The sequence below is a fragment of the Schistocerca gregaria genome, chromosome 4, assembly GCF_023897955.1.
Source record: "Schistocerca gregaria isolate iqSchGreg1 chromosome 4, iqSchGreg1.2, whole genome shotgun sequence".
Lineage (NCBI taxonomy): Eukaryota > Metazoa > Arthropoda > Insecta > Orthoptera > Acrididae > Schistocerca > Schistocerca gregaria.
Genome location: NC_064923.1, coordinates 390,691,144 through 391,267,859, shown reverse-complemented (window position 1 = coordinate 391,267,859; position 576,716 = coordinate 390,691,144). Strand labels below are relative to the sequence as shown.

General features: G+C 39.8%; 3 protein-coding genes and 3 non-coding genes across 11 annotated transcripts in view; 4 read left to right on the top strand and 2 right to left on the bottom strand.

The window, feature by feature from the left end:
* The first annotated feature begins 58,981 nt into the window (after nucleotides 1-58,981).
* On the top strand, nucleotides 58,982-59,056 carry Trnas-cga (transfer RNA serine (anticodon CGA)). The gene has a single exon. It is a non-coding gene; the product is annotated as a tRNA-Ser (tRNA).
* A 227-nt stretch (nucleotides 59,057-59,283) lies between these two features.
* Trnas-cga (transfer RNA serine (anticodon CGA)) lies at nucleotides 59,284-59,358 on the top strand. The gene has a single exon. It is a non-coding gene; the product is annotated as a tRNA-Ser (tRNA).
* A 227-nt stretch (nucleotides 59,359-59,585) lies between these two features.
* Nucleotides 59,586-59,660, top strand: Trnas-cga (transfer RNA serine (anticodon CGA)). Its single transcript has one exon. It is a non-coding gene; the product is annotated as a tRNA-Ser (tRNA).
* A 48,767-nt stretch (nucleotides 59,661-108,427) lies between these two features.
* LOC126268196 (PHD finger protein rhinoceros) lies at nucleotides 108,428-308,045 on the bottom strand. Of its 3 annotated transcripts, none has more exons than XM_049973814.1 (19): nucleotides 307,869-308,045; nucleotides 306,955-307,002; nucleotides 306,528-306,632; nucleotides 298,927-299,066; nucleotides 279,229-279,434; nucleotides 263,228-263,388; nucleotides 245,649-245,797; nucleotides 244,809-245,096; nucleotides 231,493-231,666; nucleotides 224,055-224,185; nucleotides 210,599-210,719; nucleotides 206,805-206,930; nucleotides 196,925-197,394; nucleotides 190,721-190,807; nucleotides 166,997-172,196; nucleotides 157,947-158,091; nucleotides 151,028-151,545; nucleotides 141,080-141,679; nucleotides 108,428-112,642 (listed from the first exon to the last, which is right to left on the bottom strand). In XM_049973814.1, the coding sequence occupies exons 3-19, from the start codon at nucleotides 306,574-306,576 to the stop codon at nucleotides 111,404-111,406; spliced, it is 9,804 nt and encodes a 3,267-aa protein (XP_049829771.1). In that variant the 5' UTR covers nucleotides 306,577-306,632; nucleotides 306,955-307,002; nucleotides 307,869-308,045; the 3' UTR covers nucleotides 108,428-111,403. The 3 variants fall into 3 exon arrangements, with proteins under 3 accessions (XP_049829771.1, XP_049829770.1, XP_049829772.1); XM_049973813.1 differs by having other exon boundaries at nucleotides 307,246-308,024; XM_049973815.1 differs by having other exon boundaries at nucleotides 157,959-158,091; nucleotides 307,246-308,024.
* A 33-nt stretch (nucleotides 308,046-308,078) lies between these two features.
* LOC126268197 (NTF2-related export protein) lies at nucleotides 308,079-355,760 on the top strand. The gene is made up of 4 exons (XM_049973817.1): nucleotides 308,079-308,222; nucleotides 335,069-335,149; nucleotides 344,461-344,605; nucleotides 355,449-355,760. The coding sequence occupies exons 1-4, from the start codon at nucleotides 308,214-308,216 to the stop codon at nucleotides 355,613-355,615; spliced, it is 402 nt and encodes a 133-aa protein (XP_049829774.1). The 5' UTR covers nucleotides 308,079-308,213; the 3' UTR covers nucleotides 355,616-355,760.
* Nucleotides 355,761-465,324: 109,564 nt separating this feature from the next.
* The window catches only part of LOC126268113 (BTB/POZ domain-containing protein 10), a 116,961-nt gene continuing 5,569 nt past the window's right edge, over nucleotides 465,325-576,716 (bottom strand). For 2 of the 4 annotated variants that reach the window (XM_049973634.1, XM_049973632.1), the window contains exons 3-8: nucleotides 565,861-565,977; nucleotides 525,615-525,845; nucleotides 507,594-507,811; nucleotides 485,815-486,012; nucleotides 469,483-469,730; nucleotides 465,325-467,096 (exon numbers count right to left, since the gene is read on the bottom strand). In XM_049973634.1, the coding sequence (XP_049829591.1) occupies nucleotides 466,869-467,096; nucleotides 469,483-469,730; nucleotides 485,815-486,012; nucleotides 507,594-507,811; nucleotides 525,615-525,845; nucleotides 565,861-565,977 (1,240 nt within the window). In that variant the 3' untranslated portion in view covers nucleotides 465,325-466,868. The remainder of the gene's footprint in view (nucleotides 467,097-469,482; nucleotides 469,731-485,814; nucleotides 486,013-507,593; nucleotides 507,812-525,614; nucleotides 525,846-565,860; nucleotides 565,978-576,716) is intronic. The other 2 variants (XM_049973633.1, XM_049973635.1) reach the window with 1 other exon arrangement.

Genomic DNA, 576,716 nt, shown 5'->3' with positions numbered 1-576,716 from the left:
TGTGAGCCCATACAGCAGCCCGTTCCCTTTTTTTTCTTTTTCTTTAAAAAAAAAAAAAAAACAAGGATTATTCTATTCGACTTGTTCTTTATTCGAGACAGATCAACGCTATAATACAATCAGGGACAGATTATCCACAAACACTAGACGAATTATTACTGAAATTTCATGGCGTAAAGGTAATGTCTTCTCTGGATTTTCGATTAGGCTTTTGGCATATCGAATTACATCCTAAATATAGGAATTTACAGCTTTTCTTTGTTTTGGAAACTGCTACCAATTAAGAAAACTATCATCTGGTCTCATTGTTTCATCAGCTGTATTTATCTGAGGTCTAAAAACTATCTTACCACTGAATTTGAAAGAGAGGATAACATTTTGAGCGCTGAAAATTCATAGACAAAACACAACCTAGTACTGAGCGGAATACTGCAAATGTTTCGTGAACATTGCATTACAGTCAGTTCAGAAAAATCAGAATTTGCTAAGACGCAAATGAAATTTCTTGGCCACATTGTTTCTATGAAAAGTATCTTAACCGATCCAGAAAAACTGAAAGCAATAGCAGAACTGCCTGTACCTACAAACAAACAACAACTTTGAGGATTTTGGACTTTTGAATTTTTTCGACGTTTAATCAACTTTGAAAGCTTCTCTATACCTAGATCTGTGTCAAGTCACAGGTAAGAATACAGTTTGGGACTGGGATTATGTCGCCCAGTACGAATACAATGATCTAAAAACTGCGATGATTAATGCACCCATGCTATAAAATCCCAATTGTCTCTTGATTTTTCACTTTCGACCAATAGTTCAAAATCTCGTGTTGGTGTACACTTGTTTCAAGAAGGGGCAGAAAATGGAATTCTTACACAGAATTCTTTTTCCAGCTACGTCTTAATCAAAGCCCAGCGTAACTATTCTCTTACTGAGATTGAAGTATTAGCGATAGTGCGGGAACTCGATAAATTTTGTTATTTTCTACAAGGTAAACGCACTAAGGTACACATGTGTACTGATCACTGGGCACTTGTTTCTTATGACAGCTGTACTAAATCATGATCGTTTAAGCCGTTGGGCTTTGTTCCTTCAGGAATTCAGTTTGAATGTGATTTACTTTCCCAGTTCAGAAAACATTGTTGCTGGTGCTCTTTCACATGCACCTGTCGGTTTAGTCCAGAGTAAAGAGGAAAACTGTAAAGAAACTAATTTTAGTCTGTTACACATACGAAAAGTGTCCTCTGAAAACAACAAGAGAAAGATCCAATCTGGAAAGACATAAAAGAGAACTGGGAAAACAACATACTTCAATAATATAGTTTTACCTTATATGTAACAACATTTAATTCAGACATATATGTCCTGACAGTTCTATTTGAGTTTCATGAATCTCAGATGAACTCGCCAACAAATTCGTTTGGTTCACACATCTCATTTACATACACTCTGGTGCTAAAAAATGTTTCAGAAATTACGGGATACATGTTACTTCAGCGATATGGAAAAGAGAATTCGTACAGTCTTGGCAAAATGCAAACTATGCCAAATACCGTACTCACGTACCGTTACGCATAGAACACCACTACTTTATATCATTCCTGTGAAATTGAGAGAATTAGCGGCTCTTGACATTTTCGGTCCAGTTAAGAGATATTCACATGGTCAGCTGTTGAGCTTAATTCTAAATTAGTGTCATTCACACATTTACGAAAAGCAACTGCAAAATCTTTTTCTGTAACAGTTGTAAAGAATTTTCTGAAAAAGTAAGACATTTTGACAAAGTTATTTCTGATAATGGCCCACAGTTTCGTTCTAATACATGGCTAAAAACTTTGAGACGTAGAAAAATGAAACCACTATTTCTATCACACTTTATGCTATCCTGTAACCCTTCTGAACGCCTTATGAAAGACTTAGGTAAGCTTTGCAGATTGTATTGTTATTGTCAACACAGAAACTGGGATTTACACTTGTCGGATATTCAAAAAAACAATTAGCGAACTACCAAGTGATTCCGCAACTTTACCTCCACACCTTGTACTGAAGAACAAACCACCACCAAATCGTATAAAACAATTAATGGCCTTCCTAGCACAAGGACGTTTAAGACACCATGAAGAAGTCAACTCAGCATTGGAAAACATCAAGAAAGCTGCAGAGGAACGGAAGAAACTTCAGAGCCCACCAGTGAACATCGAGAACGTACAGGTAGGTGAGAAAGTATTGCTTAAATCACATTGTTTGTCACATAAGGGAAAATCTTTTAGTAGCAATTTCGTCTAGGTATATGAAGGTCCTTTTCGCATATGCCAAATCACACATGCAGATGCTTTGGAAACTGAAACCGTATGCATACATAAATCACGAGATCATCATCATGTATCAAACATTAAAGTATACAAATAATAATACCCTAGGGGTTTACTGTTCTTTGATAAACATATGGCGTGGTGAGAACAGGTAGCTCAGACGTTGCAGTGCATTTTCTCACTTTAGCTTTCAGCACTGTTTCATGGTATTGAGCAACTCTGTATTTTTGTTAACGTATCTTTTTCTGTCAATCTATTCAATAGGAAATTTAAATAAATGCTGTCTATGAGTTGTGTTCTTTGAAGAAAAGTATTTTGAATTTGCTAAGCATAGTCTGACAAGGTGAGAACGAGTGGATTAGACAATTTTTTGCATTTATATTTGCACTATGACAATATGGAACGCTAAGCAATCTGTGAACAATTTGTATTCAGCAGGAATTATTCTGAGTTTACTGGTGAAGTATCTGATTAAAATAAATACCGTTATCTTTTTCATTAGTTTGGAACATTTCTTTTGAGATCTTTGCACAGCAGAGTAGAACTGGGCGTAAGGTTCTAAGATAATCATTTTTTTTCGCAAGTACATAGATTACACATGTAATGAACTTTCTTGTGACTTGTGGATTCTTGTTTTAGCTGTACCAGAGAGAATACCGTGTTATTTTTTAGGAAAGTGCATGAGACGACATTTTCCATAGGTACATTTTTATGATGTAGGTCATGAATTTTAGAGGTATGCATAACTGCTAACTTTATTTTGGATGAAAGATTGTTTATGAGTCTTTCTGAATTGAGAATGGTATTTCTGATGGGTAGTTGTTCAACTGGGAACATTTCTGACTGATGCTTGTTCTGCTATTTATGAAGTATCTTCAAGAGTGATATGTATGCATCCACATGATGAATCTATGGAATATGGGATATGATGAACTTTTCTTAAGGACTGGCATTTGAGGCTTATGATGTTATTATATTTTATTATGATGCAATTATGGTATATTATATGAAGTGTATTATGATTTGTAGCTCATTATATTGAATGTTAATGTAATATATAGTATGAAGCAAGATGCACGAGGCATTATGTATGATTTAGTGAGGAAGCATTTTTTGCAGCTATTTATGGAACAAGACAAGGTAAGAAATGTAAACTCCTTAAACGAACCCACACACAGCTGTACTAGATACTTGGAGATTTGCTTGTGTGCACTTTGTTCGAAGGTAGAGTAACAGTGATATTTTCAATTTATTTTGTCATGAAAGGATATCTGAGAGGGCAACACTATCGAAGTTTTGTTGCTAATGACGAGATGTATTATAACGTGTAAAAGCTATAGATTATGGAAACAACAACAATTACATTTTGAGATACCAATAATACCTGCTACATACATTGTAAACTCCAACTTTTGCCTGTATGACAGACCAGCACTTGCAGATGACACTTTTTCTTTAATCTACTTATTGATGAGAGTGGATATGTGGATGTATCTGTCGAGTAACGGCGTATGAATGGTTTTACAAAGATTTTTTTCTCTACTGCTGAATTATGTGACGTGTGTGTGAGATGAATTTTCAAGCTTTGCGCAGTTGCGGGATGAAATTGTCTAAGTGAAAAATTTTGTTTCTCTACTTGCTACTGTTTACACTTATTGTCCTTTATTTTTTACGCCTGACATGATCATAATTGAATTTTTCTCTCTAGCATAAATAATGAAAGAAACACAGAACTGTGTGCATTTGCATGAATTAAACAATATTTTCAAATCAGAGTGTAACATATGTACCAAACGAGAATCGTTCTAACAATATGAATATTGCAGTGGTCTGTTATGGAGAGCTAGACATTTCAAAAGTACTCAGTCATGTTAAAAACATTGATCCATGACTTGTATATAAATATGTTAGGCATTTTGGCAACTTTCTTTTCAACTTGTAGTACTTTTATACCTAGATGCAAGCTGATCCGGTACATTTCTCATGGATGTTGTAAATTGTGTAAAATAAGGTACTTCAATACTTTGGCGTCTTCCTATTAAAACAATTTTTATTTCAAAATTTCTCTTGCGGTGCTCAGTGAAAATGTAGGTTCTGCCACAGTGATGATGCAGTACCGATTATAGCACTTTAAGTTAATGATTGTAATATGAAGATTTTTTCTTGTCATTAAGCAACACTGAAGTTAAAGAGAACTTACTTGTTTCATTTTCCGTTAATAATCCATTTCATTCAGCTACTGATGGACAGTTCGAGGATGAATTTTTTATTGTTGCATCTTAGAGTAAGTTATGTCAGTATTAGTTGCTTCACAAGATATGGCTTTTGAATGTTGTGTTTATTTTGCTGTTATGATTAACTATGTATGGCCATACAAGTCTGACACCATACACAGACAAGTTGACATTTGACATCTGCTGACATTGATTTAGTGATGCTACTCGCTATTTTCTGTTCAATGATAGACAAATTAAATATTTGTGCTGTAACAACAAGAATTTACTTGTAATTATCACTTCCCCATAATCAACGGTTAAATTTGTAAAAACGTTTATGAAAACTGAACTATGTTAATTTAAGCTCAGGTTCTTTATAATGTATGAGAAGAAATCGCATGTATAGTCACATATCTACCACAGAAATCGTATTATATGTATTTCATATTTTGATTGTTTATCTGTAATTCTTACTGTGTAGGTGAATGGTTCTTCGAGCAATGTTAATTTTCTATTTGTATGATAATCTGAATAACAAGTAATTTTTATGTGCACATCAAAGCTGGAATTTAGTATTGGAGGGCAGTGTGGAGGGTAAAAATCGTAGAGGGAGACCAAGAGATGAATACACTAAGCAGATTCAGAAGGATGTAGGCCTCAGTAAGTACTGGGAGATGAAGAACCTTGCACAGGATAGAGTAGCATGGAGAGTTGCATCGAACCAGTCTCAGGGCTGAAGGCCAAAACAACAACAACAACAATCAAAGCTGGGATGTACAATTAATTCTAAGAATTCTAAACATGTCACAGTTAATCTCTTTGCATAAATCAGTATGTCGTTCAAAGACGTAATGTGTCACATATTTTAAATGCTCTGTACTGACACACGTACTTGATAGTATGCTGTATACTGTACCTTGTGGTTGACCTGGACTTAATACTTATAACTGCACTTCAAAAATGGTTCAAATGGCTCTGAGCACTATGGGACTTAATATCTATGGTTATCAGTCCCCTAGAACTTAGAACTATTTAAACCTAACTAACCTAAGGACATCACACACATCCATGCCCTAGGCAGGAATCGAACCTGCGACCGTAGCAGTCGCGCTGCTCCGGACTGAGCACCTATAACCGCTAGACCACCGCGGCCGGCACTGCACTTCAAGAAACCACATTTACGTAATCATCTGTGGCCACGCATATTTTGAGTCTTTTACTCAACATTGAGCATATGTGCCTATCCATGTGATGTATATGTTACACTGAGGAGCCAAACAAACTGGTACACCTACCTAATATTGTCAAGAGCCTAGCGAACTCGCAGAAGTGCAGCAAGACGACATGGTATGGACTCGACTAATATCTGAAGTAGTGCTGGAGGGACTGACGACATGAATCCTGCTCAACTGTCCATAAATCCCTAAGAGTATGAGGGGGTGGACATCTTTTCTGAACAACACACTGCAAGGCATCCCAGATATGATCACTAGTGTTCATGTTTGGGTAGTTTGTGGCAAGCAAGAGTGTTTAACTCAGAAGTATGTTCCTGCAGCCACTCTGTAGCAATTCTGGACGTGTGGGATGTGGCATTGTCCTGTAGGAATTGCCCAAGTCCGTCGGAATGCACAATGGACATGAATGGATGCAGGTGACCAGAGGGGTTGCTTACATGTCGCCTGTCAGAGTCGTATCTGGACATATCAGAGGTCCAATATCACTTCAACTGCACACACCACGCCATTACAGAACCTCTACCAGCTTGAATAGTTCCCTGCTGACTTGCAGGGTTCATGGATTCATGAGGTTGTCTCCATATCTACACACGTCCATCCACTCAGTAGAATCTGAAACAAGAGTCGTCTCACCAGGCAACATGTTCCAGTCATCAACAGCCCAGAGTCGACATTGATGGGCCGAGGCAGTCATCAAGGGTACACGAGTGGGCCTTCGGCTTGGTAAGACAATATCAATGATGTTTTGCTGAATGGTTCACATGCTGACAGAATTGAAATTAGCAGCAATGTGTGGAAGGATTTCACTTCTGTCACATTGAACGATTCTCTTCAGTCGTCATTGGTTCTGTTCTTGCACAGTCTTTTTCCACCGCAGTGGTGTCTGAGATGCGATGTCTTATCAGATTCCTGATATTCACGGTACACTAATGAAATGGTCTATGGGAAAATCCCCACTTCATCACTACATCAGAGATGATGTGAGTAGTGTGACTACCTAAGTTCTGTTCCACTCTGCATTGTTGCCAAATTTATGCAAGACAGCGGCAATGACGTCATCCAAGATGGCGGCGTGTAGACTTGGCTACAGCGCATGATGACATTCAAGATGGAGGATTTTCGCGAGAAAATAGGCCAATTGGGCTACTTCCACTACCCTAACCAAACCCCCACTCCTACCCCCCACCCCTCCATAAACTTTGCTCCTAATTCAAATTCCAACATGATAATGCCTGTAAATCCGTACTCGTCTATATTATTATTTATTATTATTCATTATCATTTATTAATATTTATTATTATTTATTATCATTTATTATTATTATTTACTATTATTTTTGGCCTACCTCCACTAACAGAAGGTCGCTCTATGTTCAAATTCACACACCATAATGTCTGGAAAACTGTACTTCTATTTATTATTATTATTATTATCATTTACTATTATTTATTAGCATTTATTATTATTTATTCAAGACGGCCGATTTTTGCGGCAAGAAAGCCAATTCCCTTACATCTATAACAAAAAATCTGTCATAAATTCAAATTGAAACATGATAATCTGTCACACCTATGAAAGAAAAGACCAATTAGGCCATATGCACTAATCTAAGTCCATCTCGTACTACGAAGTTTGAATTTTTCACAGTCGCTTATTGTTTCAATCAGAAGCTAAGAAAATCGTGTCAAATAATAAGAAAGTGCACTTTTTCTAACGTAAGTCACCTCCTGTGAATTCTTTATTTCAAACTGTACCATCATCACTTGTTCCCCAACAGAGTTAGTACATATCTTAGATGTCGCAGTCGAGTCACCATGAGGTCCCCAGTCCAACTGAATTAGTTCGTATGTGTCGGTCCGGGCGCCACTGGGAAGGAAGCGGTTGCCTCACGTGATGGCCGTCAGTGCAATCCGTGCACGCTGCCGGTCCAGCGGCTGCTCACATCACAGCCTACTGGTGCCGACTCGCTTCGCAAGCCCGCTCTGGTCCAGCGATGTAAACATGTTTTCGTGGACAGTGGAGTCTGTCCCCACCAACCAGTTGGCGTCAGAGCTGTTCGCTGGACAGGTTGGAACCCGCCAAAGCCGACTTCACAACGGTCAGTCTGTTGATCCAGCACGTTGTAGATAAAGAACGCTCTGCCGTACGTTTGGCGCCAAAGCTTGCTCGAGAGTGGAATCCGCTGTGACGTCACAACAGGTGATCCAGCACATGTGCTCACCACAATGTCCCTAGCTAAGTTAATTGATCACCCAACTCTCATTATCTAATCCACATTCTGCCCCTACCTAATCCAAGATCGTCGCGAAAACACACGCCCATTAACGTGAGCCATCGTGCGCGCCGAGCTTAGTACCTCTGCAAGTGAATGTAACAAAGTTCCCATGGCTACTTAATTAAATTGATCAATTAATTAACCTCTTTGATGCGGAAAAGTGCCACATCCACCTAGACTTGGAATCAATTTTCGCCAGTGCCACGCCCACCTGGACTTGGAATGAAATAGTTAAAGTCCCTACCTACCACCATGTCCCCTTACCGACTCATGTTCGTTGGCTAACATGAACTAATGTGTACTGCCATTTACTAACGTGTACTAACCTATATCACATTTTGTCTATACAAATAAGCCAAGTTTAAATTCTGATGGTCAGTCCGTGTTTCGCTACCAACACAAGAAAATTGTGGCAAACAAAGCCACTAACCTAACTCACCTGTGATGACTCAAAATCGTCAGCTCTGCCTTTCTCACGCAGCACGAGCGCGAGACCGTCCACGTCACAGCCTGGACCTTTCTACTCGCATCGGACATACTCCTCTGTAAATATTCTAACTAAACTATGACGCGAATACCATTGTTCAATCCACACGGTCTAGGACATGGCCAGGGCACACACCCAGTACCTAAGCCGAGAACATCTCTCGTCCAACCCGAAGTTAACCGCTGAGAGACAGAGATATGCTGCAATCCCATCCCTCACGCGCTCGTAGCTACTTGCCTCCGAAATTCGATCTAACAAAATCTCCAAGTATAAAGAATAAGAACAAACTCGAACTCTCTCATATTATATATCGTCTCACAAATACTTAATGTACATTTAATTTTGGCATCGAGTATATCTATCACTCTCATACAAAAAACACTCGCCCTGATGTACCTGGGGTCACGTTGTACAGTCGGCAGACACGCGAACAGCTCCTAATTTTAGTGCACAATATCAAACTGCTCCTAAATAATGCAGTACACATAACTGTAAACACCATCAGTACTAGTAATCTGTCCAAATAACGCATAGTAAAATAACTCAACAGACGCGCGCAATCAACCTGTCCCACACTAAGTCACGCACCTGACAGCTCTCACTTCGCTCAAGGGTCTCTGTTCGACCTCTCAAACATGACTTGATGACATCCGCATTCACACCTAACACCAGATAAATTCATATCACCTAGACGCCGAAATGACTATCCAAGCCAAGCAGCACGTGTTGTCTGTCACAATCCTAACTCAGTGCGGTCCAACACACATGTTAAGGCCGCATTCCATTGCTTGCTAGCCTACTTGCGACACATCTCCACCTTCACATCTGTTGTCAGAATAGCCGAGAGTGAGTTCACACACACCGTCCGCGCACATCCCTGCGCTGCCCTCCCCTCACAATCTAGAACTATCATCTGACTATGTAAAAAAAATAAGAGCCCAGTCAACCTCTCCGAAATTGTATAAAGTCCCCAGAAATAGTTAATGTTCGCTTTCATGTTTTCTCAGCTTATGTGTAAATTCAAATTCTTACCCTAACAGAACTTGTTCACCAAAATAATACTGAATGCGCTCCTACCCTTCCAGCTCTCAACATACGCAAATGTTCTCAACCCTCCTATATCCTAGCACAAGCGATTAATGATTCTTATTCCTTCTTATCGAATTTACCGGCCTAATTTCCTAAGGTCCCATTATCGAAGTACGATCCTGCTTTTCTTTCTGAGGCTTTCTGTGCTTACTTTTACAGAGATCGCTGAATTACCTCCACAGCCCCCTCAATCTACACACACGCACGCACACACACACACACACACACACACACACGATCATCCTCTCTACTCTTCGCATAACATAAGCAATAGTAAGTTTACAATCCAATATATACAAAGCCTACACAGTGTACGCCACAGTAATTTTACAATACCGGCTATATGCCCCAATGCTCTCCATTTCTAAGGAAGCACTGTGAACCTGCTCTTTCTGTCTACATACGCAACACTCAGCAGTAATCAGCCCTTCTACATCAACAGACAGAAGTCCCTCTCAGAACTGTTCCACAAATTAGGCGATCGCTTCCCCTCAACATAAATGCGTTACTGTCTCTTCTTCCTTGCCTGCTCGCTTTTTCTACAAACATCTCCAGACTTATAGACTACAAGAACACACCAAAATTTTTCAAGGTACAGCATCCTGTAAACCACGGAGTAACTAGAAACAGACAGACCAAAAAATGATATTCGCACTCTCGAATACCGAAGTCGTTGATGTTACAGTTAAATGTTACGATCACGGTCTCAATTTATTGGCATTCGACAATGAGCTAAGTATCCGAAATACACTCTCTTGACCGCTGTTCCTCTGGAAATATCTCTACCGTCCTTACGACTTCCTATCTACTCATCACATAACATAAACAATAGTAACTTTACAATGCAATATATACAAACGCTACACAATGTAAACGACAGTAACTTTACAATATGCACATTTGAGCGAAAATAGTGCACTTATCCAGTATATCTCTACAGCATGCGAAAAAAATATCCTATTTCTACAGCGTCTATATACCGCAATGCTCTCCAATCCTAGGAAAGCACCGTCAACCTGCTCTTTCTCTGTACAAAAAAATGGATCAAATGGCTCTGAGCACTATGGGACTTAACATATGAGGTCATCAGTCCCTAGAACTTACAATTACTTAAACCTAACTAGCCTAAGGACATCACACACATCCATGCCCGAGACAGGATTCGAACCTGCGACCGTAGGCGTCGCACGGTTGCGGACTGAAGCGCCTAGAACCGCTTGGCCACCTCTCTCTACAGACCCAACACTCTGAGCTAATCTTCCCTCTTACATCAGCGGACCTAAGTCACCCTCAGAACTCTTTTTACAAATTCGGTATCGTCTCCCCTCAGCACAAACGCCTTGCTGTATCTCCTTCCTTGTCTGGTCGCTTTTCTACAAACACCTCCAGACTCACGTACTGCAAGAACACATGTACTTTCTCCACAATACTACACCATTTTAGCTGTACTTCTCAATATCATGCACTAGGCTACACCCTATCGTCAACTAATTCATCATAATTCCCATGATATAGACTCCAAATCAATTCTCTATAAACTTTATCTATGTGCAGCATGTTGTAAACCACTGACTAACTAGAAAAAAACATACGGGAAATGATATTTTCACTCTCGAATACCGTTCTCAGTCATGTAACATATTCGAGATCTTCGCTATAATTTACACGTCAACTAAGGTTTTTCCCAGGTCTAGAGAACAGACAAGCGTGTATCCATCACACCGCAATCGATCTTCACTCAACTAAATAAAGGCAGCAAATGTGCAGAAGTAGTCAACTGAACGATCTACATCCCATCGAATAACACTCCAACCCAAATCGGTCATCTTCTCAAATTCTGACTTGACCACCAAAGCCGCCCAACACATACTATTACTTCGCTATTCGGTCGTCTAGAGGACAGCAAAGTTAACTCTTACAGATCGCTACACTCCATCAGGTCTCTGCATTCGTACAGCTGCTCCAGTTATTTATTATTATTTAGTATCATTTATGATCATTTCTTATTATTTCTTATAATTTATTATTTATTAGTATTTATATCATGCTCGTGTTTTCGCCATGAGGTCCAGAGTCCAACTGAGTTAGAACACGTCGCCACTAGCAGAGGGCGTCATTCAAGATGTCTGATTTTGGTGGGAAGTTTGAGTTTTGGCAGAACATCATACAATTCGTTTACCTAACAAAAATGGCTCCAAGTTCAACTGTGTTTAGCTCCTATCACAACCACTACAGTACTCTGTCATCATGTCAGATGATTACGCAATTACCGTTATTCAAGATGGCTGCACCCAGTGCGAAACGTGTCACCTTTCCCGAACCTGCATGCTACAATAAAATTCCAACTTTGCTTTAGTCACACCCTACACATCGATCAGCTTATCCCATTTCCAGACCTTTGCGCATCTGATCTCTGCAATTTAGGTCGGAGAAAGACATATCTATCACCTTCTGCATCCTGTCTAGAAACAGAACGACCTCAGTTACTGGAACAGGGCCTTGTATTGACCATTCGCCGGAAATGCGCGCAATGTTGTATGTCCCAAACCAGATACAAGTACAACAGATCCTCGATATCCTATCATCTTTATTCTCTACCACCAAACAGTGAAAAAAAATTACCAACTACAAAAGCTCATCCTATTTACAAGTCACGAAGGCGCCAATGCGATCCACCTCCAGCGCGGACAAACGGAATTCACAATACTCTCCCGGAATAATTCAGAGTGCGGCCATCCAAGAATTCCTAACAGCTCACCAAGTCCGACACCTTAAACTGCAGCTGCCTATGTGGACAAGATCATATTAAATATACAGACGCTGCAGAGGCCACTTTAAAGTTTGATCGCCCATACTCTAAGGGAATAAGAAGCTACCTCTGACCCTTGTTCAAAGAGTGTTTTCTAACACACTTTTGCACAATGCCAAATATTTCGTCTTTCTGCCACGACTTCGAAGTCTTTGTCTGACTCTAAACAGACATTAACACGGACTGATGCACAGCATCTCATAGGGAACTATATGTTGCACCTTGTAAATCATATTCTTACGGTCTATAGCATAACACTGAATGATTTTAAATAAAGGACAACTACAACACAAGGAAACTAGAAGGGCCTGGGGCGTTGTGGCGACTTTCCAAACTACCCCCCGAAAGTGATTGACGGCCTCTACATTTAAACTCACATGTCACAGTGACCGAAAAGTTGATAACTCTGCATTCCATTTCCAGTGATTCCTCATTTTGCACACAAGTACGGGATCACCGTTTTCGGTGCTATCAACCCCAGAAGTTACCGTCCATCAACCAAAATGTGTTCCCCAACTCAAACAAGCATTGTCACTCAATCATTACGTGGTACCCAGTGCATGGATGGGCTGGAGAAGACATCACCAATCTACTGAAATATTATCCATCACAGCTGATATCGCGAAAAAGTAAGTCCAACACTGGCCAATCATGTGACAGCATGTTTTCCTAATTTCTCTATCATAGCTAAACCATACCTCCTCTACTTCGCAAGTATCATTGCGAGCATGATAGATGACTGCTCAGTACGTCCAGTCACACTTAATTCTCGAACACACAAAAACGATCAAAGTATATGAGACAACGCTATACATATTTCTAAGGCCTTGCGCACAGTACTCGAACAATCTCTCTGCGTATGGCGGTCACAGAGCAATCTCGCGGTCTTACATTAAAAGACCATCCTCACCTGGGCATTGACCAACCTACCCTGAAACATTGCTACCCAACTACTCCTCAACCGAGCAGACGAATACAGCTACACTCCACCTCTCTTGACTGAATAGAGAGCTTTCATAGTCCTAACCTCTCCAAGTGCACCACATTTCTAAAGATGTGACCAACTCTTGGAGCTTAACATACCTTATCGACCTATAGTAATAGATTTCAAAGTGCCTTAATGTAATAGTGTACAGTTACGAAGAACAGGAACGGTGTGATATTTATACGCAATGTTGTTCGACACATTGTTACGGAAATCATCTAATCGATCATGTGTAAAGTATTGTTCTAGAGCCTAGGATCGGTGCCTTGAAGTTTCTGGTAGGAGAGAGAGAGAGAGAGAGAGAGAGAGAGAGAGAGAGAGAGAATGTAAACACACGCACTCCTAAGACCTTTACGTTCCACACATAAAAACGGGTGATACACTTAGATCGCCTACTTTTCCATCCTGTTTAGGTTTTTTTATTTGTAACACCACCTCTGTATGAAAATCACTGGCTGTGCCATGTGCAGTCTGTGGCTGGTTTGCATTGTTGTCTGCCATTGTAATGTTGGGCAGCGGCAGCTGGATGCTAACAGCGCGTAGCGTTGCGCAATTGGAGGTGAGCCGCCAGCAGTGGTGGACGTGGGGAGAGAGATGGCGGAGTTTTGAAATTTGTAAGACTGGATGTCATGAACTGATATATATATTACGACTATTAAGGTAAATACATTGTTTGTTCTCTATTAAAATCTTTCATTTGCTAACTATACGTATCAGTAGTTAGTGCCTTCCGTAGTTTGAATCTTTTATTTAGCTGGCAGTAGTGGTGCTCGCTGTATTGCAGTAGTTCGAGTAACCAAGATTTTTGTGAGGTAAGTGATATGTGAAACGTGTAGGTTAATGTTAGTAAGGGCCATTCTTTTGTAGGGATTTTTTGAAAGTCAGATTGTGTTGCGCGAAAAATATTGTGTGTCAGTTTAAGCACATTCGTGTATAATTTTTCTAAGGGGACGTTTCATATGTCGACCCTTAGCCGAGGATACCTCACTGGAATCTTCTGACTTTTTCTTGTAGTTTGTGTAGTTAGTGTAGCCTTTGTTTATTGCTAGCGCGTAATTGCAGAGAGAATTTTCTCTGTAGTTGCAGTCTTTCATTGTTGTACAATAAAACAGTTGTGGCATGCATGCAGAGTTGCACCAAGTATTTCGCAGTTGGGCTTGCAATTAACGAGATATTATTTTCAGTGCTACGTTAATGTGTTCTCTTATTTTTGCTCTTCAAATTGTGTTTTTCTGTGTTGTGTGAAATATTGTGACAATAATGGCGTGTGAAAAACGTAATACTAGGTTCCAAAGTACACTGAGATATGACAGTGAAGACGAAAGCAGTGTGTTAGCGCCACCATGTAATGTATTAACTAATGTTCAAAGTAGTAATTTGGTAATAGTGCATAGGGAAATGGAGCGGGCTGCAAATAATGGTGTAGGCAGTGAAACAATTAGTGAACAGGGAAGCATTATCGATCGATCGGTCGGCAACAGCTCGCCTCAGGATTCCGAAATGACAGGACACAATCTTACAAATACTGTAGATTCAGATTTTGCGTCCTCACCGTTTTCTCAAATAAGTCAAGACACATTTTCTGTTTCTCAAACTGCGAATATTGCCGGTTCAAATGCATTGCCGAATAGCACTAAGGAACATGTTTCAGACACCAGTGCATTGTTATTACAATTAATGCAACAAATGGGACAAAACCTTCAAAAGTTAGACACAATGGAACAAAATCAGAGACAAACACAGCAAAAGCTTCAAAAGTTAGACACAATGGAACAAAATCTTCAAAAGTTAGACACAATGGAACAAAATCAGAGACAAACACAGCAAAAGCTTCAAAAGTTAGACACCACGCTTGAACAAACACGTGAAGATTTAACTAATGAGTTACATGACATTGAATCGAAATGTCAAAAAGTCTGTAATGACGTAAAAACACAAATTCGTGAGCATTTCCAACCTATTTTTTCGCGGCATGAAAATACATTACAGAATCACGAATCAGCCATAAAAGAACTGCAAAATATTGTTCATGAAAATCATGAGACCTTGCAAGCTAAAATTGAGTCAGTTGCATCTACCGATTTTGTTACGCAACTAACAAAAACTAAGGAAAACTTAAAGGACACAGTAGATACGATTTCAACACAAATGGACACTCTGAGACTTGAAACTTCCTGGCAGATTAAAACTGTGTGCCCGACCGAGACTCGAACTCGGGACCTTTGCCTTTCGCGGGCAAGTGCTCTACCATCTGAGCTACCGAAGCACGACTCACGCCCGGTACTCACAGCTGTACTTCTGCCAGTACCTCGCAGAAGTAAAGCTTTGAGTACCGGGCGTGAGTCGTGCTTCGGTAGCTCAGATGGTGAGCACTTGCCCGCGAAAGGCAAAGGTCCTGAGTTCGAGTCTCGGTCGGGCACACAGTTTTAATCTGCCAGGAAGTTTCATATCAGCGCACACTCCGCTGCAGAGTGAAAATCTCATTCTGGAAACTCTGAAAATTGGTTCAGAAAAACACACAGAGGAAATAATTTCACTATCGAATAAAGTAGCCGAACTTTCAGATCAGTTCACTAACTTCTCTACAAAGGTAGATGATGATCTGAATGACACAAAACCTGTAGGCTTCACTGAGACTGAAGAGTATGAACAAATTAGAAAATTCAAACAGAATCAAAATCAAATCAACACACAGTACAAAAGAGAAATGTGGGAAGTTCAAGATCAGTTGGCTCAAGTAATACAAGAATTGCATATTTCAGAGGACACTCGCGCTCCAGTATGTGAAGAGGGACATAGAAATACAGAACAACCACAAAATAATAACACAGGAAACTTCGGAAATTATGAAAGAAATTGGCAAGGTACACCGAATTTTGAGATGGAACCGCCGAAACGACGTAACAATGACCGACATGCGACTCGCCGACATGATGATTTTGACTATAAGGTGTTCATTACTACACATAAATTCAAAACATTTAAGAATTCTGGCAACGACATTCATCCACAAGCGTGGCTTCATCAATTCTCTCGTTGTTTTCCTCCCAACTGGTCATTAGAGCACAGATTACAATTTATGTGTGGCTACTTGGAGAATGAACCAGCTGTAAGAATGCGATCGGTTATTGGCGATTGTCACAGTGAAGGAGAATTTTATCATGCCTTCCTCTCAGCATATTGGTCTCAAGCTACACAAGACCGAGTAAAACATTTCATCATAATGATGAAACATTTCGAACAATCTGAATTTTCCAGTCTTGTCAAATATTTCGAAGACATGTTACATAAGAGTCAGTATCTTTCAAACCCATACAGCCCTTCAGAACTCATCCGCATTTGCTTAATGAAATTGCCGGAACATTTAAGGAATATTATTTTGGCAGGGCGTTGCAAAGACGACATTGAAGCTTTTCAGGGACTGTTACAAGAATTAGAAATTGACACAGACAGTCGCGGGATGCGAAAACAGGAAAACAATCACTACAGGTCACATCCGTTGCAATTCCGCGGTGAAAGAAACAATAACTGGACACGACAAGGCTATTCTCACAATACAAAGCGTGACCAAAACAGACACCACCCGTATGACAACCGTTGGCAGAGTAGTAATAATTACAGGGAAAGATCACCTCTCCGCGGTAGTGACTATCACAGAGATAATAAGAGAAACAGACAATATGGGAACCAAAATAATTACTATCAAGGGAGACAGAATAACTTTAGACGCAACGGTCCAGCGCGCAGTTACGATTCAGAGAGAAATTCTCCACCACCTGACCGACAAGAAAGAAACTATGGAATCTACCGACATGACGACAGACGATATGATCGTAATGACAGACCTGAATTGGAGCAGAACTGGCGGGATTCAAACAGAGCAGGGCCCTCTCGACAAGGTGAATTTGTAGAAGTTAGGTCTCCTAATCCCAATAACGACGCACGCCAACAAAGAGGCAGACAATGAATGACTCGCACCGCACGTGCGCCGGCTGGGCTCGAGAAAAGTAACACAGAAATCAACCTCGATAAAAATTTCAGTATTCTTTACATTCAGAAAGTCGCCTTTGAAATATTCATCACCACATCTTTAAAGGACATTGCTTATGAACAAGATAAAGATCCGATTTGGAAAGACATCAAAAGTAAGTGGCATGAAAAGACACACACACAGATTCGGCATTATTATCTGGTTAGGAACAACATACTGTTCAAACGCTGCACTGTTGATGACAAGCTATGGGTACTTTGCATTCCAGACGATTTCGTTAATAAGCTCATTTGGTACATTCATTTCAGCTATGCACATTTTGGTCCACGTAAATGTTATCATATTCTTCGAACGACTTGTTATTTTAACTATATGGAAAAGAGAATTCGAAGAGTCTTGTCTATTTGTAAACTTTGTCAAAAGGAGAAACCATCTACTGTCTCGCATCGTGCTCCATTGTTTCCTATCATTCCTTCTAAATTAAAAGAATTTGCTGCTGTTGATCTCTTGGGACCGCTTGTTAGAACATCTAATGGATTTTCGTACGTTCTAGTCGCTGTTGAACTTACTTCAAAATTTGTTTCTTTCACTACGTTACCTAACGCCATTGGACGGTCTGTATCCAACGCCTTTGTTAAAAATTTCTTACGTGAAGTTGGACACGTTAATAAAGTAATTTCAGATAACGGACCGCAATTCAGATCTGCTGTTTGGTCACGCATCCTTCGTAACCATAAAATCAAATCTGTTTTTATTTCATTGTACTCACCACATTGTAACCCGTCTGAACGGATTATGAAAGAAATCAATAAGCTTTGCAGACTTTATTGTCACAGAAAGCATCAGCACTGGGACAGATATTTACACTTATTTCAAAACGTGCTGAATGAAATGCCTCATGACTCCACAGCTTTACCACCTGTTATTGTACCGAAGAACAAAGAACCACCGAACAGAATCAGAGAGCTTGTACCTTTTCCGAATACACGTAAACTTCGACACAAAGACATAATTGATTTGGATATTAAAATATAAATTCTGCTGCAGACAAAAGGAGAAAATTACACGGTAAAGCAAATGCAAAGAAATTATATATTGGTCAGAAAGTTCTCATTAAAGCTCATTCATTATCACATAAGAAGAAACACTTGAGTCACAAATTCTTTCTAGTTTACAATGGACCTTACAGAATCCGACATATACCACATGATAATTGCGTTGAAGTTGAAACTGCGTACTAGGAAGAGTAAAGGTTTACACCACATTTCACATGTAAAAGCGTTTATTGAAATATAATCTGCTTTTTAACTTTGTCTTTGCCATAAAACATTTCACTTCACATTTCTAGTATGCTTTGTCAGACTTAGAATCTGTTACTATGCAACAATGTTTGAAGTTAAATATTCAATCAAGAACCAAGAGAACTTGTTTAAACAGAAATTACGAATGCATTGTTATAGTGAACAGACGACACAGTGTTGTTATTTGTACATTCTTGCTTGTTAGTTGCATGATTACATAACGACTATAAGGCTTACATACTTAGAACATATACTGTTAATGAGATTTTAATGCAACATTTTGATTTACTTGAAAATACACTCCTGGAAATGGAAAAAAAGAACACATTGACACCGGTGTGTCAGACCCACCATGCTTTCTTCGGACACTGCGAGAGGGCTGTACAAGCAATGATCACACGCACGGCACAGCGGACACACCAGGAACCGCGGTGTTGGCCGTCGAATGGCGCTAGCTGCGCAGCATTTGTGCACCGCCGCCGTCAGTGTCAGCCAGTTTGCAGTGGCATACGGAGCTCCATCGCAGTTTTTAACACTGGTAGCATGCCGCGACAGCGTGGACGTGAACCGTATGTGCAGTTGACGGACTTTGAGCGAGGGCGTATAGTGGGCATGCGGGAGGCCGGGTGGACATACCGCCGAATTGCTCAACACGTGGGGCGTGAGGTCTCCACAGTACATCGATGTTGTCGCCAGTGGTCGGCGGAAGGTGCACGTGCCCGTCGACCTGGGACCGGACCGCAGCGACGCACGGATGCACGCCAAGACCGTAGGATCCTACGCAATGCCGTAGGGGACCGCACCGCCACTTCCCAGCAAATTAGGGACACTGTTGCTCCTGGGGTATCTGCGAGGACCATTCGCAACCGTCTCCATGAAGCTGGGCTACGGTCCCGCACACCGTTAGGCCGTCTTCCGCTCACGTCCCAACATCGTGCAGCCCGCCTCCAGTGGTGTCGCGACAGGCGTGAATGGAGGGACGAATGGAGGCGTGTCGTCTTCAGCGATGAGAGTCGCTTCTGCCTTGATGCCAATGATGGTCGTATACGTGTTTGGCGCCGTGCAGGTGAGCGCCACAATCAGGACTGCATACGACCGAGGCACACAAGGCCAACATCCGGCATCATGGTGTGGGGAGCGATCTCCTACACTGGCCGTACACCTCTGGTGATCGTCGAGGGGACACTGAATAGTGCACGGTACATCCAAACCGTCATCGAACCCATCGTTCTACCATTCGTAGCCCGGCAAGGGAACTTACTGTTCCAACAGGACAATGCCCGTCCGCATGTATCCCGTGCCACCCAAGGTGTAAGTCAACTACCCTGGCCAGCAAGATCTCCGGATCTGTCCCCCATCGAGCATGTTTGGGACTGGATGAAGCGTCGTCTCACGCGGTCTGCACGTCCAGCACGAACGCTGGTCCAACTGAGGCGCCAGGTGGAAATGGCATGGCAAGCCGTTCCACAGGACTACATCCAGCATCTCTACGATCGTCTCCATGGGAGAACAGCAGCCTGCATTGCTGCGAAAGGTGGATATACACTGTACTAGTGCCGACATTGTGCATGCTCTGTTGCCTGTGTCTATGTGCCTGTGGTTCTGTCAGTGTGCTTTTGCGGTGTATCTGTTTTTTATCTGCACCGTTTTTCTGAATTCTTCTGGAAAGGAAAACATGTTTTAGTAGTAACTTCGTGGTATAGCTATAATAAGACAGCCTTTTCTGTAGCACAACAATACATTACAGTACAGTACTTACTTCATCAAGGCAATAAGCGTAGTAACTACGATATCTATACGCAAAGCATTTCACTTTTGTTTATCATGAGGTAAGTACATTGACTTCTGCAGAACTTAGCTTTCGGAGGACGATAACTACGACAGTTCGACAGAGATTATCTTACAACAAGACGCACAGTTTAGCGCTACCGTACACTTATTTGAGTGATTAATTTTGTACTTAAAACGTTTATTTTTAAAGATATTTGAAGTACAATGATACAAAGGTTTTCCGTGATACATTTCATTCCATTGCTGTAATCTGTAACATGTTAGGATATAATTACATTAATCCTCAGGGGGGTACACGCCTACTTTGTGTACCATGTGTTTGGCAAGCACAAGGAGCCCTAGCTAATATGGTATTTGCTTATACAACTTTACACATCGGTACCATATTTCTCTAACACATAAATTACACAGCTATCTGATCATTTAACTGAGAGCAACAAACATTTATTATACTACATCAGTGACAGATGTTTACATAATTACACGGTTGGATAACTTCACACTTATGAAATTGTATTTTGTCTGTACTTTGTGAACTGTTCATATTTTTTCGGAACCGTTGTGATACTATGAGAGCTTTTATGATGTATTTGGTATGAGATGATGATTTTTAAAGTACGTTTGAGGTAGATGACACTATTGAAATGAGCAGAGAATATTTTTTAGGTTTTGAAGTTATTGCAGAAAGCTACGATGATTTTGAGATTTGCCTGAGGTTTTATGATGTTATGATGACGATGTGTATTACGCTGTTGCGGTATGTTTATGATCAATAAGCTGATGCTATATGAGTTATTTGATTATGCTATGCATATGTTATGATGAAATATTGAAGAAGTGTCGACGAATAAGGTAAGGAATAATGAGTAGTGGTTAGGGACTCTGGTTTGTGAAAAAGGTTGTTGGAAACCAAGAATCGTACTTTAAGAGTTATGAAATGTATGTAAATGCGTGAATGTATTACAATGCCGACGAAAATTTTTTTGGACACTATTATATTTAAAGGATTTTGTTTCTACAGATTTGTAACGCAAATTCTTGATCTGTGATTTTTTTTATATGGGACTGCCACTGTAGCGGAAACTGGTGTCGTAAATATTTCGATAAGACATTTAAGTGACCACCTGCACGTAATGCGTCGTGGGCACCCAGCTGCGCGACAACCACCTGACAAAAGAAAGCCATTAGTGTGTGCTGTCAGAGGCACATGTGGAAAGAAAAAAAAAGAGGCCGTTATCCTCGCTATTGACATTCCTTTGTAGAAAGCATCGTAAATACGACACCCTCAAACTTGAAAACATGATTACACTGTAGAGTTCTTAATTTATGATATTTACTGAAATGAAATGATGAGAAACATTTTATATCTATTGTCTTTCTAGCTGAGAGATTGCTCATTTTGTTGAATATCCAGTTTCTATCTGCACCGTAGCATTGGTTAAAATAAAATTTAATAAATGTACTAATATCACTATTTTCTGTCTACAGACCCAGTAAAGAATCATTTTATGATGTACTTTCTTGGAAAAGAGAGCGCAAATAGACATTTCCCTTCACATGAATTGCAAAAATAATTTTTTTACGATTTGGTAACTTATCTGCTAGCGTATGTTCCCGTGATGCATCACTCTAGTGTTAAGATGTGACATAGGTATTAAACATTTTTACTGTAATATTTTTTCTGCTTCAGCTTTGTCATGTTTAGATATAAGTTACTACATTTATTGCTGCTTGCTTTGATTACTTGCATTTTTTTGTCATTGTTGTTTGTATTAATTGTTTTGTGCTGCTTCATTGCCTCGTCCCTTAGTTTAGCATCTGAGCTCAGTAGCTTTAAGTTAGCTTAAGAGGGGGTGGACTATATAAGAAACTAACTATGATGAATTGGAAGAAAAGCATTGAGAAGCTATAAGAAAATGGTTTGGTCAAAAAAAAGTAGTGTACAGTGGAGAAAAACTATTTTTGAAAGAGGATATGAACAGAATACAGAAAGCATGCTTCGATAAGAATTTTTTTTTTTTTGGCTGGAGCAAATGTTGAAATAAGAGGGACGATCTATGGTATGAAGTTTTGGGTTGGACTGCAGTACCAAATGTTACCCTGAAAACAAAACCTGTCCTTTCCTTTTGTGTTATCCCACTATGTGTTTGTGTACCCTTGTGTATTTATTTTCTTCCTGTCTCTGTGTACTGTTTCATAGAATTTTTTCTCTTCTAATACTAAGCTACATTCACTATGATGAGGAATACTGTTATATTCAAATATAATTTGCATTAATAACATGTTATTTACTTCGTAAAGATGTTTACACATTATTTATTCTGTTTTGTTCTAATGCTCATGTGTGAAGTTGATGTTTCAAAAGTTATTCTGATCTTTATGTATGTACTTATGTCATAATTTTTGTAACACTGATGTTGTTGTTGTTGTCTTCAGTCCTGAGACTGGTTTGATGCAGCTCTCCATGCTACTCTGTCCTGTGCAAGCTTCTTCATCTCCCAGTACCTACTGCAACCTATATCCTTCTGAATCTGCTTAGTGTATTCATCTCTTGGTCTCCCTCTACGATTTTTACCCTTCACGCTGCCCTCCAATGCTAAATTTGTGATCCCTTGATGCCTCAAAACATGTCCTACCAACCGATCCCTTCTTCTAGTCAAGTTGTGCCACAAACTTCTCTTCTCCCCAATCCTATTCAATACCTCCTCATTAGTTACATGATCTATCCACCTTATCTTCAGCATTCTTCTGTAGCACCACATTTCGAAAGCTTCTATTTTCTTCTTGTCCAAATTAGTTATCGTCTATGTTTCACTTCCGTACATGGCTACACTCCATACAAATACTTTCAGAAACGACTTCCTGATACGTAAATCTATATTCGATGTTAACAAATTTCTCTTCTTCAGAAACGCTTTCCTTGCCATTGCCAGTCTACATTTTATATCCTCTCTACTTCGACCATCATCAGTTATTTTACTTCCTAAATAGCAAAACTCTTTTACTGCTTTAAGTGTCTCATTTCCTAATCTAATTCCTTCAGCATCACCCGATTTAATTTGACTACATTCCATTATCCCCGTTTTGCTTTTGTTGATGTTCATCTTATATCCTCCTTTCAAGACACTGTCCATTCCGTTCAACTGATCTTCCAAGTCTGTGCATGTTTATTTCTATTCTTTTGTAAAGCCTGCTTTACTACAAATGTTATCTGTATTATTATGTTTTTAATGATGTATTTTGTACCTTTGTTATTGTATTCTTATGTTATAAAATTGTAATTGACACCAGTTCATCAAATTAAGTAACTTGTAAGTTACATTTCACTGCACACGTTTCTGTTGGCCATAGTATATGGACAATATGTGAGAAGCAGGGACTGATAGTGTTTGCACGTGTGTTAATAATTCAGCAAGGGACTGGATAACAGCATTGCTGGTTCTAAGGACAATTCCAAAAACTTTGTGAGTGGACAAGTGGTGGGTTATGGACTTGCTATATTATCCGCGAGACTCTTCAATGGTGATTGTGCATCTGCACAGTCAAACAGATGGCTGCGCAGTTGGAGGTGAGCCGCCAGCAGTGGTGGACGTGGGGAGAGAGATGGCGGAGTTTTGAAATTTGTAAGACTGGATGTCATGAACTGATATATATATTACGACTATTAAGGTAAATACATTGTTTGTTCTCTATTAAAATCTTTCATTTGCTAACTATACGTATCAGTAGTTAGTGCCTTCCGTAGTTTGAATCTTTTATTTAGCTGGCAGTAGTGGTGCTCGCTGTATTGCAGTAGTTCGAGTAACCAAGATATTTGTGAGGTAAGTGATATGTGAAACGTAGAGTTTAATGTTAGTCAGGGCCATTCTTTAGTAGGGATTTTTTGAAAGTCAGATTGTGTTGCGCAAAAAATATTGTGTGTCAGTTTAAGCACATTCGTGTATAATTTTTCTAAGGGGAGGTTTCACCTTCTTCCCAGTTCCCCTAAGCTGAGCTATCTTTCCCGGATCGTAAAACATTTGCTTTGTATTATACGAGAGCAATATACTGCTGCAGACACGTGTAGTGCACACTGATCACATCCGATCACGAGTCAGAAATTAACGATTACTCCGTCAGGTCTATATAAAAATGATTGTTAGTAGTGGGCGACACATCCTACAAGGAAACAGACGCACATAATAGCAGCATCCAACATGTGCAAATTACATCATTCTGTCATCGCCGGTCGGAGTGGCCGTGCGGTCCTAGGTGTAGAGTCTGGAACCGAGCGAACGGTCGCAGGTTCGAATCCTGCCTAGGGCATTGATGTGTGTGGTGTCCTTAGCTTAATTAGATTTAAGTAGTTCCAAGTTCTACAGGACTAATGACCACAGATGTTAAGTCCCATAGTGCTCAGAGCCATTTTCGGGCATGGATGTGTGTGATGTCCTTAGGTTATTTAGGTATAATTAGTTCTAAGTTCTAGGTTACTGATGACCTCAGAAGTTAAGTCACATAGTGCTCGGAGCCATTTGAACCATTTGAACCATTCCGTCATCAACTGTGTAAACAGCCCATCTGTCGGGTAAATGTGGACACAAAGATTGCAGCGCCTCACAAGCACCGACAGCTAAGTTAGTTATGAACCTAAAGTCTCGATTATACACCAAGGACGCGACAGGGTGGAGATCGTGTATCTCAAAGTGCATTTAGAGGAATGTGACAAGCTTCATCACACATGAGATGGAAATCCTCTGATGACCGACGGGTTCACCGTTAATGATCGCAAGTAGACAATGCTTTAAGCAACATACAGAACATATAGCTGTATATGACTAGAATGCAGGCAATATCATGTGACAAAATCTGATAAAGGTTAATGTAGGTTAGTACACGTTAGCGCACGTTAGTAAATGGCAGTACATATTAGTACATGTTAGCCAAAGAGGACGTGGTGGTCGGTAGGGACTTTAACTATTTCATTCCAATTCCAGGTAGGCTTGGATTCCATGTCTAGGGGGACGTGGCACTTTTCTGTGTCAGAGAGGTTAATTAATTGATTAATTTAATTAAGTAGTCATGCGAACTTTGTTACATTCACTTGCATAGGTACTAAGCTCGGCGCGCATGATGGCTCACGTGTATGGGCGTGTGTTTGCGCGACGATCTTGGATTAGGTAAGGACGGAATGTGGATTGGATAATAAGAATTGGGTGATCAATTAACTTAGCTAGGGATGCTGTGGTGGGAACATGTGCTGGATCACCTGTTGTGACGTCATGGCGGATTCATCTCTCGAGCAAACTTTGGACCACAGGGCGTTCTTTGTCAACAATGTGCCGGATCAACAGACCGACCATTGTGAAGTCGGCATCGGCGGGTTCCAACTTGTCCAGCGAACAGCTTTGGCGCCAACTGGTTGGTGGGGGCAGACTCCACTGTCCGCGAAAACATGTTTACATTGTTGGAACAGTGTGGACCTGTGAAGCGGGTTGGTGCTAGTAGGCTGTGACATGAGCGGCTGCTGGAACGGCAGCATGCGCGGATCGCAGCCGACGGCCATCATGTGAGGCGACCGTTCGCTTGCTGGTGGCGCGCCGACCGGCGCGGGGCGGCGGCTACCATATGAACTAATGCAGCTGGACTGGGGACCTCGTGGCGACTGGACTGCAAGACTGCAATATCTAACTTCTTTGGGGAACAAGTGATGACGATGCTGTCTGAAATAAAGACTTCAGTCCTTTTCCCACGAATTCACAGGAGGTGTCTTGCGTCAGTTATAGTGCACTTTATTATTATTTGACACAATTTTCATAGCTTAAGACTGAAACAGTAAGTGACCCTGAAAAATTCAAACTTCGTAGGATGTGGTGGACTTAGGTTATTGCACATGGCCCAATTGGTCTTTTTTTCGTAGGTGTGACAGATTGTCATATTTGAATTTGTGACAGATTTTTTGTTATGAATGTAAGGGAATTGACTTTCTTGCTGCAAAAATCGGCCGTCTTGAATAAATAATAATAAAAGATAATAATTGCTTATATATAATAGTAAATCATGATAGTAATAATAATAAATAGAAGTACGGTTTTCCAGATATTATGGTGTGTGAATTCCAACATGGTGCTATTTTCTGTTAGTGGAGGTAGGCCAATAATAATAATAAATGATAATAAATAATAATAAATAATAAATGATAATAAGTAATAATAAATGATAATGAATAATGATAAAAGATAATGAATTATAATAAATAATAATAAATACAAGTATAGTTTTGAAGGGATTATCGTGATGGAATTTCTAGTGCCTAAATAATAATAAACTATATAACATGATAAAAATAATAATAAATAATACAAAATGATAATGAATAATAATAAATAATAACAAAGACAAGTACAGCTTTGCAGGCATTAATACGTTGGTATTTGAATGTCATGCAAATTTTATTGGGGGGTGGGGAGGAGTGGGGATTAGGTTAGGTTAGTGGAGGTAGCCCAGTTGTCCTATTTTCCCGCCAAAATTCAAATTTTCCGCCATTTGTATGGGGTTAGGTTAGTGGACGTAGCCCAATTGACCTACTTCCCGCCAAAATTCTAATTTGGCGCCATTTTTCTAGGGGTTAGGTTAGTGGAGGTAGCACAAGTGGCTTATTTTCCCGCCAAAATCCGCCACCTTGACTGACATCTTTCGCTGTTGCCAAGTCTACACGCCACCATCTTCGATGACGCCATTGCCACCATCTTGAATAAATTTGGCAAGAATGCAGAGTGGAACAGAAAACATATAGTCCCACTACTGCTGTGTCTATAGCTCATGTGGCGACTATAGCACCACGCTCAAACTCACTTAAATCTCCATAACCTGCTATTTTAGTGGCAGTAACTAAACTAACAAATGCGTCAGACACTTGTCTTTTTTGGCGTTGCCGAGCACAGCGCCGTATTCTGCCTGTTTACATGTCTCTGTATTTTAATATGCATGCCTATACCAGTTTATTTGACGCTTAAGTGTATATTCAAGTGTATACAAATTCCTGTTATATTCAGTTTCACCCGCATGCTGCAGTACTTAGGTCTTTGAATCTCTGCGTATTAATCTAATTTATTAAACAGAGTTCCTGTATTTTCGTTAGAGTCTACAGCAGAGTTCAGTAGTGCGAGTCGATAGTCGTTTCTTTCCTTTTACGAGTTCCTAACCAGGAGCGAATTTTATATTATCCTCTGTGTGATTTAATAGTTTAGTTTCTTGTGTTTCTGCGTGTTAATTTAATACCAAACAGCCACAGTTCTCGCGGTTTCGTTTGTGTCGCAAAGTTAACCGGTTTTGTAACATATTACAAGTTCCTAATCAGGTGCGGATTATTTAGTTTCACATGAGTGTTTTTGTAGTTAGGTTTCTGAATCTCTGCGTATCAATCTAATTTATGAGACACAGTTCCTGCGTTTTCGTGAGTGTATACAGGAGAGTTGTGTAGCATGTGCCGATAGTCCATTTATGCAGACAGTTTAGTATTCCATGGTATTTAGTATGGATAGGGACTGTGATTGTTGTGTGTGGATGCGAGCCAACTTGGTGACACTTTTCTCTCAGTTCCAGGCTATGATGGCTCTGGTTACAGAGCTTGAGGCTGCAGTGGATAGGCACCACTTTCGTGGGCCAGCCGTGGGGCTCCAATGGACGTCCAGCACGTCTGAGTCCTCTGATCAGTCCTCAGTGGTGGCCAGCCCAGTTACTGCAGTTACTGCTCACACTGAGGTTGAGCCGTCACCTATGGCCGAATAGGAGGTCGCCTTGGAACGTAGCAGGTGGCGAAAAACTTCCTAGGGGGCTGCACGCAATGCCTGCCCTGTTAGTATGACAAACAGGCTCAAATTGCTGTCTGTGGCTGACACTGTCACTGAGCCAGATACTGACACCTGTCATGTTTCATAGGAAACCTCTCTTCCTGCAGGATCTAGGCAATCACAGAGGGTGAGATTATTGATAATTGGGAAATTCGACGTTAGGTGCGTTATACATCTACATCTACATGGATACTTTGCAAATCACATTTAAGTGCCTGGCATAGGTTTCATCGAACCACTTTCAAAATTCTCTATTATTCCAATCTCGTATAGCACACGGAAAGAATGAACATCTATATCTTTCTGTATGAGCTCTGATTTCCCTTATTTTATCATGATCATTGTTTCTCCCTAAGTAGGTTTATCGACAAACAAAGTATTTTCGCATTAGGAGAAGAAAGTTGGTGATTGGAATGTCATGAGAAGATCGCTCCACAACGAAAAACGTTTTTGTTTTAATGATTTCCATCTCCAATCTTGTATCAGTTCACTGACAGTCTCTCCCCTATTTCTCAATAATACAAAACGTGCTGCCCCTCTTTGAACTCTTTTGATGTACTTCATCAGTCCTATCTGGTAAGGACACCACACTGTGCAGCAGTGTTCTAAAAGAGTATGGACTAGCGCAGTGTAGGCAGACTCGTTAGTAGATCTATTACATTTTCCATATGTCCTGCCAACAAATCTCGGCCTTTGGTTAGCCTTCCCCACAACATTTTCTATATGTTCCTTCCAATTTAGGTTGTTCGGAATTGTAATACCTAGGTATTTAGTTGAATTTATGGCTTTTAGAATAGACTGATATACCGTGTAACCGAAGTTTAACGAATTCCATTTAGCACTCATGTGGATGACCTCACACTTTTCGTTATTTAGGGTCAACTGCCAATTTTTGCACTTTTCAGATATCTTTTCTAAATCGTTTTGCAATTTGTTGTGATCTTCTGATGACTTTATTAGTCGATAAACGACAGCGTCATCTGCACCACCATCTATTATCATATGAGCGGGTTTGTGTTTGAAAACAAACTCAAGTTTTCTTTGAACATTCCAGCAACTGTAACATTTGAATTGGGAGGTCGGTAAAAGGATCCTATTATTATTTTATTCCGGTTGCCAACAATGACCTCTGCCCATACTAACTCACAGGAAGTATCTACTTCATTTTCACGACAAGTTAAACAACTTCTAACAGCAACAAACACGCCATCGCCAACTGTGTTTAGGTTATCCTTTCGGAACACCATTAGGTTCTTCGTAAAAATTTCGGCTGAGCTTATATCCGGCTTCAGCCAGCTTTCAGTGTCAATAACGATTTGAGCATCAGTGCTTTCTTTTAGTACTTGGAGCTCTGGTACTTTCCCAACTAAGCTATGACAGTTTACAACTGTTATACCAATGGTTCCTGTATCTACGTTCTTCCTGTGTATGGCTAGCACCCTTTGTGACTAAAATCCTTCTTGTGTTTTCCTGGGACCCTCTAACCTAAAAAACCGCCCAGTGCACGCCTCACAGCCCCTGCTATCCGTGTAGCCGCCTCCTGCGTATAGTGGACACCTGACCTATTCAGCAGAACCCGAAACTATGACGCAAGTCGAGGAATCTGCAGCCTACACTGTCGCAGAACTGTCTGAGGCTCTGATTCAGACCCTCCACTCGGCTCTGTACCAGAGGTACGCAATCAGTCATTTCAACTAGGCTGCAAATGGTCAGGTCTGCTTTATTTTCCTAGCAAAACTGGCAGCCATTACCACTTCTGTTAGCCACTTGAAGCCAGAGAGAATCTCTTCTGATCCAAAGTGACACACATCATTGGTACCGACTTGAGCAAACACATGCAGTTGACTGCACCCTGTGCTCTTCATGCCGTCCAGAAGGACTCGTTCCACGTCTGGTATGCACACAGAGTGCACATTGGCTTTCTTGCCCTTCTTTGCAGTGATGACCCTAAGGGGCTCTATAATGTGCCTAACGTAGGATCTCCCAATTATCAATAATCTCACCATCTGTGATTGACCAGATCTAGCAGGAGGAGAGATTTCCTCTGAAACAGGACAGGCGTTGGCATCTGTCTCAGCGACAGTGCCAGCCACAGACAGCACCTGGAGCCTGTTTGTCAATACGAACTGGGCAGGCTTTGCGTTCAGTCCCTGGGAAATTTTTTGCCACCTGCTACGTCCCAGGTGACCTCCTATTCGGCCACAGGTGAGGGCTCAATTTCAATGTGAGCAGTAACTGAGATGGCTACCACTGAGGACTGATCAGAGGACTTGGATGTGCTGGACATCATTTGGAGCCCCACTGCCAGCCCACAACAGTGGTGCTTATCCATTGCAGCCTCAAACTGTGTAACCAAAGCCATCACAGCTTGGAGCTGAGAGTGAAGTGTCACCAACTCGGGTCACATCTGCACACAACACTCACAGTCCCTATCCATACTAAAAACCTTGGAAAACTAAACTACCCAGATAAATGGACTATTGGCACATGCTCCACAACTCTACTGTATATGCTGACGAAAGTGTAGGAACTGTGTCTAATAAATTAGATTAATACGAGGTTCAGAAACCTAAATACCAAAGCATTCATGTGAAACTAAATAATCTGCACCTGATTATAACTTGTAATATATCACAAAATTGGTTTTCTTTCCAACACAAACGAAAACGAAAGAACCGTGGCTATTTGATGTTAAATTAACATACAGAAACACAAGAAACTAAACTATTAAAGCACACAGATGATATTATAAAATTCTCTCTTGGTAAGGAACTTGTAAAAGTCACAAAATCGTTAACTTCTCTGTTGCTATGTCTGTCTTGGCAGCCTGCTGCTGCCTGACTGGCTAACGCCAACAAACTGTCACTAGCTTTCAAAACAAAGAAACAAACAAACGACTATCGACACATACTACTGAACTCTACTGTAGACTCTAACGATAATGCAGGAACTCTGTTTAATAAATTAGATTAATATGCAGAGATTCAAAAACCTAAGTACCGCAGCATGCAGGTGAAACTAAATATAACAGGAATTTCTGTACACTTGAACATACACTTAAGTGCCAAAGAAACTGGTATAGGCATGCATATTAAAATACAGAGACATGTAAAAAGGGAGAATATGGCGCTGCGGTCGGCAACGCCTATATAAGACAAGAAGTTTTTGGTGCAGTTGTTTGATTAGTTGCGCCACTAAAATAGCAGGTTATCAAGATTTAAGTGAGTTAGAGTGTGGTGTCATAGTCGCTGCATGAGCCATGGACACAGCACCTCTGAGGTAGCGATGAAGTGGGGATTTTCCCGTACGACCATTTCATGAGTGTACCATGAATATAAGGAATCCGATAAGGCATCACATCTCAGACACCGCTGTGGCTGGAAAAAGATCTTGCAAGAACAGGACCAACGATGACTGAAGAGAATCGTTCAACGTGACAGAAGTGAAGTCCTTCCACACATTGATGCAGATTTCAATTCTGTCAGCGAGTGAACCATTCAGCAAAACATCATCGATATGAGCTTTCCAAGCCGAAGGCCCACTTGTGTATCCTTGATGACTGTACAGCACAAAAGCTTTACGCCTCACCTGGGCCTGTCAACGTCGTCATTGGGTTGTTGATGACTGGTTGTTGATGACTGGAACATGTTGCCTGGTCGGACGAGTCTCGTTTCAGATTTTACTGAGTGGATGGAGATGTACAGATATGTAGACAGCCTCATGAATCCATGGACCTTGCATGTCAGCAGGGGACTATTCAAGCTGGTGGAGGTTTTGTAATAGTGTAGGGCGTGTGCAGTTGGAGTGATATGGGACTCCTGATATGTGTAGATAAGACTCTGACAGGTGTCACGTAAGCAGCCTATCTGATCACCTGCGTCCATTCATGTCCATTGTGCATTCCGACGGACTTGGGCAATTCCTACAGGACAATGCCACATCCAACACGTCCAGAATTGATACAGAGTGGCTCCAGGAACATTCTTCTGAGCTTAAACACTCCCGATGGCCATCAAACTACCCAGACATGAACATTATTGATCATATCTGGGATGCCTTGCAGTGTGTTGTTCAGAAGAGATCTCCACCCCCTCATACTCTTATGGATTTATGGACAGTACAGCAGGATTCATGGTGTCAGTTCCCTCCAGCACTACTTCAGACATTAGTCGAGTCCATACTTCATTATCGTGTTGGGCTCTTAATGATATTAGGCAGGTATACCAGTTTCTTTGGCTCTTCAATGTAACATATACATCACATAGATAGGCACATATGCTCAATGTCGAGCAAAAGATTCAAAATATGTGCGGCCGTGGATGATTACATAAGTGTGGTAAGTTTCATGAATTGCAGTTGTAAATACTAAGTCCAGGGCAATCACATGGTATAGTATAAAAATCTATCATGTCTTGTTATTCTTCACCGTCTGCTATTACATCACAACACTTTCAAACCTGTTACTATACATCAATAAGGAGTGCTAACCTTCTCGACATGGGCGCATCTTGAGTAATGTTGTGCACTTCACCGTCTGCTATTACATCACAACACTTTCAAACCTGTTACTACACATCAATAAGCAGTGCTAACCTTCTCGACATGGGCGCATCTTGAGTAATCTTGTGCACTTGGGTGGGCGAGGACTCAGCAAGTTCCATTCATTCACGAGACGTGGAATGTAGCGGTCTACTTCTGGTCGTTTGCAGATTAAATCGGTAATCGTGCTGCAGGGTGGGTTGGTAAATGACAGTGTGAGGGGGTATTTCAGTCTCTAATTTTACCCTGAGACTCTGTGACTCACATCAGCATAGAGATAGATCGTAAATTAAGCACTATGCTCGAAGTGTTAGAAATTTGTAGATCTCTGTCTGATATACTTTGAATGATGGATGTGTTCAAGAATTAACAATGAATGGACTTACTGCACAGTCATCTATCCACATTCGCAATGATACTTGCAAAGTGGGGAGGGGGTGGTTTAGCTTAGATGCTGAAATTGGGAAACATGCTGTCACATCATTGATTGGTGTTGAAATTACTGTAAAATTGGTAAAATTGTTCACATAATCAACTGTAATGCTTATTATTTCAGTACATCGGGGGTGTCTTTTCCATCCCATCCATCCATTGGTACGCTGTAGGTTACCACGTAATGATTGACTGACATCGCTTTTTTGAGTTGGAGAAAGAGTTTTGGTGGAGGGACAACACCTTCTGGGGACAGATAGCACCAAAACAGTGATCGCATACATGACTGCAATATGAGGAATCTGTCGAAACGGAACACACAGCCATCAGCTATTCCGTCAAAGATGAGTTTAAATGTAGAGATCGTCAAGCACTTTCGGACAGCAGTTTGGAAACTCTCCACAACGCCACCAAACTCTTCCAGTTTCCTCATATTGTAACTATCTTTTATTTAAAATCATCCAGTGTGTGCGGCGTGTTATGGTAGGCGCAGTAACAACATGATTTACACCTTGTGATGTCTAATTTTCTGTGAGACGCAATGGATCAGAACGTGTTAATGTCAGTTTAGAATCTGACACAGACCTTAAAGTCGTGGTGGAAAAATAAAATGCATGACAGTATGCAAAGCGTGTTACAGCAGAGAAAAACAATGTTTCAAACAACGACACGGGGTCACAGGGAGCGTCTCTTGTGACTTACAGTATAGTCTGTGGGACGTGGTCATCCTCCTACGAAACTTTAAAATGGTCTGTGCAGTGGATCAATACCTGTATATTCAATAGGATCGTCACATGACCTCGAAGCCAGCACGCATGCGGTATTTGGTTTTGATATATGGGAAGATAGAGATGCGGTAAAAGTCTTATCGACTTCTCTATCGGATGAATTAGTGGAGCTTTTATAGTTCGCAATTTTTCTCTGGTGAATGGAACAGAATAACTATGATAGAATGCTGGGGTGATAGACGTGAATGGGCCCTGAGGGATGTGGATCTGTAGTTTAGAGAAGCAGCAAAATGCAGGAGCAAAATCCATGTCCTTCCCCCGGTTCCCGTACTGTCTTTTGTATTACCTCATGTTGCAGGACAGGCTTTGTTTCCGTTGAATGGTCGAAACTTAGTTATGTCTCAGTAACTCAGCTTCGCTTGTTTCTACACGGGTTGCAGAAGGTGGCAGATATAGCTTTCTCTGACTTCTACTCAGTGCCGACTTGCACTGGAACAATCAAATGCGCAAAGCTGCAGGGAGGGTAGCGCAGAGTCTGAGGTATAGTTGGAAGATGCATAGCGACTTCCTAAAACCATGTTTCAATTTTACTGTAGCAGATAGGTGCGTGAACGGTGGCTCGTTTCGAGTTATGAGAGTGCCAGAAATGTGATTCACTAATGGCTGTAATCATTAAAGGACTTCTCCTTAGGATCCAGTGCAGGTATGTTGTTGAATGGAAATACTTAATTCCGAATCATAGACATCATTTCTACCGAAAGCATAGCACTAGAGATCTGAAAAGATAGTGTACATTTCTTATGACCTCAGCCATCACACCATGTACTACTGTTCGTGATCTTTCTCAAGCAGTCATCGCCTGTAGCTCAGTGGATCTTATGCAGAATCTCTGACATGGAATCGAGACAGAATGCATTATAAATACTGGAGAAATAACTAGCGGCATTTCATACCATGGTTCTTAGCAGAATCACTTTCAAAATTCGGTAATTTTATTACGAGCGTGCACCGTCAGCGACGTGCAACCACACTGCTGGTGTGATAATATATACTCCAGCGATCACCATCTATATTCAGTGTCACGGAATTTGTCTGGAAAAACTACATCATTTGTGGGTAACGCCACACGTAGATTTATAAAGCTGGTAAGCTTTTAACATGGATACTTGTGTGCACCTATAGAACCAAGACCGCTTGTGATGGTAAGATGGTTGTGTGTTTTTTTTTTTTTAAACATATAGCGGTTTGTAAGGCAATTACATCTTTCTTTTTAAGACACGATGGTAACACTCGCAAGAAAAACGTATGGGACACAGCCACCAATGGTTGAGTTTTGGTCAGTATTATTTCGTATCACCAGGAAATGGTTACTGTCGAAGTAAGGGGTGCATGATGCGTTCGCCTTGAGCATCAGCCTCATAAAGTATCTGTCTGAGTTCTGACATGGAAATGACAAGGAAATGACTATGTCCAGTCTTAAGGAAGGTATGGGTTTGACTTGGAGTACTGTGTCAAGTAATAAGAATGGTACTGATATTTCTATTTCCAGAGCCACAGCCATTGACTGGGTGTATTTCCGATACTTCGCTCATTGTCGAATGTTATTCAACTGAAACCGCAATCATAACATTTAGTTGTAAGTACATGGATAAAATATATATGAGGCTAGTTTTTTTTCCTAGGACGAAACTCTAAATGTGTGCTTTGCGTGCAGTGCCGGTGACCTGTGGTGGGCATGATTCATGTTTCCCCTTAGCTGTAGGAGCTGTCTGAATACCTCCTGAAGTGTAGGAATGTAGTTGACTTAACTGTGTTGTCCTCTAGACGACCGAATAGCAAACTAATACTTAGTATGTGTTGGATAGCTTGCATGATCGCTTGGAAATTTCTGAGAAGATTCAATTTGCATGTGTATTTGGGCTGGACCATTATTCCCTTCCATTAAACTGTCCAGTTGACTGCTTTTGTGCATTTCGCACCTATATTTAGTTGAGGGAAAATCGATTGTGGTGGGTGCACCTAGCAGGTGAAAGAGGGCTGGAAGACATGTTTGCTGGTTCTCTCTAGATATGAGAAACACCTTAGTTGACTTTGTAAATTATAGGGATGATTTGGAGTCTGTTACATCACCGACATCGGTATTCACAAGTGGAAATATCAGCTTCATCTACTTTTTTTTTTTTTCGAGTTCTCACATAAAGGTCTTCACAGAGGGGATAAGTTTCTAGTTACTCAGTGGTTTACAGCATGCTCCACCTCGCTGAAGTTTAGGATTTGTAGAGAAATAATTTGCGGTCTGTATCTTCAGAATCATGTTGCGCAAGCAATTGGTAGGATACTGCTGTGTGCTTGATATCAAGAAGTACAGTGAAAATGGTATAATATTATGGCAAATCATGCGAAAATAAATGTGTTCTTGTAATTCCAGAGTCTAGAGATGGGTGTAGAAAAGCAAGCAAGCAAGCAGGTCCAGACCAGAAATAGTAACGCATTTGTGCTGAGGGGAAATGAGCCCAAACTTGTAAAACAGTTGTGAGTGTGGCTTCAATCCACTGAGGGCGCTCTGGTCATGCCATGGGTGTGGAAGACTTGTGACCATCGGCTGTGGGAAAATATCTAGTGCTGCGAGGAGTATATACAGCAGTGTCTGTCTTCGTGGTGTATGAAGAAGCATCTGGCGGTCGATAGCTATACAAATGATAGACACGGTACTTGGTGATATATTGCTGGGTTGGAGATCGATTTCACACTCTAATATAAAAACTCCTGTTCTCAGTCGGATAGCAGTGTAATTAAGAGCCTTTTCGTATTTGACGATATGTAGGGCACTTTACAACGTTTAATTGTGGGTGCAATATGGCTATATGTATAAAATAGATTTTTGTGACTGAAAGTCTCATCTGCAGAAAGGAGAAAAAAAAAGTTGGCATCAGTAATTTGGCAGGTAAATTCGATATGAGTCATACATAATGCTCGATTCATTCACAAGACATCCTTTGTGCTGGGATATAGGAGTCTCTATGTAGCGGTGAGAACGCTTGTGTATGTTGAAAGCAGGAAGGGTAAGACGTGATGGGCGGGGTGCCATGTTAGGACCATCAGGAGGAATGCATTCGGCGTTATTCCGCGCTATTTTCGTAAACAGGTTCTGTTAGGACAAGAATTTCCATGCGAACAAGCTAAAAAACCGACCATTAACTACTTCTGGTACATTACACAATTTCCGAGAGGTCGACTTGGCTCTTATTTTACGCGGCGATGCATCAGCCACGCTGGGGAATGTAAGTACAGCTGGACGCATCTCATATGTCCCATTTGGATTGCTAGGGACAAAGCAGCCTGTGCTATTATGGAACAGATTTCTATAGCGCGATCTGTGACGTCAGTATCCACAGGTACAATGTCAGCAACGGTAAACACACATGCTGCCAAGAGGCGTTTCATGTATTGGATCGATGTGCGTACGTCTTGGGGTTATGTGGAGGGGTGGACAGCTGCGTGTGCTGTACCTCACGTGATCGGCAAGGACTTGATGGCGGAGGAGGAGACGCTGCAGAATCGGGCTGCTGCAGTCAGCCTGCTTGGTGCAATCCTACCCCCTAGCCTGAGGGAGAGCGGCCATGGACGCCAGAGAGATTCTGTGGTTGCCATGGCCAGGGCAGGGGCTGGCCCTGGGACAGCTGCAGCGGCGGCGTTGGCGGCGGTAGTGGTGGTGCTGATGGTAGCGGTGGAGGCTGAAGAGCGCCGGATGTTGAGTGGTGAGATGTTATTTTTATTAGCAATCTTTTGTTTAAATTATATTCCATTGATTCACCGACCAATAGGATGCTGCGAATTTAAAAAAACGACCCCATACATGTGAGAAATATTGATTTAATTAATTAGAAAAAAAATTTTATATCAATGTGGTGTTAGTGGTACAATAGTTCATGGGAGGGTGTGCGTTACTGGGTGACATGGAGCAGGACAGCAGGTTAAGTGGAGAACACTAGGTTAATTTGAATAATTTTTATGTAAAATCCAGTACAATAGTTTAAGGGGGTGGGTCACAAAGAAGAATGCGCCAGAAATGGCATTCAAAAGTATGTGAAATTCGAGAATTGTACCAGAAAATGGTGGGAGGACAATTAATTACTTAATCTGGTATTAAAGGTGGCACAATAGTTTATGGAAATGGGAGTGACATGGAAAACCACTTAACAGAACAATAGGTTAAGTGCTGGCAAAGGGCCAAACATTAGGTTAAGACAGCCAGAGTACAGTGCCAAAAATTAGGTTATCCAACATGTTTGCTCTATGTAATTACTTCTTACGAGGCCTACACGTTTCCAAACAGCAGAGGATGATGAGCAAGAGAAATCCAACCCCCCCCCCCCCCAAATTGTTTCTTATAAGTAAACAATATACCCGTGAACTTCCTGTTATGAGACCCTTCCTCTTCACCACCAGACCGCCATGTTGGATTACGTCACGGAAGGAACGGCAGTACCCTCTGGTGGCGGTACTGTGTACTACGTCAGTTGGACTCCAGACCTTGTGGTAAACACACTGGATGGAGGTACTGCCTCTAATTGTTTAAATAAAGACGGAAAATAAGACTTATGTACAGCACAGCTTGAATTTTCTTCCCACCAGTTCCTAGGAAGATGTAACAGTCGGAAGACTTAGGTTAGTGGAGGTAGCCCAAGTGCCCTTTCTTTCTCACTATTTTCTTAGGTTAGTAGAGATAGCCCAAGTGGCCTTTCTTTACTGCCAAAATTCAAAAGTCCCTCCAATCCCTAGGAAGAGGAGTTGGTCAGACAACTTAGGTTAGTGGAGGTGGCTCAAGTGACCTATCATCCCACCATTTTCTTAGGTTAGTAGAGGAAGCTGTGGAATGTGCCTTATCCTGATTGAATTTGAACTTCCCACCATTTTCTCGAGGAGGGGATAGCAGGCTAGGTTAGTGGAGGGAGCCCAATTGATCTACCATCTCATCAAAATTCGCCATCTTGGATGATGTCACGCACTGTTGCCAATTCTACAGGGCGCCATCTTGGATGAGGACATCGCCGCCATCGTGGATACCAGTGGCAACAATGGAGAGTGGGGTGTCGCACACCTTGCCCCACTACTGACATTTGCCTGAAGCGATTTAGGAATCCATATAAAACCTAAATCAGGATGATCTGAATGAGTTTGAACCACCATCCTCCCTAATATGAGTTCAGAAAATTACATATGTAAAAGTTCATGACATATTTCAAAGATCACAAAGATCATAAAAACAGAAAAAACAAACAGAATTCGAAGCACTGTCTTACAGACGAGAAAAATGGCTGGAATTTTCGGTGAATTTCCGATGTCCTACAGATGGTAGTCAGGAGATGCTCTAAAGCATCCTACCTGTCCGAACCAGTGGAGGCCGCTCTGCTTCAACTTGTCTGTAAACACTCGAACAAAGAAGACATCACGTGACTGTCTGACGTCACGGAACTTTCTGTAGCTACACTGCTCTGCCCTCATCTTGTTGGACCAGTCTGTAGAGAATCTTATGCCCTCCCGTGCAAACGATGTCTTGTGACTCCCACACGTCGCGGAACTTTCTTTGAATGGAGCATTGTGATTGGATTTACTGTATTTACCTTCAAATTGTTGCTGTTGGTATGGAAACACAGTCGGCCACTTTCAGCAGACGCACAAATTAATAGAATTTCAGCAGCAAACTATTTTGTAAAAATCGAGAAACATACAGCAGTCATACTGCACTGACAGGTAAACCATGCATAATTGGTGTACTTTTCATAAGTGGTATGAAGTATGGTATAGTAGCCAATGTTTGGGGACTCCTGCGTGTATGTCTAGCATCAGGGCGCCGTCACGAAGGCCAAAACAGCCCTATGTCCTAATTACAGATCACATTACTAATTACCATGGACCCAATATCAGCCTCCTTTGATCTCGTGAGCCTCAAACAAAGTAACAAGCGACGGCATTTGGTTGACCGGGAAATTCCACACTCGCTTCGTGTCTGTATTTCTCAAGAGGCCACTCCCTGTTTGTCTGTGTGAACCAACGTCCCGAAACCTGCAGACAGATGCTCTCATCTCCCCTCAGAATACTGTGTACCTGTTGAAATCAAAAATAGAATTAAATAATCCACTAGCACTACCCTATCAAAGTAATTGTTTGACAATTGACAGGAGTCAAACAGATCGCTTAAAACACTCACCTCCACCTTACGATCATCCTTCCAAACATACACTCCTGGAAATGGAAAAAAGAACACATTGACACCGGTGTGTCAGACCCACCATACTTGGTCCGGACACTGCGAGAGGGCTGTACAAACAATGATCACACGCACGGCACAGCGGACACACCAGGAACCACGGTGTTGGCCGTCGAATGGCGCTAGCTGCGCAGCATTTGTGCACCGCCGCCGTCAGTGTCAGCCAGTTTGCCGTGGCATACGGAGCTCCATCGCAGTCTTTAACACTGGTAGCATGCCGCGACAGCGTGGACGTGAACCGTATGTGCAGTTGACGGACTTTGAGCGAGGACGTATAGTGGGCATGCGGGAGGCCGGGTGGACGTACCGCCGAATTGCTCATCACGTGGGGCGTGAGGTCTCCACAGTACATCGATGCTGTCGCCAGTGGTCGGCGGAAGATGCACGTGCCCGTCGACCTGGGACCGGACCGCAGCGACGCACGGATGCACGCCAAGACCGTAGGATCCTACGCAGTGCCGTAGGGGACCGCACCGCCACTTCCCAGCAAATTAGGGACACTGTTGCTCCTGGGGTATCGGCGAGGACCATTCGCAACCGTCTCCATGAAGCTGAGCTACGGTCCTGCACACCATTAGGCCGTCTTCCGCTCACGCCCCAACATCGTGCAGCCCGCCTCCAGTGGTGTCGCGACAGGCGTGAATGGAGGGACGAATGGAGACGTGTCGTCTTCAGCGATGAGAGTAGCTTCTGCCTTGGTGCCAATGATGGTCGTATGCGTGTTTGGCGCCATGCAGGTGAGCGCCACAATCAGGACTGCATACGACCGAGGCACACAGGGCCAACACCCGGCATCATGGTGTGGGGAGCGATCTCCTACACTGGCCGTACACCTCTGGTGATCGTCGAGGGGACACTGAATAGTGCACGGTACATCCAAACCGTCATCGAACCCATCGTTCTACCATTCCTAGACCGGCAAGGGAACTTGCTGTTCCAACAGGACAATGCACGTCCGCATGTATCCCGTGCCACCCAACGTGCTCTAGAAGGTGTAAGTCAACTACCCTGGCCAGCAAGATCTTCGGATCTGTCCCCCATTGAGCATGTTTGGGACTGGATGAAGCGTCGTCTCACGCGGTCTGCACGTCCAGCACGAACGCTGGTCCAACTGAGGCGCCAGGTGGAAATGGCATGGCAAGCCGTTCCACAGGACTACATCCAGCATCTCTACGATCGTCTCCATGGGAGAATAGCAGCCTGCATTGCTGCGAAAGGTGGATATACACTGTACTAGTGCCGACATTGTGCATGCTCTGTTGGCTGTGTCTATGTGCCTGTGGTTCTGTCAGTGTGATCATGTGATGTATCTGACCCCAGGAATGTGTCAATAAAGTTTCCCCTTCCTGGGACAATGAATTCACAGTGTTCTTATTTCAATTTCCAGGAGTGTATTTTCGACATATGACAATCACACACAAAGATTATGTAAATCAAATAATGAACTTTCCGCCACAGATACAGTGTAGCACTAAATATGCCCGAGGTCTTGTACGTACCCATGTTTGAGAGCAGAAACACCCGCCTCCACCACGACGTTTCCACTAAACATATCGGGTGAAAAACAATCCAAACAATCACATGAACTGGCGATCACGAAGCGCGTACCTTCTGCCAGGGGCCATGCTCGCGCCATTCACAGCTGACAGGGACATCACACCGTCTCGCGAACGCCGTTATTTTTTTATTCCGTTCATTCTCCACCTCTGACAAGTCTCAGCAAGCACCTCATGCTTCTCCTGGACCAGCTGTTCTCGGCTTGCTCGCACTCATCTCTAACTTGTCTGAGTCAGCTCCTCCTGCAGTAGTCAGTCTCAGCTTGTACACCACCCAGCCTCTTTCCTCAGCTGGATAGAGTAAGCAAGCTCCAACTCATCCACTGACAAGCTGCTCTAAAGACTACCACTGTTACTTATACAGGTAAGGATTTATGTATGGTTAATATGGACATTCACCCACATACACTCCCTACACTCTTCATCCAGTACAAGGGATGTAATTCAGGGTTTCTATATGCCTATGGAACCTGCAGCAATCGCATGCTACCAGCTCCCATACACCAATAGATGCCACACAGTATGAAAACTCCCATTCCATTATTTTATGAATGGAGTTACACTTCTCCCCCTTGCACTCATACCTATTGCTACCATCTAATCATTGGTTTCAGCTCAAAGCTTGTACGAGGATGTGTCAAATGAAAACCTTAAATTTGTAGCAAAAAATCGAAATTTCGCGCCGTTATCCTGTAAGTTGGTAAGCATGCTACAAACAGTGTGCAGAATTGCCTGTAGGTGGCAGTACAGTGCAGATGCACACATACTGTCGCAGTATCAGTATAAAGATGGCCGCCCCACTTGCTACTTGCACCAGGGAAGAGCAGCGTTCTGTTATTCGTTTTTTGCGTAGTGAAGGTGTGAAACCTATTGAAATTCATCGACAAATTAAGGTTCAGAATGGTGATACATGTTTGTCACAGCAGCAAGCCTACGAATGGAGTAGGAAGTTCGCAAATGGTGTGACTTTAGTGGAAGATGCTCCTCTTCCAGGTCAGGCATGAGTTGTGACTCCACAGAACAATGTAGCAGACATAGTGAAGGAAAAGTGGGAAGTGACACTGAATGACACTGCAGCATGTTTACAGATTAGTCATGGGTCAGCACACCACAATGTGTATGATGTGCTCCAGTTTCACAAAGTGTCTGCAAGATGAGTGCCATGGCGACTGACTCCTGAAATGAGAGAACGACGTGTTGATGCTTGTGAAGAACATCTTCAGTGCTTTGAATGAGGTGACGGTTTCCTTGCAAGAATCATTACTGGGGATGAAACCTGGGTTCACTTCCACCAACCGGAAATGAAGAGACCGAGCAAGGAATGGCGCCACTCCTCATCACCAAAACCAAAGAAGTTTCGAACAGAACCATCAGCAGGTAAGGCTATGCTGACTGTCATTTGGGACGAAAAAGGCGTCATTTTGGAGCATTACATGCCTAGAGGGACCTCTGTCACTAGTGCATCATACACAGAGCTCCTAAAAAATCAAATCAAAGCGAAGTGGATTGCTGTCAGCAGGTGTACTTTAGCAACATGACGATGTGAGGCTCATATACCTGCACTTTAAGTGTCTTCCTCATCCACCATGCTCACCAGACCTTGCCGCAAGTGATTTCCATATTTCTGGACCACTCAAAAACGCAATTGGAGGAAAGAAGTTCCGTTCTGATGAAGAGGTACGCCACGCAGTGCATGAGTGACTGTCAGACTACCAAAAGAATTTTTTACTAAAGGAATTTATGCACTTCGTAAGCGCTGGAGATCTTGCATTGAGTGTGGGGAAGATTCTATTGGAAATTGATACAGCTTTGTACCACTTCTGCACAAAAAATAATATTTAAAAAAATATTTAAGTTTTTCGTTGGACACCCTCGTACATACATTTGTGACTAGACTTGGGAATTAAGGTATGATTTTTTTTCTACCAGTAAATAAGAATAATGGGGATATTTCTAGTTTATTCACAGTATGAACATAGATAATATAATATTAATTACAACTAGAAAAAATGAGGTGTGATTAAAAAAGTAATGGTAATTTTTTAGTTTCATAGTTTTTATACATCAATTTCCAATTATTTTTTATCTTGTTGGTACACATGTTCTTATTCATGTTTGCATTTTCAGCTGTTATGAATATTTAGTTCGTTGCTGATAGTCCAAAAGTTATAAGTGTTTTCAAGTGCTTAGCTAATTTTTACTTTCGAGAAAGAGTGCTCAAAGAATTTGCATAAGATTTTGCAGCACCACATTTAAAATGTTGATTGTGGCTTAGGCGAATGTACTACGAGAAAGAAAATAGTTAACAAGTGACGTAAACGATTCAAAGTGCGCTGAGAAGACGTTGAAGATGACAAGTGTCCTGGATACCCTAGCACATGAATTACTGATGACAATGTGGAATCAGTAATGAAATGGTTCTGGAAAATTGCTGAATCACATTCAGAGAGATTCCTCCTGATATCAACATATCGTTTGGCTCTTACCAAGCAATTTTTTAAAATGTTTTTGGTATGAAATGTGTAGCAGTAAAGTTTACTCCAAAATTGTATATACATGTGTATACATGTGGCATTGAAACCAAGGGCCAGTCGCCAATGGAAACTGCAAAACAGGCCTGAAGAGCAAAGACAAAAAATTACAAGTGTGATCATATGTGAAGGCTCTTCTGATTATTTCCTTTATTACATCATGAGTTACTGCCTTATGGTCATATGGTCAGTGAGGAATACTGCCTGGAAGTTATGCATTGTTTGCTTCAAGCAGTCTGAACAAAAACGACCAGATTTGTTGCAAAACCACTCATAGAAATTGCACCACAATAATACTCTGACTCACACCTCAATGATTGTTCATGCGTTTTTGGCAGATAAAAACACAGTTGATGGACAAGCTAAACACCATAATGAAAATTGAGTTCTGTAAATGCTTCCAAGATTGGAAAAGGTGCTGGCATAAGTATATTGTATCTGACAATATTAGAGAACGAAAGTTGCTACTCACCATGGTGGAGATGCTGAGTCGCAATAGACACAACAAAAAGATTCACACAATTATAGCTTTCGGCCATTAAGGCCTTTGTTAGCAATAGGCACACATACACACATGCAAACACACACTCACACAAACGCCACTTGCACACACATCTGCAGTCTCAGAAAGCTGGAACCACACTTGGCACATGACTGCTGCTGGGGTGGAATGTTTATTGTTGTATGAACTGTTTGAGTACCTTATGCTCAACAGGTGTAGCACACTGAACAGAAGGGTGTCGAGGTCCATGTAGATGACACTTATTCGAGCTCCAATGACGTAAGCAGCCCGTTTCTGGGGATGCGCTGTGCCCACACACCTGTACCGTCTGCAGATCATACAAAACAAAGTACTCAAAATCATAAGCAATGCTCCACGATACACATGCATCGCCGACCTTCACCGGGAATACCGACTTGAGACTCACAAGGAGGTAATCCACAAACTCACCGCAAGACTATACTGAAACTCCACAGACATTCGCAGAACCCGTTTATTCTGAATCTGGGGAACTATGACCGCAACCAAAGGGGGGCATATAAAAGATCAAAAGACATACTTGTAAGGACCTAACATCTATGGCCAAGTACACGCAAACAGAATGGTCCAGTGAGCTCCTGTTTATCAGCCACCATTACTGGATATCTAGTTGGAACACACTTGCCGAATAACGCACCATGCAGGGAAGCCGTACTGTACACTACATGCAGACAAGCTACACACACACCCCACACAGTAAAATGATCTATAGCTGATATCCCACTAATATATAACGATCCTGATTGTTCCAGGAATGCAGCAGCTGCAGCAAACCGGGATAGATCGCCATCACCTGCCACAGTAATGATGCGTGATACCCACACTAACAAACCCAAACTTGCATGAACTATCACAGCTAGCAAGCCACTACTGCTCTTACTACCCATCCCACTGTTGCAGAGCTTTTTTCCCACAGCACAAGCCTTGGCACTTTTTTCCCTCTGCTCTTTAAATTGCTACCCTCATTCAATCGCCTGATGGACCGTGTTAATGCATAATATTACCCAGACGCACGGATAACATCACAGCCCAGCTTCCTGTGATCCACCTATTAGATAACTAACATGTTGACGGAGGTGACAGTAGAACTTTTGGTTTGGTCAGCACATTGGTGTGGGCGTGGAGGGGCCCCATCTCTATAAAAAAACTGGCATTGCAGCATGAATCAGGTCCAGGAGGGCAAAGGTGGTGTACTGGTTTTTCATAAGTTGACAGTCTGTGGAAGAAGGTAGGCGTATCCCATACTGCCTGCATCATTTTCAACAAATCCTCAGTATTATTGCTAATGGCCATCGCATAATACTGCTGTAGTTTATCAATCATTTTGTCTGTCAGCCTGCCTCTGATGGTTTTTCATCAGAAAGTTTCTTGTCTCTCAAACTTCCCTTCAACTTCCTCAACGTGGTGCCCATACCTTTCTAGACATGACCAACACATTTCAGTTTTGTGATAATCTTCTCACCATAAGGCTGAGCAGCTGCTACACTGTTATATGCTTGTGAGCCTCCATGACCTAAGAACTTAGTGTAACACACTCCCCTTTCATTCACAGATCGACTAAAAATTTCAATAGCTGCAGAGGCCTCCTTACCACCACTTGTTCCTTCATAATTTCTGTCACAGATATGCCCTTCTTCATTCCCTGATTCACGCTGTTAACAATGTTCGGTTAAAATCTAGAAATCTATTAGCTTTCCAGTAGCCATACTGGTAACCATAGCAACAGAATTCTTAGAACAGTAGCTGCGCTTCTGCCAAGTGCCATCAAAAGCTACTGGTATGTCAGTCATACCATCATTTATTTGAACAGCTTCGTTTGCAGCACCCTTCATTGACTCACATGCAACAGATTTCACGGCAGCTCCAGTAAATGTTGCATACTTGTCTATTTTACAAGGTGGACGTGGCATATTCATCATGGCACACATTTTTCTGCTGCAGTGTGTCCTTTGCCAATAGCCCTCAATGCACAAAACCATATAACATTTACTTCAGACTAACTATCTTTACACGTATCATAATTACAAAATGAATGAGTGTATTTACTACAATTGACACAATTAATGATACGTTTCGTGGCTAGTCCATTTGATACCTCACTGGCTTCATGTAAACTAACTGGCCCTCCACGTATTTTACAACACACACATTCACGTAACACCCTTGTTAGAATGTGTAAATCTATCAGAATATAGCCTAACCTACCATTTACATCACTTTCGTTTGGAGAAAACTGCGTATCACAACGTTTTATTTTAATCTTCGAAGCACTAATAGGCGCTATTCTAGATACTGACAAGTTTGCCTGTATTTCGTTGTCTGTAACTTCACACGTCACATTTTGAACACAGTGTTTCCCTATATGCGAAAATCTATTAGCCTACCATGAAAACCATGTTTCTTAAAAACACTTCGTTTTGGCGTCATACTTTACTTTTTGAGAGATTTGCCCATGTATTCGTCACTTTTCCTCGGAAAAACGTTAGCACTTTCGACATACAACGCGTGTCTATACTCTGAAACGATACTATACGTTTTTCGACAGTGCTACTAATACAAACACGTAATTTAACCTTTAAAACACAACAACCGATTTTATTAGATCTTGAAGTAATGGAGGTAGAATGTTAACAATTTCAACAGGTGTAGATTACATCCAAAAGCGTAAAATAAAATACTTCCTATGTGAGTTTATAAGTGATATATATATCACTGTATTCGGAAAACGCAAATTTTTTCCGTTCTAATTCCCCTTAAGTGTGTATACTTATACTTTTGGAGAAATAAGGTTTGTTTGTGTTTATATTTGAAATATCAGCTAACAGCCGTGGTTTATTGAAATTAATGAATGATACTGTATATGTGGTCAATCTTTTTATATTTTCTTCGTCACAGACACTTTTTTTGTTCGGCTTGGCTCTACATGTACTTTTTGTTTTCCAGTGTTGTTTTCTGATGTCTGAATGAAATACTGAGAATGTGTACCATTAGGTCTAACATGAGCTTCTAAATGCAACTTCTTGGATTGTCTTACACACTCCGATATTCCATATGTCAACTGAATCTGCTGAAATCTGTCTTGAACATTCACATTAGGTCTTGAATAAATTATTTTCTAGAAGTGCCTACCCCCCCCCCCCCCTCCAAAAAAAAAAAGAATATCCGATTGACTGAGATCAGAAGACTGGGCAGGCAACATATTGCTGCACTATGACCTATCCATTTATTTGGAAACAATGATTTAAAATTGTTCCTACTTGCAGAGCAAAATGAGGTGGTGCACCATCATGCATCAACCACTTGTTCTGATGTAACACTTATGTGTTCCATTAAAAACTCACTATATGATGCTCCAGTCAATGTTTCGTGGAAAATGAAAGGTCCAACTAATCTGTCTCCTGTTACATCAGCCTTGCACTATTCTTAACCTGTTGTTGATGTCCTGTTTCTAAAACTGCAAATGGATTCTCATCCACCCATACATGACTGTTGTGAAAATTCTTCACTCCATTCCTGGTAAACTTTGATCCATCAACGAATAGTGTGGTAGACAGAGCGTGTTGGTCTTGAGTGTTGTTCTCAGTAACCAAATACAAAAACCTTTCTGGACTGAAAATCTGTTTCAATGAGACCTTGCAATCTCTGAAGGCATCATGGATAAAAGTGTTGCTCTCGAAACACTTTCCACGCTGTCACATGACTCGCATTCTCAGTTTCTGCTATTTCTCTGGTACTGATGCCATTATTGTCCTCAGTATAATGAAGTACTTTATCTTTTAAATCAGGTGGTCTAACATTATTTGCTCTGCTATGATGAAATCACCTTTTCACAAAAGAACCTATCCCCACAACATATGGATGTATTCTTTGAAAAGGTCTTATTGTTTGGTAAATATCTGTCAGGAAATCTTTCAGCGTACAAATGTCTGACTTCAGACACACCATAAGTCGCAAGTTCATACATGAGGTGCAGGTCCACCATGTGCTGCTTATATACCTTTTAGCCAGAGAAGTACAGTACACACTAGTCCAATAAGAATACGTCACCCTCCAGCTTTGGCCACTAGCTAGGATATTACCTAATGGATATTCTGCTGAGTAGCTGTTTCTCTACCCAGCATTCTATATGAGCAAACAACATGTTGTTGTTGTTGTTGTCTTCAGTCCTGAGACTGGTTTGATGCAGCTCTCCATGCTACTCTATCCTGTGCAAGCTGCTTCATCTCCCAGTACCTACTGCAACCTACATCCTTCTGAATCTGCTTAGTGTACTCATCTCTCGGTCTCCCTCTACGATTTTTACCCTCCACGCTGCCCTCCAATGCTAAATTTGTGATCCCTTGATGCCTCAAAACATGTCCTACCAACCGATCCCTTCTTCTAGTCAAGTTGTGCCACAAACTTCTCTTCTCCCCAATCCTATTCAATACCTCCTCATTAGTTACGTGATCTATCCACCTTATCTTCAGTATTCTTCTGTAGCACCACATTTCGAAAGCTTCTATTCTCTTCTTGTCCAAACTAGTTATCGTCCATGTTTCACTTCCATACATGGCTACACTCCAAACAAATACTTTCAGAAACGACTTCCTGATACGTAAATCTATATTCGATGTTAACAAATTTCTCTTCTTCAGAAACGCTTTCCTTGCCATTGCCAGTCTACATTTTATATCCTCTCTACTTCGACCATCGTCAGTTATTTTACTTCCTAAATAGCAAAACTCCTTTACTACTTTAAGTGTCTCATTTCCTAATCTAATTCCCTCAGCATCACCCGATTTAATTTGACTACATTCCATTATCCTCGTTTTGCTTTTGTTAATGTTCATCTTATATCCTCCTTTCAAGACACTGTCCATTCCGTTCAACTGCTCTTCCAAGTCCTTTGCCGTCTCTGACAGAATTACAATGTCATCGGCGAACCTCAAAGTTTTTACTTCGTCTCCATGAATTGTAATACCTACTCCAAATTTTTCTTTTGTTTCCTTTACTGCTTGCTCAATATACAGATTGAATAACATCGGGGAGAGGCTTCAACCCTGTCTCACTCCTTTCCCAACCACTGCTTCCCTTTCATGCCCCTCGACTCTTATTACTGCCATCTGGTTTCTGTACAAATTGTAAATAGCCTTTCGCTCCCTGTATTTTACCCCTGCCACCTTTAGAATTTGAAAAAGAGTATTCCAGTCAACATTGTCAAAAGCTTTCTCTAAGTCTACAAATGCTAGAAACGTAGGTTTGCCTTTTCTTAATCTTTCTTCTAAGATAAGTCGTAAGGTCAGTATTGCCTCACGTGTTCCAACATTTCGACGGAATCCAAACTGATCCTCCCCGAGGTCTGCATCTACCAGTTTTTCCATTCGTCTGTAAAGAATTCGCGTTAGTATTTTGCAGCCGTGGCTTATTAAACTGATAGTTCGGTAATTTTCACATCTGTCAGCACCTGCTTTCTTTGGGATTGGAATTATTATATTCTTCTTGAAGTCTGAGGGTATTTCGCCTGTCTCATACATCTTGCTCACCAGCTGGTAGAGTTTTGTCATGACTGGCTCTCCCAAGGCCGTCAGTAGTTCTAATGGAATGTTGTCTACTCCGGGGGCCTTGTTTCGACTCAGGTCTTTCAGTGCTCTGTCAAACTCTTCACGCAGTATCGTATCTCCCATTTCGTCTTCATCTACATCCTCTTCTATTTCCATAATATTGTCCTCAAGTACATCGCCCTTGTATAAGCCTTCTATATACTTCTTCCACCTTTCTGCCTTCCCTTCTTTGCTTAGAACTGGGCTGCCATATGAGCTCTTGATATTCATACACGTGGTTCTCTTCTCTCCAAAGGTCTCTTTAATTTTCCTGTAGGCAGTATCTATCTTACCCCTAGTGAGATAAGCTTCTACATCCTTACATTTGTCCTCTAGCCATCCCTGTTTAGCCATTTTGCACTTCCTGTCGATCTCATTTTTGAGACGTTTGTATTCCTTTTTGCCTGCTTCATTTACTGCATTTTTATATTTTCTCCTTTCATCAATTAAATTCAATATTTCTTCTGTTACCCAAGGATTTCTAGCAGCCCTCGTCTTTGTACCTACTTTATCCTCTGCTGCCTTCACTACTACATCCCTCAGAGCTACCCATTCTTCTTCTACTGTATTTCTTTCCCCTATTCCTGTCAATTGTTCCCTTATGCTCTCTCTGAAACTTTGTACAACCTCTGGTTCTTTCAGTTTATCCAGGTCCCATCTCCTTAATTTCTCACATTTTTGCAGTTTCTTCAGTTTTAATCTACAGGTCATAACCAATAGATTGTGGTCAGAGTCCACATCTGCCCCTGGAAATGTCTTACAACTTAAAACCTGGTTCCTAAATCTCTGTCTTACCATTATATAATCTATCTGATACCTTTTAGTATCTCCAGGGTTCTTCCACGTATACAACCTTCTTTCATGATTCTTAAACCAAGTGTTAGCTATGATTAAGTTGTGCTCTGTGCAAAATTCTACTAGGCGGCTTCCTCTTTCATTTCTTAGCCCCAATCCATATTCACCTACTATGTTTCCTTCTCTCCCTTTTCCTACACTCGAATTCCAGTCACCCATTACTATTAAATTTTCGTCTCCCTTCACTATCTGAATAATTTCTTTTATTTCATCGTACATTTCTTCAATTTCTTCATCATCTGCAGAGCTTGTTGGCATATAAACTTGTACTACTGTAGTAGGTGTGGGCTTCGTATCTATCTTGGCCACAATAATGCGTTCACTATGCTGTTTGTAGTAGCTTACCCGCATTCCTATTTTCCTATTCATTATTAAACCTACTCCTGCATTACCCCTATTTGATTTTGTGTTTATAACCCTGTAGTCACCTGACCAGAAGTCTTGTTCCTCCTGCCACCGAACTTCACTAATTCCCACTATATCTAACTTTAACCTATCCATTTCCCTTTTTAAATTTTCTAACCTACCTGCCCGATTAAGGGATCTGACATTCCACGCTCCGATCCGTAGAATGCCAGTTTTCTTTCTCCTGATAACGACATGTAGCTTTACCTAATGTTCTTGATACCTTAGGTAACTGGGATATGCACGGCTTTGTTTAAAAAGAGCAGCTCGATAATGTCGTAGGGTTGAGACATAACATACATTCTTTCATGCCCAGCAGCTAACTCACTGCAAATAATAACCTGTGGTTGTGATCCTGCAATGAAATAGGCTATGTGTTAGCTCGAACTGTGAATTGATGGACTAAACAGCAAGATTAAATAAAAGATAAATGAATGATTACTAAAAATAGTTCTATTCCAGTGTCTTTAATTGATGTAGACGACACCAGAAAATTATGTTGAATAATGTTTATTCAAGAAAATAAATCTCAGTTAAATGGAAAGTGGTCCTATGATAACTAGATGTAACACAGACAGGAAGATATCCTACAGAATGCAATAAAGTTGCACTGTGAGTGTTACAAGAACGGTAGGAAGCAGATTCCTCAAGCAAAATCATCATCCAAGATGCATGGAAAACTAAGTCCATTTCATGATCACAGTGCACAAAATATTCACCATCCCAAAAAGGTTTAGAGTTCAGCATGATGACTGTTACACTAACACACAAGGGATTGCCCGACTAATTTGTAGCAGTTCTGAAGAAAATGCTGTGAAGTGTTGCCTTCAGTTTAGAAATCGAGTTGAATTTACGACGGCTTAAGTCAGAGGAATGCAGTAAGTGGTATAGCACTTAGCAGCCCCATCAGTCAAACAAATCAGTAACAGCTTGCACTGTACGTGCTTGAGCATTATGCTGCAAAATGATGGTCAGGACCTGCAGAAAGCGTCATCGCTTCTGTCTCTGTGCAGTTCATTTTTGGAACACAACCTATGATCAGCTTAGAGACAGAAGTTCCGACACTTTCTGCAGGACCTGACCATCATTTTGCAGGACAATGCTCAAGCACGTACGGTGCAAGCTGTTACTGATTTGTTTGACCGATGGGGCTGCTAAGTGCTATACCACTTACTGCACTCCCCTGAATTAAGCCCTAGTAAGTTCAACAATGATGTGGAAGTATAGGATACTCTTAGCAGTGCCAGTTGTGTTGACAGTTCGAGCAGCGCGGTCCATTGGGCGACGAATTTGTTGCAGTTCTGAAGCCAATGCCGTGAAGTGTTTCCTTCAGTTTGCAAATCAAGTTGAACCTACGAGGGCTTAAGTCAGGGGAATGCAGTAAGTGGTATAGCACTTAGCAGCCCCATCAGCCAAATAAATCAGTAACAGCTTGCACTGTACGTGCTTGAACATTATGCTGCAAAATGATGATCAGGACCTGCAGAAAGTGTCATCACTTCTGTCTCTGTGCAGCTCAGTTTTAGAACACAACCTATGATCAGCTTAGAGACATGTCGTCGACAAGAAATCCAGTTGAGCATAAGGAATAGCATCAGAGACGATATTGACAGAGTCATCTATGGAGAACCAAAAAACGCGAAAGGCAACGAAACCAAAAAGATTCTCCACTTTAGTATGGTCGACCACAAATATGGAACAGTGCGAATGACAGATTTGTAAGATACCTCAGCATCAAATTGTCCCAAGAGAGAAATCTTCTGTTTATTGTAAGTCCGTAATTGCCTAGTGACAGGGGACAGGATTGGAGAACCCAACTAAAGATACGTCTGGGAATTGATGATAGTGGCAGCAGAACCAGTATCCACCTGCATGCGAACTTCACGACCAAGTATCTGGACAGTGAGGAATAACTTCCCTGAAAGAGAAGAAGTACAATTGACAGACAACACAGAATCAGAATCAGCGTCATGTTCATGAACATCATGTATGCGGTCGGATTTACAAACGGATGACACAAGACCCCTTTTTTTTGCATTTGTGACACACGGCCCAACGTTGTGGACAAGCTTCTCGTGAATGTTTCGTAAAACACCGCGGATATGAAGGAAGTTGCCGTGTATTTTGCTGCAGTTTCTTAGAGGTTTGTTTACGGATAGGCCGAGGCTGCACTTGGGAGCGTACTGCGGCCACGTCGGCCGGCGGGGACACGCCACACGCTTCGTCAACATCGCACAAAGGTTGTATTTCCCCGACGTCGCCCCATGCCTCTATTTGCCCTCCAGCAGCGCCTTTTCACTGATCCGCGTCATGCGCTGCGGCTTTCCAGAAAGTGAAGACTATGCTGAAACAGGCCGCGTGCCTGGCTACTTATCGACCTGGCCAACATCTTGTTCTTACCACGGACGCCTGTCAATACGCGTTCGGTGCAGTCCTTGCGCACCGTTTCTCTGACGGTTCTGAACAAGCCATTGCTTATGCCTCCAAAATGCTCACGGATGCCCATCAAAAGTATTCTAACAGTGAAAAAGAAGCTTTGGCCAGTATTTATGCTCCTCATAAGTTCGGTGTTTTTCTCTATGGATCCAAATTTCATCTTGTTACAGATCACAAACCACTTGTTTCCTTGTTTCATCCATCAACGTCACTTCCCGACAAGGCTGCACACCGCCGCCAGAATTGGGCTCTTTACTTGCCTCGTTTCAATTATGAGATTCATTTCCGGCCGACGGCTCAACATGTGAATGCTGATGCACTGCATTGCCTTCCCATGGGTCCTGATCTGGCATTCGATAGGGACGAACTTTTGTGTTTTCACCTGGATGTTGCCAAGCAGCGGGTTGTGGACGGGTTCCCCATCACCGGGGACCGGCTGGCGGCTGCTACGTGTACTGACTCTACCCTCTCCCGGGTTTTACGCAGTATTCAGAAGGGTTGGCCAGATCATCGGTCCACTAAGACTTTGAACCGTTGCGGAACTACTATGCTTTGTGTTACCGCCTCACGGCTAGGGATGGTGTTATCATCCTCTCCATCGAAAATGCTTCGCCGCGTGTTGTGGTACCTGCGTCTTTGCGTGCTTCAATCTTGCGCCTCCTTCACCAAGGGCACTAGGGTGTCTCTCGCTCAAAATCTCTGGTGCGCTGTCATGTGTACTGGCTCAGCATCGACTATGAAATCGCACACATGGTCGCTGCTTGCGGCCCTTGTGTGTCACAGGCCGCCGCCGCCCCCCGAAGTCATCTTTTGGCACCGTGGCCTTCGACTGAGAAGCCCTGGGATCGTATTCATGCTGACTTCGCGGGACCTTTCTTAGGTTCTTATTGGCTTCTCGTTACTGACGCCTACTCTAACTTTCCTTTCATTGTCCGTTGCAATTCGCCTACCACTGCGGCAACCACCAATGTTCCAGCTCGCATTTTCTCTTTGGAAGGCCTTCCCTCTACTCTTTTTACTGATAATGGTCCGCAATTTTCCGATTTTGCGGATTTTTGTGCCCGTCACGGCGCCATGCATGTCACGGCCCCTCCGTTCCATCCACAGTCAATTGGTGACTGGTCCCCACATTTAAGGCTCAGATGAGGAAACTCCTGACTACTTCTGCTGCTGATGATGCACTTCTCCATGGGCGACCATAGCCCGGCTGAGCTCTTACATGGCTGACAGACCCGCACGCTACTTCATCTTCTGCGGCCTTCCACGTCACGGCCGCTTGTGTCTTCGCTTGGCCAGTTCATCGCTGACGACCTTGTATGGGTACGGGGATATGGCAGGCGGCCAAATGGAGTCCTAGCCGCATCTTACGACACCGTGGCCGACGCCTGTATGAAATCCAGACAGACACGGGTGTTGCAGTGTGTCATTCGGACCAGCTTTGGTCTCGTGTGCTAGCAACGCCTGTTCCAGATGCTGCTACACCACCTTCGGCTCTACCTGACGTTTGGGATACTGGAATCTCTCATTACTCACAACGCAGTCCTCTCACCATCATATTGGTGCCAGCACAAGAACTGACGCCACCAGCAGACGTGCCCATGCAGGAACCAGATGACCATCATCTGTTGGAGCAACTCTACTCGGCTCCTTCTCCTACGGATGCGGACACATCGCCCATGTGTCCTGTTATAACAACTGAACTTGCCACAATGGGCAGATTGGTGCATGGGGTCGCAGTAGATTCAACCCCCCCGTCTCCTGTCATCTCGACCCGTTATCATCGGGGACACTACCGTCCATACGGGAAGCCTCCTCCTAGAGACTTTACAACTAGGCAAACAACACCTAGGTACATTAGCAATCTACAGGCCACCCCCATTAAGACCTGCGCGAAAAATTCAAAGGGGGTAAAGTGTTGTGACTCGCCGATCTTTCAAAGTGTCGCTGCACAGTTACGCATGTCCTCTACATGCGGCGCTGTCTGCCAGCCATGCAGCAGCAGCACCACCTAAGCGGCCAGCCAGCCAGCGGCTGCTAGGCTTGGACTCAGTTATGATATGATTGTTAAAGTGGACACACGTCTTACTCTGTTTACTTGATCTGCGACTTTCATGTATTGCGTTTTCCTTGAAATATATGTGTTCAACTTGAAGTTATAACACTACAAATGTGTGAAGAGGTTCAACGTGTATCATGTTTTGAGTTACATGCTGTACCTAGATGTAAAAAAACTTATATGGGATTGCTATGCAAATGTCTCTGCCAATTGGTTGGTTTCAATGGCTATCCAATGAAGTAGTCATCAGATTAGGTATGTTCTTGGATGAACCAACAGATTTTGGGTAGGATATTTCATGGAAGCAGACCAGACATATCTCAATAATCTGCATGATGCACACAGTGATTTACTGCTACGTTAGGAGCTTCTAGTCCCTTCCTAAGCTTATCACAAGGCCAAAAGATAAAAAGAGACACATACTATGCTACAGAAACCTCCAGCAATGCATTAAGTTGGGGATGAAACTGGATAGAGTTCCCCTTACTATTTCTTTCTTCCCCTTACTATTTCTTTCAAGCAGCATCCTCAGTTGAAGGAATGTACTGTATTGGTGAAAACACCAAAAACAGGCCTTCAATGACGTGATTTTGAAAAAGATTTTTTAAACTTATGAACAGTACAGTTATTTGGTAAAATACTAGAGAATCTTAAATATCACGACAAAACCCACATAAGAATTAGATGGGAGTGCATTGTGGTGCAAAGGATTATATTGCCGGCCAAATTTTAAATGAGTCACTATCCTCAATCAAGAATTCCTCCCTCTGGCGATGGCAAAGGTTTCAGTAGAGCATATTGGATCTACCCAGACCCCACATGTACCGGATTCATTGAATACATCCAAAGTTACTTAATACAGACACTAATAGCATACTTTATGGGATAACAAGATGCCACCATGACATATTTGACACATCTGTATATGCAGCTAATAATACTTACGCATAACAGCCGCAGACTTTAAGGTTCATCAGCCTAATGAAAGACAAGTTTGTAGATCTTAGATCAAAAATGTATGGCCATTGCAGAGTGATAGGGGCCACTTAAAGGCAGGCAATTGGTGTGCATTGTGTGGCCTCAATGGCTTTCGCGATTGTTGGTTACTTGGAACATCTGGTCAGTGATACTGACGATTATCCACCTCTCTCCATGTATGGTGCACCAAGTTACCATTCAACTGTGAAACAATGTTGACATAGAGAGAGAGAGAGAGGGGAGGGGGGTGTATTTGTTGTATATACAGTGAAAATGCACATGTGTGTACAGAATAGTATTACCCATTTCTCATAGTGTAAATTTTGTGTATGTGTGTGCTTTTAACTAATATGTGAGAAACCTCTGATGAGTTGATAGAGGATGTAAAAAGACGAAGAAAAGTTGAGATATACATACAGTCAATTTTTTATTTTCTTAGTTACAGACACTTTTTTATTGTTACATGTTTGCTTCATTTCTGTCTTTTAGTTTTCTGGTTTCCAGATTTGTTCTACAGGTATTTTTTCTTTTCAGATGTTGTTTGTTTTTGGAAGTATTAAATCAAAGCCTTCTTATGTTTATCTTAGTTGGCATGGTAGTAAAAAATACACAAATCCCTTTAGTATTGAGAACACAATCAGAAGTGGAAGCTTACTCTACAGTTATTACTGAACTAGTGTTTAGCATGTAATGAACATTCTTACTCCACCAGAAATCTAAATAACTGTTTCCAAGAGGGGTACCACTGAACAAGTCTGTGTTATACTCGTATAACATTATGCTTATATAGGGAGCTATTCAGCCACCTAGAATTGGTAGGAGATGAATTTGCTTGTTGACTGAATACTAGCTGGTGAGCCCATGGTCAAGGTCATGGCCAGGCCATCTGCAGCCCTGTTGCTGCTCAGACCTGGTACAAAGATGGGGAGCACGTGGCTAGAAATAGATAAACCCCAGAGTATGTGGACAATGCTCACTCACTTTGCTGGAGGACTGACAAAGTACCAAATATGGCAGGGTGTAAGACAGTCTGACATATGGCTTCTTGAAACTCTTAGAAATTCTGTGGTAAATCTCAGTTCTAGAAGAAAGCAAATCTGAATACATCTGCAATCTCAGAAAAATGAGCTGCATCCAAAGAAACAATGACAGTTTCAACACATTAAAAACTACAAGTTAATAATTTACAGTGACTAAATATCTTCACAATGAACCTCAGAATTAACAACGTTTAAACACTTCATGTGATTTCAACAACCTGCAACCCTTCACCCAATAAATGAAGCTGTCTATATCCATATAAAGTAACACCAGATCTGCAAAATGAGTTTTTGTAAACCATAGCTATCATCCCTTAAAGCTATGTACCTATACTTATTTTGAAACTTCCTGGCAGATTAAAACTGTGTGCCCGACCGAGACTCGAACTCGGGACCTTTGCCTTTCGCGAGCAAGTGCTCTACCAACTGAGCTACCGAAGCACGACTCACGCCCGGTACTCACAGCTTCACTTTCTGCCAGTACCTCGTCTAATACCTTCCAAACTTTGCAGAAGCTCTCCTGCGAGACATGCAGAACTAGCACTCCTGAAAGAAAGGATATTGCGGAGACATGGCTTAGCCACAGCCTGGGGGATGTTTCCAGAATGAGATTTTCACTCTGCAGCAGAGTGTGCGCTGATATGAAACTTTGGAAGGTAGGAGATGAGGTACTGGCAGAAAGTGAAGCTGTGAGTACCGGGCGTGAGTCGTGCTTCGGTAGCTCAGTTGGTAGAGCACTTGCCCGCGAAAGGCAAAGGTCCCGAGTTCGAGTCTCGGTCGGGCACACAGTTTTAATCTGCCAGGAAGTTTCATATCAGCACACACTCCGCTGCAGAGTGAAAATCTGATTCTGGAAACATTCCCCAGGCTGTGGCTAAGCCATGTCTCCGCAATATCCTTTCTTTCAGGAGTGCTAGTTCTGCATGTCTCGCAGGAGAGCTTCTGTAAAGTTTGGAAGGTAGGAGACGAGGAACTGGCAGAAAGTGAAGCTGTGAGTACCGGGCGTGAGTCTTGCTTCGGTAGCTCAGTTGGTAGAGCACTTGCCCGCGAAAGGCAAAGGTCCCGAGTTCGAGTCTCGGTCGGGCACACAGTTTTAATCTGCCAGGAAGTTTCATATCAGCACACACTCCACTGCAGAGTGAAAATCTGATTCTGGAAACATCCCCCAGGCTGTGGCTAAGCCATGTCTCCGCAATATCCTTTCTTTCAGGAGTGCTAGTTCTGCATGTCTCGCAGGAGAGCTTCTGTAAAGTTTGGAAGGTAGGAGACGAGGTACTGGTAGAAAGTGAAGCTGTGAGTACCGGGCGTGAGTCGTGCTTCGGTAGCTCAGTTGGTAGAGCACTTGCCCGCGAAAGGCAAAGGTCCCGAGTTCGAGTCTCGGTCGGGCACACAGTTTTAATCTGCCAGGAAGTTTCATATCAGCGCACACTCCGCTGCAGAGTGAAAATCTCATTCTGTATACTTGTTTTATTTATTAATTTGAACTGTCCACACAACTGGCACTGCTAAGAGTTTTTCTACGAATTCCACATCACTGGCAACGGGTTATACACACTGCTGGTGACTACTTTGAAGATCAGTAAAAGTTTGAAATACGTATCTATTTTGTACGAGCTGTAAATAAATAGTTGCCACTCTTACAGTTCCAACCCTCATATGTATATGAAGTTAAAAGTTGTCTAAAGTGAGTGAATATAAAATGTGATATGAGTGTAATCTCTGATTGAGAGATGTATCAACAGATTTGTTTTGTCCAACCCCATTCTGCTACATTTCACTCCCCCCCACCCCACCTCCACCCCTTCCCCTCACCCCATGCATTGAGCATTGCACATATAATTTATGTATAAGGCTCTGTTAGTCATGCACTGAGCAGAAATAAGCAGTATGTTACATCTTGCAAAGTCAACCATGGAAAGTCCAGGAAGGAATGTCACAATATTACAAAAAGTAAAGTTGCTATTCATCATTTAGTGGAGACACTGAGTCGCAGATAGGTACAACAAAAAGACTGTCACAAATAAAGCTTTTGGCAATTAAGGCCTTCATCAACAACAGACAACACAGACACACACACGCACACACACACACACACACACACACACACACACACACACACACACACACACACACACAGTCATGCAAACATAACTCTCTCACATGACTGCAGTCTCAGGCAACTGAAATCACACAGAGCAGCAGCACGAGTGCATGATGGGAATGGTGACTGTGTGGGCATAAGGAAGAGCCTGGGGCGAGCAGGGGGAGGGATAGAATAGTAGTGGTGGTGTGCAGTGAAGTGCTGCAGGTTAGACAGAGGGCAGGGGAGGGGTGGGGAAGGGGGGAGGGGGAGCAACGGAAAAGGAGAGAAGTAAAACAACATGAAACATGAGTGATGGCGGGATGATGGATGTGTAGTGCTGGAATGGTAACAGTAGAGGGTCTGTATGGGTGAGGACAGTGACTAATGAAGGTTGCAGCCAGGAGGGTTACTTGAACATAGGATGTATTGTGCAGGGTAAGATCAGTTCCCACCTGTGCAATTCAGAAAAGATGGTGTTGGTGGGAAGGATTCATATGGCACTGGCTGTGAAGCAGTCACTGAAATGAAGGATGTCATGTTTGGCAGCATGTTCAGCAACAGGGTGGTCCACTAATTTCTCAGCCACAATTCGTCAGTGGCCATTCATGCAGACAGACAGCTCGTTGGGTGTCATGCCCACATAGAATCCAGCACAGTGGCTACAGCTCAGCTTATAGATCACATGACTTGTTTCACAGCTAGCCCTGTCTTCAATGGGGTAGGTGATGTTAGTGACTGGACTAGATAGGTGGTTGTGGGAGGATGTATGGGACAGGTCTTGCATCTAGGTCTATTACAGGGGTATGAGCCATGAGGTAAGGGATTGGGGGCAGGGGTTGTGTAATGATGGATGAGTATGTTGTGTAGATTTGGTGGATGGCGGAAAACCAGTGTGGGAGGGGTGGGAAGGATAGTGGGAAGGACATTTCTCATTTCAGGACATGACGAGAGGTAGTTGAAAGCCTGGCGGAGAATGTAATTCAGTTGCTTCAGTCCTGGGTGATACTGAGTTATGAGGGGAATGCACCTCTGTGCATGGATGGTGGGACTTTGGGAGGTGGTGGGAGACTGGAAAGATATGGTACAGGAGATTTGTTTCTGTAGAAGGTTAGGAAGCATGTAGAAGGTAGGAGTGAGGGGAGTGGTAGGGTTGAATAGAGAGATGGACTCTGGAGAGAGGTTCTGGGATGGGCCTAAGGATTTGAGTAGTGACTGTAGATCCTGCTGGAATTCTGGAATGAGGTCACAGTGGCAAGGTTTGTAGGTGGAAGTATCTGACGGCTGGAGGAGTCCTTCTGCCAGGTAATCCTTGTGGTTCAAAACAACGGTGGTGGAGCCAGGAATCAGTTTTTAGATGGTGGCCTTTCTGTGGATGTAAGGTTAGTTTGCATGTTGAGGGATTTGGGGAATCTTGGTGAGGCAAGGTTGGAGGTTAAGAAATTCTGGAAAGTTAACAGGGTTGAGTTCGGGGCACTGGGGTGGATCACGGTTGGAAGCAGGAGTGAACTGAGTTAGGCAGGGTTCAGTATTCGTCTTTGGTTGAGTCTGATTGGGAGGGTTGGTGGCAAAAAAGAGTTTCCACTGTAGGGACTAGGAGAAGGAGAGAAGGTCTTTAACAAGCCTTTGGAAAGGACTGATATTTCTGTGGGGCTAAGACTTCAGGAGGAAAGTTTCATGACTGTGTTATGGGTCTGTTTAGGTTCTGGATTCTGTAAGGTGGTGGGAGGATAGTTTTGGAGGGTGCGGTAAATGTAGGAGGTCTGCAAGACAGGATTTGTTGGCTATGAGGGGGTGTAGGGGAGGTTTGGAGGTTGTTGTAGAGGTGGCTGACAGTGGTACTCCAAGGTGGGAGTAGGAAGTGAGCAGGATGGAGAGCTTTTTGAGGTGGTATTATGCATGTTGCTCAAGTTCCTTCAAAGCAAGAGTTTCAGTGTGTTCCAGGAATTTGGGAGGGCACAGCAGGAGAATTTTGCCGACGGTGAGGAGGTACTGCAAGAAGGTTTTGGCTTGATTGGTATGGTTTTGCAGGACTATGTTGGTGAGGGTTAAGGATTGGCAGAATCTGAACAGGTGGAGAAGGGTAATTTGATAGTAAGGGTAAGCAACAATGAAGGAAGTATGTGGGACTAGGATCTAGCTAGGGATTGACACAGATGGAAGGAGCAAGGAACCATGGCGGTGGAAAAAGCTGAATTACATTCTCCGCCAGGGTTTTGACTACCTCTCGTTGTGCCCTGGTATGAGAATTGTCCTGCCCGCTATCCTTCCTACCCTCGCACAGTGGTATTCTGCCGTCCACCGAACCTACACGATATACTCATCCATCCTTACAGAACCCCTGCCCCGAATCCCTTACCTCATGGCTCATACCCCTGTAATAGACCTAGATGCAAGACCTGTCCCATACATCCTCCCACCACCACCTACTCCAGCCTAGTCACTAACATTGCCTATCCCATCAAAGGCAGGCCTACATGTGAAACCAGTCGTGTGATCTACAAGCTGAGCTGTAACCACTATGCTGCATTATATGTGGACATGATAACCAACGAGCCGTCTGTCCACATGAATGGCCACCGACAAACTGTGGCCAAGAAACGAGTGGACCATCCCGTTGCTGAACACGCTGTCAAACACGACATCCTTCATTTCAATGACTGCTTCACAGCCTATGCCATATGGATCCTTCTCACCAACATCAGCTTTTCTGAATTGCACAGATGGGAACTTACCTTGCACAATACATCCTATGTTTCCGTAACCCTCCTGGCCGCAACCTTCGTTAGACACTGTCCTCATCCATCCAGCCCCTTCCCTGTTCGCTTTCCAGCACTACACAGCTGTCATTCCACCATCACAACCATGTTTTACTTCTCTCCTTTTCCACAACTTCAATCCTCCCCCCCTCCCCCCCCATCTCCACTGCCCTCCATCTAACCTGCAGCACTTCACTGTCTGCCACCCCCACCAACCTATCTCTCCCTCTCCTGACCCCAGGCTCTTCCTTACCCCCATCCTGTCACCACTCTCATCGTGCACTGATGCTGCTGCTCGCACTGTGGGTTAAGTTGCCTGAGACTTCAGTCATGTGTATGAGTAGCATTTGCTTCTCTCTCTCTCTCTGTGTGTGTGTGTGTGTGTGTGTGTGTGTGTGTGAATGTGTGCGTGGATGTGTGTGTGTTGTCTATTGTTGATGAAGGCTTTAACTGCCGAAAGTTTTATTTGTGACAGTCTTTTTGTTGTGCCTATCTGTGAATCAGCTTCTCCGATGAACGATGATTAGCAAATTTCCTTTTCATAATATTGTTACATCTTACAACGTTTGAGATAACAATTATGTTTTTGTGTATTAAACTATGTAAAGTCCAGGGTGGAATAATAACAATATTATGAAAAGGATAAGTTCCTACTCACCATATAGTGGAGATGTTGAGTTGCAGACAGGCACAACAAAAAGACTGCTAAACAAGTGAGCTTTCAGCCAAAATGCCTTCTTCACACAATATGTATTGTCGCAGAAGATATAGAGTACCACAGTCACTGCGATGTAGTGGTTATGATACTAGGCTTTTGCATGGACGGTTGTGAGTTCAAAACTCCCCTGAACTGTAAAATTTTAATTTCTATATTCGGTTCGAGTACATTCTAGAAGTATCCAAAAATGTCAAGAATCATTGTAGTGAAATGTTCTGTAACAGTATATATACTGTATGTGTTCTGGTCGGAGGCAGTTTGCTCCGCATTCTCGTATGTGCAACCTTAGTTAAGTGAAGTTAGTGTTCGTCATTCATCTAATTACACCTTCTTCTACGTGACATTATTCTGGTGGAGACGCTGGGTGTTGTTACTTGTGATAGCGCACATATCAACAACACAGTGGCTCCCATCAGGCCATGACAGAGCCACTGTTTACATGGTGAGAATCCCAAGTTCAAGCCATATTCAACAAATTGCAACCTATCAGAGGCAGAAGAAGAAGAGGATGTTAGGATGACAGCAACTGTGTGGCACCATGTGAGACATCCTTCTGAGTTCTCTGGTGATGATGGTCAAGATCCAAACAAGTGGCTGAAGGTATATGAGCGTATAGCCAAATTTAACAAATGGGATGTCACCGTGTGTTTGGCTAATGTATTTTTCTACTTGGAGGGCAATGGTATGAGAACAAAGAGGAAAATTTCACAAGCTAGGAAGTATTCCAGGTGGAACTGAGCAAGTATTTTGGCGACACACGATGACAGAAGTGCAAGGCTGAAGGTAAATTAAAGTGCAGGGCACAGCATCTAGGAGAAACTACAGCACCCTACATTCAAGATGTATAAAATAGTGGATCCTAGAATGAAGGAGGAAGATAAGGTTGCACATATCATAAAGGGTGTTGCTGAGGATGTTTCGACAGCAGACTATTTCATAAAGTGGTGCCAGTATATCGAGACAATGCATCAAAAAAGAATTACAAGTAAGAAGTTTGAACGGCTTCCAAACATGATATCTATGTCTGTGATGGAGGAAGGAACTGATTTCACAAGTATTCTTTGTCAGATAGTGAGAGAGAAAGTTCAGAAGGCACTTGGATTACATGATGAACAAAAAACCGAGATGCTTCACGAGGTCATAATGGAGGAAGTGGAACAGACATTGAACCCAACTTCTCATCCTTCATTTCCCTTTAAAACAGTAAAAAGTCAAGACCCAGGTGAAGTTACTTTTCTACAATGCTGCATGAGGAACCTGTTCGGGCACCAAGGAAGACTGACATCTAGAGGACCCAGGATAACCAACCGGTATGTTTCCACTGCAGACGACCAGGACATGTGGTGCGCTATTGTCATGAAAAGCAGCGGATATTTGATAACACTTGCGCCAGAAGACAGCAGACCGATCTTAGCTGACGCCAACTCCGGTATGACGAAGATGAATAAGAAGATGTGGGCGCAGGATGACATAGGTCACCATCGCCGCAAGCTAGCCACTGGAGAGGATGCTCCCCAACACACCGATCAAGGTGTCCATCGCTGTCCAGAAACTCCAGCTGATCACCTAGCTGCTGCGACCTTCCTTGGAAGTGAGGCTGCCGAAAAGAAAAATCCTCCGCTGTCGATCACTACAAAAATGATAGGAAATTATGTCGATATCCTCATGGTGGCTGACCAGCCCAAGCTCTTGTGGGCTCTGGTGCATCATATTCAGTCATTTTGGAGCAGTGCCATCACCAGTTGTATAAAACCATATTCGTTGACAGCAAAACATCTCTGCTGAAGGTGGCTAATGGGAAATATGTAAAACCTATAGGAAGATGTGTCAACCGTGTGGGTATAAGTGGCCATACACATCCCTTAGAATTTGTTGTCTTACAAGAGTGTAGTCATGACATTATTCTTGGATGGGACTTTTTGAAAGTTTCTCAGGCAATTATAGATTGTGGTCACTCAAAGATTATGCTAGATGAGATTATGTGTGCTGCATGAAGTGATCATTCCTGCAGTCAGCACTAGAATGCAGTCATGTGTCATGCCATGTATCAGCCCATGGATCTTGTAGTGGAATGTAAGAGAAGCATACCACTGAAGAATAACTTGGTCATCCCAGCCTCTGTCGTCTCATTTAAGAATGGATTTGGTGAATTGTGGATAGTTAACTGTCGCTGAGAACCTCAGATCCTTCCAAGACACATGTGCGTTGCACACGCTGAGCTGTTAATTGCTGAACAGCTGACCACCATAGAAGCCTCCCATGCCAAATCTGTGGGCAAAATTGGTGCTACCACTATGAGACAAGATCTTCTAGCTCGACTATCGCCAGATCTCACTAAGGAACAACAGAAGAAGTTACTTGCCATTCTTCAAGAGTTCTCTGAACGCTTCACTCCACAGGTGAAGAGAAAATTAGACAAATCGATGGTGAATCACCAGATTATCACTGGAGACCATCAACAAATAAGGCAGAGAGCATACCATATGTCAGCAATGGAACATCACATAATTGATGATGAGGAAGAGAAAATGATGAACAATGACATAATTCAGCCTTCGCAGAGCCCATGGTCATCACCAGTGGGTCTTGTCAGGAAGAAGGATGGCAGTTGGCACTTTTGTGTTCATTACAGGAAGATTAATAAGATAACTGAATAGGGCGTTGTACCCCCTTCCATGAATTGACGGTACACTAGATTGTCTGAAGGGGGCTAAGTTTTTCTCAACCCTGTATATGTACTCGGGATACTGGCAAATCAAAATAGATGGGGCTGATCGTGAGAAAACTGCATTCATCACCCCTGAGGGCCAGTATGAGTTTAAGGTAATGCTGCTTGATTTGTGTAATGCACCAGCAACTTTTGAACGGATGATGGATAATCTTCTAAGTCACCTGAAGTGGACGATGTGTCTTTGTTATTTAGATGACATTATAGTGCTCTCAGAGACATCTGATGAACACATAAAAAGACTGAGGGCTGTTCTTAAGTGTCTCCAACAAGGTAGACTGAAACTTAATCCAAGAAAGTGTCTCTTTGGAGCAAAAGAAATCAAAATACCTGGACACCTTGTGTCAAATAAAGAAGAGGTTAGATCTGTAAAGGAATTTCCTATTCCTAAAAGTATTAGAGAGGTGAGAAGCTTCCTCGGATAATGTTCTTATTACCGCTGTTTTATCAAAGACTCTTGTATCAAAGCCAGGCCACTCCATGAGTTGTTAAAAGCTGATGCTAAATTCATCTGGGGCAGTGCTCAACAAGATTCTTTTGATGTGCTGTGAAAAGCTCTGACAACTGACCCTGTACTTGGTCTGTATGATGAGAGAGCACCTACAGAACTACACACAAATGCCAGTGGGTATGGGGTGGTGCTGTTCTGGTGCGAATTTTGGATGGAAACGAGAAGGTTATAGCCTATGTTTCTTGGACACTTACAAAAGCCAAGAGAAACTACTCAACTACAGAAAGAGAATGTCTTGCTGTGATCTGGGTCATGTGCAAATTTCGACAGTATCTGTGTGGAAGGCCATTCACAGTTGTTACAGACCATCATTCACTTTGTTGGTTGACAGGTCTTCAGGATCCAACAGGAAAACTTGCCAGGTGGGCACTACGTCTTCAAGAGTATGACATTACCATAGTGTACAAAAATGGAAGAAAACACCAAGTTGCCGACTGTCTCTCAAGAAACCCTGTGCCAGACCATCAAGACTTTGATGAAGATAGTGACTGTCTCGCTGCACTCCAGGATCTCTCTGCTGACCAGGAGGACACCAAGACATCTCAAATTATGTTTGGCTTAAATCGGTCAGAGGATGTGAAAGGAAAATTTAAGGTAGTTAATGGATTACTTTTCAAGAAAAACTTTGATCCATTTGGAAAGAGATGGTACCAGTGATTCCTATACACATTCGCTTAGATGTTCTTCAGAAATTCCATGACACACCTCAGGCTGGACATTTAGGATTTATTAAGACATACAATAGGATCTGTAAGAGATTTTTCTGGTCAGGTTTATTTAGGAGTGTCCATCAGTATGTGTCACACTATCAAGAATGTCAGAGGAGAAAGGCAGTTCCTCAGAAACCACCTGGCTGACTCATACCAATTCCACCAGCCGAAACGCCTTTACAGTGTGTTTGGATTGACCTTCTTGGACGATTTTCAAAGTCTGCTACTGGTAATAGAGGATTACTGTTTGCACTGACTATCTGACACGCTATGCCATTACAAAAGCCGTGAAAAAAGCTGAATCAGTTGAGGCAGTCAAATTCATTGTGGAACACATTGTATTAAAACACAGTGCCCAAAGGTCATTAATTATGGATTGAGGGAAAGTTTTTCAATCGAATCTTGAGACAGAGATACACCGTTGGTGCAACATTACTCATCACATGACGACTGCCTACAATCTGCAAACTAATGGGCTTACTGAACGCCTTAATAAGACCTTTGCCAACATGCTACCAATGTTCATCAATGTTGAGCAGAGCAACTTGGATGAAATGCTACCTTTTGTGATGTTTGCCTACACCACCACCAAACAAGATGCCACAGGATTTGTGCCATTTTTCCTGGTGCATGGGCGTGAGGCGATGACGATGATGGACACTATGTTTCCGTTACATCCTGATGACATGCACAATGACTACATCAGCCAGGTGTTAACCAGAGCTGAGGAAGCTCAGCAGTTAGCTTGACTTCGCATGCTGTAGGCTCAAGAAAACAATTGCTGAAGGTATGACGCGGACCACTGTCCTGTTGTCTACCAGCCTGGTGACCTCGTCTGGATCTACACTCCTGTTCAGAAGGTTGGTCTCTCTGAGAAGCTCCTCAGGCGCATCTTTGGACCTTATAAGGTTGTAAAACAGTTGTATGATGTTACTTATGGAGTTGAAGATTTCAACCTCGACACAAGATGACGAAAGATCAGAGATACAGTCCATGTCCTTCAAATGAAACCCTATAAGGATCCTGCAACCCAGGGTAAATTTGAAGCTCCTGTGACAGGCAACAAGCAGAAAGGTAATTAAGAGTGTAGCGGCAAAGGAAGTTCTAAGAAGATCACTGCCAGGGTGAACATCAGTCATTGGGAGTCGAAGCATGCAGGACCGATGACTCGTTCCCGGACTAGGAGGACATAACACAGAGATGCTGTTCTCATAAGGAGGGAGCAATGTCGCAGAAGAAGCTGAGTAGCACAGTCGCTGTGGGGTAGTGGTTATAAAACTAGGCTGTGGCATGGAGGGTCATGAGTTTAAAACTCACCTGAACTGTAAAATTTACATTCTAGAAGTATCCAAAAATGTCCAGAATCATTGTACTAGAATGTTCTGTAACTGTATATATACTGTACGTTTTCTGGCTGGAGGCAGTTCACTCCATACTCTTGTATGTGCAAGTGCTGAATAAATCTTCGTTAAGTGAAGTTAGTGTTTGTCATTCAACTAATTATACCTTCTTCTATATATAGTCACATCATCTTTGTTATATATAAAATAGAAAGAAACAGCCAGCACATCTTGGCACAGTGTTACACTGTCCGAGTTATCTGGATACTTCCCACCAACACCAACCTATCCGAACTCCAGAGATGGGAACTTGCCCTTCAATATATCCTCTCTTCTTGTTATCCACCAGGCTTCAATCTCCGCTAATTTCAAGTTGCCGCCACTCATACCTCACCTGTCATTCAACATCATCTTTGCCTCCACACTTCCTCCTCGACTTACATCTCTGCCCATACTCTTTGCCTTTAAATATGTCTGCTTGTTTCTGTGTATGTATGGATGGATATTGTGCCTATCTACCGGTGCTTTCCCGCTTGGTAAGTCTTCAACAACAATGATGTGACTTACCAAACAAAAGCGCCGGCAGGTCGATAGACACACAAACAAACAGAAACATACACTCAAAATTCGAGCTTTCGCAACCAGCAGCTGCTTCGTCAGGAAAGAGGGAAGGAAAAGGAAAGATGAAAGGATGTGGGTTTTAAGGGAGAGTGTAAGGAGTCATTCCAAACCCGGGAGCGGAAAGACTTACCTTAGGGGGAAAAAGGGATAGGTATATACTCGCGCACACACACACACACACACACACACACACACACACACACATATCCATCCATACATATACAGACACAAGCAGACATATTTAAAGGCAAAGAGTTTGGGCAGAGATGTCAGACGAGGCAGAAGTGCAGAGGCAAAGATGATGTTGAATGACAGGTGAGGTATGAGTGGCGGCAACTTGAAATTAGCGGAGATTGAGGCCTGGTGGATAACGAGAAGAGAGGATATATTGAAGGGCAAGTTCCCATCTCCGGAGTTTGGATAGGTTGGTGTTGGTGGGAAGTATCCAGATAACCCGGACGGTGTAACACTGCCAAAATGTGCTAGCCGTGCACCAAGGCATGTTTAGCCACAGGGTGATCCTCATTACCAACAAACACTGTCTGCCTGTGTCCATTCATTCGAATGGACAGTTTGTTGCTGGTCATTCCCACATATAAAGCGTCACAGTGTAGGCAGGTCAGTTGGTAAATCACGTGGGTGTCTTCACACGTGGCTCTGCCTTTGATCGTGTACACCTTCCGGGCTACAGGACTGGAGTAGGTGGTGGTGGGAGGGTGCATAGGACAGGTTTTACACCGGGGGCGGTTACAAGGGTAGGAGCCAGAGTGTAGGGAAGGTGGTTTGGGGATTTCATAGGGATGAACTAAGAGGTTACGAAAGTTAGGTGGATGGCGGAAAGACACTGTTGGTGGAATGGGGAGGATTTGATGAAGGATAGATCTCATTTCAGGGCAGGATTTTAGGAAGTCATATCCCTGCTGGAGAGCCACATTCAGAGTCTGATCCAGTCCCGGGAAGTATCCTGTCACAAGTGAGGCACTTTTGGGGTTCTTCTGTGAGAGGTTCTGGGTTTGAGGGGATGAGGAAGTGGCTCTGGTTATTTGCTTCTGTACCAGGTCGGGAGGGTAGTTGAGGGATGCGAAAGTTGTTTTCAGGTTGTTGGTGTAATGGTCCAGGGATTCAGGACTGGAGCAGATTTGTTTGCCACAAAGGCCTAGGCTGTAGGGAAGGGACCGTTTGATATGGAATGGGTGGCAGCTGTCATAATGGAGATACTGTTGCTTGTTGGTGGGTTTGATGTGGACGGATGTGTGAAGCTGGCCATTGGACAGATGGAGGTAAACGACAAAAAAAGTGGCATGGGTTTGGAGTAGGACCAGGTGAATCTGATGGAACCAAAGGAGTTGAGGTTGGAGAGGAAATTCTGGAGTTTTTCTTCACTGTGGGTCCAGATCATGCCTCTGCACTTCCGCCTCGACTGACATCTCTGACCAAACTCTTTGCCTTTAAATATGTCTGCTTGTGTCTGTATATGTATGGATGGATATGTGTGTGTGTGTGTGTGTGTGTGTGTGTGTGTGCGCGCTGCGCGCGAGTATATACCTATCCTTTTTTCCCCCTAAGGTAAGTCTTTCCGCTCCCGGGATTGAAATGACTCCTTACCCTCTCCCTTAAAACCCACATCCTTTCGTCTTTCCCTCTCCTCCCCTCTTTCCTGATGAAGCAACCGTTGGTTGGGAAAGCCTGAATTTTGTGTGTTTGTTTGTGTGTCTATCGACCTGCCAGAGCTTTCGTTTGGTAAGTAACAACATCTTTGTTTTTAGAAATTTTTTCCCACGTGGAATGTTTCCCTCTATGACATATATCCATTCAAGAACAACTCGCACACACATGACTACTGTCTCTGGCCACTGAGGCCAGTCATTTGTCAGTAACTTAATAAATCAGTGTTACTGAGATAATAGTTATGATCATTAAAATGTTTCCTTCATATGTATTGGAAAGTTTGTATTAACAATTAAGTTTTTCATCATGCCTCTCATAAATCTTTCTATCTTCCCTGTCATCTCCCAACAATGTCCTTGGTTAAAAATGGCAAATCTGACTATCAAAAAATGTGGGTGGGTACACCCTGACTCATTTCATTGTGCTGTTTCTGTAATTGTACATTGTCCTGAGTACCAAAAGGTCAAATAGAACACAAAATAGATATTATAGAGAAGTTCTTCCAACAGTCAGTGCTCAGGATATAATATAGCAAATACTTTTAGAGCCAAGTTAATTGTGATGTTAATTAAATCATTTGGACATAGTTACCATTCATAAGTAAAGCAATCATAGTATTATAATGTCAGTTGATTCTTTCTTTCTTATAGTAGTGGAGACGCAAGTGTGCTTCACCAAAGTGGATGTCAGACATAGATTCTCCTAGTTTGGTACATATAATTTACTACTAATCAAAATGTCAAGAAGAAACAACATATGTTCATGTGTATAAACAAGTTAAATCTAGACTCTTTGTTCTTGCATAAGAGAGACATTACTTTCCCGTGCACAGCAACACAGTGATCTTTGTGTCACAACTGAAGAAAAGAATCTCTTGCTCTACACACCTCCTGCAACATTTACTTACTCATGAGTTCCATGCACTCGCTCTACAGTATAACATACAATTTGTTTCTTGGTGTGGAATTTCACATCTCATACAGTGTGTGACATAAATAAACAGTATGATTTATACATAACTTTTTTGTCAGTGTTATTTAAATCATTGTTTTTGAAGACTGAGGTAAGGGCCACCTGAACAGCTTAACTATAAGTACATCATGTTGTTCAGCCTGTCTGATAGATGAAAAATAACTTCCACACACTGTGGAAAAATCTCTATTCATTATAATACAGGAAGAAAATACCTTGTTAGGAGAGCACAGTTGAGAAAAGTTTTACATGTGAGTACCCTTTCCTGAAGAGTAGTGAATTCATAATTTATTAAAACTATTTATATAACAAATGTAGTAGTATCAAGTCAGAGAATAAACGGAATTGTTGATACTGAAACACAGCACCTCTGATGGCTGGTGCATAAACACTTTGACAGCCATGATAAAAACAAACACACACAACAGAAATGTGGTGCTGGCAATCTGGATTACTGCAGCTGGCTGACTAGCTAGCATGGCTGACAATAGTCTGACAAGTACTACAAGATTAGATAGCAGTGGAAATATCAACCTGCTAAGCAGTGACCAACGTTTCCATATACGAAAGTGTCAAAGTACCAATATATACAGGGTGTTTCATAAATGACCGGTATATTTGAAACGGCAATAAAAACTAAACAAGCAGCGATAGAAATACACCGTTTGTTGCAATATGCTTGGGACAACATTACATCTGCAAGTGATGTGAAAGATATAGAAGAGAACGCAGTCTGTGGGTGCGCCATTCTGTACGTCGTCTTTCTGCTGTAAGCGTGTGCTGTTCACAATGTGCAAGTGTGCTGTGGACAACACGGTTTATTCCTTAGAACAGAGGATTTTTCTGGTGTTGGAATTCCACCACCTAGAACACAGTGTTGTTGCAACAAGACGAAGTTTTCAACGGAGGTTTAATGTAACCAAAGGACCGAAAAGCGATACAATAAAGGATCTGTTTGAAAAATTTCAACGGACTGGGAATGTGACAGATGAACGTGCTGGAAAGGTAGGGCGACCACGTACGGCAACCACAGAGGGCAACACGCAGCTAGTGCAGCAGGTGATCCAACAGCTGTCTCGGGTTTCCGTTTGCCGTGTTGCAGCTGCGGTCAAAATGACACCAACGTCCACATATCGTCTCATGCACCAGAGTTTACACCTCTATCCATACAAAATTCAAACGCGGCAACCCCTCAGCGCCGCTACCATTGCTGCACGAGAGACATTCGCTAACGATATAGTGCACAGGATTGATGATAGCGATATGCAAGTGGGCAGCATTTGGTTTACTGACGAAGCTTATTTTTACCTGGTCGGCTTCGTCAATAAACAGAACTGGCGCATATGGGGAACCGAAAAGCCCCATGTTGCAGTCCCATCGTCCCTGCATCCTCAAAAAGTACTGGTCTGGGCCACCATTTCTTCCAAAGGAATCATTGGCTCATTTTTCAGATCCGAAACAATTACTGCATCATGCTATCTGGACATTCTTCGTGAATTTGTGGCGGTACAAACTGCCTTAGACGACACTGCGAACACCTCGTGGTTTATGCAAGATGGTGCCCGGCCACATTGCACGGCCGACATCTTTAATTTCCTGAATGAAAATTTCGATGATCGTGTGATTGCTTTGGGCTATCCGAAACATACAGGAGGTGGTGTGGATTGGCCTCCCTATTCGCCAGACATGAACCCCTGTGACTTCTTTCTGTGGGGACACTTGAAAGACCAGGTGTACCGCCAGAATCCAGAAACAATTGAACAGCTGAAGCAGTACATCTCACCTGCATGTGAAGCCATTCTGCCAGACACGTTGTCAAAGGTTTCGGGTAATTTCATTCAGAGACTACGCCATATTATTGCTACGCATGGTGGATATGTGGAAAATATCGTACTATAGTGTTTCCCAGACCGCAGCGCCATCTGTTGTTGACAATTGTAACTACTGTAATTTCGAAAGCTTTCTGCCTGAAAATGTACTGTTGTCCCAAGCATATTGCAACAAACGGTGTATTTCTATCGCTGCTCGTTTAGTTTGTATTGCCATTTCAAATATACCGGTCATTTGTGAAACACCCTGTACATGTGTATATAAGTAGTGTAAAAATCATCGTTGCATACATATTTTGTTTTTCTTCAGGTAACATCAGTGCACTCTTAAGATAAAGCAACAAAATGTACTCTGCGTCTGTAGACTTAGAGCCAACTATTTACACATCAATTGATAATTATAAACTCAGTGTATATTAAAGAACAGAGTACATCGACCTGTCATAAAACAATCAGATTCCATCACCTAAAGGTCCCTTTAACGTGTGAATATTCCCAGAGTAACATGATGATGCAGTTAACATTTGAAAAGCAATACTCAATTCATGGAAGCTTACACTTGTATAAATTGGAGAGTCATGCTGGGTTTGCTAATTACATAAGATCTAACTGTTGATAATAAGTGAATAGGGCAGCAAAATGTTACAATGAAATGATAAGTTAATAAGCAGGTTCATAATGTGAGTAAAATGTTTTCACATATTTCATGTACGTTTGAATCTGTAACTCCTGGTATACATTATCATAAAAAAATGTATTTTGAATAGTTCTTGGATATTCAGGTTCGATGTTATGGTAAGTGTAGTTCTGGCCATCTTCAGGCATTCCTAATGACTGAGTGATATCTGCTGTGTGCTGCCTTTATATACTACCCCCCCCCCCCCTCCTCCTGCCTCCAACCAGTGCTCTGTGTGCTGCCTGGTGCAGTGGTGAGGGAAGTGCTGCATTGGGCACTGATCTAGGGTCTTCAAAGCTCACCATGAGGTCTTCTTGGACCAGCTGAAAGTTCTGGAGCTGCTGAATGAAATGTGCCGAATTCCACATGTGCTGTTGGCATTTTCCCACAAAAGGGCTGAGCACCATTGTCAGGGGTTTTGCTGATTCATATATTGGTGCGCCAATGTTGCCAACATATGAATGAAGAGGGATTTCTTGTATGTGTACTTTTGGAAATCCGTAAACTCCATCCATGAGCAGACCATGTCATCTAGAGTTTATGGACTGCTTAAAGTCCACAAGTAACTAGTGCCTCTTTGTCCAATAGTTAGCAACATTGGTGCATCAGAATATGAATTAGTGAAAGACCTGACAATGATACCCAGCCCCTTTGTGTGCAAGTGCAAACACCACATACGAAATCCAGTGCATTTCATTCAGCAGCTCCAGAACTTTTGGCTAGGTAAAGAAGACCTCTTAGTGAGCTTCAATGTGGTACCTCTCTCTTCTAGGAGACTCCCTGAGCTTCATACTAGATGTTGGGACTAGCACTAGTGGAGCTGTTTGAATTCACATTGTATTAACCTGTTCAATGGGTGTTATTATGAACAAGTAGTTGCATCAGTGATGGGCTGCCCACTATCAACTGCAGTGGCCAATACATTTGTGGAGGCATTTGAAGAAGAAGTCCTGTAATCAGCAGTCTGCAACCCTCATTGTTTTTTCAGTGTGTAGGAGACACATTTGTAATACAGCCATGTGGGCGACATCACCTACAAGACTTTCTGCAACACATGAATTTGCTGCACCAGAATATTAAATTCATGGTGGAGACACAGGAAAACCACCAACTCCCATTTCTGGATGCGGTTGTCAAATGAAGACCAGGCAGCATGCTAGGCCAGCGCATCTACCATAAACCAATGAACCGATGCATAAAGATTTGAACTTGCTTGCCTCCAGTTGTCATGCGCCCTCAGAATGAGAAGGTATCCTAAGAACACCAGTGCACAGCTCTTTTGCACCTGAAAGTTTGTTAAAGAAGGCCTGACAAGCTTACAGTTGATGTTCGTATGATACACGATAATGCAAGGCTATATTGCCCTACCAGCGAGGGAAATGCTCAGTTAATATGGATGGGAAATACCTCCCAACCTCTCATACAGTCCTGATATGAACTCCTGAGACTTTGGTTTGTTACCCAAATTGAAGGAACAACTCTATGGAAAATGTTTTGATACAGTTGATGGAGCTTCTAGTGAGGTGATGCTAGTAATCAGACAGCTCAGTAATGAAGATTTCCTTTCTGGAATACAGAAGCTGTCAAAACATTGGGAGGCTGTCATGAGCCAAGAATGGACACTATATTGAAGATCTGTAAAGATACCTTTTAAAAAAAATCATTTTCTTGAATTTCATCTTACAGTTTGTAGAACTTTTGAAATGACCCATGTAGTATTGGTTTCTAGTTCATGAATTTTTTGTTCGATTTCCTGTTTGATTGGGCCCATTTCAAAATTTAAATTATGATTACTCTGTTTTATTATGCTATGTAAAATTTAGATATTTTTCTCACATCACTGAATTTTGTCTGCATGATTTGACACAGTTTCACCAATTTTAGCTTCAACTGCACCTGCCTGAGCAATGATCTGATTATGCTCTGTTTCTCCTGTGAGTTAAAAGCTAATTAGTTCTCCCCTTATCTCTGAAAACTATACAGTGGTATTTAGAAGAGTTTTTTTCTGATTTGCTACACATCATTATTAGCAGCAACAATTCCTGCTTCCAAAAACCATTTATAACACTTCAGTTTTATTATTTGATGCATTAATTTGACCATCCAAGTCTTCATTCTGGTTTTTAAACTCTAATATAATAAAAGCATTATTTTGACACTGTAGTTCAAAACCAACTGAGCGTCACCAAGAATAAGATCAAGCTCCGTAGTGTCATATCGAATCGGTTTATTATTTACCACTTCTTCCTTATTTTTCATATTCAGCACTGTTTAAATACAACACAACCTTAAAAAAAGTATTTCACATGACCTAACAATTCACTACCAGCCCAGTACAAAAATACAGTTATTTGCTTTTATTCATATCCCATTCATCCAGCCATTCACAATCTTAGCCTGCGTTCCAGTTTTCAGTATCCATGGTTACATAAAAGCTCTTGAATTTTGGTTTTGGTGTTTCATCTCAAACCCAAACCTGAAACTTAAAAGCAGTTAGTGCATTCATCTTGCATTTCTCAAATAGTGCCCAATTATGCATCTTGTGTGTGTGTGGGTGTAACTCAATCTTCTCACTGTAGACATCTTGATACCCCAGGATTCTTCATATAGCTGCAAGGTTGATATGTACTAAAGTAAATGGGCTGGACAAATTTAGAAATTTAGAGGTAGTTACATTTTCTGAATTAATTTTTCATAGCCAAGCAATACAGGTTTTACATCTGTAAACTGAACCAACAATGTCGTTCTCATGGTTTCAACCATGTCTCTTAAATAATACTGCAGTAAGCATTACACTTGTTTAGATTATTAATTTTATACTTTTCATAAAAAAAAAAACAGTTAAACTTTGATGAATGAATGAATTTCAAGATGACAATATCATTGCGAATTTCCAAAGCTCTTTACAAGATAATAATTTCATGAATCCATTAACATTTTGATGCAAAATTACATAAAAGTGATTACAATAACAAAGAAAAGCATACAAATATGAATTATGATTACATTCTAGTGAATTAAACATTGCCAACAAGTTCTCTGCCATTTCTGCCATTCTACAAGTGCCTTTTATTAAGCTAACTATTTTTACTTGCAGAGGTCCTGAAATCTTGATTTTGTAATTTGTTTATGTTCTGATAACAATGTAACACTTTGCAATTAGATACTTTTGTGAATATTGTTTCATTTCCTTTACCAAATATTTGAACACAGGTTCTGAGTATAGATGTTCTGCTGTTAAGTATATATATGTATTTTAAGCTAAAAGTTGTCTCCTGTGAGTATATATAACATGTGATATGAGAATCATAACCTCCAATTGAAAGCAGTATCAATAGATTCGTTTTGTCCAACCCCTTTTTGCTGCATTTCTTGGGAATTTGTGGTAAGGTCTTATAGGACCAAACTACTTAGGTCACTGGTCCCTAAGCCTACACACTACTTAATCTAACATAAACTAACTTATGCTACGGATGACACACACACCCATGCCTGAGGGAGGACTTGAACCTCCAACAGGGGGAGCTGCACGGACCGTGACAAGGCGCCTCAGAATGTGTGGCTACCCCATGCGGCTGCTGTATTTCAGTGTGCAACACGTTTTTCTGATCATTTGGAGTAAAGAAAGTGAGACATATTCAAGATCCAGCAGTAATGTTATTTCTACACCACGAAGAATAACAACAAGCCTATATGTTTTTCTTCTTGTTGTTGTTGTTGTTATTGTTGTTGTTGTTGTGGTCTTCAGTACTGAGACTGGTTTGATGCAGCTCTCCATGCTACTTTATCCTCTGCAAGCTTCTTCATCTCCCAGTACCTACTGCAGCCTACATCCTTCTGAATCTGCTTAGTGTATTCATCTCTTGGTCTTCCTCTATGATTTTTATCCTTCACGCTGCCCTCCAGTACTAAATTGGTGATCCCTTGATGCCTCAGAACATGTCCTACCAACCAACCCTTCTTCTAGTCAAGTTGTGACACAAACTCCTCTTCTCCCCAATTCTATTCAGTACCTCCACATTAGTTATGTGATCTACCTATCTAATCTTGAGCATTCTTCTGTAGCACCACATTTCAAAAGCTTTTATTCTCTTCTTGTCTAAACTATTTATCATCCATGTTTCACTTCCATACATGGCTACACTCCATACAAATACTTTCAGAAACGACTTCCTGGCACTTAAATCTGAACTCGATGTTAACAAATTCCTCTTCATCAGAAACACTCTCCTTGCCATTGCCGGTCTACATTTTATATCCTCTCTACTTCAACCATCATCAGTTATTTTACTCCCCAAATAGCATAACTCATTTACAACTTTAAGCGTCTCATTTCCTAATCTAATTACCTCAGCATCACCCAACTTAATTCAACTACATTCCATTATCCTCGTTTTGCTTTTGTTGATGTTCATCTTATACCCTCCTTTCAAGACACTGTCATTTCCATTCAACTGCTTTTGCAAGTGCTTTGCTGTCTCTGACAGTACTGCAATCTCATCGGTGAGCCTCAAAGCTTTTATTTCTTCTCCATGGATTTTAATGCCTCCTCTGAACTTTTCTTTTGTTTCCTTTACTGCTTGCTCAATATACAGATTGAATAACATCCGGGAGAGGCTACAACCCTGTCTCACTCGCTTCTCAACCAGTGTTTCCCTTTCATGTCCCTCAACTCTTATAACTGCCATCTGCTTTCTCTACAAATTGTAAATGGCCTTTTGCTCCCTGTATTTTACCCCTGCCACCTTCAGACTTTGAAAGAGAGTATTCCAGTCAACATTGTCAAAAGCTTTCTCTAAGTCTACAAGTGCTAGAAACATAGGTTTGCCTTTCCTTAATCTATTTTTTATGATACGTTGTAGGGTCAGTATTGCCTCACGTGTTCCAATATTTCTAAGGAATCCAAACTGATCTTCACCGAGGTCGGCTTCTACTAGTTTTTCCATTTGTCTGTAAATAATTCGCATTAGTATTTTGCAGCTGTGGCTTATTAAACTGACAGTTCAGTAATTTTCACATCTGTCAACATCTGCTTTCTTTGGGATTGGAATTATTATATTCTTCTTGAAGTATGATGGTTTTTTTTTCGCCTGTCTCATACATCTTGCTCAGCAGATGGTAGAGTTTTGTCAGGACTGGCTCTCCCAAGGCTGTCAGTGGTTCTAATGGAATGTTATCTACTCCCAGGGCCTTGTTTTGACTCATATCTTTAAGTGCTCTGTCAAACTCTTCACACAGTATCATATGTCCCATTTCATCTTCATCTACATCCTCTTCCATTTCCATAATATTGTCCTCAAGTACATTGCCCTTGTATAGACCCTCTATATATTCTTTCCACCTTTCTGCTTTCCCTTCTTTGCTTAGAACTGGTTTTCCACCTGAGCTTTTGATATTCATACAAGCGGTTCTCTTTTCTCCAAAGATCTCTTTAATTTTCCTGCAGGCAGTATCTATCTTACCCCTAGTGAGATGAGCCTCTAAATCCTTACATTTGTCCTCTAGCCATTCCTGCTTAGCCATTTTGCACTTCCTGTCGATCTCATTTTTGAGACTTTTGTATTCCTTTTTGCCTGCTTCATTTACTGCATTTTTATATTTTCTCCTTTCTTCAATTAAATTCAATATTTCTTCTGTCACCCAAGGATTTCATCTTTTTACCTGCTTGATCCTCTGCTGCCTTCACTACTTCATCCCTCAAAGCTACCCATTCTTCTTCTACTGTATTTCTTTTTCCCATTCCTGTCAATTGTTCTCTTATGCTCTCCCTGAAACTCTGTACAACCTCTGGTTTAGTCAGTTTATCCAGGTCCCATCTCCTCAAATTCCCACATTTTTGCAGTTTCTTCAGTTTTAATTTACAGTTCATAACCAATAGATTGTGGTCAGTGTCCACATCTGCCCCTGGATATGTCTTAAAATTTGAAACCTGGTTCCTAAATCTCTGTCTTACCATTATATAATCTATCTGAAACCTTCTAGTATCTCCAGGGTTCTTCCATGTATACAACCTTCTTTCATGATTCTTAAACCAAGTGTTAGCTATGATGAAGTTGTGCTCTGTGCAAAATTCTACCAGACGGCTTCCTCTTTCATTTTTCTCCCCCAATCCATATTCAACCACTATGTTTCCTTCTCTCCCTTTTCCTACTCTCGAATTCCAGTCACCCATGACTATAAATTTTCGTCTTCCTTCACTATCTGAATAATTTCTTTTATCTCATCATACATTTCATCAATTTCTTCACCATTTGCAGAGCTAGTTGGCATACAAACTTGCACTACTGTAGTAGGTGTGGGCTTCGTGTCTATCTTGGCCACAATAATGCATTCACTATGCTGTTTGTAGTAGCTAACCTGCACTCCTATTTTTTTATTCATTATTAAACCTACTCCTGCATTACCCCTATTTGATTTTGTATTTATAACCCTGTATTCACTTGACCAAAAGTCTTCTTCCTCCTGCCACCGAACTTCACTGATTCCCACTATATCTAACTTTAACCTATCCATTTCCCTTTTCAAATAATCTAACCTACCTGCCTGATTAAGGGATCTGACATTCCATGCTCTGATCTGTAGAACGCCAGTTTTCTTTCTCCTGATAATGATGTCCTCTCGAGTAGTCCCCGCCCGGAGATCCAAATGGGGGACTATATTACCTCCGGAATATTTTACCCAAGAGGATGCCATCATCATTTAATCATACAGTAAAGCTGCATTCCCTAGGGAAAAATTACAGCCATAGTTTCCCCTTGCTTTCAGCCGTTCGTAGTACCACAACAGCAAGGCCATTTTGGTTAGTGTTACAAGGCCAGATCAGTCAATCATTCAGACTGTTGCCCCTGCAACTACTGAAAAGGCTGCTGCCCCTCTTCAGGAACCACATGTTTGTCTGGCCTCTCAACATATACCCCTCCATTGTGGTTACAACTATGGTACGGCTATCCGTATCGTTGAGGAATGCAAGCCTCCCCATCAACGGCAAGGTCCATGGTTCATGGGGAGGGAGGGGGGGATGTTTTTCTTGTTTATGGCCTGAAGGAAGAAGAAAGGAAGTCATAAGTGCACAATAAACTTGATATGCAGAGAAAGATACTAAGCATAGAGTCATATTACTGACCAGCTATTTTCAAAAATATAGTGACATCTGATGACTCTATACTTAGCATCTTTCTCTGCATATCATCTTTATCGTGCACTTCTGACTTCCTTTCTTCTTCTTTCAGGCGATAAACATGAACTGATATGTGGGGATTCCACCTCTCAAATTAACATATGTCTTGAAATTTAACAAGGAAATTAATACCACCAAAATTATAAAATCCATGAACATTATTGCCCACTCAGTATCTACTCAGATTCTCTGCATTTGTCTTGCAACCTCTCTCACAAACCAGGAGTGACCATGCAAAGCAAAATTTGGCTTCTTTATTTCAGACATTAATACAACCCTGTATAGCAGCTACATCCTCTGGAAGTGTGATGTGATGTAGGAGGATCCCCCATTTAGTTGGTCAAATGCATAAGCGTGAATGCCCAGCTGGAATATACAGCTGAGGGCCCTACTGCACCCACTTTCCTGCATTTCAGAAAATTTGTCCAGTATGAAACTTGAGGTGAAGTCTTGGTACCCACCAGTAATTCAGGTGCCCCCTACAAAAAAATTTCTTTTCAACATAATTACCAAGGGCGCCGTATCCGGGGGCAAGGAGGGCCACTTCTCCTCCCCCTCTTAGCTCTTAGGGAAAGGAAAAAGTATACAGTAGTGAGGGGGTTTTATTTCAAGAAAATTATTTAAAAGTCAGTATTACATATATTTTAACAGATTCAGAACTGTACCTTTCTTATGGGTACTTACATGTCACCATTCATCTTCCAGAATATTAAAATTACTCCATACCCCAAGCCTAGGACCCCCTCCCCCCCCCCCCCCTCCACCTCTACAAACTATGGTATGGGCACCCTCAACCATTACCATATTGTTATGTGGGGGTATTTGTGTTCACAGCATGAAACTGTACTACACTCGAAGGCGGGATACTGTGGATCATTAATGGTTTTGGGAAGCTACTTTTTCCAAATGGACAGACTTGCATTTAGAAAATGGGTTGGAGGCTTGGATTGTTTATGAGAAGAAACCAAACAGCAAGGTCATCAGTCTCATTGGATTAGGGAAGTACAGGGAAGGAAATCGGTTGTGCCCTTTCAAAGGAACCATCCCAGCATTTGCCTGGAGCGATTTAGGGAAATCACAGAAAACCTAAATCAGGATGGCCGGACACGGGACTGAACTGTCATCCTTGTGAATGTGAGTCCAGTGTGCTAACCATTGCACCACCTTGCTCTGTAAATGGGTTGGATTTTCCTAGCCTGCAATGGAGCTAAACTATGTGATCAAAAATATCCGGACACCTGGCTGAAAATGACTTACAAGTTTGTGGCACCCTCCATCAGTAATGCTGGAATTCAATATGGTGTTGGCCCACCTTCGCCATGATGACATGTTCCACTCTCGAAGGCATATGTTCAGTCAGGTGATGGAAGGTTTCTTGGGGAATGGTAGCCCATTCCTCATGGAGTGCTGCACTGAGGAGAGGTATTGCTGTCAGTCAGTGAGGCCTGGCACGAAGTCAGCAATCCAAAACATCCCAAACCTGTTCTATAGGATTCAGGTCAGGACTCTGTGCAGGTCAATTCACTACAGGGGTGTTACTGTCATGCAACCACTCTGGCACAGGCCATGCATTATGAACAGGTGCTTGATCATGTTGAAAGATGCAATTGCCTTCCCTGAATTGCTCTTCAACAGTGGGAATCAAGAAGGTGCTTAAAACATCAATGTAGGCCTGTGCTGTGATAGTGCCATGCAAAACAACAAGGGGTGCAAGTCCCCTCCATGAAAAACATGACCACACCATATCACCACCGCCTCTGAATTTTATTGTTGGCACTACACACGCTCGCAGATGAAGTTCACTGGGCATTCGCCATACCCACACCCTGCCATCGGATCACCACATTGTGTACTGTGATTCGTCACTCCACAAAACATTTTTCCACTGTTCAACTGCCCAATGTTCATGCTCCTTACACCAACTGAGGCATTGTTTGGCATTTACCGGCTGGATGTGTGGCTTATGAGCTTATGAGCAGCCGCTCAACCATGAAATCCAAGTTTTCTCACCTCCCGCCTAACTGTCATGGTACTTGCAGTGGATGCTGATCCAGTTTGGAATTCCTGGGTGATGTTCTGGATAGATGTCTGTCTATTATACATTATGGTCCTGTTCAACTGTTGGCACTCTGTCAGTCAAAATATGAGGTCAACCTATATGCTTTTGTGCTATATGTGTCCCTTCACATATCCACTTCACTATCACATTGGAAACAGTGGACTTAGGGATGTTTAGGAGCGTGGAATTCTTGCATACAGACATATGACACAAGTGATACGCAATCACCTGATCATGTTCGAAGCCCGTGAGTTTCATGGAGCACCCCATTCTGCTCTCTTGAGATGTCTAATAACTACTGAGGTCGTTGATATGGAGTACCTGGCAGTAGGTGGCAGCACAATGCACCTAATATGAAAAATGTATGTTTTTTGAGGGAGTCTGGATACTTTTGATCACATAGTGTATCTATGCCAGCATATGAGATCATGCTCCCAAAAGTGTCTGGAACCAATGAGTAATTTAAAGCTAGTTTGTGACTAAAATGGCACGGCTACAAACTATTAAGACAGGCAAGAAAACTGCTGCTAGCCAGTAGAACTATCCAATGATCACAATGTAGATGGTCAAGGCGAGCTGGGTCATAGCGGGCATGATGACAGACTGGGTTGAGGCAGTGACCATGGTGTAAGCTGCAGTGTTGTTGTTGCAAGCCTGCCCACAGATGGTGGAGATTTCCTGCATGGGAAGAATGATGACATAAATAAGTATTATGTGTGATGATTCCAAAAACACGACAGACATGTGCAACCATAAATAATTTGTGGTACTTACTAGAAATTCATTGGCATGTGTATTGCTCCAATGGGATCTCATTTCCTCACCTAGAGTTTGGAATTTTGGTGTATTTTGCTTATTATAGCCTTAAGCTCAGCCTCTACATCCATCTCACATATCTATGTGTCATTATCAAGCATACCTACAAACAAAGGATAAACTTGTTAGCACTGCATGGAAGCATAAATTAGACCACTTTTTTCTGATTTTCCCCTTAATTATCTGCTTCTCCAAAACTGGAGTAAACCCCTGTGAGCTTAGAGTAGAAAATGATGTCATAGAATGTGCTGCCAACATGTCAGCCATCTCATCCCACTCATTTTAAGTGACTGTGGTGTATACCCATTGGAAGGGTAGGATGCCCAAGCAATCAGCCACTGGAATAATTTCCCGACATTATTTTTCACCCAGTAGGGGGACAGAGAAGATGGTCACACAACTGTCTTTAGAGATGTTGAATTCACCCAGATGAAGGGGTAATATGTGCACACAACCAACCAATGGGATTACTTCCCACCATTGTTTCAAAAAGTGGGGATAAAAAAGGATACTGATGCAACCATTTTAAACAGGAATTATTAACTGGGTATATGCATTATTTATTCAGGAAAAGCAAACTTATGTGTGAGGGTGAATTATCCCACTAAATGCAGTCTCTGTTTGGGGGATCGATATAGACCAGGAAGATATAAAATTTAGTATGTTTTCTCTGAGGGAGCTTTATACTACTGAATGCAGTCACTGCATTGCACACAAGAAGTTTATTGTAACATCTCTGTGAAGTAACACTTGTGTGCTTATAAGTGGGTTACAGGTGCTATTAGATATGAATATTACCAAACTAGGAGTATAGTAAGTCATGGTTGCAAAATACTAACATGAATTCCTTATAGAAGAGTGGCAAAACTGGTAGAAGCTGATCTCAGAAAAGATCATTTTGGATTCCACAGAAATGTAGGAACTTGGAAGGAAATACTGACCCTACGACTTCTGTCAGAAGAAAGGTTAAGGAAAGGCTGACCAATGTTTATAGCATTTGCAGACTTAGAGAAAGCTTTTGACAATGTTGACTGGAATGCTGTCTGACAATCTGAAGGTGGCAGGGGTAAAATAAAGTGAGCAAAAGGTTATCTACAACTTGTACAGAAACCAGGCAGCAGTTATAAGAGTCGAGGGGCATGAAAGGGAAGCAGTGGATAAAAAGAGAATAAGACAGGGTTGCTGCCTATTCCTGATGTTGTTCAATCTGTTTATTGAGCAAGCAGTAAAGGAAACAAAACAAAAATTTGGAGTTGGAACTCAAGTCCAGGGAGAAGAAATAAAAACTTTGAGGATTGCTGATGACATTGTAGTTCTGTCAGAAAGACTTGGAAGAGCAGTTGAATGGAATAGACAGTGTTTTGAAAGGAAGATATAAGATGAACATCGAGAAATGCAAAACAAGGATAACAAAATGTAGTTGAATTAAATGAGGTGATACTGAGGGAATTAGGTACGGAAATAAGACCCTTAAAGTAGTAGATGAGTTTTGCTATTTGAGCAGCAAAATAACTAATGATACTGAAGCAGAGAGGATATAAAATGTAAACTGCCTATTCAAGAAAAGCATTCCTGACAAAGAGAAATTTGTTAACATTGAATGCAGACTTAAAGTTTTGGAAGTCTTTTCTGAAGGAGTGTGTCTGGAGTGTAGCGATGTATGGAAGTGAAATATAGATAGAGAACAGAAGGTTTTGAAATGTGGTGCTGCAGAAGGATGCTGAAGATTAGGTGGGTAGATCACATAACTAATGAAGACGTTCTCCATAAAATTGGGGAGAAAAGAAATCCGTAGCACAACCTGACTAGAAGAAGGAATCGGTTGACAGGACATCAAGAAATCAACAGTTTAGTAGTGGAGGGACATGTGGGGTGGTAAAATCATAGAGGGAGGCGAAGAGATGAATACAGTAAGCACATTCAGAAGGATGTAGGTTGCAATAGTTATTTGGAGCTGAAGAGGTTTGCACAGGGTGAAGTAGCATGCAGAGCTGCATCAAACTTGTCTTTGGACTGAAGACCACAACGAAAACATGCGGTCCACTCACATTAATGTGACTACCGTCTATGTTTGACATCAACATGCAATAACCACTCACAGATGGCAAGTGGAATAACTAGCAGTGGATAGTATACAAAGTGTGTCAGGGGGCTGTGGGAAACAGTGGAGTCATTGTTGCAATGCAGAAACAAAATGATTTATCTGATATCCAAAAGAGTGTAATCATTGGCTTTGGGGCCAAGGGTGGAAGCATTTCTGAAATGGCTAAGTTTGTAAACTGTTCACATAGCAATATGATTAAAATATACTGAGCATGGCAAAACGGCGCTATGCAAAACCAATGCTGAGGCAAGTGTGGTGCACCAAGTGCCACAGGTGATAATAGTGAGCAACCACTGCAGAGATGTGTACGGGCAAATATGCAGCTGTTGAGTAACTGACCACCAAGGTGAACCAAGGTGCTAACAACAGTTTCCCTTCAACGGCAATTCAGTAAACGTTGCTGCAGATGGGCCTCCGCACCAGGCGCTTGGTTTGTGCACCAATGTTGATTCCAGTTCATCGGCGCTGAAGGCTAGAATTTGCATTGCAGAACTGGATGTCCACTGAGTAGCCACAGGTGATCTTTTCAAATGACTCATGTTTCACACTTCATCAGACAGATGGTCATTGGTGTGTATGGCATAAAACCTCTGGAAGGAAAGAGCCTGCAACAATTGTCAGAAGGGTTGAGGCCGGAGAAAAGAGTGTTAAGGTCTGGGAAATGTTTTTGTGGCATTCCTCAGGTTGTCTCGCCATTCTGGAAGGCACAATGGAGCAACACAAGTATGCATCCATCCTTGGGGAAAAAATCCGTCAATACATGCAATGTGTTTGTCCTCAGCGTGATGGCGACAGCCAGCAGAACAGTGCAACCTGTCACACAGCTTGCAATGTAAGTGCATGGTTCAAAGAGCACTAGGATGAGTTTACTGGTCTCCCCTAGCTAACAGACTCCCTAGATTTAAGCATTTTTGATTGGGTTGTTTGTGCCATGGATTATCAGTTGAGAAGGCCACAGAAGTAGAGTAAACATGGTTCCACATGCCTGTTGATTCCTTCCAGAACCTCACTGACTCACTTCCTGCACATTTGCAACAGTCCACAGAGTAAAAGGTGGTTATTCAGGCTTTTGACAGGTTATCAGATTAATTTGGCTAGACAGTGTAGAATGAATGACTGAACCTACTGTTTGATGTTGTTATATAATGAATAAATCCCCCAGCAAAAGTTATAAATATACCAATATTTCTCTCAGGACCCCTTTTTGTGTACAGAATGCTAGCACTATACTTCCTGATTTTTACAGGTGCATAGAATCAAACTGGCTGTGAATGTTGCTGTGTCAGAAGGCCAAGACATGAACATACTATTTAAGAATGTGATGAATGGCAAAAGCAGAGAAGCATGCAATGGTAGTTGGCCACCTGGCTCCTTTACCACTTTTAAAATGCAATTTAGATACCCTGTACAATGAGATCTCTATATGCAGTGCAATGCTCTCACTACTGCTGCTAACCAGTATGTGTTGATAAGTGAGTGAGAGCTACTCACAAGCTAACATGCACCACGAAGTACTTCACAGACTTCGGGCAGCTGAGTCAGCCGTGCTGTACAACATGCTGTGTGAGGTATGCAGTCCTTTTGATGGCTCATGGCCAAGTGGTGGTGGCTGCAGCTCTGGTGAGAAGGCTGCATACCCAGCAAATGAACCATGATGTGAGGTGTGGTGCTTGTTCTAGATTAACAAATACCAATACGTACCTCTACAATTACTGTCATACTACTACACATCAGTAAGTGCAGTGCAAAGTGCTTTAACACACTGATAAATCATAGTAATTGACATAAGGCTAAATACACAGGTTGTTATGATAGTGGGTCACCAGATAAAAGCATGAGTGGATAGCTTATTTATATGGTAACCATTATGAGTTGTAAATTATACAAGGGTCATTCAATAATTAAAGAGACAAATTGGTCCTGAGAGAAAAGCGCTTATTTTTACAAAACAATACTTTTTCTTCTTTTCAACATAATCCCCTTGAACATTTGTTCCAGTGAACTACATGCTTTTCTATTCCCGCTGCAAAGAACTCTTTATCATGATGTTTGAATCAATTTCCAACAAACTTTTTCTTGTCCTTGGAACCTCTTCCCATGTAATGCCTCCTTCAGTGCACCAAACAAATGGAAATCACTAGGTGCTAAATTAGGACTGTAATGGGGATGAGGCAGTACTTCCCAGCCCATTTTGTCAATGGTTTCATGGGTTAGTTGACCAATATGAGGATGTGTGTTGTCTTTCTGAAGAATCACACTCCTTCTCTGAGATCCACGACATCTCTCTCTCATGGCTGGCTTCATCTTGTTTAAAAGCAAATCTGAGTAGTATTGTCTGTTCATGGTACACTGACTGCTCTTCAAGATAATCACAAAAAACTGGACCTTCAGCATCCCAAAACACTGTCAACATGGCTTTTCCTGCTGAAGCTTGGGTTTTGAATTTTTTCTTGACAGGTGAGTTAATGTTCTTTCACTCCATGTTTTGTCTTTTTGATTCTGGCCCATAATAGTGAACCCAAGCTTCATCACAAGTTAAAATTTTGCTGAGGACATGCTCACCTTCTTTTTCATAATGTTCCTTTAGCTCTGTGCACATCTCGACCTTCTTTCCTTGTGTATCCGGGTCAACTCCTTTGGGACCCATCTTGCACATTTTTTGCGGTACTTCAGCTTGTTACAGATAATGTTATGAGCTCTACCAGTACTAACTTGAACCTTATTAACTATCATTTCCACAGTCACAAGGTGGTTGGCACAAATAATGTCATCAATTCGACTTTCAAGTGAGGGAGTTGAAACTGCAACTGGTCAGCCAGAAAGGTGTTTGTCAGTCACTGACTCATGGCCGTTTTTGAACTGCTCTACCCACTAGCAAAAATTTTCACAATTCATACAATCTTCACCTTAATCTTTAGACATTCTACAGTATATATTCACTGATTTCTTGCCCTCAGCAAGTAAAAAACGAATAACAGAATGTTGTTCAACTAATGTGGACATTTCAAGCAGACTTGCCATCTGAAATGTATTTTTGTGGTTATAAATAAAACAATGTTGATACATCAACTGATCAGAGCTCATACTAGTGATGCCAACTTAAAGCCATAAAACTACCAAACTTGCCCTACTAACAATTTTTTTCCCAGTCCAATTTGTATATGCTCCAGACTGAACGCTGAAAGGCATAATCAGTCTTAAATAATGACGATGATCCAATTTGTCTCTTTAATTATTGAATGACCCTCATACTAATTAAGATTAGATGGAGATAAATTAGGCTTATGTAAAAACAACATAAGAGCACACGTGAGAGGTTTGTGCACATAAAGAGACCTGGCAACCACGCAGGCTGTGCCAATTCTCTTGATCAACAAGGTAACGTGGCTTTGAATTTCCTGTCATTTGCACATCACCCAAGTTGCCTAGGGAAGGGGAAGGAGAAGGTGGTGAGCTTGAATGTTATACATGGTGTTTAGTTACACACGGAGATCTGTCAACATGCAGACTGTGCTCAAGTGCACCCAACCCCACTACTAGTGTGACCTTTATTTTAGGATTTCAACTACAATACCATAAATTGTGTTATAATTTTTCTGAGAGTAAACAACATACTTTCAGTTTATCTGGGCCGACTCCAAAAGCTGGCATTAAAAAAATTGTCCTCTTGATCAACAGGAGAATGCCCTTTCAATTTCTCACCATTTATATCTCTCTCAACTGGCCAAGAGAAGTGATGGAGGGGATGACACTGAATGTGACATATGGTGTTTACATAAGGAAATCTGACAACAGTGCAGACTGTCCCCATGTGCACCATGCCCCACTAGTTGCACTATCATAAAAGAAGCTTTGTTATTCATTCCAGTACCAAATCCATAATAATTTGATAATACTGATTTAATAAATAGCATTTTGTATTTGTTCTGAGGTAGGGGTCTCCTAGACCTCTCTCAAACATTTACGTGAGTTCAGCCACTCATGCATCCTGTGGATGTGACTTACTCGAGTCTTTTGGCCTCCATTATGATAACCAGATGACCAACCCATATGATAACCTGATGACCAAAGCATGCTTAACAGCACCACATTTGTCGGTGAGCAGTGATAATAAAGCTAGGACGTGCTACATGTTTGTGGCTATACATCACTTAAGAGCAACAAACAAGTAGCTGCATCTTCTTTTGTTCACAGTGATGAGGTGACTAATTGAGTTTACAATAATACTGGATTATGTATCCAAAAGGATGGCAGTTTCATAGGTAGAGGACTGAGCACACCATTGCTTGCAGATAGAGCTTTCAGGTTTCCTGAAATTGGCATGTGATAGTGAATGTTATGAATATACTCTACTGGCCATTAAAACTGCAACATTTTGAACATGGCAAGTGACAAATATAAAATTAGCATAAACTGTACTACACACCTGCATATGCAAATGATTGACATTTCAATGCAACTGTGGATAGTGGCTAGGAGTAACGCCATCTACATACTCTACACAAGGAAAAATTACACAATATATTTCTCATTCACAATTCCCATTCGAATATCAGTTGATGGATGATCATGTTATGTATCGCTTCAGAGGCAGATACATCAACCACATGTCAGAATTTGATAGAGACAGAACTGTGCAATACAAAAATCAAATCAATGGGTTCAGGAAGGCCATGCTCAGTGCCACCCAGGAGCTGAACAACCCCAAGTGATAATGCTCAACAGAACACACATACAGTGATGAGCTAAAATGTTATAAACAATAACATGTGGCTCCACCTTTGGAATATAATACAGCAGCAGTTTTGCATGGCACGGATTTGATGAGTCTCTGGTACATTTCCAGAGGTACATGACACCAGATGCATATGTCAGAAGCTCCTGTAATTTACAGGCTGGTGGTTGATGTATATGGAGTGTCCCAGCTGTGTTTGATGTGATTCAGACCAGGCAAATTTGGTGGCCCAGATGTCAATGTGAGTTATAAACATGCTACTCAAACCACTACAGCTTGATTCTGGCCTTATGTAGCAATTAGTTATCCTGCTGGAAGATATCGTCACTTTTGGCGAATGCTTCAAGCAAGAACAGATGCAAGAGATCGAAAATAATGTTCATGTTTATCAACACAGATTCAAACAAGGGCAATGCAGTAGAAGGCAGGATAATGAATAAGACAACAGGAATGAAGAGAAGCTACTATAAATAGCATATCGAATGTATCACCATACTAAGATCGACATGAAGCCAACTCTCGTCACATTAGTGTTAGGTCAGTGCATAACTCTGTAGTATTTTTGTTTTGCATGTTGGTATTACAGTTGCAATGGGTTTAGTTATTGATTCTCATTTTTTATTCATAGCTCACCATTGCTATTTGAGTTTACATCTTGTCTTTTTGTCATCTGGAGACAGTGAATAGAGTAGATGACACTAGAAAATGGAGTGCCAAGTGGACCTATTGCAACATTTCTGACATATTCTTAGTGGGGGTGGGGGGCAGGGACAGCAGTGGAGGCAGCCAGACATATTTGTGTCATGTATGGGAATAATGCCTTTGGACAGAGCATGGCAAGAACATGGTTTTCTCATTTTAAGGAGGATTGTTTTGATATTAGCAGTTCTCCACATTCAGGAAGACCTTGGGGTTTGATGAAGATCATTTAAATGCATTAATCCACAACGATCCACATCAGTGTACTGGGGAAATGGCAAATGTTACAAACTGTGATCATTCCACTGTTGTGTGACATTTACATGCAATGCAGAAGCTTCAAAAATTGAGTGTACTCCATACTCTGAGCCAAAATCTCAAAAATCAGCAGGTGGCCAAACATGCATCTCTGCTTTTCATCATCAACTGGCTCATGAAAACTGACCATTCCCATTGTGTATCATTACTGGCAACAAGAAATCATGTCTTTATGCTAACTTAAGGAAAAGAGGGGAATGGTTGAGCCCAAACAATGCAGCAACTCCCCGTACAAAAACCTGCTTGTATCCACAAAAGATAATGTTGTGCATCTGGTGGAACAGTTACGGTGTGGTGCACTATGATTGCTTCTCCAAGTTGTAGCTATCACTGCTGACATTTATTGTTAACAACTGGGACAACTTTAGGGTGCAGTATAATAACAACGAACTGGAAGACCGAGTGAAGTGATGCCAGTCCATGATAATGCCTGCCCATATTCTGTTAGGCTGACAAAAACACTATACAGGAGTTAGGTTGGGAAGTCATTCTGCATCCACTTTATTCACCAGATCTAGCGCCCTCAGATTTTCATCTTTTCTGCTCTCTATTGAACAACCTTCAAGGAACTTCTTCCCTGGATGTGCACTCTGCACATGGCTCAAAGAGTTCTTCATCTCAAAACCAAATGATTTCTTCAGAAGCAGAATCAAAAAGTTACCTCAGTGTTGGCAGCCTGTTGTAAATAGTGAAAGGGAATATATTATTGATGACTTACAAGTCTCTAGTATGAGTATTGTTGTGTTTATTAAATTTATGGAAACACTCTATAAACTTTTGCACCAAAGCAGTACAAATTCATATGCTAACTAGCTGCATAGATGATGACAAGATTGAAATAATGTATGATGAGGCAAAGGAAATTATTCAGGTAGTTAAGGGAGAGGAAAATTTAATTGTGATGGATGAATGTAATTCAGGAGTAGGAAAAGGAAGAGAAGGAAAAATAGTAGGAGACATGGGCTAGGGGAAAGAAATGAAGGAGGAAGCTGCCTGGTAGAACATTGCAAAGAGCATAATTTAATCATTCCTAACACATGGTTTAAGAATCATGAAAGGAGGTTATATACATGGAAAACACATGAGGACATTGGGAGGTTTCAGAATGATTATATAATGGCAAGAAAGAGATTTTGAAACTAGATTTTGAACTGTAAGACATTTCCAGGGTCAGATGCGGACTCCAAGAATAATTTAATGGCTGTGACCTAAAGATTAAAACTGAAGAAACTGAGAAAGGTTGAAAATTAAGAAGACAGGACATGCATAAACTGAAGGCATCAGAGGTTGTTGAGGGATTCAGAGGGAACATGAGCAACGATGGACTGAAATAGGGGAAACAAATACAGCAGGCTAGGCAATAGGTCTAGGTTCCCTAATTAATACTCACTGAGACAACTCACAGATAGCGAAATCAGCATACAGACACTTTGTAAAAATTTTATCAGAAAATTGTCGAAGCATTTATAACAAAGTTCATGAATTTAATGCCCTCCAGGAAACTTCTCACACTCAAGTTATTCTGGCTGAAATCCAAAGCAGGAAGCTCAGTGATATTTAGTGATCTTGAAAAGACAGATAAGATACTACAGGAGGGGCTGTGTTCACTGCAACTGACAAAAATATTGCCTCTGCTGAGGTTGAATTTGAGTGTGACAGTGAAGTGATCTGGTCACATATAACAGGTGTAGGTGAAATCAGGTTAATTGTTGCATGTTTTTAACAGCCACCTGATTTCAGTGTGATGGTTTTAGAGTCATTGAAAGAACACTTATGGTCATTAGTGTGGAAATATCGAGATCATGCAATATTAGTTAGAGATGACTTTAACCTCCTGAGGATAGACTGGGACATTTATGGATTCATTACAGGGGTACAGACAGACAGTCTTTTGAAGTTCTTCTGAATACGCTATCTGAAAATTGTGTTAAACAGCTACTTCAACAGCCCTCATAGCTACAAACAGGCCTGATTTAACTGATGGCATAAGTATAAAGACTGGGATTAATGAGCATGATGTAATCATAGTGCCTTGGTTACTAAAGTTAATAAATCATTTAAGAAGGGTGGGAGAGTATTTCTACTAGAAAGAGCAGACAGAAAGTTGTTAGCATCCCACTTAAACAATAAAAGGACATCACTTTGTTCCAGTACAATGGAGGTAGAGGAATTATGGGCAAAGATTAAATGGACTGTAAATCATACTCTGGAGAATGGATTAATGATGGAAAAGATCCACCATGGTTTAACAACAATATTTGAAAACTGGTGAGGAAGCAAAGGCTGTTGCACTCTCATTGCAATAACAATAGGCAAAAGTTAATATAAATTCATGCAACTGTAATAGGGTCAATGAATGATGTTTAAAACTACCAGAGTCATACTTCACAGTTTTGCTTGCAAAAAATGAGGTAGAAGATTTTTTTTTATCTTGTGCATATTGTGGAGAATATGTTGAATCAAAGTTTTCAACCTCCAAAACCATCGGGATAACTTTTCATTGGAAAAAAAAAAGACAAATATATTTTGGCACTTTTCCATGTTTTCACCTATTACTTGTAAACTATGTATCCTACTAGTATTACTGTACCAAAGTGAAAGAGCATTAAATGTTGTGCTGAATGACCTACTTAAGTGTAAAAATCAGTGCAGCTGTTTGGCTACAATCAGTTGTCAAAGTTCAATCATTTTTAGCAACTTGCCCAAAAAGTTGGCTGCAACACCTGTGACTCAAAAATGGCTACTTCAAATGAAAAAAGTCGTTATCAAAGTTGTAGAGCACGATATTTCACGTTACAAAAGCATCTAGTTTTTCAGTTTTAGGCACTATTAAGTGTTCATACACTTGAAAGCCAAAGTAATTCCTTTTTAAGTCACAGTTATCCAATGAAATCAAATTTCCAGTGGGAAGACAGCTCACTAATGAGTACGTATGTGTTTTTTCTGTTTATAGTTTTAATCTCCTTCACTGATGTGTATTTTTATTCTTTTTTATCCTTGCCTTAAGTGGTAGGAGTGGGTTGCTAATATTATACTAATGCACCCCAAGGAAGACATTAGAAGGTGAAACCCACCAATTCGTATAATGGTGGTCTAAATCACTGCCTTTGTTTCTTAGAGTATCCATTGCCTTCAGATAAACTGGCTGACCGAAAGTGACATAACACCATCTTTGACTATGTTGTATGCATTTTTTCATTGCTGTTAGAAGAGATGTATATATTATATTGTACAAAGTAGGAGAACCATTTAAGAATGGGAGGCACATTATTTTTGAACAAACTGAGTGTCAGTGATCAGTGACTTCTTCAATGAATCCATTCCACTCTGGCATGTTAGTGAATTTCTTCTACTTTTCATATTTCATAAAACCACAGAACCTCATAGACAGAGAGTGGTACCTTTAAGGACAAAGGATCATTGAAATTGGGAACCCTTACAATAATACTGTTTAAGCCACCACCATTTGCTTTTTGATGCATGGTCTTCAAGTAACGGATGAAAATGTGAAAAAAAAAAAAATGCTGAAATTTCATGGTCTTTTTGCCACAAAAAGTTGTCCGGAGGATTTTGAAGGTTGAAAACTTGGATTCTACATATTCTCAACTATATACGCAAGATAAAAAAGATCTTCTACCTCATTTCTTGCAAGCAAAGGGCCTCTTTTGTGCTGCTGTTACTGGACTACTTAGCAACAGATCATGCTGAGAAAATTTTGATTCTATGCTAAGTGGGCCGGTCTGGTGTGGCAGAAAGAAACAGCAAAAATAAAGCTGAAGTTTTTAAATTTCACATTTAAGAAATTGTTCATGCAGGACAACCAAGCAAACATACCATTGTTTGACCATCGCACAAACCACCATGTGGAGGACATAGTAATAAGCATTGCTTGTGTAGAGAAACAACTGAGATGAAAGTAAATAATTCACCAGGTTCTGAAGGAATTCCTGTTTGGTTTTACAGAGAGTACTCTAGAGCATAGATTCCATTTATCATGAATCTCTCACCTAGCTGAAAGTCCCAAGCTACTGAAAAAATGGAGGTCACTCCTGTATATAAGAATGCTAAAAGAATAGACCTACAAAATTACAGACCAATACCTTTGACATCAGACTGCTCCGGAGTTCTTGCATATATTCTCAGTTTCATATAATAAATTTTGTTGACAGGGAAAACTTCTGTCCATAAATTAGCATGGTTTTCGAATGCACTGCTTGTGTGAAACTCAGCTTGCCCTTTTATTACATGAGGTTCTGTGACCCATGGCTGAAGGGCAACAAGCAGATTAATTACTCTTAGATCACCATAAAGCATTTGACACAGGGCCACACTGCCAACTGTTAGGAGTAGGTTTCCAGATATGTGAGTGGCTTGAAGATTTCTTAAGTAACAGAACTCAATAAGTTGTCCTTGATGGCGAGTGTCCATAAGAAAAAACGGTATTGTCAGGAGTGCCCCAGGGAAGTGTGATAGTACCACTGTCTTTTTCTATACAGATAAAAGATGTAGTGGACGGGGTATGCAGCTATTCGCTGATAGTGCTGTGGAGTATGGGAAGGTGTTGTCAGTGAATGACTGTACGAGGATACAAGATGACTTAGGATAAACATTTGTAGTTCATTTGATGAATGGCAACTAGCTCTAAAGGTAGAAAAATGTAGGTTAATGCAGATGAGTAGGAAAAACAAACCCATAACGTTTGAATGCAGTATTACTAGTGTGCTGCTAGATATAGACATATCAGTTAAATATCTAGGCGTAATGTTGCAAAGAAATATGAAATGGAATGAACATGAGAGGATTGGGGAAGGGAATGTGAATGGTCAATTTTGGTTTGTTGGGAGAATTTTAGGAAAGCGTGGTTCATCTGAAAAGGAGACTGCATATAGGACACTAGTGCATCTTACTTTTGAGTACTGTTTGAGTGTTTGGGACCTGCACCAGGTTGTACTAAAGCAAGACATCGAAGTAATGCAGAGAGGGGCTGCTAGGTTTGTTACCAGTGGGTTCGAACAACATGCACGTATTACAAAGATGCTTCAGAAACTCAAATGGGGATCACTGGAGGGAAGGCAATATTCTTTTCAAGAAGCACTATTGAGAAAATTTACAAAACCACCATTTGAGACTCACTGCAGAACAATTCTATTGCCGCCATTGTATATTTTGTGTAAGGACTTGAATGGAGGAATTCTGACAATCGTTTTTCCCTTGTTCTATTTATGAGTGGAACAGAGAGGGAAATGCGTAGTAGTGGTAGAGGGTAACCTCTACCACTAGGGTCACAAAGATGAAAAGGCAAGACCTAGTAGAAATCCATGATGACACACAAGATATTTAATTTTATTCATGAAAGCAGAAAATTTTAAAAAAGCAGAAATGAAGCAGGTGAAAGATAATAGAGATGTCTAAAAAAATGAGATTGACACAAAGTGTAAAACAGCTAGAGGACAAAAACAAGGCTGCAGAAGCATGCATAACTAGGGGAAAGATTGACACGGCCTATAGTAAACCTGAGACCTTTGAAGCAAGGAATAGGAAGAGCTCAGATGGCAAGCCACTATTTACAAAGAAACTTGAGCACAATGTTATAGAAAGAGCAGAGGAAGGAGGTGAAGATAAAATGGTGGATTTGATATTCTGAGAAGAATTTGACAAAGCACTGAAAGGCCAAAGTGGAAACAAGGTCCTTGCAGTAGATGTCATTCACTCAAAATTATCGAGATCCTTGAGAAGGCAACCAGGAAAAAATTGTTCCAACAAGCATGCAAGATACGTGAGAGAGGCAGAATGCCCTCAGATTTAAAGAAGAATGTAGTAAGTGGAATTTCAAACAAGGCACATGGGAATACTACTGAACCATTACTTTAATAAGCTGTGGTTCCAAAATACTGACACAAATTATTTGCAGAAGAATTGATAAACTGATAGCAGCTGACATGGCCAGACATCAGTTTGGATTTTGGAGAAATGCAGGAACATGCAAGACATTACAACTTATCCTAGAAGATAGGCTGAAGAAAGGTAAACACATGTTTACAGAATTTGTAAATTCAGAGAAAGCTTTTGACAATGTTGCCTAGACTGTACTCTTTGAAACTCTGAAGGTAGCAGCAATGAAACATAAGAAATAAGAGGTTATCTACAACTTGAACAGAAGGCAGACTGCAGTTATAAGAGCTGAAGCAGAAGAAGGAAATCAGTAATTGAGAAGGGTGAGAGACAGGACTGTAGCCTGTTCCTGAAGTTATTCAGTTTGTACACTGAGCAAGTAGTAAAGGAAATCAAGAAGAAATTTTAAAGGGAATTTAAGTTCATGGAGTAGAAATAAAAACTTTTAAGGTATGCCAGTGACATTGTAGTTCTGTCAGATATGGCAAAGGAGTTAGAAGAGCAGTTGAACAGAATGCAGGCTGGCTTAATGCCCAAGTGACACAAGCTGCCCTTGGGGCATCAAGCTGAGAGGGGCACCACAGCTACAAGATTTTTATACAGGATGTATCACAATTAGTAGTGGCCACTTGGGGTGCAAAGCTCATAGGGAACTGGGGGCACTAAAATGTATACAGTGTGTATAACACAGATGAAAGTGTATAAGGGAAAAGGGGGGGGGGGGGGGGACCAGAAAATAAAATGTTGGTGAGAAAAAATGTTCTCAAACTGTCTCTGACAGAATTAATGGTGTCTTGAAAAGAGATTATATGACAAATATCAATAAAACTAAAACAAGGGTGTAACTGAATTAAATCCAGCAATGTTAAGGGAATCATATAACGAAATGAGAAACTGAATGTAATAGATGAGTTTTGCTATTTCGGCAGTAAAATATCTGATAATGGCTGAAGCTCAAATGGCTCTGAGCACTATGGGACTTAACATCTGAGGTATCAGTCCCCTAGAACTTGGAACTACTTAAGCCTAACTAGCCTAAGGACATCACACACATCCATGCCTGAGACAGGATTCGAACCTGCGACCTTAGCAGTCGCGTGGTTCTGGACTGAGGCGCCTAGAACCGCTCGGCCACCTTGGCTGGCAATGGCTGAAGTAATGAGGATGAAAATACACACTGGCAATATCACGGAAAGCTTTCTGATAAAGAGGAATTTGTTAATATTTAATATAAATTTAAAATTTAGGAAGTCTTTTTCTGAAGGTATTTCTCTGGAGTGCAAATTTGGACAGTACACAGTTCAGACAAGAAGAACATAGAAGCTTTTAAATGACCGAAAAATGCTGAAGGTCAGATGGATAGATTGAATAACCAACGAGGAAGTACTGAATCGAACTGAGAAAAAATGAAAATTATGGTACAACTTAATTTAAACAGAGGGATCAATTGATAGGGCACATCCTGAGCCATCAAGGGTTGTGAATTTGGTTATGGATGTAAGCATGGGGGGGATTGTCAAGGAAGACAAAGGCTTCAATATAGTAAGCATGCTCAAATGGATGTAGGTGGGGTAGTTACACAGAGATGATGGGACTTGTGCAGGATAGAGTAGCTTGGGGAATCACATCAAAGTGAGACCACAACAATAACTACAACAACGGTCTACAGATGTCATGTTGCTTTTGATTATTGCCACAGGTCTTATCAAAAGCCAGGTGAATGTCCCCCCCTCCCATAATATAATACTACCCCCATCAGCCTGCATCCGTGATGAAGTGCAGGCTTCGAGCAGCCGTTCACCTGGGTGACACTGTATCTGGACTTGATCATTGACCTGGTGTAACAAGATATGAGAGTTATCCTATCAGGTGATACTTTTTCACTGGTCCAAGATCCAATCTTCATGGCCCTGTAACAGCTAAATTGCAATTTATGACGTCACTGGTTCAAAACAGGAACAGACAGAAGTTATCCTCTGTCACACATTCACAACTGTGCGCTGAATGGTGTTTTCCAAAACAGTTGCATCTGCACCAGCATTGTACTCTATCACCAGATTTCACAAAGAGAGCCGACTCTCCTGCTTTACAGGGCAAGCCAGCCATGTTCTATGGCGATGTTCAATACCTTGCTGCCTGCTCATAATTCCATTGTCCTTCCACGACATTCCATTGATGCTCCCAACAGTAACAAACAGCCGACCAGTTTCACTGTTTCTGTGACGCTCATTCCCATGCAATGGGCTATAACAATCTGCCATTTGTGAAAGTTGCTTATGTTACTGGATTTTCCACTTTGCAGATCATATCATCATTAGAACGATTCCCCTTTGCTTACATGCTTTCCTCATCTGCAATACCACAAGAAGGTATCCAGCCACACAGTGAACAGCAACTGTAGTGTTTTCGCTCATCAGCGTATTTTTCACTTGATTGCACCAGATTTTAGAGCCTTGTCATACACATTGCATCAGGAAATGGGCTTGTATGTAGCATTAGTATGTGCGACACCATGGACTGTCAACAACACAGGACACAGGCCTTACATTGTCTTTTTCAGACAAACTCCGGTACTGTATACAAAATCATGATGGACATACTGAGTGTGTAGGCAGGTTTAACTTGAGTCAATGCTCAAGTGGTTTAGAGTGACTGTCGCTGCCACAAGTGGCAGATGTGTGTATTGAATTTGGAATCTTGTGTACCACCTGCAAATTTAATCCTGTATTCTTCCTATTAAACTGTACACACACAATATATCAATTTTGTTATTTTCTATCCTTCATGATTCTGCAGTTTCAATGAACAGCAGTAATTATGAGTGATGTTGACAATATGAAAACTGACCTATGTACAAGTTTTGGGATCATCAGTAGGTGATAAATGATCAACCACTATCCATAAAACTACCAATGAATATAGACATGAGCTCTGTTAACATGGTGAAGAACAAAGCCATACTTAACTTTACTAGCCATGGAGAAATCTATAATCAAGGAATAGACACCATTAGACAGACCTTACACACAAACAATCTTATTAATGTAGATGCATAAGTGGAAAATCCTCCTAAAATGTAAAACCTTGGTGTGGTGGGTGGCTTACATACCTTAAAGATGGCTATACAATAGTTGAAACCAGTCTGAAGAGGTATCTCAAGAAAAGAACAGGATTCCCATTAAGTGATTACATGGTTATCAACTCAACATAAAGTGATGTAGGGCTAATGCGGGAGTAGGTCTATTAACAAACAATAAAATAGGAAAGCAGTTTATCTACCATGAACAGCATAGTGGACAAATTATCATAGCCAACACAGACACAAGGCCAAGATCCACCGCAGTAGTACAAATGTACATTTACCATGACCACACCAAATAACTTTTTATCCAGAAGCAAAACTAAAAATGTATCAAGCAAATGTTGTTTAATTACTAGGGGCACATTAACCAGCATGGCTGTCTTAATGCACTTTAGTCATTCAGTCAACCATCTGCATTTGAAGGTTTGTGTGAGTACAATGTATACCAAAGAAGAGATGGTAGAAATAGAAATACTACTCACTTATGGACAAAGTAAGTTAGTTAAAAATTTTAAATCTTGGAAAGAGACATTTCTACAGTTAATGGATATCAATTTTATAATTAGTTACTGTAGCATTATCAATAAATATGCACGGGATTAATTTTTCATTTTTTGTTTTATTATATTACAAGTTTCAGTTACCTACACACTCTGAATCCATGTCACACAGTCTGTAATAAAGTTCTACAGATTCTTCCAGGAGGTTACTCCCGGCATACTTGTGTCCAAAAACAATTTAAGAAGCATGTCTTGACATTAGCTTCTAGCAATTGGTGGAGTTCTTTTCATTAGATCTGTAGAACTGGTCCAGTTATGTGTTTTTCTTTTGTTTCATTTGTACTATTAACTTTGCTTCATTTGAGCAAACTAAATTATTAGGGCACGTCTGTAGTACATAACAATTTAAAACTGTTGTACCACCCATCTGAGAGAAAGAATAGGATTTGGCCTGACACTGCCAAGTACTATAATGTAATTTAATGCAGTTTTTGGCAGTCAACAATAACCTTGAGTTGCAAGGTGAAGACAGAGCTGATGCTGAAATGTTTCACTGTGCCACAGCTCCAACATTATTTAAGAAATGTCCTGGTTGATGGAAACTGCTTGCTGGATTGGTAACTTGCACAAGGGCCTGTGCATTCCTCAGACAAATATTTACACTCAGCTTATGATCCAACACTCAGCTTTAATCTGCCAAGAATGTTCCTTTCCATGCATTGTTTATACGTAGTTGTGGTGAATGAATTCACGTGTGCTGGAAAATACCAGTTTTTTTTACTGTGTTTTTATTTTATTTTCAGATTTCAACTGCTAACTCAGTCTTTGATTATTAACAACCAACGAAAATTTTGTAAGCCAACTTGATCTAAAACATTTTTCTACAAAACAAATTACATACACATTTTGCTGTACATCTAGTAGTGCTTCAACAACAGTGTCACAGAATATGCCGTGGTAATTACCTTATAATGAAAGTTATTGCTGGAGTGTGGTAACGTAGTATGTACATATTCTGGATCCACTACCAAATTTACACAGCCTGAGAACACGACCTTATAGGAGTGCTAAATATATAACACTTTTCTGCAGTTTGATGGCTATTTTAGTGATATTTGAAAATAGTGAAGCAAAAGCATGAAGTAGCAAATCAGCAGTTAGGTAAAAGAAATTTTGTAAGAAATCAGTACAAAGTGCTGAGAAGTAATGTAACCTTGAAATTGACGTACCAAAAGTTTACAGTAAAATATGTAGTCAGTCATCAACAAAACAGTGGAACGAATAATTGTTTATTGCTTGAAGAAAGTCTACCACCGATCACCTAAGCAGTGCTAGCAGCAAGTCAATGATGCACCACTGTAAAGAATAATAGGTGAAAGAAAATGTTTTTGCTGCTTTATGGACAGGTCACACAGTAAAGTTTTGGAAAAATTATTTCTTTACACAATTCTAAAACCCAGCAACAAACTCCTGCTCCAGGATAGACTGAGAGAATTTCTCTGTAATGTTCTCAATATCATTCAGTGTGAATTGAGTAGCTATTAAGGATTTAATAATGTACCCAGTAATAAAGAAATATACCAATATTTGTGCAACAATAGAAAGAACTTATTGGTTGCCAAAACAAGAAACACTGGAGAAAGTCTAACAGACTTAAATTGAACAATTATCTGTAGCAAGTTTCAAGACTATTTCACAAAGGGGAAAGTAAACGTCAAAAAGAAATTGTATGGTGTAAATGTGCTGAAGTCTTGTAACAGTCATTCTGAACATTGCACAAGATATAGTCAAGGTACAGCAAATGAACAGTACATAGCAGTGGGCTAACAACTGTGATTAAAATTCCAGAGTTCTGTTAATAAAGAGTTGTTGAGATGTTGCACACAAAAGATGTAACTAGATGTAAGCTGATTTAAAATTAAGAAACACAAAAAAATTATGAAAATATTGGGGGACGCGTGTGTGTAAACAGAATGATGAGTCAAAAGGGCAACAGAAGGTAGGTTTAAATTTAATGTCTCAGTGACAGTGTGGACACTAGAGGAAAAAAAAGTAAAAAAAGTGCATGATGGACTACAAATTACCATCTCTTTGGGACTGCTACTACTGGAATAAGCAAATCCGTTTAGTGAAACAAGAACCCATCTTCTAATATGTCCCATGGTGTGTTAGGAAGGCAGATGAGGCATTCTGATGTTATTGAAGCAGACAGCTTTTCTGAAAATATTCATTGTGAGTGAAAAAACAAAGTAAGATATGAGTTTAATATCCTGAACATAAGGTAATTGCAGATGGGGCCCTACCTCGTATAGAAAAGAATGAGAAAATAAATGAAAGAGAATCGTTATCACATACACAAGAAACATTTCAAAAAAAGTTTGGAAAATCTAAATCAGGACACACACACACACACACACACACACACACACACACACACACACACACACACACTCAGAGAGAGAGAGAGAGAGAGAGAGAGAGAGAGAGAGAGAATCAGGTTTTTAGAGGTGGATCACAAGCTTGGATTGGGGAAGGAAATCTGCTGTGCCCTTTCACATGGATCATCCTTGCATTTGCCTTAATCGATTTAGGGAAATCTCGGAAAACCTAAATCCGGATGGCAAGACAAGGATTTCACCTAAATCCGGATGGCAAGACAAGGATTTCAACTACTGCATCACCTCACTTGGTGCATGTGTAGTCTTGTTAACAGTGAAACTACCCATTCGAGTAAAAGCCATTGCAATGAGGATCATATGGCCTACTAAGGACGATAGATACCTGGAAAGCAACCTATGTTTTTTTTTTTTTTTTTTTTTTTTTTTTTTTTTTTTTTTTTTTTTTTGTTGCAAGATGGGAAATAACGGAAGGAACAAACAATTACTATGCTGACTCACAAACTAGGTTAGCATGATTAGGACTGATAGTGAGAAAACCACATTCACATTTGCCTACAATTGTTATTCAAAATGATTGTTGCGACTGAAAATACATATTCTGTAATACATATTTTTGTGTGTGTGTGTAGTAGTAGTAGTAGTAGTAGTAGTAGTAGTAGCAGCAGTAAAAACAAAATAAAAAGCTTACTCACAGCTGTTGACATTTATCGCAAAATTTGTGGTGCATGTAGCCTGTATGTGACAAGTGGTGTGGTGCATCAACAGTGTTGTTTAAGAGTGAAATACTGGACGATGATGATGGTGACAGAAGTGGCTGTTCATTTGTGATCAGCAACAAATTAATACGGAACATACACAAAAACATTCATGAGAACCCGTGCTTCATGCCTCAACTGTCAGACAAAGTTCTATAGATTTCCCCAAGTGTTTCGCATGACGTCTTGACTAAACAATTAGGGTAGCAAAAGCTGTTCGCTCATATATCAAAACTCATTTCCAGAAATCACAAAACGTAATGGATGACTGCTTCTCCAGACTTGCTTCTTGCGATTGTGCGAGTAAGGTGTACTGGACAGAACTGTGATCAGTGATGAGATACGATTTTTGTATGGTGGTTTAAATGCAAAATAATGGTCAATGGTGTGGGGTCATACTGACATGATCAACAAACCCAAAGCAGCACACCCAACTAAGTCAGCCAGAAAGTTTATGGCTATTATTTTCTGAGATGCTAAAAAAAATCTTTTCTTCATTTTATGGTATGAGTAATCTATTCTGAATCCTACTGCGACACATTAAGAAAATTGAGAAGATCCATTTAAAACAAGTGACACTGGCTTCACATTTTTGTAAGAGTTGCTTGGCTATAATTTTGTCAGCAAACACAGGAATAATTGTGTGAGATCTATTGGTACTTTTTGAACACCTGCTCTACAACTGACTTATCTCCAAGGGATAACCACCTCTTTACATGTATGAAGAAGTGGCTTGGCTTGCAATGCTTTGACTCGTGCAAAGAACTTCCACATGCAGTAATGGGATAGCTGCAATTTCAGGCAGCTGCATTTTACACAAACAAAACTTGAAATGTTAACAATAATGGAAATTCCTGAATTTTACACATTGCTCTACTGAGGAATTTGCATCATTGTTGAAGTCCCAAATTGCGTGGAGTGTAGAAAAACATAACAGAAAACATCAGTCACATTAGCTTTCGAGCACCAGCCCCTTTCTACAACACACATTCATGCACACACGCACTCAAATACTCACTGCCTTGATCATGGCAACACAAATTATTGATACTCGATTATTGGAAGCAGTTGCCCAAGTTGACGGAGGTAGGGAGGGAGTAGGTAAGGACACAAGGAGGAAGTAGTGAGAAAAAGGCACAACAAGATAAAAAAATTAGTACAGAGGGTACAACAAAAACAGGTATAAGAACTGGGAGAGGGGGGGGAAATAGGGGAGGGAAAAGAGGAGTGGGAGGGGAAGAAGAGAAAGGGGCAATATCTGCATTGTGGGGCGCGACAGGGTGGGGGGGTGGAAGAATCAATGCAGGATCTGAACAGAAAAAACATTGGTGTGGACCTCCCTCAGCTACGGCAACTGCTATCAATAATCATGTAATGCTGTTTTCTGCTGTGTGTTTCTGAACTCCACGCATTAGTCCACTATAGATAGATGGTTGCCTTCCCTTAATTTTAAATTTGGAACTTTTTACAGATACAATTAAAACTTTAACTTCAATGATGCTTATGGAAAGAAACAATATGAAAGCGTTTTTTTAAGGTTTTCTATTATATCTGCTTTAAATATTCCATTATTTTATTTACAGCGTAATGGAGGTTACTTTCCAGACAACATAATATGGAATATGGGTGACCAGCAGAATGCTATTCTTTGCACAATGATCCAAGTTTAAACAGCACTGATCTCATTTTAAGGTGTGACTTAAAAGTCACATTCTTACAGCAGCAGCTGATTATCTGCTTCTAGATCAGGTTATTATCACATAAGACAATGTCCACATTTGGCTTGACCAATATGGCCCAGTTTCTTTATTTTTATACAACAGAGCTAGTAGTACAAAGTAAAACCACTCACAAAATTGACAATACACCAAACCAGAGTGTTTGCACCAAAAGAGCTGTGTTACCTGTGGATCCAAAGGCTGTAACAACGTTTTGTGTGGAAAAGGTTGTCAGAGCCAAACTGTAGAATCCTAATGGACTTGATAACATAAGTCTGGGAGATATTCAACTGTATCCAAGTGATTTGGAGAAAGCTTGTGAATCTGTTACGATAGAGATTTCAAGTCATTCCAGGGTACCCAGAAAATTAGGCCTATAAATCCAAACCACTTGTGATTCAAAGAAAACCTATTCTAGGTAAACCATTAAAGAGTGTTGCATAGAATGGAATCATTCAAGTTTCAATTATTATCTGGCTGATCTGCTTCTAAGTACTGCTTCAGATTTGTAATTATTATTATCCAAAATTAAGTTCACCAGAAAGACAAGAAATGAAATCTTAAATCTGCAACAACAAAGTTATGGGAATAGAAATGCTTGTAACCAGACAAGCCATGTACATTCTTACTCCTTATTTTTCTGCCTTTCCATTCTTTCTAAAGGGACTCCAAATTCAAAGCATGTACAACAGTTGGACCTGCTCTATCTTCCTCCTCACTCTTCAGTGTGCATTAACTAGACAATCTTCATTTGTTGTAGACAATATATGTAACTGGGCAGATAAAAAAGGCAGTGTACACACACACACACACACACACACACACACACACACACACAAACAGAGCGAGCGAGAGAGAGAGAGAGAGAGAGAGAGAGAGAGAGAGAGAGAGAGAGAGGGGGGGGGGGGGTAGGTGTGTGTTCTCCTGCTGCCAATTGGTGATTAAATTTTTTCATCCATCCTACTACATTTAATTTGTTGTAGGTACTATTAATATTCCGTTTTTATTCTCTTTCTGAATAGATATTGTCACCCTACAGCACACCTGCAATAAGTCTGTATGCAATGAAACTTTCACAAGTTATGGTAAAAGAACATACTGAGCAAAATAGTTACAGTACTTCACAATGTCCTCAGAAAGATTGGAAAATACTGATATTATCTAGCAAGGGGACAAAAACAGACAGCAATACATCATTCTGTATATTAACAAAAAGTGTTTAATAACTTATTCTTGCTACACCAGCCATGTGACGAAGTCAATAACACATTAGCATGCACACTATAGTAAAAAAAAAAAAAAAAAGAAAAGAATTTGTAAGTAAGTTTCCATTATTATACCTCCCTCATTAAAAGGGCAAATAAAAATATAGATGATCATCATAATGAGACTCAAATCACTTATTTCAAGCTTCAAAGAAACAAGTTAGCTACTAATTTGTTTCCGAGAGCAACTCACGAACAAACAACAAAAACTGTGAGGTAGGGAAGTTTCATTATAATTCAGATATTTATTCAGTGTTCTGTTGCAAGAGTTTCTGAATTATACAGTGTAATGGTAGCGCAACACCACTGTCAAAGTACAAATTTATATAACTATGTTTAATAAATGCTATAGTAAAAGGCTAGTGAACACCTACATACTACAGATCACAGATTCACTTCATTTATAGCAGTCATTAATGTGATTCTGATGAGGTAAACTGAATCCTGATGAATGTTCTTCATATGTGATGAATCTCGAGTGTCAGTTTCTTATAGTACATCTAAGAGATGCTGCAGAATATGGATGACAAGTAATAAAACCAAGAAACATACATGATACTTATGATGAGGCAGGTACATATATTTTAATGTGATGAGATATAAATTTATCTTTCAGAAAGTGAGACTTTATTACCTTTCACTATTGTTCACTGAATGCACAGCCTTTAATGACTGCCTTTTAATCTCTGGCACAGAGAATATTTTATTTAGTAATATTGCACAGCAAAACACAAAACCAATGATGGCAGGTTGAGTTCATTTTAAAAAGGGTGGTGACAACATATTAAATATGCATACCATTCGTTTTCTCATTCTAAAAAAAGATTTGTATTTCACATTGCAACTATGTGCACATTACAACACCATATCTTACAGGACCAGCATCACTTGTACATTATTTACAACAACATATACCTTTATTTATAATTATGAGAAAAATAATTAAAACAAATATTCTCTGTACAAAACAATTATGGTTTGTACACTGTATCTCAATCACAAAACCTATACACAATATTGGAAAGGAAAAAGGAATATCGGCTAACTTTTACAATGGTTTAGAACAAAAGAACAGATCAACAGCCTAAAAATCATGCAAATGTTAAACACGTATCAGACTCTCAAAATATAATATTACTACAGTGCACAAAGAGATAGAGTACGGAAGTAGATTTTTGTCATAAAATAGAAAATATGTGCCTTGTGCTTCAATGGAAAAGTTTCTCCCAGTAACAACTGTGTGATTCTTTGAGTTCAAGAGATTAATGCTACTATAAACTCACTGTTATAAATTAATGATTGGATATTACACCGTATTCGCAAATATAAATAAAATACAAAAAGTCAGTATACTGCTGGGGTTGCACTATTTCAATTAAGATTGAGAGTATGGTCTAGTAAAATGCTTTCACATCTGCAATACTTAATTTGTTTTAACAAATGAAAATCATGTATTGCACCCGAATCATTAGAGACGTATCAATTTTTAAAAATACCTCTGAATTCTTTTTGATATCAGATTTGAATTCTAAGCACCTTGATTGTACACACAAAACAACAAAATATTATATTATTGCAGAATGAGGTACATACACAAATCCAAAAGATGTCTGCATGACCTCGTTAACACTTTTTACCTTCTAAAATCTGAATCTCAGCCATATGGCCAAGATATATTTTTAGAAGCCATCACAGGAGCTAAAAATGTTGTCTTTTACAACAATCCTGAATAAAAACACTTTATATAATAGCAGCAAATACGTGGCACTTTTGCTGTTAAAGAGCTCTACTATTTCATTCTTTATGTAAAAATTGAGTACAACACTTAAGTTCTCACTTGACTCTAGAAACAGGTACACAGTTTCAGATAAAAAAATGGCAACTTTTAGATCAGCAAAGTGAGATGCATTTTAAACTACATTACATGCATTTGCATCCTACGAATAATTAGGTTCCAACACTGTTCTTACATCTTTTTCTAGTATGATGATACGGCGGCAATGCACAGGTCACAACCCTTTAAAGAGAGTTTGTTCAGTTCACTTATTAAACTTGTGATTGAAAATGTGTTTACTGTAAACTTTTATAAAAAGCAATTTAAAGGTACATAAAATAAAAAAAATAATTCTTTAACAATTTCTGCAAACCATATACTTCAAATAAAATATGAACTTACAAATAAACTGCTATAATACATTTCAACACTTATATGTACAAAAATATTAATCAAGTCTTAAATCAGTAATTGACTTTTGTACACTAACTGCTTCCTGTACTAAAGCTGACTATACACTGTGCAAATATACAAGACAATCTAAAAAGAGTTTAAATAGCTCATCACACATTCTTTTTATATACCAACAACATGAGAAATAAAACAAAAGGGAAACTCTGATTTTAGATTAATTTAAAACACTTGGCAAAACACTACTGGACTGGAAAGCTGTTAAAATGCCGTCCATTTAGTCTGCGGCAGCTTTCACCTCCGGTGGGTCAAACTAAGTGATAGAGGTCCACAGCTATCACACCTGTCCCTTGCTGCCACATCCAACGTTAAAAAGTAAAAAAAGTATATTTAACAAAGTCATTAACAATAAATACTACGCATGTAACTCTACACACCGACACACAGGCAAAGTGCAGTCTAGATGTATGTTGTTCTTACACACAACTGTTTGAAAGATAAACAAACTGCATACCAGATTCAGCATCTGAAATTTCACTTCCATAAATACAGTGTGAAAGGAATACACAGTTGAAACAAAAGTTGTGCTGCACAACTCAATGATTAAATAATGAGTTTATCAAAGAAGAGAATTTGTAGAAGACTTTTCTTTAAATCCTTACATCAGTATTCCGTCTATTGGTATGTACCAACTGACCATTCTCCCTCACACTTTTGTAACAATAAAAAAGGAGGAGGAAATCTTCAGATGCTGAAAGTGGCCAATGCACGTGCCCGCGTACATGGTCCATTGCCTGGGCCGGGTGTAAGTGTTCATCACCTTACTTCACAGCCAGTCCCACCCTCACTATTTTCTGTTAAAGTCACTGGTGCACTTTTCATCACATAACCTTCTTGACAACGCGCTAGCTTTAACCTTATGGGACTCACTTTAGACGTCCGAACATCTGGAGGAGCGGGAGGGTCGGGGGCTGTTGCTGGGGCAGCAGATGGAGGTTGAACTGTTCGTTCCACTGTTTTGGTCAAATCTCCCTCTACAGAAGGGACACTTGCATCTGCTGGAGGTTCAGTAAGATCTACAGGTACTGACTGTGGCACATCACCAGGATTGCGCGATTCTAACTGTGGTAACAATGGTGTTACATCTGTCGTGCGTTGATTTTTTATACGAATCACAATCTTGGGTGCTACCTCATCTTCTTGAGGCACCAAATGGACCTCATGAACGGCAAGTGGTTGCTGTGACTGTTGCTGTCGTCGCCTCTTGCCTTCCTTCTTCTCTTCTTGATCGAAGTCCTGCATAATGCGTCGTCGGAACTTCATGCTTTCTCGTTTGAGCTCCTCTACAGAAGGTGCTGCATTGTTAGTTGGTGCTAACCTCTTCTTTGGAGGGCGTATGCGAAGTCGTTTCTCCTCGCCGTCAGAACCAGCCGCTGTAGCCGCAGAAACAACCCCGGCATTCCCTGCAGATCCTATTTTTATCCGCAGAGTGGGTGGCTGAACAGGGGCTATTGCAGCAAGCGCAGGTGGTGGCGCTTTCGGAGGACGACCACGACGTCGAACGGCAGGAGCAGAAAGGGCTATACCGCGACGGTCGGCACCTGGTCCAATACTGATGTCATCGTATGGGCCTTGCAATGGTGTTCCCGTGCCCTTTCCACCACGCCGTTTGCGCTCCATATTCGCAGCAGCATCGACAACTGCTTTATAGTCTTCACGTGTAGGAATTGATGTCATGGATGCAACAGCTTTTGGTATAGAAATAACAGCACGCTGTGGTGGATTGGCAGGAGGACCAGGTTCTGGTCCTGGTTCAGGACCACCGCCTCCAGGTTCATCCAGATTGCGCTCCTGGGTCCAGTATTGACGCAGTAGCTCCTTCTTGCGCATACGGCGCAAACTGGATGTTCCAGCTGAAGAAGTCTGTGAGCCTGGCGGAACAGAACCAGCAGACTGACCAGCCAAACCAGCAGTCAGTGAAGCAGAGGAGTCCAACACTGGTGCAGGCCGCGACAAAGGAGTCGATGTTGCATAATTTGCATCCAAGAATGGTCCCTGTAAGACGTGTTTTGCAATTTTAGTAACAATTCAGGCATAAACAACAATTAAATGAAGTTCTGCACTATGTAATTCTTCAACAAATCAGTATTTACCACACCATTAAATTTTTTTTTTTTTTTTTTTTTTTTTTAAATTAGACAGCATCCTCTTTAACCCTCAAGCAAGCACACCTTTGTACAAAGTGTGCCAATAAAAAATAACATCTTTTCTTATTGTTCCACTGATGTTTTACAATTGCAAGTTGGTACCTATTCCTTCACAATTGCTTTAGATATCACAGTATTAAGTTGTGTTGTCATACATCCAAATCAGCAGCAGTAATATAAAATAAGCTGCAAGCTAGGTGAGAAAAAATTTACAATCCATGCAAGAAAATGACTAAGTTTCTGACCTATCAGCACAATCCCGCAATCAGGCAGTTATCTACGAGATAATTAGTAATGAAATAAGTGATGGGCAGAGACCTGATAGAAATGTGCTGTTTAATATTTCTAGTGGGTCATTATTGCGGGATAACACTTGGATGTGGCAATAGAGTGATATAATGCGAGGTTTATTTTTAAAGTAAGATCTGGGTTCCATTCTACGAAAAGGATAAATTGCTAGTCATCATATAGTGGAGATGCCAAGTTGCACACAGGCAAAACAAAAGGACTGTGAAACAATAAACTTTTGGCCAAAAAGGCCTTCACTGGAAGTAGACAAAACACACAGCCACACACACACAGGTGCAAATACACCGTCTCTGGCTCCCAAGGCGGACTGGTTGCGGCAGCCAGAGAGAGAGAGAGAGAGAGAGAGAGAGAGAGAGAGAGAGAGAGTGTTTTGTCTAATTCCAATGAAGGCCTTTTTGGCTGAAAGCTTACTTGTTTGACGGTCATTCTGATGTGCATATCTGCAACTCAGCATCTCCGCTATATGGTGAGTAACAATGTAACATTTTCATAATATTGTTAATATTGCATCCAACATTTTCTATTGTTTAAGATTAAATTGTGATTTTGCTCATATATGTTTCCTTTGGTACCATAAAGATAGCTATTCTTTACACGTGTACCAAGTGAACTGTGTGACCACTCACATCACAATATAGTTCAAGAGTTAATAATTGAACGAATACAGATTGATTCTTTCACTTTGCATTGGAGTTTGCACTGAAAGTTCCTGGCATATTAAAATGGTATTGTGAACTGCGGCTCAGAACCTAGAACTTTGCCTTTTGTCGGCAATGCTCCTACAGACTGAGCTATCTACACACGATGCAAAACTCACATCCATACTTCCACTAGTGCCTTTTTCCTAATTTCCAAACGTCACGGAAATTCTCCTGCACAGCTTCTGGGGCTAGTACTACTGCAATAAAAGGTGGGTGTGGGTCATTAGTTGTGCTTGAATAGCTCAATCGATAAAAGTGTTGCCTGTGAATGGCAAGGTCCCAGGTTGGTTTACTGATCTGGTGGTATCTGATAACCTACAATATCTAGCCAATTTTCTGATTTTTGGTGTCATGTTTAATAACTGTTAAACACCTTGCCCACTAAATATTTACTCTGGCAAAAGAGGAAGAGCTTCTACAAATTTCTTCTGCATTTAAGAAATGATATTTCTAGTACAGCAGTCAATTGGATATTTGATGTTTTTGATTCTGTAAAACATGCAAGATGGAAATTGGTGGAAAAGGGGGTTATAAAATAAATTTGTAAAGAGACTGCAACTTCCATTAACATTTTCCATGAAAACAGTTGTTACTACTCAAGCTAACAGAGTATCACAGTAAGAGAAACATATCATAAATGTATTAACTGATTTTTACAAGCACGTTTTTTATTCTGTTTTGAGAGTATAAATTAGATTCTCTCTGGCACTGTCAATGATATAGTACCATCAATAAATATATTAATATGTTGCAACTAATGATAACTTGTGCCAGACCTGAAACTGAACTCAGATTTGCTGGAAATCCAGATCTGGCACAAAGTTTCATTAGCTACAACATATTTATTATCTTACATTTCCTAGCAGTTCTTCACTAATATTTTACTGATCAATGACTACAGCAGTGAAGAGTAATTTTACCATATTATGAAGCCTGAAAATGGAAAATTTGAACAGTATGTTATTGATGCAAAGAAAATCATAACTTGGGAAGGGGTGGGGATGATTAATGAAAATTAACAATAGGTGGCACTTAAGTGTCAGAATATGTATACCAATAGAAATGTGGCACAGTGTTCTTCCTCAGTTTGTGTCTGAGACATCCAACATGGCTGTCTCCATGAAGGATAGCATGCTGTTGGTAAAGCCAGTAGCCCTGCAGACATTCTGGACAGTCATTGTGACAAAAAAAAGGCACCAGTTCCAAAATATGCTAAGGAGCTGGAGAAAAGATTACAAAATTTGAAAAGACAGGTTCTTTTGAAGTGCAATGTGGCAGGAGGAGGAAAGCAGTTGATCCGGTGTCTGTTTAAGATGTGGCCACATCATTGCACGAGAGGTCGAATGATGGTATATGAACATCCAGTGCACAGGGAATTGTCCCCAACACTGGACATGCCTGCAAGCATGGTGCATAAAATCCTACAAAACGTCCTGCATTGCTATCCGTACAGAATAACCCATATGTCCAGGAATTACTTCCTGCTGACCTGCTAGCAAGACATATTTTCACTCTGGAATTTCTTGCTCATGTGGAAGTGGACAATGAATGGTCATAGAACATTCTGTGGACAGACAAAGCCCATTTCCATCTCCAATGACATGTCAATATGCAAAACTGCAGAATATGGGCAACAGAAAATCCGCACGCACGTCAAAGGTGCCTGTGAATGTGACTGTGTGGTGTGTGGTGATGGCATTGTTTATTGTAGGGCTGTATTTTTTCAAGGAGATGAGTCCCATGGGCACTGTTATCTGTAGTGTCATGGGTAAATGCTATGAGAGTCTTTCGTGAACCATAATTCCAGCCCTTCAACAGCATAGATACGTTGGTAGTGTCATTTTTATGTAAGATGACACTCCACCCCACACTGCACAGCCAGCGAAGCGGCAGCTGCAGAGGCATTTTGGAATTGCTAGAATTATCAGCTGTTGTTTCCCTCGCCTGTACATCCAGATCAGCTGAATTTAATCTGCCTGACTTCTGGCTGTGGGATTATCTGAAAGATGTTGTGGTCAGTACTCTAATTACAAACATAGCTGAACTGAAAGCAAGCCTTATAGAGCACACCCTGAGTGTGACCCCAACACATCTGTTGTGAAATGTGCTGTTTCTTTTTTACAACTTGTGGCAGGAAACAGTGGACAGCATATTGAACATGTTGTGCCAGTCTCATGACAATTAGAAACCAATGTCATTTGCTTTTTATGCTGCTTTTGGCCCCAGAACAATTCAAAACCAATGTCATTTTGCTTTCTATGCATTTTTTGGCCTCAGGAGAATTAAAAATTGATTTTCTCCATCCAATGTGGTACGACCTTGTCACGGTTGGCTGCCAAACTTGTGTAGTCATGCACATTGAACAAACAGTGTAATGTGCAACTCAAACCACAGCCATTACATCACAATTCATCTGTCATTTGCATCATTTGTAGCTGCCCCCATTTATATTAATATGCTTACAGTGGCATCTATTGTTAAAATTCTGGTACAATTTATTTTGTTCCATGGCATTACTCCTTGCATCAATAATATGCTGTTCAAATCTGACATCATTCTGAGCAGTGATTCTCTTTCTACAGCATTTTGAAACTGGAACTTTAAGTATGATCAACCTGTACATTTCAAATGGGCAAAATAGAACACAAATGTCTCTATTAGACATGATCATACTTTGAACAGTTTCGACACATAACACATTTTTCTGCAACATGCTTTTGTTCAGGTACGACTACTTATGTAAACATTAAAACTGTGAACAAGTAATAATTCTGCTTCAAAATGTTACTATTCCCTTCACACTTAAATATCTCATCCCATGCAAACTATACTGTGATACTAACACATCTATTCTTAGGTTAATATCTACGAGCTTAGTACTCAATAGCATCTCAGTTTCCCATGCTATCTCATTCATCCAGTCCATATAAATACTGCTGATGCTTCCTCATTTCACCCATACTTTATACATGGAAGAGCCAAAGAAACTGGTACACCTGCCTAATATTGTGTAGGGCCCCCACGAGCACACAGAAGTGCCACAACATGACATGGCATGCAGTCAACTAATGTCTGAAGTTGTGCTGGAGGGAAGTGACCCCATGAATCCTGCAGGACTGTCCATAACCCACAACAGAACGAGGGGATGGAAATCTCTTCTGAACTGCATATTACAAGGCATCCCAAATACGTTAAATAATGTTCATATCTGGGGAGTCTGGTAGCCAGCGGAAATGTTTAAACTCGGAAGAGTGTTCCTGGAACCACTCTGTAGCTATTCTGGTGTCACACTGTCCTGCTCAAATTGCCCAAGTCTGTTGGAATGCACAATGCACAGGAATGGATGCAGATGATCAGACAGGACGCTTATGTATGTGTCACCTGTCAGAGTCATACCTAGACTTATCAGGGGTCCCACATCACTCCAACTGCACACACCCCACATCATTACAGAGCCTCCACCAGCTTGAACAGTCCCCTGCTTACATGCAGGGTCCCTGGATTCATGAGGTTGTCTCCATACCTGTACATGTCCATCTGCTCAATAAAATTTGAAATGAGACTAGTCTGACCAGGCAACATACTTCCAGTCATCACCAGTCCAATGTTGGTGCTGACGGGCCCAGTTGAGGCGTAAAGCTTTGTGTCATGCAGTCATAAAGGATACACGAGTGGGCTTACAGCTCCAAAAGCTCATATCGAAGATATCTCGTTGAATGGTTCACATGCTGGCACTTGTGGATGGCCCAGCATTGAAATCTGCAGGAATTTGCAAAAGGGTTGCACTTCTGTCAAGTTCAACATTTATCTTCAGTTATTGCTGGTCCCGTTCTTGCAGGATCTTTTTCCGGCCGCAGAAATGTTGGAGATTTGATGTTTTACCAGATTCCTGATTTCACGGTACACTCTTGGAATGATTGTATGGGAAAATCCCCACTTCATTGCTACCTTGGAGATACTGTATCCAAACGCTTGTGTGCCGACTATAACAACACGTTCGAACTTGGTAACCTGCCATTGCAACAGCAGTAACTGATATAACAACTGCGTCAGACACTTGTCGTCTTATACAGGTGTTGCCAACCACAATGCCGTATTCTGCCTGTTTACGTATTTCTGCATTTGAATACTCATGCCTATACCTGTTTCTTTGGTGCTTCAGTGTAGAATTGTCATAATCACTAAGAAGCATGTTGTAAACTTGTATCCACTGCCCATTTTATTTTACATACCTATGTTGTTTAGGTCACACACTGTAATTAAACTCCTCACTAACATGTACACCAGTTGACTAAAATAAGTCAACACTGGCCAGAGTATGGACTTCGTGATTCCACAAACAGCAAGATAACTGGTAGCAGTAGGTTCATTTACCACTAAGAGAAGTTGATAGATTTTAGCTTTGAATGGTGGAGAGTGGAATGTTATACCTCTCTTGGTAAATAAATTATTTAAGTGCTCAATAATGCCACATGAGGATGGTATGAGAGTGAAGCTGTACCCTGGCCACAGGGGCAGTATTATACTGAGATCTAATGACAGTGAAAATGCAGAATCTAACCAAACACGTTTAGTAAATAATAATTAGACCCTACAAACTACAAGAATGGTTTAGGTTCAAGGAATTTTCTTAAGTACGAAGTCTGAATGCTGGCATTACCTGAAACATCACTGTAACTCTATGTGATGACCAGATCCTAAAATGCAATCACATGACTGTCAATATTACAAGATTGTTATCCTGATAAAAGATCAGTCCTAGCTATTCTTTATTATGGATATGGCAGATAGTCTAGTTAAGTTACTTTTTGGAAATCTCTACTCTCCACATATTCAGTTGATTTTCCATCGAGAACAAAGTGAGAATAGTTATAAATAATTTAGGGGTATGGGCAATAACTTAATAGCAGAAGTGTTGAGTCATTAACAGGTACAAACAAGAATGAAAACTTTGTTAGCTTTCAGACGAATCCCCTGGTTGACGAATCAACGCCTAATAGTGTTTGGGGAGTTATTATCTTTACTCCTAAATTATGTAATTTCAGCCAGAACTTCCATACCATGAAGAAGTATTAATTAGATCAAATGAGAGTTTGCCGTTGATCAACAGTACACCGCACCTCCTCTGCCCATTCATGAGGACCATCTCATATTTGGTGAATCCAATTCATCTACGGATATTTTATTTATGTGTAGCCCTTCTCACTATGTTTTGTGGCTTGGGTTCATTATACATTCGTTTAGCTCATAATCACTTTTGCAGTACTCATTTTACTTCTGGACAAAATCCATCCTTTGGTGGTCTCCTGTTTTAGTCACTCCAGTTACAAAAACAACAACTAGATAGTAGCACTGAACTGCTGCTTTTGAAACTTTTTTTTAAGTTTGGACATGGTCCAGTGTGTTGTGTGAAGGACGTTATGAACTTATGTATGTCACAGGAGGCTTGAACAAGTGAAAAGCCACCTAAACTGTAGCCGGTTAATATAGCCGGCCATACAAACAGACCACTATGCTTACGGACCATTCTAAGATTCCAAGTATCTACTGGACAGTTTACATGCCATTGTACCTAGTTGTGTTCTGATGGGTTGGGTTGTTTTGGGGGAAGAGACCCAACTGCAAGGTCATCGGTCTCATTGGTTTAGGGGAGGACGGGGAAGGGAGTCGGCCGTGCCCTTTCAAAGGAACCATCCCGGCATTTGCCTGGAGCTATTTAAGGTAATCACGGAAAACCTAAATCAGGATGGCCATATGCAGGATTGAACCGTCGTCCTCCCGAATGCGAGTCCAGTGTACTAACCACTGCGCCACCTCGCTCGGTGTGTTCTGATGTATCAAGTCACTTTTGTTGCAACTACTGTCAAGTTCTCATTGCCATGAGCTCTACAGGTATTTTATGATGATGAAAGTTTCTTCATATTTCAGTTTTCTTAGTTTTACTGATAAAGACATATATTCTGCTGCAGTGAAAAACTATACTGGAGGAAGTTTGAAGCCCCAAATCTATGGTACATTTGGACTCCACACTTTCCCTACTCTAATGCATTCCATTTGAGATACAGACTCACATGTGCTTCAATATTATATGGGTGTATGATGTTCGTTTTGAAAGCGAAGAGGTACAGATTTCATTTATGGCACAACATATATCTTTAATTCACAACAGGCCAATGTCAAAACACTCACTATTGAATCAAATGAAAGAACGAGTTTACTGTTACCAGTTACTGTATAATTTATTTCCACAAAGTGTTTCAAAGCATTAAATTTCCATCGTCAGTTGAATTTATGTATATTAGTATGCTGTCTGTGTTGTGTTACAACTTTGGGGTAACCTGTGGCACTGTCTAATAAAGAAATAAAAGATAATTTCAAAACATGGCTCTGTGCATGTCTTTTCCTAAAACCTGAACTAAACATAAATTTGAAAAATGTTCACGTTTAAAGATACTCAGTATGGCTCTGATGGAGGCACCATTCAGGAAAAAGTCACTGGAGTATTTAATACAACTGCTTAAGAGAAAAAAAACTCTCCACAATATATGAGAAGACTCAGGCTGTGGAGAGACATAAAAATTATTTTAAGAGAAATTAAGACAGTGACCACAACTGTGCATTGAAATAAATTCAACACTGACAAGCGAAAATTTGTGCTGGACCTAGACTGAATCTGGTTTTCCCGCTTTGTGCGAGTGGTCACCTTAACCGCCTAGGCCATCCGACACTCTTCCCATCCAACGAAAATACTTGACTTACACTAATAGCGTACACTGTCCATTAACCCCATTGCTCAGACATGTCCGACAGAAGAGATACCACACATGTATATAGTAATATGTATGAATATTATGAAATGGACAGTTGCTACTCACCATATAGCAGAGATGCTGAGTCGCAGACAGTCGCAACAAAAAGACTGTCACAAAATAAGCTTTCAGTCGAGAGAAACAGAGGTAATAACAGAAAGTTGCACATGTATGGCTCACATTAATTTCAGTGTGGATGTACACCGTGTCCAAACTCTTGTGAGACTCGACTCGACCAAAACTGCAAGCACAGGGGTAATGTTGTGACAGGGCAGCTTGTGACAAGCCGAGAATTTGGGTCGGATGGGAAGTGTGTCCCAATGGCCAATAATGTTAAGGCGATCACTCGCTTAAAGCAGGAAATCCAGTATCGAGTCCTGGTACAGCACAAATTTTCACTTGTTAGCATTGAATTTATCTCAATGTCCAATTGCAACCAATGTCTAGAGCCGCTGTATCACAAAGCGGTGTCTGTCTTGTCGTACATGCCACAGGCTCTGCCTTCCCAAAACCATCACATAATGTATCAAACGAAGGAACATTAGAGTTTAAGGGATTGGTGGTGGTAAGTTCACTGGAGACTGAGCAGAAGCTCAAACTGGACAAGACTGTGAAAGGAAAGAGACTATGTCCTTCTTGACAGACATGTAGGAAGTACCTCAACGTATTAGAAAACAGAAACTCAACTAAAGCTTAGCATAACTTCTGCTGTAGAAATGAACAAGAATACTGAATGAAGGGGAGGGGGTGGGGAGGGAAAAGAATCTTTTCTGTTCATTGACACAGAACATTCGTTTTCTATTCTCAAATATTACCTGAGTGAATACAAACACAATCAGTCTCTCTCTCTCAGAAAAAAATATCTACCATTAGAATTGGCACCTGCTTTAGAACCTTTTACATCTTAAATACTGTACCTTTTTACAGGCAAAAATTATAGGTCTACTTATAAAGTAACAACAAAAAGGACACAGTCAGTAACTGAGTCAGGAGCGCCTCTACTTCCTTTCGAAGAAATGGAGGAGCGAACTCCATCTGCCCTACAAGTCAAAGAACGATCAATGATAGGAATCTGCAACAAGAAATTTGTGAAAGAAAAATCAGATGAACCATCTGAATTGGAGACACTTGGGAAGATGAGGGGCCTCGAGAAGGGGGTCATAAATATTGAGTTTTTTCAGAAAGATGCATTTCATTGTCAGATATATGCATATTTTTCAAGGATGGGTTATCTGACATTCAAAAAGTAATGTGCTACATTGTAGCAGCTGATCTGTTTCAGGGTAGTAAATCACCCATGTTACGAGTTGTGAAAATGTTAGGATTCTGCTATAACTCTATTTATGGGCATAAGTTATTAATGGAGCACCAAGATATTGCAGCCTGGTGATTCCGCTTAGTTAGAGCATTAGTAGGGACGAATTTTGATGATATCGTTTGGCTTGGTGAAATGTGGGTGAATGCGGGACACAGTTTAAAAAGAAGCTGAACAGAAGGTATCATCAGTGACAATATGACAGCTCTGATTGGCAGAGGAAGAAGAATAAGTGCAGCACATATTGGAAATTCAAAAGGTTTCATTTCTAATTGTCTGCTGCTATTTACTTCAAACAAGACCTCTGACAACCCAAACGAGATGAACCCCAATAATTTTTCTTTCCTATTGTGCAATTGAGGAATACTGTTCAGCCATCTCCCATTACCTCCTTGTCTTAAGTTAGACTGTGTTTTAAATCTATTTCACTCTATGAAGATACCAAGATGTTATTTCATGTGCGTAATAGTTTTTGAGATATGGGATGATACGAATGGTGCTTTCCAGATGCGAAAATTTCTTTTATTTCAACAACCAATGTAACACCGGTCCTAATTAAAACTAAGAAAAGATTTTTTGGTGTGCATAGATATACCACTGAGAGTGATGCTATCCATAAATTTCAAAATTGTTACATAACTTTTGTAGGAGATAGAGACTTTACACTTCATTCTTGTTATGACTTAAATACTGACACAATGCCATTAATGCAATGCAGTATGAATATTTTAAAAGATTTTTTGCCGAGTGAGATAGTTATATTTTATATAAAGAAGTACTGCTTTAGCGGGCTAGTTTTGAGATGTTGACATGATAAGTGTGAAGCTTTTTACGAATGGGAAAATTTAATCTGTTTCAAAAAAATTAATATAACTTTTTTCCTAATTAAAATTAAGGACACATTTTTGACATGCGGTAAGACACTATAGAGATCTAAGACTATAGCTGAATTCCTACAAAGTATGTACAGGGTGTTTCAAAAATGACCGGTATATTTGAAACGGCAATACAAACTAAACGAGCAGCGATAGAAATACACCGTTTGTTGCAATATGCTTGGGACAACAGTACATTTTCAGGCACACAAACTTTCGAAATTACGGTAGTTACAATTGTTAACAACAGATGGCGCTGCGGTCTGGGAAACTCTATAGTACAATATTTTCCACATATCCAACATGCGTAGCAATAATATGGCATAGTCTCTGAATGAAATTACCTGAAACCTTTGACAACGTGTCTGGCGGAATGGTTTCACATGCAGATGAGATGTACTGCTTCAGCTGTTCAATTGTTTCTGGATTCTGGCGGTACACCTGGTCTTTCAAGTGTCCCCACAGAAAGAAGTCACAGGGGTTCATGTCTGGCGAATAGGGAGGCCAATCCACGCCGCCTCCTGTATGTTTCGGATAGCCCAAAGCAATCACACAATCATCGAAATATTCATTCAGGAAATTAAAGGCGTCGGCCGTGCGATGGGGCCCGGCACCATCTTGCATAAACCACGAGGTGTTCGCAGTGTCGTCTAAGGCAGTTTGTACCGCCACAAATTCATGAAGAATGTCCAGATAGCATGATGCAGTAATCGTTTAGGATCTGAAAAATGGGTAAATGATTCCTTTGGAAGAAATGGTGGCCCAGACCAGTACTTTTTGAGGATGCAGGGACGATGGGACTGCAACATGGGGCTTTTCGGTTCCCCATATGCGCCAGTTCTGTTTGTTGACAAAGCCGTCCAGGTAAAAATAAGCTTCGTCAGTAAACCAAATGCTGCCCACATGCATATCGCCGTCATCAATCCTGTGCACTATATCGTTAGCAAATGTCTCTCGTGCAGCAATGGTAGCGGCGTGAAGGGTTTGCCGCGTTTGAATTTTGTATGGATAGAGGTGTAAACTCTGGTGCATGAGACGATATGTGGACGTTGGTGTCATTTGGACCGCAGCTGCAACACGGCGAACGGAAACCCGAGGCCGCTGTTGGATCACCTGCTGCACTAGCTCCGCGTTGCCCTCTGTGGTTTCCGTACGCAGTCGCCCTACCTTTCCAGCACATTCATCTGTCACGTTCCCAGTCCGTTGAAATTTTTCAAACAGATCCTTTATTGTATCGCTTTTCGGTCCTTTGGTTACATTAAACCTCCGATGAAAACTTCGTCTTGTTGCAACAACACTGTTTTCTAGGCGGTGGAATTCCAACACCAGAAAAATCCTCTGTTCTAAGGAATAAACCATGTTGTCCACAGCACACTTGCACGTTGTGAACAGCACATGCTTACAGCAGAAAGACGACGTACAGAATGGCGCACCCACAGACTGCGTTGTCTTCTATATCTTTCACATCACTTGCAGCGCCATCTGTTGTTGAAAATTGTAACTACTGTAATTTCGAAAGTTTGGCCGCCTGAAAATGTACTGTTGTCCCAAGCATATTGTAACAAACGGTGTATTTCTATCGCTGCTTGTTTAGTTTTTATTGCTGTTTCAAATATACCGGTCATTTTTGAAACACCCTATATGACGGTAGATATCAAATGAATTTGGAGACATTCGATATAGGAGTATAAAAGTCTGTATAGCTGTAACAGGCATGCTCAGTGAAAATTTATTGTTGGAAAAAAGACTACACTGTTGTTATGAAACATGTTGAATAAATTTAGAGAACCAGTATTCAAGGTAGATTATGCACCAATTCTGCTGCCTCCATCTTGTTGATCTCACAGGGATCATAAGAATAAGGTAAGAGAGATTAAGGTATTTATGGAATTGCACAGAAAATCATTTTTCCCCTCTGTCCACACAACATGAAGGGAAAAAGACAGACTATGGCAACAACTGAGGCACTTTACGCTCTGTCTCGTGCTGCAAGTGCCTTGTAAAGTACATATATATGCATATAAATTGAGAGGGGGAGAATGTGCGCATACTGTAATGAAATATCACTGAAGTAGCAAATTAAAGGCATACTTTTGTGTATGATATCCATGTCCTTTAACTTACAAAAACAGCACTTTGAATCGGTAATATCATCCGCAGTAGAACAAGAAAAGTATGAGAAATATGGAATCAGAATATACAGTATATCTGGGGTTTCAAACTTCCTCTAATATAGTTTTAATCTGCTACAGAATATGTCTTTATCTTGCTTACATCCTCTCTTACAACCATGAATATTCCACATTATTATTGAGTAATGGTAGCGGTAGTGGTAGCAGAAATAGTTGTTGTTCTTGCACTGCAATTAGTAGGTCCTTAGAATTGCTTAGCTTCAGTTAATGCTCTGGTATTTACTGTAGATGCAATAAAAACTACAAAAAATAAGTGAAACTTTAAAAAACTTTCAGTACCGTAAAATAAATGTTGGAGTTGATTGTTTGAGATTTAATGAATTACAGGCAATCTATAAAAAATTTTCGCATCTGGAAATATCTTTCCTAGTATCTTTTTTACTTATAATGTTACATCTTTTCTGAACCAAAAATTTCCTACATCTTAACTAACAATGTGCATGCTATTTAAATAATATGTGACAGTTTCATGTTCACATTTCACGAATTCTAAAATATCTTCTTATTCATTGCCTTTTGTTGACCTTATGATGGCTGTAAAGCTAAAACTGACTATATGTGCGAATAAAATGAAATGTGACAAAGACTGTGAATTCTATGATCTTCTGTGAATACTTATTTCAAGCTGTGAAAGTTGAGATCCTATACTTTTTCAATATTTGTTAACGCAACTAAAGCAGCTGCTTAGGGGATCATATCTCCTAAAAAATAAAATGTTAAGAGCAATGAAACTGGTGCATGCTTTTCCGAGTTTGGATGACTTTGGGGGCATAATTATCAAATTCTAGAACAATACGGGTATCCTTTTATGTATCTGATATAATGCCATGTGCATACACAAAGAAGTCGCTATGGGGAAAATGTGTAACAGCATTGAGCAAATGAGGTCGGTGATACTAGTTACCTAATTATTATAATGGATTATTTAGATCCTCATCCATTATTTGCCAGGCATGGGTGCACATCTTACGCATTATGCTTTATGACAAAAAAAGTTACTTGATTCATGGGTATGCAATAAGATAATTTCTTTTTTGACAAGCTGACTACAGGAAAATAGCTGAATAACACTAGTAAGTCTTCAAGTCTATTATAAATTCAAGTGAGTAGCTGTAAAAGATTATTTGTAGAAGGTGAATATAGAGACTTTTAAGATTTCTTGGGGTTTTCTGTAGAAAATGGATTATTCATGGGATGCTGTGACACTTATGTTCTGTGTGAAGAGATTTTGTTGCAATGCTGAAGATAAAGTTTGTAATGCAATTGTGACTTTATGCTCTACAGATTCTGATTAACTGAAAAATAGAATCGACTTAAGCTGGGCCATAAAGTCAATTGTAGATACATAGGAAAGCTCTGGTGAATGTAACTAATAATTTAAGTGTGTGCGTGTTTTTTTGTTTCTTTCTGTGTACACTCTCTAACTCTCTTGTGTGCGCCTATCAACAACCCAATCCTGCTATTTGGCGACTGGTCACCTTAACTCCTAAATTATTTACAAAGTAAATTGTAAGATGGATGAAAGTAATAATTAGAGTGGTATTCAATAATAGTATGGAGGCACTGAGGTATCCTGCTCTAATTTGATTACTTTTATTAAAAGTACAAAATGTGATGCTGCTAAGAGTTTGTAGGAGAGCACTTAACTACATCTTAGTGGAGATAAAAGAGACTGACTATGGGAATAAGATAATCATAATGATTGACAACCCTATTCTGAACACAATAGATGGGCTGCTCACCAACTTGGACTGCAGACAATATGGCAATTCAATGTCTGACTCTTCTGCCTTGAATGCTTCAAAGAACATACAAAAATTTACTGACTGTCCCATGATAATGCTGACTTGAGGATGTATCTCATGATTGTCTTTGATAAATAATATGCTAGGATACCATGATAAATGTTGTCAGAAGCTTTACCATCATGTGTGAGTTGGTCAATTTGAGGGAGGGGACCAAACAGCGAGGTCATTGGTCTCACTGGATTAGGGAAGGAAGTTGGCCACGCCCTTTGAAAGGAACCATTCTGGCATCTGCCTACAGCAATTTAGGGAAATCATGGAAAACTTAAATTAGGATGCCCGGACATGGGTTTGAACTGTCATCATCTCGAATGTGAGTCCATTGTGCTAACCACTGCAACACCTCATTCGGTCATGTGTGAGTCATTGGCACCTCAGTGTGGGTGAAATACATTAGAAGTAGTTAACGCAGAGACCTCAGGAAATGCCTTTGGGCTATGGAGCACCTCAGGTTACTTTTTCACCCAGACCTTACAACATGAAGTAGCAATACACATTATATCTCAGAAATCTAACTGCTGCTAGCACTTTTTTTTGGAGGCATAATAAATGCAAAAGCTAAATGCTGAAGATGGGACACTGGTGTTAGATGAGAATCAACTACCGTCAAATGGGATATATCCAGATATCAGAATGAGGTGAACAAATGAAAGGTAAATAAAATAAAATTAGGACATCTATTTTATCAAAGAGGAACAATGCAGATAGGAGACATATTTTAGTACAAAAGTAGAAAAACTAATAGACAGTTCACCAGAGAGTAAACGGCGAGTAATAGAGCAGAAGTGATGGAAATCATACATTAGTAGAATCTTTAAATAAGAAAATTAAAAACATTTTATAGATATCCATGCAATAATAGAAAAACAGCCTGATATGGTTTTAAAATAAACAAAAGATTTTCCACAGCACTCATTCAAGTCTAAACAACAACAAGTTCATTATTATGAGGACAAAGACATCTACAAAGCGCAAAAGATACTGATAAATGGTGGCACATCCCCTTTGATTATAGTACAAAAGTACAAAAAGAGACACTACCAAGTGTCAAATAAAACTAAAAGTCAAATTCTGTTTTACTGAACAGTAAAAAAATTATACAGAATGTTACAATCGTGGATAACTTAAGATTTTCAAACTCATTTGACAAAAGGTGAGAAATGTAGATTTAGAGAATTTAATTAGGAATATGAAGATATAGTAGATTAAATAAAGTGAGCAACATACACGAAAGGGGCAATTACTTAATGAAGGTATTTATACTAATAGTGAATGTTGTTTCTGATACAAAAAAATAAATATAAAAGATGATCTGTGAAGGAGCATGGCAACTTCCAAAGAGATAGCAAGTGTTTTAAGGAATTAAAGTGAAAGCAAGGGTTTTAAGCAAGTGTCAATAAGAATATGATGAATTACAGAAAAAATTGAAAATGTCTTTTTGGGGGAAAGTACAATTAACTTTTGTTATGAGAAACAATTTAAAACAATGAAAGTATTACAAAAATAATATTTATGTTGGGAAGACATGAAATTTGATGTTAGAGTAATCTACAACAGAGAAAAAATTGTGCCAGTCAACAATGAAAATTGACACTGTGAAAGTCATGAGGGCACCTGGACAGGATGGCGTTTCACTATAAATATTGAAAGATGGATGGAAAGGAATACAAATGGAACTCAACGAAATTATTTGCAGATTGTGGAGGTACATAATTTTCCAAAATCCAGGCATTTTAACCAAGTATAACAAGAAGGTGACTTTAGAAGTGAATAATATAGGCTAATCAAATAAAGTATACCAATTGCATAATGTAACACACCACATTACGCTAGCTAATGATTATTTGTTGAAACAGTGCTGTGGTAATTGTTTCTGAATGCTAACAATTGCACCCGCAAGCCTATCCAAGACTGATTTTTGTCATCCCCCTTACATCCACAATTGCCTACTCACACTTATTTAGTTAGAAGTTCTTGAATTGTGCAGTTGAAAAATGGTGTCTCAGTGTTCTGTTGATGTTATTATTAATGAAGCATGTCATAAAAGTGTGTGCAGAGTGTATACTAAAGACATTACTTTAATCAAAGATTACAGTGAAGAAGAAAAAGTGTTGTTTTACTTATGAGTTGGCCCAGAGGTCAAATCAACATGCAAGTACCATGAGATGAAATATTTAAAAAGAATTCATCACCTTTTTGGTCAGTCTTGCACGGACCCTTTTGGGAAACATAAGAAACCCATAACAAAGGTTTGCAAGAAATAACATTTGATCATTATTCTAAAAATAAAAGCCCTTTTGTCAATCTCATACCAGAGAAATAATTTGTGTTCAACATGTTATTCTAAGATATTTGTAATTCACAAGAGAATAGGATAGTGATACCTCAGATACAGAATTTTGTGACTTATCAGTAACCATTATCCTGGTTATATTGCCTGCTAGTAAAATTAGAAAACTAAGTCAAGATAAAAGACCAAGTGCCTCCAATACACAAATTGAGAAAGTGGCAGCTACAGTCAAAGAGAATTCCGAAGTTTCATTTCAAAATACAATTTGTACTAAAACAGATGGAAGTTCTAAAACTTCACCAACCAAATATAATGATTTGATAGAAAAACTAAATGCAGTACTTCAAACAAAGAGAATAAAATTAAGAATATCAGTTTACTGCCCAATTCTTGGAGTCGAGCAATAGTTAGCGATGAATTTAATGTGTCAGGATGTCTTGTTAAGTTAACAAGGCAGTTAGTAAACGAACAGGGAATTTTACCAGCATTAGAAAAGAAAAGTTCATCAAATTTGGTAGATGAAAACACAATCAATAAAGTTATTAAGTATTACGATGATGACAATAACAGCCATTTGATGTCTGGTAAAAAAAGACTGTTTCTGTGAAAGAAAATGGTTATATGATTCAAAGACAAAAAAGATTAATATTGTGTAATTTAAATGAACTACTTGCTGAATTTAAAAAAGAAAATCCTGACATTAAAATTGGAAGATCAAAATTTTGCGAGTTGAGACCAAGATGGTGTATTGTTGCAGGGGCATCTGGCACCCATAATGTTTGTGTTTGTTTGTACCATCAGAAAGTAAAGTTTATGGTAGATGGGGCCAATCTTAGAGTTGACTATAAAGACATTCTGGGTGTTATGGTATGCAATATTGACAGTTAAAATTGTACGATCAAGGGAAAATGTGAAGATTGGCCAGGCAAACAAGCCTTACTTGACATGTTTCAAGAATCCAAAGAAGATGATTTGATGCCTGACAATATAAATACAAACAATGGGTGACACAAGACAGAACTGAAATGGTGACAGTCATAAAGTCACGAGAAGAGTTTTTTGAAGAGTTGGTGGCTAACCTTGAAAATCTGAAAATGCATCATTTATTGCAAAATCTCAAAGTAAATTTTTGAAAGACAAAAAGCAAACCTTGGCAGCTGATGAATGCTCAGTTCTTGCCGAGTTTTCGGAAAATTATTCCTCTGTTGTTCAAGCTGAAGTGCAAGGGCACCACTGGGTAAACAAACAGGCCACAGTTCATCCATTTGTATTCTATTATAAAGATGAAGATAAACTAATGATCCACAGTTTGATGTAGAATGGCATTTTTTCAGTTCATGCCATGGGAAGAATGCTTGTGATGGTGTCGGGGGTACAACAAAGCGAGCTGTTACAAAAGCGAGCTGTTAAAAAAGCAAGTCTGCAGCGGACCAATGATAATCACATCATAACACCTCAAGAAATGTTTCAATTCTGTAAAAAACAAGGAATTACCTACGCTTTTGTACAATGTGAGGAAATACAAGAAGTCTATGACAGTGTCTAGAAGGAAAGGTACAACACTTGTCAGAAGATTAAAGGCATTCGATCTTTTCATTGTTTTGTACCCCATTACACAACTTACTGAAGTGTAAGATCACATCCAACTACTGTTCAAAAATTGAGTTTTTAAAATTTGGGGCTCATAACTTTGAACTATTAAAAAGTATTAAAAAATACATTCAGCTAAGTGATAATGATGTTCATTTGCACCCTAGAGTGTGTTGAACCAAATGCATTTTATCTGAAAGGCTTAGGACAATCCACTACTGAAATAATTGTAAAAATGTAGATGCTTGCAAATACAAAAAAAACGCCTGCGGCTTGGAACAAATATAGCCGTCATTTCAAAATAATAAACAATAATTAAAAAAAAAAAAAACTGAAACTTGTTCATAAATTTTAGCCATTGACACTGAATAAATAATTATTTTTATAAAAGACTTTTAACTTTAATAGTTTGGATGGGATAAGTTTTTCACGGTTATCCCTGTTTCGCTTATCATGCAGTTAACGGCTTTTGCATCTGGCTTACTCATATGATTTTACACACACAACTCTGCATCAAGGGTTGCAAATTGTCTTTAATGTCGAATAAAATTTTGATACCCTGTTGTTACTATAAAATGCATGTTTATAGTCGTGAGATTTTAACTCTTTTGCAAGGTTATCTGAAATGGTGCCAAAAATTGGATGATGCACCAGTTTTTGTAACTACTGACTCGTTTCTATTGGACAGTGTACAGATTTTCTTTTTTTGTAGTTTATCATCAATCAGAGCAGAGCTGCAGCCATTACTAGCAATTATATGTTTGACAGTCTGTAATACTGTATTGTGGTGTAGTGGCAGGATCTTTGATAAGTAATCAAAACATCCTGGTCCCAGCTTCAAAACCCACCACTGCTTAAATTCTGAATAAAAATCATCAGCAATGGGGGCCAAACACTTCCATTGCAAGAAGTCACCCACATTCTGTCAACAGTCTTGCCAAAGAGGTCGGAGGAACGGACAAAGGCTCAGGACACTCTTTTGTCAGGGTGGGAAACTGCCCCTAAAAGGCGACAGAACCAGCAATTATCAACGGTATGACATGGCAGAAGGCAACGGAAACCACTGCATTAAAAGACACATAACATTTATTCATAGACCTTTGACCTGTAACCGACGAAGTGCCATGATGACCTCTCCACTGGCAAAAGATTCCAGACTAGTCCCCCATTTGGGTCTCTGGGTAGGGACTGCCGAGGGGGAGATGACCATGAGAAAAAGACTGAATAACCAACAAAACTATCATGTTCTACAGGTCAGGGCATGAAATGTCAGGAGTTTGAATGTGGTAAGGGAGCTAGAAAACCGAGAAGGAAAAGCCCAATCTAGATGTAGTGGAAGTTGGTGAAGTGAAATGGAAAGAAGACAAGGATTTCTGGTCAGATGAGTGTAGGGTAATATCAAAAGCAGCAAAAAATTGTATAATGGGAGTAAGATTTGTTATGAATAGGAAGGTAGGACAGAGAGTGAGTTACTGTGAACAGTTCAGTGAAAGGGTTGTTAACAACAAACGAACACTGACAATAATATTTCAGTTATACATGCCAACATCGTAAACAGAACATGAAGAGACAGAGAAAGTGTATGGGAATACTTAACAGGTAATTCAGTACGTGAAGGGAAATGAAAATCTAATAGTCATGGGGTTTGGGATTACTGGGCTTAGCAGTAGGAATGAAAAAAAGAGGACGAATGAGTTGTGCCATAAATTTCAGATAGTAATAGTGAATACTCTGTTCAAGAATCACAAGAGGAAGAGGTATACTTGGTAAAGGCCAGGAGATACAGAGAGACTTCATTTAGCTTACACATAGTCAGCAGACATTCTGAAATTCGTTATTGGATTGTAAGGCATACCCAGGGCAGATATAGACTCAGATCACAATTTGGTTATGTTGAAGAGCAGGCTGAAGTTTGAGAGACTGACCAGGAAGAATCAATGTGCAAAGAAGTGGGATACAGAAGTACCACAGAATAAAGAGAGACACTTGAAGTTCTCTGAGGCTATAGATACTGCGATAATTAATAGCTCAGTAGGCAGTTGTGTTGATAAGGAATGGGCAACTCTAAGAAGAGCAACAGCAGAATTTGGTGGGAAAAATGTAGGTGCAACAAAGGTAACTGTGAAGAAACCACTGATAAAAGAAGAAATATTTCAGCCGATTGACAAAAGAAGGAAGTACAAAAATGTTCAGAGAAATTCAGGAATGCATACTAATTCAGCACACAGAAAAGTCAAAACAATATTCAGTGAAACAAAAAGCATGAAAAGTGCAGTGGAAATTCCACTGTTAAATGCAGAAGAGAGAGCAGACAGGTGGAAAGAGTACATTGAGGGCCTCTAAGAGGGGGAGGACTTACCTGATGACATGATAGAAGCAGTAGCAGGAGCCGATAGGGAAGAGATATGGTATCCCGTACTAAAATTAGAATTTAGACGTGCTTTGAAAGACATAAAATAAGATGAAACGGAGGGGATAGATAACATTCCACCAGAATTTCTAAATTCATTGGGGGGGGGGGGGGGGGGGGAGTGGCAACAAAACAATCATTCATATCGTTGTGTAGAATGTATGAGACTGGCAATACAGCATCAGACTTTCGGAAAATACCATTCACACAATTCTGAAGACAGCATGAGCCAGCAAGTGAGAGATTACCACACAATTAGCTTAACAGCTCCTGCAGTCACGTTGCTGACAAGAATAATATACAGAAGATTGGAAAGAAAAGTTGAGGATGTTAGATGATGATCAGTTTTGGTTTAGGAAAGGTAAATGCACCAGAGAGACAGTTCTGATACTGCAGTTGATGAGTGAAGCAAGACTGAAGAAAAATCAAGATACCCACAGGATTTGTTGACCTAGGAAAGTGTCTGATATTGTAAAATGGTGCAAGATGTTTGAAACACTGAGAAAAATAGGGATACGTGCTATCTGTCCACAAATACAGCACATCATCCACATATCTGAACCAGTAATTGATTTTGATATTCTGTGGTTATTTCAGTGAGAAAACTTGTTCAAATTTGTCCATGAAAATTTCAGATGGTGTGGGACTATGAGAAAAGACCACAGCTAGGCCCTCAGACTGATTCTAAAACAAGTTCTGAAACAGGAAATCTGTTTTACACATATTTGAGTAGCTTAGATACCAAGCTAGTGGTCTACATTTTTTACAAATTTTATACAGACTTTAAAAAAATTAGACCCAAATTTGGTGTATTCTAGCTCTGTTTCTAGTGGGAGAGCAAGATTATATCATTAAAATGGAAAATATTTTAAATTTAAGTTTGGTATTGTTAATAAGTATTAAGGAGCACAAATTCCATAGGTCTTGTAGTGGTATTAAAGATATACAAATCCCATTCAATTTTGAACTAGTATTGTTTAACATCACAAGCTTTTTTAAAAACATTCCTACTGATGAGTCTACAAATATATTAGAGGATCTTTTGCATAAATCCAAAGTAAATCCAGCAGAATTACATGACATAGACATTGCTACTCAAATGTGTGCAAATCAGATTTTCAGTTTCAGAACACATATTATATTCAGTCTGATAGGCTAATTACATGGATTCATTTCTAAGTCCACACTATCTGAAATTTTATAAAATGGCTCGGAGCACTATGGGACTCAACTGCTGTGGTCATTAGTCCCCTAGAACTTAGAACTATTTAAACCTAACTAACCTAAGGACATCACACACATCCATGCCCGAGGCAGGATTTGAACGTGCGACTGTAGCAGACGCACGGTTCGAGACTGCGCGCCTAGAACCCCGAGACCACTGCGGCCGGCTGAAATTTTATAGTTGTGATTGATAAAATACTATGAAAAATGTGTAAAATTGCACCACTTCTATGCTTGGCCAACAGAAACCAGTTAGTACTAACAAAACTGGTGTATCATCCCACTGCAGGAAATATTTCAAATAACCTCACAAAAAAGTTAAAGTCTTGCAACTGAATATCTGCATTTTATTACGACAGCAGCATTCAAAAGTAAAGACAAATTGCAACCCTCGACACAATGGTGTGTGTGTAAAAATATATGCAATCACCCTATAAAAGTCTGTGTTTTTTTTTCCTGTAAGGAAGAGCTATGTCAATTAGGTTACCTGGAGCACACAAAAGAAGCTGGAGATTAACAAAGAAAGATTAAATCTTTGATGATCATCTTTTAACAGATATCCACTCACATATGTGTAATGTGAAGTTTTGTATTCTGTTAAGAAAAGCAGAAAGATTATCCTACTGAGAGTCAACAAACATATGACAGCTAAGTATTAAACAATCATACTAAATTACTTTGTTCCCCTCCGTTAAACTGAGTTTTAGTTGGAAATGCTATATTAAAATTGCAAACTCAACTCCATTTTTCACTAGTTGTTAAATGTATTTCCATACATAAAACTTTTGGTTTTCTATAACAATAACAAAAATTTTCTGGTGAAGCAACACGGAAAAAAAGGAAAAGGCACTTCTCACTTATAGTGGATCGATTTGTGTAGGGGGGAGGGGAGGGGGGGGGGGGACAGGAGAGGGGGTGAGGGAAAGCATTCACACTAGCTTTTAAACACTTGTTCTTTTTCCATCAATAGTACAATAGTACGCACATTCGCAAACATAACAAACTCCCATGGCCACGGCAAAGTTTAGTTAATGTGATTATTTCTGCATAATGTAAAAAATAGAATAATTCCTTAAGCAAACAATCTATGTCATATTTTTGTATAAATAATATCTGTACAAGTCATATGTAACCTTATCTGTGTTTTTGATACACAGATGTCACTTGGAAATAGTCTATGTAGCCAAAAACCTGTTCATGAACAAATAAATATAATTTCACAGAACATCAAGAAGTATAACTACAATATTCGGTTTTTCAATTTAGGGCAGTTGACGTCATGATTGGATGCACAACAAAAGAAATAAAGAAAAGGGTACAGGTGGACTTTCGGTAACTAACTAGTTTTGAAGACTAAGTGTGCTGTCAGTCAGTGTGTATTACTAGTTTTGACTTAAAGCAATGATATACAGATTTTATATGAAAAATGAAATAGAATTGGGCAGAATACATAGCTACGTGAATGGATGGTGGACAGAACAAGGATGGTCTTTGCTGGTTTCCAATACATAAGAAATAACCAATATGATGAACTAATGGAAGACAGATACGAGGGCTGTTCAAAAAGTAAGGTAACTCTTCAAATTGTGCGAGCAACATACATTTGATTATCGAACTTTTTTTTTTTTTGTTATGTTGACACACATGCCCTGAACATATGTTCACAGTTTCAAGTGTACAGCATACTTAGTTTGTTTTTGACAGATAGAATAGTTAGATGTGTTTTAGTGTGCTAGTCAATTTTCAATTATTATAAAAAAACTGGAACAAAGAATTTGCATCAAACTTTGTGTGAAAAATGAGAATCAAGTACTCTAAAACACTTGAAATGTTGACAGCGGCAAACAGTGAGTCTGCTCTAAGTGAGTGAGAGTGAGAGTGAGAGAGAGAGAGAGAGAGAGAGAGAGAGAGAGAGAGAGAGAGGGAGGGAAGGAGGGGGGGGGGGGGGAATTTACAAGTGGTACAAGATATTTTAAGATGGCTGAGGAGAGGCCAATGACAAATCTTGTTCTGGATGCCCCCGCACAAGAAAATTGCTTTGGAAAATTGTTGAATTACTGCAAGAGAAGTTGCTGAGGGTGTTAGCATATCAGTTGGCTCGTGACATGCAATTTTTCAGGTATTTTGGCATGAGATGTGTGTGAACGAAGTTTATTCCAAAACTTCTCAATTTAGCTCAGAAGAAGTAGCATATGAGGAGCACTCAGAAGCCCTTGAATGATGTCAATGATCATCCTGCTTTGCTCAAAAGGGTCATAATTGTGTGCTTACGGTTATGACGCCGAAACCAAAGCCCAATCATCCCAATGGAAGTAAAATTATGTCAAGTTCGATCAAATGTCACAGTTTTGCTCACTGTTTTTTTTTTTTCAATTACTGTGGCATAGTGCATCATGAATTTTTGCCTCAAGGTCATACGGTCAATAAGGAGTATCACCTTGACATTATGCGCCATTTGCAAGAAGCAATACGCAAAAAATGTCCGGAATTTTGGAAAAACAATTCATGGCTTTTGCATCACGACAATACACCTGCTCATTCATTGTTGCTTGTTGGAGATTTTTTGGCCAAAAACAACATGACAATCATGCCTCAGCCATCATATTTGCTGGATTTGGCCCCCTGTGACTTTTTCGTGTTCCCAAAACTGAAGAGACTATGAAATAACAACGATTTTCACCGACTTAGGAAATAAAAACTACATCATTGTAAGTACTCAACGTTGTAACAAAAAGTGCTTATGAGAAGTGCTTCAAGAATTGAAAGAAGCATTTGCGCAAGTGTATTGTATCTGAGGGGATTACTTTGAAGGGGACACCATGAATACTGATGAATAAATAAATATTTTTTCATACAAATTTAAAGTCACCTTACTTTTTGAACACACCTCGTACATGATTTTAAAAAAACATTCACGAATGTGTTTTTGTGTTGTTGTTGTTGTTGTCTTCATTCCTGAGACTGGTTTGATGCAGCTCTCCATGCTACTCTGTCCTGTGCTAGCTTCTTCATCTCCCAGTACCTACTGCAACCTACATCCTTCTGAATCTGCTTAGTGTATTCATCTCTTGGTCTCCCTCTACGATTTTTATCCTCCACACTGCCCTCCAATGCTAAATTTGTGATCCCTTGATGCCTCAAAACATGTCCTACCAACCGATCCCTTCTTCTAGTCAAGTTGTGCCACAAACTCCTCTTCTCCCCAATCCTATTCAATACCTCCTCATTAGTTACGTGATCTATCCACCTTATCTTCAGTATTCTTCTGTAGCACCACATTTCTAAAGCTTCAGGGTTGTAGCCTCTCCCCGATGTCATTCAATCTGTATATTGAGCAAGCAGTAAAGGAAACAAAAGAAAAATTCGGAGTAGGTATTAAAATTCATGGAGAAGAAGTAAAAGCTTTGAGGTTCGGCGATGACATTGTAATTCTGTCAGAGACGGCAAAGGACCTGGAAGAGCAGTTGAACGGAATGGACAGTGTCTTGAAAGGAGGATATAAGATGAACATCAACAAAAGCAAAACGAGGATAATGGAATGTAGTTGAATTAAGTTGGGTGATGCTGAGGTAATTAGATTAGGAAATGAGACACTTAAAGTAGTAAAGGAGTTTTGCTATTTAGGAAGTAAAATAACTGATGATGGTCGAAGTAGAGAGGATATAAAATGTAGACTGGCAATGACAAGGAAAGCGTTTCTGAAGAAGAGAAATTTGTTAACATCGAATATAGATTTATGTATCAGGAAGTCGTTTCTGAAAGTATTTGTTTGGAGTGTAGCCATGTATGGAAGTGAAACATGGACGATAACTAGTTTGGACAAGAAGAGAATAGAAGCTTTCGAAATGTGGTGCTACAGAAGAATACTGAAGATAAGGTGGATAGATCACGTAACTAATGAGGAGGTATTGAATAGGATTGGGGAGAAGAGAAGTTTGTGGCACAACTTGACCAGAAGAAGGGATCGGTTGGTAGGACATGTTCTGAGGCATCAAGGGATCACCAATTTAGTATTGGAGGGCAGCGTAGAGGGTAAAAATCGCAGAGGGAGACCAAGAGATGACTACACTAAGCAGATTCTGAAGGATGTGGGTTACAGTGGGTTCTGGGAGATGAAGAAGCTTGGACAGGATAGGTTAGCATGGAGAGCTGCATCAAACCAGTCTCAGGACTGAAGACCACAACAACAACAACTGATACCTTTTAGTATCTCCAGGATTCTTCCATGTAAACAACCTTCTTTTATGATTCTTGAACCAAGTGTTAGCTATGATTAAGTTATGCTCTGTGCAAAATTCTACCAGATGGCTTCCTCTTTCATTTCTTAGCCCCAATCCATATTCACCCACTGTGTTTCCTTCTCTCCCTTTTCCTACTGATGAATTCCAGTCACTCATGACTATTAAATTTTCGGCTCCCTTCACTACCTGAATAATTTCTTTTATCTCATCATACATTTCATCAATTTCTTCATCATCTGCAGAGCTAGTTGGCATATAAACTTGTACTACTGTAGTAGGCATGGGCTTTGTGTCTATCTTGGTCACAATAATGCGTTCACTATGCTGTTTGTAGTAGCTTAGCCACATTCCTATTTTTTTAATTCATTATTAAACCTTCTCCTGCATTACCCCTATTTGATTTTGTATTTATAACCCTGTATTCACCTGACCAGAAGTCTTGTTCCTCCTGCCACCTAACTTCACTAATTCCCACCATATCTAACTTTAACCTATCCATTTCCCTTTTTAAATTTTCTAACCTACCTTCCCAATTAAGGGATCTGACATTCCACGCTCCGATCCGTAGAACGCCAGTTTTCTTTCTCCTGATAATGACGTCCTCCTGAGTAGTCCCCGCCCGGAGATCCGAATGGGGGACTATTTTACCTCCGGAATATTTTACCCAAGAGGACGCCATCATCATTTAATCATACAGTAAAGCTGCATGTCCTCGGGAAAAATTACGGCTGTAGTTTCCCCTTGCTTTCAGCCGTTCACAGTACCAGCACAGCAAGGCCGTTTTGGTTAATGTTACAAGGCCAGATCAGTCAATCATCCAAACTGTTGCCCCTCAACTACTGAAAAGGCTGCTGCCCCTCTTCAGGAACCACATGTTTGTCTGGCCTCTCAACAGATACCCCTCCGTTGTGGTTGCACCTACGGTACGGCCATCTGTATCGCTGAGGCACGCAAGCCTCCCCACCAATGGCAAGGTCCATGGCTCATGTATTTTTGTATTACAAAAGAATACATACAAATTCCACACAGCACAGCAGCTTTCAAAGAGACTGAACTGCTCAGGGAGCTTTTGTCAGCCAATCAGAGCTCATGTCAAGTGATGTAATCAGTCAATACCAACATCTCTGCTAAATAGTGCGAACACACAAATATGAAAAGTTAATGGTTTAAATTAATATACATACAGTACAGCCACAAGAAAAGATTACCTTTTAGGTATAATATTGGCCATCAAAATTTTTTTTGCTCTTTTTCTTTTACAAGGATGTGGTTGTAAAGGATCCTAAGAACACAGGATAATTATACTATCTGCCTTCTCTATTGGATAATTTGTAATCTCTGAAACAACTAAAATAAATATGAAGAACTAATCTTGCAGCTTGGTCTTTTTTAATGTATTTTACCCTGCAAGATATATCAAACACGAATGTGGTAAGTGTGTGGGGTGTACCCATGAATGGAAGTAAAACACGGATGATGAACAGTTCAGACAAGAAAAGAACAGAAGATTTAAAAATGTGGTGCTACAGAAGAATGCTGAAGATTAGATGGGCAGATCATGTAACTAATGAGGAGGTACTGAACAGTATTGGGAAAACAAGAAATTCGTGGCACAGATTGACTAAAAGAAGAGATCAATTGATATGACACATTCTGAAACATCAAAAGATCACCAATTTAGTACTGGAGGGAAGTGTGAGAGGTAAAAATCACAGAGGAAAAACAAGAGATGAATACAGTAAGCAGATTCAGAAGGATGTAGGTTGCAGTAGCTATATGGAGATAAAGAGGCTTGCACAGGCTAGAGGAGTATGGGGAGCTGCATCAAACCAGTCTTCTAGTAAGATGAGAAATATGGGGATGAAAGGCAAATTCTGTTTGGGATAGGGATGAGAGGAGACTACTTGATCGGTTGGTTGGTTAATTTGGAGGAGAGGACGCAACAGTGAGGTTGTCGGTCCCATCAAATTATGCAAGGTTGGGGAAAGAAGTTGGCCATGCTCTTTCAAAGGAACCATCCCGGTATTTGCCTGAAGCGATTTAGGTAAACACAGAAAACCTAAATCAGAATGACCGGACACGGGTTTGAACCATCGTCCTCCCAAATGTGAGTTCAGTGTGCTAACCACTGCACCACCTGGCTCGGTAGAGGAGACTGCATGGGGGCTTTTACACAAAAATAAACTAATAAATCGTAATTACCTTATTACATTGGAGACCAAAATATTCAAAAAATATCTCTTCACAATCTTCGAAATTTTGTCAGTGGAGTCTGCATTCCCCTTGTATAGCTGAAGTACACTTGGATAGGAGTCATATAAATTATCAATATAGTCCTTAGAAATGTAACATGTATTTTAAGTAGAAACCATTTTCAATGGCATTTATCTTTTTTTTGGAATCAAATGACATTTTCCACCACAAAGGGAAGATTTCCAAATATTGAAAGAAAAAAATAATTACTAGAAAGGAACATAAATACTTGTGTTGACATGTAAGCCTTTCTGAGGAATAATTTGCTCACCTTGATCTTGACCTTCAGCTGATTGCGTGAATCAGAGAGAGCAGATGGTCTGGAAGTATCGCTGCCACCACCCACAGTTGTATCTCCAGTGCTCCCAGATTCAGTGGTGGCAACTGTACCAGCAGAAGGCCTTGGTGTTGGAGCAGGCGTACGGCTTGCAGACAGTGCTGAATGAAATGATGCGTTCTCAACTTCTTCATCAAAATCGGCTGCCACATGAGGTACAGCTGTAGATGGTTCTGATGCAAAGGCACCCAAGAGATTGTCACGGAAAGTTGACCGATCTTCGTATGAAGAGCTGTAGGTACGCATATCTACAGGTCCAGGCAACAAAGGAGCAACCACATTGCGGTCTGGTGGTGGGGGCGGAGGTGCTGCAGGTGTAGGTGTAAGTGCAGGTGTAGTCCGTTCATGGTGTGATACTCCACTACCTGTAGTACACGAACTAGGAGCATGGTCTGACGAGCGGCGCCTCTCACGCATGTCACGCAGGTTTTCCACACCCTCTGTCGGACCACTCTCATCGTCAAACTCTAGATCAAACACAGTGCCGGCCAGTTTATGGTGGATTGTGTTGCAGCTGGCAGCAATGCTCGAGTCCTGCAACAACACCAGAAAACACAATAAGACAAATGAAATGAAAATAAAGAACTTACTGGATTTTATATTTAAGAGACTAATTCACGAAACAATAAAAAGAAAATGAATAAAAAATTCATGTCACATACTTTTGGCTAGAAAACCAGGTTTTTTTTTTTTTTTTAACCATAGTTGGAAATAAGTGAGATGAAAGGAATTCACATTAATAGATCTGTCTTTCCTGCTGTACAAAATTACAACTTATTTCTATGAGAAAGAAGGCCTACACAGTTTTAATGTATTGCAGATGTTATTTGAAAGTTTCTCATATGTGACGTTCTTCTCTGTGTAACAGCATGTTTAACATAATTCATGGATGAAATAAAAACAGAGAACAAATGTAAAATGCATGTTCAAAGTTACAAGTTTGTCCAAATAACTGCTTAGTGCCATAACAAAGATAGAGAGAAAAAAATCTTTAGAATAATCCTAGACCAAAGTTTTATACAACAAAATTAATTCAGCTGAACTGATCAAGATGCTCAAACAACACTGAATGTTCACCGAGTCATCACAAGGTTGATTTCTTTATTTGAAGGATCTTTAAGAAGTAGAGCTCTTATTTACATCTCAGAGAGGATTTAAGAAACCTACAAAGAGTAGATGACAATTTCCAATTCCAGATGACTGCACTGTGTACATCTACATAGATACTCCACAAGCCACCGTACATTGCATGGCAGAGGGTATGCTGTACCACTACTAGTCATTTTCTTTCCTGTTCCACATGCAAATAAAGCAAGGGAAAAACGGCTATCTATATGCTCCCGTATGAGCCCTAATTTCTTGTATCTTATCTTTGTAGTCCTTATGCGCAATGTATCTTGGCAGCAGAAGAATCATTCGGTAATCAGCTTCAATTGCCGGTTCTCTACATTTTCTCAATAGTGTTTCTCGAAAAGAATGTCGCCTTGCCTCCAGGGATGCTCATTTGAGTTCCTGAAGCATCTCTTGAACAATTACGTGTTGTTTGAACCTACTGGTAGCAAATCTAGCAGCATGCCTCTGAATTGCTTGGATGTCTTCCTTCTTCCTTCAATCTGACCAGTACGGATCCCAAACATTTGTGCTGTACTCGAGAACAGGTCACACCAGCACCCTATATGCAGTCTCCTTTACAGGAGAACCACTCTTTCCTAAAATTCTCCCAATATAACAAAAGTCGACCATTCATTTTCCCTATCACAGTTCTCACATCCTCGTTCCATTTCATATTACTTTGCAACATTACAGCCAGATATTTAAATGATGTGATTGTGTCAAGCAGGCCACAAGTAATACTGTAAATGAACATTACAGGTTTGATCTCCCTACTCATCTGCATCAACTTACATTTTTCCACATTTAGGGCTATCTGCCATTCATCACACCAACAGGAAATTTTGTTTAAGTCATAATCTTTCTAGAGTCACTCAACTTCAACATCTTACCATACACCACAGCATTGTAAGCAAACAACCTCAGATTGCTACCTGCCCCATCTGCCACATCATTTATGTCCATAGAGAACAACAGTGATCCTATAATACTTCCCTGGCACACTTCTGTTGATCCTGATAAACAGCTTTATGTGGAGCAAAATATGGCTAGGCTGGTCACCAATCCACACCGAAGACAGTGCAATGAGTCAGTGAATGAAACCCAATGAGTCGCATAAAAAACTGATTGACTGCTAAATGATAATAAGAACTGAGAGCTCCACTGTCATGTTATCAACATGTGAAGAGGCAGTGATGACCAGTGAATCTTAGACTTAGCTATACTAAAGGTCTGGATTTACTGCTGTGAGCATAACTATGTCATTATTTATCACTGTTAACATGTAGAAGGGATAGGTTGGTAGGACATGTTCTGAGGCATCAAGGGATCACCAATTTAGTATTAGACGGCAGCGTAGAGGGTAAAAATCGTAGAGGGAGACCAAGAGATGACTACACTAAGCAGATTCAGAAGGATGTGGGCTGCAGTGGGTTCTGGGAGATGAAGAAGCTTGCACAGGATAGAGTAGCATGGAGAGCTGCATCAAACCAGTCTCAGGACTGAAGACCACAACACCAACACAACATGTTTTATCCAATTCTTCTTGCCAAGGCAGGCTAGTGTACCTTGGGCAGGATTGTTGCATTCCCGACTGCCATGTGCAAGTACATCCAAAAGAATGACAAAAACTGATGAACAGTTCTACAGTACAAAACTTTGGGTATGAGACCAGAAATGATGGTAATTCATCAGTAGAATTTGCCAAGAACAACTTTACCTAAATAAGAAACAAACAGAAAAACAAATTTGACAAGTATAAAATGAAACTAACATAAATTTGTTCTCCTAGCAGCGGCAGGGGAACATACACACAAAAGGATTTAACTTTTACAAGCTTTCAGAGCCAGTGGCACCTCCTCCAGACAGAAGAGTTGAAGGGGTACATTTAAGAAATGTGACCCTTTCCCTAAACCTGTCCAGTCCTTTTCCTTCACTCGTCTTCCTTCCCCTTCAACTCTACTGCTGGGAGGAGGAGCCACTGGCTCCGAAAGATTGTAAAAGTTAAATTCCTTTGTGCGTGTATTCTCCTGGTGCCACTTGATGAGTAGATTTTTTTATCTATCCGTTTATATTATCAATACCTGGTTATTTTCATTGTTATATCAACATAAATTTGACTATATCTAATCAAATATAAAAGAAATTAAACACAATTTGGCAAACCCTCACCCACTTTAGAGTTTCAAGTGATCACAGACTAGTAAGTTACAGATAAAAAAAAACATAAAACTAGAAATGTATCTAGCAGAAAATCAGAAACACAATTTAATCAATGGTGTGTGTGTGTGTGTGTGTGTGTGTGTGTGTGTGTGTGTGTGTGTGTGTGTGTGTGTGTGTGGAGGGGGGGAAGAAAAAGTTGCTGCAGAGTTGCATCGAATGCTTGTCGAGGCATATGGTGATCATGTTCTATCAGAAGCAATAGGCAAAAGATGGTTTCAACGGTTCAGAAATAATGATTTTGATGTAAGAAATGAAGAACGTGGAAGACCACCAAAAAAGTTCGTAGACGCCGAATTCCTAGCAGTATTGGATAAAGATGATACTTTCAGTCAGAAGCAAATGGCAGCAATGCTAAATGTTGCACAACAAACAATTTCTGACCGTTTGAAAGTTATGGGGAAGACCCAAAAGTGTGGAAAATGGGTGCTACATGAATTGAATGAAAGACAGACGGAAAACCGAAAAACCTTTTGTCAAATTTTGCTTCAAAGACATGAAAGAAAATCAATTTTGCATCAAATTGTTACTGGTGATGAAAAATGGATTTATTTTAAGAATCCTAAATGGGAAAAATAATAGGTTAATCTGGGACAACCATCAACATCAACTGCAAAACCAGATCGATACAGCAAGAAGACAATACTCTGTGTTTGGTGGGATCAGAAAGCTTCTAAAACCCGGTGAAACTGTGAATACTAATCGCTACAGACAACAAACTATCAATTTGAATTATGTATTGATCAAAAAAGACCAGAATGGGTCAGAAGACATGGCAAAGTAATTTTTTTACACGACAATGCACCTGCACACAAAGCAAAACTGGTTCAGGATACAATCAAAACACTTGGCTGGGAGCTGCTACCCCACCCGCTGTATTCACCAGACTTGGCCCCTTCCGACTACCATTTGTTTTCATCAATGGGACACGCATTGGCTGAGGAACACTTCGATTCCTACGAAGAAGTCAAAAATTGGGTGTCTGATTGATTTGCTTCAAAAGACGAACATTGCTATTGGTATGGTGTCCACAAATTGCCAGAAAGGTGGTCAAAATGTATAGAAAGCAATGGTCAGTACTTTGAATAAAATGTTTTTACTTTTCAATTCAAAATTAGTGTTTTATTTTCATAAAAAAAACACTCATTTCATACCAGTACACCTGGTAATTGAATCTGCGTGTAAATCTCTAAACCTATTTTCTTTTTACAAAATATAGCAAATGTCCCGTAGGAAAAATGTGCTGTGAAAATGAGATTAAGAGGTATGTTATAACTGCAACAAATACAGAACAGATGAGGAATTATATTTTCCACAGACACAGCAGATAGAAGAATTAATGTCACTATTTGCCATTCACAACTTCCATTGATATCGAGCAATCATAACAAACTGTGAAACAACAGAATTACAATAGGAGTTAACAAGCATTTCCTTCTTTTTCTGTGAAACATAAACATGTTGAAACGTGCCTTGGTGTTAGAAAGAACAGTTATTTTCATAACAGGAAGTCAAGAATTCCCATATTTTAGGCTGCAAACATGGCTGACTGTTAAAGCTTCAAAATCACACCATGATTAGTAAAAATAATATCAGGAAAAAACCTAATAGTGCCAATGTTCTGTTGTGCCCCAGAAAGATATATGTCTGATACCATGTGTCCTGTGCTGTGACTGGCTGATAGGAGCAAGAACCTTACTGCATAGGCAGCATGTTAAATTATGAGTGTTTAGACGTCTTTTCTGAAAGCATGTGTCTGGAGCACAGCCATGTATGGCAGTGAAACATGGACAATAAGCAGTTCAAACAAGAAGAGAATAGAAAGTTTTGAAATGTGGTGCTACAGAAGTATGCTGGAGATTAAGTTAGCAGGCTGTGTAACTAATTGGGGGGGGGGGGGGGGGGGGGGTTGCTGAACTGAATTGGGGGGGGGGGGGGGGAAGGGGCACAACTTGAGTAAAAGAAGGGATCAGTTGATAGAATACATCTTGAAACATCAAGGAATGATCAATTTATTACTGAAGGGAAGTGTGGCATGTAGAAATTGTACAGGTTGATAATGATATGAGCACAGAAAGCAAGTTCAAACATCTGTAGATTGCAGTAGTTATTCAAAGATGAAGAGGCTTCCACTGAATAAAGTAGCATGGTGAGCTACACCGAACAACAAACACTAAGCAGGATCAGACATATGTAGTTTGCAGTAGCTATTCAGAAATAACAAGGCTTGCATTGGATAGAAGAGCATGGAGAGCTGCATTATAGCTGTCTTTGAACTCAAGGCAACAACAGCTTGAAAATATGTGGTTAAAACAGTAGAATGCATTAAAGATCTCACCAAAATTCTCAATTTTATATGAGTATTTTGTAGAGGTGTTGGGCAATGTGATGTCAGCACATAAAACTATTACTTCTATTTCAAATTGAATTGGTTTGAAGATATTCAGAGAAGTTGGTGCTAGGGGAAAGCATCCAGATGGCATGCACTGTAAAGCAGTCATTGCACTTGAGTGTGGTGTGTCCAGTAGAATGTTCTGCAACTGTGTGGATGTTCATTCAGGTTGACAGATGTCTCTGGACTAGGTGTATCATAATGGACTAGGATACTTTTTAGACGGGGTGGGCAGCATGAACTACTTTGGGGGGGGGGGGGGGGGACAATATTGTAAAAAGGAAAGTCGCTACTTACCATATAGTGGAGATGCTGTATCACAGATAGGCACAACAAAGAGACTGTAACAAATATAGCTTTTGGCCAGTAAGGCCTTCATCAAAATTAGGCAACAAACTCACACATGCATGACTGTAGTCTTGGGAATCTGAGGCCTCATATGCCTGAGACTACAGTCATGTGTCTGGATTTTCCATTGTTTGGGAGGGGTAAGAATGATTGTAGGCATAATATTCATAATTTGTGAGCCTGATGATAAGTAGTTGCCTGATGGAGGATATATTTCAGTAGTTCTAGTTCAGGATGATACTGTGTGATGAGAGGGGGGGTGTTTCTGAGGATAGATGGAGAATTAGAGGGATGCAAATATATAGAACATTTCTTGTGCCTCCACCCAGCTGTCAACACTAATGAATAGCCATTAAAAATTGTGGCCAAGGGCAGAGTTAAGCACAACATGCTAATTTCAATAGCTGTTTCGCAACTAATGCCATCTGGATTCTGCCCCTCCTTCCCACCATACATCAATTTTCTCTGAGTTACAAAGATTGTGCTTATTCTTACAACACTTCCTTTGAACCCATAATCTCCTGGCCTCATTTCTGCTAATGACAACACTTCCTTCGAACACATAATCTCCTGGCCTAACTTCTGCTAATGATTGCCCCCATCCACCTACGCGACTAACTTCACCCAGCCTGCACTCAACTCCTCCTCTCCGCAGGTTTCCTGTTCCTGCATTCTATCCCTTCTCTCATTTCCCTTCTCTGCATCACTATGTGCTGTGCATCATTCTCCCTGACTGCAGACAGAGAGAGCTCAATGGTGCAACATTCCTATTGTGTACATCTGAGACGTCTTCATTCTGCTGTCAACCACCATTCCCTAATCCTTCCTCCCACTCCACAGATTTCTTCCCATTACTCCATCACACATAACCCCTGAGTCTAGTTGAGCTACAGTGGCAACACAATGCAGTCAGCTTGTTTAGTGATTTGTTACCTTTAGTCCTACGATTATTTACATAGCAAAGAGTGTGTTACGTATACCTAAAAATGGCAGATTTCAGCATTGTAAACATTCTGAAAGAACGCAAAGTCCTCCACAATTTAGTGTAAAAGCAAATTTCCACGTCAGCAGGAAATGTGGACGCTACAATTTTCCAGACTTTTGTGACAATCTGTTGACTTTGAGAGGTGTCAGGTATCCCACCAGATGTCAGCATCATTTGTGCAAGACTCAAGTAGAACCTGATGAAGATAACAAGTCACATTGTCAAAACATAATGCATGATACCTGATGAAGATAACGAGTCATGTTGTTGAAATATCATGCATGAATGATGCTAATATCCAGCAGAATACACAACACCTCGAGATGTCTATGTCTCCACTGTCAAATGCCTGCTGTTGTGCTGAAATCAGTTTGTCTTCCGCGTTCAAATGCAGACTCCTGGTGGCACCTCAGTGAAGTGTTAATGGATAGGTGACATTATGCCGCAAAGAAGAACTTTGAATTTATGACAATACCTTCTTTTGAAAAACATTCAAGTGTATGGTCACAGAATTACTTTTCTTTAATTAACTAGATTTAATGTAAATATTGCTTAAAAACGTCAGAGAATAATACTGAAGTTGGCAATAAATAGTACAAAATTGGCAAAAGTAACCCTGAAACAGCCAGAAAAATGACAATGAAACAGAATACAAAATAAAACCAATTATTCCTCTCCCTATGTAAAAGTTATATAATACTCCTTCCCCAAATTTTTCTGTTGCAATACAATGTATATCCTTTTACACAATTAAATTAGCACACTTAAAACGAAGGTATGATATATTTGCCTTTCTTTAACTACATGTAGCTGACTGGTTTCTGCATACAGTGGTGCACATACTTCCATTATGAGCAGTTTCTGAAATGTAACCTTTTCTAGAGGAGGAGGAGGAGATTAGTTTTTAACGCCCCATCAACAACGAGGTCATTACAGATGGAGCACAAGCTTGGATTAGGAAAGGATGGGGAAGGAAATTGGCCGTGCCCTTTCACAGGAACCATCCAGGCATTTGTCTGAAGCGATTTAGGTAAATCATGGAAAACCTAAATCAGGATGGCCGGATGTGGGTTTGATCAGTGTCCTCCCAAATGTGAGTCCAGTGTGCTAACTACTGCGCCACCTCGCTCAGTCCCCTTTTCCAGAGATCGCAGATTTGAACTAAATATATCATATATTGGTACTAATTTTTATATTATTTTGTCTTCTCTCACAAAAGTATTCTTACAAAGGACAGCAGCACCAACTTTCCAGAAGAGCAAGCTCTTACATACACAACACACAGTGTTCACAGAACTTTTTCTGGGAGTGTAATACCTTATACATTTTGTCACAAGTGAAAGTACATTTTTTTTCCATGTTAAGGGACAATCTACTTTCCCCGAGAGCTGTAAAACTTATCAATCCTTTGGTGAAGGTTTTATACACTGGATAGTACTTTTTGGCACTTTAAGAAACGCAAAAAAGAATGTGTTTTAGAAATATCTTTGATTGAATATTTATGACAAGCACAATTATATATTTCACTGCTGTGCACAAATATTTAGTAGGTTACCTAGCTGAATATATGTTCCTTCAAGCACTTACATTTTTCCATATTACAGTCAATTCTATGAGAAATTGCTCAAGAACTCACTTCACACTTTTCTTTTTAAAGGATAATTATACTTTTTGCCAGCATTATTGCATGATTTGTAATCTATGGAAGAACTAAAACAAATATAAAAAATATAGCCTTGAAACCTGGCCTCTTTTAGCATGTGATACGCTTTAAGTTATATCAAACACAAATATGCCAGTAAAATCTTAAGTAATGGCATACATGGCTGGGCTTTTAGGTCCCCAATATTAAGTTTTGAATCAGAGTCTAATGCTGCATGATTTAAGAAATTCATCGCACAGTCTGACATGTAACATAATTCATCTTGTGTAAGAGGAAATTTACTTCAAAAGTAATGCTTCCCAAACCATCATTCACAATATTTTCCAGCGACCTGTTAGAAATGTAAACAGCTGTGATATCATGTTCATCGAAGCGAGACTCATGAGAAAGCTGCACTGACAGCAGTTTGCTGTTATGAATGATTGCATAGTCTTTGACATATTTTGTTGCAGACTGACACTTGTGTATGCACTGTGTTTTGTTGTTGTAAACGGTGCATTTTATTTGCAACTGAAGTTTTATTTTGGCATTATTCTCTAATTTTCGTTTTATTGCTGCCATGTTATTCTGAAGTAGTGGACTAAAGTAAAATTCTGTTACAGTATCAGTTCTTATGAGTCAGAGTTACAAAACTTAAGTGAAAACTACAACAATGAAAAATTTCCAGAATCCTAAAAAATGTCCGGGTTTTTCCAAGACTTCCCAGGTGTCCCAGTGTGTATAAACCCTTTTATATGAATTTAAAAATTAGGAATTGAAGTCTAAATATTCTAACAATGATAGATATAGTTGATTATTCAGGTAAAAGTTCAGTTTTGTTGATGTGTATGTGTCACACTCTGAATGCTCCTGTATTTCTATCAGTACCTGTTTATAGCATGCAGAACATGAATGTACCTTTCTAATCAAAGCAAGGCTGTAATATAAGATCTTCACCCTATACTGTTACACTAGCAACAAGGTGCGGTAACTGTGAAGGAAAGAATGTAGTAAGACCTCTTCCTGCTTCTGCAGACATACTTCACTGTTGGAGCAGTACAACACATCAGAAGCTCTGGGATGCACATTCTACACTTACTTTTACATAACTGTTGTAGAAGAATCATTTCCTTCTCTTATAACTATATTGCAACAGCAATTTTGTAAGTTGAAATGCAATATTACCTGATAATGATGATGAGAACGGGCTCGCCCCCTTGATCCTCGCCCTCCACGAATGAAACTCCCAGCTCGCCCTCGGCTGTTTCCACGCCCTCTTCGGCCTCCCCCATCTCCTCGACCTCGCCCTGGTCGTCCAGTCGCACTAGTAGAACCACTTTCTCTTGGTGATTTGCCTGCAGGTGATTTCTGCACTTGTTGCTGTTGTTGCTGCTGCTGTTGTTGCTGTTGACTAATGAACCGTGCAGAAGTCCGTGTTGGTTTTGCAGGGGATCGCTTTCCTGCAGGAGCAGGCTTTGTTTCTGCAACAGCCGTTGGCACAGGAGCTGGAGTAGAAACAGGCGTTGGAGTTGGAGTTGGTGTTGGTGCAGGTGTTGGTGGAGCATGCAACTGTGGTGGTTGCTGCTGCTGCTGCGGTTGGCTAGTAGGAGGTACCGTTGTTGCGACGGCTGGTGGCACAACAGGAGATGCAAATGTTGCTGCTGGGGTAAGTGGAGCCTCAGGAATCACTGCAGGAGATGTCACTGCAGTCATACAAAAGGAAAGCTCATTTAATTAAACTTTCACAATATGGTTGGGAGGAGGAAGAAGACAGCAACCATGCAGCTATTAAATTGTTTATTTGTAAATATTATATCAGAATATAAGTTTGCAAATATGTATGTTTCAGTTAACTTAAAAAAAGACTGTAACTCCGAAGTATTACTACAATTATGTGTGACTGCTCAACCTTTTATGTATATATTTACGTAGTTGATGCTGAAACAGTAGTTTTGATACAAGCCATTCAATTATATGACTATAGTAACGGTTTAAATCCTAACCATATTGACTACAAGCAAAAAAAAAAAAAAAAAAAAAAAAACGGTACAATATGAGAACTTTTATCCAGCTTATATAACTGACGGACCCTTCATTTTCAGTAATTTTATTTCTCCACTCTATTTGTGAAGCATGCAAGGTGATAAAATTTTGAGTACATTGACTTTGTTGCTTACATTTTAGATGATGAGTGGAAATATTCACATGCTCATCAGTTTTTTTTTTTTTTTTTTTTTAAAGAAAGGAAAATAGTACAAATAAATTGTAGAAACACATAATAAAACAAACAAATGCTCTGTAAAGAAAGAAAGATATTCATAAAGAAAGAAAAATCAGATTTGTCCCTCATCATTACGCATAAACAGAATTAAAACAAGTCCTACTCTCTCCAACAACTCCCTCTCCGTCCTCACAACTCCCTCTCTAGCTAAGTGTTATGTCACCTGCCCCTTCTCAAACCTACGCATTTCTCCTTCCTGATGAAGGGATTAATAGTTCAGGAAAGTCAGGAATACCTTTTTCTACTTTTAATGTGCACATTAGCAGTACTGGAATTTTGCCTCATAATGTAATGGCCAGCCTTTTGGTGTCTTGTAATTTTTGATTAGGGATGTGTTTATTAATAATATTTCAACTTCAGTCACTAAATTTTTATTTTTTAACTACTGTCTAATGTATTTTGAAGTTGCAACTCCATTTTCAAGGACTGTGTAAATATATTGTGTGTAACATCTGCTTCAGCTTTAATGCCCATTATCCTACAGGTTCCTTGCAAATGGAATTGTAGCTGCACACTGCATTCGTAGTTAGAAATTAAAATTATTGTGACTGAAGATGGAGTATTATTAATAAAATATATTCCTAACCTAGAATTTACAGTCATAGGCAGCCCACAACTTTTTATCTATTAATAATAACTTGTAATTTTGCTATTTTCTTAAGTGAATAATTTTATTATTATAATGAACTAGAATTCAATAGTTTTAAACAACATATTTTCTTGTAAATATATTAAATACTAATTAGAGAACCAAACACAATTCCATTAATAATATGTAGTTATGAAGAGTCGAAAGAATAAAAATTATGACCTATTATTGAGGATGTAACTATAGAAAACAGAGAAAATATTTCACATACTAACTACCTATGCCCACAGATTTTTTTGAGTTTGGGTATAAGATATTTTATTCAACATACTATCAATTTCACCTGAAACTCATCATCATCAAATGATGATGTCCTTACACCCAGGTACTCCTTCAATTTTGCACACTAGGGAAAGCCAATGAATACAAAGTTTGGACTGTAAAATGTATGTGCCAAAACCTTCTATCTGAAGAAGTTTAACAGTCTGTGTATTATGATCAGTATGCAGACTGCCACTGAAACACGGTCTCAAGACTTTTTTCTCACCACTTATTATGAACTGCCCATCAAACTTCTGTGATGTTTCAATGTAGATATAGAATTAGTATTTACACAGGGGGGAGGGGGAGGGGGAAAGAGAGAGGGAGAGAGGGGGGGATAGAGAGAGGGGTAGGGGGAGGGGGGAGGGAGGGAGGGAGGGAGGGGGAGGGGGAGAGAGAGGGGGGGAAGAGGAGAAGATGGGCTGATAGAAGATAAAACTGATACATACCTGGGCAATGCAGCTAGCTGACAATAAAACAATATGCAACATTTATTTTTAGCATTGTATAATTCTGCCTGTAGATTTGGGCGACTCTCAGTAACTACTGTAGGGATTTTGATTCAGTTTCCACTAATAGATAGACTGATTCATGAGGAATTTGTGCACATCACTACATATAATACACAAGTCGGCCATCTATAGACACACAATGCTAAAGAGTGTGAGGCTTCTAGTTTTATATAAATATTACAAGGAATAGCTAAACACTTTTTCATCTCATTAAGCTTGTATCTTTACTTTCTGTATAACCTTAATTTCTGTCAGGCCTGAGAAAGATGACTTATTATTGTGGTCTTCAATATGAACTCTGGTTCGATGCAGTACTCCATTATGGCCTATCCCCTGCAAGCCTCTTCATCTCTACATAAATACAATATTAACTACTGCAACTTACAGCCACTTGAACATGCTTCCTGTAGACAACGTTTGAGCTCCATCTACAATTTTTACCTCCCCCTCTAACATTACAAAACTGACAATTCCTTGATGGCTCACGATGTGTACTAGCAACCGATCCCTCCTTTCAGCCTAGTTTTGCCATCAGTTTCATCAGTGTGATTTGGTACCTCTTCAATAGCTATCAAATACATCCACCTACTCTTCACCATTCTTCTGTAGCACCACATTTCAAAAGCTTTTATTCCCTAACACTTACATTCAAAGTAGAAGTTAAAATAAATCTCTTTTTTGAAAAGATTTTACTGTTATTGCAAGTTCGATTTTGTTTCTTCTTTACTTCTATCATGATCTATTATTTTGCTAGTCAAATGGCAAAACTCATCTGTTACTTTCAATGTCTCTCTTCCTTATCATCTTTCCTTAGCGTCACCCCCTATAAGATTCCACTGTCTTTATTTTGTTTTTGATGATGCTCATCTAACAATCATTTTTCAAGACTCTATTTATTGCCTTAAGCTACTCTTCCAGGTCCTTTGCTGTGTGTGATAGAATTACAAAATCATCATCAAAGTTATTATTTTTTCTCCATGAACATTTTATTCCTTTTCAGAGTTTTTCTTTGCAAGGCTACAAAGCTGTCTCGTGTCCTTCTCAATTACTGCCTCCCTTCAATGTTCAACTCTTAACTGCAATATGGCTTCTGTATAAGTCGTAGATAATCTTTCAATACAGATAATTTCAGAATGTACGATTGTATTCCATGACAACATTAGCAACAACTTTTTATTCCACAATCATTCCTTAATTATTCCTATTTGATTTGGTGTTGTTAACCTGTGCACAACTAATAAGAAATTATATTCTTCCTGCCACTGCATATTTCTCTTTTCAAATTGTCTAACCTACCTGCCGGATTATAAGGATCAATGTTTCATATTCCAATTTGCCAAACACCAGATCTGTTTTTTTCTCATGACAACATCGTCCAGAACTGTTCTCGCCCAGTGATCCAAATGAGAAACTATTTTCTGACTGGAATATTTGGCTGAGGAAGATATCATTGTTATTAAAACATGTAGAACTGCACATTCTACGAAAATAATATGATTATAGTTTCCCATGGCTTTCAGCCATTCAAAGTAACCACATTGGCCAATGTTACAAGGCCAGAAAGCTATGAAATATGTAAATCCGACAAAGTTGTAATATATATATATATATATATATATATATATATATATATATATATATATATATATATAACAGAAAGAAACTTCCACATGGGAAAAATATATTAAAAATAAAGATTCCAAGACTTACCAAGCGGGAAAGCGCCGGCAGACAGGCACATGAACAAAACACACAAACACACACACAGAATTACGAGCTTTCGCAACTGGCAGTTGCTTCGTCAGGAAGGAAGGAAGGAGAGGGAAAAATGAAAGGGTGTGGGTTTTAAGGGAGAGGGTAAGGAGTCATTCCAATCCCGGGAGCGGAAAGACTTCCCTTAGGGGAAAAAAAGGACAGGTGTACACTCGCACACACACACACACATATCCATCCGCACATACACAGACACCTGTGTATGTGTATGTGCGGATGGATATGTGTGTGTGTGTGTGTGTGTGTGTGTGTGTGTGTGTGTGTGTGCGAGTGTACACCTGTCCTTTTTTTCCCCTAAGGGAAGTCTTTCAGCTCCCGGGATTGGAATGACTCCTTACCCTCTCCCTTAAAACCCACACCCTTTCATTTTTCCCTCTCCTTCCTTCCTTCCTGACGAAGCAACTGCCAGTTGCGAAAGCTCGTAATTCTGTGTGTGTGTTTGTGTGTTTTGTTCATGTGCCTGTCTGCCGGCGCTTTCCCGCTTGGTAAGTCTTGGAATCTTTATTTTTAATATATATATATATATATATATATATATATATATATATATATATATATATATATATATATATATATGCGGATGGATATGTGTGTGTGTGCGAGTGTACACCTGTCCTTTTTTCCCCCCTAAGGGAAGTCTTTCCGCTCCCGGGATTAGAATGACTCCTTACCCCCTCCCTTAAAACCCACATCATTTCGTCTTTCCCTCTCCTTCCCTCTTTCCTGAAGAAGCAACCATCGGTTGCGAAAGCTAGTAATTCTGTGTGTGTGTTTGTGTGTTTTGTTCATTGTGCCTGTCTGCCGGCACTTTCCCGCTTGGTAAGTCTTGGAATCTTTGTTCGATGGTTGCTTCTTCAGGAAAGAGGGAAGGAGAGGGAAAGACGAAAGGATGTGGGTTTTAAGGGAGAGGGTAAGGAGTCATTCCAATCCCGGGAGCGGAAAGACTTCCCTTAGGGGGAATAAAGGACAGGTGTACACTCGCACACACACACATATCCATCCGCACATACACAGACACAAGCAGACATATTTAAAGGCAAAGAGTAAGGGCAGAGATGTCAGTCGAGGCGGAAGTACAGAGGCAAAGAAGTTGTTGAAAGACAGGTGAGGTATGAGCGGCGGCAACTTGAAATTAGCAGAGGTTGAGGCCTGGCGGATATCGAGAAGAGAGGATATACTGAAGGGCGAGTTCCCATCTCCGGAGTTCGGATAGGTTGGTGTTGGTCATTCCCACACAGAAAGCGTCACAGTGTAGGCAGGTCAGTAGGTAAATCACATGGGTGCTTTCCCATGTGGCTCTGCCTTTTTATCGTGTGCACCTTCCGGGTTACAGGACTGGAGTAGGTGGTGGTGGGAGGGGGCGGTTGCAAGGGTGCATAATTTTGATGGTCCTTGCTCTTTTCTTCATCATAAGAAATAACATACATGAATAAAAAACAACTATACTGAAATCAGAAGAAGCAATTACTACTAAAGTTAAGAAATATTGACTGCTTAAAACTTTTCCACTGTGGTCGTGAATGCATGTCATGCTACAGCATTCCCCAAGTGCTGTGGGTATTTATATGGGTACCAGTTGTACTTTTCTACAGTGCTACAGAAGTCTGACTGCGTCTTGAGCTGCTGATCTCTCACTGCTGTGGATGAGTTACTCCCAAATCTCAGTGAATAAAACAGTTTCGAGTATTTATCATATACAACATATTTGCCTCACAGTGTGCTATCATTTGCAGAAAACTTCGTTTTGATATCTTGGGTAGGACAATTGTTATGACCACAAGATTTGCAATGTGCATGACTGTCTTTCAGATATGAAACCCAGTAACTCAAGAACGAAATGAGACATTATTCTGCTCTCAATTTAAATAAAATTTCAATCTTATGTATGTTTCATTTATTGCAATGTATGAGCTAAAATCTAACTGTGTGCAAAGCTTTTTTACATCCTCAAACTCTTTGAATTTTCATGCAAAAATTTACCCAATTTGATGCAGCACAGTAAGTATGACATAATGAAAAGAAATTCAGTCCTTTAATGAGGAAATATATCCAGCTGTAAGATGTACAAATATCAAACATTTTTACCAAAATTTTTTCGAAAAATCAAAAGATAAGTATTTCATACCGGCCGGAATCTGGTCTCTAGAACAGACACCGTTTTACTTAATTTTGATGGAGCACAGTAAGAATGATGGATAATGAAAAGAAATTCAGTTCTTTATTGAGTAAAGGTATCAGACTGTATGATGTGCTAAAATCAAACTGTTTCACTTAACAGTTTTTGAAACATTGAATGATAAGTACTTCACTTAAGCCAGAATGGTGTCTTTCAGCACAGGGACCAGCATTTGGCAAACAGTATAGTTATAACAAAAGCACCTCAGCATGGAATTCAAAGAGCTCATCTGTGGCAGTGAAAGGATTAATCTTTGTGCACTATGAGTACAAATAAAAACTGATACTAAAAAAATCAGGTTTCTTTTTCAGAATGATGCACATAAATGTCTCTATATCATCAACACTTACTGAAAAGATACAAACAAATTTAGTGATCTAAACTTAAAATATTCTACGTCATGGCAGTAATATATGATAAAAAATACATAAGTAAAAAACTGATAGACAAACCAGAGTATGTACCGTTGTAACTGCTTGTATGTGGTGGTGGTGAAACCATGGCTGCAGTAAGAGCCATGTTGTGTGAAGAGGATGTGAAAGCAGCCCCACATGGAGCCATGGGAGGGACATCGTCTGGTGGTTTTGGACCTGCAACCTGATGTGCAAAATGAAATTCTGTTATCATCTTTTGTACTGAAAATTATCAAGAACAGAAAGGTATACCTAACACAACAGGGGATATACACTAACATATTTTTAAAATAAATTTTGGCTAGCCATCCCTTAAAAAGCAAGTCAGCCCATGTAACAGCATTATTTTAGTCCAAAAACTCATAAATTTGCAAGGAAACTCTGTAGAAATACTACACATATTGGAATAAAAAATTATAAAAAAGTTAAATGTGTGGCAAGCTCAAAATTAGATTTTTCCTTGCTCTGCATAAGTCTGAGATAAAAGTTCATTGCAATACCCACTTCATGGGACAATAAAGGTTTAACCCTATTTCGATCACTGCTATAAATTTCCTAGTTCATGAAATAAATTATAGCACTACAAAATGACTTAGACGCAAAACATAGTAACACTAATAACAGCAATCAGAGAGATTTCTAACTGTTCAAATGTCATTTATGCATTTTTAGAATCTGCGCCTTTTGAAAAAGATTGTAGTCTAAGACAGTATGATAGGGCTAAATTCTGTATCATGTTTATTAAATGTTTTTTTAGTTACTTTGTGAACCTGTTAAACGTGTTGCAACACTCGAAAACTTATGCTCACAGAAATATACTGCAGCAATAAAGATAGGTGTAATTTCCAATTTCACCAACATTTTGACATTATAGGGAAACTCCCCATTGCACCCCACTCAGACTTACTGGTAAAATGGACCAGTATATTGTCCATCACAAACTGAATACAGATGAAACATGAAAACAGGCAGAAGGTATACTGAATTGTGAAAAATGAAGCAAAATAGAAACAGTGAACGGTCCAAGCAACATCAGTGAATCGCAAGAACTATGGCATCATGTTTGTGTGATCACAGTGTTGGACTCAAAGCGGGAGATCTGTGTTCAACCCTACCTCCCGCTTGCCTCCCCTCCGCCTTTTTTTTCCTCACAAAATTATGAACTTCCCGACAGGCCACTGACATGTCTGTTCTTCCGTGGTCTTGATAACTATTGTATTATACATTGGAACACATTACCATCGGAAGAAAAAATGACAAATTGTTAGAGCAGGTGAGATGCTGCATATACCTCTGACAGAAATGAAAACAACAATTAAATGGGTGTGAACCATGTTACAACAAAGGAATTCAAGAGTCAAAACTACCAAAATGGAACACAAGACTCATAACATGAGGTACTGTACAGAAAAAATAGGATGTACATATGTCTGGACATCCCTTCCTTACACCTTGCTGTTGCAAACAGATATTACCTACAACACAGATACAAATTTGAATATAATGGGGGTTAGTGAGGCACAGTCTACTGGCTGCACCCCTTGTTAGAACTGATGACTATACAGGATGAGGCAGCTAAGTCATAACATCCCTTGACTCTCCCCAACCGTAATAGAGACAAAGATGCCATTTGGACAGTGAACTGCAGGGACAGGGGCTACTTAAGTACATCACATTTCATGTTTGTGCTAGTTTTCATTACAGAGATATGTCGCCATCTTTGAATTTTTTAAATGGAACTCTATGTTAAATTTAAGCGTAATGTGATGGACTTACAAAGATGGTTTCAAATATGTGTATATCATAATATTTAGGTGAATAGTTTTTGAGACACAGATATGTTCTCGTATTGTGTTTGTCCTTCGAAGCGGTGTTGTCCAATGCACCCTTTCCTGTTGACCACTGAGGAACTAAACAGGGAAGGCATTGTTTTCCTGCTTCTCGATAATGCCGCAAGGTGAAGCACGAGGTAGCTGGAGAGAAGGGTATAAATGTGCCGCTGGGGTAATGAGACGTCACATTTTCTTGGAGTAGACATGTACACCAACGAAGAAAAGTTAGATATGCTTCTAGTGTATGGTGAAAGCAGAAGAAATGCTGGTAGAGCAATAAAGCAATATGGAGAGCTGTATCCTCATTGTGAGCGTCCTATGTGCCAGCTTCTTGCACGCATTTGCAAGAAACTACTTGAATCGGGGTCATGGAATGCCATACAGCGGACAAGGCAGAAAACTGCAACTGGCGAGGAACATGAAGAGGATGTTCTAGCATTGGCACGTAATGACCTACTGTTTCGTCACAATGTATTGCCTCGGAATGTGGTGTAAGTCAGAGAGGTGTCCCACGCATATTGCACCGACATAGATTTCACCCTTTTCACCTCTCATTACATAAAGCACTCTTCGGTGTGGATCTCGAATGGCGCCAGGAATTTTGCCGGCTTGCTCTGCAGAGCCTACGAGACGATCCAACGTTTATTCAACAGGTGCTTTTTACTGATGCAGCGACGTTCACCAACCACGGTAATGTGAATTTGCAAAATATGCATTACTGGTCAATAGAGAAACCGCATTGGCTACGACAGGTACAGCATCAGCAACCATGAAGTGTTAACGTGTGGTGTGGCATCGTCACAAAAGTCATTGTGGGGCCGTACGTCACTCCAGGTATACTAAATGGCAAATAACTATGCACAGTTCGTGCCCAGCGTTCTGCCCATTTTGCTGGAAGAGGTACCACTAAGTATGCATCAGTGCATGTGGTTCCAACATGACGGCTGTCCTGCTCACTCTTCCCATGTGGCTACAGAGCTGTTAAATGAAAAGTTCCCGGATTGTTGGATAGAACAACTTCCTGAAGTGAAGTGGCCAGACCTGTCTTCTGATTTGACCCCTCTTGATTTTTTTATGTGGGGAGCAATCAAACATAAAGTGTATGCTCAAATACCAACCACGTCAGATGATATGAAGCAACATATCATCGAAGCGTGCACTGATATCTCATGTGACACCCTCGCAGCCATTCACAAATCATTCGAACGGCGACTACAAATGTGCATTGCAGCAGAGGGGAAGCATTTTGAGCACATGCTTCAGTAAAGTTTTGTATCAAGTACAGTATGTATTTTGTATCTTAGTGTACATTTGCTTTGTATTGTGATCAATAGTAAATATTTTCAAATAAAAAACAAATATGTACAAAATAATTGTATCCAATAAGGGCCTCCTCATTTACATTTGTATTTCTGTTACTTAAAATGTATTAACATCTTGTAGTACTTTAATACTATATGTTGTCTACTATTTTGGTATCACAGTTGTCAAATAACTGAATAATATTTGCATCACATCATCAGTTAATTTTTGCACAAAATATCGCAGTATGTCTCACGATTGTCAGGTAAATGGACGTATTTGTGCAAGGACGGACTCGTGACATTTCATGTACTCTACACAACAGGAAAGGTACAACTGGACAACATTGCTTCGAAGGACGAACAACGTTTCATGTACTCTACACAACAGGAAAGGTCGCACTGGACAACACCGCTTCGACTGATGAACACGCAATGAGAACACATCTGTGTCTCAAAAGCTATTTGCCTAAATATTACGACATACACATATTTGAAACCGTCTTTTTAAGCCAATCATATTACGATAAAATTTAACATCAGGTTCCATTAAAAAAAAAAAAAAAACCAAAGATGGCCTCATATCTCTGTAATAAAAATTGCACAAACATAAAATGTGGTGTATTCAAGTAGCTCGTGTCCCTGAAATTCACTGTCCAAACATCATAGTTGTATCTATTACGGTTGTGGAGATACCAAGGGGTGTTATGACTTAGCTGCCTCAGCCAGTATAAGCCACAGCGCAAGCCTCTTCCAGCCACTTCTGTGTTGTCTGTTGTATGTGCTTTGTCTCTTGTGTGTTTAAGCTTTCTCATGCGCTAAAGTTCCACTGTTCTAGGGTCAGATCACTTTGGTGATGAGAATGGAATTTGACTCTGCATTTTCTACTTTAGTCATTGGTCCTTTGAGTTTAATTTCCGTGGAGGCAGTTATTAATTTTCCTCTCATGCAACAGCATGTGCTGACAGTTACTACGACTACATCAGCACAACATGCAGCCCCGCCAACAAAATATTCGCTGCTGTTCCCTGCATAGCAGGAGACTGGGACACTTATGGAAAATGCCTGCGACAAAATTTCCGTGCAACTGGGGTAAGAGGCATAAACTTGTGGAAGGCACTATATATATATATATATATATATATCACCTCACGTGTATCAGCTGTTGTGTCAGCTTGGCCCTTACAAGAACCTTCAAGTCTTTCTATGATCAGATGTATGAGTTTCTTTCTACCTATCAAGATTCTTTCTACCCATCACTGTCAATGTACTCACATTATTGCTGCTTTGCTGCTTATATGGAGTTTTACCCTTGCCACAACAGTTATACAGAGCGTGCGCACAGAACTACATAGACAGTCATCATCATAATTTTGTGACAAGTGTTATAAGGTATCCACGCGGATCAAATGGTTCAAGATGCAATTGTACGTCTTGCTCCTACAAGGGAAGTTCAATAGTGGGTTCCACTGTGTGCAAATCCCATGCTTACAGAAATATTAAACATAGCTCCGTCATTTGAAGTTTCATGCGCTGCAGGTAATCAGATAGAAGCCTGTAAATTTAAGAAATCAGTTCCTCACACCCCTCCCAGCCTTCAGTCAGTTCACAAGGGAATGGAGAAGCTACTGCAGCAGTCCAACAGATATTTCAATGTCATAGAGGTAATCATCAATTGTGACAACAATCAGTTCATGTCACAACATCAACAGCCTCATGCTCTGCTGCATTCATGCACATACTGTTTCATTCAAAATGAATGTACCATGTGCACTGAGTGCTTGGCAACATATAAAAGGGCCCATAAAAAAGGGACGCACTGCTTCTGTGTGTAGCTCCCTTCAGAACCTCACCGAGGATGAAAGGAACATGGATGTGAACAGTGCGTCAGCAGACATGGTGTTTCCAAGTAAGATATACACTGAACAGTTTTCTGCAGCTGTGACTTACAAGGCTGTCGTTGTTCTTTATCATTCCTAGTTATGTGAAACGCGTACACTGTAAATCGGTTTGGTTTGGACTCTTTTAAACTATTTGGATTCTCCATCGATGACGAAGAGCATTTGCTTTCTGATCAATTTCCATAACAACAGTTAGATGCTCTCTGTGCCAAATTTTCCTGTTTATTTTCTCCAGGAATGCGTAATGCAACAGAATTTTAGGCTCACATTATGATGAAATAGTCCGCCAGCTTTTTTTTTTATTTTTATTTTTAAATTCAGGCCCACCCAGTGCTGGTAACTAACAAGTTGAACTGAAAGCAGAATTAGACCATCTTCAATACCTTTATGTTATTCAACCTATTTCTTTCAGTGAATGGTCAACACCACTGGTGATGGTATTTCTACAGGTAAATTACACCTTTACAATGGTTTAACAAAATCAATTAATGGCAAGTCAACCATTGATACGTATCCTTTACCATTTCCTGATGAGCTGCTAGCAAAATTATTGGGAGGCCACTACTTTTCAAAGACTGTCTTAGCAATGCATATTTCCAGCTGCTGCTATACTAGGAATCTAAACACTTTCTAGTTATCAATACACGATTTGGGCTTTATCAATTCCAGTTTTTACCTTTCAGTGTGACAAGTGCACCAACTATTTTTCGTCTATTTTTAGAGTGACACATTGCAAAAGTTCCAGGCTACATCAACTATTTAGATGACACACTAGTGTCTGGCACCTCCACAGAGGGACATTTGCAGAACCTGTGTGTGTTTGTTTTTTGTTTTTAGAGGCTGCAGGTTTAAAGTACAATTTGGACAAGACACAATTTTTTCAACCCTCTATTATTTATTTATTATATATTATTATATGAATGCATGGTGTCTGTTCTTTTGAACATATCTGAAACAACAGACACCACACAGAATTAGCAGCTCATTAGCATTATTGATGCTACTGTCACGTTGCCACACTCCATGTCTGTCAAGAAATTACATGCATTTTTAGGCAAAATTGCATACTACCACAAATTCATGCCAGGTGCTGCTACTCTGGCGCAACCACTCCATGCATTATTATATAAAGATGTTCCTTTCCAAAGGTCCTCGGCTTGTGACTGGGCATTCAAGTTGTTGAAATCTCAGCTGCAGGTCATTTTTCAGCCAGGTCACGACCATGTGCACACCTCAGATCAGCTGCCTTGTCATCCTTGCTCATAAGTATATGGACAGATCAGAACGCCCTACTGCCTATGTCTCTAAAACCTTAAATTCAGCGAAATAGCTTTATTCTCAGATAGAGAAAAAAGTTTTAGAGATTATGTTTGCTTAAAAAAAATTAATGTTTTCCTAAACGGGTCTAAGTTTCACCTGATCACAGACCACAAATCACTGGTATCTCTTTTTAACCCTTTGGCGTCCTGGCCAGTCAAAACCACACATCACTCACAGTGGTAGGCTCCTTTCCTGTCATGATACAATGAGATACATTTTTGACCCACAACACTACATACAAAGGCTGACACCTTATCGCGTTCGTCAATTTGTCCAGATCCAGAATTTGATAAAGAGGAACTGCTTTGTTTTCATTTAGACATGGAAACTAAAAATGTTGTTCATGGTTTTCTTATTACTAGCACTAAAATTGCAGCCATGATGGCCACTGATCCAGTTTTGTGTCAAGTTGTTTCTTTTGTGCAATATGGTTGGCTGGATAAACTTCGAGGCCCTTCTTCTGACCCTATAAGAAATTATTTTGTGTTATAAAACCATCTTTCTGTTTGAGATAGAGTTCTGCTGTTATCTAGGGAGGACACTGCTTCCCAGATTGTAGACCCATCTGCCCATCAGTGTGAGGTTATGTGTTCATTACAAGGGGTGTGTCATGTAGAAAAGTGGTAGCATGCAGACATGTCTTTTGGCCAGGGATTAATGGGGAAATAGTATAAGTTGTTGCAGCCTGTCCACAGTGTGCCACCCACCAGACAGCAACACTGTGCATCTTTGTCGCCATAGCCAACTTCATAGCAGCCTTGGGAATGAATTCCTGTACATTTTGTGGAACCTTTTTTGAATTTCTAATAGCTTCTTGTGATTTAAGTAAATTCTAAGTTTCCAGATGTGTCTACTTCTGCAGTGACAACAATTGTATCTCTGCAAACAATTTTTGCAATGGAAGGTTTCATGTATATATTAGTTATGGACAATGGCCCCCAGTTGTATCTCAGGAATTTGAAGATTTCTATAAAAAAAGTGATGTTCATCAAGTTACGCCTCCTCCTTTCCATCCACAATCAAACTAGGAAGCAAAACTACTAGTATGAACATTTAAGACTCAAATGAAAAGATAGGTTTCGGATGTGTCCCTGAAATGGCTCTTGATTGGTTTCTCAGTTCTTATAGGTTTACCCCTGTTGGACATAAAGATCCAGTAGACTTGTTGCATGGCTATCAGTGCTAGACTCTGCTACATCTGCTTTAGCCAATGCCAGGACATCTGTTGACACCAGCTCCACAATTCTCCTGATGTTGAACAGTTGTCTGGGCTCACAGTTTTGGCCACTGACTGAAATGGGTGCCGGTGCAGTACCATCGAGAGTCACCATGGCCGATGACTCTGCGTCATCTGCACTGCTGAGGGTAGGTTGTCGCGACACTTTAACCAGCTATGACCTCACATGAGCAGCTTTGCACTGCGCGTGCCTCCATCACCCTAGCATCCTCTGCCTACCTATCTGTCTCCTACACTGTGCCCAGTGGCCTTACATTCTCAGTCACTGGTGCCGGTGCCTTTGCAACTGTCTTCTCTACTGTGGATGCCCCTTCTTTTGTCGGAGGCTGAGGCTGGACCCCGCCTCCTACGCTGTCGCAGTCAACACCTCCACTGCTGCCGCATCCATCGCAGCCTGCATCACATCTTCATTGCAAGCTCCTTCATCAGGGTTGGACTTGGACATGGAGATGGAAGCCGTGCCAGTGTTGCCTGTCCTACTGTATGGTCTCTCACAGGGAGGTGGGCACCGCACCTGTCCGCAATCGCACCACTTCCTACACTACGTACCGGTAGCGGCATGTTGCATGAACATCGACCAACTTTGATGATACAAGAAATGGACGTGAGCATAGGGCTCTCTTCTTTGTGAAGGAAGAGGAGTGCTGTAACTATCAAATTTCAGTGTTTCCTGCTTCACAGTTCGGGTGTGAAGTCTGTGCTTGATTCAGCCACTAGAGGCCACTGGGCCTATCGGTTGCACTCCCCATTAGAACTAATGATTATATGGGCCGGAGCACAAGGATCCACTGGCCACTTGTGTGTTGTCTGTTGTGTGCAATTTGCATCTTGTGGTTATGCTTTTTCATGTAAAAATGTTACAGTGTTCTTGTGTTAGAGCAAAAGAAGTTGAAATCATAGGTACCTTATGTACTTATATGCTACTGAGTATCTCAAAGGGTTTTCACAGAAGTGTCACATGGACTTCTGTAGTTGCTGTGAAAGTTACATATTACTCGAACCAAAAATCTATGAAACTAAATATAAATATTTGGTTCATATGATGAGTTCCAAAACCACACCAGAACATATTTTCAAAAACATAAAGAATTTAATGTTTCAAATGTGTCAGTTTAAAGGCATAAGAAAATGGCAGTTCTCTCATAGTTAATACCTTTTTACTCATGAACTTAGTTATGTGTAGGTACTGCCATACAGAATTCATATGACCAAATAAATTTCAAAAACTGTCTTTCATAATGAAAATGGTAAAAAAAAAGAAAAAAAACACACAAAAATCCAATTTAGAAACTTTCCTTTTATCAAGCTATAAAACAAGAGAAAGGACAAAGAAGAAGAAGAAGAAGAAAGAGAAGAAGAAGAAGAAGAAGAAGAAGAAGAGGAGGAGGAGGAGGAGGAGGAGGAGGAAGGAAGGAAGGAAGGTGGCAAGATGTTATCTAATAAACATTACTAGTAGACTTTGTACTTAAAATTGGTCAATACAACTATCAAAACTCACCGTTTGAAGGAGAGGATGAGTCGAATAAGCAGCTGGGGGATAATGTGAGTGAGGTGGCGGTGGTGGGAAAACAGCTGCTCCATGTCCTGGTCCAGTGCCATGACCTGGAGATGAAAAGGCGCATGGTACAGTAGCAGCTGTAGGATACAGGGCAACAGATGCTGGACCCACGTATGGTGCAGCTTCTGAGTAGCGAAATGGTGGTACATCCGTCAATGCACAAGGTGGATATGGACCATAAGCACTGCCAGTAGGATCACTGTTCAGAGCAGATAGTTCATCATGTCGTCCTGCACCCCCACCAGGGATGTCACAACTGACTGATGCCGGGTCTTCACGTTGTGATGAGCACGTTGATGAAGTAAGCGATGATGTTGATGATCTCCTGTTTGGTATCATCTCTGAATCTGACCACTTTGAGCGTGCCCGTAGTTCAGCATACGGTGCAGGCTCATACACAGAGCCAGCCCCACTGGGTGGAACCCATCTCTCATCTGCCTGACCAGGACCTGGTCCCCCGCGTCCTCCATGTCCAGCACCTTCACATCCAGGCAACGACGTTTCTCCTTCTGGACACTCATACCCATAGCTGTCAGGATAAGTTGGTCGTGGTTGTGTTCTAGAAGGATCAGGGTTTTCTGTGGGTGGTTGGAGGAGGAGATCATTTGTCTGCAGTTCAGAAGTGGATTGCGGTGTTTGTGGAGGAGGAAGTGGTTGCGGTGGTGGGAGTGAAGAAAGGAGAGGTTGTGGCTGAGGCAATGTTTGACTTATTGGTTCAATTTCCTGAACATTAACTCCATGCGAATGCTCAACTGAGATCAAGGAGTCATCTGAGTGGGGTGTAGGTGTAAGTGGTGGAGGTGGAGGCGGTGGTGGCAGTGATGGAGGCTGTGGTAGAGGTGATGGCGGCGGCGGCGGTGGTGGTGGCGGTGCTGCTGGTGTTGGTGGTGGAGGTGGTTGTTGTTGTGGTTGTTGTTGTTGTTGCTGCTGCTGCTGCTGTTGCTGCACTGGTACAGCTGATGGCAGTGGTTGTGAAGGTGGTGGTAGAGATGGTACTGGTTGTGATGGCGGTGGTGGTAATGTTGCTGGTGGTTGCTGTTGCTGTTGCTGTGGCTGTGGAGGTGGAGTAGATGTTGGAGGTGGTGGTACTGGTGTCATGGGTGGCGGCGGCGGTGGTGCTAATGGACGTGGTGACGCAGTATCTCGAGAAACTTGTGCAGGTGTTGACTCAGCAACAGAACCTGTTTCTGGCTGACCAGCAGTTGATTTTTTGGCATAGTCCAAACGCAATTTTTCCACAAGGTTCAAAGTTTCACGGGCGCTATCCTCTTTAGAGTCTTCCTTGAACAAAAATTCATTACTAAAAGAGAAAGATAATGGAGCCCGCATCATCTCATCTGGATCACGTGGAATTCCAAAACCATCATCTGCTGTTTCATCAACTGCCAAAATGTCATTCTCAAAATCAAACAGTTCAGCAACCCCTGGGTCCTTTGATGGCTGTTGGGGTGAAAATATGGATCTCTGTGGATGCTGGGAAAGAGAAGAATTTAGAGATGGTGTTCTTGAGGAAATTCTGCGTGTCTCTACAGGTGGAACACTTGCAACAGTTGATTCTTGATCATCTTGAACTGTGTCTGAACTACAGGTCCTTTCAGGTGGAGCTGGAACAGTTGCTAATGAGTCAAAACCACTTGAATTTCTTATCACGTGATCACTGTTCTGATTCTTGTTACAAATAAGTTTTTCATCCAATTCCTCTTCTTTTGCTAACTTTTCACTTTGAATTTTTGGCGTCACATCTTCTTTATGAATTACATTACTTTCATTTTTAGGTTTGTCATGTATCACATCAGAAACAGATTCAACAGTGACTGGTATTCCCTTAATATCTTTTATTTCAGACAGGCACTGAACTTCAGTTACATTAACATCTGGTACTACTTCACACGAAGGTGCTGCATCCACTGGCTCCGCTTTAGGACCATTCATTTTAGTTTCCAGACTGCTATCAGGATCACTCAAAACACTTACTTCTTTCTTCCTACATCTGGGTATTTGTTTTGACTTTTTCTTCCCCTTTTCTTCATCAGCAGTTTCTGTAACACTTGGAATGCCTATTTCAGTAACTCCTGTCTCTAACAGATTGCAGTTATCATTCTTTGGAAAGATTTCCTTATCTCCATTCTTAGTGAAAAGATCTTTCTCTGCTTTCTTAATGACTGAATCATTTTCTCCATTCTTCTGCTTTTTATCAATGCTGTCTGCAATGACAGAATTCACTTTAGAGCTTTTATTTATTATTTCTTTTCCTTCAATAACATCAGGAACTGAAACTTTCTTTGCACTCTCTAAATCACTGGTTTCCTTACTTTTATTTACATTTCTAGGTGACATCTCTCGTGGTGACGGTTTCTTAGTCTCCCGTGACACAGAAAGCTTTTCTTTGACCATTGATAGAGATTCTCTGACGGGAGTTTTCTCCTTTGAAACATTCGTTTCCAACTTCTCTTCCTTAATTGGTAAATGCTTCTCTTGACTTTTTGGTGGGGATTTGTTTTTCACAGACAGTTCTTTTGGAAGTTCTTTATTAATGGGATGATCCGTATCTTTTTCAGACTCTTCATCTACCTTCGAACCAAAGAGTTTTTCAATTTTATCCCGTTTTTCCAAGAGTTTGTCTAAAGAACTTTTTGATGTTTTCCTTCCAATTGGATCTCTCTCTGCCTTTCTCTGAGCAATTTCTCTTTCGAGTTTGCTCGCCAATGACTCCCGTTCAATTTTCTTGCTTGGCTGGTCATCTGTACTTTTTATGTTACTGGAAATCTTTTTGGTATTTTTCTTAACCTCTTCAGATACTTCAGTATCTAATGGTTTTTCTTCTGCTTTCGAAGCTTGCTTGAGCGGAGATTTGGTGGAGGTGTCGCAGGTCTTTTGATGGAGCGTATCATCTGAACGTGCTTCAAGGCTGCTGGACAAATTGATAACTTGACTGTACAGTTCTGTATCTTCAGCCCCATCTCCTGGTTTTCTCTTCCTTGCTTCTGTTGTCGTGTTAGACTGTTCCTTTTTAGGACTGAGCTGCTGTACCGCCGCAGATATGGGCGTGGACTCGGAAGCTCGCGAAGTACCCTTGGTGCAAGGTCCTTCGCTTGATGAGATTGTTTCAACGGATGGTTTGATGGGATGGTCCAACCCTGATGAGATCCCAGGCGTATTTCCTGCCCTGACATCAGTATCTCTGAGTCTATTACTGTTTTCAAATTTCTGGGTGCTGCTGCTGCTGCTTGTGGTAGTAGGAACGGTGGTGGTGGTTGTGGTGGCTGCGTTGGAGGTGGTTGTGGTGGAGGTGCTTGTGGTGGTAGTGGTGCTTGTGGTGGCAGTGGTGCTTGTAGTGGTGGTGATGGTGGTGGTAGTGGTGGTGGTGGTGGTTGTCCCTGTTGTGATCTCTGACCCTTTTGCTCTTGATTTTTCTGTCTCAGTATTCGGCGGCTGAAATACAAGTTCAGGCCGCCCGTCGGAAGTTTTAAGCTTCTTGTCAGGCGCCTTCTTGAATTTCCTGCTACCGATTGTGAGCTCAGAGTCTGCATTATTTCTTCCACTGCCATGGACTTGAGTCTGTTCACCTTTGAGTGAGGCCTTGATATTAGACTTTGCATCCTTCGCCTTTTCTGTCTCAACCTCACTGTCTGAGTCAGCTGATCCAGAGGAACTGCTGCCACTACCGGATCCAGATATAGAATCTGAGGACTGGTCTTCCTTGTTGAGAAAGGGCCGGTCCTCAAGAGATTCCCTTACATTCTTTTTATCAGAAACAGATGCAGATTTCTTAACACCACTCTCACCCTGCTTTTGCACAGATGGGATACTGTCTAAAGAACTCCTCTTGTCATTAGATTTAGTGTTCCTTTCCCTCTTTACAATTCTAGATGGAGCTTTAGGTTTTGTGTCTGTGTCTTCTTCACTTTCTGAGCTGCACGATGAATCTGATGACGAAGACGAAGACGAGGAAGAGGAGACGGCATCTCTACTTTTCGAAACACTTTTACTTCTCTCAAGGTGTTTTGCTTCCCCAGTTTTGCTTTCCACCAATTTGTTTTCTACACTTTTTACAATTTTCTGCTTGTCATTTTCATCCTTCTTGAATTTTGTACTTTCTTGTTCCTTCTTCACTTTAGTTGAATCTGTAACGTCCTTCTTCACCTTTGAAGCATCTGCTTCAGGTTCAGTGGTTGGTTTAGTCATGCCACTTTTAATGTGTGCTGCCGCTTTCTTAGCCGCCTGCCTTTGAGGAACATAGGCCAAAATTTCTTGAGCCTCACCTACATCTTTCTCAAAATCATAGATATCTCCTGTTTTCCCTTCTTTACCAGATTTTGACTCCTTTATTTCTTTACCTTTGTGTTTTGTTTTAGGCTTATTCTTGGGTTCCTCAATTACTGGTGGAGATGTCTTAACAAGGTCTTGCTGTTCAGTACTAGTCTGCTCTTTAGGTCTCCCTTGCGAACAACGAATACTTTCAGTTGCTTTCTTGGCTGCTTGCCTTTGAGGTACTATTAGTTCTGTAGGATCAAATTCCTTCTTTACTGGTGTAGTAGATTTGGAAGGTTCCTTGCCTTTGGAAATGGTCCCTTCTGAAGTAGATCCACCAACTACCTCGCGGCTCCCTTTTTTGTTCACAGATGGAGTAGCTGTCTTTGAACGTTCTGTACCATTTTCAAGTGCTGGACGGCTGGCTTTGGCGTGTGATGAGAACTCTTTGACAGCTGCCTTGGTGCGCAAGGGGTGTGCCTGTTGCCGACCTCCATCCGAATCTGTATCCGAGTAGATATCCGGCGCACGGGCACGGGAGTGGGCAGGCACTGGAAGCAATTCGTCACTACTCGAACCTGAGCCTGCTGACGGTGATCTAGAACCGGAGCCTGAGCCCGATGCTGAACCTCCGGATCCCGAACCGGAAGCCGACGGTGTTGCTGACTTTGGGGTATCCGTTTCGTGCCGCCTCTGACGTGCACGTGTTCTTTCACTAGGTTGCACGGGTCGCCGTTCTTCATCACTAGAGCTGTCCCGTGTGGTTCCGGTACGTGAAGTGACTGCTGAGGCTTTAGAAGTGGGGCGGCCTTTAACCTTCGGTCGCTCTCTGACTGAAAGACTTTTGCGGGTACGATTGCTGGTAGTCTTGCGTTCTGCTGGAACTTTCCTGTAAACAGACAACGCAGTTTATTTTAAGATTTTGAAACAACAGACAAAGTATTTTACTTTGAAATTTTGACATTCACTAACATGTGGTGTGACTGCAAACAGTGAATAAATCTAAAATGAGGCCCAGAGTACAACTACAATGAATTTCAATAATTATAATGGTACAAATAAGATGGTCATATTTAAAGAAAATACCCAAGCTACTTTTGCAGGTATTTTAAACTATATGATATTTAACCATTGTGATAGGTCAGAAAGTGACTACATGCCTGGAGCATACGAGAGATTTTTTTAAAGGTCTGGTGGGCAATGAAATTAAAACCACAGTGAAAACCGAAAGAAGCCTTGAGTATATGCGTCCTGCAGCGTGTCTCATCCGCCCATCACATTTGTCAGTACTGAGCATGTAGTGAGCACGTTAACATACCTAGAACAATATTGTCTCCTGTGAAGTGTGTGCTGTCAGTCACTTCTTCTTGCTGAAGGGCACAACACAGCCAAAATTCGTTAACAAATGAGTAATACGTATGGCAAAACTTCCATGAGAGACAACAAAGTGTGGTAATAGTGCAGAAACTTTGAAGGAGGACATACAGACATTCACGGTGCATGTGATTAGGGAAGAAAGCAAGTGTCAATGGATGATCTGGTTTAGCGTGTGGATCAGACAATTTAAGAAAATTGTGGTTCTCAAGATGCTGTCCAACAATCACAAAAAACAGCAAATGGGCACCACATCAACATTTCTCCAGTGCTATCACAATGAAAGAAATGATTGTTGAATGAAATTCTTACTGGGGACGAGACTCGGGTGCATTTCAAAAATGGAGAAATAAAACTGCAATCCAAACAGTGGATACATCCTCATTTCCTCAGTAAACCAAAAAAGTGCAAGCAAAAGTGATCCAGCTGTAAGTCTGAGTCTAAAAAGGAGTTTTGTTGGTGCTATTCACGGAACATGGCATATCCATCACTGCAGCCTCATATAGCATCTCTCATGAAGATCTGGGAAAGGCAATTCAGAACAATCAAAGAGAATGTTGCTATCAGGCATTGGTCTACTTCATGAGAATGCTCAGCTGTACACTGCAGCTGCAACAAAGACACTCCTACAGCCCAGCCTTGGCTCCCTCTGATTTTCATCTCTTTACTCGGATGAAACACTGGCCAGAAAGATAGCATTTTGGCACAATTAAGAAGCTGCAGATTAGCACAGAGAAATGGCTGAAAGCACAAGCGGCTGCCATCTATGATGAGGGTATTGAAAATTTGGTACCATGCTATGACAAATGTCTTAAGCTGTATTGGTGACTATGTACTGGAACTACAGTAACTGGAAGGTATAGCTACATGTTGCAAATAAAACAGTTTGATTTTCAGTATGGTTTCCATTTTACAGCCGTTCAGACATTGAGGCAGGGGGTGCCAAGTGACAATAGCCCTAGTAGTTTTAAGAGAAACTTACAGCGGCCTGGATTATTAAATGAAATGTTGAAAGTGTTTATAATGAAAAATAATACAATTCATAAACTTCATGTCTTCATTCTCCTCTCCACTTCTGATTCTGAACTTCTGTGCAGAGTTTTTTATTCTTACATTACGTCTATAAAAAACTATCTCAGAATGACATTATTACTACAACCCAACATTAAATAAAAAATGTTTTTTAACGGTTCCAAGGCTCCCCTATGGACACAACATAGCCAAATTAGAATTTTTTGGATGCTCTCTTTTTGTGTGAAGAAATCTGAGCAATGTGAAAAATCAGATGGAAAAGACTAATGTTAAGCAGTAATGTAAAGGAAAAGTTTACTGAACTACAAATGAACACCTAAGTGTTAAGATCAAAGGACATAAATCACGTAATTATTGGAAAAATAATATGAGAGTTTCTGGATATGGTGTTGTCTTTCTTTACAAGCAACTTTTCAGCTGCACTATACCTGAATGAACATTTATACCGCCTGGAGGGTGGGTGGGTGACTCTCTCAAAAGACAAGGTCAGATATCAATGTTACTTGTTACATGTACACACCATCATCGGGTATGTAAATGAGTAGAGTTGCAATTCTTTGCGACATGGAGAATGGCCACTCAAGTGCATTAGTGTCATATATGTTGTTACCGAGTCTGGCAAGGTATATAAGGGGCATAAACAGCATCAGATTCCAACTGACCACAGTACATGTATGGCAAAGAAATGCTGTATAGTCATGGAAGAAAGTGTTATCAGTACCTGAAGAGTTTGGAAAGGGCCTCAATCTGGGTATCTATTTGGCTGGAGGGTCTAAATGGGCAATATCCAGATTTGTGGGGCATTTGGATGTGACAGTGGTCCGATGTTGGAGTGTACGGAAACATGCGGACAAGAAATGTCACGGTTCTGGTCAACCACATCTGAACACCACATCTGTTATACTGTGCATGAAACAAACATGGTAACACCTTCACATCCATATTTGCCATCCAAGAACAAGTAATGGACTCCTTGCAACATCCTACATCAACGGTCAGAGACTTGCAGTGCCCAGATTATGGAATTTCCATCCCAGATGTAGGCTGCTGTTAACGCAACACAAATGCCTACATTTGGAATGGTGCCTTAGCTGGGGTGCATGGATGCTAATGAATGGTGTCACATAGCATTTAGTGATGAACCATGGTTCTCCGTTACTCCAGATGACCAATGTCAGGAAATATGGCGGTGAACTGTAGAGAGGTCATATTCTTCCAGTTTTTCTGGACAGATATAACGGTGTTACTCCTGGGATCATGGTGTGTGTAAGCATCAGGAACACTGATGGCACAACGGTACATTATGGGTATCCTGTGTCCACATGTGTTGACTCTCATGCGACATTATCATCATAACATTTTCCTATAGGACAATACTAATCTACACACGCCTCATATCTCTATGAATTGTCAGCATGATGTTGAGGTCTCCAGATCTGTCCCCAGTAGAACACCTGTGGGACTGGCTCAGACATCAACTCTGTCCCAGTGACAGTACCCCGACTATCAAGGACAAGTTATAAAACTTGTGTGTAACCTTGTCTCATGAGTGGATACAACACCTTTACGACAACCTTTCCAAGTGAGCTAGAGCATACATTATGCCAGAGGGTATGCAATATACAATGACACATGGGATCATACTGCAAAGTTCTTTATAAATTTAACTCGATTTTGTTATCACACACTCTGTCAACCTATGAAGTTTCATTTCATTCCCTCTTCCCCTACTAAGTGCTTCAATTTTTTCGTCACGCAGTGTAGTTGTGCAACAGGCACAACTTCATGGTCACTAAACAATTATTTGAATGATGTGCTCAGAATGTAGGTTTTTTTCCCAGAAACTTAGGAAGCTCAAAACACTGAAGTTGCAGTTGGAAAGAATGTAGCTCAAATACCAGGCCACCCTAATGAATTTTAGTAATTTTTTTCCACAAATTACTTCAAGTACAGGGGAGAAAAATTTCTCAAAAGGGTCATGACTGTTCCCTTCTATTGTCCTTAATTGAGCACATTTCATCTCTACTGATTTAGACATTGACTAAACATAAGAGCATTAAATATACTTCATAAAAATATTTAGTTCACAGAAGTGTGTTATTCTTCTATAGTAACAATACTGCTGATAACATCTGTCCAAGAAGAGAATGAGTGTCACAATGTTCTCCATCATTCACAGCAAGGAAAAAACCCCAGGTAACTTATTAATGGAACATTTAAGAAGATATACTCACAAAAATAACGTGAAAAACCAAAATATCTTTGAGGAAGACATATACTGTTAGTTTAACCATATACCCATATCTGTACTGCTCAGGCAACACTTGAAACCACTGAAAAATCCAATTAAGGGGTTGTAGTAACTCTGCCTTTTAGCCTAATAGACTCCTGTTAACACAACTCTGTTCTTTTTCATCTGGTCTATATACTGACAATGGCCTGGCCCAATGTGACATGTCGAAACTCTTCTACCCTACTTTGCAGATGTAGAACACAGATTATGATAACTCGCACTGCTGGTAACACAGAGACCAGCAGATTGAAACAGGCACTTCCAGAGGTAAATGACAGCAGACATCACGAAGTGAACGAATAACCAAAACAAGTCAGGAATGTAGAAAAGGCATCTTAAGCATATACAACAATCCAATCCAAATCACAAACATAAATCAGGCAAAATCAAAACTCTACTATTAAATGGTGCATAACTAAAGGCTTCAGTGACTAGCCAGAGACTGGCTCACCATACCTGGGCTGCAGTATTTAGCAGTAACATTCGTCAGAGTTTGGCGCCAACTTGCTTGCAGCAGCGGCTGTCTTGTGAGGGTATGAGAAGTGACTGTCACCTAGAGCCCAAGTATTTCTGGCATGTTCTCCCTACTGATACTTAGTATAAGAGGGGAATCCGAATCTGTGGGATACTAAAGAAATCTGCCTTGCTGTTTTTGTAAAGAAAGAACATGCCAACAAAAATGCACTGACAAAATTTTGGCTAAGATGCACTTCAAATACTCTAAAATGTTGAAAATAGGCCACCAGGGGGCTGGAGAAAGGTAAAACCTTACAGGGCTGTAGCAGACTGTGCATACGCAGCACAGGGGCGCATTTCTTAGCTGCTGATGTATCAGTACACAAATAACACAACACAACCTGAGTGTAGTTTGTAACTGTGAATTTCAGTTTAAACTGACAGATTTTTTGACACAATTGTTCACTGTTACTATTCCCTCAAATCTGCAACTCATTTAATAGCCGTAACTGTCACTGGTTACTTCTGTAAATTTGGTACATGTTAATAATAGATACAAAAGTGAATAAATATTCATTGTGTTTCCTTCATATATGCTTGGTAATAGCATCTGTCTTTATGCTGGTTCCAGAGATAACAGTAATGTGGAATCTAATCAATATTTTCAATCTGGCAAAAATGAAATATGGAGAATGTGGTACACAATCAAAATCACCTACTCCTCCCAAAGATCTACATATGCATTGACTTGTTACTTTCTTGGATATTCATGCAAATTATGTCAAAATTTTATTAGATACTGGAAACATTAGAAGAAATAGGAAATCATTATGATGAGTCTGTGAATTGTGATTTTAACGGTGATAGTTGTGCCAGTAAAAGAATGAAATGTTGAAAATTGTTCTTTCACATCTTTCCACAAGTATACCTTCCTAGCCCAAAGAAAATGAGCTGTAATAGCTTTCCATGAGGGAAAAAAGGATGTGAATTTTTGGTTAAATGAAGGAAGGAGAAAACAAAGTGTCTAAGGCCAATTTCTTTCAGTAAAATCTGAGCAAAAATTGTGTGAACGTAAGAAAGACTTAAGTGACTACATGAAATTCATAAAAGTGTTAAAGAAAAACTATGAAAGATTTGGAACTGCTTGTGAGAGACAATCCACAGTTACTGATGGGGATGTATGAGATATACAAATTGCAAGTTACATAAACACTGCTGATTTTCAGCGCTTTCAGTTAAGCTGATTCAAGAGATCATACAGAACAGCAATTTGCAAAATCGCAAAATTTGCTTCAAGTACACATGTACAGGAATGTCACTAACAGGCAATACTGTAGAGAAATTCAATGCTGATCTGAAGACAAAGGTCACTGTTATCCCCACAATTGCTTTGTATAACACCGGTTACTCATATTTCGTGAAAGAACTGCATGCATAACACACTTTATCACTTTTGGTAAAATAAATAAATAAATAAAAATAAAGAAGAATCGGTTGTGCAACTGATGAATGTTATAGCATATTTGTGTGCAATACTGTGAGTGGTAAGTATGAACAGATTGTTGTTTCTGCAGCTTCCTCTTTCTCTTCAGGAACCTCATGACAAAGTAGGACCAAAAATAAAATCAGACTCTTTAGTTTCAAAAATCTTATAATCAATGTATCAAAATGTGGAAAGATTTTCAACACTTCATTTGAAAGATCTTCTTAGAAATTACACAAAATAATTCATTGGTAATGTTGGACCCAATGCATGGATGTAATGACACTTCTGGCTTTGAGAAGGATGAAGAAAAGGCTGTTGATATAATGCGGATTACTGAATTTGATCAAGTGTGCCTGGTAAACAGCACAATATGCACAACAATGGCTGGGACCACTTCTCTCTACACTCAAATTGTGCCTGAAAGCATTAATTTTTAGGGTTCCTTGCCTGATTTGGTAAAAAACAGAATTCTTACTCTGTTGTCTATTTGTATGTCTGTGTCTGTCAGAAACCCTTTTTCTCAGGATTATGCAGATGTATCTAACTGAAATTCATATCACCACTAAGGACTACAGTCCCTTGGCACTGTATGAAATTTAACCTTCACATATTTTGATACTCACAAACTCACTCATTAAAACCTGTAGGATACTTCCTGTTGAAATTATAAAATTTGGCAAGAAGCATGGTTTCACAGTACAAGTAAACAAAAAAATCATTATTATTATTTTGTTATTAATTATACAGCTGCACTGACAGACGTATCAAGTTGAAGTTTATGGTGCATACTATGATCTTCAGTCCCTTGCCTGTGTGAAAAAGCAGAGCTTCTAAGCCAACGCAATAAATATATACAGCCATTTACGTCAAATATTTTTATAATTGCAAACTCACACATCAAAACCTATAGGGTACAACCTGCTGAGGTATAATCATGAAATTTGGCAAGAAGCAAGGTTTTGCAGTACAACTCAATCTGTTAATACCCTTTTCTCAGAATGGGACACATTATGGAAAGCTCTCTGAAGTGCGGCAGCAACATCAATGCTGAAATTTTCATGTTACGAATGTATAAATTCGAATTCCACGGAACACCGCATGTCACTTTCCGAAGCATGGAAATCGAGATTGCGACGTGCTTTTGTATGCCAGTGTAGCTCATGTCACGTGATCTCGCCAGCTGATGACAGCTTAGGACACGTGATGTAGTCAGCCAATAGCAAGATCACTCTTAAGTAGAACAAACAAACAAATAAGGAAAGTGAACGGTTTAAATTAATATATGCAGTGGTGGTACAAAAAACACAGAGCTTTCACTTATAATATTGGTCTTGAAGATTAATAAGCTGCAAGAAAAGCTAAGCTTGATCTTTTTTGCATGTGTTACACTTTAAGATACATCACTCAAATGTGCCAGTAAAATTTTTAATAATGACATAAATGTCTGATCTTCTGGGCTCAAAATTCTTCTAGATGGTCGTCCTCAAAGAGTTGATTTTTAAATGAGAGTCAAAACACTCTGCGATTTAACAAATTCATGGTACATTCTCGCACATAGTTAATCTTGCGCAAAAGAAAATTTACTTTGAAAGTAACGCTTTTCAAACCACCACTCAAAATATTTTCCCCTGACCTGTTAGAAATTGGTTCATTTCAGCAGTTAACAGGGAGCACCAGATATCAGGCGTCACTGTGCTTGCACAGCTACGATGTCGCAGGAAGCCCATATGTTCATACGTGTAAAATATTAAAAGATCTTGCATTATGTCTTAAAAGAAACAAGACATCAGAGGATACTTCAAGAACATCGGAATTTCGTAAACCATACTAAAATGCGTAATTCAGCTTAAAGTGCACATTCTTATGTCCAGATTCAGATGTAAATTTTCCTGAGTATCAGTATTGCATTATCTCATGTTTGGTTCTTTATTATGGCATAATGCCATACAAGCTAGAAGTTGGAAAACATGCACTTGAAATGCAGCGAACAGTTGAAACTAGCCAACAGTGTGAAATTAAACACTTCGTTTCAAATAAATTGACTGACTCAGCGGAAAAGATTAATAAAAGCCAAATCTCTTTAGCAAACCAACAAAAATAACTTCGCTGTGCTGTCAGTAAGGTGGAAATAAAACCTGAAACTAACCAAAATATTTTAGCCTTCCATAATTATGTGAACATATTTTAATTCATTTGATAGATCCCGGCCACAGAAATTTTCATTTAATGTGAGAGCAATAAATGAAGAGGAATCACTAAACATAAACACAGGTCGCATGGTGACTACCCAACTACCCACTACAACTCAAGACTGCTCTGTGCATCAGCACTGGATCTATGATATTTCTGAACCGGGGCAATATTAGATAGTAGTGCCCAGCCACACATCTGTAGCTGGAAGCGGGAGAAGGTATACTCATACGCGACTCAACTGCGCATGCACAAGAGAGCGCCCGCAACTGCTCAAACGAATCAAATGTAAACAGCTGTCACGTCATGTTCATTGGAGGCAATTTGTTGTTAGGAAGCGTTGCATAGTCTTCCTAAAGCCCTGACACACTTTCCTGTTGGCAGACGTTTGTGTGAGCAATGTGTTTTGTTGTTGTATATGGCACTTTTCCTTTGCGGCTTAAGTTTTATTCCCCCCCCCCCCCCCCTCAAAATCACAAAAATTTAATTGAAAACTAAAACAATAAAAAATTCCCAGGTTTTTCCCAGTTTTCTCCTGGATGAAAAAATTACTGGGCTTTTCCCGGATTGTATTCACCCTGTAATACCACTTCAGCCTAACTATGCAGTTCCCCATATTACATTGTTACCTTATGTGTGAGATAGATCTGTAGTTTCGATATCGCTGATCTATAGCCTTGATGCAGATACCAAATTCTAATACAAGTCCTGCAACTGATGTCATTTTTTAAGGATAGATTATGTGACCAATGCCATTAGATATATGATGAGTCTTTTTGTTTATGTGCACTGTGCTTGATTATGGCCTATCTTTTCACTGAGAATGGTCTGTTATCTTGACCAAAATTAGTTGTTTGTAATTAAGTGATGTACATTTACAGTCTTAGTTACAAATTTTCTAAAATTATTCAAGAATAAAAGTGGTATGGCATTTGAGAAAGGCATGATTTGCCATCATCCTAGCTTCCTGCCTTGATTGTTCAGCATATGCTAACAACAATGAACTGGCTGTGCTTACAGCCAAAGACTGTCCTCTGCACTATCCAACAGTGTGCATGGAAGGAAACATGGTTTAATGTTGACATCTTCAGGTGTCCGGTATTTGCCCAGATATCAGCGTCGTTCTTGCACAATATTTTGACAACAGGACTTTGTTATCTTCATCAGGTGCTACCCGAGTCTCAGAAGATGTCATGAAGATAATGAGTCAAGTTGTCGAAATATCGTGCAAGAATGACACTGATATCTGGCAGAATATCTGACACCACATGATGTCAACAGATTGCCAGGAAAGTCTTAAGAATGACATGGTTTTATGTTGCGTCACCCTTGAGGCCATTAGAAATTAATCAGCTAAAGAAGGATAATGAAAGAAATCAAAAGTGGCCCTGCCCAAGCAACTATTCAGACATTCACCTGGAAAGGTTTAGGGAAATCACATGATTTCAGGATGGAGATTTAAATGACATTCCTTCTGAATGCAACTCCAGTGCCTTAGCCATTCTCCACCTCACTCAACACACATGGATTCAGACAGGCTATTCTCTTTGTGCAATTCAAAGAATGCCTCAAAATATGTAGAGCAGCAGATGACAAGATAACAAAATAAGCAGGAATGGCAAAAGATCAACACAAGAAAGTGTGAATACAGTAAATAATGGTAGGGGATGAATAAAGATGACAGTACTATGAGATTAGCACAAAACAAGTGTGGATGTTTTGACATCATTCGTATAATTCGATTAATAGTGCAGACAGATGAGTATATGATAGAGTAACAAAACTGAGAGGAATAAGTTAAGGCTTAATGAAATATAAATGCCAAGATGGGTCTTCAAAGATTGGACACTGAATCTATTACAACAATGTTCTCAAAACAAACTTAATATACAATGGATGGAGACAGCGAAACAAACAATTTTTAATTTACAGAAATCATAATGATGAATTTAATGCTAATGTAACTATGTGGGCAGCTTTAAATAACTTTTCTATGACAGTAAAAAATTAAATAATTTGAGTACTACAAAGAAACAATGAATACATTCTTCTGTTACTACTGTCCATAATTAGATAAGCTTTAATTAACTGGACCATGAAAAATGTAATAAATTTTTAATAGTAAAGATAAGGTTTACATTTAATAGCGTTTGCTGTAACAATGTCCAAACCCTTTGATCACTTTGTATAAAATTCAAGCTACAAATGCACACAAACTTTAAAAACTGTCTAAAATATATAGCAAGGCAAAACAATTTCTAGATACAAACTTTCTCATTGTGATATTCAATTCAAACAGCTATATTCGCCTCACATGGCAAATTCTGGACATACGTTCTTAGAAGCCCCTGATAATGTCTGTAATATACGCAAGTATAAATATTGCAACAGGGTTATGGTGTTCTGTTACATTTAGAATGTATAACTTTGTAGCCCAGATTTCATTACACACTGATCAAACCTGTGGTGAACCAATTGCGAAGGAAACAAGCTGTTGATGTCCTGATTGCTATATACCAATAGGCTTGCTAGAATGCTTCAAACTATTTTAAACAAAAGCATCATGTGAGGAATTGTACAGGAACTGAGAACAAAAAACTTTTTGTAATGAAAATCACACTCCCTTTTTAATTCCAGTTAAAATTATTACCAATCAAAGAATTAAAATGAAGGTGTAGAATAATCTATGTGTCTAGGTCTTTTACAGTATTCACATCAAACACGAACAAGCCAGTAAATACTTTTTAAAATGAATGATGTAAATGGCTGTTTTCCTGTCTCTGAAAACTGTCTAAATAGCTGACTGAGGAAGTACTAAGCAAAGCATGAACTTTGCATTAATCACCGGCATAAGGTGATTATTTATAAAAATTACTGTAGACACATAGTAAATATGGTTTCTCCCCATCTGATACTACTTCATTTAACTTCCCTCTTAAAAAGAGTCACATTTTGTGTGACTTTTCAGCTTTATCAAAACTAGACCGGTTCATAATTTTTACAAAACTGTCGTATTTCTTTCTTTAGAGGGCTTTTCTTTACTTTCATACAACTGGTTTTAGGCCAGCTGCTAATCTTTGGATCATTTGTTATAGTTACTGCAAAATATTTGTAGTTATGGCAGTGAATATGCACTTCTGTAATGACAAATTACTCTGCAAATGTATCAAATGCTCCAAAAGATGGACTGCTGGCCCAAAATCGTTTATTTGAAAATGAAGAAAAGCAATCTGCACACAGAAATTGAGCAATTCAAGTTTTCTCAGCTGATCTGTTGCAAACACACTTGCTGCCATTTGGGTTTGTTACAATTGTGCAAGTCGCACAACATTTCATCAAAACAACTGTTCATCGTGGAGTGATGGTTGTAGTTGCTGTCATCACTGCTACAAGACACAACTGGTGATACTTACGTGACAGCACCGAATTTTACTAGAGCTACAAGCAAGGGCACCAAGAAAGCTACTTTCATCCCAACTGTGATTACTTCTCCACACATGCTTTAATTCCTGCTTCTGGCCTCGATAAATTTATACACCATCATGTGCGAGTCTCCAGTCATGTCTTGTTGCAGTGATGACAGCTACTATCACCACTTGATGATGTCAGAAAGTTGTGTTGATGAATTATTGTGGGACTTGCACAATGTTAACCAGTGGCAAATCCAAGAAATGTACTTGCAGTGATCTTTTACATCGTGTAGCATTAGCATGACTAAATGCTGTTCAAGAAATTTCAGTGGCAAGATTTTTAAGCTGACCACCCTTCATGTATTCCGTCAAGATGCTCACACTAAGAGCAATAACTTTGTTGTAAGGTAGGGTCCATCATTTGATGAATTTTGAATTTGAGCTTCCTCTTACATCATTATCTTATTCCCCTCTGCCAGTTCCACCAACCATTTTCCCTCTCTTACACACCTATATACAATGGCAGGGGAAGGGGAGGGGGGTGCAACAACCTCAAGGACTGTGTTCAGTGACACCTGGTTATAACACGTGCATACTGAGGGGTTGTAGTGTCAGTGATTTATTTGTCACGGGCATTGGCAATCAGATAGCGGCCAGGGGGCCACTGTGTGCATCCTATGTTCTGTAGTAACCAAGCAGAGTTCAGAGATAAACACTGTTTGCAACACTTTTGGATACAGTCATGCCTCACCCACACGTACGTACTCCTCCAGAACAGCTTTGCCATCTGAACAGGGTCACATTGTGCATCTGTGGGAAGCTACATAGAGACATTGATGGATTGCTGCACATGTTGGGCACAATGCACAGGTGCTGTGCCACTGCTTTCAACAGTGATCTGTGGAAAATTCCCTGTAGATCAGGTTCTGTATATCGGTGTAATACATAAGCACATGAAAATTGACGCATTGTGCGAGCAGTGGTGGCGGACCAAACATCATCCGAGGACAAAATCCAGGCACATGTTGCACTTGCTGTGTCATGAGGGACAATTGGGAATTTTCCGCTTCCTGCAGGATTAAGCAAACTTGTACCTCTGGCCAGGCTGCCACTGACACAACAACATCTCAAAACATGTCTGACCTGGTGTTGTGAAAGAGTTGGACTAGAGGACAGAATGATGATCTGTTGTCTTCAATGATTCCAGAGTGCATTCACCCATGACACAGTCTCACTGCAGGCTTCATGGTGTGTGTGTGTGTGTGTGTGTGTGTGTGTGTGTGTGTGTGTGTGTGTGTGTGTCTCAGGGGCCATCAGTTAGAACTCATGGTTACATTTGATGTTTCCACAAGATAAAGTAACCAGTGCCCAGTACACTGCATACGTTGTTATCCCAATGCTGCTGCATTTCTTCAACAGGAAAATGTTGTATTTTTTTCTGCAGGACAATCCACATCCACATACAGCTGCTGTGACGGACCATGCTCTTTGTGCAACACAACAACTGCCCTCGCCAGCAAGATCGCCATATCTCTCACCAACTGAACACATATGGGACATGATGAAGTGGGAACTTAACTTTTTGTCCAAGGCCTGCAAGAACCACTACCGAATTGCAACAAAAGGTGCAAGATGCTTGAGACAATCCATTGCAGAAACCCATTCAGTACCTTTATGATTGTTTGCATGCAAGAATACATGCCCCTTTTGCCGCCAGAGGGAAGGGGGAGGGGGTACATTGTGTATTGTTGCGAGTATTTGGGCATCCTTTTCTGTGAAGTTTGTTTAGTTTGGCCTGAATTTGTTTTAATCATATACTCCTACAATGATGAAAATCCTGTCACACCACTTGTCAGTAGAGTGGCCTTATCTTTTTTTTTTTTTTTTTTTTTTCCAGCAGTGTATTTGGGAAAACTATGCACTACCCTTCAATCAATTGCGTGGGAATGATTGAATTTCCTTATTTTTGTTTCTTGTATCTACCAATGCCACTTTAGGGAATACTGACACAACTGATTTCCGCACGCAAAGTTCAGTCAGTTGTCGTGATTTATTCTTACAATGCATCAAATAACATAAAAGTATATGACCAACATTATACGTTTTTAATCCTCTTTCCTAATAAGCTAATCCACAAGCAGTCTGTATGACTTATTTTTTATGAATGTCTCAGCAAGCAATTGCTTGTGGTCATCACAAAAACTTACATAGACCTCAATGCATGTGCACTACTACTGATTTTTTTAAAATAAATTTTTGCTTATGCAGCTGTTCTGGTAAAAAATAAGTGCTGAATGGTGAACAGTCAACAACTGGTAGTTTCACCTACATTACAAGATTTGTTACAGGTGTTACTAAGCTTTTGTAAGTTTAAATAATAATAATAATAATTATTATTATTATTGTCGTTGTTGTTGTTGTTACAATCGCAACTCATGCTGACTGCTGTGGTCATGAGCACTGGCTCCATTAGTGTCATCCAGAGATGCAGTTGTGGTGTGAGCTGAGTGACTATGTGGTGAAAAATGAATGGCATCAACTGCCATGTTTGTGTCTGCTGCTTGGAGTGCTGTGTTAATGTTTATTACTTACTCCTTGGAGTTGTAACTCATTTACTTTATGTATATTCTGTTATCTGATTGCTGTATAATGAGAAGTTGTTTTAGCAACTGATTCTTTCCCTTCTGTTACTTAGCGTTAATAAAACTGTTCCAAGACTATTCTTAGGGTGTGACTGGGCAGTTATGAAGTATGGTTAGTACTACATGATCAAATATTCCAGTGAATTGTGACCCCAACATGATCAGCACTGAGAAGACTGGTCCCCGGTACTACTGATTACAGGATGAAACAGCCTACAGTATTACAGTTCATTCGCCTTCCAATGTTTTGGTTGCATAACCCAGTTCTCTGGTTTGCCCAGGTCGACACCTGCATTTGCCATGCTGGAATTACAATTTATGCGACTAAATTTTTCACTGGTATTGAATCAGCACGATCGACGCTATGCTTCCAATGTTCAGGATACAATCATGGCTCCACTAGCAGAGAACACCCACAAAAGATTACAGACCGGGCTCATTCATAGTCACAGTGTCGCAGGACGGTCATTTGAAGAGTAGGGTAAAAACTGCACCAGCCCCTGCAAATGCAAACGACGGCTGGTTGTATGCGCCACCAACTGCCCAACTATGTCCCTGCACCTACTCATTACTGGCAGGGTAGCAGACCAGAAGTATTTAATAGACACATGATCCAGTCTTAGTATCCTGCCCAGAGGGTCACTGCACTGCTGCATGCCGCCCACTGATTTTAGCTCGTCTCCCACCAATAATTCAGCAATGGTAATGTATGGCATTTGGCATGAAGAGTTGAATTTGGGACTCCACTGTTCAATTCACATGTGATTTAACTGTAGTGGGTGTGGCTGGAGCAATTATATGTGCTGATTTCCTAGCTCACTACCAGCTCCTGAAGGATGTAGCCCATCTTGTGGGCAATACTACCGGACTTAGGGCCACTGGGTATCATCGTGGTGCCACAAAGTATGAAATCAAGGTCATACTGGTTGCAGATGAGAAGTACTGCCCACTGCTGCATGAGTTTCCAACCTTAACGACACCTCCAGCTGCATCACCACAAGTTTTTCTTGGTAAGACACACCACATAAAAACCACGGAAATTTGTCATGGTCGTCCACATTGCAATTAGTACCCAAAAAGTGAGGAGCTTGGCATATGTGTGGTGATTACAGAAGGCCCCACTCATGAATCACACCTAATCGCTATCCAGTGTCACTACTAAAAGATTATAGCTATGTGCTGCATGGATCCATTATATTCAGTGTTATAGACTGCATGAAACTGTATACCCAGATTCCCATGGCAACAGAGGATGTTCCAAATACTGCGATTATTACACCATTTAGATCGTATGAGAGCAAGTTATGACCTTTGGCGTACCTAATGCTGCAGAAACCTGCCACGGTTCAACGACTTTGTCTTGCTGTGAGTGGACTTTCTGTTTTGCCTGTTTGGATGATGTGTTAGTGTATTCATCGTCCAAGGACCAACATCGCCAGCATCCAAAAGAAGTTTTAGAGTGTTTAAAAGAATACTGCATGCTATTGAACAGGGCAAAATGTGTGTTTGGACAACCTGACATTGAATTCACAGATCATCGAATATCTTGAGAAGGCTCATTACCACTCACTGAGAAGGCTGAATCCATATTACAGCTACCTAAGCCACCTACAATAAAGGAGCTATGTAGATACTTAGGAATGCTCAACTTCACCATTAGTATTTACCATGCACTGCAGAACAATATACGCCACCGAACGCAGCACTAGCTGGTCCAATGGTTAACAGCAGTTCTCTGGTGCAGTGGACCATGGAGATGTATGTGTGTTTTGAAGTGACTAAAAAAAATCCTAGCACAAGTATTACTGCCGGTGCACCCTAAGCTTGATGCTACACTGGCAGTAGTGGTGGACACCGGTCAAGTTAGCCATTGGTGCAGCCCTCCAGCGATGGATGGACAACGCATGGCAGCAACTGGCTTATTTTCTGTGCAAACTGTCACCTTCCCAGCAAAGATTGAACACACATGATTAGGAACTTTCAGCCATATATCAAGCAATCAAATACTTCTGGCCAGAGATTGAGGCAAGGGAGTTCGTAATATACACTGACGACAAGCCCTTAACATACCCTTTTGAGAAAAACAGCAAAACTTGTTCCCTGCAACAGCTCAGGCACCTGAAATTTATTAGCCAGTTCATTGCGGATATTCACAGCGTACTGGGCATAACTAATGTGGTTGTGGACTGTCTAGAGTTACCAGTATGTCACAACCTGTGAACACTGTGGTACTTGACAAGGTGCAACAAGAAGATCCCAAGTTGCACATCAAATTGCATGATAACATTTTGGCACTTGATGTGCCTGGCAAGAACATGAAACTGTATTGTGAGGTGTCACATGGCAGTGTGTGCCCTTTCATCACCATTGAATTTTGCAGACCAGTGTTTTATGGAGTCCAGTCGACATTCAAGCTAGCATCTCATCAGTCTGTGTGGCCAGGAATAGAAAAACTGCCGTGAGTGGAAGAGAGCTTGCCAGTGTCACAAAATCACTCACCACATCATTCCCTGATCAAAGAATCCCCAGATGTTTATTTATGCTTCACCCACATTTATCTTGATTTGGTGGGACAACTTTCTCTGTCGGATGGCCAACATTAAATATTCACAATGATTGATAGATATATATGATGACCTGAGGCAGTACCTCCAGGCATCATCCACAGAGAAACACTAGCCACTGCTTTCCCAACGATGAGGCTAGCGAGGTTTGGCTGTCCACTCCATATTGCTATTGACAGGGGCCAACAGTTCGAGTCAAACTTGTTGATGCAGTTGGTGAAGTTCTGTGGCTATATCCATCCAAAGATGACTAGTTATCATCCGGCCAGCAATGGCATGGTGAAACGTCGGCATCGGATGCTGAAGGCAGCGCTAATGTGGAATGTCTTGGACACGTGCACTGCCCATAGCCCTGGTTTACGCCAAGAGTTTGTGTTCGCCGGGGGAGTTAACTGATATGAGCCTACTGTCCAAAATAGATGACGAACTGGAGTTCCTTCGCAAGTTACGGGAACATGTAAACCACGCGCGCGCACACACACACACACACACAAACAAATAATGATGGTCATGGTTATGAACGGAAAACAAACCATCGTGTCTCATAGTAGTGTGAAGCCCGTTTACATTTTCAAAGAGGCATCACCCACCTTGTGGTCAATAGCTGCACACATGGCAGATACGAGACTCCATCTTCCAATCCTGGCACCACAACATGTCAACACAAAACCTAAATGCACCACCTGTTCCGGACGACATGCCCACTTCCCAGCTCCTGGCCTGTTTCAGAGAATAAGTTCCATGCTATGCTTTGCTTTCATCAAGGGGGCTTGTGCAGCGACTGCTGCACATGTCGACTACTATGGCTAGGGTCACACATAATAGCTTCGTTCAGGCTCCCAAGTGATGCAGTTGTGGTGCAACTTGAGTGACTATGTGGTGACAAATGAATGACATCGACCGCCAAGTTTGTGTCTGGTGCTTGGAGCACTGTGTTAATGTTTATTACTTACTGCTTGGACTTGTAACTTATTTATTTTATGCTTATTCTGTTCTCTGCTTGCTGTATATTGACAAGCCACCTATGGCAACTGATTCTTTCCTTTCTCTAATTTCGTGTTAATAAAACTACTCAAGCCTATTCTCACCATGTGACTGTGTACTTAGTAAGTGCTGGTAGCACTACACAATCTAATCTTCCTGTCATTATTATTATTATTATTATATTTCTTGGAACACTTAATCCTGTCACAATATCTATGTTTTTGTGTTGGAAGAACTGAAGCCTTCTCTGTTTTAACAGCACTGACTTTAATATAATGACCAAATTTGGCTTTATATTACATTGCACAATACAGTAAACAAAAAACAGTAAATTGTTGATTGTGTACAATATAGTGATTTCTTCAAAACTTGGAAGGCCATACCATAACAGCATAAAACCTCTTTATGTTGCTCATTTCAGAGTGCCCTGTGTGCAGTTAACATCCTACAGAGTGCTATATGCCTTCTCATAAAACAGAAAATGTATGTCAGACAATTGTCACCTATTCTGGGTGCCTATTTATTGTCTGCTATGATAACTGTTTGTGAAGCCACATATCGAACAGGCATAGGAAGGGGAAAGCAATGTAATTAGTTGGAAAACATAAAAAATCTTTAGTCAACGTTTAAAAATCAGATCTAGTTTATATGAGGGAGGTGTGTCATGAAGCATGGGCGTACTATCAACAGTTTGTAGAAGAATCGAATAATCCATTCTAAAGGATAAAGATCCAATAGAGTGTAAGTGCACTAAACACCAAGTCTTTGCTGTGATCACTCAGTAAGAACCAAAATGACACAGTTCGACTAGTAGTGTAACAAGTAACACAGATTTTAAACATTAATGTGCTTCATTTATAGAAATTTAAGTACCAAACCTGTTTCAAAGTTTGCTAATAAGCTAACATCCTTCCCATCCGTATAACGGTTTGTTCGCTCTTCACACAGGCACACACGATTATGTTTTGCAGATCTGGCATACCTATGGCGTTGCCTGTCGTCATCTTCAGTACTGGAGGCACCACTCGCCCGCCGAGATGCTGACACCTTCGCTTCTGTTTCACTGCCACTGAAAATAAATAAATAAAGAAATAAATTAATTTAAATCAAGAAGTGTAATATTTGTCATTCTAATACGGAAACACTATTATTTTATCCACTTGTTTTTAAGTGCAACATTTATCAATTTTAAATAATACAAGAGGTGGAAATCTCAAGATGGAAACAATAAGTAAACTCCGGGGAAATGAACCATTCACTTGCAGTTGGATCACAGATGGCACTGGCGAGGGTAGAAGATTTCTATATATGTGTGTGTGTGTGTGTGTGTGTGTGTGTGTGTGTGTGTGTGTGTGTGTTGGGGGGGGGGGGGGCAGGGAGGGGGTTGAGAGAGCACACATTACAGTGAAAGGAGTGAAAGCTCAAAAGATAGTGTGATTTTCAGACCTGACACAGGCACTCATATGTTGTGAGTTGTTGCATGTCCTCAGATATCCTTCTTATTTTAGTTTCAAATAGAATTTGCTGAAAACTGCAAAGTTAATAACACACAATTTTTTAGTGGAAGAGCTTGCTCTCATCAACTACATTTGAAGAACTGTTATAAATATGATGTATATTCCCATGCCTGAATATTCATTTAATACAAAATAGTTGCTGATTGCTAATTAAATAAAACAAAGGGCAATTAGTTATGAGTCAATGACAGATGGAAAGTACAATGGGAAAGTTAAAGCGGTGTAGTAAAGATAATGTTAGATCTAATACATGAGAGCTGCTAAAAGCAAAAATATGTACCTCAAAAGCAAAGATCACACCGAAATGGGCAAGAGTATGAAAATTTGCAGTGTGTATGGCATACATGTTTAATATAAAGACGAGAATTTAATTCTAGCAGAGTAACAACAGGATGAGATGGAGAAGGACACAATGGATTCAGAGGACACACAATAGCAGAAATTGTTGACTTATTGTCACTAGTCCTCATTGTCTTTACTTGTCTGATTACACCCTTCACTTCTTCCTATTTGTGTAAACTTTTCATTGTCGAATCTCTAACTATACACATCATCCTATATAAACACTGCTTTATACATTCTAAACTTAAGCTGTCCACATACTGTGTCCTTATGCTACTCTTTCCAATGCCAATTTAATTATTTCTGGATTAGTTGATAAATACTCTTGTAATCTATCATTTCTCTTGGCGACGATTACTATGGACTTCTTTCCCCACTTCCTTTTTCCCACTCCCTCGGCCTACTTAATTTATGACATCCTTCTGCTGTAGCACCAATGTGCTCATTTTATCTAGCTACTCTCTCCCTCCCTACCGGTTGCATTGCACCTATCTCTTTGTGGTGACCCCCTTGCTTCAGCTATGTTGTGAAATCTTTCTTCCTGAATAGCAGAATTCTGTCACTCCTCTCAATGTGTCTTTGTCAGTTTTATTTTTAATTCAAAATTCTTAAACTCCTTTGTGGTAAGAAGGAATATGTCAAATGTGACATAAGCACAATTGTCTGTTGCCACAGCATTTTATTCCAGTACTTAAAATTTTGACTTCATCATCTTTGCTTATTACAACTAAGGTAGATTACTCCTTGTGCTGGGTAATTTGTCCCAATTCTTAATAGAATTTTGAATGTTGCAGGTCATGCTGTTCCAAATTTGCCCCATCAGGTACAGCACACTTGAACACCTGCAACTCACCTGACAAGCAGACACAGGTAAGCTGCCGACTAGGCAGCCCTGTTTTCTTACATGCACATCTTTTAATTATCCAGTACATCTGAGATGTGGCAATACTTTATCCATAATGCTCCATTGTTATTCCAGGCATAGATGGTCACTTTGTGCAGTTGGGATATAACACCTTGGACTTCATAGTGAAGGTAGCAGTACTGATGACTTTTGGAAGGAGCCACTGCTGCCAAGCGTGAAATCCGTGCACTTACCCAGTTTTTAAATGCAAAAGAGGTTCTGCCTAATGACGTTCATCACAAATTATGTGAAGTTTAAGGCAAAAAGTGTATGCCTGTTCAACATGTCCACAAATGGTGTAGGGAGCTCACTCCTGATCACACAGACATTAACAATGAAAACTGGAGCAGAAGAATGTCCGTTTCAGACAAGATCGTTGAGAGTTTGAGCAACTACTGCTCGAAGATTGAATAATCACTATATGTGAACTGACTCTTTGGGTTCCTGAGATTTCTGCTAGCTCATGTGAGAAAAATTTGACTGAAAACTTGGTGTATCACAAGGTGTGCAAGTGGTGGGTCTTGCGAATGCTTACACAAAACCACAAGCAATAACATATCAATTGTGCCCACCAGTTTCTTCAACAGTGTGGAAACGAGAAGGAGTAACTGTTGGAATCAATTTTTAAGGGTGACGAAAACGTGGGTATTTCATTTCACGCCCAAAACAAAACATCAATCACATGAACGGTGCCACTCTTGTTCACCTATCCCTGAAAAGTGGTGGCAACTGTTTTTTGTGACAGTAAAGGAATACTGATGATCAACTTTACCCTCCTGGTATGACCCCCCCTCTCCCCATTACCCACTTTCCACAGTGTGTGTTCCTATTATTTGCATATCTCAACAAAACAAAAAGGACATGGGCTGTCTTTTATAATAATCAAAATGATTCGCATTCAGTTGGTGTATTCAATATAAAAGGGATGCTAAAATTAATCTGAATTCCTAATGTAAATAAATTAACTTCGACGCACAAGTCGTTGAAGTGGCGGCAAATCGAAAAGACGTGCACCCAGTGAACGGTCTACCCAATGGGAGGCCCTAGTCACACGACCTTTTTTTTAAAAAATAAATTAACTAACAACATTTAAAAAAATACAAACTGCTTAAGTACTTACCAATAACTGCAGTGTGCATAAAGTAGGTCATACTTGCTTAGAGGGGTATCCCTTACTAAAGAGATAAGATTTGCTATGGAAATGTGGTAGATGCCATTCACTCAACATGTGAAACACAAACATTGATATTAGAAGAATTATGCTAAATGATAAATGCCACTTAGTTCACTGTCACTTTCCTCCTTGAAACTGTTGTTATCTGTGTTCTGCTCTGTGTAAGAGTCACTGGAATTTCCCAATGGCATAATTATATTTTTGATATTACTTTCTACACTCACTTCACTTTTCCATGATTCTTCGACAACCATTCTGTGTGGTGTACACCACTACTGCACTGCTCTGGCTCTATTTGCACTACTGTTTCTTCTACAGTTTTTGAATTTCTACCACAGTGAAACTTTTGTTATTAGTTGTCACTTAATGTTTGTCTGCACCCAAATCATTTTGATGGCACTGATGTGGTAAGGTGGGAGCCTAAAAAATATATAATTTTAGCTGTCTCAACAACAACATATTGTTGAAACTGTGGCTTATTTCATTTCACTAGTTCATGAGCCTACCATGCATAGATCTTCCTGAACTTACACAATGTGGTGTTTCAAGCATTCAACAATGTCTACTTTTCTTGCTGCCATCAATGGAACTTTATGTTTGGAAACTTAATGGAATTGGGTATGACCCACCACAATGAGAGACAGCTAATTTAAGTTTTCCAATTGTTTCCTTTTGAAAAACTTCAGAAAATTACTGTGATCCACTTCATTATAATCGCTTGGTTCCCTCAAATTGTAAACCGGGAGACAGGACTGCACTAAACCAAATTAAACTCCAGCATGCAAAACAGCAATTCTTGCACCCTTTTCCATGGAACAGCACTACATCCACATATACTATAATTGGTCCAGTCTTTCTTGATGTAATGACCGGCATTTATCTATGTTTCATTGAACCACTCAATGCCTTCAAACAGCATTTTAATAATGACTCTTAAATGTCGACAACAACATGGCACAATCACATCTCTCCACTACAATTTTCCATCCATATTTGTTTTCTAGCCGAAACTGAAGGTTCGGACAAGGATTACCAAAGAAATCTTGCTGACAGTGAATAATTCTGCTTCACAAAGAGGCACACACAGTTTTATACATGTTTTCTCTCTTGTAGCATATGTGTATGTGGAAACACACATCATCTTACTGGAATGAGTCCAAGTTTGTTACTCAGTCTGTCCTCTTTGTGTCCATGTTCACAGTTTAGATGGACATGCCCGTCCTGTTCTGCACAGTATTTTTCTTTGCAAACTTTAATGACAGTGTTTTTATAAATCATCAAACAGTCCGCACTTCTTTTGACTACCTTTATTAGAGGCAACAGCGTTGCACTGCTGTGTCTCTCCTCTTACACCGAGCACCCATAATTATGTGGCTGAGCATGCAAAAAGCGAGGAGACTGCCGAACATTCTGTTTTGCAACCACACTTTCTTGCGCACTTCTGCTGCAAGTTTCTGATATCCTGCAGTGCAAAATATGCTCGTCGCACAGAGAAATAAAGGCACATAACAAAGCAGATCACAACTGTTAAGTTAGTGGGCGAATGGGTCGTCTGTAACTATCTATAGCAGTTGTAGTAGAGAAATTTGAGATGGTTAATGGAACAGAAGGCATGATCAAACATGTCCTCTGACTGGCTGTTACCATGGAAGCAGTACTGTAAACAGCTTGACGTTAATCACTTTGTTATTCTGATCCATGTGTAATATCATATACATGTACAAGTTTTCCAATTTACACAGAAGTGTGGCTGACATAATGTCTACCTATATGTAAGGGCCATTATTTTGTTGTGAACAACTTTTTACAAAGGTGACAAGGATACAAGTGAAAACAGCAAAAAGAATAAATTTTAACAACTCAACACCGAAGACCAGCCCAAATACTGGAGAAGCTAGTAACCAGATACCAAATACTTCATTACTTGTAGATAAAATAAGAGTCATAAAGGTTTTGCTACAGAAAAGTGATCTGAAATACACAGAAGTTGCTAGGTTTCTCTTGGAACTTGTGTATCCATCATAAGAAAAAAGGAAGAACTGAAATTTACAAAAGGTGTAATTTCAAAGTGGAGATAGTGTAATTTTCTGTGGGTTTACTTTATAGAATCATAATAATGTAGGGACATTATTACGATTCTATAATGGAAGTATATTGAAAACTTCATAAAGTACGCATGAAATCAGTGAGTACCAAAATTTCAACAATATACCTTATCAATATTAGATTATTTTGGTGGAACCCTGGCCCTCATTAGAAAAATAAAACATGTCCCACAGCTCTAAATTTTATCAAAACAATTTAGATAGGTTAATGACAAATTAATGACAGTCAAAGGTAGGAAATGAAAATGACAGCTTCAGAAAATCAATAAATTTGCAGACGACTCACTCCAAGAATGCTACATGAACGTCTGCATTTTTTGACCAGAAAGCGTCAATGTAAGAGATCCTTTTTTAAATTCTCTCTCTCTCTCCCTCTCTCTCTCTCTCTCTCTCTCACTCACTCACACACACACACACACACACACACACACACACACACACACACACAGTCATTTTTCATATGTATCTCATTTCTTTTACCATGGAAAAGTTTTGAACACAAGCTCTGGGGGACATCTGCTAGTCATTGTCTACTGCCTCGCACTATCAAGTCGAATGCTGCTTTCTGACCAGCCCAAACAAATAAGACGCATAGTCTGTCAAGCAACCAATCTGATGGTAAAGGCTGGAGAAACAAATATAGCCTACATCAGGTTGTCCACATTATGTAAAGATGCTGAAATCAGAAGGAACAGATTCATTCACAAAGACAAGAAAAACAAAATACACTTAAGTGCCAAGAAACATTCTCCAAACATTGCTATTTAGTACACTAACCCCTAAGGGGACAAATTATAAGTTACTTGCATTCCACAACCATTACTTAAGGAGTGTTATAGTAGGAGCCAAGTTTAAATTTCCCACTTTTCTTGGTGATTTCAAAACAAAAGTCGTCATCAAATTCATGTAATTAATTAGTTCAATTTGCAATCTACTACATGCATTCTGAAAAAGAATACGAAACATGGAAGAAGTTTTGGATACAAATTTCCCTATGCACAATAAAAATGGGGGAGGGGGACTGAATTATGCTTAAACCCTTCTTTATCATGACTGTGGAAAATTCAATTTTTAAAACTTTGAAATTATTCAAAAGTACATTTTTTATTAATAAGTTACAACAGAAATAAAAACAACACCTCACCTTGAGGCACCGTATGGACCACTTCCAGCACGTCGCCTCTGGGCACCATTAAAGAAGTACAGCCGCTTGTATGGGTTTTCAGAAGACTGTGTTGGTGTTGTCTTCTTCACTAGTAGACCATTAACATCTGGTGGGCGTTCTGGTGGTGGTGGTGATGCATTGCCTGCAATTCTTGCCAGAAGAACTTCAAAATCAGCACAAGCTGCTGGTCCCTCAGACAAATGTAAGCCACCTGAGGTGCTGCTTCTGTTTGATACAGTAGCAGAAGATGATGGGAGATGCGAGTACAAACGGTCATAAATTGAGGGCGCATGGTTTGCTTCCAGGACTGCTGCCATCTCTTTTGTCTTCAGAGTGCATGAAGGATCACTCAGAACAGCAACTTGCTTGTGAAATGTCTGTTCACGCATGCGAAAAAATGATCTTGACAGTTTCTCCCGTCGACTTACCATGTAGCAGAGATTACGGACCTGTCAAAATAAAACATACATTCAGTTTTATGACATATATCAAAATATTAAAGGGGAAAAGGCACCATGTCAGGATTTAAGGGAACATTTGACTATGTTGTATTAAAGTCTGAATCATCATAGTGTATATATGACTATAATAGTACACTGTGTGTGTGTGTGTGTGTGTGTGTGTGTGTGTGTTTGTGTGTGTGTCAAGGAAGGTAAAATTTCAATATTATTCAGAATGAAAATATGCTAAAGTATTTGAAATCTAAGGGACAAAGTAATAGGGAAGAAACTTAATAATATAATTTAAAAAAACAGCCTATAATGTTACATACATGTAAATCTGTGAAGGGAACCAGTAGAAGCACTGAAGGTGACAACCAATGTTGATGCCATATGAAACAGCAGCTTATTGTATGGTGGTGGCAAAATGTGTGTGTGTCAACGGAACATGTTTTGTGTTACAACGAAACAGGTCAGGTAATGCATGTGATCACACAATGTGAACAGCACATCTCCTTTTATGACATAAGTGGTCACAAATCCATCTGGTGTAAACTGTAAACTATCATGACCTGATTGAAATTCATTGCAGTCACTTCGTGTCAGTTCCTTATACCTCTGTCTGTTCAAATATTAGGCCTTACTGGCGGAAAGATTTATTCGTGCCAGTCTTTTTGTTGTGCCCATCTACGACTCAGCATCTCTGCCATATGGTGAGTAGCAACTTTCCTTTTCATAATACTGTTAAATATTCTCCTTCTATTGCCATCTGCTAATATTCCTTTATTTAATTTTCTCATTTTCGTCAATATTACACATTCTGCAAGCCGTTGCACAGTGTTATGACGGACGGTACTTTGTACCAATGCTAATTATTTCATCTCTTGTTACATCTGCAAATAGAATGAGGGAAAAACGATTGTCTCTATTCCCCTGTATGAGCCCAAATCTCCCTAATTTTGTCCTTATAGTTGTTAGTTGAAATAAATGTTAGAATTAGTATGATCATTCTGCAATTAGTTCCACATTGTGGTCTGCTAAATTTCCTCAGCAGCATTCCACATAAAAAAGGTCTCTCCTCCTTCAACAGTCCCATCTAAGTTCTAAGAGCATATTTGTACTATTCTCACAATGACCAAACAACTGGACAACACATCTATCTAGCAGCACGTCTTTGAATTGCTTTTATGGCTCCCTTTAGTACAATCTGGTGGGAGCCCCATTCCAAGCACTTAAGAGTACTCAAGAATGGGCTGCACAATTGGTTTGCACATGGTCACTTTCATATGTGTACTATATTTCTCCAGAATTCTCCCATAAAATCTTCTTACAACTCATCTAACAATGGAAAATCCAGGATGGAATAATGACAATATTATGAATAGGATAAATTGCTACTCACCATATAGCGGAGATGTTGACTCACAGGTAGGCATAACAAAATGACTGTCAAACAAGTAAGCTTTTGGCTAAAACTGACTTCATCGGAATTAAACAACATACACCCCCCCCCCCCCCCCACACACACACACTCATGCAAACGCAACTCACACACGCATGACCACAGTCTCTGTCTGCCGATGCCAGAATGTCTCTGGCCACAGCAGCCAGCCAGAGACTGTGGTCACGTGTGTGTGTGTGTGGGTGTGTGTGTGTGTGTGTGTGTGTGTGTGTGTGTGTGTGTGTCGCATTTGCATGAGAGTGTGTGTTTATGTTGTCTAATTCCAATGAAGGCCATGTTGGCCGAAAGCATACTTGTCTGACAGTCTTATTGTTGTACCTATCTGTAACTTCACATCTCTGCTATACAGGCTGATTCATGAAGATATGCAAATATTTTAATATGTTATTCTACAAGTAAAACTAAAGAAAATAGTTCATATAAACAAAGGTCCGCAAATGTTTAGTTATGGAGTATTGGCTAGTAAAAGATTTTGGCTGAAATTTAGCAACTTTGCTAATATGAAGCCATCACAAAACTGTACGAGGTTACAGTAAAGCACGATTTCCATTTATTTTGTTGTTTTTGGTTTGGAGAATCCAACAGAACATGCCCCACACATTTATCTGAATAGTTTTACAGAACATCCAGAGAAGCAAGGATTATTAGACAAGTAAATTTGTTTACTTTCCATAAAGAGTGTAGAAATGTTTATGTCATTGTTGGCAACCGTTAGCGAGTTGCTTCAGTCATTTCCTAACCTTGAAATGAGTTATTTTTCTGCATTGTTCAGTGAAAGAATATAATAACAACAGTGTATTTAAGTGAAATCACATAGTAACTGTTGTAATTTGTAGATTATTTATGAAACAGGGATGCCTTTCAAATTTACAACAGAGCAATATGCTGATATGGTGTTTATTTATGGCAAATGTGATGGTAAAGCTACGGCTGCAGTTAACGAATATCGCATACGTTATCCAACTCAGAGGATTCCGAACGCATAAACCATCAGTGGAGTATTTCGAATGTTACGGGAGACAGGTTCTCTACCTACTGTTCTTAATCAGTACGAGGACTCAATACATGAAGACGATGATGAGGGTATTATGGATGCTGTTCAACGTAGGCCGGGTACCAGTACACGACGTGTCCCTAAGGTATGGCGTGCACTGAACTATAATAATCTGTATCCTTGCCATAAGCAAAAATTGCATCATTTACACCTGGGAGATCCTGCCCTTCACTTGGAGTTGTGCAACTGGTTAAATACTAATCAGCAGTTACACAAATACATTTTATTTACTGACGAGGCACAGTTTATTCGAGATGGTGTAAACAATTTATTATTCGAGATGATGTAAACAATTTACATAAAAAGCACATATGGTCTGAAGCAAACCAACATGCAACAGTGCAAAGCAATTTCCATTAGCGATTTAGCGTAAATGTGTTGTGTGGTATAATCAACACACAATTTACTGGACCATTCATTTTCCCAGGACACCTAACTGGCACTGGCGAGACATACATACATACAATACCTTCAAGGAGATATGCCCTGCTTGTTCTGAGATGTTCCACTTGATACGTGATTGCAAATGTATTTTCAACATGACGGCGCACCTCAATATTTCATCAACACCGTTACTACATATTTAAATGAACATTTTCTCCAGAAATGGATTGATCGTGGTGCTACATGTCTGTGCCCACCCAGAGTGCCCAATTTAACACCAATGGACTTTTGTGTGTGGGGATGGATGAAAGAGATAGTTTATGAGGACAAAGTCAGTACATGTGAGGCATTACTAGCTTGCATTATGAATGCAGTAGACAAAATTAACAACCATCCCCTGAAATGAGCAAAACAATCTGTTCATACACATGCAACTAAATGCACTGAACTTGGTGGAGACATTTTTGAACATTCACTGTGAACGTATTGTGAAATTGTATGTATACTGTACAACTTCCTTAACACTGAGCTTCGTTTTTTTCGGTTTAACATGAATTCACGTGTGCTTTGGTATTAATAAAAGCAGATTATATTAAACATTCATACAGCTTCAGTTAACATTATTACCATCATTTTTCCAAAATTAAATTCTCTACAACTTCTGTTGAAAACTTTGTGGAACTGTCTGGAATTAACAAATTGGGCCAAGTAGTTAATAAATTAAACATTTTACGAAATTGCTTCTTTGCTTCTCTGGATGTTCTGGAAAACTACTGCATATACACATCTAAGAAATGTTTCATTAGATTCACGTCAGTAACAACAAAATAAATGGAAACCATGCTTTATTTTAACCTCATAGTTTTGCAATTACTCCATATTAGCGAAGTTGCTAATTTCTTGCCAATCTTTTACTAGCTGTAACTCCATAAATAAACATTTCATACCTATGTTTATATGAACTTTTTTCCTTAGTTTTACTTGTAGAATAATGTATTAAAATATTTGCATCCTTTTCATAATACTACAACTCTTCTAATATACTAGTTTCATTTCCAGATATTTCGCAACATTATGCTTAGATATTTAATCAATATCTCTGAGCCTAAGAGCATACCATTAGCACTATATTTTAACATTACGGGAATGTCTCACCTACCCAAACATGTCAACTTTCATCTATCCACATTTAAAGCAAGAAGCCATTGGCTGCACTAAATGGAACTTCTTTTAAAGTCTTCTTGACTATATGTACTGTTATTCAATGATGACACTTCAAAATAAACAATGGCATCATCAGTAAATAGTCTCAGATTGCTGTCCACCCTTTTTGACAGATGATCTATGTGCTATCACAGTACCCGGGGGTTCTCCTGACTTTGATCCATGTTTCACAAAATTGTGTGGGTGAAATGGGTGAGCAGTGTTTTGCACATGCAATGCTTTTCAAATCCATTTTGAGTTGCGTAGAGAAGCTATTCTCTTACTAGGAAACTCACTGCATTTAAGCTTTGAATACAATCAAGGGCTCTGCAGCAGAATGATGCGAAGAATACTGTTCTATAATTTCATATAACAAAATCGAAATTCCTAGGTGGGATAACACATAATATAAGGGAAAGTAACCAGTCACCTACAGCAGACAGATGAGAGGTTCACACACACATTTAACAGAAATCATCATTTGTTAGCTTTCAAACTCTGGCTCTTTTTCTAGTAGAAAGTTCACACATTCACACACACAGGCACAAAGACACCCAAACACACTCTACTGTGGCAACATCAATTACTGATTATCAATTACTGAGAGTGGTTGCCTGGGATTATGTATGTGTGGGAGGTGGGACTGGATGAGGGGAAGGAATAGGAAAGGATGTACGAGGCAAAGAGGGCATAATAGGGTAGTGCGAGGCAGAATTGAGAAAGTCAAATGACTCAGTGGTTGCACAACATTACATAATGAGTTTTGAGAGGTATAGCACGTAAAAGATTAAGAGATACAGAAAGAGGGGGTGGGGTAGGGGGAGGAGGGGGGAGGGGAAGAGCGGAGGGAGAAGACAGTACATGACATGGATGGAGTAAAAGTATGGACAATGACAGAAGAGAAAAAGGGAAAGGTAAGGCGAGTCAGTGGGAAACAGGTTAACAGTTTGGCGTTGGCCATTCATGCGAGTAAATGGTTGGTTACTTCTCACACCCACATAGAACGCTGTACAACTGATATAAAACGTGGCTGCTTTCACAAATGGTCTTGGCTTCTACAGGATAGGAAATGCCTGTAATTGGATTGCGGTAGAACATGGTGAGTGGGTGTATGAGACAGGTTTTGCATCAGGGTCATCCACAAGGGAATAGACCCATGGGGAGCAAGTCTGGGAGCAGGACTGGAATACGAATGGACAAGGATATTCTGTATGCTGGCTGGGCAGTGAAACATTACTTTGGGTGACGTGGTTTGGATGTCCCTCATCTCAGGGCACGACTAAAGGTAGCTGAAGGATGTGGTTGGTTGGGTGTTTCAAGGCCAGGACAATACTAGGTGGCCGGAGGAGTGCTGGCCAGCTGATAGTTAACAGGTTTATTGGTTTCAGAGGAGGCAATGGCACAGAAGATCTGTTTATGGAAGAGATGGACATGATATTCTTTGTCAACAAAGGCTCCGGTAGGTTACTGATATATTTTAACAACTGCAGATACAGCATCTATGGATGGGGAGGCTGCAGGGAAGGGACTTTTGGACACGGAAAATGTGACAGCTGTCAAAGTGGTGATATTATTGGTGGTTGGTGCATTTGATATGAATAGACATTTTTGTTAAACCATCTGAGAGATGGAAATTAGCATCATGCTGAATGCTGAAACAAAAAAACCGTCCAAATAGTGGATGCACACTCAGTAACCAAATAAAATTAAAAAATTAAAATAGATATGGTCAAACCATAAAATAATGTCTTATGTTTTTTGATATTGCAGAGGAATTTTGGCAACGGATTCCATGAGAGTAACACATGAGAGTACTGTGACATCTCAGGTTATAAAAATCCAAAAGTCAATCCAAAACATGGTGCAGGATGATTATCAAAGGAATCATTTCCCTTCACGACAATGACAACCCCGTAATGCGAGTCGAACGAAAGAAAAACTCAGACTTCCGAGTGAATTTCACCTCTTCCCCAAGATGAAGGTCTGTCTGCTAATCATAACTTCACAACCAATGATGAAGGGATAAAGAAGTTGGTAGCCAGGTACAACAAATGTAGGAATTTGGGTGGTGGCTTTGTGGACAAGTAATGTTAGCATCCTACAGCCACATGACCCTTCTTACTACAGTTTAATCTTGGTCTCCATCTGCCATTTTTAACCCCTGCACTTCCCTCCAGTAACAAGGAAACTAGTCCTTGATGCCTCAGGATGTGTACTGTTTTTCATTCAGGTTGTGGTATAAATTGCTTCATAATCTAACCATCTAATCTTCAGCATTGTTCTACAGTACTGGTATGTCAATGGATTAATTGCTGGGGGTACAGATAAATAGTCAAGCAAAATACTTTTGAATACATTTGCTGAAAACTGCCTTCAGTAGCTAACTGGGCAGCTTACATGCAATGGAAATATCTTGGGCCTCATAGCTACAAGTAGGCCAGACCTTATCAACAATATCAGTATAGAAACGGGATTAGTGATCATGATGTCATATTATAGCAACTATGATTGTGAAAATTAATACATCATAACAAGACAGCTAGGAGAGTGTTTCTACTAGATAGTGTAGATAAGCAGTTGTTAGCATCTCACTTAAACAGTGAACTGACACCACTTAGTTCCAGTAAATTGGATGTAGAGGAATTATGGACAAAGTTTAAGCAGATTGTAAATTGTGGTCTGGAGAGTTGTGTGTCTAGTAAGTGGATGAAGGATGGAAAAGATCTACCATGATTTAATAACAAAATTCAGAAGACGCTGAGGAACTGGAGGCTGCTGCACTCTCGGTTCAAAAGGGAATTCACAATGACAAAAATAAAGGTTAGTAGAGATTCATTTGCCTGTGAAAAGATCTATGCGCAAAGCATACAACTACCACAGACACACCTTAGTAAAAGTTTTGGTAGAGAACCTGAGAAAATACTGGTCTTATATAAAATTGCTAAGCTGGTCTAAGGCTTTCATTCAGTCCCTTGTTGACCTGTCAGATGTGGCGACTGAAGATTGCAAAACAAAAGCTGAAGTTTTAAATCTCATGTTCATGAAATCATTCACACAGGAGAATCATACAAACATACTGCCATTTGGCCATCGGACAGACTCCCATACGGACGACACAGTAATAAGCATACCTGGCGTAGAGAAATGAATGGAAGACCTGAAGGCAAATAAATCACGAGGTCTGGATGGAATCTCAAATCGGTTTTACAAAGAGTACTGTATGGCACTGGCCCCTTACCTAGCCTACATTTAGCATGAATCTCTCACCCAGCACAACGTCCCAAGCGAATGGAAAAAAGCACAGATGAGACCAGTATACAATAGGGTAAAAGAGCAGACATGCAATATTACAGACCGATATCATTAACTTCAGTTTGCTGCAGGATCCTTGAACACATTCTCTGTTTGAATATAATGAACTTTTTTGAGACTGAGAAGCTGGTCACAAATCAGCACACTTTTAGAAAACATCTCTCATGTAAAACTCAGCTTGCCCTTTTCTCACGATATACTGCAAACTACGGATGAAGGGCAATAGGCAGATTCCATATTTCTAGATTTCTGGAAAGCATTTGACATGGTGCCCCAATCCAGGCTGTTAATGAAGGTACCAGCATATGGAATAAGTTCACAGATATCCAAGTGGCTCGAAGACTCTTCAAATAATAGAACCCAGTATGTTATCCTAGACAGCGAGTGTTTATCAGAGACAAGGGTGTCATCAGGAGTGCCCTAGGGAACGGTGGCAGAACCACTGTTGCTTTCTACATACATAAATGATTTGGCAGAGAGGGTGGACAGCAATTTGCAGTTATTTGCTGATGATGCTGGGTGTATGGTAAGGTGTCGAAGTTGAGTGACTGCAGGGAGATACAAGATGACTTAAACAAAGTTTCCAGTTGGTGTGATGAATGGCAGCTAGCTCTAAATGTGGAAAAAATGTAAGATAATGCAGATGAGTAGGAGGAACAAACCTGTAATTTTCAGATACAGTATTACTAGTGACCTGTCTGACACATACAAGTTGTTTAATTATCTGGTTGTAATTTTGCAAAGTGCTATGAAATGGAACAAGCATGTGAGAACTGTGGTAGTGAAGGCAAATAGTCAACTTCAGTTTATTGGGAGAATTTTAGGAAAGAGCAGTTCATCTGTACAGGACACTGCATGTAGTACTCTGGTGCACCATATTCTTGAGTACTGCTCAAGTGTTTGGGATGTGGGCAATATCTGGTTGAAGGAAGACATTGAAACAATTCAGAGTTGTGCTGCCAGCAGGTTTGAACGACACGTGGTACAGAGTTACTTCGGACACTCAAATAGGAATTCCTGAAGGCGAGGCGATGTTCTTTTCGAGAAACACTATTGAGAAAATTTAGAGAACCGGCATTTGAAGCTGACTGAGAAACAATTTTACTGCCACCAACATACATTGTGTGTAAGAACCATGAAGATAAGACACGAGAAATTAGGCCTCTCACAGAGGCATTAAGACAATTGTTTTTTCCTTGCTATATTTGCGAATGGAATAGGAAAGGAAATGAATAGTAGTGGTACAGGGTACCATCCACCGCGCACCATATGGTGGCTTGCAGAATGTAAATGTAGATATCGATTTCAAATGTCAATTCTCTTCTTGTCAGTAGTGTTTATAATCCAAGTTTTATTTCTTTTCATGACTACATTCCAGACAAATGCACTCTGAAAAGAGTCTCTAACGCTTAAAGTTATATTAGATGTTAACAAATTGCTCTTTTCCACAAAATCTTTTCTTGCCAAATAATATACACAGTTGCAAGATACTAATATGAACTATTAACAGGTGAGTGGAAAGACTGGTAGAAACTAACCTTAGCGAACAACAGTTTGGATTCCAGAGAAATGTACAGACACCTAAGACAATATTCGCCCTATGACAAGATAACACAGGGAAAAAGGAGGAATTTTCCGTTTACAGCATTTGTATGTTTAGAGAAAGTTTTTGACAATGTTCATGGCAATACAGAAATTTTCTGTCACCTACATACCTGTTGATATTTTACATTTCAGTAACAGATTAATATCATCAAGCCATTCAACATCACATTTTGAACTTAGCCTTAAATCTGCTACCATATATTGAGATGACATTGTCTCATTCCCGGTAGTTCTGTCTACAGTTAATATAAAAGTTGAATGTAATTCACTAACAGGCAGACATGTTCATATCAAGGCAAATGCTTCAGCCCTCACTTAAGGCCTAAACCACCACATAGTAAGCTATAATTACAGTACAAATGTGGGATGTATATTAGCTGTGCAATGAATGTAACATACCCTTTCGAGATCTTGCCGAAGTTGCACAAACATCTTCATCTTTTCCAAGTCTGCCTGCTCCTGTTGCCGTGATAATATGTCAACATCTTCAGACTTAGGTGGAAGGAGAGGTTTGTTGAATGCAGCCTGTTCATAAAGAAGAATTCAAATAAATTAACTATCACCAACATAAAATATTAGAAATCTACTTACAGCACTACATGATTAGCAGATATAGGCTAAATATACTAAACATACACTAAAAGGCAAATAAATGGTACTAAATTTAATGAAATGCAGCGTAAGCATTAATGATATTAAAATCAAACATGGAATTTAAATAAAAAGTCATGAGAACAATTTTATAGTCCATTGACTTTTTCATTGTGATATACTCCCTATAAACAACCATTAATATGAAAGTCATAGTCTTAATAGCATTAGAAGCAAATACAAATGAAATCCCAAAATGAAAAATAATAGAAACCAGTTTGCAACGACAGTTATTACTATGGATTCTATGGGTCACTGCCATACACTACAAGCCACAAGTTGAACATAAGAAGGAGGAGGAGGAAAACACAAGGGCACAACAAAATTTCTCAGCCTGCCTCAGTGATAATGATACTAATTAAACAATATAGCAGAGATGGCTTCAGCTGCCAGAGGCTGTGGTCATATCTGGTGAGGTGCACTTCCGTGAGTGTGTGTTTTGTCTATTTTCAACAAAGACCTTGCTGGCCAAAAGCTCAGTTTCCAACAGTCTTTCTGTTGTGTCTTGTGTCTATCTGTAACACGGCATCTCCACTATATGGTGAGTAGTGACTATCCTTTTCATAACAGATATATTCCATCCTGGTCTTCCCATTGTTTGATACCAATTAAATTTTGTTTTTGTTACGTTAGGACATATTTTGCAGTAACATCAATCCATTGCGTCAACACAATCTGTGAAATAGTTTAATTATATGGTGTTCCAAAGTAGTCACTTTGTGTGCATTTTGTTCAAATAGATAAACAGTAATACTGTGCTACCATAAAACCCTGTTTTGTATAATTTGGCAACAAAAATTCACCAGCATTGATGAGGGTATTATGTCCCCCTGTCCTTGACAATGTTGCTAGCCAACACTATCTCTCCCAATGTCTTACAACTCCAAACATAGCACTTCCTATTGTAGTCCATCCACCTCACCTACCACTAAACCCTTGCTAATTGGGCCTGTGGAAGTCCAAGGGCGAGATCTGTTTGATGCACACAACCAGCACATCCCTACTCCAGTACTGTCACAGACAAATCATATCTTATCCTATCAGAGGCAGGGCAATCTGGAAATGTAGTCATACCATATATCATCTCAGATGTCACTTCTGCACATCATTTTATGTAGCCAAGACCACCAAACCAGCTTTCCAAGGTCAAACTGTGGCCAATATCCGATATCATCACCCAGTGGCAGAACATGATCCTGAGCACAATATACTAAACTTCAATGTTATCAACATCCTTCGACCTGCCTCAACTATATGAAATATTTAGCCATTAATTGCCCTTGCAACACATCTTTCTGATCTCATAAACCCCCTGGCTACATCTTAGCTGGCATCTGTCTCACATCCACCTCCACCCCTTTCTCACGACCCCAATCTCACTCATCTTACATTCCCACCTGCTTTTTACATTCTCTCCTCTGTTCTCTCACACACTACTTATCAATTCCTCCATCTCAGTGTGTGCTGTGCACAGCTCCCTCACCTGAAGCCAGAAAAAGCTCACTGGTACCAAATTCGTATCCCGTACTACCTCTCCCTCCCAGTCACCTGCAAACTTTCCCAAACTATCACTCCCGTTAACAGCCTCTTGTATCCCTTCATCCTTTCCCATCCATCGCCTCAACTATAATATGTTTTGTTTATCCCTTCCATTTTTTATATTTCACTAATGACTTTCTATTACCCTACTGGCTTCACAGATACTTCACATGGAAGAATGTAGTATATTTTACATCATAAATTAAATATGTTGTAGTTTTGTACAAGACAGATGAATTTCACAAAAATACACAAGAGAACCTAACTGATTTTGTGCCATACTTGTTACTGTGAGTATGACATGATCTTTAATTTTATGCAAAACGAAATAGCCATCAAAACAGTGGTTATATCTAGTAGTCCTGCACAATAAAAGGTAATGTCACAATTAATGTTACAGTAATAGTGTGTACAGTACACTGAAACTTCCTGGCACCTTTACATTGCCCACTGTTCCAGTACATAGTTTTAATTTGCCAGATAGTTACAAGGTGAAGCCCATTCCTTCCAACAGAAATGTTGTAGGCAGAGTTTTATGTTACACAAAAAGGGCTTATTCTTATTGGAGAGGGTAAAACAAAACAGATAAACATTAAACAAATCTTCTGGACTAAATGGATAAAAAATGTGACATCACACCGAGAATGTAAAGAAAATGATATCATTACAAAAAAAAATCTTGCTCCAGGATAGTGCACCTGCTCACAGAAATGAGTTGACAACAGGGAAACTGAGGGATTCAACATAAACATTGATGGAACAGCCACCCTGGTCAGAAGATTTGGTAAGCTCTGCCTTTAGTTACTCTTACATCTAAAGTCGTTTGGTGTTGGAATATCAAATCAAATGATGAAGTTACTGCAGCAGTTTTTCCAGGATCACACTACAGGGATTGTATCTACTCACTGAGGAAAACATTGAACAACATCCATAGCTTAAAATGGGCGGCAAGAGTAGTCTGCTGGAAAAAAAAAAAGTGATGATGCACCCACAACAACACAGTATAATAATACAGTGTTGTAAAAATCAGTATGTATCATTTCAAGTAACGTGAGGTTTAACAGAAAGTTAAAGACACAAAGAAAAGAAAATATTCCTTGACAACTATATCTATTAAATAAAATGTTAGTTACTTGTGCACAAGTACAATTTCATTTCATGGCCACATAATTAATTAAACATAACCAGTTAGTATAAATGAAAACGGATCATCTTCTCAGTGATATATGTTTCTGAATCAAAGATATAAATAATACTTTAAAATTCTGTTAGAATTTATTTTGTATGCGGAATGCTTTGGATGTTGAATTAATGCAAAGAATGAAAAAGGAAGGGAAGAACCTTGTACATTAGACAGGTCGCAGAAAGAAAGACAGGGAAAGGTCAACAAGAAGCCAGCTGAAACAAAAATTTTCCGTACAGGCTCAGACTGGGTAAGGTAGGGAGAGAGATCAGCTTTAGCCTTTTTGTGGCAACCATCCTGCCATTTACCTTGGAAAATTTAGAGAAACTAAGCACATATCCATAAAGCCCAGAGGTAAAAGCACTGCCTGTGAAAGGCAAGGTTTTGGGTGTGTCCCGGTCCTGCATGCAGTTTTAATTTAGATTTCTTCCATTATCAGTCTACAATCGTATCAGGTTTGGCAACTACTGTGCATAGCTAAAGCAACATGAAAGGACATAATTTCATAGAACTCATTTACTCACCACTGGTTTCAATTAATTACAGCCATTATCAAATGATTCAGGCATGTAACATCCACAGAGTAAACATCACGGCAAACGGTATGTAACATTTACTCTGTAAACATTGGAGACATTTGTCACTTGATACCGACTGTAGTCAATCAAACCCCGACATGAATAAATAAATATACTGTAATCAGTGCTGTTTTGTATTTACCTACATAGATTATTGCATCAAAAATTGTCTTTCCATCATACACAGATAACTTTCTGGCTTTAGAATGTTTTTCTTTCTTTACCGAAAGTAAAATGAATACCTTTCGCTTTAAGATCCAGTAGTTATAAATAAACTGAATTCCTTCAGCATCAACTTCCATATGGGATGTAATGTCTTTTATACTGACATGTTTGTCAAATTCAGCTTCAATTTCTTGTAGTCTGGAAAAGAAAAAAAGAATAGCAATTAGTGTTTACATAGTAACAATAAAAAAAGTATTCAAAGTTATTTAAATGTGTTGCAAATAGAATTACACTTTAGCCTGTGTTTTGGAGATAGCACACACTTAAATTTATCCCTTGTGCAGAAACAGGGATGGGAAGAGAGGGGGCAAGTGGTTAGTGCAAAAGTAGGCAAAGTGCAGAGGAAAGATAGGTAAAGAAGAGGGAAAAGAAGATGAAGTAGAAGAAAAATAGAAAAGGAAAGGTAGTACTGATTTAGTTGTTATTTCACTTGTCATTTAATTTTTAGACACCCTACGGTCTTTCTACTGCTTAAAAGTTATTTTATATCACAGACTGATGATACAAATCTTCTTTTTACAAGCAGTTGATTCATGACCTTCAATTCTAGTTCCTAATTCAACTTTTTGATATCATTTACCTTGCAGGGATTAACTGTTTTCATTCTCAGACTGCTTGATGGTTTGTCAATGGAACGAGCTGTCATATTTGTGTTAATTTACACCTATGCAAATGGAAGCTACTATCTGCTAGCTTTTATAGAACATCCATACATTACGGAGATGGTATCTTTACGAAGATGGTATCTGTTCTTTCAGACATGTCTGAAAGAACAGATACCATTGGTGATCTTGCAGCTCTCGAAGAATGAAATTACAATGAAACCCAGACCATTAGCTGCTTACAGGCGTTGATAAATATCAACGGGCACGGTTGAAAATGTGTGCCCTGACCGGGACTCAAACTCGGGATCTCCTGCTTACATGGTAGACACTCTATCCGACTGAGCCATTGAGGACAGAGAGGGTAGTGCGGCTGCAGGGACTTACCTCTGGTACGCTCCTCGTGAGACCCACATTTCCAACTTATTGTCCACACACTACATTTGTAGTATCTCTGTCCACTATACTCATTACTCGAGACAGTCAATCTATTGATTCCCGTAAGAGAGCAAAGTGAGTGCATCCGCACTGATCATTGACCGGTAAGCCTTATCTATACGAAGATGTTATCTGTTCTTTTGGACATTTTCAACAGTCCCCGTTGATATTTATCAATGCCTGCAAGCAGCTAATGGTCTGCGTTTCATTGTAATTCCATACATTACAGTTAATACTTTTCAATGGTGAAACTTTCCTCACTGTTAACAAAGGACAGAGGAATTAATTTCTGCGCATAACAGTTAGTTAGTCAGTTTCATGTTTGATGGATCATTTGCACAATAAATCGTAATGATGTGGAATTAGTCATTTTACACTCACATCACAAATTAATTTGTAAAGATAGCAATTTACATGTTTTTTTTTAATTACACAAATGTGAATTAGTAATTTCTATCTGCCACCTTTTACAAATTACAATAATATAGATACTACTAAGGTACAGAAGGAGCAGTCAATATGAAGTAATGAGTATCATTTTTTCATCTGCTATTGTAAAAAAGTTATGTACATCACTGTGACTTTTGAACCATGGTGGATTACTTACAACAAAACAGTTGTCATCTACCACATAACCTCTGGTGATAACCACATATTATTCTTACAAACCTTTTCTGGGCTATAAACACTTTCTTTCATATTTCACATGACATTATTTATTGAAAATATGCAAAATATGTCAACTTCCTGATTTGTCTCCTCCAAAGATTTATAATGGTTGTAAAGTAAAAATGTGGCCAAACTAGGTTGTTTTAGGAATTCCAACATATTTACTGCTGTAAAACACTTAAAATCAAATAATGTTTTACATATTGACAAGTGATAATACCAGAGTAAAATTTTGAGCAAACACTACCTCTATTACATTCTTTTACACATTGGATAATAGTAAGAGAAATGTGCTATAAAAACTGTAGAAGTTATGTCTTCAAACTGCAGAAAATATTATAGGTGCAAAAATAACTGATCGCAGAATATAGAAACTCTGGATTGGTATTTACTGATGTTAAATCCTAATTATGACGTTTGCCAAGAAGTGACATAGGGCATGACAAAAACTATGTACCATGGAAGCCGTGTGTGATTTCAAGAAGACTTATGGAAACACGTCAGGAAGGGTGGAGACTATGCCCCTCACTGAGACAGGGTTAAAGAATAACATGAGGAGTGTACACACTCAACAAATTTTCTTCAATCTACATATTTTTTTTATAAATATTGGAATCAGAGTATCGTTATAATGTTAATTAATGAACAACTGATGTACTTTTGTCATTAATGCCATGTGACAAGTTTAAAAGGAATGGACACTTGGCAAAATTTATTAAAACATTCTTCTCTACTAGGATAAGACATTTTGCATTTTGCATTATCAGAGATAGTTTCAAGTAGTTTTATTTATTGCATATAAATATACATAAATGTAACCAGTTTTCGGCTATTGCACATCACCTAGTGAAGCATAATTTGGAAAGATAATGTGTTTTAAAAAAAAGTGCACGATCGCAACAACATATCAGTGGGTCTCATGCTGTAGCACAATGCCAATTGTGGGCAGTTAAATGGTCTGTATAAAATACATGCCCTATAATGTTACACAGCACTCAGTCATGGAAGTTAGCATCTTAGAATAACGAAACACATATGTTTGTCTGCTACCTGAAGTTCAAAAATTGGTATAATGTCAACATATTTAATGTGGCAGTTTTAAGGAGTGGGTGTTTTGAACTCTGGTTAAGCCAAGTACTGGTGTAGAGGTCAGATTTGAGCTATCTCATTTACAACTCTGTCAATTGTTACTGACATAAATGCACTGTAGCCATTACCTAATGCTTTGTGTTTTGAATTGATCATCATTTTCTTTTCTTATTTGGAAATGAGTGTAAACTAATCCTGGTTCACCAAGGAGTTTCCTTAAGACCTTCACAACACCAGAAGGGATCAGTGATCCCTGTGACCATGCGTCAGTTGTACTTTAACAGAGATGCAGAACCTGGAGGTAGGCTGCCACCCTGTGAGAGGGATGCGGGAATTATTTCCCTGCACTGCTACTCATCTATCTGGTTACAGTAATTCCAGTTTGTTTACGCATGCAGACGGCTGCCAGTTTACAGTGTCCTTATTCTGTACTATAACGAGCAAAACACAAAACTTTTCAATGCATTTCAAAAGTGCTGAAAATCTTCTCCTGACATGCAAACGGAGTTATTTTCAGTTCTACTTCTATGTTAAATGGCTTGCTCATCCTATCTGTGGTGTTGTCACATGTGTATCATGTGGCTATCAACCCACAAAAGGTCAGAAAACTATTGAAGTTCATGAAAAACCAAACAGTCCAGTCAAAAAGCTCCAAAAGCATTTAGACTTCTTCTTCAGGCATCTAGCATGACAACCTTCTGCATTTTTCTGTCTAATCATTTAAAAAAATAATAAATAAATAAATACAAATGTCACCAAAAACAGATGGGAGTTTTGCCAAAAATAGGTCCCCTAATCAGGCTTTATAAAAAAATGAGAAAAAGGCAAGGGAAAGAAAGTAAAAGAAGCTACAGAATATGAGTTCTATTCTCCACTGAATCATTTCTTCAAGCTTATGAACTGAAATCAATAACTAGGGGCCAATCTGAAAATTAGTGTAGAGAAATAGCCAGTTTAAAACTTTTTTTACAAGTTTCTCTGTGCCTTTACTTGCTAATTTTTCCAACAATGTTACTTTTTGACTACATATCGTCCTCTTTTTTAGTTGTTCTATTTTTAACTATGTGCATATAACTACCCTAGCTTGCTTTTTCCACTCTGCTATCCATCTGATACTTTGTCATAACTTTTTTTTGTCATTATTACCAACTTTATTCTTCATTCAGCCCTTCAACTTGAAAATTTTGCAAGTATCTGTTGCCTTCAATTATCTGTACAGTTTGTTCATTGGGTTGTTGTTATTTTTGGACAATTTAGTGCCCATTACGAATTGCAAACAATTTTCCACCTCACTTTGTTGCTGTCCACATGCATTTTCACTTCTTTCCCTGAATCTGTTTTAAGTTGCAGATGTTGGACAACTACTATGTTGCATTAGCAGGTTCCGAAACAGAAGTTGCTACTCGCAAAAAATTATGAATTAACTACAATGTTTAGATTTGGTCTTTGCTTTCTTTTTTGATATGACTATTTCTGCAGTGAGGTCATTAGAAAAAAAGATACAGTCGAAACCAAAACAATGTACTAATTGAAAGATCATTCTGTGATCTGACACACTGACTGCTGCACGCCTGGTAATTGTGTGAGGCTCTCTGGTGGCCACATGATAGTCAGGATGTTAAGGAAGTAACGAAGTACAGGGGCTGGACAAAAATATGGAAACATTGCCAGCAACGCATTCCTGAACATAAATACAGTGGCAACTAAGCTCACAGATAGTGATATTGTATTTGACTACAAACAAAACCTGTGCAATGCCCTTAGTATGTTGCAAGTGTCAACATGGTCAAAACAGTATAGTTGTGAATGTATTCTGCAGGAGCTAACTGTATTCAAAGGTGGGCAAATTATGGGTGCTTATATGGTGGATGCTTCCACAACCCAGATATCCAAAGTATTTGGTATTTCAAGAGGCACTGCATCAAACATTACAGTGCATACAGGGAAAGCAGAGAAATTATGTGCCCAGACAGAGCACAGATGAAAGTGTATGTTGAGTGATCATGACAGATGGTCATTGGAGAAAATGACAGCTGCAAAAGTCACTGCAAAACTAAATGTTGCACTTGCAAATCCTGTCAGCACAAGAACGACATGAAGGGAGCTCCATTAATTTGAGAACTGAAGGGTGAGTTGGGATTCTAAAACCACACATATGTGATGCAAGAGACCAAAATCGACATTTTTTTTTATACAACTGAGTTGGTCATTTTGAGACATGTCCTGCCACAAATTTTATAAAGGTGACACATAAAAAGTTATCATATCCCAGAGAATTGATTGTTATCCACTCCTATTTGTTGTAAGAAGAAAATTTCCTCATTTATGCACACACTGTTTGAGAATGAGAGCACATAGCATCCAGCTGCAAAATTTACATAATTTATAATTTCAAAATTTTTCTCACTGACACCCTCCCACAAAATGGCGAGGGAAAAAGGTTATCGCTTACTACATTTTGCTGTACATACCGTAAAAAAAATCAGGCATGATATTTTAAGGTATAATTCTGTCACTACTAACTCTATTCACAACATATTTTACACACAGTATCCACATACACCATTAAATGTGCTGGCAAATTTATATCACTACATGACACATGGTTCAGGAGATACGATGTCATAAACATTGAGAAACTACATTTTGTTTTATTACTTCTTTACTACTAAAGCCATTCACAACAAATTTTGCAAACGTATTAAAAAAAAAAAACTATATAAAACATATACTATCACAGGGAGAGCCACCTACAAAACAAAACGTCATATACCAGTTATTATGTAAACAATGTTCAGCCTTCTACATCGGCACGACTACCACCAAATTATCAATTAGGATGAATGGGCCCAGGCAGAGGGTCTATACTGGCAACTCGCAATATCCTGTTGCAGTGCATGGTCTACAACATGACATTTGTGGCCTCAGTGCTGTTTCACCAGACGCGCCATCTGGATTCTTCCTGCAGACACCAGTTTCTCAGAACTCTGCAGGTGGGAATTAGAATTACATGTCCTTGATTCTCACCACCCACCTGGCCTTAATGTGCATTGACTTCTTCTGTCTCAGCTTTTCTGTACTGTAACTACTCTTTGCTTCACTCCGTTTTAGTTTCTATATCTTTCATTGTCTTTTCCGTCCATTTTGAACCGCCCCCTCCCATGTCTGTTACGTACAATGCACTAAACTTGTGCACAATGTTTTAGTAGCAATCTCTGTCTTTCATATTACCCTGTATTCCAGCTTTAAGCTCGCAGGTTTTCAAATCTTTTCCGATGAAGTCCCCAACAATCAGTCTTTCCTTCTCATCCCATATAGTAAGTCTCCCCTAACCTGCAGATCTTGGTGACTTTCCCAAAATATGCCCCTTTTCCTACACATCTACAATCATTTTCCTTCACGTTTCTTCCTTTCCCTTCAACCCTTCTGCCTGAAGAAGGAGCTACTGGCTCAGAAAGCCTGCCAATCATAACAGTCTTCTATGTGTGTGTATTGCTGCCACTTTGTGGGCAAATTTTTTTATCTATCCAATTAAATAATTTTTTCAATAACCGATTGTGTTTGTTGTTATATATAATACCATAGGTGTATTACAATGCTCTGTGTCCAAATTTCAATTCAATCAGTCCAGAACCTTTCGAGAACTGCTATTAAGAACATCAAATAGAAAATTTAAATGTTTCCAATCACATCCCAATGATTCCAACAGATATTCCATTTCAGTTCAAATGCTTGCAACTTCTGGTGTGACTCACATTTGCAATGACCATCAACAAGACCCAATGACAATCATTACAACCCTGTGGACTAAAATTGGAAAATCCATGTTTCTCACATGGACAATTGTACATGGCTTTCTCATGCATCGGAAGTTGTCTACCTTATTTTTGTATGCGCCAGATGGAAAAACCAAAAATATCATGTATCCAAAAGCACGTCAATAAACAGATTATAAAATGAAACACTTTCTTTTTTTTCCTGTGGCACTGCAACATGTGCTTGGTACAGCTAGTATATTACAGATACACTATAAAATATGCAACATGAGTTTTACCCAAAAAAGTCATACAGCAATTGTTAAAGGCATAGGATTGGCTCACTGACACATAGCGTTACTTTTTTATTTTGGCTAAACAAGAGGCTTAGTGGAATCATGGTAAATCATTTCTGTAAGTGTATGAGAATTCTGTACTGTAATGTAGCAAATAATTAGACATTTCCGCTTGCAACAAAGCACAGGAATGATCACAACAACATCTCTGTCCTCCAACATTCTGGACCACAAAATTATTGAAGTCAGCACTAGACTGCTCAATGTTATTGACTTTCTAGAGTTCTTTAGCAATGAAATCAATAGGAAGCACAGGGAAGATAAAGCAAAATGACTGCAGGCAAGATAACGGGGGAAAGTGTGCATTGAGGTTTTCTACGGTGGGAAGGAACTGTTTCCTGACTTGATGCAAGAAGAATTGGGTGTCAATTTAGAAGATGTCAAAGATTCAGTTTTAGAGTCAGAGTTTGACAGAGCTTATGAAGGCTTGCAAACCAAGAAGGCAAAAGAGATATTGTTCATTCCACCAGAATATCTGAAATCATTGGAGGATAAACAGTTATTTAAGTTAGTGTGTAAAATCTTTGAAACTGGAGATATACTGTTGGTCTTTTCAGAGTAAATCATCCAGAAAATCCTGAAGATAGTGAACAAGGGTTAAGTATGAAAACTTTATGAGATAATTTCACTGCTTCACTCACGTATTATTAACATTTATTAGCATAGCACGTTTTGGCAGAATGCAGCATTACAGTTACATGTACATTAATCTGAAGTGAGATGAGGAGTATATGCTGGGTATGGCAGTGAGGTTGTGTTCTGAAATTTAACCATATAAAGAATGATTCATTTAGTTCATTTTTGATGGAGATTTATTTGTCTGGCATGCAGAGCACGTTAATAACCAAAACACTATCACTTAACACTTTCACATTCATATTTTTACATTCCAAACACTCTTTTAAGTGATAAGATAAACTTATTTCAGTTGCTAGGGTAGTACAAACAATGAAAATACATATCATGGTACATATTAAAAAACTGTGTTCACAACTTCATTAATTCAATTGTTCAAAAACTGGAGTAAATTGTATTGATGAAACACTGACCAAAACACAACACTGTGACACATTCAGTGTGTAAGACAACCTTATGACCATCAACAGACACTAATGAATGGCAAAAGACTCTAATTATATTACAAAAATCAGCATGTTTTAATACTGACCCTGTATCCTGTATAAATCACCTGCAGTCAAGTTATCCATGAATAATCAAATATTTGAATCAGAAAGAAGATCCAAGGATATAAAAATGTATCAAGACCCAAGTTTACACAACACTTTTTTACGCATTTGTTCAATAATATCAATGAAATATTTTCAAAATTCATCATTCAGTAGATAGGAAAGATTTTGTGAAGACTTAGTAAATGAAAAATATTATTGACATTTGACAGTCACTGGAGCTGAATGGACAGTGAGTGTAGATTAGCAGAAAAGCCTCTGAACAATGTGAAAATTAATTTTATATTTTATAGTGCAATCAATATCAAATGAGTAAAATGTGCACAATGTGTATAAATGGAAAAATAATAATATATTCTTATGTAAATATTTTTTATTATACAGTGATGGCAAAAAAGGTTTGATGATAGTTCTTCACAATATATCTTGAAACGATGTATCTTGGAATGCATACATACTCATTACAATTGTAAGCCATTAAAAAAATAAAAAAAAAGTAAAGCCAGCAGTATACCTTTATAACTATTTGAGGGAAGTTAATAGTTCTCAAACTTTTACAATTGATTTCCCACTGATGAACTGTCTTTGTGAATCTACAATAAAGATAAGATAAGAATAAGAACATACATAGCAATAGAAGATTCCTACAAAACAAAATTGACACACTACATTAGATACTTATGTATCCATATCACACATCTATAACTAGGCATCCACTTCATTTTCAATAATGCCTGGAATGTTGACCCATTGAAATGATGCCGTGTCTTTTGTTTGATGTCACCATTCTTCCATACTTTTGGTATCTTCCTTTATATACTCCCCCTTCCCCTTCTTTCATATCTATTCAACTTACAAAGTCTCTGGCTTCCATATATAATGTAGTCCAGGACAAAAGAAATGACAGTTTTCAGTTGATCACTTTCAAGCACTAGTGAGAGTGCCCTAAACAAACTCAATTTTACTGATAATCAGAGATTCTCTGAGATTTATGTGTAATTCTGAAACACGCTTGTGTAGTTCAGATAGAAGGCTAGCTCTAAGCTTTCTGTATATATATTTAGTACACTAACAGAAGTTAGTGTCTACAAGTTGCCATTTCTCCCAGAAAAAGAAAAATGGTAACTGGTACTGGCTAACTGGTTAATTCCGAGAAATAAGAGAGAAATTTTATAGTTATACCAAAACTCCCCACTGATGGAGGATTGAGTTTGAAGTGCCAGTAAAATATGTATAAATGTTAAGGAAAAACAGTGAGAAAAGACTGAAATGGTCTAACTGCAGACCAAGGAAAGAAGGACCACCACTCATGTCACATAAGGAACATTAAGCAATGAACAAAACAATTTCCACCCCATCAACAATATGTTCTTTCTAAAATAAGGTGGGTTTGCTGGAATGAAACATGTTTCTCAGCACAATATCTACTTAGCCTGCTTACAGTCCGTCAAATATTTTACCTATTTATAATTTTCCTTTTTAATTTTATTTTCAGTTATTTTCTAAATCCACATAGTAGAAATATTCAAAAACACAAGTGCTTTGTGTAAATAAATATATAAATTGCATCAAAAGAGAAATTCAGTTGAAAAAGCTAAAAAATTATAAGGAAACGGTGTGGCTGGCTATTAACCAACAGGGAATGAAATTATGCATTTAAAAGTAGAAAAAAAGCTAGTTTTGGTTTTCCTTTTTTTCTACTTTTTAAATGTGTAAACTAGCAGTGTTTGGAGTTTTGTCTCCTGGAAGTTAGTTCCAGCCTCCCATTTTGCCTTCTTAAAACTATACACAGGAATTTTTGCCCGTGTGTGTGTGTGTGTCCATTCTGAGCTGAAGAATAACGAGATTTTAATATAAGCTAGAATGTTTTGTTGATTCTGCATATCAACCGTGAGGGTAATTGGTTATCTTTACTCATTTCATTGCTGAAATATAAAATCAAATTGTGGCTTCTGACTTTGTCAAGACGAAGAGTAGCTCAAAATGTGTGCTGATAATACCCTGTATGTTAATTCTTGGTGTTCCTGTAGATGACGTCTGGTACAAAGTGCCAGCTACAAGGGATGCAGTTGAGACTAATAACGCGTATTAACAACTAGTTCCAAATGTCATTTAACAGAGTACTGCAGCTTATCAGATGTTCCCCATTCACTAACTCCCAAGGTTGGTCTAAAATACATATTGGCATTAATGTCACTCAGAAAATGAGCAATTTGGTTTTTGTTGGATGCAAACAATAAAGTTCTGACACAAAAGCTCCTCGTGTAGAAGCACTGTGTTTAGAATAACGCAGCATTGCAAATTGCAGTGTACCATATCTTGGTGAAAGTCAGCAATCACCGTGGATACATAATCAATTCTGATGGACCATACTATCAGTCAATGAACTGCTACTGATTAACAAAATTATGCAAATTCATACATTGACTTCCTAACGTTTGCAGCTTTATCTTAATATACACTCTGTAGAATAAGTTGTAAATATTATTTAATAAAAGTTATCTGCTAAAGTGAGCCATACTTCTTTTAAGCAAAGGCAAGGAACTGGGGGGGGGGGGGGGGGGAGGAGATTAAAAGAAGGAAAGAGAAAGTCAAGTAGATCTCATCCATTTTTTTTTTTTTTTTGTCATGTGTCATGTGTCATGTCCTAAACCTACATGAAATAAAAACACGGCCTACAAGTAGCAAAACATCACAGAAATTAAATTTATAATGATGAGAACATAATATACTTTTCTATTAGGAAAAAAAAATCACTTGAGAAAACAAAATGGTGAGAAAGGACACTGAGTCAGTACTTACATTCAGCAGGCGAAATTTTTATTAGTGCTGATGATGAGCACTTCTAAAAATAGCGTAAACTATTATATCTTTCAAATCGATTACAGGGATGGTTCAGGAAATGTTAAAAAGCAAGGTTGGGTCTTTCAAACCCTAAGACGAGAAGGACCCACCAATTATGAGGACAAGGGGAGGCAAAGACTGAACTGTTGACAAAGCTTGTTACTCTGACTAATTAAATTTACACTACTCTCAATTATAATAAATTCTGTTACTTGACTAACTCAACCTGCCAACTCTGTGACAATACTGATTCCATATTATGTAGTTTTTCACACTCAGAGAAAGTTCTGGTAGTTATATCTAACTACAATATGTTTGAAACCGAAACTTGAAACATTTCCAGCAAGAAATAGGCCACAAGAGCTGTGTCTCCGCTTGCCCTCAATATACACTCCTGGAAATGGAAAAAAGAACACATTGACATCGGTGTGTCAGACCCACCATACTTGCTCCGGACACTGCAAGAGGGCTGTACAAGCAATGATCACACACACGGCACAGCGGACACACCAAGAACCGCGGTGTTGGCTGTCGAATGGCGCTAGCTGCGCAGCATTTGTGCACCGCCGCCGTCAGTGTCAGCCAGTTTGCCGTGGCATACGGAGCTCCATCGCAGTCTTTAACACTGGTAGCATGCCGCGACAGTGTGGACGTGAACCGTATGTGCAGTTGACGGACTTTGAGCGAGGGCATATAGTGGGCATGCGGGAGGCCGGGTGGACGTACCGCCGAATTGCTCAACACGTGGGGCGTGAGGTCTCCACAGTACATCGATGTTGTCACCAGTGGTCGGCAGAAGGTGCATGTGCCTGTCGACCTGGGACCGGACTGCAGCGACGCACGGATGCACACCAAGACCGTAGGATCCTACGCAGTGCCATAGGGGACCGCACCGCCACTTCCCAGCAAATTAGGGACACTGTTGCTCCTGGGGTATCGGCGAGGACCATTCGCAACCATCTCCATGAAGCTGGGCTACGGTCCCGCACACCGTTAGGCCGTCTTCCGCTCACGCCCCAACATCGTGCAGCCCGCCTCCAGTGGTGTCGCGACAGGCGGGAATGGAGGGACGAATGGAGACGTGTCGTCTTCAGCGATGAGAGTCGCTTCTGCTTTCGTGCCAATGATGGTCGTATGCGTGTTTGGCGCCGTGCAGGTGAGCGCCACAATCAGGACTGCATACGACTGAGGCACACAGGGCCAACACCCGGCATCATGGTGTGGGGAGCGATCTCCTACACTGGCCGTACACCTCTTGTGATCGTCGAGGGGACACTGAATAGTGCACGGTACATCCAAACCGTCATCGAACCCATCGTTCTACCATTCCTAGACTGGCAAGGGAACTTGCTGTTCCAACAGGACAATGCACGTCCGCATGTATCCCGTGCCACCCAACGTGCTCTAGAAGGTGTATGTCAACTACCCTGGCCAACAAGATCTCCGTGTCTGTCCCCCATTGAGCATGTTTGGGACTGGATGAAGCGTCGTCTCACGCAGTCTGCACGTCCAGCACGAACGCTGGTCCAACTGAGGCGCCAGGTGGAAATGGCATGGCAAGCCGTTCCACAGGACTACATCCAGCATCTCTACGATCGTCTCCATGGGAGAATAGCAGCCTGCATTGTGCATGCTCTGTTGCCTGTGTCTATGTGCCTGTGGTTCTGTCAGTGTGATCATGTGATGTATCTGACCCCAGGAATGTGTCAATAAAGTTTCCCCTTCCTGGGACAATGAATTCACGGTGTTCTTATTTCAATTTCTAGGAGTGTATTTGGGGCTGTCCAATCCTGGGGTCTGAGTGTCCTGTTCTTTCTTTTTTACCTTTTCTAACCTACCCTCTTTCCTCTGTAAGGAAGTAACTAATGGTTCCGAAAGCTATGAGCGTTTATAGAATATTGTATGATCAAACTGGCAACACAACTTGTCATTTTGAATAAATAATAATGGTCACCACCGACTATAATTAATATTTAAGTATAATTTGTGGAAGTGGATTGGTATTCAGCCTTCAATAGCAAAGTTAATGGTTTTAATTCGCTGTTCTCAAGTCAGACAACTGTACGATTTGGTAACCTCAACCTAGTACCTTTGTGACCGTACTGCTTATGTATTATACAGTTTTTCCCCACCAGAGAAATTTATGTTGCTAATACTTAACAACCATGAATTTTAAAGTTAAACATGAGCCTTTACAATGCCACAAGAAAGTACTAAATTTGAATGTAATTTTTGTTCTTTTGCCAGTGACATAAAATTATAACTTAGAATATTTTGACAAGTGCTCACAGTGACAAATATACAAAAATTATATATATTTTTAACTCACTCCTGGCATAAACAGGAACAACATAGGAGGACTGAAGATAGAGCCCCAGAAGAATTTGTAGTATTGTATTTAGCTACAGCAAGATTTTATATACCTGCAGGTAGAAAAAGTGGCTGGGAAGAATGAAAAGTTTGTTTCTTAACACATGTAAAAGAATGAACACTTCCATCCAAATTCTGGGATGAAATTTGATAAGGAACATACTTTGCTGCTCGTGCTTGATTCTTTTCTTCAGATGTCATGTCCTTTCTCTTCTTTCTCTTGGAGTCTTCATCCTCAGAAGCAGAGCCACTCTTTTCCTTCTTGCTTGTTAGACTGTGTTTCTGGCAATAAGACTGGCAAGAGAAAAGAAAGCACATGTTACTATAACAATGTAAGCATATCAGATGAGACTTTTATAAAAAAATATTCTGTAACACAGATGAATATGACATTTAAAGGGCACCATACAGTAGTAACCCAAATATGATTGTAATTACAAAAAATTCATAAAATAGGAAAGAATATTAAAATCTGGCAGCATTAAAAATTGAAACATTTTTACCTCCAGGGTTTTAAATGGTGTAGTGGTATGTAAAACATGACGTTAAGCAAGACAGATCCACTTATCCTCTTCTACTCAATTCCATCTCTCACCTCAAAGTTCGTGAACCCTAAGAACCTCAGCAACACTTTGGAAGACCAGATACCCAACCCCAGTGGGAAACAGGGTCAGGGCATAAGAGAGAAAGAGAAATGGTCCTCCAAAGATTAGGGGTTTGAAGCTATAGCCTAATAAGCCACACTCAGAAAAAAGTTTTACTACAAATGCTCAAGAACATATAGCTGGATGCACTTTTAAGGCAAAGACACGACAAACTAACAGGGAATATGAGAGCTGGGTCACGGAATGTACAGACATTATATAGAATTTGAGTTCTTGGAAGCCTGAATGGAAACATGATAACATACAAGGTGGATATCATGGAGTTGTAAGAGATAAGATGGAATGGTGTACTCCGTATTAAAGCGACCATAATATTGAACACACATTTGGTGCGGGATTTATAGCCAGTCAACCGAACAATTAGTAATAAGATTTAAAGCAATAAGTCCAAGGATATGTTATGTACGAATAAAGGGGGAATTCAAACAATGGAAGTCCAGTATAATAGAACAATAATATTATGAAAAGGATAAACTACTATTCATCAATAGAGAAGCAATTGAGTCACAGAAAGACTTCAGCAGTCTTCATTGTGCCTGTCTGTGACTCAGTGCCTCCAATATGTGGTGAGCAGTGATCTACCCATTTCATTATAAAGGGGAAATTCTTTAACTATAGTCTCTTAAATGGACATTCCCTGACAAAGGAGAGGGCAGCAGAAGAGGAGGACACTTTTTATGGGGAACTGTAGCAAGCTTATTGATAGTGTCCAAAAAAAAGTGATGTAATAATGGTGAAAGGATAGGGTCAGAGCAGGTATTCTCCACTACCATAAGTGAATTGGGGGTCATCAAACAACAACATTAGGAACCAAATTGATTGCGTTTTAATAGCTACCAGGGTTGGGTCTGATGTACTAGACTGCCATAGTTTAAGAGGTGCTAATATGGACTTCAATAATTACCTGTTTACAGTAAAAATAAGAGTCAGAATTTCAAATGTACACAAAGTTAAAAGAGAAAGACAAAATAAGTAAAATGTCTCAGAACATAAGGACCCATGGAAGGCTGAACCAATTTGGAAAACAGATTGAGAGGAATTCTCCAGAATTATATTCACAACATAAATGAACAACGGAATAAAATCAGAAATGAAATACTTACTACGCAGAAGAAGTGACTGGTATGGAGCAACAGACCAGAAAGATTGAATGGTAAGATGAAGAGGGTCAGGAGGCAACAAGAGAAAAGAATGAAGTAAATAACATGACACAGGCCAGAACAACAAGAATGCTGGTGGATGACTACAGAGAAAAAAAGGTGTACCGAATAGTGGATTTTTAATATAAGGAAGAAAAGCCTTTTCCTAAGTCAGTTGCAGGATACTAAATTACTGAACAACGCTAATGAAAGCAGGAAATTCTATATAAGTATCAATAACACTGGAAGGAGCTTTCAACCAAAAACGACATGATGCAAAGGGAAAAATGGTGAACTGATAGCATTTCAGGACGGGGTATTAATCGCTAGGTGCAGTACTTTAGGAATTACTATACTCATAGAATACTGAAACATAGGAACTAACTGAAAACCAACAGATGGAAGAAGAGGAATATGGAAGGAGGGAAGATTGGTGTTCAACATCCCGTTGATAGCTAGGTCTCTTTTAAAGTCTGAGTACAAGCTCGGATTAGGAAAGGATGGGGAAAGAAATAGGCTGTGCCCTTTTTGAAGGAATCATCCCGGCATTTGGCTCGGGCAATTTAAGGAAATCATGGAAAACCTAAATCTGGATGACTGGCCAGGAATTCAAACTGCCGTTCTCCTGAATGTGCATCCAGTGTGCTAACCAATGCGCCATCTTGCTCAGTAAGAGAAAAATTGGATGCCTCCGATGCAAGAGGCTCAGCACAAGCAATAAAAAAAAACTAACCAACAATAAGTCAACTGACAATGACAACCTGCCAGCTGGTGTCATCTAGACAGATGCCTGCATGCCTCGATCTCAGATATATGGACATACAGTGTCATCCCAAATGACAGGAATATGAGAGTAATATGTGTTATATATAAGAAAGGGATATCCTGGAATGTACACACTATATGATTAAATTAATGAACACCATACATAAAATATTCTCCTCCCTACTTTGTACCTGTGGAAAACCTTCAGATGAAAAAGAAATCAGTAGATATCAGGCAAGCTTTAGACCTGGCAAATAAACTACTGACCAAATATCCAACCTAAGGCAAATATTGGAAAAAGCAAGGGAATTCAATATTGAAACACACCATACATTTGTTGATTCTAAAGCAGCATATAAAAATAAGCTTGCTGAAGCCATGAATGAGCTCTGCATACCACAACAGTCATTACACTTCATAAGTTTGACTATGGAAAAATTCTGTAATTTGAGACATAAAAAATCTAATCAATAAGCATAGGACGGAGAACACACATATAAAAAGTGGTTTTACTTATGCAAGCTTTTAGAGCCAGTGGCTCCTTCTTCTGGCAGAAGGGTTGGCAAGGAAGAAAGAGGGGCGAAGGAAAAGGACTGGAGAGATTTGGGAAAAGGGGTGGAATTCAGGAATGTCACCCACAACCCCAGGTCAAGGGAGACTTGCCAGACGGGATGAGAAGCAAAGACTGATTGTTGGGGACTGCAGCAGAAGAGACTTAAAAACCTGAGAGTTTAAAGGAAGAAGACAGGGCAATATGCAAGACAGAAATTACTGCTAAAATATTGTGCACGAGTTAATAACAGTGAAAAGCTAAATGCATTGTATGTAACAGAGGTGGAAGGGGGATGGTGAAAAACAGATAGGATGAAAGATGTAGAAAACTAAAATGGAGTGAAGAAGGGAGTAGTTACTGAGAAGAAATGCTGGGATGGAAAAACTTAATGTAAATTAAGACCAGGTGAGTAGCGAGAACCAAGGACGTTACAGTGCTTGTTTCCACCTACAGAGTTCTGAGAAACCGGTGTCTGGGGCAGAATCCAGTTGGCGCATGTGGTGAAACAGTCACCAATGTTGTGTTGTAGAGCATGCTTTGCAACAGGATATTGTGTGTTAACACTGCACACCCTCTGCCTATGCCTATTCATCCTAACTGATAACATGGTGGTAGTGACGCCAATGTGAAAGGTCAAACAGTGCTTGAATAACAGCTAGTATATGACGTGTCATTTCATAGTTGGCTCTCCCTTTTATAGTACATGTTTTGCCAGTTACAGGGCTGGTATAGGTGGTGGTAGAAGGGTGCAATGGGCAAGTCTTACAATGGGGATGGTCACAGGGGTATGATACAGAGGGTAGGGAGATGGCTGCCTGTTTTACCAGATACACCATCTGGATTCTGCCCCAGACACCGGTTTCTCAGAACTCTGCAGGTGGGAACAAGCACTATAACATGTCATTGGTTTTCGCTACCCACCTGGTCTTAATTTGCATTAAGTTTTTCCATCCCAGCATTTCTTCAATCCATTTTAGTTTTCTACATTTTCATCCTATCTGGTTTTCACCATCCCCCTTCCACCTTTGTTACATACAATGCATTTAGTTTTTCACTGTTATTAACTCATGCACAATGTTTTAGCAGTAATGTCTGTCTTGCATATTGCCCTGTCTTCTTCGTTTAAGCTCTCATGTTTTTAAGTCTCATCTGGTGCAGTCCCCAACAATCAGTCTTTGCTTCTCATCCCATCTGGCGCGTCTCCCTTGACCTGGGGTTGTGGGTGACCTTCCTGAACTCCATCCCTTTTCCTAAACCTCTCCAGCCCTTTTCCTTCACCCCTCTTTCTTCCCTTTCAACCCTTATACTGGAAGAAAGAGCCACCGGCACTAAACACTTGCATAAGCATAACCATTTTTATATGTGTGTTCTGCTGCCTCTGCTTGGTGAGTAGATTTTTTTAGCTGTCCAATTATGCTATACTGTCAAAGTTGATTATTTTCCTGACTATGGAAATAGTAGTATGTACAGTATGGATACAACAAAATTAAACATCAAGGTTTCAGACTATGGACTGAGGCAAGGGGATGCACTCTCATGTATGCTTTTTAACACAGCACTAGAGGGAGTAATAAGTTCGGCTCAAATCAACACAAAAGGCAGAATATAAAACAGAATGGTGCAGGTTCAGACCTATGCAGATGATGTGGATATTATTATAAGAACAGAACTAGCTGCTAAAGGAACACATAGGTGGCAGAAACAATAGAAATGGGACTGCAAGTGAACATAAAAGTACCACCAAATACATGCGATTAATACAACCAGAACAGTAACTGTGTTCATAATAAGAATAAACCTGATGTAAACATTACACCATGTATTCTTCCACGTTTGCTTGAATCTCATTGGATTTCGTTTCATGTGGAGCGGGAGCCAAGCGGTGTCCAGTACAGTCAATTATGATCATGAGGATATGTTTTATGCTGTGTTACACACACATAGACTGAGCAATAATGCGGGACAACAGCTTTACCGGCGCACTAAACTTGGACAGCACTGGCCAGCCAGCTGGTCCAACTAACCTGCAATAATGTGAACAGTGGCAGGTCAGACACAAAAAGAGATGAGCAGAGAAACAATACAGCTTCAAATGTCATTTAATTTTTGAAGAGAATGAAATAATAATCAGCAACTCCACTGCTACCACATGCTTCTTAGGTGACCAGACGAAAAGCATAAGATGCTCTATTCTAATTACAAACAAGAGTGATGAAAATTCCTAACGTAAACAAAGAGTAATTTTTCTGAGTAAGCTATTTGTGATGCAAAAGGACACTGCGGCATTTCACCATACTGTTGACTACTGAAGCCTCCAATGGTGTTAATTACAGTCAGACATCTGGTAATCTCTTAGCTCCTTCCTTATCTGAATCTGAGAAATATTTTTCAGTTCTGGATCTGTAATCTGTTACGTTGACAATGAGTCGATCAACAACAGAATCCACGAAGCCATCCAGGTGCCACATTTTCTCCTCTTCTTTTATGATGCACCATTCTATATCCTGCCAGTGTTCGGCGGTGACTTGTGAAAAAGCTGCATGCATTAGTTCCAGTATGTCTGGCAGCTTAACAGTCTTGTTATTTCTTACGACAAATCCCTTAACTTGGTTTCAGATCATTTGTGTTGGGTTCATTTTATAATGATATAGTGGCAAATGTAGCAATGCAGCATTTGTTTGGTGTGCTCAAGGCTGTGAAAGTGATTGTTTTTCATGTTTCTACGAATCTTATCATTCTGGTTTGTGTGAGACATCTGTGGTACAAAACAGTGCACGTAGTCCTAAAAGATTAAATTGTTATGTTTTCTTAATTTAAGCAACTGTTATTAGCAATGTTTCATAAAATATTGATAGTTAAGAATTTATATTTGAAATGAAAACAGGAATTCCATGTGCAATATGTAGTCAGACACAAGAAGGCGTGCATTATTCATAAAAAATAATGATCAACTTTACAATTACAAGATGTATGTATTTCAAACTGAACATAAAAAAAAAGGATGACCATGGCAAGACTTGACCCAGCAATCCATGTACTGCACCAGATTACCAATCTACTATGCTACCGATTCCACTATACACCCTGTGTGTGTTTGTATCTCAACTGTATCAAATACAGTCCCCTGGAAAACTTCAAAGGCAATATTTTCTGTAAATTTATGGAAAACATTAAGACAACCTATTTCTCAGCACTTTTCAATCGTGTTCCACACGTGTGTTTCACTATGGAACAGGAAGAGTGTAACAACACCAATGTATGTGTGCAATGGCTTCTGACCAGTCATCACATTTGTGTTTATTTACATCTGGTTTATTTGTATAGTGAACAGAGTGTAAATATGATGCTAGAAATTCACCAAGTGCAAATAGAATCTATTAGTGAATTTATCTATCTGGGAGCAACGTAGCATCACAGAACGATGTTGCTGCCCAACAACCTGGAATATGTCCAGGAAAACAAAGTGTCAACTGCACAAAACTTTAATATGTCCAAGAGTAATATACTGCTCAAAATCCAGGATAGTGATGCAATAGTGTGAAGAGCTAATAGGAACAAGTGAAAATCAACAGGTGGAAGAAGAGGAAAATGGAAGGAAGGAGGATTAGTGTCCAGTGTCCCATTCACAGCTGGGTCTTTAGAGACTGAGTACAATCTCGAATTAGGAAAAAGGGGACAGTAAATCGCCCATACCCTCTTCGAATGAACTATCTCAGCATTTGCCTAGAGCGATTTAGGGAAATCACAGAAAACCTAAATCTGGATGGCCGGACAGGGATTTGTGCAATATCTATGGGATGACTGGAGTATGGAATAGACAATATAATTTTGAACTTTATACACCGCATAGAGATATTGAAATCATAAAGTTCAATAAAATAAACTGCCTGAAGAACCACAATTTTTGTATGGAACACGAGAACCAGTAAAAAATAGCACTGCTAAAAAAGTCAGTGGGATGAAGATGGAGATGCACGATGCTGGACAGGGACAAATAAACTGAATGTGTATAGCAGGCCAAGGCCCATTGAGGGCTGTAGAGACAGGAAGAAGAAGAGGAAGAAGAAGAAGAGGAAGAAGAAGAAGAAGAGGAAGAAGAAGAAGAAGAGGAAGAAGAATTTTTACCTCTACTGACAAAATACGCACTGAGCACCATTCAAAGCACTTGCAAATTTAAGAAAGGCGCATGACCATGCGACAATACTGCTCCTGTCACTGAATTTGTCCAAGGAAGGGTCTTGATAATAAGAAAGAGAGAATAGTGCTTATACTGAAGCACTTACTTATTTTCCCTTTACTTAGCACACAACGTAATAAGGAAAAAAGTGGCTGATATTCATACAAATTAGCCTCTACCATACACTGTACAATGGCCTGTGGAGAATATATGTAAATATCCAAGGACAGGGGTTTGCCATATTTATCTGATGCTACTGCTAGTTTCTGCTAGTAAATTTTAGCTGTCATCATCACACTCACCCTGAGCTTCACACCATCATCTGCATTCTCATCCTCAATAATTGCCTTCATCTCCAGACTGTGCTTAAAAGCACAAGTCACATGGTAGGCTGTTTTGCAAGTTTTGATTGAGCACTGTATGCAAGCACCAACTCTCTCTCGACACAGTACACATATCAGGGCCCAGCGACTTTGCTGTAAAATGAAGAGAGTGAACCATGGTATGTCAAATAAAAAATTAATTACATCCTAAACATTTTGCCTCCAACATTTGATGACAAAATATTAATGCTCTTTACTGCTGCTACTATCTCTTTGTTAAAGGCAGATATACAACTTAATCTCAACTGACTGCAGCATACAGTAAGCAGTTACAATTATTGAGATTATCAAACAGCTCAATATGTTTACTTATTTTATTTTATTTTCATTTAACTACTCTAACCAACAACTTCAAATATGTGTAACAAACTTACTGGAATGAGATAAAACATATGACAATGGAGGAGTGAAAGTAAGCAATTTTCTCATGCATGAGCCACTCTGTATTGTATATATATTGCTGGTTTATGCCATATGTAGACCATTTTGTACATATTCAGGCAAAAAATACTGTACATTTAGAATCCCAGAATATTGTTCTGTACATCACTAACTTTTGTATGATATTATGAAAAGGATAGATTGCTACTTACCACATAGTGAAGATGGCGAGTCACAGACAGGCACAACAAAAAGACAACTAACAAATGAGATTTCACCCAGAAAGCTTTCTTCTACAGTAGACAACACACACACACACACACACACACACACACACACACACACACACACACACACACAAACACAACTGTCACATACATGACCACTGTCGCTGGCCACCTAGGCCAGACTGTGAGCAACTGTGTTTGAGGGGAGAAGCAGTCTGGATGGTGGCGATAAGGAGGAAGCTGGGGCGGGGAGGGGGAGAGATAGCAGGATAGGTGTGGGGGATGGTAAAGTGCTGCTTGTGGGAGCATGTAGGGACGTGGTGAGGGCAGGGCAGCTATGTGCAGATGGGTGGGGGGGGGGGGGGGGGGCAGAGGGGTATGGAGTGGAAAAGTAGAGAAGTAAAAAGACTATGGTTGTGTAGGTGGAATATAGGGCTGTGTAGTGTAGGAGTGGGAGCAGGGAAGGGGATAGTTGGATGAAGGACAGTCATTAACAAAGGTTGAGACCAGAAGGTTACGGGAATATAGGATGTACTGTAGGGGGAATTCCCACCTATGTAGTTCATAAAAGCTGGTGTTGGTAGGAGGAATCAAGATGGCACTGGCTCCCCTCCCCTATTCCCACACCAGCACTACACAACCTTTCTATTCCACCTAGCATATACAGTATTTTTACTTCTTTTCTGCTCCCCCCGCCACCACGACTGACCTCTCAATGCACCTGGCTGTCTTACTATGTCCGCACCACATCCATGCATTCTTTTGCAAGCAGCACTACACTGCCACCACCCCTACCTTGCTATCCTTCCCCCTCCCCACCTGTCCCAGCCTTCTCCTTACCTCCAACATCAATACTATTTTTCCATGAACAGTTGCTCACAGTCCAGCCTCGGCAGCCAGAGACAGTGGTCATGTGTGTGAGAGTTGTGCTTGCATGAATGTATGAGTGTGTTGTCTACTTTACAAGAAGGCCTTTTGGCCAAAAGTTCACTTGTTAGCAGTCTTTTCGTTGTGGCTGTCTGTGACTCAATGTCTCCATGTCTCCACTACATGCTGAGCAGGAATCTATCCTTCCATAATACTGTCATTATACCATACTGGGTTTTCAATTGTTTGATTTTAACTTTTGTAGATTTTGATTAAGAAACTTAGAGCACCACTATCTGTAACATTCAGTGTATATGAAGAACTATAAACAATGGTTTTCAAACTTTTAATGATACGCATACTCAAAAACATTGAACACTTTGCTTTGTATGCTACCTTTCCATGTGTTTTAGTGTCACTGTTAAAATGACATCCTATACGGCAAAGAACAATATAAACTGTGTTCTTTGTAAGTTATGCAATAACTGATTTATAGTAAACTAATGACTTTTTTTTGAGAATATCATTAATTAATACAAGGAAAAATGACACACTGAAATTCCAGTTAAAGGAATTCTATGTAAGGTGGCATTCAAACTAACAAATTATTACTAATAGTAAAATATTTCGGTATTTTATCATACTATTAGTGATACAACTGTAGATCTAACAAGGATACAAGAGGACTTGTCACATTCATAAAAAAATATAAATACAACAATAGAAATAAGTAAATTCTGCACAGATCAACATATACAAATGTGCTTGTGAATTAACATTGGGAAACGTGATACCTGTGATTGATACCATATACATAGCCTCCACTGGGAAATCCTCATAAAAAAAATTTGATGGATTATTGTGCCGTCTTTCATACAAAAATTTGTTGATGGGGTCTGGCAGAAAAATTGATCAAGAGGTGCTTTTGCTCACTTGTACTTGAGTATTCTTATAGGTAATGTATTCATATAACAAGCAGGAGTTAAAAGGTTTGCATACAAATCCTGTGGTAGATGCAGTGTCAGATCATAATACACCATTAATAACATTATGTAACTTATCTCCAAGTATAGTTCAGAAATGTCCTAATAAAACAGTGAGGTTGATTGATGACAAAACTGCCGAATATTTTAAAGACTGCTAAAATTAAAGACTGCTAAAAAAAAAAGAATATATGACTGGGGTAAAGTTTACAATGATCCTAACGCTAGCTCAAAAATTTAACTTATTTCTTAATTAGATCTGCCCATTTTTGAGAGCAATTTTCATAAAAGGTAACTAAATGTAATAATGGGAAGTCATTAAAGAAACCATGTACTACTACCGGTGTCACAGTCTGTTTACAATGCAAAAGGGACAAGATGATTTGGAATACTTTAATATTAGTAATCCTATACTGTGAAATGTACTGTAACTGCAGGTGAGATAATTGGTGCAAATAGTTTAAAACATTAAAAGTATCCCAGCCAGTGGATAAAGCAATGGAGTAGGTGAGCTGATATGGTTACTGTAGTGAAATAGTGGGGACAACTGCCATGGGGAGCATATGTGACACACGGTATGGGCAGATCCGCTGATGGAAGTGTTTAACTGCCGAAGGAAGTAAGCCATCTAGGACAGTTCCAATGATGAATTCAACCACTGCTGACCAAGCCTAGTGCCATTCCATGGGCTCAGCTATCAGCTATATGCGCCTGCCGTGTGTTGTATTTACCCCCAAGTGCATCTCAATGCAGTTTCAGACTTCCTGCATCCCCATAAATTTACTCGCTTGGCGAGTTTTCATTTCCTCTTGAGAAGTTCTGTCCCTGGTTTGTTGAGCCACTGTCACCCGGGACAGTACCCTGTGCCGATGATGTTGTTTAGCAGCACTGTCTAGCCTGTTCAAAGACTCAAGTGGTAATAAATGATGTTTTTAGATGTGTGGTGATTCCACCTTTCTTTCTCCCCTTTTCACAGTGTTAATTTTGGGCCACAATAGACAAATTCTGCAATGCTGTTGCTGTTGTTGTTGTTGTTGTGGTCTTCAGTCCTGAGACTGGTTTGGTGCAGCTCTCCATGCTCTCTATCCTGTGCAAGCTTCTTCATCTCCCAGTACCTACTACAACCTACATCCTTCTGAATCTGCTTAGGGTATTCATCTCTTGGTCTCCCTCTACAATTTTTACCCTCCATGCTGCCCTCCAATACTGCAATGCTAGCAGATACAGGAGCTGCTAAAACGGAATGTGAAATTGCTTCACACCCATACCATGCAAGTGTCAGGCGAGGTGCCCGGTTTTATTCTCCACCTCCACTGCTATTTTCCATCTCTGGTGAGTCTACATAAATGTGGGAAAATTACCTTCATTGGATCCTGCTGCACAGCTAGGTAAAGCATATACTTGATCCAGTTGACAATGTTGCCTCATTTTGTTCAGCTGTGTGGGGTTGTATGAAGTTGTGCAAAATCTCAAGCTCATCACTGAGCCCAAGAAAATGCCCTTTGATCAACTTATTTGCTTACCCAGCATTCTGGACATCAAACACACATAAAGGCAGCATGGATGCAATTTAACAAGCACCACAAAACAGCCCTGGGTAATTGTATGCAGCCTGGATTACAGATTTGCAGGGTCTCTCCTAGAAGTGTCACTTCAAGTGCCACATACGCAGACTCACCAATTCAGGACATGATTGTTGGGCTAGCACCTGATTATGATGACCAAAATAACATGCTGACCTGGTCTAATCCTTCTTTAGCCAAAGTTTCCCAGATTTTGGGCATGAGCTTACAGTGGTGGACATCCTTTCTGACAACTGGCAAGTGGTACAATTAGGTGCACATGGTAAACAGCCTCTGGTGTCCCAGGGGATTCCCCAGGCTGCCTTTGCTCACAGTGAGTTGCTACATGTTGTTGATAGTAATTCCAGTACAGCGGCAATGTCACGCTACTCATCTTCACCTATGTCGAACTCGGCCGGTTCGCATTAACTGTGACATTGTAATTCCTGCCCACATTGTTTTCAGGTTCACAGCATTGCTCTCTTTCCATTTATTGAATGAGGTAGCAGTCCTGCCTCAACAGTCTTTTGGTGCATGTTCGATTAGACTGCTTGCATGTGGAGGTATGTGTGGAGCATGCTATCAGGTGGCCTATTTAGCAATGACAGTTGGCGAGCTGTATGTCAGTCATTGGATGCTCCTATGTTTTGCTGGACTCTGGGGCTGTCTCTAGAGCCACACACTTGTTTCCCTGACATATTTTGCTGGACGGGTGATGGCTGACTTTCAATCAGATGTGGGAGCGATGGTCAGCCTCATTCACATAGATACTTAGGCTATTGGCCTGCCCAGCATTGCAGTGGCCACTATGTCAACTTATATGTCTTATGGTAAACAGTACATTCCCTTGAGAGGGCAATTCCCCATCTCTGTATGTTACAAGAATGTGAACAGCAACTTACTTTGTTAGTGTTTAATTTCTCTCTGTTGGTGCAAAATGTTTTTGGGTTACACGATTTTCCTGTTTTTGGCTTGCAGACAGTTGAGAAAGTCTATTTAGTGCCTCAACAGTTACTCCCTATTCGGGATTTGTAATCCTTACCTTTATCATACAACCAAATGTTTGAGTATATATTGGGCAGGCACAACATTTTGAGGCAAATCGTTCTCTTAAGCCGTTGGCAGTACCTAAATTTTGTCACCCAAGCCCCAATCTCTTCTGCACATGTGACAAAGTAAAGGCCGAATTGCACTGCTGGCAGGATCAGGGTGTTGTTTCACGTATTTTGTCGCGTCAGTGGATCATCCCTTTGGTGGTGGTTCAGAAGCCTGAAACCACCATGATCCTTTGTGGCGATTTTAAAGACACAGACAACTCATAATTCTGTGGCCATAGGAGTTCTTGGTGGGAGAGGGGAAAGGGGGGGGGGGGGATATTTTTCACATACAGACTCGCGCGAGGCACATCTGCAGTTGCTGTGGGACGCAACTTCTTGTACTTTCTTGGTACTCAACAACCTCTTTGGGATTTAAATGTTTAATTGCTTGCCTTTTACAATCTTTTGGAAGTTATCAACAATATTTGAAGCAGTTGATTCAAGACATTCCCTTTTGCGTAAACTAGCTTGACGGCATATATGGTATAGGCTCTGCATGTGAGGAGTATCTACAAAACCTGCAGATGGCTTTCCAATGTCTGCTGGAGAATGGACACACTACAACTGAAAAGTACAGTTTTTACTCCCCTGGTGTGCATTCTTTGGGACATGTGGTTAGCAAAGGTGGATCGCCCCTACAGGTGAACACACTACAGCCATCGTCAACTTGCTGGCACCCAAGAACCTGAAGGAGCTGCAGATTTTTTGGGCAAGATATTGTATAATGCTAATTCATTCCCCAGGCTGCATGCATCTGCTATTCTCTTAAATGCTTCACCATAAGGGCATTAAGTCTGTCCTGCCTGCGGCCTGTTAACAGGCATTTTTAGTTCCTCAAGCAGTGTTTGTGCCCTGCTGCCTGTTTGGCTTCCTTTATACCAGGTAAACCTTTAATCCTTGCCTATGATGCACCCCAGTACGATATTGGTGAGGTTCAGTCTCATCGGAATCTGGGTGGAAAAGAATGACCCATCGTTTACACATAAAAAATGCAGGGCCCTCTTTCTCAGTAATTACTGCTATGACTTTTGTTAACGCACCACCACCCAGCATGCAAATGCTGATGCACTGTAAAGGCCGCCAGTAGGAACCAATTTTGTCTTCAATTGGCAGGAAGCTCTCATGTCTGCATTGGACAATACCTTGCAGCAAATCCTGTCGAATTTTCCACTGATAAAGTGAGGTCGCAACCGATATAGCTGTCAATCCGCTTTTCTGGGAGTCGTTTCCTCTGTATGAATTGGTTGGTCAGAGTGCATCTCTTCAGGTGTGAATTCAGCATAGCATACGTTTTTTCTCCTCCGTGATTCATCCAATGTTGACCAGAAAATCCTCATACTTTTCACAAAGGAGCAATGCTGTCGAGAGCTGCTTCATCCAGTGTTGCATCCTCGTATCCTCCAGCTACTGCAAGCATCACACTAAGGTGAGACTGAAGGTGCTGGAGTGATGTGTTATGACCAGTCAAGACATTGAACACATATGGTGTGGGCTAATGGCACAGAATCACTGGCTTGCCAGTTTCCTCCTCAGCTGGTACCACAGCACCCTCGGGACAGGGTGTGTGTCAATTTCTCGGGTCCATTTTTGGGCAGCATATGGTTTTTGGTGGTGATGCTGTGTCAAATGCCTTATACATAGTCAAGCTGTCTTCCACATTGTCGACTGTCACCGTTCGCACAGTCAGTAATTTTTGCCATTGAGGTATGACAGAACTCTTGTGTCCTCATAATGTTTGGAAATTTGTATCACATGAGTGTGTAGACTTTTCCATTTGAAAAGGTATCCAACTTCTAACTACTGCTATATTTCACTCAAATTATACTTTGGAGGAGGGGCGCTTCATGACTATGGTCAAGAAGTCTGTGTCTGCATGTTTCCACGAAGATGCGTTGTCCAGATTTCTGACTACGTATGGGGCAGCACCAATCAACACGTCCAGTCCAGCAGAACTGCTTGCATGGGGACCAGCTGCTGTATTTCATCTATCTACATCTCTGTGATTACTCTGTTATTCACAATAAAGTGCCTGGCAGAGGGTTCAATGAACCACCTTCAAGCTGTCTCTCTACCGTTCCACTCTAGAATGGCGAGTGGAAAAAACAAGCAGTTAAATTTTTCTGTGTGAGCCCTGATTTCTCTTATTTTATCATGATGATCATTTCTCCATATGTAGGTGGGTGCCAACAGAATGTTTTTGCAATAAGAGGAGAAAACTGGTGATTGAAATTTGATCAGAAGATCATGTGGCAACGAAAAACGCCTGTTTTAATGATTGCCACTCCAATTCATGTATAATGTCTGTGGCACTATCTCCCCTATTTCGCGATAATACAAAACAAGGTGCACTTCTTTGAACTTTTTCGATGTCATCTGTCAGTTGCACCTTGAGCCACATGTCCCAGACCACAGTGGCTCACTGCATATACCCCCCCCCCCCCCCCCCCAATTAGCTCTGATCATTAAGGACAAAACCTTTACTGTATGCAAGTGCTTTTCTGTTTCCACCTCCTCTTAGCTCTTTGCCTTTTGGAGACTGGTGCAAGATTTGATGACATTCTAACCTGGGCATCTGGTGCCCATTTGCTTTTAAGTGTTTGCGAATGCAGAATGTCCTTTGATTTCATACTTCTTAGAAAGAATATGTTCATGGAAACTAGTTTCGAACAATCTGGCTGTTGGTCATAACATCCCAGTTTATACATGCAAAAGGCAGTACATTTATCACTGTACCACAGTTCAATGAACATGTAGCTACGTTGGGTTTTACTATGGGTCATGCTTGCCTTAAATAGCAGATATTTATGTAAAGTGCTAATCTGCACATCAATTTTATTACTTAAGTCAAGATTTAGGTTTCCTTTTTAACAGTAAAGTTAACAGGGAAGTATAGGTAATTGTATCAATTTTTTCACATTATCTCTGAATTAATGTTAAGGTTGTGTGCATGTGGGCCTTCTAGGGGCAAGTTACCTAGCCAACCGACAATGAAAACAGTATGTTTTGCTTGTGTACTTTTAAGTATGAGTGGAACGAGTTATTGCTTAATGTACAGATTGTGCTACTCAGTTTCAAAACATGTAAGTGTTGTTGTATGCCAGAACTGCTTTTCGAATGGACACTGGCAAGCCCAAGAGAAGGGATGCAGCATGCATAATTTTTAGGGGGTTTTCTAGGCACTGTAGCTCTCAATAGCTGAATCGTAACTTGCTCTGCAGGTACACACAACAGACCCCACAGGTGTGATAAATGGAAATTTTCCAGTATATTAAAGTAAGTTCTCTGGTAAATATTTTGATTTCCAGTATAGCTCTTAGAATACGACCACATGCCAATAAATACTATTCTGTGTTTCTAACAAATTTTCTGATGACATCCCAAAACAGTGAAACACTCAATGAAAGTATTGTATCTCCTGCAACAAAGATAGTTTTCTTTCAAAATACTACCTGTGGTTGCTGTACCAGATTTGTCATTGAGTGGGAAGAACTAGAATGCACAGTTACCCTAGGCTATGCTGTACAAACTGCCTCATGGGGCAAGGGTGTCCTTCCTCGCCCCTCATTGAGTTCGCTGGCACCTGTAGACAGTGTAGGCTACACATCAGATCAGCGAGCCTACTGCACACTTCCGTACACTGTGGCCCAGCTGCAAGACTTCCCTTGCAGCAGCTGTTTGCCTACCCACGTCCATTTGTGCCCGTGTCTGTCAAACTGCCTCCAAGTGGGCAGAGTTGGAATAGACTACTCTAGGCTGTATGAGTAATACAAAGAAGTGTGCTGTATCACCTGCATAAGGACAAATTACAATGGGAGTCCCACAAGATTTGATCACTGGCCTTGGTTTAAGTTGTTGATCTACCTTTTTATTTAGATATGGGGGCACGATTAACACTGTTTGTTCGACATGAGGGAGGGGGTCATTTGGAAAGTAAAGAACATTTTGTTTTGATACATGATTGTTTCCTGCCACCACCACCCCCACCACCACTGACCAACCACTGACCTTAGTATTCATCTACTTCAATGTCGTGACAACTTTAATTCAATACAGTCACTTACTGCTTAGCTGTGTAACTTTAAAATGTGTGACAAAATTTACGATCCGACAAGTGTGCAATGTGCAGTGTTATCCACTTTTTAAATGTGCAGAAAGTCTGACCTTTCAAAATTTACAGACAGATAACAGAAGTTTATGGTAATGGGATGAACAAGTGACAGTTCAGAATTGGAGTACTATGTTGAATGTCAGACAGAAGAATGTTCACAATGAAGATCGCTAAGGTTGCCCCTAAGTGGTGACTGAAGACTCAAAGCAAGGATTGAAACAAAAATCCAAGAAGTTAGGTGCTTCACAATCAGTGGACTGCACTCATTCTTTCCAGACATTTTAAGAACTGTATTGTAAAAGACTGTTACTGTAGATCTGGGCTGTAAAAAATTGTGTGCCGTGAGTTCCTCGAATTTTGACAGAAGAACACAAAATGAAACAAATGGTAGCTGCACTGAAATTACTCTGTCACTATGAAAAGAATGCTGATGAATTTTTGAACCACACTGTCACTGGTGATGCAACTTGGACATCACATTTCACATCATAAACAAAGTGCCAATCAATAGAATGGCGTCATTTGCAATCCTAACACAATAAAAAAAAAAATCAAAATAAATTTTAAGCACCAGAAATATTATGGCTATAATGTTTTCGCATCGTAAGGGTATCCTGCTCATCAACTACATGCCTAGAAATGTAGTGGCCTACCGTCAGATGCTTCAACAATTTCACCGCATCATTAAAAACAAGCGGCGCCGAATGATAACTAGTGGAGTTGTCCTCCTCCACGATAATGTACACCCGCATGGAGCGGAAGTGACACGGGACTTGCTTCAGCGGTTTCAAAGGGAAATATTTTAACATTCACCGTACAGTTCAGACTTAGCCTCAAGTGATTATCATTTATAACTCAAACTGAAAGAATTTTTGAGTGGGTAATGCTATGGAATTGATGACGAACTTAAAGAAGCTGTTCGTCAGTGGTTCAACAATTTGGTGACAACTGAGTATGCAAATTGGCATAGGAAAGCAGGTAGAACTGCATGACAAGTGCCTAAACTCGAACGGTGACTACAAAGAAAAGTAGCTTGTTTACCAAATTGTGTGGAAAATACAGTTTCACTTGCTTGTACTAAAATTTTTTCTGTAGAAAAAATGTTATTTACTTTCCAAATGAGTCTCGTACAAACATTGTTGTGAAGCTGAACAATGAAGCATCGACAGAGAACGTTGTAAAGAAAGCATTTGTGAAGTTTATTGGATAATTTTGCACACATGGGATAACTTTGAAAACACGCAGCCATCCAATTTCGTACAGTAAAAAACTTCTCACCTCCTATTAACCTAGTTTACCAACAAAATAATAAATAGAGGTAGAAAATTCTGAGTTCTTAAGTGTGCATACGGTAAAAACTATTAAGTGGAAAAACCATATAGTAGACCTGCTAAAACATTTAGGTTTGGATAATTTTGCCATTGCAATAACTATTTTGGGGATATGGAATAAACCATACAGTGGACCAGCTAAAAGTTTAGGTTTTGTTACTTTTGCTATTGCAATAATTGAAAATTTTTGAGATATAATCACCAACTTTGGGGATATGGAAAAACCACTTACTAAAACATTTAGATTTGGCTACTTCAGTCACTGCAGTAATTGCCAACTTTGGGAATATATAATGAATATTTTCATTCACTGGTGTCTTGTTAGATAATGTTCTGGCAAAATTTAGTCATTGTACTAAAGAAAATAATAAGAATTATGTGTGGGCTGCACACATGTACACCTTGCAGGCATGTCTTTATGCAGGTGGAAATATTAACCACACGTCATAGAACGTTTATTCACTCAACAATTCACTTCAGTGAGAGTAACAGAGATATTCACAAGTACAACACTTCATGGAAAAAATGATATGCATTACCTTTTAATGAATTTGTACCTTTTAACGAAATTTAATGAACATTGGCACAGAAATATGCAGCTGCAAAACTGTTTGACCATCTGTCCACAGAAATAAAGTGTATGATAGATAGCAGAAGTGTCTTCAAATGAAGACTTAAGTTGTTTCTCCTTAACAACTCATCCTGTACCCCACAGGCATTCTTGAACAGAAATTATTAATCATTTTTACACATACAATATATATTCCACGTCAAGTTCTTTATCGGAAATTTTTTCTAAGGATCAACTAACTATAATATAGATGAGAAACTCTGATCCCTTATGTTGTTGTTTAGTTTAGGATGCACAACAGCAGGAATCATTTTTAAAGAAAACCTCATGCCAGATGATGGATTATCTCAATGAATTTTGCAGTTGGTAAGAAATCTAGAAGTTACTAAAATTATTTTGATGAGGGAACCATGCAATTACCACAGCTTGCCTTTCCTCTTTAAGCCCAACAAAGAATATGTGACAAATTGTGAGCAAAGACTCGTCAAACCAGGACTGCTGAATCAGATATCAGAGACTAGTTTTCATGTAGCTGCATAATAATCTGTCAAAAAAAGTCTCAGTTGATGAGTGGGTGTTATCAGTCACTGTGCATGATGAACAAAGAGTAATATATTTAATTCTCAAGTTTTATGGACAATTTATATTGCACCACACTTCTACAAATACATCTTTAACTCTAAGTTTAAAAAGCTGTTACGTCCTAGAAAGACTGTTCTGATTAATCTAGAGGGGTGTACATAAGCTAATTACTGCAGAAAATAAGCTAATTAGAAAAGGATCATTGGCTGAATTGGAGAAGGATAGAAGGAACCAGCAGTGGCATAACATGTTACCAATACTGTTTTCAGACTATTTATGTAGCTTCCAAATTATGTGAGTTATGCATTTGTTGATAGCAGCTATCGAACTGGACCTCCTCTGCTGCGTGGTGGTAGTAATTCAGAATAGAGCCCCCATCACTACTGCTGTCTCCTTCCCTCCTCTGCCAGCTGCACAGGTAGCAGCACAACTTTTTTGTGCAGACTCTGAATCATACCCTCATTTATAATCAGAATATACAAACATATAAAACCTTAAAATTGTTTCTTTCCAACTTACAGCTTAATGAGAAGCTCAAATGCTGTTTCATTTTACTTTTATAGATAATGGACTTACTGCTGCAGATAGATAGATAGATAAGAGAGAGAGAGAGAGAGAGAGAGAGAGAGAGAGAGTTTTATTAAATTTGTCTGTTCACACCATGCAAATAATGAATAATCAACTGGTAGCTGGTACAATATTATACACAAGTATTTTCTGTCATCCTCGTTACAGCAGACTTTGGATATTTTATGAAGATTTAATTATATTACATTTGGCATTTTCTTCAACGATCCTTCTTTAGTACATTTTGTATGAGAAAAGGTGAGTAAATCAGTGATTATCATAAATCTACAAGCTGCAATACAAATTTAGTAACTCCACCAAATGTGCAAATGTAAGATATATTGACAGGCGTAACACACATTTCTCTGCCGAGGGCACAGATCCATGGTATCACAAGCCAGACATGTGAAATTCCATAGGGGGGGGGGGGGGGGTATAAGGCTGACTGGCAACTGGCTCCTCAGTTTTTCCTTCACTAACCGCTATTATATGACTCTACTTCCATTATGTGAAATACGATGCTGCTAATTACCTGTTATGGATTTAATTTGTGTTTGGATATTGACTGCTGTGCTTTCTGCTTTACTGTGCGACTACAGTGATGAGCCTGTTATCTTCACTCCATATGCTGATATAACATTCCTGTATAATGGTTCTGTTTGCTGTGCATGTTGTTTCTACCAACATAAGACTAACTGGAACCGTACCAACTACTGTAATTGTAATATGTGCGCAGAAGAAATTAGTCACGTTTGGCAGAATGCTAATTTTGTTTCATAACATGTTTGTTGGCCCTAAAGTGAAGTTTACAATACTAATGTCGTCTCAAGTGCCACCCACTAATTTTCACTGCAGCACTGGTAATTCAACAGCGCTGCATTCAGAAATTTTAGTAACAATGGTAGTGGAAATATTGAGTGAAAAAACAATAATAGAACAAGCGCTGGAGTGTTACTTACAGGTATGCTGGAAATCTTGGTGATTGGTTCCATCTTCTCTACGCAGCCAATGCTGACTTCAGGAATCCAGAGGGCGCAGGATACGTGTGCCCACTTCTGACCGGAACGTGTACACTTCATAGCACCACCTTTATTAGGACACAGTACACACTCTGGTCGTAGTCCCAGGGCACAAGTTCGACACAGCCACGAGCCAGCAGGAATCGCTGTGATGCCGTAGCACGCTTGGTGAACGCAGATGTTGCACATGTCGCAGAACACCATCTCGTTGCCTTCCTCCGAGTCCGGCTGCACAGTGCACGGCATTCTCCCGGTTATCCTGCAGTCTCCAATAAATATCAAACAGTATTTACAAACATGACCTACTATTCTAATGTAGTGTGGCTGATGAAATTGGTCCCACTTCTTTAGAGATGCTTTCATTTCTCAGAGCAGTATCATGATTTTAAATTTCCTTCTCCTCTCCCATTCAGTATGCTCAAATTCTTGAAAAGAAAAATAATTTCCCTGCATAGAATAAATTTTACATATATAATGTCCTCATCACTCAGTCAGTGCCTATATCCCCACTGGTAGCCCAATATCTATAATCTGCCAGTTACACATATGTAATACACATACATTCACATTTCAAACATTTTGTTTGCTTTCCAGGTGCCAACAATAGTGAATGGCTTCTCTAAGATGTAAACAAGCCTGTACACTTTACACAAAAAGACAATTAAAAAGATTGATTCTCATTTTAAAGTAACTGGCTTGTAACTCTAAATGGACAGAGTTGTTACCAGATTTTCTGCAATGTACTGCAAACAATTAATACACTGAAACAATTATACTCACCGATCTGCAAACATCACAGATGACATTTTCGTCATATTCTATACCAAGGCCCTCCTCAGTTTTAACAATGGTTTGTATCTTTTCCCAGCAGCGTACTTCAAGTTCTTCAATGACTCGCTCCAACTGATCTTCAGTTACTGGTTGCAAGCCTGTAAAAAGCACCAATAAAATCAATACAGAAACTGACATCCATATTTACACTCGTTCTTGTGCTGCATTTTGCTTAGAATGGAGACAAGCAATGTGGGCAATCACAGAATACTTTTGGCCAGTTCAGTTCCGTAGAATATTGTTTCATTAAAAACCTTTTCCCTAAAGAAAAAGTCTTTTGTGAATATTAGTACATATACAGAACACTATTCTCATTTTTATGTCTGCTATTATACCAGTAATATAAATCAAGTATGTGTAACTTTATAGATCAAGTCATTAACAACAAATATCTTGTGGTGGCCATTTTTGCAACAGCTATATACAGGGTGGTCCATTGATAGTGACCAGGCCACATATCTCACGAAATAAGCATCAAACAAAAAAACTACAAAGAACGAAACTTGTCTAGCTTGAAGGGGGAAACCAGATGGCACTCTGGTTGGCGCACTAGATGGCGATGCCATAGGTCAAACGGATAGCAACTGCATTTTTAAAAAATAGGAACCCCCATTTTTTATTGCATATTCATGTAGTACATAAAGAAATATGAATGTTTTAGTTGGACCACCTTTTTCGATTTGTGATAGATAGCGCTGTAATAGTCACAAGCGTGTAAGTATGTGGTATCACGTAACATTCCGCCAGTGCGGACGGTATATGCTTCGTGATACATTACCCGTGTGATCAAAATGCCCAACGGGCGTGTGCTAAGTAGGCTGCTCGATATCCTGGACGACATCATCCAAGTGTCTGCATGCATCACATTGGAACAACCAAAATAAAATGTTCAAACATAGCTATGTTCCTTATTTTAATTTAAGAAACCTACCTATTACCGACTGTTTGTCTAAAATTGTGAGCCATTCGTTTGTGACTATTACAGCGCTATCTACCACAAAGCAAAAAAAGTGGTCCAACTAAAACATTCATATTTCCTTACGTACTACGTGAATATGTAATAAAAATGGGGATTCCTATTTTAAAAAAATGTAGCTAATGTCCATTTGACCTATGGCAGTGCCATCTTCGGGCCAATCATAGTGCCATCTGGTTTCCCCCTTCAAGCTAGACAAGCGTCCTTCTTTGTAGTTTTTTTTTTGTTTGATGCTTATTTTGTGAGATATTTGGCCCTGTCACGATCAATGGACGACCCTGTATATAAATTGCAGCAGTTTAAAATAAAAATACCATTTGCACACTACACATTAAACTTTTTATTTTATTTGTGCACCCAGACATGGTTTTCATGCCTTGAAATATTACATGATTTTTGTTTTGTTTGCAACATAGGTTATGGATTTAAAACAGTTCCTAGAAGTTCTTATAATGAAATGGAAAAGTGCTTACAGATCAGAATCTAATTCATTATCTGTAAGCCAAACTGTTTTCTCTCATGTGGGAAATTGCTTGAAAGCATGCAGCTTTTCTTGTAGTCACTCTGTTTTCGAAACACACAATTTCCTCAGTTTATGCTTTCTTCTCTCTCTCTCTCTCTCTCTCTCTCTCTCTCTGTTTTTTTATTTATATATGTGTTGATGTCAAGTGTGTGTGTGTGTGTGTGTGTGTGTGTGTGTGTGTGTGTGTGTGTGTGTTTGGGGGGAGGGGGGGGGGGATTTTCTGTCTGTGGCATGATCAATCCGTTATATTCATTTGGTCATTTAGAAATAGCTTCTTTTCAGCCTTTTTTCGGTATATGTGTGTTTTTTATTGCGCATTTAGGAGGTGTCTCTCATCATTTATTCCAACTATTTTCATGTTTCCCTCTTGCAGTAGGCTTGTGGTTATTGTCTTTTAAATGTTCTGCGGAACTTGTGTGGCCTATCTGATATTTCCGTACTCTAATATATTCTTTGTTCTGGACATCGAATGATTTGCTAGTTTGTACTACGTAACTTCCATCGCATGTGTTGTGTTGTATATGGTATATTCCTGCTTTCTGGTGTATGTCTGCATCTTTTATTATTTTTCCAATGTTATTTTGGACATAATTGTCTGTTTTGAATGCTACGTTTACGCCTTGCCTTTTGAAAATATTTCTCATTTTATATGTGAGTTTGTTCTTGTATGTCACTATGTACCATCTTCAATCTTTTTTCTTGTTTTCATGTATTCTTTGTGTCATCATTGTCCTATTGTGTGTGCTTGTCTGAGTGACGTTTTATAGTGTTGCTTGTGGCTGTGTATCTATTGTGTTAATCAACTATATTTGTTGTTTAATTTTGTGACTAGATTGCTATTGTACCCACTGTAATGGCAGTTACAGCCCTATGTTTCAAAAACAGAATGAACGCAAGAAAAACTGCATGGTTTCAAGCAGCTTTCCATATGAGAGGAAGCAGTCTGGCTTGCAAATAATGAATTAGATGCCGGTCTGTAATTACTTTTCTATTTTATTATAAGAACTTCTATTTTTTAAATCTATAGCTTATTACGTAAAAATGAAAAAAAAAATCATCTAATTTTTACCACACCCACCGAAGATGCCTTGTAAATAAGGCAAAATGCGCCTGGGTGCAGCATGCAAAAGCCATTTTCTTTTAAACCATTACAAGTAGTTAATATTTCCCATCTGTTCCACACACATCTGTTTCTAAAAGTTTCTTTCATCTGTCTACAGATTGATTTAAGTAATGTAATTACTAATAAAAAATTGATTGGAAGCATGTATAGTGAAGAACAGTTCTGAATGTACAATAAAAGACACTGTTCAAAGTCTATATTCCTTCACATTTTTTGGAAACTGAAATGGAGTTGATACACGCTAGCCTCTAAAATTGCAACATCATGAAAGCGACATGAAGTAAATGTCAAAAGTAATGAATATTTTGATCTGCTTGGACACACAAATAATTAGCCTTTTAGCACAAGTGCAGGAAACAGGGAGGAATAACAGCATCTACATAACATACATAACAAAAAATGGGTTTCTCATTCAGGAACCATATTTCAGTGTTGGTTTTATTTGAGAAAATTGGGATCTTTCAAGAAGGAGAAACGTGTAAGGGTACATGTTGAAATTCAATAGCTATAGGATTGTGGCATACTGACACTGCAGATTATTGTTTACTGCAGCTCATGTTGGTCAGGATGCCATGACTGCCATGAGTATATGAGATCCATGGATTCAAGAGGGCTGTACTCAGTGTCATGCTGATTTCGAAGGCTAAGCTTAACATGTGTCCAACAAGAGTCACTGTTTGCTTGGGTGAGCAGGATCATAAAGCCACGTCACACAATTCAAGTCAAGAAATGGGCTTCTTTGCAACAAGGAAAGTATCCATATAGTGTGAAAACAACAGAGGCAATGTGGAATGTCACCACAGAAACCAATTTTGTGTCTTTACTGGTATAAAGGCAGACAAATGCCTGCCAACATTGGTGTGTGTGACAGTTTACAGAAAAATTTGGTATGTTTTAGTTGTCATCATCTTTACTTGTTAATGCAGAAAACTAATTTATGACAAAATGTGTTGGATATTGATCATATATTGTTATAAGTATTTGCTTAAATAAGATTATTTAAAATGTAGTATTAAGTACCAGTGCATAAGCGATGACCAACTCCAATAGAGAATCAAGCGGCAAAGGTGATACCAGAATGGGTGGCTGACAGCAACAGTAGTTCGAGGAGCAAAGATGCAAGGAAGCTGGCCATGAGACAAAGATATGATGGACATTGGAAATAATGATTTAATTGTTAAAAGTTATAGTAGCACTGTATGTTTGTTTGTGTAAGTGATTTCAAATTGGTTTAACATAGGTCATATAGTCATAGTGACAATCATAATTAACTGTTGCATGGATCATCAATTTGGAGTGCTGGAACTTGGAGTAGTAATAGAATATGGGTTCTTACATAGTCAGAGTGATTACTGATCTGATATAGTTGGAAGTATATTTGCAGGTTTGGTAGGTCGGCTACAAAAAGTGATCTTTATTCTACTTGTTTAACTCTGCAAGTTTCTGCTGATGAATTTCAGTCTGGGTAAAATCCCTAAGAGATTTTGGTCTTATGTGAAATCAGTAAATGGTATGAAATCATCTACTAATTCACTCAGGGACCATAATGGCACCAAAAAGGAAGACAACAGAGAGAAAGCCAAAATAGTGAATTCAGCCTTCTGAAATTGTTTCACACACAAGATTGTAACACAGTCCCTGCTTTCAGTCACTGTACAAATGTCGAAATAGCCAATACTTAGATAACCAGTCACAGAATAGAAAAGCAACTACATTCACTTAGTAGTGGAATGGCATCATGAGCAGATCAGATACCTATAAGATTCAACAAAAATTATGTGAAACAACTTGCTCCCCTTTTAGCTTTGCTGGAGCAAAAAAAAAAAAAAAAAAAAAAAAAAAAAAAAAAAAAAAAAAAAAAAAAATACAGTCATTCCCGTTTTCAAGCAAGGTTGTAGGATAGATTCACTTAATTGTAGACCTATACTGCTGACATCAATTTGCAGTAGAAATATGTAACAAGTTTTATGCTCAAGGATCATGGAATTTTTGGAGAATGAATGTTTCCTCTGTAAAAATCAATACAGATTCTACAAACAGAAATCTTGTGAAATTCAGCTTCCTCTGCTCCTCCATGACATCCATAGTATAGGAGACAACACCTAAATTGCTGCTGAGTTACTTGACTTGCCCTGCACTGCTGTTTAGTGAAGATGGAACAGATTTTTGAATGGATTCAAGACTTCCTTGCAGATAGAACTAAACATGTTGCTCTTAACAGAGTAAAACTGACAGCTTGGATTGGATGAGAACAGCTGAGACTGAGACCAGAAGATTTACAGGAGCGAAGGACGATAACTCTTATCTGTGTAGTTCATTAAAGCTGGTGGTGGAGGGCAGTATCTAGATGGCACAAGTTCTGATGCAGCTGTGAATCTGAGCATTTTGTGCTCAGCAGTGTGTTCCTCTACTGGGTAGTAAAATTTTCTCTTGGCCACAGTTTGGTGATGGCTATACATTTCTAGTGGACAGCTGGTTGTTGGTCATGCACACATAAAATTTCGTGAAGAAATTGCAACAGAGCTAGTACATGAAATGGCTGCTATTCACACATGGTCCTGCCTCTGATGGGACAGGATAAGCCTGGGACAGGACTGGAGTTGGATGTGCTGGGCTGATGAACTGTGCAGGTCTTGCACTAGGGTCTTCCCCTGTGGCAAGGGTTTGGGAGTGGCATGGGGATAGACCAGGTTGCGTGAAAATACCCCTTTAGAAGGAGTGGGAATGAGTGTGGGTAGGATGTTCCTAATTTCAGGGCACTACAATAAATGGTAGAAGCCCCGTCCAAGAACATGGTCAGCTGGTTCTGGTCTCTGGTGATATGGAGTGACATGGGGGTACTCTTTTGCAGCTGCTTCTTGGGGATTGTGCGAAATATGGTGCAAGATATCTGTTACTGCACTCAATTTGAGGGGGTGGGAGGAGGGGGCAGGGTGTGTTAGGATGGAATACCTATCTGTGAAGGCTTTTGTAAGACTGTCAGCATACTGAGAAAGGGATTTCTTGTCACTGCAAGTATGCTGTCCACAGGTGGCCAAGCTGAAGGGGAGTGATTTTTTTGGTGTGGAAGGGGTGACAGTTGTCAAAATGCAGTTTGCTGGTGGTTAGTATCCATAGCTAAGCTCAGTCCCGCATACCGTTCCTTAAATGCTGCCTAAGACATATTATCCTCCCCCCCTCTCACTGGGCGGCCTAACCATAAAAAAATTTCTTCTCTGGGTGCCACCCATCCTTTCACTATGACATTCATAGTTTATACATTCAGATTTTGCCAGTCCCCATCCCTAAAAAACTTGGTACTACAGGTACAAAACTCCATGGCGCAAGCATCCTAGGGCCACCTCTATCCCAAACTGACACACTTGTCCTCAAATACATGGAAGAGCACTCCAGACACCACCTCCACAAATTTTTAAACCTATTGACATAGATATATTAATATTCAACTCAGATCTTTGAGCGCCTTTATCCATCAACACTTAACTCCTTCCCACTGAACCCTTTTGTCAATCCCTTTCAGCAACCAGACTTTGTCTAACCAGTGTTCTTCCTTTCTCACATCCTATAAAACACCCTCCCAACATTCCGCAAAATGAGAACCAAAACAAATCCAGAACACTGTTGTCAACCTATCCACCAAAAACAGCAGAAGTCCCATATCCATGCTTAACCATCAAATTCCTATTCTCCTTCTCCCGATCCCTACAGTGGGTACCTTCTTTGCTATTAATCCCTCCCAACAAACCCAACCTAGTCTCAACACTTAACCGCACCTATCCCACTTCATGCTACAATCCAACCGTTATCCTGCGCACCACCGCCACCTAACCACCCCAGGTCATCTTCTAGGAATTTTTTACCTCCGACTTGGGCTCACCATCCTTCCCAGATCTGTTCCCATGAACATAATCCTCTCAACAGAAAAAAGAACAGTTATTCACAAACTCAAGACAGACAAGGCTCCACCACTGTCTTAATAAAATGCACTGACTACCTCACAAAAGAGCTCTACCAATCATTGACTCCTCCACCAACAGGCTCTACCATACCGACCCCATCCCAGAATTGAAACATAATCTCCAATCCTTATGCATATCCCAGAATCTCTCTCATGTATTCATCTCTCTCCTCATCCCACTCCACACATCCACCTTCCACATGCTTCCCAAAACCCACAAACCCAACATTCCTGGGAAACTCATAGTAGAATCTCTGCTACTGGTGACCAACAACTCCAACCAATTGCCTGTAACCTTGGCTCTCATATCAGAGATACAAACCAAATCCTTCACTGACTCTCAACCATCCCCACCCCATTACCACATGAATCCCTTCCCTCTGCTGTTGATGCTGCCTCACAATACATCCACGTCCTTCATTCCCATGGGCTTGCTGCTATCGATATTTACCTCTCCCAGTCTCTTCCCAACTGCAAACCAACCACCTCATTCCGTACACAACTTACCATTTATAACAACACATATAACTATTCCTCTTTTGAGGATAAGACATACACACAAATCCATGACACAGCCATGACCCGCATGGCAGCTCCCTATGCCAACTTATTTATGGGCCATCTAGAGGAAGCCTTCCTAGTCTGCTCAAACCTGAAACCAATTTCTGGTTCAGGTTTATTGATGATATCTTCATGATATGGATCCAGGGCCAAGTCAACCTACTCTCATTCTTGCACAACCTCAACATCACCTCTCCCATCCAGTTCACCTGGTCATCCTCAGCCCAATGTGCCACCTCCATGGGCATTGATCTCCATATCTCTGTTGGCTCCAGTCATATATCTGTTCAAATCAAGCCCATTAATCAGCAACAGTAACTGCATTTTGACAGCTGCCATCCCTTCGTCACCAAAAATTTGCAACCATCTAGCTTGGCAATCTGTGGATGGTGTACCAGTATGCTGAAGGTATCATCAAGGTCTTCCCAGGCACACACTGCTCTCAAATAATTACAGAACTGTGGAATCTTCATGATATGGACCCAGGGCCAAGTCAATCTACTCTCATTCTTCCACAACCTCAACATCACCTCTCCCATCCAGTTCACCTGGTCATCCTCAGCCCAATGTGCCACCTCCATGGGCATTGATCTCCATATCTCTGTTGGCTCCAGTCATATATCTGTTCAAATCAAGCCCACTGATCACCAACTGTAACTGCATTTTGACAGCAGCCATCCCTTAGTCACCAAAAATTTGCAACCATCTAGCTTGGCAATCTGTGGATGGTGTACCAGTATGCTGAAGGTATCATCAAGGTCTTCCCAGGCACACACTGCTCTCAAATAATTACAGAACTGTGGACTTAGATCTACAAAAAAATATGCCTGAGAATTATTGACAGAGGCAGCTGTGTGTGGTGGAGCAATCCAAAAGTTTCCTTTTGAGGGCGTTGCTGCAGTGTATATGCAGCATAACATGGCTCAAATGCGGGTATATAAGCACAAACATACAGGCAAGGGATTAGTGTGGCATTCATGTCTTTCCGACAAGTATGAACTATAGTGACGTTATAACCAAGTATGTCCAGCCAGGACAACATGCTGATATTCTTTTCTTGGCTGGTGAAGGACAAACAATGGATAACATCCACCAGAGAATGAAGAATGTGTCTGGAGGCAGCATGTCTGTTGAAAACCACCATAGCAGAAAGGTGCACAAAGTTGGTGTTACTGCTTGATGATAACACATATCACCATACTGAAAATATTGTAATGGAAAACTTGTGCCAACTCAAGTGCGAGACAATCAAGGAGTGGCCCTACAATCCTAATCTCTCCCCATGCAATTATGACATCTTTGATCCCTTAAAAAAGGCCTTGAATGATTGACAATTCCTGTTGAATGATGTGCAACAGGCAGTTACAGACTTCCTCATACAGCAGGACACAATGTTTTACCAAACAGATATCTTCAACTTGGTGCGTTGGTGGGATGATTGCCTCGATGCTCATGTCAATTTTGCCAGAGTCATACTGATTCTGGATTGTGTGGCCTTCAAACTAAAACTTTTTTTTATCTCCTCTTATTCTTTCCTGACAAGCTGAAGCTTGAGAGTTCAAATCCCATCAGGTATTCTAAAATTTAATTTTAAAATATTTATCAAATGATCATTATTTTTATTTAATTATTAGATTAAATGTATTTTCTTTATTAAATTACACTAAAATCACATAAAAAGTTAATATGATAATTAAAATGATGTGGCAAAGGATTAGAGGCAAAAAAGTACATTTCAACCAATTAACTGAATAAAAATATGCTCCAAGTCATTTCGATAATGATTAAAAATAATATTTTACACGCACCTGATGGGATTTGAACATACAACCTTCAGCATATAAGAAATAAGCATGAACCATTACACTAGACCACTGCTCTGAATAACGCTATTATTTTTAAGCTTCTAGAACAGGCTGTTCCACACAGTGCTTCATTGAGGAGGAGCACTCCAGAGCACTCACTGTAGCAGCACAGAGCTTATGTAGTGGCGGAAAGCAAACTCACTGCCCCATGGACGCATAAAGCCTTAACTGATGTAACAATCCACGTTCAACGACAGCTATGTTTGGTCACTGTGGTCCTAACCTTCTGTTTTTTGAGAAGGATGGATGACCACAGTGCCTTGCATGTCACATAGTATTTAATTCTGCTATGAAATATAACATACAATGTAATTTTACATGCCTTCACAAAGCACGTTACGAAGAGGTAGGAGGTGAAATATGCAGAGTACTAGGAGCCAAGCTTAAGATGACCTACCAGAAGTTGTAAGTTTAAAAAAGAATTCTAAGTACAAAAGTTATAAATATATGCAGCATTAGATCATGTACTGTAATATGTTTATATGTGAATGATAGCAAAGGAAATGCAAGTGAGGCAGCAGTCCAAGCACGCTACAAAGTCAGTCACATTATTGCAAAAGTGGCAAGCTATTTTCAGTGGGACCACTCATAAAATCGTGAATGGTAGCAGTTGCAGAATGTTCGTGTCTGAGGGAGCTGCAGGCAATTGAAGACGTTTGCCTTTCAAAGCAAACAACATCTCATTGAATCTTGGACCCAGCAGCGGATTTAGAGACACAGGTCAGGAAAAAAGCTGAGAGCTCTGTTACACTTTTGCTCACACTTGAGGAAAGTAGACATATATCTGACATGCTTAGTTTTTCAGATTTGTCTGTGAAGTTGATAAAAAGCTGCAGCTAACTGAGGAATTTTTGGGTATGGTACCACTAGATTGCACAGCAACATGACTTGATGTTTCTGAAGCGGTCTGTGAATCAGTGGACAATATTAATTTGTTGTAGGATGTGCTTCATTCTGTAACCACAGATGGTGAATCACAAATAATCAGGTGTCATCAAGGTTTCCGGTCTTATTTGAAAATAAACTCAAAAGCAAATTTGGTGAAGACGTTTTTACTGTCCACTGCTTCATTCACCAAAAAGCACTGTATGCTGAAACAGTGAATGATGCAATGACAGTTGTGGTCAAGTGTGTGATTTTGTGCAATGTCACAGTGTAAATCATTGGCAATTCGAAGAATTCCTGGAAGATATGGAAACATAGTTTGGGGCATTCCTTACCGTAGCACAGTCCATTGGCTTGGCAGGGAGAAGTTATTGTTGTTTTCTATGCCATTCATAAGGAAATATTTCTCTTTCTCGAAATGAAAGGGGAATAAACATACTGTGTGAAAGATTTGCAATGGGTATCAAACCTAGCATTCCTGACATAACAATGCATTTTTTCACTGCAGGGCAAAGAGCAGCAAGATCAAATCAGAGTGTTCACGGAAAAGTTAAGTTTGTTAGCAAGGCAAATAAGTAATGAATTTTAACATTCTTCAGTTATGTGACTTCTTTAAAACTACCAGAAAGGACCACTTCTGGTGTTTACCAAGCAAGGATAAAGCAGTTCATCCAGTCTTTAGAAAAAAGATTTGAGAGTTAACCATTTTGTAAACGGAAATGAAATTGAAAATGAAACTTCCTGGTTGATTAAAACTGTGTGCTGGACTGAGACTCCAACTTGGGACTTTTGCCTTTCTTGCGAAAGTGCTCTACCAACTAAGCTACCAAAGCACGACTCACAATCTGTCCTCACAGCTTTATTTCCGCTATCTCGTCTCCTACCTTCCAAACTTTCATTCTGGAAATGAAACTGTTCACCACTCCTTCTCAATTTCGTATGATGATTTGGCAGCCCCCTGTTAGAAGTTACAGATTTGCAAAATTTAACACTGTTTAAAGGTAGGTTCTATAACAAGCTGAGTTGGTCATGCTGGTATCGTTCATTACAGTGAAAAATCATTACACAAGCTACACAAAAAATTCGCAGGGATCATCTGTATGTTTGGCTCTACAAACTCTTTGAGCAGCTTTTCTGAAAGAATAAAAACCAAGGAACAATCTTTTCTTTAGGATCTGACAATGAAGAGCATTGTCAGCATTAACACTGCAAACACTTTGACGGTTGGTATTTCTGCTCTTGTTCTGAAAGGACAATGTCAAATTTGAGAAGCACAGGAAATATATTCAATTTCTTTTGAAACAGTTGTTTCTTACTACTTATTTCCTTAAATTCCCATTTCCCTGATGTAGCACAACGTGACATTGTGTCAGCTAACAGCACGAGGTTGGTGATCACATAAGGTGCAACTGGCAGATCAAAATGATCACCCTAGATTAATGAGTTAGAAGCATCAGTACCTTAGTGCTTTGTTGACCAGACTTCCTGTAGTTTTTCATTCACTGTACTTGAGATGATTTCTGTGATTATACACTAATATATCTTGTTCTGGATGAAATTAAAATTTAAATGACTTTAAAGAGTGTGTCAGTAGCTCCCTAACATGATTGTTAACTAGTAATGTTGCTTATAAGTAAGTTGTGATGTAGCTTTTTTGTGAAAGTTGGATCCGACAAAAATACTGAGAATTCAACAATACAAAGTTATTATAAAAGAATGAAGTGATTTCATAAATTCACTGAAGCTACAATAATTGACATGTCACAAAACTCAACACTCATACAGAAAAATTCAAAACATTTTGTATTGTTGCAGCTCTACTTCAGATAGCTGCCAGGAGAATGCAACAGTAGACAATTAGGCAAGATGGCGACAGGTGACAAGAAAATGTATGTTGCACTTGAAATGCATTCACATTAGTCTGCCGTAAATGCACAATGACACTTCAGAGCTAAATTATGCATACACATTAGTCTGCCGTAAATTTCATTCAGCAATGTATAACATCCCAGCTCCTCCACCAAATTATAACATTTCAGCTCCTCAACACCAAATTAAAATGTTCCACTTCAATTTGTTTGCACTTATAGCGATCCCAGCTTCCTCAACCAAATTAAAACATTGCATTAGGAGGTGTCTGCTTCGTGCAAAAGGTCTTGAGTTCATATTGACGACAACAAGTAATTCTTCATTACAGACGTTTATTTACAAACAGAACTGACAGACTTCACAGACTCAACAACTGACTCTCAGAGCTAACCGCACTGCATATCCGAACTGGCAACTGACAACTCCTAGGTGTATTAATATCTTTCCAAACATTGAGAGTCTTTGACAATGTTTTGTTTACAATACGATAGCAATTCACGACTTAAAACTAAATTAGACATTACAGAATTTTAGTACAGATTAAAGTAAGTAAAAGGATCAGTACATATAAATTCTTACAAGCATAATTTCCAAATAGATTTTATAACATTTTTCTACCAGCTTCTGGATAACCTTCACCAGATTTGTACCGATGTTTCCAGAAATATCTTGACATTTGATTCTGGATATTTCTTGAGTGATTTAGAACAACTATTTATATGTAACATGATTTAAATCGTGTTTCAAAACGTAAATAAATCTTTTTAGCAATATTTCTTGATACAAATCGTCTTTCGAAATTAGGTTATAAAACAGTTTTCACAAGTTTTCGTATTTTTGCGATCATAATAGAGAATTTCTCCATATTATACGAAATAATTTAGCTCAAAACTGATCATTTATACAATTAATCAGAGCTACAGCAAACAGTGAGTCTTCCTTTTACAAAATGAAATATAATTACAAAATTGAATGAAAATAGGTTACTAACACTAATATATATTTACATTAATTCTATTTTTGTTCTTTCTGTGCAAAATGTCCTAATATTGACACAGTACAATATTTAAACATCACCAAAGTTTCCCTTTACATTTTGCATATCTGTATCGACATCCCCTAAAAGTCTACAGTATCAAATACTTCAATGTGTCCCAATATGTCCTGTAATGTTACAAATGGTATGCACAGCTGAAAGCTTTAGGATGCCTCCGCATGGGGAAATCAATGGGTTGACCTCCAGTGAGTGAAGAAACAGCTGACCACATGAGGGCAAGTTTTGTATGCAGTTAACAGAGGTTAAGCAGATAACTGAACATATCACAACTGACCATTTGAAAGATCTTAAGAAAACGACTGAAGCTGAAACCTCACCACTTGCAATTGCTACAAGCAACTCACTTACGACAACAAATCAGACGCACTGAATTTTCAAACAGTTGCAACTGTTTATGGAAGAGGATGGGTTTTTCAAGTGATGAAGGAACAATTTTCGTGAATGGCACAATGAACAGGCACAATGTGCAACTCTGGAAGACAAAGAAGCCCCACACAATTGTGCAATACTTTTGAGATTCACCAGAAGGTAATGTGTTCGGAGCAGTTTAAACTTTATGTCCACATGTGTCTGGACAAGCTGTAAAATTGGGTCATGTGCCAACTGGAGATCAGCACCGTGGACTTCAGCTACCAACTGCATGGTCTTCACATCACTTCCATCATGATGCTTATGAATTATTAAAAACAGGAAATCGAGAAACTGATGAACTGGTCATAGTGGGGTTGATGATCAGCAATTCGTGTCATTGCCTTAACATTATCCCAACCTAATCCCACACAAATTTTTTGTGTTATGTGTAAGATTCAGTGTTTACGCATCCTGTACCAACAAACCTTTGACCTCACGTCAACAGTGCTTCTGAACAGACTGACAGGGACATGCTGCAAAGAATGTGGGACAAACTTGATTAAAGACTTGATATCTGCAGAATTAGTAGGGAGGCACATGTGGAGCACACATAATACACACACACACACACACACACACACACACACACACACACAAACCTTTTGAGTGTTTCTATGTGTGTGCGAAGCTCTGCTGACAGTATGTAAAATAATACAGCAACAGCAAATCTGTGGAATCGCTTCAATCTTTTACAGTAACCTTATATTTGTGTATGACTTACCCACTGAAAACTGAAAGAAAAGCTACAATTTTCAAACCACTTTTGACAATTGACTGCATGCAGACTGTTTTCCATTTCAATTTCTTTTTGAAGCTGTACATGCCAACCTTTATTAATGACACTTAAATTGCACTCATCAAAGGAATACTTTAAGATTATATTTAGCAAATGAAATATAGTCTGGAACTTGTATGACAGAGGCCTTGATTTGTATGACGCAGGCCCTTGAATTGTTTCCTGGGGAAATAACCACATTTTACATTTGTTGTGATTTTTCTAAATTATCCAGTGCAAATGCCCCAAGAGCTCATTACTTTCAGCCACAGACAAAGCCTTTACCCATCTTTTCTTCATCCTTGTGCGATAACTAAAATATTTCATACCATCATTTTATGATACTTATATGTTAATGCCATACAGTAGCCATTTTGTGGCTACTGTATGGCAGTTTGTTTTGAACATACAACTGTCTATTCAAAAGTTGTTGTAATGTGGACACAATTGACATGGCAGTTTTAAGGACTAGTTGTTTTGAACTGTGCTTACATTAAATATTGGTAACGTCTGGGCCTGAACTACCTCGCTTATGGCACCGTCAACCTTAGCAGGTAATTGTGCAGTACCTGTTACAGATGCTCCGTGTTGCTTGTTGTTTTCTTTTCTTATTTCTAAATGGGTGAACAGGCTAAATCTGCTCCACCACGGAGTTTGATTATGACCCTTACAACACCAGAAGGAATCCGCGATCCCTGTGGCCCTGTGTTGGTTATGCTTTCATGGAAATTTAGAACACATGTGTAAGCTCTGCCCTGCATGAGGGAGATGAAACTTGTTTCCTCTCACCCAGGAGTCATAATTCGAACTTGTTTGTGCTCGTGGCTGACTGCCAGTTTATAGTGTCTGCACTCTGCACTATAGTGACAGAAAACAAAACCATTTAACATATTCTGAGCAAGCTGAAATTCTTCCCCTGCACTGCAAACAGAGTTATTTTCAGTTCTACTTCTAAGCTAAATTCCTTTCCCTTTCTATCTGTAGCACTGTTAAGTGTGGGTCATATGGCTATGAATGTCCACGGAAGGTCAAAATCAATATTCCGAAGATTTTTTTTTTTAATTGGGTGGAAAAAGAAAACGAAAGTCAAAGAATACCTGAAATCACAGGAGCACTAGAGGGAAAATGCTGCTGCTTCTCAACAGAAACAATCATTTGTTAAAAGCTGAAAATGAAGCCTTAATGCTTTGAAATAAGTTTCTGGTGATTGGAGAGCTTTTTGCCTGGAATGCTCTTGAGAGCAAAAAGAAGAAAACAAGCAAACACAATTTTGGAAGAAAAGTTGCTGAAGTTTTTGCAAAAGGAAACATTCCAGGCAAACTGCTCTCCAGTCACCAGAAACTTATCTCAAAGCATTAAGGCTTAATTTTCAGGGAAAAAGAGTGACATTTTGAATTTACATCTCTAATCAATTTTTAAAAAATGCCAAAAATAGATGCTACATTTTCAAGTTTCTGCCTATGATTATGGTCATGACTATTTTTCAAAAACAAAGACCACAAGTGCAGGCTGGCTACCCTGCATGGGAGGCACTGGTTTGTTTCCTGCACCATGCCTATTCCCTCGGACAGTCTAAGTTCTATTTCATTTACACTTACAGCCAACTGCCACATTATACTGTTCACACTTTGCACTAAAGGCACAATGAAACAAATCTAGTCAAGGTATTTTGGCCATGCCAAGAGTTTACCCTTACCATGGGAGTGGAGTTGTTTTAGAATCTAATTGCAGCTTTGTCAAGTATGGTTCACATGGCTATAAATGTGTTTCCATAAGCAAGTAACTTTTGCGAGTGCTTGTTGAGGTCTCTACATTAGAACAAAAACTTGCACAAGTTTATTTCAACAATTAGCTTTGGTAAATTAATTTCAGAAACTTGCTGCAAGTACTCGCAGATGTTTCCGTAGAGTTGTGTCATAAGATAGACAAGTGGAAGTTTACAGTGTCTTTGTTAAAAATAGGCAGATGCCACCTTTGTTACATTATTATTATTATTATTATTATTGGCACTCTTGTCGAAGAACAATAGTTACAAAAAAATTAACATAAAAATAAGTGCTTGGGTGAAGAAACGGATACATATTTAAGTTATCACAAAATATTACCACGTGAAAGACTTTCTGACAATACCATATTCTTGTTTTGAACATTTCTTTTCTGGTGTACAATCAAATATTCATAGACAGAATACAAAAATGCAGCAATCTGTATAACCAAGAGATGACCTTCTAATTACTCTTCAACTTTTGCAGAAAGTATTTATTACTTTTATGACAAGTGTAATTAATTTATGTTTCTGCTATATTTAAAAAAAGTCAGCTTAATTTAAAGACATCTGTACTGTCATTCTATCTTCCTTCTGGTGAAACAAAAACTCAGTAAATTCATTTCGTACTTCCTTGTTTGCAGTGGCCAACTATATTTGTTTGGGGATTACAATGGTGCATTTGTTTTGCCCCCCTGTCTTTGTCCCGTTCTCCTTTTGGTCTTGTACATTTTTGTACTGGTACTGAACACACAATACTTCTGCAATTTTCAGAAAACCTTCCAACAATGGCAAGTTTGTCAAATACTCGCAGCAAGTGGAAGAAACGGTTTTCCCTAACTTGCAAAAGCTACTCCTGTAAGTTGACAAAAACTTGTGGAAGTCAACATGCTGGGGACGTATCCACACGAAAGAACTTGCAGAAATAGCTTCTGCAAGCGACTTGCAGAAATTTATTTGTTAGTGGGCATGCACCTTAAAAATGCCTACAAAAAGGCTCTGTAATATGCTAATATGCTGTGATTCAAAATCAATATTCTGCATCTGTGATTATTGAATTGAGTGGGGAAGGGAAATATGTTGAGATACACTTCAAGTCAGAGAAGATTTAGGTTCACCAGCGTAAAAATGCAGCTGCTTCTCAACAGAATAAATCTTTTTTTTTTTTTTTTTTTGAAACATTAATTAGAACCAAAGGAAGAAAACAACCAAACACACTTTCAGAAAAAAGGTTTTTGCAAAAGTATACATGTCTGTCAAAAAGCCCTCATTTTGTAGAATAAAAACATTTTTTTTCTATTTAAATTATTTTATCCGCATCAGTGTCAAAGCACTAAGACCTTGTCTTCAGGCACAAAGTGTGACAGTCTTTTCATTTGCATGTTAAATCTTTTAATAATAATAATAATAAAGAGGCTAATTTCATTGGAAACAGCTGTTAATTTTGCCAAAAACAGGTACACCATTTTCAGGTCCATAATTAACTGGAGCACTTATGGTTCTAGAAAGGATAATTGGCTGGAGTTATCAACTATCTTTGTGCATAATGCTTCCCACACTACATACTGCGTCAAGGCAATAAAAAACTGCAACATACATGAAATGCTATCGCAGCAGCATCCATAGGAAAACTTTTATTTTGATGTATTATAGCTACTTGTATCTCACTATAGAAATTTATGTAATGTTTATATATGACAACTGTTATAGAAAAATGTAGTAGGCAGTTTCTTCTTAGGTCTGGCTATGAATAGACTTACCCATGGCTGCTCTTTCTCCATTGAGAAGTTGTAACCATGCGACATCACAGTCATCCAAATCATACGAACATGCTTTCTCTGCTTTTGTTGGAGTGTTAGACAAGTAATATTCATCACTTGATAGGAATTCATCCTTTGTGATACGGATGTATTTCTTTGGACTGGAAAGAAACACAATTATATTAAGGAGAAAACCAATGCTTGAATGTGACACATACACTAACATTTCTACACGCTCTACAATGATTTGTTTCTTGACTGGGTGGTTAAGAAATAGGTTAAAGTCATACTGTATTGCTAGGTGGAACATCCAAGTTGTACGTATAGCCATTAAGGTATAGAAATAAAATACTTTAGCAAGTTTCAATTCCAGCCATTCATTACCAAAAATACCATCAAATGGGATAAAGTTGTCCACTAGGGTGGAGTTGGCCATAAAGTTCAAAACATGTTATTCTACATAACTATATACTGGTGATGGAAATTCTGTTATTTGTTATATTTACTACTCGAAAGTTCATAATTCGTGGCAATGGCTAAATGTACAGTATTCCAAACCTCTTTCTGAACACTAACCATTTTCTGATGGAATGACGATTTTTTAACCTTTTTAATGAGCTAAAACTCTTACTCATGTGACTGGCATAAAACAACTCATGTGTCAAGGTCTTATATATGTAACATACGGACTCTTCGCAATGACAACTAGAACAATAACAAAAGTTAACCTATAACACTTACTCATTGACAGACACATAAATAAAACATTGTAAATTCTTATTGGAATACTTGTATAGCTGACTGTCCTTTCTCATGTGGTTCTTTTATGAACAAACATTTCTTAATGCAGCAATAATGTGACCTAGTGAATGCAGCAACAATGTGACACAGTTGATGCAGTAACAACCGTCTATGACAAAGTCTTCGTTGTAAGTGTCTGAATTTGTCACGCACATCGCAGTTCTGTTTGTTGCATCATACATGTGAAATCATAACAGTTGTCAGTGTGAAAATACTGCTTGTGCACAAATATAATCAGGGTGAATTGAAGAAATATAGCCTGGATGTTTTTGAGCTATGTATTACATAAATTTTAAGTGGAAAAACAGCATTAACAAGGCTACCCGAGTGTACAAAATTACCAAAGGAACCATGATAAACAGGATTCATGGGCATCATGGTAAAATGCAAGTTGGTCGGCCAGTTTTTAGTGCTAAGGAAGGAGAGTGTATGTTTTTTAGGAATTTCATCAAGCAAAATTATGACTACATTTCTTTATCCTTAAACTTTCTTTGTGTGTTACTTTGAAATTAATATGAAAATTCAATTATTATGCTAGATTTATTTTTCCACTGCTGATAAAGTTACGGCACTGAAATTACCCTAGAGCCATAAACAATATCAATTACCACATAACGTATAATCGATAAACTTCAGCCAAAGGAGTGTTGAGCAATGTTACAACCAATGATAACATAGAACAAAAATTTGATTACTACAGTTCAATGCCCATGATCTGTTAAGTCCAAAGTCGGTTGACTTCACCACATTTGACTATATACGGGATTACATTATTTAAGTAAAATAGCAACATAAGTAGCAATTTATCTTCTCCAGACTTTTATTATTTTTTTCTCCATAGAAGTGTCGACTCATCAGTGGAGGTTTGGAGTAACACTTGCGCTTCTTTAGTTATCATGTTAAAATTAGCTTACTTCAGAAATATACAACAGAGTGTAAACATATTGCCACCACTAACATGTTAATGAAGTTGCAATTGTGACAGAATGATGAAACAGTTTCAAGACAGATCAATAGCGTATGTTCACTTATGTTGTTGCAAACCCACACCAATTCTCAATTCACTAGCCATCAATGGCCCTTAAAATAAATACAATACCCCACTGAAAAAATCATGGCAAATAATAAAGTTTTTCATATTAACCATACTGCAACATGTGGCCTAACACGTACCATACATAAAATCGCAGGCTACAAATGACACTATATGAAGCGAATGAATCAAATTTTTGGTACTAAATAATTTATCCCAAATCTTTTAACAAAGGTTGCAGAGCAGTTGGCATGTGTGTGCCTCCAATCTCCTAGTATAATGAGTCGGTCACCAGCTGTGCAAAAATGGGCAGAGAATGTTCCGTTCACTCTGTCCAGCCAGTTGGTGCCAGTCCACTGCATTTGATGCTGTTACTGTGTGCTGCCCCATCAGATAACACGGGGATACTTTCTGCACTGCTTCAAGCTGCTTCACACTGGCCCCTAATTTGTGAGTAACACGGTTATTTTGCATGTACCCTAGGAGGGCCATCAGGATTAACATTGCCAACTTACATATGGTTGACTGCGAACGGTTGCTTCATGGAAGATTGCAAATATATTTAGAATTTAATCCTTGACAATGTAACACAGTTGATGACTAAGAACTTTAAATCATAACGATTCCCCCCCTCCCCTCCCTTGCCACTAGTTTAATAGTCCCAACCAGCAGGATTCCAATGATGACCTATGATTTAAGAGCTAACACACAAGCCTGAATAAGTGATCCTGTTATAGAGGAAGACTGGCTGGATGTCAAAATATATATGCATGAGAGAGAGAGAGAGAGAGAGGCAGGGGGGGGGGGGGGAATTTCGTCGCAAAATATCGTCAAGTACTGTCCTTATCAACCAAGATCCTCCTGCCGTTTTCTCTGTGCTGCTCATGACGTGATCTATGACACTTACTTCCATTTACTTGGCAATACAACTTCTACTGTAACTTATTCCTCTGATACCCTTGTAAAGGAATTAAATGGAGGAAAATTATGCAACAATTTGCAAACATAAATGCCTTTCATAATTACAAAGTGAATTCTTACTATTACTCATATGTACCATAAATGAAAATGAATGGTTAAACGTGGGCACAGAAACATCCATACAATTTTTAATTCAATTTGGTCCACTAGCAGCACAACCCAGTGTGGACAACAGCTTTAAGCTTCTTTGGCAGGGCAGATGTACCTGCTTATTTTAAACAAGTCTGGTTTACGATTTTATGTAAAGTGATTCCAAGAAATAAACCAAAACATATTTCTTGTAAAAGAATCTCAAACAAGACAGTAATCTTATTACATAGTTACAGAAGAAAAATGAAATGTATGTTAAAGTTGCTCAAAGAACACTTTAGTTTTAGGGAAATAACACACACAGTTCTGTTAATAAAACTGAGGATTTTTTTTATGAGTAAACCACCATCTGGCTGTGTATTACTATATTTATCTTCTGTACAATCTAGATTTCAGCTTATCAAGTTCAATGCTAAATGTTGTTAGACCATTGTTATCTCACATTCGTAAAGGCAGTCCAAAGCACAAACACAAAAACATAATTTCAAAGCACCTGACAAGGTTTGAGCCCACACCCTTTTACATGTGAGGACCACACAATTACAACTTTTAGGATTGTACTTCGTAATGACATAAGATCCAAAATATAGATAGTACAGATGATAAATATAGTAATACATGGTAAAATGGCAGTTTACTCTTTTAAAAAATATTGCTTGACCGGCCTCAACATCATAAAAAGTTGGGGAAGTTAATACATTGAGTAGTTGGCAGCTACGTATATTGAAAGGTTGCAGTGGAGGCGAAGGGGGGACAGGGTAGGGGAAAAGAGATGGAACTGAATGAGACAGGGACTATAAGCAGAGTCATGAATGGTGGTGGACCGCGCAGATCAAGACATGTATCGACATTGCAGTGTTGTTCCAAGCAACATTTGTAGTACCTGCACATGCTTTGTGTTTGAAGAAAGCATGCATCCTGCAAATTATGTCTCTAGCTGGCTTGTATAGAATTTTCTGCTTACCACCATCAGCAATGACAACTCCCAACAAATGGAATTAAACTTCACTAAATAACTTGCTTTGCTCATCTTTAATGCTTGCACTGGCTACAGCATTCAAAGTAGTGTTTCGAAAAATACTGAAATGCTTGGCTGTTGGATAATACATGACGTAGGTGCGCAGAACAAACCTAAACGCGACCGCCGTTGTTCCTGACCCCAACTACAATGGAGATTGAACCCAGAAGGACTGCGAGATCAAAAGGAAGAGTTGTAAGAAAATTTCCATCTAGTAACTCAGAGAACCTTTAGGGTGGAGGGTTTGATCCAATCCAAATTGCACAGATTGTGAAGTAACCACTGAATTAGAGTATGTCGTAGTCGTATTCGACATCTTCTGCCACTGGTGGTCAATTCTGCTTTTGGCCAAGTGGCCATTCATTCTGGTGGGCTCCTACTGGAGGCCACACTCACATAACAAGCTGTGCAAATGTTAAATAGAATTGGTATATGACAGAACTGCTTTCACAGGTAAGCCAACCTATGACAGGATAGTATATTCCTGTGACAAGGCTGGAATAAGATGTGTGAGTTGGGAGCATTTCACAGGTCTGCCACCTGGTTCTTCCAAAGAGATGTGATGAATATGTCGTGAGGGGGATGTGGCTTAAGGCTGGAACAAGATAGCTACATCTACATACATACTCCACATGGTGCGTGGCGAAGGTACCTCGTACCACTACTAGTCATTTCCTTTCCAGTTCCAAATGGAGTGTCGTAAAAATAATTGTCTATATGCCTTCATACTAGCCTTAATTTATCGTATACTATCTTTGTCGTTTTTACATAAAATGTACATTGGTGGCAGTAGAATCATTCCCCAGTCAGCCTCAAATTCTAATTAACTAAATTTTCTCAATAGCACCTTGAGAAAAGAACATCGCCTACCCTCCAGGGATTCCCATTTGAATTCAGAAAGGGCCTCTGTAATACTTGTATGCTGATCAAACTATTGCTAACAAATTTAGCAGCAAGCCTTTGAATTGGTTCAGTGTCTTCCTTTAGTCTGACATGGTGTGGATCCAACACACTTGAGCAGTACTCAAGAATGGGTCACAGTAGTGTTCTCTGTGCTGTCTCTTTTATAGATCAGCTATGTTTTCCTATAATTCTACCAATAAACCAAACTTGACCACTTGCCTTGATCGATTCACTTCATACTGCTCTGCAAGTGACTGTGTCAAGCAGCTGTATTCGAACATTAGAGGACTGTCTTCCATACTCATCTGTGTTAATTTGTACTTCACAGGTTTTCATGGGAGAAAAGGGCAAGCTGAATTTTGCATGACCGATACTTTATATTTTGTAGACTGGGTGATCAGTTGATGACCACCCTGGAAGAAGTGTGAAAGACTGTGGTAGGAAGTTCATTATTTCCAGGCACAATGATAAGAAGTCAAGAGTCCTGGTGCAGAAGAACATTGTTAAGTTGTTCCAATCAAGGGAACATAAAGTAACTTGCGTGTGTGTGTGAGGTGCTTCTCTGTAGCTAGTTCATGAAGGTGGTTAAAGAAGCATTAATGTGTGTGTGTTACGGAGAACATCTGAATGCGGGCCCAATTCAGGTCGTGGTGCTTGTCTGTGGAGGTCTTACAAGAGGAGAACTAAACAAAGTGGATAGGGGAGGAGGTGTTGAGGCATGTGGATCGACTATCTTAGGCCTGAGTCCAGATCATAAAGATATCACTGAATCTGAACCAGTTTAGGATCAAGGGTGGCTACGATGATTTCCTCTACATGGCTTATTAATAGGTTGGGAAATAAAGGTGCTATGTAGGTGCCCACAGTCATGCAGTGGATTAGTTTGTGTATATATATATATATATCCTCTCGTACACAATCCAAAAATGTTTATGGAAAAAGATATAGGTGGCAAGACATTGGGATAGGTATATTTCGCTAGTAACAAAAACATTGGTATGGGGGATGTTGGTTTACAGGCAGGTGGCCCAACAGTGACAAGTAGGGATCCTGGTGCTAATGTCGCAATGTTGAGAGGTGGGACTGCTTTGTGGCCTTGATACAGAAAGCTAGATAGTAGGCAATGAGTTGGAGCTGGTGGTCAACAAGAGCTGAGATTATTTCCATTGGAGAACAGCAAACATCTACAATAGGGTATCCAGATCGATTATATTTATGGATTTTGGGAAGCATTAGAACATGGTCAGCCACAGTGTGCCAAATCGCAAGCATGCCAGACACGCAGACTGCATGGACACCGAGGTTCGTCCTGTCTCAGCTTTGCTCAGCCATTCTTGTAAGCACCCAGCAAAGTGCAAAATTTCATTTGTTATTGTGGTGTGGCATTTTTCAGTGAGCACAACTTTCATCAGTTTGGCCGGGACACGGTGTCAGTGCTCTTTAGCCTTCATTATTTGTCTGTGGTGTGCTGTCACACGCCTTTAAAACTGAATATGAATAACAAAAGAGAGGGATGAAAATTCTCAACATCTATTACGCAGTCACATAATTGATGTTTACTGCAAGTTTGCTATGAAATAACATTACAATAATATGCAGCAAAAATTAAAAGATTTAGTTAACCAGGAAAGAGCAAAAAATTGTGATTGACAAATGGGATTAATTGTTCCCTACATCAAGAAGCACTTTATGCTAAACTTGCAGGCATGGAGTCCATAAAGAAACTGGTGGTGCCAGTAGTAAAAATGCAGAAATCACATGCTTTATTCCTCCATTATTTGCAATAGTTTTCAATGGATTTGAATTTAGAGTATGGAGACTTTATATATTATTCCTAAGTCTGTTGGTTAAGTAAAGGGTGTGCCTGGAAAATTGTTTTTGATTTAATACTTGCTACTGTTGAATATGTGAAGGATAAAGAAGTGCAGGAACAAAAATTAGAACATCTGGAATGGATTGACGACCTCGCATTTTTTGTGGTGTTGACTGAATGCTGTAGACAGTAAGACATTGCAAAGTGAGAAGTAACTGATTTATGGTTCGATGGCGAAGTATTTAAAAAGAAAATCACATTGTAGAAGGGACAGTCTAGTTGCCCCAAGCTCACTAGCAATAAAGAAAATGTGAGATATGATGAATTCATTGTGGCCTTGAAAGCATTACAAGGATAGTTTTATAAACATTTTGAGGGCACTGCCAATGTTACATCTGTTTTTGAGCAGCATTTGAGACCATTGGCCATACCACTTGGAAGTGTCACCATGTATGCGAAAATGTAACTGATTGATCTGCTACGTAACTTATATTTTAATGAAAAATCCATTTATGTTAAAATTATTCTGGACGTCTACACTGTTTTCCTCAGGTAAAGTTTCCACGACTCCATAATGAGGTTACCAAAGTGTTACAATACTTCATTCAACACGTGTGTGAAAGACCTTTTTTTTATTATGAAACTAAATAAGACATGATTACATGGCAATCTAAGTGTGAAAATCTGTTAAACTGTCTATATCTGACCGTATGATAACAGTGTGTACCATATAAATATTATATTATGTCTTCAGTGCCCCAAAAAGTAACTAAAAACACTGAATTTTAACTAATTAATGGAAAATCTCATATAAAGATGTGAAACAATTACTAACAAAGAGATAGAGGGGCTGGCCAGTACTTACCTCAGCTCAGTACAGCCGATAGAAACAAAAAAACAATCGAAAATTTAAGCTCCTAGCTTTCGGAATAAATGTTCCTTCATCAGGGAGGAGAGAGGGGAAAGAAAGGGAAGAAGGGAAAGTGGATTTAGTTACTCACAACCCAGGTTATGAAGCAACAGGGAAAGGAAAACAGGGAAGATAGCAAGGATGGAGGCATGGTTGTCAGAGGGAAGCCAAAGATATTCTACTGCAGGTACTGTGCCAGCTTCAAACCAAAGAGGATGCATACAGAAGTAAAGAGGTGTATAGTAAAGATGTAGGATGGAAAGATGCATGAATGGCTAAAGAGGAAAGGGAAAGAGGAGGAGACTGAAAAGTAAATGGGAGTGAGGTTGTTTAACGTAGGTTTAGTCCAGGGGGATGGCGGGATGAAAGGATGTGCTGGAGTGCAAGTTCCCACCTCCGCAGTTCAGAGGGACTGGTGTTGGGTGGGAGAATCCAAATGGCACATACAGTGTAGCAGGTTCCTAGGTCCCTAGAATTATGCTGGAGGGCATGCACCGCTACTGGGTATTGGACATCTCCTAGGCGGACAGTTCGTCTGTGTCCGTTCATGCGCTCAGCCAGTTTAGTTGTTGTCATACCGATGTAAAAGGCTGTGCAGTGCAGGCATGTCAGCTGATAAATGACATGTGTAGTCTCACACGTGGCCCTGCCTTGAATTGTGTATGTTTTCCTAGTAGCGGGGCTGGAGTAGGTGGTTGTGGGGGGATGCATGGGGCAGGTTTTGCAGCGGGGTCGGTTACAGGGGTAGGAACCGCTGGGTAGAGAAGGTAGTTTGGGAATATTGCAGGGTTTAACAAGGATGTTACGGAGGTTAGGGGGACGACGAAAGGCAACTCTGGGTGGTGTGGGGAGAATTTTGTCAAGTAATGATCTCATTTCAGGGGTTGACTTGAGAAAGTCATATCCCTGGTGGAGTAATTTATTGATGTATTCGAGGCCAGGATAATATTGGGTGACAAGGGGGATGCTTCTGTGTGGTCTGAGGGTAGGAATATTGTTGTTGGACGGGGAGGAATGTATTGCTCGGGAGATCTGTTTGTGGACAAGGTCTGCAGGATAGTTGCGGGAGAGGAAAGCACTGGTCAGGTTATTGGTGTAATTGTTGAGGGATTCGTCACTGGAGCAGATACCCGAAGATCTTCCAAAAACCTCGTTCCTTATCACACTTACCAACTTCATCCTCACCCATAATTACTTCACTTTTGAAGGCCAGACCTACAAACAAATCAGGGGAACTGCCATGGGAACCAGGATGGCTCCATCCTATGCCAACCTCTTCATGGGCCGCATGGAGGAGGCTTTCCTGAAGACCCAACAGCTGCTTCCCCTGGCCTGGTATAGGTTTATAGATGACATCTTTGTGGTCTGGACTCATGGTGAAGAAACACTCCTTAATTTTCTCCATAACCTCAACTCCTTTTCGAATCTGAATTTCACCTGGTCCTTCTCCAAAACCAAAGCCACCTTCCTGGATGTTGACCTTCATCTTGTTGAAGCTCACATCCACACCTCTGTCCATATCAAACCCACCAACAAACAACAGTACCTTCACTTTGATAGCTGCCATCCATTCCACATCAAACGCTCCCTTCCCTACAGCCTAGGTATTCGTGGCAAACGTATCTGCTCCAGTGACGAATCCCTCAACAATTACACCAATAACCTGACCAGTGCTTTCCTCTCCCGCAACTATCCTGCAGACCTTGTCCACAAACAGATCTCCCGAGCAATACATTCCTCCCCGTCCAACAACAATATTCCTACCCTCAGACCACACAGAAGCATCCCCCTTGTCACCCAATATTATCCTGGCCTCGAATACATCAATAAATTACTCCGCCAGGGATATGACTTTCTCAAGTCAACCCCTGAAATGAGATCATTACTTGACAAAATTCTCCCCACACCACCCAGAGTTGCCTTTCGTCGTCCCCCTAACCTCCGTAACATCCTTGTTAAACCCTGCAATATTCCCAAACTACCTTCTCTACCCAGCGGTTCCTACCCCTGTAACCGACCCCGCTGCAAAACCTGCCCCATGCATCCCCCCACAACCACCTACTCCAGCCCCGCTACTAGGAAAACATACACAATTCAAGGCAGGGCCACGTGTGAGACTACACATGTCATTTATCAGCTGACATGCCTGCACTGCACAGCCTTTTACATCGGTATGACAACAACTAAACTGGCTGAGCGCATGAACGGACACAGACGAACTGTCCGCCTAGGAGATGTCCAATACCCAGTAGCGGAGCATGCCCTCCAGCATAATTCTAGGGACCTAGGAACCTGCTACACTGTATGTGCCATTTGGATTCTCCCACCCAACACCAGTCCCTCTGAACTGCGGAGATGGGAACTTGCACTCCAGCACATCCTTTCATCCCACCATCCCCCTGGACTAAACCTACGTTAAACAACCTCACTCCCATTTACTTTTCAGTCTCCTCCTCTTTCCCTTTCCTCTTTAGCCATTCATGCATCTTTCCATCCTACATCTTTACTATACACCTCTTTACTTCTGTATGCATCCTCTTTGGTTTGAAGCTGGCACAGTACCTGCAGTAGAATATCTTTGGCTTCCCTCTGACAACCATGCCTCCATCCTTGCTATCTTCCCTGTTTTCCTTTCCCTGTTGCTTCATAACCTGGGTTGTGAGTAACTAAATCCACTTTCCCTTCTTCCCTTTCTTTCCCCTCTCTCCTCCCTGATGAAGGAACATTTATTCCGAAAGCTAGGAGCTTAAATTTTCGATTGTTTTTTTGTTTCTATCGGCTGTAATGAGCTGAGGTAAGTACTGGCCAGCCCCTCTATCTCTTTGTTAGTAATTGCAACACTGAATTTTTGTTTGTTTGTGACCCATGTTGTTGAGGAATGTGAAATATAAAATCATGCTGTATGCAGTACAAGTGCTTTGCCATTTACATAATGAATGTTTGCAGTTTTCCTCCTTCACCTCTAAGCTAAGACTGTGCCGTGGCAGTGGGACCAATGTACAGCCAGGCTGAACGCAACAGCACTCTTGCCAAGGCATAGTTCGCAAGCTGAATTCTTGGCTATACTGCGTTAAAGGATCTGTGTGTGTGAGGGGAGTGGGGGTTTAGAAGGAGATGTAGTTGGGGTGAAGAGGGAGATACACTTGAGAATAAGGGTCTGGGATAGAGGGCACTCCAAACAATTCATCCAAAAGTTTTCAAATTTACTGCAACTTATCATTGCAGCATGGTCACTCTGAAGCAAACCAACCCTGTACAGTGTAAAAATATCCTCATTTCAGAGAGGGAGTGGCAGGAAGCGGCGGTGAGTTTCTTATATCTTTGTGTTCATTTATTTATTTATTTATGCCAAGTTCACAAACAATACTGTAATGAAAATGTATATTACTGTAACGAATATCTAACTTCTCGTTTCTGATATAAATAAACAAAACAAATCCACTCAAAATGAATACAACGTACGCTCAGGAAAGGAATCTTATGAAATCCAATAGCAATTCAAATGGAACTCCTATATGTTTCACAGTTCACAAGCATCACTACTGATCATTTTATATCTACAAGACAACAATCAAACAACCAGTGTGAACTAATTATCTTTCTTCAATTGAATTCACTGTCATATAGTATTATGGTGCAAGTGAGTTGGGATGAAGAGTACCTATCTAGTTCCAATGGATGGCATTTAGATTCTCCTATAGTGTCCATGTAAAGAATTTTATTCAGGACACACTAGTTGTTTTTTGTGAGGATGGAGAGGCTGCCATAATTGATTACTTGTTATTGGATTAATCTCCAGTTTCCAGGAGATGTGACTGGAAGAAGTGAATGTGAATAGATAATGAAAGTTACAGTGCTGATACTGATTAATTACATGGCAGCTCAGTTTATTTCTGGAACTTTTTCAAACATAGCACAAATTGTATTCAACAACTCATCTAATTCTCCATATTAGGAAGAGTTTTAATCCTCTAAAAGAACAAAACTCTGATTTCAGCTATAACACTATTTTTTGAAGTAGAAATATGATATCTGATTCAAAGTGGAGAAATTTGTCAAATATACTAATACAATATGAAATATCTCTGAGAGAGATGTGATCACAAGTAATGTTTGTTGAGAGAAGGCAGTTCCACTATCACGTGAAAGAAATTTTCTTCCTGTTGATGGCGCAAACATTATAGTCCACCTCGAAATATAATTCACATCAATTATCAGTCTGCCTATATAGCTGATCCCGATGTGAAACACAAGGGTTCGATTCCTGATACTACAAAGGATTTTTCTTTGGTGGGAGAACTAGAATTGCTTAAGCTCTACCTCAAGATGCCAACTGAGCAACAAGGTCTGGAAAGTCAACAATGGCAGGGAGAGTGGTCTGCTGAGCCCATCCCCCTCCATACCACATCTGCATGACATGTCACTGCAGAGGATGCCATGGTAGCGGGGTGATATCAGTTGAGCTTTAGGGTCCACTCTCGCAGGGCTGATGCACAGTTCATTCAAATAATCTCCTCCTACATTTGTGGGCTTTAACTCTGAGCACTGCTTGTTGAAGAACATGATATTCATAAAACACTTTTTATACTGTTGAGTGACAGAAAAAAGAATGCCACTGATTAGTGGGAAACAACCCACCACACACATTGATAATTGCACATTTAATGCTCATTGCCACGGAATGTGCAATTTGACTGTCTACTCCATAAGCTAATCAAAATATTTCACATTCTGTCATTCTTAATGTAAGAACCTCTGGAGCTATAACCATAGTTACACCTTACTTACAGCATGGGGCATTGACGAAGTCACTTTGACTTTCTATTGTAAATGTTACAGGATACTTCCAGGGACTCGATCAGACTCAGAATGTGGCTCTCCAGCAGGGATACGACTTCCTAAAATCCAGCCCCGTAATGAGATCCATCCTTCATGAAATCCTCCCCACTCCACCAAGAGTGTCTTTCCGCCGTCCACCTAACCTTCGTAACCTCTTGGTTCATCCCTATGAAAACTCCATACCACCTTCCCTACCCTCTGGCTCCTACCCTTGTAACCGCCCCCGGTGTAAAACCTGTCCCATGCACCCTCCCACCACCACCTATTCCAGTCCTGTAACCCGGAAGGTGTACACGATCAAAGGCAGAGCCATGTGTGAAAGCACCCACGTGATTTACCAGCTGACCTGCCTACACTGTGATACTTTCTATGTGGGAATGACCAGCAACAAACTGTCCATTTGCATGTATGGACACAAGCAGACAGTGTTTGTTGATAATGAGGATTACCCTGTGGCTAAACATGCCTTGGTGCACGGCCAGCACATCTTGGCACAGTTTTACATCGTCTGGGTTATCTGGATACTTCCCACTAACACCAACCTATCCGAACTCCGGAGATGGGAACTTGCCCTTCAATATATCCTCTCTTCCCGTTATCCACCAGGCCTCAATCTCCGCTAATTTCAAGTTGCTGCCACTCATACCTCACCTGTCACTCAACATCATCTTTGTCTCTGCACTTCTGCCTCGACTGACATCTCTGCCCAAACTCTTTGCCTTTAAATATGTCTGCTTGTGTCTGTATATGCGTGGATGTGTGTGTGTGTGTGTGTGTGTGTGTGTGTGTGTGTGTGTATGCGCGCGCGCACGTGTATACCTGTCCTTTTTTCCCCCTAAGGTAAGTCTTTCTGCTCCCGGGATTGGAATGACTCCTTACCCTCTCCCTTAAAACCCACATCCTTTCATCTTTCCCTCTCCTTCCCTCTTTCCTGATGAAGCAACCGGGGATTGTGAAAGCTCGAAATTTTGTGTGTGTGTTTCTGTGTTTTTTTATTGTGCCTATCTACCAGCGTTTTCCCGCTTGGTAAGCCATGGAATCTTTGTTTTTAATATATTTTTCCCAAGTGGATTGTTTCTTTCTATTTTGTCTATTACCACAAGATGACAAGCACTGTAGTAGATCTCTTTCACATTTCAATTTGCATGTGGAGATGTCCTGCATGGTCTTTGAAAACGTTCTGTTGCCCATATCCGCCAGCTGAACTGACAAATACAACTCCCACTTTCCAGGCTGATCCATCTGGTGATACAATATCTCCGCCTGAAGGGAACTGAAACAGTCCACAACTTTCATCATTTCGTTGCTCACAACACCCACTGCCACGAGCTAACGTAACCTTCTTGGCACCTGTTCCTGTAATACTAGTAATTAGTATTACAACATGTAATTGTTTTCAGTAGATTATGGAATATTAGAACTAAAAACACACGTTCATAAATGTAATGTAAGACTTGTAAAAATTCAAGAAAGCAACAATGGATAAACATAAGTATTGCAAATGGAACCTGGGTCTACGCAGCACATACATAAACAATAATTATTATAAAAACAAACACATAAACATGCATACTTTCCTTAACAATAACCAGCAGAACATCCTGAGGAGTAACATCATCTTCCCATAAAAAAATCTGGAACTACATCTTCATCAGATGAAGACACCAGTGGCTCGCCCTCAGATTCACAATCCCAAATCTCATTTAGCGCATTTATAATGTCCTTTTCTGTTAACAGGTGTTTGGCTATAATAAATTTGTATGCTGCATGCACTATTTACACAGTTAGAATGCACTACTAAAACCATGTTTCATGAAAAAAAAGCACTGGCTGCGCAATAGTTGCGTACACGGTCAGAAATGTTTCAAACTGCTCTCCCTCTCCTCCTTTTCTGGAAAACTGCAATGTCATCAGGCAATGAAATAAAAGGGAGTTTTGTGATTATTGTTCAAACATAATCAAACAATAAGTGTGAAGCTACACAAAAAATTCGATTGTTATAGCGGATGTTGCAGAGGGGCCAGAACTGACATGTCTGTAATTCTAGGTGAATCTTTGTATTTCTCTTTTAAGGTTTCCCCATATAACGTAAAATAATGTATAATCGCTAATTATCTTAGTTAATAAAAGTCACAAAATTCAGCGCTCTAGGCAATAATGCAAAATAGTGACAAACGAAAGTACAAAAAAGTGGGTCACGAGTGACCCAGCTGCGGTTCTAGTCTCAATGACCTCGTAGACAAGATTAATAGTAAAATCAGGCTTTTTGCAGATGATGCAGTTATATATAATGACGTACTATCCGAAAGATATATATTCAGTCACACCTTGATAAGATTTCAACATGATGCACAGATTGGCAACTTGCTCTAAATGTTCAAATATGTAAAATATTGCACTTCACAAAATGAAAAAAACATAGTATTCTATGATAATAATATCAGTGAGTCAATGTTGGGATCAGCGAACTCATACAAACATCTGTCTGTAACACTTTGTAATGATATAAAATGGAATAATCACATAGGTTCAGTTGTGAGTAAATCAGTTGGTAAACTTTGGTTTATTGGTAGAATACTGGGGAAGTGCAATCAATCTACAAAGGAGATTGCTTACAAATCACTCATACGAGAAGTTCTAGAATACTACTTAAGAGTAGATAGGGCTAACAGGGGATGTTGAACGTATACAGAGAGGGACAGCATGAATGGTCACAGGTTTGTTTACCCTGCGGGAGACTGTCACAGAGATATTGAAGGAACTAAACTGGAAGACTCTTGAAGACAGACGTAAACTATCATGGGAAAGTCTAGTAACAAAGTTTCAATAACTGGCTTTAAATTATTACTCTGGGTATATACTACAACCCCCTACATATCGCTCACATAAGGTCACGAGGATAAAGTTAGAATAATTATTGCATGCCCAGAAGCATTCACAGAATCATTCTTCCTGTGCTTCACATTGGAATGGAACACGAAGAAACTCTAATAACTAGTACAATGGGAGGTACCCTCTGCCATGCATCTCATTGTGGTTTGCAGAGGATAAATGTAGAACAGCATGAAATTATAAATACCAATGACAACGCCACTGGGGCACTGTTAACAAGAACACTGAAAAAGGGAAAAGGTGAAACTTTCAATTTATTAAGCTATTTGAATTATGCCTTAAGATTCTACAGAAATTATTTAAATTAATTTTCAGAGTTTTACAGGACCAGTAGCAGTGTTTTTCCCACTTGTTAACATGGAGAAAAGCACAAAGAAAGAATATGAAGGACATCAAAGCAGAATTACATAAATTACCTCCCCATAAAAGTGATGTTTTACTGCTAATAATTTTTTTAACATGGAGAAAAGCACAAAGAAAGAATATGAAGGACATCAAAGTAGAATTACATAAATTACCTCTCCATAAAAGTGATGTTTTACTGCTAATAATTTTTTTGCAACTATAAAAATACTCTAAGCGCTGCTCCTATAAAGCTGCATTTTAGGGACAATAGGATTCAACAATCACAAAACTAAAGATGCTCATTGAAGGAGTCATATGAAAAAACAATTAATGCTCAAAATATAAAGTTGTAATTTTTATTCCAATGGAAACTCACAGTTTAAAGTCATGATGTGATTTAACAACAGGAGCACAGCGGTTGATGGAGACTGTAGGTTCAGGTAGGGAGTCTGGATTCACAGGTACTTGTACACCTCTCTCCCATTCTTGCTTCCACTGATCTGTTATTACCCAGTATTCATCAGGAGATAATGGTTCCGAGTCAGGCAGCTTCATTGCACTGATCAAGTCTTTTCGAAACAACTGAAACATAAAAAAACATAATTAAGTTATTATTTAATGAAGAGCCTGAGTATTATCTAATTTACAAATTGTAGACTTAACCAAAATGTTTATACAGCCACTGCATTCTGGATCACTTTCACAATTCAGTTCAAACTATTGCTGCCACTTCCAGTAACATAGGGCTAACAGAAATGATAGGATGACCACTGTTTCGACCTGCAATGTATTCCAGTCATTTTCAGAAAAAGAGTTGAAAACAATGTTTTTCTGGGCAATTTCTTTCCAAATCTATCATATCTGGTATTATTCTACATTTAGACTTGTTTTTCTCGGCTCAAGAACTTTGGATAAAAAAATCTTGAAGGTCAAAGTTACCCACGACAACCCTATCACACACATTAGTGAAAAAAATGTGACTTGTAGTTGGATAATTGAAGAGGAAGCTTGTTAGACCTCCTGGCGTAGTGTATTCTTGGAAAATGGAATAGTATACATACATATACAAGAGCTTCCTTGTCAAGAATCACAGCAGTCATTAGATACCATACAATTTATCTCAGAATAAAACACCCTGACTGCATTTGGTATTTTCTTAACACATGCGTGATTAAGAGTACCTTTTTTTTTATAAAACTTTTGAGCGCGGGCCCAACTTGTTCAATAAGGTAGTCAAAATTCTTTGACACCATAATACAGGCCTATAGTCCATTTTCTCATTATGTACCATAGTATCTCTTCAATTTTTCAGGCAAACTGTATTTTAGCTTCTTTCTGCTGCAGGTGGCAGACACTAAATTATCAGTTGGTTATGTGTAGTGTATGAAAAAACAATTATTATGATAATAATAATAATAATAATAATAATAACAGGAATACCCATAGATTGTCTAGCATTTGTAGAATGACAAAACCAAGGGAGCTCCTAGATGGATGACAACAGGAGGAGGAAAAATACGCAGGTGGAGAGATTTAATACCTGGGAGAATGGACGGAAACTGAAAAGGAAGCAATGGGAGCATCAATAAACAAAAAAAAATTTAGCATACAAACTAACCAACAACATTAAAATAAGAATAATACTTCTACTGATGCTAAATTGAGACATTACCAAACAGTGATCTGCCCTGAAGCCTTATACACAACAGAAACTCTTAATCTAGTAAGAATAGGGATACTTCCAGAGTCTAGAACTGGTGGAACGAAAGATTCTCAGAAGAATATTGGGTCCTCAAAGAACAGAAGATGGTCAGTTTAGAAGATGAGTGAACCAAGAACTGTATACCAAGACAGAGAGAGTCTCAGACATTATACTGAAAAGAAAGAGCATGTTCTACGGACACATCCTTATAATGGACCATGAGACACTGACACAGCAAATAATACAGTTTCCGGTGAACAACAGAACTGAAGTATAATGGATCCAAGAGCTACAAAGGGATCTAGAAGAAATGGGAATACAGTAACCAGAGATGCACAACAGGGTGATTTTTAAATAAAAAATTCACGCTTTCACAGTTTCGAGGACAGAGCTAGTTCCACATCAAACTCATCATGGACAGAACTGCAGAGAAGGTTGCAAAGTATGAGAGTGAAAGAATACTGCACGAGGAAGAAAGACCAGAAGAAATTAAGCTGATATCAATTAACAAGGTCATGATGGTCAAAACAAAAATAAGAAAACTGATGATAATTTTGTGTGGCTCAATGGGTCTGGTGCAAGTCTCTCAACTGGATGCCCTACGGGTGACTTGTGTGTCCTAAACCTGCCCAGTTACCCAACTGGGGAAAGGGGACATACAATTTAATGCGGAATTCATACTACTTGTTTCCGGGAACTCCTCAAAATGCTGAGAGGCAAAGAATGAAAAGTCCGAAGCACAACCGGGATTTGATCCCACAACCTATGTGGTTTGCATGCACACACTTTATCTTTAGGCCAGTAACAAATAATAAGGAATGTATACACCAAAAGGACCATTTATCAATTGCTGCTAACATGTAAGGGAATGAAGACACCTCAACAAGATACAAGAAAGAGAAGGGAAACAGTATACACGAGGAAACTGATAGCAATGACAAAATGAGAAGAGGAATAATAATAGAAGAAACAGAGGGCAAGCTAAAACAGTAATAATTGAAAGACCAGATCAGCACAGCTTGAGCCCCAGTAGATGAGAAGAGGACAGGATGCATCAGCAATGATCCAAAATGGCGATAGATGGAGGAAGGGACTAAATAATAGAATACATACAGTCATAATTTTTTTGTTATTTTCCAGAAGTACACCAAAATGTACCAAAATTAACTCATATTCATATTACAAAGCATACCAGAATATTTTAATGCATGCTGTTACAATCTCCACAGAAACTAGCATAAGTTACTTCCTGTGTACCTCTCTTTTCATTCGATTTGACAATTTTCAGAGTGATGGATAAAACTGACATTAAAGATTATATAGGAGCACCTTTCAAAATGTCAGCATTTCCAGATGATGTAACAGTTCCAAGTTAAGCCACAACTAGATGGTTACATGTGAAGCAGTGCGCAGCTATGGATCTTGCCATAATGGGATGGCACCTACACTAAAAATTCAACTTAAAAAACAAGGTATACACAAGGGAAGCCTAATGCATAAGCAAAAAGATCGTCTCCTGTTAGGGTGCTTGAACCTAGCCCATAGGGTCTTGCTGCCTATGGTACTAAACAATTTACTTCAGGTACAATCCCTTTATTGAGTTGTGCCTTATCAGCGATATAACTGGAATAGGCAGTAGCAGGCAAATGTGCAGAACACATTTTTCTTGGCCATGAGCCCCAGAAAGAGGAATGTATACAGGAATACCAAAGAGTTTTGAAGGGGCATTGGGAAGTTTAGTCAAAACGTATATGGGAATTGGATATACGACCTGATCTCATTCCCTCCCTCTCTATGTCTGACTTCTCCTCACCCCTCTCTTGATTTATATCCCCCCCCCCCCCCCCCCGGTCTATCTGTAGATCACCTACTCACCCTACATGTCTCCACCTCCTCGCACTGCCCATCTCCTCCCCCCTTCATCTATGTTCATCTACCAACACGCCATCCCCTGTCCCCCTACACCCCTATGTCCATTTCCTATTTCTCACTCTTGCTGATATTCAGTGTTGTTTATTGTTACAATCAATGAAACCTTGATTGGAATTTGAAGTCGCTAAATAAATGGGTAAATTGGTTGCCAGCATGAGTATAAGGAGTATGAGAGACCTCTCCAGCTGCTGGATCTGTGAGTATTGTAGCTTCAATGACAGCATTTAGCATAGTTTTAATCTACAAACGGGCAGGATTACAAAGTTTGGGATGATTCAGATTACACAGTAGTATCCTAATCATAAGCCCACTGCCATAAATAAAACTTTCCTGTTGAAAATGACTGCAAGAGAGAAAATGAAACAGCACATAATTGTGTATAAATTTATGTTTAAAATTATATGCAAGCAGCATTCAATACGTAATGCAACATTGTTTTTTTTTTTCCTTCCCCTCAGCCAATTTCAGTCGAAAAAATACAGAATTTGTTGTGGGACAACTTGGAGTATTCCTGCTTCAGTCCCTGCAGTTTTATGAAGTTCCGATAAATGGCAGTGCTATCTGCACTCTTCAAAATGGCATCTGTAATCGAGGTGCGTTCCATGCAGTGTGTTGTAATTTGAGTTTAAATCAGAGCACTGTAGATACTGATATGAACTGCGGAGACCTGGCAGAGAATAAAAGCTTGTGAGTCTTTGGGCAAGGCGTCTGTCATCATTGCAGCAAGGTCATGTAAGGCCGTATGATGTCCCATGTGCCGACTGGCCGCACATAGCTGTGATTCCTGCAATGTTGCACCATGTGGACACACTCATTCGAGGAGATCGAGTGATCACTATCAGACACCTCTGCTCAACTGTATGTGCTGACACACCCATCCACCAGTTGGGGTAGTCAAGGACATGTGCCTGCTGTATTCCTCACCCTCTAACAGAAGACCATGACGAGAATAAAGGACCATCTGCTGAAATTGCTTGCGTGTTACAAGGTTGATAGTGAGCATTTTTTGACAAACATCATCATATATGCTGAAAAATGGGTTCATCACTTCGAATTGGAAACAAAATAGCAATCCACAGGGTGGCAACACACCACCTCTGCTCCAAAGAAAAAGTTCAAAACCACATCCCTGGACACTAGATCGCGTGTTTCTTCTGGGACTCTGAAGGAGTTATTCTGTTTGTTGTCCTCCCTCATGATTAACTCTCAAGTGAATCATGTTAAAACTGAAGAAAGGACTTCTACGTGTTCGACACCACAAGGACGCAAACTAACTTCTCCTTGTCCGTCACAATGCAAGGCCTCATGGAAGTATGTGCACCTGGGAGGAGCTCATAAACTTCGTAGGACTGTTCTTCTTGTCCACCCTACAGATATAACTATAGCAATTTTATTCATATATGATCTTGTACATCTTACTGCATTAACATCTCTTGCAAAATGCTATAGCATGTGTGTCTCATACATATAATTTCAGAGGCAGAGACACCTTTGAAAACAATCATATCATACATAAGCTCTGCTGTAACTTCGTAACTTTTGCACATACTTTTATAAGGATATGACCACCAACTGCTGCAGAACACACTGCTGAAGACACCACATTAAAATCCAATGTTTGCCTGACAAATTGTAACATCTGGTTATCGGATTATCTGAATTATGTAGATGGGTATTGTCCTTACAAAACATCCTTCGATCCCAAAATCCTTCCGGACTCAATCCACTCGATCCATGACCTCACTTCACTCTTTCTACACTCACTCTCTACTCTCTGTAGTCTTCCTCATCCTTTGTTTTATCTACCTCTCTCAGCGCACTACTACAAATCATTATGAACTAAACACAACTCCCAAGAATATGCAGAACACATCCTTGCCACCTCCCCCCCCCCCCCCCGACCACATGAGTGTTCTCTCTCTCTCTCTCTCTCTCTCTCTCTCTCTCTCTCTCTCTCTCTCTCTCTCTCTCACACACACACACACACACAGACGGAGACAGAGAGGGGGGGGGGGATTTTCACATAAATTCTGGGACCACTCGACCTTCTGCCATCTCGAACAACAATATTTTAAAGATAAGTGTGAGAGAGAGCCTATTTACTGTGCAACACATGTCTGTGTGTGCGGGATGGATGTTGGTCCTGGGAGGACACCTCTATTCATCATGAAATATTTGGTATAAACAGCACAGTTCACGAACATCACAGAGTACACTACTCACTAAGACCACCACAAAAAACATTCAAAACAAGCTGCTTACATCCTTCGCAATATGAACTCATGACGTCACACAGGACATCATGGGTAAAAGCACACGTTTGGAATTTGACTGTCTGTTTAACCTGTTTTGTAAACTCACTGCGTTTAATTGGAGTTTAATTTGAGTGAAACGTGATGCTCGAGTTCTGATGTTAAAATTGTGGAACCATCGTACGTCACTTTTCCTTTGTGGAAAACCTTCACTATTGTCCTGAACTAATACTATATGTCAGACTCACATTCAAACTTACACGAAGACAGACAAACATAAAAGTTAGAGCACTCGGAAATTTGAAGGTTAAGAATTTTCAGCTGCAAATAATTTTGTTGCCCTAGCAAATTTCTTGATAGGGTGGAGATGAAACCAAGGCTGAATGAAACAGGTGAGAGTCAAATAGCTTAGGATGACTTAAATGCAAAATCTTTCTATATAGTGGAGCAGAATCTGATCAGTTAGAATGAAATATGATGTGTGCAAATGCAATTGAAATGTCGGCCAGACTACAGACAATTCACGAATAGCAATCTGCAGTTAATAAAATGATTTTGAAGCAAAAATCTTCTGATTGTAGAACATCACCGACACACACAATTGCACAACACATCAGTCAAATCGTTGGTACCAGTATTAGCTGATACTGTGAGCCTTTTACAGAAGTTGGCAAAATGGCTAAAATTTTGGGAAATCTGAAGGCAAAATTTGGAACATGTTCGACTATATGGGCCTCTTATGCTGCAGATCAACGAACATTCAATAATTTGAATGTAAGATTACTAAAAGAGGGACAAAACTTCCAGAATACCTGTAATGTCGAAGGTCTTTGCAACAATTACTGTGGATGCAACAAATGTATTCAATTCAAACAATAACAAATCATCTGTCAATTGAAAAGGAGATAAATGTAATTACTGCCACAAAAGGTGACATTTTAAATCGGAGTGCAAATTTTTTTTAGCAGAATGCAAAATGAAAACTGATAATTCTGAGCACCATGCTTTGAGTGCAGAACAAGCATTGTTTCTGCTCCAGGTTGCACAAATATTTAGTTAGCTGAAAGCGCTGCATTGACACTTTTAATGTCACACAAAGATTGGTTTAATATATTTAAGCCAACTGAATCTGATGACTCTTATGTTCAAATTGGAAATAACTCAACTGATAAAGCAAACATCATAGTATTGTCATTAGTTGAGGGAAAATGCCAACCTTGCACTTTGACAAACACATTATACACTCCAAAGCAAAAGAATATTTATTTTCAATGGGAGCAGTAATAAAAGAGGAATGAAAGTCATTTTTGACAACAAGAGAACAGATGTTTGCAAGTCAGGTCCAGATGCAGCAGGAATTAAGATACACAATATGAGTTTTCAAATGTTGTTTATATGTCCAGATGTACTACAGGCAACTCCAGTTTCCTTGATTCGACAATCCTCCGGCATCCTAAGTTTGGACAATCTATTTCAAAGATCTCAAGATCATGGATGATATGAATTTAGTTTCTGGTTTGAAAATGAAGAAAGATAAGATCTTCATTGTGAACCATGTCAGTATCCCAAGATGAAGAGAAAATCACTGCATTCAAATTTGGAATCAAGATAAAATGTTCTTATGAATGTATTCATCCAGATTTGAATGGATAAATGAGAAAACAGTCTCTTGCGGTGGCACATTTAAGGATGACTGCACTTCAGATTTGTGTATTTTCTTTAAAGTAAACATGATACTTTTCATGGGTTTTTGGAAATTCAGAGATTGATTTAAATTGGACACAAAATCAGAGTTGCAAAAAGTGACAATGGGACTGAATTAACAAATAAGCAATTTGAAGATTAATTCATGCAAAGTAATATAATACAAGGAAAAACAAGTCCCCACACAATGCAGCAAAATGGCCGAATTAAGCGAGAAAAACAGGCCTATTGTTGAGTATGCATGCACTGTGTTATTGAATACAGACTTGTCTCACAAACTTCGGGTGAAGACAGTAAATTGTGACATATATATATCTTAAACTGATGACCATGTAAAGAGAAAAATAATTTTACACTGGAAAATCCTGGATGCAATGTAACAATATGAAAAGGACAGTTGCTACTCACCATATAGCAGAGATGCTGAGTCACAGATAGGCACAATAAAAGGATTGTCGGAAAGTGAGATTTCGGCCAACAAGGCCTTCATCAAAACTAGATACCATACACACACAAACATGCACATGTACACACTCATGCAAACGTAATTCACCACACATGACCACAGTCTCTGGCAGCTGAAACCAGTCTGCAAGCAGCACACATGATGGGAGAGGCAACTGGGTGGTGGGCAGGGAGGGAGAGGGTTAGCAGGGTAGAGTTGGGGGATGGTAAAGTGCAGCTTTTTGGAGTGTACAGGGATGAGGTGGAGAGAGGGTGGGGCAGTAAGGTGCAGTTAGGAGGTCGAATGGACCAGGGGTACAGTAGTGGAGAAGGAGAGGAGTAGGAAGATTGAGAGTGTGTTGGTGGAGCAGAGGGCTGTGTAGTGCTAGAATGGGAACAGGGAAGGGGCTACATGGGTCAGAACAATGACTAATGGAGGTTGGAGCCAAGAGGGTTATAGGAACATATGATATCTTCTAGGGTGAGTTCCCACCTGCACAACTCAGAAAGGCTGGTGTTGGTGAAATGATTCAGATGGCACATGCTGTGAAGTAGTCACTGAAATGAAGAATGTTGTATTGGGTGCAGTGTTCAGCAATGGGTTGGTCAAGCTGTTTCTTGTCCACAGATTATCAGTGGCCATTCATGTGGACAGGCAGCTTGTTGGTAGTCATGCCCAAGAAGAATGCATCACAGTGGTTGCAGGTTAGCTCATAGATCACACGACTTGCCTCAAAGGTAGCCCTGATAGGATAGGTGATGCTTGTGACCGGACTGGAGTAGGTAGTGGTGGGAGGATGTACAGGACAGGTCTTGCATCTACCACTATTACAGGTATATGAGCCATGAGGCAAGGGGTTGGGAGCAGGTGTTGTGTAGGGATGGACAAGGATATTGTGTAGGTTCGGTGGGTGGCAGAATTCCACTGTGGGAGGGGTGGGAAGGATAGTGGGTACGACATTTTCATTTCAGGGCACAACGAAAGGTAGACAAAACCCTGGTGGAGAATGTGATCCAGTTACTCCAGTCCTGTATGGTACTGAGTCACGAGGGGAATGATCCTCTGTGACTGGACGGTGGGATTTTAAGAGGTGGTGGATGACTATAAAGATAAGGCATGGAAGATCCGTTTTTGTACAAGGTTGGTAGGGTAACCACAGTATGTGAAGGCCTCAGTGAGACCCTCAGTATATTTTGAGAGAGACTGCTCAACACTTCAGATGCGACAGACACTGGTACCTAGGCTGTATGGAAGTGACTTCTTGGTATAGAATGGGTGGCAGCTGTCTAAGTGGTGGTATTGCTGGTGGTTGGTAGGTTTGCTATGGACAGAGGTACTGGTGTAGCTGTCTTTTGAGGTGGAGGTCAACATCGGAGAAGGTGTCTTGTCGGGTTGAATAGGACCAGGTGCAGTGAATGGGGGAGAAGCTGTTGAGGTTCTGGAGGAATGTGGATATGGAGTCCTCACGAAGATGTCTTCAATGAAACTGAACCCAGTAACGTGTTTGGGATTCAGGGTGTTTAGATAAGCCCACGAATGGATTGGCATAGGACGGTGCCACGTGAGTGCCCATAGCCATACCCTGGATTTGTTTATCATCACAGAGAATTACTTCTCCTTTGAAGCCATTACCTAATTGGTCCTGTCAAATTTCCTATGCCCACAATCTTAATCTGCACCTGATTTTGCGTCAACATGTTCATAATTTTCCCGCACTTTACACATTATGAAAAAATGTTTGTGGAGAAAAAATGATGCTGCCATGATATTGGCCATCCAGTAGTGTTTACAAATATTACATGGTTAAGTTCCTTGACACCAGGGCACTCTACTCAGCAGGTTTGAAAGTTGGAAGAATTCTTGCAGTATCTCCCGCCACTGCCAAGCTCTATGTGGCATGGTGGCTGATGGGAGTAATTACGTTCGTTCAAATGACGATATCATGACCAATAACAACCATTTCCAAACTGTATCTACTGCGCAAACACAGTTTCGTGATTGCTGTGATCATCGTGACACCTATATGGAACCCTATTTAGCACGTTTCGGCGTATGGCCACTTGGAGCACTGATTGACACCGTCATTCACTTTGCGTTGCTCAAATGTATTTAGTTTAAACACAGTACCGGTTACATATTTTATTCATGCTGAGCAAATTTTATTTTTTTATTCTCTTTGCCAAGTGCAGGATTTACATATGTATTTTTTGTGATGTTACACAAACAAACAATGTGAGTGATACATTGTGTGTGTGTGTGTGTGTGTGTGTGTGGTTTTCTACATAACTGATGAGGCACAGTACCTGATTACCTCAAAATGATGACTATAGTGCAAGAAACACAGAATAACACATATTCAAAAACCATACAAAATACTTCTATTTAAAACATGTCATGCTAAGCATGAAGAAACACGTAACTAGTGCAATATTTTATTATTCAAACAATGAATGAAAGCTGCAGGCTTTCAAAAACATCAATTGTGACATACGAAATTGAGTCAAACATTCCTACTTTCTACACATTTATTAGTACCAGTTACATCAGCAGTTTTTATTAGATAATAAACCTTTGTTGTATAATAAACAAGTCCCTGACAGGTCTTTTCATGCCTGTTATGTACGTATATCATGCATAAAGTTATTTCCCAAATTTTACACCAATTTTTGAAAGTCCCTTGAAAAGTGTAAAAGCAGGGTTTCACTAAAGTTGATCATGGTGACTAAGAAGGAGTTTGTTGATTTGGAATCTGTCAGGCGTTGAGAAAGGTAGAGTATTCAATTGCGGTAGGGTCATGGGCATCAGGGATGTCAGTGTGAAGTGGGGTGGCATCAACAGTGATGAGAAGGGCATCATGTGGCAAAGGAACAGGAACTGTGGAGAGACGGTGGTGAAAATGGTTGTATCTTTTATATAGGAGGATAGGTTGCAGGTAATAGGCTGAAGGTGTTGGTTTATGAGAGAAGAGATTCTCTCAGTGGGAACTCAGTAACTGACTACAACGGAGTGTCCTCGGTGTTTGGATTTATGGACGTAGGAAGCATGTGGAAGGTAGAAGTGCGGGGAGTGGTAGAGGAGAGGAGAGAAGACTCCAGGAGGAGGTTCTGGGATGGGCCTAAGGATTGGAGGAGGGGCTGGAGATCCTACTGGATTTCTGGAATTGGGTAATTGTGGCAGGGATTGTAGGTGGATGAACCTGACAGTAAGCTGTAAGAAAAATGGTTTGGAAACCCTCTATCTTTAAAGCACATGAAGAAGTTAGGATCAAAAGCACATGTACATATTCCTGATAAATTTATATCAAATGGTATAGTACATTGAAGGAAGTGATCACAGTTGCCTATAATGGATATAATACAATTATCACCTCTAGAATCTGAATTATAAGCTGCACCAATGTCTCTTTCAATGAAGAAGAAACCCATGGCCTAAACACGGAGCACAAACATGCAGCACCAGCTGTTACTCACAGCTGTGCACACCTATCAATAGTTTTGCTATGATGAGACTCTTTGCCTTTAAATATGTCTGCTTGTGTCTGTGTATGTGCGGATGGATATGTGTGTGTGTGTGCGAGTGTATACCTGTCCTTTTTTTCCCCTAAGGGAAGTCTTTCCGCTCCCGGGATTGGAATGACTCCTTATCCTCTCCCTTAAAACCCACGTCCTTTCATTTTTCCCTCTCCTTCCCTCTTTCCTGACAAAGCAACTGCCAGTTGCGAAAGCTCGTAATTCTGTGTGTGTGTGTGTGTGTGTGTGTATATATATATGTGTGTGTGTGTGTGTGTGTGTATATATATATATGTGTGTGTGTGTGTGTGTGTGTGTGTGTGTGTGTGTGTGTGCGCGCGCGCGCAAGTGTATACCTGTCCTTTTTTCCCCCTAAGGTAAGTCTTTCCGCACCCGGGATTGGAATGTCTCCTTATTCTCTCCCTTAAAACCCACCCACATCCTTTCGTCTTTCCCTCTGCTTCCCTTTTTCCTGATGAAGCAACTGTTGGTTGCGAAAGCTTGAATTTTGTGTGTATGTCTGTGTTTGTTTTTGTGTCTATCAACATGCCAGCACTTTCGTTTTGTAAGTTACATCATCTTTGTTTTTAGATACACAATTATATTATAAAGTAGCTACACACTATACAAAGTGTGCTTTATGCAACAAATAGTGTGAAAGTATGGATTAAACACACTGAAGATTGTAGAAGAATTGTTTTCATTACTATGAATTGTATCACATAGTGCACATCGACTAATAAATACATTTTCACACGTGTAATAATGATCAAAAGCCAAAGAGTAAACAGCTTTATCAAAGAGTAAATATTTTCCCTAATTTGTTGCTTTTCTTCAAATCAATAAGTACTTTGTACTACACACTCTCTAAAGCAGTCTATGTTCTTCAAAGCTATCTCCCCACAAAATTTCATTGTAATCAGTTAATGGGTTACCTGTGAAAATGTAGTTGATGAAATAAAGCGCCCCAATCTATGCTCAATTTGCCTCTGAACACTCTACAAAAGAGATTACCAAGTTAAAACAGACAGACAGATACAACAGTTTTATCTAAAACTTTAAAGCACTGTATATCTCCCCCCCCCCCCCCCCCCTGTGATCCAATTTTGATGAAATAAAGCCTATATGCTGTTCCAGGCTATGTTCTAATTACCTGTGAAAATCCCATGAAAATTTGTCTAGTAGTTTCGGAGATCAGTATGTTGGGTTCAAGGAGACAGGCACAATGGTTTTAATAAAACTTTTAATCATGATACATTTCCTGCAATCCGATTTTGATGAACTAAAACCTACAAGATGCACCAAGCTATACTCAAGTCACCTGCAAAAACCCTTTGGGAAAAAGAAGGATGATCTGACTAGGTAACACTTATAAATGATAATTTTCTGTGCAGTATCTCACAATCTGTGGGCTACGAAACCATGGAAAAGTTAAATTACTTAAACAAGATGATCTTTGCAAGAGAAATGCGACTATTTTAATGAAGACTGAAGATTAAGAACAGAAGATTTTGGACCTATTACATCAGCTGATGTATCGAAAGGTAAGTGCAGATCAAATGCAGTGGATTACACGAAATAAAAATCAGTTAATCATGGCATCTTCTCTCTCTTTTTTTTAAAAAAAAAGAGCTCTCAGTGATTCTCTGGAACAAACCTGTTGCATTTTCCCACATGATATCACCAAGCTTTTTCACGCATGTCCTACACTAGCTATTTCATGTGGAACGCGATTGCTATGGTTAGTCCACTCCATTCAGTGGTAGCCAATTTCTTCCCGGGATATTTCGAAACACTGGTGCTAGACATGGTACATTGTAAACCTAAAGTGTGTGGTACAGCTATGTCATCCACACATTTATCATATGAAACCATGGTGAGGAACAATTCAGAGACTTCCTTAAACAACTAATCAATCAGTCTCTCTCTCTCTCTCTCTCTCTCTCTCTCTCTCTCTCTCTCTCTCTCTCCCCCCTCCCCCCAATCAAACAGGCCTTGAAGACCAAACAGTACAGACTGACCGCAAGTCATCCTCAGCCCGTAGGCATCACTGGATGCAGACATGGAGGGGCATGTGGTCAGCACACCGCACTCCCAGCGGCTGTCAGCTTTCGTGACTAGAGCCGCTGCTTCTCAGTCATGGCAGACCAGACAGTCACCAATCCATGTCCAAGTCAAGGCCAACAGTACTTAACTTCAATGACCTGACACAAACCGGTGTTACCACTGTGCCAAGACTTGCCGAACAGTCTCTACATCAACATAAAATTTACTCTGGAAGTAAAAAAGGACAAAGAGCTAGCCTCTCTAGTTGTACTGGGTATGTGTAATGACTAGAATCTGGGACACAGTGTGTTTTGACAACCAAGACACATGGACCAATTCTGGCACAAACTGTCAAACCATCACCAAAACCAGGAAAGCGGAATGATTAATATGCTTGTAATGCGCGCAAGACAAGTTTGTAAACCTCAGTACCTCAGCCGTGAGATGCAACATATGGAAAGCATTCTGAGGAGCAATGTGTACTCTGACAGTTGCCTAACAAGTGTCCCCAAATTTAATGCTCGGCACAGTGCCACGTTGGAAGAAGAAATCTTGGGTAAAGCCTTCCTGCTATACATCCCCATGAAGAAAGTCAGAATCCACTGTATATAATCTGCAAACACAGCACAATGATTGTTTACAAACTAACAAGAAGATCAAAGAACATCTCAGTTCGGCAAAGGACAAAAGAAATACATGTATAGTGCTTGGAATATACTGCATACCCTATACATGTGGGAAAGTATATGCTGAAATGACTGAACAATGTATCAACACAAGAATCACCAGAATTGAGATCGGGAAATTTGGAGAAATTGGCTGTGGTGGAAAAAAGACACACAAATTCTTGATTTGGAGAAAAGCTTCCATATCCACTTTTTCAGGGATGCCATAAAGAGCCACAAACATGACACTAGTTCCAACAACAAACAGAAAAACCTTCAATATGAATAGATCCTGGATTCCCATGCTGCAGCAAATGACTGTTGCTGGTAGAAGGGGAGAACCACACTGGTAATGACCATGGAAAACCCCTCAGGTGTCAGTACAACTGATACATACACTCAGCAGTTGCGAGCTCGGCTCCATCCTGCCACTTGCGATGAAGGGTGATGCTTTGACAATGCCAGTCATTTCTGTGGTGAAATGTCAGAAAAATTATCAAACAAACGTTGGCTGACAAACCCGCAACAGAAGCTAACAGGCAGATTACCATTTCTAGGCTCATCTATCCTTTCTTTCTTTTCCATCATGAGTACCAAGTCTATCCTCCATCTTTCCACATACAATAGAAACAACTGTGGAAACTTCTCTCACTTGTAAACTTAAGCTGTTTCATTGGAGTGGAAAGGACCTGACTGGCATACAATCTTGCCTTTGTTAAGTAATTTAAACTGCTTTGCTACACCAAGGATATCTACATCTATGTTTCTCATCTTGGCAGTTGTTCTTGATTAGAATTTAGGAATATTTAATTCATCTTCTTTGGTGAAGGAGCTTCAGAAAACAATGCTTAATAACTTTGCTTCAACGGCACTATCACCAAGTGACTTCATCACTGGTATCGCGCAGTGAAGGTATTGATTACGACTTGCCACTGGTGTGCTTTATGTATGACCAGAATCACCCCTGCCCTACCCCCATGAACCATGGACCTTACCATTGGAGGGGAGGCTTGCGTGTCTCAGTGATACAGATAGCCATACTGCAGGTGCAACCACAATGGAGGGGTATCTGTTGAGAGGCCAGACTAACATGTGGTTTCTGAAGAGGGGCAACAGCCTTTTCAGTAGTTGCAGGGGCAACAGTCTGGATGATTGACTGATCTGGCCTTGTAACACTAACCAAAACAGCCTTGCTGTACTGGTACTGCGAACGGCTGAAAGCAAGGGGAAACTACAGCCATAATTTTTTCCGAGGGCATGTAGCTTTATTGTATGGTTAAATGATGATGGCATCCTCTTGGGTAAAATATTCCAGAGGTAAGTCCCCCATTCGGATCTCCGGGCGGGGACTACTCAAGAGGACGTCGTTATCAGGAGAAAGAAAACTGGCGTTTTACCGATCGGAGCGTGGAATGTCAGATCCCTTAATCGGGCAGGTAGGTTAGAAAATTTAAAAAGGGAAATGGATAGGTTAAAGTTAGATATAGTGGGAATTAGTGAAGTTCGGTGGCAGGAGGAATAAGACTTTTGGTCAGGTGAATACAGGGTTATAAATACAAAATCAAATAGGGGTAGGAGTGGGTTTAATAATGAATAAAAAAATAGGAATGTGGGTAAGCTACTACAAACAGCATAGTGAATGCATTATTGTGGCCAAGATAGATACGAAGCCCACGCCTACCACAGTAGTACAAGCTTATATGCCAACTCGCTCCGCAGGTGACGAAGAGATTGATGAAATGTATGATGAGAAAAAAGAAATTATTCTGATAGTGAAGGGAGACGGAAATGTAACTGTCATAGGTAACTGGAACTAGATAGCAGGAAATGGAAGAGATGGAAACATAGTAGGTGAATATGGAATGGGATTTAGGAATAAAAGAGGAAGCCGCCTGGTAGAATTTTGCACAGAGCATAACTTAATCATAGCTAACAATTGGTTCAAGAATCATAAAAGAAGGGTGTATACATGGAAGAAGCCTGGAAATACTGTAAGGTGTCAGATAGATTATATAATGGTAAGACATTTCCAGGGGCAGATGTGGACTCTGACCACAATCTATTGGTTATGAACTGTAGATTAAAACTGAAGAAACTGCTAAAAGGTGGGAATTTGAGGAGATGGGATCTGCATAAAGTGAAAGAACCAGAGGTTGTAGAGAGCTTCAGGGAGAGCATTAGGGAACGATTGACAAGAATAGGGGAAAGAAATACAGTAGAAGAAGAATGGGTAGCTTTGAGAGATGAAATAGTGAAGGTAGCAGAGGATCAAATAGGTAAAACGATGAGGGCTAATAGAAATCTTTGGGTAACAGAAGAGATATTGCATTTAATTGATGAAAGGAGAAAATATAAAAATGCAGCAAATGAAGCAGGCAAAAAGGAATACAAACGTCTCAAAAATGATATCGACAGGAAGTGCAAAATGGCTAAGCAGGGATGGCTAGAGGACAAATGTAAGGATGTAGAGGTGCATATCATTACGGGTAAGATAGATACCGCCTACAGGAAAATCAAAGAGACCTTTGCAGAAAAGAGAATCACCTGCACGAGTATCTAGAGCTCAGATGGAAACCCAGTTCTAAGCAAAGAAGGGAAAGCAGAAAGGTGGAAGGAGTATATACATGGTCTATACAAGGGCAATGTAATCGAGAGAAATATTGTGGAAGTAGAAGAGGATATAGATGAAGATGAAATAGGAGGTATGATACTGCGTGCAGAGTTTGACAGAGCACTGAATAACCTAAGTCGAAAAACAAGGCTCCGGGAGAAGACAACATTCCATTAGAACTACTGACAGCCTTGGGAGAGCCACGCTTAACAAAACTGTACCATCTAGTGAGCAAGATGTATGAGACAGGTGTAATACCCTCAGACTTCAAGAAGAATATAATAATTCAAATCCCAAAGAAAGAAAGTGTTTACAGATGTGAAAATTACTGAACTGTCAGTTTAATAAGTCACGGCTGCAAAATAATAATACGAATTCTTTATAGACGAATGGAAAAACTGGTAGAAGCCAATCTCGGGGAATATTAGTTTGGATTCTGTAGAAATGTTGGAACCGGTGAGGCAATACTGACCCTACAACTTATCATAGAAAATAGATTAAGGAAAGGGAAACCTACGTTTCTAGCATTTGTAGACTTAGAGAAAGCTTTTGACAATGTTGACTGGAATACTATCTTTCAAATTCTGAAGGTGGCAGGGATAAAACACAGGGAGCGAAAGGCTATTTACAATTTGTACAGAAACCAGTTGTCAGTTATGAGTCAAAGGGTATGAAAGGGAAACAGTGATAGGTAAGGGAGTGAGACAGGGTTGTAGCCTATCCCCGATGTTATTCAATCTGTATACTGGGCAAGCAGTAAAGGAAACAAAGAAAAATTCAGACTAGGTATTAAAATTAATGGAGAAAAAATGAGAACTTTGAGGTTTGCTGATGACATTGTAATTCTGTCAGAGACAGCAAAGGACTTGGAAGAGCAGTTGAATGGAATGGACAGTGTCTTGAAAGGAGTGTATAAGATGAACATCAACAAAAGCAAAACGATGATAATGGAATGTAGTCAAATTAAATCGGATTATTGCGGCGGGAATTAGATTAGGAAATAAGACGCTTAAAATAGTAAATGAGCTTTGCCATTTGGAGAGCAAAGTAACTTATGATGTTCAAAGTAGAGAGGATATAAAACGTAGACTGGCAATGGCAAGGAATGTGTTTCTCAAGAAGAGAAATTTGTTAATATCGAGTATAGATTTAAATGTTAGGAAGTCGTTTCTGAAAGTATCTGTATGGAGTGTAGCCATGTATGGAAGTGAAACATGGACGTTAAATAGCTTAAACAAGAAGAGAATTGAAGCTTTAGAAATGTGGTGCTACAGAAGAATGCTGAAGATTAGATGGGTAGATCACATAACTAATGAGGAAGTATTGAGTAGGATTGGGGAGAAGAGAAGTTTGTGGCACAACTTGACCAGAAGAAGGGATCGGTTGGTAGGACATGTTCTGAGGCATCAAGGGATCACCAATTTAGTATTGGAGGGCAGCGTGGAGGGTAAAAATCGTAGAGGGAGAACCAAGAGATGAATACACTAAGCAGATTCAGAAGGATGTAGGTTGCAGTAGGAACTGGGAGATGAAGAAGCTTGCACAGGACAGAGTAGCATGGAGAGCTGCATCAAAGCTGTCTCTGGACTGAAGACCACAACAACAACTCTTTGGGTTTTCTGCCAGATTCTGAGACAGAGTTTTGTTGTGGAAACTATGAAAAGCATCTCGCATTGAAGTACATGCTATATTTCGAACTTCTGTAAAGCTTTGACAATCTTGGGGATTTTGCATTCTTTTAAATGTGGAAATGCTTTTTTTGTTGCTTCTGCAACATGTTGCGGTTCCTCCTGGCTTGGAGCATAATCTGTGGTGCAGTATCCCAGCTTGGAGATGTGGACGTGCTATCAAACAGATGGCGCGCCATGACAATGGTGCTGAGATCACAGCATGGGGTGAAGTTACAATGCCAGTCCCAAAAGGTGTGATCATTGACCCACTATTGTTCTTGCTCATGCTGATCTGCCATTTTATTTGACTCAGGAGCCAGAAGTAATTTTGCTTGCAAGTAATATAGGAATTGTTGCGAAGACACGCCAAGAAGCATCACCAGAGAAAATAGGAAAAAAATGTTTTTGTGGAAGTTGCTGAATGGCTTTGCACAAATAGGCTAGCTTTAAACTTTGAAAACACAGGTCATCCAGTATTGAATAATAAGAAGTATCCAACCTCTTATTAACCTACTAAACCAAAAAGAATAGGAGTAGGAAATCTTAAGTTCTTAGGTGTGTGTGTGTGTGTGTGTGTGTGTGTGTGTGTGTGTGTGTGTGTGTGTGCGTGTATTGATGAATGTGAAATAGGAGTAGGAAATGCCAAGTCCCTAGATATGTGTGTGTGTGTGTGTGTGTGTGTGTGTTGATAAACACTACAAATGGGAAAAACCGTACAGTAGACATGCTACAATATTTAAGTTCATCTACTTTTGCCATAAGAATAATTGCAAACTTAGTAGATAAAGTGCCAAATTTGAAGATACAGAAGTCAGTTAACACATTTTGCATATTTTCATTCGCTGATATCTTATGGAATAATATTCTGGGATAACTCCTCAATTAGTTAAAAAGTATTCATTGCATGAAAGAAACTACCTAAAATTATTTGTGCATTTTTCATTTTATACAAGTATTATGTATGCACCATTGACATGTTCCACACCAACACGTAACTTTTATCGTGTACTTGATCTATGGAAGAAATAATTAACTAATTATCCTGTCCATTTTAGGGCTGACTTCCTCCATTTTCATCTAAATATTCCATCCAGGCACAGTCTTTCCTAGCTCCCTTACCCCCCCCCCCCCCCCTCCCAAATGCCTCTCTACATCTCACCACTTGCCTCAGTGATTGCCATTTATCCCCGCCAGGCAAGAGGACTGGAATAATGAGTGGAAGAGAGCTTTGTACTTGAAACTGTATTATTAGTGCATCCCCCATATAGATAATATTTTTATGACACCATTTGACATTTACAATGGCACCAATCTTGTATAAATTCACTATGTTTTTCTTCAAAATCAAAAACATAAATTTATGAGTATTCATCTGTAAAATCCTTTACATCTTTAAACACATTTGATGCTGCCTTGAAAATGTCCTGTTATTTACAATTTTCCTACTTCTTTCTCATACTGGAATATTTTTTTTGTTCTTTTTTTTTGTTTATTGAATTTTACACAAGGAGAGAACTAAGTGATTTCTTAGTACATACTTCAGCTGGTGCTTCGGTGGCACTCCGGTTGTAGATGCTCGAGATCTTGAGGTCATTAAGAGGCCGTGGCGTCCAACCTGCCAACGCCGCCGCTTCTTCCTCCTCCGCCGCCGTCCGCACCTTACGACGTTTCGCCGGCGCTACACATAAGACAATACTTTACATAGTACGACTGTCGAGGAAAGGAATAAGAATAAACTGATGCATGGTAAAGAAAACAGACACGCAATGCGATCTCCTCGATCAGTTTGATGTTTGAATGGATAGAGTTGAAATGTGTGAGTAACCTGTTTAGCTGATCTCATCTCGAATATGTAGCCTTATTATGTGGGTACTGACATACTGGAACAAGCAATTGGGTTTCAGAGAGGTAAACTCCAGTGCTTCATCTACAAAGTACTCCATATTCATGTTGACCCAACGAATGAGGGTGGGCTGCTGAATGTGACTCACTCTGCCTACTTACAGTATATTCCATCCGAGAGAAAAGTATATGAAGGTCAGGACACGACTGACTAGATTGCTGACCTCTTGGTTAAACTTTTGGGCAGTAAGTTAAATAGCCTCCTGCAAAAGGATAATAATAAAGAGAGAGACATGAAAGCTTAAGAGGATGATGGGTTCTGTAAGCCTGAAGGTGTAGAGGTTTCTGCAAAATCTGCTTTGTAGCATGTGATGTGGGCATCTGCTCACATGGGGATTAAGCATATCCCTGACGTGTTGGCAGACAAGGTAGGGGCACCAATGTTACTAACAATAGTCCACACGGCTACTATTTCATTGTGGACTTAGGGAAGGTCACAAGAGTCTAGCTGCTGCCATCCAGCATAGGAAACAGATTTAATAAGATCACTAGTAGATATGCAGCATTTAAGACACTCTGACCTGGAGTATCTCAACCATTAACCAAAAACGTGAAGGCTGTCTACAAGATAAACAGCTACAGTGAGGAACAGATTTGATTGCTACAACAAGCTACACCAGCAGGACCAGTTACCTCTATGCTTCCAATAATTGCATCACTCTCATGCCCTTTAATACTGTAGACGGTGTGTATGCCTGCTAAAACACTCTTAAAGCACAAAACTGAACTACAAGCTCGTCTTGGTTTAGGCTATGATCAGGAGTCAAAACTGAATGACATAAAATCACTCAGTACAGCTACTAAATTCTAAGACATCAGATAAAAATGTAATTACACTTCTATGTTTTGATTGTTGACGTGTGTAAACATAATTCGTTGGATACAATTTGTATCCAGTTTCAGAAGTAAGTCTTTAATTGCTACATTTTTAATGTTAAACAGAAAACACTCCTTAACGTTCTGCAAAGTTATATTTATTCCATCACGAATCAGCTTATGGCTTCTTAAGCCATTTCAGAGCGACAACTGGACTAGGAAGCTGAAAGCTGGTTCATGAAAAAACAAATACAATTTTGCAGAACATTAGGATGTGTTTCATATTTAATATTATTATCATGTTCTGCCAACCACCAAACAGAAAATTCAGTTAATGTCACATTTTTGTTGCTTTTTAGTGTAGTGAATCACACTGTATCATACTGACACACTGATGTGATAAAGTGTCTAACAATTTACACCATTCTGTCATATATCCTACAGATCTAAATGGAGCTCATGAAATGAACACAATTGAAGATACTGAAAACCACTTGTTTTGAAAATAAATGAAAAATATCATTATTAAAATATTTAGAAAAACAATGTAAAGTCCAGGATGGAATGTAACAATGTTATGAGAAGGAAAGTTGCTACTCACTATACAGTGGAGATGCTGAGTCGCAGATAAATACAACAAAAAGAAGACTCTCACAATTATGGCTTTCGGCCTTCAACAAAACACACACACACACACACACACACACACACACACAAAAGCTCCAGCCTCAGGCAAGTGAAACCACACTGCAAGCAGCAGCACCAGTGCATGATGGGTGCGGGAGGGGGAGGGATAGTATGGTGGGCATGGCGGACAGTAAAGTGCTGCAGGTTAGATGGAGGGCAGGGGAGAGGTGGGGAGGGGGGGAAGGGGGAGGAGAGGGGGGGGAAGTGGTGGAAAAGGAGAGAAATAAAAAGACTGGATGTGGTGGTGGAATGACAGCCGTGTAGTGCTGGAAGGGGAACAGGGAAGAGGCTGAATAAGTGAGATCTGTGACTAACGAAGGTTGAGGCCAGAAGGGTTATGGGAATGTAGGATGTATTGCAGAGAAAGTTCTAACCTGTGCAATTCAGGAAAGCTGGCATTAGTGGGCAGGATCCATATGACACAGGCTGTAAAGCAGTCATTGAAATGAATGATATCATGTTTGGCCATGTGTTCAGCAACAGGATGGTTCACTTGTTTCTCGGCCACAGTTTCTTGGTGGCCATTCATGCAGACAGACAGCTTATTGGTTGAAACGCCTACATAGAATGCAGCACAGTGGTTGCAGCTTAGCTTGTAGACCACATGACAAGTTTCATAGATAGCCCTGCCTTTGATGGGATAGTTGATGTCAGGTGGTGGTGGTGGGGAGGGGGGGGGGGGGAGGAGGATGCAAGACCTGCCCATACATCCTCCCTCCTCCTCCTACTGCAGTCTGGTCGCTAACATCATCTGTCCCATCAATGCTTTGTCATGAAACACTGTAGAGCTTAGCCTGGAAGGCAAGACTCTCCGCACTCTCGTTTTTCTGCAAATTATGAAAACAAGAATTTATTACTGAAAAATATTTATTTCATTCAGCTTTTCTTCTTCTGAAGAAGCAAAGACTGATTCTGAAACTTAAACATGCATCCCCTGTAACCAACAGCCTTTTGTTTGGAAGTCAAATCTCAAATGCAGCCCATCCGCTAACCTTTAAGACTCATTCTACTACACACTACCAAAATAATTTGAGGTTATTTGCAAGAAGACTTCCTATCAAATTTGCAGGCTCCGAATAATACACATTGAAAAATGAAATACATTGAACACACAGCTGTCACAGGAGATATGGAAAGTGTTTAGTGTGTTGTCAAGGGAATATCGTCTAACATTTAGAACTGTGCATAGCAATGAGTGAAGTCATTGTAGTCTCGAGTCCCAATTATCTTACCTGGCAAAACTTAATTCCTTGATTGTGTAGTATGCAATCTTGGTTGGATATCTGTTAGTATTATGGACTGCTCCCAAATGCCCATTTCAGTAACTCTGTGACTTGTCATGGAGACATAAGAAAAACATATGGTTTGAAATCTGAGTTGGCCATCTAGAAGGGCATTATTTTAATCTCCTGTTGGGTAATGGATTATACCCTACAAGCAACTGCTTCCGAAACTGAGTTATCGACTGATACCACTTGTAACTGCCGCAGGTTCTGTTGACTAGTCCGCTATGTGATAGTCACAGATGACAGTTTTTCTATTAATGGACAAAACAAGATAGCTGGAACAGATAAATCACATATATCCACTCGGAAATACTAGAAAGGACAACCACTAATAAATGAAACCGAATATCTCTGTATCTCCAGAGGCACTGAAAGGAGAATCGTGGAACTGCTTCACAGTTCAAGTATATTCGAGGGGCAAGAAAACCTGCGTGTCTCACGTAAGTCACTTCATCTAGCCAGTGACCAAAATTATAACAGTTGGCTAAAATCCTACAACACATTGAAGAAGGAAGGCTTTCAACATGAATTTGTAAATCATTCTGTGGAATCTGTCTCTTCGGAAGATCCATCTGTCCACGTACAAATATAGAGTGCTTGTGGAGATCTGTCAAACTGTCAATTAAAGGAGAGCGTTGATTGGGAGACAAGGCCAAACTGTACCTCTTCCAGTACATGTACATCCACACTTTACAGTTGTGTGGGAAAATTAAACCTTCTGAGGTTGTCCCAACATTCCTCAGACATATCTAGAGTTTACCTGGGTTATGGGAACAAGATTGCTTCCAGCGGCGTGTACATCTCGTGGAATAGTCCATGAAGAAGACAAGACTGACGAGTACACTAAGTGAAATGACTAGTTTCCTTCGTAATTAATGTTATTTTAGTAAACATTAATTAATGTTATTTTAGTAAACATTCATTTTTTGCTGTCACTCTAGTCACCACGATAAACAGTACCCATATTTGCCACCACAAGAGTTGCACGCATTTGGCATTTCCCCTATACAATGAGTGATTATCTTAAATCATTTCAATGTTTAAAGGTATCCCCAGATTTTCAGCTGAAATATCACACATGAAACTAACAAACCAGAGAAGATAGAACTTAACTTTCCTGCAACTTGAATTTTGTTAACGTGTCAGAAGTATTTTGACTAACAAATCACAAATATGGAGCTACAGTAATAAGAAAATTGTGAAACAACATTGTCAGGACTACTGTGAATCATATGGTTATGTACAGAAACATGTGGACAGAAATAGAAAATAATACCGATAGCACTCACAACTGCCACATGATCCAACAACTGCTGATCAAATATGAGAATGAAGCTATAAAGTGGGATATACTTGTTATTCTTTGGAGTAAGTTAGGTAATCTGCGAATGAGTAAATCTGAGAGGCAATAAATACTATTCAAACGAACTGGTATTTGTGTAATTTACGTCTGATGTTCCACCACTGTTATGTGTAGCATGACTGAAATACTTCTACATAATGCGTGTACAGCGTGGAAACTAAAGGGCAACTACTATCTTGATAATATTAAAATTAGGAATGATAAGAAACACTATATTTTTCCACCACCAAATATTCTTACTTCTATGAAAAAATGATTTTATTTGCTTACAATTAAGAAAATTATAATTGTATTTCCCTCTCAGTTCACTTGCTAATCTGATAAGGTAAAATGCCTACAATTGACTACTATTCAAACTAACATTACAGTAATATCTGTCAGTGATGAATCACTTATGTTTTTGGCGTCTGTCATATATTTTTGTTCCTTGAACTTTTCATTATACAGTGTGAAGAAAAATTTGCCCATTCTGGGTTCACATTGCGAATCGCACATACTAGCAATACAAAAATGTCTTTCACAAGATGTCATGCATATTTCTGGCACAAAATAGTTGTTAAAGATTCACAATCTCGCAACACTATAATCACATGTACAGTGACTACATCTGTAGTAGCAGTGTTGTGCAATTGGTGCAGTGGATAGCATTTTGTAGGCGATGAAGGGTTCGACTGCAGTTCAAGGTGTATTTGTTTTTATTTTCTAAATGTAGTCTGCATGGTATGGTATCTGGTGTCTTAATTGACATACTGTGACTACAGTGGTTCTTCTACAAAACATTTGCATTTACATACCACAAACACAGAAATGGACATACAATCATTTTCACTGGTCAGATTTCAAAGAAACCTTTTGCTCGTCGTGAACATGAATCATTTCACACCACTGCATCTACTTGATGCCAAAACTGTTTTCTGTGTACCTCCCCCAGTGATCTCATCGATTAGTACCGCGTATTATTCTTGTCACTTTCAGGTTCATTGCATATTGTTAAACACTTACGTCACCGGTAGAAATGTGGTTTGCAAATGATTTCCAAACATGTACTTTGTAAATGTTGGATACATGTGACTTAAGAAACAGTGTATACTATCACATTATAAGGCAGAATAACACTGGCAAATAAAAACAAATAAGCCTTGACCCAGAATGAACTCAAATGGTATCCACTGCACCGATGGCTCAGCATTACTGCCAAACTGCTGACAGAGACAGTTACCGTACATGTGGATACAGTGCTGCCAGATTGCCAATCTTTGACATCCATTTACTGTTGGAGACACACGCAGGATGAAATTTTACGTGAGAAATTTTTGTATAGCTAATAAGTGAGGAATCACACTGTAATGTCCAAGAGCACGAGATTTTCTTCACCCTGTATATTTCGGCACTGTTTTCTTCCCGAGGTGGTTATCTGAACAGTAATCTCTGAAGAGTGCAAAGTGATTGAGTATGGAAATGCACTGTTCACTGCTAAATGAGCTTCAGATTATGTGCAGGCTACTGATACATTACTGTACAGATGCAGAAGTACTTTAGACTTTAAATGCATTTTTCTGAGTTATCTGGGTGTACTGTTCATTTTGAAAATGGCCACAAAGGCCGAAGTCACCTGACTGAATTAGACAAACAGACTTTTGTCTATGAACAAAGTGTAAAACAAGAAAAAGACACGTAATTTCATAACCTCTTCCTGAGCTTTTACTGTCGTTTATTCTATCCTTGGATATAATCTTCTGAGGCTATGTAATGGACGACTACGCATAATCACTGAACTAGCTACAGCAGAATCCCACTTTTAAATAAATAAAATTGTAGGTGCAATGATAACAAGTGGAAAAATATCTATGTGTGGCTCACAGAAATGAAATATTGTGACAGCAGGTATGGTAATGAGGAAAACAGAAGACAACCTCAAAAATTACAAATCTCTGTCACAGATATTGGAATACTTACAAGTGCTTTTTGTTTACCTCTAACTATGGCAGTTAAAACGGAGGGCTTTTGGGTATTTCTAAATACTTGATATAGCAAATGAAAACTTATAGATATGTTAATTCGAAAGACGTGTTTAGGCGCATATTATTCTTACATCAGCAATGTCTAGCAATTTTCAGACACACATCTTACCTAATGCTCCGAACAGCACTCTCCCTGAGTACTTGGGGTACCTTCTTACCCCTCAAAAATCTTTCATTTGTTACTTCAGTTAAAATTAGAAACAGTTCTATTCTTCTTTGTTTTGGTCAACACGATCATGTTTAGAGAACATATATTTTTATAAAAGTAAAATGAAATAATGGGATGGCACTGTAAAGCTCAAAACATGACTGAATCGTTTCACACGGCAACTGTGACAGATGGTGCAATGTCTTAAAGCTTGTACTAAATTTATTCTATTGTGATCCCACATCAGGAGCGTAAACAGTTTAAACATTGGGAGTCTTCAGCGCAAATAAAGAACAATGGTCCTTAAAATGTAAACTCAGCAGCTTGTACGCTTTCAACACTTGATGTATATGTATACATATGTCATTTTTACACGACAAGCCCATGCTCTTTCTGCATAAATGGTAAAGTGAAAGGGAGATTTACCATAAGAGGTATTATTTATGGAAGTGACTATTCTCCATTAAATGGGAATCACTAATGTTTCTAACGAAAATAAGAATTACAATCTTCCATATTTTTAAGCATAAACCAAAAATTCCTTCTTACAAATCAGGTCCACAGGCTTTACCCACAACAACAACAACAACAAAAACAACAACAAAAAGAAAATCTTAATCTTGAAATATATAGCTGACAGCTTACGTTCATGGATAAATTCCTGCCCTATCCTCACCTAGTCCTAGCCTTTGTTAATGTTTTATACATGCATATATGTTTACAGTAATGTACCTGACACGTGCGATATTCTTACACTGAATGATGTATGGATGATTCAAAAATAAATAAATAAATAAACAAGGATTTACAATATTCAAACATGTGTATAGCATGTTCGCTGAATTATGGACCTACATAAACTGATTGGACAAATACGGATTGTTGAAACAGTATTAAACAAACTTGAATCACTCACCCGCACCATCATCAGATCTGTTTGGCTGACGCTTGCCTCGCTGTGACATTCTGACTAAGTACACTAATATGAAAAAGACCTCCACCGAAGTGTCGCCATCACCATCTAGAACAGAAAAATGAAATCATATTACTAAACATAAAAAAAATGTTGTGCAGTTGTATAGAAACTCCTCCAGCACACTTAGTGCTTAGACTATTAAGGTATGTTTATGTAAACATAAATATAGTGCAGTCTGCCAAATAATAAATCTATCAACAAAAAAGTAGCACACTATATTTTTCTTGTTAAGCAGAATTACCAATAGCTCCTTGTTATAGTTATAATGTACCAGGCTTGCTAATAAACATAACTGTTTGTCAAATGTTTTTATAAACAATATAGAAATAATAAACAATAAATATATTTTTATAAATAAGATACTCACTACATTTCTGCCTAATTTACTGGCGATGCAATTGTGATTGGATCAAATCTGCAAAACAAACCATTTGAATATCATTAGATTACTAAAGTTGTGATAAACAAAATCAAAGATATATTTTCCAACTTTTCTTTTATCCACAAACTAAATTATCGTAATGAATTATACACTTGTGGCAATAGAATAAACGTGTTTCATGCCTTCACTGTGTAAAACATTGTAGTGAAACGCAGAAATTGAAAAACCTGACAAGAAGTTATACACACTATAGAACATACAGGTTTAAAAACTTACCATGTATATAAACATAAAACTATCAATTCATGATGTAGCTGACGCAGAACCATGCCACACAGTATTTCCGAGTCCAATCACAATTCATTCAAAAGAAAAAGAACATAAAATTGGCATATTGGTTTTTGAGCAGATTGTCTTCAATGGATGCAACCTAGCACGGATAGATGTAAACATTGACACTGCACCCGTCACACAGTTCCTTTTTTCATTGTAGTTGTAAATAAAATTTACTTCACATCACTTAAATACTCGCAATCACAATAACTTCATAAAACACACATTTTAATGATTATTATTTCAATATCAAAGTTCGTCAGTCTACCCATGGTGCTAGTTAAACCTAACAACATTGACAACACAGATGGCAGCACGCCTCAAGTTTTCATTAATCTTTGGGTTCACAGATAAACTAATAAAATGCTCATAGCTAGCTGTACGCACGAAATTTAGCTTCTCACTCACTTATATTTCGCGTTCAATGAAGGTCAGAACACATCTTACACACTACGCACTTTCTCCGACTATAATAACTGCAGAACATCAGCCCCGTCTCTTGTCAGTAGTCTAACCAACATGTCCTCATTAGGTATGCCTCTTGCTGGAATGCACCTCTCACTTACCATGAGTAATATTTCCAAACAATTATAACTTCTACAACTGCTGCAGCATCCTGCCATAAGTGGCAATCGATCTCCGAGTCCGTTTGGAGCTAAAAATGTTAAAGTAAACCTCACTACCATGGTTTGGCGCCATCATGCCTGAAAAAATAACTGTAGAAGTTGCTGGTCACGTGACCATTGTGCACGAGATCTCACTATTTACGAGATATTTTGGGATGTTGTTGAAGAGAGTGACACGATTGTGGTGTAAACAACGTGGATGATTTGAATCTTCAGTGATTGATTGTAAACATCAGCTATACGTATTCTTACTCAATTTTGTGATCTCTAGGTTTTGTGTACGTCATGGATGAGGTTAGTAAAGTTGTAAATTCAGTTCGGCAGGCTATTCTTGATTGTGTTTCTCTCTCTCTCTCTCTCTCTCTCTCTCTCCCCCCCCTCGCACCGAGACGCCCAACTAACGTATGGTGGATTGAGATATATTTGTATACGTGAGAGTGGTTTGTGTATTTTTTGATGATAGAACCAAATCAGTGAGTATTAACCATGAACTTTATATGTTGGCTTACCTTGTGTTACATGTGAGGATCCTACTTTTGAACAGATTAAATTGAGGTGTGGTGAATTTTTTAAAATAGCCGGTATGATCACAAGTCGTTTGTGTGTAAATGTGTTTTCATTTGTTGTTGAACACAATGAAATGTAACGGGAAGTTCGAATGTGCTCATTCCAACGTTTGCATAAATGTGTTAGATAATTTCGGACGCAGACGATGTTTAAGCGTTCGAATGCGTGATGTTTATCGGGGAGTACCGGCATTTTGACGTTAGTGTCGTTATATCTAGAACCGTCAGCTAGTATTTTATAATTAAAAACAGGGAATCACAATTAGGCTAGTAATATTAAACATCACTTCTCTATTTAAGAAAACCACTCGTACTCTACATAATGATAGATTACAAGGACAAACATTAAAGAGTCAATTAAGTTTCCAGTTTCATTACCTCATCCTTGAAACAGTCTTTTGAACTACACACTCATCATTCCTTTTGTTAAGTATTTGCCATTTGTTTATTGGAGCTAACGTGTATATAACATCCAGATGTAGTTCATTGTAACATACACTAACATGAAGTGTTCCTTCAGTATAACAAAAGAACACATTTCAAACCTTCCCAATGGAGGTCTGGTAGTTTTTCCAATCACGTTCTCTACAAATGTCTGAAGAGTGTGACTTTCATTACTTTCGTATGAAATTTATGGTCCTCATATTGAATCCATTCAGTAAGTTTTAAAGATAAACACGTTGACCAAGAAACATTTTGCTATTGGTTCTCTGTATATTAACTTTAAGGATGAATTTTGTTTCGAAAATTTTTTGCATTCAAAATTTTCTTTTCAACTTATTCATAATATCAGTGTATTTGTGTTTTAATTTGCCAGGACTTAGAAAATCATGTACATAAAGCAACAAATAAGTATTAAATTCACCAGAGATTTCGGCAAATAGACAGATATCATCTTCCGATTGTCATAAGTCTATTGTCTCGAGGAATTTGTCAGATTTAGAGTTTGAAGTTCATGCTGCCCGTTTCAGTCTGTATGTAGTTTTATTATCTTGCAATCCCTTCCTTATTCTTTACACTCTGAGGCATTGTCATATGAGTTTCTGTAGTTAGCTTTCTAAGTAGGAATGTATTTTGCAGGTACATCTATTTGTTCTACAATAATATTGTTTATTCACTTCATTAAAAAAAAGTTCTCAGAGTAATGAGTCCAGCAACTGGAGCATATGTCCTCTTATAGTCATATAATTGTACCTGTACACGACCTTTGTTAGCTAAACATGACTTAAACATTTCAGTATATCCAGAGGCATCTCTTTCTCATTTGTACACCCACTTGCTGTCAATGGTTCTTCAGTTTCATGAAGTGGCATGTAAGTCCATTTTCTGTCCGATAATGGTGGCCAGGTGGGGGTAATTTTTCCACAAATGCTTCTGCATTCAAGTCCAACACCCCATAGTCATCCAGGTACCTAGGTCTTCTCATTATTATTTTGCTTTTCCACAGAGATTCGGTTTCCTTCACCACTTCGTGGGTCGCATCTTCTGAGCTGTCTTTAGCTGTTTGTTCAGTTTCCTGAAAATTAGTTTCATTCTGATGACTTTTAGCTTCTGCTGTATTTTGAATTGTGTTGTCCATTTGAATAGTCACCATCATTCAGTCATCACTACTTCCATCTTAAAATAGAAATTTGTCTTCTTCACAAATTGCATCTCTTGCAAATCCAATTTTATGTTGTTTGGGCTGCCATAATCTGTAAACATCAGTCATGAAACACTTTAATGAACAGTTGTAAAACTGCCCCGTCATTTATGTGTTTGACATGTGCTAATACGCAACACAAACACAAATAGTTTTGCGTTGGACTTCCTTACGTAGCAGGCCCATAACATCATTGGAATTTCTCCATCTGAAGCTGAGGTAAGACTATGGTTGATGGTAGAAACAGCTGTCATTGCAGTTTCTAACGAGGCATGCTCTCCAAGTTTGCTTCTAAAAATCATTGGCTACAGCAAGCTTTTTCCGTGATGGTGTGGTTTAGTCATTCTGTCACCATTTTACTGAGGTTTTTGCCTTATGGTGAACTCGAACCCACACCTTTTCTTCAGGAGATATCATCATTTCATTTGTTGTCTCTAACACTGCTGCTGTCCATGTTAAAATGAGCAGTATCATATTTTAAACAATGAAACACTTCAGAGTTTGGCTGAGGGGTATAACCTGCAGTAAAGTGAGTATAATTATCAATGAAAAACGATATATATTTCTTTCAGTAAAAGGAGGTTATAGAATCAAGTCACTATGTTTCAGCACAAATGGTTGTCTGGCTCGAACATCAGACTGAATATGTGGTAATGGTGCTTTATTTACATTCTGCACGTCTCAAATATTGTCTTACTGGTTTGGAAATCTTTACTTTGTTCAGCTTCCCTGCTAGATAAGATGTCCCATGTGTTTATGCCACAAGTTTACATCGCTTCTGAAACACAAAGTACTAGGCACTAAACATAGCGTAACTCTTGGAGTCAGTTTGAACAAAGTGTATACAAACCTGATTCTTTTTCTTCCCCCATTAGCGAATATTCCATTCAAAAATCACAAGAGGAGGAGGTATACTTGGAAAAGGCCGGGATATACGGGAAGATTCCACTTAATTATGTCATGGTTAGGCAGAGATTCCAGAATCAGATGTTAGATTGTAAGACATCCTCAGGAGCACACAGACTCAGATCACTTGAAGAAGGGGTATACAGAAGTAATGAGGACTGAAATGATATGCTTCTAATTCGCTGACAATATGGATGCTGTGATAATGAGTAACTCACTTAGCAGTTCAATTGAAGAGGAATGGACATCTCTAAAGAGGGAAATCACAGAAGTTGTGAAGGAAAGCATAGGTTCAACGAAGGTAACTGTGAAAAAACCATTTATAACAGAAGAAATACAAATACTTCAGTTGATTGACAAAAGAAGGAAGTGCAGAAATGATCAGGTAATTCAAGAATACAGAAATACAAGTTGTGGGAATAAAATAAATAGGAAATGCGGTAAAGCTAAGGTGAAATGCTATGTAAAAAATATGAAGAAAGTGAAAAAGAAATGATTGTTGGAAGGACTGATTTAGCACATGAAAAGTCAAAGCAACCTTCAGTGAAATTAAACTAAGGGTGATAATATTAAGTGTGCAGTTGAAATTCCACTATTAAATGCAGAGAGAGAGAGAGAGAGAGAGAGAGAGAGAGAGCTGATTGGACATAAAAAAGCAGACTAGCACTGACAAAAAGGGCATTCCTGGCAAAGAGAAGTCTACTAGTATCGGACATAGGCCTTAATTTGAGGAAGAAATTTCTGAGAATGTATGTTTAGAGCACACCATTTTATAGTAGTGTAACATGGTCCATGGGAAAATCAGAACAGAAGACAATCAAAGCATTTGAGATGTGGTGCTACAAAAGTATGTTGTAAATTAGGTGACCTGGTAAAGTAAGGAATGAGGAGATTTGTTGCAGAATCAATGAGGAAAGGAATATATGGAAAACACTGACAAGGAAACAGGATTATATGACATCTGCTAAGGTATCAAGGAGTAACTTCCAAGGAACTGGAGGGAGCTGTAGAGGGTAAAACATGTAGAGGAAGACAGAGATTGGAAAACGGCAACAGGTGACTACAGACTGTAGTCAGCTGTTGTGCGAGAATGAACATTTGTATTTGGCACACTATCCTCATGTTTGTACATGTTGTCTATTTTAAATTTGACCTGCCAATACCCAATGATTTTCATGGTCTTCACATGCATATTCGTAATGTGACACAATACATAGCACATACGGAGATATGTAGCACAAGATTATGTAAATTTGTACAGCATAAGATCCAGAGTTGGTAATGTAGTCTTACTGAAACTGATTATTGCTTTAGTAGTTATCTTGCTTTTTTTAAGCTTTCTGTCTGGGTTTATGATATGAAACTTACTGGCAGATTAAAACTGTGTGTTGTGCCAGGATTTTGCCTTTTGTGGGCACTGCTCAACATTCTCATCTACCTAAGTACAACTCATGGGCTGTTCTGACAGCCATACATCCACCGATACCTCATTTTCCTACCATATCTCTGCAATATCCCTTCTTCGAGGAGTACTTGTCCCTCACGTTTTGCAGAATTTCTGCGAAGTTCGGAAGGTAGGAAATGAGGACTGCCGGGCATAAGGCTGTGAGAACAGGTCTTGAATCATGTTCAGGTGGCTCAGTTGACAGGCACTTACCCATGAAAGGCAAAGGCCTTGGGTTTGAGGCCCAGTCCTGCACACAATTTTAATCTGCCAAGAAATTTTAACACAGCTTATTTTTTGTGACAAATGCCTTTTAATTATCAATACTTAGAAACACCTTTCAAAATTTCCAGGTCTTCTCAGTAATAGCCCTTGTGTTCAGTTCCATTTGGTTTTCTTCAGTGCACTTTTTTTCCAAATTAGAGAAGCTGACAGTTTGTTCCTATAAGATCACCAATAGATTGAAGATTGCTAAGGCAGAACAACACATTTTAACCTCCCACACATGATGAGCTGTGGTTGCAAAACAACCAGAAAGAATCACCTTATGAAGAGAGATATCTGGTTTAAAAGCCTGTAAGGCTTCATATGCCTGCTACCTGATTAATTAGGTCAATGTAATCATTGTCCATGCCAGAGCCAATGATATGCAGGGCTAACAAAGTGTTTGCATGCCTGACTACATATATTTTATAATTATCATACCTGTTAATGACAAGTAACTGGGATATTTCCAGACAATACTTGTATATTCCTTAACAGTTCTTCAGCTTCACCTCACAAAGTGGAGTTTTTCCTAATCAAACTCAGAATGATATCCCTGTGTGATGAGTACTTTGCAAGTTGGCAAGTAAATAGTGGGTAAGTTAAGAAAACTGACAGTGCCCTGCAGCTATGATAATTCCACAGTGTCTAGCATGTGAAATTCTGTTAAGTCCCATACACTTTATCCTTGCTGTGATCTGTGGCTTCATATTCAATTTCAAGTTGTGCTTGGGCAGATTCAAACTCTACCTGAATCCACATTTTTCTATTTAATTTTATCTCAGTCACCTGGACTGTCTATAACTTGCATAGTGGACTTAGCAACATCTCTTTGAATAACCTTGTCTCCTCATAAGAAACCATGTATCAGGAATGGGCAGGTGGTAATAGGAAGTCAACAGATGCACTTACCAAATGCAGTCGATATAGATGCATGATGTGAAGTGAGAACTGAAACAGTTATGGTGTTACAAACCCTGACAGCTGGCTTTACTCAACACTTCATTCATGTTGGCAAAGTTTGGGCCAGTGTAGGATGTGACATTACATTGTATGATGACTGGCGCCGTCTGTGTCTGTAGTCCTCGTGGCAAGACATTGGCAAATGTCATGTCTTCAGCGATTCTGTAGCTCTGAACATGCTTCTGAAATTCTGTTGCTTATGAAGTTCTAAACAGACTATATGATGTTCAGTAGTACTTAAATAATGTAACAAAAATAAAGTCCAGCTCTTCAAACTTAGTTTTTCCATTTCATGTTTGCATTTTATTACATTTTCATATTTGTCATTAGGGGAGGGGGGGGGGGAGAGAGTAAATAAGTAGAAATGTGTGGCTGCAATTGTTCTGATGCAACTCACTGAGTCATTCAATAGTAGGTTTAGTGTTTGATGGTGTAGTGCACGAGTGCTTTTTGCGCTCCAATTATTTCCACTCAATCGCAAACAAAGAACTATGTACAAGGTTTACAACTTTGCTTCTGCCATTTGCCGATAGGTGGCGACAGCGGTAAGTAGCGGTCAAAAGAAACAGATCGCAGACGTCAGACAGTTAGCTTGGACCTCAGTCAACATAACCTCATTCACACATTAGTCGATTTGTGTCTGCATCATAAAGTTGTTCTTGATTTGAAATGTTAGTTTACGAGCCCAATTCTCGTCATTTGCGGGAGGTGTTACTGTTTTGTTTCAATATGAAGAAAACAGCGGCTGAGTCTCATTGAATGCTCTCAGTTACATATGATAAGGACGATATTAGTGAAAGAATGTGTCGTGAGTGGTTTCAGCACTTCAAGAATGGCGATTTTAATGTCGTAGACTGGCACTGTGGTGGAAGATAGTTTTCGAAGTTGCAGAATTTGAGACACTGGTGAGTGAAGACTCGCGTCAAACTCAAGAAGACTTGGCACAATTAGTGGGGGTGACACAACAAGGCATTTCAAAATGTCTCAAGGCTATGGGCATGATTCAGAAAGAAGGAACTTGGGTCCCGTGTGAGATGAAACCAGGAGACGTTGAACGGGGTTTGTGTGTTTGTGAACAGTTGCTTCAGAGGCAAAAACAGAAGGGATTTCTGCATCACATTGTGACCGGGGACGAAAAGTGGATTCATTACAATAACCCTAAACACAAAAAATCATGGGGATATCAAGGCCATGCTTCCATATCGACGGCCAAACCGAATAGTCATGGCTCCAAGATCATGCTCTGCATTTGATGGTAGCAGCTCAACATCATGTACTATGAGGTGCTAAAACCAAATGACACAATCACAGGTGCTCATTATCGAATGCAATGAATGTGTTTGAACAGAGCATTAAAATACAAATGGGTGCAGTACAGTGAGAGGCATGATAAAGTGATTTAGCAGCACGACAGTGCTCGTCCCCACGTTGCAAAAGAGGTCAAAACGTACTTGGAAACATTAAAATGGGAAGTCCTACCCCACCCGCCATATTCTCCAGACATTGCTCCCTCTGACTATCACCTGTTCAGATGAATGGCACATCGCCTGGCTGATGGGCACTTCTGATCTCGCGAGGAAGTCAAAAATTGGATTGATTCGTGGATTTCTTCAAAAGGTGAACAATTTTTTCGACGTGGGATCCATATACTGCTCGAAAGATGGGAGAAAGTAGTGGCCAAAGGGGTGCAGACTACACGGGACAGTTCGGCCTGACCAGATGCAAGACATTACACAAAAGTGAGTAATGGAACCAGGGAGTTGGGCCCAAAATAATTAAGCAGAATAGAACATTTATGTGTCATGTTTTGATATTACGGAACCAGCATTATGTGGGGTTCATTGGCACAGACCATGCCTTCATGTGCCTAGGACTTAAAAGTGGAGACCACTACATTGGGATCACAAAATTGCTTCAAATTTTCTACACCTTTAGTGCACCATTAAAACAACATAATGTGCAAGTAGTGAGGTGCACTACTCTGACAATTCCAAGAAAGTTGCAACAGATGTTTTCCTGTACACGCCTATTATGTGGCTTATGTATCCGTGCATAGGTGCCGGATGTTAAGAGTTCATGGTTCAAGTTCTGTAAGACAAATGTATATGAGGCAATGGGTCGACTCCCACTCAAGCTTAGTTATTAATCTATTTTTTCTTTTCATCACTGGTCATGTTATTTAATTTGTATGACATTTAAGAGGTAATATAATTTTTTTAAACACCTGTGTATTTGCATGAAGTTTAAGTGAATTTCATGTTATTTGACTACTTACTATTTTTAATTAAATTTAATTATTAGAACAAAGATATTTATAACTATTGACAAGTAAATGAAGAAATGCATACAGTTTTCCTGAAAATGTCTGCCGGTCGTGATTTGCAAAATTCCTTATACATGCAATCTGGTAAGGTACCCGGAATTACTTTGCTGCAGACACAGAGGCAGGCCCCATTTGGCTGTTAACCTGCGGAGCAGTGAGACATTGCTAATGTAGCAATATCAAGTAGTGTAGGTGCAATTTTTTTTAATATCATCCAATTTACACTTGTATTACAAAAATGGTAACCCCCTGGTCTTTGACTATATGCAGATAATGAATGTCTTGACAATTCAATGTATAGTGCAGTTACAAAATCTCTGTTAAAAGATGCATTTGTGTACTGTTAAAGTCTTCTTCAAGAAGCACAAAATCTCTGTTAAAAGATGCATTTGTGTACTGTTAAAGTCTTCTTCAAGAAGTGGACCTTAAGAGCAATCACCAACAATTGCTGCAGATGCAATGGTGATTGGAAAAGTACTTTATCATTCTGTTGTCAAAATGTTTGGAGAAAAGATACTTATTATTGACTAGGAACTCATTCATTCCAATGAAGTAGATGGAGGTGGTCTATTTCGTGAAGTTGGGTATATTTCCGACGCTGGGGATTTTGAAACAACTGAAAAGAAGGCAAAAACTGAGTACATTCCATTGGAAATGAAAATAAAAGTGGTAACATTGGCAAAAGAACACTGACATGGAATCTACAAACTCTTCAGAGAAAATGATCCCAAATTTTAAAAAGAAAGGACTATCAGGAGAGAGTAAGAAAATATAAAAAGTGGAGGATCAACAATAGAAACGTATGCATTAATTGATTCATGTCACGCACTAAAAAATTCAAACAATGGCACAGAATTCATCAGAGGAAGATCACGGCATGTGTGAGTGACAGGGAATCTGTGACTTGGGAAGGAACACTGGAAGCCACAAGAAAATTTCAACTTCAGACAAAGGTACTTATCCCTAATCTTGACAAAAAATTTGTGATCAATACAGACCAGACAGTTTGCCAATGCCAGTCAACTTACGACAGAACTCTCGCTGAAAGAAATTCAAAAATTATGTTAAAAGGCACGATATGAAGAAGGTACACAACGCAATACATGTTAACAATGTCTGGTGGGTTATTACCACATGTGTTTTGTGTTTGCAAGAGGCCACGGGCAAGTTTGGACCAAAAGTTCAGTAAACTGTTGAGAAATTAACGACTGACTTTCGAAATGTCATTATTGCTTGTCCGAAGACTGAAAAACTTACCACATAGATCTAAGTTCATTTTTAACCAGCATCACACTTCCTTACTTGTGAAAGGATTCATTCCTCCTGATAATACAAGGTGTATATTAAGTCTGGGAACACTTTAAATTATTTATTGCACAAGAACCAAACATTGTACAGATATATCATACCTATGACAGTTTGAAGAGAAACACTGAAAGTTCTTTTTTTTATACGTGTACTACCACAGCGTAGTTTGGTAATTTGCCAGTAGCCAGCGCTAATCGCAAACATGGCAAGTTCAAGTACGGAGCGAGCTTTCTGTGAACTGGAGTTCGACAAAAACAAGTGTGCTACAGCTGTTCAATGAAAGTTTAGAACCAAGTACTGTAAGAAGCCACCAACAAGGAAGGCCATTTACCACTGGCACAACAGATTCGTTACAACGGGTTGCTTGTGCTCAGCAAAGAGAAGCGGACATCCTAGTGTGAGTGAAGTGAACGTGAAGCACGTACGAGAGACATTCATATGGAATCCAAAGAAATTGGTGTGTTGTGCATCTCGGGAACTTGAAATGGCTCCAATGACAGTGAGGAAACTTCTGCGACTGAAGCCGTTTATGAGACCATTCAAATTATAGCTAGAGCAGAAGCTCAATGACGATGACAAAGACTAGTATTTTGAGTTTTGTGCACAGTTGTTGGCCTTCCTGTTCACCAGATCTCACCCCGTGTGACTTTTTTCTGTGGGGAAACATCAAAGATCTGATGTATGTACTGCCTCTACCACGTGATGTAGCAGAGAGAATATGGGAAGCAACTGCCACAGTTGACTATGCCATGCTGGGATGAGTATGGCAAGAATTTGATTATATTGACGTCTGCTGGGTCGCTCATGGTTTGCGTATCGAATTAAAAAAAAAAAAAACTCTGAGTTTCTCTTCAAAATCCAATATGTATGACATATTTACAGTGTTTAGTTCTTGTGCAATTACTAATTGAAAGTGTCCCCACACTTTATGTACATCCTGTATATTCGGGTGGGGTCATATGAATTCTGGTTTATATAATTGCATCTTTACCGATGACACAGGTCTTCCAACATGCACTGTGTAAGTCATACCCCCAAATTGTACTCCCAATTTGCCAACCATGCAACATTTATTTCTATCAGCAAGTAAAAAAACTGGTTCAACCACCTTCAGAACTGTTTATTTCTGATTGACTACAAACAAGAAGTTGTTTCTCGTGAAGATGCTATTAAAATCCATCACTGATTGTCCGCACCTACACTTACCCAAAAAATGTTGTGTTATGCATGGTTAGCATCCAAACTATTGGAAGAAAATGAAGTTTTTCAAATGTCAATGAGGCGTGTTTTCCCTTAGAAACCTTGAACATTCCCTGTAAATGTGGGAAAACTACATTTATTTGATGTAGTAGATGCCATTTAATTAATGTTTTCCATGTTTGTGTGGCAAATACCGTCGAGCAACGTGTGATGTCAAGAGCACATCTGGTGAGTAATTGTACATTATGCTGGTGGTCTGTCACATTGTGACTTACTATGTCCTGATTGTGAATAACATCATTCGCATTTCAAGCCTTTCTCCTCGTCCTCAAAAATTTATTTAAAAATAGTAATTAGTAAAATAACATATGAAATACACTACAACTTCATGAAAATACACCTGGTCAACCCCCCCCCCCCCCCCATATAGTACATTTCAAATGGCTTATAAATTAAATATGACCAGTGCTAAAAAGACCATTGCCTTGTCTATAACATTCTTGTAAAGTGCGAGTGCTAACCACTTGACTACAATGACTTGTTATGTCCAGCACCTTCGTAAAGATGCATCAGTTCAATAATGGGTGCATAAAACTTCTCTTGAAATTTTCTTGGAATTCCGAGGGTAGTCCACCTTACTATTTGCACATTATGTTGTTTTAATTGCCTTCTAAAGATATACAAAGTTTCAAGTAAATCCATGATCCCAATGTCGTAGCCTCCCCTTGTTAGACATTGGTTTCATTACTCTGCAACAAGTATATGTTGCATACTGGAAACATCATCATTCCTTCAGGTTAACAAATAGGGCCACCTACACACAAGAGCCACTGACAAGCACCTCTGTGCAGCGCATCGAGCCTCCACATGCTGCTGCGCGACGTGGCACTACTGGAAAATGAAGCGGCTCCTTTGTCATTGCACTGTGCCGCTTTGATCTGCCATTGCTGCCACACCAACGTGTTTCAGTTCCGTCGTTGAGTCTGATGAGTAGGATGCCTCTCTTTTACTTATCTTACTGAATAAGAAAATAAAAAAAGAGGTTATTTAAAAGTGAATCCTGGGTTCTACCTGTTGCTGGCTATGTGCGATTCCCACCACAGACTCATGTTCATTGACATTGGAGCAAATAGATCACCAGATTGATCTGTGTTTAAGAATTGATCACTTCATAAGAAGTTAATCAACAATGAAACTAAGATTTCCTCAAAGAAAGCAGTTGTATGAAAACTGTGATTATTTTCCTCTTGCTATTAAGGTTTTGGTTTGTCACCTTCCTGACTGTGGTAATATGAAGACTGTTTCTTTTAAAAGAGTTTTCAGAAACAGTTTCTGTAGTACTAGAAGATATGTTAAATGCATTATTAGCATTCTTTCTAAAGAGTGCAGAGTTTTTGATCGAGCTCCAGAATTTGCTGAAGATATTGGAGTGCGCGCCACAGTTTTGTTCATGGTCAAGACATACAGATTTGAAGACACTTTCAGTACATGTGTGTTACGTCATATGTCAACAGACTCAACGTAAGTGGGAAGAAGTGTGAGTGATGCACACCAATTGTTATCTTCTCTCAAGAACATTTGTCTCCAACGTCCAGTGAAAACTTCAAAATTTGATGGAGTTTCTGTTCTTCACACTCTGTATTGCATATCAACGGATGTTTTCCAATTTCACAGTTGAAATCTTCTGTATTGACTTCCTTCTCTAGCCAACAGTGTGACCTAAGTGAACATATTACCAAAGAACAGTGAACAGCAATAACAATATGTAACTTGTGGACTGTTACTGTGCAGTGTTACTTATTGCTTGGCCATGTGAAGGCCAGTATTGGTAGCAATGTTCCACCAATGGTGGATGAATGGTGCTTCTGTGACACTGGTTCCAGTAGTCCTCCACTGACTGCCACAAAAGAGCGATCTCTGAAGACACCCATCTAAACCGATATTTTGTCAGCAGAAGCACCACTTAGAAGTGCTTCTCAGTGGCTCTGTGTGTAGGCAGCCTAATGTGCAAGCGGCTGTAATAGGTCAGTAGCATCAGACTGTTAAAAACTGTTAGAGAAACACCAGTCTGTTCCTCTGCCGCTTTATAAAGATGCTTTTATTGTTCCTTTCCAAATACCATTGGCAAACTGCAAAGGACTTACCATTATTAAATTGAGCACCTTGTCTCTCAGCCACAAATAGTACTTGGTATTTCACAAGAGATAGACCGTGACAACAGCCATGAACAGTTCCAAGAGTCTTCTTCCGTAAACTCTTAGTTGAGGTACAATGCAATTGTACCTTAATTCAACATCGGCTTTGTCATGTTTACACAGGCACAAATGCATTATCACATTTTCCAGTCAAGCATTGATACTTATGCAATAACACTGAATGAGTAGGGCATCGAGCATGCCAATTGTTCCCAGCCAGTTCTCTTGGCCTACCAGCCACGCTTCATCTGCCACGTTTCTGGCTTGTTCCATTTTAGTCAACAACCACTTCACTTGCAGCAACCTCTGGCACTTCCTGCCCGAAGATAGGTGATTGACCCTTGATATGACTGTTGATAAGTACTGACATGGCACAAGTGACTGCTTATTGAACTTGGTTGTAGCAACAACGTTACAGTGTTGTCTCTTACGTCCATGTTGTAACAGTGTGATAAATACAAGGGGATTCGCAAAGATATGCAAATATTTTAATATGTTGTTTAACAGGTAAAACTAAAAGTTAATATAAATATTGGTCCACAAACGTTTAGGCTAATAAAAGATTTTGCCTGAAATTTATCAATTTTGCTAATATGAAGACATCACAAAACTGTACGAGGTTAAAGTAAGGCACGATTTCCATTCATTTTGTTGTTATTGATCTGGTGATTCTACTAAAACATGTCGCAGATGTTTATCTGCCGTAGTTTTACAGAACATCAAGAGAAGCAAAGATTATTATACAAGTAAATTTATTTACTTTTAAGAATTTAGAAATCTTTGTCATTGTTGGCAACTGTTTGTGAAGCCGTTTCCTTACCTTGAAATGACTCAGTTTCCTGTATTGTTTAGTGAAAGGACATAATAACAACAGTGTATTTAAGTGAAACCATATAGTAACTGTTGTAGTTTGTAGATTATTTATGAAACAGGGATGCCTTTCAATTTTACAACAGAGGAATACGGCGGTATGGTGTTTATTTGTGGCAAATTTGATGGTAATGCTATAGCTGTAGTTAACAATTATCGCATGCGTTATCCAACTCGGAGGATTGTGAATGCACAAACCATTAGCAGAGTATTTCAAATGTTATGGGAGACAGGTTCTCTACCTAGCGTTCATAATCAGTATGAGTGCTCGATATGTGAAGACGATGATGATTTTATGGATGCTGTTCCACGTAGTCTGGGTACCAGTAAATAATGTATCTCTCAACAATTAAGCATTTCACAGTCTAAAGTATGGCGTACAATAATCTATATCCTTACCATAAACAAAAAATGTGTCATTGACATCCGGAGCCCCTACCCCTACCCTTCGCTTGGAATTGTGCAGCTGGTTAAATGCTAATTGGCAGCTACACAAATACATTTTATTTACTGATGAGGCACAGTTTGCTCGAGATGGTATAAACTATTTACATAACAAGCTCTTATGATGTGAAGCAAACCCACATGCAACAATGCAATGCGATTTCCAGCAGCAGTTTAGCATAAATGTTTGGTGTGGTATAATCAACCCACACTTTATTGGACCGCTCATTTTCCCTGGACGCCTTAACTGCTGAGACATACTTACCAATGGATTTTTGTGTGTGAGGATGGTTGAAAGACATAGTTTATAATGACAAAGTCAATGCACGTGAGGCATTATTTGCTCGCATTATGAATGCAATAGACAAAATTAAGAAACAACCCTATGAAACTGAAACGAGCAAAAAAATCTGTTCCTCTATGTGCAGCTGAATGCATTGAACTTGGTGAAGACATTTTTGAATGTTTATTGTGAATGTATTGTGAAATTGTATGTACACTGTACAACTTCCTTAACACTGAGCTTTGTTTTTTCCAGTTTAACTTGAATTCACGTGTGCTATGTTATTAATGAAAGCAGATTATCTGACACATTTATACAGTTTCAGTTAACGTAATTACCATCAATTTTCCAAAATTAAATGCTCTACAACTTATGTTAAAATGTTGTGCAATTGTCTGGGGGGGGGGGGGGGGGGGGGGGGGGGAAGGCCCAAATAGTTAATAAATTAATAATTTTATGAAATTATGTCTTTGCTTCTCTTGATGTTCTGTAAAACTAGTGCAAATACACATCTGCGACATGTTTTATTAGATTCACCAGATCAATAACAACAAAATAAAAGGAAATTATGCTTTACTTTAACTTCGTATAGTTTTGAGATGGCTTCGTATTAACAAAGTTGCTAAATTTCAGGCAAATTTTTTTATTAGTCGTAACTCTGCAACTAAACATTTGTGGACATGAAGTTTCTTTCTTTAGTTTTACTTGTTGAATAACGTATTAAAACATTTGCATATCTTCGTGAATCACCCTGTATATATCTTTTGCTGAAAATTTCTCAGGTATTCAGCCAGGTGATGTCATCCAACATGCATTAGAGTATTTCGGCAGGCCGACTTCTTGCCATCTACTCTGCCACCATGGTGACAATGTGTTTTCTTCTCCAGGTGTCCTGACAGGAGCAGATGGCTGTGTAGACTGTTTTAATCATACTCAAGACTGGACCCTAGGCCTTGCTTGGCTGGAACCTGCTGTCTCTATTTATTAGTTCGTTATGCAGCCAAATCTCCTTTATCTCTTTGAGGATACAGTTCCAGAAAGTGTTTGATTGCTGTAACACCTTTGTGCCATTGTAGTTCGTGTCCTTTCCTATTAGATGCAGTGCTCTGCCACAGTGTAATTGGTCAGCTGTACATTGTCTGTGTAGCATTTATGTTCACAGCATCTCTCTTATACCGTCATGGATGGTCTCGTCTAAATAAATTTTCCAGGACAGGCAAGGGATGCGGTAAACTCCCAGTTTCCGGAGTCCTAAGTCGTCCGTGACTGATCCTACTAATGGCTTCATTTTGGATGGAGGGCGAAACATGCACTAATTTTTGGAGTATTCTGCTGATCTCTGCTGATGTGTTCCCAACATATAATCGTTGTTGTAGCCAGTTTGTCTTCGTCCTCGGAAGGCTGCAGTTTTGGCTTCTTCAGTCTCAAGGCCTGTTTCATCTGGCAGTGGTAACCATTGATGGGGAACACATCCTGTAAGTGCTGTAATTCAGCTGTTAGACTGTCACGGTCTGAGGTCCGAGATCTCACACACTCTGTGCACCAGTTTGCTCAGGACACCCTCACTGTAAAGGAGCATGACAGCTGGAGGTACAAATCCGTATGTGTCTGCTTACGGTAAACACTGTCCTAATGTGCCATATGGTCTTTGCTTGACGAGCACATCTAGAAATGGAAACCAATTGTTTTCTTCTGCCTCCATTGTGAACTTTATATTCTGGTCCAGCGAGTTCATATGCTTCAGAAAGTCTTGAAGATGATGATGTCCGTGCGACCGGATTACAAATGTATTGTCTACATATAGAAAAAAGCAAGAGGGCATGTAGACTGCCGACTCGAGAGCTGTATTTTCCATCTTCAGAAGCCTCCGTAAACATATTGGCCACTACCGGTGACAGCAGACAGCCCATTGCTACTCCATCTGTTTGTTTGTATTAGTTCCCGTCGAACAGAAAGTATGTTGACATAACCATGAATTTGTGAAACAATTACTAACAGAGATAGAGGGGCTGGCCAGTACTTACCTCAGCTCAGTACAGCTGATAAAAACACAAAAAAGCAACCGAAAATTTAAGTTCCTAGCTTTCGGAATAAATGTTCCTTCATCAAGGAGGAGTGAGGGGAAAGAAAGGTAAGAAGGGAAACTGGATTTAGTTACTCACAGACCAGGTTATGAAGCAACAGGGAAAGGAAAACAGGGAGGGTAGCAAGGATGGAGGCATGGTTGTCAGAGGGAAGCCAAAGATATTCTACTGTAGGTACTGTGCCAGCTTCAAACCAAAGAGGATGCATCCTTGCTACCCTCCCTGTTTTCCTTTCCCTGTTGCTTCATAACCTGGGTTGTGAGTAACTAAATCCACTTTCCCTTCTTCCCTTTCTTTCCCCTCACTCCTCCTTGATGAAGGAACATTTATTCCGAAAGCTAGGAACTTAAATTTTTGGTTGTTTTTTGTGTTTCTATCGGCTGTACTGAGCTGAGGTAAGTACTGGCCAGCCCCTCTATCTCTTTGTTAGTAATTGTTTCACATCTTTATATGAGATTTTCCATTAATTAGTTAACCATGAATTTGATTAAACCACAATGACAGTCTACACATAAATCCACTCCTGGCAGTGCACCTGAAGAAGAAGATGCATTGTCACCATGATGACAAGAGTTCCATACATGACTGTGGCCGCGGAAAGACTGCACTCCGTGATCTGTTGTGGGGCGCCACATTTCCCCCACCATCCAGTGCCGTGCTTCCCCCATCACTAGCTGTGGATCACATGACTGTGTTAAGATGAAGGTTGTGGGAGAGGGGTCAATTTATGCAAAGTCGGCATCCATTACATATCAGTTGGACTGTAGGAACACCTGAAGATGGCAAGAAGTGAGCTTGCTAAAATATCACACCTGTTGAACACCACCACCCAGCGAATACCTGAGAAATTTTCAAGATTTCCATGTGCTAGGAAAACATCACATCACACATATCTGCTGTGATTTGCTTGGCACTGAAAGTCTGCTTCAGTGATCCAGACAGATGGAAATCTTCTGATGCCAAATCCACTATTATAGGAAGAATACCATGGATGAGCTTACTTATTTTGCTCTCTGAACCACATGGTGTACTCATGTTGTACACTCCTGGAAATTGAAATAAGAACACCGTGAATTCATTGTCCCAGGAAGGGGAAACTTTGTTGACACATTCCTGGGGTCAGATACATCACATGATCACACTGACAGAACCACAGGCACATAGACACAGGCAACAGAGCATGCACAATGTACAGTGTATATCCACCTTTCGCAGCAATGCAGGCTGCTATTCTCCCATGGAGACGATCGTAGAGATGCTGTATGTAGTCCTGTGGAACGGCTTGCCATGCCATTTCCACCTGGCGCCTCAGTTGGACCAGCGTTCGTGCTGGACGTGCAGGCCACGTGAGACGACGCTTCATCCAGTCCCAAACATGCTCAATGGGGGACAGATCCGGAGATCTTGCTGGCCAGGGTAGTTGACTTACACCTTCTAGAGCACATTGGGTGGCACGGGATACATGCGGACGTGCATTGTCCTGTTGGAACAGCAAGTTCCCTTGCCGGTCTAGAACGATGGGTTCGATGACGGTTTGGATGTACCGTGCACTATTCAGTGTCCCCTCGACGATCACCAGAGGTGTATGGCCAGTGTAGGAGATCGCTCCCCACACCATGATGCCGGGTGTTGGCCCTGTGTGCCTCGGTCATATGCAGTCCTGATTGTGGCGCTCACCTGCACGGCGCCAAACACGCATACGACCATCATTGGCACCAAGGCAGAAGGGACTCTCATTGCTGAAGACGACACGTCTCCATTCGTCCCTCCATTCACGCCTGTCGCGACCCCACTGGAGGCGGGCTGCACGATGTTGGGGCGTGAGCGGAAGACGGCCTAACAGTGTGCGGGACCGAAGCCCAGCTTCTTGGAGATGGTTGCGAATGGTCCTCGCCGATACCCCAGGAGCAACAGTGTCCCTAATTTGCTGGGAAGTGGCGGTGCGGTCCCCTACGACACTGCGTAGGATCCTACGGTCTCGGCGTGCATCCATGCGTCGCTGCGGTCCAGTCCCAGGTCGACGGGCACGTGCACCTTTCACCGACCACTGGCGACAACATCGATGTACTGTGGAGACCTCACGCCCCACGTGTTGAGCAATTCGGCGGTACGGACCCGGCCTTCCGCATGCCCACTATACGCCCTCGCTCAAAGTCCGTCAACTGCACATACGGTTCACGTCCACGCTGTCGCGGCATGCTACCAGTGTTAAAGACTGCGATGGAGCTCCGTATGCCACGGCAAACTGGCTGACACTGACGGCGGCGGTGCACAAATGCTGCGCAGCTAGCGCCATTCTACGGCCAACACCTCGGTTCCTGGTGTTTCCGCTGTGCCGTGCGTGTGATCATTGCTTGTACAGCCCTCTCGCAGTGTCCGGAGCAAGTATGGTGGGTCTGACACACCGGTGTCAATGTGTTCTTTTTTCCATTTCCAGGAGTGTATTTTGTCTAGCATATACATCTGTGCCTACTCCACTTACAGGTGGTTCCTGGAGAAAGTAATTATCAAGCTCCAAACAAACCTGAATGTTTGCATTTTTACAATTGTGGTAATCAATAATATGCATATGAAAAGAAGTTTGTTTCCTGGTTTGCTTTGGAGCATCCGCTCATGAGGTTTTTGTTGTGAGTTTTCCATTATCATCTACCATTTAGCATTTTACTTGAATTTGTGAGGATCTCTCTTGTGTTCCTCTGCTGACTAAACAAATGTGTTAATCACGCCGTGCAGTCGAAATACCCTCCCCGCCCAATTAATCTAACTTTCTATGAGTTCCAACTTGATGAAAAACTATTCAAAAACAGCCTGACAAGGGATTTATTCATACAGGTTATTGGAAGATTAAAATCTGTACTCTGGCTAAAACTCAAACCCTTGTCTTTTGTACCAAACACTCCTACTGAATTCCCCTCAGGGGTTCAGCATTCATTTACTGGGTACGAGCTTAGCGACACTGGGTTCCTGAGCTGAGGACTGGTAAGTGCCACCAGTCGTCTACCCCATAAGCTTTCTGCGTGCTTCACTTTCCGCCGTGGGAATCTTGGCTTTCTGGATTGCAAGGATGGTTAAAACCTCTATTAAAGAAAAACTTCAATCTCAATATGTGCTGCACACTTATGGAGCTCTATGCAGGTGGGCTTTTATGTCCCTAGTTGCTCATGGGGCTGGGGTGGATCCTTCAATATTTGTTATCCTTCTTCCAGCGGGAAGGGTGGACTGATGGTAGGTATCAACATCCCATCAAACAAGAGGACTCATGTAGCCAGTCCTCCAGACTTGGGTATTACACAGTGTCTTACATATCTAGTAACATAACACATACTGCTGACCAAAACGTGTTTCTTATAGCTAAACAGAAAGAGGGGAGCTTTCAGAAAGTTCAACCTTTGTGCACACAAAAAGGTTTAGAGGGAATCACTGGAAATTTAATATCTGTCAAACCCTTGCAAAATGGGATCCTATTGATAGGAACATATGATCCCTAACAAGTAAAAAAGTCTAGAAAGTTCAATGCTATAAAAGTCAACTGCACAACACCTTAAACTATACTAAAGATGTGACTTGGATGGATCTTGTTGACATTATTTCCCAAGTAGAACTGAAAGCTGAGTGGTTCCAGGAAGGCATTGTTGATGCGCAAAACATGATGAAAATGTTTGGATGGCGATCTCATGAAATCGGACTCATTTAGGATGGCTTACAGCAGCACAAAACGTCCAAAGTATGTCAAGACTGGTTTCCTTTGCCTCATCATGCAGTCTTATTTTCCCAACCCAGAGCTCTGTTTTACATGCCAGTGCTTTGCGGACAGCACCTTTGGTTATAAGGAGAAGTCACTTGCCGCAAATGTGATAAGGAACGTGTCAGTTGATCACCTCCTCCAAAGTACGTGAACTGTTCTGGGGATCACCCTGTGTGGAGTAGGGACTGCGATACCTTCCTTGAAGTAAGGAAGATTCAAGAGATCAAAACAACCAAGAGTATCTCATATGATGAGGCCAAAAACAGGCTCCGAAGTTTGCTGTCTCCTTTGTGTCCGTTCTTAAACAGCCAGTTCAGAAGATCAATGATGCTACACAAATGAAGGTTGCTAGTGTCAGCACTATTACTTGCATTTTCTAGTGCAGTTGTGCTGCTGCAGTTACTTCCAAGCCTACACTTCCTCCTAGAATATCAGACAAAGCCATGCTAGCTGATGTTGTAGAGCTCCCTGCTCCTCCAAAGGTTCAGTCTGGTCCATTGCCGCTGTTGTGGATCCGAAGCCTACTCAAGGCAAAAAATCACCAACTGAGCCAGGAAGTAAACAGTCAGATGATGTCGACATCATCCTATCCTATGTATCTCGCGATTTTTCTGTAGAGCTAATTGACCTTAATGTCATATTGGGGCAAATATCTTGCCCAAGACTGAGCCACCACCCATTACGGACTCCCTTTTCCAGCAGAAAGACAGGGTGAAAGTCCAATCCATGTGGTTGATGGCTCCCATATTACAGTGGAACATTGGTGGGTTCAGGACGTGTGGAGGAACTGAAACTGCTAGACAGGAACACCCCTCTCCCCCTCCCCCTGTGCTTACAAGAAACAAATTGTAAAACCTCTGACATCCCTGTGCTGTGGGGCTATACTCTTCACCGAAAGGATGACATGACTGGGGACAGAGCCAAGGGAGGGGTTGGTGTGTTTATCAGTAATGTGCACCTCTCCTCTGTTCTCCAACTGGCAACTGACTTGCAAAGCAGTTGCCATTGAAACTCATGCGTGTCAGAGTATTACTGTTTGCTCACTGTATCTACCTCCGCAAGATGTAGTTGATTCTGAGGCGCTCACAGATCTTGTAGAACAACTCGCTTGACCATTTCTCCTACTGGGAGACTTCGGTACCTGTCATGTCTTCTGGGGCTAAACCTCTACTTGCTCTTGGGGTCGTGTTTTGGAGAGCCTCATTATGTCTCGTGAGCTGTGCGTCCTTGACACGGGTACTCCCACTCATTTCTGTGTTGCTACTGGTTCATCCTGAGCCATTGACTCATCTGCTCTCCAGCCCTCATAGATTCTGTTGAGCGGGAAAGTCATTGACGACTTTAATTCCAGTTATCACTTTCCACTGCGCGTTCACACACTGGATAGAACATTCCTGAAGAGAAGCCACCACAGTGGATGGTCAGCAGGGCTATCTGTACACTTTTCAGCTAGCCAGCTGGCTGAGTTTGAACACTGCAGCAGAGTCCAGAAACGGGCAGACCACATTACACGAGTGATTCATCACGCTGCTGACTTATCCTCCCCAAAGTCCTTAGTTCATCTTAGGAGGCAACATGTACATTGGGATGACCGGTGGACTGCCACTCAGTGATGTGAGTCAGGCGTGCTGCTTTTCAATGGTTTAACTACCGTCCATCAGCAGAGAACCTCACAGCATTTCGGGTCATGAGAGCCAAGGCTCGAAGCACAAGTAAGGAGAGCGAGAAGAGGTCTTGGCAAGTGTTCCTGGATTCCATCAACCGTTCTGCTTGTTCTACAAAAGTATGAGAAGCCATTAGGAGAATTTCCAGTAAACACTGTCATTTACTGGGTGACTCTCAAATAACACCCGGAGACATCGCACAGACTGGCAGAGCATTTTGCAAAAACTACTGCCAGTGCGAGCCAGAATCTGGTGATTCAGCACTACTGTGCAACTGTAGAGAGGGACAAGTTGGACTTCAGATTCAAGAATTCTGAGTCTTACAACTACTGTTACTCCACGTGGGAGCTGGAATCGGCACTGTCTGAGACTCGTGCTACTGCACCTGGTCACGACCTAATCTGGTATTGCATGCTTCGACATTGCAGTGTGAAAGGAAATTGTCCTCGAATGATTTCATTTGACATTGTGGACAGGTCACTTCCCCAACTTGAAACAGTGTAGTTATCCCAATTCTGAAGCCTGGGAAGAACCCATCATCTCTAGACATCTACCGCCGATTAGCCTGACAAACATACTTTGTAAACTGATCGAGAGGGTGGTTAGCTTCCAATTATGTTGAGAGCTCGAATCTCAGGGCCTTTTGTTCCTTGTATCAATGTGGCTTCCAGGAAGTATGATGTACAACTGACGATTTACTCAGATTGGAAACAGCAACCCTACAGGCTTTTACTAACTGCTGGCACCTTGTTGTGGTCTGCTTTGACTTACGTAATGCATATGACACGGCTTAATGCTTTTAGTTACCCTCCATGACTTGGTCTTTCGCAACCCCCTTCCAATTTTTATCCGTTAGCTTTTATCCCACTGGCTCTTCCAGGTTCAAGTTGGCACTTCACTCAACATCGCTTGGGGCCAGGAGAACGGTATCTCACAAGATTCTGTGTTGAGTGTCACACTCTTCCTCACCCTCCTCCTCCTCCTCCTCATCATCATCATCATCATCATCATCATCATCATCATCCCATGGGCCTCTGCGTGGAGCCTCTCCCATGGCTTCCAGTTTTCTGCCTCCAAAACAAAGACCGCACTCTGGTTTTGTCCAGACTAGATTATGGTTGTCAGGTTTATGACTCAGCGGCTCCTTCCACTCTGAAACTATTTGGCCCCGTTCATCATTATGCAGTGTCAGCTATTGGTGCCTTTCGCACTAGTCCTGTCAACAGTCTCCTTGTAGAACCGGGGTTATCCTTCTGCAAATATGATGGAACCAACTCTTGGTTTCTTACGCAATCACCATTCAATGAATCCCTGACCACACTGTGTACCCCGTCCTCTTTGCAAATGAGTGACATCCACATCCTGACACTTGCTCTCAGGTAGGATTGCCAGTTGAAATATGGCTCACTTCCCTCTGCTGGGATTTCCATCGCCAGTCAGTGGAATGTGCCCTCATGTATTTCCTTCCGCACCCCCTTCGGATGGTGCCTCGACCAAAGATTAGGATCAACCTGTTCCAGGATCCTAATGGCTCCATTGTCCCTATGATATCCCAGCACCTTGTGCGTTCCATCCTTGAAGAGTTCCTGGGTGCTACGATTTTCTACATTGATAGTTCTAAATTGATAGATAAGGCAAGCTACTATTTTATGTCTCCTACTGCCAGGGAACACCATTTACTTCTAATATCATGTAGTGTGGTCACAGCAGAGCCGCTAGCCATTAACAGGGCCCTCCATTCTGTTTCACAGGTCACCCTCCATAGTGTTTCAATATGTACCGACTCAATGAGAAGCTTGCAGGCCATAGACCAATGCTACTCTTGTCACTCTTTGGTCTCTTCCATCCATGATCTTCTCACTGCCCTTGGCTATGCCGCCAGCTCCGTTGCCTTCCTCTGGGTCCCCAGTCATGTGGGCACCCTAGGGAATGAGTTGGCTGACCATTTGGCTAGAGTGTTAGATGCTTAGCCCCCATTCCCTTTCATGATTTTGGGTTGAGATATGCAGATACACATTAAATCTCTCTCTGCCCAACAGTAGAATGACATCTGGTGTGCTAGAAGTAATAAACGCAGCACAATCAAGGAGACCACTGCAGTTTGGTGCTCTTCCTTCCACCCTATTGGAAAGAGGATTGTCTTATGCTGTCTACACGTCGGTCATACTAGGCTCCCCCATTGCTTCCTCTTGGGGAATGATCTACCCCCACAATATGGCTGTGGAGCCAGGCTGTTAGCACCCCATTTATTCGTTGAATGTCCCCCTTCTTTTGGGCCTTTGTACTAAGTATAGCCTTCCATATTCCTTGTCTTTAATATTTGCAAATGATTCAAGGATGGTGGAACTAGTCCTGAGTTTCCTACAAGAAAGTGGATTTTATTTTCAGTTGTAATGTTTTACTTTGCTCCTAAAGCAGAGGCAGAGTTGTGGTTATAGTTGGGGCCTCTCTTCGTGTTTTCTAGGTCTGGGATCCATGACCAGTATCCCATGCAAAGACCACTCTTTTATCTGTCAGTTTTTTCTAGTTTTTAGATTTGGTCTGCCCTTTTATGCCTTCTACTGTGTGTATTTTAACTTCGTAGCTTTATAATTTGATCTCACTGACTGGATCCGCCCATTTTTAGTGTACCTTCTATCTTATTCAAGTACTTTTGAATTGGAGGACGGATGACCTCGCCGTTTAGTCCCATAACCCCCGCTCAGTCAATTAAGTCTGGGGTAGTGCCTGTGTGTGAAGGCCTTGGTGAGACCCTAAGCATAGTGGGCAAAGGAGTTCTTGTCACAGTAGATAAACCTTCCCTGGGTGGCCATCATGTATGGGAAAGGATTTTTTGGTGCAGGTCAGCACCCAGGAATGTGGCACGCTGGGTTGAGGAGGACCAGGTGAAGTGGATGGGAGAGTAGGTGCTTAGGTTCTGAATGAATGAAGATAGGATGTCTTGGTCCTAAGTCCAGATCATGGAGATATCATCAGTGAACCTGAACCAGGCTAGGGTGTTGGCGTTTCAGGAGGTTAGGAAGCTCTCCTCTGTGTGGCCCATAAACAGGTTGGCATAGGAGGGTGCCATTAGTGTGCCACAGATTTGTTTGTATACCTTCCCTTCAAAGAAATAATTGTGGTTATGATAAAGTTAGTAAAGTGTATAATGGATGAGGCAGTATGTGTGGAGTCTGAAAGACATTGGGAAAAGTAGTTTCCAATAACAGTAAGAAATTGGGCATGAGGAATGTTTGTGTATAAGGAGGGGCATCAACAGTGATGAGTAGGGATCCAGGAGGTAGAGCATGGTGATAGTGGAGAGGGCATAGTTGGTATCTTTGATGTTGGAGGGTATATTACGAGCAGTTGGTTGGAGTTGCTGGTCATTGAGGCTCAACATTCTTTCAATGGGGTCACAATAATCAGCTACAATTGGGTGCCCAGGATTATTGGGTTTGCGGATTTTGGGGACCATGTTGAAGATGGATTAGTGGGGTATCATAGGGGTGGAGAAGTAAAAGGATGGAGGGAAGAGGTTCTGGGAACGACCTAAGTCCTGAAGCAGGAATTGGAGGTTATGTTGAACTTTTGGGATGGGATCACTCTGGCAGAGTTTATAGGTGGCAGAGGCTTTCAACCAGATAGTCACTGGGATTCATAACAGCAATGATGGAACTGTTGTCTGCAGATACATGATTAGGCCAGGATTTGTTTTGAGTTTGTGTATGGCTGCCCTTTCTTCTGCTGAAAGGTTGATGTTCTGAGAAAGGGGCCTGGGGAAGGATTGTGAGGCCAATTTGGAGGTAAGGAATTCCTCGAAAGTGATAAATAGTTGGTTTGGTAGGGGGATCATGGTTGGATGGTAGTATGAACTGGGAGAGGCAACTTTCAGTGTTTGGATTAGGTTGGTTTTGGTTGCAGGGATTGGTGACAAAGAAGTGTTTCCAATGCAGGGCAGGGGGAGAGGAGACTAGGTCTTTCACAAGTCCACAGGATTAAATTTGGTTCTAGGGCTAAAGTGGAGGCCTTTGGGTAGGACTGAAACTTCTGTGGGGCAGAGGGTTTTGGTGGAAAGGTTAACAACAGTGTTATGGGAATGTTTCAGATCTGGATTTGGTGAAGTGTTGGTAGGGTGTTCTCTCCATCCACTCATACCAAGCTATCCATCTGCTTTCCTGTCCTCTCCAGATTGCTGCTTCTGCTCCATGTGACAGTTGCATTGCAGGCCAAATTGCCGGAGGTGGCAGTTTCTGTCTGTGTGTGTGTGTGTGTGTGTGTGTGTGTGTGTGTGTGTGTGTGAGGTATGCTTGCTTTTGCGAATGGAAGCATTTGTGTTTCCTTTTCTGATGAAGGCTGTGCTGAAAGCTTATGTGTAAGCATCTTTTCATTGTGTCTGTCTGCAACTTAATGTGTCATCTTTACGGTAAGTAGCAATCTGCCTTTTGCTTTTATTGTTGATATTCCAAATTGGAGTTCCATTGTTTCAATAACTGGTTCAGTTAAGTATATTTTGTCAAGTGGAAAACCATACAAAGTAATAAGTGCCTCAGCTCCAGTTAATATTTTTAATATTTATTCATTCTACTTATTTTGAATTTACAACACATTTTTAATGAGAACATAAACAGAAATGCAAACCAAAATCAAAATTCATTACAGAAAAACCATACAAAATGTCAGAATGTGTAAGATGAGAAGCAGAATAAAAACTGTAAATAGTAATATATACAGTGGAAACACAGTATGATGAAGCCGTTTCCGTGCATATATGGATATTTGTGTACACACACACGCGCCAACACACACACACTAACTCACTCACTTAGGTACATCACTAAAATCTTAATAATGTATGCAAAGTTCTGGTTGAGAATTACGAGTTATTTAGAAATAAAGGAAATGACGTACCAAAACGCAGAAGCACTATGTCGTCAATAGGTACACAAACAAAAGGCACAGGGTTTTACTAGCTGTCGGAATGCACTTCCTTTTTCAAGCTTGTAGGAAAATGTGTATGCATGCGCGTGCACACACACACACACACACACACACACACACACACACTGAAATTGCATGATATAAGCTGGGCATTAGTGGTATATGACCCTGTTATCTGTCTGTCAGGATTGTTTCCCCCATACTCTCTATGTCTTGAATTTGGAGTAAAAGCTCCCTCCTTCCCTTTTCCTCTTTTTACAACTAATAGTGTTTAGTTTTGTAATTTAATTATGTTCTAAAATAATTATAAAATTTGCAGGACGCAAAGGTAGATCAAGCTTGCAGAACTGCTGAGGAATTCACGAAGTTGTACTATGAAAGTGTGGATAAAAGGAGGCATGTAAGTAATTTAGTGTTTGACTGAAATTTTCACATTGAATTGAAAAGAAGAAATATATTGTGCAACTAAGCATTTATTTCATGAAATTAAGCATTGTATATGGCAATTCCCTCAACATCACCCGACTTAAATCGACTACATTCCATTATCCTCATTTTGCTTTTGTTGATGTTCATCTTATATCCTTCTTTCATTCCGTTCAACTGCTCTTCCAAGTCCTTTGCGGTCTCTGACAGAATTACAATGTCATCAGCGAACCTCAAAGTTTTTATTTCTTCTCCATGGATTTTAATACCTGCTCCGAACTTTTCTTATGTTTCCTTTATTGCTCAATATACAGATTGAATAACATCGGGGATAGGCTACAACTCTGTCTCACTCCCTTCCCAACCACAGCTTCCCTTTCATACCCCTCGACTCTTATAACTGCCATCTGCTTTCTGTACAAATTGTAAATAGTCTTTCGCTCTCTGTATTTTATCCCTGCCACCTTCAGAATTTGAAAGAGAGTATTCTAATCAACATTGTCAAAAGCTTTCTCTAAATCTACAAATGCTAAAAACATAGGTTTGCCCTTCCTTAATCTTTCTTCTAAGATAGGTCGTAGGGTCAGTATTGCCTCACGTGTTCCAACATTTCTATGGAATACAAACAGATCTTCCCAGAGGTCGGCTTCTATCAGTTTTTCCATCTGTCTGTAAATAATTCCTGTTAGTATTTTGCAGCTGTGACTTATTACACTGATAGTTCGGTAATTTTCACATCTGTCAACACCAGCTTTCTTTGGGATTGGGATTATTATATTCTTCTTGAAGTCTGAGGGTATTTCGCCTGTCTCATACATCTTGCTCCCCAGATGGTAGAGTTTTGTCAGGACTGGCTCTCCCAAGGTTGTCAGTAGCTCCAATGGAATGTTGTCTACTCCGGGGGCCTTGTTTCGACTTAGGTCTTTCAGTGCTCTGTCAAACTCTTCACGCAGTATCATATCTCCCATTTCATCTTCATCTACATCCTCTTCCATTTCCATAATATTGTCCTCAAGTACATCGCCCTTGTATAGGCCCTCTATATACTCCTTCCACCTTTCTGCTTTCCCTTCTTTGCTTAGAACTGGGTTTCCATCAAAGCCCTTGAGATTCATGCAAGTGGTTCTCCTTTCACCAAAGGTCTCTTTAATTTTCCTATAGGCAGTATCTATCTTACCCCTAGTGAGATAAGCCTCTACATCCTTACATCTGTCCTCTAGCCATCCCTGCTTGGGGAGCAAAATAACTGATGATGGTCGAAGTAGAGAGGATATAAAATGTAGACTGGCAATGGCAAGGAAAGCGTTTCTTAAGAAGAGAAATTTGTTAACATCGAGTATTGATTTAAGTGTCAGGAAGTCATTCCTCAAAGTATTTGTATGGAGTGTAGCCATGTATGGAATTGAAACGTGGACATTAAATAGCTTAAACAAGAAGAGAATAGAAGCTTTAGAAATGTGGCGCTACAGAAGAATGCTGAAGATTAGATGGGTAGACCACATAACTAATGAGGAAGTATTGAATAGGATTGGGGAGAAGAGAAGTTTTTGGCACAACTTGACCAGAAGAAGGGATCGGTTGGTAGGACATGTTCTGAGACATCGAGGGATCACCAATTTAGTATTGGAGGGTAAAAATCGTAGAGGGAGACCAAGAGATGAATACACTAAGCAGATTCAGAAGGATGTAGGTTGCAGTAGGTACTGGGAGATGAAGAAGCTTGCACGGGATAGAGTAGCATGGAGAGCTGCATCAAACCAGTCTCAGGACCGAAGACCACAACAACAACATATGGCAATACGTCTGTCAATAGATAACTTTTAACGAAAGACAATAAACTTTGTGGCATGTTTTTGACATGTTCTGAAGATTCGCCTTCAGGTCATTTAAATTATGTTTCACTTTTTTAAGTAAGTGCTGCCAGACAATAGGTATGTTATGATTTCCAATTATGTGAAAATGCCTTCCCCCAATCCCATTTGTCAGATACAATCACAAAACTTGCTGCTAGACTAAAACTCTTGAGATGTGACACTGGAACCTCTCCTTTTGTGGATAATGTTCTTACCAGATAAGCTACTGAGGCATAACTCACAATTTGGCCTCATTGCTTCACTTCTACGAGTACTTCTCTCCTGGTTTGCAAATTTACTCGTGTGTATATTGATGGACTGGCACTCTCCTAAACAGGAACTGACATGTCTGTCGTATTTTATTATAAATATTCATACTAAGAACAACATACCTTGGTCAGCAGCAGAGTGAAATTGGCCAAATATGTAAATACTTAACAGAAGAAATTAAAATATCTAAAATCCACTCCAAATGAAATTCAGTGAGGTGGATTTGTATTTGGGAAGGGCAGATGGTTCAAATCCTCACATGGCTATAGATTTATAGTTTGATTTTCATTTTTCAGAATATGCCTCTGAAGTTAATTGAAAGAGAGAAGATGCCGACTAAATATTACACCAGTAGAAATATATAATGAACAGGAAAATTCACCATGGTAGTACAGAATGTTCATAAGTTAAAAGATGGCACACATGTCATGAATTAGTGAATGGCTGAAAAAGACAATTCAGTGAGTGAGATCAAATTGTTACAAGTTGTTAAAATTGTACGTTTAAAGTAAATCACTGTACAGATGTGATGTACCTCCTAGCAAAGCTGGAAGTGTTTCAAATACGGTGTTGTGTATGGATGATGGATGGATCAAGTGTGAAATGAAGAGGTGCAGGAAAAAATAGAACTTGTGTGCCAGAAGAAACATGAGCGGGTGGGATCTGGCTATGAAACTCAAGAAACTTGTAACGCACAGAAAAAGGTAAGGATGCGCGCGGAAAGTAAACAGGCTGCCTGTGCATATGGCCCAGCGTGAGACAGTTTGACCTAGTGCGGAAAATACCCCCTTTTTATTTAATGAGGCAGCACACAACACAGGTGACTGCACCGACAGGTGCAGCCCCGCATCTGCCACCGAGCCGGAATTAACTAGACATTCTTTGCCCACTTTCGATACGCCGATTGGGAAAGCGCTGTTCTGACAGAATCGACGTGCATGCCCTGCAATCTTTCTCAAATGGTTGTAAGGAAATTAATCAGCAAAAAAATTGATTTTAACGTTACTTTTAGCATTATGTGTCAGCTTCATGATGAAGTGCCCAAAATTTCAATAACAGTTATACTTAATGTGATATTCACATTTAAGTACAACACTTTGAGAAATTCGAAAAGTTTGAAATGAAAAATAGGAGTTACTATGATTCGTTATTGGTGCATATTACACCATATGAAATTTAGTTAAAATATTGCAGTTTCATCTACATCTACATTTATAATCCGCAAGCCACCCAACGGTATGTGGCGGAGTGCACTTTACGTGCCACTGTCATTACCTCCCTTTTCTGTCCCAGTCGCGTATGGTTCACGGGAAGAATGACTGTCTGAAAGCCTCCGTGTGTGCTTGAATCTCTCTAATTTTACATTCGTGATCTCCTCAGGAGGTATAAGTAGGAGGAAGCAATATATTCGATACCTCATCCAGAAACGCACCCTCTCGAAACCTGGCGAGCAAGCTACACCGCGATGCAGAGTGCCTCTCTTGCAGAGTCTGCCACTTGAGCTTGCTAAACATCTCCGTAATGCTATCACGGTTACCAAATAACCCTGTGACGAAACTTGCCGCTCTTCTTTGGATCTTCTCCATCTCCTCTGTCAACCCGCCCTGGTACGGATCCCACACTGACGAGCAATACTCAAGTATAGGTCGAACGAGTGTTTTGTAAGCCACCTCCTTTGTTGATGGACTACATTTTCTAAGGACTCTCCCAATGAATCTCAACCTGGTACCCCGCCTTACCAACAATTAATTTTATATGATCATTCCATTTCAAATCGTTCCGCGCGCATACTTCCATATATTTTACAGAAGTAACTGCTATAAGTGTTTGTTCCGCTATCATATAATCATACAATAAAGGATCCTTCTTTCTATGTATTCGCAATACATTACATTTGTCTATGTTAAGGGTCAGTTGCCACTCCCTGCACCAAGTGCCTATTCGTTGCAGATCTTCCTGCATTTCGCTACAATTTTCTAATGCTGCAACTTCTCTGTATACTACAGCATCATCTGCGAAAAGCCGCATGGAACTCCCGACACTATCTACTATGTCATTTATGTATATTGTGAAAAGCAGTGGTCCCATAACACTTCCTTGTGCCACGCCAGAGGTTACTTTAATGTCTATAGCTGTCTCTCCATTGATAACAACATGTTGTGTTCTGTTTCCTAAAAACTCTTCAATCCAACCACACAGCTGGTCTGATATTCCGTAGGCTCTTACTTTGTTTATCAGGCGACAGTGCGGAACTGTATCAAACACCTTCCAGAAGTCAAGGAAAATAGCATCTACCTGGGAGCCTGTATCTAATATTTTCTGGGTCTCATGAACAAATAAAGCGAGTTGAGTCTCACACGATCGCTGTTTCTGGAATCCATGTTGATTCCTACAGAGTAGGTTCTGGGTCTCCAAAAATGACATGATACTCGAGCTAAACACATGTTCTAAAATTCTACAACAGATCGACGTCAGAGATATAGGTCTATAGTTTTGCGCATCTGCTCGACGACCCTTCTTGAAGATTGGGACTACCTGTGCTCTTTTCCAATCATTTGGAACCTTCCGTTCCTCTAGACTTGCGGTACACGGCTGTTAGAAGGGAGGCAAGTTCTTTCGCGTACTCTGTGTAGAAACGGATTGGTATCCCCTCAGGTCCAGTGGACTTTCCTCTATTGAGTGATTCCAGTTGCTGTTCTATTCCTTGGACACTTATTTCGATGTCAGCCATTTTTTCATTCGTGCGAGGATTTAGAGAAGGAACTGCAGGTGCGGTCTTCCTCTGAGAAACAGCTTTGGAAAAAGATGTTTAGTATTTCAGCTTTACACGTGTCATCCTCTGTTTCAATGCCATCATCATCTCGGAGTGTCTGGATACGCTGTTTCGAGCCACTTACTGATTTAAGGTAAGACCAGAACTTCCTAGGATTTTCTGTCAAGTCGGTATATAGAATTTTGCTTTCAAATTCACTGAATGCTTCACGCATAGCCCTCCTTACACTAACTTTGACATCATTTAGGTACTGTTTGTCTGTGGGGTTTTGGCTGCGTTTAAACTTGGAGTGAAGCCCTCTTTGCTTTCGCAGTTGCTGTAGATTTGGGAGGAGGTCTTTCTCTGTCTCCAATCTTAAATGGAATTTGTGGCACATTCGCTTCTGATCACACATGTACGAGAATGGAATATTAAAACATCCCTCATATGAGATATCGATGTGAGATTTTGGCAAGTGATAGGACGCAAGGATTAAGGTATTTTGGTATATACTTAACATACAGAATTTCCTTATCTGCGGCAATATAGCAGAAGCTATGGCTTTTATTTCAAATTTTTTAACCTAGTACCGTAACTTTTTTTAGGAGTCTCAGCATCTATTGAAAAGAGGATGTGCAAGTATGAAAATAAACATGAAATTTCTTCTCTTACTTTACTGCGAACTGAAACAGTGAAGTTTTCCATAAGTTATTTGCCTGTCTGGTGCCCATTGACAGTTTAATATGACTCTGTGTCAGAATTATGTCACAATAGCTACTGCAAGGCGAGTTTGTCCAAATTATACTGCATTTTAGTAAAAGAAGCTAAATGAAATCTGTCAACAAGAGAAATGTAGCCATTACTTGTAGCTGATGATGCTTCTTGAAATGATAAAAGATTAACTCTTCAGACAAAAATATAGTAAACCATTGTCTTCTTAATAGTGAACAAGTGGAATGGAAACTTACCAAACAATTTTCTCCCTTCATCTGGGAAGTATGAAACTAATTTGCAGCAAATTGTATACCATCTTTTTGTTCCTTTCAACATTCGGAGTAAAGTGCTGATCTTCTTCTTCACATCTTTTGATATGTTAAAGATAGATTATATATATTTATAATCTATTTTAATATTAATGAGTAGTCTCAAACAGTCCATAAAGTAATGAATATGATATTTTTGGAACCTTTTGTCCACAGATAAACAGACATCAATTTTATTTTCTAATAGGGCAGTGCTGGTGGTTTTTTTGCTGCGTAGATCCAGTAAAACATTTTGTAATTCTGAAGCTGTGAAGACACTGATAACTTGAAGAACCTTGTCAACTATTCATCAGAGTCAATATCACTGGAGAATTAAAATAGATTGTAGTAAGCAGATTTACTTCCTCACTCTGTACAGGAATAGGAACGGGTTGCAGGATTCCCCTGAAATTGCAAGAGAATTGGCAATTTTTTTTTATCTGAGTTGCTAAACTCTCTCCACCCCCAACAGTTATCAGTGACAAGTTTTGAGTGACACACGCATTTATCTAATTACCCCATTAAATCTTGCTTTTGCCAAAACATAGTATTAATAGCACAAACTCACCTTTCAATAGCTATTGCAACAGAATTCTGAAACCGTGTGTCTTATTAAAGAAGCAATAAGCTGCTAGAGAGGTCAGTTCCACATGAAAATTCTCATTGCGTCAGTTTACTGTAACGTAAGAGATCAAATTTCACATTAATTTTCAAACTGGCAAATTATCTTTTGATTGGCTATTAATGGCTTTTCAAAAATCACAGCACTTGATTGGGGGAAAAGAAGACAAATAAAAACTGTAACTTTGGCTGTATTGAGGTAGGTAAGAAGGTTCCATATTGCTGCATTTGGCCAAAATCTCATTGTGATATTTCGAATGGTTTAGGAGATATATTATGAATATTTCATTCTTGCGTGCATGCATTCGGAAGTGAATGTGCTGCGTAAATTCCTTTTTTTCGAGACTGGAGAGACAGTCAGACACTTCCTCCTAAGTCTAAAAAAAGTTCAATATCTTAGCAAACTTTCACTCGCAACAACTCATGGTATAATATGCACCAAACACAAAATCATAGTGACCCGTATTTTTCATTGCAAACTTTTTCAAATTCAGTGCAGCATCTTACTTAGGTCTAAACGTGAATGCCACAATACGTATGACGATTAGTGAGATGATAGGCAGTTCACCACGAAGCTGACAAATAAAACTATACATAATATAAAAATCAATTTTTTTATGAATAGTTTCTGTAAAACTATGTAAGAAAGACTGAAGAGTTAAATGAGCGTGCATGACATTCTGCTAACGAGACTGCTGCACCTTGATACGCAGGCTAACTAGCATTCCGTGTGTGCACTCGTAGGTGCATAGAGCTACTTGTCCAGGTGTGGTCATTAAAAATATGTTGTTGAACTGACCACTGTGATGATGCTTTTTTCATTCTTATGTGCAACTAAAAGCATATAAACTGGCAATGAATTTTCTTTAAAGTCCTGATCATCGGTCTTGAGCTTCCTACAAATAAGCATAACACTATAGAATTTTGCATAATGTGTACTGTTGTTAAATTATGTTACACATAGCAGATTATTTTTATGTCTTCCCTCTGCGATAATGATGATAGACTGCCATATCCTTGTCCAATTAGACCTGTAAGTAATTAAAATCCTGAAAATATTAATTATGTTTTCTGTTCTGAAACTGTAATCCTGACATGCTCATTATTTTTATAAAAATGATATGTGGATGAGTAATGCTGCTGCTGCTGCCACCACCACCACCACCACCACCACCACAACTACTGAGTATAGGGACAGGAGACATGGTTAATGCAGCAACATATTTAGAAGAGAGATTATGTCCTATTTTTCACTGGTACCCTCTGCACTGTGCTGCAGTGGATACTGTGCCAAAGATTGTAACCCTAATTGCATGTACATGATTCAGTTGGAGAAAGTCTTTCTTCTTCCTTGCTTAGGGCATATCATAGCATTCACTTTACTTTTGATTCTAATGATACACATTTTGCATTACTAATCATTATTAGCTGTTAAAAGGATTGTATTACGTCCAAGCAGTAGCAGTGTGAGTAAGCAATTTATTTAAGACACCAGCTTAGCAACATAGAAACCCTGTTCAGTGCTAATGTCTTGTGAACACACAGTACACATTTTATGTGGATATTTGCTGTTCATAACGAATCAGTGGTTCCACATCAGCTTCTTTAACTTTTGGTTCATGTGTACTCCATGAAACTTGCAAGGCAAAGGAGGAGCTCATTTCAATGTACTCAAAATACTTCACAGTTCATTTGTGGGAAGAGCAGGCTGAGTGATCTTATCATAATTAAACTGACTGACTGGTATCATCAGTCTCACAGTGGGTAATATTACTCCCTTCATGTTATGAATGTAGCAAACAACTACTGCTCAATAGGCAGTCATGCCACAGTTCACATGTTGCCTACTATCTGCAACATTCCTTTCTGTTTGATACATACAGGCAAATGGGAATTCTATTTTAACATCACCATAGCTTGAATACATTGGTTGTGTAAGCTAACAATAAATTGTTTGATTGTACCCTACTAACATGGCTAATGACAGTATCATGAAATGTATAGGTTGCTAGGCCAGACGGAGAGCATTGTTCAGTCTGGCTGCTGTGACCAGAGACAGTAGTCATGTGTCTCAGCTTTGCCTGCTTGATTGTGTGTGTGTGTGTGTGTGTGTGTGTGTGTGTGTGTGTGTGTGTGAGAGAGAGAGAGAGAGAGAGAGAGAGAGAGAGAGAGAGAGAGAGAGCGCTACTTTAGAAGAAGGCCTTTAGCAATCATTTTGTTGTACCTGTCTGTGACTCAGCATCTCCTCTCTATTGTGATTAGCTACCATACCATAGTATATTGATATAGTCCCCAGTAGCATATGTTGACAAATTACACTTACATTTATTTTCTGCAATGATTTGCTGTTTTCCCCGGTTGTTCCAGTTCATTTTTTTTCCATGAGTCAACACTCTCAAGAGTGGCAGATGTCTTGGAAGACAATGAAGTGCACACTGTTCTGAAATTGAGGCACCATAATGCTTCCATTCTTATGCATTTTTTAGAACCAAAGTAGTTCTGTTATAATGAAGATTAGATGCCACCTTTGCTGTTATTGCTTGATTTGCAAGTGTTTTTATGTACTGCATTTTGTGACTTGGCTGAAATTAGCCTTACAGACTGTAGTACCCCATGTGAGGATAATAATGATCTTAGTTTTCTGTTACTTCAGAAGGAGTGTATATGATATTAATAATATCTATCTTGGTTACAATGTAGAGTATAAATGAAGCACTGCCTGTGGACTTGTTTGTTCTGTTTTACAGCTCATGTTTCTGTTTTTCAGCTGATGTCCAAATATTATTTAGATACTGGGATCCTTTCTTGGAATGGAAATGGAACTGTTGGGAAAGACCAAATTCAGAAGTTCTATGAGCAGTTACCGTCTACAGAACATAGATTGACATCACTTGATGCTCAACCAGTAATAGGTAAATAAATTGGCATAAATTTTGTTCAGGACAATTTTATTACCTTAGTCTGAGAATAGGTCTACAGTAAAGAAAGATGCATGCCAGCTAAGACAACAGTCAGTAAAATTACAGAAAAAAACTGTCTGGTCATTTGTTGACAGTCACAATAAACAGATTCAGATTCCTTTGTCCAGGAATGGTTTAGAAGGAATTGAGCCTTTTGAGGTATAAGTGGAGAAATCATTCAAGAATTTGGATCAAGGTATAAAGCAGCGGGTAGGATAATAATTGTTTGGACCTGTCATGTTCTGTGTTTGACCAGGCATTAGGGTGATGATGTGGTACCCCTTGAACGGTACAATTTGCATCAGCATTTTTCCATTCTTTTTTCCTACAGAAGAACCTGTGGACACAAAGTTAGTGTTCTTGTCAGGATTTTTTCATGTAGAAGGCTGAAACTGTATGATAAATTGAAAAATTGCTTGTATTTGATTTCCACTAGTGTACTACATGCCAAGCAGAATTGTTGTAGTTTTTTTATACTTATGGTACGTGAAGTTTCAGAACTGAAATATACCATGTTTTATGGCATGTGTGTGAAGTGTAAAATACAAAACAATAAAAAAATCAGTTTATAACTTTTTTAACTCTTCAGTCTTTTGTAACAGATGTGTAACTAAGAATTTTTGTTTGCAATGAGGAGGAGATTTTTATGTGCTGTATATAATTAGAAATAAGAGGACACACATTTTTCTTAAAAATGACAATTAGCTGTGTTAATTTGCATATATTTTATGAATTCTATATTTAAATGATACAGGTATTCAAACTTTACAGATCTAGTAATTACCAGTCTCATATGCATTATGTATTTTACGGGTCATGGAAATGCTCCTAGAACATGCACGTTTGTTTAAAAATTTGATTCCATATGGAATTGAACAAGGAGCGAGCACTCTACCACAGAGCCATGCTGCTCATCAAAAAATATATTTTAGTATATTAAACATAATTGGAAAAATTTCAAAGTCGATTTTCTCAAGAATATTTCAGTGTTGCATCAAACTGCTTTGGGAGAGGTATGTTTGAGTTCTGAACTTCATGTACTACAAATATAAAAAATTACAAAAATCTGATTGCCATGCGATCACTTTGTTAGTTGAGGTGGGACTGACATTTGTGTAAAAATTATCATTACAATTTAAAAGACCTGCCAAACAATGGTTTTCTCTTAATTTATTTTTTGTGCAATAATTTTGTTTTGTCTATAAGATTAGTGAGATGCACATAACATACGCTATGTGATCGAAAGTATCTGGACACCTGCCTGAAAAATACTTACAAGTTCGTCGCGCCCTCCATCAGTAACACTGGAATTCAGTATGGTGTTGGCCCACCCTTAGCCTTGATGACAGCTTCCTCTCCTGCAGGCATATGTTCAATCAGGTACTGGAAGGTTTCTTGGGGAATGGCAACCCATTCTTTGTGGAATGCTGCACTGAGGAGAGGTATTGATGTAGGTCGGTGAGGCGAGGCACGAAGGCAGCATTCCAAAACATCCCAAAGGTGTTCTCTAGTGTTCAGGTGAGGACTCTGTGCAGACCAGTCCATTACAACGATGTTTTTGTCGTGTAACCACTCCTCCACAGGCCAAGCATTATGAACAGGTGCTCGATCGTGTTGCTCAGTTGCCGTCCCCAAATTGTTCTTCAACAGTGCAAAGCAAGAAGATACTTAAAACATCAATGTAGGCCTGTGCTGTGATAGTGCCATGCAAAACAACAAGGGTGCAAGCCCCCTCCATGAGAAACAAGATCACACTATAACACCGCCACCTCTGAACTTTACTGTTGACACTACTCACACTGGCAGATGACGTTCACCGGGCATTCGGCACACCCACACCCTGCCATCGGATTGCCACATTATGTACTGTGATTCGTCACTCCATACAGCGTTTTTCCACTGATCAATCATCCAATGTTTACGGTCCTTACACCAAGTGAGGCGTCCTTCGGCATTTACCGGTCTGATGTGTGGCTTGTAAGCAGCTGCTCGACCATGAAATTGAAGTTTTCTCACCTCCTAACTGTCATAGTACTTGCAGTGGATTCTGATGCAGTTTGGAGTTCCTGTGTGATGGTCTGGATAAATGTCTGCCTATTACGCATTACGACTTTCTTCAACTGTCTGTGGTCTCTGTCTGGCAAGAGATGAGGTCGGCCTGTACACTTTTGTGCTGTACACGTCCCTTCACATTTCCACTCCATTATCACATCAGAAACAGTGGACCTAGGGATGTTTAGGTCTGTGGAAATCTTGCATACAGACATATGATGTAATTGACTCCCAATCACCTGACCATGTGAAGTGAGTCCATGAGCTGATTGGTGACTCCATGGAGTGTTCTGTACACTATGACCAAATAGTGGATAGAATTGGAAGGAGAATCAGCATTGATTGTATTTTTTGTTTTATTATTCACAAAATCGATTTTCGGTCACTTAGTGATCATCCCCAGTGCTGTAATATACATTTAAAATTGGTAGGCACTGGTATCAACAGTTTATGTGATCACTCTAAGCTTATTGATACCAGTGCCTACCAATTTTAAATGTATATTACAGCACTGAGGATAGTCACTAAGTGACCGAAAATCAATTTTGCGGATAATAAAACAAAAAATACAGCCAATGCTGATTCTCCTTCCAATTCTATCTGAGTCCATGAGTGCCGCGGAGCTTTCTCACGATATCTAATGACTACTGAGGTCGCTGATATGGAGTACCTGGCAGTAGGTGGCAGCACAATGCACCTAATATGAAAAACATTTGTTTGTGCTGGTGTCCCGATACTTCTGGTCACATAATGTATGTACATGCAGGGCTATAGCTAGGATTTTGCCAGAAAGGTGGGGGATTGGTCCAGTTTGTTAAAGAGCATCTTCAAAAGTCCTATGTTTCTCATTTATTCTGAAAACACATTTATTTTTTAATTTAGTGTAAATAATTTGCTTTCAGGAGGCTCTCAGTTTCGAGAGGCTTTCATACAAATAGTATTTGGTCTATAAAATTAAGAAAGAAAAGCTTTTCTTAAAAAAGGTATAACATATATTCTCTTCAATATAGTACCCAAATGCACAGTTAAGTATTTCATTATGTGGCAATATGATAACTTCTTTCTATTGCAAAATGAATTAAAATTCTAATATAAAGTATTTTCTCTTTGCTAACAAAACACTGCTCAGTCATGTAACATAAGGTTCACTCTCGTAAAACAGAAGAATCTAAAACATTGGGTTGAAACTTATAAAGTTCAAACCTCTCTTGACAATAGCTATTTTTCTCCTTCTACTATCTTGTATTTAAGTTTACAACTTATCTGAAACGAAGTGTGAGAATTCCTTCAATACATAAAGTGTACCAAGTTCCTCAGTTCAGTCTCAAATTTTATTAAAGTATCTTTCATTTAATTGCATTTCTTCAAGTTTCTCAAGTGATGAACTTCATTAAAAATTATTATTTGAACAGTCAACTTGAAACAGTAGCAATCAAATTTATTTATAAAACAAAACAAACTACAGAAGTGTTATCAACTACAGTTTTGGGATCTTAGCATTGATTTCAGCTAGACCTCTAATGTTTGCAACCTCATAAATGAGTTGGTATTTATTCATGATAATTTGGTTATACAGTCTGTGATGCTAATAAACTCCTCTACAACATAAGTTGTCATTTATCACATTTAATTTGTTTTAGAAATGAATGAATTATAGACTGAGCTATCACATACCCCTTCTGCTCTCCACAAGCTACTCCTCATTGTTCCATATCGGAACTGGTTTTCATAATTGAGTACCATCTGGGCAACCAGATTGGAATGATATTTTCCCACGTGGGCTACCAACGATAGAATTTTGTGCAACTTTTTTTAAAGAAATGCAACAATCACCATTTGCACGATGTTTTTGTTAACCAGCGTGAGGTTTGGGCTACACTGGCAAATCAAAGCATATTTTTGTGCATTTATTCGTATTTAATGTTATTTGTAAGGATGTTTTCCACTCCACTACCTTGTATAATACTGAAACCCCAAAGTTCTGCCAGTCTCCAAATAAAGACTTCAGTACTGACATTAAACTGCTATATGTAGGTAATTAGGCTGTTATAGTGGTGCATATGTATTTTTAACTTACCTTAGTGCAAATGGACGAATAAAATCCATTTTCTTCTTCTTTCTTGCTACAAACTTATCCATAATTAGAAGGTACCATAACAGCACAAAATCAATAAATGATAGCACTTAGATTAAATTCAACTGCAAGTAAGAACTTACCTGATTAACAAAACAACTACTGAGCTCAAGTAAAGGCAACAATGCCAGTAGTTGTCTTAGCTAAAGGAGGGATGGTAACAGCAACTAGTGGTATGGATAGTTAATTTATCGATGGCCTTGACTATCAATACTGCATACCACTTTTTCATTGTATGAATGAAAATCAAAATATCTTACAGATTTGCTACATGGCAAATATAATACACGTAATTTCAGTTAGGTGATAGGGGTGTCCGGACCCCAAGACCCTCCCTTTGGCTATGTCCTTTTCGTACCTGCAGCCCCAAACATGTGCTGTACTCTTTGGTCCAATGGAAACTGAATGGATTACTTCAACAGTAACTGTACAGCAGTTGCTCATTTGTTTAAATTGTATCTATGTATCTTCCGCAATCCAAATCCATCAGAGATTTCATCTTTGCAGACTTCTTTGTTGATATTCATTCCCTTAAAAACATGTGTATTTTAATGACCAAATGGAGTCACTATATTCACTTAATTATTCTTCTTCTGGTTAGACAATGTACATGTTTTACATTACAATATCTTCGCTGGCCCATTTCTTAATTTTAACACTTCTTTAGTCAAAGTTCGTGTTTCGGCTGCTACTGGCAGCTGCTTTGACTGAGAACAAACTAGACTATATGCACCTTATTGCCATCTGTTTTGCAGAGGAAACACTTCAGGAACAGCACATCCACAGTAGGAAACAAAATAGTGTCCATTCTGAGTGAGATGCTACATAGCACCAATGTTAAGATGCTGTTTATTTGGATCATTGTAATTTACCGTAGATACACCTGTGACATATGGAGGGGGGGGGGGGGGGCATGTTTCTATTCGTGTTTCATATGCTGTGTGCCAGTGTTGTCAAGAGTGTTTCTTGGGCTCTCCATTGCCCAGTGATGAAATAGATCCCATTTATTCATGTAATCTTTGCAATGCCTGTTCTTTTCCAGATTGTTTTTCGTGTTCCTATTTTTTTCTGTAATAGTTTGTTATTCAATCCTTCTATTTTTCATTGTTGATGTACAGTCTTTGGACAAGGACACTTCTGGGATTCCTCTGTTATGTAAGGCAGCTTTCAGTTTTTATAAAGAAAAACCTAATAATTATAGAGTGAATTTTGGGAATTATTAACCTAGTCAGTTTCTTACCTTCCAACCTTAGCATAACTGCCCCTGGACTTAAGGCTATGCTACAGACCAGTTTTAAATTCTACTCTACTCCCACAATTCAAGAATACAAGGCTTTTCAATGGGCCAGCACTGCCTGTACAATGGCTCCTTAAATTGTGCGTGATTGAATAGAGTAGCATGGAGAATAGGCAGTTTTCCTGTATTAAAAATGTAGTTCAGATTGTTGTTATTCTGATCAGTTATAACATTTAAGTAGCATTTACAGTCATTATTCTCACAGTATAGTATTTTTATGTTATTAAAGCTTAAAAATCATTAAATATAAAGATCTGGTCATGTGATCGAAAACACTGTGTTACTGGCTGAAGCTCTGATGACGTCATAGGAGTAAGACGAAGCTATACTCACATTATAGGAGCATTAGCTGAAGTTACAGGGTTTTTACTTACTTTTACTGTGAACAGCTTAGCTGTTTAGTGATGGAAAATGCAGTTACAACTTTTACTTAACAATAAAAAGGAATTATGTGAATGCTGATAGTGGAAGCCTTGCAAAAATTGATGCATTTATGCCTCACCCATTTAGAGCAGTGATATTTGCAACGATGGACATTCTTTTCCTCACTCCTGGCAACATCATTAAACTTGCTCAAAACAAAAGAGTTTTAGAACTTTTGCAAATGTGTCTGTATATTATAATTAAATTCTTGACTGTCAGTCAAGAGCTATGACCCAAAACACAACAAAATTAGTCTTGGTAAAACTTAGTGCTGATTTCCTGTTTAAAAGACACTCAGCAGAGACACAGCATACTTTAGGTGTTCTGTGGCACAACAGATAGTGCATTCAGCTGTAGTGAAAGAGGTCACATGTTCGAAACGTGGAAGGATCATATATTTTTAAAGTTTTATATGAAATACGAAAATAGCATCAGCAAGCACTGATAGTAGCAGTTGTTTTGATTGTCGGCTGTATTATACAGGGTGTTTATAAATGAATATCAGGGTTTTAAGGCTTTATAATATTTATTACATTAAACTTACAGTAATAAATGATATGTCAAATGAACGAGCAACTCAAACTGTCGTGTTTGCCATCAGTGTGCATGCGCAGTGCCTAATGTTTCCGCCGCAATCTGCCAGACAGCAGTAGTAGCGAAGATGGCGACTAGTGAACAGAAAGCGTTTTGTGCTTTGCAGTTTCCAAAGACTGAATCTGCAGTTACTGTGCAATGTGCACTCCGGCTGAAGTTTGGTTTTGATCCTCCAAGTGATGATAACATTCGTAGATGGTATCATCAATTTGAAGATGATGGCTGCCTTTGTAAAGGGAAAAGCACAGGACAACGAAGAGTTAGTGGAGAGACTGTTGAGCAAGTGAGAGAGTCGTTCATTCGTAGCCCAAAGAAATCAGTCCGGAAGGCTAGTCGTGAATAACAAGTTCCCCTGTCGACTGTTTGGAAAGTTTTAAGAAAACACGTACAATTACGTCCTTACCGTTTATCGCTATTACAGGCTCTAAAGTTGGCAGACTATGTATTAAGTGTCAACTTCGCAAACAAAATGTTGTTTCATGATGATAAAGATTTTCTGGATCATGTTGTCTTCAGTGATGAATCGATCTTTCACCTTAGTGGACATGTTAACACTCACAATGTGCGCATCTGGGGCTCAGAAAATCCTCACGAGGTTGTACAAATGCAACGAGATTCCCCTAAAGTGACTGTGCCTTGTGTCGGATCCCACAGAAAGTTTATGGGCCTTTCTTTTATGGTGAACCTACTGTAACTGACAGTTCTTACATCAGTAGCTCTTCCCTCAGTTGGAAGAAGATGAGCCAGAGAACTTAATTTTCCAGCAAGATGGTGCGCCACCTCACTGGCATAGCAAAGTACGCAATTGGTTGAACTTCTCTGTACTCAAGCACTGGATAGGCTGCAAGGGGCCCAATGACAGGGCTTGCTTCGCATGGCCTCCACGTTCATCCGACCTAACGCCATGCGATTTTTTCCTTTGGGACTTCATCAAAGATTTTGTGTACGTGCCTCCTCTACCAGCAGACCTCCCTGAATTAAGAAACCGGATTGAAGCAGCTGTTGCTTCAATCACTGAAGACACACTTACCAACATTTGGGAAGAACTCAGCTATAGCCTTGATGTGTGGCTCACATTGAACATGTATAAGGTTCTTGGTAAAATTGTTTGAGTTGCTCTTTCATTTTACGTATCATTTATAACTGTAAGTTTCATATAATAAATATTATAAAGCATTAAAACCCCAATATTCATTTATAAACACCCTGTATACAGCTTCGTATTAGTTTTAGTCTGAGAAACGGACAACAGAGGATAAATGCATTTACTTTGGGAACAAAAAATTCACTTTTTCGGAAAGCATTAGTAGTAGTGAAGATATAACCATATGTTCACAGTACAGTGAGGTGTAGGATGATGAGAAAATATGGAGAGATGTAAAAAATGTACAAAACGGATGTGACACAAATGTAAGGGCTGTGATGTTTGTGAGTGTAAAATAACATTAGTGTCAGAAGCACACTTCATATTTATGTAAGATAATGAAACTGCAAAACTTTAAACAATAAGGATCCTAGTTACACACTAAGAAGATATAAACATATTTTTTAATAACGTAAAACGTCACATTAACTAGAAAATATCTTTTTGAAGGTTACATGTGTGAACAGTGATTACAAAAGTAAGTGCATGCAAACAGCAAGGAAAACACAATAATATTCTGTTTCTGGTCAGTGTGGTGAAGTTTTGTACTTGTGGTTTGGTTTTCATTTGAGAAGACTGTTGAGTCATTTTACAAATAAGTTAAAATTTTCTGTCAGGTTGGATTCAAACCAGTTACGTAAAATGACATTTTGCATTAGGAGTTGCTATCCTCTGTTGTAACAATGGAAGATCGTATTTCGGAGATATGTTAATGTTAACTTCACTCTGCAACATATTTTTAATTAAGTTCACGAACTTGTGTGTTTATGTGGTAGAAATTTGCTGGTACAGTGCAACCACATTTTGCACATCTTCTCGTTTTCCAGAACACTCTAAAACAGCTTTTCAGAAGTTTCTGTAGATGGATTAGTACAGTATGGTACTCAAGATGTATACCACCTGGGAAATCTGGGAAAGACCCTGAAATTTTTCGGAATTCCAGGAATTTTTCATTGTTTCAGTTTTCAGTTAGTTTTAGGTAATTTTGACTGGTAAGAACTGATATTCTAGCAAAGAATGTTACTGTATCCTGCTACTGGAGAATAATACTGCAACAATAATATATAAACGAGAGAAAAAGCAAAATAAAACTTTCTTTATTTGCAAAGGAAATGCGCCATATGTCAGCAGCCTTAGGGTGAAGACTATGCAATACTTCGTAACAGTAAACTGCTTTCTATGAGTGTGACATCACAACTGTTTACTTTAGATTTGTTTCAGCAGTTGCCAGCGGGCTCATGTGCATGCATGCACAGTTGACTCGCGTATGAGCAGTACCTTCTCCCATCTACAGCTGCTTGAAGTGTGGTTGTTAGCTGTACTAGCAGCAGCTGCAAGCAGTCAGATGCTAATGAAAAAAAAATTTATAATGCACCCTAGCTGCCAGGTTCGCGCATGTGCAGAGTTGTGTGTGTGTGTGGGGGGGGGAGTCTTCACATGACCCGTGTTTCTGTTAAGTGATTTCGCTTTTTCCTCTTCATTTACAGCTCCCACATCAAATGAAAACAAAATAGATTTCTGTGGCCAGGAGCTATCAAGTGAATTAAAATACACTCGCATAATTACAGAAGGTAAAAATATATTATTAGCTTCAGTTTTCTGATTTTATTTTATTTCCACGTTTCTGGCAGTCAAGCATTAATCACCTTGCTGAACAATGAAGTTATTTTTCTTAATTTGCTAAAGAACTTTGGCTTTATTAATCTTTTCTGCTGAGGCAGTCAGTTTATTTGAAACAAAGTGTTTCATTCCACAGTATTGGCTAGTTCCAATTGTTCACTGAATTTCAAGTGCATGTTTTCATCTTCTGCCATGTGTGACATTATACATATTAATATCCGGGCTTCCTACATAGCCGCAGCTGCGCACATGCAATAATGTCTGTTTTCTGGTGCTCTCTGGCAGCTGCTAAAAGGAACTTATTTCTAACAGTCTCGGGAACGTACTGCGAATGCTGGTTTGAAATGTGCTACTTCCTTGCACACGAGATGAATTATGTTAAGTGTGAGAATGTGGGATGAATTTTGTGAATCACAGAGCATTTGACTCTCGTTTAAAACTTAACACATTGAGGACCAGCCACTAAGAAGAATTTCAAGCCCAGAATATCAGACATTTATGTCATTATTTTAAATGTACTGGCACATTTGTGTGGTGTATCTTAAAGTATAACACAAGCAAAAAAAAAGATCAGTATTACATGTGATAGCTTAGCTTCTCTTGTAGCTATACTATGTATATTAATGCAAACCATTAACATTTTTTTTTGGGTGATTACAACACATGTACTATCCTCTGAATATCTGCTGTCATCGGCAGGTGAGATCACGTGGCATGAGATATGATTGGCTTACAAAAGGGCATCGCAATCTCGATTTCCCTCCCCTTCCCCCTTAATGTGCCGGGAAGTTCTATGCCAGTGTATAAAATGTTACCCATTCAAAAGGATTGATAAGTTTTACATTTCTGGTGGAAAATCTACAGAAAACCTACTGCCACTTAGCACGGAAAAAGTGTATTTTCACCTGGGAAGCAGTGTATTTTTTAACCTGGATATCAGGGGAAAATCCGGGAAGTTTTTTTTTCCTTGTCTGCGTATACACCCTGGGTACTACACACCATTTGTAACACTTTTCTGAAATGTAAAATCCAAAACAATACATCACTGTGAACTAGCATTATGACAGTAGCAGCAGTGAACTAGCCAGTGACGTCACAGGCAACACATGAATCGAATGGAGCATTTTAGCGAACGTCCAAATTATTTGATTTTCATTTCTATTTTTATAAAAGAATATTGAAATTCTAGATGGGAAAAAGCATGTTAGGAGAGTATAATAAAGGAGAGTATAAAAAATAATTAGCTTAACACAATTTCCAGAAAACAGTCAAATGCCATACTTTGTTATAATGGTCTCCTGACTGAAGATCACAAAAAAAAAAAAAAAAAAAAAAAAAAAAGAAGAAGAGAGAAGTAGATTGTAGTAATGAGAAGAATGTCTCTCGATTCATATGTCAGTATTTCTTTAACAGTACTTATATGGGAAGTGCAAGTGAATAGATATGCACCATCAACATGTATTGGCTTCTCAGTATTGTGTAAGATAGTTTATCTTTAACAACTATACTTTTTTAATTCTTTGAATTGCAGATGTTGCAGTCTCTAGTCAGCTTACGTTTGTGGTACAAGTTAGTGGATTTGTGAAATTTCAAGATAAGGCACAAAGGCCATTCCAGCAAAATTTTGTTATAACAGCAGAAGGAGACAAATGGAAAATTGTTAGTGATTGTTTTAGGCTGCAAGAGCCTGTTGCTTAAAAAAAGGGAAAAGACTGACTTACTGTAATAATTAAGTTTGTGTTTTATCTAAGCTAAAAATATAAATTTAAAAAAGTTGTTATTGTTATTTTTACATACTTTGATTAAAAATTATCTCTGCGGAATATCGCAGAAGTGGAAAGTATATTCGTATCGAAATACTAAAATATTGCATTGCTATTTGTGTTACTGAATACTTCCCTCCATCTGTCCCTCCCTTCCTTCGTCCCTTCCACCCCTTCCCCCCCTCTTTTTAAGGGGGGGAAAAAAAACAGAGGGTCAGCACTGCCCTATATTCCAAGTGTGTGTGCGCGCACTCGCACGCTGAAATGAGTGCCTTATGGTTTGAAGCAACCACTCCTAATATTGCAGGGATTTTCTCATTGGCCTGCCTCGTGATGACTGGATGTTGTGTGATGTCCTTAGGTTAGTTAGGTTTAAGTACTTCTAAGTTCTAGGGGACTGATGACCATAGCTGTTAAGTCCCATAGTGCTCAGAGCCATTTTCTCATTGGCCTATGGTGAAAAATAAGTACTCTTGCTGATGGTTATAATGCAGGAGTACTCCACCCTAACAGCATATTTATATCAAGTTTCAAATGACAACATATGCCATTCGTCAAAGGACTGAAATTTCCACTATATTTTTTGAAATAAGTATTAAACGCAATAGCCATTAGTGTGTTGAGTTTGTGTTGCCGACTACATTTCATAAAATTTCGTTGTGTCTGTCCAGTATTTTAAAACAGACAGTACAGACAGAGGTACACGCTCACTTATGCCTGATAGTTCACATGTTAAAGTCAGCTGTAGCTACATCAACATCTACATGGGTACTCTGCAAATCACACTTATAAGTGCCTGTAGAACCAGCTTAACAATAATTCTGGCCAGTCGAACTGTGCACAGTATAGGGTGACAAGCATGTGGTTTTGTGCATGTTTCTCCTGCAAGCTTGGAAAAGGAAATTCATTCCAAAAGCCAGCAAAGCTCTGTACCTTTTGTTTGTGTATCTATCGACAATGCAGCACCTCTGTCTTTTGGTGAGTCATCTCCTGTATTCCTAAATCATTCGTAATTCTCAACCAGAACTTTCCGGACATTATTATTTCATAATAATTCTCTATTATAACAATCTCGAACAGCGTGAAAAAATGAACATCTATATCTTTCTGTGTGAGCCCTGACTTCCCTTATTTTATGATGATGATCATTTCTCCCTATGTAGGTCAGCGTCAACAAAATATTTTCTCATTTGGAGGAGAAATTTGGTGATTGAAATTTTGTGGGAACATTCCGCCGCAACGAAAAAGTCTTTGTTTTAATGATGTCCATCCCAAGGATAGAGTAGCATGGAGAGCTGCATCAAACCAGTCTCAGGACTGAAGACCACAACAACAACATCCCAAATCCTTTATCATGTCGGTCACACTCTCTCCCCTATTTTTCGATAATCAGGGTGTATACGACCCGGGAGATCCAGGAAAAACCCGGGAATTTTTTTATCCGGGAGAAAGCTGAGAAAAACCTGGGATATTTTTAGAATTCTGGGAATTTTTCATTGTTTTAGTTTTCAGTTAAATTTTTGTAATTTTGTCTGGTAAGAACCGATACTCTAACAAAGGGCATTACTGTATCCTGCTACTGCAGAATAATACTTCAACAATAAAACATAAACGAGAGAAAAAATGAAAATAACATAAATTGCAAAGGAAATGCACCATGTACGACGACGACACACAGTGCTCATGCAAGCGACTTCCAATTGAAAATGTGTCAAAGGCTTTAGGAAGACTATGCAGTGCTTCATAACAACAAATTGCCTCCAATGAGCATGAAGTCGCAACTCTTTACATTCGATTTGTTTTAACAGTTACGTGCGGGCTCCTGCCCATGCGCAGTTGAGTCACGTTTGAGCAGTAGATTCTCCCGCTTCTGGCAATAGGAATGTGGCTGTTGACTGTGCAAGCAGTCGCAACATGCAGCTATATGCTACTGGGAAAAGGGGGTGCCAAATTCATATTCTTGAGGAAAAAAACTTGTTTCTCAACGCACCTAGCACCCAGCGCACATTTGTCTATTGATTGTTCATGTGGTTGGTTTTTGAACATTTTTAACACATTTTAAGTTGATTTCTGAATGAATCATAGTTGACTCTTGAATGCATGCCTAGTGTATGTGACCGCAGACAAAAGGGGACGGAGCTATACGAGTTGTAGTAAAGCCGAACGCATGAATGCCAATTGCTGTCTGGTTATGTGGTTTATTGGGTTTGCAAATGATCAGCATTGTTATAATTACTAACGAAATCCATAGATTCAGACTATCAGAATGGAAATAAACGACTGACAGGAGTAACAGTTGAGAAAGATTACATATTATCGTCTAGGTGTACCCAAGAAAATGAAATTTTGACAGATAATTTTTGGCCAGATCGCTACACTAGTAAGGACCAGTAGTACAGTCTCCGGCTAGCAGCCGCGTAAGTTCTATTCTGGAAGTAATGCGGAAAACGTGCTGTTCGAACACGTAATAACGCCTAATCGGAAAAAAATCGTGGTATAGCTAAACCTGTGATTCTGGCAGGGTTATTGAAACTAATCAGCGAACAAATTTTGACAGTGGCAGCAATAGCTACAGAATTGGTGATGACAAGATTGTTTGTTAGAATGAGGAAGGAGAAGAAACGGGAACATAACACAAATTATGGAAGAATAAGACGATTCCAAATTCATATAAAAATTTCGTAATACTACTTTTCAATCTCATGCTTGAGAAGCTGGTGTGTATGAATGAAATGTGAAGCTATTTTCTAACATAAAGCTTTATGCTTGTTTTAGGCCTAATATGCATTTGATATTGGTACTTATTGGATTGTATTCGGTTGTGTTATAAAAATGGCCATTTGTACCAAAACAGTCTGGTTTATTTAGTGTGTTACAAAATTGCTGCCATATTAGAAAAGCCTATTTTGTTTTATCTAACAGACAGTGACAAAATAGATGTAATCAGATCGAGAAGCCACAGTAGTCTTGTTTATCATTTGTATTAACAGCTTTTTCAGTATTAGACGACATTTCGATTTTTCATGTAGCAAAATGTTTGACGAACTTTGATGAGGTAATAGACTCTTTCGCAGAAAGGAAAGCACACCATGTAAAGCTGTAGCAAGATTTGAGAGGAAAGAATGCTAGGAGCTAAGGTTTGAAGAAATGTGCAATTTCTTGCTTCTCTCTTGTCAGTATTGGTTTTATATATCATATATTTAATTTTATGTCACACAAAACAGCAAACTATTAACTAATAGGCAATAAAGAGTTCAGATTTTCTGAAGAGTTCTTGTTCTCTCGATTACAAATAATCCCATCCACTATTAATTGCGGGACTTTTTAAAGAGGGGCAGGCTGTGAAACCGGCCGACTTGGAGCAGGAGAGGCACCACAGGACATTTCAATTTCCGCTCTCCTAAATATAGTCTGCACATGCGGTGGAAAAATGCTTTATCAAGAGGCATGGTACTGCACTTTGGCATACCTAAGACCAAATAATATGTCTTACATTTCCTCGAATACATGTTTTATGTTTCAGACTTTTGAGAAAGATGTGCGCTACAATTCAATTTTTTTTTTTTTTTTTAGTATTGCCCCGGTTCGCAAATGTCGTAGATCCGGAGCTGATGCACAGAGCAGTCTGAGTTATTAAATTTCACATGGTCCTATTCCGAATCTCATGCCACTTTCCTTGATGTTGATTTTGTCCTCACCAAAGGCCTTCTACACACTTCAGTCCACATTAAACCTACCAACTAACAGTACTTACATTTTGACAACGTATTTATTCAGATGCAGACTCTTTGTAACAATACACCACCATTCTCACCTCAGCCTTCACTGCGCCTAATTACCCCACAATCCTAGTTAAAAAGCAGATTTCCCAAGCCATGACATCCAATCCTGGTACTGCTGATCCTTCCACAAAACAGCTTCGGAGCACACCATTTGTGACTCAGTAGTATCCTGACCTGGAATGCATTAATCAACTACTTCGACAGGGCCATGACTTCCTAAAATGCAATGAAATTAAATCCATTGTGTTTGAAATTTTGCCTACCTCTTCTAGCATAACTATCCATCGCCCTTACAATCTCCACAATATTCTTGTCAGCCCCTATGATACTTCTGCACCCATGTCCCTAACCCGTGCCTCCTACCCCTGTGACTGCCCCGCTGCAAGACTTTCCCTATGCACCCTCCTACCACCAACTGTAATAGCCCTGTAACTTGCAAAACACGTACTATTAAAGGGAGAGCCAACTGCGAAACGACACGTGTCATATACATTCTATTATGTAGACACTGTTCAGCCTTCTACATCAGCATGACTACCACCAAATTATCAATTAGGATGAATGGGCTTGGGCAGAGGGTGTATACTGGCAACTCTCAGTATCCTGTTGGAGAGCATGCTCTAAATACGACATCCGTAATCTCAGCACCTGTTTCACCACACACGCCATCTGGATTTTTCAGGTGGGAATCAGCACTACATGTCCTTGGTTCTCACCACCCACTTGGCCTTACTTTATGTTTATTTCTTCCGTCTCAGCTCTTCTCCACTGTAATTACTATTTGCTTCACTCCATTTTAGTCTTTTACATTTTTCAGTTCCTTCCCGTCTATTTTTCACTGCCTCAGTCCCACCTCTGTTACGTACAATGCACTTAGCTTTTCACTCTTATTAACTCGTGCACATTGTTTTAGTAGTAATCTGTGTCTGCCTTCCACCTTTAAGCTCTCAATTTTTTCAAATCCCGTCCGATGCAGTGCCCAACAATCAGTCTTTGCTTCTCATACCATATGGAAAAAGTTTCCCCTTACCCGCGATTCTGGGTGACTTTCCTGATATCTACCGCTTTTGCTAGATCTCTTTAGTCATTTTCCATCACCCTTCTTCTTTCCCCTTAAATATATCTGCCTGAAGAAGCCACTGGCTCCAAAAACTTGCCCATCACAACATTCTTGTATGTGTGTGTTCTGCTGCTGCTTGTTGGGTAGAGTTTTTTATGTATCCAATTCTATAATACACTCCTGGAAATTGAAATAAGAACACCGTGAATTCATTGTCCCAGGAAGGGGAAACTTTATTGACACATTCCTGCGTTCAGATATATCACATGATCACACTGACAGAACCACAGGCACATAGACACAGGCAACAGAGCATGCACAATGTCGGCACTAGTACAGTGTATATCCACCTTTCGCAGCAATGCAGGCTGCTTTCTCCCATGGAGATGATCGTAGAGATGCTGGATGTAGTCCTGTGGAATGGCTTGCCATGCCATTTCCACCTGGCGCCTCAGTTGGACCAGCTTTCGTGCTGGACGTGCAGAACGCGTGAGACGACGATTCATCCAGTCCCAAACATGCTCAATGGGGGAGAGATCTTGCTGGCCAGGGTAGTTGACTTACACTTCTAGAGCACCTTGGGTGGCACGGGATACATGCGGACGTGCATTGTCCTGTTGGAACAGCAAGTTCCCTTGCCGGTCTAGGAATGGTAGAACGATGGGTTCGATGACGGTTTGAATGTACCGTGCACTATTCAGTGTCCCCTCGACGATCACCAGAGGTGTACGGCCAGTGTAGGAGATCGCTCCCCACACCATGATGCCGGGTGTTGGCCCTGTGTGCCTCGATCGTATGCAGTCCTGATTGTGGCGCTCACCTGCACGGCGCCAAACACGCATACGGCCATCATTGGCACCAAGGCAGAAGCGACTCTCATCGCTGAAGACGACACGTCTCCATTCGTCCCTCCATTCACACCTGTCGCGACCCCACTGGAGGCGGGCTGCACGATGTTGGGGCCTGAGCGGAAGACGGCCTAACAGTGTGCGGGACCGAAGCCCAGCTTCATGGAGATGGTTGCAAATGGTCCTCACCGATACCCCAGGAGCAACAGTGTCCCCAATTTGCTGGGAAGTGGCGGTGCGGTCCCCTACGGCACTGCGTAGGATCCTACGGTCTTGGCGTGCATCCATGCGACGCTGTGGTCCGGTCCCAGGTCAACGGGCACGTGCACCTTCCGCCGACCACTGGCGACAACATCGATGTACTGTGGAGACCTCATGCCCCACGTGTTGAGCAATTCTGCGGTACGTCAAGCGGCCTTACGCATGCCCACTATGCGCCCTCGCTCGAAGTCCGTCAACTGCACATACGGTTCACGTCCACGCTGTCGCGGCATGCTACTAGTGTTAAAGACTGCGATGGAGCTCCGTATGCCACGGCAAACTGGCTGACACTGACGGCGGCGGTGCACTAATGCTGCGCAGCTAGCGCCATTCGACGGCCAACACCGCGGTTCCTGGTGTGTCCGCTGTGCCGTGCGTGTGATCATTGCTTGTACAGCCCTCTCGCAGTGTCCGGAGCAAATATGGTGGGTCTGACACACCAGTGTCAATGTGTTCTTTTTTCCATTTCCAGGAGTGTATTTACATTATTGGAATGATGAACAAAAAGACTACATCAAATTTATTAAACCTAACAAACTAAAGAAAAGGGAGAGAAGAATATAGCAACCATACATTGTTGGAATTTTTTTCAGCAAGTCATTATTTTCAAATTCTCCTTTGAGAGATTATGCTGCTGATTCGTCAACACTTCACTATGGTATGGAAATAGCCCCTATATTTGAATATGGATACCAAACTGACATAGCACAACAGCAGAAATCAGTGGATTATGAGGTTTTGTTGCCTGTGGATGTTGGATATTGCCCACATTTCTTGCCTATTTTGAAAGATAACTTTCCAAAAAATTCTGGAAGGATTTGTCTCTGTTACAAAAACTATCTTTCGTGGCTGAGGTGTCTCCACAAGAATGAACCAAGTTTTCACTAACCGATAGTGACTGTCTATAACCATTCTGTATGTTGTTTCCCATGACATGGCTGACTCCTTACTAACTCCTCAATTCATCCTGCTGGATGGTGGTGGAAGGTCAGAGACCTCTTCCATCTTGATTGGTTTTGCTGATTAAATATTGCTATCATTTCTTGTGCTCTCTGCTTCACCAAGAGTGTTGGCTTCACCATTTTTATCTTCACAGTGTTGGCTGTGATTAGTATTCAGTCAAGCTTCCCATGCGTATGAGCATCTAAATGCATCCATTATCAAGACGCCTGCAGTGAAAACAGTGCTAGTGGCCGAAGTTTCTTCTGTTCGAGTCGCTATATAGTTTAAATGAAACTAACGGTCACACGAAAGAAAGTGAGCTGGACTTTTAATGGGGGCCCGGCACTGTTGGCTCCCACTGAGTTACCATTTCCTCTGTGCCGTGTAAAGCAATGCTTCAGCCAGTCTTAGTTGAGGCAATGTAGTAAAAAATTTAGCTAACTTTTAGCTTCTCACGCCTTATGACATGTCATGATATTAGTCAAAAGAGGGGATGTCTTAGCATGGACACTACTGAGGCTCTTTCAAAAATATTCAGACGTGTCGTGGTTACACACAGTCAGTCACATGGAACTGTGTGTTCCTTGAGGGGATTTTTTTTTCTTTTTTTTGGGGAGGAGGGGGGAGGGGTGCAGTAGAGCTCCTCATTCCTGTAGATAAAGTGGTGGAGTGAACTGCAGCTGTTCTGCAAATTGGTAAATGAGCAGTGATAAGAATTACCAAACACAGATTCATGAAAGATGAATTGTCTAAATTGGTGATGCGTGGGAAGAGGAGACACTTTGAGATGATTGTCACAAATCATGACTCTTTTTCATGAAGATATGATTCGTTGTGTAATTTATGAGTAATATTCAAGGAAGGCGAATCGGACACTTTAACAGCTTTATGCCATCCTTGTATGAGTGGATCTGTTTCAAGATAGTAAATCATCTTTGCTATGAGGTGGATAAAAATTAGGATTCTGCTATAATGCCATTCGTAGTCACAACTTATTATACTTAACAGCTCCCATTTTCTGAGCAAATTAGTAGAGAACAGTTTTGATAATATTATTTGGCTCCATAAATTATGGATAAATGTGCGACACCGTTTTAAAAAGGACTAGACAGACAGTACCATCAACAGTAGTATGGTAGCTCCGGTTGTCAGAGGGAGGAGAATAATTGTGGCACATGCAAGAACTTCAAAGGTCTCCTTTCTAAGCATGTGTTATTCAGTTCAAATAAGAGCTCTGACTACCGTGAACCATGATAGTTTTGTGAAATGGTTTCAAGACTGTGCTTCAGTACTTAATGAAAACTTTGTAATTAGCATTCCTTATTTGGTTCCTCACCCCCACCTCCCTCCCCCATGAACCATGGACCTTGCTGTTGGTGCGGAGGCTTGCTTGCCTCAGTGATACAAATAGCCATACCATAGGTGCAACTGTAACACAGGAGTATCTTTTGCGAGCCCAGAAAAATGTGTGGCTGCTGACATGGGGCAGCAGCCTTTTCAGTAGTTGAAGGGGCAACAGCCTGGGTGATTGACTGATCTGGCCTTGTAATATCAACCAAAACAGCCTTGCTGTGCTGGTACTGTAAACAGCTGCAAGCAAGAGGAAACTACAGCCATAATTTTTCCTGAGGGCATGCAGCTCTACCGTATGGTTAAATGATAGTGGCATCCTCTTGGGTAAAATATTCCGCAAGTAAAATAGTCATCCCCCCCCCCCCCTTTCAGATCTCCAGATGGGAAATACTCAGGATGATGATGTTATTAGGTCTGAAAATTCAAAAAGGGGAACGGATAGGTTAAAGCTAGATACAGTGGGAGTTAGTGAAGTTTGGTGGCAAGATGAACAGGACTTCTGGTCAGCTGAATAGGGGTTATAAATACAAAATCAAATAGGAGTAATGTAGGAATAGGTTTAATAATGAATAAATATAGGGACGCTGATATACTATTATGAAAGCATATTGAGCACATTGTTGTTGCCAAGATAGACACGAAGTCGTCACTGACCGCAGTAGTACAAGTTTATTTGCCAACTAGCTCTGCAGATGATGAAGAGATTGAAGTAATATATGATGAGATAAAAGAAATTATCCTGCTAGTTAGGGGAGATGAAATTTTAATAGATATGGGGGACGGGAATTCGATAGTTGGAGAAGAAAGAGAAGGAAAAATAGTAGGAGAATATGGACTGGGGGGAAAGCAATGAAAGAGGAAGCCGCCTGGTAAAATTTTGCACAGGACATAATTTAGTCATCACCTAACACTTGGTTTAAGAATCATAAAAGAAGGTTGTATATGTGGAAGAGACTTGGAGACACTGGAAGCTTTTAGACTGATTGTGTCATGGTAAGACAGGGCTTTAGGAACCATATTTTAAATTGTAAGGCATTTCCAGGGACAGATGTAGACTCTAACCACAATTTGTTGGTAAACTGTAGATAAAAGTTGAAGAAACTGCAAAAAAAAGTAGGAATTTAAGGAGATGGTACCTGGATAAAGTGAAAGAACCAGAGGTTGTAGAGAATTTCAGAAGAAATACTAGGGAATGAGTGACAAGAACAGGAGAAAGGAATACAGTAAAAGAAGAGTGGGTAGCTGTGAGAGATGAAATAGTGAAGGCAGAGGAGGATCAAGCAGGTAAAAAGATGAGGGCTCTTAGAAATCCCAGGGTAACACAAGATATATTGAATTTAATTGATGAAAGCAGAAAATATAAAAATACAGTCAATGAAGCAGGTGAAAGGGAATACAAATGCCTAAAAAATGAGATCAGCAGGAAGTGCAAAACGGCTAAGCAGGAATTGCTAGGGAACAAGTGGAAGATTTAGAAGCATACGTCACTAGCAGAAAGATAGATGTCGCTTACAGGAAAATTAAGAGAGACCTTTGGAGAAAAGAGAACCACCTGTTTAAATATCTAGTGCTCAGCTGGAGAACCAGTCATAAGCAAAGAAGGGAAAGCAGAGAGGATGATGATGTGGGCAGACTTGCTTGATGGAAATATTATGGAAATGGAAGAGGATGTAGATGTAGCTGAGATGGAAGATATGATACTGCGAGAAGACTGATAAAGCTCTGAAAGATCTAAGTCAAAACAAAGCCTCGGGAGTAGGCAACATTCCGTTAGAACTACTCATAGCCTTGGGAGAGAGAGACATGACAAAACTCTTCCATCTGGTGAGTAAGATGTATGAAACAGTGAATACCCTCAGACTTCAAGAAGACTGTAATAATTCTAATGCCAAAGAAAACAAGTGGTGACAGGCTCGAAATTTACCAAACTATCACTTTAGTAAGACATGGCTGCAAAATACTAACACAAATTCCTTACAGTAGAATGGAAAAACTGGTAGAAGCTGGCCTTGGAGAAGATCAGTTTGAATTTGAGAGAAATGTAGGAACATGCAAGGCAACAGTGATCCTATGACTTCTCATAGAAGTCTTTCATATTCTAAAGATGGCAGGGGTAAAATACAGGGAGCAAAAGGCTATATACAATTTGTACAGAAACCAGGTTGCAGTTTATGAGTCGAGGGGCATGAAAGGGAAGCAGTGATTGAGAAGGGAAGGGAGACAACAGGGTTGTAACATATCCCCGATGTTATTTGGTCTGTATATTGAGCAAGCAGTAAAGCAAACACAAGAAAAATTTGGAGTGGGAATTAAAGTCCAGGAAGAAGAAATAAAAACTTTGAGGTATGCCGATGTCATTTTAATTCTCTCAGAGACAGAAAAGGACTTGAAAGAACGGCTGAATGGAACGGACAGTGTCTTGAAAGGAGCACATAAGATGAACATCAACAAAAGCAAAATGAGAATAATGGAATGTAGTCTAATAAAGTCAGGTGATGCTGAAGAAATTAGATTAGGAAATGAGACACTTAAAAGTAGTAAACAAGTTTTGCTATTTTGGCAGCAAAATGACTGATGATGGTCTAAGTCAGGGCTGCCAGAAATTCTGCACACGTGCGGTGCCCCTGCACGTGCTACTTCTGGGTCACAGCGTGCACACCGCAGCCATCAGCGTTCATGTAGTGCATGTTTCTACGCACAGATGTTGCTTCATCCACTTGCTGGGATACTCTGTACTGGCGCATTCTAATGCTCTTTCCACAGCTTGCAAGCCAACCATGGGAAGGTATTTTGCGTATTAAACATGTAAAATACTGTCACAGTCCACTCATTGAGATGTCTACTTTTATGTTAACAGTTTAACCCAGTAAGACAAGTAATACAGTTAACAACCCTGGGTTTTTATTAAGGCAGCTTGACTGATAGCACGTAACTATGCATAATGTTTTTGATCTAGTATTTAAGAAAGAGAGCACTTAGCGACTTCCAACGAATCTTATTCATGAACCCGAATAATATTAAACTAATGCAAGGTTTCCTATAACTAATTTTCGGTGCCCTCAGTTACACCCACATAATTTCTGTCTCACTGACCTCTGAACAGAATACCATTATTGCTATGGCTTTCATCAGTTCCTTCTGAAATCTACATAATAACCGACAATTAGATGAATGTTATGTTTTATCGACTTCAGCTGAGCGTAACCCATCCAAAAAAAAAAAAAAAAAAAAAAAAAAAAAAAAAAAAAAAAAAAAAAAAAAAAAAAAGCCTAAATGTAAATATACGTTGGAACAATCGGTTTAATGACCAATTTTCCTGATAATAATGTAACATGGGGCAGAACGAGGCAATAATGTACAGTTAGTAAACAATAATTTTTAATTATGAAAGGAATAAATCCAAACACGTTTATCACTGGTCAAGAGAAATGATACAGTTAATATTGGGCACAAAAGCACGGCTCATTGACAAATGCAAACAGTTGCGAAGATTTTCGTCACTTATGCTTGATCAAAACCTTGATTTATTCATTTTCATCACTGAGAAAAATCTTTCACAAACATATGTCGACCCAAACATGGACATAACTCTCGGTGCAGGCGTGGAAATTCTTGTACTTTGCACTGCAAAGAACTTGTCCTTCAGTCTTGTATTGCACCGTCGGTCGATCAGTTCCATCTGTAGATCATTCGGAGCTGCTTCAACTGACAACGAGAACGGTGGAACAAAGAGGCGAATGACAAGAAACAAACTCGTAACATCTGCAAAATGTGCTCGAAATTGTTCCTTAATTTTTACAATTATTGGCACGTATTCTTGAAATCTAACACTTTCATGGACCAGTCCAAGAGTCGGGAAATGTGCAGTGTTTTCTGTCAATAGCTGTCTCTCCCAAAGCACAAGCTTCCTTTTAAAGACATTTACTTTTTCCAACATGTCAGAAATTAAATTATTTTCACCTTGCAAACTGACGTTCAGGCTGTTCGTGTGAGACATAATTTCCACGAGAAATGCAAGATCTGATCTCCAACAAGGCTCTTCCAACATAGATTCACGTTTTCCCTTCTCATGTAAGAATGTTACTATGACCAAATGTAAATCAAAAAAATATTTTCAGCATTTTACCTTGACTGAGCCAGTGTACTTCGGTACAGTAAAGTGTCACCGTACTCCGCTTCTAATTCCTCCAAGGACCACCAAAACTGGTGGTGTGTAAGTCAATGTGTCTTCAGATAGTACGCATGACGTTTGTTAACATTACTGATTTTGCACAAAGCGCCTCTCGAAGCAGAATGCAGTGAATTCCATACGTCTTGTCCGTGCGCCCTAGGTTTTTGCACATCCGCGCTATGAGTCCTCTCTGATGGCCTTGCATTGATGGTGCTCCATCTGTGGTCACTGAGACTAACCGATTCCAGTTCATACCAACACCATCAATTGCTTGCTCGACAGCTTGGAGTAAGTCCGCACCTGTAGTAGTCCTTTCAAAGGTACTAAGTCCAAAACGTCCTCTGTTACACAAAGTGCGTTATCGACACCTGGTATGTATATCACAACCTGGGCTGTATCTGTAAGATCTGTTGCTTCATTGAGCGCAACAGAGAAAGCAACAAAGTCCTTAGCCTTATTTATTAGCTGCCTGTGCACATCGCCGGCCATAGCACTGATACGTCTTGTCACTGTTTGATTTCTTGAAACCTGCTAACTTTCGTAGGACACACGAGTTCTGCAGCATCAATCAGGTGCCGTTTCACAATCTCCCCTTTGGAAAAGGGTTTTCCAGATTGTGAAATTCTTAATGTGATTTTAAAACTTGCTCTCAGTGAAGATTTAGTGTGGTTGGCATTCTGGAAAAATTGAAAACAGTACATTGTACCCGTACAGTAAAATTGACATAAATGTAACACAAGAAAGTAAGAGTTCAAGAAGTATCAGTTACTTTGACATACAGTAAAATTGAGTTGGTGTGTCTCATCCATTTCCTTAAGGACATTTGATTTTGCTTGCCATTCTTCACTATTGAGTATACTACACTCGTCTTTGTGATATGTATTGTAGTGTCTTTCAATTCAAAACTTACACTGGCCCCCTATTATTTGGCAGCACAGCAAACACTGTGAGTTTTCGCCAATGGCTGCAAAAAGAATTGCAGTTCCCAGTCGTTTTTAAACGACAGAGAAAATAGATCTCCTGTCCTTTCCTTTTTCACAGTACCTGCCATTTCTCAGTACTTCTCTGTTAAGGTTGCGGTCACCAGGGGTAAACGAGACTGGGTATGTTGCGCTCTTGCTTGTACCACATAAACAGGGAAGTGGCGCCGCCACCGTCCATTTAGGACACATGTCTAAAAACATTTGTCGCTGTGCTCGCTGTCGCACACGTGCTCACATTTGCAGCACATCTGCACATTGAGCAGCGTTAGGCCGGCCCTGGTCTAAGTAGAGAGGATATAAAATGTAGATTGGCAAAGGCAAGGAACGCATTACAGAAGAAGAGAAATTTGTTAACATGAAGAATAGATTTAAGTGTCAGGAAGTCATCTCTGAAGGCATGTGTCTGGAGTGTAGCCATGTATGGAAGTAAAACATGGACAATAAATAGTTTAGACAAGAAGAGAATAAAAGCTTTTGAAATGTGCTGCTAGAGAAGAATGCTGAAGATTAGATAGGTGGATTGCATAACTATTGAGGAGGTACTGAATAGAACTGGACGGAAAAGGAATTTGTGGCACAACGTGACTAGAAGTTGAGATTCGTTGATAGGACACATTATGAGACTTTAAGGGATCACAAATTTAGTACTGGAGGAATGTGTGGAGTGTAAAAGTATAGAGGGAGACCAAGAGATGATTACAGTAAGCAGATTCAGAAGGATGTAGGTTGCATTAGGGGCTTGCGCAGGATAAAGTAGCATGGAGAGCTGCATCACATCAGTCTTCGGACTGAAGACCACAACAACAACATTATTTGGTTATACAAGAAAAAGCAACCACAAAGGCAACAAGGAAAAATATAGTGCTTGCTGCTTAGAGTAATGTATCTGGTTTGATAGTAACTTAAAAAGGGCAGAATTACTTTCAGGACAGGCCAAAATTTCAGTTCTTTGTGGATGAAAAGGCAAACAAAAATCGTACATAAAGTGCTCATTCTGCCTTGCTGCCATTGCCATTTCAATTCTGTAGAACTCAATTTCAGGGTTGCCACAGGTTCTGGAAATTTCAAACACATAAAAAATCAACTGCTGAAAAAATCTCGTTTTTTTTCCTGAGTAAATGAGATTGTTTGTTTACTGAGGTGTCATGCATCATTGCTGGCTGGCTGCAGCTGGGTATGTGCGCCGCTTCCCTACTCCGTCATTCTTCCTGCTTCTCCTCTTCCTAGGATTCCCCTCAGCTTTCACTCAGCATTGCCATCACTCTTGTCACTAGCCTAGCAGCTGCCGATGAGAGGCAGGGTGGCCAGAGGAGTGGTTTGTTTGAATCTAATTCTCAGAGACTGTAGACGCAGCGACTGGAGACGGCAGTCATGTGTGCATGAGTTGTGTCTGAGTAATTTTGTAAAGGTGTGTGTGCGCTCTCGTTTTCTGACAAAAGCTGCAGCTGGAAATTTATTTATGAGAGTGTGATTGTCTTTTCTTCGTGTCTGTCTGCGGCTCAGCAATGACATTTATGGTGAGTTGCTACCTATCCTCATTATTATTGATTCTCAGAGTATTTGAACAAGTTATCTGTTGCATGGATTGATCACTGTGGTCTCATTTCATCAACTCAGACGCCATGGTCTCAATTCATCAGCTCAGATCTGGTCTCACCAATCTGCCTGCAGGCATAATGCGGAAGATTTTCATGGTTTATCCATGGACCCAGGACTGCGGTGCTCTTCAGCAGGCCAGAGGCCATGGGCAATGATTTTAGGAATTGCTACTGTCTTACCGGAAGTACATTGTACAGCTTGACAGTTTATAGACATTTTATTTGTTCTAGTACATTTTGGCACTTCAAGAGCAGTTTATATGTTAGAAAGTATGGATGATAAGGAGAAGAAAATTGTGTCAGTCGCTATGTACGCTATGTACTCATACATTTCTTGAAAGAAAAATCACGTAATAACTGTAAAATAATAGATATAACACAGTGGGTAATTACTGGCAATAAACAAACATAGTAGAACCAACATTTTATTGGCAGTCACCTACAGTGTTCATTCACACAATTTTTCCCTGTCTTATACACTTGTTTCAAGAGGCCTCCTATTTTCTGAGGTTATTTCTGAAATCAGTGAAGGTATTTTAAGTCCGTCTTGCGACTCCAAGGAAATGCGTATTTTTGGCACCAAATGTGTGTTATTGTATTGAAATAAAGTAACATCAGTGTTCTTAACGAAACACTTATACCATTTGACTTGCGTTCTCCATCTAAAAGCAGTTCATTACAAAATATGTTGAAGTTAGTACTTAAGATTTTTGCTCGCATCAGGAAAAGCTATCAGCTTGCAAGGTGTTTTTTTCCATGCTTCCTTGTCTGCACTATTGTTTCTTGTTGCACCATAGGTGCAAAGACAGATAGATTGTCAACGTACGTCTTAACTTACTGTTGAGATCTCAAAATTTAACAGGGAAAAATGCTAAAACATGTCTGGAAATCAGGCAATTTCACAAGGGAAATATATAACAACCTTGATTTTCTTACCGATATTAAAAAATTTATGTTTACTTTTGTGGACTGCATTTTTAAATGAGAAAATTAAACAATTTACGCCCAAAGACTTGCAATAAGTTGTAAAACATCAAACGAGTAATATAGGAAGCATTCAGTAGTGAAGGTAAATTTCAGCTGTGCATTGAAGTGTTGATTGAGTCTGTCACTACAAGCAAATGACAGTGGAGGCACCAGTGAGTCTGATTTTGAATTAAGCGAGGTTTTCATGTAGTCTAACTAGTGTATTGTGTACTTCAATTAAGCTCTTACTATCATTAATTCTTGCATTTGTCACTTTATTTCAGTCAGTTGCTCTTTCCTGTTGTGAGACTAAGAAACAATGTTGAGACTGCAGACATCATCTCCTTAGAGACCACTTAAATATTTTTTATTTAATGTAAACAACAAGATATGTTTTCAATGTGTTTAATAGTTTCTGACACATACATTGACTGTCAGGAGATTTTTCAGACACAAAAGTTCTATTACAAAAACAAATTAACACCAGTCCTAATTAAAATTGAGAACAGATTTTTTATGCGCTTAGAGGTACTGCGGAGCTACACTGTACATGAATTTCAGAATTTTTATGCAATTTTTTGTTGGAGACAGATTCATGAGACTTCACACTTTTACATCTACATTTGTACTGTGCACACAACTGTGAAGTGCATGGCTGAGGGTACTTACAATTACCCCAGTTATTAGAGCTTTTCCCATTCTGTGCATGTCAGGAGCACCGGAAGAATGATTCCTTAAACGCATCTGTGCATACTGCAATTAGTCCAATCTACTTTTTGCAATCTCTGTGGGAGAGATACGGAGGGGTTGCCAGATATGCCTTGATTCATCCCTTACAGTTGGTTCTAGAAACTTTCTTAACTAGGCTTTTTTACCTTTGTCTTCAAGCAACTGTCAGTTCAGTTCATTCAGCATCTCTGTGACGTTCTCCCATGGGTTGAAAAACCTGTGACCATTTTGCTGCCTATCTGTAGATATGTTCAATATCCTCTGTTAGTCCCATTTGGTGCAGATCCCACACATTTGAGCAGTATTCCAGGATGGGTCGCCTGTGCAATCTTATTTGTAGACTGACTGCATTTCCTTGGTATTTCACCAATAAACTGCAGTATGCCACATTTGTTGAGTTAAATATTGACACAACTGCGTATAAATGCCGTTTTCAGAAGCATACATAAAGGAAATGCAGTGAAATAATCAAATTTTTAAAGATTCAATGCCATGCAGGGTATTTTGGTAAACAATGAAAAAAAAACAAAGGAGAGAAAAAAAAGATTGCCCTGAGTTCAGTAGTTTTCAAGATATGACATAATAAGTTTGAAGCAGTTTACAAATGGGAAAATTTTGTGTGTTTCAAAAAAAATTAATGTAACATTGGTGAAAATTAAATTTAAGAACAGATTTTTTCACATATTAGGTACATTCTAGAGATCTGTACTGTACATGAATTTGAGATTTACTTGATTTTTATCAGAGATAGAGGCATTAAAGCAGTTTTCAATCATCGTGGAGATCCATGTGCTATGGCAGCTGACTGTAGATGGTACTCAATGTAGTGGTGTTACAAATTTGGCCCTTGGACATCATGTGCCAGCTAATTTGAATTAGTGTAGGCATGTTTTATCATTTTCAGGCTGCCTGATAGTGTTCTGGTCTGGCTACTTGGTACTCTGTGGCTTCTCCTGCCACATCCTAGAATTTATTTTTAATTATTCGTAAAGCTTAGGTTTTTCCACAGTCACGGAACCTCCTGCACCCAGGAAATTATCGCTACTCTTCCGAATAGCATCATCTATGTAATTTTTTATTTATGTTAAGCACTGTCATTTTCTTAAAATGATGTGCTTTTAGGTGTTCTACCAAGTTGTTGGTTCCTTTATCTGCACAATATTTTGATAACTGACCCCTATTTTTCCATTGATTATATTACTCAATTCTTTGGAGCATTACGTGCATGCCCTTCCAGTCGTTTACCACACATTTCTCTCAAGGTGATGATCTATTCCTCAAGACAAATTTTGTCATATATTGTCATCTGGGGTAAGACTGACTGCTTTTTTCATGTTTTTGTAGAATATCTCTTGTATGTATCAATTTTTATTCGTGATGAAAGTAATCAATTTTTGACAGTATAATGTAATTGTTAGATAAAAAAATCTACTCACCAAGTTACACCAGGCGAACGCACATACACCAAAAGGTTTAACTTGCACAATCTTTCAGAGCAAGTGGCTCTCTCTTCCAGCAGAAGAATTGGAGGGGAAGGAAGAGGGATGAAGGAAAAGGACTAGAGAAGTTTAGAAAAAGGGCACAATTCGGAAAAGTCACCCAGAACCCCATATCAGGGGAGATTTACCGGTCTTACCTTCTCATCCCATATGGTAAGTCTCTCCTGAATAGGGGTCCTGGGTGGTTTTTCCAATCTGCACTCCTTTTTCTAAACCTGTCCAGTCCTTTTCCTTCACCCCTCTTCCTTCCCTTCCAACTCTTCTGCCAGAAGAAGGAACCACTGGCTCTGAAAGATTGCATAAGTTAACCTTCTTGTGTGTGTATTCTTCTGCTGCCGCTTGGTGAGTAAATTTTTTATCTATCCAGTTACATTCATTTCATGGCGATTTTCATTATTGTGTATTGTTTCTATACAGACACCCTTAGTATTCTGTGTATGTTGTATTTTTCAAAGATTAGTAGAATAAAAAATAATTGGAGGGGGTCAAAATTTCCCTCTGACGTGGCCCTTAGATTTTTTTAAATATATAAACACATGTAGAATGGTCCTGGGATGACTGTTGGTCTAGTGCAGTACGAGTATGACCCCTATAAAGGGATCTCAGTGATCCCCATTGAAAACTGGGTGTTTTGTAAAATATTTATAAGCTAAGTAAGTATTCGTGAAACACACATTTCTATAAATATAATTATCAATCCTTTATTTAAAACACACTACAAAAACTTTATTGACAAAAAAGAATTCTACACCCGTCAGCCCATAGCTCTGGTGGAGGCAGCTTGCCAGCCAAGTCACAGAATGGGACAGTGACTGTATCATATTCTGTTGGCACAAATGGAACTTTCTTCATTGAGTCTGTGGAGTGAGTCCCCACTACTTCAGCTACCTTTTCCTTTGTTGCAGCATTTTGAATAATAGAAACATAGTGAAAAGTTTGCTTCCCGCCTTTTACCCCCAATTACTTTCACCGTAACAAAGTCATTTGGAAAAGGATCTGGACACTTTCACTATCTTGACACTCACACTTAGTGAGCAGCAAATCTTCACAAACAGGATCATCTGAAGGGTCAAAATCACTTCCATCAATTTCGTTTCATTGCACCACCACGTTGCTGATGAAGAATTATCACGCTTTCAAAATAAATTTTTTTCTGGCTGTGAGTGTTCAGTAGCTGTGGATGACTTGGATCAACTAGTCTAAGGATTGTTTGTTTTATTTGTAAATGCAGACAATTTGAACATTTGAGTTCATTAAGAAGGGTTGGAAACATTGCCTTTGGTGCAGTTGAGAACTGTGGATTGGTCATTAAAAAAAGACCACATCCAAAGGATGGGTTAAATGAGTTGTGTTGGCTGGAATGTGAACAAACTTTATCATTTTCTTCATGTAGCTGAATAACCGCATGTGAAATGTGAACATAGGTTGGCTTTTATTATTATCTTTGTTCCAGGCAGGTTTTTAGCAGGAGGAAGCAGTAATTTTTTAAACCAACCTGTAAATACTTCACTGTTAACCCAACCAAATTGAATTCTGTCGTAGTGTGTTTCACCTTTTCAGCACCATTCATTACAACAGGTTCACCCTTTGGTCTTCCGTGAGTCCAAGTATCATATAAATGTTCCTTTTTATAAACAACATAAATTAGCAATAAAACACCAGAAGCAGCCCTATACATCATAATAGCTGTCGATGATTCGATAGGGTCGAGAATGTGGTCAGGATCCTTAACTCCCTAGCAAAATATCAGTTCCTTCCTGGATCATCCAAGAGATAAGGTTCATCATAATTAAATACATACAGGCTGGTTTATCTTTGGCAGTTGTTTCCAGATTGGTGAAATGTTTTATAAGTTTAGCTTTTGTCACTTCTCCCTTGCTATGGCTAAGATTGTTGGCAAAGCATGACTTTATTTTGTGCAATGAATGTATGGACCCAATCATTACCTGGATAGTTATTCTGGAATAGTCTTTCATTGTGTCCAAATTAGCCTAGGAATGTCTTTGTAATAACTTTAATATCTGTGATATGCAATGGAAACTCCAATCAGCTGTAGTGACAATAGAATTTATTAATATAGATTCTTCTTCTGATGTTAGTAAATTTGTATTTCCTACCTTAATTGATCCATTTTCCTTAAGTGGTTTTTCACTGTGCCTTTTAATATACCTAGCCTTGTGGTGTCACCCTTTAAATATTAATTAATAGGATCACTTCTAGGTACCGTCTTGCACTTGGAGATTTTTTGCTACATTCTAGGCACGGAAGTTCATTTTTGTTTTAGTTTTGGCTTTACTTAATCTCTGTTCAAACTGACACACTATTCTTTAACTTCACTGTCTAATAAAGTTATAGCCTATTGTGTCCATTCTTTACAGCTAAAACAAACAAACTTGTCTCAATCCAAAAGTGCTGCAATAAACGTCACTCTTGTAACAAAAGTACTGTCGAAGACTAACTATGAATTTAAATTCATTGTTGTCCCAATCTTAATTTGTTAATAATATTACACTTTTGTTTTAAGCCATATTTAGGCAAATGCACGTGGATTAATGGACATTCTCTGATAATACACTCCTGGAAATTGAAATAAGAACACCGTGAATTCATTGTCCCAGGAAGGGGAAACTTTATTGACACATTCCTGGGGTCAGATACATCACATGATCTCACTGACAGAACCACAGGCACATAGACACAGGCAACAGAGCATGCACAATGTCAGCACTAGTACAGTGTATATCTACCTTTCGCAGCAATGCAGGCTGCTATTCTCCCATGGAGACGATCATAGAGATGCTGGATGTAGTCCTGTGGAACGGCTTGCCATGCCATTTCCACCTGGCGCCTCAGTTGGACCAGCGTTCGTGCTGGATGTGCAGACCGCGTGAGACGACGCTTCATCCAGTCCCAAACATGCTCAATGGGGGACAGATCCAGAGATCTTGCTGGCCAGGTAGTTGACTTACACCTTCTAGAGCACGTTGGGTGGCACGGGATACATGCGGACGTGCATTGTCCTGTTGGAACAGCAATTTCCTTTGCCGATCTAGGAATGGTAGAACGATGGGTTCGATGACGGTTTGGATCTACTGTGCACTATTCAGTGTCCCCTCGACGATCACCAGAGGTGTACGACCAGTGTAGGAGATTGCTCCCCACACCATGATGCCGGGTGTTGGCCCTGTATGCCTCGGTCATATGTGGCGCTCACCTGCACGGCGCCAAACACGCATACGACCATCATTGGCATCAAGGCAGAAGCGACTCTCATCGCTGAAGACGACACGTCTCCATTCGTCCCTCCATTCACGCCTGTCGCGACACCACTGGAGGCGGGCTGCACGATGTTGGGGCGTGAGCGGATGACGGCCTAACGGTGTGCGGGACCGTAGCCCAGCTTCATGGAGACGGTTGCGAATGGTCCTCGCCGATACCCCAGAAGCAACAGTGTCCCTAATTTGCTGGGAAGTGGCGGTGCGGTCCCCTACGGCACTGCGTAGGATCCTACGGTCTTGGCGTGCATCCATGCGTCGCTGCGGTCTGGTCCCAGGTCGACGGGCATGTGCACCTTCTGCCGACCACTGGCGACAACATCGATGTACTGTGGAGACCTCACGCCCCACGTGTTGAGCAATTCGGCGGTATGTCCACCCGGCCTCCCGCATGCCCACTATACGCCCTCGCTCAAAGTCCGTCAACTGCACATACGGTTCATGTCCACGCTGTCGCGGCATGCACCAGTGTTAAAGACTGCGATGGAGCTCCGTATGCCACGGCAAACTGGCTGACACTGACGGCGGCGGTGCACAAATGCTGCGCAGCTAGCGCCATTCGACGGCCAACACCGCGGTTCCTGGTGTGTCCGCTGTGCCGTGCGTGTGATCATTGCTTGTACAGCCCTCTCACAGTGTCCGGAGCAAGTATGGTGGGTCTGACACACCGGTGTCAATGTGTTCTTTTTTCCATTTCCAGGAGTGTATTTAGTTTGTCAGTGTTACCCTCTTTTAAAGACATGGGAATTTTTATTTGTTAACATTGTTTGTACTGTTAACAAGGTCAGACAATTTCATTAAAATGTGTGAATTTGAACATATAAGAACCTGATGACAGTAGAATTAACCATTTCGTCATAGTAAAGAAAGTTTTTCCCAGACATAGACATGTAGGGCTTGCTTGAAAAATTTTTGAGCTATAGTACCTTTTCATTTTATTTTATTTTAAAATTTGTGAATCCAAATCAGTAAATTTCATTCTATCATATGATAATTCTCAGTATGAAGAAGATCTGTAACTTTATCCAGGAGTGGAAAGAAAAGGGTGAAATTGACCCTGGTCCAGTGTTACTCTGCACTTCTTTGTGGCTCTATTTCTTCAATTTTCTGTCCCATAAGTGAAACTTTTCCTCTGACAAATTAATTGTATTTATCTTGCATTGCCCATTTTACGCTTTTACAAACATTTTTGGGATGTACACCCCTTATATTATTTCCTGCTTTGGAATTAATATCTCCTTTTCTTTGTTACTCTGCAGTTCACCTACTTTTCTATCTTCCTCTAGTCCTACTTCCTTTTGAAATCCATAACTCTCTGGTTCCTTATATATAAGCAACATTTTTCCTGCATAATGTATTTTATGCTTTTGCTGCATCAAAAACTCTCTATTACCCAACCATATGGAACGTAAAGCCCTGTTCCATGTACACGAAACTTGTTTCTGATATTTCTCACACCACATTAACCTACTTGTGTAGTAACCATACCTAGTGTACTCAGTGCTTTGCTGATAAACCCTATTTACTAAATCTGTCCTTCTTTGTTTACTTGTTACTACTTGTTTGAATACTGTTTTCCTTTAATAGACACAACTGTCCCCAGGTATCCACAAGTAGCTTAAAATGTCTCTTTAATTTGGTACAGAACATTGAAAGAATGTAAACAACACTTTGCTGTGCAGTGACATCACCTCATAGTTTTCCTCTATCCTAATCTTTCTATGCACTTAGAAGGCATGTCCATTACAACCCCTTGGGTAATGGTCTGTTTTCTTCCTTTGAAAATAACTTGTGGATTTCCCTTGCGTACATAGGCCTCTGTGCCACAGCAAGTTGCACTGTAAGCATCTCAACAAGTGAAATCTATCTGTGTCTCTACAGTTCAAATGGCTCAAATGGCTCTGAGCACTATGGAACTTAACATCTGAGGTCATCAGTCCCCTAGAACGTATAACTACTTAAACCTAACTAACCTAAGGACATCACACACATCCATGCCTGAGGCAGGATTCGAACCTGCAACCGTAGCAGACACACGGTTCCAGACTGAAGCGCCTAGAACCGCTCGGCCACCTTGGCTGGTGTCTCTACAGATACCTCAAAAAGTGCTGAGATCAATGTCAGTTACTTTCCTTAACCTACTTATGCTGATCTGTATGACCTTTCTTGTCACATCTGTCAGATAATGTGAAAAATTCATTTGCTGTCATGATGCATTTCCTTTTGCTCTGTCCCTTTAACATGTACTGGCTATATGAACCTGTACACCAAACATAAAATATCTCAACTTCGTTCTAGGTGTTATTCCTAACTGTCTCAATGACAATAATGCACCCTCTTCTTGTAGTGCTAGTTCCACCATTGCTGCGAAATCAATTTCGTCCCTTTTATTTCTAACAATTGTTCACATTTTGTCAATATTCAGCCCTTAAGTGAAACATACTTTACCCCGAGTGTCTACTCATTCTAAAGCTCCCTTTTGATTTTCTCTGCATGTAATTTTATTTATATCCCTCAAAAATCCATCTGCATTTCATAAATTCTGTTTGCCAATGTTGCAACTGGTTTCACTTGACCTTGCCTTACCTTAAAATTTTTGCACATGTAATAATCTATACTTTGTTTGCTTATGTAACTATGTTCAAGGACTCATTTTAGACCTTTCTAAGTACCCATATTTTACATACTGTAACATAGTTATCGCTTCACTTTTTTTCTTAAGTGTTCACATATTTGAGTAAGATTTTGTTCTCCTCTGACTTCACTAAACTGAGAGCAGTATTTTATTTTTCTGTAAGTTCCCTAAGATCATGCATGTTTCAATCAAATGGCTTTGAAATAGTACATACTGTTTTTTTCTGTAATTTTACCAGCACTTGACAAACTGATCTTTCTACCTGGAGCCATTTTAAAACTTGAATTACACTTGGGAAATAATGACAGTTCAAATGGCTCTGAGCACTATGGGACTTAATTTCTAAGGTCATCAGTCCCGTAAAACTTAGAACTACTTAAACCTAACTAACCTAAGGATGTCACACACATCCATGCCCGAGGCAGGATTCGAACCTGCGACCATAGCGGTCGCGCGGTTCCAAACTGTAGCGCCTAGAACTGCTCGGCCATCCCGGCAGGCTAATGACAGTTACTAAGTGTGTGTGTATATATATATATAAGACTTACCAAGCGAGAAAGCGCCTGTAGATAGGCACAATAAATAAAACACACACAGAATTTCTAGCTTTCGTAACCGACGGTTGCTTCTTCAGGAAAGAGGGAAGGAGAGGGAAAGACGAAAGGATGTGGGTTTTAAGGGAGAGGGTAAGGAGTCATTGCAACCCCGGTAGCGGAAAGACTTCCCTTAGGGGGAAAAAAGGACAGGTGTACACTCGCACACACACACATATCCATCCGCACATACACAGACACAAGCAGACATTTGTCTGGTAGACTAGATTACGGTACATCAAGATGTGTTGTGCTGCGTTGCATTGTTCTGAGCATGGGAATTGCCCGACTACCCACTGTTGCAGTCTGCGATTTTGTTCACAGTTCCATTCAGTTGTGCCCACCCTGTTGCTGTGGTTGCCGATCAGACGTGACACAGCATGAAACCTGTGGACTTCGGGCTGCTTACATGTACCTGTGCCTTGGGGATCAAATTCTATTGATATCACTTCTCCACATCTGTTAGGATTCTGTTGTTGCCACTGAATTGTGTTATCAGGGAGGTAGAACTATCTAACTAGATGAAATTTGTGGGCCAGCACATCTTAGTGTGAAAAGCACAGTTGCTGTAGCAAAACTGCTGATTCACTGGAGACAGTTTATGGTTCTGTAATCCAAAAGCCAGATTCTCCACATCTGGCATCAATTTTTTTTATCTATCTTGTATCTCACATGTGAGTGTTGACAGGGATTGGGTGACAGAATTCATACTGAAGGGTTCAGCTGTTTGACCTATGTGAGAGCAAGACTTTGATCTTACTGGAATATCTGATGTGTGTGAGTGCCAGGATGTGGAAGATGACTCAGATAATAAAATCTATTAAAATTATAGTTTATTCCAACAGTCTCTGTCATGAATGCTACCTCCAGAATAGTAAGAAAGTCTAACACAGACGATCGCTTTCATCCCCATTGTGTCTACCCACTGTTGCAGTCTGTGAATCTACAGCAAATGCCAATGACATACAGAACCCAGCAGCTGCTGCAGCTCTGGACCTCTCACTTCTGACTCCGTACCTCTTCTCTTCTGCTAGCTGTCTCTGAACTTGTGGCTTCACTTTTCTGCTCTTCTGGTGGGTGGCTGCAAGATTGCATTTATAATAACTTCTGATAACAACTCTTGAGTTAACCCAGTTATTGTTATTTGTAAGTTAGAAATTTTACTATGCATTTCCTTTTTATCTTGCCTATATTCCTTTATAATTTTTATTTTTTTTTAAATTCACTGTAGACTTAATATACTCCTCAGGTTTTGTTGATATTCAGTCCTTAGCCATCTGAGTCCTCACGAATTTTCTGTCTCGACTGCAATACTAGTATTTACTTGTGCACTGAGAAATTGCAGTTGTTGAGTGATTGCTATAGGAAACAACTGCAAACTCTGCAGAGAATTTTCTTCATAAGCCAATAATTTCCTTTTAATTTTGACTGCTTCTTGTCTTCTCAATCAAATGTTATTACTTATATTAAAAACAAAGATTCCAAGACTTACCAAGTGGGAAAGCGCCGGCAGACAGGCACAATGAACAAAACACACAAACACACATACAGAATTACTAGCTTTCGCAACCGATGGTTGCTTCTTCAGGAAGGAGAGGGAAAGACGAAAGGATGTGGATTTTAAGGGAGAGGGGCACACACACACACACACACACACACACACACACACACACACACACACACACACATATCCATCCGTACATACACAGACACAAGCAGACATATTTAAAGGCAAAGAGTAAGGGCAGAGATGTCAGTCGAGGCGGGGTACTTCCGCCTCGACTGACATCTCTGCCATTACTCTTTGCCTTTAAATATGTCTGCTTGTGTCTCTTTGCCTTTAAATATGTCTGCTTGTGTCGTCTCAATGGAAGCATCCTGATTTGGCCCCCTTGTAATGTATTTAAGTTTCCGAGTAACCTTTAGTCCAGTTTTCGGGACACAATGTGCTTTCTGTCAAATTCCGTGGAAAATTATACAGTTTATTTCTCCGTGACTAGCTAAGTTTGGCACTCTTAGAATGTCCTGTGAACTTTTGTAGTCACTTTACATAAACTCCAACTCTGTACCAGCGTCTGCAACATGTACGTATGCAGTTGTATAACACACACTAAGTTTTCTACCTTGTCACTATGGTTGGTGTCCAAAGGTAGATTCGCTTTGGTTCACACTTACTACAGTGCTCCCCATGTAAAACATTTAGCTTCACACGATATTACTATTCATAGTATTTTGTGAAGTCATCTTTGCTGCACAGCTATAGTCTTCACATATTAACTATTTAAAACCCTTTTTTATGTCAGAACAAAACAAATTACTACGTCAGTCATCAAACTCCAATTGTAGAGTCTTTTTCTCCTTAAATTGTTAACTGATAAAAAAAAATGCACTTTGACACAGTCTTGATGCGTTTGCTAGTATTTTCTCTTCTTACATATCACACACTGATTCTCTTACAACTGACATTGTTTCACATGTAGTTTCTATTGCAACATTATTTATCCGTTAATATTGACATTACATTTTCAGTCTGACAAGTCATGACATTAACATTTGGTCCATATTCAGATTTGATGTTATTTGTAAGATTTTGTAATCGACTGTCCTCAACCTTTCGTGCCAAAAGTAGACTTTTGGCCATCTGGACTACCAATCCTTAGGCAGTTACATGTGTGTTATGAGCCATTCATCACAGATGCACACATTTAACTATTCTAAATTTTAAGTGAGGAACCGTTTGCCTGAAGAACAGGTCTCAACTTCATAGATACAATTCATGTTCTCGTACCCGTCATTTCCTGAAAGACCTCAACTTTAAACTTTGTGTCATGAAGTTACTTTCTCTACATGAGATGCTCAATAGTGCCTCTCGGACACATGCAATTACATGCCTGAAGGCCACTACTGGAGGAAACAAGCTATCATGTGGTCTCAATAGTGTCCTTAAGTTATCACAATATGCTTGTCTATATTTGCACACCGAGAAATCAATTGTTAGTCACTATTCCACATTATTATTTCTCATGTACCCTGGTGAATCCTTGGTCACATAATATTAAATCTTATTTTATTTACTAAAATTGGTTACTCACAAAAAATGCACAAGAAATTTTTATCTTAGTATATACATACACAACTGACAACTGTCTTTAGTTCTACCTTCAATGCAATTTATTCCTTGCTAATTCTTTTTGTTTCAAAATCAAGTTCATCCTTCAGACTGAAGGTCTTATTACCACAATATCTTATCCTAAAACTACAAAAATATCAACAAAATTAACACATGAACATAAAAGTTCTTACCTACAAAAGTATTTTACCATGTACATTACAAGTCAAGAACAAATATTCTCTTTCTCAAGTATCTATCTTCGTCTGTATGTACAATTTTAAGTAATGGTGTGGGTATAACCCGCATATTTTTCCTGAGTCAGGATACTCCAGAATATAGCACCCTTCATTTGGAATTCTTTATATTTTGTATGGTCCTGTATACATTATTTGCCATTTTTGGTTTACTTTCTCTATTTCCTTCCACACAGCTTCGCATTTACTCCATGGTGTGGAATAAGAAGCATGACAAAACTGATGCAGATATACCTGCATATCGTATAAGTAGCCTTGAATTATTCCAGGTTTTTCCGAAAATGTGTCTGCGTAATCACTCAATAATTTAGAGAGCTCATGCTGCTGCTCACTGGTTAAATATCCTGACTCCTTAACCTTAGACTGAATCTCCTGTTGTATCTGAACGATTTCTTCGTCATATTGCTCATTTGGTTCATTATACACCTTTAGTGGTGCATTATCCTGAATATTGAGTATAAAGGGTTCTACTTCTACCTTTTTGAACCACCGACAGTACCTTTGTGCCTTGCCATTGTTTTAATCAATGGTAACTGCAAATCCATGGTAGGGGTTTGCAGGAAGCACAAGCACTGAGCAATGTCGTTCATATTCCTATTTCTATTCCTGCCTTCACCTGAGCCTTGACATTTTGTGCATTTACCTTTCGTGCCCCCGTAATTTTACAATTTTGAACCAAAAACGTAGGCAATCTTTTATTGTTATTAATAATGTTAAAGAAATCTTCAGAGATTACTGACTGAGTCAGTCTCTCTCTCTCTCTCTCTCTCTCTCTCTCTCTCTCTCTCTCTCTTTTTTTTTTTTTTTTTTTTTTTTTTTTTTTTTTTTTTCCCCCCCCCCCCCCCCATCAGTCTACTGACTGGTTTGATGCGGCCCGCCACGAATTCCTTTCCTGTGCTAACTTCTTCATCTCAGAGTAGCAGTCCTATGTCAATCAAAACCTTAGCAAGTACACCATTTACTTTCACGTGTACTGTGGCCTGCACAATCTCTGTTTGCTGGTCAGAACATTTACGCGGTTCAGTGATTAATTCCTCCCGCAAATCCTGGTCATCGTTATAGCGCAGCATAGCAATGTGATTAATGTTATTTTCGAGTCTGCCTTCTCTTCTATTCCTGGTGGTCGAGTGCCAAAGGCTCACATTGACCCCCTGTTATGTTTATTCTTGCTTTTTGGTCGTTAGTTATTCCTTGGTCCAGAGATCGAGTCTCGGTCCAGCACACAGTTTTAATCCACCAAGAAGTTTCATATCTGTGCACATTCTAATGCAGAGTGAAAATCTAACTCTCGATTCCTTGATGTTGTTGAATAAACGTTATGTGCTAATTGGATATGATACTTTACCAGTGTTAATGCTTGTGGGCAATGGTGGATACATATGGGGGATGCGTGCCTCCCTTCCAGGGCCTCCCACATTGCCACCTGCGCCTCACCCACCAGTCAGCCCACATGCTTTTCATTTGTTTCTTTTGTCAGTCGACTCAACTGTATCAAGTTATCGCGTAGTTGTGCATCCATATGTAGCACATGCACCCGCATCATCGTATTTTATACGTTTCTATCACGGCCATTCTAGTTATTTCAGTACGTTATTCTGTCTGGCATTTGTTCGAGAAAAGTCGCTAATATTGTTCTGTTTTCTTGTGCAGAGACCATTCAATATGTATCATTATAAATACGGACTATTTGCTGAATTGGAGGCTAATTAACAGTCAGATGCATGAATATTAAGACTGAAGAATGAATAAGTAAAAAGTCCTAGTTGTAGCAAGTGCAAGTGTGGAGATTAGTCAAGAATGGAATTGATCATTTGATTGTGAAGTACTAATAATAGTAATTCATTGTAATTTCTCAGTAAAAATATTCTTAACAATATATTGTAACGAGTCTTATAACAATATTTTTTACTAATAATGTAAGAATAGTTTTCCATACCTAACTTGCAATACGAGTTAGGTATGGGAAACTATTCATGCGTATATCTCCGGTAATAGTGACTTTCGAGAACATTTCTAAAAATGTGTAGTTACTCTATAGGTCCTCTATCGGATGCATTATCCGACTTTGTATGTGCTGTACAAAATACACTCCTGGAAATTGAAATAAGAACACCGTGAATTCTTTGTCCCAGGAAGGGGAAACTTTATTGACACATTCCTGGGGTCAGATACATCACATGATCACACTGACAGAACCACAGGCACATAGACACAGGCAACAGAGCATCCACAATGTCGGCACTAGTACAGTGTATATTCACCTTTCGCAGCAATGCAGACTGCTATTCTCCCATGGAGACGATCGTAGAGATGCTGGATGTAGTCCTGTGGAACGGCTTGCCATGCCATTTCCACCTGGCGCCTCAGTTGGACCAGCGTTCGTGCTGGACGTGCAGACCGCGTGAGACGACGATTCATCCAGTCCCAAACATGCTCAATGGGGGACAGATCTGGAGATCTTGCTGGCCAGGGTAGTTGACTTACACCTTCTAGAGCATGTTGGGTGGCACGGGATACATGCGGATGTGCATTGTCCTGTTGGAACAGCAAGTTCCCTTGCCAGTCTAGGAATGGTAGAACGATGGGTTCGATGACGGTTTGGATGTACCGTGCACTATTCAGTGTCCTCTCGACGATCACCAGAGGTGTACGGCCAGTGTAGGAGATCGGTCCCCACACCATGATGCCGGGTGTTGGCCCTGTGTGCCTCGGTCGTATGCAGTCCTGATTGTGGCGCTCACCTGCACGGCGCCAAACACGCATACGACCATCATTGGCACCAAGGCAGAAGCGACTCTCATCGCTGAAGACGACACGTCTCCATTCGTCCCTCCATTCACGCCTGTCGCGACACCACTGGAGGCGGGCTGCACGATGTTGGGGCGTGAGCGGAAGAAAGCCTAACGGTGTGCGGGACCGTAGCCCAGCTTCATGGAGACGGTTGCGAATGGTCCTCGCCGATACCCCGGGAGTAACAGTGTCCCTAATTTGCTGGGAAGTGGCGGTGCGGTCCCCTACGGCACTGCGTAGGATCCTACTGTCTTGGCGTGCATCCGTGCGTCGTTGCGGTCCGGTCCCAGATCGACGGGCACGTGCACCTTCCGCCGACCACTGGCGACAACATCGATGTACTGTGGAGACCTCATCCCCCACGTGTTTAGCAATTCGGCGGTACATCCACCCGGCCTCCCGCATGCCCACTATATGCCCTCGCTCAAAGTCCGTCAACTGCACATACGGTTCACGTCCACGCTGTCGCGGCATGCTACCAGTGTTAAAGACTGTGATGGAGCTGCGTATGCCACGGCAAACTGGCTGACACTGACGGCGGCGGTGCACAAATGCTGCGCAGCTAGCGCCATTCGACGGCCAACACCGCGGTTCCTGGTGTGTCCGCTGTGCCGTGCGTGTGATCATTGCTTGTACAGCCCTCTTGCAGTGTCCGGAGCAAGTATGGTGGGTCTGACACACCGGTGTCAATGTGTTCTTTTTTCCATTTCCAGGAGTGTATTTGCTTGTCTACCTGCATCTATTGTTACAGTAGAAAGAAGTTTTTCAACACTGCGGTGTACAAAGACATGGCTGTGGTCGACAATCGAGGACGATCAACTTAATGGCTTAGGTCTGTTGAACACTCACCCTGACATTGATTGTCCCATTTTTGATGTAATTAACCAATTTTCCAGCCAGAGTAGGCACATAGAATTCATCATTTAAGGAAGAGAACCACAATTATAACTTTTTTATATCATAAGATGACATTGTCTTGTATATGTGTATAATCAGTTTAAATAAAACTTTCTTAAAATTTGCATGTGACTTGATTATTTTTTATTATGGTAAAAGTAAAAGTAGCTCAATATATCTTTAGCGCCCCCTCCTTGAGGTTCTTCTGTATCCACCACTGCCTGTGGGTAACTGTAACAAAAAAAATATTTTTGGTGACCCCAGCAAGGTCTGAATAGAATATGATCACAAACAACTGCGACTGCCTTACTGGCCACATAACTTACATGAAACAAATGTCTCATGCTACGTATCCCTTATGAGTCATATCCCCATGCTGGACACACTACTTCCAGTTGAGTCACTTATGGGCACAGTAATCAGCATAGGGTCAATCAAACCCCCACTGTTCTGTCAGCAAAGCCATACTTTATGATTTGTGTAGTTAGAGAGTAAGTTTTTGTTAGTATAAGTGACAGCAGGTGAGACTGAGTACAGCTACATTGTTGCAGCATTGAACAGATATATGTAAACAGCGGTGTAAGGTATTTTGGTTGTGCTGCTGAGCACTGATTAGTATGGGACAATCAAGAATGCTTCATTCACCCACGTCACAGACCGAGGCAAAAATGCTTGAGAAGCTGTTGCAAAGGACAAGAGTGGGGAGATCACACCACAGATACTACAACAGTCATGGACACAAGCAAGCAATGCCATCGGCTGTGATATACTTCAGAATATTTGACTGTCGCACCTACTACAAGATGTGCAGAAAGTATTAACAGAATGTGCTGGTGATCTTGATGCACTTACTCAGAGTGCAGATTGTGTTTCAGAAAAGTATCCTATGTGACTGTTGCATCTGTAGCCTCACAGATGGACATCACCTCCACAGTGGCCCTCACATCAGAACAAGCACAAATTGCCAAGCTTCCAACACAAGTCATCGCTTTGCAAATGTCACAGTCCTTCACCCTACAAAACACCACCAGTTGTCAAGGAGGCAAAGTCAATCGCCATCAGCAGCAAATATTTGTTGGTACCAGAAAACGTTCAGCCCAGAAGTACGAAAATGCAGCCCTCCATGGAAAATGGGAACATGGTGGGTAGTCATTGATGATGGCAACTGGCTCTCCCAATGGTAGCTGTCATGTATTCATTATAGAGCTGTATACAAAGCAGCAGGTTTTAGTATACACTGGAGCTGAGGTGTTGGTATATCCAGCTACTCCTCTGCCATGTCACCAATGCGACGACCACCACCTTTTCGCTGCCAATGGATCTTCAGTCCAAACTTATGGTTGTGTGAGACTATTTATCATCTCAGTCTAAGACAGAAGCTCAAGTGACAGTTTATAGTGGCAGACATGGGACACCCCATTCTCTGGGCTGATTTCTTGTCATTTTATGGTCTTTTAACAGGCCTCTGGTGTCCCTATCTCCTTAATACTACTACTAATTTAACCAGCCAAGGAAAATTATGCTCTTTCACTGGTATTACAGTGCGTAATATCACAGGAGAATCTCAATACTTAGAACTTTGTAAAAAGTTCCCAGAACTTATCAAACAGATGCACTTGCTAATGCCTGAACAACATATCACATTACATTACATACGCACTACCCGAGAACCTCCTATCTATGCACAACCTCATTGATTAATGCCTGAGAAGTTGAGGGTAGTGAAGCAAGAGTTTATGCCCATGTTTGCATAAGGGATTTGTCGACCCTAAAAGCAGTAACTGGGCATGCTGCTACATGCCGTACCAAAAAAGGATAATGGATGGCATCGTGCACTGACTACTGACAACTCAACTTGAGGACAATCTCTGATAGATATTTAGTGTCACACATTGAATATTTTGCACACAACACATGGCAAACACATCTTTTCTACTATGTGCATATCATACCTGTCATACTCGACGATATACCCACTACTTTTGTTGATATTGCATTCCACCTCTCCAAATTTGTGTGAATGCTGTTCAGATATGCCCCCCCCCCCCCCCCACACACACACACACAAACATTCCAATATTTTATTGAAGACATAATGTGCAATCTTGATTTTTGTTATGTGTACTTTGATGATATTTTGATGATGTCTGCTTTGGAATCGGAGCATGTGAAGGATTTACACCAAACATTCAACCACCTCCATTTGAGGGCATGGTTATTAGCCCTTCAATGTGTGTATTCGCAGTGACAAAGAAGCAGTTCCTTGGATGCACCAACACCACCCAAGGAATTTGACCACAGCAAGAGAAAGTTGAAGCCACTGTCAAATACCCACCTCTGGTCATGATCCAGTAATTGCAACGATTCCTAGGCATAATAAATTTCTGTCACTGTTGTGTACACAACCATGCATTGTTGACAGCTCTGTTAAATGGCTTGTTGAGAGGAGCTCTGAAACTGAATTATGAAATCCTGTGGACTGTCAAAGCAGAGGCAACTGTTGCCAAAGTCAAAACTACTATTGCTGAAGCTATGCTGTTAGCCCATCCCGTTGCCCATGCTTTCCCCACTTTTGTGCTTGTAACAGCAATAGGTGCCATACTACCTCAGTAAATAGAGAAGTGGTCGCAACTTCATGCATTTTTCAGCCAGAAGCTTTCACCAGTGCAACAAGGCTAGTTGACATACAATCATGAGTTGCACATGGCTTGAACTGTCGTAAGAAAGTTTTGCCATATGCTCAAAGGGCAGCAGCTTACTTTGGCACAAGCCATTGATGTTTGCCTTTTGTCAGAAGCCAGACAAGGCATCACTATGACAGCTACGTCACCTAGATTATACTGAAAAATTTAAGACTCATTTATATTCAGGCTGACTTGAGTGTACCAGAGCATGCATTCTCTTGCATCAAAATGCTTGCATCTGCAGTCGACTACAAAGATCTTGCTAAGTTACAACACCTCAACACAGAACTGTGCACGTTACTGGAGCAACCAATCACCCTGCATCTCCATGTCCTAGTACCACAGCTGACATGGACGTTCTGTGATGTTTCAGTGGCAAAGACTACCGTTTGTCCCTATGCAGTTTCAACGCCGAGCCTATGTGTTATTATGTAACCTGGCACATCGAGGAATCCACAGTACATGGAATCGTGTAAAGCATGCTTCTGTATGGCGAAGTGTGGAAAAAGACTGCAATTTTTGTGTACCAGTGCATGGCTTGCCACTGGAATAAAGTTGTTCAAAATGTCAAGGCACCACTTGACACATTTCTACCACCTAGTCAATGATGTAAGCACATTTATTTAGACATAATCAGTCTGTTACTATCATTCAAAGGTTTCTATTATGGCCACTGACCACTTGTTGCATTTTCCAGAAGACTTCCCTATAAGTAATACAGCTACTGAAACTGTGACAACCACATTCTTTCAAGAAGGGATAGATCCCCTTTGGAGTGCTTCTTTGTGTGCCACAGGTCAAGTCCAACCTTAAAAGACACGCCACCGACATATGGTAGAAAAACCAACCCCATGGTGTTCTTGAGGATTGGAGCATACTGGTTGAAATGCATTCTGGATCTGCTTCTCAGAATACCCGTTCTGGGCAAACACAGAGCAGAGATGGCTAAGCTCTGTCGGTAAGCTGTCCTGATCTGAGATGGCTCTAGCCCTATGCACTAGCATCCGTAATACACCACTGCGCTGTGAGGGATGACGACAATTCGTAGCTTGTAAATATAAGTCTGTGTGCGCAGGCTTCCGGATCACACTGTGACCCAAGGAGCCATCTCCTTTTCTACGAACTAAAACATTCAGAAACGGGAGCTCACCATCTTCCTCTACCTCCATGGTGAAACAAATGCGTGGACAGAGGGAGTTCAGATGTTCCAGAAAAGAAGGAAGCTTGGCTGTCCCATGCGGCCATAACACAAACGTATCATCTACATATCTCCAAAAACATTTGGGTTTCAAAACCGCCATCTGAAGTGCTTTGTCCTCGAAATCTTCCATAAAAAGATTAGCTACTATGAGAGACAGAGGGCTACCCATAGCAACACCATCAGTCTGCTCAAAATACTAGTCGTTAAATAAAAAGTAAGTCGAGGTAAGCACGTGTTTGAAAAGGTGTAAGACATCCCCTTCCAGCTCAGCTCCTATGAGTTGTAATGAGTCCATCAGAGGCACCCGTGTGAACAAAGAAACGACATCGAAACTCGCTAGTAAGTCGGTAGATTCAAGGTACAGGTTCTTCAGTCGCCGTATAAAATCTTCTGAGTTTCGAATATGGTGTTCACATTTCCCCACCATGGGACTCAGGAGAGAAGCCAGATGTTTAGTTAGGTGGTATGTTGGGGCACCTATATTACTGACGATAGGGCGAAGCGGAACATTCTCCTTATGTATCTTTGGCAGGCCATAAAGTCGTCGTGGAACTGGTGCTCGTTCTCTTAAACTCTTCTTCAGATGGTCAGGAAGTTGGTTGGGTTTGAGAAGAGCAGATGTCTTCCTTTGTACGGCATCCGTCAGATCTTTCTGGAGACGATGATACACTGTATCCACTTTGCCCTATCAAGAATATGGTGTTCACATTTCCCCACCATGGGACTCAGGAGAGAAGCCTGAAGAAGCAGAGAACACCACGGGGTTGGTTTTTCTACCGTATGTTGGTGGCATGTCTTTTAAGATGGGTAGAATTTTCAAGAAATACCGGATTAAATGTGTTTTCCTGCCTCCAGCAAGAGTGCAATCAATGCTGGGCTCTGTTAAAGATAACCTCGGCCTGAGGAGACCAGGAATATACAAAATCCCGTGCCAATGTGGAAAGTCTTATATTTGCCAGACGTGTTGTACGGTTAAAGACAGACACGATAAACATAAACTTCAAACAAGGTTGGGTCAGCCAGAGAAATCTGCGGTTGCTGAACACTGCTTTGACATGGGACATGCATGAATTGTGTAGAAACCAAGATCCTCTCGCATGCTTCCACATGCTGGGACTCCATCATCAGAGAGGCGGTTGAAATACATATAACCAGTTACCTTATAAACAGAGACACGGGGCTTCACCTGAGCAAAGCCTGGGAGCCAGCCTTGGCGGCACTAAGGAATCGTCAGCCGCAGATTAGCAACTGCACCGAGTCAATGCAGATGGGAAGCCTTAGCGCAAATGCTTAAATCGCGCGCCTACACCTCGCGCGCGCGAACCAGTGTCCGTCGCTCCCGGCCGCATTTTCCCACGCCGCGGCGCGCTTCCGCAGACTACGACCCGTTTCTCCAGCAGAGGGCTCTGGTATTCGACCATACAAGCAGCAAAGAACATGTGTTTGGAGACACAAATTGATTACTCGAGCAATAAAGTAAAAACTATTTGGAATTTTGTAAAGAAGGAAAAAGGAAAAAATTTAGTTTGTAGTAAAAATATCCAAATAAAAAACGAAGGTCATCTTGTTAGCAATCCAAAAATAGTTGCAGACACATTAAACAAACATTTTTTAACAGTAACAGAGGAAATAGTTTACAAGGCTCCATGAACCAAGCGATCAATCTTTTGAAAGCCAGAGTACCTAGCTCAGTACAACACATGAAGGTAACAACAGTCACTGTTCAAGAAATTAAAAGAGTTATTAAATCTCTTAAAAGTAAAAACTTTAGTGGGATTGACAATATTTCTAACAAACTATTAAACTACTGCTGCAGCCATGTAGGTAAAGTTGTTTACCACATTTTTGATGCACCACTTAAGCAAGGAATAATTCCTGAGAGGCTTTAAGTATGCAGTTGTAAAACTGCTGTATAAAAAGGGAGATACGAGGGATGCTGCTAACTACCGGCCAGTATCACTACTGACAAGTTTTTCAAATGTTTTAGAGAAACTAATGCATGCCTGGATAGTTAAGCATCTCAGGGATCAAAATGTCCTCAGCGAAAGTCAGTTTGGACTTCAGAAAGGTTTGTCAACAAAAGACGCAATATTTGCATTTTCTGGCAAAGTCTTGGAATCTATCAACAAAAAACTAAAGGTGGTTGGGATTTTTTGTGACCTAACAAAAGTGTTTGACTGTGTCAGTCACCAGATTCTTTTACAAATAGCTGCACATCTCAGTATAAGTGGTTCATCAGGGAAATAGCTTGACATGTACCTGTCAAACTGGAAACGGAAAGTTGTAGTGGGTAGTCAAAATGGAGTCCCATTGTCATCAGATTGGGGTACCATCACATGAGGAGTGCCCAAATGCTCAGTTATGGGCCCTTTACTTTTTATTATCTTTATGAATGATCTGCCTCTCTGTACAGACTATTGTAGATTAACAATTTTTGCTGATGACACTACGCTATTTACTGATACTTCAGTAGATAAACTTGAGGAAACAGCAAATAAGGTTTTATGTGAAACAGTGAACTGGTTTAATATTAATGGACTTTCTTTAAATTACACTAAAACAAATTACATTCAGTTCTCACAACATACAAAGATGAAGAAATAGTAGTAAAAATAGGTGGGCAGGTGATAACCAGAGAGGATACCTCAAAATACCTAGGCTTGCATATTGACAGCAAAATGAACTGATCAAACCACGTTCTGGATCTATGCAAGAGACTGAGTTCAGCAACTTATGCATTACAAATTGTTTCTTCTTATAGAAGTACAGAAGCCACGAAGTCAGCTTATTGAGGTTATTTTCATGCCATTATGGCTTATTGAATTATATTTTGGGGTAATCAGTCACTGGCTAAAAAAGTACTGTGTGCACAAAAAAGAGCCTTAAGGAGTCCATCCTAAAGGAACATGCAGGAATATTTTTAAGAAACTTGGAATCGTTACATCCACTGTGCAATAAATATTCTCTTTGGTGTAATTCATAAGGAAAGAAAAATCAGTTTTTAAACTGCATAGAGAGTATCATAGTCATGAGGCGAGAAAAAAACATGATATCCACTATGAACAGGCAAATCTAAGTATGGTACAGAAAGGAGTCCATTTCACTGGCTGTAAGATTTTTAACACCCTCCCTTCAAGAATTAAGTGTTTGGTAGAAATGAGATCTTGTTTAAAAAACTTTAAGGGAGTTCCTATTACAAGGATCATTTTTATATGATAGAAGAGTTCCTGATCTAAAGTATTTAGCATTTCTTGTATTGTTAAATGCAAATATGAGCCCAAATCTGCATTTGTAAACCTGACTATTGTTTGTTGTAAACACATATTTTGCAATATTTATTTTCTGTAACACTTATTGTTTGGTAATATTTATTTATCACTCAAAATTGATTTTCTGTAGTAGAACCTAAGTTTATCTACATCTACATTTATACTCCGCAAGCCACCCAAAGGTGTGTGGCGGAGGGCACTTTACGTGCCACTGTCATTACCTCCCTTTTCTGTTACAGTCGTCTATGGTTCGCGGGAAGAACGACTGTCTGAAAGCCTCCGTCCTCGCTCGAATCTCACTAATTTTACATTCGTGATCTCCTCGGGAGGTATAAGTAGGGGGAAGCAATATATTCGATACCTCATCCAGAAACGCACCCTCTCGAAACCTGGCGAGCAAGCTACACCGGGATGCAGAGTGCCTCTCCTGCAGAGTCTGCCACTTGAGTTTGCTAAACATCTCCGTATCGCTATCATGGTTACCAAATAACCCTGTGACGAAACGCGCCGATCTTCTTTGGATCTTCTCTATCTCCTCTGTCAAGCCGACCTGGTACGGATCCCACACTTATGAGCAATACTCAAGTATAGGTCGAACGAGTGTTTTGTAAGCCACCTCCTTTGTTGATGGACTACATTTTCTAAGGACTCTCCCAATGAATCTCAATCCGGTACCCGCCTTACCAACAATTAATTTTATATGATCATTCCACTTCAAATCATTCCGCACGCATACTCCCAGATATTTTACAGAAGTTACTGCTACCAGTTTTTGTTCCGCTATCATATAATCATACAATAAAGGATCCTTCTTTCTATATATTCGCAATACATTACATTTGTCTATGGTAAGGGTCAGTTGCCACTCCCTGCATCAAGTGCCTATCCGCTGCAGATCTTCCTGCATTTCGCTACAATTTTCTGTATACTACAGCATCATCCGCGAAAAGCCACATGGAACTTCCAACACTATCTACTACATCATTTACATATATTGTGAAAAGCAATGGTCCCATAACACTCCGCTGTGGCACGTCAGAGGTTACTTTAACGTCTGTAGACGTCTCTCCATTGATAACAACATGCTGTGTTCTGTTTCCTAAAAACTCTTCAATCCAGCCACACAGCTGGTCTGATATTCCGTAGGCTCTTACTTTGCTTATCAGGCGACAGTGCGGAACTGTATCGAACGCCTTCTGGAAGTCAAGGAAAATAGCATCTACCTGGGAGCCTGTATCTAATATTTTCTGGGTCTCATGAACAAATAAAGCGAGTTGGGTCTCACATGATCGCTGTTTCTGGAATCCATGTTGATTCCTACAAAGCAGATTCTGGGTTTCCAAAAACGACATGATACTCGAGCAAAAAACATGTTCTAAAATTCTACAACAGATCGACATCAGAGATATAGGTCTATAGTTTTGCGCATCTGCTCGGCGACCCTTCTTGAAGACTGGGATTACCTGTGCTCTTTTCCAATCATTTGGAACCTTCCGTTCCTCTAGAGATTTGCGGTACACGGCTGTTAGAAGGGAGGCAAGTTCTTTCGCGTACTCTGTGTAGAAACGAATTGGTATCCCATCAGGTCCAATGGTAATGACGCCACAGTAATTGCACCCAGCTCTAGCTGTGACACCCCAGTCAGATAACTCTGCCATCTTGAGCAAACAACAATATAGCTTGCCCTAATTCTAGATAGAATATAGAACACACTCAAAAATGAATGGAATAAGTAGTTCACCATGTGACTGGGCTTGTAATGTCTCTGCTTTGTGTTACAAATATTTTTATCAGTAGTAAAGGATACATCAAGCAGTCACAAATAATGTTTATTGCAAATGCATATTTTGGTCACTGTATCGCCATCTTCAGTGTAGTAATGTAAGTCAATACATTAAAACCACATATATATGTGCATAGCCCCAATTGGTTTATTCATACCAAAGCCTGAGTCATGAATAGTCTACTTGGGAACTCGTATTATTATTATTATTATTATTATTATTGTGCTTTTACGGCCTCATTCGACCACTTCAGTCAATTTCTTTCCGGTCTTCCTAAGATTTCTCATTGTTTTTTTCCTTCTTGGCTTTCCAGTATTTCTTCATTCTATCCAATCTTTGTTTTCGTTCCTCTTTTGAAAATACCCTTTTAGTTGTTTCTCTTTTATCAATTTTTGGCAAGAATCTAATATTTCTATTTTTTAATTTATTTACTTGTTATGATTTGGTTTTCAAGTCCTCCAGCATTATGTCTAGTTCTTTCATGTCTTCTTTTATTTCCTTTATCCAGGTTGTTGTTTTTGTTTCCAGAGTTTCTCCAAAATTTTGCGTATTAATCTGTCTTCAGGTGTTCTCAGTAGATGGCCAAAAAATGATATTCTCTTCTTTCTCATGGTATCCGTTACTGGTTCTATCTCCTGATATACTACTGCATTTGGGACAATACGCCATTCTCCTGCCTTTTGGTACTTTTTATTGATGCATGTCCTTATTATTCTTCTTTCTATTTTTAGAATTTTGTCTGTGTTGTTCTTTTGATTTAGCTTAAACAGGAGTTCACTTCCATAGGTTATTTCTGGTTGGACAACAGTCTTGTAATGTTTTAATTTTGTATTTATTGTCAAACATTTTTTGTTGTATGTGTTTCTGGATACTTTTTGGGCTCTTGATAATTTATTAGTTCTCTCTGTCCAGGACATTTTTTCATTTAAATTATAGGTTATATTTTCTCCAAGGTACTTAAATTGTTTTACAATTTCTATATCAGTCCCACACATCTGTACACTATTTATTACAAGGGGTCTGTTGCCATTATTTTTGTTTTTTCAAATGAAATTGTTAATACTACTTTTCCTGCAATATTTTGGAGATTTGTGAGTTGATCCCTAGCCTCTTCAATGTTGTTGGCTAGTAGTGCCAGATCATCTGCAAATCGCAAACAATTTAGGCTAATTTTGTCTTTATTGTACCCAATTTTCATATATTTTTTATTTTTTTATACCATTCTCTCATTGAATATTCCAGAGTACAGTTGAACAGAAGGGGTGACAATACATCACCTTGTCTTAGTCCTGTCTTAATTGTGAAGGGTTCAGACATTTCACTTCTGAACTTCACCTTTGATTTAGTATTTGTTAAAGTTAAGCTTATCATCTTCACTAGTTTAGGATGAAATCCAAGATTTCGTAGTATTTTCAACATTGAAGGTCTGTGAATACTATCATATGCTTTTTTTATAAAGTCCACGAAAGTTATAATCATTTGTTTCCGTCTTCTTTTGTAAATATCCATTACCAATTTTAGTGTTATGATTTGTTCTGGACAGCTGCGCCATGGTCGAAATCCTCCTTGGTAATCCCCTAATTCTTTTTCCAGATCACCTTTGCATCGATTATAAATTATTCTAGAAAATATTTTATATGTACAATCCAAGAGAGATATTCCTCTATAGTTGTCCGGATTAGTTCTATCTCCTTTCTTGTGTAGAGGGTGTATTACTGCTGTTGTCCAATGTTCTGGCAATGTTTCATCATTCCACACTTTAATTAAACTTTGCTGAAGTGATTCTTTACTTGATTCTGATGCATTTTTCCACAGCTCTGCAAATGTTTGGTCTTCGCCACTAGCTTTATAATTTTTCAATTCTTTAGTGACTTGATTTACTTCATTAATGTTTGGTGGACCAATGTATTCTGTTGAAGTTTTAATGGGCGTTTCTGTGTTTATATGAAGCCGTTCTTTTGGTTCTTCACCATTCAGTAGTTGATCGAATGCATCTGCTAGAATTTGGGCATTATCTTTATTGTTGTGTGCTATTTTTCAGGTTGTATCTTTTAGCATGAGTGTTGGTGCTTCATATTTTTGAAGTTGTTTACTAAATATTTTATAATAATCCCTTGAATTTGTCTTTTTATGATCTATTTCTATTTGTTGAATAATGCTCTTTTGATATTATCTTTTAGTACTTCTGATTGTTTTTTGAGTTAGTTTTCTTTGTTTAGTCAATTCTTCATGTGATTTCTCTGTTTTCTGTCTTTGATGATTTAACCATGCTTGGTGTCTATTTTCAAATGCTTTATCGCATTCCTCATTCCACCATTGATGCTTTTTCCTTGGGTTTGGTGGGGCAATTTTTTCGGCTATTTCTTTTAGCTTCTGGACTATCTCTTCTAATTTATCAGTTTTTTCAATTTTTTGAGTTAGTTCTTTATATTGATCATTGTTTATTAGTTTATGAGGGTCATATAGTTTTCTCATTTTAAATTTGGATTTTGGTTTCTTTGCAGGTGTTAATTTACATTTGATTTTCACCATGTAATGGTCTGACCCCATGTCTATTCCTCTAAGTACTTTAACATTTTGGATTTCTTTATGGTAATTTTTGTCCATACAGTCGTGATCTAATTACCATTCCCCTTTTTCCAATCTGGGTGTTTCCATGTCTTTAGTTTATTGGGTTTTCTCATAAAATAGGTCGATTTTGATATCATGTTATGGTTTCTACAGAATTCTACTAATCTTATACCATTTTTATTGGTTCGTTTTTGAGCTGGCCATTTTCCTATTATGTCTCTGTATCTCTTTTCATTGCCCAGTTGTGCATTGAAATCACCTATTAAAATTTTACTATGATTTTTGTTTATATTTGTCACTGTTTGATCTAGTAGGTCCCAGAATTCATCCGTCTCTTCTCTGGTTTTTCTCCTATTGTTTTTATCATTCGTGGGAGCATGGGCGTTAATTATTCTATAGATTTTATTTGATGCTTTTACTGTCAGCGTCGAGAGCCTAGGAGATTGGGCCTGGAAATCCGTTATCGAATCAATTATTTTTAAGTTGACTATGAATCCTGTACCAAATTGTGGACAATTTTTCATCACTCTTTCTCCCGGGATGCCTTTGTATATTCTATAACATTGACATTCCATGGGCGCCTGGTCCGAACTCCTCATCTCTTGTAGTCCTGCTATTAGGATCACTTGTTTGTCTAGTTCATTAGTTAGAATTTTCAATTTTCCTACTTGTGCCAGGGAGTTAATGTTAAATGTTGCTAAATAATTTATTTGTTTCAATTTTAATTTCTGTTTCGGTCTTTGGTCTGTCTTGGGTATTTCTAGATGCTCCGACTCATCCAACTTATGTTTTAAGTGACTGCCCTCCGTATCCGAGTGCAGTCTTCCTTGGGTAGTGCCAAGCGGTGGAGATTTTCTTAAAAGATTTCCGTCCATATTTGACTATCAAAGGCATTGAGCCTTGGATGGAGCAAGCTCCGAATTACAACTATGGTTGTGAACCATAGAGGAACCATAGGGAACTCGTATATATGCACTGTCCAGTCACATTAATGTGCACACCTATCAAAAGCCTGAACAACCACCTTCTGCAGTGCAGACCATTGTGAAATGTCCAGAAACGGAGTCACTGAGGTTCTGTCAGGGATAGGGGATATGCTGATTCCACTGCTGTGGCCAGCTGCATTATGTTTCTTGCTTGATGATCCAGGGCTTGAATGTATAAATCAAGGTGGTCCCACAGATACTGGATTGGTTAAATCTGAGGAGTCTGTTGGCTGGGGAGTATGCTAAACTCATCCTTTGTCTGTGAACTGTGTGCTATGTTGCATTGTTTTGCCAGTAGATACTGTCTTGTCGAGGAAAAACAAACAGGATGTAGGGGTGGACGTGGTACCCAAGGATAGATGTACATTTGTGTTGATCCACTGTGCCTTCCACAATCATGAGATATCTAGGAAATGCCACAAAAACAATCCTCAGGCCACAACACCCCCTCCTCCATTTGCTTTCAGATGGTTCATGCAGTACTCAATAATAGACACCTGTCCGATGGCGTATAAAATGTGGTTCCCTTGAAATGGTCACCTTTTGTCCCTCAGTGGGTATCCAGTTGTGATACTGGCATGCAAATTCCAGCTTCGTTCCCAATGAAAACGGGTCAGCATGGGCACATGAACCAAGAAATTACTGTGGAGAACCATACACAGCAACATTCGCAGAATGGTCGTTGAGGAGACACTGTTCCTTGGTTCATCTTGGCAGTAATTTGCTCAACAGTTGCATATCTATTCGCCTGTACACATCTCCACAGCAGTCATTTGGCCCTGTCTTCCATGGCATGTGGTGGACCATAGTTGCCTCGATGCAATTTTTCGATAACTCCATTTTGACATGCACTGTGTACTTTAACCATGGCAGCACACAAATAGTTTACAAACTTGGCCGTTTCAGAAACACTACCATTGGCCCAAAACCCAATGATCATGCATTCTAGGGTACGAGATAATTTGCTCCTTCTCCATAGTACAACAACAATTGCACTATAATCTCCATCCCCCCAACTCACTTTATATACCCTCCACTGCTCGTCCTGCCACCTGCCATCAGTGAGTGCTAATTGCTCATTGATGTCAAACATAGGCAGTGGTCACATTGATGTGACTGGAATGTGTGTAAGTGGATTGATGATTTAACTTACATTTCATGCATTGAAGATGGCTACACAGGCAGCAAAATCTGGTTATACAATAAGCATTATTTGCAGCTGATTCTATACGTGTTACTACTTGAAATCATTACAGTTGTTGGTGATATCTACCTCCCCATGTAATCAAATCCAGTAGAAATGCGTTTTTTATACTTTATTGTGTGGGTTATTCATCTCTTTACATCTCTGTATTCATTTTTGTTCTTGAATGAGACACAAAGTATCATAAAATATTAATTAATGTATTATGGGAATTCTTGTAAATTCCTGGTATTAAGGGAATTCTTGTAAACACCTGCTTTACCTGGTTCTCACAGTTTCTCCTTAGTGCCAACACTCTCGACAATCGCAAACTGGAAGTCTAAATTAGTGTGGAGTTGTGTCTCCTCAAACATGTACATGGCACCACGATTTAGTCTGCACTAACACACATTTATTCTTCATTGAGATTCATTATTAGTAGCAGTAACCAGTTTGTTAACAATAAAAATTCATTAGCTCATTGAACCAGATCAGCTCAACAATTACAGTGGTGAACTTATTTATACTATTATGACAAAAGTACAATTCTCTTTTGCTCAAAAAAGTCACAGTTTGCATCCAGCACTGTCCTATAGCAACTTATAGGACATGTTTACACTTCAGCAATTCAATTAATACAGTCCATAATGTGTTTCACGAAGTCCAACGATGACTAGTTTTGATGACAACAACATACCATGTCACTTGTTGATCACAACACAGTGTGGTAAAAATGGTTAATTATTTAGGTTACAGAAATCACTTGGAAGTTGTTAAACATTAAAAATTTTGGATTTCACAGTTCTGATATGCTTATTTTTTTTGTAGGTAGAGCAGGGCCATTTTAATTTGCGAGTCAAACTGCTGCTTGGGACACCACTTTGAGAGTGGAAACAAGAATACTAACCACAAACCAGAAATTGTATGTGATTCCGATTACTTACAGATGACCATAATAATAAACCGTTTTCTCATAAATTACATTATGCATTGAAAATTGACTATGCTGGGTTTCACTCTTTTTGGTTAACTAAACGAACTATTGTGATTTTGATTTGAGGAAATTGTTAGTCGACAGAAATTTAGAAAAATATATGGACAATATTTTCCTTAAACAATGATATTAAACCTGTTTTAGTGTATGGGTACAATATCGAAAATTATGCTAAATTATGTGAATATATTAATTACTGAGTTTATACTGTCTCTCTTGTTCCTGTGCTTTCATTATTTGAAAAATAAGAGACTTCAATATGACTGAAATTAGAAATTCTATTACCTTTTCTACATGATATTAACTCTTAAAATGAAAGTAATTTATTTCCTATATAGAGAGATTTCTTACTCTCCAGAATACATGTAAGTTGGAGGGAAGCTTGTATCTCATCATAGAATTATGAATGGATATTGTTACTCATGTTAAATAAACTGAGAAGCAGCTGTAAAAAGCTGATGAGGTCCAAAATTTTGGGGAAGTCAGCAGTTTTCATCTACTACTACCAAAAACCTTTTAGCCAAAAAGGAATGGGGCCACTGAATTCGGTCCAGTAACTGAAATTTAACAAATATCATTAAATTAAACAAATAAGGAAAATTACAAAATTTAGAAAAATATCAAAATGATGGATTACTATAAACATTTTAAACAGAAAAAATTAAATAATTTATTTCTCGTTTATTTAAAAAATATATTATTTATTTTTGAAAATTAATAGATTTTTATTTGAAAATCTAATAAAAGTTATTATTTTTCATTTTTAAAATCTAATAATATTTGTTTTGGTTTTTAAAATCTAATAAAGTTTATTTTTCATTTTTCATAGTTATCATTAAAAAGTCTATGCTTTCCACTGGAAAAAAATCATTATTTCATCTCTGATTCCAAAGCAGATTCCCAACCATCATATTCTTCTTTTAAACTTGTTGTGGTCTTCAGTCCTGAGACTGGTTTGATGCAGCTCTCCATTCTACTCTATTCTGTGCAAGCTTCTTCATCTCCCAGTACTTACTGCAACCTACATCCTTCTGAATCTGCTTAGTGTATTCATCTCTTGGTCTCTCTCTACGACTTTTACCCTCCAAACTGCCTTCCAATACTAAATTGGTGATCCCTTGATGCCTCAGGACATATCCTACCGACCGATCCCTTATTCTAATCAAGTTGTGCCACAAACTTCTCTTCTCCCCAATCCTATTCAATACTTCATCATTAGTTATATGATCTACCCATCTAATCTTCAGCATTCTTTTGTAGCGCCACATTTCAAAAGCTTCTATTCTCTTCTTGTCCAAATTATTTATTAACCATGTTTCACTTTCATACATGGCTACACTCCATACAAATACTTACGACTACAATAAACTTTGAAAAACTTTCTCATCATAATTCGCAGTGTAAATTCTGTTTCTAATAATATTATGATAGATGTATTAAATAATACATATGTTACCTTAAAAATATATATTAAGTTGTAATTTGCTAACTTTGTAGATCTTTAAAAAGAACCACTTACAAACAATTAATTTTTTTGCCATTGATATATTCCTGAACACGTTTTACATTTATAAAAAATTGTTCTCTTTAATTATTACATTTCTATAAAACGATTAAAAACTTTAATATTTTCCTAATGTATACTTTTAATGAATGTACTTATTCATCATCACTTTTATATGTAGCCATCATTTTTAAATGATAATAATATATCTGAATGTTCATCACTCTGAATTTATTTTAAACATTCTTTGTAAGAATAATTAGAAAAATATTTTCCACATACAGAAGGAATTTGATTAATATTATCAAAATATCCACAGGTGTACTGCCGGTCTATAGTGTCCAACGGGCACAATATTTCGGCCATCAAACATGTTGCCATCATCAGGTGAACTGACGGACTGAGCTCCTGTGAACATGCCGGCACGGAGATCCGTACGCTACGGCTGCTCAGGGGAAACTGGAAACTGGGTTCAGCGCGTCAGTTCAGCTGATGATGGCGACATGTTTGATCGCCGAAATATTGTGCCCGTTGGACACTATAGACCGGCAGTACACCCATGGATATTTTAATTATCAAATATGCTGGGAGAAACTCAAGAATCATTTGATTAATATTATTTGTCTTTAGCATATTTTTGGTGAAGGACAATTAAAGGCTAAAATTCAACCACACAATTTTTCAAAATTTAAGGTTGCAAGAGGGTTCCATGTCTGCTTTAGCAAGTTCTAGATAACTTCTATTTATATAGAATCAGTTTGTTAGATAAAATAAAAAATAAAAATTACTAATAATTACTAACAAAAATAAACATTTTATTTTACATTACAACATTATTTTTCGTAACCTAACTATTATGAGAATCATCAAAACCAAGCCATTTAACAAAAAGGTTTTTTAAAATTTTTCATCAAGTATACATCTGGATAATCATTTTTTGGAAATTTTGATCATAAGAATTTGCTTTAACTTCTTCTCCATTTATATATGATGGGATTAGAACAGACAACATTATAAGTCTCGAAAATTTTTCTTCATCAGTTAGCTGTATAGGCTTCTGAAAATTCCCTCTGATTTACCTATTCCTGCTTTACTGCCTAGCTAACATGTAGGTTATGTATTTTCAAAATTTCTTGTTGAAGCAGTCTGCAATAGTTTTTAAATTTTCTTTCTTAACATTTTTTGGTTTCACTTTTATTGTTCAATGCTTTGTAATATTATTTCTGTTACTTAATTTAAAAACTCATCTGTTCATTCATAATTACCTCGAAGCACAAATTTTTTCCACAATTTTTATTTTAATGTCTGTTAAATCGTTCAATATGAAATACTTTTATTTCTGGATAAGTTGAATAATAATTAATTTTATTTTTATAAAATCTTGAAAATTTTTATTATACAAGTCTTTTCCTTGATCTGTTTGGAAATTTGTAAGATATCTTAGTTTTAAAACATTTTCAAATGTTGCTGATACATTTTTACTAGTTTTATCTGTAACTGTGGTAGGCCAGGCAAGTTGTGAAAAATATTCGATTACAGTTACTAGATACTTGTATCCTCTATTTTCTTTTGAAATCGATTGTAATTAAGACATGTTTATTTCCTTCACTCATTATAGAAAATACTTTTACTTTATCATAATAAATTTATTTTAAACCCTCTTGCAATAAGCCATTTATTGAGCAGAAACAACATTTTTGCTTTTAAAATTTTGCTAACAGGTATACATAATTCTAAATTATTTTTAACGAATTTGCTTTCTTTCTTTTTACTTACACCACATTTATTTTCAGTTCTTTTTTCTCCAATTTTTTTTTGTCATTCTGTTTGGATGATGAGTACCAGTAAATGTTTCCCATTTTAGCATATCATATGATTATCTTTAACATAATTAATGTTCTTCTTTTATCTATATAAAAACTCTATAAACGTTTTTAAATAAAATTAATTTATATAAAAATAATGGGGATTCGATAGTGTGTCAATTTTATTTTCAAAAACATGTGATTTATTAGCATATTGACTCAATACATTTTTATTGACTACAACTGAATGAATTCCGTTCTTTACTTCGTATTAAAATCACAGTTCTATATTGCTGTTTGCTTTTAAATAATTAATCTTTATAATCTTATAAACATATTTAATTTTTAACAATGCATGCTTTGCTCCATGTGATTTTTCATTCCCCATGCCACCAATTTTATAACTCTTGTATTATTATTCCATTACATTCATATTTCATTTTTCCTATGAGGCAGATAATAATGTTAGTTTCTGAATAAACACTGGTTCAAATTTTATCAATCACTTTCCCTATATCATCATAAGACTCTTCAGTTTTTATTATTGATGTAACGATCAGTACATTAATAACAAAGTTCTATGTTTTCTCCAAATTTTGGATTCATAATATTGCAGTGAAAATCAAACACGAATTATTCCAAAAAATGGAGTATAGATATACCAACATAAACAGGGTTATTAAAAAAATTGTGGTATTCATATCGGTAGAAATTATATTTTCGTGAAATATACTTCCATTTTAAAATTGTGTTTCAATATTAATTCATCACATTCATGTATGTTTGAGACTAATTTAATATCGACTCTCCTTTTCCAGATATTGAATCTTTCATTAGATTGCAGAAATCTCTGTGAAAATCTCATTCTGCATTTTCCTTCATTTCTGTATTTAAATGTATACAATTTGCTAACCAATCAGACATTTTAAATTTTAAGACTCTCATATTTTGTTATTTTCGAAAGATAAATGTAAATTAAAATTTCTATACTGAACAACATGTTTATATTTATTATATAAAGTAGTTAATGATGTCTTCATTAGGTTTCTAAATGAATTTATTTACATGTGCTAATTGTAAATCTATATGTAAATGGTGTAAAGTTTTTGCTATTCTAAATGTACTTAAAAAATTTAAGCAATATTATAAGTGTTTGAAATTCCTCCTGTTGTTTTCGAGCCGGAATTGCTCTGCTCATTACCTTCAAATCCACTAAATGGTAAATATTTGCTCATACCATAATCATGCAAATTATTTGCAGGTCAGTACATTAAGGATCTGGATATTATATTTTTATCAAAAGTCTTTGTATGTTTATTATTTTCCTTAATGTGTATTTAGAACATTGGGATAAACCACTTTGTCTTCCTTTATCACCAATGAAAAATTTATGATAATCATGTAATAATTAACTTACCTGAACAGTACTTTTTTAAAATCATGTACAAAAAGATTAACTAATAAAATATGCAATCATTCATGTTTTTAAAAAATTTCCAAAAACGTTAACTTATAATAGAAACATTAATTTTAAGGTATAAATCATGATATTCTACAAGATTTTGTATATTAAATTTTTTCCTAACTAAATGTGAGTGTTTATTATGTTTATCATATATTTCACAGTCATACAATTTATTATAATATTTTTTGCCAGAAGTTATTTTTCTCAGAGATTATTCCAATTATGCATGTAAGCTTAAGGATAAAATACCTATTCAGTTACTAAATTTGTTACCTCTCTGGAGAAAATTTCGAATATTTTTCAATTCTTTCATTTTTCAGTTTTAAGAATTGTTCTTAAGGCTTAGACCCATAACACTAAAAGTATCAGTATATATCATTTGATAATTTTCTGTTTCATTTCTTGCATAAACCAATACATTTATTTTAATTGTTTGGTGTTAAGTTTAATTTAATTCAATTCCTTTTACAAATACATGAGAATCATGTCGTGATAAATGCAGTAATACAATTGCTGTATAATGTGGATGTTTTTATTGTAAATTACTATTTTGTATCTAGTTTCCAGTGATCATGCTGCAAAACATTTTATTATATAGTGTATTTTTTCAATGTAAACAACAAGAATTAGATTTATTATGTATTGATTGTTGTTTCAGAATTGAACAGTTTAATCACATTGTTTTAAATGTATTCAATAAAAATTAGGCAATTTGTCTTCTATAAATGATTAATTACCATATGCTCTAGCAGTTTTACTCTACCAGTGTCGCCATCATTAAAACAATAACATCATCACTGACCACCCACTTTAATGTCTTAATTTCAAAACATATTTTGGTAAGCAAGTCCCTATAACATTATTGAAACAACTAATTGGGATTTTGAGTCGGACTATGCAGACACTTCTTCAGTAATTCAGGATTTGCAGGTCTCTGTAAATAGGTTTTATGATGTCCATGACTCCTGCTTGGATGGAATGTTTATGACTGTATGAACTGTGAGTACTTGGCATTGTAGTAATTGCACCATGACTCAGGTCCAGGAGGACAAAGGTGGTGTAATGGTTTTTCATCATTTGACTTTCTGTGGAAGAAGATAGACCATATTCCCTGCTTTATTTTCAACAAATCCTCCATATTATTTCAAATGGCCATCCCATAATGTTGCTGTAGTTCATCAATCATTTCGTCTGTCAGCCAGCGTCTTATGGTTTTATTATCAAAAAGTTTCTTGTCTCTCAAACTTTGTTTCAACTACCTCAACCCTATGCCCATCTTCTTCTGGACATGGCTTTTATAACACAGCAATCCACAGCTTTCCATATAAAATTTTTTCGGTTTCATTAGATCTTGAAGTAATGCTCATAAAATTTTTAATATTTTCATTATTATATTTTAAAAAATAAATTAAAATACTTCCCATGTGATATATATCATTTTATTTGGATAATTGCAAATTTTATAATAAAAATCCGAATATGTAAAAGATTTCCATTCTAAGTCCCCTTAAGTATTCTATTCTATTTTATTCTTAAAAATCAAAATATAATCGTCAACTTTATGTATTTCTTTGTTAGCTTCAGTCATAAATGACAATTCTCTTATTTGTTTATCATGGACTTATTATTTCGTGTTTATGTATGGAGTGAATTCTGTCTTACAAAAATTACTAGTTTGTACAATATTTATTTATTTATTGTTTTTTAATATATTACATAATTGTGCTAAAAATGCTTGTACATCCATCACTTGTAATAATATCTTTCATTTCTTTTTTTAAGTGCCAAAATGATTAATTAGATACTACTTATTGCATCCTATTAATATTCAATTTTTAAATGTAGACTGAGCCTTAGTGTCACTGAAAATTTTAGTTAATTCATACTGAAACTCTTTAGTTAATATTTCTGTTTATTATTTCTTTCATCTTTTATTTTTCTATTACCTTTAACAAGTTTTATTTATTTTTGTATTTTTTAAAAGATTTTATTCTTTCTAAATCACGTTTATTTATTCTTGTATTAACGTTTAACTCTAATTGTGACTCATTTTAACAAAATTATCTATTTCATATTTTATTTTCTCTAAATCATTATTATTAATTTTCTTATTAATATTTCATTCTACTTCTCCAAAATTTATTTTGTTGTTAATTTTCTACTCTAAAACTTTCATGCAATTCTTCATTTACTTTTCTTAGTTCCAAAAATGTCCATTTATTAAATTTTAAAATATCTTGTAATAGTACTAACAGGAATGACCATAAATGGCTGGTAATAAATACATCAAAATTTTGTATTTTTTTAACTATTATAATGTTAATTATGTGTCAATATTTAATTAATTAATGCTGTTGGTATATTTGTGCCAAATCAAAGACAGTTTTGGTATTATTTGTTTTATAAAAACAAAACCCATAAGCACAAATGACATCAAAAATATCTAAATTAACTAGTCCAAGTTAATTTTTTATTTATTAGTTAACTCATCATTCAAAAAATGCCTCTAAAATGTTTAATTTCTAACTTTTAACAAGATTTTCTAAATCAATATACGTTAAATCTTTATTATCACTTAACAATTTTTTTCAAAATTTTACTCCTCTTTTCTTTTGCCTTTTCTTAAAATTCTTAAACTTGCACTGGACTCGCATTCGGGAGGACGACGGTTCAATCCCGCGTCCGGCCATCCTGATTTAGGTTTTCCGTGATTTCCCTAAATCGCTCGAGGCAAATGCCAGGATGGTTCCTTTCAAAGGGCACGGCCGACGTCCTTCCCCGTCCTTCGCTAATCTGATGAGACCGATGACCTCGCTGTCTGGTCTCCTTCCCCAAGAACAACAACAACAACATCTTAAACTTTTTTATTTAATTGTGTTTGCTACAGCATTGACAAGTGATCCAGCAGCTTCTATCTACTGGACTGCGCCAATAATAATGGTAAAAATCCACCTTAATATTTTGTTAATTTTTAATTTTTTTATGAAATGTCAATAATTTTTGTGGCAGTTGTAATACCAAATGTTATAAGTAAGTTTCAAACATTTTTCTTCCTTTATTTCGTTTTTGAGAATCAATTGCAAAATTGATGCATTTCGACCCTGGAGTTCATCTTCAGGTGCTTTGACAAACCTATATAATCGTTAGCTTAGCTTAATTTTAACCTGCAGTGCTCGAAAAGAGTCATGCATCATCACAGTTTGTAGTTCATGGCAGTTGTTCTTTATTATCGCAAAAGTAATACATGTACAGAATAACTACCACAAACAATAGATAAAATTAACATTATATTTTAAGGGAATCAGTAATACTGCATTTGTTAAATAAATTTGAAGAAGAAGTTCAAGATAGAAAAGTTAAGGAAAAAGCTCAGGATGCTAAAATATGTCTACAGTAGTGAAGATATACTTTTCGATTTAGGGCCTATAGCCACACTTAAATCTTTGAAAAAAGGAATCATTGATGTTACTTTTCAGAAAACAATCATAATTAAATTCAGATTCAAGTGAAAATAATTAAAATTGGTAAAGACTTAATTAAAACATATAGAGATGGACAAACAGAATGTATTGGATGAATGACATTAGAGATTTAATTGATAGATTAGCAGTTATTGAAGGAGAAGCATTAACTTGAAATATGCATTATTATAATAAAGTAATTGCAACAACACAAATGTTAACAACTAATTTTAGCGATTTTATTATTAATAATCCAACAGATATAAAAAAATTTGACAATGTTGACTGGAATACTCTCTTTCAAATTCTGAAGGTGGCAGGGGTAAAATACAGGGAGCGAAAGGCTATTTACAATTTGTACAGAAACCAGATGGCAGTCATAAGAGTCGAGGGGCATGAAAGGGAAGCAGTGGTTGGGAAGCGAGCGAGACAGGGTTGTAGCCTCTCCCAAATGCTATTCAATCTGTATATTGAGCAAGTAGTAAAGGAAACAAAAGAAAAGTTCGGAGTAGGTATTAAAATCCATAGCGTAGAAATAAAAACTTTGAGGTTCGCCGATGACATTGTAATTCTGTCAGAGACAACAATGGACTTGGAAGAGCAGTTGTACGGAATGGACAGTGTCTTGGAAGGAGGATATTAGATGAACATCAACAATTGCAAAACGAGGATAATGGAATGTAGTCGAATTAAGTAGGGTGATGCTAAAGGAATTAGATTAGGAAATGAGACACTTAAAGTAGTAAAGGAGTTTTGCTATTTGGGGAGCAAAATAAGTGATTATGGTCGAAGTAGAGAGTATATAAAATGTAGACTGGCAGTGGCAAGGAAAGCGATTCTTACAAAGAGAAATTTGTTAACATCGAGTATAGATTTAGGTGTCAGGAAGTCATTTCTGAAAGTATTTGTATGGAGTGTTGCCATGTATTAAAGTGAAACATGGACGATAAATAGTTTAGACAAGAAGAGAATAGAAGCTTTCGAAATGTGGTGCTACAGAAGAACGCTGAAGATTAGATGGGTAGACCACATTACTAATGAGGAGGTATTGAATAGGATTGGGGAGAGAGGAGTTTGTGGCACAACTTGACAAGAAGAAGGGATCGGTTGGTAGGACATGTTCTGAGGCATCAAGGGATCACCAATTTAGCACTGGAGGGCAGCGTTGAGGGTAAAAATTGTAGAGAGAGACAAAGAGATGAATACACTAAGCAGATTCAGAAGGATGTAGTTTGCAGTAGTTACTGGGAGATGTAGAATCTTGCACAGGATAGAGTATCATGGAGAACTGCATCGAAGCTGTCTCAGGACTGAAGACCACAACAACAACAACAACAACAACAACAACAACAATTAAATTTATGAACAATTTACCTCATACATTTCTGAAATTGGAAGAATATCGAGAGGTATTAGTTAACACTTTAATTACCTTTTGAAATCCATTTACCTGGTTACAGTTGTGGTCGATGAATGAAATTTTAGCAGACAGATTAGCTACATGTGATAAAGGAATAAATCTACTGGAAAAAGGGACATGAAACAAATAAACAATTTCAATTATCTGAAACGAAGGAATGTTTGCTGAAGACGATTCATTTGTTGAAATGTTATTAGTTATGGCAATTACAGCAATAATGTTTTGAGAATGAAAATTAGGAATGGACCTCGATTATAATGGATAGGATTATAAATTGTTTGAAATATATTTTATAATTTGTACTTATCAAACTTTTATACAATTTTTATCTTTATAAATTTTTCTGATTATATTCAATGATATTATTTTATTACATCTTTATATACCTTTTGTATAAAAATCCTTATAAACGAAGAACATTGAAAGCTGCCAATTTTTTTCTTTTCATATTAATGAGAAAAGTAAAGTTAATTTAAATATTCCTAACAGAAATTTAAAAATTAATGTAACTCTTGGAGATGATGATTTTCATCCATGTCATACTTAGTTACATACCAAATTTAAACTGATGGATCAGATTGAGTTAATTGACAATAATGTTGCAAATTTATTTGATTTTGAAACCAAAAAAGTGTAGTATTATTTTATCAAGAATAGAACGTCTTTTCATTTACTTGCTAGTTTTATGAAATTTATGTTCGTCTCTTACTGATAAATTTCATATTGAAGGGAACATATTTCATAATGGTAAAATAAAATGTAAAGAAAGTGAAGTACTTCATCCATTAGAAATGTTTGGCAGTTTAAAACAATATAAAGAAATTGTATCAGAAGACTTAACTATTATTTTTACTCTACATTCTGGTGCTGAAGCTGCTATGCTTTCATGATGTGGTGTAAATGAAGCTTGAATCGAAATAAATGATACATTTCCAAATGAAAACAAAATTTTTGCTAAAAAGATAGAAATTAGAATACTTATTGTTAAATATGACCCCAATTACACTCCTGGAAATGGAAAAAAGAACACATTGACACCGGTGTGTCAGACCCACCATACTTGCTCCGGACACTGCGGGAGGGCTGTACAAGCAATGATCACATGCACGGCACAGCACTCACACAAGGAACCGCGGTGTTGGCCGTCGAATGGCGCTAGCTGCTGCGCAGCATTTGTGCACCGCCGCCGTCAGTGTCAGCCAGTTTGCCGTGGCATACAGAGCTCCATCACAGTCTTTAACACTGGTAGTATGCCGCGACAGCGTGGACGTGAACCGTATGTGCAGTTGACGGACTTTGAGCGAGGGCGTATAGTGGGCATGCGGGAGGCCGGGTGGACGTACCGTCGAATTGCTCAACACGTGGGGCGTGAGGTCTCCACAGTACATCGATGTTGTCGCCAGTGGTCGGCGGAAGGTGCACGTGCCCGTCGACCTGGGACCGGACCGCAGCGACGCACGGATGTACGCCAAGACCGTAGGATCCTACGCAGTGCCGTAGGGGACCGCACCGCCACTTCCCAGCAAATTAGGGACACTGTTGCTCCTGGGGTATCGGCGAGGACCATTCGCAACCGTCCCCATGAAGCTGGGCTACGGTCCCGCACACCGTTAGGCCGTCTTCCGCTCACGCCCCAACATCGTGCAGCCCGCCTCCAGTGGTGTCGCGACAGGCGTGAATGGAGGGACGAATGGAGACGTGTCGTCTTCAGCGATGAGAGTCGCTTCTGCCTTGATGCCAATGATGGTCGTATGCGTGTTTGGCGCCGTGCAGGTGAGCGCCACAATCAGGACTGCATACGACCGAGGCACACAGGGCCAACACCTGGCATCATGGTGTGGGGAGCGATCTCCTACACTGGCCGTACACCTCTGGTGATCGTCGAGGGGACACTGAATAGTGCACGGTACATCCAAACCGTCATCGAACCCATCGTTCTACCATTCCTAGACCGGCAAGGGAACTTGCTGTTCCAACAGGACAATGCACGTCCGCATGTATCCCGTGCCACCCAACGTGCTCTAGAAGGGGTAAGTCAACTACCCTGCCCAGCAAGATCTCCGGATCTGTCCCCCATTGAGCATGTTTGGGACTGGATGAAGCGTCGTTTCACGCGGTCTGCACGTCCAGCACGAACGCTGGTCCAACTGAGGCGTCAGGTGGAAATGGCATGGCAAGCCATTCCACAGGACTACATCCAGCACCTCTACGATCGTCTCCATGGGAGAATAGCAGCCTGCATTGCTGCGAAAGATGGATATACACTGTACTAGTGCCGACATTGTGCATGCTCTGTTGCTTGTGTCTATGTGCCTGTGGTTCTGTCAGTGTGATCATATGATGTATCTGACCCCAGGAATGTGTCAATAAAGTTTCCCCTTCCTGGGACAATGAATTCACGGTGTTCTTATTTCAATTTACAGGAGTGTATATATTGGATGTTACAAAAAGGTTTGGCCAAACTTTCTGGAAACATTCCTCACACACAAAGAAAGAAAATATGTTATATGGACATGTGTCCGGAAATGCTTACTTTCCATGTTAGAGCTCATTTTATTACTTCTGTTCAAATCACATTAATCATGGAATGGAAACACACAGCAACAGAACGTACCAGCATGACTTAAACACTTTGTTATAGGAAATGTTCAAAATGTCCTCCTTTAGCGAGGATACATGTGTACTCCCTCCGTCGCATGGAATCCCTGATGCACTGATGCAGCCCTGGAGAATGGGATATTGCATCACAGCCGTCCACAATACGAGCATTTGGTACTGGGGTTGTGTAGACAAGAGCTTTCAAATGCCCCCATAAATGGAAGTCAAGAGATTTGAGGTCAGGAGAGCGTGAAGGCCATGGAATTTGTACACCTCTACCAATCCATCGGTCACTGAATCTGTTGTTGAGAAGCATATGAACACTTTGACTGAAATGTGCAGAAGCTCCATCGTCCATGAACCACATGTTGTGTCTTACTTGTAAAGGCACATGTTCTAGCAGCACAGGTAGAGTATCCCGTATGAAATCATGATAACATGCTCCATTGGGCGTAGGTGGAAGAACATGGGCCCAATCAAGACATCACCAACAATGCCTGCCCAAACGTTCACAGAAAATCTGTGTTGATGACGTGATTGCACAATTGCGTGCGGATTATCGTCAGACCACAGATGTTGATTGTGAAAATTTACAATTTGATCACGTTGGAATGAAGCCTCATCTGTAAAGAGAACATTTGTACTGAAATGAGGATTGACACATTGTTGGATGAACCATTCGCAGAAGTGTACCTGTGGGGGCCAATCAGCTGCTGATAGTGTCTGCACACGCTGTTCGTGGTACGGAAACAAATGGTTCTCCCGTAGCACTCTCCATACAGTGACGTGGTCAACGTTACCTTGTACAGCAGCAACTTCTCTGGCGCTGACATTAGGGTTATCGTCAACTGCACGAAGAATTGCCTCGTCCATTGCAGGTGTTCTAGGCTTCCCCAGTCGTGAGTCATAGGCTGCAATATTCCGTGCTCCATAGGACGCCGATCAATTGCTTCGAACGTCTGCCTGCTGGGACACCTTCGTTCTGGAAATCTGTCTCGATACAAACGTACCGCGCCACGTGTATTGTCCCGTGCTAATCCATACATCAAATGGGCATCTGCCTAATCCGCATTTGTAAACATTGCACTGACTGCAACACCACGTTTGTGATGAACACTAACCTGTTGATGCTACATACTGATGTGCTTCATGAGCAATGAGTCGCATGTCAACACAAGCACCGAAGGCAACCTTCAATTGGGCCAACTGGCGGTGAATCGAGGAAGTACAGTGCATACTGCCAAAACACATAACATCTTTTCTTTATTTGTGTGTGAGGAATGTTTCCTGAAAGTTTGGCCGTACCGTGTGTGTGTGTGTGTGTGTGTGTGTGTGTGTGTGTGTGTGTGTGTGTGTGTGTGTTTGATCCATATGAGTTTCCTTACAGATGCTGGCCTGACTTCACAATAGCTTTTGTAAATTGACCTAGGAATGTGATAAATTACATCTCCATCCTACATAATAACATTTTATATAGGACCACACTGCATGTTCTCATTATGGAAGCTAAGCATTTTTCTAGTTTCTGCATTTGGAAGGATATGTTTATCTCACACTTCAAAACTGGAAGCTTAGGATACATCTAAAGCATGACTTTATCCCTTTTTAGACTACAACCTTAGATCCTGGTTGCAACAATACATGAGATGTCTTCTTGTGTTCTCAAGTTCTGACTATTCACACATACGGTACTCTGATATTTAAACATACTCTCTTTTACTTAATTCAAATACCATCTGTATATGAAAGGATGCTAGCACATCAAGTGAATAAGTAAGTTGATTAATTTTCTGTCTGTGTACATTGCTTACTTTGAATTTTAAAAGTGGAAAGGAATTAAAAATTTTATCTCTTGCTAAGAATTTCTTTTAATCTAATGTTGCATTAATTTGCACATATTTAACATTTTTTGCTGAAATTTGTAATAATCAGGCCACATTATTGCATATTACAACATCCTTAATTCTGAGTAGGTTCTGCTATAAGATCTCCTATACACTACCAGAAGTTATTGTATCGGACATGTACTAGGGCATAAATGAAAAATATTCATGCCGTTACTCATATAGTAAGCATTACTATAACATGATAGAAGAATACTTACAACTATTATTTACAAACACTACAACAGTAAAACTTCCCTTAATGGGCATTTCCCAATAGCAGAATCCTATCAATAGTGGACATCAAAAAATTGCCTCTCCAAATAACACTTTCCCTTATGCTAAAACTGTTTCAAATAGTGGATATTCTCAATAATGGACACGAACACTGAAATAGATGTAGAACAACAACTTAAACTTCGAAATAATGGATAGCATGAAAAGAATGATGGTTTAAGTTGACCAGCAACAATCATAATCATGCTTGCCTTCACATGGCATGGCTCAGCATGCCACTGAGATCAGTTGCAGCTGTTGCTGTTAGCAGCTTTGCTGCTGATGTGAACGGCTTTTATGATGAAGCTACTGCTACCATGACCTCACATGTCGAATTTTCATGTCCGCTAACACAAATGACCGGTCAATCTGCGCCACCAGTGGCGAGTCCATCACAGTAGGCATGTGTTGTGTTTCGCCAGCGATTTAATCCATGTGGAGGAGGCCTACTGTTGCTGATTTCAAGCGAGAGTGTGTGTACTGTAATGCTACGATATCACAAAAATGGAAACAGTTACCGCTGAATGAAAAGCTCCAGAGAATCAATGTCTACAAAAAGGAACACTTAGTGTTAGAGATATGGCCATGAGGTTTCCTGTTGGAAAAACACAGATGAGTGACATTTTGAGAAAGAGAAATGGCATTCTGAAATCATGGATTGTAAACCTAACCAGTAAATGCACTTTTCCGAACACACCATGTTTAAAAGTTGGCAATTTGACTTTGGAATTGTTCTGTCATGCTCACAGTAATAACTTGCCAGTTAGTGGATCTCTGATCTGTGAGAAAGCATTCGCAATCGCCAAGGAGTTAGGTCTTAACGATTTTGAAGACTGTGTAGGTTGGCATGACAAATTTAAGAGTAGACACAACAGCTCTTTTCTAACTGTGTATGATGAATCCAGCTCAGTGGACGAAAACATCGTGACGAGAGAAATAATGACTTAATTGTTGATAGCATTTGATAGAAGAATGGAACCACAAAAAAGGAAAGTCATTTAGTTTATGGATAATGTAACGTCATATTGCCACATGCTGCACCGAAAAATATGAAAATAATCTTTTTGCCGCCAAATTCAACTTGACTTTGCCAGTCACTGGATAAGGGGATTACTCAGAATTTCAAATTGTTTTACAGGCAAAAAGTGTTGAAACATATTTTGTCTCTATTAGTCTATTGGATGCTGCCTTAAAACAAGTAACATCAACTACAACCAGCAACTGTTTCAAGGAAGCAGGGTCGATTTTTAAAGAGTATGCTTCAGCAACTGACAATGGTGTTGAAGAAAGCTACCTTAAGGAACAAGATCATGAACTTCACACTTTAGTAGAGGAATTGGTTGGCTCTAAGGGTTATGACAATATCGATGATGCACTGTTCACAGGAAGAATATCGACTGGCTTATGTGAAGTCACACTAGAGCTTAATCAAGAAGGGTGTGGTGACAATGTTGGGAATGAACAACAAAATGAAACTGGAGATAAAGATGACGTGACTTAACTGGAATTTACTTCACTTTGAAGTAAGCAGGCAGTAGAAGAGGTAAGAAAATTGAAACACTACCGTTTAGTGAGAAATGAAGTAGAGGTACTCAGTTTAATGTTAGCAGTTGAAACACATATTGAGAACGCAATTATAAATGCTCTCTGGTTCATTAAAAATATATGGTTATTTCAAACCAACGTTCCAGAATGCATGAAAGAAATTTTAATACTGTTTATCCAGAAGTTTTGTGTATAAACTAATGATAATCCTTGAATATATTTTTTATATATTGAAAAAGCACGCCACCAGATCACATGAAGTTGAGTCCATAGGGAGGCAAAAATCAGTTGCCACAGTGTGATGATAAAAAATATTTGCATCTAACAATTCATGCTTAATACTTTCGAATGCCTGCTGATATTTGGCGGACCAAGCCCACGGCGTGTTTTTATGATGAATATTTAACAGTACATCATGATTCGGTATTTGGTCTGACACAAATCCTGACACAAATGAAATTAGCCCAGTGAAGCCTTTAATTGCTTTCTTGTCAGCAGTCCATGGAATTCTTCTGTCACTGTCACCTGTCTGATTTCTTTGGTTACTACTTCCTCTTTTGTTCATGGGATGGAGGAATTAGCATGGCAGGAAGTTTTGTGAGGTACTACTTCAATGTTGTATAATTCCCAGTTATTAGGAAAACACACTAAAATACTTGTTTAGCAGCTGAGTTAGCTCATTTTGTTGTATTGTGCTCAGGTAGTCAGATTCTTTTCACTTACAGCAGATTAAATTCCATGTCTGAATAATCTGTATTCTCGGTCAGATAAGAAATTGTTAATGGGCAATATTTTTAGCCAGTCTGGCAACAATTGTCATATATTTCTTTTCTTTGGATCATTTCCAACAATATCCTCGTACCACTATTTTCAGTACTATGTTCCCCATTCCCCTAAGTGTGGTCTCCCAATTGAATGAACAGTTTTAGTGATATGAAGAAAGACCATTTAGCTCTTGAGACAATTTTTACTACTGTGCAATTTCTATGCCAACAAGGTCTAGCAATTAGAAGATACCAAGATGTGAACTCAAAAAATAATTTTTTTTCAATTGTTGGAACTCCAAAAGAATGACATACCTGAGTTTAAAGATTGGGTAGGGCATTCAGGGTATGAGTGGACCTCCCACATTGGCTTATCCGAGAGCCACAATACTGAATCACAACACTGTTTAGTATTTTAAAAGATGGTTTTGCTCGTCTTGGTTTTTCAGTAGATAACTTAAGAAGACAGTGCCTCGACTGTGAGAGGTAAGTTCAAAGGATTAAAAAAGTTAGTTTTTGGATATACAACAAAAGTACATTATGTGCCCTGCACTGCTCACACTTAAGACTTGGCAGTTCTTGACAGCCTCCTCCATCTTACGTCTATGAGGGATATTATGACATTAGCCAAGGACCTAATAAACACCGTAAGGGAATCCAACAAAAGGATGCGACTTTTCAGAAGTATACACTGTGAGAGCGCCAACGACAAAGCTACTCTACGACCACTTTCCCCAACTGGATGGATTATGCGAGCTTCTAGTATCTTGAGAATATTGATTTGAGGACCTTCTAGAGTTTTTTGAAACATTTTCTGCAGAGGACAAAACAGAGGCAGATTACAAATGTGCATGCTACCTTGAGTCAATGTTACAATTTAAGACTTATTTCTTTTCAGGTTTTTATTGCCATGCAATGAACGCAGTAGAGGATGTCAACGAAAAAATTCAATACCCTCATCTAAGTGTTGCTGATCAGGAAAAAATATATGAGGGCTTGATTTGTATTGTTGTGGGTGGGTGACAGGAGGTGCCTATTAAAACTTGACGAGAACTTTCCGAATGATTTATTTGCTTCCACTACAGTGCTCCAATCACCTCGGTCTGCTACACAGGGCCCCACAATGCTGAGGAAGCACCCCAGCGGCCTGTGTAACACAATGTTGTGTTGTGTTGGGCTTGGCTGGTTTGCTGAGTTCCGATAATGTCAAGATGCTGGCCAGCAGCCGACTCAGTGCTGCTCAGTGTGAGCCACTGGTGGACAGCTGCGTGCCTCTCCTCACTGGTGTGGCTGAGATTGTGGCGACCAACAAGTGTCCGTTTCTGTTGCCCTCGCCTCAGGAAGTCTCCGGAGCTGAGACGACTGACCGCAGTAGCGAGCCAAGGAGTGGCCTGGCTGGCTGGCTGTGGACCCTGTGTCAGCCTCAGAGGATCAAACCAATGACCCACTGTGGACTGGGCCACTGGTGCCCTGTCTGTTGCTTCATGTAGCCCGATGGTGTGATACGACCTGCCGTCCAGGAGAGCTGCCACACTTGAATGAATCTCGTTAGAAAACGTAACATATTTATACTTGGCTTTGCACTTCTGTTTCGCCAAGCATGCCACTCGTGTCACATATGCAAACACTTAGATCGGCCAGCTCACAGCACACTTTGAAAACCCCAAAGGAATACTGCCAAAAAATGGGAGTTTGCGAAACGGTGCAATCTTGCGTTACTGAGTGGTTTGCTTCAACTAAACTCACAAAGGTCACTGCAGTTGAAAGTGAGTGCTTGCTTTTCGTAAACAGAGGTGAAACAAATTTGGAAAAACCAACTGAGTTTTTCAAAAATGACCTAGACATTAAGAGACTGTGCTTACACTTGAATATGTTAGCTGATATCGCCAATAAGAAACAAAAAAGCATGCGTGATATAAGAAAGTACATTACACAAGAGCCTGCAGTTGGAAAAACGTTATGTGAAGTAGTGAAGTGCATTAACCTTCTACAAGTAGTTCTAATCACGACAGCAAAAGCAGAACAGTCATTTAGATGTCTGAAGTCATATCTCTGATCAACAATGTGACAGAAGCGATTGGACAACTTGGTTGATCTTCATGCCCACTTAGATGTTTTGGATGGATTGGATATCCGACCAGCATCAACAACTTCATATTCAGAAATCCAGTCAGACAGTCGACATTTGCACCTTTCTGAAGACACTCTAGCCCTAATAATGGCATTTAGAGCAATATTAAAAATCTTTACTGAATAGAGAATTAAATACATACATAATGTTAAATTTTCAGTTTCTAAATATAAACACTATTTTAGTACTGTATTACTATGTTACTATAGTACTGTATTAGTTATTTTCAAATACTTAAATATTTTTAGGGTGTAAGACCCAATTAAAACCATCTATTTACATACTTTTTGACTGAAAGTATTAGGTATACTGTATTAACTTTATTAACTGTATTAAAGCATTAACTTTGAGATACTGATTTTATTTAATGAACCCCAAGCATTATTCAAAGTAAACTTAAATTAGCTATATCACTTATTAATCAAAGTGCTATTACTGCGCGACAGCAATACTTTATGGTTTATTCTTTTCATGATAGTTTAGGATTTATTTAAATATAACTTCAGTGTTTTCAGAGCTATATATTCACTGCTCTGTAATAGTCTATAACCATGATTATTACTTTAAATTAAATTAACTTTTTGCAGAAATACCATATGTGTTTCTTTTGTTTCTTTTTTTTAAGCCAAAAAATGTGTTCAGCTTATCGAGTATGTAATGTCGAGTTATCGAAAGTCCAATTTTCAGGTTTCTAATGTTGATCATATGACTCTAAAATGCTTAAAAAACCTTTAAAACTTACTATTTTTCATATAAAATATAGAAAATTTCCCAGGGCAAGACCTCCAGTGTGCTCCCCCCTCCCCCCGCCCCAATATTTTTTATAAGTCGGCGCCACTGCTCTTCCTCCGTATCATGGCCAGCAGTGGAGAGCAAATTGTAGCTGTATTTAATTTGTTTGATGTGAGGGGCCATGATGGCTATCTGTTACCTTTACAATTTGCACATTGTGGTTTGGTTCTGACATGATTGAGAGCCGTGATTTGCATTTTGTATTTAATTATTTCTTTCATTCCTCTCGTCATTATGATTATTTGCTAGTGATTGCTAGTTCTGATTCCACTGTGTTGGTAGTTAATCCTGCCTCTAGTTCCTAGTGTTTCTCCACTTGGAGTTGCCATTATAACCTGAACTGTACCCATTAATTTTACTTTAGACATTAGGTTTGTCAGTTTAGACTTTATCCCAAATTTCAGAATTATTTTATGTATATTTTCTCTGTCAACATAATCAAAAGACTTTTTGAAATCTACAGACATAACTACAATTTTATATTAATTAAGTAATCTAGTGCCAATTACTAAGTTCAGATTAAATTTTTGTTCTGAGCATGACCATCCTTTCCTAAAAACTTCATGATATTCACCTGAATGACTGTCTAGTGTTGTTTCCATTCTGCTTAATAAAATCTTGGAAAATACTTTATACGCTACTGGCAGTAAAAAATTCCTCTGTTGTTACTTACATCCCATTTATTAGGTAATAATTGTGTGTATCAGGGCAACTTTCCATTCCTCTGGTATTTTTTCTGTTTTCCAGATTTCTTCAGAGAGCAAACTTAGCTTCTTTGCTCTGTTTGAAAAGGACTACTTCAAAAGTTCAGCAGTAATTGAATTGTCTTCACTACCTTTGTGGTTTCTGAGGGTTTTAATTCCTTTTTCGTTTTCTTCTATCATTAGTAGTAAATCTTCCAAATTTTCATTAATATCAGAGAATTCCAATTTATGACTTGGTTCAAGACAGTTCAGAAGCTGATGAAAATATCAGCTAGTATTTCACAATTGTGAATATTGCTCAACCAAATTTCGCTATTTTCATTTTTGAAACAATTATTTGGTATTTGGCATCCCTTTACTTTGATAAAAATCACAAGTACTACTTTTTACAAAATTTTTGTCTGTTTCCAAATGTTTCTTCTTTTCAAAGACTCATTTCGTGTTTCTGATTAGCATGGCTGTTTCCTTTCTTTTTGTTAAAATTGATCATAATCTTCAATTTCCTTTGGATATTTCCATTTACCCATTTCAGCCCTCTCTGCTATGGCTTCTTCACATTTTTCCTGTTATTTTTGATTGACTCGAGTGTTTCTGTGCAGCATCATTAATTGCCTTGGATATGTCTTGCCTATTGCCACATTTAGCCACTTCAATTTCTTGATAGTTTTTAACTGATTCTTTTGTTGTGGTGAGTCTGCCTATAATATATTTCATTAACGTTTGTGACTTTTTTATTCTTTATAGGTAGAAGTTTAAATTTAGAGAGGTAACTATCAGAATCAAATTCATCATTCCTTCATTCCTTACTAGTTTCACATTCGTAATTTCGATCACTCTTTTTTTGTGAAATAGCCACATGATCTAACTGAAATTATTGTAACATTAGGTTGGGAGAAATCCATATTTTAGCTTTTCTTAGGAGTTTCCTGAAGTAGGTTGAGATCAGTTACAGTTGAGAGCTTTGACACAAACTGATTAGTCTCATATGATTTGTGTTAGTTCTTCTATGAGCTAGATATTCTCCAACTACATTACTAAACTTCTTTTCTTTGCCTACTTGTGCATTGAAGTCCTCCAACAACAATATGGCGTTCTTCTCTGGAATTTTAGATATTTCAGTTTGTAAAAGGTCCTAAAATACCTGTTTTTGTGGATTTTTCCTGTTGTCTTCATTTATTGGTGCATGGCACTTAACAAGTGTGTAGAACTTGTTTTTGCATTTAACTGATAGGAAAGATATTTCCTCTGGGGTGGATTTAAATTCTATTAATTTCCTATTATACTTTCATGAACATAGAAAGCTGTACCCAATAATGGTAACTGATACATAATTTTGATTGCTGATTTGCCTTTGAGGATTCTGTGGTTACAAGTATCTTCTTCATTTTCATCTAGGAACATTGTTTCTTGAACTGCTAAAATCTGAATTTTGTTTTTCTCTAAAAGTATTCCTGGTTATTTTTTCATTTCCAGCCTTCGTTACAGAATTTTCATTTTAGGGACCTAGAAAGAATTTCTTCCTGAATTTTATTTTAGAAGGATTCCAAGGGTGCTCTGATTCCACCTCCTGATTCCAATTGTTGGGACTCTCCAGAATCCTTGTCCCAATGTTTTGCATGACGCAATGGTGGATTTCTCTCTTGAGTTATCACCTGGGGTTGTGCATTCATTACATACAAAATAAGGAATTGAATTCCAAGATCCTTGAGAATTATATCAGACTTCCTCTTCCACCTTCGAGACCATTGGGCGTTTTTCACTCTTTAATTTATCTTTCATCTGATTTAATTCAATCTTCATAACCACAGCATTTTTCTTAATGGCAAATGCTGCTTCACTGCTGACTACATGGATAGCATTCCTTATCACAGTGTCACATTCGGCAATTTCATTATGTTCTGCAGTTTTGCATTTTGTGTTGAATTATTAATTTCATTGCTACGCGCACTATGAATATTTCAAGGTGGTCCCTGGTTCCAATTTCACTGTGTTGGATAGAAACACAATTCACATTTCATTGCCTCTACTTTCTAACCATTGACTTGAACATCACTGCTGGAGGTGTGACTAAATGTAATTATTTAAAACTGATAAACAGTAATGTTCACTTTGAACTTTCACTGAGTAGTCCCACCAAAAATGAATAGTAGAAAAAGGTTCCTCCACCAGGTACAGAACAGTCTGCTGTACCAAAAATTTAGATTGAAACTAACGAGAATCAAAATGTCAATAATGTTATTGGGTGAGGTAAACTTGGCAGTAGAATTTAATACTCAAGTTTTAGACCTTTGTATGTGCTTTGCTGCTGATGCCCTGTTGTCTGTGACACGTTGCTGTAAGAAATTGTAGCAATCAACGATTGGAGTAACAAGCTGACTACATCTCAAATGCTCTTAAAAGTGGCTACTATCTACATAATGACAGTGCTGTTGCACACCTATTTATACCTTTAGTAAAAATGAACAGTATTATAGTATAGTGTAAGATGCAAATTTACAAAATTATAATATAATTTTAATTCACAGAAATAAACTGTGGACAGAGCAATTCAGGTACATTATTTTCTGATGAGTATGTATAAGTAATTTGTGAAATTAACAACTTAGAAGCATGAAACAAGATAATATATGGAAATCAACAATATGAATTACATTTGATTAATTTGTAAGCAAAATATAAGCTGCATCATTTTCCTAACATAAATTGTAGTTAGAAATCAAATATGCCTTTCTTTACTACTAGCCACATAGTTCAGACTGATTGCTAGGGCTGAAAATCAGTACATGTTTACATCTGTAATAACAGTCTGCAGAACTTCTCTTTATTTACAAATGATGTTCCAAATATTTCACATTGCTGACTTATTACAGTGCTAACTTTGATTAAATAATGCATATAAAGCGAACAGAATATGATGTACATATAAATTCTAGCGAATATTGGCAGTGGTTAAAGAATTTAGCGAATTAGTGGCTTCATTGTTAACAAAAAATATTCCTAGCAATTACAGAGTCCGGATATTAAGTATACTTGAATGTGACTTAGTATTCATCTTTCTATTTGGCATCTAAGCAAAACATTCTTATTAACTACTGTGTATTTTACATAATAATTAGTATGAAATTGCAATATTCATATATTTGACAATATTTTATATGTGTATCTGAGATTAAATGGCTCTTTAGAGGCTGTTCTGTAACAGTACCCTCTCCTCCCCTCAAGAGACTTGTCCAACTTTTACTGTTGAGCAAGGCTCTTTGTGAATTCATTTATCCATCAACAAATATTATAGTAAACTTCATTCATATTTGCGGTGGTGTGACATCTTTTTTGGTCCTCCTGTCATACAGTTTGAGCAATATTATTCTGAAAGATTCCATCTTAATTAGGTTTGCCATATTTATGAGTAATAAAGACAATCAGACGTAATAAGTAGTGGCAAGTTACAAATTGGGTTACTGTGACTTCAGATCCTACCAAATTTACACTGATGTGGCTAAAACATCATATGAATCAATATTACACAATACATAGTATCAAATAAAATATAATTTATTTGTTGTGTGTTGAAACGTTGATGTTAGAGACTTCTATTCACGTTACAGTGAATGTATATATGTATATGTATTTGTATATGTATATATGTGCCCAAACCATATGTTTAGTTTGGTTTGTGATTAGACAATGTTTAGACAGTTCAAATGTGAAACACAAATCATTCACCTGTAAACAATGTTTTCCCTTTTATAATGAAATGCATGACCAGTAGTTCATAAATAATGCAGTATATTACAACTTTACAAATCATGTGTGCTTTTTAATATTAACATAGAACAGTGGTGTTTTAACTCAGGTGCTATAGTATCAATAAGCAGATGAGTATCAAAAAAATGAGTGTATCAACTTTGCAATGGAACTCTTTGTGATATTGATAATCTCAGTATGGTAAAAGCATAGGTCACAATCATATTTACAATTTACAATTATTTCAGATGGCATTTCCAGTTCTCTAGCTCCTGACAGTATATTACATGATAAATTGAGGAGGTGTGTTGTTCAACACCTGTCTGTTGTAGATCTAGTTAAAGTAACATGTATAAATGTGCATAATACTGTAAGTGACTAGTTTCCCATATCTACCTCATAAACACATCACTGCTTTGTCTGAGGCAAATCGTTGGCACATTACTGCCTGTTTGAGTGGACAAAACAAGTGATAGTCAGAAGGAGCAAGATCGGGACTATATGGAGAATGATCCAGTACTTCAAATTTGAGTTTCTGGAGCGTTTCAGCAGTGTGAGCAGCAGAATGCGGACAGGCATTGTTGTGCAACAACACAGCATCTTTTGACAGCAATCCTCGGCGTTTGCTTCGAACTGCAGGCTTTAGGCTGGCAGTAAGCATCTCACTGTAATGTACACTGTTTCTTGTTGCGCCCCTTTCCCCATAATGTTCCAGTACTGGACCTTGTGTTTCCCAAAAAGCCATAAGCATCAGTTTTCCTGCAGACAGTTGGGTCTTGAACTTTTTCTTGCATGGCGAATTTGGATTGCATACTCTGGCGTTTACTGTCCAGCTCGTAATGATGGATCCATGTTCCATCACCAGTAATGATCCTGTCTAAGAAGTTGTCCCCTTTGTTACTATAGTGATCCACTTTTTTTTTTTTTTTTTTTTTTTGCAGATGTCCAAGCGTGTTTGTTTATACAACTATGTGAGTTGATTTGGGACCCATCTTGCACAAACTTTATCAAACCCAAGTCTGTTGTGGATGATTTAGTAGGCAGAACCGTGACTAATTTGCAGACTACGTGTCACTTCATCAATAGTTAATTGTCTGTCTAAGAGAATCAATGCATGTGAACGTTCAATGGTTTCTTCATTTGAGGCAGTAAACAGTCGTCCAGCTCCATCGTATGTAACACTTGTGCGACCATTTAGGAATTTTTCAATGCATTCATAGACACTCCGTTGTGGAAAAATAATGTTCCCGTACTGTACCAAAAGTCTTCGATGAATTTCGGCCCCTGATACGCCTTCCAACCACAAAAAACGGATCACTGAACGTTACTCTTCTTTGGCGCAAATAGACAGCGAAGCAGCCATGATCAACAGCATGGCAGCGAAAATGGAACTAACCTAGCAGCTTGAATATTGCAAAAATATAACAACAAATAAACAAAGCAAGCTTCATCAATGTAAAATGACCGTACTACCAAAATAACAAAAATATAACTAAGTTGCAGATAATAATTTACTTACCCTCATAGTAATAGATTTGAAAGGTGAGGGATCAAATTGTGAGCTAGATCAGGTGCAAGAGGTCATTCAAAACAATCGAGAACCTCTATGAAAAATTATTTTAACAGAAGTCGGTTGTACGATGCCTGTTCAAAAGTAAATAAAGAACTTAATTATCTCTATGCACAAGTGACTGCTATTGATATTCTGCTGTACAGAAATTACAACCATCGAGGTTTTAAAAAGATTGTTTGTGGCTTAGATAGTAGATATGAGTTGCCAAATTAAGCCACACTTAAATGTTTACTGATCTCAAAAGTATAGGAAGAGGTGAAAACTAAATTAGAGAAAGCCCTTACAAAATGTAAATTTTTTATGTTACAATGGACATATGTGAAGGCATACTGCCACTGACTTGCGATGTTATTATAGACGAAAAATTAATGTCACTCATATTAAAAGTGACAAAAACTGCACGTCATCACAACACAGAATCTATGCACATGTAACCAACATTTTGTAAATGTTTCTTTCTTTAACTCGTAATGCAGTGCTGAGTTTCGTTTCATTCTTGTGATCAGTACATCTCGCTGTAAGTCATGTCGGCATAATTTGTAACATACGCGTATTTCTTAGTAGTTTCACCTCTCCCCTCCCCGCTCCCACTCCCCTTCATCCCTCTTGTCGATAGAAATCTCAAGCTGCTGTGTCATTTGTGTTCTGTTCACGGATACTGCAAACCATAGCAAATCACTGAATAATTGCGTTACAACAGGCATAATATCTTTTCTTATTCATTGCTACAAATAAGCAACACATTTGAACATAGATGTCTCTGTAGTACACTTTCTCAAAACACTGATACTTCCGCGCCCAAAGTTTTTGCTTGAAAGTTTGTGCGATAGTAGACTAAAGGCCTATCCACACGCAACGATCTGTCTGCGCAAATGTCTGCGCACATCACATCTGTGCAGACAGATCGTTGCATGTGGACAGAAGATTTGCACCAACCTAAGATGTGTGCAAACCTTGGAGTTGGAGGTTTGAGCGAAACCTCTCAAATCTGTGGGTTCAAACCACATCTGCGCAGACAAGTTGGAGCGTGCGGACAGGAGATCGCCGCAAATCTGGCGAGAAGCAGCTGTTTGCTCAGTCTAGTGTTTGTATTTGTGCGCAGAGGGCATTAAAATGGCTGATACTCGTCAGTGTTCTCGAGAGTTTGTAAGTGAGCTCATTGAAATAAATAGAAACCACCAATGTTTGTGGAGGATTAAAAGCAAAGAATATAGTGATCGAGACAAAAAGACAGCAGCATACAATGCTCTAATTGAAAAATTGCGGGCAGTTGACACCTCGGCAAACAGAGAAATAGTAATAAAAAAATTGTTGCTAACTGTTTACCGAATAGAGTTATCCAAATTTCAGAAATCTAGAAGATCTGGTGTAGGAGTAGATCAAGTATACCAGCCAACGTTATAGTATTTTAACCTGCTTGGCTTTATTAAGTGATCAAGAAACGCCAAGACCAAGCAGGAGTACAACTGAAGATGAAATTGGAGTGTCAATGTGCGAGGAAATGGAACACAAGGTAATGTAAAACAATATATTTCAGATGCGTTTATCAAAAGTTTATTCAAAAGAATATATTTGTGTGCAAACATAATAGAAAATTAACTGCTGTTATAAAAAGAACTAATCCTTCAGGACAGCGTAAATAGCTTCACATGTGTTGGGTATTATTTCACTCAACGCTTGTTTCGATATAGCAGTTGAAAATTCCAAATCCTTGTAGCTACTTCCTGTTGCTAGGAATGTTAATGTTACCGCCAGCCGTTCGTGAGGAGAAATTGCCCTTCTCATACAAGTACTTTTTCTCATAATATAAGGGGTTACAAGCTTTAAGAGATAATTATAAGTTTCGACATCCATCCGCAAATAATTTCGCCAGTCGTTAGGTTCGCCCTGCAACTCTAGCAGTAAATTTACGTGAGAAAACTGCTTTCGCTTTAGCAGCCACTGTCTACACCATTTTGACCACTTTCTCTGTTTCCTGCGATTGGTCTGAATGTTTTTTTGCAACACAAGTTGCGAACACAGAAAACAACAGAACTTCCTCCATTTCAATATTTCAAAATAACTGAATTAAATTTTTGATGTTTACGGAGAGCGTAGTCGCTTGCTACTGATGTTTCTTTTCTACACCGACAGATGGCAGGTGAGTAGTATATTGGGGTTTGTGTAGTGTGAACACACCACATTTGCAGCGATCTTTTGCATCTACAGACATCTGCGCCTTTTGTTTCATACTGAGTGCCCACTCAACTGAAAAAAAAGAAATAAAAATCATAATGAGTGAAGAAACCACCCTTGAACTCTTCAATGCAGTTTAAATCTTGTTATTCCCAAGTGCAGTTCATACCATATCTACTGCAGTTCATCAGCAAGCTTGCACACCTAAGGTAGCAGCATTGCATACCAGACCAGTAAACAGTTCCTCTCTCGCATCCCTATTTCTTATGGTGACCTCCTTCTTCTTTTTCTTCTTCTTCCTCATCCTCTTCTTGCTTTCACCGTGCTTCTAAGACACTGAATCCAACATAAAATCGACAGCTAATACATTAGCCCAATTTTTATGAGAACAATTTTTTTTATATATATGAAAGTAGTTTTTTAGATCACAAGACGATGGAAAAGAGAAATTTTTTTACGCTATTATGCAAAATTTCGGACATACTGGCAGGTTACTTGAACATTACATTTTTTTCAGGTCATCAATCAAATCTTACCAGAATACAATATCTGTGATAAGACAGTAATAGTGGTTACAGACAACGCTGCAGTAACGAAAAAGCTGCCCAAATCTAAGACTCAACATTCCCCTGTTTTGCCCACTGTTTGAAGTTAACAGTACAAATTTGTTTGAATGCAGAAACATTTTCCAAAATTTTATTGAAAACAAGGGCGATTGTGACTTTCTTTCACAACTCTACACTAGTCAGTAACAAATGCGCAATAATAAATGAAAAGCACTAGTTTTCTTTTGTTCTACACAGCCATCTTCAGGCATTTACTGAGTAAATGTCTGAAGATGGCCTTGTAAAGCCGAAAACTGGTTAACAATAAAAGTAATATTGTAGAACAAAAACAAACTAGTGCTTTTCATTTATTATAATGTTATTCTATCAAGAACAGACAGAAGATTCTATTAACAAGCTGCGCAATGTTAAAAAACGAGCAAACAAAAAAGAACTGAGACTGATACAAGAGGTGCCGACTTGATGGAACAGCTCATGCCACACACTCAAAAGAATTTTGTAAGTATGGAGTGAACTTGAGATTGTGACCAGTGAAACTTAAAAACTGCTGCCTGCCCTCACAGCAGAAAATTAGTTAGCTATGAAAGAGATAATAGATCTTCTTGAACCTTTCGTAGTAGCAACAACAACAATCTCTGGGGAGTCATACATCACTGCTTCCTCAAAAAAAATGTTCAAATGTGTGTGAAATCTTATGGGACTTAACTGCTAAGATCATCAGTCCCTAAGCTTACACACTACTTAACCTAAATTATCCTAAAGACAAACACACACACCCATGCCCAAGGGAGGACTCGAACCTCCGCCAGGACCAGCCGCACTGTCCTTGACTGCAGCACCTTCGACTGCTTGGCTAATCCCGCATGGTACTGCTTCCTCAATCATACTTCTTATACAAGGTATTGCTGCAAAGGTTTTAGACTAGTGAAGTACCTTAACAACTAATGAAAAATGAAGTGTTCCTTGATTAAATTAGTCAGTGAACGAGTGAAACCATTTAACAAATTGAGTGTTAATATGCCTGTGCCTTTCTTAGATCCTAGGTTTAAAAAACTTGTTTCTGGACATTTCAAGAGGCTGAGAATGCTGCGCAAGTATTTCAGAAACAGTATGCTGCCATACCTGAAACAGCAACATCCATGAGCAGTGCTAATGTGTCTACTGGTACGTCTAACAGTTTGAAATCAGATGATCAGATTTTTTCAGCCAATTACCAATAGCGTAACATCGATGTCGTTACAACATCATTACTTTAAGAAACCTGTAATAGAAAAGGATGATTGTGTATTAGAATATTGTGCAAAATCTAGTAGTATGTTGCCTGTAATGGCCATTAAATTTTTGCAGTGCCCAGCGACTTCAGTTCTTGCAGAGAGGGTTTTCTCCAAAGCAGGATAAATAATTACTTAAAAATGCAACAGAGTAGAAGACAAAAATTTAAAGACCTTACTTTTTATAAAACAAAATTTGTGTCTCTTGTATTGTTGTATTTTAGACAATAAAAATTCTTAGAGAGCTACTTTTCATTTGAAATACCTGCCCAAAACAATAGATATTTAGATACAGCGATAGCTTTTAAAAATACTACCGATAATATCGAATATGTCTACTATCGATGTTTAAGTAATACAAGCACCATGTAGAAGCTGAATAATGCATGCTTGCTCGCAGCAACCACAGCTATGAGTATTCATCATGGGTATTAATAACCGCTTCAGCTGTATATTATTGATCCACTACCAGTTTCGTGGCTGTAAAAGCCATATCTTCGGGTGACCAAATACAGCCGAAGCGGTTATTATCTCCTGAAATATTGCTCAGGTGACAGAAAAGCCAGCCTTAACTTCACGTGAAACGCCTAATGAACTGCTTCCTGCAAGTTCATCAGTTCTGCTCTTGCACCCCAAATGCTACCCCCTGGTGATTGTAATTGTCTTGTCAGCATTATCTTTGCATCCAATATTTGCATCTATGACTATACAGCTTCCAAATATCAGTTCAGAGTACTAACTGAGAACCTTATGTAATCCATAACTTCCTTGGTTAGCTGCTGAAGCATGCATCTGCTGTTCAATACACTACTCTCCAGATTCGTGATCTGTGTGGAATGGCACTCCATTTTCGCTCTGTTTCCTTCCGCTAAATCCTGCACGGCTTTCTCCATTTGATTGTTTCTCACATCTGCTCTCCTGAACATAGTGTTGAGAACTCCACCTCACGCATCTCTCCATCCCCTTTTTACCTAACCTCCCCCCCCCCTCCCCAGGGGTTATTGCTGGCAGTTGTCACTTATCTCACTACCTCCTGCATCTGATCTTTTAACCATCATATGTCCTGAGTAACTTCCTGTGTTCCTTGGCAACCTGCCTTAGCACCTTGTTACTATCCGCTAACTGTTGTACCATTGAAACACACCTCTTCGAACCCCTTTACCTCATTCAGTAAATTCCAAACATTAAACACTAAAATCAGTTACCACCTTTGACTGGATAACATTGTGTCTTGTTGGCCAGAAAACGTAGCTCCTCTGTCCAGGTGATGATCCTTCAGTGGTCCCATTCTACCCTCCAATGAAGAGGTACTGCACTGCCAAAACTAACATTCTCCTCTGGTCCTTTCTATATATGGCAACCTGAGGACAGAGACCATTACCACCTCCCCTCCCTTCAGAAGTGCGCTGTCTCCAACTGCATTTATCCATACACTACGTATAAACACTATCTTAACAAACTCATTCCATCCTAGCAACAGCTTGAGGGAGAAATGGACTTGTTCGTAATTTTTTTACTCTTAATAACTGACACAACTGTGTCATCAGGTGTGACATGAAGTTTGTCCCATGGTCCATAATTATGGTCTCCAGCACTTCAAACTTCAGTATCCACCAATTTTCCAAAGCTTGTGTGACTGTGACTGACTGCCTGTTGGTCCATTATTGGCAACATCTCTGTTTCATGAGAAAGTGGTATGTTCTGGTCAGCATTAAATGATTACCTGTTGGTGTTCAATTAAATTGTGCTAATATGTCCACCCCCGAATGAAACTAAATTGTTCTGATGCTTCTGGCAACCTTTGCAACAGTACCTATGCACTTTCAATTCAAATTCATTCTGTGCACACACACTATAGCATTTCTAACATATTAATCATCATCATTCTTCCTTCCTTTCCACCAGTGTTTTTTCACCACTCTCTGATACATAGCCCTATATCGTCCAAGGCCTGACAAGATATGATCATGCATTTCACATAGCACTTCCTCCTTCAATACTGCTGGTACAACCACCCATGGTCCTAACATAGTTTCTCTACACAACAACCCATCATGAAAGCTGGTCTCCTGCTGCTCGCATAGTGTTTACGTTGCTCTCTGGCACCCTGTGTGGCCTGCCATTATTAAATCTCTTTGGTCTAGTGCTTGTATTACCACTATCTTCCCGCTCAACCTACCTACATTTCCATGTTTCTTCGGCATTTTGTGGATTACTTCATACTCAAAGTCAATGAATCGAATGGATGGGTCTTTCAAACCTAGTAACTACTTCAAAGGAGTGTGGTAGATCAGTACCTTAAACTTTCTACCATACACACTGGAAATTGTTATTCCATACACTATGCTAAGCATCTCTCTTTGATGTAGAGCAATTCCTTCTGCTACATTCAACTGTCTTGAAGCAAAAGCAACAGGATGTTCCTGACCATCTACCTCCTGACATAAAACACAACCAAGAGCATGATTTGATGCATCACATGATAAAACGAACTCCTTCAGAAAGTTTGGAATCATCAACACTGGACTCAAAGGTAACAACTTTTCAAATTGGACAAATGCTCCTTGGGCTTCCTCTGACCACACAAACTTAACATTCTTTTACAGCGAGAGTGTAAGAGTTCGTGCGATATCTGCAAATCTTCTCATAAACTTTCTATCATAATTTGCGAAAAACAGGAAAGATCCTAACTCCTTAGTTGTTCAGCTACTGGAAAAACTTGCAATGCTTGTATTAATCTAGGATCGGTCTTCACACTATCCTTACTAACCGGGATGCCAACAGTAACATGTATGAATCCAGAATTTCAAATCAACAGACAAATCTGATGTCTGCAGTCTCACACAAAGGAAAATTCCGAAGCATTTAAACAAACGCGCGAATTGCACAGATCTTTTACTTATGTTAGCTGATTCTGTGACAGCTTATGCACTGGCACGTCAAAGGTGAACACTGCAGTGTTAGTTTATCTGAGTCAAAATCGCAAACAACAAAGCATGTCTTTGGCCTGGAGTGGCTAACAGTGCCTACGCAGTTCTATATCCTAAATCTAAACGATGGTAATCATAACAGAAGTCATACTTCTTCAAGCCATGCATAGACTTTTTTGGGCATGATTACAATCCCCCCTCCTCCCGGCTACTACTTTCTTTAATTATCCCATCAGCCAATTGCTGATTTATTCTTCAATTTTTCATGAAATGCAGTCCTATCAGCGTCCTGTGTGGCATCTTCCTCATCTGGAATCTCCAGTCTGGTCAACAATGTTCCTTTCAATAACTTAACCTCCTTGACCTAAAAATTATCTATGCTGACAGGTACTACCTGCTTCTGTTCCTCTCTCATTCATGTGGAGTACTATGTATTATCAAACGACACATTGTATCGTACTCTTCACTATCTTCCATCAGTTCAACTCTGCATTACACATAAACTGTTAAGTAAGATTCTATACTCATTCTCAATGACTGTTCGGTGCCACTTGACACACTATCATGCACATCAAGCCTTGATGTCACTGCTCGCAGATTAATTGGATTGTTTCATTTATTAGAAGATTCTTATAATAGATCAACACTGACAACAGCTTTTATTCGCTGGAATGTCTTCCCACTAGACCAGTATAGATCGTCGAAAGTCAATTACAGCAAGACGTTAATGCAGAAAGTCTAACCCTAGGATCTTGCTGCAGCCCTCACTTACGTGTGACATCACTTTCACACGTCATCTAAACTTGTCTGTATTAAACAGGAAATTTATCATTACCCTAAACCCCCTCCCTCCCCCCCCCCCCAGTCACCTCTACCACTACCCATACATCCCTATCAATGACCTAGACTATCCCCAATTCTGTTCCAATTAAATCATTGGTAGCCCATGCGATCCCTGTCACTCCTTCATGGCTGGTAGTATTCGCTCGCATATGCCCCATACCCCTGGTTAAAACGGTTTCCATTTGATGTAAACACACGTGTCTGATCCCTTATCCCTGTCCACCTATTGATTTCCTTGTACTCCAATGCTAATCTAACACAATATCCCATTGTGTACTACCCTTAACATTTCTGATGCTAAATCTATGAGAAAAGCATGAAGTACTCGTTCTTGTTGCTTGGCCTACGGTGGTGCCACTTCATTCACCTCCTCACTATGTAACATAAATAATTAAAAGGGTAATTTTGAAAGATTAATTGAAAGAAATTGGGAGGTACACATATCCTGAGTGGAGCTTAACTGGTACTAATATCAACAGATTTTTTATTGTTACCGGTGTTCTGCAAAGAGCTTGGTATGACAATAATGGTTCCAGAACGCCCTCCTCTCCTCACGCAAATTCTTCTTGTCCCCTTCGGTCCTCTTGTTGCAGGGTTCTCGGCGACGGCGAAATGATGAACAGATGGTTTTTTTTTAATAAACTTCATCTCCCAAATAAGGTTTATAACACTTCTTTAATATGCAATTACAATACACATCTTTGAACAATATTAATGCAGCGGAACTCTTCATACGTCTGCCCGCTACCAATTACAGAGACAAACGGAATTTTTTAACAATATTAACTAGGCGGAACTCATAATATGTCCACTCGCTATCAGCTATAGAGACTGACAGATGAATATAGAGAAATTAAAAAATTGAAGAGCATATCTGTACTTGTTTTATTTCTATGTCAATGTTATATATGGTACAAAATTATTATAATTTATAAAAAGAAAAGAACGAGAGAGAAAAGAAAAGAAGAAATAATAATATGATACATTACAATTGCCCACACCCCCACACTGTGCACTGACGTCATACAGGGGTGCACAGTGTCTGACCTTATTTCTCTTTTTATGGGTTGATAGCTCTGGCCAATATGGGTATAGCCTTTATTTCTAGACCATTTGAGTTATCCTATATGATTACCAATTTATATAGGCGTGTCAGCTCGTTTAACACATGCATACATACGTTTTCCTCCATAACAAAGCGCATAGTCCCATTATTGTGTCAGGATCTGCCCAAGTGCCCAGTGTTAAGCTTGCGAAGCATGCACACGCAGCTCGCCGTCTGTTACCGTCCCTGCTCACTTTCACGTGTTTAATATGTACAAAATTAGAGTGTCTGCGTCGTGTGTTCACATAGACTTTACTGCATCAATTCGTGTAGCTCGTATTCAGCGCTGTGATCCCTTGTTCAATCTTCGATGCGGTGACAATTGGTTTCCGTATCAGCGGCCCGAGAAATGTATTTCAACTCATCGCTCGTACTTATTCAGGGGGGACACAAGCCGTACATCCGGCATCCGCCGACAAGGTAAGACTCTTGCCGCTTTTACGACGTTGTCGAACACAGAAAATTCATGTTTTTAGGCCGTTGTTGAGCACAGAAAATTGTTGTTTTTACGACGTTGTCGAGCACAGAAAATTCATGTTGCACGAAGTATTGTCATTTTTAGTTCATCACACTCACATATCTCACGCGCACACTTAACACTTTGCGGGCAGATTTCGTATGTTTTTGCGCTTTGTTTTTGAACGTCTTTCATACCGTTGCATTTCACAAAATTTCTGTAGTGTCCTTTCCACATACTATACACATAACACAAAAATACAACTACAAGAATAAACTTATCCTATTCATTTGCTGACATGCCATTTTCGCTACTTATATACATTGTAGTTTGAGTGTCATTTTTAGTACATTTTGTTAAATTGTAATTTCGTTACATTGTTCAATTCCAATTTTTACTCTATTTTGGTTTTACATTCTTTACATTCATACAATAATAGATTCTTTTTTCCTTTATTGAATATTTTGACATAAATATCATTTCAATTTACAGTGACTTCTTGTTGGAGCATATTTGTCAAGTTCAAAGAATTAAAGAAGTAAACAATAGTTGCAACAACAGATTCTACACGCTGCATAAATAACTATGCGTGATCTCTCCCGGAAGGATCTACACACAACAGGGCTGAGGAAATTTCAGGGAAAGGTATTTATGTGCTAAGTTGAGTATCGTTGCTGGTCTTAACTGTGTTCCCAAGAACAAAACAGCCTGTTGTTTGTAAACACAATGCAAACCTGACGATACCAATCGTATCGAATACTCATTCAGTGTTTAAAGTGCACCTTAATATTTATTTATGTTCATCGTATAAAGGATAACCCTTCATATGCTGAGGTATACAGAGTTGTATCATCAATACTATATGTCATGTACAATGAGAGTAAAATAGTATTTATATCAGTAACAAACGTGCTAAAAAGTTCAATGTAAATCAGATGTTTGACGCCTTCATGAGTAGTCGTTGCTCACAGTAGTTGGGTTTCGACCCCTTGATTATATGGTCGTGCTCCACTTTAGTTCAGCATAGTGATATGCGACGTACTGCAACTGTATTCTTCTACACATATTTTCACACCACTACATTCATATATATATTTACTTGCGGTTCGTCCCTTTCTTATGTTTACATGGTACCTAACACTCGACAAGCATTTATCTTTCTTCACTTTACGACTTGTCGATGCACCATTCCCTGGGAGAAAAAACTTAATACTAACTTAAAACTAAATCTTCATAGATAAGTGTACAGTAACTTGATGGTCACTAATACCTCTTTCATATATTCAACCAAGTATTCATTTACTTCAGTGTGCAGTCGTACTATAACAACCTCATTTAATGTCATGTGTGCATCTCTACTTACCTTATCAATCTGAAAGTTAAAGTGTGTTATAGGAGTGGTGTGACCTCTTATTCAGCTTGTCAATTACATTGTACTCGCTTGTTTACCTGTAGCAAGAGATTTATTATAATTAGTGTGTGCACTTTCAATACTTAAATTTGTAAATATATAGATATAATGTACATAGTAGAGTAACTGCCGTAAATATTTCGTAGTTTAGGATCCCTTTCTGTGTATGTAATCGCTTACCCTATCTTTGTTTGTGTGTTGTTGTTGTTGTGGTCTTCAGTCCTGAGACTGGTTCGATGCAGCTCTCCATTCTACTCTATCCTGTGCAAGCTTCTTCACCTCCCAGTACCTACAGCAAACTACATCCTTCTGAATCTGCTTAGTGTAGTCATCTCTTGGTCTCCCTCTACGATTTTTACCCTCCACGCTGCCCTGCAATACTAAATTGGTGATCCCTCGATGCCTCAGAACATGTCCTACCAACCGATCCCTTCTTCTGGTCAAGTTGTGCCACAAACTTCTCTTCTCCCCAATCCGATTCAATACTTCCTCATTAGTTATGTGATCTACCCATCTAATCTTCAGCATTCTTCTTCTGTAGCATCACATTTCGAAAGCTTCTATTCTCTTCTTGTCCAAACTATTTATCCTCCATGATTCACTTCCATACATGGCTACACTCCATGCAAATACTTTCAGAAATGACTTCTTGACACTTAAATCCTTACGCGATGTTAACAAATTTCTCTTCTTCAGAAATGCTTTTCTTGTCATTGCCAGTCTACATGTTATATCCTCTCTACTTCGACCATCATCAGTTATTTTGCTCCCCAAATAGCAAAACTCCTTTACTACTTTAAGTGTCTCATTTACTAAACTAATTCTCTCAGCATCACCCGACTTAATTCGAATACATTCCATTATCCTCGTTTTGCTTTTGTTGATGTTCATCTTATATCCTCCTTTCAAGACACTATCCATTCCGTTCAACTGCTCTTCCAAGTTCTTTGCTGTCTCTGACAGAATTACGATGTCATCGGCGAACCTCAAAGTTTTTATTTCTTCTCCATGGATTTTAATACCTACTCCGAATTTTTCTTTTGTTTGGTTGGTTGGTTTGTGGGATTAAAGGGACCAGACTACCATGGCTATCGGTCCCTCTTTTGTTTCCTTCACTGCTTGCTCAATATACAGATTGAATAACATTGGGGAGAGACTACAACCCTGTCTCACTCCCTTCCCAACCACTGCCTCCCTTTCATGTCCCTCGACTCTAATAACTGCCATCTGGTTTCTGTACAAATTGTAAATAGCCTTTCGCTCCCTGTATTTTACCCCTGCTACCTTCAGAATTTGAAAGAGAGTATTCCAGTCAACATTGTCAAAAGCTTTCTCTAAGTCCACAAAAGCTAGAAACGTAGGTTTGCCCTTCCTTAATCTAGCTTCTAAGATAAGTCGTAGGGTTAGTATTGCCTCACGTATTCCAACATGTCTACGGAATCCAAACTGATCTTCCCCGAGGTCGGCTTCTACTAGTTTTTCCATTCGTCTGTAAAGAATTCGCGTTAGTATTTTGCAGCTGTGACTTATTAAACTGATAGTTCGGTAATTTTCACATCTGTCAACACCTGCTTTCTTTGGGATTGGAATTATTATTTTCTTCTTGAAGTCTGAGGGTATTTCGCCTGTCTCATACATCTTGCTCACCAGATGGTAGAGTTTTGTCAGGACTGCCTCTCCCAAGGCCGTCAGTAGTTCCAATGGAATGTTGTCTACTCTGGGGGCCTTGTTTCGACTCAGGTCTTTGAGTGCTCTGTCAAACTCTTCAAGCAGTATTATATCTCCCATTTCATCTTCATCTACATCCTCTTCCATTTTCATAATATTGTCCTTAAGTACATCGCCCTTGTATAGGCCCTCTATATACTCCTTCCACCTTTCTGCTTTCCCTTCTTTGCTTAGAACTGGGTTTCCATCTGAGCTCTTGATGTTCATACAAGTGGTTCTCTTATCTCCAAATGTCTCTTTAATTTTCCTGTAGGCAGTATCTATCTCACCCCTAGTGAGATAAGCCTCTACATCCTTACATTTGTCCTCTAGCCATGCCTGCTTAGCCATTTTGCACTTCCTGTCGATCTCATTTTTGAGACGTCTGTATTCCTTTTTGCCTGCTTCATTTTTATTTTTTTTGCATTTTTATATATTTTATCCTTTCATCAATTAAATTCAATATTTCTTCTGTTACCCAAGGATTTCTACTAGCCCTCGTCTTTTTACCTACTTGATCCTCTGCTGCCTTCATTACTTCATCCCTCAAAGCTACCCATTCTTCTTCTACTGTATTTCTTTCCCCCATTCTTGTCAATTGCTCCCTTATGCTCTCCCTGAAACTCTGTACAACCTCTGGTTCTTTTAGTTTATCCAGGTCCCATCTCCTTAAATTCCCACCTTTTTGCAGTTTCTTCAGTTTGAATATACAGGTCATAACCAATAGATTTTGGTCAGAGTCCACATCTGCCCCTGAAAATGTCTTTCAATTTAAAACCTGGTTCCTAAATCTCTGTCTTACCATTATATAATCTATCTGAAACCTGTCTGTATCTCCAGGCTTCTTCCATGTATACAGCCTTCTTTTATGATTCTTGAACCAAGTGTTAGCTACTCTCCCTTAATTTTTTATGTCCCAGTTTATGCAATAGGCTTTAAAAGGATGGCTCTGAGCACTATGGGACTTAACATCTAAGGTCATAGTCCCCTAGAACTTAGAACTACTTAAACCTAACTAACCTAAGGACATCACACACATCCATGCCCGAGGCAGGATTCGAACTTCCGTCCGTAGCAGTCGCGCGGTTCCGGACTGAAGCGCCTAGAACCGCTCGGCTACCTCGCTTTAAAAGGCAAGTGCAGTCTGTAGCTCATAGAATTTGTTTGTTTTGCGGACTCTTAACACTTTCAGCTGTGTCTGGCATGCAAGCTTTCTACCGAATGCGCATGCGCTGGGTTGCACTGTTACCACTAACGCGGCGGCGAGTTGTATATTGCAGAGCGCGCTACCGTGTATTTGCTCTCACCTTATCATTTACACATTTGACATGTAAAAAAAAAAAAAGAATCTTATCAATCAACAAAATAAAATCTGGAATGCGTTTTTCCAACTTCCTAAATCTAATATTAGTATTCATGTGTGCAACTTACAGGTATACCTACCTTGATCGTATCTGATAAAGCAAGTGTTGATCAAGCTCGAGCCCTCACTCCCATCCAAGGTCACAGAACGGGGGCCTACCGTGACCGGTTCAAGTTTTCCGACATCGCGGTGGTATCGATCTCTAGGTTCGGCGAAACTTCCACTATGTTGACCATTGGTGATTGCTTTCGCCAATTAGTGTCCTGAGAGGCTCTCGACTGAAATTCTCTTCGCCTCTGCGTCTTATTCGGCATGTATGTGTTACTTTGCTCGTCGAATTCCGTTGTCTGTGGGTTATTCGGTTGTCTCTTAGTGTTTTGCGTTTGCCAAGCGATCGTATGATTATTGCGCTAGCTTGTGTGTGTAGATATTGTACAGGCTGGCCATACGCTATTCGCCCATTCTCGTTGTTTTAGCTAAATTTTTGACTATTTTTTTTGTATCCAGGTTTGTATTTACGACTTTCTCCATTGCTGTTGCGATTATCGTTACCATTACCATAGGTCTGTGTGGGGTAAGGCTGTCATCCGTGTTGTACTACGAATCCATTGTTTACTTGCTGGTCCGTAAATCTCTGTGTTGCTATCGGCGTAATAACAGGCTTCGGTTGTACTGGTCTTTCTTCATATATTAAAACCATTCAGTCCAGTACAGATAAAGTATTTGGTGTCGTGTTTTAACATTTTTTTTAAATGTTCGGATAATAAGTTGCCGTGTCTTTATCTAAGAATAGATGATGAATGCAGGTAGCCGCTATCTCTGTGTAATGTCTTGTCTGTATAGACTTGTATCTGTTGCCTTTAAGATCCCTTCACCTTCACACATAAATCTATAAAGTAAAGTAAGGGCCTCCCATTTCTTGGCTGCTCCGTGATAAGACAGGCCAAAAATTAGACTAATGGAGGATTATTAGTATTATCTCTATTTTCATTCGCTCTATCTCTTGATCTCCTTTATCTATGTACAGTTTTTAATATAATATTTCATTACGTGAAATCAGCCAAATAGAGTCTTTGGTGGAGTCCTTCGTCTTGGTAATCAGCGGCTGGCTTGGCTCTGGTTCAAATGGCTCTGAGCCCTATGGGACTCAACTGCTGTGGTCATTAGTCCCCTAGAACTTAGAACTACTTGAACCTAACTAACCTAAGGACATCACACACATCCATGCCCGAGGCAGGATTCGAACCTGCGACCGTAGCAGTCGCACGGTTCCGGACTGCGCGCCTAGAACCGCGAGACCACCGCGGCCGGCAGCGGCTGGCTTGCTGTAAGAGATCTTTACATTTATTATTACTGTTAAGTACTGCATTCAGTCGGGAGAATCAATCGTTTGTACAATTTGTTCCTTTTACGAAAGATTGCGAATTCCAGATGTGTACGAAGCCTCTTTGGACGACTTAACACAGACTCAGTGATTTGCAGGCTCTCTTCGAGACAGCTGAAACTTCCCCACTAATTACAGGGCCAACGTGATCATCAAATGATTCAGAAAAAACTCATTCGTTCATTCACTCCAGAACAAAAAAGTCACAAACCTTATTTATGGAGGAAATTGTGTATTAAATCCATCTCCATTACATGTCCAGATCTCCGGTGATTCCACGCCTTAATTATTTTCCTTTTACAGTATCTTTCTCCTCGAACAAACCGCTAGCGGCACAAATGTTAATTGGCTCGCTTTAGCGAGAAGAAAAGCAGAATATGTATCTCTCAGAAACACGTCAATCCCTCAACAGATACTCCAGAGCTGTCGCCGCATATATTACGAGAAAATCAGATCAGATAACTTTTCCAAAGTGAATGAATGTGGATGGTTTGATTGAAAATGATTAATTGGTGCGTCGTAGAGGGTATTTTCTGTGGGGACACTACAGTGTTCCGGGATGGTAATAAGTTTTCCTAATGTGGACAGGAAGATGGCTCTTTAAAATTTTCAGCACGTCTACTTGAGATAACGAGTTCGTCCAGTGTCTGAATATTTTTCAAAATAGCCCCTTAAGCTTCCATACTTGCTATTGAACGGAGCTTGGTTGAATACTTCACGTCTGAGCCTCTCTTGTGCGGCCTCAGACCAATATTTATCCGGAAATGCTCTCAAACTGTTCATTATAGTGGCATCGTTCCGCCATGTCCGTAGCCCACAGCAGAACGTCACACTGTGTGTATCCAAGAACAAATCTAATTTTCTGGGCTTCGGTCCAGGTACGAGGTAAAACATTTCGAAATGCTCTGATAAAGACCACAAGGTGTGTTCCTTTCTCTTCAGAAGTAAATATCGGGAATTGTCGATGCCTAAGTAATCTCTCATCTGCAAGTAATGTTGACAAACACGCCGTGCTCAGTGACAGGTGTGTTTATGCTCGCTTGTGGGGTAGCGCATGGCAACTGCATATGTTCGACAGGTGCAAGTGTTCTTTCATTGTGCAACCTTCACTATTTTCCTTCTAAAGGCTAACCCAGTATTGTGGGCAACCAGTAAAGGTATCTGACTTCTCTAAAAGCTTAAGTTTGTTTTGTCATATGTTGTTTTGGAATGTCAGTAGTTTTAGCAAAACTGCCTTTTACCCTGTCCTATATTTCCTTTAAACCCGAGTTTGTTTTAGTTAGAAGTTGACTTTCTTTCTCTTTTAGAGGCTCCTCTACAGTATCTACATAAATTTTTCATTCTGACTCTACCCCTTCAGCAAGAGTGCTGCCCTTATCCAGCATCCCGGCTTTAGCCTTTTCAGTTATTTCCTTTACATCTGCACATAATTTCTTTATCTGTTTTTTGGTAAATTCTGACTCCAAACTTAACCGATCTACTCTTAGATTCAACTTGTGTATTTGATTCGACTTGGGTATTTGTATAGGTAGGTTTTTGCATACGTCTTGCAGCTCGCTGACTGCGTTCTTCACATTTTTCACCGGCACATCCACTTGAAATTGCGTCTCCTAAATTTGAGAATATGCTTCACTAAGGTTTTGTAACTCACCTGCAAGTTGTTTCTGTTTATAGTCTACGGATATTGCCTTTTCCATTAACGTATTTATATTGCGGGACATGTCGGTAATTATTTCTTGTTTTAGTTGTTTACCGAGTTCTGTGAACTTACCGGATAATTCGTCAGATATATAGTCTTGCTCACCTCACGGAACTGTTGACTAATACTCGTACTATTGCTGAAATCGTTAAATGCCTGGTTTTGCTGTGCAAACTGCTGTGTTATTAGCTGCATGAGCTGTCAAAGTGTGCGTCTCACTAGTATTTGCATTGATTTTGTGAACTGTTTCCTTTGCTTGCGTTCGGGACGTCGTGAGCTAATAATGAAAGGGATTTTCGCTGTCGCGCGCTTCAGTTTCACTATTTGAAAAAAATGTTTCCTGGTGAGACCTGAGAAATTGTCTTATCGAGCGTTATAGAAATGACATCATGATTAGTTATATTACCAGAGTCATTATTTTTTAATAGTGGGACGCCATGCTGGTTGTTTTGGTAGTCATCGGCCAGTTCACGCTGGCGCGTTACTTTCGACTGTTGCCATTTCGGATTTCCGACGTCTTGGCACGTTGCATTTTGTAATGAGTTTCCAACAATGGCCATTTCCTTTGAATCCATTGTGAACTGTGTTTCACAAAAGTATGAAAAAAGAATGATTTTCAAACACGAAATTTTGTTTCTATATATACTTTTGTATTAAAGCAGCTTTATTTGCATATTTATTAATGAACCTAATTATTCTCTGATTCATTCTTGCTGAATTTGAATGAATTGTGTTGCACTTTGATGTTGACTTTACACAAATTTTCGTCTTTCCTATAAAAATGCGCTTTCCGTATAGGATATTACTTGTAAGAAAAAGAGATTATTTATTGCGAGAGAGACGGCGCCAAGCTCGACCATGTAAGCATACAGCGTAGCTGCTTCCTACCTTAACCGCTGAAATCCGTATTCCCGGCGCTTCTCGTTTGTAGGCAGATTTAATTTTAATTTGTTCCTTCAAGTTGTTAATAGTTCCAATCTCACAGACATATAATAAATGCAACAAAGGCCTTATTAGTTTCCTGTAAGGAAAAATGGATCATTTATCTCAACTACTGGAAGGTCCGTTCATATTCCGCTGGGCGCCGTCCTTTGAACGGTCGCCATTGAATATTAGCGGGGAGAGGATAAGATGCAATATATATTGAAAAACTGATTGAAATTTGCTGCTTAAATAATTAAAAGGGAAATTTTAAAAGAATAATTGAAAGGAATTGGAAGGTACACACATCCTGAATGGACCTTAACTGGCACTAATATCAACACATATTCAATACATATATTCAGCATTTAACATTACATACTTTTTCTTGTTACCGGTGTTGTGCTTAGTAGAGATGAGTCGAACTCGTTCATTCCCGTGACTACTTCATTCATTTCACTCCTTGTCGTGAAGCGTTCAAATGAAGTAGTTCATTCATGAAGTACGAAGCCTGGCGAAGTTGCCCAGTTCGTCGCTCAGCCAATGCTACGCTCGCTTCGCATCGCATCGCTCGTACAATAAAGCTTCGTAATACTTCATTCTTTTACCAACAGATAGCCGAACTCTGCATTAACGTGCACGCAACGTTTTACGCTCTTACAGCGTCTGAGTTAACTTAAATAGAACATGGACGAAGGGGACAAAGGAAAGATAAACAGAGAAGCCTGTCACATATAAAGAAAGTATTACATTTAATCTTGCTAGACATTTTCCCATGAAGCGCCCAAAAAAGTCTTTATCTGCCAAATGAAACCTTATTTATTGTATTCATGGACTGAAAACTAGGGCTACCAACGAAATGCAGTCCAATTTTATGTTCCATTTAAAATTTAATCCAAAATAGAATCTGTATGTTTACCAGTCACAAAATCTACACTCCTGGAAATGGAAAAAAGAACACATTGACACCGGTGTGTCAGACCCACCATACTTGCTCCGGACACTGCGAGAGGGCTGTACAAGTAATGATCACACGCACGGCACAGCGGACACTCCAGGAACCGCGGTGTTGGCCGTCGAATGGCGCTAGCTGCGCAGCATTTGTGCACCGCCGCCGTCAGTGTCAGCCAGTTTGCCGTGGCATACGGAGCTCCATCGCAGTCTTTAACACTGGTAGTATGCCGCGACAGCGTGGACGTGAACGTGAACCGTATGTGCAGTTGACGGACTTTGAGCGAGGGCGTACAGTGGGCATGCGGGAGGCCGGGTGGACGTACCGCCGAATTGCTCAACACGTGGGGCGTGAGGTCTCCACAGTACATCGACAGCGGACACTCCAGGAACCGCGGTGTTGGCCGTCGAATGGCGCTAGCTGCGCAGCATTTGTGCACCGCCGCCGTCAGTGTCAGCCAGTTCGTGGTCGGCGGAAGGTGCACGTGCCCGTCGACCTGGGACCGGACCGCAGCGACGCACGGATGCACACCAAGACCGTAGGATCCTACGCAGTGCCGTAGGGGAACGCACCGCCACTTCCCAGCAAATTAGGGACACTGTTGCTCCTGGGGTATCGGCGAGGACCATTCGCAACCGTCTCCATGAAGCTGGGCTACGGTCCCTCACACCGTTAGGCCGTCTTCCGCTCACGCCCCAACATCGTGCAGCCCGCCTCCAGTGGTGTCGCGACAGGCGTGAATGGAGGGACGAATGGAGACGTGTCGTCTTCAGCGATGAGAGTCGCTTCTGCCTTGGTGCCAATGATGGTCGTATGCGTGTTTGGCGCCGTGCAGGTGAGCGCCACAATCAGGACTGCATACGACCGAGGCACACAGGGCCAACACCCGGCATCATGGTGTGGGGAGCGATCTCCTACACGGGCCGTACACCTCTGGTGATCGTCGAGGGGACACTGAATAGTGCACGGTACATCCAAACCGTCATCGAACCCATCGTTCTAGACCGGCAAGGGAACTTGCTGTTCCAACAGGACAATGCACGTCCGCATGTATCCCGTGCCACCCAATGTGCTCTAGAAGGTGTAAGTCAACTACCTGGCCAGCAAGATCTCCGGATCTGTCCCCCATTGAGCATGTTTGGGACTGGATGAAGCGTCGTCTCACGCGGTCTGCACGTCCAGCACGAACGCTGGTCCAACTGAGGCGCCAGGTGGAAATGGCATGGCAAGCCGTTCCACAGGACTACATCCAGCATCTCTACGATTGTCTCCATGGGAGAATAGCAGCCTGCATTGCTGCGAAAGGTGGATATATACTGTACTAGTGCCGACATTGTGCATGCTCTGTTGCCTGTGTCTATGTGCCTGTGGTTCTGTCAGTGTGATCATGTGATGTATCTGACCCCAGGAATGTGTCAATAAAGTTTCCCCTTCCTGGGACAATGAATTCACGGTGTTCTTATTTCAATTTCCAGGAGTGTATATACCTACGTTAAGTAATTATTCAGAAGTTTTCCTATAGATTTTATTTTTGTTGAGAATAACAACCCTCAAAATTCAAAATGTAAACTGTCACCTGTAGTCATTGGTACGATTTCAAGTAAAATCCCTCTTTATTTTATTCGGAATGCAGTTTTTGTGTCTGTTCACTCTTATACAATGGCCAGCAACTCGCGATCGCGTAGAAGTAGTGAAATTTGGGGTTTCTTCGTCGATGTAGGTGTTGGGAAAGCAAAGTGCAACTGTTGTTCTAAGTGTATTTCATGTAAAGGAGGAAATACAATTAATCTAGCGCGTCATGTTCGAGTGCTGCATCCAACAGTGTCATTGTCAGTCAGGCGCTTAGCGTCCCCTGCTCCTGCATCTTCCGATATTTCTTGGACAAATAACCCGGACAATCCGGAACCAACATCAGCAATTGCCAGAAGCGAACAGCAGTCGGCGCCAGTAAATAACAGTATCACTTCATTATCAGATAGCAGACATCAATATCACGGAACATTACTTATGTATTTTCCGAAACCTCTTTCGAACAAAAGAAATCAGGAGACAGATTTCGCAGTTCTGGAGACTTGTAAAGGATTATTTGCCCTTCAACATAGTGGAAAGCAAACATTTCCAAAGTTCTGTAGGCAAACTGAATGGTGTTTATACAATGCCAGCTCGGAAGACCATTTCCAATGATGAAAGAAATTGTGTGAGTCAAAATTAATTCTGCAGAAGCTGACAATGGATGGGTGGACCTCAACCACAAATGAGAGTTATTTGTCGGTGACAGCACACTACGTTAAAGACCTGGAGCTGGCGTCTTCCCTCCTAGAGTGCTTTAAATACGACAAAAAGTACACGTCAGAAAAGCTCTCCGAAGAACTGCGACGTATCGCAAGGGTATGGGACATTCAAGAAAAAGTCGTGTGTGTTGTTAGCGACAATGCTGCTAATATGGTGGTAGCTATAAGACTCGCAGCCTGGAAACACATCCCCTGCTTTGCACACACACTCAATTTAATTGTTTAGAATGGGCTTCCACACATTCAACCTATTCTGAATAACGTAAAAAAATGAATTTTTTAAAAGAAGTTCGCAAGCCTGCACGAAACTGAAAAAGATGCAAAGCTAGTTAACACTAAAACAGGACAGTGTTACAAGATGGAATTCAACCTATGATTTGCTGCGAAGAAGAATCAAGGTTAAGAATTCCCTAATGACAGTTATCACTCTGAATTATCTGGATCTTCCAAATCTGACTGCAGAGGACATCGCAAGTGTAACACAAGCCTGTGACCTGAAAGTTTTCAAACACTGCACCGAGGAAACGTCAAGTGAAAATGTCACTGCTTCTAAAGTTATACTCCTTTGTCGCTCGTTGAAAAAATGGTGTTGCAGGTTTGTTAATAACACTGAAATTCATGTAGACGTGCAACAGGTGGCCGAAAAGTTAGCTGAAGAACTAAAACGACAATTTCGAAATATAGAGGAAAATTCCATTTCCGCAGAAGCAACTTCATTGGATCCCCGGTTCAAATTACATGGTTTTTCTGATAAAAATTCTGCTGAGAAAGTGAAATTAAACCTGAGAAATTTGTGACGAACACATCCACTGCTACTGCAACAATCTCAGTTCCAACCGCTGAATCTTCTTCTAGTCTCTGGCTCGACGTCGGTGAAGTGTTTTCCAGGCTGCAGAGTAATCCACACCCGAGAGCTGCTGTAATAGTGGAAGTGGACAAATATTTACAAGAGCCCCTGCTACAGAGACAAGGCAATCCACTTCAGTGGTGGTCTGAACGGCTGTCAGTATACCCCTCGCTCTTTGAACTTGCAAAAATACGACTGTGTATTGTTGCAACCTCCACGCCGTGTGAAAGAGTGTTCTCGAAGGTAGGACACCTTATAACTGACAGAAGATATCGCCTGACAGGAAAAAAAGTGGAACAAATGATGTTTTTAAACGGAAATCCCTGAACATTCGCCAAATCCTTTGATGTTTAATTAGAACAATCGTCAAATTGATATTTAGTGTAATTATTTCAATAATGTGTACGAAATAAACATTACTACATGAACGATTATCTTTCAAGCGTGGATTCCACGCATGCCGGCTGTTGTGGCCGAGCTGTTTTAGGCGTTACAGTTTGGAACCGCGCGACGATAGCGGTCGCAGGATCGAATCCTGCCTTGGGCATGGATGTGTGTGATGTCCTTAGTTATGTTTAAGTAGTTCTAAGTTCTAGGGGACTGATGACCTCAGAAGTTAAGTCCCATAGTGCTCAGAGCCATTTGAACCATTTTTGATTCCACGCATGCTTCAGTTCCAGACTCACAAGTTAAGCATTTTATTTACATGTTGGCTGTGCGTGCTCACACGGCCAGCCTCTTAGTTTGTATCTTTAATATTCATTCGTCTGCAAGTGCTGCCAACAGTAGGCTACATGTAGACGCGAAGTATAACTGCACAAATAGTCACGGGTAATTATGTCAGCACTGCAGGAAGCAGTATAGCCTTCCCATCGCCCCTCACCTCCCCAACCAATCCTAAACCTATCGTTCCCCACAAACACCGCGTGGTTCGTCGACAGGCAGTAGCGGGAGGACTGAATGGAAGGGAGAATGAGTGACGCAGCGCCGATGTAGTGGGAATGGGTGAGTGAACTAGAAAAAAGTGTGGAGTGTGCTAACTGTGAAGAGCTTGAAGTACCAGTTCATTGAAATTGAGTGATAAGTTCACACTTCACTGCAGTGAAGCGTTCATTTGAACGACTCATTCACGAGCTCCCCATCACTACTGCTCTGAGCTTGGTATGACAATAACGATTCCAGATCGACCCTCCTCTGAGCATGTAAATTCGTCTTGTCTGCTTTGCCCCTCTCGATGTAGAATTCTCGGTGGAATGATGAACAGATGATTTTTTAAAATAAACTTCGTTTCCCTGATAACGCTTATAACACTTCTTTAATGTCCGATTACAATTCACATTTTTGTATAATATTAATGCGGCAGACCTCTTCATACGTTCGCCCGCTACCACTTATAGAGACAAACAGATTTTTTAACAATATTAACTCGGCTATCAGATATAGAGACAAACAGATGAATATGAAGAAATGTAAAAAAAAATTGAAGACCATATCTCTACTTGTTTTGTTTCTATGCCAATGTTATCTATGGTACAACATTATTGTTATTTTTATATATAAAAAGAAAAGAACAAGGAAGAAAAGAAAAAATAACAATAATATGATAAATTACAAACAGTTCATATGTGTGAACATAAACTTTCCTAACTGTATCCATTAAATCCTCTACTGCCTCATTATACCTTCTGGGGGGAAAAAATATAAAGCAACCTCTGGGTCCACCTCAACAGTCTGTGACTTCAATAGTTCTATTCCCTCATCTTTCTCTGCCAGTTCATTATCTGCAACCACTCTATCTGCCCTGTTTTACAACTCAGAAACAATAAATTAAAATTAACACAAAAACAATAATCCAACGCTACCATAGATAGAACACTCAACAGCTACTTGTATTATAAGTCTACTACATCTGCCTTATCATAAGCCACATGGACTTTCCACATTGTCTAGCTGTGTGCCCAAATTGATTACATGTAACACAATTCCCTGCTGAAGGTTTGATACAAGGGACAGGATGTCCAGGCAAATTACATTGAATACAATGTGCTTGCACCACCCATTCATCTCTAGTGTTACCCCTAAATGTGACAAGTGCACTGGTTCCTCTATATAAATATGTATATAAATCACACCTCCTAAAATTTGAATGACATCACAAAAGCACAGAAATGGTCTGACTCAGTCTAAACGATGATACTGCGGGCTGTGGCTTGGATGTCACACAGTGGCGGATGGGTGAGGGTTGGAGGGGGTGGGAGTGACACACCCTCTGCTGCTGATTGTGGCAACTTAGACAACCCTGACATCATTCTGAAGAATGGAATTGCACTTGGAGGTGAGTGGGTGGTGGCGACAGGTTTGTAAGCCCAGTGGAAACACTTTTAACAGAAAATAATGCCTTTATTCGATTCCAAACCATGACATGTTGTGGCTCTGTGAAGCTAACATGCCTCACTCTTGCTGTTCCTGGCCAGTGCTGATGTGTGGGTGGCAGATTGTACCCTGGACAATAAGTAGGCATCCTCCAATGGATATGGAAGGCCGTGGCAGGCTGGCACTAAGTCCCATGAAGAACTTCGTGGTAGCAGTAGCAGGTGCAGCCTGGTCTTGAACCCATGGCTGCTGCTGGCAGTGCTCAGTTCTCACTGCTTGGCATGGCTGCTGGCATCATGTTGATGTTACTGCTGCTAGACTCCAGTGACAAACAATTGCTTCTGCCTCAAAATTCAGCCACATTTATATTGCTCCGAGGCAAATTTTTTTCACTAAGCTGACCTCTAGTCATGTCACCCATAACGTGAGACTTGCACCGTTATGATAACATCAACTCTCCTACTATGGCCATTACCACTATATGATGTAGTTTTCCACTGAGCGCAGCTAGCTTCATCTTGCATCCCTTACATGTATGTTATTTTGACCCACAAGCCACCACACTTGTGGCTACCAGCCTGCAGCTGCTGTTTGAGTGCTTCATAGTAGGTTTTTCACTCTTATCTTACTACTTTTATTAAAGACTGGGTAGCAAGACTACAGTATTCATAAACAGAAAAGAGCCATTATTGTACAGTTACACCACTTCAGAACAATTACTGAAACCAGTTACTTCCATAAAATGTCTAGGAACATGCTTCAGGGTGATCTGAAGTGGAAGAACTGCATAAAATTAATCTCGAGTAAGGCACGTGCCGGACTAAGTCTCGGTGGAAGAAGAGCGACGATCTGCGATCAGAATGATAAAAGCAATCAAGGATACCCTGGGCAATGTCATTCTGATTCAAAATAATCTGCTGGCTGATCCTTTCACACCAGAAAATAGGGGCCAAACACCAGCCAAAGCAGAACTGCTATGAGAATTATGCAGTCACCACTAGTGCCATATACTGTGCATACAGAAGACACATAGCTGACACGAAATAATGATAATTGGAAGAATCCTCAAGAAATGTAGTCTGTCAACAAAGGGAGTACCTTACAAAATGTTCCAAGATCCTGCTTTCTTACAAGATTCAACAGATGTTATTTCCCGTTATGTATATCTCACAAAAAGACCTTGAAGATAAAATCAAACAGATTCGATTCCACATGCAGGCTTACCGGCAATCAACCATGAACCATTTGTGACTGGAACAGGAAAAGGGGGTACATGAAGTGCCAGTGCCCCCCAACCACACACAGCAAGGTAGCATGTGATATATGGATCTAGGGGTACTTGGGTCTGAATAGGATGACTTTGTTCATAATGATATTATGATGGTATTATGAATATAGGATGAGCATTTAGATTTGACTGAGAGAGTTCTAAATAAATTTCAGGAGACAGTCATTACTGCCAATCTTCAGAAGTGTAAGCCTCAGTATAAACAGATAACGTTTTGGGGCCATTTAATAACATCACAAGGTATTCACCCTGGCCACTCTAAAATCAGTGCCATAGGTAATTTTTGTGGGGCAGGAAAATAATTAAAAGCATTATTCTATTGTCATTTTGTACCCAATCAGTTATTGAACAATGCTTCATTGATGTATTTGCTTAAGTAACACTTGCAGTGTAATGGTCAAATGACTTTCACACACCATTTGACGACATAAAACATGATATTGTATCCTAAAAGATTTTATTTCACTCAGACATGGCTCTGTATTTCTGCTTAGCATCATATGCTTCAAATATGGACCTTGGTGCACGTCTATTCCAAATTAGAACTATGGCCCTTTTTTTTTTGTTTGTTTTATGGCGCAAACTGCTACGGTCATTAGCACACGGTCTGTGACTTAAGAAAAACTAAAAAACAAAACTGGAAACCAGCATCAATGGGAACAAAACTCAAAAAATTGGAGAAACTAAAAACAGAAGGAAAGCTTTAAAAAACCACTATAGAAGGGGGTTGGTTGTCCCCAAAAAGAGCTTCAAATGACTGACGTCATCTCACTGGCACTAATAAACTCGAGAACGCGATCGGCTGAGCGCGTGTCATCTGCTAAAATGGAAGATATATCAGGCGACAGCTGTAGACGGCGCATAACGGAGTAAAATAGGGGCACTCAAGTAAAAGGTGTCTTACCGTACACAGCTGAGAGCAGTGGGGACAGAGGGGGGGAGGATCGCCACTTAAAAGATGTCAATGGCTAGTAAGACAGTGCCCTATCGGAATCTAGTTAAAATTACCTCTTCCCGACGACACGTTCGGGAGGAAGAGGTCCGAGCACAGGGAAGAACTTTCATATCTTGCAATTTATTATTGGAAAGTGTTGACCAATGTGCGTGCCATAAAAAAGCAACACGACGACATAAAACACTCCTTAGATCAGCGAAAGGAATCGTGTCCTGGGAGCCAGAGCAATGCCACAGAGACGCCCCCAAAGTGGAGCAAGTGGAGGCAGTCCTGAATCCAGTGGACCAGAGGGTGGACAGGGTAGAGCTGAGAGAATCTGAACAGATAACATACTGTATCCAGTGATGGCGACGGATGTATTGGACAGCCTGGAGAGCAGCATAAAACTCCGCAGTATAAACTGAACACTGGTCGGGAAGCCGAAATCGATTTGGGGTGTCGCCAACAATATAGGCACTTCCAACACCTAACAATGTTTTTGAGCCATCAGTGTAAATAAATGTGGCATCCTTCATTTGTGCGCATAAAGCAGCAAATGCCCGACGATAAACAAGTGAAGGGGTACCATCCTTGGAAAACTGACAAAGTTCACGGAGCAGGCAGGTCCGGGGACGGAGCCAAGGCGGTGCTGTACCCCAAGTTGTCAAGAAAGTTTTAGGAAAGCGGAAGGAAAGAGAATGGAGCAGTTGACGGAAGCAGACTCCCGGTGGTAGTAGGGAGGAAGGGCAGCCTGCATACCCTAAATCCAAGGAGATGTCGAAAAAAATGTCATGAGCTGGATTTGCAGGCATGGAAGACAGATGGCTAGCATAACGACTCAGAAGGACAGCTCGCCGATTGGACAGCGGAGGTTCAGCAGTCTCAGCATAAAGGCTTTCCACAGGGCTCGTGTAAAAAACTCCAGACACTAAACGTAATCCACGGTGTTGGATAGAGTCGAACGATGAAGAATAGAAGGCTGAGCAGAGGAGTAAACTATGCTTCCATAGTCCAATTTCGATCGCACTAAGGCGCGATAGAGGCGGAGGAGGACCACTCGGTCCACTCCCCAGGAAGTACCATCTAGGACACGTAGGGTGTTGAGGGATCGCAGACAGCGAGCTGAAAGATAGGAAACGTGGGAGGACGAGCACAGTTTTCTGTCAAACATAACACCCAAGAATTTAGTGACGTCCAAAAATGGAAGGTTGGCAGGTCCTAGATGTAAGGGAGGTGGAAGAAACTCCGTACAACGCCAAAAATTAACACAAACGGTCTTACTGGGAGAAAAGCGGAAGCCAGTTTCGATGCTCCAAGAGTGGAGGCGATAGAGACATCCTTGAAGACGTCGTTCAAGAAGGATGGTCTGTTGAGAGCTGTAGAAGATCGCAAAATCGTCCACAAAGAGGGAGCCCGAGACATCAGGAAGGAGACAATCCATAATGGGATTTATGGCAATGGCAAACAGTACAACAGCACAGAGCCCTGGGGTACCCCGTTTTCTTGGGAGAAAGTACAGGAGAGAGTAGTGTTCACCTGCACTCTAAATGTGCACTCTGTCATAAATTCGCAAAGAAAAAGGGGCAGCCGACCTCGAAAGCCAGTGTGCGGAGGATGCCTGTCCTCCAACAGGTATCGTATGCTCTCTCCAGATATATATATAAAAAAGAGAGAAGGTGTATCCAGAAAGGGAAAGACAGACAATACAAATAGAGACGGTGTATCCAGAAAGGGAAAGACGGACAGTGACAGCTTGGAAGGAAGTGTTTAAGTGGATTGGGTGATAATGGAGAGTATCATGGAGAAGAATCATGAGTCCTCCATGTGCTGGAGTGCCTTCAACAGAGGAGAGATCAAATCGGACTGACTGAAAATGGGGGAAAACAAAGCGGTCATGGGGACGCAGCTTTGTTTTGTGAAGACAGAAGATGACCGGCGAGTAGGATCGTAAGAGGATCAACAATTCATCCCGATTGGCTCGAATGCTGCGTATATTCCAATGGATAATGGACATAGGGTGGACAGAAAATGGAAGAATGTGCCCTCAACTCAACGACAGCTCAGAGCTTGTGACTGACAGCGTGGAACAGCAGTCAGCCGAAGGCAGAAGATCCTGATCCATAGGTTGTTCAGGAGCAGCTCCTGCCACCAGTGATAGGCCGGTTGATCGGCCACCAGCAGTGCGCCTCGGCAACACAGAAGACGGCAGAGGGCGGCTACTGCCAGGTGGTGCTGTAGATGAGACACGCCGTGGCGGAGGAGGAGAGGAACTGGGTTTCTTATTAGCCTTCTTGGAAACAGGATGTTTAGACGAAGGAGGAACTGGTGGTTGTGAATTTGGGGGGGCATAAAAAATCTTCACATGCAGGCTCTTTTTTGGAAGTCTGGGTGTCTGACTTTTGGGCTCAAGATTTAGAAGAACCCAATGAAGGGTGAGCCTTAGAGTGAGCAAGCGAAAGTGGGGAGGTTGAATGGGTGATCTTTGCGCTGGCCGATCTGACGACTGTGGCACTAAAGGTGAGATCACAAGCCTGCGTGGCCGCCTCCTTTGTTGGCCGAGGAGACGCAAGGACAGTGCTGTATTTACCTGTCTGAGGTACAGTGGGCTTTCGACTGGCAAATAATTTTCGAGCAGCAAAGGTCGACACCTTTTCCTTCACTCTGATTTCCTTAATGAGCTTTTCGTCTTTAAAAATGGGGCAATCTCGAGAGGAAGCAGCGTGGTCACCCATACAGTTGATGTAACGAGGGGATGGAGGTGGAGAAGTACCCTCATGGGCATCCTTGCCACACGTAACACATTTGGCCGGATTGGAACAGGACTGGCTGGTATGATTGAACCGCTGACACTGATAGCAATGTGTAGGGTTTGGGATGTAAGGGCGAACGGAAATTATCTCATAGCCCACTTTGATGTTCGATGGGAGTTGAACTCTGTCAAATGTCAAGAAGACAGTACAGGTTGGAACAATGTCAACCCTTTTCATGACTCTATGAACAGCCAATACGCCCTGGTCAAACAGGTAGTGTTGAATTTCCTCGTCGGAAAATCCGTCGAGGGAGCGTGTATTAACGACCCCATGCGAGGAATTTAAAGTGCAGCGCACTTCCAGCCGGACAGGGAAGGTGTGTAGCAGTGAAGTACACAGCAATTTTTGTGCCTGGAGGGCACTGACTGTTTCTAACAAGGTGCCATTTTGTAATCTGGAACAAGACTTTACAGGACCTGCAATTGCGTCAACACCTTTCTCAATAATGAAAGGGTTGACCGTGGAGAAGTCGTGACCTTCATCAGACCGAGAAACAACAAGGAACTGTGGCAACGATGGAAGAACTGACTGTGGCTGACACTCATTGAACTTACGCGTGTGAGCAGACATAGCAGAAGATGAGGAAACCCTTGCGGAAGTATCCCCCATGATTACCGGCGTCTCCGATGGCGCGCTCCTCCCTTGTGGGGGGCCCTCTCTGAGGGCACTCCCGCCTTAGGTGATTGTTCACACCTCAGGTCACACCTCCCGAGAAATGGACGGAGGGACCAATTGGCACTTTCGGAAGGTATCAGCTCGGGTAATCGCCCCTCCCTGGGCCTGGCCGTTACCAGGGGGTACGTATGTGTCCTACCTGTCTACCCGGGGCAGGGAATTACACGTTACCCCGTGACCAGCTATGCATGGAAATGCATGGGTCGGCCTTCAGATATGCACTGGGAGGAAAAAAATAGAAAGGAGAAAAAACAAAGAAGGGGAAAGGAAAGAAGAGAGGTCTCAAACGCCGCAGCGGAGAAAGTGTAAAGAGAAGAGGTAAGGACAAAGGAAGGACGAAGACTTGCAAGCACAGAAAGTGAAGAATATGTTACATTTTCGAGCGTCCGTCTCCGGACGTAGGCACAAAACATACTCCCAGAGGGGGAGAAAGGGAAGGAAAGAGGCAGAGGTGACGCGGAGGGGGGGGGGGGGGGGGGGGGGCAAGATGGGGGATGGGGAAGGATGCGGAAAAGGAAGGTATGCAGCCCCACATTAGCTCGGTGTCCCATGCTCGCTACGCACGTATCCACAAAAGAGTTTTGGCCCCCCTGGGGGGGACGATGGCCTTGGCACAAGTCTGCCCCAAATTATAAACAGAGGATTAACCTACAATTTGTACTATTGCATTCATCAGTCACATTTTGTCTGACTGCAAATGATCTTATTCCACTACCAAGCTGCAAGCATCTGTGATATTGTGGGCGTTTTAGAAGCCTCATAACAACTGCACCACAAACCACACAAAGGTGTAGTGTGACCAAGAACTTACCTTCTTGTTACACTGCAAATAACTACATACTAAGTGGCCCCTTGGCCTACTCTTGTAGGACAGCCTTTGGATTTTTGCACACAAAACACAATAACAATATAATAGCAGATGCAGTTTCTCATGCGCCAGAATGGCTCAAAAATTACCGTACTGTAGAGAGAAACCATGTGATTTTAAAGTTATGCTAATGGCAGATGCACCTCAAAGACAATACTACTTGTATATGTTGCATAACATGGCTTGTTTACAGAACTCTGATCCTGTTTGCCAAGATATAAGTTCAGCAGAATCCAACTTAGCAGCTTTGCACTCACTATATGTCTATAATGACATACTTTTACTGCCTAAATCTTCAACTACACGCACTATGTTGGGACCACTTCGATGTAGTAAAATGCACACTTAAGATTGATTCCTACTGTTACTTTGAGAATATGTGACGCAAGGTGTAGTGATTTATTAAAACTTCTCTTATATGTTAAGAAGCTAAGCTGTCACCCAAATGCTGGAAAGGAGAATTACATTCGGTTCTCCCTGACAAGCCTTTACAGACAATGGCTAAAGATGCAAGTGAACCTCTTCCTTGGTGTCGTGCAGGGGTAACATAAATAGTTTCTCTGTATGACATATTACAAAGTATGTGAGGCCATTAAGTGTTGCAGTAATCAGAAGGTTTGTAAGGAATTATATTCTGAAATTTGGAATGCCCATTTAACTTTTTTCAGGCAATGCAAATAACTTTAATAGTGTGTGTTGGAAAGGTTTCCTGCAGGAACAGGGAATCAGATATTAACAAAATGGTATGATCTGGAAGTGAACCCTGTTAAAAGCCTTTGAGAAATTTAACAGATTTACCACCCCCTTCTACAAAGTTCCTGAAAATTTTTTTTTGTGGTTACTTTATTTAGCACAGTTATGGCAGATTAGTTATAAATGTAGGGATGTTGCTACTCTGATGAGATGTGCTAAGGAAAACATGACGTGGACTGTGAAGGTAAATTCTCACAGTGATTACCTTGTAATTAGAGTAGTCTTATATTTATTTTATGACCTACAAAGATGAACCAACCATTGACTGATGATATGCTACATAAAAGCATGCATTCTTGTGTAGCCTAAGGAAGAGTATTTTGAGGGTCTGTTGTTAATTTTAGTTGTTAGTAAATATTTTCCTTGAACTGTAGTTACTGGTAGAGTTGTTAACATATGCACTTATATATGTAGGTTGGAACTTAAAGAGTAGCAACTATTTATTCACAACTGATACGAAAGAGTTAAATGTTTGCACCTGTTTCTGTCCTTCAAAGTCAACAAATGCATTTGTATAGCCTCTTTGCAGTTTGTCTTTCATATTTATTTAAATTCTCAGTTCACGCTGCTGTGGTGGCAATATTGCTCAGCTGAACCACAAGAATACAATCTAGCAATATCTGATCGTCGTCCTGCAGCTGTTACTTTGTAGCCTCATATCACTTATACAAGTGTTAGTGCAGAGTGTTCATGCATGTTTCACTTGACACTGCCAGGAGTTGTACTCAAAGGTTGTGGGTGGGGGTGGGGGGTGGGGGTGGGGGTGGAAGCAGTGTTCAAGTGACAATGATGGTAGGGTTTGAGCCTGGGGAAAAGCGCATGAAGCCATGGACTCAAGTTGTCAATGACCCACTGTGCAAGTTGGTGGTGGCTCCACAATGGTGTGAGCCACATTTATATGGAACTGAACTGATCACTGATTGAAAAGGGTTATGTTTGGCTACTTGGAGACCATTTGCAGCCGAACAACAATGGAATTTTCGTGGGTGACAATGAACCATGTCATCAGAATGAAGTTTTTCGCAACTGGTTCGAGGAACATTATGGACAGTTCGTGTGAATGATTTGGTCAACCAGATTGCCCAACATGAATCCTGTATAACATTTAGGTAACATAACCAAGAGGTCATTTCATGCACAAACTCCTGCAGCGGCAACTTTTTCACAATTATGGACAGCTATAAAGGCAGAACGGCTCAACATTTCTGCAGGGGACGTCCAACGACTTGTTGAGTCCATGGCACATTGAGCTGCAGCACAGCACCAGGTAAAAGGAGGCCTGAGAGGGTTTTAGGAGGTATCTTGTGACTTTTGTCACCTCAATGCACAGGATTACAGTCAGATCGATGTATGCTTACAAAATGCAAATGTAGTGTTAGCTTGCTTACAATATTATATTGAACACAACAGTTTTCCATTATTTTGGTAGGGAGAGTTGAGAACTGATTAGAGCTTTCAGATTCCAATGCAGGAGCAGTTGCAACGATGAAGTCTATATCAAAAATGATTACACGGTTTGTCTGAACAGTATTTCACACACCAGCAGTTCAGATATTAATAAAAAAAGGCATGCGCAATCTGGACATACACACTATTTCAAACACAAGAAAACACTTAAGAAGAAAGCACAAATGCCTTCACTGGTTTAGTTCAATTGTTGTAAGAACACTTTGCATTGAAGTTAGATGGTTATACATGCAGTCAGATTTTTGGGTGTGATTCACGACCTCTGGTCTCAATCAAATATGATTGCAATTGGAGGCTGAGTTAATCTTACCTGTATTTGCAGACTGATGATACACGCATATACAGCACTGAGTGATCAGAATACTTCCGAATCTGAAGTCAGAGTAATTGATGGTGCGACAGAAACAATGCATAGAGGTCTTTTGTGTGTGTGTGTTCCCACTCAAATACAAACCTTGGCTGTTTCTAATGAAACTTGTACAGACACACTGCACTAACTCTTGGAAAAGTTTTAAGAGACTACAAAAGTAACATATGTGGAACTGACAATCAGATATTGCTAGACTATTCTTGGGGTTCAGCTGAGTGAAATGGCCACTACAGTAGTGTGAATCTGGAAATTTAAATAAATATAAAAGAAAAATTGCAAAGAGATACATGAATGTGCTTGTAGACGTCCAACACATATTATGGAACTGCACTGACATGTGGTTAGAGTGATGATATCAGAACTATGCCAGCTGGTGGACGTCATGAAAATTTAAAAGTATAAGGACCATTATAAGGACCATCAGCAAAAACAGCAATACTATCATTTATTTTATTTAAATTCTTCAATGGCCTGAGAACAAGTAAAACACTGATAATATGACTTGAATTCCAGGAAAATAATTATGCAATGAGTTTTCTGATGTTTTTGTATTACTTTTACAAGCAATGCTGCCATCTGAAGTCTTGGAAGACATTTTTAAGATACTGACCGGTCGAACTGGCGCAGCGCTTAGCATGATGGAATCATATTTGGGAGGACGATGGTTCAAATACCTTTCCAGACTCCAGATTTAGATTTCCTGTGAAATCCCTAAATCACTCCAGGCAAAAGCCAGAATGGTTCCTTTGAAAATAGGGATGACTTATATCCTTCCCCATCCTTTCGGTAATCCAAGCTTGTGCTCTGTTTTTAAAGACTGTGTTATCGACAGGACATCAGACTTTTAAGATTCCTTCCTTCAAGATATTCCAGCCAGTCATATCCACTGAGAGTCCTTTCTTAACCTAGACACTCAACCAAATGAGGCCACACTACTCATGGCAGACTTGGTTCAAGAGAAAGTTTCACATACAAAATATTTTTTTCATGCTAATGGAAAACAAGTGTTAAAATATGAATATTCTGTCCTATAACATTTACGTCAATAAATCCTGTCCTAGATTCATGCTTATGACTTCCCTTATATGTAGTAATTATATCCAGTATTTCACATAAAAATGAAATCAATAAATATTGAATGTTTGACACTGTCCAACTATGAAAGCTGATAGGCCCATCTATAAACCCAAAACATTTTGTAATAGACATACTAGTCACATACAAGGTCTGTTAAAAAAAAAAAAAACACAAAATTTTTCTACGCTTACCTTTTTCTCATTGTACATGGTCTCCTTTGAAATACTCTCCTCCACAATTGATACAACGTGCTCAGTACCATTCCTGCTTCTGGAAGCAGTCTAGGTATGCCTCTTGCTGGAGCGCAAGAAGTGGCATCTGCGAATTTTCTTTTATCTTGTCTATCGTTGCCATCTTCGCCCTTTCAATGGGGTTTTTAACTTTTTTTTTTTTTTTTTTTTTTTTTTTTTAAAAAAAAGAAGAGTTCACAGGAGCCAGGTCTACAGAGTGCGAAGGATGAGGCAGCACAATGATTTCGTTGATTGTGCGATAGTTATACACCAACAGGAATGCATTTGTGGGTGCATTATCAAGGTGCAAAAGTCATGAATTATCTCAGCACATTTCACGCCGTTTCCTTCTTACATTTTCTCGCAAGCGTTGCAACACATCCCAACAGTACTGTCAATCAACAGTTTCTCTCTGTGGCATGAATTCATGATGAACTAATCTTTCACAAGTCAAATAAAACTATCAACATGACTGACATCTGACGTGACCCGATGAGCTTATTTTTGTTTGGAAAATGTTCCCCAGCCTATTGTGAAGACTGTGCCTTGGTCACAACATCATAACTGTAAACCTACATCTCATCACTAGTTATGATTCTCTTAAGGAACATCTCGTTCCCATTTGTGTGATCCAAAAGCCCTTCACAGATTGTGAGGCGAAGTCATTAGTCAAGACCACTTGACTAAAGAGCTGTGGGACGAACCTGGCAGCAATACCATGCATTCCAAGATGCTGTGTCAGGCTTTTATGACATGGACCAACTAAAATGTTACATTCTTCTGCAATCTGTCCGACAGCCAAGTCTTTGATTGGCATGAAAAATTTCGCTGAAGTTCTTGACATTAGTGTTGTCGGTAAATGTCGAAGGGCATCCGGAACGAGGGTCGTCTTTAACTTCTATCCAGCCATTTTTAAACAATGTGAACCATTTGTAACACTAAGTAACGGTATTCTCGAGTTTCATGCAAAATGTAATGTGGATGTATTGTTCCTCTAACACTACCAACTCGAAATTTGCAAACTTTGCAACAAAATGTTCTTTTCAACCCAGCACTGAATGATAACTACCAGACATGAACCTCCTGGCACTTACACATTAAATACAGGCATGTGCAGGGATGCCAACCGCATTTCGCGCTGACACACCATGGGCGAGAAATTACCAATGTTCAGAATTTTTTGAACAGGCCTTGTATAGCACGATATTGAAGGCCCTTGTAATTTTCCCCTGGTTTTCCATACAGAATGACCAAATAATGCAGTAAAAAGATAACCCAGGTAATCTTATTCCAATCTCACGCCACTCTTAAGTTTATAGAAAGCAAGAAATAAAGTCTTCCACACCTACCAAATTAAGAAAATATGTTTCTAAGCCATGTAATATGCATTGCTGAGCGACACAGTGCTGTCATTTCTTTCCGAATGACTTAATTGTATTCTTTCTGTTTATTCAGCTTAACTATGAAATGTTTTGTATTATGCCAATTGACTTGTATTCTGGCATGTCAATAATGACCATCACCTTTTTCTGTAAATCCAGAGATATCCCTTACATTATTCCTTCCTATGCACCCAAAGCCTGGTATCAAGGGACTGTATCACCAACCTTAATAAGATATAAATACATTTAAAAAAGAAAACATGAATTATTTTAAAAACAATGAATTTTAAAACTGTGACAAGAAAAAAGTAAAAATAGAATGACGACAGACATGTTACTAGTAAATATGTCTTTCACCATAGAGAGCTTTGTAGCACCAATCAAAAATTATTTTAAATACAATGTTTTATGAAACAGAATAAATTTCTTTAGTCCAGAAACATGTGTATGTTAAGTCAGAGGTGCAGCACAGCAAGGTTAATTTAAAACTCTTGTCATATTTTATTGTCTAACTGTGAAGGAAGATACAATTTTCACTTGTCCTTCAGATAATGTACAACGTTCACTTCTTTTCTGAACTAATGAGCCACCATTTATTGTGAACTGAGACAAGGAAAATAAAAAAAGGAGAGATTAAATATTGGTGTATTTTGGTGAGTACTACAAAAAATACAGACCCTTTTATTTAATTTTCTGTGATGTTACTTCTAACTGGAAGATATGTTTCAGATGTGTTAGAAAGAACCTTAACCTTTCTAGACAGTTCATCACTGCCAGAATTTCAGTAACTTTTATCCCTGTGAGCACAGCAATGTAATTGCTTATTTTGCTTTCGCCAAAGATAGAATTTCATGTCTGAATTAATTACATATTCAGGTAACAAGATTCACAGAAAAAGCTAGCAGTATTGAAAGAAGGTGCAGTGATTTGAAAAATTGAGGAAGTTCAAGTATTATCACCAAGGTTATTAAACAAAGTAGCACATCCAGGGTATATTTGAAAAGTGGCAGATATGTTGAGATTGGTTTATCTGCTCCCAAGAGGACTCCTGTGAAGGTGACTGTGCAGAATACAAACTAGGGAAGACATAATAGTTGTTGTTAATATATTTCAAAGAGCTTTTTGGTACCACTTCAAAGAGTCAAGTAAGTTGCAAGCTGTTAATGGTTGGTTGGTTGGTTGCTTGGGGAAGGAGACCAGACAGCGTGGTCATCGGTCTCATCAGATTAGGGAAGGATGGGGAAGGAAGTCGGCCGTGCCCTTTCAGAGGAACTATCCCGGCATTTGCCTGGAGTGATTTAGGGAAATCACGGAAAACCTAAATCAGGATGGTCGGACGTAGGATTGAAAGCTGCTAATGCCTCACAAGTTTATAATGTGTACTTGTAAATAACAACTGAAAAAAGCTGCTAGCAGAATGAAGTGAACATTTATTAAACCACAAAATGCTAAAAACATTTACAGCTTTCATGTACAAACATTAACAAATCTGTGATAAAAATGTTTGATATTCTATTCTTACACTTACTAGTAACACTGAACATCAACTGTATGTCAGTTCTTTTTGATGGCTTCAGTGTCCTCTCTGAACTGAATATCACCCGAAACTGTAGACAGTGAAGCACAATGTACCCTTTATACAAATTATCACAATTAGCTGGAATTTTTTTTTAAATAATTTTAACAGAATTTTCACATGACATTTTAGTGGTAGGTAAGCAAACATTATTTCCCTGTATCTAACAGTGCTCGTGTTTCAACTGTCTCTGGAATTTGATGACTTTGTCTCAAATACTGCTTCAACCTGATAAATAATATCATTTGAAGATGGAAATTTTAGCAACTTGTAAGTTCTCCTTTTGCAATCAACTTGTAAGTTCTCCTTTTGCTGTCCTTAAACCTCTCAGTAAATGAAATTATACACAAGCTTTTATGGTTGGAAACAGAATTCAAACTTCCATGGACTACAAAAATTCCAGCACACAGCAGTACAGGCAAATGTCATGGGCCTTCATTCCCCTCCATTACATCCTGGACTGCATAATGATTTATCCAAGATCCAACTCATACAAATCAAGAAATCTAGCCACAGTATTTTGAGCTGTATATATACAACATGTAACAAATTAATTATAATTTACTACATAGATGCAGATTTGGATACACTAACCTACAAAAACAAAGTGTGAAATTAATTACAATCGCTTATTATTAAATCAGTCATCAAATCATCAAAAGTGTTTTGCATAAAGAATGGAAATTTGTTTGTGAAGCCAAATGTGGATAAAACATCCTTATTTATCTCACAAAAATGAGAAACCAAAAATAATCATTAACAGTATTCACACACACACACACACACACACACACACACACACACACACACACACACACAGAGAGAGAGAGAGAGAGAGAGAGAGAGAGAGAGAGAGAGAGAGAGAGAGAGAGAGAGAGAGAGAGAGAGAGAGAGTGGGGAGATCTGTTGAAAGCAGTTCATTGTTACATGGAAGGACAGGACAATCACTAGTTTGAAAAGACATTAAATTTAAATATTGTAATGAAAGGATTTATACACAGTGAAGTTTTCCAGCGCACAGCAGTACAGACAATTTTTTTCTTAAAAACATTTGTTAAAGAATAAATATTCATAACTCAAAGGTTTTAAATAATTTTATATTACATGCTGCCAATGAAAAAGTAACAATCATGAATGTGCCAATGTATGTATGGGTGTTCTGACATACAAATTACAGCCCTTATATTAGATTTGCGTGTTTTACCAATTAGTAATTCATGCATTTACACTATGAAGCAATCACAATCATTTAGTATTTTAGCACCATTAGTGACCATGGATTATGCCACAAATGCACAGCACCATTTTGATTATCCACTTGCACACAATTCACTTCCTGTTAATTTAAACATCACAAGATATTTCTAAAGAAAAATGGCTACGAGTTGTCATCAAGACTCAATGGTAATACAAGGTCATCTGCTGCTGGGTATGGCTCGTTTGCAGGCAATGATGGGAGCAAAGGTCCTCCTACTGCACCTTCCTCTTGTTCCACAGCACCCACAGGAGCAGCAACCAATGGCAGAGGGTTGCCACCAGCATCTAATTCTAGTGCTGGATCCGCAGTTGCCTCCGCAAGATTTGTAACAGACTTAGATTTCACACACTGAAAGAAGAAGCAAAACTGAGTGGCTTGTTTTGAATTATTAGTTCCTAATGTGAAATTTGCAGTTATATGGAAAAAAATCTCAGTGTAAACTTACTGGTGAAAAACATTTCAAAAACTACGTATCTTCCAACCAACAACGTTTTACCTAGTACCCCCCCCACCCCCACCCCCGCCCTTCCCAGAGCTTTTTGTATGAGGACCACAATGATTGTAGAAAAAATGCCCTCAGTTACCTGTCTGATGATAAACACCCGATGAAGGGCAGCCACTATTCATTTTTTTAAGGCTTTAGGTTTGTTCTCTGATAAACTTTTTTATATCTTGTCTTCTCCATACATATGGCCAAATAACACCATCATTCTTTTGTTTAGTTATGTCAGTAACTTCAGTATATTGATGCTAAGTTCTAAAATGGCTGAACCATCAGAAAAAGAAGAAACAATCTTTTAACAACGTGTTTCAAATGTGTTAGCTTTCTTCAGCTCTTGCAGAAATCCAATTTGTATATCTATAGCACAAAGTAGATAGAGAATGTATTATATAGTGCATGTACACATCTGAAGTTCGACAGATTTCCTAACTTATAATTTAAGCCACAGATTTATCTCAAATCTATGAAACCATTTGGTAACAAGCTGAGATGGTTTTTATGGAATGAGATACATATTTACTTGCCATGCATGTTTTGGTTATTTTGGCAACTCAATTGGGAGCTTTCATTTTATTTTATTTTTCCATTTTCTGCCTCACATTGTGAGCCTAGTGATAGATTTTCGCCCTATGTGTTCATATCGAGGTGGAGGCGTCTCTCGCTCCAAGTCCCTTTCCAAATCCCGTATAAACAGAAAGCCTCTACATCTACATTTAAGTGCTTGGCAGAGGGATCATCGAACCACAATCTCTCTACCATTCCACTCTCGAACAGCGCGCGGGAAAAACGATCGCCTAAACCTTTCTGTTCAAGCTCTGATTTCTCTTATTTTATTTTGATGATCATTCCTACCTATGTAGGTTGGGCTCAACAAAATATTTTCGCATTCGGAAGAGAAAGTTGGTGACTGAAATTTCGTAAATAGATCTCGCCGCAACGAAAAACGTCTTTTCTTTAATGACTTAAATACCAATTCGCGTATCATATCTACCACACTCTCTCCCCTATTATGTGATAATACAAAACGAGCTGCCCTTTTTTGCACCCTTTCGATGTCCTCTGTCAATCCCACCTGGTAAGGATCCCACACCGCGCAGCAATATTCTAACAGAGGACGAATGAGTGTAGTGTAAGCTGTCTCTTCAGTGGACTTGTTGCATCTTCTAAGTGTCTTGCCAATGAAACGCAACCTTTGGCTCGCCTTCCCGACAATATTATCTATGTGGTCCTTCCAACTGAAGTTGTTCGTAATTTTAACACCCAGGTACTTAGTTGAATTGACAGCCTTGAGAATTGTACTATTTATCGAGTAATCGAATTCCAACGGATTTCTTTTGGAACTCATGTGGATCATCTCACACTTTTCGTTATTTAGTGTCAACTGCCACCTGACACACCATACAGCAATCTTTTCTAAATCGCTTTGCAACTGATACTGGTCTTCGGATGACCTTACTAGACGGTAAATTACAGCATCACCTGCGAACAGTCTAAGAGAACTGCTCAGATTGTCACCCAGGTCATTTATATAGATCAGGAACAATAGAGGTCCCAGGACGCTTCCCTGGGGAACACCTGATATCACTTCAGTTTTACTCGATGATTTGCCGTCTATTACTATGAACTGTGACCTTCCTGACAGGAAATCACGAATCCAGTTGCACAACTGAGACGATACCCCATAGGTCTGCAGCTTGATAAGAAGTCGCTTGTGAGGAACGGTGTCAAAAGCTTTCCGGAAATCTAGAAATACGAAATCAACTTGAGATCCCCTGTCGATAGCAGCCATTACTTCATGCGAATAAAGAGCTAGCTGCGTTGCACAAGAATGATGTTTTCTGAAACAATGCCGATTACGTATCAATAGATTGTTCCCTTCAAGGTGATTCATGCTCCAAAACCCTACTGCAAACGGACGTCAATGATATAGGATTGTAGTTCGATGGATTACTCCTACTACCCTTCTTAAACACTGATGCCACCCTGCGCAATTTTCCAGTCTGTAGGTACAGGTCTATCGGCGAGCGAGCAGTTGTATATGATTGCTAAGTAGGGAGCTATTGTATCAGCGTAATCTGAAAGGAACCTAATCGGTATACAATCTGGACCTGAAGACTTCGCAACCCCTAAGGTATCTATCCCACATTTCATAATAAATTTGCTACTGTCATAGCGGATATGATTTAATATAAAAAAATCTTTATAATGACAAATTATTAAAAATACACATACCTGAAAATCAACATGTCTGCTTTTTGCTTCTTCCTTCTCCCATGACATGTGAATGAAAGGACGCTGAACGTAATTGTAGATCACTTCTGCTCGTCCTCCCGCTCTTTTCTTCACTTTCTCTTTGTATGTCGGATAGCCTTCAATTCCAAGTCTAATTTTCTTCAGCCCTCTCTCCTTCATAACTTGCTTAGCCACATCTCTATTTTCGATGTATTTGAAAAAGCGGTGCATTGCTGTACTGTTAACAGCTGAAACAAATAGAGACTGATATTTGGAGAGACATATAAAAGAGAATAATAAATACATAAAAATGAAAATTCTAATGAATACCAATGAAAGAAGGATAAGGTATGGAAGGGAGCAGTTGGGAAAACATAGTTTAAGTCCAATAAGGTGGCTTGATGGAGTATACATTTAAGAGCATGTTCCCATTTCTGGAGTTCAGTAAAACTAGTGCTGGGTAGGAGGACACCCAAGTGCCTATGCTGTGAAGAGTAGCTCACACTGGGATCTTTTTGAGTCATGTTATTGAGATGAGTACTAATCATACCAAAAAGCTAGCAACTCATCTGTGTGGGAGTTAGACCTTTACTGGTAAGAGATGTAAGAGGAGCAGACCCTTACCATGTTTTTCACTTCCATAGATCTCCCACTGACTTTGTCAGTCAACAAATATCACAGGCAGTCATTATCTACTTACTAAGTACCTATCACAAAAGTAATCCCCTCCCTTATCACTATCAACCACATCAACAGATTATTAGACAAACCTTTCAACTTGCTGAAAATCCTCACAACTTTCTAAAACTAAGTCCTGAAATGAAATGGTATCTCCCCCCTCGGTATCTCTCTCTCTCTCTCTCTCTCTCTCTCTCTCTCTCTCTCTCTCTCTCTCTCTCTCTCTCTCTCTCTCACACACACACACACACACACACACACACACACACACACACACACACACACACACAGAGAGAGAGAGAGAGAGAGAGAGAGAGAGAGAGAGAGAGAGAGAGAGAAACATCCTTATCAAACTTTATGATATTTCCAGGCCATCACCACTACCTAATCCATAGAACATCTACAACCTACAACCACCACCACTGACAGTACTGACAGTGCACTTCCAGCATAACTGCAGAGATCTACTTGTTGTTGTTGTCTCCAGTCCTGAGACTGCTTTGATGCAGCTCTCCATGCTACTCTATCCTGTGCAAGCTGCTTCATCTCCCAGTACCTACTGCAACCTACATTCTTCTGAATCTGCTTAGTGTACTCATCTCTCGGTCTCCCTCTACGATTTTTACCCTCCACGCTGCCCTCCAATGCTAAATTTGTGATCCCTTGATGCCTCAAAACATGTTCTACCAACCGATCCCTTCTTCTAGTCAAGTTGTGCCACAAACTTCTCTTCTCCCCAATCCTATTCAATACCTCCTCATTAGTTACGTGATCTATCCACCTTATCTTCAGTATTCTTCTGTAGCACCACATTTCGAAAGCTTCTATTCTCTTCTTGTCCAAACTAGTTATCGTCCATGTTTCACTTCCATACATGGCTACACTCCAAACAAATACTTTCAGAAACGACTTCCTGATACATAAATATATATTCGATGTCAACAAATTTCTCTTCTTCAGAAACGCTTTCCTTGCCATTGCCAGTCTACATTTTATATCCTCTCTACTTCAACCATCATCAGTTATTTTACTCCCCAAATAGCTAAACTCCTTTACTACTTTAAGTGTCTCATTTCCTAATCTAATTCCCTCAGGATCACCCGACTTAATTCGACTACATTCCATTATCCTCGTTTTGCTTTTGTTGATGTTCATCTTATATCCTCCTTTCAAGACACTATCCATTTCGTTCAACTGCTCTTCCAAGTCCTTTACTGTCTGTGACACAATTACGATGTCATCAGCGAACCTCAAAGTTTTATTTCTTCTCCATGGATTTTAATACCTACTCCGAATTTTTCTTTTGTTTCCTTTACTGCTTGCTCAATATACAGATTGAATAACATCGGGGAGAGACTACAACCCTGTCTCACTCCCTTCCCAACCACTGCTTCCCTTTCATGCCCCTCGACTCTTATGACTGCCATCTGGTTTCTGTACAAATTGTAAATAGCCTTTCGCTCCCTGTATTTTACCCCTGCCACCTTCAGAATTTGAAAGAGAGTATTCCAGTCAACATTGTCAAAAGCTTTCTCTAAGCCTACAAATGCTAGAAACATAGGTTTGCCCTTCCTTAATCTAGCTTCTAAGATAAGTCGTAGGGTCAGTATTGCATCACGTGTTCCAACATTTCTACGGAATCCAAACTGATCTTCCCCGAGGTCGGCTTCTACCAGTTTTTCCATTCGTCTGTAAAGAATTCGCGTTAGTATTTTGCATACGTGACTTATTAAACTGATAGTTCGGTAATTTTCACATCTGTCAACACCTGCTTTCTTTGGGATTGGAATTATTATATTCATCTTGAAGTCTGAGGGTATTTCGCCTGTCTCATACATCTTGCTCACCAGATGGTAGAGTTTTGTCATGCCTGGCTCTCCCAAGGCTGTTAGTAGTTCCAATGGAATGTTGTCTATTCTGGGGGCCTTGTTTCGACTCAGGTCTTTCAGTGCTCTGTCAAACTCTTCACGCAGTATCGTATCTCCCATTTCATCTTCATCTACATCCTCTTCCATTTCTACAATATTGTCCTCAAGTACAATGCCCTTGTATAGACCCGATATATACTCATTCCACCTTTCTGCTTTCCCTTCTTTGCTTAGAACTGGGTTTCCATCTGAGGTCTTGATGTTCATACAAGTGGTTCTCTTATATCCAAAACTCTCTTTAATTTTCCTGTAGGCAGTATCTATCTTACCCCTAGTGAGATAAGCCTCTACATCCTTACATTTGTTCTCTAGCCATCCCTGCTTAGCCATTTTGCACTTCCTGTCGATCTCATTTTTGATATGTTTGTATTCCTTTTTGCCTGCTTCATTTACTGCATTTTTATATTTTCTCCTTTCATCAATTAAATTCAATATTTCTTCTGTTACCCAAGGATTTCTAGCAGCCCTCGTCTTTGTACCTACTTTATCCTCTGCTGCCTTCACTACTACATCCCTCAGAGCTACCCATTCTTCTTCTACTGTATTTCTTTCCCCTATTCCTGTCAATTGTTCCCTTATGCTCTCCCTGAAACTCTGTACAACCTCTGGTTCTTTCAGTTTATCCAGGTCCCATCTCCTTAATTTCCCACATTTTTGCAGTTTCTTCAGTTTTAATCTACAGTTCATAACCAATAGATTGTGGTCAGAGTTCACATCTGCCCCTGGAAATGTCTTACAATTTAAAACCTGGTTCCTAAATCTCTGTCTTACCATTATATAATCTGATACCTTTTAGTATCTCCAGGGTTCTTCCACGTATACAACCTTCTTTCATGATTCTTAAACCAAGTGTTAGCTATGATTAAGTTGTGCTCTGTGCAAAATTCTACAAGGCGGCTTCCTCTTTCATTTCTTACTCCCAATCCATATTCACCTACTACATTTCCTTCTCTCCCTTTTCCTACTGCTGAATTCCAGTCACCCATGACTATTAAATTTTCGTCTCCCTTCACTATCTGAATAGTTTCTTTTATTTCATCATACATTTCTTCAATTTCTTCGTCATCTGCAGAGCTAGTGGGCATATAAACTTTTACTACTGTAGTAGGTGTGGGCTTCGTATCTATCTTGGCCACAATAATGCGTTCACTATGCTGTTTGTAGTAGCTTACCCGCATTCCTATTTTCCTATTCATTATTAAACCTACTCCTGCATTACCCCTATTTGATTTTGTGTTTATAACCCTGTAGACACCTGACCAGAAGTCTTGTTCCTCCTGCCACCGAACTTCACTAATTCCCACTATATCTAACTTTAACCAATCCATTTCCCTTTTTAAATTTTCTAACCTACCTGCCCGATTAAGGGAGCTGACATTCCACGCTTCGATCCATAGAACGCCAGTTTTCTTTCTCCTGATAACGACATCCTCCTGAGTAGTCCCCGCCCGGAGATCCGAATGGGGGACTATTTTACCTCCGGCATATTTTACCCAAGAGGATGCCATCATCATTTAATCATACAGTAAAGCTGCATGTCCTCGGGAAAAATTACGGCTGTACTTTCCCCTTGCTTTCAGCCGCTCGCAGTACCAGCACAGCAAGGCCGTTTTGGTTAATGTTGCAAGGCCAGATCAGTCAATCATCCAGACTGTTGCCCCTGCAACTACTGAAAAGGCTGCTGCCCCTCTTCAGGAACCACACGTTTGTCTGGCCTCTCAACAGATACCCCTCCGTTGTGGTTGCACCTACGGTACGGCCATCTGTATCGCTGAGGCACGCAAGCCTCCCCACCAACGGCAAGGTCCATGCTTCATGGGGGGGGGGGAGATCTACTTATGTGCTACATATCTCATGGGCCATTTGGAGTCTTACACCCAAAATCAGCTTCCATGAACTCAGGAAACAGGAACTAGCTCTGCAACATAGCCTCATATTCCACTGTGACTTAGTCTGCATCAGTTGTATGTTATCACTTGAAGCTTGCAGCACCACACCAAAATTGGCAGTGCATGTCGATACCATAGACATTAGTGATGTCTTACTGCAATCTGCAGCTAAGATTAGAGGAGACTGAAGAAGACACACCCTCTCTCTCAGCACAGCAGCACCTTCGCACAGTTTCAATATACAGCTGAGCTTGGAAGTGGTGTGCCCCAGTTTGAGACCTCTGCTGAAGCAGTCAGTATCATCCAGTAGGAACAGCGTTAGCCAAACCTGAGATTGGCATGAACTTTCAAGTCTGAGATGGACATGAACTTTTGTAAATGGTGACATTGTACTTCATTGTATATTTCAAACGATGATTTAATATTCAATGACATTTGTAAATATTCACACAGTCCTGTGACAAAAGACTGTATCAAGCCAAGTAAATCATTTTCTTCTTTCATGTAATAAAGTTAATTAGTATTTAATATGTTGCATTTCAGGTGAGTCACCTCCCAGAGCAATCAAAGAACCCGTAGTTATGGCCAGATTGTCATTTTGTCTGGTCACGAACACCCTCCCCCCACACCTCCCTCTCCCCCTTCTAATCAATTCATCTCTGCCCCAAGAAGGAACTGCTGGTTCTGAATGTTAGGAATGCTGTAATCTATTTTACTGTGTTTCAGTTTCCTGTACTGGCAGTTACATGTGCTGGATGTAAACACAGGCCAGCCCATCTGTCTCTTTGTGAATATAAAATACATTTGGTAAGTAAAACTCTAGCAGACTGTAAATAATTTAGGAGTAAAAAAGACCAGTTGCTCAATACAAGAAGTGCTGAGTCATCAACAGGCACACAAAAAATAATGAAAACCTTGCTAGTAAAGTTTTCATTCTATTTTGTGTGCCTATCAATGTTGCAATGCTTCTACTATTTGGCAAGTGGTCTCCTCTTATTACTACATTGTACAAATACACACAAATATGACAGCATACAACTGTTACAATATAATGGATTTACATGAAGCACTATTTGCATTTCAACAATAATACCAATGATTTTGCTGTAACAAGCAATAAAAACACACATAATAAGTGGAAAGTGTGGCAAAATTAAGGGGGAAAAAAGAGATTGTTCAAGGAGGTAAATAGAAAAAGTCACCCTGGATCAAGGATGATACGGCAGTTGCCGACAATGTTGCTATAACATGAGCCATAAATGGCCAGTGACTATGTAACACTAGTAACTTTCTGACAAAAAATAAATCATGGTTAACAATAAATTCAGCCTCAGCAACATACTAAATATCAACAAAATTGGTTAACAAGTACTAGCTTTTAAAACAGTAGAGAAACTAAATAATGCTCAAATGATATAAACAATCACGAAAAACACACATGCACACCCACACATATGCTGTTGCTGGAAGACTTTCAAAAATTTTCTCACATTTTCCAGGATAATATAACATCATCCCTCCATCATCCAGAACTTAGTTATGTCAAACAATATCTTTAAACATTTCATCTTATCTCTGTTTCTATTCATGCAAATAATGTCATTTTAGACTCAGTATGAACTCTGATAGTATCAAACTTTTCACCCTTTGCACTGACAAATTTCACTCAAGGCGGGGAAAAGTGTGCTACGTGACACTGATTTACAAGTTTTCTTGGCCATTTTATATTTACATGGCAGTCAAGCTTATGGAAAATCAATGGAAGACGGAAGTTGAGGGCAAGGAGAAACCAATGCATTAATAATTCTCACAGATATCTTAAAACCTGTAGCTAGAATGGACAGAAAGAAGGAAATATCATATTAACCAGATTATAAGACACCATAAAAATACAAAATGACCCCTTTTATTTGTAAAATATTCTGACTAATCAAAATTATGAACTCTGTTACTGATGTCAAATACCTGACTAAAAAAGTTAGCCCTGAAACCATCCTAAAATTATACTATTTATTGTTGTCCACATGCTGATAATAGAAGGTGAAATTAAAGAAAAAGGAACTGTTTATCTTGATTTTGATCTACACTCAATTTTTGCTTACTATCTACAACAGTCGTTTGTAGTATCACTACAGTGAAACCACTAGGATCCAGACTTAAAAGCAATAAAATGGAGGAAACTGCAGGATTGAGGAAAATAAAATCCTCAAAATATGAGCAAAAACATGTAACTGGCACATATGATTAAAAATCCTAATCCCCACTAATTCTATAAAATATGCCAGAGATGTCAGTCGAGGCGGAAGTACAGAGGCAAAGAAGTTGTTGAAAGACAGGTGAGGTATGAGCGGCGGCAACTTGAAATTAGTGGAGGTTGAGGCCTGGCAGATATCTAGGAGAGAGGATATACTGAAGGGCGAGTTCCCATCTCCGGAGTTCGGATAGGTTGGTGTTGGTGGGAAGTATCCAGATAACCCGGACGGTATAACACTGTGCCAAGATGTGCTGGCCGTGCACCAAGGCATGTTTAGCCACAGGGTGATCCTCATTACCAACACACCAAGGCATGTTTAGCCACAGGGTGATCCTCATTACCAACAAACACTGTCTGCCTGTGTTCATTCATGCGAATGGACAGTTTGTTGCTGGTCATTCCCACATAGAAAGCGTCACAGTGTAGGCAGGTCAGTTGGTAAATCACGTGGGTGCTTTCACACGTGGCTCTTCCTTTGATCGTGTACACATTCTGGGTTACAGGACTGGAGTAGGTGGTGGTGGGAGGGTGCATAGGACAGGTTTTACACCGGAGGCGGTTACAAGGGTAGAGCCAGAGGGTAGGGAAGGTGGTTTGGGGATTTCATAGGGATGAACCAAGAGGTTACGAAGGTTCGGTGGACGGTAGAAAGACACTCTTGGTGGAGTGGGGAGGATTTCATGAAGGATGGATCTCATTTCGGGGCAGGATTTGAGGAAGTCGTATCCCTGCTGGAGAGCCACATTCAGAGTCTGATCCAGTCCCGGGAAGTATCCTGTCACAAGTGGGGCACTTTTAGGGTTCTTCTGTGAGAGGTTCTGGGTTTGAGGGGATGAGGAAGTGGCTCTGGTTATTTGCTTCTGTACCAGGTCAGGAGGGTAGTTGCGGGATGCGAAAGCTGTTTTCAGGTTGTTGGTGTAATGGTTCAGGGATTCAGGACTGGAGCAGATTCGTTTGCCACAAAGGCCTAGGCTGTAGGGACGGGACCGTTTGATATGGAATGGGTGGCAGCTGTCATAATGGAGGTACTGTTGCTTGTTGGTGGGTCTGATGTGGACAGATGTGTGAAGCTGGCCATTGGACAGATGGAGGTCAACGTCAAGGAAAGTGGCATGGGATCTGGAGTAGGACCAGGTGAATCTGATGGAACCAAAGGAGTTGAGGTTGGAGAGGAAATTCAGGAGTTGTTCTTCACTGTGAGTCCAGATCATGAAGATGTCGTCAATAAATCTGTACCAAACTTTGGGTTGGCAGGCTTGGGTAACCAAGAAGGCTTCCTCTAAGCGACCCATAAATAGGTTGGCATACGAGGGGGCCATCCTGGTACCCATGGCTGTTCCCTTTAATTGTTGGTATGTCTGACCTTCAAAAGTGAAGAAGTTGTGGGTCAGGATGAAGCTGGCTAAGGTGACGAGGAAAGAGGTTTTAGGTAGGGTGGCAGGTGATCGGCATGAAACGAAGTGCTCCATTGCAGCGAGGCCCTGGACGTGTGGGATATTTGTGTATAGGGAAGTGGCATCAATGGTTACAAGGATGGTTAGGTGTACACTCGCGCGCACGCACGCACGCACGCACGCACGCACTCACGCACGCGCACACACACACACACGCACACACACACACACGCACACACACACACACGCACACACACACGGCTGCTTGTGTCTGTGTATGTGCGGATGACTGTGTGTGTGTGTGTGTGTGTGTGTGTGTGTGTGTGTGTGTACACCTATCCTTTTTTTCCCCCTAAGGGAAGTCTTTCCGCTCCCGGGATTGGAATGACTCCTTACCCTCTCTCTTAAAACCCACATCCTTTCGTCTTTCCCTCTCCTTCCTGAAGAAGCAACCATCGGTTGCGAAAGCTAGTAATTCTGTGTGTGTGTTTTGTTCATTGTGCCTGTCTGCCGGCGCTTTCCCGCTTGGTAAGTCTTGGAATCTTTGTATTTAATATATTTTTCCCATGTGGAGGTTTCTTTCTATTTTATTAAAAACAAAGATTCCAAGACTTACCACACACTTGTGTGTATGTGCGGATGGATGTGTGTGTGTGTTTTGTTCATGTGCCTGTCTGCCGGCACTTTCCCGCTTGGTAAGCCTTGGAATCTTTGTTTTTAATATATTTTTCCCATGTGGAAGTTTCTTTCTATATATATATATATATATATATATATATATATATATATATATATATATATATATATATATGAACGTTGTGAATTAAACAAAAAACTGTGAAGTTTGGTGAAACACTTTGGAATCTAAAAAGTGATAGTGCGTGTTTTCCTTCTGTGGTCAATGGCAGTTTAATTGGGTTGTGTGGACTTCAAGACCCGTACACACTAGACTTGAAACATGTTTCCAGTTAATTGATGTGGACCATTTAGAAACATCTTTTGAAAGATGGAAACTTCTCTCCATTGCAATGTCGGTACAGATCAAAGGAAATGATATTCCAGAGCAGCTACCACATTCACCACTGCACAGCACAAGTGTTTGTTTATCTTGCATTGTGTCGTCTGTTTTAGAGAGTTTTTCAGGTTTTTGTTTTCTCTTGCTGTATTAAGTTTTTCTGGAGGAGGAAAAAAAAAAAAAAAAAAAAAAAAAAAAAAAAAAAAAAAAACACAACAGAGAGAGAGAGAGAGAGAGAGAGAGAGAGAGAGAGAGAGAATGCAGTGGACGAGGCAGCAGACCAGCATTTTTTCCATTCACTGTATACAAACCAACAAATCTATTTCTTACAACAACTAATACAATTCTATCAACCATTAACAACCACTATACACAAACTCTCCACCAAATTAATGTCATAGTTTTAAAACCAATGAAACCTTATTCTGTAAAACTTTGAAAACTGAGATGTTTATGGTCATCAGGTCACAAGTCATGATAAATAAATAAAGAATGAAAGATGAAAACGTCTTTTGGTTGTGTTTGTGTGAACCTTTGAGTGTTAATAGTTCAGCAACACCTATTGTGGAACCTCGCTTAAAGGGCACCTCCCATAATGCACAATTCGCACAACGAGCAAATGAAATTGTAAAAAACTGACTCACTTAACAAGTTATGTTTCGCATAATGATTTAATGTCATGTCACTAGCCGTTTGCGTGCACTGGGGGAAACGTTCACATTGTCAGCAGTGGCATATGAACAATGTCTTGAATACATACTGCTGTCTGGGTTTAGCACTCTTTCCACTAACAATCTTAATGCAGCTTGTGATCACACATTTTTCCAAAGTTGTGTTCACACAGTGTTTTTTGTGTGCAAATTTTAATAACCTCTATAGAAATGTCCCCAAAGGTAAATCCGCAAGAAGATGACCATAGAAGAAAGAAAATAACCTTATAAATCAAACATAACATCACTGGAAAACGCTAACGTGGTCTGAGCATTGCTGGTTTAGCATGTGCATATAATTGTTCTTGAGGATAGTGTGCAAATAGTTGATGTAGACCAAGGACAAGGACAAGGACAAGGACAAGATTAAGGAGACAGATGCTTCAAAGGGAATGACAAGAGTATCTAAAAAACGGTTCCATATTTTCAATGAAGTCGAATGGTTGCTCCTTATATGGATAAATGAGAAGTAATTGCTAGGCGACACTATTAAAAAGAACATCATTTGTGAGAAGGCAAAAATGATTTTTACTGACCTCGTAAGAAGATACCAGGGTTATCTATGGCCAAAGAAGCGTTTAAAGTGTGGTTCAAGAAGTTTAAGAGAAGAACAGGTATCCGCAGCATTGTGAGACACTATGAAGAAGCCAGATCCGGCCAAAGGCAGCAGAACTTTATCAGCAACTTCATGATGCTCATAGGTTCTGAGGGTTATCTACCACAACAGGTTTTTAATTGTGACAAGATTGATCTACTCTGGAAAAAGAAACCAAAGTGTACCTGTATAACAGCAGAGGAGAATGTACTGTCTGATCACAGCCAATGAAAGACCATCTCACACTGCTATTCTGTGCCAATGCACATTGTAATTTAACACTGCTTTATCATTCAGAAACCGCACAAGCCATCAAGAGGTGTAAAATCCTGAATAGCAGGTTACATGTGATGTGGAGGTCCAACAACAGGGCTTGGGTGTCATGTGATCTTTCTTTTGTGATTGGATCAATGAAGAATTTGGTCCTTAAGTGAAAAAATATTTGCTTGAGATAAATCTGCCTCTCCATGTGTTGCTTGTTACAGACAACACTCCTTCCCTTTTCCACATCTACAAGACACCCTACTTGAACAATTTGAATTAATCAAGATCCAATTTCTGTCTCCCTACACCACTCCATTACTCCATCCTATGGACCAGTGGATTGTCTCTAAGAAGCTCTACACTGAAGCACTCTTCAAGCATTACTTTGAGTTGACTGAAGTTACCAATCTCTCAGAGTTTTTGGAAATATCAATCCAATACCGTTGCCTGCATCAAGATGGTCAAAAGGCATGGGAAGGGTTTACCAAGTCTGCTTCGAAGAAACTTTGGCCCGAGTGATTTGTCAAATGTGACACAGACATTTGAGTTAGTATCTGTGGAGCCTGTAGTCAATGAGATTGTGTCTTTGGCCAAGAGCATGGGACTAGAAGAGGATAAGTATGATGTCAATGAGCTTGTGGAAGAGCACAGACAAGATATGACCACCGAAGAGCTTATGGAGTTGCACTTGTTTCACAGCAAGAATTCGTGGAGAGGAGTTCTTCAACGGAAGGAGGCGGTGGTACTTCAAAGCAGCAATTTTCTGGTGCAATAAGAGAAATTCTGAAAGCATGGAAATTGGTTAAATCGTACACTGAAAATCATCACCCCAATAAAGCTATGCTACGAAACTGACGATAATGCTATGTTGCATTTTCACCAACTATTGAAGCTTCAGCATAAACAAATGGCCGTAGGTAGTTTTCTAGTGAAAAAGAATTACTTCTGTATCATGAATAATGAAGTATAAAATACGGTATGTGTAATTTTCTTTGAATAAATGGCACAAATGAGATAAAACTTTCAGTTCTTTTTCTGTACAGAACACATTTCTATGGGATACACTGTTTTGCTTAATGAGTGTTTCACACTATGAGTAAGATTCTGAAATGAATTATGCTTGCTATGCGAGGTTCCACTGTATTACACTTTCCTCATCTCTAGACATGACATAGCAGACAATGCAAAAACAATGCAACAAATAGTATTGCAGACAATGTGAATACACTGAGAAATTTTACGGCAAAGGGAGTGGGGGGGGTGGGGGTGGGGGGTGGGGGGGGGGGGGAAGGGGAACAGATGCGAAGCACTGCAGGGAATAATGTCTCTGGCAGAAACATGTTTCCAGTGGCAGTGTGGACGCAGCTTCACACTACTTTTTGCAGTTGTGGCTTCAATAGTGGGCTTATGACTATCAACTTTTGTGAGCACTTGTGAACAACCCCTATGTGAATTGCGTGCATTTAGATTATTAATTTTCTTCATAGTCTGATGTATGTGAGCAGCATGCCATGTCAAAGCAATGTTACACTAAAAGTATATCACAAATATCATTAAATGTCCATTAATGATGCACGAACAATATAAGGCTTCAAGAGATTTAATGATATCCAACGCACAAAATTAAATTCAGATGAGAAACCTGTAGTGTCATGGATAGCTGACTTACACAAGTTACAGGTTCGCAATTTCCTGCATGCCAATATTTTTTTTTTTCAACTTAGCATTATCATGTTCATTACGATTGTAATACAATATGTTCTGCAATATTCGATGTTGTTAAACATTTCTGCCTAGTTAGAGAATGAAGAATGAAGTAAATATATGCCTGTTGATTTCCAAATGTGGGGTTAGACAGAAACTTAAGAGAACGGCTTACATTCCCGAGAGTTAAACCAACACTACTAAAATTCATAGTGTTTCTTATCACAAATATTTCACTGTTTATTTCCGAAAATGTGGTGATTTCTGCTTGTGTGGTTAGGCAGGAACCTAAGAGTACAGCTTAAATTGCTGCAAGTGAAACTATGAGCAATAATATTCATATTCTTCCTTGTCAAAAATATTTTGCACATTGTGCAGCCACGAACATATTCCTCTAAAGAGTTCTTGCTGTAACTGTTCCTGGTCGCCTTCACAATGTCATCACATTATTATTGCATCCGTTACTGCAAAAAGTAATGTTAAATGTACTCAACCCTGTGGAGTGCAAATGCTGCAAATTGTGTTGGCTAAAATATTCTCTTAACTCTGCCACCACCCACAGTGCAAAGTGTCTGTCTTTTTTGCCACTTATAACCCATTTAGTCACATCAAATGTCAATAGGGAGAGAATGGGACAAGGTAAAGCGAGACATCAAGTACGAATGTAGAATCAAGTAAACATTACTACGAAGAAATGTAAAAACAGGGAATTTTTAGCATTGATCGAATGGGTTTTTCATGGGGGCTACTAATTTATGGTGCAGAACCATAAAAAACAAAATCGGAAATGTAAAATCGAAATTCCACTGTATTTTTAACCACCACCACTGGTATCATTATCTGGGATGATAGTTCACCTAAGCTATGAGCGGTGGTAGAAGAGGAAATTTATTTCTATATATGAGCAGCGATGAAATTTAGCTTTTTGCTGTCACAATCATTTCTTTCAAATATGTTGCCATTTCTGACATGGTTATTATGGTGGGACCTAACAGCATATTTAAATTGCTGCGAGTGAAACAGGCCTAAAAAAATTATAATCTTGGTTGTCACAAATATTTTACTGTTTCTTCCAAGTATGTTGTAATTTCTGTGATTGTTTTTACAGTGGGACCCGAGAACACAGGCAGACCCCTTCCCCCCTCCCGTCCGAATACACAGCAGAATTTGCATCTAAACTAACTTGAAAATGTGACAATATTCCTTTGGCTCTTTTTAGCAAATGCTTGTCTGCCCTCTGCTACCTCATTGGTTGTGTGAAACCAGCAGCTGACACACCCCGTTTCATTTGCATCATATCTGAAGGTGATAACTGATAACGCTGCTGCACAAAACATGTAAGTATACAGCTATCTACACTTTTTTGGTGAATACAACGGCTGAATCAACATAACGGTTTTGTTTTTTTGAAAAAAAAAAAAAAGAAAAAAACTTTACCAAAAACACTCAGATACTACTTAGCCACACACACACACACAATATAAAAAATACTCTGAAAACAGAAGCCTAAAGAACTCAAATGACTTAATAGGGAAAAAATGAGAACATACCAAACACAGCAACATTAATTTCATTTGACATAATTTTCATGTACACACACATCCCAATAGAAGAAACCACGATCATCGTAGAAAGAAACCTCCAACTACAAGAAGACATACCTAAAACAAACTATAAAATTTATCAGCCGTACTCAGGATCATCACAGAGCAAACCTAATTCACATTCAACAACAAAGTTTACTCTCAACAAGGTGGGCTACCCATGGGATCCCCATTCAGTGACCTCCTATCTGACATTTTCCTCAATCAGATAGAAAAACAACTCTGACAAAATAGTAATACCAAAACAGCACAAAATAATATATTGGTACAGAAGATAAGTAGATGATATAATTCACTTAATTATCTTTACTACACAGACTGAACAAAATACCCATGAAGAAACATGATTACACACAAGAACTGAACACAATAAAACAAGTTGCACAGGAGAGTAGTTATGATGCAACGAGAGTAGATAAAATAAAGCAAAAAATAAAAAAAAAACAAGCAATACCTAACCACGAAAACACACACTGTGAGCGCACACGCACGCACACACACAGACTGTGGCTAAGAGACAGCTGGATCACTCAATTGTTGGACATGCTGCCCAACACAATGTACTTCATTTCAATGACTGCTTCACAGCCTGCACCGTCTGGGTCCTTCCTACAAGTACAAGATTTTTCTCAGTTGCATAGGTGGGAATTCTACGTAAAACATATTCTTTGTTCCCCCCTGGTCTCCCCATCCTCCCCCCACCTGTCCCCACTCCAGCACTAAACATTCCCCCAATGTACCTACACAGTCATTTCGCCATCTCTACATCATCCCCCCTCCTCCCATGCAGCACAGCTTTCTGATTCTGGACCTAGGTGCATATCCCACCTCCACCAAGGCCCTGTACGCTCTCACAAGCCACACATCATCTTCCCCCATCCCTACTCTGCTATCCCTCCCTCTCCCTGCCCCATGCCACCTCCCTACTCTCACATCCCACCCTATATTTCATTTCTGCATACATCTGATGCAGGTGCAGTCAACATTCAGGTCTCAACAGTTTGAGGCAGTAGCCGCACGTGTGTGTGTGTGTGTGTGTGTGTGTGTGTGTGTGTGTGTGTGTGTGTGTTTTTCTATTACAGGAGGAGGAATTTTTGACCAAAAGCTTAAATGTTTAGCAGATTATTCATTACACCTGTCTGCAACTCCATAGCACCTCTACGTGGCGAGACTGTAAGAGGCATATTCAGAAAATAAGTGTCCTTGATTTTTACTTATTTTTTTTAGAAGAAACGTGTGAAAAAAGTGCAGGATGTTGTTTCACACAATTGTTGACTATTTTTCCACATCATCGTCATCCCTTTCAATACATGTCGTGAGCTGCGGCAAGAGCTGCTTTATGCCGGCCTCAAAGAACTCTCCCTCCAGCTCCTTCCCCCAACTTCAGAACATTTTTCTGCGCCTGCCCATCACTTAAATATTTAATTATACTCGTGTTCCTTCAGTGAGGTGAGAAGATAATCTGAAGGCACCAAGACAGGGGAATATAGGGGGTGGTTCAAAACATCCCATCCAAATGAGTCCAATAGTACCTTGGTGGTAAAGCTTGTGTGAAGATGGTCATTCTTGCACGACAAGCTCACATTTGTCAACAACGTTCCCCTCCTTTTGAGATTTTTAAGATCTAACAATATTCTTGTGCATTGATAGTATCTCCCCCCCCCCCCCCCCCCCAATCTCTGAAGCAGAAATTCTACCAAAATGATGCCTTTTGATCTCATTAACACTAAGATTATGATTCCCTCCCATAGCAGACAAATGCCAAGTCCAATGTGTTTGAATTCACGACTGCATAGAATGAGCAATGTTTATTCTTACATGGGAATTGTAGACACTCTTTCAGCAACTCCTCATCTAACTTTGGCCTTGCCACATGTGACAAAGAATGGGTAAAAATCACCTTCAAAGAATAACTAGTAACACTACAATCCTAGCCTTCTTGTATGTCTGGCATGTCAGCCACTGACTACGGTATGGATCTGGTTAGTTGGCAACTTGTTTGTCACAGTCCTTTAGCTGCCACTGTTGATGTTTTGTGGACTCTCACACAAAAATTTCAAAGGATATTCAACAAGGAAATATTTATGTTTTCTCCAATTTGATACCAAGATGTTTAAGACACTCCAACTGCTACATACAGCACACTGACTTTTCAACTTCGTACATTACATATAATCCTTCAATCCTCCTCATATGTGTATGGGAATTACCTACTCTGTGGTATAAAATTAATTTCAATCATGTATAAACTTTTCAACATTTCCAAAAACATAAGTATTTTAATATTACATACGTACTCTGAGAATATTCCTCTCCCATCTGTGGAGGATACTCTTCATCCCAGTCAACAACGTCATCATCCAGCAACACCACAACATGGCATTCACGGTCACCTCGTTGAGCTGAGTTGACCATGAGTGGTAGTATTAGTTCTTCTAAGAAGACTTCAAACTGGCATCGTGCACCCTCATTTGACAGCTCATGAAGCAGTCCTCCTAATGAAAACAAATAAACAATAAATATACTATCAGTGACAGACTGACATCAATTATTTTTCCTTTGTAAAACATTAGCAGAGAGTATCTTAACTGAATATTTACTTTATTAACAATAAAAAATAAATGCAACCCTTCTTAATTGAGTGAAATTAACTTGTTTTTCACTAGCTGTTACATACATGTAATAACTCTGGCAATACAACCCCAGGAAGGAAATCCATAAGATGCACAAATTGATAAATTTTGGAGTAAATTAATGAAAACATAAGAAAAATATTTGGTAACTGTGACTAGAAGTTGTTGCAGTAAAGTGAAGAATTAATAACTGAAGTATGGGATGAGATGTAGATAGGTGAAACACTTTTTTTTGAACATCTGAATGAAGACTGGGATAACAACAATACAAAAGAATAAAACAAATTCAGCACCCATTATTATAAATGCAAATTCTCTCACTGAAGCTATCCTAATAATTATGGAGGTCAGTGGTAATCTTCAGACATAATCTACCATAGGAAACTTCTTTAGCTATAGGAAAAGTATGCCTCATTCAGTATCCTTAGCCTACAACGTCAGCTGATCCACATTACGCTAGGTACACTCACTAGTATTTGTATGCATATCAAAGATTTGGAGACCAAATAGACCATCCAGCCACTGCTGTAGCAGAAAGGTATACTTCATGATGGTGCCTGGTCTTCTACAAGAGAGAGAAAGAGAGAGAGAGAGAGAGAGAGAGAGAGAGAGAGAGTGTGCAGAAATAACATTTTACTTCTGCAACTTACTGATTTCATAGGCTTCCAGATATACAGACAACTATCAAACTAATGATAACACCTAATTTTTGGAATATAGTTTACAATGCAGATTTTTTTTTACCATGGAATTTGCCAGTAATAGATACAATAACACGAAAGATGATGCTTATTACTGATGATACATACATTGAAGTCAAACAGTCTGTTTCAGATGGTGAACAATTTAGAACTTTTAGTAAGATACCAGGAGCAAAGAGTAAGAGTAAATGTAGAACCATCATCAGCAACTAGAAACACTGAGAAGCACGATCACAAAGAACTGTTGAAGAAATGGGACAAGTGTTGCATTAAGTACACTTGAACTGATCTGGTGTGAAGAGACCTGCAGAAGACATAAATCAAGTTGTAGACTGAAATAATGTGTGAAAGCAGTTGCAAAAACCAACACACCATACCAACACACCATTGCCCTATATTCGCTCTATCATTGAAACTAACAAAACAGATCAGTTCCAACAGGACTTGGTGCAATACTAGCAATTAACTCTGCACACACTCACAAACTAACAAAACAGATCAGTTCTAACAGGATTTGGTCAAATACTGACAATTAGAAAGCCAAAGAAACCCTCCACAAGTATGAAGAAAGCCAATTCTTTCTAAAAATTTACAATGCTCAAGGGAAAATAAATGATGAATTAGAAGTCTTGCGAAATGATAACTTCAGGGATTTTTCAGTATTTTGCATAAATGAGCATGGGTTACAAAAAGGGTTTGGAGGTACATCAAGCATTTCAGGTTCTGAAATAATTAGCAATTTTAGTACAGAAAAATATGAATATGATGGAATTTACATACGCATAGGGTATGTGTAAAAGTAAGAGAGAGAAATAATATTAATTATGTGACATGTACTGAACAGGAATTTGAGAATATTGTATCAATTAACTGGAAGTGAAGTAGTTACGTTTTTTAAAAGCTCTCAAGTTTACTGTGTGTGTGTGTGTGTGTGTGTGCGCTCACTATTAGAGATTTCATCTTATGTACTTAAATGTTTATAGAAAACTATACTCACTATAATTTATTATTTCAGAGAAATTTATTTGTATCTTATGTGTTTACAATAAATTTTGAAGATTTAACACAAAAATGTAAATTTATCAAGTTTTGTTAAGTATTTTTCAGTTAATGTTTTCCAAGGAGCAGATTTTTTTTATTTCATAGATAGTGATTCACCAGACTCAAGAATCCTAGCACTAGTGGTTATTCTTAGTAAAAAGCAGACCTACAGCATTGTCATACCTCTATAAGAAGACAACAAAGCTAACTTCTAGACAATCAACTAAGTAATATGTACATTTTAGCAAAGAGAATATATCCTTCAATGAAACACCATCCAGAATAATGACAAACATCTGTTCCATGAAAAAGTCATAACCAATATTGAAACGGCATACTGCAAGCTTTACATGAGCTCACAGAGGAAAAGCAACAGTCCATCCAGTGTTTACTGATGAACAGAGATGGAACTATGATACTGAAGTTTATATAACACAAGCAGAAATGAAAGATGAATGTGCAAGCTGAAATAAAAAATGTCACATGGGATTGATTGTATATGAAACAAAGTAAGCAAATGCAGGATGGTTGGACACAGTCTGAAAATCTTGGAGGATGCTGCAGGTGAGATTATGCTGAGAAATAATTGTTAAGAAAAAATTCAATACATTGTGTGGTTTCAGAGTTAATAAGTATTGTAGTTAGTCAATCAGGCCAGTGCACATGCTAATTCAAATGGCCCATCAGAGACGGTGTTGCCAAATGTATTCTTCATTTACTCTCATAAAACTGAATAAGAGAGCAGTGGACATGGGATAGTAATAAGGATCAAATCCAAGTCAAAGGGCGAGCAGTCTCATCCGATATCATCTAGGCAAAAAGAACAAATTATACTATTTGTAAGTGGCAAGCTGCTTGAATTTGCATGTGCAGTGACTTGAATGGCTAACTCCAATGCTAAGTAATTCAGAAATAGGACAACACGTCAAATTTATTTCTTAACAATCATTTCTCAGCACAACCTCCCCTGTAACACCCTTACCAGCTTTTCAGATTGTTTCTGACAACCCTGTATGGTATAAAAACATAATTTCACCCCTCACAGACATTATTAATATCAGAGTTTCCACAGGAATATACCATATAGATATCCAAAAATCAATGTTGAAACCTCTTTTTAAAAAGACAAGCATAACTGCAAGTCAGTGTCATTATTATATATATATTCAAAAATTAATCAAATTTGATGTATGAAAGACTTGCATATTTCCTGCACAGTGATAATAAAAAGAACCACTGTCCTATGGTTAAAATGGCTTTTGGGAGAAACAAATCCACTGAAACCGCATTATATGAAATCACCCTCGATGCTACAGGCAATGATAAACCAAACTGCGAGCTGTTTTTAGAAATTTCTAAGTGCTTTGATGACATCAGCCATGATCTGCTATTTAGTAAGTTATATGGTTATGGTGTTCTGGGAATGACATATGAAGTCTGACATTACCAGATGGTACAGGTATTTCACAAGGAAGAAAATTTTGTTTCACCCATCAGAAAACTTTATTAGGGAAGATCCTAAGGTTCTGTATTATGCTCTTTGCTGTCTTTGGTATTTATTAATGATTAACTGCTGCAACTATCTGCAGCAGGGTGTAATGAGTACTACTACCTTTGGTGTCATAAGTTATTGATATGTACTCCTTAATTAGAGCTCGGTTCTGTAACTTTTGGAGCTGAGTGCACCTTTTCTATGTGGGTCATTGTCTTGTTGTATGATGACAACAGTGCCTTAGTGCTGTGGTCACATGCCATCTTAGCACAAGCAGATGAGTTGGTGTTGAGCACCTGCTCAGAGCAGTCGTGCACAGGAAGTTGTAGGAAGAATTTGGTAGAAAGTCGAATTAATAGTAGAAAAAGTTATGTTGGCTTGTAGAAGAAAACTATTTCAGTAATTCAGTTATTTCACAAGAAGAGACTTGAAATTAATTAAGATATTTATGGTCGATACAGTGTCGTGTTTGGGCAATTGCGCTGTAGCCACTACCAAATGCTGTCTGTAGTCCATTTCATTTTGGGTTGTGGATTGCTTGTTTTCTTATTTTAAAATGAATGAAGAGACTAACCCTGCTGCGTAAAGGGATTCAAATGTGACTCTCACTACAACAAAAGGAATCAGTGATCCCTATGACCATTATGTCAGTTCTACTCTTGTGGAACCACAGAACACGGATGTAGCCGCTGATTGACAGCCAGCCTCTATAGCACTGACAAATGTATGAAACATCAGAATTAGTTTAAATCTGATCCACAGAACTGCTAAATTAATTCTTCTTTGGCAGACGTTAAAATGATCTCGGTGCAGAGTGACAGTGACTTGTAAAAGTATTCTGAATTACAGGGGGGTGGAAAAAAATATAGAAACACCATATACATAACACATTACCATGCCTAATATGGTGAAGGAAAGCTACTGGCATTCAAATCAGCCTCCAGTTGTCTCAGAATGAATAAAAATACTTCTAGGGTTTTCAAGGGAATGTTATACCATTCTTCCTGCAAAATAGTGGCAACTTCAGGTAACAATGATGAAGTCTGATAGAAATTGTGCATCCTTCTCTCCAAAGTACACCAGAAAGGTTCAATAATGGGGAGATAAAATTCATCCTCGTGCTAAAAAAAGCGAGCTGTGTGAACAGCGGCCTTGTCATCTTTGAACACAACATCACAATAGGGAACAAATATTGTATCATGGGCTGGACCTGATCAGCCAAAATAATCCTTGGCAGTAGTGCAGCCTAGCAGAATGCCCACTGTGCCCCAAATCACCACCGAATCCTTCACAATCTCTCAAACTCATCTGGAAGTTGTTTACAGTGTGAGACAAGACTTATTCAGCCAAATTACTTTATTCTGTTGCTTTATAGTCCAGGTGTTACGACTTCAGCAGCACATTTTCCTGTTACAGGTATATACATTACTAACTAGCAGTTCTGCAATTCCAGCACACACTGCAATTCCTTGCTGACGACGTTCCCTTTGTGTTGTTTGGGCACTGACAGATAGGGTTTGTAGGGTACAACATCCAGTTCTGCACTGACTTCTGCAGCTGTCATTTTTTTATATTAAGATAGTAACTGTTCACGAAAGAACAGATACCACTGATGACCGTGCAGCTTCTCTAGAATAAATGATAATTAATTAAAACCCTCAGCTGCTGACAGGTGCTGTTGATATACCTCTATGGGGACAGCTGAAAATGTGTGCCCCAACCGAGACTCGAACCCGGGATCTCCTGCTTACACGGCAGATGCTCTACCCATCTGAGCCACTGAGGACACATGAATATCGCGACTGCAGGGACTTATCCCTTGCACGCTTCCCGTGAGACCCACATTTCCAACTGTCCACAATCTACATACGTAATGTTCCTAATAAATATTTGTCCATCCACTCATTAGTTAAATGGCTACCCGGCCACTGAATTTCGTCTTTGCAAATGTGCACAGCTTGCCCGAACTCTTATGGGAATCGTCACCTTAGTGTGTGCGAGTAATGAGTGGATGGGCAAATATCTATTAGGAACATTACGTATGTAGATTGTGGAAAGTTGGAAATGTGGGTCTCACAGGAAGCATGCAAGGGATAAGTCCCTGCAGTCGTGATATTCATCTGTGTCCTTGGTGGCTCAGATGGGTAGAGCATCTGACATGTAAGCAGGAGATCCCAGGTTCGAGTCCCAGTCGGGACACACATTTTCAGCTGTCCCCGGGTTTCAATTAATTGTCATTTACCCCTTATTTTTTGCCACAATCCTGTTCAATGACCTTGTGTCACATTCACTCAATGCATAGTTTTGTCCATGCTGTAACTTAGCGGATGATATTTTTCCATTTTCCCTGTACACAGCATACATCTTTGATACAGTGACTCTTGAAACACCAAATAATTCAACTATTTCTGTTGTGGAATGGTTGGTTGGTTTGGGGGATTAAAGGGACCAGACTGATATGATCATCGGTCCCATTTCTGTTGTGGACTTGCAACTATACAGAACCTTGTTCTGACCATAATTACCATTTGAAACATGTCGAGGACATTGCACAGGTGCTGTTTGTGATCAAATACATCAGCACAACCTGCAGGCTTGGCTAGCATTTGTATTTATGTTCAAGAATGCATTTCTTGTAATGTTTCCACATGTTTGTCCAGTCCCTGAATCTGTGTATGGGTACTAAATAAATACAATAAGATGTCAATAAGAGGCAGTTCACAACATTTATTACAGAATAAAGATATTAACTATACAAACATGCAACATAAGATGTGACAACCTGTATGTAGCATTTGTTTAACTGCATACATATGACCACTGCTTAAATAGTGTGTATTCGTGTATATTTGATATATGCAAACATTCAGGTGACATCCACACAATGTACAATGTCAATTGACAAATAAATAAATAATCTCAATCAACGTATTCGACATTTTTGCTATCACAGTTTGGTGTAAGTTGCTGCATGAAAATATCTAACATTTCAGAGGTCCAGTTAATCATGCCAAGCCCATGCAATAGGTTCTTGTACTAATCATTCAAAATGATGCAGTCTGATTCATAATTTGCCCTTTTTTCAGGAACAATTCAGTTTGTTTATGACAGTAGTGGTGGATAATTTATCTTATACCCCTGCTGCTGAAGGATGTCGACGATACATACAGAGTGTCCCATTTATCTTAACCACCCTAAATGATTGTTTGTCCAGATGCAAATTACAAAATGTTTCGAGCAAATGTTCTTTAGCTCTCAGGGGGACATCAATCAGCAAGCTCGCCTTCCTTGTAGCTTCTTTTTTTAAACAAAGATATGAACAGCAATATGAAAGACTTTTTAAAATGACACCCTGTATTTTTTATTCGGTAATTCATTTCCTCTCCTAAAGACCTATTCAAAAATGTGTACCATTCACTGAAACACAATATTATTAACTACATAACACAACACTGACTTTGGGCCCGGGATCACAAACAAGTCCTCTTGTTGGAGTTGTAAGAAAACAAATGAAAACCAAGTAAAAACATAACACAAAACTGACTTTTAACTCTACTGTACATTGTCCAGGAGTAGAACATTCAAAGGTGCTCAAAGTGGTGAGCCTGGACACTGATTACACTCGTGCACTCGTTGAATGAAAGAATTATTTACTGTTTCCAGTGTTGCCTGCTCAAGAGAATTACAATCAAGCACGGTACGTTCCTGCATGTCCTCGGGAGTTGTTGGAGAATCGTGACAGACAATGTCTTTAATACATTCCCAACGAAAAAAGTCCAGAGGATTTAAATCAGGAGACCTAGCAGGCCAAATAACTGTTCCTCATCGACCAATCCAACTGGCAGGATACCTTCGGTTCGGAACACCACATGCACCCAAAGCATTATGTGCTGGACATCCATCATGTTGATACCACATAAGCATTCTGGTTGTTAGTGGCACTTCATCCAGGAGAGGAGGAAGAATTCGCCTGCGGAAGTTGGCATTCGCTGTGCCATTTAGACTACCATTAGGGCCAATAACTGTAACTACCTGCATCATGCACGCTGTGGTACCAAAGACAACAATGAAATATCGCTACACTCCAGCAGGACACAACAGTGGACACTGATATTTCTGGCCACCTACTGACCCCCCTCCCCACCCTTTTCCACAACAGCCACTCCAGCAACAGAATAAGTACATAAAACAGTTCCAGATTACTTCAGATTAAGTAACATATGCATACATAAATCCCAGATGATGAGTAAAACATGCTGCAATGTATTAAACATACAATAAATAAATCTGACTAGGAACAGAGAAATAAAATAATTATTCCACACAGTCACAGCTCCTGAACTTAGGAAGGATGGCTACAGCTAATTAGGATAAGGGGAGGCATTGACTGGCAGATAAGATTATTGATAAAAGGCACCCCCACCCCGCCTGCCCTCAAAACACACAGTGCGTTGGAGGAATAGATGTACTGGGCTGGAGTGGGAGCAGAAAAAGGGATAGAAGCAGGTGGAGGGCAGGGAGTAATGAAGGCTGAAGCGGAGGTGGTTTACAGGACCAAAGCATATGGTGCAATCTCTAGCCTACCTCAGAAAAGCTGGTGTTGGTGGGAAGAATCCAGATGGTCAGGCTGTGAAGCAGTAAAAAGTCATCCACACTGTGTTGGGTTGGAATACTCAGCAACTGGATGGCCCAACTGTCTGCTGGACACAGTTTGCTGGTAGCTATTCATGTAGAGACATCTTGTTAATGGTCATTCCCACTTGGAAGGCTGCACAGTAATTGCAGGTAAGATGGTAGATCACATGGCTGCTTTCACACATGGTCCTGCCATTGTTTGAGGTAGAAATTGCACTGACAGGACTAAAGTAGGTGGTAGTGGGAATATTTATGGGAATCTAGGTCTATTGCAGGGGCATGACCCATGAGGCACGAGGCTGGGTGCAGGGATGTAGCAGGCATAGGCAAGTATATTACAAAGATTGATAGGACAGTGGAATAACATTGGGGGGGGGGGGGGGGGGGGGATATTTTTGATTCCACAGCACAGGGAGATGTAGTCGAAACCATTGTGTAGAATGTGAGCCAACTGTTCCAGTTCTGGGTGCTGCAGAGTAACAAGAGAGATGCTACCCTTTTGGCCGATCAGTGAGTATGTGGGGGATGGTAGGTGACCAGAGATACAAGGTGCAGGAGGCCTATTTCTAGACAAGGTGGGAAGGGTAATAATTTCGGTCAGTGGAGTGAGGCCTCATTGAGACTCTTGGCACATTTGTAGAGGGTCCGTTCATCACTACAGATATGACAACAATGGGTGGGTAGACAGTATGGAAGGGACTTCTTGGAGTGGAATGAGTAGCAGGTGTCGAAGTGGAGCTATTGCTGGTGGTTGGTAGGTTTGATGTGGATGGAGGTACTGATGCAGCCATCCTTGGCATGGAGGCTGACATCTTGGAAAGTGGCTTGTGGGACTGAAAAGGACCAGATGAAATTAATGGGGGAGAGGATGTTTAGGTTCTGGAGGATGTGGACAGTGTGCTCTCACCATCAGTGCAGATCATTAAGATGTAATCAACGTATCTGAACCAGGTAAGGGGTTCTGAAATTCTGGATGTTTAACGAGGTATCCTATCAATGACTGTTGAACAGGCTGGCATGTGATGGTGATATGTGCGTGCCCATTGTTGTACCACGATTTGTTTGTAGGTGATGCCTTCAAAGGAAAAGTAATTGTGGGCTGTGATATACACGGACAGGAAGGAGGTTGTAAGTGTGGAGTCAGTCAGGTGTTGGGAAAAGTCATGTTCAATAGAAGCAAGGCCACAGGTATTGGGAATGTTCTTGTAGAAGGAGGTGATGAGCAGAGCATCAGGTGGTAAAGGAACAGAAGCTGTGAAGGGTCAGTGGAGAAAATAGTTGGTGTCTTTTGTATAGGTCGATAGGTTACAAGTAATAGTAGAGACGGTGGCTGGGTTTATGTACTTTGGGAAGTGTGTGGAAGGTGGGAATGAAGAGACTGTTGGGGGTGAGGATGCAGACCGACTCAGGGAGAAGTTCTGGAAAAACGTAGGAATTTGAGGAGATACTGGAGATCCTGCTGGACTGCCAGAAGGGGGTTTCATGTGAAATGCTTATACGTGGATGTGTCAGACAGCTGTCACGGGCCACTCCAGGAGGTAATCCCTGTCGTACACTATCACAATGATGGAATCTTTCTCAGCAGGTAGGATTATGAGGTCAGGGTCACTTTTTAGGTGGTGGATTGTGTTTCTTACAGTGGATGTGAGGTTGGGACCCATGTTGAGGGATTTGCAAAATGATGGTGACGCAAGTTTCGAGATAGAAAATTGTGGACGGTTAACAGGGAATGATTCGGGGAGATGTGAATCAATCACAGTTAGATGGTGGAGTAAATTTAGTGAGACAAGGTACAAAATTGGTTATGGATTTAGCCTGATTGGTAGAGTTATTGGTGAAAAGTGTATCCAATACAGGGATTGGAGGAAGGAGAGGTGGTTTTTAACAAGCCCAGTGGGTTAAATTTGAGAGTGGTGCAAAAGGTGGTGGTAGTGGTGGTGATGTGTTTAATGGGACTAAACTACTGGGTCATCAGTAACTCATTATCATGAAACACGTAGACAGTCAAAAAGCGAAAAAATAAGGTCTAGGCTGTTCCAGCTGTATTAGGAAGAGTTTAAAAGAGTGTGATAGTAGTTGTAACATGACAGGTAAAAGAAAACAGAGAAAAACCCCAGGCAGCATCTTGCACAGGAGGTCTAAAGGCACAACAAGGTGAGTGGGGAAGAAACTAACGCGAGTTTGCATCGAGTGTACCTGCCAAAGGGAGGCCTCCCCTCCTCTCCCTCAGTCACCCTTAACACTGGAAGTGGAGAAATATTAAAGTTTACTGTAAAATCCTCTCTCTCTCTCTCTCTCTCATAAAATGCAACACTTTGATAGTGACTATCCATCATCCACATGCATCACAAGTACTGAGGTAGGCAAGCTGAGAGCATGCCACAGGTCAGCCAGCAGGGTGCACTCAACAGAACATGCACTATTATCAAAATGCACTATTATCAACAGACTATCATAGCTGCAGTGAAGGGGAGGCTCCCAACATGGAATGAACTTGTGGGTGGGTCGTGTGTGGCCGAAGCGTAGGCGGGACAAGACAAACACATCTTCCCAAGAGGCCTGGAAAGATGTACGTCACACCTTGGAGGACCCTTTAATAGCTCTTAACTAGATTTGGGCTGTAATAGCCCACCATTCAAATTCCCAGAGCTTCAAAATATTGTGTTGAAGTTGTAACCTTAAGTCTGTGTCCAGTATCCCGACATCAAGTTGATCTCCTGTACTCACGTCTTTAGTGACATGGTCGGGAAGGTCAATGTCTTTAAAGACCCGTAGAGGTCAACCAGTAAGTCCTGGATGTTGGCAACCAAAAGATTTTTGGGATAGCACAGAGTTATGCCTTTAAAGCCACTATGAAATCACTACATATCAGAAAGTTCGTCATGGCCTGGGATTTGACATACTGCAAAGTCTGAGATAAAGGCAACCAGCTCTGCAGCGTATACACTGCAGGCACTTGGCAGAGTGTGCTTCTAATATCCCCTTGCATATGTCAATCCATCTGTGTAGATGCATACCGAATTAGAATAATCGTGGAGAATCTAAAGAAACAGGTGTTGGAGAAGGACAGGATCCTCTTGGAGCAACAAAAGAGGTCCATCCATATCACAGTACAGGGTACACACTGGAAACTGGCTTCAACCAGGAGGCTGTCAACAGGGCTTGTACAGAAGACTGCCATTGCCAACTGCATGCCGGTGTGGTGAACAGGGTCTAGAGAGCTCAGCACAGACATTGTTGCTGACCCATAGCCAACACATCCATAGTACACGTGGGATAAAATTAGTGCTTTATAAAATCTCAGAAGAAATGTGTGGTACGTACCCCACAAGGAGTGACTAAGAAAATGGAGAGCATTCAGCTTCTTCATTCAAGTTGCCTCTTGCTGGCAGATATGCAGTAGCCAAGTTAGCTTGCTGTCAAATAGAATACCTCAGAATTTAAAAGTTTCAACAACTTCAAGTAAATGATCACCCATATAACTTTCTGTGTGGGTGCACAGTCCGGAGTCAACAAAACTCATGATTTTGTGGAAGAAAACTGATAGCCATGATTCAGGACCCAGTCATGACTCTTAAGACAGCCCTCTGAAGTTTGTGTTCAGCAGTGTGCAATGATGGAGAGGCATAATAAAGGCAAAGGTCATATATGTACAGTGATGTAGAAATTGTGGGGCCAACTACATTCATGATACCATGGACGGTGAAAGAGAACAGTGTTACACTTAGAAGCGATCCCTGAGGGACTCCAGTTTCCTGTACATATTGGTTGCTGAGAGTCCAACCTATCCAGACCCAAAGAAGTTCTACAGATAGGAAATTCTGTATAAAAATTGGTGAACTGCCACAAAAACCCCACTCATGCAGTGTAGATAAGGATGTGATGTCACCAGGTGGTATTGTATGCCTTATGTAGGTGAACGAATACAGGAATCAGATGTTGGCGATCTGTGATGGGCCAGAAGGACATTTTGGAATCGTGATATATGCCCTCCAACTTCAAGGCACAAAGAAAGATGGTGGTTGACTATTGTCTTTATTCATCAGAGACCGGCCGGAAGTTACTTAAAATATGAGAGTCCTTTCCAGTTTCAGGACAGAAATAATAATACCTTTGCACCACTGAAAGTACTCCCTCCCGCCAAATGTGATTGAAAAACCTGAGGATATGTTTCATGCTGTCGGCACAAAGATATTTGAGTATTTGATTGTAGATATTGTCAGATTCAGGGGCCACACCTTGACACACTGATAAAGCCCTGTGACGCTCCCATCCACTGAAAGAGACATCATATGATAGAGAGCGATGTATGTGGAAAGATAGTAGTGATCAATAAGATATTTCCAGGTCAGGAAATGAGGATAGTAATTACTGCAAGCGGACACTTCCACAAAGTGTGCCATAAAACATTCGCAAGTACCATGAGATCAGTGCAGATGTTACCACTGACAAAGATGCCAAGAACTGCCATGTGTGGTGGATGACAACAAATGCAGTGCAGTTTAGTCCTACTTGGGACAATGGGATGTGGAAGAGCACAGTTGAGATGTATTGCTCCCTGCTTCCTTTTCTTTATTAAAAATCACACTTTCACCCAGAGTCTCTTGAATGATATTAAATTATCCATAGAGGGATGGCAATTCTGCCATTGACGCATCCTGTGGTGTTCCCTGATAGCTGTGACTGTGGCTTGAGACCACCATGGCACCAGCAGTTGTCAGGATGAGCCAGAGCAGTAGGGTATCATCACTGCTGCAGCATGAGTAGTAGTATTAGCAGTATCATGTGCCAATTTGTCAATATCTGTCACACAACTGGCTACAAAAGTGGCTGTGGAGGAGAAAGCCTGCCAATTAGCTTTCTGAAGTGACCAATGTGCTCCATATGCCTGTGAGTTGAGAGGGAGAGAACGATAGGAAAATGGTCGTTGTCACAAAGATCGCCATGGATGCGCCACTGAATCAGGGTTAAGATACCTGGGTGCAAATAGCGAGATCAATAGCGGATGTGGGCCACGATGAAATGGGTAGCAGCTCCAGCATTGAGTAGGCAGATGTCCAGTTCTGAAAGGAGGTGTTCTAGTACTCTGCTTCTGTGGAAGCATAATGTCACCACCCCACAGAGTATTATGTGTATTACAGTCCACCAGTAAGACGAAGGGGGCAGGTAGCTGTTCAACTAACTCTTAACAGCTTGTGATAATGGAAAGATCCATCTGGGGATAGACAAATATTACATATTGTCATTAGAACTGATAGGTAGACACTAATGGCCACGGCCTCTAGTGCAATGGGAAGGGGCACCTGCTTGTTGAAAATATCAAGGCGTATGAGGATACGGATCCCATCGCACTCTCTCTAGACATTAACGTGATTGGTACAGTAGAGATTGCAGTTTCTCAGAGGAGTGAGATATGTTGCCGTAAACCATGTTTCCTTTTATGGCAATTATGAAGTTTGTAGACCCGTTGTCCATTTGCTGCAAGGCAGGGGAGCGGAACATCCAAAGCCTCAGAAAATAGTTTACCTTTCTGATTATCCTTCTGATATTTCAATTTCTGCAAAGATTTCCGATTTTATCTTCTGAAACGAAGAAGACCGAACTTTTCCCTGGCCCACAGACTTTGAGGACACTCTTAGTGGTTTTAGTGGTGGTGGACAATGTTTGTTTCAGGAGAGAATGAGGTGTATAGACAAGGAAGTGTTTTGGAGTGGCACTGTGCATGCTGCTCTATTTTTCTGGAGGTCTAGGGTCTCAATCTATGAGATGCACGAATCTGGGTTTGCAGAATAAGATAATTTCATGAATAGAGAAGATGTAGTATAAGGAAGCCTGGCCTAATTTATATGGTTTTCCAGGTATAAGTTTGCGAGGGCTATGGACTGACAGAAGTTTGAGACAGGTAATTTGATGGGCAGAGTATCGGGAGGGGGGGATTTCATGAAGAAAGCAACACTGCACAAATAGAAAAGCATGGAGACTGAGCATGTATGTGGCACAAATAGAAAAGCATGGAGACTGAGCATGTATGTGACACAAAACAGTAAAGAAGGGCAGCAGCACTGAGTTGTGGAATGGAAGAAAAGCTACTTGGCAAAATCAAACAATGGAAAACATGTCACGGAGTAACAGCAAAATGAAAAGATTAGATTGCTACTTACTACAAAGAGGAGGCACTGAGTTGCAGATAGGCACAATGAAAAAGAATGCAAGATATTATTAGTTATCGGATGAAGGGGTACAGAGGCGTGACGAGGAAAGATGAAGGGACAGCACTGTAGGGGTGAGGAAAACTTTAGCGCTGCCTGTAGCGGTGCGCACGGATGTGGCAGCGACAGGATAGTGAGCTACTTTGTGCATCTCTGGGAGGCTATGTACGCGGATGGGGGCAGGGGGAGCAAAGTAGAGAAGGGGAAACAACTATGTAGATGCACTTGCAGGGATATAATGCATATGTAGGCCTAAAGTGTTAGGTATTTACCATAAACATATAATCTCAGATGAGATTAAATTTCACAGCACACGTAATCCCACCTTAAGTTGTTTCAATGAACTTTTATCCTGCCACTGATATCTACAGAAGTGTTTTGTTTTGGATCAGTCCAAGGAAGATTTTTCCAAATTTTGAGGATGCTGCTACATCCTGTAATGTCTGGTGAGCACACACAGATGCGAAGTAGTGGCTTTGTACCTCACAGCTAGGAGATGGTTCTGCGTGGGTTGACTGCTGTATTTTTGCCAGTTAACAAGAGAGTATCTTTGAAACTGGCTGGTTTTAGGAAACATAACATCCAAAATGGATTTAGATTTTGTAGCACATTAAGTATACTTCCAGTTCCTAATGCACTGTATGTCACGCCCAAAAGACTGAAATATTTAGAACTTTTTTAGAGTTATAAGTAACACCACATAATTAACAATGAACAATGCATATAATATATCTTCCTTTATCTGCAGTTAAAAAGGGAAAGAAGGAAGAAATTAGATGCCATGTACTCGCCACTATTGATTGTATCCTTTACGTGACACTGTTCATCTGACTGCATGTATGTACAAGAAAATGTCGTATTTCTTGTTAATTTTACATTTGATATTTCATAAATTGATTATACATACTTCATTACTCTTATGTTTTTATCAAAAGCACATTGATGCATGGAAAACAGAAAAATACAACAGAAAACAGCATTCATGCAATCTCTCATGCAACAGCTCTTTTTCTAGTCTTCTTCTAGCAAAAGTACAGCCAGGCTGGGTAACAGCCAGGTGACTAGCAAGAGTTTAGGTGTTCTCATAAAGCTAAGTCATTTTAGATTAGTGTGCTTTTTAAACGTACCATTAAAGGTTTCATTTTTCTTTACGTAATATAGCAGAAAACGCGAAAAAATCGTACAGTTGGGTTACAGTCATATTTTCTGTTTATGTTTTGCTGCAGTAAATCTATAGAATTTCGTTTAATTGTCCTTTGCTCTCTCCAGAAATTTAACTGTAGCATACCTCTTCATTATTTAACTCACATTTCCAAGTAGCGTAAAGTCTAAGTTGTTGTTTCAGAATTTTGCACTGTGTTTTTGCTTACATAATGTTGCATATAGGCCAAATTTGCGGAATCATATTTTCATGTTTATCTGTAATTTAACTGACTTTACTCTTAATAAACTATTATGTTCATCAGGAGTGAAAAGTGCTTGACTTGCCGTAGAATTGTTATGTCGGGGCTTTGGTGTGATTGGTGCTGTAGTTTTTTCCATGTGGGTGACTGTAGTGGCGTGGGAACAGGGGAAGTAAATGAGTCATCAGTGGTTTTGTAGGATATGTAGTAGAGATAGGAAGATACTAGAACAGGAGGGGAAAATTGTCACCCCTCAAGCTGAGTTAGACAAGGCCAGGGGAGATCTTGACAGCTTAAGGAGGGAGATGAGTAAAGAGGGACGGGAAGTGACAACAGGCAACAGGAGGAACAGGCCTAGAACTTCATCCAACAGCTTTGTGGTGAATATGAAAAAAGGGATCTCAGTACAGAGAAAGAAAGTGTTGTTATGTAGTTCCCAGGGAAGAGGTGTTGGACAACTTTAGTGGGATGAACTAGGATCAGAATACCAGGTCACCAATTTTTTTTAAAACCTAATGCTGGTCTGGAGCAGGTGGCAGAGGATTTAGGATCACTTTGCAAAGATTTCACTGAGGAAGACACTGTGGTTATAGTGGGTGGGTCAGGTAACAGTACTGACAGAGATCCTGGTTACAGTAGAGACTCATTTGAACTCTTCAGTCAAGGGAGTTAATTTGGAGTTGGAACAGCTGCTTATGTTGGGTGCAGGGTCACACATTGGTGTGGTTCCTGCTGATTCTCTCAATAGGTGGGATTATACTAGGCATGGCCTTCACCTCAACAGGAAAAGGAAGGGTAAACTGGCTGGGAAAATAGCAGGAAAGTTAAAGGGGGGGAAGCACTGTCATGTGTGATAAAATACCAGTGGTTATAGGGTTCAGGAAAGACCCTTTTTCAGGGTAGGGAGGACAGAAAGAAATCAAATTTTAAGAGAGGTTAGGACAGAGACAAACCTTCAGTTTGAGAAAGAAACCAAAAAACACAATTCTAGCTTATTACATCAGCATAAACAGCTATTGGTTAAGAATATTCAACAGTCAGCAGATATTTCAACTCTATCCAATTTTAACTCACTCAATGTGAAATTTCAGCTATCTTTACTGCATCAAAATCTTTGAAGACTGAGAAATAAAATTAATGAATAAATGATCTGCATAGATGAATTAGAGTCTTCAAACCCAGCTGACATAATCTGCCTCTCTGAATATCATGGTACAGAACTTTTAAGTGTTACAGGGTTTAGGTTAGCATCTCACTTTTGTAGAACAGAAATAAAGAAAGGAGGAGCTGCCACATTCATCAGGCACTGTCATGAATTTAAGAATATAGACAGTCATAAATTTTGCCTAGAACAGCATATGGAAGCATGTGCAACACAAGTAGAATTTCACAAAAAATCCTTCATAATATTAAGTGTACATTGAGCACCTGCAGGTAACTTTAGTCTGTTCATAAACCACCATGAAGTTGCACTGGCCCATTTAACAACCAAAAACAAAGAAATAGTGGTTGCTGGTGACTTCAATGTAGATTTCCTTAAAGACTCTCCCAATAAGAACTTATTTGAATTAGTAACACTATCATTCAACTTAATTCCCACTGTAAAGTCCCCCACTAAGGGAGCCAATTGCTTACAGGCAGACATTGATAATATCTTTATAGAAAAGTCCAATGAACGAAAAAAAAAAAAAAAATTGCAAAACCAATGGTCAATGGCCTCTCAGACCATGACATGCAATTCCTTCTGTTAAATGTTAATACTGAACAGGATATAAAATCTGTTAAATATGAGCTTAAGAGGGTAATAAATAAGCCAAAAATTGATTAGTTTAGAACACTCCTCAGAGACATTCAATGGAGTGATGTTTACAGTGCTCATGGCATGAATGAAAAATATAACACTTTTGCTAATAAAGTGCTTACCTTATTTGAACACTGTTTTCCCCCAAAACTAACCAAGGTTAGAGCAAAGTCTATGAAGAAGACATAGATTACTCAAGGAATAGAGGTATCTTGTAAAACAAAAAGAAAACTGTATCTGTCAATCTGAAACAGTTCTGATGTTGATGCTATAGCACATTACAAGAAATACTGCAAAAATATTAAAGGCTGTAAAACAGACATCAAAGCAAATATATTACAAGGAAAATATAGTCATATCAGATAGCAAAATAAAGACAATATGGGATATAGTGAAGGAGGAGACCAGTAGAATCAGACATGAATAGGGACAAATAGCATTAAGAGTAAATAATACATTGGTGACAGATGTGTACAGTGTTGCAGAACTTTTTAACAAACATTTTATAATTGTTGCTGAAAAGATGGGGTTGTCAGGTTCTGTAGATGCTGCTATGGAATACCTCATACCAGGCATTTCAAATAACTTCCATAATTATGAATTTGACCCTCACAACCCCAGCAGAAGTAATGTCCATTAGAAAATCTTTAAAATCAAAAACATCTAGTGAGGATGACGAAATAGCAACAAAGTTAATTAAAGAATATGATTCTGAGTTAAGTAACATAATAAGCTATCTGTGTAATCAGTCATTTATCAATGGAATATTTCCAGAATGGTTGAAATATGCTGAAGTTAAGCCACAGTTTAAGAAAGAAGATAAAGAAATAGCATCAAATTTCCGCCAAATTTCACTTTTGCTGCATTCTCAAAAATTTTAGAAAAGGTAATTTACAATAGGCTTTATAACCATCTTATCACAAATAACATGCTCTCGAAGTCACAGTTCGGATTCCTAAAGGGTTCTGATATTGAGAAGGCTATCTGCACTTAGAGTGAAAATGTGCTTAAATCATTAGACAAAAAGTTGCAGGCTGTTATATTTTGTGATCTGTAAAAGGCATTTGACTGCGTAAATCACAATATCCTTTTAAGTAAATTAGAATCTTATGGTGTAACAGGAAATGCTGCAAAATGGTTCAAATATTATATCTCTGGCAGGAAACAAAGGGTTTTATTAGGAAAGAGACATGTATTAAGCTATCAGGCATCATCCAACTGGGAACTAATTACATGTGGGGCCCCACAAGGTTCCATCTTAGGGCACTTACTTTTTTTCGTGTATATCAATGACCTTGCATCAGTAACATAACCAGATGCCAAATCTGTTTTGTTTGCTGATGACAAAAACATTGCAATAAATAGCAAATCAAGTGCAGTCTTAGAAAGATCGGCAATTAAATTTTTGTGGACACTTATCACTGCTAGCCAATTCTTTGTCACTAAACTTTGAAAGTACGCACTACATGCAGTTCAGAACTTTTAAGGGGTGTTCCTAAGTATATGCCTAACATATGATGACAAGCAGATAGAGGAAATAGTTTTAAATTCTTGGGATTACAGCTTAATAATAAATTCAACTGGGAGAAACACACCACAGAACTGCTGAAGCATCTTAACAAATCTCTATTTGCAGTGTGAATTGCGTCAGACATAGGAGATATAAAAATGAAAAAGCTGGCATACTACACTTACTTTCATTCCATGTAATATGAGATTATTTTTTGGGGTGAATCATCAAGCCAAGTTAAAATTTTCTGAGCACAAAAATGTGCAAAAAGACTTACATGTGGTGTGAACTCAAAAACATCCTGCAGAAGCCTGTTTAGGGAGCTAGGGATATTAACTACTGCTTCTCAATATATTTATTCCTTGATGAAATTTGTCATTAAAATATATAACTTTTTCAAACCAACCACTCAATTCATGGAATCAATACTAGAAATAAGAATAATCTTCACAGGGATTTAAAGTCACTTACTCTTGTACAAAAAGGTGTGCATTATTCAGGAACACACATTTTGAATAACTTGCCAGCAGCCATAAAAAGCTTAACAACCAATAAAATTCAGGTTACGAGAAGAACAAAGGATTTATTGGTGGCCAACTCCTCCTACTCCATTGATGACTTTCTCAGTAGAACCAATTGATTTACGTGTGTGTGTGTGTGTGTGTGTGTGTGTGTGTGTGTGTGTGTGTGTGTGTGTGTGTGTACAATCTAACTTCTGCACCATTTCAGTGCAGTAATGAGTTCATTGTAAATAAGTATTGTAGTAGTTCTGTTATGTGTTATTACCTTATAAATAAATAAAAACTTTTTTATTTTAAATTCAGTGCATTAATGTAATCTTAGTAAATGAGAGTTTGTAAAATGATTCTTTCATATAGTGTTCATTTAAAAAAATGACTCATTCCACTTGGGACCTGTGGAAGGTACATTAGCTTATTTGTTTTTAGTTGGAAATATATGTCATGTATTACAGTTTTTCTGGCATGTTCTACACCCTGGAGGACCTCCTCACTATGGATAAATTGGAATGAAAGTAAATCTAATCTAACACACACACACACACAGTCCATGGACATGGAAAGACTGACTATTGATACTTTATTACTGAAAGTATTTGCCCGAGCTGATGTACTCCACTATCAATCAAGTTTTGAAATTAGGTATGTTAGTTTCCACAGCAAATTACACTAGGAGATTTAGTGATTTCCTTCAAGTAGTTTCATTGACCTTTTGATAAGCAAGCCCTCTTCCTGGGCTTCCCATGTGACTATCTCCAAATGAATGTAATGGTGGTGCCTGCACCAAGAGGGTTGACTAACAGATCTAACATGTCTTATACAAGTATGTTCTGTGGGTGACAACAATTAATAAGTTTCTGTCAGCTCATCAAGTCATATCATCCTTGATTCAACACCAATACCACCAACATAGATCACTAATGACCTCTTGGAAACCAAAGCCCGCCCTGCAATGTCAGGTAATATTTAAGTAATCAATTACACACTTGATATAGAATGGACTTGGCTGACTTTAAATTGAATTTCCTCCATTAATATGTAAAAGGAAAAGAGGAAGGTTAGGGCTTAACAACCAGCTAACAAGGTTATTAGAGCTAGACCATGAACAGGGAAAGAGGGCAAGGATAGGGAAAGAAACTGATTGTGTCCTTTCCCAATGAAACATCCTGGCCTTTGTCTTCATTTGGTTTAAATAAAAATCTAAACTTGTATATGAAAGTAACGATATTAGGTAAAGGATATTTGCTACATTGGCACAAAGAAGACCGCCAGAAAGTGAGCTTTCGACCAACAAGGCCTTTGTCAAAAGTAAGTGCCCCCCCCCCCCCAACACATATATATTCTCAGCATGCATGATGTGTGCGTGAATTTTGTTAGTGTGACACATGAGCATGAGTGCGTGTTTGTGTGTGGTGGCGGTGGTGGTGGTGGTGGTGGGGGATCTATTTTTGACAAAGGACTTTTTGGCCAAAAGCTCACTTTCCGACAGCCTTTTTGTTGCTTCTATCTACAAAGCAGTGTACCCACTATATGGTGAGTAATAACTATCCTTTTCATAATATTGTTACATTCAATCCTGGATTTTCCTATATATGAATGGTTGGATGAGCATTTGAACCCTGCTTCCTCTTAATGTGAGATCAGTGCGACACCTCACTTCATGTCATATAGTAAGCTGTGGTGGATGACCTTACCTGTAAAATGGGAAACCGTCATGCAGAACTTATTGTCATTCGGTAGTATGAGCTCCATACTTACATGAATGCATTTGGAGGAGGGACACTACACATGTTAAGAGCTACTCCAGAGCAGTTTTCTTATAAAGGCTTGATCTTTATTGCAGTTTCAATATTGGCACAGCACTATTTTGTGCACCTACATTGCTTTGTGGATTTTGAGGCTTCCTTATGAGCACAAGTGTTATTTGCAGGTAAGTTTGTACAGGGAGACTTGCCTCAGCGAACAGATACGAAGCGTACAAAACAACTATAATTTTTGCTTATTCTTGGACCAAAAACTATTCTGTAGTTTTAGAACAGTGACTCAATTTACAATTACAGACATATTTACAAAAAATATAACAAACAGCCAACAACTTAGTTAGCACCCATTTTTGTCACAATTAATACTTACGTAGATTCTGACACTTGACAGTTTGAGCATCAAATGGAACAAGGAGGTAATCACAAGCTTCCCTTAGTTCTTGTACGGAAACTGTGGGAGGGCAACGAATAAGCCCACCCTTATAATACTCAAGGATGGAACGAAACACAGTTGCTGAGATTCCTTCTGCCACTTCATATTCTCCTCTCTCATTCGGATGAGTAAATTCTATACCAGAGCTGAACATCCTATAAACAAGGTGAAAGTTGCCTTAGAGCCTTACATTTAAAATTACCCTATTTGTTTTGTTTAATGCAAGTAATTACCATAGTGCCCTCCTTAAGTAATCTATCACTTTCAGTTTCTCCAGTTAACCAGAAGAGCTACATCTCATTACTTTTTGTTTTACTTCTAAAATCATAAATGTACTTAATAAAATTTCCTGACGTTAATTTATGAAATTACATTATAATAGTTTAGTAGTAAACATGCTAAGTATGGTATAATATTGCCCTAGAATATGAGCTTTTTGTGGAGTTACATTTTTTTAACTTCCTCCTCCCTTTTCACATTTCCAGAAGTACACACACTACTATTACTGAATCTGAGACACCATCACCAAGAATTAATATTCTAGGCAGTTACATTTTACTAACGGTATTAGATCTGTACTCGACTTGAGAGGGGAGGGGGAACAAAAAACCACACCACTTCACACTACATGCCACACAAAAATTATGCATTTATTTTCTTTATACTAAATGGGTATGACTCTGAAGTCATCTCTCGGAAACTGGATGCAACAGATACATAGTTGCGGTTCATGTACAACACGCACTGGTCTCCACTGCCAGTCTCAGCAATTTGACATTACCAATATATCAATTTTTATTTCCTTACTATCCTTGCTAACTAAGAGGACATAGTCAATATTTCTTAAACACACTATGATACCATAAATCTGGCACCATATCTTGAGTTGCCACACTTATTTCCATGTTCTTTGGATCACAGCTGTGATCACTTCCTATGATGTGGAGCAAGTCAGTTTTGTAACGGTGGTACACTTCCTCAGTTGAAAATATGACAACATGCTGATTGTTTACACAACAGTCTTACGCGAATCCATCATTCTGGGTAAATTATAAATGATTTTTAAGGCTGGATCTCACACTCCTTTTTGTGCCACACTAAGGCTGAGTGGTGGATGACATAAATCACTTGACCTTCTAGTTTGTTGTTTTCAGTATGGGATTGATCGTTGATAAACTTCATAAAGTGGTAAATAAAATGTGTGGATACTGTCAGTACGCCCATTCTTTGAAAACCTTTTTACATTACGTTCTGCACTTACATGCAATACACACTTTTGTTTTCTGTGACCAGTTACACATTAATATCATACCATAAAACATTAGGAGAGAAAAATGGGAAAAATAAGTTAACTTTCTGAAATTTTCATCTCCAAAATCTGATATTATGGGAATCAAAAGTGTTGCTGAGATTATATAATTAAGAAGAAAAGTAATATGGACCTCCAATCCAGGTTCTCTTCAGTATGAACACCTAAGAATTTGGAATTTGATATTTGTTGATTAAGATTTCTAACTGATAACAAATACCAAATTTAAACATAAGCGTATATATAAAACAAAAGCGCTGGCAGGTCGATAGATAAACAAACACACAAAATTCAAGCTTTCACAACCAACAGTTGCTTCTTCAGGAAAGAGGGAAGGAGAGGGAAAGACGAAAGGATGTGGGTTTTAAGGGAGAGGGTAAGGAGTCATTCCAATCCCGGGAGCGGAAAGACTTACCTTAAGGGGAAAAAAGGACAGATCCATCCACCCGCACATATACAGACACAAGCCGACATGCAAGCCTTTACAAATGTCTGCTTGTGTGCGTGAGAGAGAGAGAGAGAGAGAGAGAGAGAGAGAGTGTATACCTGTCCTTTTTTGCCCCTAAGGTAAGTCTTTCCGATCCCAGGGTTGGAATGACTCCTTACCCTCTCCCTTAAAACCCACATCCTTTCATCTTTCCCTCTTTCCTGAAGAAGCAACCGTTGGTTGTGAAAGCTTGAATTTCGTGTGTATGATTGTGTATCTATCGACCTGCTAGCACTTTTGTTTGGTAAGTCACATCAAATATATATACCAAGCGGGAAAGCGCCGGTAGACAGACACAATAAATAAAACACACAAACAGACACACAGAATTTCTAGCTTTCGCAACCGACGGTTGCTACTTCAGGAAAGAGGGAAAGACGAAAGGATGTGGGTTTTAAGGGAGAGGGTAAGGAGTCATTCCAATCCCGGTAGCGGAAAGACTTACCTTTAGGGGGAAAATAGGACAGGTGTACACACACACACACACACACACACACACACACACACACACACACACACACACAAGCAGACATTTGTCAGACAAATGTCTGCCTGTGTATGTGCGGATGGATATGTCTGTGTGTGTGCGCGTGAGTGCACATCTGTCCTTTCCCCTCCCTAAGGTAAGTCTTTCCGCTCCCGGGATTGGAATGACTCCTTACCCTCTCCCATAAAACCCACATCCTTTCGTCTTTCCCTCTTTCCTGAAGAAGCAACCGTCGGTTGCTAAAGCTAGAAATTCTGTGTGTGTGTTTGTGTGTTTTATTTATTGTGCCTGTCTACCGGCGCTTTCCCGCTTGGCAAAGTCTTGGAATCTTTGTTTTTAATATATTTTTCCCATGTGGAAGTTTCTTTCTATTTTATTTACATCTCATATATATATGCACCAGCTAGAATCAAACCACGAAATTAGCAAATACAAGACTATTAAATTATGCACTCAGCTCCAAGCAATTCTATTACAGCGGTGAAAATGTTTTGCTTTGCTTACTGGCAATCTTACTAGCCATCAGTCATTCAGGACTGGAAAAGGAAGTGGGGAAAGTGACAGTGGTACACAGTGTGTTCTCCATCACACACTGTAAGGTGCCTTACGAAGTAAAGAGGTGGATGTGGATGTAGCTGTAGATGTTAACAGCCCTCTGATATATCTGAAGGACAATTTTTTTCATATATTTTTGTGATATGCGTTGTGCTACTTTAGGAAATGTGAAAATGCCATGGAAGCTATGATACTACAAGAGACTTTGACAGAGCACTGAAAGACATATATAGAAAAAAAGGCCCCTGGAGCATATGACTTCTTTCAGAATTACTGAGATCCTTCAGAGAGCACACCCATGACAAAATTATTCCATCTGATGTGCAAGATATCTGAGGCGGGTGAAACACCATCAGACTTTAGGAATAATCTAATAGTTTTAATTCCAAAGAAAACCAGCACAGACAGGTGTGAATACTATCAAACCACCAGTTAATGAGTTATGGTTGCAAAATACCATATTATGGCTGAAAAATATTGATAACATATTTACAAAACACTAGAAAAACTAGCAAGCAAATGGCATTGGGGAAGATTTGTTTGGGTTCCAGAGAAATACAGGAACATGTGGGACGATACAATACTTTACGACTTGTCTTAGAAGAGAGAATGAAGAAAGGAAACCTGCAGTTACAGAATTTGCAAGTTTAGAAAAGCTTTTGACAATGTGGTTGGCTTCTTGATTTTGGGGTGGGGGATTGGGGTAGGGACGATGACAACGAAGACCAAACAGTGAGGTCATCAGTAGCATGATCTAAGATGGCAGAAATCAAGGGAGAAACAACAAAATCATCACATTCAAGAAAGGGGAAGGGATAAAGGACAAACAAAGAGGGAAAAGGGACATCATGGCAGCAAAAAGAGAAAAGAACAAGAGTGGGTGGAGATGGGGAGAGCAGGCCCGTCTCAGAAAAACCACGTGTGGTGTCCCAAGGACAAATCACTTTAGTGAAGAAAACTGAGGACAGACATAACCATGCAAGGGTCGTCCACTAACAGCTGCAACAAGGAAGGCGGGAGGGCATACTTAGTGCAAAGGGCCAAGCAGCAGGGGCAACAAGCAAAATATGGATCAATGAGGGGGGAGCACCACATCTACAAAGGGGAAGGGGCCGGAGGGCCGAATCACTGCAGGGTGAAAAACTTTTATGAAGACCACAGAGGAAGGTGGATTCCCAATGTGAGAGGCAGAGATGGCGGGAGTCTCCTTGATTGTGTTAAGTTCATTAGACAGGGGATACCCTCCCAAGAGTCTGCCTACAATTGAGCAAAAAGGGATTTGATGTAAAGACACAAATGCACCCCAAGAGGATGGTGGGAGGAAAGGGGCAAGGAGCCACCTCCCCCTCCCCTAGCTAGATGAATCAGCAAGTTCATTACCTGGGATACACATGTGGCCATGAATCCAAAGAATATCAACCTAACAAGCAGCATCACCAATATCAGTGAGAAGGTCGTGGATGGCAGAGATCAATGGGTGGCAGGGGAAAAATTCTGAGCAATAGACTGAAGGACACTCACCGAGTCCATATATAACAAAACTCGGATGAGTGAGGACTGTTTAATGATGCACAGGGCCTGATAGATTGCTATCAATTCCGCAGTAAACACCCCACATGTGACAGGAAAGACGGGAGGGCATACCCCACGTTATCAGTAGATTTACAGCCATAGTTGCAAAAATCAATGGCATCCTGAAACTCCCTTAACAGCATTTGGAACAAACAACGAAGAACTATTGGAGCAATGGAGGCTTTTGGAGCCTGGGAGAGATCCATCTAAACCTAGGACCGAGGAACTAACCAGGGAGGGGGGGGGGGTCAGGAGAGAATGTGGGGAAGATCACAAGGAGAGGAGATGGAAGTCAATGCGATGAGTAGTGAGGCAGAGCCCAACCAGTAAACCCAGCCGAGGATGGGCAGTGAGCGGGCAACAACTTGAAGCCACAAAAAGAATAGAATAGGATGGGTGAGCAGGAGAAGAGCAGATCGTGATGATATATCTACCTATGAGCTGGGACCACTGAACAGAAAGGGGTGAGGTCCCAGTGCCAACGAGAAGACTATCACAGGGATAGTGGGAAAGGGACCAGGAGCTAAACAAATACATTAGTGAACTGGGTTCGTTAGGAGCGGTGTGGAAGGAGCACTGATCCATAAACCCCACACTAGACAGAACAAGTAAAGGTGGAGTATAGCTGAATGATCTGTGCCCTAAGATTTGTGGACAAAGAAATGAAGGACATTAAGTTTATGATAACCGACCTTCAGATAATAGATATGGGGAAACTAAGTAAGACTGTTGTCAAAAAGAAGACCCAAGAAACGAACTGGGGTACCACACTCGGGTGATGGACCTCGAGACGGACCATAACAGGACAACAGGGGGAGAATTCGGAAACATTCAAGTATGTCCATGTGGAAGCATGCCGGACGGTACCCTGGAGTTGTCATTCGCCAGGGGTCACCAAGAGCTAACCCAAATACAGAAATAACGCACATACAAAGCAGGGGTGACCAATGATCCAGTGGAGGCCAAGAGTCCACTAGTAAAGATGAGAAAAAGGACACTTAACAGAGAGCTGTGTGGAATGCCATGCTCCTGCATCTGCTGAGAGCATAGAACAGTGCCAACCCGAACTCTGAACGAATGGTGGGACAGGAACTGAAGAATAAAAATCAGGAGGGGCCCCGAAGACCACACTCGCAGACCTTAAGAAGGATGTGACAGCAACAAGCTGTGTGATAGGCCTTAGACAGAAGATTGAAGGAAAATGTGACAAGGTGGCATCATAAGAAAAGGCCTGCCAAACTGCAGTTTCAAGTCAAAGCAAACTATTGATTGGAGACGGTACCTCTCAAAGGCCACACTGAGAAGTAGATAAAAGGTGCCGAGATTCAAGAACTCGTAAATTGCAGGGGACACTGGTCAGGCTGACTGGCTGGCCACTATCAAGGGATAACTGTTCCTTGACATGCTTAAGGACAGGAACCACAATATTGTCTCTCCAATGAGGGGGGGAAATGCCTTGGCGCCAAATATGATTACACACCTGGAGGAGATATTGTCATTGTGAAGGGAAGAGGTGTTTAAGCAACTGGTTATGCATGGAATCAGGGCCAGGAGCTGAATCATGGCAAGCTTCAGCCCACCACTGTTTTCAGAGAAGGAAGGTAGCTGGTTAGGAGGCTGGGGCTGACACTGTCGTAAAAGGGGTCACAAAGTGTTCTGCAAGAACTGATGGATCTGTATAAAGACCACCTGGAAGGGCAAGGCCCAGAATGTAAGACTATCGACGACAACCTTGGAAGGTGCAGGGTGCAGCCCACACTAGTGACGAAAGGAACAAACACTAGTGACGAAAGGAACAAAAAAACCTAGAGGAGAGAAAGTGTTCCCAATACACCCGCTTACTCTGTTTGTTTAAGAAATGAGCTTTGGCACAAAGATGTTTAAAGGTGTTGCTGATGATGTTGCTAGGTGCAAAGACAATTATGGATAGTGATGGCAACGGACATGCTTCACCACAGAACTGGCCTATGGTGAACAGAGCCTGACAAGCGAGGAATGGCAATGCTGGCAGTGCAGATTACCTTCATCAATACAACCTGATAAAGAAGGTATAAACGCAACCTGGGAGCAACAAATCATGATGGAAAAACCAGCAGGGTAACCTGGTCACCAGCAGGCGGTACGGAATGAGAGAATTAATGAGAACTGGTCACTATAACAAAGGTCATTTTATGGGGACCAGTGTAAGAAAGGAAGAAGGGGACAGGAAGAGAGCGAACATCAATGGGAGAGAAAGGGCAATATGCAGCACTAAAATGAGTTGGGGAATCATCATTAAGATGACAGGAGTCGTGGTCCACAAGAAATTTGTCAATGAGGCGGCCCGGCTAGACGAGGTAGCATTACCCCGCAAAGGGTGATGGCCATTAAAATCCCCAAGGAGGAGGAAGCAAGAGGGCAGTTGCTGAAGGAAACCAATTACGGCAGCAGATGTAAATAGCTTGTCAGGAGGGGGGTTAGAGATCACAAACTGTGACTGCAGAGTCACACTGGACCTGGATGGCAATTACTTCCAATGTTGTATGATGTCGGATCCATATATATCCACGCGGACCAATGTGCGAACACCACCTGAAGCCCTCAAAGAGCTGACCTGGTTTTGTCAGAAAACACGGAACCCACAAAGGGTCGGTGAGTGAGCATCAGTAACATGAGTTTCCTGAAGAACAAGCATCTAAGTAAAAGGCAAAAAGGTATTGCAACTCTGGGAGTTGACATTAGGACCGATTACAGATCCATTGAATAAGCACGGAGTGGGTATCCAAATGGGAGGCAAATGGGCTGGAGCTGAACATGCCGCTGTGTCACCATCTGTCATCAACAAAGACATCCATAGATAAGAGGTCAGTCTCTGCTCTTTCATAGGCTGAGGAGAGGGCACAGAACGAGAGCAGGTTTCTGCAAGACCTGAAACCATAAGAGAGCGGGTGACCTTGTGGTGTGTGGTAGCAGCCTGTGGTCTGAGAGACACTGGGAGGGAGGGATACCAGGATGAAGCCCCATCACAAGCAGGCACTGTCCGCCCCGGTAACTGAGTGGTCAGCGTGACAGAATGTCGATGCTAAGGGCCCGGGTTTGATTCCCAGCTGGGTCGGAGATTTTCTCCGCTCAGTGCCTGTGTAGTCCTAATGATCGTCATTTCATCCCCATCGATGTGCAAGTCGCCGAAGCGGCGTCAAATCGAAAGACTTGCACCCAATGAATGGTCTAATCGACAGGAGGCCCTAGTCACATGAAATTTGCATTTACCAGCAGGCACTGAAGGAGTGGCGGAACACTTCTTCGGCTGGGGAGGGGGAGTGGCACCCGGAGGAGAGGGTATGTGAACTGCAGGGGACCGGGGAAAAGAGGGTGATGGATGGAGTATGGAAGACGAGGAGGGGGAATAACATAACACAGGCAGAAGTGGAAGTCATCGACACAGGATCAAGTCAGTCATACTTTTGATGAGCCTCAGTGAAGATAAATGATCAAGGGACTTTTACTGCTGTATCATCTTTCCTTTCTTATAAGCTGAGCCACCTGGTGATTGTAAAGAAGGAAGGTTGTAATAATTGACACACATGGATGGCGGAACACAGGGGCTTCCCTTGTGTAGTGGGTGTCCATATTGAATACATAGAAGGTCCACTGTACATCGGAAAGACTTGCCAGAAATCCAAACACCAAAAACACCTTATCAGTGGCGGGACATATGGCTCTATGTCACAGCGATACCACATAACCCTGACTTTCTCAGGGAGAATATCTCTTTCAAAAGCCAGAATAAAGGCACCGGTATTGGCGCAATTATCCTTGCAACCTTTCAGCACATGCCAAACAAAATGAACATCCCGTTGTTCAAAATTGACCTGGAGTTCCTCATCAGTTTGAAGGACGAAGAACCTGTGAAAAATGACTCCATGAACCATATTCAAAGACTGGTGAGGTGTAATGGACACTGAGATGTCGCCAAGATGATCAGAAGCACGAAGGGCTGCAGAAAAATGTTGATCAACAGGCGACCCAATCACATTTTACAGAGAGACTCCACTTTGCGAAACCTGTATTCGATATTTTCCACAAAAAAGTTGATAGTGAATGTGTCCTCATCTGTCCTTATACAGACCACATAGTGGGGAAACTGTTTCACCCCAAGCCATTAAGCCTGGCCCTCATCCCAGGGTGTAGCCAGGGAAAGGAAAGGTCGTAGAGATATAAGAAGCAGCAATCTATGATTGTTACCAACAAAAGACCCAGCCGTAGAAGAACGGCCAGAGTTTTGGAGCTTGAAGCATTTCATACACAAAGCATCTGCCATGATACCAACTACTCTGATCAGGGGCTCTCCCCATGGGGGCCACTCAGGCACGGCAAGGGCTGTCTGGCACGGCGGCTGTTGTCAGGACTTCTGATGCTCCAGAATGACAAGCACACACTCCTAGGCATAGATGGGGAGGTAACTTCTCAGGTATCAGAAGTGTGATCCCTATGTTGTAACATGGCTCAACCTTATGGTTACATATCAGCCCCACCATACAGAAAGGTTGCACATGCTGATGACCTAGCAAGGCAGAGGGAGCCATGGTGGGGAAGGAAGAAGGGAAAGGAATTCATGCCATAGATGCTAGGGAGGGAGTTCTTCCAAAAATGGTTCACACTATGTACATAAAATCTAGAAGCAGAGGTCAAACCGCAAACGGGGATACTAAATAGAGAAAATATAGAAGTAAACGACAAACACCAAAGGGGGACCAAAAATGCCAAAAAGGAGGATGCAAAAGAAAAGGTAGGGGAACAAAACCACAAGAAACACAGGAAACAAGGTGGATAGCCAGGTTGACAAAAGAAAGAGCATCGAGAGAAAGGAAGGAGGGGCAGCAGTGAAGGAGCAATGATGATGATGAAAATGCAGCCTGGGAAGGAAGAAGGGGCTGCAACAGTTCGAGACCCTGAGGGTACCCCACACGAACTCACAAGAACAGTGAGCCCCCTGGGGGGTTTTGACAATGTGGACTGAGCTAAACTCTTTCAAAATTTGAAGGGAGTAGGGATAAGATACAGCCACTGAAAGGTTATTTACAACTCGCATAGAAATCATATTACAGTAATACAAATTGAAATACATGAAATGGAAGCAGTAGTTGAGAAGGGAGAGAGAAAAGGTTGTAGCCTATCTCTTATGTTATTATATTTGTACACTGAGCAAGCTGTTAAGGAAACCAAGGAAAAATATGGAAAGAGAGAAGTTCATGGAGTCAAAATAAAAACTTTGTAGTTAATTCAGTCATAGACGGCTATGAATTTGGAACAGCAGCTGAATGGAACGGTGACTTAAAGGTAATAACATGAAATTCAATGAAAGTGTAAGAAGTGTAGGAGTGTAATGGAATGTAGCTGAATTAAGTCAGGTGATACTGAGGAAATTAAGAAACACTAAAAGTCTTAGTATATATAAAGGACATTCATGCCAATTTTCAGAATACACTGGGGGACTCTGCTCCTTCATATTCAACTGTTGCCAAGTGAACAAATGAATTTAAATTTGGTTGGAGAGCTTAGATGATGATCTGCACAGTAGTTGGCCAATTTGTGTCACTACTCCAGAAATCACTGCAAAGGTGATCATGGAGGATCAGAGACTGAAAGTGTGTGAAATTGCTCACGCTTGCCAGATGTCATCTGAAAGGGTATATCACATTTTAACTGAAGAATTAGAAATGAAAAAATTATCTGCAAGATGGGTGCTGTGACTCTCAGTGTGTGTCGGCAATCTTGTGCCATTGCCATGGCAAAATTACACGAACTAAGGTATGAATTGTTGCCACACCCACCTTATTCACCAGATATGGTTCCATCAGGCTTTCATCTCCTCCCAAAACCGAAAATTTCTCTTGGTGGACGAAGATTCACTTCAAATGAAGAATTGATAGCCAGAGTTGACAACTATTTGGCAAGCCTGGAGGAAAGTCATTTCTGTGATGGGATCAAGGCACTGGAATGTTGTTGGACCAAGTGCATTAACCTACAAGGAAACTACATTGAAAAATAAAAAATGTTTCAGTGCTGTAAGTACTTTTTTTTCCTACTCCGTTCCAAGAACTTTTCAAACCATCCTTGTACTACATTCTTCTTGAAGTCTGAAGGTATTTTGTCTATCTCACACATCTTACACACCAGTTGGAAGATGTTTTGACATGACTGGCTCTCCCAAGGCTATCAGTAGCTCTGATGGAATATCGTCGACCCCTGGGGCCTTGTTTTGGCTCAGATTTTTCAGAGCTTTGTCAAATTCTTCTCACTGTATCATATCTCCCATCTCATCTTCATCGTCAACTTCACTTTCTATAATATTGCCTTCATCGTAGAGGGAGAGCAAGAGATGAATACACTAGCAGATTCAGAAGGATGTGGGTTGCAGTAAGTACTGGGAGATGATGAAGCTTGCACAGGCTAGGGTAGCATGGAGAGCTGCATCAAACCAGTCTCAGGACTGAAGACCACAACAACAACATCTCCCTTGTATAGATCCTCTATATACTCCTCCCACCTCTCAGCTTTCCCTTCTTTGCTTAAGACAAGTTTTCCATCAGAGCTCTTGACATTCATACAGCTGTTTCTCTTTTCCCCCAAAGGCCTCTTTAATATTCCTGTGGGCAGTATCTTCCTTTCTCCCGTGAAATATGCTTCTAAATCCTTACCTCTGCCCTCTAGCCATTCCTGTTTAGCAATTTTGCACTTACTGTCAATCTAATTTTTTAGATGTTTCTATTCCCTTTTGCCTGCTTAATTTTCTCCAGTTTAAAATGTTCTCCTTCCATCAATTAAATTCAATATCTTATGTTATCCATGGATTTCTATTATGGCTTGCCTTTTTACCTATTTTATCCTGTTCTGCCTTCACTATTTCATCTCATAAAGCTACTGATTCATCTTCTACTGTATTCCTAGCCCCTGTTGCTGTTGCCTAATGCTCCTTTTAAAACTCTCAAGCACCTCTGGTTTGTTCAACTTATCCACGTCCCATATCCTTAATTTCCTTCTTTTTCCAAATTTCTTCAGTTTTTAATCTTGAGCTCATAATCAATAAACTGTGGTCGAAGTCCACATCTGCCCTTGGAAATGTCTTATAATTTAAAATCTGGTTCCTAAATCTCTGTCTAACCATTATATAATCAATCTGAAACCTTCCAGTGTCTCCAGGTCTCTTCCACGTATACAATCATCTTTTGAGATTCTTAAACCAAGTGTTAACAAAGATTAAATTATGCTATGTGAAAAATTCTACCAGGCGGCTTCCTCTTCATTCCTTTCCCCCAGTACACATTCACCTACTATTCTTCCTTCTCTTCCTTTCCTACTACCGAATTCCAGTCCCCAATCACACTTAATGTCTTATTAGTGTCATTATTACATTTTGGAAAAGCAGCTGTTAAAGATTGACAAAAATGGCTACATTTGTAACAGATGAGTGTCACATTACACACATCCCTCCACTCAACTTCCTGTAAGGCTGCCTAAAACATTCTGCTGTATGTTCACCAATTACTCTCTTTCCATGACACCACTTCATTGTAACAGCCAATTTACTAAGTATGGTTAGTTGTGGATTATTTTCAGAAGTCTTTCATGACTGAATAAACACTGATTTCACTGGGTGTGTTCACCTACAAATATTGTTGACTAGTGTACTGATTTCTATGTAAATTTAGTTGGAAAATTAACAAAAGAATTGAGGTTACAAGCGTTAACTAACTTTCTAATTCGTTTCTTTTATCTGAATCAGTCAGGAAACACATTAAAATCTCCACACATCAGAATTTCCTAACTATTGTCTGCCATGTGGTATAATAACGTTTTAAATTTTTCTAAAAAATATTTTTTGATCATTTGGGAGCTGTATACTGCAATTTTAATCCTTTAACATTCTTATGCATAATGGTAAGCTTATTCAAACAAGTCTTTTATGCATGGTGCTTCACTATCTGGACTCTCTTTAAAACTGTTAGTCTGAATGGGGTATTTAGTCTAAAAAAGTGTTTCCTGTCACAACTACATCCAGAGAATTTCTACGATTTGGAATTGTGCTCCACACTTATAATTTTCAGCATCAGTTCAGCTAGTGAAGCACACCAAACAAGTTTTTCATTATATCTGATTCATGTTCAGAAACAAGTTCACACGTCAGACAGTACATGCTCCCTTCGTGATCACAATTCTCTACAAGATGACAATTCAAAAAGAAAAGTTCCATGTCCAGTCAGTAAGGACATGAGCTATTAAAATGTTCATTATACGTAGGGTGAAACAAATTTACAATCATTATTCTCAGTTTTTTAGTTAAATACTAAGGGAATTTTTACTATATCACTGCTTCCATTCAGTAGCAGAATTTTTAAAATGCGTCAAATAAAAAAGACTTGAAACAAGGAACTGTAAAATCTCCTACTGCAAGTAGTGCAAGCCCTCTTGCAGTCTGGAAACATATTGTTCCCACAATATGAAAAGATTTTTGGATGAGTAAATAAATACTGAACTGAGTGTTAATCTGATAGTGACATAGAAAACAATCTTTCAGATTATTGGTCCACATTTCCTGGCATATTCACAAAAATCTAACAAACCCATTCTCAGGAATCGACAACGATCTTACATATACGTAACACTGAATACCACATAACAAACTTGTGTTAAATTAATATCAAAATCTCAGAAGATTTTACAAAACATGAAGATGCATAAAAATTTATGCCCATAATAGAATGTGAAACAGCAATATTTCAGAAGAAAATCTGCACCTCTATCCTCTACACTGCAATTGCTCTATTTTGCACGGAGCTGGTGTCATTTATCTTACTATGTCCCGAATGATACAACCATCTACGTATCATTAACTGACATTTACTACAGCAAATAACACCAAAAACAATGCATTTCTGATAGAACTTTAATGTTCCAGAGCCATAGAATGGTATACATTTATAGCATGCAAGTTAAGTAGCAAAATATGAAATGCCTTTAATCAACCCTATACTGTTTCACATCATTTCATTCTATCAAAATATTTCAAAAACACTTTTTCATGATTCTCAATGTGCCGATTCTTTGAAACAGGGAATGTTCATAGCATGTAGGTTACAATATAAAAACCACAGAATACAGGCTTCAAATATAAATGACATAATCCAATCCCCAAGTTTCGACTGCGACAGAAAGCAATATTTCATCTTACTGACCACGTTGCTTTCCACAAAGAAAAAATCTGACTTGTCTGATTCTGCCATTCACACCTTCATACTACTGCAAACAATGACACAGATATATTCAATTCTATGCATTAGTGGCTTGCTATAGTTATTTTATGGATACAAACAAATTAGGCCAAATGGCCCCAAGTTCTAGACTAAACAACCTTATGTAAAGTAAACCAAACTTTATTATTTTTTTGCCAATTTTCATTTTACTTGCCCCCTCCCCTCAATTTCATGGTAATTATTGCCAATTTTGATGATGTTTTCATAGCATTCCGTTGAGGTCATTAGTGTGATGCATCAATTATACTGCAGCAAAGATAATGAATGTGATTCTGTAAGAAACTATCACATTAGTCATACAGCCCAATATAAATCTTCTGTCTGTCATGTGAGTTGACAGTGACATGCTCACATGATGTCGCATATACTGTGCTGCAATTGGCTACTAGGAGTAAAACGAGCAGATGATATGTTGACTTATGGAGCTCAGGACACAGGTCTCCTGCAATCAGAAACGGAACCCAGTCCTCGGCAAAGCAGGTAGTAATAAACATACATCTAGTCAAAGCTATAAAAATTTCTCTGTCTTAAGTAATAACGAAAAACTACTATGATTATCTAGCACGTCAAGATCAAACAAAAACGAGTCCCTATTTCTGAAATATGAATTAGTGGTTTTTATACTTGTTCACTGCGTTATTCAGTGTGTGTCATGAAGATGTGAACTATCCGAAACCCCAGCAGTATTTACAAATTTACATTATTTTATTTTTAAATATATCTGCAATTTTTTTGTCATACTAACCTACAGTATACACCCATAATTCAAACTGGGTGTATTTTTCATTTTAGTTGTGTTTCCAGGTTTAACTTTATAGGAAACTAATTTCACATATTGCATTCTTTTAATTGTTCCACCTTTGAAGTTTGCCACCTGTTGCTTCATGAATTTAAATTCATGGCCTTTTCTCCTTTTTGTTTTTTTGAGGTATTGGTTGCAATTTTGATGTTCAGTGGCATTTGGTTCATTACCTCGAAAATAGTGCATGTGTGTACCTGTGGTGCACGAGTAAAACTGACCGTTGTACTCGATGTGCAAACTTTCACAAGCACTGATGGTACTTTGTCTGTTGCAACTTAGTCCTGCTCACACCAATGGAGGAAATGGTGAGTCTTAGTCTATATAAGTATTCATTAAGTAGTCACAGAACGTTTGTAGTTTCTCTCTCTCTCTCTCTCTCTCTCCACACACACACACACACACACACACACACACACACACACACACGACATTAAGTCCTCAAAGAACAGTCACCAACCATATCAGGATCTAGCACTGTCAAACAAAATATACGAGGGTCAGTCAAAAAGTAATGCCTCCTATTTTTTTTCTACGTTTAATTGTCAGGAAATTTAAATGCAATTACATAGGTTGAAAACCACAACATTGAGGATCATTTTGTCATTTTTCAATGTAATCTCCGCCCATCTCTACAGTTTTAGTCCATCTTTGAACAAGGGCATGTATCCCAGCACGGTAAAAATCACAGCTCTGCTTCCTAAGCCATTGACGCACGGATGTTTTGACGGCCTCCTCATCTTCAAAATGAATCCCACGATGAGCTTCTTTTAGTGGCCCGAACAGATGGAAGTCTGACAGTGCCAGGTCAGGGCTGTATGGGGGATGAGGCAAAACTTCCCATCCAATTTTGACAATCTCGTCAGAGGTGTGACGACTGGTGTGTGGTCTTGCATTGTCATGCAAAAGAAGAACATCTACCATTGATTTTGTTGGGCGAACTCGCTGAAGACGTGCTTTAAGTTTTTTGAGGGTTGTGACGTATTGAACAGAATTTATTGTGCATCCCTGCTCCAAAAAATCAACCAGAATCACACCCTCTGTATCCCAGAAAACTGTTGCCATAAATTTCCCTGCCGATCGCACAGTTTTGAATTTTTTCTTCCTCGGCGAGCTTGTGTGACGCCACTCCATTGACTGCCTCTTTGATTCGGGTTCAAAAAAATGCACCCATGTTTCGTCCCCGATCACAATTTTTTTCAGAAACTCATCTCCCTCCAAACGGAAGCGCTGCAAGTGTTGGGAGGCTATTGTTTTCCTTGCCTCTTTATTCTGATCGGTTAACATTCTTGGAACCCACCGTGCACAAACTTTTGAGTACCCCAATTGTTTAATAATCGTGATCACACTGCCTTTACTAAGAGAAATAATGAGACACACTTCATCTGCAGTCACCCGACGGTCACCACGAATGATGTCATCAACTTGCTGAATGTTGTGTGGAGTCACTGCACTCACCGGCCTGCCGCTCCGCTTTTCGTCAGTCAACGGTGTTTGCCCTTCAGCTTCCTTACAACGACGAACCCATCGTCTAACAGTGCTGACATCCACTGTCACAACACCATACACCTACTTCAGTCTTTCATGAATGCGTATGGGCGTTTCACCTTCTGCATTCAAGAATTCAATCACACAACGCTGTCTCAAATGAACATCGATGTCGGCCATCTTACAAACTTCTGCTATGCTGCCACCTGTTGACACAGAAAGTTACTACTGCAGTGGATTGCAGAAGAAGGTTTGAGGAATGGCGCCAAATTCAAATTTTTCACTTAACTTAATTTTTTTAAGTAGAAAGAAAAATGGGAGGCATTACTTTTTGACCGACCCTCGTATAAGACACAAACTTACAGATTTCAATTCTGAAATGGTAGTCAGCTCCATGATGAATGAAATTTACAACCTTGAATTCTCACATCAGTCCCCACTTCAATTCCAACTTTCATAATACTTCTTTCAAAGTCTGAAAATAGTGTTGATGGAGATAATTTCAGACCTAATTTATGACATTTATCAACAACAGTTTTAAAGACATGCTGATAAGACGCAAGTTTTCTTATCATTCAACAAAGAAAAAAACTATTAAGATGTAATGTCCACTAACAAGCCCAGAGATCATAAAAAGCCGACAAATAAACTTTGTGCAATACTTGAAAGTTCCATTAATATATATTGTCACACACTGACTAATTATTTTGTTGTTTTCAGCTTCACAAAATATTGCAATCTTCTTGTCAGGATCATTACATAACAACAAATCTGCCACATCTGTAAGTTTCACATTTGGTGTATTCAGAGCAACATGAACCTCTGAATACTTGTAGGTAATTTCTGAAGAATTTTCTGACTATCTTTATATAGTTAGTTACATGGTCCATAAATGGACATATGAAAGCCCTTGACATCTTTGATGGCTATCTCTTCCATGAGTTCTACTTTCAGTTGATTATAAATAAAGTTTTGATGGTCTTTCAAACATATCTTTTGCAGCTTTCCTCCTCATATCACATACTATTTCCTGACTCAGAATTTTTATTACCAGCTATTTCTGCGTGGGTGTATCCATCCTGATACTCGAGCACATAGGTGTCTTGAATGGAGGCAATCTGATAAAACTTTAACAATTCTTAATGTTTCACGTCCGTCATGGTACAACAAATTTTAACGATTTTTGTAATACACAAGTGTAACTTTCTGGAGTAGCATTTTCTTTCCCATTCTACCCACAGTAGCTGCAACATCGTCAGAGGACATGTATGAAGCAGTGGTCCACAGACAAACCTGAGCCCACAAACTTCGACTCCTAGGAGGCACAGAGGAATGGAGACTACTACCTACTGGTATTGGACTTGTTTGGGAGACATGGATCCTGCTACCTGCTTAGCCTACCTGCTTGTAGGATGCTTGGATCTTGTGCCTGACTTAATAGTTTGCAAAACTACATGTTTTCATATCTGCATTTGCATACTATGAAAATAAATAGTTTAATTGATGAACCATATTTAAAATATTTTAGTAACAGGTTGTTTTTGGCATGATGTTGCTCAAAAGTGTCGAGAACTGTAACATTGCCAAATAAAACAGTTCCAGAACGGATTTCGCTACAAAGAGGGTAGCTTTCTTTCATGGTCACGTCTACAGTCATTTTTGAAAACAGCATTAAGAATGAAGTCAAAATCCAATTTCAACATTCAACAACTATCAGTCATCCATATTAGTAAATGGTTCCCCTCATACTTATGACACTTATATGTCAACAGGGAAAATGCTAAATTTTGCTTCATTTCATAAAACTGCTGATTTCATTGTTCCTGTAAAACTTTCTCATCCCCAGCCATTGACAGTTTAAAATCATAACGTTTCATTAATGCATGACACACAATGAACAGTTTATTGTACATCACTAATAACTCCTAGGTAGCACTTCTACAATGGGTGACAAAGTCAGTGACTGACCTTCCCAACATTGTGTTAGGATGTGCAGTAAAAAGGGCAGGGTCAACAATAAACCGAGTATTGTCAACAACTAATGTGACTCTATCATCAGAGAGTGGTGTGGCAGCTGCTGGCGAAGCTGGTGTCACAGACTCTGAGTCTACAGCACTAGTTCCAGGTGCTCCTCCAATAGCACCTCCACTACTTCGATGACCCAGTTGACTTTTCGCACTGCCAAGTGTGTGGCGTGACCTGAAACCGAGACAAATACATATACTGACAGTTCTCTGCATTACTTTTGATTGCTTAGAATTAATCAAATACTATACAAATGACATGAGGCAATTATCGAAACCTTTCATAGTATTTGCTCTATATCGACTTCCCACAGCCGGGATTAGGATAAGCAGAAGGGTTTTAGTGCAGTGTCATGCCTTTTCTGGTGATTGTAACCATGATCTTAACTTGCTACAATTCAGCTAAATTCTTATAACTTGTAAGACATAATCAACCTTATACAATAAATATTTCTAATCCTAAATTTTAAGCTATCCATACTCAGTAAATCAGAGCAACATACGTTATCTCAACATTTGTGTTAAAAACAAATTTCTAAATGGCTAGCAGCTGTCCATCTTCTATCTCACTCCAACAGTAGATAGCACATTAATAAGAGACCATTTGATCTTGTTAGAAACATCCAAAAAAGCTTAGGAGAATCAAAATACACCATTTAATTCTGAATTTTTGTCACTGCCATCTTAAACATGAATTGTACAACAACATTAGAAATTAAAATAATACAATAATCTGATACATTGATCAATAAGAAAATTTCTGATATTAAGGTCAACAACATTATGCTACTATTCCACCACAGGAAAACCCAGGTCATATGAGGAAAAAGGGTCTAGAGAGGGACGAGTTGTCTGTTGTTATAACAGCTATAAAACAGCTGCCAGGGATACAGAAAAAAATTATTCACTCAACGATACAGGCCCTTTTCCTGTAATTTGTTGTTTATCAGAGAAAGTTGCAAGAAAACTCGTTTTCATGTTTTGTTCTTAAATGCTTACACTTTCCATCAGCAGTGTGTGAATTACATAGTGAATTGCTCCAGGTGCAGTTCACTAGGTTCATATGGTCTCTCGACATTTCACTCCCCCCCACTGTTTATTTGTCAAAGCAGGCTGCCATTAGCACCCTTCAAAAGTGGATTATTGAATGACGAAATGTAGGTAGTGGACAAAACATAGGGTTATACAAGGCATCACAAGAAAGAAACATATGAAGCTTGTTTGTCCATTTCATAACCCAGAAAACAATGTAATTTTTGCTGTGATACTAGACAGTAGCATGTACACAGGTTGATAATAAGAATGATTACAGTTTGGAATTCTATCAAATGTAAGTTCGTTAATTAGAGACAGAGCAAAATCTAAGAGCAACCAATGGCAGGGAGGAAGAAGATGGCTGTCATTTTTAAAGCAACCATTCCAGAATTTATTTGAATCATTATAGGGAAACTACAAAAAAATCTGAATATTTTATTTATTTATTGTTTGTAGCGCAAAACCAACTAAGGTCATAAGCACATATATCAAACTTATGCAATCAAGAAGTAAAAGAACTTAAAAGCAACTGTATGTTAAGCCCAATCGATGGAAAGAAAGCGAACTTAGAACAAGGACTTCTCCAGGGAAAAAGGTCCAAAAATAGACCACATAGACATTGGAGGTCCCATACCAAAGATTAAATGTCCTTCACCATATTGCAATGACAGATAAAATGTGGTCAACAACCAGTGTGTTGTTCACTAAAACAGCCAATAACTCTTACGGCAAACATACATGAGAATGTAAGTGGTTAAAAAAAGGATATTCGGTCAGGAAATGGCGAAAAAACAAAGGATGACGACAATGAGCATGAAATGGTGGGGGATCACCAATTAACAAATGACGATGGTCAGAACGACAATGTCCAATATGCAATCTAGCTGAAACAATTTCCTTGTGGAGAAAGGGCCGAGATGAAGTTGGTCAAGAGGCTGGAGTGGTTTAATTCCTCAGAGCTTGTTCCTGTGAACAGAAGACCAGTGATGATGCCAAAATGACACCAACAGTGACAGACAGCAACACGGAAAACATCCGAAGGGATGGAAGATCTAGATGACTGATGTGACCACGAATGTGTATGAAGTGGCTTCCTTAACAGGAAGCAAATGGAAGATTTCTTGGACCCATTGCACTAAGCAGGGTGGCCACCAAATCCTTACTTCCAAATTCAAAGTTTTTTTCTAGGTTTTAATAATGATTTTCCAGGTTGTCACATATCTAAATGAGATTAGCAAACATACTGTGTTAGAAATAACAAGTAACATTTTTAAAATATGTGTCATACTAACTGCACTATATATCACATCATGATGTACAATATATAACCTACAGCGCAATCGACTAAGTTTTGTTTGAACAGTTGCAGGATAATGCTCATTATAATATGACATGATTGTATTCGAATTGCACTGAACAATCAGTGCATGACAGAAGCAATAAAAGACGGACGCACTAAAATACAGAGTCATTTCTCAGGAACTAATGGTTGTAGACTGTTGCATTTCATGCTGAATGAATACTGTAAGTTTCATCTAAAACTTTCTCCTTGAAGATTTTCAGGGTAACAATAACCTAAAATTGTTTTTTAAAAAAAGACAAGTCATTGAATGATTCCATAACCAATATGAATCTTATGTTACACATGTGCTTTCCCCAATTTGTTTACACACCTTTTAGGAAATGAACAGCTATTTTTCCTGTTTCAGTTTTTCCATTTATATTTTTCCCAATGATGGTTTTAAAACATCCATGTGATCAAACAAGTTTTGTCCTGCAAAACTCTAGCACCACATCAACGAATTTTAATGCCTCAGTGTGCATAATAACTCATCGGCCTAATGGAGAATGTTGGAAGTTTTAAGAGTTCTGGAATTTATGGCAGGTGAAATGGAAAGAAACATTTCAGGATTTGTAGGATTCAGCCTCACAGGACGCCCAGCAGTGAACACTTGTATTACTGGTACATGCTCAATAGTGCATTTTAAATGGAAATATTATTTTGTTCTATTTAAGATGCTGTATTTTTGTGTTCTTACAGTTCTAAAAAAGACATTGAAATATACAAAATGACCTGCAAACCACATAATAGCCAGTTTGCTATACTTGTAACTTTATTTGTGTTTTCTTTTTATCAGTTTCTATAATATTTTATGAAATCGCTTAACATAGATACACATCTAACTATGCTTCACGAACATAAACAAATTCTGCTTTCATATCTATGAATAACAAGTTTTACAAACAAATAACTTGGAACATTTAGAACAATATGATCAAAAACGAACAAAACTGTTTAGGTGGAAACTACTTTCTCAAATGATCCATTTCTGCCCTAATTTTAGCTGCTTCTGCCAGCATTTTGTTTTCTTAGTTTGCAACCTCTTAATTTCACACACTTTTTCTGGCAAATTCTTGTTTTTTTTTTTTCACTTTCACTTACAAGGAGACGGCACGACCGTGGGGTCGGGTATATGTCCGACATTTTGTGTGGTGAAATTATTAGAACGCACTACTCGAAAAATCGCGAGAAAAATCGATCCGAAGTTTCTTAGATGCCACATGAGTATAAAATGTTAGTCCATTGCCGAGCCGCCGTCTGGCCTAGAATTCGGTCAGAGGGTTAGTGGCACTCTGTAAAAAAAATTGAGTTAATCGATCAACAACGAACTGAAACCGTTGTCTTGCGACGTCCGCCCCGAGCAGATGCAACGAACTAAAACGAAGCAAAAATGATATAAAAAAAGGGTTAGGGCTCGGACTCTCACACCAGAGGTCTCGGGTTCGATTTCTCCTCGCCCTTTTTTCCCCTTCTGTTTCATTTTCTTTTCTTATTCCACCAATTATTCAAAAAGTTTCCCAAACCTACATTATTTTAGCTCAAGAACGTAAAGTTTTTCATTCACTGAAAAATATTCGTGGTCGTTGTTCTACTTCGTTTTATGGGATTTCAAGGATTAGAGGGGCTTTGTAAGGGTCCCCTTGGGATTATAACGGTCATCTGCGCATAGGACTGTGCGCAAATTGTGAGAAGTAAACGGCAGTTTGTTTTTCGATTTCATCATGTACAGACGTGCCAGTTTCAAATTTCCGACTCGAGGTTAAACATGAAATTCCTGAAGAATCCATTGTAGTCATCTATCAAAATTACGATTAAAGGACGCAGTGGTGTATTATGAGAAGCTGCTGACGGAAAATAACTTAATTGCATCGACATCTTTGGAAGATATCTCTCGCGATGCTATGTTATTGGCCGGAGAACTTTATAATAATACACTGGACCTTTCGGATGGGGAAAAACATTCGTAACTGACGAGGAATTAATTCACGCTCATGAAGATTGCGGAGAATGTGAGGAAAACGAGGAACAGTTCGAAGTGCCACAAAGTGATTCGTCTCCAGACGAATATAAACCGTCACCGAAAAGATTTAAAAGTGAGATGATTCCCATTGCCTACAAAGTCAAAGTCGTGAATATTGACAAAGCCCACCCCACATGGTCCTTGGCGACACTGCAAAAAAGGATGCCGCCAATTGAAGAGAGAAGAATATCTTTCACAGTGGGAGAAAGATATTAAAAGTGGTGATACGCAAATGGATAAATTTGAGGCGATGGATTCGTGGACCTACGAATGTTTTGTGGAAGCAAGACAGCAATATCAGCATGTTACGACAAGAAATTTACAGCAATAGGCATTGGCTGCGGCTGCACAATTCATCGATTTCAAATTCAAGGCGTCTGATCGATGTGTCACGGCATTTAAACAAAAACACAGAATTTCATAACGCGGCATTTAAACAAAAACACAGAATTTCACAACGCAAGATAACGAAACTGGTTTAAAAAAAAAAGTGGCGTCAATGGACGACATCCAGGTGTCTGCGGAGACCTTTCGTCGGCAAACGTGCTGTTTAATCCCTCAATCCACGAGGATTATGTGATAAGTACTGACCAAACAGGTAAATACATGTTTTCTGCGTACAAAATGTCTTTACCAATGTAAAATATATCAATTCAAATTTAATTATAGAAAAAAATATTTACATACACATTCGAATATTGTTTAATATTAAAAATACTACTGTTTCAGGATGCCAATATCAATCTGTTTTCAACAGGACTCTCACTGCAAAAGGGAGTAAAACAGTTTTCGTGAAAAAAAAAAAATGGTTTTGAGCACTATGGGACTTAACATCTTAGGTTATCAGTCCCCTAGAACGTAGAACTAGTTAAACCTAACTAACCAAAGGGCATCACACACATCCATGCCCGAGGCAGGAATCGAACCTGCGACCGTAGCAGTCGCGCGGTTGTAGACTGCGCGCCTAGAACCGCGAGACCACCGTGGCCGGCTGTTTTCGTGAAAAATTCGGATTTGAATAACGTGACGTATTCTTACACCGCACAATATTCAATAACATTAGCCGGAAAACTGCTCCCACATATTTTCACATGCTTACAAGAAGCGACCGGTCATTTCGGACCTCGTATTCACAAATTAATAGATGGCTATGCCAATACTTATACTTAAGTCATCATATCATCATCGAAGTCCGGAAAATTAACAACAGTTTTATACATGGATTTTCTCCGGAAATGTTTAAAATCTTATGTCGGGGAGAATAAGTATTTACTTCTCATTGACTCTTGGGGAGGTCAAACGAATACGGATATATTTGATGTAATTCTTCAAGATGACGAAAATATGCCAACTTCGTTTGTAAAAGTCATACTTCCAAAATGCACTTCTTTGGTGCAACCCTGTGATGTTTACTTTTATAGGAAAGTTAAAAATTTTATTAAGTGCTTGCAAAATTGCATCGCATTGTTACAGGAAAATCGTGAAATTAAATCCCGGGGAAGATTGTGCAAAAATTCAATCTATAATTCTCCATCAATTATCGTCACCAATATTCCGAGACATGATTCAACATGCCCGGTTTGCCTCAAAATTATCAGAAACTCGAAACATTTTCATAAATGTTAATGAGACATGTTTTTGTACAGATTTATTGTAAACGCACTGTGATTGTAAAAAATCCTCTTTTATAAGCTTTGTTTGCTTTTACGATAATTACCACTGCAATTCTTGTTTATAATTATTATATGTATATAAATTGAATGTTTCCCAATCGACTTTGTTATTCTGATTAAAAACCCAATGTTTCTCCTCATATACTATACAATGAAAAACCCACCGCCATGAATTGTGTTGTTGGACAAAAAGAAAATAATTCTATTCAATAACGTGACTAATTTGTTAAAGATAATGTAGGTTTGGGAAACTTCCTGAATAATTGGTCGAATAACAAAAGAAAATGAAACAGAAGGAAAAAAGGGCAGGAGGAGGAATCGAAACCGAGACCTCTGGCGTAAGAGTCCGAGCCCTAACCTTTTTTTTTATCTCATTTTGGTTCGTTTTAGTTCGTTGCATCTGCTCGGGGCGGACGTCGCAAGACACCGGTTTCAGTTCGGTTGTTGATCGATTAACTCAGTTTTTTTATTACAGAGGGCAGCTAACCCTCTGACTGAACTCTAGGCCAGACGGCGGCTCGGCAATGGACTAACATTTTATACTCATATGGCATCTAAGAAACTTTCGATAGATTTTTCTCGCGATTTTCCGAGCAGTGCGTCCTAATATTTTAACCACGTGAGGTGTTAGAGGTCCTCTTTCACCACACAAGTTTCCAATATGAGCATTGCTCCAAATATTGACAAATTCTTGTTTAGCAAAATCTTCTTTTACGCCAGAGAACCTTTCATCAGAGACGAGAATGGAAATATGTCAAACCATTTTAAAGCCTTTTCTGATTTAATGCCACTGGAGAGTTCCTCTCATGAACTGGAACGGGTAAGTTTATATTTCAAGTATGTTTTGTATCATGGCAATAACAGAAGAACGCATTTCTTCTTTAAGTGTCAAGATGTCAGTCGGGTACTTATGGGAGTCTTAAGTAGTAAAATCCAATGCACAACAGCATTGCGCAGTGATCCGACCATTCTTCTTATCCTTCACGTCGATCTTAATGAGGGACTTTTCGTTTACCAATATGTTTGATCTGACAAGTTGCTGCATTCAAGTGGTGGTAAAAAATGAACAATTCGTTGTACAAAACAGGATCCATATACATCAATTTGGAAATGACGTAAAACACCTCAGAATGCACGCGTAGTAGCAGCAAAAAGGCCAATTTTACACCTAAGAATTGGTCTTCAACTGCTTCAGATAATATTTAAAAACTCGCTGAATTATGGGAGTTTTATTTTATGCCGACTGAGGCCGATTGAGAAACATAATTTCTTAAATGTGAATGAAGTTTTAAAGCTCGTTCGGCGACATTTGCATGTTCGATTCATCTTGTGCTACAGAATTGCAAAGGAAAATCTGAGGAAGCTATATGTTCTGTATTTTGGATTCTTTGTGTACACGAATCCAGGGACAAATAATGTAAGGCTCTTAAAAATCCTGCCGGTTTTGAAAGCTCCATGAACTACATTGAGTCTGCAGCTACCCAACTGTAACGTGTTTCCAGAAATTTCTTTTAGTTGATTACTCAAGTCCTTCGAATCTTTGAAAACTCGTATTTGGTCCATCCATCGACTACTGCAAAATTTTTGGAAAATTCTGTTAGCCAAAAGATCCTTTCAAAGCATCTAATAAGTCACTGGTCCCTATGAGCAGAATAGGAGAGTCCAAATATCCGATTGAAACTTATGACTTCCTTCGACCCCAAAACCTATCATGAATGTCCATTTGCGTTTTTCGGGAAACTCTCGTCAATTTCAAGAAGAATAATGGCACATTGTTTAATCATGTCAATGACTCTGCAAAGAACATAGGGAGTAATACCGTAAACAATACTGTATGCAATTTTTGTCCTTTGAAAAAGCATTTTTGCCGCAATGTGATTATCTCAAAACATTTCCGGAAATTATTATATGCAAGCAGCAGAACTTCAGATGGATACATGGTTATAAATTGTACTTAAGACCACAAGATTTCAGCTTTTGTGAATTTTCTGGTAACAAAAATGACTGCACCGAAACTTTTTTAGTGGGTGAGATTTTTTAAAGTTGAAGTTGCCACACCTCTTCTGTAGTACCAGTTGCCTTGAAAGACTTGCTAGATGCTGATATTCCTGTAAAATTTAAGTAGTGTGTTATACTATTCCATAAGACCAATTACGCGTTAGAGTGATCTATTACAATTAATTTTTTGCCAATTATCATGAAAATACTGGATTGTTGCCGCAACATCCTCGTCTTGAAAATTATTTAATCCTCGATTTCTTTGTTAAATTATATTCTTTGGATCGCTGTGAGTCGATGTAGCGCGTAAAAATCTTAGAAACAATTCTACCATGAAAAATGATATTCTAAAAATCTTAACTGCACATCATAGTACATCATCTGCTGCGGCTACCTAACATGCATTCCTACCACTTACTTCCTGTAAAAACTGAAATACAGCAGAAATCGTCATGACGGACTGAATGCAATGATTTCCAAAAGAAAAGCAAATAATTCGAAGGTCAAAACAAAGAACAGGTAAACTGAATTTAAAAAAAAGACTCCAAATACATTTTGCATGGTTGCATATCACTGTACTCTAAGGAAAACTTCTTGTTTCGTCAACAATTGATATTTAAGGAGCTTGACGCACACGGACATGAAAGTTCGACAGTATCATTTTTAACGCAAAGATAATCATATCTTCCTACCCTACATCGGCTCAACGCCTCAAGGAATACAGCTGACCGAAGATCCTCATTTTGATATTTTGTGTCAAGACGATGACATCGTGGCAACATCAAAGTCTTATAAAAAAATAATACCTTGTTCATTCATTTGGGATTAATTTTCGTTGCGTCAGGTTCTTGGTGTTGCATAAATATATTCGTGGGAAAAGACTTCCGTTTGTTAGCTGAAAGTTTATGTTTTTGGCTGTTAGTGTGGCTGTCCAAAGCACTTTTCCCCAATGGCGAAATATTTACCTTTGCGTTGCACCAAGAGCATAATGCTTTCGTTAGTAACTTTATGTCACGCATAGTCCATGGATAAATTTACTTTTATGTTTTCTGGTGTCGTTATACTCTGTTCAGCCATCACTGAAAAATACTGCACTCTGAAAATGTTAGTTATGTACTTTTTCAACTGCGCGGGTGGTTCACACAATCCATCTCCGTTACTGATAGTTTCCGTTATGTCCTTCCATCTCAGAAACATGTGGGTGGCGCTGTCTCGGAAGAGTTGTAACAAGGGGATCGTTTAAGCACCTGGCAGACAAGATGACGCAGAAATCCGTGTTTGGTCTTTGCACTGCCTGAACGTTTCTCGTCCCATTTATCGTTAGAATACCGCGCAAAGTGGTGGGTAAACATCTGGTATGCTTACCTTACTATTTAACGCTGAAATGTAAACGTGAAGTGCGGGAACTACAATAGCGTCGAAACGATTGAAAAACGCGCCACAAGCAAAGCACGAGTCACGTGAATTGTAAACCCATTCTCTCATGGCTATGCGCATGTGCGTATCTGGCACCGTCAGAAAAAAAATTCTGGGTGGGTTCAAGGTGCCTAGCTCTCACAGCTTATACACCCAACGACCACACTCCTGGTAGGTAAAAGCGGAAGATGGCACTGCGCATACGCGATTTCAGTTCTGCGCATGCGCGATATGCTGCCTGGCAGCATGCCTGTTTAAAAAATTGCAGCTGAAGGAATAATTCATAAGTGAAGAAAACTCACCTTTTCCCCGGATTCCTATACTTTCGAAATTATGTTAGAATATTGAGATAAAGGCGAAAATACTCAGAAAATGCCGAAATAAGCAATGCTTCTTAAAATGTCCATAAGTTGATTTAAAAAATGTTTTGTATACAAAAATGAAGTGATGAATATTATTAAAAAATCCAGATTTCTCGCGGATATTCAATGCTTTTCCCCAATTTTCAAGGTTTCAATGTTTGTTGCTGCCATGACTAAGAGATGGACTATGTACAGTACACAGAGACTTTGGAGGTCACGGAGAATCGGAGCATACGACAATCAAAAAGCCTGTGTTGTCAGATGTATTGGGTGGCCTGACAAGAGAGCGAAGAGCTCTGCCCTAAATATTGGGTAGTTTTCTATAAGCAGACATCGAAAATGGTTGGTGTCAATGAAACAGGCACACCCGATACCATGGTCACTAAGTTCCGTGTGAAGGTTGAGAAACTTACGGGTTAGGTCGAATCTGGAGTAGTTTCCTTTGTAAGAGAATGAAGTCCGAGATGAGCACGGGCCATTGCACGAAGCCATGGTGGTGAGGGGGGTTCACATCCATTGGGAACTTGCTAGGTAGCATGAAGTTAAGCTGCCGGAGCAATAGTTGAAGGCAAACTCCGGGATGGAACAAAGAAGGAGAACACACACACCCCACACTGGTGGTCAAAGGAGATCGAAGATTGAGGCATAGGATGGATGGCCGCAGATGACAAACAAATGGCATGCATATCCACTAATGAGAACATCACATCAGTTTAACATCAGCAACTTGGCAACCACACTAGTGTAAAGGCAGCCAGTGACCAAACGGATTCCACAATGGTACTGAAGTAAGATGGCTTAAGATGAATGGGACTTGCAGCTGTGCAAACGAAACACCCACAGTCTAGTTTCGAATAGACTAGGGGCCTGTACCAACGGAGGAGTGTGGTCCGATCCACTCCCTGGAAGTACTGCTTAGAACACACAGGACACAGAGACTGGGTGCAGTGTGCAGCCATGTAAGACATTTGGAAGGGTCAAGAAAGTTTTCTATCAAGCGCGAGTCCCAGGAATTTCATAGTTTCGAGGAACGGAAGAGCAACAGGCCCAACATATAAAGAGGGATGAAGAAACAGACTGCGCTGCCAGAAAATCACACAAACTGTTTTGTCAGTGCAAAAGCAAAAGGCATTGTTGATGTTCCACGAGCAAAGAGGACTGAGACATTGCTGAAGATGCCGCACAAGGAGACAAGTGCGTGGAAAACTGCAACGGATCACAAAGTTGTAGTCAAAAAGAACGCTGACAGGGGACATGCTATATTAGGGTTATGGCTACACCAAAGAGAATGATGCTCACGATGGACCCTTGAGGCATACCATTTTCCTGGATGAAGGTGTCTGACAAGGCCAAACTCACACATAACTTGAAAACTCTGCCTTTTAAAAATTCCTGAAACAAATCGGGCAGGTGGCCTAGGAAGCCTCACATGTGTAGAGTATGGAGGATACCAGTGCTCCAGCAGGTGTCATAGGCTTTCCCCAAATCAATAAACACGACCATAGTCTGGTAGTCCTGCAGAAAACAATTCATGACATCAATTGACAAAGTGCTGAAATGGTCAACTGCAGAACGGCATGCTCAAAATCCACATTGCACATTATTTAGTAGATTGTGAAATTTGAACCACAATATGAATCGGCCATGAATCATACATTCCATCACCTTGTGAACACAGCTGGTGAGAGAAACTGGGTGTCGCTAGAAGGAAGGTGTTTGCCCTTGCCAGGCTTAGGTATGCATATGACAGTCACTTCATGGGAAACGAGCCATCTACCCAAATGTGACTATACGTGTCAAGGATAAAGTGTTTGCTTGAAAATTATACATGCTCTAACATCGGAATGTGAACATTGTCCGGCCCTGGGGTGGAGGATCGGAATGAAGAGAGAGCATGATCTAGCTCCCTCATAGTAAAGACAGCATTGAAACACTCATGATTCTGAGAGGAGGTAGCACCTGAGCCGCCGCCTCTTGTTTCAGAGAGAGCTCAAATCTCCACAACATAGCGGCCCAAGGTGTCGGAGATACCAACAGGGTTCGCAATGACATCATCTGCTGAGGTCAGGCCAGAAATTTGGGAATGGACCCTGGTGCCAGAGAGCTGTCCCACATGACAGAAGAGGGAGTGGAACTGTTAAGAGAACTAGTAAATGAAATACAGTTTGTCATTGTATGATGACTGCTAAAATGCAGAGAGCATGTCTCTGTGCAAAAAATCGCATCATGGCACGTCTCAGTCCACCAGGGGACCAGGACATGGCATGGTAAAGATGAAGTGCGACATATAGAACGGTCTGCTGCAGTAAGGATAATATTCATGAGGTGTTCTACCTGGTCATCACAACTGGGGAAATGTTTGTTGAAGGTCACATGGAGAAATAAAGGCTCCAGTTGGCCTTAGAAAGCTGCCAATTGGAATTACACTTTGGTGGGGCACGGGGAGGGGGGATAAGAATCAGCAAACAAATAGCACATGGGAAATGGTCACTCGAGTACATGTCAGAGAGAATGGCCCACTCGAGACAAAATGAGGTTTGGTCAAATGGTCACTCGAGTACATGTCAGAGAGAATGGCCCACTCGAGACAAAATGAGGTTTGGTCAACTAAGATGGTCAGCCAAGAGGGCACCTCTCATACAAGTCCTGGAACAGCCTCAAATGGGATGTGTGCATTAAAGTCACCGAGCAGCACCAAGGGCTGAGGGAGTTGATCAATAAGCTGGAGGAAGTCTGTCCTTGTGATACTGAATGAAGGATGGATGTAGATGAAAAGAGAAAACGTGAAGTGAGGAAAGATAAAGCGGACTGCAACAGCTTGCAGTTGGGTGTTTAGTGACATCATTTGGCTATGAACATTATCCTGGATGAGGAGCATGAGATGGAATGCCATCCTTGGGGGAAGGTCAAAGCAGACTGGAAGGAAATGCAAAGGGTCAAAGCACTCATTAGGATGCAGAAAATAAGTGGATACTGTGATTCCAAGAGCAGCCATAATTCCTCTTTGTTGGATCGAATGCTGCGATCATTCCATTGGAGAACAGTCATAACAAGGATTGGGGAGAAGGAATACATGAAGGGAAGTTACTTCGGTGTATGCTACAGGGTGCAGAGGCTGGAACATCCTCTTCCACGATATCTACAGAGGTGTCAGAGTATCACACGGTGACACTGCTGAAGAGGATCTCCAAGTTGGGGAAGAAGACTGGTGTTCGTTGGCTAGAGGGAAATAAAAAGTATTTCTTTTGTCCTTTCCAGCCTGCCGGTTGTGTAGCAGGTGATTTCCCACCAGAGATGAAGATTTGCTGGCTTCTTGCACAGCTGAAGGAGGAGGAGATGGGGATGATATTGTGACACTGGCTGACTTTAAAACTGCGGTGCTGAGTTGGGGGCAACAAGCTTGTGTGACCATGTCCATTGTGGAGCAAGGAATAGCAAGAATGGTACTCTAAGTGCCAGATGGTAAAATGTAGGGCTTTTGACTAGCCAAAAACTTGTGAGCAACAAGGTAAGGCACATTTTTCCTTCATCCAGGCCTCCTAGAAAGCCCATTAATTGAGATACACGGGCCACTCTCAGGATGAAGCTAAATGGTTACCCTTTCAACTGAGTAGTGGGGAGACTGAGGCGTGCATTCACCCTTGGGAGAATTCCTATCATAACATATTTGGCCACGTTCCAATAGGGCATTTGAGCGTGTCTGTAACATTGACACTGGTAGCAAAGCATTAGGTTCGGATGTGTGGACGGACCATGATGACTTCATAGCCTGCTTTGATCTCTGCTGGAAGCATTACTCTGTCAAATGTGAGAAAGAGAGTGTGTGTAGGCACCAGACCGATTACAGCGACATTCTGATCAGAGAGGGAAGTTTGGATTTATCCCTTGGTCAGGCCATTGAGCAGCATAGTATAACACCACGTGAAGAATGCAGCATTTGATGGGCCTCGACACGAACAGGATAGCAGTGGAGGAGAGCAGCTCAAGTGGTTGTTGGGCTTGAAAATCACATTTGGTTTCCAAGAGCAATTGCCATAACATAAACAAGAGCAGACAGAGGGACCAATTGGCAATTTGCGAAGGTAACAGCACAGGCAATCACCCCTGCCTGGGCCTGGCGTGTACCAGGAGGTATGTGCAAACTCTACCTATCAATCCAGGGCTGGGAATTACACATTACCCAGTCAGTTGTTAAAGCTTTATACATGTGGGCCAGCATGCAAAGGGAGGAAGAAGAAACTTGAACGCCGAAGCGGAGGAAGGACATGGGACGAAGAACGAAGAAAAAAAGAAAGAAAAACCTTTGGAGGGACTGTTCTGATGTCAGACCACATTCCCAAAAATATGCCAGAGTTGTTCCCAAAGGGGGAAAGTAAAGGAATAGCAGGAGGATAGACATACTGCACTGAAAGCAAAAAGTTGCTGCTAAGGCTGGGGGCCTGGGTAGCCAAGCATGAACTTACCAAAGAGAGGTGATTTGGTTTTGTTTTGCTTTAGGGCGCAAAAAACAGCTGGGATCCATACATGCCCAAGTCAAAACTATAGAACACACAGACAGAGATGAGTTAAAAAACGACTAATCAGTCGCAATTGACATAATAGAAGACAGCTAAAAAACAGGCATGTGGAAAAAGGGCAAAGACACCATACTGAAATGAAGGTCCAAAACCAAAACTTAAGTGGCCTTTGCCATATGGTTTTGGTGGGATAAAAAGTAAAACGCAGTCAGCAGTCTGTGTGTCATTTGCTAAAATGGCTGATAACTCAGACAAAAAACCCAAGGGGCGGTTAAAAAAAAAATGGTCATACATCAGGAAGTGGCAGAAAGTTAAAACTTGGCCGCAATCTGTACAAAGCGGTGGGATAGTGCCACTTATCAAATAGTGATGGCTAAAAAAGGCTGTGTCCAATACACAGCCTAGTTAAAATGACCTCCCAGCGGGAGAGCCAAGAGGAGATCATCCAAGCCACTGGGAGAGGCTTAAAAAGAGGGAGCTTACTCATGTGAATTGGGGATGCCAAAGGGACACCACCACCAGACAGACAGCAACACAGAGATCATCAGAAGGAATACAGGAACTCATGGGCTTAGGTACGAAGACTGCAGCCTAGGCAGCAATATCAGCAGCCTAATTTCTGGGCAGGCTGACATGACCAGGTACCCACAGAAACATCACACTGACTCCACCTAGAGTGAGCAAGTGACCATTTTCCTGGAAGTGATGCACTAAGGGATGGGTGGTGTACAGCGTGCACAGACTATGAACGGCACCAAGTGAGTCTAAGCAGAGGACACAATTGGAAAGGCTGTGTCACTGGATGTACTCCGTGGTCTGATACAGGTCTAAGAGCTTGGCAGTAAATACAGAGCAGTGTGCTGAAAGCCAATATTGAAAGTCATGGGTGCCAATGATGAAGGCACACCTGATCCTGCAATCAGTCCAAGAGCCATCAGTGTATATAAGTTCCACGCGAAGGTCGTGAAACTGAAGGCGATAGACTGAGGCTGGAGTAGTGTCCTAAGGAAGCAAATGAAGGCCAAGGTTAACATGGGCCACTTCATGAAGAAAAGGTGGTGAAGGGTTCACACCCACGGGAAAGTTGCAGGTAGTTTGAATTCAAGCAACTGTACCAAGTGCCAAAAGCGGACTCCAGGAGGTAACAGAAGAGGGACGCACCCCATACTGGCAACAAAGATGTCATCGAAAAAAGATGCACAGGATGGGTGGCCACACATGGCAGGAAAACGCCATGTACACCTGCTGAGGAGAAAGTCACGGTGGTAGGGAAGTAGTAGTTCAGCAGCTTCAGCATACAGACTCTCAACTGGGCTAGTGTAAAAGGTGCCCGTGGCCAAATGGATGCCACGATGGTGGCATAAGAGGAATGGACGTGCAGGTGCATAAACAAAGCACCAATAGTCTAGTTTTGAACAGACAAGCCATCATACAAACGAAGGAGTGTGAAAAAATTGGCACACCAGGAAGTACCACTGAGGACATGTAGGACATTGAGGAACTGAGTACAGCAGGCTACCGTGTAAGACACATAACATGAGCCCCAGGAATTTCATAGTTTCAATGAATGGAAGGGCAACAGGCCCAAGATGTAAACATGGTGGGGGAAACCAATTGAATCACCAGAAATTCATACCGACCGTTTTGTCAGTGGAAAAGCAAAAGCCATTGTCGATGCTCCAAGAGTAAAGACAATCAAGACATCGCTGAAGGTGGCGCTCATTGAGACAGATCCGGAGATGCCCTACAAGAGACAGGCCATTACAGGGTTATGGCGATACCAAAGAGGACGACGCTCCATCTTGAAAACTTGGTCTTTTAAAACTGCCTGAAGGAAACAGAGCAGGCAGCCCCACGCGTAAAGAGTACGGAGGATACCAGTTCTCCAGCAGGTGTTGTAGGCCTTCTCCAAATCGAAAAACTCTGCCAGTGTCTGCGATTTCTGCAGATAACCATTCATGACATGCGTGGACAAAGTAATGAGATGGTCACCTGCAGAACTTTGTGCTCGAAACCCACACTGTGCATTCGTCGGTAAATTGCAAAACTTGAGCCACCATACCAGCTGGGCATGAATATGTTACGTCACTATGCAAATGCAGCTGATAAGAGAAATGGGGCAGTAGCTAGAACAAAGGTTTTTGTACTTACTGAGCTTAGGGATGGGTATGATGATGGCTTCACACCTGCATCCAGGAAATGTGCCCTCTGCCCAAATGCGGTTGTACAAATTAAGCAGAAAGTGCTTGCCTGAAACAGAAAGGTGCTGCAACATCTGAATGTGGATGGCATCTGGCCCTGGGACGGAGGATTGTGATGAACTGAGAGCATGATCTAGCTTCCTCATAGTAAAGGTGGTATTGTAGCACTCCTGATTCTGAGAAGAGAAGTGTATCACCCGAGCCTCCTCCACTCATTTCAGACAGAGGAAGGCAGGTTGATAGTCGAAAGAACTCGAAACTTCCGCAAAATGGTGGCCCAAGGTGTTGGAGATAGCAATAGAGTCCACAATGAAATCATGTGCTACAGTCAGGCTGGAAATTAGGGAATAGATCTCGGTCCGAGAGACCCATCGGAGGTTGGCCCACATGGCAGAGGGAGGGGTGGAACTGCTAAAAAAAACTAGTGAATGAAATCAAGCGAGTTTTTTTGCTGCCTCTATGAACGTGACGACACTTTGCATGTATCTGTTTATAATTAATGCACTTTGCCATTGTAGGATTATGGTTAAAAATGTAGATAACATGGCTCCATTTGTGAACTGTGGTGCGGCATTCCTCAGTTCACCACAGGAGGGGGACACGGCTTGGTAAATAGGAAGTGTGAGGAATGGAACATTCTGCACAGATAAGGATGACGTTTGTGAGATATTCCACCTAGTCATCACAATTGGAGAAATCTTGTTCTTGGAAGGTCCCCAGAGAGGAATAAAGCTGCTGGTTAGCCTTAGTAAGCTGCCATTTGGGCATGCACGCGTATGAGGTGGGAGTCAGCAAAAGGACAGCACATGGGAAACAGTCGCTCAAGTAGGTGTCAGAAAGAACGGACCATTCAAGATGATAGGCAAGCTAAGATGGGTCCAAATGGGAATAGGTGTGCGAGGAGTCTGAAAGGAAAGTGGGTGCTCCAGTGTTAAGCAGAAGAGGTTAAGTTGGTTAAGAAGGTCGGCCGAGAGGGCACCTCTCTGACAGGTCCTTGGAGAAACCCAAAGGGGATGATGCGCATTAAGTCACAGAGTAGCAAAAATGGGGAAGGTAACTGCCCAATAAACTGAAGGAAGTCTGTCCTGGTGACATCAAATGATGGAGGGACATAAATGGTACAGAGGGAAAAAGTCAGGTGGGGAACAGGCAAAATGCAACAGCTTGAAGGTGGGTAGTCAGGGAGCAGCATCCAGTGGATAGATGGGACAAGTCCTGGGCTGCAAAATGATAAATCAACAACCGAACAACTACCTTGACCCACACGGAAATGTGTGGTGACCCCAGTATTTAAGAGGCAGAGGTCAAACTGAGACAGTAAAGTTTCGACAGCTCTGCCTCTGCCAGTAAGCATGGTGTCACCCCACAAGGGGTTACAAGTGATAAAATCTCCCAAAAGTAGGAAAGGTTTAGGGAATTGAGCAATCAGTGCAGTCAATGAGTTCAGGCATACTGCACCATCTACAGGAAGATATACATTGCAGACAGTTATTTCCTGCATCATCCATATCTTGACAGCCACAGCTTCAAGAAGGGTTTGAAAGGGCACGGGCTCACTACATACCGAGTTCAGGACATAGAGGCAAACTCCACCTGACACACTATTATATTCGCTACGGTTCTTACAATATCCTCTGTAGCCATGAAGGGCAGGGGTCAGCATTGCTGGGAACCAGGTTTCCTGGAGGGCAATGCAGAAAGCAGGTGTAAAGCTTAACAATTGCCTTAGCTCAGCCAGATGGTGGAAAAAATTGCCAAAATTCCAATGGAGGATAATGTGATCGTGAGACTGGGAAGGCATGGACAGTTTGCACCTCAGGGCCACCTGCCCCCGACGACTTATTTCCTGAGCAGTCTATATCCAATGTGTCTGAGGGTCTGGCAAGATCTAAGTCCTCAGCGAACACCAGAAGCTCCACCCTATCCTCAAACGCAGAGCTTGTAGGTAGCAGTGGCGTGGGTGCCACCGCAATTCCCTTGGTCTTGGGAGGTCTTCTTTTTTGGGTTTATCTCACTGCTCCTTGGGTTTCTCTAGCCGGGAGGGCTTCACTGATTCAGTCTCAGGGACTGAGAGGATCGTGAAGCCCTATGACCAAGCTGCTTTTGGGCACTTCAGCCACTGGCGGGTGTCATCTTTCCCGCTAGCAGAAACCTGGAAAGGGAGTGACCAAAGGGAACCCTTCCTAGCGAGAGGAGCCGAAAAAGACTGGCTGAGAAGCGGGGACTGGTGTCCCCGATGGTTAGGAACGCAGTGTTCCCGAGGTAGGTGATGTGGGAGCAACAGGGAGGGAAAAGCCCTCCACCATCAAGGGGGCAGGTGTAATCTTCCGGCTCCGAGAGCTGACTGAAATTCATGGAACTGATGCGGCTACAACTGTTCTCGTAGCAGTAGCTTAAGAGGTGGTCATAGCCACAGGATGGAGTCGTTCAAATTTCCTCTTAGCCTCAGTATAGGTCAGTCGATCCAGGATCTTATATTCCAAGATTTTCCTTTCTTGCTGTAAAACCCTGCAGTCTGGCGAGCAATGGGAATGACGCTCTCCGCAGTTGACACAGTGGGAGGCAGGGCACATGATGGAGTTTTAGGATGTGATGGATGTCCACAATCTCGACATGCGGCACTGGAAGTACAGCGGGAAGTCATATGGTTGAACTCCCAGCACTTAAAACACCACATGAGAGGAGGGATATATGGTTTGACGTCACAGTGGTAGACCATCACGTTGACATTCTCGGGCAATGTGTCACCCTCAAAGGTCAAAATGAAGGCACCGATGGCAACCTGATTATCCCTCAGACCCCTATGGGCACGCCGGACGAAATGAACACCTCAGCGCTTAAAGTTGGTGCGCAGCTCGTCATCAGAAGTACCCTATGGAATATATTACCCTGGATCATATTTAAGCTCTTATGTGGTTTGTTAGTAAGAGAAACATCCCCCAGCGTATCACAAGTGAGTAATGCCCGTGACTGGGCAGAGGATGCTGTATTTATCAAGACTTACCCTGGCTGCATTTTGGACAAGCCCTCAATCTCCCCAAGCTTGTCCTCTAAATTGTCCACAAAAAACTGTGGCTTCTTTGAAAGAAAGGAGTCCCCATCAGCTCTCATACATATGAGGTACTGGGCAATTATGGTTCGACGCCATCCTTGGCCTGGCATTCCTCCCATGGTGTGGCCAGGGAGAGGAATTATTTAGGGTCGTACTTGCGTCGTACTCAGACTTGAAACGCTTAGAGACTGCTGGTGTGTGATGATATGGTATGTTTCATCGCATGTCATCTGCCCTGATGCCACCCATTCTGACCAGGGGCCCTCCCCATGGGCGTCACCCAGATGCAGCAAAGGCCACCTGGGAGGATGGCAATTTGCCACGGGTCCTGATGTCCCAGGGTGATGGGCGTCTACTCCTTGGCATACATGGGGAGTTAACGGCGCAGGCTTCAGCAGAGCGATCCCTGTGTGGTCAGGGGGCTACAACCAACAGGGTACATGGTGGCCCCACCACATCGGACTGGCTACCGTGTTGGATATCGGGTGCACCCAAGCAAACAGGTCCATTACTACCGTCAGCACAGAAAACAATACTGCACAGTGGACAGAGGAAAACACACACAGGAGGGTGAACTCACCCCACAGCTGAATAAGGAATGGAAATGTAGATCCACGTCGACAAAGGATGTGAGAGGTCTCAGCACATGATGGTCACGATGCACCCTGTAAGGAGCCCTTCCCCAATTGGCTCCCTCTTCGGGAAAATTTGGAAAAATGGAGGTCAAACCAGATAGGGGACCATCACATAAAGGCCAAAACATGTGAGACCCCTTTTAGTTGCCTCTTACGACAGGAAGGAATACCTCAGGCCTATTCTAACCCCCGGACCCGCAGGGGGAGAACACATGGTCTACCACAGGTTACACATTTGGCTGGGTGTCAACAAGACATTCTAGTGTGGTTGAAATGATGATACTGTTAGCAGCGCATTGGATTCGGAATTTATGGCCGGATGGTTAAGATTTCATAGCCTGCTTTGATCTTAGATGGAAGCACCACTCTATCAAAGGTGAGAAAAGGAGTGCAGGTGGGCACTAAGGAGGAATCTACTATTCTCATTATATGATGGACAGCAATGACATCCTCATCAGAGAGGCAAGATAGGATTTTGGCCTTGGTTAGACCATCAAGCAGCCTAGTGTAAATGACACCACATGAAGAATTCAGAGTTCTATGGGCTTCAACACAAACAGGGTAGCAGTGAAGAAGTGAGGCAGAAAGCAATTGTTGTGCTTGAGAATCAGAAGTATTCTCCAAAAACACAGAGCATTCTGTAAACGAGAGCAGGATTTGGTGAAGAACTGACCATCTTCAGTATGCAAGACCACGAGGAATGGTGGTGCAGCGAGAACGGTTTTTGAATCATTAGCCTCATTGTGTTTACGTTTTGTAGACAATGACAGTGAAGACGAATGGCTCATTGCAGGAAAATCCTTCACGATTGCCAGCACCTCCGATGGCGCGCTCCTTCCATGGGGGAGGGGGCACCCTTCACAAGGGGCGCACCTGCCTTAGGTGATTGTTCACACCTCAGGTCACACCTCCCGAACACCTGACAGAGGGACCTATCGGCAATTTGGGAAGGTTGCAGCTCAGGTAATCACCCCAACCTGGGCCTGGCTTGTACCAGGGGGTACGTGTGAACTCTACCTGTCGATGCGGAGCTGGGAATTAAGCGTTACCGAGCCGTGTGGGCTGGCCTTCAGAAGGACACACTGAGGAAGAATAAAAGTATGAACCACATATGCCAAAGCGGAGGAAGGAGAGGAGAAGGGAAACAAAGAAAGGAAAAGGGAGCGAGAAACAAAGGTAAGACTGTTCTTACATCAGCGGCAATACAGAACATTCCCAGTGACACCTCATCTCAGACATGTTCCCCAAGGGAGGGGTAAAAATAGCAAGAGGAGAGACATGCAACATGGAAGGAAAAAAATGCTGCAAAGGCAAGGGCCCCATGGTAGCCAAGCATGAACCTGCCAAAGACTGGTGACCCCCTAGGGGGGGAGGACAAAATGTGAATGGATAGCTGTACCGGGATTTGCACTCTGCTCTCCACTGATGCAAGTCCAGTGCTACAGCCAAAAGGATTGACCTATGATGCGGCAATGCACTTGCCTGTCTAAAACCAGCATTAAAATGAGTTTTCACCATTTTTCTGTGTGAGGATCATTCCACAGCTTTTTCTTTCATCATTCAAAAGGGACACTAATGGGACAAGATGGATGAAATAGTGATAAATAACTGGAAATAGCTCTCCTCCCCAAATTATGTATGTATAACAAAAATGGCATTCATTTGTGAAGTTCTAACGTCTTAAAACTCTCCCATTACATTTTTTCAATAAATCAGGACAACAAGCTCCCCTCATTTACAAGTGTCACAATCAGTTTACAGATTTCTTGAAAATCAACACGAAAGATAGAATGAAGCACACTAGAGTGCACAAACACAAAAGAAATTTACTCTGAGCATATTTTCTTCATCAAAATGTGCAATCTATTAAACATAAAGGTTGAAGGTGAATTACAATCTTTGATCAGCACAACGGTATTTTATTACAGGGCAGTAGTGTAGAGACACAGAAGTACGGCATATACTTCCATCATATGAATGTTCAAGTTACTGCTGTAGAACTACCTTAAAACGTGGGGAACCATGTACTTATATTAGAGGCAGCACATATTTTAGAGATAGAAAAGATCTGATAACAATTCTTGTAGATAGCCTTCTGAATTGGCAGCCATTCAACAAACAAAGCTAGACATCTGTAAGAAGTTGAACATTCTATGCATGAAATGCTCACTTCATGACAAATGACAATGTAAGGAAAATAGTAGACTGCTACTCACTGCAAAGATGGCATGCTGAATCACAGACATGCACAATGAAAAAGCTTTACACATTTAACTTTTGGCCAAAGCAATCCTCATAAAAGAACACACACACACACACACACACACACACACACACACACACACACACACACACACACACACAATCACGCAAGCACACCTCATGCACACATGATTGCCACCTCCATTTTTCCTTCTCATCCTGTCCAATAAGTCTCCCCTGGCCTGGGGTTCTGGGTGACTATTCCAAGCCCTCCCATTTTCTAATCCTCACTAGTCCTTTTCCTTCACCCCTCTTCCCTCCCCTTAAACTCTTTTGCCAGAAAAAGAAGCCACTGGCTCCAAAAGCTTTCAGATTTCTATACCTTCATACATGCATTCTCCAGTGGCCACTTTGTGAGTAGCCTCTTTTTATTTATCCCAATATTACATTAGATACTTTTCTGGGAATCTAAGGCACTTTACATTGACCCAATTTTTAAACTGCAATAAAGGGCTGCAAGAATAATAACTAGAAGTAGTAGTCGGGCTCGCTGGCTGTAAAGAACTCTTTAAAAACTGGGCATCCAGTAAGTGCATGTTCCAATTTGTTGTACAAATCAGGGAAAACATTCCACAATATTTCAATAATAGTTCTATAAATTACATTGGAACAAATAAGAACTCTGTCACAAATATTAAGTCAAAATTGACCTGGTTTTGACGCTACTATGAGAGTCGTCTTCAGAATTAGACTAACTGTTCTAAAACATATTAGGTATACAGTACATTAATAAAATTAAAGTTTGTACTGACTGAAAAAGATGCAGTACTTACAAGTCACATATTAAAAAAGGATCTAAGCCAGAAAGGTGACGTCGTGAACAGTTGTGAGATGGCGAGCCGCTAAGGGCTGCTCGTACTGTGAACAACGGTGCAACGAGACTCGCCATCTCACAATTGTTCATGACGTCGCCTTTCCAGCTTAGATCTTTTTTAATATGTGACTTTTAAGTACTAAATCTTTTTCAGTCAGTACAAACTTTAATTTTATTAATGTACTATATACCTAATATGTTTTAGAACAGTTAGTCCAATTCTGAAGACGATGCTCATAGTAGTGTTGAAACCAGGTCAATTTTGACTTAATATTTGTGAGCGAGGGCTTATTTGTTCCAATATAATTCTGACACAGTCACTGAACCTTAGCAGCTATGTTCAAGTTTTAAGTTCTACAAATAATTGTGGAACAGAGCCAGTTCGGACTTACATTTACCGAGATAAAACAAATAGAAAATTGAACACAGTAATTTCTATTGGTAAATGAAAAAGATTATTAAATACATATGTTTAAAAAAGAGAGCTGAAACATTCTTTATAAGTAATACATGCTACACTATTGGAGATTACTTGGATGACTCAAGAATAGTGGTTAACAATGAGAGCGATGAGCTAAAACACCCTGTCATATATGATCACAACATAATGCTCTCACAAGAACATCATGTGTGACAATATATAGTGCATAATAGTAATGACATTCTCCTGAAGCCAACATCTCACTCATCTTGGGAGTATGCTGATTTAGTTTTTAAGGTAGACTGAGTGGATGACTTTAAGACGTGCGTAGTTACATGTTTACGGATCTGGAGTATTTTCTGCTTAGACCTGAGTTAGTGGTAGATGCATAGCAGCATCTTCATGGTCCAAAAGTAGCCAAGAGGCACAGTGTGTGTGTGTGTGTGTGTGTGTGTGTGTGTGTGTGTGTGTGTGTGTGTGTGTGTGGTGCAGTGCAAAATTATGTTTCATAATATAAGTACTTTGCTGCAAATTAAGGACCTCAATGTTGGGAGGGTTGAGTTTGCTCTCTCTACCCATCCTGAATTAGGTTTCCCTGAACCATTTTAGGTAAGGCTGGGATTGTTTCTTGAAGTCCACAGCTGTCTACCCCCCCCCCCCCCTGCCCGGCCTTTTTTCCCCTCTTCTTTTTAAAGAAAGTCCACACACAATAGTATATATTCTAAGCATAAGTAACTTTGAGCCATTTATTTTTGTTGTGTCATGATGGCAAAGCATGACTACTGTGAGGTTGGAATTCAAATCAAATTTTGTTTGGGAGAATGCTTCAGGTAGCACTTTAAACTGTAAATAGTTAGAATACTTGTTACATTGTTATGAAAACAGGCAATTAGTTGGTACCCTATTGTTACAACAAACAGCTAGAGTTGTGTGTGTGTGTGTGTGTGTGTGTGTGTGTGTGTGTGTGTGTGTGTGTCCCCTCCTCCCTTCCCCCCAAACACACACACACACACACACACACACACACACACACTATTCAACAAAACAAAAGTAGTTTTGATATTTAATACCACTTAATATAACAATCTTTATAATGAATACAGGTACTACAATGTCCATTGTTCAATGTAGCGTGAACACATCCGCACATTATGGATGTGTCTTTCAATGGCCACTGTTTTGGCTTAGAGCTTATTAGCACATGTGTTACAGGACAAATGACTATGTCTCATACTCTGGTCTTCAAGTTGATTGGCTTATAATTTTGCGCAGTTCTGATGCATGACTATATTACTATTATAAAAAAGAAAAACTGCCTACAGTCACTGATCACTGGCATGACAAGATGACTCTTGTCTATATTATTATTTATATACGAAGGCCAAAATGGTCTGGAGGAAAAAAAAAAAAACAGTTAGTAGGGCAAGTTTGGTACTTTTATGGCTTTATGTTGGCATTACTGGGTTGAGCCCTGATCAGCTGATGTAAAAACATTGTTTTGTTTATAACCTCAAAAATACATTTCAAGATGGCAAGTTCACTCAAAACATCCATATTAGTTGAACAACGTTCTGTTACTCGGTTTTTACTTGCTGAGGGTGCGAAACCAGTGAATATATACTGTAGTATGTCTAAAGTTTATGGTGAGGGTTGTATGAATCATGCAAATCTTTACAAGTGGGTAGAGCAGTTCAAAAATGTCCATGACTCAGTGACTGGCGAACAATGTTCTGCCCAACCAGTTGCAGTTTCATCTCTCTCACTTGAAAGTCGAATTGATGACATCATTTGTGCCGACTGTGGTGTGACTGTGGAAACGATAGTTGAGAAGGTTCAAGCTAGTACTCATACAGTTCAAAACATTATCTGTAACAAGCTGAAGTGCTGCAAAATGCGCCAAGGAGTTGATGCAGCTACACAAGGAAACAAGTTTGAGAGTGTGCGCAGAGCTAAAGGAACATTATGAAAGAGAAAGTGAGCACTTCCTCAACAAAATTTTAACTTGTGATGAAACTTGGGTTCACTAATTTGAGCCAGAATCAAAAAGACAAAGCATGGAGTGGAAACACACAAACTCACCTGTCAAGAAAAAATTCAAAACCCAAGCATCAGCAGGAAAAGTCATGCTGAAGGTCCAGTTTTTTGTGATTATCTCTAAGAGCAGTGTACAATGAACAGCCAATACTACCCGGACTTTCTTTTAAACAAGGTGAAGCCAGATATGAGAGAGAGATGTCGCGCACCTCAGAGGAGAGGTGTGATTCTCCAGCAAGACAACACACGTCCTCATATTGCTCAACTAATCCGTGAAACCATCAACAGAATGGGCTGGGAAGTATTGCCTCATCGCTCTTACAGTCCTGATTTAACACCTAGTGATTTTCATTTGTTTGGTGCACTGAAGGAAGCATTACGTGAGAGGAGATTCCAGGACGTGGACGTAAAATAGTTTGTGGAAAATTGGTTCAAACATCAAGATAAAGAGTTCTTTGAAGCTGGAATAAAAATCTTGTAGCCCTTTGGAACAAGACAAGCGCATACATGTTCAAGGGGATTAGGTTGAAAAGTAGGAATAGTATTGTTTTGTAAAAATAAACACTTTTTTCTTCAGATCAATTTGTCTCTCTAATTACTGAATGAGCGTTGTATATTTGCCAGCACTGGTGCTGATTTTGTGTTTAGCATTTGATGATGCCCAACCTACATAGGTAGGAATGATCATCAAAATAAAATAAGAGAAATCAGAGCTCGAACAGAAAGGTTTAGGTGTTCGTTTTTCCCGCTCGCTGTTCGGGAGTGGAATAGTAGAGAGATAGTATGATTGTGGTTTGATGAACCCTCTGTCAAGCACTTAAATGTGAATTGCAGAGTAGTCATGTAGATGTAGATGTAGATGCCACTATGGCTCCAGTTTATTAGAACATGTTGTATGTGGGCAAGCATTACCCAGTTGGAAAACATCCCCTGGAATGCTGTTCATGAATGGCAGCACAACAGGTCGAACCACCAGACTTATTACTAATTTGCAGTTTTGGTGTGTGGGATAACCAAGAGAGTGCTCCTGCAGTCATATGAAATTGCACCCCACACTATAACAACAGGTGTAGATCCAGTGTGTATGTCACAGAAAGGTTGGTTGCAGCATTCATCTGGCCACCACCTAACCAACACACAGCCATCACTGTCACTGAGGCAGAAAACATAACAGACTTCCATCCTGCCCTCTAATGAGCTCTTCTTGGCACAACTGAAGCCACAAATGGCAGTGGTTTGGAGTCAGTGGACAGCATGCTGCCAAGTGCCTGGCACGAGGCTGTCCATGAAGTACCTGATTTCAAGCAGCTCGTAGCATTACTGTGGCTCCAACTACTGCTCAAATTGCTGCTGCAGATGCAGTATGATGCATCAGAGCTGTACATCAAACCTGAAGGTCTTTACGCTTGGCAGTGCCACAGGGCCATCCAGAGCCTGATCTTCTTGTGACCGTACATTATGGTGACCCCTGCTGCCAGCAATCATCTACAGTGGCTACATTCCTGCCGCCAAGTCTTTTTGCAATATCACAGAAGGAACATCCAGCTTCCCGTAGCCTATTACACAGCCTTGTCCATACACAGTGAGGTGCTAATATTGGCATCTTTGTCACCTTAAAGGCATTCTTGACTAACATGAATTCACCACATCCAAACACAAATGTAACTAATGCTCATGACCATCACAGTGTTTATTTAAAGCAAACCAAATTTATATCCTCACTCTGGCACTACTAGCACCTCTTATGTGAAATGTGAGTAGGCATCATCCTTCAGATGAAGAAACATGCCAATCAACTTTCGTTTTTATCACAGAACTCTTTCTTCGTGTTGTGATTTTTTTTTTGTCAGTGAGTGAATTTTTAGAGCCACCTGCGATTGGAGAGTTTGAATGTTCTTTTCTTGTAATCAGAGGTTTATATAAAGAAAAGTCCAAAAGAAAAGGTGTCAATTTTTGATCCAGGAGCCATTATGAATTTAGACAGAAAGGAATTACAGGCATTGGCTGTGAGTGGGCATTGACTGAAATAAATGGGAAATGTAGAAAATTTGTGCCAGACCAAGATTCGAACCTGGGTCTCCTGCTTACTAGGCATATGCTGTGATGAATGTGCCATCCGGACACAGTGGTCGTTGCAACTGTATGAACTACCCAAGCACGTCTTCCATTGGACCCAAATCCTCGACTTACCCACGAAGTAATAGCATAGTGCCCTTTCCCATTATCCTCATTACTCACAGTATTTCATTGATTCCCCTAAGAGTTCTGAGCCTTGTCTGTATCTGCACTGAAGAGATCATGGGCTGTCTCTCTGTTGATTGTGGAAGAGGGGCACTATGTTACTAGTGTGCGGATAAATTGAGAATTTGGATCTGGCGAGAGGCAGTATTAATTAAAAGTTAACGCTGTTCATAAAAATCCATGATTGTATGTTGTTTTTTAAATATTATGGAGGTTTTGTCTCCACTGTGCGTAATATATCTCAAAGCTGATCCTACAGCATCCAGTTGTTACAGACAACAGCAGAAAAAAGGAACAATCCTTGAAACACAGAACGCATCCCCATTCTACAAATTTTTAGAAAATAATCCCAAAAAGGCCCCCTCCCGAACATCTACCAGAAAGTATTCAGAAAATAATATCAGCATCCTAAATGTACTGATTTTTCGCTTGGTCCGTGCTCTCCTCATAATTGATATGCACAGGTTCAACTTAGAGATATAATGCACCCAGTAACTACCATGTTTTTTTATTATTTGATCTGGCATATTTCGACACTTTTAATTCATTTTTATGCATATTTTCATGCATATTTTAAGGTTTTATTACACATATAATCTGGTCTCTATTAATCAGTTAGGGATGGAATTCAGAAACAGGATTGAAGATAAATCATCTTCAAACAGATTCCGCACTAATGACCCAGAGGAGTTATACATAGAGGGAAAGAGAATTAAAGTGGTCAATACTTTGTTATTTGGGATCCATTTTAGAGATGGAGAGAAAATCAGAAGTAGAAATTAATAATAGAACAGTGGAAGGAAGGTCCCATGGAGACGTTTAACTCAATCTTGTGGAGTAATAAACCAAGTCAAAAGAATCGTATATAAATCAATACTAGAGAGCATAGTTATTTATGAAGTGGAAACATGGACTACTAATCTGAAACATTTAAGGAAAACTGCAAGCAATGTAATGGACTTCTGGAGATGATCAAAAAGAACTTGTAAAGAGAGAGAGAAAATAAGAAATGATGAAATAATACAAAGAATGGAAGTAAGAGAAAGAATATATAATGTGATGGACAGAATGAATTTACAATGGTATGGGTATGTAACAAGAATGGAGGAAGCCAGAACACCGAAAATGATCCTGGAATGGGAAACTGGTGGAAAGAAGAGAAGACGACATCCTATGACAACCTGGCTCCAAAATGAGAAAAATTGGCACAGAGGAAGAAGATATACAAGACAAACACCTGAAAGGACATCCTGAGGAGATAAATTAGGTTATTATGTAACAGAAGTAATAATTTCTAGGTATTTGTTATACTGGAGAAAAAAACTTTATTTAGAGGAAAATCTCAATAAATAAAATAAATAATAATTTTGTATTACCTCATCCTTTTTTTAAAATTTTTATCAGCCATAGATTTGAAAATGGTATGTACATCATATCAAAACTGATCATTAAAAATTAATACACTGTTCTTTTATAATTTTACATACAGATTATAAATTTAGCACTTTATTTGCAGACAGCAAAAGAATTGTCTATAACACAGAAGACACTTCGATTTTGATAAGTAAGATTTGCAGGGAGATAACGGTTAGTTTCTTGAATCTATTGCATAAAGCTGTATCTCATGAGTAACACTTGTTGCCTATTAAAACTAATGTGTGTTAAGGGGAAAACAGTCATCACTTGAAATAAGTTACTTATTGAAATTCTTTCTGCAAACAGCATTTTGCAGCTCTCAAATGATTGGGAAAGGACATCTTAGAACCAATAAAACTGTTATACTAATAATTTAAACAATGGAAAATCCAGGATCGAATGTAACAATATTATGAAACAGATAGTTGCTACACACCATATAGTGTAGATGCTGAGCAGCAGCACAACAAAAAGATATCAGCAAGCAAGCTTTGGCCCAATAAGGTCTTCATCAGAAATAGAGGACACACACACACACACACACACACACACACACACACACACACACACACACACTACTACTACTACTACTACTACTACTACTACAGTCTATGGCTGTCGAGGACAGAGACCGCGTGCGCGTGAGAGAGAGAGAGAGAGAATGTTCACCACACAGTTAAAAGAACATTCTCAACTTATACAGACAAGGAAAAATCACAAATATTCTAAGACATTACACGTACCTTGAAGAGTTTACGAGTGATTACCAAATATGCTATGTAACAATTTTTCGTTTCCTATGCTCTCTCTGTGTTAGTTAAAATGTGAAAGTCTAGTGATGTAACAATATATCACATGCCTAAAAAACAACAACATTTGCAACAGACAAGCATGGGATCATATCCAGAACAACTAATTTCAAAGAGGGGTGTGGGGTAATGCAGAAGTTTAAACGGTTCATAGAAAGCATCACAGCATTTTTAATTTTGTTTCAAAAATCATCAAATAACTGAAGTTCTTTGGAAAGTTGTATTGTTTAACAAATGTATATTTAATTAAAATTTTCTTACAGACACAGACACTGAAATGACTAAAAGAATTATTTACACATTGTCCCTGCATAAGTGTCTTTCACTACAGCTGTCACCTAAGATGTAGATCCTACATGAACTAATCAAGATTCTACAATTTTATAAGAAACTAGTAACTAGGAATAAATACAGTAAAAGCTACACACAAAGAATTATTAAAAACAGTTTAGACACTGATCTTTTAACTTATTGTCTGTACTGATCTGTGAGAACAGTCAAAATTGTTGGGTGCTAGATGCAGTTCACAGGAGCTGCTATCATATCATGTAACAAAGTGAAAATGTTCTAATGTCAATAGCAGTGGAGAATATTGTGATAGCAGGACTCACTCTCAGAGTTCCAACTTAAAAATGAAATTTTTAGGTGTTAATATTAGGAATCTTGTTGCTTTTACAATAGTTTTATGTACACAATTGTATACTTCACAATTTACAGGAAATAGGTGACTACCTCTCTGTCACACATTTGCGAAGGTCATCCACCTCCCTATTTACCGAATAATATAAATTATGTTCCTTAACTGTCACAGTAATTCACCCATCAATTAGAAAGATTTCTTAATCATTCATAACAAAGTGCCAGACAATTCATGTATATCCCACTTTCCACCGATACAGCTACTCAAGATTTTCTCCCTTACATTTTCTAGATAATCATTCCAACAGTTTACATCTTCCTACTCTCCCCTTTTTCACAAAAATTGACCAAACGTTATAATACCTTACAGCATACAATGTTTTTGTTAAAGCAATGAAAATACCTGCTGCCCACAACTCATCATTTAATACTGTCAGTGCCTCACACGGTAAAGAACACACAGCATTTTCTTATTGCATCTAGATCTACATCAACACATACCCCACAAGCCACAATATAGTGCATGGCAGAGGGTCCCCTTAGTCATTTCCTTTCCTGTACCGCTCGCAAATGGAGCGAGGGAAAAATTACAATCTGGGGGTATCTGTAAGAGCCCTAATTTGTGTTGTCTTGTTTTTGTAGTCCTTAGACAAATTGTACATTGGCATCAGCAGAAATGTTATGCAGTCAGCTGCCAATATAAGCTATATTAATTTTCTAAATAGCTCTCCACAGATTCCCATTTGGTTTCAGACAGTAATACTTATCTGTTGATCAAACCTACTGGCAACAAATTTAACAGCATGTCTCTGAAAAACTTCAACACCCTTTTTTAATCTGACTTCATGGAGGTCCCACAAACACCTATGAAGTAGTAAAGAATGGATTGTATTGATGTTCTATACATGGTCTGTGAACTACACTTCCCTAAAATTCTCCCAATAAACCTAAGTCAACCATTCACCTTCCTTACTTCTGTCCTTATGTGCTCATTTCATTCCATACTGCACTGCAACCTTACGCTTACATATTTAGTCGACATGACTGTGTCAAGCAGCACATCACTCACACTGTATTTTAGCACTACAGCGTTGTTTTTCCTACTCACCAACATTAACTTACATTTTTCTACTTTTAGAGCAAGCTGCCATTCATTGCATCAAAAATAAATTCTGTCTAAGTCATCCTGTATCCTTCTACGTTACTCAACGATGATACTTTACCATGTACTACAGTGCAATCAGCAAACATTTACAGATTGCTCCTCACCAGCCAGTCAGATTACATATGGTACAGAGAACAACAGTGGTCCAATCACTCTTTCCTGGGGCACTCCTGAAGATACCATTGTTTCTGATGAACAGTTGCCTTTGAGGACAATTTACTGAGTTCCATTAATTAAAAAATAATCCCGTGAAGGAAGGCAGTGAAAGTGTGTGTAATGAGATGTGTCAATACTCAAAATGCAACCTTGTTTGTTGTCGACAACCATCAATATTTTGACAAGAGACCACCCTTGTTGCTTTCGTGGCAAAACTGCTGCAGGAAAGCACTGTGCAACAAAATTTAAACACACACACACACACACACACACACACACACACACACACACACAGTAAACATTGGTGCCACCACACCAACCAAAGATAACCAACGCCAGAAGTTACAGACATTGAAAATTACTGAACAACAAGTGAACTAGCATTAACTCTGTCCCTCTGTTCTTTAACAAGGGAGACAGCAGGATTTCACACAGAATTTAAGCAAAAATCCCCATCTCTATTTACCAGATTACTTGTCAATTTAATTTCAACTGCTTTTTTAATAACACTAACTATCCCAATAGCTGGAAGTACATGCCAGAAAATCTGTGTGGATATATTCCATATAGTGACTGGTGCCAAGGCAATGTTCTGTAATAGCAAATTTGCTCAGCTGCTGCAAGCGTATGCGACACTTATGCTCAGCACATCTGTCCTCCACAGACCTGATATTCTGATAAATATATGACATGCCACAACAGCAAGGAATACGATAAACAGCCGCCTTATGCAAACCAAAATGATGATCTTAACAGAACCTAAAAGGACTATATCTTAGAAGGATGTTGGAGCTTTTCTTTTGTGTGTCTGGAGCTATCAACTTTTTTGCCCAATACTGGGCTAAGTCAAAAGCTTTAGGCTTGCTTTGCCAGAGGTCATCTAGGAAGCAATGTGCAGGACAATTTCGGCATGTTAGATGTTCCACATTGTGTATCTCTCCACAGTCACACTTTTTGTCATCAGGTTCTAAGAGGCTCCATTTTATCAGACTGATTTTTACAGGTGCTACACCTATTCTCTTATGGTTTAGCATTTTCCAGAAGTTTTAGTTTAATGCCACACCACTTGGTGGATGTTCTGAAATAAGGTAGCTGACAGGAGGTTCATCTAAGGGCTATTTGAGGATGATATCTTGATTTTAGTCTTTTTAATTCATAAAGGCTACAGTACAGTGGATAGCGCTCATCAAATGTCCTCTGAACTGCTCGTTAAGTTATCTGGGTGTATACGTGAACAAGAAAGAAGAACTCCCCCATTTCTCTGTTAAAAATGCACTTTTTCCCAGATGGAAAGACTATTGTGTGTGTGTGTGTGTGTGTGTGTGTGTGTGTGTGTGTGTGTGTGGGGAGGGGGGGGGGGGGGGGAGAAAATTACTTTTTGGAAAGATCTTTGACGTACAGCAACAGGAATTTCAATAGACACATCATGATCCGAAGCGCTGAAATCAAGGCTGCAATGCCCTTTTGTCAGCCAATCATAGTTCACGTCATCTGATTTTGCCAGAGAACGGCAGCAGATAACCACAGCATAGAACACATGATGTAGTCAGCCAACAGCAACATCTTGCTAAGTAGCATGAAAACACAAATAGAAAGAGTTAATGATTTAAATTAACATACATACAGCATAGCTACAAGAAAGCTAAGCTTTCATATACAATATTTGTTGTCAAAAAATTTCCACTGTTTTTTCCTGGAGGGAGTGATTAGGCACAATCCTAAGAGCAGAGCTTAAATTACAGCAGCTGAATATTTCTGACAAGCATTGTTATAAATTTCACTGCCGTGGACTGAACATTTCATAGGTTACCTGGCTGGCTGAATATACATTTCATCCAGCACTTTCAATGTTCCACATAAAAGCCAATTATGTGTGCAATTACTCAAGAACTGACTTGCACTTGCACCAATATACCATTTGCCATCGTTATTGCACAATTTGTAGGAAGTGAAACAAATAAAATATATATGAAAAACTAACCTTGAAACTTGGTCTTTTTTAGCGTGTGTTACTTTAACACCATCAAACATAAATGTGCCAGTAAAAAATATTAAATAATGAAATAAATGGCTGGTTTTCTGAACATGAAAATTTTCTAAGCGGCTGGCCCTCCGAGTAAAATTTTGAACAGTCTAATGCTCTGTGATTTAAGAAATTCATCACACATTATCACACTAACATAATTAATCTTGTGTAAAAGAAAATTTACTTTGAAAGTAATGCTTCACAAACCATCACACGCAAAATTTTCCTGCAACCTATAAAAAATTTAGCCCGCTGTGATGTCACATTCATTGAAATGTGCTTGACAAGAAAGACACATCAAAAGCAGTTTCTTGTTATGAAGTATTGCTCAGTCTTTTAGACATTTTGCTATCAGGAGACGGGTGTGTGTGCATTGTGTTGTGTTGTTGTAAATGGCACATTTGCTTTGCAACCAAAGTTTTATTTTTGTGTTGTTCTCTCATTTATGTTTTATTGCTGCAGTATTATTCTGCAGTAGTGGGCGAAAGTAAAATGTGTGTTAGAGTTATCTGTTCTTACCAGCCATAATTACCAAAATTTAACTGAAAACTAAAATAATTCCAGATTATTCCCAGATGAAAAAAATCCACAGTTATTCCTGGATTTCATGGGGTGTATACGCCCTGGTTATGTTCCTGAGCTACCCTGTGAATCTTGGGACTGTTGAAAACTGATGCAGGGTGGATTTCATGCATCCTGTGATTAACTTTCAGGTTTCGTTAAGGCTTATATTGACCTCCTCTGGATATGCCAATCTAGACTAACCATGGCACATACTCACCTGCGGGAAAGCAAATAGTGGGATTTAGTTTGAGAGATCTGAATTGTCAGTTCTGCAGCATGGATTCTATAACTATTGCTAGTTGACTGCAACAAATTGACACCGCTTCTAGCAAACCCTCAAATTTTACCCCTACTTCCTCAAAGGTTCTTCCTTGCACTACAATACCTAATCTGCAGCATAGAGAAAATGTCTTGTATCTTTGGGTATTGGCTGATCATTTGTACATATTTTGAACAGGATGGAAGCTAGAACACATCACCAAGAAAGACCGTTATTCTGCTTCCTCCAGTAACTTTCTCTCTTCTAGCGTAATGCGGAATTGTCGATTCTGCAGCATGGATTCTATAATTTTTTCTACTTTATGATCCCTAGTAACATTATAGATTTTGAGTAATAGTTTTTGACAGTTTACTGTATTGTAGGCAGCCCTTAGAGCAACCAGAGTCAAGCCAGTTATTAACTTGTTTTCCTCTGTATGCTTTGTGAGTGCCAAGATCTGGCCAGTACAAGATTATTTGGCATGAAGCCAGCCTGCTGCAGGATTAACTTTGAATCAATGAGTTATTGATTCAATTAAGGATCAGTTAAGAGGTGGCACAGAAGGGAAATGGACTGACAGCTGCTTGGTGAGCTGGGCTCTTTTTCTGGTGTTATGAGTGCTATTACTTTTGACACCCTCCATAGTTTAGAGATTTTAAAGGTTTCTAGGCTTAACACCCAATATTTGATATTCAATCCATAATGATTTACATGTTACATGCACACAAAATCAACACCACGCGCCTTTCTCTTTTTCATGGAGTTTTCACTCTCATTGAGTTCTTTCATTACGAAAGGAGAAGAAAACTTCATGGATTTCTGTGTGGCTATCACCTTGTAACTTACTTTTCTCACATTTTTGTTGGGCTTATCTTTCAGTAGCACTTTATTTACAAGTTGATTAGGTGTTACTCTAGCAATTTGTTTGCTTCCTTTCGTGTCCCCACTGTCGCTGCCATGCGATATATCCATTTTCTCCAATGTTTCAACTCATTTCTTTTGCCTTGTTTCACTTAGTGCTGTCATACGAGTTGTGCCACAAGTTATTGTCTGCTCACTGAAATGGTCTTTTGAGTACAATTCTTCATATTTCATTAAGATATTTTTGGTCAGAAAAAACGTTTCACATCATAGTTTCAGAAAATGCAACCAGTCTTATTGGAAATGCTCCCTGCGTACTGGAAAAAGCAGTAGACTATCGTGCCACCTCAGTATTATCATCACTCCCCCGGTCCCAGTTGATCGACAGTGCAACACATGCCTAATCTGTGTCTCACTATTGCCATTCTAATGAAAGACGACTTCAAAATGGGCTAACTCAGCTGACAAACTCTCACGATAAGAGACAACATGGCCACTGTCAACCACGGTACGAAATACCACTTCACTCTGAGATGGATGATGACAACAATCACCTGTAGATATAAGATTCAGTGCGAGTCAACTTCCTATAACCAGCATGCCCCAGCATACCATCAGCCTGCCTCCCGATCAACACATCAAGGAAGGGAAGGCAGCCACACTTTTACACCTCCATCGTGAAACAAATATACAGGTGAATTGAATTCAGGTATTCTAAAAAGCCATTCAAATTCTCACACCCATGAGGGCAAACAACAATAGTATCAAATGCATATCTGGGAGGGAGGAGGGGCACCAATGCAGGTTTCAAAGTCTCCAACGCCACGGCATGTTCCTCAAAGTCTTCCATAGAAAACACTGCAATAACAGGTGACAACGGGATTCCCATCGTAACGCCATTTGTCTGCTCTTAGTAATGGTCACTGAATAAGACATAAGGGGAAGTCAATACCGGTTGAAATAGTTTAATTAATTCAACAACAAATCTAGCCTCAATTTACCACTACAAATCAGGAAGAGGAACAGGAGTGGAGTGGGAAGGGGGAGAGGGGGGGGGGGGGGCAGGAGAGAGAGAGAGAGAGAGAGAGAGAGAGAGAGAGAGAGAGAGAGAGAGAGCACATCAAAACTTACTAGAATATAAGAGTCATTCAAACACATCCCCTCTATGTGATGTAAGAGATGCATGGAGTTCTTAATGTGATGCTCACACCAACCACACTAGCAGGATCAACAGAGTCTGTAACTTCTGGCATTTATCTTTGATTGGTGTTAGTGTTTACAGTGTGTGTGTGTGTGTGTGTGTGTGTTTTCTGGAATTGCTCTGCAAATCAGAGTTTTAAATTTTGTTGCATAGCGCTTTCTTGCTGCAGTTTTGTCTTGCAAACAACAGGGTGGTCTCCTGTTGAGATATCAAAAAATACAAGGAATAGATAAATTGTTGCAAACCATCAACATGACTCATTGTGTTGTAGACGTACAAAGAAAACGAGACACATTAGCTTTCGGACAAAGCCTTCTTCACAAAGGAAAAACACACACACACACACACACACACACACACACACACACACACACACACACACACACACACACGGGCCACGGCAACTGTGATATCCAGGTGCCTAGGCCTCAGCAGTTGGAGACAAAAGTAGCCTTGTGTACTTGTGCTTGTGTTTTCTAAAGCTGAAGAAGGAGTATGTCCAATAGCTTATTCTACTTTTAAACATGCCTGTACGCTGCTCAATGCTTCTATTATGTGGTGAATTGCAATCTTATTTCATACTATTGTTATTCCACCCTGTATTTTCCACTGTTTAACATATTGTGCAGCGATCATCATAAGCTACCTTATTTACCATCACACACATGTGATAATAAAAAACTTATTCAATCTTCTGCTTTCTTTAGCTGTTTGTAACACAACGTAACTGTATTGGAACCCCAGCTACTGAGACATGCATTTGCTTACTTTAGCCAATAACATTCTTACCATTGGAAGTGGTGTTTATTGCTTCACAAACAGCACTGTTACAAGTGAATAAAATTTAGATTTATTACTATAAAGCTCCAACCACGTCACAAAATAAAAAATAAATAAAAAATTAATTCTGAAGGAGGGCTTACACTGTGAATTTCCTGACTTGTCAACAGAAGTGTGTTGGCCACTTTCTTCATCAAACACAAACTGCTGAAATGATTTGTTCTCGCCTCATGAGAAAGAGCCAACAAACATTTGTGCATAGAGAAAAGTCTGCATGAAATGATTGAGAAATTTACAACAATTGTACTAAGAGCAATAGATAAGAGCTCTTCCTACATGCTAGTACCACTGCAGATCAGCGGGAAACTTACACTGACCAGTTAGTTGCAGTAGATTCAGGGTTACTGCAAACATTCATGCATGTCTTTGCCTGTGTTCCAAATGAAATATTGGCTGGTTTTCCAAATGAAATATTGGTTGGAAGTCTACAATTTTTTTTTTTTTGGCGAATGCTTCCTTCAAGCATAGGATGATGACTTCACTCAACTACCAAAAACCACCTGAGGATTGAGGGGGAAAGTCTGATGAATGGTTTCAAAGGATTAACTGAAGCACGGTGTTCAGTGAAATTTATTTGTGAAAGTAAAATATAATAGGCCATACTACAAATATTTCCTAGAACCTTTTGTATTGCTGCAAGTTAGCATCACCTGTAGTTCTGCCCAAAATCCAGTGTTGAATAATACTGCATTTTACGGACTATAAGATGCTGCAAACTTTAAAACACACCTTAATTTTTAAGCAATTTTTTAAAACATTTTTACCATCTTTATTAAAATATTGTGAAGCCAGACTAAAAAAAAAATATTTTATAAAACTGAACTTACTTTTAAAGTCCCTGAAAATTATCATCTAGTTTTGGCCATTTTGTATGCAGTCCACTATTTGCACATTTAGTCCTCCCCATATTTTTCAGTTCTTTACTAGCCCGTCAACAGCGAATGGCTTCTTGTGTTGGTGTGGCGCCAAAATGCTGCTCAACTGCTCTGTTTCCAAGTTGTTCTCAATATGCTATTACTTTCAATTTACAGCCCCTATCATATGAATGCCTCTATTTTTTTCCTACTACGAAACTAGCTATTAACAAAAATGTTAATTAACACAAATTATTTTCAATTCAAACAGACTAGCACCGTATACTGCAATCGCGTCGTAGGCTGAATAGTGTTGTTGTTGTTGTTGTTATTATTATTATTTTATTATTATTTTGGGTGGGGGTGGGAGGGAGGCAGTGTTAGTAACCTTGCAAATCCCTGCAACTGATGTTTGTATCATCGGTGCACTGCTGCTGCCAACTAAATCCAAATTTGCCAGACAGACAAATTTCCCACGGCATCGAATATATGACCATTTTTAAGACTGGCAGGAATTTTAAATCAAACCTGGACTTTTTCAAATTAATTTTGAGCATAAGACACACCTCAATTTTGGAGGCAATTTTTCAAAGAAAATAGTGTCTTATAGTCCATAAAATACAGTAACAAGGGATGTTGCTTTGCACATTCTAAATGATTATATTATAATCTTGTGCCAGCAATTCATTGTAACTAGATCCACAAGATCATCTTCCACATGGAAAGGTGTGACAACACAACTTATTTTAAGTGCACTACTAAGTGATATGAATAAAAATGGCTTTCACGACCAAATGTCATAGTTGCTGATGAGTCTCCAGAGTTGTATAGCTGTGGTTGAAGAAACATTTCAGTTCCTAACTTATTGTCTAAAGTTGCTCTGGACATCTTTGGAGGTACTACTGGCAATTCAGCAAGACTTGGCTTTGAAGATGTCCAGTGCAGCTTTGGATGAAATGTCAAGAACCGAAAAGTTTCTTCGACGACAGCCATACAACACTGAAGACTCATCAGCAACAACGGAATCACTGTTTCTCAAATTAATGAGAAGACAGTAATGTTTCTTTTAATATTCAAAGGATAGGTGACAAACTTTCTTCCCACAGTAGTGATGGATAATTTGAAAGAATAACTGCAACTACACACTATCTTACTGTGTTTGCAGCTTTATACATGTGTGGTGTGTGTTAACAGGAAACCACAATAATTTTTTAACATAATATACTGTGTTAGAACGTCACCAGTTTTAGTAGTCCACACCGGTATCTTCTGTAACACATGCACTTCTGCCAGGAGTAATGACAGAGACCACACCATTTCAGAATAAATGATGTCCACAAAAAAACAAACCTTTTTATGGACAATTCCAACACTTGCCTTTTACGATGAGTCTCGCTGAGAGTTTGTTTAGCACAATGACCACTTGCCTGGTCATTTCGACTACCTGCGCTGTGTCTCTGGACTAAGCACGGCTTTGGTTTCGAGGACACATAGCTGGGTGAAGAATTAAAACAGTTTGTCAGCTTTGAACTTTTCTAGAAATATTTCTCCAATAAGTTGTAAGTAATGTTACAAATGTATTTGTAGTTGGCTTTGGTTTCAGTGAAAAGCTGTACAGATGACAATAATGCACAAATTAATTTCAAATAAGATAAACAATACGTTAGCCTCCTTTTTTAGTGTGCAGGTAAATATTTCCTAGAACTATCATGTACTGGTATACACTGGAATGGCATTCTGCCTTTAATGATGTTCAATACTGTTCAAATTGTTAATTGCTATTGATGAATAGTTAGTGAGGTTTGTTTTAATGTTTGAATAGACCTGTTGTAAATAACTCTTCAGCACTTTAGTGATAATGGATAGTATCAATAGATACGGAACAAGGGCAAAGGAGAAACTTGTGAATCAGTATAGAAACAACTTTGCATTGCAAAAATGAATGAAGAAAGGAAAGCTTAATTCTGAAGTATGTTTTATCTTGTAAGCATTTAGTACTAAAAATAGATCAGTGGTTCCCATAATAAAAATTATGAGACATATGAATAGATGGTATGTAACTGAGGGAGAACATAACTGATGTTAGTTAATAACTTATGTGAACAATGGGAAATCCAGGATGGAATGGACCAATATTATGAGAAGAAAGTTGACACTCACCATATAGCGGGGATACTCAGTTGTAGATAGGCACAACTGAAAGACTCTCACAATTAAAGCTTTCAGCCATTAAGGACTTCGTCAGCACACACACACACACACACACACACACACACACACACACACACACACACACACACCACACGCACACACTAACGCAACTCAAACACAACTGCAGTCTCCCCTGAAACCACAGTTGCCAGGGACTGCAGTCATATGTGTGTGTAATGCTGACATAGGCTGAAAGTTTTAATTGTGAGAGTCTTTTTGTTGTGTCTATCAGCGACTCAGCAGCTCTGCTATATGGTGAGTGGCAACTTTGTTCTCATAATATTGTTAATAATTTATTTGCATTTTTATTCGGAAAATAGAAGAAAGACGTACATAAAAGGCAAGTTGTGAACTTTTAGCATTTTATATACTCATTAGCCAAGCTGTCACAGTGAAGTCTGTGTACCCTTTCCCACTTCTTCCGGCTTTTATTTCTCTGTTGTGGGACTGTTACAGCTGTAAGTGAACAGCTATAAGAGAGAGAGGACAAATGTAAAATTTATGTGTGCTCTAAAATTTAAGCATGCTCAGAAGAGTTGATAACCATGCAATTTAGCAACAGAGTATAAATTATTATGTAAACACAAGATGCAAAACCATACATGGGTTAATTACTAAACGAGGAATACAGTGCCAGGAAAATACAATGCAGTTTCATTCAGTTCAAATTATTATACCTTCAAACATTAGAAGTTATCTTCTTTCTATAGTTTATCCACTTCATGCAACTAGAAACAGTACTTTTGTTTTCTAAGTGAATTTTATACATTCCAAGCGTTGAAATAAATGATAAACTGCCTATTGGCTTCTGACTCTGATTCTTCGGCCCACATTTGTTTGATGATTTCTCTGACATTTTGTCAGCATGACGGCTGGCATTGTAAAATGGTTGGTGAAGCTCAGACAATGCCAGCCACTTGTGCTGGCGAAACATCAGAGAAATCGACAAACAAAGGCTGGCCAAAGAACCAAAGACAGAAGCCAACACACAGTTTGTTCAACAAATGATCATGACAGCCTTAGCAATTAAATTAAATATTTAATGCTTATTAACCACATCTGAAAAGGATAAGATACTTCTAGTGAAAAAGATTGGATTATTTGGTTTCTATTAAGCAGAAGATTTAATTAGTTTAACATGTGCCTTTTCTATTGGTACTTTAAAATTATGATGGAGTTCAGATTACTTAAATACTTTTTTAAACAAAACTGGATGTTTGAATCAAGAATTTGTTATGTGCTGCCACAAATACTATGGTAACAGCTTTGAGAGATGCAATCTACATTTCCATACCTTTTACATAAAACAATCATACATTCTGCATACATTCAAAAACTGCTACTGTTCATTTATTTCAAATACAAAACAGTATAGGAAGTCTTTTTGGCTGCTTAACACTAACCGAGTTGTTCGACAACGGCACAGTCCCGCCTGGAGCATATTCTGCAACTGCTAAAAGTAAGACTGCTGCATATAGCACCTCTAAAGGACACAATTCAATTCCTTCAGTACTTGCAAATGCAAACAGTGTGGCTATCACAAGACAAGCCGTCCCCTTCCAACAAACACGCACACACTTTTCACCTGTTGGTTAAACGACACACCTTATTGTCAAATCCCACAGTGTATCAAAGAATGTTCAATATATTTTGGTAATAACAATGAAGTTTTGTCACATTGTATTTTATTATCTTTTCCTTTTATGACCACCACCACCTATTTGAGGGCTGCAACTAGATAAAGTACTGCTGTAGACTACTTCATACATAATATTCTTCAACCTCACACATCCACCACACTTATGTGGATTTTCTTATATCATTTAGTCACCTTTCATTAGGTAACCAATGTGGTGTTTTCAATATCCTGGTAAAACGCAATGAACTTCCTTGGAACAAGAACCATCTGTTCACTTATCTACAGTCCCACTAATCTCCACTGAGGTCAAAATCACATCTTGCACTTCAGTCAATTTCATGATCCATTTGTCTTTAATTTCCCTAGATACAAAAAGTTACTGAACTTTTCTGCAACTTCTTGTTTATTCATACTACTTTTTTCTGGATACAATTTTGTCCTATTGTGTAATTTTCAAATTAGCTCTAGGAACTTCTTCCATTCACTGCTGATGTTTATCTGCACTAGAGCCAGCAAAGGCTATCAGCAAAATGTACATTGTTTAGACGTGTTTCACAAACACACATTCCTTCCTCATATTCCAAGTTTAACAATCTGAAAATTTCCTCTGCAACAGCAGAGGATTATATAGATGGTATCAAATCACCTTGCCTGGTCCCTCTCTCATTTTTGAATGCCTCAATGTCCTGCTGAAATCAAATGGAAACTAACACTGATGTATGCTGGTTGCTTCACAATTCAGACTTCCAGGAATTTTAAAGGGGACTGAAAAGTTAAAGTTTTGCTCCCATTTCACAGTAAACACAAACTGAGAAGAGGCTGCCATCTTCAGTCCCTGTTGAAATTATGACATCATATAAAATTTTTGCCTGATTACAACAACAGCTACAAGGAAGTATATTCACTACTAGCAGAGTTTACTGTGGTGTTCCATGGACAAGCCATGCTCTTGACTTTAAAGAGGACATCATGAGGTAGAAGAGAGCCCAATGATTGATATTTGAAACATTGCCCATACCACAGGTTCCTGCAAGACACATGGGTCAGAGCTCATTGTCTCTGTTGTGTACAAACTGTAGAGTGGGAGATTTGAAAGTGCTCCTATTTTCAAACTTATTTTACATAAAAGCATACCTTGCTGGACATGAGTTCCTTACCAAAACTTTATGTACAAAGTCCCATCTACAGCTCCTAGAAGACACCATCATTCTCTAGAGCTGTAAGGGTGATTTAGATTAAGCTATGTCAAAAGTTTTAAGTCCAAGTATTGCCAATTAATGTATATGAAAGTAGAAAGAACAATACCTAGCTTCCAGAATCTGCAAGTTTGATTATCAGGAAGTAAAGAAGATGGGATGGGGAACACTAGAAAGGGACAGGTCACCTAAACCCTGGTTGATTAGGGACCCACCTGTTGTGAGGAAGGGGGAGGGGGGGGGGGGGGGGGGACGACAACAACAATGAAGTTTTTATCTCTTTCTTTGTCCTCTCAAATGCTTACAAGATACTGGCCCTTCCCAATGTACAATCTGAATGACATTCCCATCCTTTCCAGCCCTCTCCGAGATATGCCTCTTACCTCCTTGAGAAAGGAACACACAAGTTGCAATATGTAGATATAGTTTTCTCCTACTTTTATGTGTAGGTGCTGACAGTACTTGAAATTTTGTTTTTTAAACAGTTCTGTATCACTGTAATTTTACAGGGTTTAGTTCCAAGTGCATTTTTCTTTTTTATGTAGTGAAGACTTTTTATGTACTTAAATTAAAACAAATACTTCATCTGGCCTTTCCTATCACTATACAATTGGCCACATAAGTGAACACATATCTTATTGTTCACTTTTTAATATGGGACATGCTCATTACAATAAAAAAAGGTCAAAGTATAACTAGCACATGAACCGAACCTCCTTACTCTCAGTACAAGATGCATGTTTGATCCAACAACACTGTTTCAATCTGAACAAAACAAAATCTCTATTGTTTCTCTACAACTGACAACAGAATAATGATCAGAGTAGGGACAGGTTTATTTACACTAAAACAGAGAGCATCCTCTCCCATCCCCACCCTCTCTCTAACAATGCACATTTAGTATGACAGTAAAGGAACATTAATTAATAGGATAGTTGTCAATTTCAATGTGCATTTAACACTTATACAACTATAATAATGTTTGTGGAAACTGTGATACCAAGAAGGAAACACACATCTGAAATGAACTTGATACTACAAATTAGGTTACATGATATGACTCTACGAAGAATCAACAGTGACTATTGGAAAGTAGTAAAAAATTAATTACCAATCAACTGTACCAAATGCATTTTTGATGGGAGATATATTGGGCAAAGGTGAAGTATTGGTACTACGAAGGTAACTTGCACATTTACTCCAATTGACCCGGTATTGTCTTGCTGAAACATGGTACATGGTACATGTTGTCCGCAGCTGGCAACGAAACGTCAGGGAGAAGAAGTTCTACTGTTCGACCACGGCCTCTCAGCCCGGAAGTTTTAACTACTGAATGGTACATGGAGTTACCTACAGAAAAGGGAGTAGCTTGCGCTCTACAACTTCCCACATGTGGACAGAGTTCACATTATCCTCAATATGTGAGAGCAAAAACACACACATGACACACTCAATGGAGCACCAAACATTATGGTATTTTGGTCTCCATGATAGTGTGTAGCGTGCATAGGTCCTACAAATGTATGGCAAATGGTAGTGGGCTTCCTGTAAGCACATCCTCATTTTGGCCTGTGGTATTTGTGGTTTCAAGATAGCTGAAATGGACACAATGACATGTGTACCACCAATGAAACACAGAAGACAGTGCCATGTCATTTATGTAGGGAAATGTTCATTCATTTGAAAGCTCTAGCACTGAGCTAACACTGTGGATGAAGCTCTACACAATATATTATCTGATGATGACAAGATGGTGGCCATCTTGAGTTGCAGTCACACTTTGTGTACAACCGTCCTGGAGCACCCTGGTCCCATAGAAACATCACTGTTGAGACAGAATGCCTTATAATGAATCTCAGGAAAATTTAAGATAGTATGATAATGTCATTCCAAGGACTTTTATGTGGTAAAAGTGACAAAAAAGGAACCAAGTCCAAATGTAAAAAGTATTATGGAATATGCATATGTAAGTCATAAGTCACAAAATATTCAAAAAATCACTCAAATATTGAAAAATCTATTGAACATCACCAGACACACTGACCTACTTTAGACACTCGTTCAGAAAACTAATGAAACAGATAAATTCAACATCTCAATGTTTTAGAGAGAGATCTCATCTGCAGTTGCTCACTACATTTATAAATAAGAAAAGGCATTCTAAACAAGCAGACAGAGGAGATGTGCATTTTGATTTTCAACAGTAATCATTACTCTTGTTCTCTGTCACGCCCTTTACATCACGGCTTTTGACTAAGCTTCACTCCAGCTTATGTTCTCTAGTATCTTCAAGCATATCCTCCAAATTTGTCAAAACAATCTACTATGTTTCAAAGCTCTCATTCTTCAGTGTTGCCATGGCTGTTGGCAGATGTGTCCCTGTACAACATTAAGTTCATTTTGTGGTTATTCTTCACTTGATTTTGTTCCAGCCTTTATTGCAGCTGAAGAACCACGTGGTAAAGCATCTAAAATCTGCATACAACAAAAAAATTACCACAGATAAACACTGCAACTTCAATCAAGTAACCCATCTTGTGATAATGAGAGGAAGGCAGTAAAGGACGACCTGTAATTTCTATGCATGCCAGTGTTCCAAAAAGAGGCTTTTTTTTTTGCAAAGCACGATACAAATTCATATTCACATGAGTATTCTTCTTAAGACCTCACAAACATAAAGAATATTCTGCACAATGCTAGTCACATGCATTAACCCATTCCCATCCAACTTTCCTACTCACTGCATTCTCCCCAACTCATATTTAAAGTACAATAATGGGAAAGCATCAGGCATTGTCCGACATCAGAGTTGTAGTGGAAAATCGTAATATTGTGTGTATTCTGACAGACGACCCAAAAAGGTAAAGCTACAGAACATAGATTTTTGATCTGAAAGCACCAGTCTTACTCCATCAAACCACAATGCAAAACACGCATTCTTGAAACCTTATGTAATGATGATATTGTATATTTTTCTAAAAGAAGCAGGTTAACAAAAACATGGGATTAAATTGTTCTCCACTCATGAGATCCACTAAAATATGCAACACATCTGTTTCGCGTACAAACGAAACCAGAATACAATGAACTGGATCATCAGCTACTAATTGTATGATCTGTGATAATTTTTCTTCGTGTAGAGGCTGAGAGTGTAACTAACTTTAAGCACTTTCATCAGGAACAAATTTTTTAGTTATGATTTCATGATGAGATTTTTGAGCTTTAAAAGGGGAATACCACATGCTAGAGATTCTGTCCTGCCACACTTTGCCACATTGTACTTCCTTATTCTATGCATGCTTTACACTTTACACTGCTGTTTTAAATGTTCATGATGGTGCTTTTTCATCAACTCTGATTACAATACTACAAATGCTGCCCCTTGAAACCTATCTGTCAACCTGAATACCATCAATACTAAAATATATAACACTGCATACATTCTGGATTTCAGTATCTTGGAGGCAGGTAAAAAAGAAAAATCAAACAGGCAGAGAGCAGCCCCATCACAAGACACGTCTACCACAACTGTTATTAGAACTGCTTTAGTCTACTTCAGCAGTCTGCTTTGCCAGAAATTTTTGTTTGGAAATTTATTCTGTTAAATAACACATGGACACAGTTTGATTCATAGGCCTTTTTCCTTTTTCTGCAATAAAAAATCTGAGTAAATTGTGTTATTTACATTGAGGATATAACAAAGAAAAAAATTACTCAACCACAAAGCAATTTAAGATGCAAGTGGGTAATTTACATTATTCTACCAAAATGGTGTTAATGAAGCACAAAACGTTCAACAAAATACTGCTGATATTTGCAGATCTTTATCCATAATTTAGCAATTTATTTTTCATTGGATAACACAAATTTTCAGAATAACTCTTCAGCAAAACAGCCCATTAAAGGTGTAGTGGGACATACCAGTCTCTCTATCATTCAAAATAGAGAACTATGGGCAAACTTTTGAATAGACATCTTGCATGCTAAAAAATTACAGGAAAAATCCAAAACATTCAGCAGTTAATCTCAAAAATGGGTGGAAGTGGAAAAAATTATACAATAGTTACTGATGCAGAAAAAAGTGCAACATAATCACAGTTAACGTGTTTATTTCAACAGGTACCAGTGACCATCAAGTTCACACTGTAATGAGGGTTTCCACCTATGCAATTCTGAAAACCTGGTTTGGCAAAAAGCATCCAAATAGTTTGGGGCTATGAAGCAGACACTTAAGTCAATAGCCAGAAATGGACAAGCATGCTTTGCAACTAGGTTGCCTTGTTGTACCTTGAATAGTTTGGCAGTGGCCATTAAACCATGTTGATAGTTTTTGAGGTCTTATTCATGTGCATAATGAGCTACTTCCTCAGGTGGTATTGTCACTGATGGGATGGAAAATACTATGAGGGGCCCAGAGTTTGAAGTGGATGGTGGATATGTGAGACATGTCTTGCACATGGTTCCTCCACAGGCATATGGTGTATGAGGTAGTAAGTTGGGAGAAACAATGGTAAAGTGACTGACAAGGATACTGTGTAGGTTGGGTGCAATGTCGTATACCACTTTGGGAGGTAAGTGAATGATGGTTACTCAGTTCTGGACAGAACAAGAAGCAATCTAAATGCTAGTGATGGAACTAGTTTAGTTGCTACAGTCCTTTGTGGTACTGAATGACAAAGAATGCATTTCTTTGTAGTTCGTCAGCATGCATGCAATGAATGTTGGGTTTATGTAGAGACAAGGCATGGGAGATCTCTAAGAAGATACTGTCTGACTGCAAAGGCACTGACAAGGCCCTCAGTATACTGGAAGTGGGCCTGCTTTTCACAGTAGCTGTGGTAACGACGGATAGCAGCTCTTTGAGTAGTGGTATTGTTGGAGTCTGGTAGATTTACTGTTAATAGGAGTTTTTAGAGAGTCATGGCAAGGTGGACATCAAGATACTGGACAACAGCTTATGAAGCTACAGAGGAAACAAGGTTTGATTTTCATGGCCTATCTGTAAGTCATTAGAGATGGAGCACAGGCTCAAACTGGGGAAGGAAATTTGCCATGTCTTTTCAATCAATATATTCCTGTATCTACCCAAAGCAATCACAGTTAACCTAAATTTGGATGGTTGATGAAATAGAAGGAGAGAGAAGGTGTTGAGGTTCTGGAACAATGTGGATCAGATTCTGATTATGTCACCAATGAAAATTAAATAGGTGAGTGATATAGGATTATGGGTGGCTACAAGAGCCCAACAACACCTGCTGCACGAAGTGCCATTTACGTTTCCCCACACTACAGTCTTAAAGGTTTCCCTGTGAGATTTCACCACAGACTGGGCACCCATACTTTTTTTTGAGACAAAGTGGCCTGAATTACGTAAAACAGTGGGCCACTTTGTGCCTGCCACATTTATGCTTCATCGTTATGTTTCTAAAAGTATGGAGTTAAGAATTTAATTCACTACAGTTGATACTTATGGGTAGCTGATCACTAGATGAAATGCTGGCGAGACAGCTACTTTGTAACAGATTAAAATCTCCACCCCACAAACTTCATCACTGGCCATAACAGATGACTGGTCATCACTTACATATATGATCTACTCATACGTGGTTACAAGCATTATTAACGTAAGTCCACTCCACGAATGATGGTGGTTTGCACAGGACAAAACAGGGACGGGGATTGCATTGTTACCTATTCCAAACAATAGTTGCAGTCTGCGAATACATGTGCTTTACAATTTGTGAAAGTGTGTATCCCACAAATTATGTCTCACTTGCTTATGTACAATTTGTCACTTAAAACCATTATCAGCCATGACCACTTACAACAAATGGAATAAAGATTAACTAAATAACTTGCTACCATCAAGTTGAATGGTTGCACAGCATACAACATTCACAGCAGAGTGCTCAATACTCTTGAATTGTCATTGGCTGTCAGAGAATGCAAGATGTAGGTGCGCAGAACAAGCCTAAACTTGACCGCCATCATTTGCAACTCCAACTTTAATGTACTGCCTCACTGACGCAAAACCCTATTTTTCAGAACACAATGCTGGACATCTGTAAGTGTGATATAATCCGATCTCTGTAACAAGAAAGCTGAACAGTAAATTTATCGGAGATAAAATGTGATTAAAACCAGAAAAATGACAAGCACCAACCCTTGAGACGCTGAAGCAGTGACCAACTGGTACTTCAAACTTAACATAAAATGTTTCTTGTACTAAAGATATAGTGGGCTTTCCTGAACTGAAAGCTGCAGCTCCTCCACACCTATTCTCAATACATGTTATGTTCAACTGCTGAGAGATTTTATTGGCAATGTTTTTCCTTATGTTTGTTTGTCCATTGATCTGGGGATCCTCCAATGGATGGAGGATTAGCTGAGTGAATGACTGGTTGTATCAGCCATATTTCTTATACGAAACTTCTACTGTAAAGACAAGGCACTCAATACCCAAAAAATAGCATTACATTGTCAACTCTGTTTCCAAGAGCTTTGGTTCTTCAAGTAAACCCCTTAGTATTGATTTCACTGTGAATGTTACTCTGGCTTCTCGTTTTGCTTGTTCAGTAGCATGAAACTGAATACTGCTGCTATCTACATGTTTTTCTGGTAGCCAGTATGTCTCCTTTAAACGCGGTACATTTGCAGCCAATGACGCAATAACTACTGTACTTGTTTGTGCCAATTGTTTTCATTGTCTTTGTGAATGAGGAAAGAAAAGTAATTTTTGTTGGACCTAATTTGCCTTTTTAGGTTTGTTATGCAGAACTGTACTGCCCCAGTGTTCTACTGGCAGAAATAAGTATATATTTGTAGTCGTGTGTTCCTCTGACAAACAATATTTATATTTCTTATACCCCACTGTCATTTTTAAAAATTGCTACAGTTTCAATTACATGACAAAATTGAGTATTTATCAGTACTAAATCACTTTAATCCTCGCACCACTGCAAAGATGAGTGATATTCATAAGAGGCTAAGAAGTACTGCAAAAGAAGTACTGCAAATCACTAAAACTGTCATGCTCCAGGCCTAATGAAATCCCTGTCACATTGTGTACAGAATTCTGAAGCTAAGTTAGCACATCTGTTGACCATATTATATCACAGATCTATTTAATACAAAACTGTGCTCAGTGGCTGGACGGAAGCATAAATCACCCCCACTTACAAGAAAGG

What these genes read in the sequence shown, in the direction of transcription:
- LOC126268196 (XM_049973814.1), bottom strand. Translation starts at nt 306,576, where the DNA reads ATGTCACAGCGAGGCAAGCGTCAGCCAAACAGATCTGATGATGGTGCG. An exon ending in CCACCGAAGCACCAGCTGAA is followed by an intron (nt 279,435 to 298,926) that starts GTATGTACTAAG and finishes TTTATGTTTCAG; the next exon opens with TTGTTTCGAAAAGACTTGAT. An exon ending in CTCATCCTCTCCTTCAAACG is followed by an intron (nt 158,092 to 166,996) that starts GTGAGTTTTGAT and finishes TTTGCACATCAG; the next exon opens with GTTGCAGGTCCAAAACCACC.
- LOC126268197 (XM_049973817.1), top strand. An exon ending in GTGTGGATAAAAGGAGGCAT is followed by an intron (nt 335,150 to 344,460) that starts GTAAGTAATTTA and finishes TCTGTTTTTCAG; the next exon opens with CTGATGTCCAAATATTATTT. An exon ending in TGATGCTCAACCAGTAATAG is followed by an intron (nt 344,606 to 355,448) that starts GTAAATAAATTG and finishes TTTGAATTGCAG; the next exon opens with ATGTTGCAGTCTCTAGTCAG.